This window comes from Castor canadensis, chromosome 19, assembly GCF_047511655.1.
Source record: "Castor canadensis chromosome 19, mCasCan1.hap1v2, whole genome shotgun sequence".
In the NCBI taxonomy this organism is placed as follows: Eukaryota; Metazoa; Chordata; class Mammalia; order Rodentia; family Castoridae; genus Castor; species Castor canadensis.
The window spans coordinates 23652955-24192696 of NC_133404.1; the positions used below are offsets into that span (position 1 = coordinate 23652955).

General features: G+C 38.6%; 2 protein-coding genes, 2 long non-coding RNA genes, 1 other non-coding gene and 3 pseudogenes across 48 annotated transcripts; 4 read left to right on the forward strand and 4 right to left on the reverse strand.

Moving 5' to 3' along the window:
• The first annotated feature begins 12426 nt into the window (after positions 1 to 12426).
• Positions 12427 to 484435, forward strand: LOC109680562 (uncharacterized). Of its 42 annotated transcripts, none has more exons than XR_012443891.1 (13): positions 305610 to 305841; positions 307720 to 307864; positions 309327 to 309439; positions 330755 to 330823; positions 333687 to 334896; positions 335240 to 335334; positions 351408 to 351523; positions 383570 to 383763; positions 385671 to 385947; positions 399078 to 399133; positions 400209 to 400272; positions 429801 to 429883; positions 430863 to 431842. XR_012443891.1 is itself a non-coding variant. In XM_074061699.1 (10 exons), exons 3-9 carry the CDS (start codon positions 309327 to 309329, stop codon positions 441892 to 441894), a joined length of 615 nt encoding a protein of 204 aa, XP_073917800.1. In that variant the 5' UTR covers positions 305610 to 305841; positions 307720 to 307864; the 3' UTR covers positions 441895 to 441930; positions 482311 to 484435. The 42 variants fall into 42 exon arrangements, 6 of the variants coding, with proteins under 6 accessions (XP_073917803.1, XP_073917800.1, XP_073917802.1 ...); XR_012443889.1 differs by having other exon boundaries at positions 333687 to 333808; positions 334703 to 334896; positions 383570 to 385947; XR_012443883.1 differs by lacking the exons at positions 383570 to 383763; positions 385671 to 385947 and adding an exon at positions 360031 to 371058 and having other exon boundaries at positions 330701 to 330823; positions 333687 to 333808.
• Positions 31151 to 51894, reverse strand: LOC141419189 (uncharacterized). 2 transcript variants are annotated; one of them, XR_012443839.1, is made up of 6 exons: positions 51653 to 51894; positions 49952 to 50055; positions 48021 to 48116; positions 47718 to 47884; positions 36692 to 36929; positions 31151 to 35575 (listed from the first exon to the last, which is right to left on the reverse strand). It is a non-coding gene; the product is annotated as an uncharacterized lncRNA (long non-coding RNA). The 2 variants fall into 2 exon arrangements; XR_012443840.1 differs by having other exon boundaries at positions 31151 to 35659.
• On the forward strand, positions 37100 to 39428 carry LOC109680759 (glycogenin-1 pseudogene; annotated as a pseudogene).
• Positions 47807 to 49122, forward strand: LOC109680758 (RNA transcription, translation and transport factor protein-like; annotated as a pseudogene).
• On the reverse strand, positions 106851 to 153693 carry LOC109675239 (gamma-tubulin complex component 5-like). The gene is given in 27 exon segments (XM_074061838.1): positions 106851 to 107696; positions 108709 to 108761; positions 108763 to 108807; positions 111855 to 111938; positions 113301 to 113440; positions 122083 to 122271; positions 122726 to 122851; positions 122947 to 123031; positions 125311 to 125416; positions 125419 to 125492; positions 126313 to 126501; positions 127182 to 127380; positions 128262 to 128521; positions 129804 to 129863; positions 129865 to 129917; positions 130939 to 131141; positions 132880 to 133126; positions 133586 to 133680; positions 134359 to 134447; positions 135084 to 135152; positions 135154 to 135190; positions 137387 to 137522; positions 138614 to 138693; positions 139100 to 139196; positions 150033 to 150141; positions 150227 to 150280; positions 153467 to 153693. Coding segments are annotated over 27 exon segments (3072 nt in total). The 5' UTR covers positions 153613 to 153693; the 3' UTR covers positions 106851 to 107649.
• On the reverse strand, positions 118307 to 118468 carry LOC141419359 (U1 spliceosomal RNA). Its single transcript, XR_012444137.1, has one exon. It is a non-coding gene; the product is annotated as a U1 spliceosomal RNA (small nuclear RNA).
• Positions 372201 to 377272, reverse strand: LOC141419221 (uncharacterized). 2 transcript variants are annotated; one of them, XR_012443920.1, is made up of 3 exons: positions 375676 to 377272; positions 374110 to 375337; positions 372201 to 373290 (listed from the first exon to the last, which is right to left on the reverse strand). It is a non-coding gene; the product is annotated as an uncharacterized lncRNA (long non-coding RNA). The 2 variants fall into 2 exon arrangements; XR_012443919.1 differs by having other exon boundaries at positions 372201 to 372524; positions 373159 to 375337.
• Positions 412290 to 416600, forward strand: LOC141419224 (pleckstrin homology domain-containing family F member 2-like; annotated as a pseudogene).
• Positions 484436 to 539742: the final 55307 nt, after the last annotated feature.

The window sequence follows — 539742 nt, forward strand, 5'->3', positions numbered from 1 at the left end:
TACAACAGTCAGCAAAGAGGGTTATAGTATAAGCAAGACTTAGGTGTAACTCTCCAGCACCACAAGGAAAACAAAAAGCTCAGTGTCCTCATCAGGTTGACAATGGAAGATGTTCAGCTGGAGTATTAATTGAGGCATGTAAACTACAATCCTCTTTAAAGGTTTTAGCAACTTGAAATGAGAAATTTCTTTTTTTTTTCATTTTTCTTTTATTATTCATATGTGCATACAAGGCTTGGTTCATTTCTCCCCCCTGCCCCACCCCCTCCCTTACCACCCACTCCGCCCCCTCCCTCTCCCCCCCCTCAATACCCAGCAGAAACTATTTTGCCCTTATTTCTAATTTTGTTGTAGAGAGAGTATAAGCAATAATAGGAAGGAACAAGGGTTTTTGCTGGTTGAGATAAGGATAGCTATACAGGGCATTGACTCACATTGATTTCCTGTGTGTGGGTGTTACCTTCTAGGTTAATTCTTTTTTGATCTAACCTTTTCTCTAGTACCTGTTCCCCTTTTCCTATTGGCCTCAGTTGCTTTAAGGTAACTTGTGTTTTCAGTCACTTCCTGTGATGTTCCCATCTCTTCAGTTTTTGCATTAGCTACAGTTGATACTTGTCCTTGTTCACTGGTAATACAGATGTTTATGGGCATGAACACCTGAAAGTACCCTACGTCACAGATGTGGTATTAATCCTAGGGATGGGGGTATTGCTGGTGTGATTCTGTGAGGCAAAATGACTTGTCCAGGATTCCACAAATGGGAAGAATGAGGCACTGCATTAGCCGGGTCAGCTTTTTGAAGGTAAGGCACTAGCCACTGCCAGCACTGGCTGAAAACTGTGGGCTAGGACAGGCTGTGCTGATGTGTGCCCATGTGTGCATATATGATGTGGGAGAGCATCAGTTGGTAACCTGGGGGTCATATTGGGTGGTCTTTTCTGAGGAAGAGGCTCAAGGAAGGGGACACTGGAAGGTGACTCCACTTCCTTGATGATGACCCAACAGAACATGGAATCCTGGTAGGCAGGTGGCCAGATTCCACAGCCAGTAACAGCCAGATCACTTGGTCAGGGACCTTGTAGAAGCAGGATGTTCTCTCGCTGTCTCCCAATATCCTCTGGCTCAGGGCACAAGAAATCCCAGAGTGGATGGCTTCTTCGTTTCTGGAGACAGTGGACCAGACCTTGTGACAAACTATGGGAATTCAGGTTATTGTTCAAAAGCGAGCCCAAGAGGACAGAGAGCAGCCAAGTACAGGTACACACAAGCTGGGCAACCACTCTGATTAAACCACTATAATAGCCCCAGGAAAAGTCCCCCATGTATGTACATGTATGTTTCAGTATTAGTTTTGAGGATAACTTTTATGAACAGTTTTCAATTCATACTATGCCACTAACTTTTCAGTTTGCTAAAAATTCCATGTTTAAACCATCACTACTTGATACCATCTAAGGGAGAATGTGAGTCAACCCATGTCCTGGATGAGCCTTCTAGTGGGAAAACCCTTGAGCCTAGCATGCTAGAGAAGCTTGTGAAAAACCTGGTGACTTCCCTGCAGAAAGGACACCCCTTCTATGTTCTTGCCTTCTTGTACACCTACCAAAAGTTCTCCCCTACTAGCCAGGTGCTGAATCTGTTTTTTAAAAGAGAGAAATTATTTGTCAGGTATTACCAAATCCATAGGACTTGTTTAGACAAACTTCATTAGCAATTCTAATAGAGGTTATTAGATGTTCTATGGTAAAATCTCTATCAAATAAGGGGTATAGTTTGTATTTTAGCAGAGCTGATCTTAAAAGAAATTTCCTTTTATATTGAGGACCTGAGTAAGCCACTACTTCCTTTCATTTACCATGTTTGAGAGTCCAAGATTCATCAAAATATAAGTGGGCTTCCTAGTATTTTCTATTTCCTTACTTTAATGCTACAAAATTAGTATGAACATTGATAGTGTCCAAGTACAAGCAACCCAGTCAAAAATTGCTTTTTTTATATTAATACCATTTTCTGCAAAGGACCCAAGGTGTTCACTAAATCTTGCAATACTGACTGTTGATCATAACTGAACTTTTTCTGTTCCACACAATATTATGTTCTATACTGTCTTAGACTAAGAATTTCTGAGCCAGTGATGCCTCTAACAGCATCTTTATACTTTTGTTGCTTTCTTTGAATCTGGTTTTACAAATGTAACCTAAAGAGTGATTTTGATTTGTGTGGTGTATGTGTGTGTGTGTGTGTGTTAAGTTTGCTTTTGATATTACCATTCTGTCATTATTCTACAAAATATTTCTAATATGTGAGACAGAAACAAGGGTGATTTAGAGCCTGTTTTCCATGCTGATACACAGTTCATGTGAAGTTTTCCTCCTTCTCTACTTCTCTCCTGTTTCTAGTACACATAAATAACATTTTTCATGACTTCTAAATTTATGTACCTGTTTTGCAAAACCTGATTTTTTGTTTTCTTTGTGATTCTCAACTTTCATATAAAATAGTGGATATTGGAATTGGAAGTTTCTTGGACCTGCCCCTTTGCCAGAATTTGATCTGCAGATTTGCTTCACCTCTCCCAAAATGCTTAACCTATTTTATATTATGTAAGTAGACATATAAAAAGCAACTCTAACCTATTCCTCTTTACCATCAGCTTTCATAAACAATCTGTTTAGCCTTCCTGCTGTTCTTATGTAGATGATTTAAAATTTTACCTTAATAATAAAACCTTTGCATTTTTGGATATGTACTTTCCTCCAGTGCTTATGTTTGACTTTCCTATATCAGGGCTGGTAGACTGCCTCAAGTGCTAGAGCACCTGCCTAGCAAGCGTGAAGTCCTCAGTTTAAACCCCAGTACTGCCCAAAAGAATTCATTAAGTAAATAAAATAGGTAAAGGATGGAATGGAAAAGGACTTAGCATTTAGCACAGGAAACTGTCCATAGAGATACTGTGCCTCTTGTTACTCTTTTCTGTTAGGAACCAATGACAGGAATTTAGAGTTGAGACTCAGAATTTGCTGCTGTTGGCACAAGCCTGTAATTCTAGCTACTTGACAGGCTGTGATTAAAAGGAGTGCAATTTAGGCTAGCAGAGTGGCTCAAGTAGTTAAGAGTATCTGCCTAGCACCTAGCAATCATGAAGCCCTGAGTTCAAATTTCTATACTGCCCAAGAAAAAAAAAAGGAAAGAAAAGGAGTGCAATTTGAGGCTACCCTGCAAGAATAGTTCACGAGAACCCATCTCATAATTGCCCAACCCAAATGAAGTCTGGCAGAGTGACTGAAGTAGTAGAGCACATGCCTACTAATTATGAGGCCCCGAGTTCAAAAGTGTGACAAAAAAAGAATTGAGAACACAGGTAGCCAAAAACTGTAGCTAAACAAGCATCAAATAAAGAAACAAAAAAAAAAGTCCATTACTTTATTTCCTGCAAGTTCAAGGAAAAATGTAGGAAACTTAAGTAGTGAATAAATGCAGGGTCAGGAAGTAAAATTCTGCCAATTGTATATTACTTGATTTATAGACAAAAGTGCAGGTATAGTAGAAAAATTAAGAATTGTGTATATATCAATGTGGTCTGAATGGTGATGTCCACCTAAAATTTATATTTTGAAATGTAGCCCCAATGATACATTATTAGGAGGTTTTAGCACTTAATCACTTTCAAAACTGGTATTAGTCCCTTATCAACACTGTGAATGCTGCTGCTTAGGCCTGTCTGCTGTGTGAGAGGATCCAGAGTTGTCATCTATGAAACAGGAGTCCCTCATTGCACATACAGTCTTGCTATCACCTTAATCTTAGGACTGCCCAGGCTCTACCACTGTGAAAAATATATTTCTATTATTCATACATTACCCACACAGAGGTGTTGTCTTATAGCAGCATGAACAGTCTAATACAGCAGTATGTTTGATATTCAATATATAGATTATATACATTATGTATGAATATATAATATTTAATATAAATGTCATGTCAGAAATATCAATATATTACAGCTAAATAAAAACAAATTTCTATAGTTTTATTTAATTGGAAATTCAAAGTTTTCATGCTTAATTTACATACTGAATTACATACATAGTTAAATTTAAAAAGTTGGGTAAATTTTGTGCCCCTACAACACAGGTTTACCTTAACTTTAACATTTTCTAAAAGGTGTGGATTGACAAATTTTCATGGCCTTAATCTCTACTAAGACTCAATTAATACACATACTTGGAAATAACAGTGCTTTAATCATTGTGGCACTTTTAATCTTTAAATGTAACTAAATATAATATTAAAAATATGTCTATTTAAATTTAACTATAACATTGATTAAATTTCATAGTCATGAAACACATTGCCCTAAGTTATGTTAGGTGTAAATGTTCTAATGTACTAAAAAATAAAATTAAAGAAATCTTTCAGAATCACAACTTGTTTTGCTAAAATAGCACCTCATGGCTCCCCCAGCTAAAAATAGTTAATATGCTCATGGTAATTGAAAATAGGGCCCTCAAGGATCATGAATAAATATCTATCTATCTATCTTGTCTATTTAATGAAGTTATGTTTATCCTTACTTGTCCTGGTAATCCAGTTTTGCCTGTTCTCAAACTCAGGAAGAAAATATAGGGCATGCTTAAATGGACTTATACTATCTCTTTTTTTTCTTGGTAGTACTAGTATTTGAACACAGGGCTTTGTGTTGCTAGGCTGGTACTTTACTAATTCAGCCATGTCACTGTCCCTGGACTACTACAGTTTTAATTCTGTGGTCTCTTTCATCAAAGCTCCCCAACCCACACAATATTATGAAAATTATTAATATGGCTTCCAGTATGAAGACAAGAACTGGGCAGTAGTCTTGGAGGTGTTCCTCAGGTGGTAGAGAACCTGCCTAACAAGGGCAAGGTTTTTATTTAAACCCCAGTATAACAAAAAAAATTATATAGGAAGGGAGGGAAGGAAGGAAGGAAGGAAGGAGAAGATACAATGGAAGGGAGGGAGAGAGGAATGAAGAAGGGATGCAAGAAAGAAAAGACAACTGGCAAATAGTGAGACCTCATGCAGTTGGCTAATGTGTCTTTTTCATTTCCTATTGTTTTTGGCAGTACTAGGGTTTTAACTCAGGGCCTCATGCTTGTTAGGCAGGCATTCTACCTCTAGAGCCTCTTGGCCAGCCCTGTTTTGTCTTGGATATTTCAAGATAGGGCCTCAAGAAGGTGAAGCCAAAGAATATAGACAACATAAAGATATGTATAATGAGCAATGAGGTTGAGTAGTAATGACCCATGGGAGTGAGTAATATTGAGCCTCCCAATAAAAAAGCCAAAGATTGGAGAGATTTGCTGCTGTATTCACCAGTTCTTTGAAGAAGAATGAACACCAAAGCTTCAAGATATTTCCACAAAATGGAGAATTAAGTAATGATTGCCTCATTTTACACATGTAAATATGCACATACACACACACAAGTGGATATGTGTGTGGCTTAAGGATCTGGGTATTATCTCTTGAAAATTGTGCTTCTGTGACTTTTTTGTGGATATATTTTTGGGTATGCTAAAATGTGGCAGAGTTAATGTGGATAAGAACAGGAAAATTTTATGTTGTCAACTTAGGTCAGAGTAGGAGAGATGCTATTTACATGTGTTGAAAATTGAATCTCAGTTAAAAAAGCCAGCTATTCAAATGCTAAGACTTTTTCATGTATGCTTAGATTTACGTGAAAATCAAATTAGTATTATAAATGGAAAAATAGAGGTTGACTCCATGCATACCAGAAGCAAGTCCCTGGTCTATTTATTTTGGATTGTTTTATTGTGATACTGGAGATTGACCTCAGGGCCTATACCTTGAGCCACTCCACCAGCCCTTTTTTGTGATGGAGTTTGTTGAAATAGAGGCTAATGAATTATTTTCCAGGGCTAGCTTTGAACCACAATCCTCCTGATCTCTCTGCCTCCTGAGTAGGTAAGATTATAGGCATGAACCATCTGTGCCTGGCATCATCCCAATTCTTGTTTGACTTGGCCATTGTCCTTATTGTCAAGATTATTTCTAATACCATCCACACATAATTTTTTTTCTGGTTTGAGTCCTAGAACCATGTATTAATACGGAACCATTCATCAATGATGAGAGATTTGTATACCTGGCCTGGGGTTAGCCAGAAAAAAGAAATGCAGTTGAGAATCCATTTCCTTGGTGTCATTTTACCTACTTGTTAATACTAGAGTTCCATTGTATAAATGTCTTCTTTTGTGGAATCACACTGTATAATACTTCCTTATGATTTGTATAGTATAAGATTTAGTGTTTTCATTTAGGTATGGAATTTTGTTAGATATGTCACAGTTACAAATAGGTGATTGCCTCTATCTTTGGGAAGGAAATGGTGAGATCTGAATATGTAGATTGAATCCATGGAAGGTCTTTTCTTTCATTTCTAGGTTTTATTTGCCTGGCTATTGGCTTTGGATTTTGAAAATGGTTAGGCCCTATTTAAAAGGATTATTCCAAGAATATTGCTTTATTTTGTTATATACATAATTTTCATTTCTGAAAGGATCATTCTGTAATTTAAAGGTTACTCTCTGGGATTGGGGCTGTAGCTCAATGCTAGAGTATTTACCTTGGTTTAATCCAGTAGCAAAGAATAAACAGAGTAATAACATGAAAGGCTTATTTTCCATTATAATGTTTTTAAAATTCTACATATGAAAGAATAATGTTTTGTCTTATGTTCCTTATGCCATAAGACTTGTTTAGACAAAGTCAACCAGCATTTCTAATACAGGTTGTTAGATGTTCTATGATAAAACTCTTGTAAATAGTATAAAGGGGTGGTGGGAGGGGGTTGATTCAAGTGGTAGAGTACCTGTCTAGTAAGTGGAAGACCCTGAGTTTCAAGTACAGTACCACAAAATAATCGAAAAAACATAGTATAAAAGCATGTCTGGAGAAGGGCTAATCTTAAAATTATTTGACTACAATAGCAAGGAGTAAACCAATATTTCCATTAATAAACCATGTTTGAGAGTCCAAGTTTCATGAAAATATAAGTGAGTTACTTTTATCCCACAAAACTAAGTGTAGACCTTGACTGGGTCCAGATATCAGCAACGCAAAAACTGTTGTTTGTAAATTAATGTGATTTTCTTAAAATGGCCTCAGATGTTGGTTCAAAATTGCATCTGTGATAGTAGATCATAACTGAAATATTTCTTTTCTACAAAATATTATCTTCAGTTCTCTGTTAGACCAAAAGCTTAGGAGCCATTGAGATTTTTGTTAATATATGCCTGCTAAAATTATATTCTCAATGTAATTATTTCCTGTCTTACATCAGTCCCCTTTTCTGTTCATCTTATAAGATGTATATGGTCAACTTGAGTAATTTTGTGGATAATAAAAGGTCTATCAGTAGAATAGTGATAATATTCAATTCAAACGTTATGTACATTTGAGAAGACAACCTTTTGGTCACTGTAACAGCTCCTTTCCTTCTCTCTTCTCTGTTAACCACCCTTACTTCTGAAAACCAGCATTTCATTCTCTATTTGTGAAGTGAACTTTAGAAATTCTTTTATGATGGAGATTGTGCAATGCTTGTATTTGCTTGCCTTATGGATTCTTTTCATTTCCCTAATGTACTCCAGGTTAATATTTGTTAATGACAGGATTTCTTTTCTTTCTTAGAAGTGAATAGTACATCATAATCAGTTTCTTTGTGAGGTATTTATACATTATTTGTTGACAAGTTTTAGTCTGAAGTCTTTACATATTATAATGCTATTTTGGCCTTACAACATAGCACGAAGCAGCCACTATTGCTGCTGCCATGGTCCAGTTCTGAGTGTGAGCTGAAATGTAGCAAGAAATGAATAAAAGAGCCCAGACCCTATCTCAGTCTGTCTCCAGTCTTTGTTTTTATAAACTCTGTTAAGATACCTTTTCTCTCATGTTATAAATACTTTCTAAGTCTCATTTATGACTTCTTATTCTACCCATTTCTTATGAATTTATTTTCCTAATTTTCAGGATATTGGGTATATGATGTCATTTTATTATAAAATATGAAATAATAAAAATCATGGAATGTTTGTCAAAAGTCTGTTTTCAGTCCTTTTTGTTTCATTTGTTTGGTTTCCTTCTGCAAGCATGTTTTGGCTTTTGATCTGACTTTCCAGTTTGTGTGTGTGTGTGTGTGTATAAGAAATATATGTAGATGTGTGTATGCACATATAAGAATATAAGAAATCACTTTTTCTTAAAACATCTTAATTGGGCAGGCTAGTGTACATGTCTTTTTCCAGAACATGGTCAGCTAAGGGGGGAGTATCATGAGTTCAAAGGCAACCGGGACTATGTAGAGTTTGAAGCCAGCATGGGCTATGTAACAAAACCTTATCTCATGAAACAAACAGATTAACAAATAAACAAGCAATATTTTCTCTCAATTTTTGGATTTTATTTTCATTTTTTGTTAATAATTTGGTCCTTTAACTTGTTCATTGATGACTGACTGATTTGAATGACGGAGACTTACATATACAAGGATGAGCATAAAGCACTGAGCCAAGTCCTCATGCCTTATGTTTTTTTCTCAGAATATCTACCTATGTAGGTCAACTGATCATGAACTAGCTATGTACCCCAGATGGCTCTCAGTCTGGGATTCTCCTGCCTTTGACACCTACATTCTTACTTAGAGTAGAGAAATAAATAACCATGCTCACCCTTGATAGTATAATTTGATTAACAAAATGCTTAATTCTAATGAAATTCAATTTATTTAGTTTTTGCTTGTATTACTTGTGCATCTTTTGTTATCAGGAAACATTGTTTAAAATAAGAATATTAAAAATTTGTTCCTAAGTTTCCTCTACTTCTTACTGTCATTATTAGGAATATGCTACTTTTTGAGCACCTTCTTTCTATGGAATGAGGGAGGAATCCAATTTGCCTGCATACATATACCCACTTTTACTAGAAAAACTTGTTCAACATTATTTTTCATAATGACTTGATTTAACATCTTTACAAAACCACCTGGCCATAAGTGTAAGTATGATTTTTGGTTAGTTACTTTAATCACAGGTCTCTGTGTGTACCCTTAAGTCAATGTCACAACATAATTTTTTTGTTTTTTAATTAGTGCATATTAATTTCACAAATGGTTTTCACCATGGCATTTCACACATGCATAAAGTGTTTCCTGATCTGACTGACCTTCTCAATTGCCCCCTTTTTTCCCCATCACCTTGACTGCTCCTAATTTATCAGTTGTTTTTTGTGGGTTTCCTTATGCCATCTCCCTTACAGACACAATGGATTTTGACATCATTTATTCCCATCATTCTCTTTACCTTTCCTGTCTACATGTTTTTGCCCTGAACAGCTCTACAATTACAAGCATGTTGCATTTACATGCAGATACATGCACAGATACATGTGCATAATTTCTTCCTTTAAACTGAAAATGTCACTATAGTGTGTTCTTCATCTATTCATAAGTTGAAGGACATTTATGCTAATTGAATAGCTTGGCTATGTTGACTAGTGCTGCAATAAGCATGGGTGTGTAGTTGTCTCTATTGGATCTTGACTTACATTCCTGTAGCTATATGTGAAAGAGTGTGATAGTTAGAACATATTGTAGTTTTTGTTTTAAGGTTTTTTTGAAGAACCTTTATAACAATTTCCATAATGGCTGCACTAATTTATATTTTCAACAAAAGTATGTAAGGCTTACATCCACTCCAGAGTGTGTTGTTTGCTTGTGTTCTTGATAATAGCCATTCTGACTGGTGTGTGATACAATCCCAATGTCATTTTGATTTGTATCTCATTTATAGCCAGTATGTTTCAACATTGAACATTTCTTCATTTTTTTATTGGCCATTTTTTAGTTCGTTTTTTGACAAAATCATTCAGTCCATTTGCCCATTTATTAATTGGGTTCATGGTTCTTTTGCATTTTATGTGTTTTTGAGCCTATTGTCACATGTGTAACTGGAAAATATTTTCTCTGACTGACCATTCATTACAGCGACTGTTTTCTTTGGTATGCAGAAGCTTTTTAGTTTGATGCAACCACTTTCTTCAATCCTTGCTCTTATTTTCTTGGCAGTTGGAGTCCTGTTCAGGAAGTTGTTGCCTATGACTTTATCTTTCAGTGATTTCTGTGTCTTTTTTTGGATAACTTACAACGTTTCAGATCTTACATTAATGTCTTTGTTACACTTTGACTTGATTTTTGTTCAGTGCAAGCAACGGGGATCATCTAGTATTAGTGTCCTACATGTGGATATCCGGTTTTGTTGACACAGGATTTTTACACCTTTGTTGAAAATCACCTGACTTTAACTCTGTGGGTTTATTTCAGCATCATCTGATCCCTTAGGCTGGATGCCTGTTTGTGTGCTAGCACCACGGTATTTTATTGCTGTGGGTCTGTAGCATAATTTGAAGAGAGATGCTGTGATGTGATGCCTCCAGTCTTGCTGTTTTTGCTTAGTATTTCTTTAGCTATTTGAATCTGGTGTACAACCATATCAACTTTAGGGTCCATTGATTTTTTTTTTACCTGTGGAAGAATGTCATTGGAATTCTGATGGATATTTCATTTAATGTATACATTATTTTGGTTCTCAAGCAATTTTAACATCTTGATTGTGCTAATCCAAGAACATAGATGTCTTCTTTAACATGTATTATCTTTAATTTCTTTCTCCCATATTTTATACTCTTTTTGTTGACATCTTTTCCCTCTACAGTTAAATTCACTCCTGGATATTTTTAGAGGCTATTGTGAGTGGGATTGTTTTCTCCATTTCTTCCATTGCTTATTGTTTATATATTGTAGAGTTACTGATTTTGTGTACTGTCTTTCTGTCTTGCTGTTTTTTTCAAAATGACTTTGGTATAATAACATCAGTTCATCTGCACATGGATAATCTGTCTTCTTGCTTCCTGTTTGAATACCTGGGTTTTTTTGTTGTTGTTGTTGTCTAGGAATTCTAATACTTTATTGATTAAGAGTTAGGAGAGTGTTCAGCTTTGCCCTTATTCCTAACTTCAGAGAACATGGTTTCAATATTGTTTAGTATGAGATTGGCTCCTGGCAACTCATACATATTCTGTAGTATGATAAGTTACATTCTTTTAATTCCTTTTGTGTTCAGAACTTCTGTCAAATAAGGACATTGAATTTTCTCAAAAGCTTTTTCTGAAGCTATTGATATGATCATGTGAATTTTGTTGATGTTGATATGGTGTATGATGTTTATATATTTGCATGTGTTGAAATATACTTCTATCCCTGGAATGAATCAAATCAATCATGGCATATGCTCTTTTTGATTTTTGCTAGATTTGGTTTGCAAATATGTTGGGATTGGGATAATGCTTAAGTTTGAATTTAGGGCTTCATGCTTGGCAGGAATTAGAAGCACTCTGCAAGTCTTTGGTTTGCAAGTATTATGTGGAGAGTTGAAAAAATATGATACAGAAATCTATTTCATACTTGGTGGGCTGTAATTCGCTCACCAAAGATTATCTCCTCCTTTCCATGCTGTTGTTGAAAAGGAACAGAGAGTGACAGGAGCTGAATGGAAGGGAATGTGGCAGCTTAGGGTTTGAGGAATGACCTCATCACCACTCGATTATATCATCACTGAGATGCAGGACCTGCGTGTAATTTCAACATTCAGTAGTCACAGGCAGGGAGACAGTGCATTTGATGTTAGCTGAGATGCCTAGTGAGACCATTTCTCAGCAAAAAAGCAACAACAATGCACTGTGATCTACATATAGTTAAAATGTCAGAATACATTTATGTATTTTCATTACAAATAGTTATTTTGGAGATGAGTGTCTCATGAGCTATTTGGCATGGCTGGCCCTGTACTGTGATCTTCTATATCTCAGCCTGATAAGTGGCTAGAATTATATGTGTGTCTCACCATTTTCTAACCTCCATACTGTTCTTTATGTTTATATTCCTTGTGATTATCTATTCAAGCAGTAGGGATACTGCTATACTTATCCTTAATGGTACAGGTTATTTTGTTTCTTTCATTTTATATTATATGTTCAGTGTTTCTCCATCATGTTGTAGTAAATGCAGTTTATTCATTTTCATTACCAGATTGTATTGTAGCCTTAAATGTTTCTATGTTATGTATGTTTGTAATACTATGTTCAGTAGATAGACACACAGATATATATAAAACATTCTATAAATGTTAAGCATTAAATATACAAATAGTATCCATACTCAAAATATGTGTGTATATATATATATTCAGAACACAATATATGTATATAACATATAGTATTTTATAAATATCCAATATAACATTTAATATAATATATCCTACTGGAAGGTATTTTCTTTGTGTTATTGGGTATTAACCCAAGTCCTCACACTTGCTAGGTACACTCTCTCCTGCCTGAGCTATGCCCTTGGCCATTAGATATCATTTTCTATGCTTGATATTTGGATCATATCTAGTTGGTAGTATGGCTAATGCTGAGGCCAAACATTTGAGAATGTTTCTTTGGATCTGTATAGTTTCACAGCATTAAGGGTGTATAACTTGGGTTAGGGCCATTGCTCACGTAGAGCATGTGTAGCAAGCAGGAGGCCCTGAGTTCAGACACTGAAATGGCTACAATTGTGTCTATATCTTTGAATTAGATACTAACATTATAGCAAATAATTAGAGAAATAGCATACCTATAAATTTATATAAACCTACAAACTACCTGGAATGCTATTTGTACCTTACTCACTGGCTAGCATTTACTACAGAAAATTATACTTGATGATCATGAAAAATAGTGTATTTACATGTTAATAGTAGCATTATTTATAATAGCAAAAAGTATGAATAATCGAAATGTATAAATGAATGATAGTATATGAATGGAATGAAATTCTACAGTACCAAGTTTTTCATGAACATAATATTTAGCATAATAGTATAGGCAAAAATTCTTGTCCTCTCGTTCTCTCCCTTAGTATGAAGTATTACATAATGTAAACTATCAAAGAGGTGTTACTATGAAATGAGAGACTTTTTCATAGAAAAAGTCATGCAGGTCTTCATAATTGGTAGGGTCACCATTGCTAATTAGAGGTTAATTATTTTTCAATTTGTATTTTATATTTGTTTATTTTTCTTGAGACAGGGTCTTATTATGCAATAGAAGTTGTCATTGGGCTCCAGACATTCAGTCCTTCCTTGAGCTCCTTAGTGCTGCAATTAGATGGATATGCCAACATACTTCCTGAAAACATATATTAGGTGACAAAATATCACCAGAATCTACCCTAATAATAATGGAAAGTGTGTGGGTAGAAGAGAAATGAGCCTTTCTGACCCATCCATTTCCTGTTGTGCCCATTGTTGGTGGAGTAGATTCATTGACTCAGCAGTGTAAAACCTGACAAGGAAGGATCATTGACAAATGCCTACAGGTCTGACAGAGGTGATGGGTAGGGATAAGAAATCAGTCCTGACCTTTATATATGGTGATGTTCTAGCTATTGAGTCCATGTTCCCCTAAGCTAATTCTTATTTTATTGGACTATTGGAGCAATAAGGATAAAGTTCATATTATCACCTTTGTCAACTAAATAATGCAGTATGTGAAGGCTTGTACAGGAGTTATAAGTGTTGCAACAGGAAAAGTTATATTTGCACTATTATTTCCATTTTACTATTCCTCCAAATATTGGTAAATGTGTTGTTTATTAGCTTATAGATGATTCCTTGTAGAAAAGAATTTCTATGGTTTTTATCGTAATCACAGAAAGAGCATCTATATACATTTTTATATAGAGATAATAAAGAAATATATATTGAAATCATATATGTATATTTATTTCACAAAAGGAGGATGGTTGTCCATCTCACATTCCCCTGAATGGACACCGCCATACTGTGTGCTGTTCCTGGCATATATTTCTCCATAAATTTTTTTAAAGTGCCTAATTCATCTCTCCTTTTTCTGTTTTGAATCTCTGTGTTAGGGATAAAATTTATATTAATTTTATGAAGTCATTTTTAAGAAGGAGTAGTTGGATGGACAGGACATAGTAATCCATGTAACAATCCATGTGACAATCCCAGATTCGTGAAGATCATGACTAAAGGCTGGATTCTGAACCAAGTATAGGTGCTTATCTTATGCTTCCAGTAGTAGCCATAAAAAGACTTAGTTACTTGTTAAATAGCTACTTACTGTAGCTATTGTGTCCATTGTGTGGACATTTCAAAATTATTCCAATTTTCATTATTCATTCTATTTGTGAAAACTTAGGTGACTTCTTTAATATGTTGGTGGTTGTAAGTTGGGGAACATCGTAAGATTCCTCATTCTTAGTCTCACCTCTCTAGACCCCACCTGGAATCAAACCCCCATAGATTTCTGGTAGATCCTTGATCTATCCACCAGCCATAGAATTGGTTCTCTGTTTCTACAGTGGCCCTTAAGCATTTCATCTTGTCTTGGTATATTTGGCACCTGACCATGTTTCTCAGGAATGGGGAGTGAAAAAGTGTTTCAAGAGAAGTTAATATCACACAAAATTCCCTCACTGTGTTTAAGCCTTTCAGAAGTTGTGGGTTTGTCCTGCAAGTAAGTCTCACAGTTTATCACCAAGCCTAACGCCACTCAGCTTACCTTGTATTGCTGACTTTTGTTTCACTTTCCTCCTAAGAAGGCAGGGATGGTGCTTCAGAGGGTTGCTTACTGTTCTTAGTTACCTTTCTGTTTCTCCCTGCTTTTTACTTGTCCTGTCCCTCCTTCAAGGTCACCATGTTCTTTCTCTTCAACATAGTATCTCCATTGGTACTTTAACTTTTCTCATTCGTGGAATTAAATTGAGAAAGCTTCTTATCTACCATCTTGCTCCACTTAATATTACTCTTAATTTAATTGGGCAAATACACACAAAATCTTAATCATAAATTAGTGAGATGGTTTTTTGACTCAATATATTGGTCAGCTCATACCATGTCAATTTGTAAGTACACAAAATTAGATTTGGCCAGTATGAGCTATTGCCTGGCCTGTGTGTTCCTACCCTTGTCAGCCCTACTTACCTTTTGGGTTCCACTTTGAAAATGCCCCAAGGCACTTGGGTCTGTGGCAAAGGCTGATCCAGTGTCTTCAGATGCATACAAGGTACCCACTCTGGTCTGTTCTGTGGAAAGTGCCAAGGGAAGTTGGGAGACATCAAAATAACATCCTCCTGTCTCCAAGGTCCCTAGCCAAGTGAACTGGCTCTAGCAAGTTCTGGAATTCGGCTGCCTGGCTGCCAGGATTCCATAGTCTGTTTGGTTCAAAATCAAGGAAATAGGGTCACTTCTAGGGGAGGCCTTCTCTGAGCCTCTTCCTCATACAAAGGACTCAGTAGCTGCTGACATCCGTTCCACATCTCCATGAACATATCTGAACACAGTCACTTACATCAACATATTCGTCTACTGGCAGGGCTGGTTGTAGCCAGTGCCTTACCTTGAAGTTGACAATCAGGGTCATGTTTTTGAGCATTACATAGGAGTAGGATTCTGCTAGGAGTGTGCTAAACAGTATGAGCTGCAGTGTTAGTATAATATCCCAGGCCCCAAGGAAAACATGTATAGTTGATGACCGTCTTGGTCCAGATAAATTGATGGTCAGAATGGGGCATCCAGGACAGAGCAACTTGTCTTCCACCAGAAGGTTATCCTCTCTGGCAGTGTGTGTCCACATAGAAGTATCATGTCTGCTTTGAAGTAAAATTCTTTTCCCTAAGAACCACGATTTCTTCCAACTTTCTTAAAACCAGAAAGAATGAAAATAGTAGCATCTTTGGGTGGAATCCCTCATTACTGTGGGTGCTTTACTGGAGAGACTCCCAGATTTGGGAAGTGGTGGAGGGTTCCTTATCATTCCTGGTCTCTGGCAACCTCTCAGTACCCACAGCCCCACAGAGGGGCTGGCAGAGCCTGGTGCCTTGCAGGCTGTAGGTTGTTGATGAACCATATTGTTTGTGTGCCCTGACATACGTTTCATGGCTTACAGAGATTCCAAGTTAGCACATGGAGATAATGGCATAGTTGTTTAATAATTTTTAATCCCCACATTTATGGGAAACAAGTTTACAAATTGGTGATGCATGGAAAGATTTTCTATGGAACACAGACTCAATTCCCAGAATGGAACATTGAGCAGGATGCTGGAAATTATAACTAAGACAACCTGAGACTGGTAGACCATACTTCAAAGCTAGCCTGACCAATTAGTTCATGGGACCTTATCTCGAATATAACCACAGCAAAATATATTGGAAGTATGGCTCGAGTAGTGTAGCTTCTGGTTTGCAGGAATGAACCTCAGACCCACCAAACAAATAGAAAACCAAATATCTTCAGTAGGGCAGGTGTGGTGCTCTGTAGTAGAGCACTTGCTTGCCTGTGGTAAGCCCTAGTTTTAATTCCCAAGATGTCAAAAAACATGTTTCTTTGTATGTTTGTTTGTATTTATTTATTTATAAGATTTACAGTAAATAATTAGAAGCTAGGTAACAGCAGCCAGCATTTATTAACAATGCGTGATGTGCCAGATCTTCAATGTTAAGAGCCAGCTTTTAAAGAGCATGAATTTATATTGAACTATGAATACAATTCAAAGAAGAAAGCTATCCTTTGAAATCTACTCTTTCATACTCCCCACAAACACCAATGCTTAAGTTCCTTCTCGATCATATACTTCTTTTAAACTTCAAAAATTGTTTTAATCATGAATTGGTATTGCATTTTCATGATCAGTGGTGATGCTAAAAACATACACAATGAGATATAATCAAATCATAATATTTGATGTGCATCAAATATCATGTTGGTTTGGGTAGAAGTTATTTTAATTTTATTTTATTTATTCATTTTTTTCATGGTAATACTGGGAGTTTAATCAGGGGCTTTGTTCATGGTATACAAGTGCTCTACACCAGAGTTTCTGTCCTAGCCCTAGCTGAATGTTATTTTATGCTCATTTCATTAGTTAAAATTCCTGTACCTGGACTATTATGAGGGGAAGAATTTATGAAAATATTAATTCTGAAATACTTTTTGCTGTCCAGCCTATGCAGTTTTGAAAATCAATATTATGGCAGAAGTTTTCCTTCACTGTTCACACTCTCCAAGACCATTTCTCCCTGGCCACAATGTAAATAGGGATAGACTGCAGGATTCATTTTGATGAAATTTTGTTAGACTTATTTTTTTGACCTTTGGCTAAAATCTGATTGCTGCTCATGAAGGAAAGATTTTCTGTCACTCTGTAGAAATGCATCATACTCTTTTCACTCCAATGGAAATCACCTTGTCACCTAAGTATTTATGTGACCTGACTTATTTTCCCAGAATAGATCTTTCCCCTTTGGTCCAATAATATCCTAAAATGTAACATAACAAAACAATGAACTCCTCCCCAATTTATGAATTATTCATCTTCTCATTAGTTACAGAGAATTTAAGTGTGTGTGTGTGTGTGTGTGTGTTGGTATATGCACCTTTGACTCTTGGGTCAAACATAGGTTTTGCTATGCCCATACTCCAGTGCCGAAATATTTCAAACCCAAGAATTTAACATTTTAAAATAAACACTAGGGCTGGCAGAGTAGATCAACTGATAGGGCACCTGCCTAGCAAGCATGAAGGCCTACGTTCAAATCCCAGTAATACACACATGCACACGTGCACAACCAATACATATACATTTATAAAACCATGAAAGTGTAAAAATTTAAGAAGAAATAGAGAATAATTCCAGAATCTGAAAATTCTTTCTGACAGAATTTCAGATCTTCAACTAGGTCTTTAGTTGTACATAATGTAATAGTAAATATTTTCATAAATACACATATATGATTATATTAATACATATTTATACATATAAATGGGCAAAACACACATGCATACATGCATATTCCCATGTATACATAAACACCTTTCTTGTGTCACCCTCCATTCAAAGAAAAAACTGTGCTCATTTAACAAATTAATATAATTGAACATTCAGAAGTGGGTATTTATCCATGTTTTCTGATTTGTGCAGTTCCACCTTCCATTGTTTTAATTTTGGGCTTTCTATTTAAATCTACACACTTAAGAAATACCTCAAGGATGAGGTATAGTTCAGTGGTACAGCACTGGCTTAGGTTTTGTTAATGCCTCAGATCAATCCAAACAGTGAAAAAAGATAGATTGTTTCTTTGTATACTCTATTGTATTTTATTTATATTATTTAGTCTATGGAATTATAATATAATCAAGCTAGGTAATGACACAAGTATTTCTTCACAAGTTCGTTCCAAGTTTGAAATGTTAGGTTAAAACCAGTTTTTGAAGGTGATGAATTTCCACTGAAATATGAATACGCTTAAAAAAACTTTCCCTGGGTGGGATAGGGGGGAGGGAGGGAGAAATTTCCCAATGTATGCACATGTGAATAAATAAATGTTAAAAAGAAAAGAAAAAAACAACCAAAACCAACCACTACAAGAAAAAAAAGTTTCCCTGAAATCTATGGTTTCATACTCCCTTCCCCATCAATGATTAAATTCTTTCCTCATCACATTCTTCTTAAAAAGACACTTTGGTATAGAATTTATGTTGTCATGATTGCTTAAAATTCTTACTCCTGGATTATCATGAGGAGATAAAATTAGGGAACAACAACTCTAAAGTATATTTCTTTTCTGAAACGTGGTTTTGAAGTCAGTATCATCACACAAGACTGACTTCTGGGTTTGCACAGGCATTGACACCCTTGCACTAGCCAATACTAGGTAAAATCACTAACTTCAGGCAGAGAGGTTGGCAGGAAGTGTTACATCATTCTGCACATGTGGCACTTCCTAAAGGTGAGGTGTGGCTCAACACACTGGCCAGCAGGTACTTCAACTACTGGGGTCTGTGCTGTGGGAGGTTCCTGAGCAGACTCCAGGAATCTTGTGGGTTTCAATTTAGATGTTCTCAGAGAGTGATGTTTAAAGTATTTTGTTATTTCACTTGTATGTTTAGCATGTAATTTTTTGCAAACAAATCCATATGTAATATGTTAACAGCATAGCATATGTAAAACAAATTTTAAAATATACAACTCTTTTTGTGGATATTTTTCTTCTTCTTGCTTCCTTTCAATCTGGCTTAAAATTTTAACCTAAACTATGCTTTTGACTTCTGATGTGTGTGTTCAGTTCACTTTAAATTTTACTATCTCTCATTATTCTAAACAATATCTATAATAAAAGATGCCAGAAACAAGGGCCATTCATAAGCCTATGTGCCACACTGTTGCACAATTCATGTCAAATGATCATATGCATCTTCATAAAGAATCAGTATAAGCTGCTTGTTTGAGTATCTATTATGTATGTGTTTTAAAATTCATGCATAGATACTTCTTAAACCATGATAAAGCTAATTGTCTGTGTATGGGAAAGGACCTCTCTATAACAGGCATACTGGATGAGAAAGGTATCAGGCTAAATACAGAATGCAGCATAGGCAAGTGGTTTTGTGTAGAAAATGACCTTCATATGGGTAGGGGATAGACTATTATTAAGCAGTAAGGAGGACTTCTGGCTGAGAATGGAATCACAATAATTAGATAGCATCTGGAGAATAAGAAAAGAGAGAAAACTAGCCAAATACCTAGAGTGTCATAATTGTAAATCAAGTTAACAGGCAAAGTATTAAAACTGGATTTCTTAGGAAAGTGAGTGGAAAATCCTTAAAGAAAAAAATGGAGCCTGACCAAAGTTTTGTTGTAAAAATAGCTTTGTTTGAATGAGGAATTTAAGTTTCTATGGTGGTGCCAGATATTGGTGCTTTCTAGGCAGTGACTGTAGCACTGTGCTATACACAAAGTGGAAAAATCAAGTTACACTAAAACTTTGCCTGTCCTCCATCTATCTCTCCCTCTCCTTTTTGAGGAACACAAAGCTCATGTTCCATGACTCCTAGATTGAAGTAATGGAATTTTGAATATCTGGTTTTATGTTTTCTCTATTATTCTCAACTTATCAAATTCTGTTATTTAATTTCCACATATTGTAGTGGAAATTAAAATTTGCAATACTTCCAACCTGCTCCTTCACTAGCTTTGGCTCTACAGATTTGCTTCCTTTGTTCCAAAATGCTTAAGGTTCTTTCTCTTATGTTAGTGGAAATGTTACACATCTCTAGCCTCTTCCTCTTTATCCTCACCTTTCATATTCACCCTTTAACCTTCCTCCTCTTGTGATATAGATGAGTCTGCAACTCTTTTCTTAATCATAAAAACATTTGTATTTTACTCTTTGGGCTGAACCACAGTTGGAATATGCAAATTAGTGTTCTCATACCCAAATGCTCTCCAGCAGTAGGGGGTAGGTGGGAGATCAGATACAGAGATGGAACAATAACTGCAACCCCAGAGCTACTGAACAAGAATCCATGGAAACCCATAATTTCCTTATATTTTGGTAATCATTGTAGTAGATTCTCTCACAAATCTCAGTGGCCAGAAATAAAGCTCAACTAGGAAAGGTAAGGATGTTCAGTTTCAAATAGAGACAGCATTCTATCCTTATGGATGTTTATGTAATATATATATGTGTATATATATATATATATATATATATATACATATAAATATTTTTACCACATAGTCTACATGGAGGATATATGTAAATAACATACACTTGTGTGTATATGTATATCCATGTATGTATATAATTATTTATCCCGTACTTGATGAGTCTTTTGTATTCTTGATGTTTGGGTCATGTCTAATTTGGAGTTATCACTCACATTGTTGCCACACACATGTAAGCATGTGTAGCCTGGTTTCTGTCAGTTCACATCACTCAGGTGTCTGTTCTTGGGAGTGGAATTGATACAACTGCAGCTCAAATATTTGCCCTGTTAATTTTAATTACTGCTTTTGGTACTTATAAGCCCTTAGCTACAAAACTGTATACATTACACACCAACTCTTCTACTCTGTAGTATGAATAATGGAAGATTACATGCAAAGTTCATGAAAAATCACCTGTTACCCTTTTGTTGTGAGAAATCTTAAATATTCTCTGTTTGCTATTAATAACTAAAAGGTAGCATTTGAAATAAAGGAATTTCTACTTAAATTGGTAGTCATCAAGACTAAAAATTTTGACATTGCTTCCTTATTTTCAACATTGCCTTTAACAGGGAAATGTTCACAAATTGAAATACAGACAAGTCTTGCTTGGTTTTGAGATAGTGAAGGGAATTTCCTAGTATTTAAACATTTTCATATTACCAGTTAGATAACTCTCAATATAAAACCAATCCTTACTAGGTTTTGAGATGTGATTCTCCATCTGTGAAAAGTTGAATATTACTGAGTAAGTCCAATCAGATCTTTAGAAAGGGAAAGCAGTGACAATATTTACTTAACTGGAATTTTTTAAAAAATAAAGACCACATTCACTTAACTCCAAGCCAGTTTTGCTTATTTCTACACTATTCAACAAAAATATTCTGTTAGGTATTCATGATCAGAATTCTGGTGCTATGAGAAAATGATGGTACACATAAAAAAGCCATGAGACATTTCTGTTTTGTAATAAGGCATTGGTTATTACTCACTGGAAGCTCTTTTCAGATAAGCTATCAAGTGTTCCCTTTCTTCCTTCTTCTTAATGCCAGAGAAGATCATTTTTGTTCCATGGATGTTCGTTTTGGGATTCTCCAAATACTCCATCAGTACATCCTGTCCCCAGGTGATGACTTTGTTCTTCTTGGCATGTATGTAAGAAAATCCAGCAGCTTCATTTGTACTGCAGCCAAACAGAGCATGGATATTTGTTCTAGTTTTGTGCTTGTCTCCCTTTTCCACTGTTGTGGCACTGGGCACACTTCTAAACAAAACTCTTCTTTCTTTTCTCAACATCACCTATCTTTAATTCACTCTTTTGTAACAATCACAGTAAAGGAAACTTGAAAGCCAGAGTCCCCATGCTCTTGCCCAAGGACCAATATTTACCTCTTGATAATGATTCTGGAGTGTTGTTCCCAAGTTCATATCCTGATATAGTGAATGCTTGAAGATTGCACACCAGGAGTCAAGAGTTAGAGCAAGAGAAAAGTTTACTGAAAGGATAGCAAACACCCTAATGAGAGGGACTTAGTGAAAAAGCTAATCTAAATAGTGGCTGAAATCTATAATATGATATAGTGCAATATCTGGCTTAGTTCCAACTATTCTGCTTTGAAGCTGAACCTATAATTAGGTGTCTAGTTAACTTATTGCTGTCCCCATGCTTATCAGACTGGACATTCCAGGGGGGCCTTTTTAGTCCATCCTGTCCTTGAGACCAGCTAAATGTATTTTATGACTTACACTCATTATTTTAGTGAGGTCCCCTTTTTGTTTACGTTGGGAAAGTTTGCTGTGTTATTTACCTTTAGGGATCTATGTTTCATCTCTTTAGCTGTTTTTCTTTAAGAATAGCTCTTTGTCTCCCATATCTAGGAGGAAAAACACTGTACTTCATTATGTAGGTGAGAAGCCCACTCCAGTCTCCTTAGATGTTTGCTCTGAAGGATCCCTTCCTGGCTAGATGCCAGTGACTCATGTCTGTAATCCTAGCTACTCAGGAGGCAGAGATCAGGCGGATCATGGATCTAACCTAGACAGGGCAAATAGTTTCACGAGACCCTATCTCAAAAAAAACCCTTCACGAAAATAGGTCTAGTGGAGTAACTCAAGGTTCAAGCCCAAGTACTGCAAAAAATAAACAAAATAAAAAAGGACTCCTTCCCAGTTCCTTTATCTACAACAAAATTACTTTGCTCATCTGTTGCTTTATATTTCCTAGGCTATTTCTGCCATTTATTTCCCCTCATGTTTATTCTCCTCTTAATACTATCATTATTTGCTATAGCCATAAAATATAAATAGTAATCCAGCATGAAGAAATAAATGAGAGCATATGAGTTCAGTGAAATTCAAGTATACAGTAATAAAAGTAACAAACTGTATCTAAGTGGAAAAGTCTTGATTTTAATACACATAATATTTAGAATCATGATCCAGGCAAAAAATATTCCTGTCCTAGAACTCCATCCCTGTAGCATTAAGAAGAAAATGATATCAAAATCAAAGAGAGTTTACCTGTGAAAAGGAAGACATAGTTTTGTGGAAAAGTTTTCACAACTTGTGGCACTCACAGTGATACATGTAGGGTTATCTTATTTTTCTGGTTACATTATGTATTTATTTTGTTTGTTTATTTTTGGAGGGTGGGTCTTACTACACAGCCCAGACTGGTCTGAAACTTGATATTCTCCTCAATTTATGAATTATTTCTTTATTCATTATTTACTCAGAATTTAACTCGGGGTTTTTATGTGTGTGTTTGATTCTGAGGATCAAAATCAGGCATGGGATCATGCTAAACAGATACTCTAATGCTAATATCATTACAAGCCCTGGAATTTAACATTTAAAAAATGACACACTTGGGCCAGCAAAGTGGTTCAAGTGGTAGTGAAGAGGAAGATAGCCTTGAAACAGGGCCATAAAACATGGCAAACTGTCAATTAAAAGCTGTAACCTCAGACAGAACTGTGAGGAATTATCCATTAGAGCCATGCAGAAGTTCAGGACCTAGATAAAAGGCACCATGCAGAGATAAGCACCCATTCCCACCTTTCTTTGTCACTTCTTGTAAACAAATTTCCAAAGCAGGAATCCCCTGCTGTTCTTACCTAAACAACATTAGGTCCCTAGCTCACTACCAGCCCAAATAACCTAAACAATCTAACTCACTGGTTAGGACACCATAACCTGAGCACATTTTTGTAACCTGGTGCCCTGCACTACCTTTTAAATATCTTGTGAATCCTTTGTTCAGTGCTCAGACACAGGTACACATCTGAGCCTGCTGGCATAAAAATAAAATCTGAGTTCTCCACTACTCAGTGTCACTTGGTTTCTTGCCTGACCACACTTCCTCAACACTATCTCAAACATAGCCAACAAAAAATAGGGCTGGAGGGGTGGCTCAAGTGATAGAGCACAAAGAAGCATGGAGATTCCATTGTGATGGATAAATAAAACCAAATAAACTGACAAGAATTAAAATTCTTTATATTCTTGTGATGTTTTCACTACTGTACATGCCCTGGTCTCTATCTGAAAAGCAGTCTTTCCTTTGACTGCCAAAGCTTTAAATTTGCATGGTTTTCTGCTACTTTTACTTATTTTTTGGCAATACTGGTATTTTTCCCACACTTGCTAGGCAGGCACTCTACCACTAGAGCCCCTCCACAGGCCCCAACTACTTATTTTAATGTACTCAATGATAATACATTGTTTCCTCTAAGAACCTTTAATGCTGGTTGTATGAACATACATCTTATGGATTTCTTCAGAATACTGTATATTCCTTTCTAATGTGATTGGATTTGTTTTTTTTTTTATGTTGCATGCTTTAATATTTTCCAGTCTATGATACTCCACCTTATTTTTTTGTTCTTTTATTCATATGTGCATACAAGGCTTGGTTCATTTCTCCCCCCTGCCCCCACCCCCTCCCTTACCACCCACTCCACCACCTCCCTCTCCCCCCCACCCCCTCAATACCCAGCAGAAACTATTTTGCCCTTATTTCTAATTTTGTTGTAGAGAGAGTATAAGCAATAACAGGAAGGGACAAGGGTTTTTGCTGGTTGAGATAAGGATAGCTATACAGGGTATTGACTCACATTGATTTCCTGTGCGTGGGTGTTACCTTCTACGTGAATTCTTTTTGATCTAACCTTTTCTCTAGTACCTGTTTCCCTTTTCCTATTGGCCTCAGTTGCTTTAAGGTATCTGCTTTAGTTTCTCTGCGTTAAGGGCAACAAATGCTAGCTAATTTTTTAGGTGTCTTACCTATCCTCACCCCTCCCTTGTGTGCTCTCGCTTTCATCATGTGCTCATAGTCTAATCCCATTGTTGTGTTTGCCCTTGATCTAATGTCCACATATGAGGGAGAACATACGATTTTTAGTCTTTTGGGCCAAGCTAACCTCACTCAGAATGATGTTCTCCAATTCCATCCATTTACCAGCGAATGATAACATTTCGTTCTTCTTCATGGCTGCATAAAATTCCATTGTATATAGATACCACATTTTCTTAATCCATTCGTCAGTGCTGGGGCATCTTGGCTGTTTCCATAACTTGGCCATTGTGAATAGTGCCGCAATAAACATGGATGTGCAGGTGCCTCTGGAGTAACCTGTGTCACAGTCTTTTGGGTATATCCTCAAGAGTGGTATTGCTGGATCAAATGGTAGATCAATGTCTAGCTTTTTAAGTAGCCTACAAATTTTTTTCCAGAGTGGTTGTACTAGTTTACATCCCCACCAACAGTGTAAGAGGGTTCCTTTTTCCCCGCATCCTCGCCAACACCTGTTGGTGGTGTTGATGATGATGGCTATTCTAACAGGGGTGAGGTGGAATCTTAGTGTGGTTTTAATTTGCATTTCCTTTATTGCTAGAGATGGTGAGCATTTTTTCATGTGTTTTTTGGCCATTTGAATTTCTTCTTTTGAGAAAGTTCTGTTTAGTTCACTTGCCCATTTCTTTAGTGGGTCATTAATTTTGGGAGAATTTAGTTTTTTAAGTTCCCTATATATTCTGGTTATCAGTCCTTTGTCTGATGTATAGTTGGCAAATATTTTCTCCCACTCTGTGGGTGTTCTCTTCAGTTTAGAGACCATTTTTTTGATGAACAGAAGCTTTTTAGCTTTATGAGGTCCCATTTATTTATGCTATCTCTTAGTTGCTGTGCTGCTGGGGTATCGTTGAGAAAGTTCTTACCTATACCTACTAACTCCAGAGTATTTCCTACTCTTTCCTGTATCAACTTAAGAGTTTGGGGTCTGATATTAAGATCCTTGATCCATTTTGAGTTAATCTTGGTATAGGGTGATACACATGGATCTAGTTTCAGTTTTTTGCAGACTGCTAACCAGTTTTCCCAGCAGTTTTTGTTGAAGAGGCTGCTATTTCTCCATCGTATATTTTTAGCTCCTTTGTCAAAGACAAGTTGGTTATAGTTGTGTGGCTTCATATTTGGGTCCTCTATTCTGTTCCACTGGTCTTCATGTCTGTTTTTTTGCCAATACCATGCTGTTTTTATTGTTATTGCTTTGTAATATAGTGTGAAGTCAGGTATTGTGATACCTCCTGCATTGTTCTTTTGACTGAGTATTGCCTTGGCTATTTGTGGCCTCTTGTGTTTCCATATAAATTTCACAGTAGATTTTTTAATCTCTTTAATGAATGTCATTGGAATTTTGATGGCAATTGCATTAAACATGTAGATTACTTTGGGGAGTATCGACATTTTTGCTATGTTGATTCTACCAATCCATGAGCATGGGAGATCTCTCCACTTTCTATAGTCTTCCTCAGTCTCTTTCTTTAGAAGTGTACAGTTTTCCTTGTAGAGGTCTTTCACATCTTTTGTTAGGTTTACACCTAGGTATTTGATTTTGTTTGAGGCTATTGTAAATGGAATTGTTTTCATACATTCTTTTTTCAGTTTGTTCATTGTTAGTGTTTAGAAATGCTAATGATTTTTCTATGTTGATTTTATATCCTGCTACCTTGCTATAGCTATTGATGATGTCTAGAAGCTTCTGAGTAGAGTTTTTTGGGTCTTTAAGGTATAGGATCATGTCGTCTGCAAATAGGGATATTTTGACAGTTTCTTTACCTATTTGTATTCCTTTTATTCCTTCTTCTTGCCTAATTGCTCTGGCTAGTACTATGTTAAATAGGAGTGGAGATAGTGGGCATCCTTGTCTGGTTCCTGATTTTAGAGGGAATGGTTTCAGTTTTTTCTCCATTAAGTATAATGCTGGCTGTATGTTTGTCATATATAGCTTTTATAATGTTGAGGAACTTTCCTTCTATTCCTAGTTTTCTTAGAGCTTTTATCATGAAATGATGTTGGATCTTATCAAAGGCTTTTTCTGCATCTATTGAGATGATCAAGTGGTTTTTGTCTTTGCTTCTGTTAATGTGGTTTATTACATTTATTGATTTTCATATGTTGAACCACCCCTGCATCCCTGGGATGAAGCCTACTTGGTCGTGGTGAATAATCTTTTTGATGTGTTGCTGAATTCGGTTTTCCATTATTTTGTTGAGGATTTTTGCGTCAATGTTCATTAAGGAGATTGGCCTATAGTTCTCCTTTTTGGAGGTGTCTTTGCCTGGTTTTGGGATAAGTGTAATACTGGCTTCATAAAATGTGTTTGGCAGTTTTCCTTCCCTTTCTATTTCATGGAACAGTTTAAGGAGGGTTGGTATCAGTTCTTCTTTAAAGGTCTGATAGAATTCAGCAGAGAATCCATCAGGTCCTGGACTTTTCTTTTTGGGGAGACTCTTGATTGCTGCTTCAATTTCATTTTGTGTTATAGGTCTATTCAGGTGATATGATTGGATTTTTAACTCCTAGTTGATTGAATCTATAAACTGATTTGATTTATACTGCCTAATGAATCAAATTTCTACTTGGCTGATATCACAAAGAAATGAGAAATTTCTTTGTTCACTTTTCCTTACATGTAACATTGTACATGGCACATGGTTGACACTTAACATTCTTAGATTGCAAAAATGAATAGGTTGAGCTGGGCACCAGTGGCTCATACCTGTAATCTTAGCTACTTGGAAGGCTTAGATGAAGAGGATCACAGTTTGAAGCCAGCCCAGGAAAATAGTTCTCAAGACCCCATTTCCAAAATAACCAGAGCAAAATGGACTCTAGATATAGCTCAAGAAGTAGAATGCATGTTGCAAGTACAAAATCCTGAGTTCAAATTTGAGTCCCATTAAAAAAATGAATAGGTCAAAGTCAATTATCTTCCCTTTTAAAAATAATGAATGATTGGGTAGTGAAGTTAAAATAGGTTTTAAAATAACATCAAAATATGATAAGTGGTGCAATGGACCAAGAGGTAAGGGTGCCTGCCTGGTAATCATGAGGCCCTGAGTTCAATCCCCAGTATCAGCAAAACAAAAAACATGGTATGCTTATGACAAAATACCTGCAAAATTCTTATTCTGAAAATTATAAGAAAGTGATGAGCTAAATTAAAAATGATGAAAGTAAATATACGAATATAGCAATTTCATGAATTTGAAGGCTCATGAATACTAGGCCCATTCTTATAAATTTATTCATACGTTTGCTAGATACCCAATCAATATCCTATTATGAATATTTAGAAATAGGTGGATTCTAAAATGTATATGAGAAGGAAAAGGATGTAGATTAGTGAAATGAATTTAGGAAAAGGATGGACAATACTGTACAGCACTTACCACCTAATTCAAGGATTAAAATGAAGCAGCTTTAGTCAAAATAGAGTAGGATTTATGTAATGACAGGAATTTAAATAAATAAGGCAATGAAGCAGCTAGTACTAAATCAACACACAGATGATCAGTAGATTTCTGTGTAATGTGCTCAAGAAATTTAATGGGGAAATGGTAGTAATTTTACCAATAATTGCTAGAATTATTGAGCACCTACATACCATAAATGTCTACTGTAATTTTTCATTGTATCTAATAATTCAAAATTTATCATAGGTATAAAAGGCAAATGTTAGCAGGCATTCTGCTACTTAAGCCACACCTCCAGTCCATTTTGCCTAGTTATTTTTGAGATGGGGGGTCTCACAAACTATTTACCCAAGCTGGCTTTGAAATGAGAACCTCCCTATCTCAGTCCCCCAAGTAGCTAGGACTACAGGCATAAGCTAACCAGTGCCTGACTTATATTCACTATTCTAAGAAGAAACCAGCCATACACATTGAGTGCATTATGATATCATTTATTTGACATTCTAGAAAAGGCTAAACTATTAAAATGGGTGTGATCAATGATTGCCAAGTAAACTTCATCATATCAGTAATTGCTGAGTGGGGAGAAGGAGTACTACAAAGGTACACTACAAAACATGTGGTGATGATGGATGGTGGTTATTTGGGTGACCTTGAAGGGACCCATTTTCTGCCATTTCCTTTCTTACTTGAAATTCTTTTGAATGAACTGGGAACACATTGGGAAAACAGTGTCCTGAAGTAGGGAGGACTGCAAGGAATAAACAAGGATTTGTTCCTCTCTTCCTTAGATGCAGGATACCATTCAAAGCTGTGGTGGCCAGCAGAAGTAGTAGCATTAAGACAGGGACACGGTCACCATACAACACAAACTCTGTGCTATAGAAGACTGGAGAAAAAGGAACCCCAATGAACTGTTGGTGGGAATGGTAATAAGTACAGTCATTATGAAAAGCAGCATGGAGTTTTCTCAGAAAATTAAAACTAGAAATACTATCTGACCAAGCAATTCTATTATTCTACTACTGGTTATTCATCCAAAGGAAAAGAAATCAGTATGTTGAAATAACATTTGCATCTCATGCTTACTGTATTGTTTCTTATAATAGCCAAGAAGAAGAAAAAGTCAAAATATTCATAAAAGGAGAATGGGTTACATAGTACCATTAATGGAAGAATGAAAATATTCAGCCATGAAAAGGACAAAATCCTGTCATTTGAGACAACATGGATGGAACTAGTGAACATTTCTGTTAAATTAAATAAGCCATAATAAGAAAGAAAATTACCATAAGATCTCATGCATGTGTGCAATCTAAATTGTTGAACCAGAGATTGGGGAAAATATAGTGGAGGGGAGAGAGAAAGATAGTATGAAGTTACTTTAGATAGTAATAAGACTTTTAGATAGAAAAAGAATTAGAAATAGAAATAAGTTAGATAGAAATTAGAATTTCTGGTGTCCTATCATACAGGGGCCTTAATGTAAATAACAATTATGTATCATATATTTCACAAAGTTAGAAGAAAATTGTTTCAGTGTTTCTACCATAAAGAAATGATGCTAGAAAAGATAGATATGCTTACCTGGATTGAGACATCACATAACATACACTTATATCTGAATATCACATGGTACTCCATAAAAAAGCATTTTTCTGTTTTTATGCATCAATTTTAAAAGATTTAAAATTAAAATGCACGAGTAACCCTCAGGGGTTAGAGTTGAAATGTAATTGTCTATCCTTTATCAGAGTTAAATATGAACTTGGAGGGGTCAAAATAACAGCACCTAAGTATCTGACTTGCTCCCAACATTACCTCGCACTCTGGGTCTTCAGGGCCAAGGAGCACATGGTATCACTGAAGCTGTGAGATTGGTGTGGAGAATATACCCGTGGTCATGGGTCATGAAGGAAAGTTTCCTCACTGTGAATGTTCATGCCAGTGCAGTTTGCCATCCCATAGTTTTGGAGACTTTTAGGCATGTTTCTGTCCACAGCCCTGGAGCTGCCCAGCAGAGAGCTCTGGGTGTGGACACTGAGCTGTGTGGTGTGACTGGGAAGTCCTCCATGTTGCAGGATTCTCTCTGTATCAAGCACATGTGCTGATTCCTCAGTCTATGCCCACCTCTTAGATTACTGCATAGGGAGTTGTAAGAATCTTTTGTTGTTATTCTTAACTTTTGCAATTTTTTGTTGCTTCTTCTAGGCTTTCTCTACATGAATCATTCATTTACCTTGGTCTGCCCAAAACTTCATGCCTAAGGACTTATTTCTAGGTTGGGTGAGCAGAGACTGACTCTAAGTATTAAATATTGTTTGGCATCCAATCTGTTTGTAGCCAGATCAATATGGCAATAATTAATGATTAAAATAACTATACCGTGTATCTACAATAGAATCTGTAAGTAGGTTAAAACCACCTGTTATGCACACTAACTGCCTTTTCCTAGAATTTTTTTGTTAACATCTGGCTGGGTATGTTACTGCATACCTGTAATTCCAGCTACACAGGAGGAACAGGCAAATATGTATAAGTCAATTTTACTTTTAAAAACTAACAAGTAACAATCTAAAAATATAACTAAGAAAACAATTCCACTTAAAATGCTAAGAAAAATAACATTCCAAAAAATAAATTTAACAATATAAGTATAACACATTACACTGAAAAAAATAAAGATCTATATAAATGGAAAATATGCCATATTCTTAGTTCAAAAGACTTAATACAGTAAGGATGGCAATACTACCCAAACTGATCTATTCATTCAATGCCGTCAAAATTCCAACTGACTTTGTTTTGGCAGTAACTGACAAGTTGACTCTACGTTGCACAGGAAATGTAAGAAATCCAGAAGAGTAAAACCAGTCTTGGAAAGAAGAAAAACAGGAATGATTTTGCAGTATTCAACTATACTTTCAGACTTCAACATTTCCTACAAAGTGATAGTAATGAAGAAACATTGTGGCACTGAGATAAGAACAGACATATATAGATCAGTGAATAGAACTTAGTATCTAAAAATTAGCCCTTAAATTTATGGTCTGCGAATTGTACAAAGGTGTCAAGGCAATTCAGTGTGTAAACATATTTTATTCAGCAAATGTGTCAGGGAAAATGGATATACATATACATGGAAGCTGGATGCCTCCCACTTACTATATAAATAATGGACTCAACATAGATCATACCCTAAATATAGGAGCAGAAACTGCAATGCACATAGAAGAGAACATAGAAATAAATCTGCAAGATCTCAGCTTAGACAGTGGTTTCTATGATGTACCAATAGCACAAGTGATTAAAAAAGATAAACTGAACTTCATTAGAATTAACAAACATCATGATTCAAAGTATCCTATTTAAAAGAAAAGAAAAGCCCCCAAACTGACAGAAATATTTGAAAAATTGTATGGTTGTTAAGGGTCTATAGTTCAAAATATATACAAAATTTCTACATATCTAAATCAAAAAGACAAATATCTCAATTGAAAACAGGTGAATGAAAAGACAGAGTAAAATGGCAGAATAGGAATCTTACTGCTTATCTTCCAACAGAGATTTCAATTTGAACAACTATCTCTGCAAGAAAATACTTTTATAAGAACTATGAAAATGAGGTAAGAGCCATGTGTGGTGTTACACACCTTTAAGCCCAGCCTTTGGGAGGCTGAAGCAGGAGGATCACATGTTCAGTGTCAACATGGACTATGTGGTAATTGGCAGGCCAGCTTGGGCAACACAGTGGGACCCTGTGTGAAAAAAAAATATATGAGATAAAAGATGATACCTGGTTAGAGCACAATAACAAAATGGAAGAGGGCAGGAAACAGTTTTAGGCTATCTCTCAAAACCATGAAACAAAATACAGATTTCCTTGGGGGAATACTTAAGTGAGCTATGCTTTAATAATCAGTCCATTACAATTAAAATGAACAATGGGCACATTCCCATAACCCCTAGATTCAAGGCAAATAACCATGGACTGAGTCTCTAGACTTGCCTTAGTACTTGGCAGGGCAACCACATCCCCTTCGAGGCAGATGTGATCTACAATCTGCATTCCTGCTGGGGACAACAATGACTGAGGCAGTGGTCGTCAGCCCTCAGTGGTAGATAGGACCTTGTGACCTTGGGATGTGGGAGTGTACTAGAGCTTCACCCACCTTGTTTGCTACAGGATTCCAGCCTATTACCACATCAGTCTGAGAAGACATAGGATTCCTGTCCTGCACAGGGCCTGCTGGGAAGTCCCAGGCTTAGGCAGTAAACCTGGGCATAGGGACCACACCAAATGTACTGTCCAGAATCTTAGGATGGGCTTACAAGTGAAAAGAATTCCAGGAAAAGCCTGTTTGCAAGACTACAGTTACATACCTACTTCAAATGTGCAGACCTTGATACATGACCACAGGTGTAAGAACACTGAAGTACACTTAATCTCACCAACTAACCAGGAAAACAGCCATTGAGCCATCTTGTGTAAATGGAGCTAATATGAAGGGGCTGAAAAATCAAAGTAACAGTTTTAGAAATGCCAGCAAACTTCAAAAAAAAAAAAAAAACAGGAAAACATAAAATTGTCAAAGGGGAAAAAAGGCTAGTACATGGCCCAAGTGGTAGAGGGCCTATGGAGAAACCTAAGACTCAATTCAAACCCTAGTACTGCCAAAAAATTAAATTATATAAATATCTGAAAAATATGATCACAGTATGCAAAATGGACTACTACCCCAAATCCCAGAAAATTAATACTCTTTCTTATATATTTTGCACCTCTTCTCCTCCTTTCCACTCTTGCCCCTCTACAATACAGTGGTTTCTGCTCACCTGCACCCTCTTCACACCCCCAAACGTCCTCATGACCTCCAACTTACTGCACTGCGATGATCACCATGTCAACACTCCCCATCCTCATCTCTTCCCCACCACCCACTAACACCGCCCCCACCAGCGACACCTAATGTACCTTTCTCTCAAGTGAGTCACTTCGGTGTGTAACATCCTCCAAAGTACACAGAATCACACATCTTCCCTCTAACTGACTCATGGTCGCTCCCCCTCCTCCCTTCACATGAATACAACCCCCAGTAACAGCCTGAGATTTGAAGGATCTATAGTGATATGACAGGATAGATGGAGGGGAGTGAGGATGCAGCACAACAGTGCCACAGCAATGCGCTGAGTCCCAAGATTCCAAGGTGTCCTTTCTGGTTCTTCCATGACAAGTATTCGGCTCTGAAAAATTCCAACGTTATAAATAAAATATGGAATAACTGATGAAAAAAATGAATATTTCCCAGGTTCAGAGTATCCATCCACGTGCAGCTGACCTTGCTCACCCCACCACCTCAGTAACTGGTCATCAGGTGAAGGTTCAGGCATCTCCAGCTGTCCTCCATCTCTGCGCAGGATTTCTTGTCTCCAGCCGACTTGTCAGTTTCACTGCCTTACCTAGAGCTGAGGCCCGCACCACCCCTCCCCCTCTGCGCATGCGCGGATGTGCCACTCTGCAGAGAACCCAGCCTCTTTAAGAAATTAGAGTCCTGGGCATGGCGGCTGTTAAGCATTCATAGAACGGGTGCCTTGAGGAAAGATTTGAGAAACCACTATTGACCTGATGTGAAAGGAACTATTTATCTATTCTTAGATATGTGTAAAGGATTAGGATAAAATTCTTGCTTCTCAAAACGTCACTACAGACCCAACAGGCCAAATAATCAAGATGAGAAATCACCCTCAGTGTATTGGACGGCGGAGGGGGAGGGGGTGGAGGGGGGTGGAGGTGAAGGAAGATTAAGGTGAGGGAATATGGTTGATGGGTTTCATATACTTATATGAAATAGAACAAAGAAATCTCTTGCAATTGCTTTAAGTGGGATGGGGTGGAGGTCGAGGGGGAGACAGTGAGGGTAATCTAATCAATGTACAATATAAGCCTATTTGGAATTGTCACGATGAATTCCCCCAGTACAATGAATATATCCTAATTTTAAAAATGGGGAAAAACTCACCCTCAGACCTTCCTATATGTGGTACAGAAAACCTGCTAAGGAAAAGGTAAAGTAATCAAATATGCTGTTATTACAACCATGCAAGACACTTGAAACCCTGTCAGAATAAAATATGTCTAATTATAAAAAAGGTACTACATTGTCCATATTTTTCAGGATATTTTTTTCTACTTTCAACAATTAAGGGGGTGCAGTAAATCCTTCTCCTAACACCATTATGTAATTTCCCTCTAGGGGCTTATATAATCCTCAATTAAAATACAGAAGCAAACTGTAAAATACAATGTTTAATTGAATTAATTGAATGTTTAAAAAATGTTTAATTTGAATACAAATCTTAAACAACAAGGAGTGGTAGCCCATGTCTGTAATCCCAGCACTCAACATGCTGAAGCTGGAGGATCACAAATCCAGGCAGGTTTGGGCTCCATCAGAGATCTTGTCTCAAAAAAACAAACAAAAATTAAGTGCCTAGCAGTGCCACAGGCTGCTTGAAGCAGCATGGTAGGTCCTTAGGTAACCTATAGACCACCACAACATCAGCCTACAGAAGAAAAGAAAAGCAGGGGCATAGGATACCTGCCACCCCTCACAAATGAAGGCTTAACAAATCCCTGGCCCCTCCCTCATTTCCTCCTTGGCTGCACTGCAGCACAGTGCAGAGCAGGTTCAAGCCAGCCAAGCTAAGTGGAAACTGCAGATAATCTTCTTGCCTTCCCCCTGCAGTGTAACACTGAGGAAGGAGAGGGAATGAGTAGAATGCTTTGGGCACCAGGTGTAGACATGGCTGTAATTCTCCCCAGTCTGAAGTTACAAAACCCCCACAGATCTGCCTTCCCCACTGCAGCTAGTGGCAGAAGTTTCCCAGCTGCGCATGCTTACCCAGCCTCCTGCACTGCAGCACTTTGGGAGGGGGTTGCTTGTGCGATGGGGAGTCATTCACTCTAGGCCAGCTCCTGTCTGCACCACTGTGCTTTGGAGAAGGAGTGGCTGAATTTCCAGCAGGGTCTTAGCAGACACCCACAGCTTGCCCTTGCCCCGTCTCCATTGTGAGAGGGGGCGATGGCCCAATACCCAGCAGTGTTTCTGCAGACTGGCACATCTGCATAGGCAGCCACCTTTGGGGAATCACACAATGGTGCTGATGAAGACTGGCACCACACTGCATTCTCGAGATACATTTCAAGTCTTGCTTCCTAACCCTAGAAAATGCCATGAAAAGAAAAAGACCTTCCATTATAGCTTCACCTCCCACAACTATCAGGGGATTCCTAAATACAAGTTTTACATACCTTTCCCTATGTTATACAATAATAGCCACCACAGTGAGTGACTGTAAGACAAGGGTAAAATATACAAGGAAACAGACCCAAACACTTTTGCACGTTCATCCGCATAGTGAGGGTGGGTTCAATTTTTTAGAAAGCACGATCACAATATGGGACCACCACAAGGCCACAGAAAAATTATCATTACCTTAAGATAAAATCTCTACTTGTGCCTGCTGCATTCTCGTTCTCACCCCTCCAGCTCCACACCACAGTGGTAATTCTGCTGACCCTCCCACTTCAGACACTCAAGTGATCCCCAAATTACCCCCAAACCCCCTTCATAATGTACCTTCCTCATCACCCTCTCACAATACGTTACACGGACCAGAGCCTGCACTGTGACCACCACTGCCATAACACATATACCTCCAATCCACCCTCCCCCACTCATCTCAGAAATACTTCTATCCACAAAAACACCCTATCTATCATTTACCCCTCAATCCCCTCTACCCTCTTACCCCTTACCCTGCTCTCACCCACAAATATCCACTGAACCATCATTCAAGCATCCCAGTAGCAATCATTGTGTCAACCCGCCCCACCCAGTGCCAGGCAGAAACCCTAACGACCCTCTCTCCAGCAGCTAGGCATACTACCCCAGAAACTGCAGAATCACGCATCTTTCCTTAAAGCTGCTCTGATGTCACACCGCCTCCTCCCACACATCTCCACTAACCATCCACAGTAACAGCCTCAGAATTGAAGGACAAACGTCCACCCAAAAAAGACCCCTCATGACTTGACAGGACTGTGGCAGAGGTGTCAGGCACACTATTGCCATAACACAGGGCGGAACAGCTGAGTCCCAAGCCAGCAAGTCCGGTTCGGCGTAACCAGCTACTTTAATTCCCAAAAGGTTCCCAGGTTATACAACCTAAAAGTCCTACAAACTTCAAATACCTGTTAAGCAAAAAGGAACGTTCCCAAGGCTCAAAGCAGTCACTGGAGCTGCTGACTTTACTCGCTCCATCGCCTGGATGACCATTCCGCAGGCTGACGCACCAGGCGTGTCCAGCGGTTTCTCCTCTCTGCAAAGGACTTGCCAGTTTGCAGGCTCCTCCCGCCCCTCCGATGCAGGCACGCTAGTCCACCCCCTCAGTCTGCGCATGCGCACTGATTTGCCACATTGCAGGGGGCCCTGCAACCAGTAAGAATGGAAAAAGGCCACTGACATTGAAATATTCATAGTATGTATGACTGGAAGGGGAATCCTTTTCATGATAAAATTAAATATTTAGCAGCAGAAATCCAGAGGACTACATCTTGAAAGACTAAATGAACTTGTAGGAGAGGAGAGGTGAATTAGGGATGAAGGTGAAGGAATACTGTTGGTGGGTTTCTTATATGTATACAGAATAGAACAATGAAGCATCTTGCAATTGCTTTAAGTAGGGTGGAGGGGGTTGAGGGGGACGATGGTGGGGTGGTGATCTAACCAGTGTACAAGTAAGCCCATTTGAAAGTGTCATACTAAATCCCCCCATACAACAAATATATTCCGAAAAATGAAGGGGAAAATAGCCTGAATGAGGGGCTGAGTATTCAGCTCGGTTTTAGGGCACTTGCCTAGCGTGCAAAAAGCCCTGGGAACAATTCCCAGCACCAAAAAACAAAACAATTAAAATAAACCCACAAAACATGAAAAATTTTATGTAAGATTCTATTTTTTGCACCTAACTTATTTTACATCATATTGTGTTCAATGCAAAAGGTATTTTTCAAGGCACATTAAAATTACTATATATAACAACCATGTCAGTATTCATTGATTTATTTGCAGAGGTAGGAATGAATCAAGGTCTTCAGCATGCAAGGCATCACTTTAACACAGAGCTTTATTCTCAGCCATTTTTATTTCACTTTAAGATGATCTCACTAAGTAGTCCAGACAAGCATCCAGTGAAGACAATTCTGCCTTTAGAAATACTTCATAGTGTAGTGTACCCTTCAACTCTTCCCTAAGACTTCAGATTGACATCCTAACTGTAGTGGTTGGATTTATCAGACTTTCAGCATCAAGTGAGCCAATTGCCAATTTCTTAAAATCAATCCTATCTCTCTCTCTCTTTCTTTCCCTCACATATATACACATTCTATCTCTCCCTCTTCCTCTCACCTCATGGGCTTTTCAGAAAACATTTCCTGAACTCTAATGTACAATGCAAGTCAATTAGCAATTTCTTGAAGTCTCTTTCTCTCACACACAGCCACTCCCTCTCCCTCTCCCCTCTTCCTCTCCTTCCCCCAAAGGTTTTTTAGAAAATACATTTCCTGAACTCTTCCCTAGCCTCATGGTCTACTTAATAAAAGTGTCTGGTACTCCTAGTAGGAAAAGCACAATTACTTACTTTCCTTCCCACATTTTTTCCTGCCAGTTATGTTAGGAATTGTGAAAAGAAAAAAATAAAATTCTAAACCAAAACCTTGAAAATGTCTGGCATATGATCTAGCACTGAGTTATATACTATCCCTGTGACAACATTTTTAGAATGCATGTTAAATACACAAGCCTAAGGAAATGACACCTCACATTGGTTTGTTTTTGAAAGGGCTTCAGAAACATTCAATGGAGAAAAGAAAGTCTTTTTAGAATATGGTTCTGGGAAAACTGGCTATACCTATCAGAAAGAATGAAGTTGCATCTTCTACTTAAATCAGATACAAAACTTAAGTCTGAATGTATCAAATACCTAAATGTTACAGCTAAAACAATAAAGCTATTATGAGAAAAAGCTTTTGAACATTGGATTTGGAAATGATCTTTTGGATATGTCACCAAAACCTAAGGAAAGAGAAAAATAGGTAAACTGGAGTATATCAAAATTAAGACTCCCCTGGGTATCTCAAAGGGCACAATTGAACAGAGAGATGGGGAAAACAGAGAATGGGAGAAATTGTTTGCAAATTGCATATCTCAAAATGGATTAATATTCCAAATGAATGAAAGCATGCAATTCAAGATCATTAATAAAACAATATGCTGGTAGCCCAAGTCAGTAGTTACAGTTACTTGAGAGGTTTGTCTGTCAGCCCTCAGTTGAAGCCTATAACCAATTGTTGTTCCTTGCTTCCAAGAAAGGTAATTTTGACCAGGTCTTCCTCGAAATATTTTAAGCAAGTCATCAACAGTAGCTATCAGAAATACCTATCATTGATCTATAACAGAAGCATAAGCAGAATTTCTATATAATCCTAACTGCCAGCACTTTAAAAGTCTTTGGTGCTAGTGTCAATGTTGTGCATTTTCTGGGATGAATCAAACTTTTCAAATCAAAAGGTTTCAAAACTGAGTGCCATGGTCCCACCATAACTCATCCAGAGTTTCTCAGTCTCTGGTGGGACATTGTCATCACCAATGCCTTACCTCTCCTTCCACACTTGGGGCTGTCCAAGACATCTGCTCATGCCTAAATGTGGAACATGTTGCAGGAGCCATATCACACCTGTCCCTTAGAGAGGTCCCAGCCACATCGTAGCCTTTTGCACCCTCAGCAGAATGAAGGAGCAGTGGGAGTAAGGCCAGCCTTATTACACAAGAGCAGATTGCATTGATAACATTAAGAGAAAACTAGATACTTTCAATAGAAGCACTCTCATTTTTCTGTGGACAAATCCACTTCACAGGATTTTTTTCTGACACTTAGAATTTAGAGGTAGGTCTAGAATAGTCTGTTACAGATGTTAGAGGCTTTCACGAACTCATCAGGTGAAGGTGTTTTTGCAGGATAGCAAGAAAGAACTAGACAAAAGTTGTGAAGCAATAATTCTGTTAAATGAATAGTGTTGTCTTTTTTGGTTGGACTGTGGTTTGAACTCTGGGCTTTAAGCTTGATTGCTTGAGCCAAACCTGTGAGTCATTTTGCTCTGGTTATTTTGGAGATCGGGTCTTGCAAATTATTTGCTCTTACTAGCCTCAAACCACAATTCTGATTTCAGCCTCCCAAGTAGGTAGAATTACGTGTGATCCACTAGTGTCCCGAGAATGTTCTGCTTTTTAAATGTGGGCTTATTTAGCTAATGTTTTAGAAACTCTCAATTGTGCTGATTGATGACAAATGTTTAAAGCAAACACAATTTTAATCTCTTAAAATGGCTATATGAACTTTAAAATGCTGCAGAACCAGGCTCCAATGTATCTTCCTTAGAATGAGACAAGGCATCTTTCCTTTGCTTGCTTTGTGTACCTTTCACTAGACCTGCACTTCAAAACTTCCCAAAGACTGGCAGAGTGAAAATTCTGCTTTCAGGTAAAGGCGGTTTTTTACAGCACTGCCTAATGAAACATAAATAAACATATCATAAATGGTGTTAACCCATTTTACTTCCTAGTCTTAGTCCACCAGTTTTCTATACACTGCAGGGCCGAAAGATGAAATGCTTTTTTAAAAGTTGTGTATATTGAAAGTACCTGTATACTATCTGATGTTACCTGTAGTAACCTGTGAACTGGTGGCTCATGCCAGTAATCCTAGCAATTCAGGAGACAGAGATCAGGAGGATCATAGTTCAAAGTCAGTCTGGGAAAATAGTTCTCCAGACTCTATCTCGAAAATATCCAATACAAAAACAGGGCTGGGGGTGGCTCAAGTGTTCGAGCACAAAGAAGAATGGAGACTCCACTGAGATTGATGAACAGAATCACCACAAAGAAAACTCTCAAATCCAAACAAACTAACAGGAATTAAAGTTCTTTATATTCTTGTGATGTTTTCACTGCTCTACCTGTCCTGGTCTCTATCTGAAAAGATAATCATTCTTTTTGTCATACAAACTGAAATTTGTATGATTTTCAGTTATTTAATCTTTTTTTTTCTTGGCAGTACTGGGGTTTGAACTCAGGGCCTCACCCTTGCTAGGCAGGCACTCTACCACTACAGCCATCCTGCTGGCCCTGCTACTTTTTTTTTTTTATTCAATCATAGTAAGTTGCTTCCTCTAAGAACCTTTAATGCCAGTTGCATGAACTTGTATCTTATGGATTTCTTCAGAATATTGTATATCCCTTATTAATGTAATTTGATTTGTGGCTCCTAGTTAATTTAATCTTTGCTCTGATTTGATTTATATTGCCTGACTGATCAAATTTCTACTTGGCTGATCTCTCAAATAAAGGAGAAATTTCTTTGTTGTTCATTTTTTTCTGAAATGTAACGTTGGACATGGCACATGGTTGACACTTAATATTCTTAGTTTGCAAAAAATGAATAGATTAGCTGGGTGCCAGAGGCTCATACCTGCAATCCTAGCTACTTGGGAGGCTGAGATGAGGAGAATCACCGTTCCAGGCCAGTCTGGCCAAACACAATCTCCAAAATAAGCAGGGAAAAATGAACTTGAGGTGTGGCTTAAGCAGTAGAGTGCTTGTTGCAAGTGTGAAGTCCTGAGTTCACACCATAGGCTCACAAAAAAATTGAATAGGTCAAAATCAATTGTCTTCCCTTATAAAAATAATGAATGATTGAGTAGTGAAGATAAAATATGTTTTTAAATAGCATCAAAAACTAGTATGTGGTGCAGTTACTGAAGCAGTAAGGGTGACTTCCTTGCAAGCATGATGCCCTAAGTTCAAACCTAGTATCACCAAAGCAAACAAACTAACAACAACAAAACAACTTGATATGCTCATGACAGAACACATGCTAAATTTGTACTCTGGAATTGATAAGACATTGATGAGCTCAAATGATGATCAACATCAATATAGGAATATATCAGCTTCATGAATTTGAAGGCTCAAAATTACTAGGTCAATTCTTCTAAATTTATATATACATTTACTAGACACACAACCAACATCCCATTATGAATATTTAGAAATTGACATGTGGTTTGTAAAAGTTATGTGAGAAGGAAAGGATGTAGAATAGCTAACAAATTTAGAAAAAGCTGGACAATGTTGTACAGCACATACTACCTAATTCAAGGGTTAATATGAAGCAGCTTTAGTCAAAATAGTGTGGTATTTGTGTAAGGATGGGAATTTACATAATTGGAGCAATGTAGCATCTAGTAATGAACCAACACATAGATGTTCACGAGATTTGTGAATAATGTTTGAAACAAATTTAATGGAGAAGTGATAGCAATTGCAGCAATAATTGCTAGAATTACTGAGCACCTATATACCACAACTGTCCACTCTAATTTTCACTGTACCCAATAATTCAAAATTTATAATAGGTAGAAAAGGCAAATCTTAGCAGGCATTTTACTGCTTGAGACATACCCCCAGTTCATTTTGACTGCTTATTTTAGAAATGGGGATCTCATAAACTATTTGCCAAGCTAGCTTTGAACCAAGATCCTCTTTATTTTAGCCTCCAAAGTACCTAGGATTACCGATAGGAAACACCAATGTCTGGCTTCAGATTCTTTTTTTTAAATAAGGAGAAACCAGCCATAACACATTGAACACATTAAGAGCTCATTTATTTGACTCCCTGGAAAAAGGTAAGACTAATAAAATGAGTGTGATCGATGACTATTAAGTTAACTTCATCATATCACTAATTGCCAAGGCTGAACAGAGGGAAGGACTACAGTAAAGGAGCACTACAAAACTTTTGGGGTGATGATGCAGGGTGGTTCTTTGGCTGGCCATGGAGGGACCCACTTCCCAGCATCACCTTTCTTGCTTGCATTTTGTTGAATAAGTATAAAATGAGCTGGGAATACAGCATCTTGAGGTGAGAAGGGACTGCATTGAACAAACCAGGCTTTGTTCCTCTCTTCCATAGAAGCAAGATTACCTTCAAAGGTTTCACAGTGAGTCATGTTTGTCTCACCAATTATGAAGTGGACACTTTCAATTGACATGATAACTATCCTTGATGGCTTTGAGGGTAGATGGAACTTAGACTACTGTCTCAAAATTAACCCTAGAATTCTTTTTTCTCTTGCTGCCTATCTGTGTGTAATAGACTATTTCACATACGTGGTGTGTTTTGAGTGTGTTCTGTCTCATCACACTCAAGCAATTGGTACAACTATGTCCAAGGATGCAGTTAGGTATGGTGTTTGGAACCCTGTTTCTGATTGTTGGCACTGCAGTGACCTCTGCTATCTTCCACACAGTAGAAGTCTTCCATTGGAATTGGTATTAGTGAACATATTGCACAAAATTGGTACAGTGAGTAGGGTCTGCTGTAACAGAACCCTCAATTTCTGGCAAAGTAGGAGGACCAATTACCCTCCAATCCCCAGCCAAGGCCAGAGATGTTAGCCTAGGGAAAAAGGACTAAACATGCAATTGAAGGAGTTACAGGGAAGGATGGGTGATAACAAGATCACAAAACACTTTACCCATCATAGATCTAAATGAACTGGCTGCAGGGACTAAGGCAGAGAGAAATGAAGGAGGAAAGAAAGGTAACAGTGTACCATCCCTTGTCATTGGACACTATTCATTGTCCATGCCAGAGAGCTTGTCAAGTGTGTACTCAGATATTCACTGAGGAATACAGAGAGTGAACATATGCAATGTTGGCTTTCACAGATGAGGAAACTCACTATCTAACAGATGGAGTAAGCCCACTGAACTCTCACGAAGCTTGGTTGATATGTTCATTTGATAAAGGGACATTGCATACTGAACTGTCTCATGCTGAATGGGGCTAAGGACTCTAAGTCTACAATGACTCTATACTCTTGTCATAACAAGAGGGACATTGGGCATGCTTTTTCATGTGGGTAGTCCCAGATAATGGATAGCCTGAGTGGAAGGCTTGCTTGAGCTCTGTTTTTAAGGGCCAGTCTAGACAATGTATGAAGATCCAATGTCTTGGAAAAAAAAAGTAGGGGGATGGGCTTTTCTTAGTTTCTTGGATCCTAGGATCACATGAAAATGTCTTGGGGTCTACTTAGGTGAAAAATTAAACTGATGATATTGAGAAGTTTGGGGACAAACATGGGAACCCTGAAGCTTATCTGTGTATAGTGTTTATCAAGTTGTGTGTGGGGCCCTTTGAACATTTTAGATCCAATGACTGAGATTTTCACTACTAAGTGCATTATAGGCATTGAAGGTTGGCTATTAGTGGCACAGAACATCAGTACTACATGAGGGGATATGCTACCTAACACCTATGAGACATCTACTACACAATAGTGTCACAATAGTGGGGTATCTACTACTGTCTGGTATCTAAGGTATCCAGCTCCCACTGGGCCATTCAACCAAAGGGGGCTTACATACTAAATGGAAAATAAAATATCACAGTAATCCCTTGGTATCAGCAAGTCCTGTGGGTTAAAAAAATCTGCAGATGCTAAAATCTCATATGAATGAACATATATGCATGTCCTCCTGTTTTAAAAATCCTTTGCAAATTATAATATACTAATATAAAGTAAATGTTAAGTAATTAGTCATTTCCCTGTATTGTTTAGGACAAAATGATAAAAAATTCTGTACATGTTGCAGTACTGGGGTCTCACACTTTCTAGGCATGCTCTCAGCCACTAAGGCCACTCTCCATCTCGATATGCCTCTTGAATGTCAAGTCCTTCCTTGCTATTGGACACTGATATGGAATGACCTTCATATGGCCAAAAAGCACATGTGACTCTGCAACCTGAACTGTGCATTCTTTCTTGGGTTCTCACAAATCTGACCAATAAAATTGGAGAGCCTCCAAAGGGTTTGATTATCAGTTGGAAATGGTACATTCAAGATTGTATCCAACTAGAATCTCAGGTGACCAATAGGATCCATGAAAATATGGGTAGCTTCTCAGAAGGGACCAAAGATCTACAGGGTGTTTTTTGGCTCTTCCTGTGGGTACTTGGATCCCAGAACACCAAGCCATGTCTAGATATTATGGCATGGATTACTAACTACTCTGGGAAACAAAAGAATAGATGAGGGTTGATGTGTGGATGCCATCTGGACAGTAGGTATGCAACGATTAATAAGATTATGATGAATGTCCTGTCCAATGAGACAAATTAACATTGTGGAGATGGCTATGCACCAACTACCCTGTAACATTTTCACTGACTCAAGAACTATTACTAACAGCCTAGCTTTCTGGTCAGGAGAATGGCAACTGAATGACTTCATGTTAAAGGATCCCATTATGGGAACAAGGACTGTGGCAACTGTATACTATCTGGTAGGGACAAATAATATGCTACTCATTTGGATGCTGAGGATAGTATATTTGCCCTTGAGAGGAACTTTGGTCATAATTTTGGATCAATTCACAGGACTTCATTCTGACTAAGAAGTCTACTTCATTACCTAAGCAACATGACAATGGATATACAGTCATTGAAGATGAGTAATATTCCATGTACCCTGTCATCTGTAGGCAAATGGAGCTAAGGAGCAGCTAATTCACAAAGGTAGTCTTAATCAAATATCAACATGGTCTTTGTGTGGCAGTGTAGACAACAAACACTGCACTCCATGTGAGAGAAATGTTGTCCTGCTCTGCCTGTTGGCTTGTTGGGGACCAGGAATCTTTGTGATTAGGTTGCACCCATGAAACCCCAATCTCAGTGTTCACAACCACTCTTTTCCCTTTTAAAGTGTATATCCTGGTATGGCTTGCAGTTCAGTCTACCAAAAAACACAGACAGGGATCCCTGATTGTAATTTGGAGACAATGATTCTGAAGGGCTCCTCTTATCTTCAAGGAAACCCCACAGCATCTGGAGAAAGGACAAATGAGCTAGCACTAGTATGCTAGTGGGGCTGGGAATATTTGGTCCACGCAAACATGAACCAAATAGTGGGTCAGAGATTTTATCAGACAAGTCAAGTTAGTGCAGGACACTGGCTCTGCTCTGGATGACTGAGGGCAAATGGGTCAAGAAATAAGGGCTATGGTTGCCAGCAGAAGTAGTAACCTTAGGACAGGGACAGGCTCACCACACATCAACTGTATACCATAGAAGAGGGCAGAAAAAGGAACCCCAGCGAACAGCTGGTGGGAATGATCATTATGAATGCAGCATGGAGTTTTCTCAGGAAATTAAAACTACAACTACTATCTGACCCAGTAATCCTATTACTCTACTACTGGTGATTCAGCTGAAGGAAATGAAATCAGTACGCTGAAGTAACATTTGCATCCCATGCTTATTGTTGTGTTATTTATAATAGCCAAGAAGTGGAAAAAATAAAAATATTTAATATTACATAGTACTATTAAAGAAAGAGTGACAATATTCAGCCATGAAAAGTATGGAATCCTCTCATTTGAGACAACATGGATGGAATTAGTGAACATTTCTGTCAAATTAAATAAGCCAGGAAAAGAAAGAGAATTACCACATACGTAATCTAAATTGTTGAGCCAGGGACTAAGGAAAATATGTTGGTGTGGGGAGGAAAAGATTAATAGGTATGAAGTTACAGTTAGATAGAAGTAAGAAGTTCTGGTGTCCTAATGCAAATGAACCTAACTTTAAGCAACAATTATGTATCATATTTTTCAAAGTTAGAAGAAAGTATTTCAAAGTTTCAATGATAAAGAAATGATGCTTACCTGGATTGAGACATTACACAACATATACTTATATCAAAATATCACATAGTACCCCATAAATATGCATGCTTTTGTTTTTATGCATCAATTTAAAAAGATTTAAAAGTGAAATGAATGAAGTAACCTCTAGGCATAAAGTCTAAATGTAAATGTTTATCCTTTATCAAAGAGTTAAGTATGAAATCGGTAGGGTTAAAATAATAGCACCTAAGTATCCACCATCCTGGTCTCAACATTACCTCACACTGTTTCTCTGTGGTCTCTCCATGGCTCAGGAGCTCATGCTATCACTGAACCTATGGCACTGGTGTGGAGAGTACATCCATGGTCATGGATCACAAAGGAAAGTTTCTTGACTGTGGATGTTCATGGCAGTGCAGTTTGCCATCACATAGTCTTGGAGACTTTTAGACATGGTTCCTGACCATAGCCCCACAGCTGCCCAGCAGAGAGCTCTGGATGTGAACACTGAGCTGTGTGGTGTGACTGGGAAGTCCTCCATGTTGCAGGATTCTCTCTGTATCAAGCACATGTGCTGATTCCTCAGTCTATGCCTACCTCTTAGATTACTGCATAGGGAGCTGTAGGTATCCTTTCTTGTGATTCTGAATTTTTGCTATTGTTTTTGTTGCTTCTTATAGGCTTTCTCTACCTGTTCACACTGGCTGTTGTGAAGCATTCATTTACCATGACCTGCCAAAAGGTTCATGTCTAAGGTCTTATTTCTAGGTAAGGTGAGCAGTGAGTAAACCACCAAGTTTTAAATATTATTTAGCATCCAATCAGTTTGTAGCCAGACCAATGTAGCAACAATTAATGTAATTATACAATGTGTCTACAACAGAATAGTAAGTACATTAAACCTACCCCTATGCACCATAACTAGCCTTTCTAGGATTTCTTGCATACATGTGGCTGGGTATGATCATGTATACCTCTAATTCCAGCTACAAGGAATGAATACACAAATATGTAGAAATCAATTCTATTTTTGAACACTAACAAGTAACAATCTAAAAATAATGCCAAAAATTCCATGTTAAATACTATGAAAAAACAATATCCCTAAAAATAAATTTAACAAAATAAGTACAATACATTTACACTGAAAAAATACATATCTATCTAAATGGGAAATATGCCATATTCTTAGTTGAAAGGCTTAATACATTAAGGATGGCCATACTACCCAAACTGATCTATACATTCAATGCCATCAAAATTCCAACTGATTTTGTTTTGGAATTTTGACTCTACAATGCACAAAGAAATATAAGAAAACCAGAAAAGCCAAAAACAGTCTTGAAAAAAAAAAGGAATGATTTTGACGTATACTTCCTGACTTCAAACTTTCCTACAAAGTGATAGTAATTAAGATACATATTGTGGTGCTGATGTAAGAATAGACATATAGATCAGTGACTAATACTTACTATCTAAAAATTAGCCCTTACTCTCGCCGCGTCGCCGGTGTCTGCGCTTCCTGCTCCACCTCGCTTCACCTCTCCCGGCCGACGCCCGGGGGACCCCAGCGAGAAGCGGGAATCATGTTCCTACACAAGCTGATGGCTCTTGACCTCCACAACCCTGCCGACTTCAACTGCAAAGATGAAACAGAATTTAGAAACTTTATTGTTTGGCTTGAAGACCAGAAAATCAGACACTGCAAGATTGAAGACAGAGGTAACTTAAGAAACATCCACAGCAGTGACTGGCCCAAGGTCTTTGAAAAGTACCTCAGGATGTGAACTGTCCTTTCAAGATTCAGGATCGACAAGAAGCGATTGACTGGCTTCTTGGTTTAGCGGTTAGACTTGAGTATAGAGATAATGCTGAAAAATACAAAGACTTAGTAACTGATAATGCAAAAAATACCGACAATTCAACTAAAAATGCAGAACCATTGATCAATTTGGATGTAAATAATCCTGATTTTTTTTTTCATTTTTCTTTTATTATTCATATGTGCATACAAGGCTTGGTTCATTTCTCCCCCCTGCCCCCACCCCCTCCCTTACCACCCACTCCGCCCCCTCCCTCTCCTCCCCCCTCAATACCCAGCAGAAACTATTTTGCCCTTATTTCTAATTTTGTTGTAGAGAGAGTATAAGCAATAATAGGAAGGAACAAGGGTTTTTGCTGGTTGAGATAAGGATAGCTATACAGGGCATTGACTCACATTGATTTCCTGTGCGTGGGTGTTACCTTCTAGGTTAATTCTTTTTGATCTAACCTTTTCTCTAGTACCTGTTCCCCTTTTCCTATTGGCCTCAGTTGCTTTAAGGTATCTGCTTTAGTTTCTCTGCGTTAAGGGCAACAAATGCTAGCTAGTTTTTTAGGTGTCCTACCTATCCTCACCCCTTACTTGTGTGCTCTCGCTTTTATCATGTGCTCATAGTCCAATTCCCTTGTTGTGTTTGCCCTTGATCTAATGTCCACATATGAGGGAGAACATACGATTTTTGGTTTTAAGGCTGGTGTAATGGCTTTGGCTAACCTTCTTCAGATTCAGCGTCATGATGATTACCTGGTAATGCTAAAGGCAATTCACATTTTGGTTCAGGAGCGCCTAACACAGGATGCAGTTGCTAAAGCAAATCAAACAAAAGAGGGCTTGCCTGTTGCTTTACACAAGCATATTCTTGATTTTGACACAGGAGATGCAGTTCTTAATGAAGCTGCCCAAATTCTGCAATTGCTACATATAGAAGAGCTTAGAGAGCTACATTAATTAATGAATTAATTAATGAAGCCATAGTAGCTGTTCAGGCCATTATTGCTGATCCAAAGACCGACCACAGACTAGGGAAAGTTGGAAGATGAGCACTGCAGGATGTCTACTTCTTACCTACTTAGTATAAACAGGAACCATGTAACCTTCCCGCATGTGTTTGGAAATCAAAAGTCACATTTTCAAGGGAGGAATCCCAGGAAGTTGACTATGTTCTAGAGTTTTACCACAAGTACTATTTTCTTTTAATAAAGTTTGGGAAAGTGGAATTTTCTTTTCAAAAAAAATAAAATAAATAAAAATAAAAATTAGCCCTTAAATTTATGTTCTGTTGACTACCTAAGGTGTCAAGGCAATTCATTATGTAAAAGTGTTTTATTCAGTCAATGTGCCTGGGAAGAATAGATATACATATACACGGAAGCTGGATCTCTTCTCCATACCATATAAATAATGGACTCAAAATAGTTCATAAACAAATATAGGAGCAGAAACTACAAAGCTCATGGAAGAAAACAGAAACAAATATACAAGATCTGAGCTCATACAATGGTTTCTATGACACAATACTAATAGCACATGTGATTAAAATAAAGAAATTGACTTTCATTAGAATCAAGACATATTGTGATTCAAAGTACAATATTAAAAACAAAATATAATAAAAACCCATAAACTGAGAGAAAAAATTTGAAAAATCATATTGTTATTAAGGGTCTATAATTTAGAACATATACAAAATTTAGGCATATCTATATCAAAAAGACAAATATCTCAATTAAAAATAGTTGAATGATAAGGCAGAGTACCATGGCAGAATAGGACTATCTACTGATCATCTTCCAACAGAAATTTCAATTTGAACAACTATCTGTGCAAGACAATACTTTTACAAACTATGAAAATGAGGTAAGAGCCATGTGTGGTGACACACACCTCTAATCCCAGCACTCAGGAGGCTGAAGCAGGAAGATCACATGTTCCATTCCAGCATGGACTATGCACTAATTTACAGGCCAGCTTGGACTCACAGTGAGAAACTGAAGAAAACAAAACAAAACAAAAAATGGGATAAAAGATCATACCTAGTTATAGCATGATAATAAAATTGAAGAGGGCAGGAAACAGAATTATTTTATCTTTCAAGACCACACAACACAATACAGTATTTCCTTGGGGCAAATACTCAGGTGAGCTATGCTTTAATAGTCAGTCCACTACAGGTAAAACGGAACAATGGGCACATTCCCACAACCTCTGACTCAAGACAGGTAACCCTGGACTGAGTCTGCAGACTTGCCTTGGTACTTGGCAAGGCAAGCACATCTCCTGTGAGGTAGATGGGATCAACAATCTGCATCCCTGCTGGGGATAACAATGACAGAGGCAGTGGTCAGCCCTCAGAGGTAGGTAGGACCTTGTGACCATGGGTTGTGGGAATGTACTAGAGCTTCACCCCCTTTTGTTTGCTAGACAATTCCAGGCTAGTACCATGTCAGTCTCAGAAGACAGGATTCCTGTCCTGCACAGGACTGGCTAGAAAATCCCATGCTCAGGTACCACACCAAATGTACTGTCCAGAATCTCAGGATGAGCTGACAATTGAAAAGAATTCCAGGAAAAGCCTGTTTGCAAGACTACAGTTACACACCTACTTCATCAAATGTGCAGACCCTGATATATGACCACAGGTGTAAGAACACTCAGGTATACTTAATCTCACCAACTAAAAAGGAAAACAGACACTGAGCCATCTTGTGTAAATGGATATAATATGAATGGGCTGACAAAGAATCAAAGTAAAAGTTTTAGGAACTCCACTCAACTTCAAGAAAATACAGAAAAACATAATAAAATGTGCAAAGGACAAAGAGGCTAATGGCAGAGTGCCTATGTAGCAAGCCTCAAACTCTGAGTTTAACCCCAGTACTCCAAAAAATTACATAAATATCTGAAAAAAGTATGATCACAGAATGCAAAATAGAGCACAACCTAAAATTACAGAAAATTAATACTCCTTCTGTCATATTTTCTACCTCTGCTCCTCCTTCCCACTCTTCCGCCCTCTACTACACAGTGGCTTCTGCTCACCTGCCCCCTCTCTTCAGACCCCCCAATGTCCTCATGACCTCCAACTTACCACACAGAAATCACCATGTCAACCTCCTCCACCTCCTCCTCCCCTTCATCACCCCCCTTCCTCCCCCTACATTAAGACACCAAATGTAACCTCCCCCTCAAGTCAGTCACGTCGGTGCGGGTGTGCACCATCCTCCAAAGTACACAGACTCAAGCATCATCCATCAAACTACCGAGTGGTCGTTCCCTACCCTGGCCACACAGGACACCAACAGCCCCCAGTAACAGCGTGAGATTTGAAGGACAAATGTCCACCCACTGAAGGATCTGTAGTGATACAGAAGAGTAGATTGGGTGACGATGCAGCACAATGTTGCCATAGCAACGTTCTGAGTCCCAAGCTTCCAAGGTGTCCTATCTGGTTCTCCAATGACAAGTATTTGGGCCTAGAAAATTCCAATTTTATACATAAATACCACAGGTACTACGATATGGAATAATTGATGATTAAAAAGGAATATTTTCCAGGTTCAGAGTATCCTTCTGTGCTCAGCTGACCTTGCTCACCCCATCACCTCAGTGACTGGTCTTCAGGAAGAAGTTCAGGCATCTCCACTTGTCCCCCATCTCTGTGCAGGATTTCTTGTCTCCAGCTGATTTCTCACTGTCAATTTCACAGCCTGAGAGCTCCAGTCGCACCGCCCCTCTCTCTGCGCATGCGCGGCTCTGTGCCACTCTGCAGGGAGCCCAGCACCCTCTCTGAAACCAATGCCTTGGGGGCGGGGGATTCTGGACCCTAAGCATTCATACAGTGGGTGAATTGAGGAAGAGACTTGAGAGATCATCATTAACCTGGTGTGAAGGACATATCGATCTATTATATATGTGCAAAGGATCAGGATAAAATTCTTGGTTCCTAACATGTCATTGCAGACCCATAGGGCAAATTATCCAGATTAGAAATCACCTTAGTGTGTGTGTGTGTGTGTGTGTGTGTGTGTGTGTGTGTGTGTGTGTGTAACTGTAGTAGAGAGGATGGTGAACGAATATGGTTGTTGGATTTCATATACTTACACAAAATAGAGCAAAGAAGCCTCTTGCAATTGCTTTAAGTGGGGTGGAGAGGGGGTAGACAAGCAGATACAGTGGGGGTAATCTAACAATGCACAGTATAAGCCTATTTGGAATTGTCATAATGAATCCCTCCTATACAATGAATATAACCTTGTTAAAAATGGAAATATATCACCCTCAGATCATCCTATATGTGGAACAGAAAAACTTCTAGGGAAAAGGTAAAGTAACCAGATATGTTGTTAGTAAGACCATGCAAGACACTTGAAACCCCGTCCAGAACAAAATAATTCTAATTATATAAAAGGTGCTATGTTGTCCAGATTTCTCAGGATATATTACTTTTTTCTACTTTCAACAATTTAAGGGGGACAGTTAGTGTGAAAATCCTTTCCCCAACATCATTATGTAATTTCCCTCTTCTATACAAAAGGAAAAGATAATTAAATTAGGAAAAGTCTCTGAACCTTTTGAAATTAATAGCAATTTAGATCAATGACAAATTTAAAACTGAGAGATTTCCTTGTCTATTAAATTTGCATATATTTATATTTTATCAAAAACTAATGGTAAGCAGTGTGTGGGAAAATAAGTTATTTTAATCATACCCAAATACAAGAAAATAAATATATTATTTTTCACCCCAAATACTTCTTTCTTCATACCAAGGTTACCTATGGGAAGGGCTTATGGAATCCACATTCAAAATGGAGAATCAGATTGTGCACATTTCAAGGAGGGAGGGAATCTGCAAGAAGAAACGCTTAATTTGAATACAAATCTCAACAAACCAACCAACAAACAAAAAGGCTTGGTAGCTCATGCCTGTAATCCCAGGCTCAACATGCTGAGGCTGGAGGATCACAAGTCCAGGCAGGTCTAGGCTCCATAGGAGACTTGTTTCAAAATAAACAAACTAGCAGTGACACAGGCTGGTTGAAGCAGCATAGTAGGTCCTGGGGTGGACTATAAACCCCCACTACACCAATCTACCTAATAAAAGAGAAGCAGGGGAACAGGGAACATGCCATCCTACACAAGTAGGAGCTGAACAAATTAGTGGCCCCTCTCTCATTTCCACTCCCTGGCTGCACTGCAGCACAGTGCACAGCAAGAAATCAACCAAACTAGATGGGGACTGCAGATCTTCTTGAGGAAGGAGAGGGAATAAGTAGATGCTTTGGCAACCAGGTGTAAACATGGTTGTCATCCTCCCCAAGCTGAGATTGCACAACTTCCACAGACCTAGCTTTCCCACTGCAGCCAGGGGCGGAAGTCTCTCAGCTGTGATACCTGTGACCTTCTGCACTGCTGCACTTTGGGAGGGGTGGGGGAGTGGCTGTGGGGTGGAAGCTGGTGGCACCTGCCCTAAATCAGCTCCTGTCTGCCCCACTGCACTTTGGAGAATGTGTGGCTGAAATTCCAGTAGGGCCTTAGCACATACGCACAGACTTACCCTTGTCCCTTCTCCATTGTGAGGAGGGGGTGATGGCCCTCTGTCCTGCAGTGTCTCTGCAGACTGGCAAGTCTGCATAGGTGGCCACCTTTGGGTAACCACACATTAGTGTTGACAAGGACTATTACCACATGGCATTCTCGAGAGATATTTCAAGTCTTGCTCCCTGGGACCACAAAAAGCCATGAAAAGAAAAAGACCTTCCACTGTAGCTTCCTCTCTGACAACTGTGAGGGTATGCCTAAGAGCAAATTTTACATACCTTCCCCAATAGCCACCAAAGCGAGTGGTTTTAAGGCAAGAGTAAACTACACAAGGAAAGAGAACTGAACACTTTTGCACATTCATCAGCATAGTGGGGGTGCATTAAATTCTTTTTAAGCACAATAACATATAATATAACTGCAAGGCCACAGAAAAATTAACATTACCTTAAGATAAAATCGGTACTTCTGCCTGCTGCATCCTCGTTCTCACCCCTCCAGCTCCGCACCACAGTGATAATTCTGCTGACCCTCCCACTTGCTTCAGACACTCTAGTAATCCCCAAACTACCCCAAACCCCCTCCATAATGTACCTTCCTCATTATCCTCTCACAATACGTCACATGGCTCAGTTCCTGCACTGTGACCACCACTGCCATAACACATATACCTCCAATCCACCCTCTCCCACTAATCTCAAAAATACCTACATCCACAAAAAAACCCAATCTATCATTTACCCCTCATCCCATCTACCCTCGTACCCCTCACCCTGCTCTCACCCCCAAATATCCACTGAACCATCATTCAAGCATCCCAGTAGCAGTCATTGTATCAACCCGCCCCACCCAATGCCGTGTAGAAACCCTAACGACCCTCTCTCCTGGCATTCTGCCCCCAAAAGGTGCAGAATCATGTGTCTTTCTTGAAAGCTGCGCTGAGGTCACACCTCCTCCTCCCACACATCCCCACTAACCATCCACAGTCACAGCCTCAGATTTGAAGGACAAACGTCCACCCACAAGAAGACTCCTCATGATTTGACAGGACTATGGCAGAGGTGTCAGGCACACTATTGCCATAACACAGGGCGGAACAGCTGAGTCCCAAGCCAGCAAGTCTTTAATTCCCATAAGGTTCCTACATGACATAGCCTCTAAGTCCTGTAAGTTTCAAATACCTGTTAAGCAAAAACGAACGTTCCCAAGGCTCAGAGCAGTCACTGGAGCTGCTTACTTTACTCCTCCATCGCCTGGATGACCATTCCGCAGGCTGACGCACCAGGCGTGTCCAGCAGTTTCTCCTCTGCAAAGGACTTGCCAGTCTGCAGGCTCCCCTCGCCCCTCCCATGCAGGCGCACTAGTCCAAGCCCTCAGTCTGGGAGTGCTTACTGATTTGCCACATTGCAGAGGGCACTGCAACCAGTAAGAATGGAAAGAGGCCACTGACATTCAAACATTCATAGTATGTGTGACTGCAAGGGGAATCCTTTTCATTGCAAAATTAAATATTTAGCAGTAGAGATCCAGAGGAATACAACTTGAAAGACTAAAAAGTACTTGTAGGAGGGGAGAAGGTGAATTAGGGGAAGAAGGTGAGGGATACTCTTGATGTGTTTCTTGTATGTATACAGAACAGAACAATGAAACCTCTTGCAACTACTTTAAGTGGGGTGGGGAGGAGGTCAATGGGAGGAGATGGTAGGGGGGCAATCTAACCATTGTACAGTGTAAGCCTATTTGGAATTGTCACAATAAATCTCCCCTTACAACAAATACATTCCAATAAAAATGAAGGGAAAATAGACTGAATGTGGAGCCAAGTATGTAGCTCAGTTTTAGAACACTTGCCTAGCATGTAAAAAGCCCTGGGACCAATTCCCACCACCAAAAAATAAAACAATAAAAAACCCCAGAAACTATGAAAAATATTATGTGAGATTCTATCTCATTACTTAACTTATGTTACAGCAATATTGTGTCTACAATGCAAAAGGTGTTTTTCTAGGCTCATTAAAATTAGTTCATATAACAATCATATGAGTATTTATTTAATTATTTCCAGAACTAGGAATGAACCAAGGTCCTGAGCTGGCAGGGCAACACTTTATCATCGAGCTTTATTTCCATTTTTTATTTTACTTTGAGATCATTTTACTGAGTAGACCAGACATGCCCTCAAGTGAGCCAATTACCAATTTCTTAATATCTCTCTCTTCCCCCTCTGCTTCTCCCCACCCCCCAAAACAGGCTCTTTAGAAAAAACATTTCCTGAACTCTTCCCTAACCTCACCGTCTACTTCATAAATGTTATCTGAGACTCCTAGTAGGAAATACACAATTAATTACTTTTCTTCCCACATTTATTCCTACAAGGTATATTAGGAATGGCAAAAAGAAAAATAAAAATCTAATGTTGGGAACTAAACCAAACCTTTCAAAATGTCTGGCATTTGATATACCAAGAGTTGTACACCATCCCTATAACAATCTTTTTTTTATTCATATGTGCATACAATGTTTGGGTCATTTCTCCTCCCTTACCCCTGCCCCCTCCCTTACCCCCTCCCTCCCTTACACCCCCTTATACCCCCTTACCCCTAGCTACCCAGCAGAAACTATTTTGCCCTAGATAAAGGGAATCTTTAATAACACTGCCTGATGATTCATAAACAAACATACCACAAATGGAGTTAACCCATTTTATTTCCTAGTCTTAGTACAACAGTTTTCTCTGCACTGTCAGATAGCAAGCTGAAATACATTTTTTAAATTCTGTATATTGAAAATGCCAGTATAATTCTCTGATGGCTTCCCCCCAAGGAAAAAATTTGATTTTAACTGCTCCAAATACAAACAGTTACTTGAGAGGTAATGCCAAATAAAAACATATGTGAGAATTTATGGAATTATTGTCAGAACTAGGAATGAACCAAGGTCCTGAGCTGGCAAAGCAACACTTTATCATTGAGCTTTATTTCCATTTTTTATTTTACTTTGAGGTCATTTTACTGAGTAGACCATCTAGACATGCCCTCAAGTGAGCCAATTACCAATTTCTTAAAATCTCTCTCTCCCCTCTCTGCTTCTCCCTGCAGAGACTATCTAGCTTATTATTATTATTATTATTATTGCAGTACTGGGGCTTGAGCCACTCCACCAGCCCTTTTTTGTGAAGGGTTTTTTTTCAAGATAGGATCTCACAGAACTATTTTCCTGGGCATAAGCTACTGGTGCCCGGCTCTAGCTTTTTTTTTTTTTTTATGGGGCTGGGGTAAATACTCAGGTCTTCCTGCTTGCAGACCATTCACTCTACCCCTTGATCCACACCTCCAGTCCATTTTGCTCTGGCTAATTGGAGATGAGGTTTCACAGACTATGTGCATGGGGTAGCCTTGAATCAGGATCCTCCTGATCTCAGCCTCCCAAATAGGTAGGCTAACAGGAGACAGCCACTAGCACCTGGTTATAATTTTATTTTATTCTTGTCTTCTATATTTTTTGATTTTTAAAAATAGGATTCTTATAATAAATAACTAAATAATCACCTAAATTTTCAGAAATATAATGAACACTGGAAATTGGAAAAATTATTCAAATATCCTCACAATGGAACCTACAACAGCCATTTAAAGATTAGGTAGGTCTACACTAATATTACTACCAAAAACATAGATCCAATGAAGTATGTATGCTTGCTTCAGATTCCAACATTTTCCTTCAAGATCCACTGCTGTGAGTCACCATCATTTTTACCTAGTTATGGTTTTCTGTCCCTCCTCCTAACACTTCTACTAAATGATTTAATAAAATTAATACAAAAATATACCAAGCACCTTGAAAAGTTAGTGCAGAAAGGAAGAACAGAATTAGGCAGCTTTGAAACCTCCCAGACTAAGACATGGGCAGAAATAGTAGTGTTAGAGGTAGTGTGAAGCCAGGGGAACATGCAGAGTGGGATGTATAAAAGGGAACAGAAATCCTACATTTTCTTTATTAACATATATTAATTATACAAAGGGGATGACATTTCCATACATGCATATGATGTACTTTGCTCATATTCTCCTTTATCCTTTCTAATCCCACTCTTTCTCCCTCATTACTCTTTCAGATCCTTAATGGTCCCCCTTTTACTTACAAGTTCTTTTTTTCTACTCTAGATTCCGTATATGAGAGAAAATACTTGATACTTATTTTTATGAGACTGGCATACTTACCATATTAGTCTCAGTTCCACCCATTGTCCTGCAAATGACATAATTTCATTCTTCCTGGTCAAATAAAACCCTACTGTGTATATGTACTACATTTTCTATTTTCATTCATCCATTGATTAGCACTAAGCTGATTCAATGACTTGGCTTTTGTGAATAATGCAGTGATAAACATAGGTGTGTTTATATCTCTACAGGAAGCTGACTTTGATTCATTTGGGTATATGCCCAGAAGTTTGACAAATGGATCATTTGATAGTTCTATTTTTAAATTTTTGAGGATATTCCATACTGATTCCTATAGCCTAATTTACATTCCACCAGTCGTGTGTAGATTTTCCACTTTCCTCACATCCTTGCCAAAATTTGTTCTTTTGTTTTGATGAAGGGATCATTTGTTTTCTGTCTGGGATGAGATTGAACCTCAATGCCATTTTGCATTTCCCTTTTCAATGTATTTACATTGAACATTTTCTCATGTATTCATTGGAAAGTTGCTCTTCATTCGAAAAATATATGATGAGTTCATTTGTGTTCCTTGGATCATTTGTGCATTTGTTACTTAGATTTTTAAGTGCTTTATATATTCTGAAAAGGACCCCCTGTCAGATTAACAGCTGACAAAGATTTTCTCCCATTTTGTAGACTATCTATTCACCCTGTTCTTTTGCTGTTCAGAAGCTTCTTTTTTGTTATTTTTTTTCATTTTTATTAGCATATATTCATTGTACATGGAGGATTCATTGTGCCAATACTGAATAGCCTGAAATTGTACACTAGATTCCCACCACTATTTCTACCCCCTCACCTCACTTAAAGCAATTGCAGTAGGTTTCATTGTTCTATATCATATATGTATATGAAATTCATCAGTTATATTCCCTTCACCTTCATCTCCTTCATTCACCCTTCCCACTCCCACAAGTACCTCCATAAACACATTGTACTTATTTTACATTTTTATTGGCAGTATGGAGTTTGAACTCAGGGACTCATGCTTGTTAGGCAGGCTCTCTAACACTTGACCCCTCCACCAGCCCCATCTTTTACTTTTAATTCCAAAGTTAATGTGATGCTAATCACATATGTCAATTCTTGGTCTTAGTTCCTGAGCTATTGGGGTCCTAGTCAAAAGTCATTGTCTCCCTCTCTTGAAGTGTTTGTCCCATGTTTTCCTCTAGTGACTCAGAGTAACTGAGGGTTTTTTTTTGCAGTACATATTGATGTGTGTACGTATAAGTATGTATTTATTTTTTGTGTCTATATAATATAAAATGACTGGGTTTCAAACTCAGAGCTTTGCACTTGTAAAGCAGGTACTCTACTGCTTAAACCACACCTCCAGTTCATTTTTCTCTCATTAGTTTTGGAGATGGGGTTTTGCAAACTATTTCCCCAGGCTGGCCTCGAACAGTGATCCTCCTGATTTCAGCCTCTCAAGTAGCTAGGAATACAGGCATAAGCCACCAGCATCTGGCCTATGCTGATATTTTTGTATGGGGAGAGAAATAGGGATTTCATTTCAGTCTTGTACATATGGATATCCATTTTTCCTCACACTATCTCTTAAAGAGGCTATCTTTCTGCCAATGCATGTTTTGGCACTTTTGTCAAGAATCAGATTGATGTTAGCTGCATGAACATATTTCTTGATCCTCTGTTCTATTTCATTGGGTACATGTCTTCTTTTTGTGCAAGTACCATGATGTTTTTGCTATTATGGCTCTGTAGTATAGTTTGAAATAAAGTACTATGATATCTCTGGAATTGTTCTTTTACATTAGGACCAATACTACTTTTGAGAATTGAAGAATTATAAGAAAGCATACCTTGGGCTGGAGGTATGGCTCAAGTGGTATAGCACCTGCCTAGAAACTGTGAAGCACTGAGTTCAAATTCCAATACTACAAAAAAGAAAGAGAACTCCTAAAGGTGGTAGCATACAGTCACAATCATTTTGGGGGGCCATTTTTTTTGTTTTGGTGATATTGGCATTTGATATCAAGGCTTCATACTTGCTAGGCAGATGCTCTACCACTTGAGCCACTCCTCTTGTTTTCTGTGTTTTTTTAAATTCATTTTTTTGGTATGATTGGGCTTCACATTTGGAAAGCAGGGCTTTTACCACTTGAGCCACACCTCCAGGCTCTTAAACATTTTTTGGCGTTCATGGGGTTTTAATTTAACACCTCACACTTGCTATGCAGGTACTCTATCACTTGAGTCACACCTCCAGTCTTATAGCCATAATCTTAGCATTTGGAAAGTTGAGGAAGAGATCGTGAGTTCTAGGTCAGCCTGAACTATATATCAATACCCTGTCTCAAACAAAGCATATAGAAGGTTTTTTTCCCTCTGATTAACATAAAACATTGGAAAAGTCCTTTCCCCAGGTTCCTTTATAAACTAATAAACCACTCACATATGATGCATTTGGAGGCATCAGAAAAAGAAAAAATTGACAGTGGAAGTTCCTTCTGTCTCATCTGTGAGTAACTTCTCTATAAGCCTCCACATGCAATTCTATTTAAGTTCAAAAAGAAAATGATTACATGAATTTTGTCCTGATTAGGCTTATATTCCAAATAAAGTTAATGTAGCTTAATAGAATTTGGATAAGTAGCCAGAAAATTAACATAGCTAAACCAGTGGACTAAATCACTGCTCTCTAATATAACCTGCCAGACCTGTGAGAATCTGTCAATAATCCTCCCTTGTCAGGTCTACCTCACCAAGCATGGGCTCAGCAAGACTTGGGTGGGGTCTGTAGTACTTTCTTCTTTTCTTCTGCCCACACATTTCCTATCAGGATAAAGATGGATTTGAAGACATTTTTCCATTTTACATAAGAATTTAAAAATAAGATACATGTACTTAGTTGAATACAGCAGTGCTGGTGATAAATAACATGTGCAGCTAAGGAAAACTGAAACTGTAAGATAAATTCATACTTCTTAAATCTACAACCTCAAGCAATAAAACTATCAAGAGCAGAAATGAAGGTCATATATTTGAAGAGGAGTTAAGACAGGGAAAGAATGCCAGCAGTTTTAGGAAAAACTGGACTTCTATTTCTTAATTTCAGTATTAGCTTTATATATTTGTGCAAGTAGTAGAATTTTCAGCAATTTTTCCTCTATGTAGGACAAAAGCATCATTTTTAACCAAAAAATTTAGTGTTCCAGGAAATATACCTAAGTATTCTGAGTCATGAGTCAAGTGAAATGTTTAATAAGGACTTGGATTGTGAATTACTAGTAATAATACTCTACCTCTGGTTCTTACAGTGTGAAATAAGCACACAGAATTTTTTTGTGGTGCTGGATATCAAATGTAGGGCCTTGCACATGCCTACCAAATACTCCACCACTGAGCCATACTCAGTTCCCTTAATCCTTTTTTGTTCGGACAGAGCCATTCTATGTAACCTAGCTTGCCCCCTCCCCTCAAGTGTTGGGAGTACATGCATATGCCACCATGCTAAGCCCTGCAAATATTTGTAGAATATTTGTACTTTTCTCTGTCATCACGTCAATGGTAGAAAATTCTATGGAAAGCAAGAAAAGTGGGTGATACACAGTAAGTATTCAACGTGTTAACTTATACTAGAAACAGTTACACCCTCTCTTATATTCAATTCCCAACCACCTTAGGTATGCCCAAAGGATAAACTATTTTAATAGGCCAAGGATTACCAAAGTGAATTGGCCTGCATGGTTGGGCCCTCCTCCTTTTCAGCATTTGCCAATTTACTGGTGTATATAAAGGAAGAAGCAAGTTTTGCTTCTCAGTTATGAAATAACGGGTCCAGACTAAACATGAGATCATTTACCTATCCCTTAGCTGCTAGCTTCCCTTGGTGTTTGGCATATCTTTCTGGTTGGACCTCTTAAACCACAGGATGACATGGAGGACTTGACCCTGCCTGTTGCCTGCATTACAATGTACTTCTATGCCTTATGTTTCTGAATCACAGTTGCTCCAACTCTCTTACCTGGAAAAGAAGCTGGGCTCTCCTTAAATTAATAAAAGAAAGGCTCTGCCTGATTATGTATCAACATGTTTCTGGGAATACTCTTTGGCAACACTTTCTGGTACTCAAAGTTCCTGCACTTTGAGGCTAAATGCCTGCACCTGTATTCACACAAATATTCTGAGTGGGACTTAGGCAGGCTCTGCTCATCTGCTTAATGTCGATCTTCTTAAACATGGCTGCATCTGAACCTTTTATAAAGCTGAACTTGAAGGTACAGTTGCATGGAGTCTATGTCAGAGGTGATCTTGCAAGACTAGAATATCATGGCTGTCCTCAGAGCAATGGCAGTGACAGAACTTGTGAGAATTTCCACTGGGAAAATTATGGAATATCTCTGGCCCAACAGTTAGATATTCTGAGATAGGATGGAAAGATAGAACACTTCTAAGGCATACACTTAGTTTTGTTTTGCAGTGCAGGAGATTAATTCTAGTACATAGGCCAAGGTAGGAATATGTTCTACCATCAAGCTGCTATACCCCATATCAAGAGCATATTCTTTTTTTTGGCAGTAATAGGGTTTGAACTCAGGACTTCATGGTTAGCTAGGCAGGGACCCTACCACTTGAGCTAAGCCTCCAGCCCAAGGGCATGTATCTAAAACTGTTGCCTATTTGGAAGTTACCTGAGTAACTCTCCAAGACAAAAGTTAAGCCACAGCTGATTTAGGACACAAACACAAAGCATTGGCTGTCTAAATGTTCTGAGCTGAGCTTTTCTTCTGACAATTGAAATTTGGGAGGCAATCTGGACCATTCTCAAATTCTAACGAATATATTGATTACTATTGATTATGATTCAGTAAGTCTTTGGTTGAGTTTATGGCTCTATCTGATTAGCCCATTTGCAGCCAAACCCTTTAGGGAATTTGATTGAGTAAAGCACTGTCATATTCAAATTGGAATTCAGCTCTTCTCTCTCCTAAGATTTGGTACATTTCAGTGTTTTCCCTTTCCCAGGTTAGGCAACTGCAATCCCATTCTTCTCTCAGTATGGTCCTCAGATCAGCACTGGTCCTTGTTAAAAATGCAACTTTGAAAACAAAAGGGGTGCAAATTCATAGGCCTCAATACGTACCTTGTGAATTATACGCCTTAGTTTGAGGTTGTGCTTAGAGATGTAACAAACCCTCACTTGATGGTATTGCAGTCAAGTTGGAGAACAATTGCCCTTGCCAGAAGGATATAGTAGAGTCAAGTAGGATCAGTAGAAAAGCCAGGTACTGGTGGCTTACACCTGTAATCCTAGTTACTCAGGAGGCAGAGACCACGAGGATTGTGGTTGGAAGCCAGACCTGGGCAAATACTTTGTGAGACCCTCTCTTGAAAAAAACCCATCACAAAAAAGTGCTGGTGAAGCGGCTCAAGATGTAAGCCCTGTACTAGAAAAAGAAAAAAGAATCACGGGAGAATACCAAATATGTGAAAATGAGGAGAGGATTGACTTCTTGAACTTAATTATAAATGAAAAATGAACAACTTTCCTGTTAAGAAAGTGATTTAGAAGCATCTGTGAAATGAAGTGGGGCTGGGAGACTAAATAGAGTGCAACTAAGTGTCTTCTACTCATTTTTATTTTTAAATATTTTGGGCATATTAGAGTTTGACTCTACAACTTTAGCCATGCCTACAAGTCCCAAATGCAATTTAAAAAGAAAGAGGCTAAAGCTCAGATAGACAAACATTGTGCAGTTTGGTCATATGTGGAATGTTAAAATAATACATCATTGTAAAAGAGAGACGGTTGGGGGCCATTAGGAGAAGGGAGGAAGGGGGAGGGTGACGAGGGGTTAATATGATTGAAGTACTTGATACTTTAGTGGCATAATGAAAGCCACTAAAAGCTTTTGAAAAGAGGGGGTAGGATGATGGATAAGCAAGAGTAATAGATGGGGTGAATTTGATCAAAGTATATTACATGCATGGATACAAATATCACATTGAAACCCCTTTGTATAGCTAACTTATGCTAATTAAAATTCAAATAAAAGGTAATTGGTCTACTATATGTAAAGGCAGCCCAGCACATAAACACACGAATAATAATTTATTTATTAATAATTTACTGCTATGACATGTACTTGTCATAACAAAGCTATGAGGTATGTACTCACTAATATTGTCATGTTATAGCTATCAAATTAGAGTGATTAAATAACTTGTCCAAGGTCATATCACTACTAAATGATAAACACCACTTGTAAGTAGAAAAAAATGAAAAGAAACAGGATAGAGAAATGTACTTTTTTTGTATAAGAGAATGTACCTTCAGTGTGTGATGACACTGTGGGGAAATGTTGGTGAGGGATGAGCTCATGAGGTTGAGAATCACACTGATAAAAAAAATAAGATTGTCTAAAACACAATTATGTAAATCTAGAAGTCATGTAAAATGTGCTTTGTGAACCAGGTGAGGGAGACTCGGGCCTGTGATCCTAGCTACTCAGGAGGCAGAGATCAGGAGGATCTCATTTCAGTGCCAGTCCAGACAAATTGTTTGTGAAAGACTATTTCAAAAATACCCAATAGAAACAAAAGTTCTGGGGGAGTGGATCAAGTGGCAGAGCACCTTCCTAGAGAGCATGATGCCTTGAGTTCAAAGAGTTCAAAGTTTTTGATAGTTCAGCACTATCAAAAAATTTGCTTTGTTTTCCCTGGAAAGGGGAGATACAGATGGAGGAGAGTTGAAATCTGGTAAGAAAAAAGCTCATCCAGGTGATAAAATGAGCATCAGTGCTGACCTAGCATGTTGAAAATATGCTTTTGGTATTCTTTTAAAAAATGCTTTATAAACAGAACACTAACAATATTTTCAATGTTTCTTGAGAACACCTTTCCAATTCCATCTGATTCCTTACTTACAAAGGTACTATTATTTTGATCTTTCTGTTATTACTTATTTTTTCTTATAGTTTTTCTCTCTGGATTTTATATTATGTTTACTGTCTTCAAAACCCTAAATTGATCCATCTTTCTAGCCTAATTTAGAGTAATTATCAGATAGGTGTAGTGTCACATGCCTGTAATCCCAATACTTGGAAGGTTGAGATAGAAAATTGTGAGTTCCAGGCCAGCCTCAGCTACATACTGAGACCATCTCAAAATGAAAGTAATCATCAGCCTAATCTATACTGTAGGGCATTTGATAAAATGCCTGCCCAATACTCTCAAAAGGGCCAAGGTCATGAAAGATAAGTGAAGACTTAGAAACTCCTTTGGAGTTGACAGATCTCAGGTAGTAAGTATACTTGATGACGGCACTAAATGATCCCCACAGGTGGGTTACACAACACTGTATCCCGATGGTCAGGATGTGGGATTGTTTTTAAATAATGTAATATTGGCAGGTGAAGAGATATTGCCTCACTGATAATGTGACAATATATTGTGATTCTCTGTCCTTAGCAAATTTTCTCCAGTCACAGCTTTGATGAAAATTTCTCCAGGTGGCAGAAGCTGAGGCAGCAAGGGACTGAAACACTCTCTGGTAAATATCCAGAAAGAACTGGGGCCCTTCTCCAACAATCTTCCCTACATTTTGCAATATGACATTTACAAGTCAAACTGTGTTTCAAATAAGGCTAGATTGCTTCATGGGTATTGTGAGCACCTTGCAGTAATAATTCTAATGTCTCCTTCTCATACCATGTATTACTGGTCTCATCTATAAAGGTTTATATAAAAACATCAATGTCCATATGTATATGTATTTATCAGGGACAACAAATCAAATTACATAATTATAAAAGGGTCAGTTCTCTAACACTGCAAACAATTTTTATCATGCATGAACCCAAAAACAGTGGTTCAGACTACTTGAAGCAGAAGAAATAGGTGCATATACTATTGTACTTAGAGACCTCCTGTCTATTAGAAACCAGCAAATCTAGCACACAGAAAATCTGTGAGTGGCTGGTTGCATGGCTCAAGTGATAGAAGGTCTGCCTAGAAAGCATGAAGTCCTAAGTTCAAACCCCAGTACCATCAAACAACAACAACAAAAAAGAAAATTAATGAGGATAAAGCTGAACTTGATACCACCACCAATCACATCTATGAACTACTACTTCATCCTAGAACAGCAATATATATGTTCTTATTAAGTCTATATTATGGACCATCCATCCAGATAGATGATATTTTCTTTTCATTAATTAATTAATTAATTAATGGCAGGGCTGGAACATAAGACCCTGGGTTGGAACTCAAGGTCTTATGTTTGTGAGTCAGCTGCTCTACCAGTTGAGCTACATCCCGAGTCTTTGTGTTATTTTTCAGTTAAGTTGTCATGTTTTTGCTCTGGGGCCAGCCTCAGACTGTTATTCTTATGGCCTCCCACAAAGCTGGAACCACAGGCACATGCATAGGCAGGCCTGGAACCACCATCTTCCCAATATCCACCTCCCTAGCAGCTGTGATTACAGATATAGCCACTGGGCCTGGCTTTAGACCATATTCTTGACATAAAACATCCCTAAACATTGGCAGGCATGGTGCTGCATGCCCGCAATCCCTGCACTCTGCAGGCAGAGGCAGAGGCAGAAGGATTGCAACTAGGAGGCCAGCCCAGGATATATAGTGAGTTCTAGACCAGCCTGAGCTAACAGAGCCTATTTCAAAACAAACCTGCCTCTAATCCCACCTATTGTGGGCCTAAGTAGGAGGACCCAGGGTTTGAGGCTTCCCTGAGTAAAGTTACAAACAAAAGGGTTGGGAGCATGTCTAAACTAATAGAGTACTTACCTATCCTGGTGAGGCTTTGGGTTCAATGCCCAGTACTGAAAAATAAATAACCAAGTTTAAAAGAATGCAGTAAGAAAATGTATGCTCTCAGACCAAATGGGACTAAACTAGAAATCTGAAACAGAAAGATATCTAGAAAATCCCCGTAAACATGGAGGTTCAACGTATGTGTAATAGCATCAATATTAAAAAGATATGACATTAAAGTATTTTGAAGTAAATGAATATGAACCCATATATATCAAAATCTATGTATGTGAGGAAGGCAAAGCTTAGAGGGAGATTTACAGCACTAAATGCATGTGTTAGAGTAGAAGCAACATTTCAAATCAAAATGAATCTAATTGCTTTCACTATAGGAATCTTAATAGTAGAGCAAATTATCCAAATTAAATAAAAGGTACAATATTGCAAAGACACTAAAAATAAAATATAAAGCAATTAGATGTATCAAATGAATATTGGTAGCTTAGTGAATAACAGTATATAAAATGAACACGGAGAACGCAGCATCTCACTAAGTACATTTGCTCAAGAGATGACTTCTCTGAAATTAGATACTAATATTCAGAAAAGATCAATTAAAGGTATAGTGTGAGATAATCAACTTTGTTTACTAAACTGTAAACCACTGACCAAGTGCAGCTTTTCCTCCTACTACTAGTTTTCTGACTCCACACTGAGGAAATACTGGAGAAGGTGAAATCTTTGTATCTGTTATTCTGTTGTGAGGCCCACACATGTAGTGAACAAAGAGCAGCACAGAAGATCCCCCTTTATATTGATTCAAAGGCTGTTAAATTTTTCAAATTCTTACCTATAGTCCTTTTACTTCCAGTAACCTTCAACTTTCAATCTGAAGAGAATTTAAACTTCAAGATTACCATGTTTCTTTTCCTATCTTCTGTTCTCAGAGCAGGACAAGGACTTGACTTCCACTGCAGAACTTCTCTGGCCTCCCATTCTCAAGTCAGAATGAGGACCCTGTCAGGAAGCACACTACTTCTCATCTCATGTGCAATTATTCCTTCCTTCTTGAGAGTTCGTCTTAGACCAAGGAAACTTTCCCTGTTTTCCAAAATTCAGCTCTATTAAAACAGCCCCCTTAATAAATATTTCCAAATTTTCACATTTTATAAATTTTAGTATGTGTGTATTTCAAATTTTGTTATAGTTGATGTTGGCTTGGTCACGGCCTTGACATGGCTTTCATTTTATCCATGTGGGTGAAGTTTCCTAAAATCATGTCTTGTTACCCAGCAGATCACCTGCAGAATGGGTGTCTATGGGAAGGTTGCGAATCACAGACAATGGTGCGGACATTTCCATTGAGAAAGCTTCACTGTCATTAGTCATGCCAGCAAGGGTGAAGTGAAGACAGCCTAGACTCTGAATCCAAACATGATTCAGAACAATAACAATATCAAGATATTTGTGCATGCATTTATGAACTAACTTCATTACTGCTTTTACTTTTAAGTGAATAAAACGCATGTCATTAATATTCTAGGATGTCTTTTTCAACAACTATAGAAAAGCTATTATGGTTGGGTGCCAGTGGTTCACGTAAGTAATCCTAGATACTCAGGAGGCAGACATCAGGATAATCATGGTTTGAAGCCGGTCCAGGCAAATAGTTCAGGAGATCCTATCTTGAAAATACCCAACACAAAAAAGGGCTGGTGGAGTGGCTCAAGAGGTAGAGTGTCTGCATAGCAAGCATGAAGCCCGAAGTTTAAACTCTAATACAACCAAAAAAGGACTATTATGTGTGTAATACATTAATTAACACAGATATCATCTTCTTTTAGAATCATGTTAAATCTTTGACTGACAAATAGTAGGTGACCCTCATTGAGGCTCCTACAGATGCTGTAATTGGTTAATGCTGATGTTCTCGTTGTTGCCACGAATGCCAGCTCACCTGCTGTCATCCTTGTGAAGTGTTCACTCAAATTATTCCTTATTCACTTCAACATTGCTAACTAGAAACATACAGCTAGGAGTATATAATGAATGCGTAATTAAGGTAGGAATTAATGAAGATAGCATGGAAAAACTAATAAGGATTAGACATGCTTTACCACTTGTAAAAACTAGACAAAATATATGTAACAGTGGCTTGCAAGACACGGTACATCAAACAGTAAAGAGAAGACACAATGATGAGGGCTCTACTATATTGTCCCAGCTCACTGCTTCCAATTTCTACACTGTAATGTGAAAAGAACCTTAGCAGATTTCCTGACATGAGAAGATACACATGAAGGTCTGAAGAACAATGTGGTAAAAATTTCCCAGGCATTTCCCTACATCCTGTGATAAGAACTGAAGAGTAATCAGGCTCATGTGATGTCATTATTGCTTCACAGTGCTATAAGGATAAAAGGGCAAGGATACAAAAATTAATGTCCTTGATTTCCAACATTTTGTCTTATTTCTGAATACAAAAGACAAACTCCTTCATGTGATGTAACTTTCTTGCAACAAGACAAAGGATGACACAATATTCTTTATTTATTTTTTTTCCGGGGCATTGCTGGTTTCCGGGGCATTGCTGGTTTATAGTGGGGAAACGCTTGAAGACTGCGGTGCTGACCGAGCGCAGAATAAGCACCGCAGAGAGCCCTGCGTAACGCAGGAGCGTGCGCCGGTAGAGCCTGCCTCGATCGTCGCGCCCGTGCACGGTGCCCACCACCACGCACATCAGCGCGTCGGGCAGCGGCATGCATAGGTACAGCTCCCACCAACGGTGCACCACCACCGTCACGTAGAAGCCGAGCACGAAGGAGACTGGGATGAGGCTGGTGTATTGATCGCAGTAAATGACGAGTTTCTCGAAGTAGCGTTTCTGCTCTTCGGCCAGCACGAAGCAGTAGGTGGCGCTCAGCGCCATGTAGAGCCCAAGGAAACAGCAGCTCAAGCCACAGCAGTTTGTAGATGCTTCCGCGCCACAACAGCAGCAGCTGCGAGAAGCCACCAAAGCGGGCATTGGCCACTCGGGCTGTGTAGGTGACGGTAGTCGCGGCGCCACGCTGGCAGGTCTAAGGTATCTGGAACCTAGAACGGGGGGGAGGGGCAGGGATCCTCTTCTCAGCTCACTCAGAGAGGCAGGGTCCCTCCACACTTAGCTGGTGGAGCCTGAGTTTGCCAAGGTTGAGAAGATGTATTCAGACCTGGGGGTGTAGCCTAAGTGGCAGAGTGCTTGCCTAGGAAGTTGGATTCCTGGTACTGAAAAGTGAGAGAGGAAGAGGGAGGGGTGGAAGGAAAAAAGGAAAGGGGGAGAGAGAGAGAGAGAAAAGAAGGAGGAGGAGGAGGAGAAGAAGAAGAGGAGGAGGAAGAGGAGGGGAAGGGGAAGCCACAATATCCTTTAGAAATATAGGAAATGATGCTTATTCATAGGATGAATGACACATCATGTATGTAAAGTAGAATTTCCTATGATTTTTTGTTATGAGTGGATGATAAAACTTATACATTATGAATTAATTTAGAATCTTCTATTTATAAAAGTAAGACAGTCAGGCACGGTGGCACATGCTTGAAATTCCAGCACTTGAGAGGCTGATAGAGGAGGATTATGAGGCCAGCCTGGGTGCATGCCAAGAACCTGTTTAAACAAAAGCAACAACAAAACCCAAAACAGAAAACCAACAACAAAAATGTCAAACACACCCATCATTTTAAAAGGGCATGATAGAATAATCTGTATTTACCCAGAAAGTCTGCAGTTCACGTTATTTTATTTGTGGTACTAGGGTTTGAACTCAGGGCCTACACCTTGAGCCAATCCACCAGTCTTTTTTTGTGATGGGTTTTTTCAAGTCTTGAAGCCAGACACTGGCTCTTTCTCCTATGTAGACAAGATTTCAGGTGTGAGCCACCTGAAATGAGCCCAGCTCCAGTTAACCCTAGATTTGAGAATTATCTTGCCTTTGCTGTTTACTATATGAATGTTAGCTTCTGTGGAGGGTTTGCAAAGAGGGGTGCTATTTATGTGCAATGAAGTTAAGATTAATGCTGCCAGGCTGTGATGCAATAATACAGTGAAGATGAGAGGTACCTTATGTTTTGTTTTGCCAAGATGTGGCCTGGGATTTCTCTGAACATGTATTGAATTCCATAGCCCCTAACTACAACTTTGCTTGGCAAAACAAATGCCTCTGTCTATCAATTTGGTGGGAAAGCATCCATAAAGTATCAGTTCTCTTGCTCTCTTGTTCATATCTCATAAATACTGAAGACAATGCTAATTATTTGAGATACTTTTCTATTCAGTACACCAAATTGTTTTTACAATATTGGATTGAGGATGTCATTACAATATTGGATTGAGGATGTCATTACAACATAGAAGACAGATGTTATTTAGTCTCAGAGACACCCCTGTAGGAACCTACCTACACTAGAGAATGTTCTTCTCAACCCGGTCACACTGGCATTGATGCCTCCCTCTGCAGGTCCTAAGCATATCCTACTCTGCATGTTGGAGCCACGAATTGTCTTTGACCTCTCCTTGCTTTTGAATCTCCTGGTGGCTTCAGGTGGAAAATACCCCACTTCAACCAAAGTTGCCAGGGCAGTTATGATGTTTTCCTATCCGAGCTGTGCCTGGGTACTGTCAATGGCACATACAAAGCAACAGACATGAACAGATCAGCTAAATAATAGACCTGTACAACAGTTACTGTCTAAGTCACCAGAAGTGATCATCTATTCAGGTCACAAGAATGAATGGATGACATTTTTATTTCATAGAAAACATTTTTAGAACACATTCATCACTTTAGGACATTTGCGATGATATTCTGAGAATTCTGGTGGACAGGCAGCCTTTGTGAAATCTATTCACGGTGGTTAAGTAGTTTGTGGGAAGTCACAGCACTTATGCTATCAGAGAGTCAGATCAAGGGGAAGAGAGATGGGCTCAGCACAGAATTGTGTTTCTTCTCTTAACACTGAGCACCCAGTGCTCATTGTTCCTCATAGAGTTTGGTCACTCCTTGTCCAAATAAAACTGTGGTCCATTATGACAACCCACCTCTCTTTATAACACAAAGAGTAGAAAATCTGGACTAAAATGAAGGAGGAAGGAGATTTTTCCAGCATTTGAATATAACTGAACTTAAAATTAAATGAAATGAATGATATAAGACTCTGTGTGTTGAGATGTAGAGTTTAAATTGGGCTTTTTTGTCCAAAGTAATAAAATGTGAGATGGAGAGTTAAGATGATTTAATTATAAATTCCTAAAACACAGCATCTAAACATTTGCCATCCTGACATCTGAAGTGAGGACTGTAGTCCAGGTCAGCATTGTTGCTCACTCTGGTTACCCAAGCAAAAGAAGCCAGATTTTTCAAGCTATGAATAGTTTTAGTTTATGTCCCATATTTGTAACATTAAAAAGAAGGATCTTGACTCTGTACATGTCCATGCAGTGCAGTGGGAAATCTAGGCTCTGTGGGCTTTGTAGACATAATTTCTGGACACAGCCATGGTTGTGACCAGTACAGGTCTGTGTGCTGTGAATAAGAAGCTGTGTGCATAACTGGGCATTTCCTCCCCTCTGTGGAATTTTTTATTAATCCAGCTCATATGCACAGTGCTATTTCAACCTGTGTATATCTCTTATATTGTTGCATGGAGTATTAGAAATGTGTTGTATATAGTTCTTAAATCTAAAAACAGTTCTCCGGACCAAAGGAGCTACTTTTCTCACTGAAGCTAGGAATGTGGTGTTACATTAATATGTTGCATGACTGAAGACCATAAATTCAAGAGTCTTGACTCTGGATTCTATGGAGTGCAGAGTACAGTCTCATGGCTTGGTGTGTTTTGTAAATGTGCTTCTAGGACATGGGCCTTCTGCTGCCCAGCAGAGAGCTGTGGGGCTAAGCGGGAACTATGCGAGGTGAGTGCACAGTCTTTCCTGCACTGGTGGTCTTTGTTTAAGCAGCACATGTAGAGAATTACCATTCCACCTTTGTCCATCTCTAAAGCACTGCATGGGGGTTTGGGATATGTTGTGCCTTGTTGTCCTTTTGTTTTCTACCACAATTTTAACATCTATACACAGCACATGTGTCTCTCACTTAATTTCACCTTTCATATAACTGGGGATTATAAGTGTATTTTCTGGACACTCCAAATGTTTATAACTGTTTAGGTACCTATATAATCTGGATTGTGGTACCATCTCTGTCTTTGACCTTAGGGCTTGGTGATGGATAGCATATTTCTACTATGCAAGTGTCAATAGAATACATGGTTCTTAAGTGTTATTGATGGAGCTTATAGAAAGAAAAGTCCTTAATTACAAATGGTTTTTGCAAAAGCTTGAAGATATAGTTGTTTTTTAAAAGCTTGATAAAAATGTGGCACAGTGGCTCACCCTGGTAATCCTAGTTACTTAGGAGGTGGAGATCAGGTGGTTCACAGGTCTAGGCTAGACCAGGCAAAAAGTTCAACACACTCCATCTGAGTCAATAAAAACTTTGTGCATGGCATTGCAAATCTGCCATCCTAGCTTGAAAGTATAAACAAGAAGATTGTGGTTTAGACCAGCTGATATATAAATCTGAGAGCCTATTTCAAAATAAATAAAGCAAAAACGGCCTTGGGCATAGCTCAAGTAGTGGAATGCATGATTATCAAGCACAAGGCCCTAAGTTCAAACCCCAGTATCTACAAAAACCAAACATCCAAAAAAAAAAAAAAACACTTTAAAAGGACATAATATACTGAGAAAATACTCCTGAGTGCAGAAATAATTTTATGTTCCCTGTCACTGACATTTCACAATCACCAATTTTTAAAATTATTAAAATTTCATTTTAATTGACATGTAATATTTATACTTATTAATGAGGTATGGTATTAGAATCTAATACATGAATATGATATGCAATGTCAAATAAGTATAATTAGCATTTTTATCTCCTCAAATATTGTATTTTTCATGGGCTGGGCTTAGTTTAGCTTCTAATGAAGAAAAAGTCATGTCTTCCACAATGTTTTTGGCAGGACCCTGCAGATGTGCTCCCTGACACTGTTTTAAAATGAGGTTCTCTCATACATGTGGTAGACTACCTTTTTTGATGATGGATGACAGTCATAATATAAATCACAAGAGACTATAATGCATGCATTAAGATGAAGAAGAAAGGTGGATTTGAAAGTCATGTATCTGTTTAAGGAACTCCAGTTAAATAATATGAGGGAAAGAGCTGGAGGTGTGGCTCAAGTTACAGAGTACCTGCCTAGCAAGAATGAAGCTTTGAGTTCAAGCCTTAATTGCATAAAAATAAAACAAAGCAAATTATATGATGGGAATTATTGTGTTTTGTGCTTGACCAAGTGTCACAACCCCTTAAAGAATTAACAACAATCACTGTCTAACTCTTCTAAGGAAACAAAACTGGGCAAGGAGGAAGTGGTTACTGATACTTAAAACTGGTGACTGGGTAATGGGAGCATGATGAAACACCAGAGACAGGGAGAGTCATGGGAGTCTGATGGTGACTTCTGGAAACAGTTGCACCATGGTTTGGAATGGTAGATAATAAGGAGACTGCTTTAGGATTCTCACCTTATGTAACTGTGCATTCCCTGAGTTCATGGTTTCTTGTTTATGAATGATTTTGTGGAGTTGTGCCATGTAATACTTTTAGAAAAACATTTTTAACAAATATGTAGGTAAAAATGACCCAAACATTGTATGCACATATGAATAAAAGAAATAAACAAACAAAAAACCAAATATGTAGGTAAGAAGATAGCACAGAAACTATACAGATTTTCATACAACTATACAGATTTTCACTACAACTTCCTGTAGTGCTTTATTTCCCATTTTAATTTTTTTACTTTTTTCTGGAGTGCTAGTTAGGCACTCTGGCCTTTGAGCTCCAGCCCTTCCTGCAGTGATTTTAGTTACATAATGATACACATTTATGAAAACACTGCAAATATCATTGGGTACAAAACTAATAAATATACTATAAATCTTCATATTTTACCAGGTTCAATACTAATGCCATTTTTGTGATTCAGGATGTCATTCGATGCCATAATACATTACTGCCAATTGTATTACTTATAAATTGTTGCCTAACAAGTTACTATTTAGCTTACTCACACACACACACACACACAGACAGAATTACCCTTGGGTTAGAATCCAGATGTAGATGACAGAGAATTCTGAGATATCAACTGAAGATTCAGTGTTGGAAAGAACCCTTCACATACTTATGTGATTGTTGTCTTAAATCAGTTCCTGCCCAAGTTGAGAGGACTTCACAGGTGGATTATCATACACCTTTAAAGAATTAATAACAAACAGTCTTTCTCTAAGAAAATAAAACAAAATGAAATAATTGCGAAGAGAAAACTTCCAAATGCATTCTGTTAGGGCAGTTTACCTTACTAATGAAATGAGTCAAAGACATTATAACATGGACAAAAATCAATATGTCTTATAAAGACAGAGTACATCCCAAAGAAACACTAGGAAAACAATTCTGCAACATGTAAAATCAATTAAGGGGATTTTTATTTAAGAAAGCAAGTTTTCTTCAATGTCCAAAAAATAATCAATATGATACAACACAATACAATATATTAATAGAATAAACAACATGTTTACCTATAAGTATGGTGAATAAATATTTGAAAAACCAAAAATCCATTGATGCAAAAACACTAAACAGATTAGCCAAAGAAGGGAATTTTACTTAAGATGGGCATCCATGAAAATTAACATAAAACAAAGGGTGTCTTGACAGTCTTTGTGATTTTTTAAAGGTTAGAATCATGATAAAGATGCTCAATCTTGTTTCATCATTGTGCTGGGCAATGGAGCCTAAGTCAATAGGTAAGAAAAATACATATAAAATATTCATATTGAAAAAGAAAGTGTGAATCTGATGCTGGTGGCTCACGCCTATAATTCTAGCTAATTGGGAGACTGAGATTGGGAGGATCATGATTTGAGGTCAGCTTGGGCAAAGAATTCTTGAGACCCATCTCCAAAATAATGAGAGCAAAATGGACAGGAGGTGTGGCTCAAGCAGTACAGTACCTACTCATAAGTGCAAATCCCTGACTTCAAACTCCAGTCTTGTCTCCCCCAAAAAAATAAGAAAGAAAAATGACTTCTCTGAGACATATGGTTGCAAGGCTAGCCTTAATGAAATCTGCTAGCTTAGTACATTGTTGTAAGTTCTATAATTCATACTATCAGTGAGTCATGTCAGGTGACTTTATGTGTAGTACTGTACCATCTGTGTCCATGACATCATGCTGGTAGTCTTGAGTTACCACCATTCTGATTCTAATTGTGGGCAGTCAGAACTCAGGGATCTTGATTTACTCTTATGAGATGGAGCATTCCTTCTCCAAATTCTCTTCTGGCTCATTTATAATATTTTACTCTGCCTTGTTGTGCCCAGAGCATAGGGATGGATGATATTCAGTGTACGTCATGATAAATGAAAAAGTTTTCACTGAAATGAAAAAGAAATAAAGATTCAATAAATAAACATTTAAATTTGATAGTAAAATCAGTTATAATGAAATGAATGCAGTAATTAAACATGTGTTAAATGTGGAATATAAAGGAAGCTGTCATGTCTCAGACAGAAATGCCAGAAGGTTTCTTTTATTACATGTGCTCAAAACAACAATGCCTAAATATCAGAAATGAGAAACTTTTTCAAAGTCAAACTCAAATTCTCACTTAGGTATTAAGGTGGGAGGATCTCAGATTTCATTATCTATGTGGGTATAAGAATATACTCCATGTTATAAACAGTAAAATCATGGGTGATGACCTTATGGAAGTCCATGTAAGTACAATAGGCATTCCCATGACTTTCAGAAGGCTTTGTAGATATGTTTTATGGATACAACCCTGGATCTCACCAACAGAGAGCTATGGATGTGAAGAGGCAGATATGTGGGAACTTTCTTCATCTTAAAAGAACATGGACAACAAAAAAATCACAAAACATCATAAATTATGTTAAAGTCTCTATACTTTCCCCAATGACTAGAAATAAGACAAAGATGTCCACTCATATCAGGACTATTCAACATTCTATGTAGGGGGGTAGCCTAGGCATTCATGATAGTAAAATGAATATGAGGTGTCTAGATTGGAAACACAGACTATCTCTGTTTTCAAATGACTTGAGTTTGTACACAGAAAATTTTAACTATTCTAACAAAATTCAAATATTATTAAAACATAAAAAAGAATTTAAAAACTCCAATTTCAGCAAGGTTGTAATATACAATGTCAATATAAAATAATTATATTTATATACAGTAGCTAGTGACAAACAATCTACAATAAAACTCAATTGAATTGGCAGAGTATATCACCCTATACCAATATTAACTCAAAATGGATCAAGGATCTTAATATCAGACCACAAACTCTAAAGTTGATACAGGAAAGAGTAGGAAATACTCTGGAGTTACTAGGTATAGGTAAGAACTTTCTCAATGATACCCCAGCAGCACAGCAATTAAGAGATAGCATAGATAAATGGGACCTCATAAAGCTAAAAAGCTTCTGTTCCTCAAAAGAAAAGGTCTCTAAACTGAAGAGAATACCCACAGAGTAGGAGAAAATACTTGCCAACTATACATCAGACAAAGGACTGATAACCAGAATATATAGGGAACTTAAAAAACTAAATTCTCCCAAAACTAATGAACCAATAAAAAAATGGGCAAGTGAACGAAACAGAACTTTCTCAAAAGAAGAAATTCAAATGGCCAAAAAACACATGAAAAAATGCTCACCATCTCTAGCAATAAAGGAAATGCAAATTAAAACCACACTAAGATTCCACCTCACCCCCATTAGAGTAGCCATCATTAGCAACACCACCAACAACAGGTGTTGGCGAGGATGCAGGGGAAAAAGGAACCCTCTTACACTGTTGGTGGGAATGTAAACTAGTACAACCACTCTGGAAAAAAATTTGGAGGCTACTTAAAAAGCTAGACATTGATCTACCATTTGATCCAGCAATGCCACTCTTGGGGATATACCCAAAAGACTGTGACACAGGTTACTCCAGAGGTACCTGCACACCCATGTTTATTGTGGCACTATTCACAATAGCCAAGTTATGGAAACAGCCAAGATGCCCCAGCACTGACGAATGGATTAAGAAAATGTCGTATCTATACACAATGGAATTTTATGCAGCCATGAAGAAGAATGAAATGTTATCTTTCTCTGGTAAATGGATGGAATTGAAGAACATCATTCTGAGTGAGGTTAGCCTGGCCCAAAAGATCAAAAATCATATGTTCTCCCTCATATGTGTTCTTTAGATCAAGGGCAAACACAACAATGGGATTGGACTTTGAGCACATGATAAAAGCGAGAGCACACAAGGAAGGGGTGAGGATAGGTAAGACACCTAAAAAATTAGCTAGCATTTGTTGCCCTTAATGCAGAGAAACTAAAGCAGATAACTTAAATGCAACTGAGGCCAATAGGAAAAGGAGACCAGGAACCAGGAAAAGGTGACATAAAAAAGAATTAACCTAGAAGATAACACACACACACAGGAAATCAATGTGAGTCAACTCCCTGTATAGCTATCCTTATCTCAACCAGCAAAAACCCTTGTTCCTTCCTAGTATGGCTTATACTCTGTCTACAACAAAATTAGAAATACGGGCAAAATAGTTTCTGCTGGGTATTGAGGGGGTGGGGGGGAGAGGAGGGGGCAGAGTGGGTGGTAAGGGAGGGGATGGAGGAAGGGGGGAGAAATGACCCAAGCCTTGTATGCACACATGAATAATAACAATAATAAAAAAAAAGAATTGGCAGAGTGCCTCAAGTGATAGAGTGGCTGCTTAGCAATGGCAAGGCCCTGAGTTCAAACCCTAGTACTGCCAAAAAAATAAAATAAAATAAAATAAAACTCAAACAAATGTTTCAATTAAAATAGATTTATAAATGAAAAACTGGAAATAAATATAAAAAATGTGTAAGGCATGTACATTGAAAATAATAAAATTTACTGAGCAAAATTAATGAAATGCTAAATAAATGGAAACATTTGATGCTCAGTGACTAGACAGTGAATTAGTCTGTTTTCAGTAGCTATAGTAAAATACTTAACACTGGGTACATGATAAAGATAAGAAATTTATTTAGCTCATAGTTTTGGAGGCTGAATGTCCACAATCAGACTGTGTCACATGAGAGGGCCATGGTGAGGGTCTAATAGTGGATTGGGTCATAGGGGATGAAATGCCTGTAGAAGACATCATATGGTGAGATCCAAGATAATGAGATTCACGCCAGAATTGACCTTTGATGACAACTCATTATTATGGAAACTAACTGGGGTTCCATGAGAACGCGAATCACTTACAAAAGTGGCACTTCTCATGATATCATCTTCTTCTAGACCCCAGTACTTAGAGGTCCCGATACCTGTCAAAACCAGTACACTGAAGACCAACCTTCTAGCACATGAATCTTTTGGCAATGTAGTCAACCATATCTAGTCCAGGAGAACAATAATTAATTATTCATATGGAAATACTATCAAGTGTATCTGCACTTTAATTGGAATTCTTTTTCAAAATCCCAGATGGTATCTTTTTGTCCAAATTGACAAACAGATTTTATGATTCCTATGAAAATGCAACACATCTACAACATTCAAAATAATCTTGTAAAACAGCAAATTTGGTATAGTATTTAAAGATTTACTATAATTCAATAATAATCTGTTTTTTGTCATAGTGGAATAAGGTTAGACACATGGATGAATGAAATAGGTATAACAGATTTTCACCATTGCCAAGTCAATACATTGCATAAGAATTTTTTCCATCAAATGCTGCTGGGATAATTGGGTATCTACAATGCTAACTGGACTCCTTCCTCACATTATATACATAGTTCACCAAAAACTGATCATATGTATAAATGTAAATGTTGAACAGGCAAAATCCAAACAAGAGGACATAGAAATACATTCCCAAACACATAAACACACGATAGCAAGACATCTTTGTGGGCCTAAGTTATACAATATTTTCTAGGATAGGACACCAAAAGCACAAGGGACAGAAGAAAATTACATTGAACTGTATTAGAATTAAAGTCTCTTATGATACAATGTACACCATTAAAGTGAAAAGACACGCAAATAAATGAAGAGAATCTTTGCAAGTCACATAAATAATGTGAGTGTCTATCCAGGATATATAAAATCACCTTACAACTCAAAAATAAAGCAGCAATATTCCAATTAAACAGTCAAATTATTTGAATAGATGTTGCTCTGAACTCTTGTGTTCAATCAGCACATGAAAAGGTGACAAATACATTTTATCCTATTCCTAGGAGAAATGCAAATTTAAACAACCATGAAAAATACTTCACTGACCTAAAAGGCACATTGCTTAGTGAAAATAGCAAATTAGACAGGGCAAGATACCATGTAAGTTCATTCATATGATACTCTGGGAAAGTCATAAATATGGAGAGAATAGATTTAAAACCAGGATCTGGGAGACAGGAGTGTGGAACATATAAATTCCACAGACTTATTTAGAGGACTTATTTAGAGCCATTACAGTATTTTATATGGTACTGTAATTGTGGATGCCTGATACCGGTTTGCAAAAGGTAAAATAAACTCTAAAGCAAAGATGGAGCATAGTTGTCAAGAAATCCCAGAGAAATGCAGACAAAATATTATTACTGAATACAAATGGAAGAAATTATTTTACTGAAGGGAACAAAGGAAAAGGAATGGACCTAAGTTACTAGGAATTAAATGGAGATTCTAATGCTAAAGTATAAAATATTTATAAATCAGTTTGGCTGTTTCATTGGTAAATTTGGTTTCTAAGGGTGTTTGGATTAATAATTCTGAAACTGGTATGCCTGTATTACCAGATGGTGATGCAGATTCTCTTTAAGGAACGTCAGTGTCTACATGGCACACAAAAAAATTTGTTTTGTCAACAGCCTGTTTGCCAGTGTGGAACTAATCTCTGCCAGGCCCAGTCTGATGGGGCTGTGGACACCTGAGTAGTTTCCAGTGACCAGGAAGAACAAGGCTGCCACCACTGCCTCCCACATCTGGGTCACTCCAGCAAGTCACCTATACAGTAAAGACCAATTCCACTCAGGGGTGCTAGTATTATGGCTCTTTCTTTTTTTCAGACTGGGCTATCTTTAGCCTTGTTGGCGCTCAGGAAGAACAACTACTTGATTTTAAACCAGTACATATGACACACACACATGGAAACATGCTACCAGGGAGGAGGGTGCCCTTCTGGTCAAAGATCAGCTTACTCTGTCCCAACTGTCCCATAGTCACCCTTAATTTACCCAGACAGAGCAGCCATTGACTATACATGGCTTCCTTAGAGCCTAGGATGCTGTACTAAAGCTGCACTTTAACTCCTATGCAAAAATTACCCCTACAACACTGTCCCTAAGCATAACACTAACTAAAACCTGAGCCTGCCCCTGAACCTTGTGACGATCATTGTAACCCTGAAACTGACCCGAATCCAGATCCAGTCTCTAACCTTGATTAGAACCTAACCCTGACCCTATTCTTAATGCTAACCTTAAGACTCATCCTATTCCCTTAAGATTAGTCTTAGTCTGAATCCTAACCTCATTCTCTTGTTCCTATGCACTTGTGTGGCTATTTGCATTTGCCTATGGATTTGTGAGTGTGTACTTATGCACCTGCATTTGTATGTCTGTGTGTGCTGAGAGTCCCTGCATATGTTTATGTGTACCTATTTGTCCACGTGGAAATGAATGTGTATTTTCAATCAATTTCTGTAATGGTCTCATCACCAAGTTTTTTCATTAGAAACATCTGATACCAGCACTGTTCACACCTATTTATGGGTGTATATACCTGACATCATCCTAGGTCACAGATGCTAAAATAATCTTTGGGGAGAAAATGGGAGTGCTGGTGAAGTTGTGAAAGGCAAAGGGACCTGTCCAGGCATACATATATGTGAAAAAAAAGGGCTGGATCAGCTAGGTTGGTTTTGAAGCTGAGGCAGTTAGATGTACTCAGGCCTACCTGTGGATGGTTGAGTAGGAAAAGTGTGTTGGTATAACTGTATCCAGATGTGCACATGGTGATGTGACAGTGAGATTTCAGTAGCAAGGGGATCTTTGGGAGGGTCTTGCTCAGGTAAAGGGACCCCAAGATGTGATCCTAATTCCTAGACAATGACCCAACAGAACATGGAACCCTGGGAGACAGGCAGCCACATTCCAGAGTCAGTTAGAGCCAGTTCAGGCCAGAAACCCTGTAAAGAGCAGGATGTTCTCTTGCTGTCTCCCAACTTCCTCTGCCTCCAGAGGAAGCCCAGAATGGGTGCCTTGTCTACCTCAGGAGATTCTGGATCAGGCCTTGGCACCAAACCAGGTACACCTGGCCATTTTTCCAGAAGGACTCTAAGGGGACACAAAGCTGTGAAGGGGAGATGCAAATAGACCAAGCAACTGTTCTGACTGCCCCCCTTCCATACCCAATATCACGTATGGTTTTTAGGTTTGAATACTGAGGATAATCTTTTCTGTGCAGTTTTCACTTCACTATATTGCAATGAGTAATTTTTCAGTTTGCTACAGTTTCCATGTTTAAACTGTTCCTCCTTGATTGCCCCTCAGGGTGAAACTGAGTCTATTCCTTCCCTGGGTGAGCCCTGCAGGGTGAGGACCCTCGAGCCTGGCCTGCTGGAGCAGCTTGTGAACCACCTGGTGCCTGCCATACAGAGCAGGGGCCCCTTCTTGGTTTCTGCCTCCCTGTGTGCCTACTAAAGGTTCTCTACCACCCTGCAGGTGCTGGATCTGGTCTTTAAAATGTGAGTGCAGACTGGGGCATGGCACAAGCAACAGAGTGATGCCTAGCAAGCATTATATACTGAATTTAAGCTGTACCTTTTCCCCCACAAAAACAAAAATGACTTGTTGTGGGCCATTGTGCACACTGAGATATCTGGAAGGAAGATGGTCAGTTTCACTAATTGCACAACTGTTTATGAATCAGATACAACGTGTAGTCACTCAGTATGCAATTCAGGGAAGAGAACAGACAAATTTTCCATCTCTTCCCAGACTTCCATTCTCACCTGGGAATTAACCCATTCACCTAAATGTCAGAATATTATATGATGCCTTCCTGGCTTCCTGTAGGTATGGATATTTCCACTTTGATTATGAGGAGGATGAGGAAATAAAGAAGTGAATGGACTCCATCCTTGGGGATGTTAGGGGGCTGGCAATGGAGGGAAGATGAGCTTTATCATTTCAACTACAGGGATGAAGCCTGAGGGTTCAACCTACAGGTAGAAAAATACAGAGCTGTGGGTGGAGTCTTGGGTATCAAGACAGCCTAGGGGATCTTGAAGCTCAGAGCCAGCTCCTGTGAAAATCTATACCTACCAATATCCATCCAAGCCTGGCTTTCCCTGCACAATCTGCCACGAGGGCATGTATAGGAGGTGAGGTGAGCACTCTGATTTTACATGGGCCTCACACATCTCCCCACAATTCCCAGCTGCACGAGGCTGTATAACTCTGCATGGTCATGCTGGCAAGGGGCCATTTGAGGACTAGGAAGGAGAAGTCAGGGTATGACACTACTAACCAACATGTCCCTAGTACCATGTGCTCCTTCCTGGGAATGTGGATGGTAAGAACCCTGAGAATTTTTACACGTCCAAAGACCTGGCCATCTTTAACTAGCTGATAGCCTATTTGCTGCTCAACACGCCCTCGTGCTCAGAGCTGGCAATCTGTATTCACCTCCTGACCAGCTGGAGGACCTGGAATCCTGTGAGGTAGAGGTCAATAATAGTAAGAAGGCTTTAGGCAAGTGCCGTAAAACATGTGAATATGTGGATACTGGGTCACCCTGGAAGGAGACTCCAAAAAAAATGGTGTCAGGCCATTAGACACTGGTAGATCCCAGTCTGGGAAGATGTCTTGTTGCTAGGTGAGGGACTGGGACTAATCTGGCAAGCAAGGTCTTCCCTCTGTATGGAGAGGCTCAGGCAGAGCCACTCATCAAGCGAATCTTGTCTCCTTCTGCAAGTGCAGTGCAACTTAACCTTCTAGAGCTGCCTGCACTAGCAGTGCATCTGTTTCCAGCCATAGACTTGGAGCTCGCATAGAACATTGATCCTGAGCTCAAGCAAAAGGATCCATCCGTAATACCAGCAACTCCAACTACTACAAGTTTCTTCTCTAGAACTATATGGAGGTCGAGAGCCACCACAGCATTCTTTGTCACTTGTGAAGATACTGCAGGTTGTTTCTGGGGCAGAAAGGCCAGAATACCTTAACACTTCTGTGAGTCTCCACCTGGCTTTGCACATCTCCACCTGGCTTTGAGCATAACAGCTGACACAGACAATTCTCCAGCCATGGCAAAAGGGCTATTATGGATCTCTAGTTGCCTAAGTCAACATTAGCTAAAATTGAACCACTTTTACATGTAGAGGAAAAACTACCTCTAGTAGATAGAGTCAAGTCAAATGCTAATCTAAGTCTGCCAGAACATCTTTTGGTTGCTACAATGGTAGAGCAAGTTCTACCGCTGCTCTTGGTATCACCTGATGAAATCCACCTAGCATCAGCACCTGCATCAGAAGTGTACCTCCCTCCCACCCCAGTTGCATTTTTCACTGTTTATTATGTCAGTTTAATTATCAGTTTTAACAAATTTTCACTGTTTATTTTGAGTTGCATATTTCGGGAGTACCAAATCCACTGACCATGATGTAAAACCATGAGTACTATGTAGGTGCAGACTGAAGACCAAAGCACACCATGTGGGTTCTGTATTGAGCACAATCACAGCCCATCATGGAGGAAGTGAGAAGCAGACTTCTGGTTTTACAGTGAATGCCCAAAGAGGCAACACATCCAGGCAATAGGGAGATGCTGACATGTGCTGAGGTGGGACATCTGATGGTTAGGGGCATGGGCTCTTTGCTCAGACACACCGTATGTCCTAGAAAGGTGCTCCACTTGAGAATCAAAACTCTCATCTATGAAATCAGGTAAGAATTTCTCCTCCTGGTTTAGGATGAAGACCAATTGCATGCAATGGCATGTGGAGCATCCCGTCAACTCTGACACAAGGCTGTGGGCATACACCCATTCTGCTTTGTACAAATATACAATGCAGAATTTGAAGGAGGAGCAGTTAATATTCAAGAAACTTTTTACTCTATGTTAAGGGCATGATTCATTTCTTGAAGATTTGCTAAGGATTGGGGGTAGGCTGTGAAGGATGAATCTGAGCCAAATAAGTTTGTGGGAAAGGCTTCTAAGAAATCCTGCTGCCACTGATCACCACCACCAAATGGCACCTGTCGTCCTGGGCATGTGAAGTGTTGCCTACCCAGTGAGAAAAGACCTAATGGGAGGAGTGTTATCTCAGGATTACTGGGTAACACATTTTGACTTCTGAGGAAGAAAGGGATCCTATGCCATTGGTCACAATATTTGGCCTAGGAAAAGACTATACATCAGGGCACTTTAAAAGCATGTGTCACCACTCAGTTCTATGAATGTCAAAGCATGAGGATTTAAGCTATGTTTTATGTCCATTCCTGGAGGCAGGTGGAATGACAGGTCTTAATGGTGGGAGCCCCATGCTGAAGAGCCCAGCTGAAGATCAACCCCCTAAATTGGGATGGGGACAAGATTCACAGTAGAACATTTAGTCATAGTTAGGCCTGCACAACACAGGGAACAGGGTAGGGGGAGGCCAGATATGGTAGCAGTAGGCTGAGGGGTGGTGACAGAAAAAGGAAATTAAAGAAATCAGGCCAAGCAGGGTAGGTTATGCCTCTCATCCTAGCTACTTGGGAGATGGAGAAAGCAGGATCACTTTTCAAGATCAACTCTGGTGAAAAGCATAAAACTCTATCTGAAAAATAACTAAAGCAAAAAAGGCTGAGGGCAGCTAAAGTGATAGAGGGCCTGCCTATGAACCATGAGTTCAAGCCTCTGTACCATCAAAACATAAAAAAGAAAAGTGAAATTAAACATACCCATACACAAAAGTGAAAGCAAAATTTATATTCTTATGCCTTGGATCACCTAACACTATGTGCAGAAAATCTTGACAGATCTATAAAATACCATTAAGTGTTATTAAAGAAACTCATCAAAATTATATGCAATATATCGACACAAAACAGTGGAGTGGCCCACAGAGCCCATGAAAATAGTGAAATTATGACTGTTGAGTCACTGCAGAACAAATGAATAGCCAGAAGAGGACATACATGGGGAAAGATGAGTGGCGCAGGGACAAACTTTACATGTCCTCTCTTGGTAGCACCCTTCCTTCATCTCCGTGTTCAGTAATATTGAAGTTTTACAAACCCTGTCCCTTCAGATGTCTCTGCAGGTTTTTTAATGGGTTAATCATTGAATAAGTCATTGTTCACTAGTGATCACATCAATGTCCTGACCATATGCACCCTGCATATGTCTGAAAAGTTAGTGAGATGCCACTTCAAAATATAAACTGGGCTGGTAAATGGATGGAATTGGAGAACATCAGTCTGAGTGAGGTTAGCCTGGCCCAAAAGACCAAAAATCGTATGTTCTCCCTCATATGTGGACATTAGATCAAGGGCAAACACAACAATGGGATTGGACTTTGAGAACATGATAAAAGCGAGATTACACAAGGGAGGGGTGAGGATAGGTAAGACACCTAAAAAATCAGCTAGCATTTGTTGCCCTTAATGCAGAGAAACTAAAGCAGATACCTTAAAAGCAACTGAGGCCAATAGGAAAAGGGGACCAGGAACTAGAGAAAAGGTTAGATCAAAAAGAATTAAGCTAGAAGGTAACACCCATGCACAGGAAATCAATGTGAGTCAATGCCCTGTATAGCTATCCTTATCTCAAGCAGCAAAAATCCTTGTTCCTTCCTATTACTGCTTATACTCTGTCTACAACAAAATTAGAAATAAGGGCAAAATAGTTTCTGCTGGGTATTGAGGGGGTGGGGGGGAGAGGGAGGGGGTGGAGTGGGTGGTAAGGGAGGGGGTGGGGGCAGGGGGGAGAAATGACCCAAGCCTTGTATGCACATATGAATAATAAAAGAAAAAAATTAAATAAAAAAATATATAAACTGGGAATGGTGCTTTATGTTTAAAATACAGCTATGTCAGAGTAGTAGTTTAGGGGATCATGGTCCATGATTAGACCTGGGTTAAAAAGTGAGACCCTATCTGAAAAATAACTAAAGCAAAAAGAGATGAGAGCAGGAGTCAGGTGGTAGACCACTTGTCTTGCAAGTACTGCCAAAAAATGAAGAAAAAAGTAACAAATATGGTAGACATTAATAGAATTATGCCAATCATTGATTTGACATGAATGATCTAAATGAACAAACTAAAAGGAAAAAAGTATTTGGAATGAAGAAGACTTATGTACATGTGGTCTGTAAGAAACATTTTCAATATGAAGATACATTTAAATAAAAAGTAAGAGGAAGTAACAAAAATATACCATGAGAATAATAATGACAGAAATCAAGAATTGTGGCATTTAGTTCATAAGGAACAGCCATGAAATCAATGAGGGTTATGAAGAATGAAGAAGAGCATGGCATAAAATAAAGGGTCAATTCTCCAACAACTTATAAAAAGCCATGTGTATGTACTAACCAACAGTATCAAACTATGTGAGGCAGAAATTATCAAACTGCATTGACAGACATGCGAGTCCACTGCTACCATTGGATTTATGAACACCCTGTAACAGAAACGACAGACTGGGGAGGAGAAAACTACTAAGAACATAGTTTGCCTAAACATCAGGACCAACCAAGTGCATATATTGTGCAAGCTCTTTTAGTAATTAATGGACAAATTATACATTCTTTACCAGTCCACTGGACCACTCACCAAGATAAACCGCATCAAAGACATAAAACACACTTTAGCACACTTATGAGAATGAAAATAATGCCATGTTTTCTCTCAGAACACAATGGAATTAAAGTAGAAATCAATAACCAAGGATAACAGAAAATTCCCAAAATACGTAGTAATTTAATAATGTGCCTTGAAATATGTATCCATGACTCATGAAGAAAGATCAAGAGAAACTTTGAAATACTTTGAAAATTCAACTTAAAACACAACTTATCAAAATTTGTGTGAATCCAGGAAAACAGAACTTAATTGGAAATGTACAGCACTGAATCCATAATGTAGAAATCATAAAACATCCAAAGTCTATTACTTAATTTTTAACCATTTAATTAAAAAACTGAAGGCAAACTGAATTAAAGTAAGTAGAAATAAATGTAGTATTGTTAAGGAGAATGAAAACAAGGGAAAAGTTACAACAACTACAAATTACAAGTGAGTATCAATAGCTTAGTAGCTCTCAGGACATTGAAGTCTACCAATTAGCCAAAGAAACACACACCCAAAAGAATACCATTGCTTAAAGACATACAATGATGATGACCAGGTGAAATGAGCAGATTTTTCTCCATTTTTTAACCACACAAAATAATGGGCTTCTCTCCCTTGGCAGGAGGGAAAATAGGTCTTTTCTGGGGGTTAGTAGTAGTGGGAGGTAGGTGGACACAAGGAAAGGGAGAATGAGAGACTGAATATGGTGGATGTATTTTGTGTCCATATATGAAAATAGAAGGTTGAAATTGTTCTAAGAAGGAGGAAGGGAGGAAAAGGGAAAACAATGGAGGGAATAGGTCTAAGTAAGATATATTGTAACCACATATGCAAATATTACAATGTATTCCCCTATGCAACTATTATGTGCTAACGAAATTTAAAAATAGGATTCTTTATGACATTTTCATACATGTATAAATGAATGTCCATCATGTCCACCCATAATTAGCCACTCTTGTCCCCCCTCCACCTCTTACTGGCCCTCTTCCTCTCCCCAAATCATGTCCCTCTTGCTTCTATGAAAATGAAGATACTAATCTTAGAAATGATCACAAAAGGCAAAACAATGTGTTGAAATTTCAATTATTTATAGTTAATAGACATTTCACCTATGAATAATTCATAAAATGAGAAGTAAAGTAACTATTGCTAGGTGCATAATGTAAAAGTTTAGAAACAATTAAGACCAAACATATATTATGACAGAGACACACAAGAAAATCATGTGGACTGAGTTAGTTAGAATAGTTAGAATGCATAAGAGTTTATGTAGGCACAGATGTTGGCCATGTCCATGTCCAAGGAGAAACATCCCCTAGACACCTACCAAGTCTAGTGAACAATCCACTGCCTGAGCTTACCCTGTACCCCTCAATTCTGCTGTTTCTCTGGGATCCCTTCTTGTGGGCAGCTGGAAACACTACTGTAGGTGCAACACAATAGTTTTCCACTCATCTCCTTCTTCACTTCAGAAACATCCAGTGGTCATGAGAACAGACCCTGAAGAGAAACCCCTGGTGCTAATTGAACTCTCTCTGACTTGTTTGCTTTTTGAAACTGGGTCTGTTGGCTCAAACTCATGGTCCCCTCTACCTCAGAGTACTATGATTAGAGGTATGCACCACCAGCCTTGCTATGAACTCTCTTATTAACAAGCTGCATGTACACAGAAATAGAGAAAACCAATGAAGGAAAAAGTGATCTCAAAAACTAATACATGTATACAGAAGGAAACCATTTTAAAGAACACAAGTGGAGGAAAGATGGATTTTCAATTAATAGTCCAGGATGTTTAATAGCCATCTGGGGGAATTATATATAACTTTAAAAGCATATGACTCACAAAATCAAGCCAAATAGGTTACAGACCAAACTATCAGAATAATTTACTTCAGTATATATAATGTAGATTAGGAAAATAATTTCATGACAAATGGATAGAGTAAGCTGGGCACCGGTGGCTCACACCTGTAATCCAGTCTACTCAAGACAAAGAGATCAAGAGGATCACAATTCAAAGCCACCACAGGCAAATAGTTAATGAGCACCTCTCTCAAAACAAAACAAAACCCATCACTAAAAAGGGGCTGACAGAATGGCTCAAGGTGTAGGCCCTAAATTCAAACCCAAGTACTAGTACTTAAACTAGACCTAGAAATTGTTTATTGTATTGGAGAAAAGTTATTCACACAGACTGCAGGAGGCTCTTCGTTCTTCTTTTCCTTTCTTGCAGGACTTTATCGCAGATTCAGAACTGGACCAGGGGAGTGGCAATAGTGCCTTTCTCTTGACATATGGTATGGACTCAATGAACTAGTAAGATGTAAAACTCATAGACTAAAGCTTGTTGTCAAACAACTGTTAACCAAAAACTTTAGGAAGGTAACCAAATGAGATGCATGAAAACCACTAAGTGTTTGGGAAAATTAAAAAATAGGTATATCAATTATAAAATATATCTCCTTTATGTCACACTGAAATATCGAAACAATTGAAAAATTTTGTCAAAACTGTATAAACTTGGTGCTGGTGGCTCACGACTATAATCCAGGCCACTCAGGAGGCAGAAATCAGGTGGATTGTGGTTTAAAGTCAGCCCTGGCAAATAGTTTCGTGAGACCCTATCTCAAAAAAAAAAAAGTCACAAAAAAGGGCTGGTGGACTGGCTCAAGGGATAGCCCTGAGTTCAAATTCATGACATCACCAGAAACAAAGGAAGGTTTATAGAACAAATTCTGGTCTATGATGATGTTAATCACATTATGGTTGCCTCTGGTCAGGAGTGACTTCACAGTACTAATTCATAATTCATCTCTTTGAAAGATCTGAAAAATTTCCCTGTAAGTTCCATGGGATACGATTTTTTTCTCTGTATCTGTCCCTTTCTTTGTAAAAACATGAGGACTCATCTGCTGTGTTATTTAGAAAACATGAAATATAGTTTCATATGTTAACAAACCATTCCTAGTCATGGGCTTGGAGGTGCCTAGCAGAGAGCTGTGAGTAGGAACAGGAAGCTGTGGGGTGAGTGTACAATCATTCCTGCTGTGGAATTCTTTGTTTGTGCATCAACTGTACAAATATAATTCAGCCTTCTTCCATCTCTAGATCACTGTATGTAGGGTTAGGATGTGTTGTGATTTACTGTACTTTTTTTTTCTACCAGGCTTTCTACTTCTGTACACAACACCCATGTATCATCAACTTACCTTCACCTTTCAAGTAACTGGAGTTTAGAAGTTCATTTTCAAGTCTATTTAAGCAAGGACTACCCTTATCCTCATAATTCTTTTGTTAATTTTATCATCTGGACTATGGCATCTCTTCTCTGGGTGTGGAGTTTGACAATGGGTAACAATTCTTCTTTGAGGGTGTGAAATGGAAAACATGACTCTAAAGAATTATTGATGGTGTTTGTAGAAAGAAAAGTACTCAATCATGTCAATATTTTAGTTATGGCAAAATGAGCCAACTTGTCAACTGATGTTCCACATGTTTAGGAAAATGTTCTTATTTCACAATTAAGCTGGGCACCAGTGGCTCATGCCTGTGTTCCTAGCTACTCAGGAGGCAGAGATCAGGAGGATCGAGGTTTGAAGCCAGACTGGGCAAATACTTCACAAGACCCTATCTCAAAAAACCTTTCACAAAAATAGGGCTAGTAGAGTGGCTAAAGGTGAAGGCCTTGAATGCAAGACCCAGGACCACAAAATAAATAATACAATTAAAATGGTTTTCTTGAAAGCTTGAAGTTATGACTGTTAATTCAAAGCTTGAAAAAGGAAATCCTACATGACAAAAATACTTTCCAGCATGCAGAAACAATATTTATGCTGCCTATGTCTGATTTTAGTCTTCACTGCTTTTATAACTACTTTTTAAATTTTCATTTTAATTGACCTGTAATAATTTTCTCATGTATGAGGTACAGTATCATAATACAACACAAGCATATAATATGCAGTGATCAAAAAGCATTACCATCACCTCAATTATGGCAATTTCTATGTACTATGCCTTTCTTGGCTATTAATGAACAGAAGTCATGTTTTCCAAAAGATTTTTGGTACGATCCTTCAGATACAGCCATTGACACCTACAGAGAATGAGGATTTCTGAGATACCTGTGGCACAGATACCTGTCTATCAAGAAGTGACTACTGACACTGAAACTGATGATGGGGTAATGGGAAAATGATGAGGAGGAAGAGATGAGATTTCCTGGAGCTTGGTGATGTCTTCCTAAAACAGGTGCTCCTGGGTTTGGAACAGTGTATAATAAGGAGGGTATTTTGATCTTCACACCCTACATGTTTATATATCACCTTATCCTATGGTTTTCTCTTTACATATGATTTGAGCATTGTTTTGGTGACCAAATCATAAGTTTGGAAAAATATTTTGAAAAAAATTCAGATTGACTTAAGGTATCACAGAAAATATATGAATTTTCATATATCCTTCACCTTCCTATATGGCTTTTAATTAAGATATATATTTATGTATTACTGATAAAACTAGTAAATGAACTAAAAACATTTTTCATATTTTACCAGTTTTGCCACTAATACCATTTGCTCTGTTCCAGGATCTAATTCAGATACCATATTAAATTTACTGTGAATTGCATTTCTTATTGATTGCCTCTTAAGTTAACATTCAGCTTAGTGGTTCAATACTCCACCACCCCCAACACACACACACCCCTCACAGTTTCACTGTATTAGGAGTCCAGTTGTATATGACAGAAAATACTGATTTTTCAATTGAAATCTCAGCTTGGGAAGGATTCCCTTGCATGCTTAGTTTATGTGATTGTTGTTAGGAGTCAGTTCCTCCCACTTGTTGTTCTCAGTCTGAAATTGTCAAAATACAGTTTTTTTTAATCCAAGATCTAATGTGCATTTATTCTTTTATTTAGTGGGACTAGGTTTAGAAATCAGGGCTTCATGCTTACAAAGCAGGTGCTCCCCACTTGAGCACCAGTCCATTTTGCTTTGGTTGTTTTGGAGATGTGGACTTAAAAACAATTATCCTGGCCCAGTCTCCCAATCTCAGTTTCCCAAGTAGTGAGGATTATAGGTATGAGCTACAGGTACTCCACTATGTATTTATTCCTAACTCATCTAACATATTAGTATAAAGGTTTCATACTAAATAGATGATACTCAATAAGCCAAAATAGCACAAAAGGAAGAATTTACATAAGGTTTTAGTAGTATTATTGAAAAGTAAATGTGCAAACTTTATGACTGAAATAATATCATTTGTGTTTCTTAATAAGGAATTTCAAATAAATCTAGAAGTAGGTGTGAAAAAGATCTACTTTTTATGTCTTTAGCAACTTTCCCTGTAGTAAAATTTTCAGAAAATACTTTGACATTAATATTTTCTTTCTTAATAAGTTTCTTATAACATATTTTAAAAATATTCATCTCCACATTTAAAATAGAAATTTCACTAACCCATTAATAACTCCAATGTTGCTAATTGATAGATGAAAGAGAAAAGAATGGGACAGGAACAGAAATGTTGCCATTTTATCATGTGTACCTGTGAAATCAAGTTAGGCATTTTGATATCTGTGAGGTGTCCTCTCTTACTTATGGAACTCTTAACTGTGGTGTGTTAGTCAGTTTTCCATTACTTTCACAGACACCTGAGAAAATGGGCTGAAGAACATAAAATGTTTACTTTAGCTCACTCACTGGATTGGAAGTTTATGTCCATTATTAATTGGCTGCATTGTGTTTAAGCCTATGGCAGTATATCATGGCAGGAGTTTGTGGCAGAGGAATCTGATAATCTCATGGCATCAGGGAAGCAAAGAATAGAAGAGTAAGGGGCTGAAGGTACACACCTGATACTGTTTTGCAATTATTACAGAATTCTCTAACAAAAATGTTTTGATTTTTAGAATTTAGGATTTAGAATGAATCCATATTGGCTTACATTTTGTAAATATTGTATTTCCCATTTTTAAAATTTTCATATGCTTAGCTCTAGAATTAACATAAATGTGAATAAATTTAAAAATATATATTACTTCATGATTTGGGATCCCAGGTAAAAATGTAGAAAAAATGGTATAACTTTATAACAAATGTATGAAACAACCCACTGAAGGTTGCAGGGTAAAAGTGGATAACCTAAAATCTTAAAAAACAAATGAAGAAGCAACTCTAAAGTTGAAAATATTTGTAAATATGCATGGCACTTAAAGTTATTTTACATGGGGTATGTACCAATAATTCTAAAATCTATTTACACAATTAGATAGGCAGTAATCAAATAAATGAAGTAAATTTTTTTACTTGTGGAGTGGGATATTACATACAGTAAATGAAAATGGCTAGATGGGTTTGCTTTTCTGGTGTATTAGTAGGTCACTTTAGAAATTTAATCCTATTCTTCCTGTCTCACTCACAGGGGTATACCCATAGCAAAGAGAGGAAAGGAATTAGATGAAATGGATTACAAATGCAGAAGGCAGGGAAGAGAGTGGAGAATCAGCAGGTAGAGCTATATCTTTGGAAGAGGGCACCATGACCAACCTTACATGAATAAAATGGAAATATAAGATAGGGCATTGGTGGTTCATGCTGGTAATCCCAGATACTTAGGAGGCTTAGGTCAGAAGGATCACAGTTTGGGGCCAGACTGGTCAAATATGGAGGCTCCCTCTCCAAAATACCCAAAGCAAAATGGGCTATAGGTGTGGCTAAAATGGCAGTGTGCCTGATTTGCAAGTATGTAGCTCTGAGATCAAATCCCAGGCCCTCCAAATAAAAAGAGAATGGAAGGGAATTCAAGCCCCAAAAATGGGACAACAAGCCGGGTGTAGGTGGCTCATGCCTGTAATCATAGTGGCTCAGGAGGCAGAGCTCAGGAAGATCTCAGTTCGAAGCCAACCCAAGCCATATAATTTTGGAAACCCTATCTCAAAAAACAGATCACAAAAAAGGGCTGGCAGAATTGCTCAAGCATTAAGAGTGCAGGCCTTGCAGGCACAAGTCCCTAAGATCAACCCCGGTGCCATCACAAGGAAAAATTCCAACAAATATGCTGATCTAATGAAATTGAAACATTTCTAGAGGGACAAAAACACCAATTAAATGGATTACAAAAGAAAGAAAAATATGAATGTAATAATAAGAATTTAAGATGAAATAAATAAACTTACCAATGAAGTAGTTCCTATCAGGGATGATTGTACAACTCTGTCCTGTCTACACATTGTACAAGCTTCCTGTCTACTAGGAGCTGAACTGCTTTGTTCTACCAAATGCTCGCCTGCCTCCCCAGGTCTACAAAACAAATAAGCCATGATATGTGGACTGAAACCTCTGAAATAATGAGAGAAATTAAATCTTTACTCCTTATAAATTGTTTCTCTCAGGTATTTGTAACAGCAATAAAATTGATTACACACCTGTAATCTTAGCTACTGAGGAGGAAGAGATCAGGAGGATCACAACTGGAAGCCAGTCTGGGCAAAGAGTCCTCGAGACCCTATATTGAAAAAACTTATCACAAAAAAGGGCTGATGGAGTGGCTCAAGGTGGAGTCCCTGAGTTCAAACCTCACTATGGCAGAAAAAATGCAGGAAGAGATCAAGAGGATAGCAATTTGAAGTCAACCCAAGCAAATAGTTCAGGATACCCATTTCGAAAAAAACCCATCACATGGGTTCTTAATAACCCATATAAATATGATAGAAGAATAGATTAATACATTTACATATAATGATATATTGATATAGTCAACATGTTTTTTGTTCTTATTTTATATTCCATTTACCACTTTATGTTCTGTTAGCCATTCCTTATTTTGGGGCTTTTTCTTTGGAAATGGGGTCTCACCAACTATTTGCCCAAGTAGGCCCTGACCCTTGATCCTCTCAATCTCAGACATTCAAGATACTAGGATTACAGGCATGATGCACCAGTGCCCAGCTGAGTGAAAATATTTTCAGAATCATGTGGTTGACAAGAATTTATTTTTAGAATACATAGAAAATTATTAGAAGACAACAACCAAAAGAAAAATATCCCTTTAAAATGGGTGAATGAAAGCATGGGGACATGACTCGAGTGGGAGGGCACCTGATTAGCAAGCTCCAGGCACTAAGCTCAAAGCATGGCATCTGTTCTGCATTTCTCTATCTGTCTTTGCTCTAAGCCATTCTCTTTGAAGTCACTTTGCAATCACCTTGAATTCCAAGAAAGACAGATACTAACATCTTCATGACAAGGGACAGAAACTACCCCCAACAGTAGACCTTCCTCAGCATGGATCACCTGCCAGTTGAAAAGGAACTCAGATAACACCTCTTGGACCGCTCCTGAGATAATGACCCATCAGAGTGCACCTGTGATTGAACTGTTTTTACTGTTTTTTGTCCCCTAACCCCACTTCTTCACTATTTAACCCTATCACTCATGTTTGTACAAGAACACTCAGGTAGACATAATGTCACCAAATGGATTGAAAAAGCAACTGTGCCCAGTTTTCCGTGAATGGAGACAAAGAATGGAATGACAATGAATCAAAGTAACTGTTTTAGGAATTTCATCTTTAAAAATCTACAGAGAAATATATCAAAATTTTCAGAAAGAAGTAAGTAATATATTCCAATCATCCAGATTTTCCTGCCTTCCTGTGTGGCAGTCCCCACTCCACACCCCCACTAAACTGCTTGCCACGGGGAAGTCAGAGGCAGCTGTGTTCCCTGTTTTGTCTTAGTAAACCATACCCCACCTCACTGTAACACTTCTTGGAGGGAGCTGGGTGTGGCTGAAGTTCCAGCTGGGCTGAATTTAGCAAATAAGCTGGGCCATTCCCTGACTTTCTATAATGTAAGGAGCGGGATGATGGCCCTCTTCCTGCTGTGCCTTTGCAGACTTCTGCTCCTGCACCAGTGACCACATGATGCTGTCTTGCATTCCCCATGTGTGTTTTAGCTTTTTTTTTTTAGTAGTGGGACATGATCTCAGGGTCTTCAACTTGAGCCACTGCACCAGCCCTATTTAAGCGAAGGGTTTTTCGGGATAGGGTCTAGCAAACTACTTGTCCCGATTAACCTTCAACTGCGATCCTCCTAATCTCTGCCTCCTGTGTAGCTAGCATTACAGGCATAAGCCATTGGCACCCAGAGTGTTTCAGCCTTGATTCTCAAAACCAAAAATGAAAACAAGACATGGTCCTCTGCTAGTGGCTTGTGGCTCACACCTGTAATCCTAGTAGAGATCAGAAGGATCACAGTTGGATACCAGCCAAGGCAAATACTTCGAGAGACCCAGTCTCACAAAACTCATCACAGAAAAGGGCTGGTGGGGTATCTCAAGGTGTAGGCCCTGAGTTCAAACCCCTGTACCACAAAAAAATGACTACGGCCATGATGGACAATGACGAGCACTATGTACCTGCAAACTGAAGGCCTGAGGACAGCACGTGGGTCCTGTGTCGAGGACAATCACAGCCCATCATGGAGGAAGTGAGAGGCAGACCTCTTGTTTTTTTAGGAATGGATGAATGCCCAAAGTAGCAACACATCCAGGCAGTAGGAGGATGATGGCATGGGTGGAGGCAGGAAATTTGATGGTTAGGGTACTGGGCTGTGTTCTTAGACACACCATGTGTCCTATACAGGTGTTCTATTTGAGACTCAGGATTCTCATCTGTGAAATTGCATAAGAAGTGTCCTCCTGGTTTAGGATGAAGAATATTGCATGCAATGGCATGTGGAGCATCTTGTCAACACTGATCACAAGGCTACATGTACACACCCATTCCAGTTTGTGCAAACACAATGCATAATTTAAAGAGAAGAAAGGTTAATTTTCAGGAAACTTTTTACTCTATGATGTTTAAAGCCATTATTCATTTCCTAAAGATTTGGTACGCATTGGACATAGACTGTGAAGGAAGAATCTATGGTAGTGGAAGTTGCAATGTGAGTTTGTGGTGATGGCTTCTAAAAATTCTGCTCAAGTTCATCACCACTCCCAAATTGATGATGTCACCTGTCATCCTGTGTACAAGAAGTGCTGTCTACCCAGTGAGAGAAGATACAATGTGAAAAATGCCATTGCAGGGTCACTAAGTAACAGAGTTTGGTGGCCTAAAGACAGAGGGGGCCTCTGTCATTGGTCACCAGAATATTTGGTCCAGGAAATGATTACGCTTTAGATGCAAGTGTCAGAATTATTAATATCACAGCATGAGACATTCAGCTATAATACACATTTGTTCCTAAAGGTTGGTAGACTAACGGGTCTAAGGGTAGGAGGACACATACCAAAGAGCCCACCTGAAGGAAAAACCCAATTAGACATGAAGACAAACTTGCAGTGGAACATCCAGCCACAATAAGTCAGGCCTGCACAGCACAGGGAACAGGGTAGGGAAAGGCCAGAACTGGTGACTGCCATAGGCTGAAGGTGTGGTGACATCAACAGGAAATTTATGAAATAAGCCAGTTTGTGTGATTCATGCCTCTAGTCTTAGCTACTTGAGAAATGGAGATAGGAGGATCCTTGTTCAAGGCCAGCCCAGGAAAAAAGCATAAGACCCTATATGAAATACAGCTAAAGCAAAAATGGCTAAGAAAGTAGCTCAAGTGAGAGAGGGCCTATCTACCAACTATTAAGAACTTGAGTTCAATTCTTGATACCATCAAAAAGAAAAGCAAAATGAAATCAAAGGCATCCATACACAAATGTAAAAGTAAAACATATAATTACATTTCACAAATTATCTAACATTATACATAGAAAATCTTACCTAATTTATAAAGTAGTATTAGTAGTTGTAAAGAAATTCATCACGGTTACAAGCAAAATGTCAAAACCAAAAAGACCCATTTTTTATCTCTATGCTAGCAATGGACAATCTGAAAGTAAAATTAAGATCAGCCAACTTAAAAAAAAGTCCACAGTAAAAATATACATAAGAATATACTTGGGCAGGAGGTGTGGCTCAAGTGGTAGAGTCCGTACCTAACAAGTATGAAGCCCTGAGTTCAACCCCAGTATTGCAAAAATATATTCTTAAATAATGGTCAAAAATATTACAAAGAAAATTATAAAATATTGTTGAGGGCTGGAGGTGTGGCTGAAGTGGTAGAGCACCTGCCTAGCCAGCAGAAGTTTTGATTTCAAATCCAAATTGTTGTTAAAAGAAACTAAAGAAAACTCACATAAATGAAAATAGATATTTCATGGGTTGAAAATTATAATAGCTTTAGATGGCTATATTACACAAATCAATCCACACATTCATCCTATTCCTATAGGCAGAATATGAAGGCTGATCTGAAATGCGTGTGGAGTTTCAAGGTACCCATACAATGCGGAAAAAGAAAACCACATTTTGAGGTTACACTTCCAAATTTCAGTTCACATCAAAAACCAAATATAATCAACTCAATGTGATACTGAAATAAGGATAAACAGAAAGACCAATGAAGTAAGAGTACAAAATAAAACCCTATATCTACAGTCCATTGACTTTTAATTAGTGTCAAAAACATCAAATTAGGAAAGAATGTTGTTTTTAACAACAGTGTGACTTTCACACACATTGGTTACTGAAATGCAGTGGAAGGAAATTGTATGCTTGATGCACACAATATCCATAAGTCAATGTCCAAGTGGAAAAAAGGCCTCAATGTAAGGGATAAAACTGTAAAGCCCACATGAATGCAACACGGTTAAATCTCCATGAACATATACGCAGCAATAGTTTATAAAATATAACACCAAAATCACACTGAAAAAAGAATAATTGATAATCTGATTTCCTCAATATTCAAAACTATTATGGATCAGAGACACTATGAAGAAAGTTAAAAGATAATTCTTTCACACTAAGAAAAAGCAAACTATTTCTCCTAATACACTCTCAACACTCAGAACACATCTGGAACCAAAATAATAGGCTTTCCCCACAACAACTCATTGTCAGACACCAGTAATGCAATGGTTTTCAAACTTGGTTCCTTTAGGTGTCTTGGGAAGCTTCATTATGGATCATTGATTGATTTAATAATTGGCCACTGGCAATCAGATCAACCTCCTGATCTCTCTGCCCACCCATAAATGGGCTCATAGTTCCAAACATCTAATCAAATATTGGGATCCCTTGCAACCCAGCATCAGGAGCCTGAACCATCCATCCTTTCACTAGCTTACAAACAGCCTTGTCATTTAGACCAAAGGATGCAAAGATAAGTGCCAGAAACCTGGGAAAGAGACCAATAAAACATACACACAGAAGAAGACCTCTCTCCAGGTACAGCAGGTAATGACACTGAAGTGGCTTGTGAATTGGATTATCATGGAGATACCACTTTGCTTTCCTGATTTGAGGTTATATGATGGTTAAATGGAAGTGGTTCTGCTGTGGCTAAAATACAATGGAGCATTTTGTGTGGACTTCAAATCTGGAATAGTAATAACCATTGGGGAAAAGGAGTGAAAGGATGAAGAGTACCTTGTACCATGGTTGCAGGTTTCCTTTAAGGTTGGAGTCATTGGAAAGAAAATTACTTAATAAGACACCCTGTGAATACCACACCAGAGAAACATATCAATCTTCACTGCCTTCATTCATACATACATTCATTACATGAGAAATCCAATTACATGTAAACTGTGAAACTTTTTCCCTTATAGGAACATCTGCATGTCAATAGGGAACAAACACTGTGTGAAAGTTTTATGAGAGAGTACTGGTAGATATCTCATTAACATTAAAGTCACTGTGTGCAAATTGTATTAGGACTCAAGAGTCTACTATGGATATTACATAGGTAGTAAAGGTCACTATCTGGATGTTGAAATAATAGTGCTAAGAGTCTGGGTGTAGGGATGGTGGAGAAGCACAACCAGTAGACTGCCTGCCTAAAAACCATGAGGCCCTGCGTTCAAACCCCAGTACCATAAAAATGTATACACATTAATATTAGAGGGCACTCTGGGATATGATATTTGTGTCTGGGGTCACTGTGGATATATTTGCATTAGATGACAATGTATAGATATTTTATTAGTATTAAAGGCAACAGTAGGGACATTAAAATGGTAGTGGGGCAGTGTGAATATGAAATAATATTATTGGCAGCCATATGGATATTATAGTAGTATTTGAGTCCACTGTGTAGATCTGATAGGCCACAGTTGAAGACATGAGTGTTTATGTACACAGTATGAATATTTAACTAATATTTAATGCCATATTGTGAGCCACTGTACCAAGGTAAATTGTACACATGAAATGTATGAACTTCATGTAAAAAATCTGAATAAATCCAAGTGATTTCAGGCAGGAAATGGAACAGATTTGTCAAGAGTAAGGGCTGGCCACATATAACCCAGGGAACAACATGATCTCCTGTGTACTTTATGAATAAAGTTTATTTTTGGTGGCAAAGGGCTGACCTCAGGGTTTCTTGCTTGCAAAGCAAGTGCTCTACCTACAGTCCATTTTGCTCTGGTTATTTTGGCTGCTCTTGAATAGGTATGATGGAGATTGTGTGTCCAGTAAAGCTTGGTGGCATTTACTATCCAGTCCTTTGAAAACAATTTACTTAACTTTCAGACAAAAGTGTGAACTCAGGGGCAAGATTTAAGCTCAGATTCAGGCTCTGCTGTATGATAACCACAAGCTTTCATTGTGTGTGTGTGTGAGAGAGAGAAAGTGTGTGTCTTTCTGCATGCATGATATGGTTGTATACATGTGTGTGAATAATCACTCTCTACAGCCATCATCCCATTACCTGCACATATACTTAGTTAAGACATATAAAGTGTAAGAACAATAAATGGGTGGACTCAAACTTTGGTCTTTCTGTTCCCAAGAACAGCTTGTGATATCCCAAGTCTTTCAAAGAGCTCCCAGTCCCTAAGTGAACTTTCCACTTCCTTGGCTCTGAGACAAAGGGTAGATTGCCTGTGACAAACAGGATTCTTCGTATTCTTTATCCCAGTCTTTCCATGCTCTGTCTCTTTGTAATTAACACCCACACCCCACCTGACAAACACACAGAACCTCAAGTCTTCAATGTCATGACCTCTGCCAAATATTTTACAACCTCTGTCCTCTCACACCAAACTTAGCCATCCCCAGGGTCACTTCCATAAAATCTATGATCTCCCCCCATTTTGATTTCAGACAACTACCGACTGATTTATATTCCTTTTCAAAAATGTTTGGTATCAGAAGTGTTTCTAATTTTGCAGTTTGCAAATTTTGGAATATTTGCAACAGACTTTTTGACTTCTTCAAAAGACTTCACAATTTGGTGAACTTGAGATTCCAAAATATAAGCAGGAGATTCTACACTGCTTTATGTTCCTGAGTGTTAATTCACATTGGAGGTTACCCTATTGCCTGAACTTCTGGCAGCAAAGATCAGGACCATCTTTGTAGCATTCTTGTTACTTTGACAATGCCCACTTTAAGAGATTTCTCAGATTTTGTCTACACAGCACCCACCCAGGACTATGCATGTAACAGATTTGTCAGCAAATACTTACCAGCTGGGTGGTAAGTAGCCTATCTCAAATGCGGAAACCATATCAAGAGTTTAAGGAGTTAAAGTGATGAATGAATACAGAAAGGAAGAAAGGGTCTAGCAGACGCTCAGAAACAGGATTTTGTCCTCCACCCACATGGATATATGGCGATGTTTGGGGATACTCTTGATTATCCCAACATTGGGGTCCTACCAACATCTAAAAGGTAGCTAAACAGCTCCCAGGTAATTATCCTGCCCTAAATGCCAATCAATACTGTCTAGAACAAGGGATATTCATCTGCAAGACAGAAAAATATGAAAGCAAAAAAGGAAAATAGAGGCAAGGACCAGTCAGCAAAACTTACAAAAACAAGGTGACACTGGATCCTAACTTGTAATTTGGGAAGATCATCTTCTGAGAGGTCTCTTGCCTGACTTGTATTATCTTCAACAAGAATCTTCATTTTTATCACCTGTAGCATAGCACTACCCATGGAAAATGAGAACAGTAACAGACTATGATATAGAATAAGTACTTATATAATAAGTGCTGAATAGATAGTGACTGATAACTGGAAACATTCACATTCTATGTTAAATCCCTCCCAAAGTTAGGTTACCTTCAAAAAAACATCAATTTCATGGCAGTGTTGGGGTTTGAACTTCAGGCATTGAGGTTTCTAGGCAAGCAATCTACCAGGTGAGCTATGCTCCGGTCTATTTATGTATTTATGTGCAAAAACAGCAAATATTAATGACCCAACGAGTACCATAGAGAAACAGCTTGCATGGCTGGGGTCTCTTCCTTTTCCTTCAGTCACATAACTGGCAGATGCTGAGCAAGAAGGTCCTGCATATCTGTTATGAGACAATAGGATAAACACATATCCACTTACCAATTCCTAGATGCTAGCTTTCCATAGCATTCAGCTCCTCTCTCTTGACTGGACAGCTTAAGCCACTACATGACATGGAAGAACTCACCCTGCTTGTGGCCTGCGTTACAACAAAACCCCATGCTTACAATTCTGTATCACATATGATCCCACTCTCTTACCTGAAAAACAATGTAGGATCTCCATGTTATTAAAGATAGATCCTGCCAGAATGCACATTGATATGATTCTGAGGCTATCTGCAGGAGTATTACTTGGAAGGAGTTCCTCAAAAATGCTGTTTTCTAGCAAATAAATACATTCAACTGCATCTTCTTCTGTAAGCTTCTGGCAGACTCTGCTCACCTGTATAAAGTGAATCTTCTTAAACATGACTGTGCCTGATGTCTTTCCAAAGCTGATCTTGCATTTTCAGTTGCATGGACTCTTCATTAGATGTAGTCTTCTGTTATCCAGTCAGAAGAGTCTGGGATGACTAGCAGTTTGTAGCTGTCCTGAAATCTATGCACCTTCCAGAATTTGTGAATCTCATCACCAGGTAAATCAGGAAATGTCCATCAGTTAGACTGAAATAGGAGGGACAGATAGAACACCTCTACAACACAATCTGTTTTGTTTTGCAGTATAGGGGATTGAACTTAGGGTTTTCAGGAGGGTTGACCCAAACCTGCCAAGGATTTAAAGGTTTTCTTTAAATCCTTGCCTACTTGCAGGGAGACCACAACTAACTATTCCATACAAGCAAAAACCTTCAGCTGATTTAGGACACAGCAATAAAGCATTAGCCATCCAAATGCCCTGTGACTTCAGCTTTGCTTCTGGTACATGAGATTTGGGAGGCAATCCAGGTCAGAAATTCTCAAACTATAACTGACACATGGCTAATTATGGATCCTTTTTCAGTAAGTATGGTGTTAAGTTTATTATTTGATTTGTGTATTTGACTCTCACCAGCCCTATCTGACCCTTGAGGGCATCTGGGTGTTAAAAACATTCATCCTTACACTCAAACTGGGTGTAAGAAGGTATGCTCTCCTTCACCTTCTGTACACTGCAGTGATTCTTCTCCACACCAGATTTTCTAACTCCAATTCTAGTAGGGGAGCACCTCTTAGTGTCATTCTCACAAAAACATTTGATTTACTATAGACTACTAAAGGACTATGTGAATTTTAACCCTATGAAGTACTTTGCACTCAGTGTTTGAAGAAGCCCCCAGGTGATGCTCATGCACACTCAAGTGAGAAAACAATTGCTTTTCTCAGAAGGACATAGGAAAGTCAACCAGACCCACTGGAAAAAATAAATTGTCCAAAAGATAGTACTGACTAAACCCTGTAATTTAATTGTAAGTAAAATTATATCTGCAAGAGCAATATGAAAATTTTATGATTAAGTAAAAAGTTCTCTAGTCATATATATCTGAAGAGGATGTAGACTAAACAGAGTGTCTACACTCTGAAAGCTGGGGTAAAGAGGAAGAGGTTAAGATACGTAACACTTCTACTTACATAAGATAAAGTGGCTTAAGCATTTTGTTGCAGGGGCAGCAAAATCTGTGGAGGAGATTCTGCCAAAGAAGCAGGTTCAAGGAATTTTGACTTCTAAGTTACATTGCTACGCGTGGAATTTGAAAATCACAGAGAAAACAAAACAGATCTTTCACAACACAAGTGCATGAATCTAGAAATCATACAAAATTCTGTGTTCCCTAGAAAGGGGAGGAGAGAGAACATTTTATCAAAACTTGAATTTGTAGTGACTCAACCCAAGATGGGCAAGCATTCTACCAATTTAGCCATGCCTTTTTAATCAGGATTTAAAAGATGCTTTTGCTTTGAAGCACCAAGTTCTTTCCTGGGCCCACAAATTTACTAAAGCTAGAAACAGATGATTGCAATGTCTCTTTTCTATATAAATGGAAGGAATAAATGGACAGTGGAAAAATGTAATGAGGATGACTAAAGGGAAATTTTTTTAGTTGTAGCCATCATTTGTACTGGCCAATTTACTCCATTTGTCAATTAAACTGATATTTTTCTCTTTTTCTACATGCTGTAGAGTCCAAGGTTAACTTCTTTTACTTTTCAATTAAAATGGGCAGTCTGTATCCCATCTCTCTCTCTGACCAACGTAGTAGTAAATGTGTGAGCTAAGACATACAACTTCTGAGATTTGGCACCAGACTCCTGGAGAATCAAGGCCAGCAGTCAGCCTGCACATGCATTTTATCATGTATTCAAGATGAGCCCCTGACCTTCCCTTTAAAAAGTTTTCACTTAGCTGGAGTCTGTGACTTCTACCTGTAATCCTCTCTATTCAGGAGGCAGAAATCAGGAGGATCACAGTTCAAAGCCAGCCCAGGAAAACATTTCTCAAAAAAAACTCATCACAAAAAAGGGCTGGTAGAGTGACTGAAGGTGTAGGCCCTGAATGCAAACCCCAGTACTGCCAAAAAAAAAAAAAAAAAAAAAAAGCTACCTGAGCAAATTTTTCATAAGACCCCATCTTGAAAATACCCAACAGAAAAAAGGGACTAGCAGAGTGGCTCAAGTGATAGACAGCCTGCCTGGCAAGTGTGAGGTCCTGAATTTAAACCCCAGTATCACCAAAAAAAAAAAAAAAAAAGGGACATTTTTGTCTCAGAATTGGGACAGAGCTTTCAGCGGGTTATTCTCCTGTCCACATTTTTGTCTGTTGAGTCATAACCCTTGTTTTCTTTTCCTCAAAACCCTGCTCTCATCATTTGTGAATTGGCATTGAGGTAAAGGGACCAGCTTTTCTTTTTTTTTTTTTTTTTCATTTTTCTTTTATTATTCATATGTGCATACAAGGCTTGGGTCATTTCTCCCCCCTGCCCCCACCCCCTCCCTTACCACCCACTCCGCCCCCTCCCTCTCCACCCCACCCCCTCAATAACCAGCAGAAACTATTTTGCCCTTATTTCTAATTTTGTTGTAGAGAGAGTATAAGCAATAATAGGAAGGAACAAGGGTTTTGCTGGTTGAGATAAGGATAGCTATACAGGGCATTGACTCACATTGATTTCCTGTACGAGTGTGTTACCTTCTAGGTTAATTCTTTTTGATCTAACCTTTTCTCTAGTTCCTGGTCCCCTTTTCCTATTGGCCTCAGTTGCTTTCAAGGTATCTGCTTTAGTTTCTCTGCGTTAAAGGCAACAAATGCTAGCTAATTTTTTAGGTGTCTTACCTATCCTCACCCATCCCTTGTGTGCTCTGGCTTTTATCATGTGCTCAAAGTCCAATCCCATTGTTGTGTTTGCCCTTGATCTAATGTCCACATATGAGGGAGAACATAAGATTTTTGGACTTTTGGGCCAGGCTAACCTCACTCAGAATGATGTTCTCCAATTCCATCCATTTACCAGTGAATGATAACATTTCATTCTTCTTCATGGTCTTCAGTCTTAACAAATCTTACCTACCTGCCAGCCACAAAATAATACAAATCAATCCTGTATTTTTATGTGACCTATGGCTTACCCCACTGTAGAGATACAAAAATCCTGCCTCCCAAAGCCCCTGCCATTGTGGCCTGAAAGGATACTTTGTCTGATTTCCATTTGTAAAAGGTGTGTCTTATGCTCAAATTCAGTCTATATTGGTAATGTTTTGTGTAAACTACAGGTATATTCTAACGTGGTTGCATGAGGGCTTTAATAAATTAGATTATAAATGTCACTTTGATACAGACAGCTAATGTTCAGATCAACTATGTCCTTACTGAATTTCTTTATTTACGTGATCCATCTGTTCTTGTTTGGTGAACACTAATACTCATATCAAGAAATAAATAACAACAATGTGAAAGAATTGAAAGGTAAGCACAGTTTTATTTGAGATATCTGGTGAGTTCACAAAAACTGATCAAACAACAATATGCACCAACAGTTGGTTCCATGTAAAGTTGGTTTTAAATATTTACTGAAATCCTCAGTATTTCCATTAACTTCCTAGGTATGTAAAAATACGAACACTTTTAAGATAGTCAAATCTAAGCAACTGTTACAGAAGAAGAAATGTAAAGCTCTATTTCACCAACTCCTTTGAGGCTGGGAGTGTGCCTCAAGTAGTAGAGTGCCTGCATAAAAACTCCTTTGATGAAGGAACATCAGCAACAAAAGAAAAAGAAAGGAAACTTAAGAATATTAATTTATTTGCCAGGTGTCTTGGTTCACACCTGTAATCCTAGCACTCAAGAGGCTGAGGCGGAGGATTGCAATTTCACAGCAAGCCTGGCTATATAGTGAGACCCTGTCTCAAAAGCACAAGAATAAAGAAGTATGAAAAAAAAGCATTAACTTATTTTTACTATCAATAATTACATTTTTCCAAATAAAATAAAGTACCAATATCATGAATCTATAGTTGAAATTAAGAAACATAGGAGTAAATAGTTTATATACACTTTGCCTTATTTATATAATCTTACATAGATTACCCAATAGACTCTCCAATAATCTCCTAAGAAAACTACCTATATTCCATTTATCTAGACTATGAACAAGTTTTTTAAATGAACAAAATAAATAATTCTTACTTTACTGCTGTATATGGCAGAAATGTACAGATATGAAGAAGAAATCTGAGCACCTTGTTACAGTAAGCATATTTAACTTTGTTCCATGCCAGCCATGAGCAACCGTGCTAGAGATTCCACTGTGGGAAGAATAAAAATTATATTAACAAAGGTTTTCAAATGTTTAAAAATGTTTGAATAAGGCTGTAATAAATAGAGAATTAAAAAGTATTTAAAGATATGCTGTTTTTAATTTAAAACACTGATATTTTTAATGGAAAAGAACTATCTTCATGTTAAATATTTTAAAAAGTAAGATATAGTTCATTTCTGATCATTTTAATTTTGAAAGTAAAAAAGAAATGCATCTCAACCAATAAAGAACATTTGTCCCTTCTGGCAAAAAACCTAGAGCCAGCTCATAACACCATGCCACCTATGGATGGCACTTACTTGTCTATCCCTCACCCAATATAAACAGGGGCAAATGCATCAATGTTTTCTCTCACATAAGTAGTACGCAGTATTTTTTTTCAAATGTTTGGCTACTCTTAATAAGTGTATTACAATCAGAACATGCAGACATGGAAAGAGAGTAAAACTATATACCTTCTTTACAATAAAAAGTTGGGAAAAGAGAGGTTACTCGGTTGTTCCCAGAGACTAACAACTCTCTCTTCTTCCATGACTCATCCACAGACCTCTCTTGTCTACCACACACACCTTGAATGATCAACTATCAAGTCCACATTTGCTTGTGATGAGAGGCAGCCTTCGGAGTTTTTAAATTGCTACCCACCTATCCCTTGTCTCAGAGAAAGGAATAGCTTCAATGGATACACATGAAAGTCAAGAGTGACAAATCTACTCTCTCAGCTGCTCCATTTCAGGTTTAGGAATCCACTGGCATAATAAAATGACACATTAGAAAACAAGCTCTTCAGTCTTAGTGATCAACATGTGATATTCACCCTCCACACTGTCATTCTGGAAAAGTAAATAATTCAAAGCTTGGCACCACTGATAAGGGTCTTTCCAGTTTTGAAAGGGTGAGAAATTCAAATTGTTCATGCCTTAGCAATAAAACAATGACATACAGAATTAACTACAAGAAAACAGAAAAGCTGTAATCTTACAACATGATGTACTCACCATGGGGAAAAGATCCTCTACAGACTGCTTTGTTTAAAATGGTTACAAGAAACGTGGCAGTTTTTAAAATCAGACTCCATTTTCTCTATTGATTCCATCCTAGAAAAGAAAAGAAAATTATAGCTCACATCAAGGTACACAGGAGCTATTAGGCAGACTACAAAATATCTTTGGGGTAATTTCAAATGTTATTTTAGTTTAATCATTTACAATCTTAACTCTAAAGATTAGCTGGGATTACATCCTACCTCACGTTAAGATAAATTTTCCAAAGCATGGCAAAGAAAGAATCATTAGAATATAAAACCCTACTTTTCCCAAGTAGTCTTTAGTTCTGGAGCTAGGATGACTATTCATTCATAAATTCTATACTGTAATTTTTACAAGCATATATTCTCTATAAAATAATGAACACACTAAGGATATGCAACCTTAAAATTTGAAATTATTACAAAGAGACTTTTTAAGTGGGAAAAACCCAACATACATAAAGAAGAACATCACAACATGCTTTCATGTATGTACCACTCTGCTAGCAGGTATCTGTTGGCAGCCAGGCCTATTTACACCTCAGCCCTACCACAGTACTTAGAAACAAACTGGAGACATCAAAGCATTCCAGTTTTAAATATTTTTAGGTGTATACTCTTCTTCTTTGTTGTTTTTTTTTTCTTTTTCCAGAAGTAGTGGGGTTTGAACTCAAGGTCTCCCACTTGCTAGGGATGGGCTCTACCACTTGAGCCACATCTCCAGCCCTTTTTTGCTGTAGCTATTTTTCAGGTAGGTCTTACGTTTTTGCTCAGGACCACACTAAAACTGTGATCCTTCTACCTATGCCTCTTGTGTAGCTGGGATCACATGTGTGGGCCAACACAACTTGCTCATTGGGGGGGTGTTTGCTAACTTTTTCCAGGACGGTCTTGAACTGTGATCCTCTCAATCTCCACTTTTTAAGTACCTGCAATTATAGGAATTGAGCCACCACACCAGGCCCATAATTGTGTACTTTAAAGATGAAGATTTCTTTCAAAATATAACCACAATACCATTTGCCTAGAAATATTTAACAGTTAATATCATCAAAATACCCCTGGGTATTTAAGCAAATGTCACATAGCTTCTGTAATTTTTTACTTTCCTGCCTAAAGTTTGAATCAGGATTATTCCATGAGCTGTGATAGCTGACATGCTTCCTAAACCCGCTTCCTGTTTTTTCTCATGATTTGTTGGAAGAAATGGATATAGTTCAATTTTAACAAAGCATCTGCAGTAGAGATCTTCTCCTCTATCACACAGTATAAGAGAAACACCTTTGCACACAATGGAATTTTATGCAGCCATGAAGAAGAACGAAATGTTATCTATCATTCGCTGGTAAATGGATGGAATTGGAGAACATCATTCTGAGTGAGGTTAGCCTGGCCCAAAAGACCAAAAATCGTATGTTCTCCTCATATGTGGACATTAGATCAAGGGCAAACACAACAAGGGGATTGGACTATGAGCACATGATAAAAGCCAGAGCACACAAGGGAGGGGTGAGGATAGGTAAGACACCTAAAAACCTAGCTAGCATTTGTTGCCCTTAATGCAGAGAAACTAAAGCAGATACCTTAAAAGCAACTGAGGCCAATAGGAAAAGGGGACCAGGTACTAGAGAAAAGGTTAGATCAAAAAGAATTAACCTAGAAGGTAACACACACTCACAGGAAATCAATGTGAGTCAATGCCCTGTATAGCTATCCTTATCTCAACCAGCAAAAACCCTTGTTCCTTCCTATTATTGTTTATACTCTCTCTACAACAAAATTAGAGATAAGGGCAAAATAGTTTCTGCTGGGTATTGAGGGGGGGGAGCGGGAGGGGGTGGAGTGGGTGGTAAGGGAGGGGGTGGGGGCAGGGGGGAGAAATGAACCAAGCCTTGTATGCACATATGAATAATAAAAGAAAAATGAAAAAAAAAAAAAAAGAAATACCTTTGCACACTTTGTGAGGGCAAGAATAAAGCCAGGAGGGTCTATTTTCATCCCTGCAATTATGAATTTTTCCTAGTATCCTAATTTGTTCCTTCAGAGAACAGCCACAGGTTAAGATTTCAAGTGACACCAGCATCACAGTGAATTCTCATATGGACATCTACAAGCCATTGTCATAAAAAAGTCAGTCATCCAGATGTACACCACTGTATTTCAGGGAAGTAAAGCAGAATTATCATCATATTAATAAACAAGGTGGACTAAATAAATACTGAGAAGTATGCTCACGTTAACAGTGGAGGATGGCTGGGCTGGGGGTTAATGGTAGAGTGTGTAAGAATGCATATGGCTCTCGGTTGGATTCCTACCACCAACCTTCCCCACCCTCAAATAAAAAAAAACAGCAAAGGATGGTCCTGCTAAATGGGAAGAAAGAACTCCTGGGTCCCCAACTGTCTACTCAAAAGTCACTGACTTTAGGGCATTTGCCTTTCTGTGTAACACATGTGAACAGTCTAAAAGTAAAATACGGGGTATATTTTAGAGATGATACAAAATACAACTGTGGACTATAATCTGGCATGATGGCCAGAATTCACTTTAAAATGACTCAGCAGGTGTGAGCCAGGTGGGTGGAGGCCATGACTCAGAACTAATCATCCAAGATAACTGCTGAAGTGGTGATGGACATACAGGTTTGCTGTGCTGTCCTCTCTACCTAGGCATTGTTGAAAGTGTCTTTATTAAAAACTGAACAAACCAGGAATATAATCTAAGAAAGTGTACTTGTCCTAGTTACAAGATCTCAGTTTTCTTATGCTCTACTTCTCACAATTGTAGATGATGCCTAGCATAGGTGATAAAATTCAATTCTTTTCTTCTTTTGTAGTTCAGGTGATGAATCCCAGGACTCATGCATTCCAGGCAGGTCCTGCATTTTATCACTCAAGTATTTTTAGGTTTGCAGAGTGGCTGTAGTGGTAGAGCACCTGCCTAGCAGGTGTGAGGCCCTGAGTTCAAATCCCAATAGTTACAAAAAAAATTCAAATTTTAAATTATTTATAGTGTTAAGGGATATGTTGCCAAGATGAAAAAATGATTCCTTGAAAGAAGCCCATTAGAAAGGAAGCTGAAACAATCACAACATAGATGACCACAAAGCATACTTACTGCCACACCCCTAGGCCCATGTGCCAGCCTTCTGCAAACATGAGAGCAAAGTTTAAAACCTTCCTGATTGCTTCCTTCACAAAGCTGACCCAGAAACCAAAGTCAGGGACAGACTACAGGATTTGTAACTATGTTTGAACACTGATACCCATATTTTAACCTAATGCAGTCACAGAAAAACCTCATCAGTGCAAACATTGCACTGGACTCGAAAACGAGCCCAGTTCAGATGGGGCCCTGCATTTACTGTGCATGATACCAGCATGAGGGTCTAGCAGTGCAGAAGACCCAAAAACACAAGCTTCCATCCTGTGATGGTCATTCAGTTTCACCAGTGAACCTGGGACAAGCAGTTCCAACGGCTGTCATACTATGCATTCTTCACATTCACAGTGAGCTGGTATGTTCTCTTACTGCACCCTTGCAGCCCATGAATTAATAGCTGTCCTATTGTGCAATCTCACATGTTCACACTGATCTACTATGCTCCAAGTTTTTGGTTTTTTTATGCAGTCCTAACATTTGAAATTAGGTTCTGGTGTTTGCTAGGCAGGCGCTCTATCACCTGAGTAACATCTGCAGCCTTTTCTTGCTTTAGTTATTTTTTAGCTAGGGGCTTGTTTTTCTGTCCAGGGCCAGACTCAGACAACTCCAACACACAACCTCCACTATAGGCTGGGATGACAGGCATGTGTCACCACACCCAGTTTCTTGATTGAGGTAAGATCTCACTAAGTTCTTGACCAAGCTGTCCTCAAAGCACAATCCTCCTGATCTCCATCTCCAGAGTAGCTGGAATTACAGGTGTGAGCCATTGTACCCTGCAGATCTGGTGTACTCCTGTCATACAGCTGCAGCTCTTATTACACAGCTGCAGACATTCCAAATGAACTCAAGTACAGTGCACAGTGGAAGCTGACTGTGGCAGCACAGTTCTCACATTTTTCTTGGGTATAACTTCTAGTAGTTGGGCGCACAACTGTAACCTCATTTAACCTGCTTTTTCTTAAGAGAAGATCCTGCAGACAGTAGTTTAATAACTAAAAATTCCAAGCTGGGGCACTGCTGTCTGCCTGTCATTCCAAGCTATGCACGAGGTTGAGGTCAGAAGGACTAAGGTTCCAGGCCAGTTTGGGCAAAAAAAGTTCATGAGACCCTATCTCAGTGGACAAAAACCTATGTGGTGGCATGTGCCTGTCATCCCAGCTACAGCAGGAAGCATAAAATAAAAAGGATGGCAGTCCAGGTCAGCCTGGGCAAAAAGCGAGACCCTATCTCCCTAATAACCAGAGTCTCAAGTGGTAGAGCACCTTGCCAGCAATTGCAGGGCACTGAGTTCAAATCCCAGTACAGCTAAAAAAGAAAGGAAAATACATATATATTCAAAATCCCAAAGCAGGCAGACATTCCCTTTTGCCCAGCTTCCCTCTATCTCAATGGCCACACCTTCTCTTACCTACCTTTTCTCTTAAAAGACATCGATCATGGATGGTTGATAGATATCTGTAGTGAATTTTAATCAACTGATCTAAATCCTTGGCTTCCTCTACTTGGTGCTGAAAGTCCAACCCTGTACTGTGAAGAATCTTGGAAGAGAAAGACAAAAATTTTAATTATAAACCTTTGAGTTTTATGTGTTGCACACAAAACTTTCTACCAAACTCTTCTATTGTCCTCAAATTCTTCCTTCAATAATCACACCCCTGATTTAAGGCTGACTGGATATGACTGGACACCTTAGTGACAACTTAGTGGCTGGGCCAGTCCTTGGCACACCCACTTGTACAATGAATTAACACTCACCTTTAGAATAACGAGACTCACTGGCAGGAAGAATCAAGTCTATCTAGCCACAAGAAAATGCACTGATTTTAAAAGTTATCGGATAAATTTGTTGTAAATATAAGTATGATTTTTACAAAACAATAATTTCAATGGACTTATGTTTTAGTAAGTTCCACTTTTTATACACAGTATTGGTCTTTCTGTGAAAGGAACATAGATCTACTTCAAATGGAAAATACAAAACAAAGTAAAAACTTACGCTCCTACTTAAATTTTACTTTTAATAATTAAGGACTTAATGCTGGCCCTGTGAGGGGCAGTACTGCCGTCAGGCAAAGCAGAGCACCTTGGCTATATCTTTCACATCTGATGCACAGGCTTGAAAGGATCACTTCATCCTAATGAGATGTTTTGAACTTATATACTGGAATGGGGATAAATGGAGAGGTACATTTTTTAGAAGCAAGTTTTAAACCCCAAATGAGTCCAATTTTCTAGTTACATTTCTATGGTTTTAATATCTGAACTCCTCTTTCAAAAGTTCTTGTGGAACTGTTTTTAAGATATCTAAGAACAGCAGTTTCACTTATGTTATAGGGAATTTTTGCTTTTTTTTTTTAAAGTAAATAGGAGGATCTAAGATGGCGACTAGGGTGCAGAAACAGACAGCATGAGCTCTGTGACTCCAAAACATTGCTGAGACGCTGGAGCCACATTTGGCAGAAATAAAGCACCAAGGAGAATCAAAACTTCAACACCCTGAACTCTTAGCCCATGGAAAGTTTCTCCATGCCACTTTACACTGAGAAAACAGGTGGGCCGCTGCCGTTGCCACCACTGGCTCCAAACCTGCCTGTGAGGCATTCAGCCAAGCATCTCAAGGAATTCCCCCAACCAACCCCAGGATAAACCAACATAGCCCTGGCCATACTGACACCTCCCCGCCCCCAAAAAACTGAACAATAAACAGTGAACTGTAATCTAGCATACAGCGAAAGGGGTGGGATTGCTGAAAGTACACCCAAGAAGGTGGGAAGGGCAAGGAGCTAATATCCATGAGAACTATCAGTAAACAAATGCTGGAAAGGCAGGAAGGCCAACAGCAGTCGGGTGACAAACCACTCCCTGAAGCACAGCAGGTAGATCACAAAGCTCATCTCCTGAGCCAGTGAGCAGCACCCAACGTCAACCTGCTCCGCAAAATTGAAAAACAAACAGCGAACCCTCACAACATGCTGACAGCAGGGGCCAGCTGATGGAACACAGACCCTGCCCCAGAGGAAGGGGGGGCAAGGCAAAGAAACAAGCCCCCAGTAAACAAGCACAACAAAAAGCCACCTCTAAAGCAGGACAACTAATGGACTACAGAGATGATCTCCTTAACCTGAGGACACCATACAATATTGAACTGCCACGCCTCACTGGGTGAGGAGCTGACCAAGCAGTTACAGCTGAAAGGCAGAAAAACAAAACAATATCCACAAGCAAATCACCTGGTGAGACAATGATAGAGCTTCTCCTTAAATGCTAACACCAGGTCTGGCTGCTGGAGGAGTAACACCAGAATCTTAGTAAACTAAGACTAAAATTCTACTGTTCCTGAACTTGGAGGATTTTTTTTGTTTTTTTGTTGATTTCATTAGGTTTTTATTTTTTTTTTGCTTGTTTTATTATTCTGGGTTTTCTATTTTTACTTTTACTCCTATTATCTTTCTTTTTCTCTTTCTATACTATCAACTTTACCATCATCATCATCTCATTCCAATGCTCACCCCCTTCACTCTCCATCCTCCTCCTGTGCTAAAACCCAATGTTCCCTTCTCCAACAACTCATTCTGCCCCTTTTCACACACTCTCTTCACCCAGCACACACTTCCCCTCCCATTCTCCCCCAACCTGTCTCCATACTACCACTTCTTCCTTCACATTCATCACCCACTGAACAACCTACTATACCAACTTGACACAAACCCAAACCCCTCCATTCCCTGACATAAGCACCCTATTCTACAACAACAGAAATACACCCAAACATACACAAGGACCACAAAAACCAGCAGTCCCTGCACTGCTTCCCTCATTCACCCACCTCACTTTCTGGCTCTTCTTTTAGTCCCACCCTATCCAATTCCCCAAATTTCTATAGTCAGCCTTAAAAACATTAACCCCCCCAACTCCTACTGCTTATATATTACCACCAAGGGATCTTCAACATAACACCTAAACTACTACTCAGGTATTAAACCTATGAACTATTTAATACTAAGTTACACCTAAACCACGGACAGAAACAGCACACCACCTTAGCTAAAAAACCAAGACAGCCACAAAACAAAAATTAAATCAAGATAAGAAAACTGGTGATTAAAACCACCAACTAGAATATCAAGAACATAGCTGCACAGATCAAGTGGAGCAATGGGAAGAAGAAAAAGGGATGGAAACCACTCTCCCCCAAAAAGGATTTAATACAGGATTGAGAGAGAAATGAAGAAAACAGATACCCAGTTCCAGACTCCAACAAAACAAAGATAAATGACACCAAAGAACCCAACGATGTCCACAAGAATACCCTCAAAAAAGAAATCCTGCAAGTAATCACTGAGAATTTCAGGGAGATTATACTAGACACAGTTACCCAAACCATATAAGATACACTAAAGAAATTTCAAGACACCAAAAATAAAGAATATGAGAAAACACAAAAACAAATAAATGAACTCATAGGAGCCCTAAATAAACACCAAAGTGAAAAAGAGAATATATAAACAGAGAGATAAATGAATTAAAAGTGAAAATAGAAAATATTGAAGAGGAAGTGACACATGATATGTAAAACTTGAGAAAAAAGAATGAAACAGAAACACAAAACACAGCTGAAGGTCACTCCAGCAAATTGGAACATGCAGAAGGCAGAATCTCTGAACTTGTAGATAAAATGGAAATTAAAGGAAAAACTGAAGAGCTGTTAGTCAAACAACTCAAGTCCTGCAAAAGGAATATGCAAAAACTCACCAACTCCATCAAAAATCGAACCTGAGAATCATGGGCATTGACTAAGAAGAGGTCCAAGCAAAAGGGATTTGTAATATAGTCAATAAAATAATACCAGAAAATTCCCCAAATTTAGAGAAAGTTATGCCCATTCATGTACAGGATGCCTCCAGGACACCAAACAAAGTGGACCAAACCAGAATTTTCTCACAACATATTATCATTAAAACAACAAGCAGAGAGAATAGGGAAAAAATATTGAAGAATGTAAGAAAGAAAAAACAAATAAGATACAAAGGAAAACCCATAAAAACCACAGCAGATTTCTCAAAGGAAACCTTAAAAGCAAGAAGGGTATGGAGTGAGGTATTCTGGGCACTGAGTGAAAATAACTTCAACCCTAGGATAGAGATTCCAAGATGGCAGCTAGAGGGAGGAAGCAGAAAGCATTCTTCCTAAAGTGAAATCTTGGAGAGACGCTGGAGATACGCCTTGCAGGAAAAACCACCAAGAAGAGGCAAAACTCCAACTCCTCCACACCCCCAGCCCAGGCATAGCACCCCCACTCATGTTAAATGGAAAGAAAAGACAAGGAATCGGAGCATAACATTGATCCAGCTGTATACAATCAAACCCTGAAACAACAAAAACAACTAAATACCTAAAAACAACATACCTAAAATATTAACACTTGACGTTAATAGACTTAACCCCCCCATCAAAAGACACTGTTTGGCAAACTGGATTAAAAAGGAAGATCCAACACTCTGTTGTTTACAGGAAACCCATCTCATTGACAGAAACAAGCACTGGCTTAGGGTGGAACGCTGGAAGATTTACCAAGCCAATAGACCCAAAAACAGGTAGGAGTAGCAATACGTATCTCAGACAAAGTAGACTTCAAACTTACATTGATCAAATGAGATAAAGAACACTCCATACTAATAAAAGGAGAAATACACCAAAAGGAAATAGTAGTTATCAACCTATATGCACCCAACATCAGTGCACCCGATTTCATCAAACATACTCTGAACGACCTAAAAGCATACATAAAAATCAATAAAGAAGTTCTAGAACTAAATCACACCAAGATCAAAGGGACCTAGCTGATGTCTACAGAATATTTCATCCAACATCCACACAATATACTTTCTTCTTCAGTAGCCCATGGAACCTTCTCCAAAACTGATCATATCTTAGGGCACAAATCAAGCCTCAGCAAATATAAAAAAATATTATATCTGATCACAATGCATTAAAACTAGAACTCGACAACAAAAACAACAGCAGAAAATATGCAAACAATTGGAAGCTGAACACCACATTTCTCAATGATCAGTGGGTCATCAATGAAATAAAAGAGGAAACTAAAAAGTTCCTGGAAGTCAATGAAAATGAAAACACGACCTATAGGTTATGACCTATGGGACACAGCAAAGGTAGTCCTAAGAGGAAAGTTTATAGCCATGAGTGCATATATTTAAAGGACAGAAAGATCTCAAATCAATGACCTACTGCTACATCTCAAACTCCTAGGAAAACAAGAACAAGCAAAACCCAAAAGAAGCAGGAGATAAATAATAAAAATTAGGGCCGAAATTAATGAAACAGAGACCAAAAAATACCAAAGAATCAATGAAAAAAAAGCTGGTTCTTTTTTCTTTCTTTCAGGGGAGAGGTCAAATGTAGTCGCCCACTACCACAAATTAGGCAGTCGAATTTCCCACATTTGGGGAACTTGCAGGGGTCAGCACATCCAGAGTGCAATGGATAAACCTTGCACTGCGAAAACCACCTTCGTGATCATGGTATCTCTCTTGCCAGGTATATATAAAGAAAAAAGCTGGTTCTTTGAAAAAATACACAAGATTGACAGACCCCTGGCAAATCTGACCAAAATGAGGGGAGAAAAAAACCAAAATCAGTAAAATCAGAAATGCAAAAGAGGAAATAATAACAAACACCACGGAAATCCAGCCAATCATCAGAGACTACTTTGAGAACCTATATTCCAAAAGATTTGAAAATCTTCAAGGAATGGACAAATTTCTAGATACTTATGACCATCCAAAACTGAACCAAGAGGACATTATCCACCTAAATAGATCTATAACACAAAATGAAATTGAAGCAGCAATCAAGAGTCTCCCAAAAAAGAAAAGTCCAGGACCTGATGGCTTATCTGCTGAATTCTATCAGACCTTTAAAAAAGAATTAATACCAACTCTCCTAAAACTTTTTCCACAAACTGAAAGGGAAGAAATACTGCCTAACTCATTCTATGAAGCCAGTACTATACTCATCCCAAAACCAGACAACGACAACCCCAAAAAGGAGAACTATAGGCCAATCTCCTTAATGAACATCGATGCAAAAATCCTCAATAAAATAATGGCAAACAGAATCCAACAACATATCAGAAAGATCATTCACCACAACCAAGTTGGTTTCATCCTAGAGATGCAAGGATGGTTCAACATACACAAATCTATAAATATAATATAGCACCTTAATAGAAGCAAAGACAAAAACCATTGATCATCTCAATAGATGCAGAAAAAGCCTTTGATCAGATCCAATACCACTTCATGATAAAAACTCTAAGAAAAGCAGGCACAGAAGGAAAGTACCTCAACCTTATAAAGGCTATGTATGACAAACCTATAACCAACATCATACTTAATGGAAAAAAACTGAAACCACTTCCCGTAAAATTCAGGCATGAGACAAGGGTGTCCACTATTCCCACTCCTATTCAACATAGTACTGGAATTTCTAGCCAGAGCAATTAGGCAAGAAGAAGAAACAAAAGGAATACAAATAGGTAAAGAAACTGTCAAAATATCCCTGTTTGCAGACAACATGATCCTATATCTTAAAGATCCAACAAACTATCCAAAAACTCCTAGATACCATAAACAGATTCAGCAAGGTGGCAGGATACAAAATCAACTTACAGAAATCAGTAGCTTCTCTATACACCAACAATGAACAAATTGAGAAATAATATATGGAAATAATTCCATTTACAATAGCCTCAGAAAAAATCACATACCTAGGTGTAAACTTTACAAAGGATGTGAATGATCTCTACAAGGAAAACTATAAACTTCTGAAGAAAGAGACTGAGGAAGACTACAGAAGGTGGAGAGATCTCCCATGCTCATGGATTGCTAGAATCAACATAGTAAAAATGGGTATACTACCAAAAGCAATCTACATGTTCAATGCAATTCCCATAAAAATCCCAATGACATTCATCACAGAGATTGAAAATTCTACCCTAAAGTTCATTTGGAAATGCAAGAGACCAGGAAAAGTCAAGGGAATATTGAGAAAAAAGAGCAAGGCTGGAGGTATCACAATACAGACTTCAAACTATATTACAAAGCAGTAGCAACAAAAACAGCATGGTACTGGCACAAAAACAGACATGAACACCACTGGAATAGAACAGAGAACCCAGATATGAAACCACACAGCTATGCCCACCTTATTTTTGACAAAGGCATGAAAAACATATGTTGGACAAAAGACAGCCTCTTCAACAAATGTTGCTAGGAAAAGTGGTTATCTGCCTGCAGAAAACTGAAATTAGATCCGTATTTATCACCCTGTATTAGTATCAACTCAAAATGGATCAAGGACCTAAACATCAGACCCGAAACTCTGAAGCTAGTACAGGAAAGAGCAGGGAATACTCTGCAAGCAACAGGTACAGACAAGGACTTCCTCAACAGAACCCCAACAGCTCAGCTACTAAGAGAAAGGACAGACAAAAGGGACTACATAAAATTAAAAAGCTTCTGCACAGCAAAAGAAATGCTTTCTAAACTCAAGAGATCACCCACAGAGTGGGAGAAAATATTTGCTAGCTGTACATCAAAGGACTAAAAACTAGAATATAGAGGGAGCTCAAAAAACTAAACCAATTAAAGAAATGGGCGACTGAACTAAACAGAACTTTTTCAAAAGAAGAAATTCAAATGATCAAAAAACACATGAAAAAATGCTCACCATCTCTGGCCATAAAGGAAATGCAAATTAAAACCACACTAAGGTTCCACCTCACCCCTGTTAGAATAACTATCATCAAAAACCACCAACAACAAATGTTGGCAAGGATGTAGGGAAATAGGAACCCTCAAATACTGCTGGTGGGAATGCAAGCTAGTGCAACCACTCTGGAAAACAATATGGAGGCTTCTTAAAAAACTAAGCATAGATCTGCCATAAGATCCAGCAATCCTACTCCTAGGGATTTACACAAACGAATGTGACTCAGGTTACTCCAGAGGCACCTGCACACCCATGTTTCTTGCAGCGCTGTTCACAATAGCCAAGTACTGGAAACAGCCAAGATGCCTCAATACTGATGAACGGATTAAGAAGGTGTGATATTTATACACAATGGAATTTTGCTCAGCCATGAAGAAGAATGGAATCTTATCATATGCAAGTAAGTAGATAAACTGGAGAACATCATCTTAAGCATAGTTAGTCAGGATCAGAAAGCCACAAATCGTATAGTCTGCCTCCTATGCGGACTTTACATCTAAAACAAATGCAGTATTATTAGACTTGGGTCACACGCTAAGGGGAGGACACATATACAGGAGGAACAGGGATAGGTAGGAAACCCAAAACTTGAAAATGTTTGAAGTGTCCACTGCAGAGGAGTTCATATATTAACCTTAAAACGACAGAGGCCACTATGGGAAGGTGACGGATCAGTAGTGAAGAGGTCTGGTAGAGATGAATCAATTCAGGTTGTAATACACTTGTGCATGAAGCAATGCTAGGAATCTCTCTGTATAGCTAATCTTATTTCAAACTAGCAAAAACACTGTGTCATTCTTATTATTGCTTATGTTTACTCTTCAACAAAATTGGAGAAGAGGGCAGAACAGGTCCTGTCTGGAAGCGATGGGAGTAAGAAGGAGAGGGAGGGGATGGAGGGCAGGGGGTTGAAATGGCCCAAACAATGTATGCACATATGAATAAATGAATAAAGCAAACTAATTAAATACATTTAAAAATTTTTAAGAAACATAAATAATATGGCTGTACCGTCCTCCTTACATTCCACCCCTTCCTGAGGAATTTGGCTGATACTATTAAAGACATTTCCCAGGGACAGCTGTTATTACTGATGAAATTTAGTGGGTGATGAAGCAAGTTCTCAAGGCAGTGTCAAAAGAGGAGCTTTGGGTACATCCATTCCAAGGAGCTGTGGACAGGAGGGACCACAGTCTTTGTACACACAGGTGCTAATGTGTTTAAAAAAACTTTCCCTTCACTGCCATGTTGTATTATGATCAAATTACTTGTATGTCCCATTTGCACAATCTACAAAGTATTTTCTGGTTCCTTTGTATTTAAAAATGTATTACAAATCATTCTATACATAAGGTGACAGAACTGAGGTATATGGACAGACACCAACCCTGGTCATGATGTAGTTATGCAAACTGTTCACAAAATGCATCAGCTTCACTCTTAAGAGGAACATGCAATGGATCTGCTGTCTTACTGGTTCCTTGTGTGGTCCAAACTGAGCAACTGTGTCTTGTACATGAAGAAAGCCTTCTTTAAGTTGGGGTGTTTCTGAAGTATTAACCAGTTCTATAAAAGATTGAAAACGCAAAATAAGTGGAAATGAAACTGCCTCCAACCTTACTGCACTCATTACATGAGCAGGGAACTCTGAGGGATACAGCATCAGCACTGCTGGGTGTGCCCTGACAGGCATGTACCAGGGACCCATCTCAGTGCTTTTGGAAGGTCAAGTGTCAAAAGTTCCCTGCATCACCTTTGCTATCACTAATGGAAACATGTAAAAGTTCCATTAATCCTTCATTAAACATTTCTGGATAACCTAAGAAGAGTATTTTGGGTTAAATCAGTAATAAGTTATTGTCTTTAAGTTCAACTCTACATACAACTTCCTGACATTTCACTCACATACCTGAGGTCTGCAAAACTGCTGCTACAGTTTTCATTTGTTTATACATAAAAAATGGTGAAAATCCACCAACTCCTTCTTTTCAGGCTAAAACTAAATTAAGGTTTATCTGCTGAAAACACACCTTGCCACCAAAGAGTAAAACATCCAGAGTATATTTTGCCCATTTTATGTGCAACAGGAGAAGGAACACCTGATTATAAATTTTTTGACATTCCAAACTTATAACAATGTCTACAGGCCACAGGACCTATAAAAACAAAAAACAGAAAATTAGAATACAAAATAACCAATTACGTGATTTCAGTTTTAATAGCAATAGATGTTCATTAAAAGCATGCTTACCTTGTAGCTCAGGGTCACACCATCTAAGATATGGACAGGTAATTTTTTCTTAGCTGGGTCAACATTTTCAAAAGATATAGACAGACTAAATGAAGAAGTTTCAGTTTTAATTTCATGCTCATATAATTTAGTTTTATGCTAATATAAAAATGCTCCTTTAAAACCAATTCAAGGGCAGGGAGTATAACTCAGTACTAAAGCTCTTGCGTAGCATAAGAAAGGCCCTGGGTTCAATCTACAGCACAAGAAAAAAGAAAAAAAAAAAACAAATACACCTCATTTTAAAATTTATTTACACATTTTAAAAGAAACACAGCATAACTCATGAATTTAATTATGGTGACAAATAAATGTTTTCTACACATATTCCAGAACAGGAAGTTTGTTTTAGAACTAAAAAGGGCAAAGGTTTGTTTTCTTATTTGTGGGTTTTGTTTTTGTTTTTGTGACCATTCTGTCTTAGCCTCTGCAATGCTTGGATTACAGGCATGCATATCAGTTCCAGCTAGATTTTACACAATGGATTTAGCTAGAAAAGTAAAATCCATTGGTAAAATGGTAAGTTAATTTGAAAGAAAGTTGGGGAATAGCCTGGAAGCTTAATTCTAGTGAAAAAGTCAGGTGGCAGGCTCAGAAAACAGAGCTTTCTGCTTTTGTGTGGAGAAAAAACGGGAAAAGTGGCCTCCTCAGTAAGCCAGGAGAGGATGGGAAGAGTGGCCTCCTGAGCACTGGCCCATTTCAGAGCCTGAGCAGAAGAATGGGTCTCTTTGCAGCAGGGTGTTGCATGCTGCTTTTCCCATGCATTCCTATCTATTTTAATTTTGTTTTTAAATCTATTTGAAATGATTCCTGTAAGAAAGCAACACAGAAAACAGAAACACCCATGTGTCAGGCATTACTCAGGCACATAAGTGTCCTTATCTTGTTTAGTTCTCAGAATAGCTGGGGGTGTTGAGAAGTGTTGACTCTCCACAGCTCTACAGAGCTACTAGAAGATGATACCTGGATACTCATTATGGAAGGTTTAAAGTGGGGAGCTACCCTTAATACCAGAGAAGTAAGGACAATGTGTGATCATGAATTAGCTGAGTCATTCCACCCACAGGCACTAGTCAGGATTATTTTAGTGCTGAACAGTCTATTATGTCACATTCATTAAGTGATGTAGTTAGCAAGCAACTACTACTTTGTCAGGTGCTATGCTAAGCAGGTGACATAAGGCTGATCTCATCCCCTCCAAAGTCACCTTCACGGTACAGAGGAAACAGGGCAGCAATAAATGAGGAGACCATCACCAGGCCACAAAAAGGAGAATACGCCACTGGAGGATGGAGAAAGAAAGCATTTGAGGAAGCCAGAATGATTTCCAATCCCTGAAATGTGTAGCAAGGTAGGAGAGAGAACATGGTGCGATGCATCTTAAACATGAGGTTGGGAAAATTAAGCCAAACGGTAAGAAATCTCCCTTCCTTGTGAGACCTAATGTGGCCCAACTGGTGTGAGGTACCCAGGAGAGCATGAGTAGTAGAGGTCACTCTGTGCAGGCCAGGTCCCTTGTGATGGGAGGAAGTGAGGCTAAGAGACAGACAGTCAGGAGAGCTGAGGCAGCCCTGGGAAGACAGGGATATCCCTGAGGAGGCAGGAATGTTAAATTCGGCAGCAGTACACAAGGCCTACGAGGGAAGCCACCAGATTTTGACAGGCTGGACGGTCCATCAAATCATTTCTCACTCAGCAGGGATAGCTACCCACTATCTCAATTTGCTTTTTTTTTTTTTTTTTTTTTTTTTTGATTTGAGACAGGGTCTCACTATGCTGCCCAGGTTGGCCTCAAACTCTTGGGCTCAAGAGATTCTCCTGCTTCAGCCTCCCAAGGAGCTGGGAGCTGGTATACAACACCATGCCTGGCTTTGATTTTCTAATTTAAAAATAATTATTGAAATTAATAGGGCTAATATGAAGACCAAGTAAGATAACATATGAAAAATTCACAGGTCATTTCTTGGCACATGGCTTACTTTATACTTGTTTTTCTTTTTGGCAGTACTGGGGTTTGAACTTAGGGCCTTACAACCACTTGGTCGATGCTCCTCACCTTTTGTGCTTTAGTTATTTTTTAGATAGGGTCTTGTACTTTTGCCTGGACTGGCCCTGGCCCACAATCCTACCTCTGCCTCCTGTGTAGCTGGGATGACAGATATATATCACCACGTATGACTTATTTTGAGACACTAACTTTTCTCTTGACCTTGAATGCAATCCTCCTAATCTCTGCCTCCCAAGTAGCTGGGATTACAGAGGTGAGCCATCACACCTGACCCTACTTTATACTACTTAAAGTCAAAGGTGCTGCCCATATGTTACCGTGAACTATCTTCAGGATAGCGCTGTCCTACTGCTTCTTGGAGTTGGACGTGTAGAAAAGATGCATTCTGCCAGGTTTCCTTTTCTCTTATTTTATCAAAAATTATGTGCAGAAGTCATACATGGTATCTCCACCTTCCATTAAGAAAAAATTTCTCATGGCCTGCAAGTACTCTATCAACCTGAATGAAGAGAAGATAAGTGACAGAAATCTTTTAAGCTATGAGGTTGGGTTCCTGACCAGTGCCAGGTATGTGCACTGCTATGTTTAAAGTGGACACTTACTAACATTAGAAATACTAAAGACTTAAAGACTTTTCCAATAAGAATACTTCTTCAATAATAAAAGTAGGGTATGTTATCCTTTCATAACCAGAAAGAAATAGTATATTTTTCTATAACATTATAGAAAATTGGACAAGGTCACAAAAATGAAACAAACAAAAAATCAAATCCTAACATCCACTGGTACTATTTGGAACATTTCACTCCAGCTGTTTTTTTCTATGCTTTAAAAAAAAAAATTTACCATGTTATGCAGGCACTGTACCACTTGAGCCACACCCCCCAGCCCATGACTTGCTTTTTAAGTTATAAAGACAGTTTTTGTTATCTAAAATTCTGTAACAACCTAATTTCTATGAACTTCACAGGGGTCACTTGTGAATATGGATATGCTAGTTTCAGGAACTGGTATCGTTTACCAAGTAGTTTCCTATTTTTCTTCTGACAGCAAAACTTATGTTGGGCATTTAAAAAAAATTGGGGATAGATTCTCAAAGAATTACACTTCCCAACACATTTAAAGAAACATTAATGGTTAGTCAATATTCTTAATGTTGTTTACTACATATTTATTCCCTACTCTAATTAACTTGAAATACAGAATTTTAAAATAAATTTGCAAAAAGTCCCAGGTTTGATCCCCAGCATCCTACTCCCAAAGCAACTGTTCTGAAATCAACTACTGATTACTTCTAAACCTAAATTACTCCTTTTTACCTATAATCTTTTTTAAGAGTTTGCATGAGATTTCCACAGCAATGTAGGTACTGCTTATCAATATGAGGATAGAGGCAACATCTCAAAGTTAATTCAAAAGTATGACAAGTCACAGATTCTGATGATCTGTCTACACATACATCACCACCAGCAAACTTCTCATGAAAATCACTCTGCTCCAAATACAACCTTTAAGATAAAAATGTAAGCCTTCTTTATATGAACTGGTATTAACAGAGTTCTCTTAAACCAAAACCCCACAGTCCAATTTTTCTTTCTTTTTTTTTTGGGCAGGTCACAACAATGAAACAAACACTAGGATTTGAACTCAGGGCCTCACACTTGCTAGGTATGTGCTCTACCAGAGTCTCATTATTACCTTTAGTCTTAAAATTATTCATTATTTCAGAAAGAGGAAACCTTTCTCCCTAAAACACCCTATCAGAGTTGCTGCTGCCTTTAGGGCCAGGTACTGGAGTTGGTCCTCCTATTAGGTGCACATGGTTAATGCTGGCCATCAGACAATATGTCACCATGTGGGCATTAACAGTTTATTCCACTGGGGCTAAATGGCTAAAAGCATCCTAAGCCCAGAGGGAGACTCTGACTCAGTGTTGTGTCTTATGCCTACACAGACTTTCAGGAGCATATTCTGAATGAGCAACAGCCCTTCCATGGGCCTGAAGGCAAAATTATACACCTGAAATATGTGAACATAACATCTGCTTGTATTTTGTTTATTAGAAAGAGCAGGGTTTTTGTCGTTGTTGTTAAGGCGAAAGCCCTACCTGTCAGAAATAAACAATTTAACTAAACATTGAAGTGATGTTGCCATCTCAACCAATGAAAATTTTGCAGGTGTGTATCACCTTGCAAAGTTAATGGCCAACAGTGGGTCTTGTGCATCATCGAGCTCAAGATGCCTTCCAGCAGTGGACTGCATCTTCGTTAGGTTCTTTCTGGCTGCCTGTGGCTAAGTAAGGACCTGTGGAGTGGAGTCTTCTCCATGTTGAAGACGTGACTGTACACATTCCAAAAAGAGTGTGTGTAAGCTTTTTCTTTCTGCATCTGAAACACAATATGTAAGATGAATTATGATCTCCTAAGTCAAGTTAACAAATAGGAATCAATTTCATTTCATTTTATTTATTTATTTTTTTGTCCCTATCCTCATAGATTTATATATTTTTTTCTTTTATTCATATGTGCATACAATATTTGGGTCATTTTCAATTTCATAATTTCATTTTAATAGAGCCTGGTATTTGATTTGTGAAGGTCTATCTCTGTTTCTTTTTCCTTTATAGTGAGCAAAGTCAAACATTTTGTAGCCTCTGTTAACTGCAAAGTTGAGGGTTAAATACAAGGTATAAGGCATAGAGTAATACCTAAAGCAGAGCAGTTGAAAATTAATATATATGCAGTATATATACCATACTGCATATATTATAATAAGACATCTAGGATCAAATTTCATAGGAAAAAATACTGCACAGCCAACAGTGGCCTTGGAAAGCTCATTACAATTAGTATTCAGTTTAAAAGGAAATAGTCCACAAAGGAAAAATATTATTTAAAGTAGATATGGTAATTAATATGTTAATAACTGCCAAGGCCCACTGTCCTCAAGAACTAAAAATTGCACCAATTAAGAAATGCCAGAGCATTTTTTAAAGGACCAGTCCTAAGGAACTGAGAGACAAAAATGCATGTGGAACTTATCATTGCCTTTCCAAACACCATGCTAAAGGTTTCCAATGAAGACAACTGTTCTATCAACCAAAAGCACCATGATTACTCATCCAATCATAGTGGTAATTTCCATTAAAGTAAAAGGCTGATCACCTTCAAGTTACAAAATAATTAGGTACCTCAGGATGACAAGAGTGAACTGCTGCTGTCAACCCCAGGCTGAGGGCAACATATAAAGAAGGGAAGGGAAGGGTTACCTCTGGCTGCTGCCTGGCATGCGGTGCTCTCTACACACCTCAGGTTCTTCAGCAGCTGCACTGACTTTCCAGCCATTATGATCTGCTTCAGGACAGGCTTGAGGAAAGACACCATGGTGTGCTGCCTACTGGAGGGGCCATGGTCACTGCCAGAACTCGCACTGGCATTGTCACTCATTTTTTTTTCATTTTCTGATACACTCTACAATGTGTAAGTTGCATACCAAAAGTCTCTAGGATTTACTGGAACATTTTTGTTGCTATGGAGATTCAAAAGAATTTTAAACTTTATCTTCCCTGAAAACATAGAACACGTGGTTCTAGCTTAGGCTAGAGACATTCCAAAACACAGTGATATCAATAATTAGTAGGATGAAGCAATTTTCAGGCAAAATAGAGCAATTTTTATCTGATCTCAATTTAACATAGAAAAGCACCACAGATAAATACTTTGAATGGTAGAGGCAAAATTTAAGTGGAAATGATTTCCAGAATTGGAATTAAATAAAATAAGGTTAATTTGGTCTTTAGAAGAAGAATGAAAGTTTGCCCATTTTATGACCTCCTCTGAAAGTAATTTCCAGGGTTTGCTACCTTTTTCTCCCATACAGATTCTTTTTATTTTTGTCTTTTTGTTCTGGAGATTGGACGCAGGGCCTTATGCATCTAAAACACGTTCTCCACCACTGTGCTCCTCATAGTTTAATAACTGGATGGCTTTTAACAATGAAATGATGGACACTCATCACTTCAGAAGAACAGTCAGAATCCCATTTTCATGAAAATTCTTATGTGAGACTGATGAAACAGGACCCCACGACAGACATAAGATTCAGTTGAAGGAAAGCCAGTCCATTCATGCAAGCATGTCTTAATTTTCCAGGCTGTAAAGACTTCAAAGTTCCCTTTCCTAAGCATTTCATTACTATTGATAGAAAGCATTCATCTCAACAAGCTACAGAACTGAAAACTAAGTTAAAAAGTATAAAAACAGTTGTCCACTGCAGTTTTGTATGATTCTGTTTAGAATCCATATCTAAACAGAAGGGGAATTATCATAAATGAACTAAGGCTTTCTTTAATAGTTTTATTAAATATTGTGCTGAGGATAAAAAAATTAGCTTATTCCAAGAAATAAATATATTAGAGGCATACCCTGTATTATTTTCATATCCAATTGAAATTTTTTTTCTTTTTTCCAGTAGGACTGGGGCTTTGCACCCTTATTGATAATTTTTAATGGGAATAGGTGTAACCGTTTGATATCATCCAAATCATCTTATGGGAAGCAGCGTATACTTTAATTAAAAATATAATTTACTATGAAAAGCTACAAACTGACATAAAACTTGGACAAAGATATTTTTAACTGAGTGGTGCCTGACATCGTCTATAAAGATGCAACACAATATGCCTATGCTATACTGGCAACACAGATCTGTTGTTTGAATGGTGCTCTTCAGTACCACATGAAACACTTAATTTTGACAGGGGATCAAATAAGTGATGCCACCATGCCCTGCACTCCATGCACAGCCTCACCTCTGTATGATGAATTCCTTGGCGCTGTCCCACAGGTGCCCATGCACAATCCACTGATCCAGTCTGCAGGTAGGGCCGCACTGTTTCCACCCAGAGAGAGAACAGGAGGGAAACCTAAAGATGAGGACATACATGGTCAGCTCTCAAAGTTCCTATCACTAGGTTAAGATGAGGTTTAAACATTACCAAAATGCCTGTTAAAAAGTGATTGCGTTTTTATATATTTTTGAAACAAAGTAAACACATTGTTTGCCATTCATTCTAGCAACCTCCTGATCATGAAAATCAAGAGACACAGGCACAAACTGCGACATCCCAGGTGATGGGTATGGCCACACTATCTACACAGTACCACTAACAAAATGCCATCAGGACAGAGGAAATGATTTCATTCTCCTATAACTCTCAGTAGGGAAAAAAACTGCACTGTTGAAAGAAACCAATCTTCTTTATACTGAAATGGCAAGAAAACAGAAGCACACCTAGAATATATACCTAAATAAAACCTAGAGCTTTCTAGATTATAATTTAGTTAGTTTGTCCTTTTAAAAAACTTTTGGTAAGTAAATATATATAATTAAATTTGCCATCTTAAACCTTTTTTTTTGAGGAAAGTTTGAGGCTAGCCTCAAATTTACAATCCTCCCACCTTAGTGTCTAAAGTGCTACGATTGCAGACATGAGCCATCAAACCCAGTACCACCTCAACCATTTTAAGTGTATGTTTGGAGGTATTAAATACATTCACAAAGTTGTGAAAAAGATGCCAGAATTTTTTACAATGTAACACTGCAACTCTGTACCCTGCACCCATGGAACAACTTCCCATTCCCTTCTCCTACCCCAGTACTCACCATTACACCCTTTCTATGAATGTGACTAGATTAGGTATCTCATACCCCTGAACTGTGTTTTCATGTAGAGAAGGGTTATTGTAAATAGCTATATAACCCAGCTGGGTATTTTTCACAACTTGCTTTTTCTTGCCTCTTTGTTCCAGTGATCTTAATTTAAAAGCTAATTTTAAAACTCTGACTTGCTACATCATGATTTAAGTATTATTTAACAAAGAATTATGACAGGTTATCCATCACATCCACCATTCATTTGACACCAGGCAGAGAGTTCCACATACAGTTTGCTCAGAGGCTTCGCCAACACTGTCATATTCAAGAATGGCCTTGTACAGGGTGTTGAGTAGGTGAGATGCCCGGACAACATTCCGAGTGTCTGGTGGTACTTCTGCTACTCCGGTACTAAACACCTTGTGCAGAACCTTGAGCTGAGCCAAGTGAGGTGACAACTTGTCCACCACTGTTGCAAGAGTTATTGTGGTATCTGTAAGCATCAATAAATCAGTGTCAACTGCAAGGAAAAATGTATGTGTCCAAAATGTGATATAAATGCCGACAATGCTAAGTTACTACCATGACTTATGGAAAGACATGGTCAAACGGAGGGAGGTGAATTTTAAATTCACATCACAAGAAGCTAATTTCACTAAGGAAGAAAGAACTACAAGTCAAGGAGAAAAACTTAGCAGAAAAATAATGTATAAAGGAAGTGACTGCTCACAAAAAAGGAAAGACAATGATTCTTAAAGACACTGATTTTCACTTATAATAAAAAATACAAACTAAAGCTATACAAGTTAAAGCAAACCTCCCCTACCATGGGCCACTGTTTTAGTAAGGGGACAGGGGAAATTATGACTACATACAAAGGGGTGGCTCAAGCAAGTTCCCAGCAAAGGCAGCATGGCTCCATAAACTGAACATGGAAATAATTATAAGTATCTATACATGTAATAAAATGGCAAAGATTCTGAAGATGCTATGTATGCCCCCTGCCCAGGTCAAATAATATTGGTGAAACCACTGTTGGGGGTTCTGCAATCTTGCTACTATGTAGTACCATGTCAGTTTTCCAGTTATGACCCTATTTGTAATCATGTAAGGTTTCACCACTGGGGAAATAGGGTGATGGGGACATAGGACCTCTTTGTACTACTCTTTGCAGTAGATGAAAATAAAAGGGGGAAACTACACTGGTTGACTGTTTTATACTTGTCATATTGGCAAAAACCAAAAAGTTTGATAACACACTGTTGGTGGAGTGTGAGGAAACAGATCTGCATATACAATGCTGACAAGAATATAAAGAGTATCTGTACCTCCCTGAAGATATTGCAACATGACAAAATCTAGCAGAATTCCACATGCCATCACATACTTAATGTTTGACACAGTAATTCCATTTTTAAGAATCTGCTCCACATAAAACATGTTGCATGCATGTAATTATTGAAATGTGTAAGTGGTTACCACTCAAATTCTGTTGCAAACCGCAAAAGGCTGGAACCAATCTAAATACCCATCAAGGAAAACTGGAGTATGTATGATATACCAAGCTATACAGTGAAACACGCAGTAGATCAAGTGTTAAAGAGTAGCCTGTCTAGAAAGAGAGAGGTCCTGAATTCAAACCCTGGTACTGAAAAAAAGGTATGAGGAAGGTCTCATGTAATTGGATGGTATAATCCTCAAAGTTTAAATTAGAAACTAACTTAAAGAGGGTAGTGTAGTGACTACCAGGTATGTGTTTATGTCTGTGCATTACCTGGGTATATCTGTGTATTTCTGGAAGTATGTACAAGAGCTAAGGACTTGGTCTGCCTCTGGGGAGAGAAACTGACTGGCTTGGGAACTAAATCAGGAGGAAGAATTTTCATTGTACATGTTCTATATGTGTTGGATTTTTAGAACTATGAGTGGCTTAAAAATATAAAGTTAAAATAACTCAAAATATGACATCCATAAGAATTACCTATTTGCCTTGTAGTTCCCTTTATCCTTCCTCCCTCCCTTTCTTCTGCCCATTTGAGCCCCAGCCCCCTTTTGCAGGTAGGGCTTTGTGTTTTGGCCTGGGGCCACTCTTTGACCTCAATCCTCCCACATGCATTACAGAAAGCCCCAACATGCTCAGCCTGTAATTTTGGCATCTTCTATCAATGGACAATTTCAATGGAATTCAAGTATGAGTTATGTATCTTATGAAATAAAGAACATTTAAATACCATTATTGATGATGCACTTCTCAATTTCTGCAAGCTCCTCTTTGAAGCTAATGAAATATTTGTGAACAGCCCACATGAAAGCCTGACAGGTTCTAAAGGGAGCTTCAGTTGACTTCTTGGGTACACAACCATTTCCAGGTAGGAGGCTTTCAGAGCTGTGTCCCATGACTTCATCGATGAACTCCTGAAGTCGAAACACAACCTGTCCATACACTGCTATTTGTTCCAGCACAGATCGTAAACAGACCCGTGATTGAAGCAAAGTGCAATTATTTGACGCTGGCCTTTTCTAAACATTTGAATTCACTGTAAAATTAAACACTAGTTTTAAATACTAATAGAAGACAAAGTTAATATAATGATGAATATTTAGTTTTGTACTCAGGAAACAATGAGCATTAATTTCTACATAATATAAACTAGTGACTTATATTTTTTGAAAGTACACATAAACTGTAGGCAAAATAATTATAGTGAACAGCTTTCCCAGAACAAAATGAAAGAAAAAAGATCAGAGAACACAAATCAAAATTAGTAATAAACAATATTAAAGAGTTGTCTAAGTACTGTAAAGATACACAATTTTACTTCTTAGATCTTAACTCTATTTAATAATTAACTTTAATATTGCAAAACGTTCTAAAGTTATATTGCCACCATTTATATAAATCCTATTATTTAGTTACAATAAATTCAAATAACTTACGTGTGTCAAATGGGTTACTACAATATTGTTTCTCATAGTTACTTTCCCATCTATCAACTGAACTATAAAGAGCTTTTTAATCCCTGAAAGTAACCGAAATGAAATGAAAATATGAATATACTTTCTTTAAGTCTAGAAAAACAGCCATTGCAGTATGCTTAAAAAATTTTTATTGAAGATCGAAAACTAGGGGACAAAACAAGTGGGATGACAAGAAAGTCAAAGATATCCATATTTTCATCTTCACTTCAAGAGTCAAGATATTTCAACATCATCTTAGAAAGAAGTCCAACACAGTGTTATCAAAGCACCTCCCCCATGTACTTGACAACCCAAAGAGACCATCCAATGTCTAACACTATCAGAATGTCAGTACCACAATTCACTGTGAGGGCACAGGACCCGGAGCTCAGCAATAACAGTGCTACACACTGCATTAATTCCCAGTGCCTGTGTCTCAGGCAACTCTTATCAATACACTCTTTCTAGTAAAAGCAGTCAGAGCAAACCTTGATTTGAACTCAGATATTAAAAAAGGGATGGTCTAATCCAACAAAATTATATATTAAATTACTGAAAATGGAAAAGAAGCAAGTATTATCAAAACCTCCCAATCACTACAGTCCAAAGTCAAAAGTCATTAAGAACTTTGTTCTTAATGGCCTATTTCTAGTTTGCACATGGAAACACATGGAAACTTTCCTTTATGAAAACAGTTTTAGTTTTTACTAGTAAAGTCTTCCAGACTATTAATTAGATTAATAGGTCTTACCATAGGGTTTCTTGAATAACCTGTGTCTCAGTAACAAAAACCCTTTCATCTGGAACATACAATGGATCACTGCTATACAGGTGCTGCTCCCTATTAAATACCAAACATCAAAGGTCAACAGAAAAAATTTCTAACTAGGTAAAATAACTTTTCTTGATGAATGTGTGCAATTTTATGCTAACTTAAAGAGTAATCAGTCAATAATAAACATAATAAATGCCTTTATTGTCCTCTGTATTAATTTTCACACACTCATTGAATACTCTCAGAGAAGCATTTCCAAGAAATTCCAATTGTCATCTTTCCCCATGGGTAGGCAAATGTTTAAAACTATGCAATGTGTTTTATGGAAAACAGTAAATGTCTTTTTATAATGAGTGCACTAAAACATAAATTAAATAATGGGCTAATATATACCAATCCATTAAAATTAAAAATAACAATATATAGCATAATTAAATCATTGTTTGGATATTTTAAATAATAACTAATTAAAAATTGTTCGAATGGACTAGGGCTTAGCTCAGCAGTAGAGTACTTGCTCAACACGTGGAAGGTCATGGCTGGATTGCCCATCAAGGGGTGGATGTGTATGTATTCAATTGAAATTGTTTAAAGTAACAAGCTTACATTTCAAGAAAATGAAATGGCTTAAATAACAAACCAAATGTTTTACCCTCAAACTGTCTTCTATCATTTCATTATATGAAAAGTTCAATTTCTTACCAGACAGCAGCTAAATTGGAGTGCAAATGTAAACTATGAGGAATCCTAGAAGGCCTGGTTGTCCAGTACATGCTGTTCCAACCAGCTTCAGCCATCTGGCTCATCTGCTGGAAGGATATGTAATAAGGTTTAATTACAATAGTGTAACAAAAATGAATGAAAACAATTTTTTTTTCTTTTGGCAGTAGTAGGGATTAAACCCAGAGCACATGAAAACAACTTAAAAGGAGGCGTTATTAATTTTTGCTTACAGGTTCAGAGGCTTCAGTCCATCAGAGTATGGCAGAGTGGTTCATATCATGATGGGCAGGGAGCAGAGAAAGGGAATACAGGAAAAGTCCAGGGCAACACACAGTCTCCAAGGACATGTCCTAGTAACCTACTTCTTCCTACTCTCCAACACCATTCAATAATGCCAATGTGCTATGAATCCATCAAGGGTTTCATCTATTCACTAAGTCAGCACTCTCAGGATTTAATGTCTCTGGAAACACCCTCACACACACACCAAAGGTATACTTTACTAATCTCTGAGGTGTTTCTCAATCCAATGAAGTAGACAATTAAGATTCATCATCACAAATAGTTAACAAAAAAACTGTTGGCCAAAATATCTGGACTTAAGACTCCATTCAGATATATACCTTAAATGGCTTTTTAAAAGCTACTTAATACTTCTATATTTTCTTTCAAACCATACATAGAAACACACAAAAAATATTTAGTTAAATGTTATCAGGTGGAAAGTAAAAACCAACTGCTCAAATTTATATATCAACCTATCTATTATTACTGGATTTTAAATTAAGGGCCAGGCAGGTGCTGTACCACTTGAGCCACATCCCCAGCTGCCCTTCTCTCCAATAGGCATTTGTCATTAAGGTCTTGCATTTATAACCAGACTGGCTGGGACCACAATCCTCCTATTTATGCTTCTCAAATAAATGGAATGGGTTCTCATGAACTTTTTGCCTGGGCTAGTGAAGAACCATAATCTTCCTGATCTCCACCTCCTTGGCAGCTAGGATTACAGGTGTGAATCACTATATCCAGCTATAATCACTCAAATTTAAAAATGATCATACCATTAAAAGACACAAATGGTATACCTTAATAGTAAAACAAACAATAAAGAAATTGAAATGGCAACCAAAGACCTTCTCAAAGCAGCAGGACTTGTACTAACTTTCATAAAGTAGATGATTTCTATTTTATGTAAGTTATTCTGGAAAAAGAGAAAGCTAACTAAAATGTTATAGGCTAATATAATTTTGATGGTAAAACCAGATAAAGATGTTAATAAAGATAACTCATCAAAGAATAACAATTAAACATCCTACACTGAAACAGAATGGTCAAAGTTTAGCTCAGGAATTCAAAGATGACTCAATATTAGAAAATTTATCTTTTTGGGGGAAGAGGTGGGCAGCACTGGGGTTTGAACTCTAGGACTCACCCTTGCTAGCCAGGAACTCTACCACTTGAGCCACTCCACCAGGCACAATAGTGGAAATATTATGTACTCATATTTGTAAATGGTACAACGAGACCTGTTGAAACTATTCCAGGAATGGGGGGGAGGGGATAAAGGAGAATAATGGATATATTGTAAGAACTTTTATAAATGTCACAATGTACCCCTGGCACAACAATAAGAGTAATTTTTTAAAAAGAAAAATATATATATATTGATGTAATAGAATAAAAGAGAAAAAGAACAGCATATGATAAAAACACTTATTAATGATTAAAGACTAGAAAAAAAGGAATAAAAGGAATTGCTATGATTTAGATATGAAGTGTCCTTCAAAAGTCTCATGTGTTGAAAACTGAACTCTCTACTATACCATTCAGAAGTGGGGGTTTGGAGAAGTGACTGGACCAGGCGGGCTCTGCCTATAATGGACTAATCTGATGTATTCAAAATCTGAGGCCATTATCAGGAGGTGGAGAAAACTTCTGGGGGAACCTGACATATGATAAAGGTGGAACCACAAAGCATTGTGGAAGAACGGACTGTATCCTAGATGCCACTGGGGAGACAGGCTCATGAGATGGGAGAAAAACAAACTGAACCCTCTACCCTACCTTCATGGACCCAGTAGCCACTAAGGATCAAAATGCAAGTGATAATTAAACAAACAAAAGAAAAATACAGGGAAATGTCTTTTTAGAGAAAACTTTCAAGACCCAAGTACTAACCATATGAAAAATTCACAGATTTGATTAAAACTGATCTCAAAGCTTGTCCATTCTTTAGGGGATTCCTGTCAGAAACACCAGCACCTGGCCACACACAATACCTTTCCAGCTGACTTGAGGCCCCACTTTTCTGTTTTGATCTTGTTATTCTAATGGAGTCCTGCCTATCTGGATCCCAGAGTCTTCCCTACTTAAGGACTGTTGAGCATCTTCATCCTCACTGTCTTCAGACCAATTCTGATTAAAAAAAAAACAGACCTTACCCTTAGAAACAATTCACAATTAGAGCAATTTTGGCTTAAAGATTGGGAGAATTTCACAAGAAAAGCAAAAGTTTTCAAGCAACATGGACAGAAAAGCAAAAGCCAAATGAAACTTTCCCTAAGTCTCTTGAAAGTGTCTATTACAGGAATGAAATGATTTTTCTTTTTTTTTTTTTGGTGGGGGATAGTACTGAGGTTTGAACTCATGGTCTCATGCTTCCTAGATTGGTGCTCTATGACTTGAGCCACTTCACCAGCCTTTTTTTATTTGTGGTACTGGAGTTTGAACTCAGGGCCTACACCTTGAACCACTCTACCAGCCCTTTTTTGTGATGAGTTTTTTCAAGATAGGGTCTTGCAAACTATTCAAAATGAGATCCTCTTTATCTCTGCCTCCTGAAATAACTGGGATTGCAGGCTTCTGTCACAGGCTCCTGGCTAAATATGTTTTCTTAGGAATGATGGTTGGTTTTTGTGGCAGTAGTGGGGTTTCAACTCAGGGCCTCATGCTTGCTAAGCAGGCACTCTACCACTTGAGCCTCTCAGTCAGCCCCTAAAGTCATTTATCTTAAGTGGATATGATTTCACATTCTTAAACTTTTTTAGGTGGTACAGGGGTTGGAACTGAGGACCTCACACTTGCTAGGCAGGCACTCTAACACTTGAGCTATTCTGCCAGTTCCACCAACCCTTTTTTGCTTTGGGTATTTTCAAGACAAGTTTTCACGAACTATTTCCCCAGGCTGGCTTTAAGCCTCAAACCTCCTGATCTCTGCCTCCTATGTAGCTAGGATTATAGAGTGAGCCACTGGTGCCCGGCTAGGAATGGAATGATTTTAGGTAGTAACAAATCACAAGATCACTTCTCCTGAGGGGATACCTGTGTTCGCCCCACTCCATTTCCCGGAACTAATGATATGGTGCAAAATCTTAATAATTCTTCTATAACAAACTATTATAACTTAGCAAAGAGTGTTTCTGCTTTAGCTAAAATGTTCCATGAGCAGAAGGAACCATTAAAGTGACCTTTGTCTTGTTTTCAATGGCAAAACCATTACCACTTACTGGTGCGTCCACATTTGGACCAAGGTCAATTTCTTCACCTTCCATCAAGTATTTTCCCCAGTCAAAATCATCTTTCTTTTCTAAAACATAACAGAAGAACCTCATTAGCTTTACCGTAAACATTGGGGGGGAAGCAAAAACAAAAACCCAGAACTACCACAACTATAGAAAAAAAAGAAAAAAAGTCTAAAGCTCAAAATACACTCAGGAAACAAAACTTCAAAAATACTGGAACACTTAATAAATTGGTATTTGAATACTTCTTACATTTTAATTAACTCACTCTCAAAAGTTAGTTTTCTCTATCATGAAGACAGTTTTAACTTATGCAGTTAGAACTTATATTTTAAGTGAAAGTTTGCCACTGCATCCAAAGAAACAGAAATACTTCAGTTTCATAGATTTTTACAAGTTTTAATAAAAATCTCAATGCCTAGTAATTAAGAAATAAAATCAATTTGTCTTCTAAACTAACTGTAAACATACCCACTTCTTTATTTCTTGGTGATTCCACATAATTGCTGTTTGAAGGAGAATCAGACAGAAACAGAAGGAGTGACAGTATGGAATAATGTGCATCTGTCTCTGAAACAAAACAAAACAAAATAATGAATTCCTAAGGTTCATAAGTGCTTCCTAAACTAGATTCCACAGAGATTACTCCTTGACAGTTACATCCTCAATTTTTTCCCAGTCTGAGAAATCATGAGTTGCATCAAAATAAATCCTGTCCTCTAAACATTTTTCATAGTTTCAAATGTTTACACATAGAGAACCTCAAAGCCACATGAAGTTTGAGTTCCATATTTCTAACAAATATAAAACATCTGAGCAATGACAGTTTTTATTCCTATAAACTGTTAATGCCTTTTTTTGGAATGTGACATTGTGGCTAAATATATGTAATTCCATGGCAATATGTATCCTTAAGATTAAACATTTCTTCACAGTTTGGCTCAGATGTACCACATTTTGTTAACCAGTCTCCTATTAACAACATTTAGATTTTTTTCCAATCTTTGCTGCTGCAAATGTAGGTTATTTAATAATTACCTGTATAAGAAATTCATCAAAAGTGAAAAACTTAGCTAAAGAAGATTTGCACATGGAATTTTTAGAAATGTCAAAATAACCTCTATAAAGATTATATGTATTTGTATTCAATACAAAAGTGTTCTAATTATTCTTTACTGGAAACCAATTTATGCTGGTCCCAAGACTTCAAGTCTCAATACTTTTTAATTATAACTTACACTGATTTGCATATCACTCCTATTTACGAAAAGTAATATCTTTGTAATGTTGGCTTTTTTATAATCCAGAGCATACTTTTCCTTTGTTCAAGTTTCTGTCAGTCTTTCCTTATTTATAACATTGGTTTCTAAACTGCAAGTTTAGCTTGCAGAAGAAGTTAACACTTAGAAAGCTTGAATTGCTGAAGCCTTGCGTAGTCCAGTAAGGGCTTATTTAAATTAATGGCCCTTGGCTAGCTTCTGGCCACTGAGCTCTTAAAATGTTAGAGGTGGTCAGTGTTATGAATGGCTCACATGTAGAACTATGCTGTATTAATTTGTCTAGATAGTTTCTGTGAACAGTATAGCTTTCCTTTGGGAAAGCTGGAAGTTCAGTAACTATTATTAAGTCACACCCACACTAGGTATTCAAATGACTAGCTCCCTTCCAAATGCCCTGAATGGAGTCAGGATTTCAGGCACCTCAGCCAACACTAAACACTGGACGCCAGATATGGCATGTAAGAAGAGATCCAAACTGGACTCAGATTGAGAATTAAAACTGTAATTAACACACTAAGGGTTCTAATGGAAAAAGTAGATTACAAGCAAGAACAGACTAAAATAGAGATTGGGAAGCAGGATGGTGGTGGAAGAAGGATGGCTGAATATGATTAATGCATGCCACATGCATATATAAAAAAATCTACCAAAACCCATTAATGTGCACAACTAATATGTGTTAATAAAAAAAGATGGGTAATACCAACTGAGAGATGGCACTCTAAAAAATAATTAAAAATAAAAAATAAAGGTAACAGAGTCAGGCACTGTGGCTCACACTTGTAATATTAACTACTTGGGAGGCATAATCGGAGGATCACAGTTTGAAGCCAGTCTTGGCACACAGTTCATGAGATGCCATTTCAACTACATGCACCTATCATCCCACTTACATAAATAGGAGGATTACAGTCCAGGCTGACCCCAGCATAAATGTGAGACACTGTTTGAAAAAAGACCTTGGGGTATGGCACAAGTGGGAGAGCACCTGCCTAGCTAGTGTGAGGTCCTGAGTTCAAAAAAACCCCAGTACTACAAAACAAAAGAAAAAAAGGAAACAGAAATGAGAAAAACTCTTTGATGGGCTCATCAACAGAAGAAAGAATCAGTGAGCTTAAAGCTATGTCCACAGTGGGCTAGGTACGACAGCTCATGCTTATACTCAGGAGGCAGAGACCAGGACAGTCATGGTTCAAGACCAGCCTGCGCAAAAAAAAAAAAAAAAAGTTAGCAAGACCCTATCTCAACCAATAACTTGGGTATTGTGGTGCGCATCTGTCATTGTCGCAATGTGCATGGAGGAAGGGGACGCTGGGGTTTAGGCCAGCTAGAGCAAAAATGTGAGACCTATCAGAAAAATAACTAAAGCAAAAAGGGCTGAGGGCATGACTTAAGTGATAGAGTGCCTGCCTGTCTACAGAAATTTCCCACACTGAAAAACAAAATAAAAAAGGGAACTGAGGGACAAATACAAAAGGTAGAATATACCCTTAAGGAGGATTCCAGGAACAGAAAAGAGACCAAGGAACACAAGAAATATTTGGGGAAATAATAAAAATATTCCAAAATTACAGACAAACAGCAAAGCTCAAAAGATCAGAAAACACCAAGCAAGGTAAGTAAATACCACACTCAAGCATATGAATACAGCAAGTGAGAGAAAACCCTGTTAGAAGCCAGAGGGTCAAACAAAACATCTTACCTATAAAGGACAAAGAATAGGAATTATATTAAAAAAAAAAAACAGTGAAGAACAGATAAAGGTTTTCTCATCCAAACAAAAATTGAGGGAACTTGTTACCATTAGACCTGCCTGGCAAGAAATCCTCCAGAGAGAAGAAAAATAATAAAGAAATCTGAACTTACATAAAGAGGGAAAAAGCATTAGGGAAATCCCAAGGGAAATACAATCTTGTTCATATTCTTCCTTGTTCCAACAATAAGCAGTTCTTAAAAAATTATTGTAGAACAATATGAATAAATGAATAAACAATAAAAAAAAGCAGAGGTGCTAGTGGGAGGGTAAGGGTAAATGAAGAGGGTAAAGAAGGGTGAACACGGCAATGTATTTTCTACATATGTATGAATATGGAACACTGAAACCTGTTAAAGTCATTTTAAGAAGAGAGAGGGGGGAAAAACGGAGAATATTGGAGGGGATGAACCAAACTGGGGTATACACAGAAATGTCACAATGAAACCCTGTGCAACTATGATAAACAAATAAAAAACATTTAAAAAAATAATAGAACAACATAACCAATGATTTTTGTTTGCCAGTCAGTGAAAGGAATGACAACAATGTTAGATAGGACAGAGAAACTGGGGATATGCTGTTATAAGGTACCCACACTACCCATAAAAGCAGTACAAATATTTAAAATAGATGCTAACTGGAAATGATTAGCAGAAAGACACTGAAAAGTTATATATAATATTTGGAAATGCAACAATAACTTCTAAACAAAAATGGGTAAAATTCAAAATTTAAATGTATACTGAACAAAGTGAAATGAAATATAACTCATCAAATTTGTGTGGTGTAACAAAAGCAATGCCTGGAAGAAAATTTATATCACTAAATACCTATGTTAAAAAAAAGAAGATATAAAATCAATAATCTAAGTAAGCTTCTGTCAAAGGAAACTAAGAACAAATAAAATCCAAAGAAAGGAGAAAAGAAATAATAGGAGCAGAAATCAGTTAAGAAAATTAGTAAAACTAAAAGGTGATTCTTTGAAAATACCAATAATATTATTAGTCTAACTATGTTAATCACAGAAAAAGTTACTAAAATTAGAAACGCATAAGGGGCCTCACTACAAATCCCATGAATATTAAAAGAATAATGAAGGAGTATTATGAATACTCTATAGCCACAAAATTTGTAACTTTGATCAATTTCTTGAAAGAAACAATGTACCAAAATTCATACAAGGTGTCTTTAGGAGTCTTTTGGGTGGTGTTTGAAATAGTGTCTCCCTAGGTAGCCCAAGCTTTCTTTGAACTCAGGTCCTTCCTGTCTCCTCCTGAGAACTGGAATTACAGCTGCACCACCATGCCATGCTCAAGGAGTAGTAGTTCCCAAGAAGACAGTTTTCGCCTGTAATGCTAGCTACTAAGGAGGCAGAGAACAGGAGGATCGCAGTTCAAAGCCAGCCCAGGCAACTAGTCCACGAGACCCTATCTTGAAAAAACCCTTCACAAAAAAGGGCTAGTGGAGTGGCTCAAGGTGAAGGCCCTGAGTTCAGGCCACAGTACCACAAAAAAAGAAGATAGTTCTCTGAAGTCATGCATAATTATTATTAAAGTAACTGAATCAACAATTAGGAATCTTACAGAATCATGCACTAACTCCAGATGGTTTTACTGATGAGTTCCAACAAAACATTTAAGGAAGGAATGTTAACTGTCTCTAAATTCTCTTCTATAACGTAGGAGTGAAGGGAACCCTCCTTAACACATTTTAAGAAATCAGATTGCTGAAAAAAAATGAAAAATCAAAGTAGAAAGAGTTTTAGTTTGTGCAACTAAAAGCAACAAACTGATGGTTTAATACAAAATGCACATGTTCTCTCTCTAACAGTTGTGAAGGTTGGAAGAGAGTCATGCTCCTCTGAAGGTTACAGAGAACATCTTCCCATGCTTCTCCATAGTTTCTTGCAGTTGCTGACAATCTCTGGCATTCCTTGGCTTATAGAGATGCAGTTCCCACCTCTGCCTCCATTGTTTGATGATGTTCTCTGTATCCTCTTCTCATAAGGACACTATTTCTTAATTATGCTGGATTAAGACCTACCCTAATTCAGCATAACTTTAATTTGATGATATCACCTAAGGCCCTTATAATAAGGTCACATCACAAATACTGGGTAACAGAATTTACACACATTTTTTGGAGGGCACAATACAACCTATGACAGATAAGAACACTTCCCAAGTTGGTCAACATAACCCAGCAGACTTTTTGTAGAAATTTAACTGATCCTAAATGCACAGATACCTAAAGGGTCTATCATCAACTTTATAAAGAAGAAACTGGAGAATGCTATCATCTAAATGTTAATGTCTCCTTCAAAATTTGTATGTTGAAATCCTAACTAACCTCTGAGGTTCAGGAGGAGGTTTATTATTTATTCTAAGGTGTATGCCTTTGAAAAGTGAGTAGGTCATGACAGCAGAACCCTCATGAATAGGATTAATGACCTAATAAAGAAGGCCCCAGGGAGACCCTTGACCTTTTCTAGTGTGAGAACACAGTAAGACAACTGTTTGTGAAGCAAGAAGTAAGCCCTCACCAGACACCAAATCTTATCTTGGATTTCTTGCCTTTAGAACTGTGAGATATAGATCTCTATGGTTTATAACCCACAGAGTGTATTGTATTTTGCCATAGCAACCTGAATGAACTAAGAGGACTTATACACTCAAGTTAAAAATCTTATTATGAAGTTACACTAAAAAAGACAGTCATATTGGTATAAAAATAGGCATACAAAGCAATGAAGCAATTTAGACTCCAAAAATATATCCTTACATTTATGGTACATTTTTATTTTGTTTTTGACACATTACCAAGATGATTTGATAAAGGACAGCCTCTCAACAAATGGTGTTGGGATAACTGTATATCTGTAAATCTATAAAAGCATCAACTTATACTCCTTTTTCATAACATAAATAATTCAAAATGGAATACAGACCTACATGCAGGTGCTAAAATAATAAAACCCCTAGAAGAAAATAGAAAAACACTCTATTTTCTAAGAGTTCTTAGATATGACACCAAAAGCATAAAACTATAAAAGAAAGAAACAAGGTAGATTTCATTAAAAAAAGAAACCATGAAGAAAATGAAAAGACAAGTCAGAAATTTGAGGAAACTATTTGTAAATCATTTTTCCTGATAAAGAACTTATATGAGGTGTATGTAAGCAACTGATAACTCAAAAAGAAAAAATACCCCCATTTAAAAATGGTCAAAAGACCTGGAGATTTCAGAAGATGTAAAAGCACAAGAAAAGATGCTCAAAATCATTAGGTAGTAGGGAAATGTAAATCCAACTAAAATGAGATATTATTACATACTCTCCAGGATGTCTACAATCAAAATGAGAGACAATAAAGGTACAGGTAAGGATGTAGAGAGACCAGAGCCCTTATACATTGCTGGTAGGAATATAAAAAGATACAGTCACTCTGGCAACAGTTTAGCAGCATCTTAAGATGTTAAACCTAGAGCTGGCAGAGTGGCTCAAGCGGTAAATGCCTGCCTAGCAAGCCTGAGGTACTGAGTTCAAACCTTAGTATGACCACAAAAATAAATAAATAAAAGAGGTTAAGCTTACCATATAAACCAGCAATTCTACTCCTAGGAATATCCAATGAGGAATGAACATATGTCCTGCACAAAGCGTGAATGGGAACGTTTACAAGAGCTCACTATATGAAATAAGTCAAAACTAGCAGCAATCTAAATGTCATTCACGGGTGAATTTAAAACACAGTGCATCCACACAATGCAATAGTATTCAGCGACAAAAGGAATGACATAGACAAGGTGCTACAACATGTATGACCCATAAAGATACAATGCTAAGTGAGAGAAATCAGACTCTAAACAATGAATTTGTATGATCTCAAATATATATGTCCAAAACATTTATAAATGCAGCAGCATATAAGCTGTGTAGGATTGGGATGTGAGCAGGCACAGACTACACATGGGCTTGAGGGAAACTTTTGGGTGATGGAAATGTTCTAAAAATGGATTTTGATGATGGCCATACAATTCACACATTTACTAAAAATCAGTGATTACAATGATTGATTTTATGATAAGAAAACTATCAATAAGCTCAGAAAAAGTGTAACAGATGTGTCTAAGGTACCACAGCATAAGAGAAAAGGGTAACCAACCCTCCTTGTATGAGGAGGCAGGATCCAAGAGGGAGGCAGGATCCAAGAGGGAGACAGTAAAGCAGAAAGTACTGCAAAGGTTTGTGTATTCCTTCAACAAATATGTATTGTCTACTGTAGGTGTTCAAGAAAAAAAGTCAGACACAGAGGTCTACACATGTACAGCCTGCAAGCTAAAGGAAGAGGCACACAGTTAGCAATAACAAACACAATAAAGTGAAATACACAGTATGCATCAAGACATACTTGAGTTTAAAATCAAAGGGTGAGCATCATCAGGCAAAAGAAAGGGGAAGAGGAATGCCAAGAAAACACAGGATATGCAGGCTGGTAAACATGGCCTCAGAGCTGCAAAGGTATACAGTAAAATGACCAAATGGCAATGAAATATCAAAGTAGGAATCAAAAGGGACAAGCATTGCTTTACTTAACTGTCCCACTCAAGACAAATACAGTCATATGCTGCATAACAATGTTTCAGCCACTGACAGACTACACATATGACAGTGGTCCCTTAAATTATAATGGAGCTGAAAATGCCTATCACTAGTGAGTCTGTGGCCATCACTTTATAGTATGACATTACAGATGTCAGCATAAAATGTACTGCAATGCCAGCTGCATAAAAGTATATGGAACATCCAACTATAAGTACAACATAATACTTGATAATAAACAGTTATTGGTTCATATATTTACTGTGTTTTTCCCCCCAGTTTTGGGGACTGAACTTAGGGCCGCATGCATACCACTGAGCTACGTCTCAAGGCCCCATACTTTTTGCTTACAGTAAATTCCTTCCATTTATTAAAAAAAAAAAAGTGGGCAACTGAACTAAACAGAACTTTTTCAAAGGAAGAAATCCAAATGGCCAAAAAACACATGAAAAAATGCTCACCATCCCTGGCCATGAAGGAAATGCAAATCAAAACCACACTAAGAATCCACCTCACTCCTTTAGAATACTACCAAGAACACCACCAGCAAGTGTTGGCAAGGTTGAGAGGAAAAAGGAACCTTCATACACTGCTGGTGGGAATGTAACCTAGTACAACCACTTTGGAAAACAATATGGAGGCTTCTTAAAAAACTAAACATAGATCTGCCTTATGATCCAGCAATCTCACTCCAAGGGATATACCTGAAGGAATGTGACTCAGGTTATTCCAAAAGGACCTGCACACCTATGCTTACCGCAGCACTCTTCACAATAGCCAAGCTATGGAAACAGCCAAGATGCCCCACTACCAACGAATGGATTAAGAAAATGTAGTATTTATACACAATGGAATTTTATTCAGCCACAAAGAAAAATGAAATTTTGTCATTCACAAGAAAATGGATGGAACTGGAGAACATCATCTTAAGTGAAGTTAGCCAGGCTCAGAAGGCCCAAAACTGTGTGTTCTCCTGCATATGTGGATTATAGACCTAAAACAAATGCAGCAATATTATTGAACATGGGTCACCCACTAAGGGCAGAATGCATATGGGAGGAATAAGGAAAGGCAAGGAAACCTAAAACTTGAATGTGGCTGATGTGCCCACTGTAGGCGAGCAAATATAGTAATCTTGAACTAGCAGAGGCCACTATGGGAAGGTGACCAGGAAGTAATAAAGAGGTCTGGTAGAGATGAACCAATGTGAGTTGTAATAGACATATGCATAGAATCAACACTAGGAATCCCTCTGTATAGCTGTCTCTATCTCCAACTAGCAAAAATGCTGTTTCTTATTATCTCTTATGATTTCTCTTCAACAAAACTGGAGAACAAGAGGGCAGAACAGGTTCTACCTGGAAGCAAGGAGGGGGGTGGAAGGGTTTGGGGAAGGGGGAAGGGAAGGGAGGAAGGGAAAGGTGGCCCAAACAATGTATACACATGTGAATAAATATAAAAACAATAAAAAAAGTTTTTTTAAAGTTACATGAAAAAGTACCTTAGGCGGGTCCTTCAGGAAGTATCCCAGAAGAAGGCATTATTGTCATAGGCAGTGACAGCTCCATTCATGTTACTGTCCCTCAAGATCTTCCAATGGAATGACAATGAAGTCCCAGGCCATCACATTCACTCATCACACTCACTGACTCACCCACAGCCAACTTCCACTCCTGCTAGCTCCATCTGTGGTAAGTACTCTGTACTTACAACATGGTGGACCATTTTTAAACTTTTATATCATATTTTTTCTGGACTTTTTCTTTGGTTAGATATATTTAGATACACAAATACTTATCATTGTATTACAGTTGTCTACAATACTTGGGACAGTAACATGCTGGAAATGTATACAGTCTAGAAGCAATAGGTTATACCATATAGTTTATGTGTTTGGTGGTTACACCCCTTAGCATTATTTAAGTATACTCACACAATGTCAAAACCACCTAAAGATGTATGTCTTAGAATGTATCCCCGTTATTAAGCAACATGTGACCGTATCTTAATTTGTACAAATTTAACTGAGAATAAACAATTTGCTGTTAGAACAGAAATACTAATAGGACATATTAAATACAGTCTTTAGGAGATGATCAGTGCTTGGCACAGAGAGTGTTCTAAAGATGCAATTAATTTTAGAATTCCTATTATCGTCATAGAGCCTAAATTATTCAATTCTACTGTTTGGATCTTAAATGAATCCCAAAGGCCACACGTTAAAATCTTGGTTGCCAGCTGTGTTGCTATCGAGAGATTGCAGAATGTTTAGGAAGTGGGGCCTGGAGGAAGGCAATTAGGTCATTCGGGATGTGTCCCTGGAAAGGGATATTAGGACTCCAGCCCCTTCCTTTTACTCTTTGCTTTCTGGTCATCATGAAGTAAGCAGTCTTCTCTACTATCAGCTCCCCCTCCATGATGTTCTGCCTTGCCACAGGCCCAAAGGCAATGGGGAAGGAGACCAGGAATTGAAACCATGAGTCAAAATAAGGTATCATGGTATTCTGTCACACCAATAGAAAACTGACTTACACAGAAAGGAAAATCAAATCAATCCAGGTATCTAAAAGAGATCTGCCTCCTCTTCCCAAATGGTCCTTGTAAGAATACTGCATGGAAGTTCATTTCTACTCCTTAGGGGATAGATTCAGAACACTCCCCTCTTTTTCTTCTTACACATGCTAGACAGGTGCTCTACCACTGAGTTATAACCACATCCCCAAAGCTCTCTTCTTTATGACACCAACTTCTATACTGTTAACAAAAAGAAAGCCCAGCAATAATAAACTAATCCTCAAAGATTAAATTAAGTGAGTAAATATATGTGTGTATAGTAAAGGGTTCACTCAGCAGGCCTGGATGCCCAAACCCTGAATATCCCCGACCCTTGAAAAGACTCCTGGAAGATAACTGGTAGGCCCTTAGAATACCTTGCAGAGAACTATGTGTTTGTACAGCTACATCATATCAATTTGATCAGACAGTTTATGTTAACAATGTGACTTATGGGGAATGTCTGTTTTCATATGCTTGAAGCCTTCAGCCTGATCTTTGGGTGGCAAGAGACTCAGTCGCTAAAGTCAGCCATATAGGCACTGCCTGTTTCTAAGACTGATCTCAATAAAAACCCAGGACTCCAAACTCAGGTGAGCTGTCCTAGCTGGCAACACTTTACCCATGTTACCATGTGTTGTTAGTGGAAGAATTAAGTGCATCCCTGTGGGACTCCAAGGGGGAAAGGACACCTGAAGCTTTTGCCTGGTTTCTGCTCTATGCACCTTCTCCCTTTGCTGATTTTAATCTGTATTTTTGCACTATATTAAACCACAATGGTGAGTTAGATCAGCTTTTTCAGTTCTCTGAATCCATCTAGGAAATTATTAAGCCTAAAAGCAGTCTTGGAACCCTCCAACATAATAAGTGAACATTGTATCTAGCAAGCAAGTACAAGCAGTCTCACCAAGTGCTGAGAAGACATTTGAAAGTTTTAAGATATCCAGACAGTGCTATTTGTGCCAAGTATCTCCACAACCACAGTAAATCTGAGGTGAGACGATGATTAGGCAAGAGCATGCTGTTTCTTTCATAACAAATCTGAGGCTCACTTAGTTTGATGGCAAACTTTAAGTCAATTTCACAAGATCCTGCTCTAGTCAGTGGACGATACTAAAACAGAGTGAATGTTTGAGTATTAACAGAAACAAGTTGACAATAATCAGATTGGAAAGAGCAATATACATAATGGAAATCTCATAACTGAAGGCATACCTTTATTTCCTCTACACTGGGAAGGGATGCATTTAGAAATTCCTGAGTTAATCTCTTCCAATTAGCAGCTTTGCTGAGATCAGAATGAATGACGAATTTTTCATAAATTCTAAAATGTAAAAAAGTCAGATAACAATTTAAGAAAAGATACGTATTTCTGAATATGTACATACACACGTATACAACTGACTTACCCTTCTATTGTCTTTTCTATTTTGTGGCTATTGACATCCAAGAAACGATGGAATCTAATAAAGATAAAATGCAATTTTTATGCTGGTTTTGTCAAACAGGTAAGTACAATCATCTCATAGCTCTCCATATTCCTCCTCCCTCAACATACCACACTTTGCTATACAATTCCAGAGTGCTCCTCTCCCCCCATTACTTCTAATAATAGGCAAGCAATCACCATGTATCAGACTGCTTAAGCATCTTTTCAGACTCAGGGCATCAAAGCCTCCCAACTGTGTCCTCTGGCTCCACTGTCTCCCCATAGGGCTCTCTACAAAAGGTTTTCCTAGTCTTTTCGGTACATGAAGGAGGCCCACTGAAATCTAAGGACACCTTCTCTGAGCAACGTTTTCATTCTTTCTGTGTAAAACTATTTATTTTTACTAATGTTTCGAATACAGGAACAAAGGGAGTAGAGAGAAACATCTCCAAAGCAACAGTGAGTTAGGACCTGCCCACAGCTAAGGGGGAAGGCTACTCTAGGGTGTGCTAGCATGTACTGCCCTCCCTCCTACTTAATGTCAGTGCCACTAAGCAGAAAACCAAGGAATCAGGATGTGAAGACCTTACCAGCTGCTGAAGAGTGTGCAAGGGAAAGGGACATCTATGCTCCTTCCTTGTGACCTAAGAACCAGGATATACAGGCATAAGGCAGAGGCTATCAACTCATTTAAGGGCAGGAGGCTGAATGTCCAGGTTCAGGAAGAACAAAAAGGGGATTATGGCGGTAGACTTTTTTTATTAAGTTAAAAAACGGGCACATTATCCAACATTTCACTGTGGCCCCCAAGCTGCTGGCCTGGTACCCTGGCACATCTCTCCGCACAAAACAAACAGAATGAGGGAGGCAGAAGACAGTAAGATCCAAGGATGGGGAATGCTTGGGTCCCCAGAGACCACCCAAAGCTAAGCCAGCCAAGCACAGGAAGGTCAAGTGAAGCTGATAGTCGTGTGTGGGGTAGGGTAGGACAGGGTACAGTCAGGAGGGTGACCAAGAACATCCTGGCTTAGGCAAAGGATCCTGTGTAGCAGGACAAAGAGTCACAGAGGTTTACCCAGCAGGGAAGAGGCAAGGTGAAGCTGCACAAGGGTATGGAAAGCTTCTGGTGACTGCAGCCTCTGAGCAATGTCTTTAGATGTACAAAATGAAATACAAAGCAAAATAAATGTACTCAAAGTTATTATTTAAAATTTTTCACATACTAAGAAATACATTAAATAACAAGATCTAACATTGAGTCCAACAGGTACAATTAAAGTAAGAGCAAACAGTATTTATAGATATCTGATGTAATGCGACACAAAAATAATATGATTGCTACTGGCTCAAAGTCATAGGTATGTTAATACTACTGGGGTCTGTTGCCTTCTTTCATAATTGATGGAAACGCTACTTTCCAATTCGAGGAAAGTGCGATTTTTTATTGTTTCTTTTCCTTGTCTAAATTCACAAACGCCAGAATTCCATCCTCAAACTCTCAGGTTAGCCTATTATATACCATAGTGTAATTAACTTTACTCCTTATCTTTCTTAAGGATAAAGGTTATCCCTTACCCGTGAGTTTCTAGGGCCAAGAAAATGGCCACAATTCACAACAAATGTAAACATGAACTGTTCATTTTCCTGAAGGATCAAAGCATATAAAATCATAGCATTGCTTCCTCAACACTTATTTTCCATTCTTCAGTAGCAAAGCCAGTAATCTCTACTGAAAAGTACATTACACTATTTAGTAACTCATCTACTTCTACCTCAGTAAATGGCTGAGTGTAACAGTACTTTACCTACTATCATAATTTAGTTTCTCAACCCATAAATGGAGATAGTAAGTCCTCATGTCTTCCCTAACTCTACAATGATGATCTGCCTATTGTCATTTGAAAAATTAAGAGAAAATTACTTGGGCTACAGTATTTAAGTGTCTGTGTCATATGAGCTTTTTGAAACATGCTATGTTTATAAATTACAATTTATAATTAAGTTTTCTTTCAGAAATGAAAACATACATTGAAAACATGCCTCTGAAAGCCAGTAATAAACCAAGTAGGAACTTTGTGTCTATAATCATTAAGGTAAACAAGATGCCAGATTTTGAAAAACTTCTCTATTCAAGAAGATTTTTATTGGGCTGTACGTGTAGCTCAGCATTAGAGACTGAGCTCACCATCTGTGAGGCCCTGGGTTCAATCCCCAGCATGCAAAGGTTTTTAATGACGTTAACTAGGTAGAATATTAATACTGACTAACATTCTTTTAGCATTAATTCCATTTGGGGTAATGATCATAACAGCATTGTCTAATTTACATTTTTATAAAGAAAAAATATGAGATCTGATTACACCTAAATACTTAAAAGTGTCCAGTAGGAAAAGGGGACCAGGAACTAGAGAAAAGGTGAGATCAAAAAGAATTAACCTAGAAGGTAACACACACACAGGAAATTAATGTGAGTCAACTCCCTGTATAGCTATCCTTATCTCAACCAGCAAAAACCCTTGTTCCTTCCTATTATAGCTTATACTCTACAACAAAATTAGAAGTAAGGGCAAAATAGTTTCTGCTGGGTATTGAGGGGGTGGGGGGAGCGGGAGGGGGTGGAGTGGGTGGTAAGGGAGGGGGTGGGGGCAGGGGGGAGAAATGACCCAAGCCTTGTATGCACATATGAATAATAAAATAAATAAATAAACACTAATTACAAAAAAAAACCTGACTAGAACTTGTAGTAAGTGCCTTGGTGTAGAATTGCCAGGAACTGTTCTAGATTACTTCCAGCCCAGCTGTAGGTAGCAGTGGAAGACACAAAGTGTAAACAGAAGAATTATCCTTTGTGTTTGATAAGTGTTTTGGAAAAAGACACCCAGGATAGGGGAGATCTGCAAGTGCCCCGAGCAGAGATAAGGAGACGGTAAGAATACAATTTGGACCACACTTTTGCTCCAAAAATTCATTTACCCAACCATTCAAAACATAACTTCAGATGTGCAATTACCGCGCCGAGTGCAGTGGGGACAACCCTGCTCTCTAGGGACAACTCTAAAACCCACAATCCGCCTTTTGAGCTGTGCTGCTTCTGCGACAGGGACCTCAAGCCGGGGCACCGCGCAGCAGCCGCAGCCACAGCACGGCCCGCCAAGGTGTCCCAGGCGGTCGCGCCCACTCCATCCCCGTGGCCAGAGGGTCCGCGCGCCGCGCCCCACACCTGAAGTTGGACCACGCGAAGTTCAGAGCCAACTGGAAGTTGGGGTCCGCCTCGTCCTGGAGGCCAGTGACGCGCAGAATGAGCTCGCACACGTCACGCTCCTGCAGAATGCCCAGTCGGCTTCCGCACTGCCCAGGCCGCGACATTACTCCACGTTCCCACAGCGCCGGATCTTCACGGCTTGGTCACCGTTCTCGCGAGTCTTTAGGCTTCAGTGGTGCGGAGTCTTCGCGAAGTGTCAGGCATTTCTCGCGAGAGTTCGTGGGCATTCTCACGAGAGTTTGTGATCCTTAGGTATTGAGTCTTGTGTTGTTCCTCAGCAAGAAGTCAGCTTGCGGTTTGTAGTGGCGCTGTGCGTCCTCTGAGAGTTGGCCATTATTAATCAGATTAATAAGGGATTCTAGCTAGCCCTCCGTTGGTGATTTAAGTTCTAATGCCTTCATTTCCAGTAGCATGGCTACTTCTGCAAGCTTCAGTTTCTTATACAAATGATCCCTTCGGACCTCTCAATATTATGTATCCACAAATGGTCCACATGCAGCAGGTGTTAGCAAGGTGGATTGTCCGGGCATGTAGTCTGACTGCTGCAGCCTCACTTCTGCTGTCTCTGGCCTGCAGCACTGGGTGGCCACAGGCAGATTTCATAACCTGATTTAGCCATATACCTCTTTAATTTTTTTTTCTTTTTAGCCTCTAAACAGCATGTTTTTTTTTTTCTATTTGTTTTCTTTATTATTAGTAGTACTAGTATTATTGTGCTGGGTGGGGATACATTGTAGCATTTACAAAAGTTCTTTTTTTTAATTTTATTCATATGTGCATACAATGTTTGGGTCATTTTCTCCTCTCTTCCCCTCCCTTAACACCACCCCTCCCTTATCCCCCTCTTACCCCTCGCTACCAAGCAGAAACTATTCTGCCCCATCTCTAATTTTGTTGAAGAGAGAGTATAAACAACAATAGGAAGGACCAAAGGTTTTTGCTACTTGAGATAAGGATATCTATACAGGGAGTTCACTCACATTAATTTCCTGTACATGTGTGTTACCTTGTAAGTTAATTCTTCTGGAACTAACCTTTTCTCTAGTTCCTGATCCCCTTCTCCTATTGGCCTCAGTTGCTTTAAAGTATCTGCTTTAGTTTCTCTGTGTTGAGGGCAACAAACGATATTTAGTTTTTTGGGTGTCTTAGCTATCCTCATACCTTCCTTGTGTACTCTCCTTTTATCATGTGATCAAAGTCCAATCCCCTTGTTGTGTTTGCCCTTGATTTAATATCTGCATATGAGGGAGAACATACGATTTTTTATCTTTTGGGCCAGGCTAACCTCACTCAGAATGATGTTCTCCAATCCATCCATTTACCAGCGAATGATAACATTTCGTTCTTCTTCACCGCTGCATAAAATTCCATCGTGTATAAATACCACATTTTCTTAATCGATTCATCAGTAGTGGGGCATCTTGGCTGTTTCCATAACTTGGCTATTGTGAATATTGCTGCAATAAACATGGATGTGCAGGTGCCTCTGGAGTAACCTGTGTCACATTCTTTTGGGTATATCCCCAAGAGTGGTATTGCTGGATCATATGGTAGATTAATGTTTAGATTTTCAAGTAGCCTCCAAACTTTTTTCCAGAGTGGTTGTACTAGTTTACATTCGCACCAGCAGTGTAAGAGGGTTCCTTTTTCCCCACATCCTTGCCAACACCTGTTGTTAGTGGCGTTGCTAATGATGGCTACTCTAATGGGGGTGAGGTGGGATCTTAGTGTGGTTTTAATTTGCATTTCCAAAGGTTCTTACAGTGTATCAAATATATCACTCTTGGATTCACCCCACCCCCCCATACACACACTGCTAACAGCGTTTTTGTTGTTCTTTGTTTTATGTTGTTTGGCAGTACTGGGGTTTGAACTCAGGACCTTACATTTGCTAGGCAGGCGCTGTACTGCTGGCGCCATCCTCCTATTCATTTTTGTTAAATTTATGAAATAAATTTCAAGTTGCGTTTAATGTGATTATAATTTTTAAAATGTTGGAAAAACTGTGGAAGGGAAACTGTGCTAGATTTCATATTACATTACATACATCCTCTAAAATCAGATCTTTAGTGACATTGCCATTCTACATGATTATGACTCTGAAAGCCAGCTTTATCCAGTGCAGCTTATTTAAAAATATATATATATAGCTAAACAAACTATTTCATTTCTATTACAGTTGAAAGCTCTGTTCCAGTATGGCAAAAAAACCCAAAAATTGTAATGCTAGCAACAAGACTATCAGAAAGGGTTTTGAGAGAAAAATGTCAGAGTTGATCCTCTGATTAAGCAAAGCTAGACCACTGGTAGTACATCTCCATGCAAGGGAAAGATCTAAAGTATCTCTAATACCTATCTGGAGATGTACATATCCAGAGGGTGCCCAGGTACAGTCTGAATGTCAGAAATGGCAGTATCACTGACCAAGTAAATAACCTAGGTATTGTTTGGTTGTCTGGTTGTTTTTTTAGGTTATGCTGTAGATTGATCCCAGGGCCTCACTTATGCTACGCAAGTACTCTTCTACAGAGCCACATTCCTGGACCAAAGGTAGGTAGTTTTAAAGATTGATGCTATTATGTTCTAAATACTTTGTCCAAAATACACTACTTATCTCACAGTGTAATAGCTAGTGCAGCTTGGGGGAAACAGAGTAAACATATGATCTAGAACTCCCACATCTAGCAAAGAAAATTCATGAATATTTATCATCTACAGGGTGCCAGACACCAATGAATGCCTGGCACCTGTTCTGTTGACTATTTCTGAGTGAATAGAGGTTAGGGTATGTAGGGAATGAGACTTGGGCCAGAGACCTTGATCCAGGAAAGTGGCATTAGAGCCTGTGCAAAGCCATGATGAACAGCCTCTACACTTCAATTCCAGGGTACAAGGTCAGAAGAGTGTGAAGAGTGATTGGATCCAAAAATGAAGATTTTATAACTCTGCTGATGCCCAGTATGTCCCAGAGGAGAAACATAGAGCAAAATCATAAAGAAACATGAGAGGGAGGGAGGGCTAAAAGGGGGTAGGAGAGAGAGAGACAGAGAGAGAAGGAGACAAAGAAAGAAAATCCTTGTTTAGGCATCAAAGTGGTTCAATGCAAGAGTTATCTCTATCTTCACACAATCCCAGAAGGGTTTTACCTCCATATTACAAATGTAAGAATTGATATCCAGAAAAATATCTGGAATCTATCCCCAAGCCTGGTTACAAAGCCAATATTGTTTTCTATTCTATTCCATTGCCTGTCAGGAAAGAGTAAAGAGTGAGGGTCTTTGACTGCAGTAGACATGACTTAGTTACACAAAAATTAGAAGCCATGTGACTCTCACTTGAAGGTGAACAAGTGAGAACTTGTAATCATATTTGAGTATCAGTTTGCATTAACTTTTAAAAAATGCTTCATAATAAGGTACCCTAAAATGTTCATAAATATAGGGCTGTGTACCAAAAACATTCATTTTCTTTCATCTCTATTTTTTCTCTCATTTATGAACTTGTTTTTATAATCAAATGATGTGTTTGAATTGGTATTTAGCACATAATCCTAACTTTTCTACTTCATGAATTTTAACCAATTAGAGAGACAAAAGTAGGAGATGGAAGGAGATTAGAATTTAGTATATGTATAATTACTCAAATTGCACTGTTCTCTAGTAAAGCTAGCTGGGAGAATGAGGCTTTGACTTAAGGCAGAAATCAGGTTTGCTACTCCTTAAGTAACAATCAGTCTGACATCTTCAGTCTTTCTTCTCCAGCCCAACAACCTGAAAGTAAACCCTGGATGCTGAACTGCCAAATGCAGCATTAGCGCTGTATTAGAGCTCCTCCAAGCCTTACAAAGATGTCTTCCTTGTGGTTGGGATAGAGTGAGAGAGATGGTGGAGAGGCCCAGAGGATTCCTCTGTGCTGTTATCCGTCATCAGTATTGAAGGGTAGAAGAACAAGCGTCCTTCCCAACATTTGGCAGTTTTTTCCTCTCAGAATATTGTAGTATCAGTTACACTGGCATAAATTATGTAATGTTATTTTAGGTGGCATGCTGATAGGCATTATTAACATGTAGCTGTTTTATGTTTATGTGTATTCAGAAAAATATGCAACTAATACACTTTAACACATTATGTATCATGGAGAAAACATTAAGTCAAAGATTTCATAGGACACAGTTGTTATTTAAAGAAAAAATGTGATATTAGTATTAGTATAGAAAAATCATAAAGGCAGTACATATATGAAGGATTTTTGAGAAATAATATCACAATGCCCTGAACCTCACAAGCAGTTCAGAAATAATAGGGAAGTATGCCTTTTTACAGAACTGTTGTGTTTTCAAGCATCTAAAATCTACTTCTTTGTACCAAGTCTCTCTAGGACTACTGAGGGCTGTTTCACTTTGTTTTAACCTATAAAACACTTTAGCCACATTTCTTAGTGAGGACCACATGCAGCACCCCAAGCAGAAAATTCATTTCCTATTTTATTTCTTATTACTAACAATGCCCACTATGTTGCCCAAAATTGCTCACCAGGTTCTATGAAATGAAACAAGGACTAGCAATAACAAAAATGTTTCAAATTGAAATAAAGTACAACTCCTCATTTTTCAGTTTCCCCAAAGTTAATTCCCTTACCAATGAAAAACTTCAAATTCTTTCATTCCAAAGCTTATATAGTTGGCTCAGTGTCAGCCAGTAGGTCTTACTCATCTGCTGGGGTTCCTATAACTGCATGTGTGTACTGGGCTGTCTTTCACAAAAAGACATATAACTTCTTCAGCCTCTTTGAAATTAGGTTAATTCAAATCTAATTACTTAAGCTCTGCAAGGGTAACAGTAATAGAATAAACTGCATCTGCACTACTGAAATTATCATGAGAAAAATTGCAATCAGTTCCAGAATTAGGTGAATACCATGATCTTGGTTGGCACAGTGGTTGCCAGCCAGTGAGCATGGCTGGTAACTTGGTGATACATGTGTTGTAAACAACAAGGGCCTGAACACAGTCTTCAGTTCCATGAAGACCAGTAAGCTGCACTAGTGTCAAGTACCTGTGGATCTACATTCACTAAGCACAAACTGCTATGGACAATTGTGCTTCTACATGTTTAGTGTGAACATGTGTGTGTGTGTGTGTGCGTGTGCGTGTGCGTGTGTGTGTGTGTGTTTACGGGGTTGTTGTTTGTGTTGATGGTGGTTCTGGGAAAGTTCATATTTATTCCCACCTTTCTCAGTGGGTGATATTTGAGACACTTTCTTTTTAGAATATTTAGATGTTCAGGTTTATTTACTTTAATACCACAAGGAAACGCCTTGTGAAATTAATACATGCTAACAAAAAAGAAAACAAAACAAACTCTAGTAGGCAATATTACTGATAAAAAAGAAATGAACCTATAATTACCTACAATAATATGAAAGGATCTCTGATTATGCTAAGTGGTAGAAAAATTCAAAATCATATATATACATATATATGAAGATATATATGTATATATACATATAGTCCTGATTAAACAATATTCTTGAAGAGACAAATTACAGAAACAGTGAACACAGGAATGGTCATAAGTATTAGAAAGGTGGTGGAGGTGAAGATAGTTGGTGTGGCTTAAAAGCGTAGTATAAAAGATCTTTGTATTGATATTAATATCCTGGTGCTATGGTTTAGATGTGACTTGGCACCTGCAGGTTCATGTATTATATGCTTGGTCCACAGTGTAGCTCTTTTGGTGGTGAGACCTTTAAGAGATGGATCCTACTGGAAGATCATAAGGTAATTGGAGTGCTGCCCTGGGAAGAGATTAAGTCCGGGAGGCCTTGGTGAGTTCTCACAAGAGAATTCTTATAACAGAGCAAGTCTGGTCCCACTCAACTCTGTGTGACTTTCTGTCTCACCATATGATTGCCCACACATATTCCTGCCATCTTGCCATTCACTGTGATGTGATAGAGGCAAGGTGGCCAAATTGAGGGATCAATCTAGTCTTGGACTTTCAACGCCCCCCCAAGACCATGGACAATATAATCCTCTTTTCTTTATAATATACCATCCTCAGGTGTTTTTGTAGCTGTGTAGATCAGACTGATATACTTGGTTATGATATATTGTAGTGCAGTTTTGATGAATATTAGGGAGAACTGAATAGATAATTGATATAATCTCTCTGTATTATTTCTTACTATTGCTTATGAGGCTACAATTATTTCAAAAAGATTAATTTTAAGAAGATAAAAGGAGGAAGCAAATCAATAGGGAACTTGGCATGTTAATCTGTCAGTTATAACTGAGCCTTAGAACAGTGACATCACAATGGTAAGTGAGCTTAACTGCCAACAGCACCCTCAAACTTCAGTTGTCCCCAGTGCTCTGCCAAGAGCTGTAACCATGGGTTGTGCTCAGAGTAAAGAATTGGAGGGAAATGGACCTTCTGCATTACAAAGCTCTCCACTCAATGCTTCATTAGGCAAGGTAATCTTTTACTATACTACTTGTGAGTTTGATCACTAGAACAGTCTGGTGGTCCCAAGATTGATTCTGTCTTGTTTCCTTTTAAATATATGAACTAATTCTTGCCTTTAGCACTGGTTTCATGAAAAGTTACTCATGTTCATACTATTCAGTATTGTTGAACTCAACACAATAGGTTTTGTATTATCAGGAAATACAATATATCCTTGGCATCATGGGAGATAATTTTGTATATGACTATGAAGATAATTTCCCTAGTTATGGAGGACATTTTATGTTCTCTTCAGTCTAGTTGGTTTTAGTATTATATTCACAGAGTCCTGTTGGAAAAACACCATAGCTCAACCAAAATTCTAAACATTTCAGTATTTTGAAACTTTTTATTTCCAGTATTATTTGTGGTTCTTTAGCAACTTTCCCCCACAATTTGAATATCGATATAGATAAGGTTGGAATCAATATTTGAGAATCCTCAATTACCTAAATCTTCATGGTACCAATCCACCAAATTGGAACTACTACTTTACAGGTCTTCATTTTATTCCACAAAAATTGTTCATGTTAGGTATACCAATGACTTTCATCCTGATAAAACCAATTAACAATTCTCAGTAGATATTTGCCTTGGCTTTGCTATAGTATTTGTCATGGCTGATTGCGCCTATTTTTTTAATACTCTCGGACTAGGCAAGCCCTTGGACTCTGTGAATTTGTTCTCCATTTCCCTCCCTGGTGGACCTTATCTCTTCTGCTAGCTATTAAAACCAATACTCAATGACTCCCAGATTTCAGTGGTGGAGTCCTGCTTTGGGAAATGAGATTATCATTTTTAGCACAGTGTCCACTTTCAACTTTGGTATGAAGCACTATTCCATTTTTGACTATTGACTAGATGTTCTGTGATGTTTGATGTGTATCAGGAAGACATTTCTGATGAAATTGGGAGCCAGGATAAAAAATCTACATCTTCAGAGGCCACAGACCAACACCTGCTCATCCATGCCCCTGTGGAACTGAGAAATGGCTGCAGTAGGAAGAAGAGACATCTGTTCTTACTTAACAAATCATTACTTATATCAAATACCAGGTATATACGTACTACATCCTCTCCTTATTATCACAAAATGCATTTTCATTAGCAAGTGAATTTTCACTAACTCTTACTAGAAGAAATCATAAAGAGTTTTTCTACGTTTTTTGCAAATGCTCTGATTCTTCCTTTATTCCACAAGCTTGTGTAGATCCTATTCTGTGCCCCTATAGAGAATACAATCAAGAATGGATAGAATCAGGCAGGCATTGTAATGCATATCTGTAATCCCAGCCCTCAGGAGGTGGAAGAAGGACTATTGTAAGTTCCAGGCAAGCCTGGGCCACATAGTGAGGACCACTATCAAAAGAAAAAAAAATCAAGATAATCAAAATTTGCCAGCAGTGACCTACTTGCCTAGTCTCATGGGTTGATTTAAAAAAGGGGGAGATTTCAGATTATACTTCTAATAAGATAACATGTGGAGCAGGTATGACAGTGTTAAAGAGGGTCATCCATGTGTGCCTGTCTAGGCTGATTACATTTAAATTCCACCTAGGAGATAAAAAGAGGACAGTGAGAAAGACTACCTAGGCCCTGGCATGAGGTTCTTGGGACATTCCCTGCCAGAGCCTGAATGAAGACAATCTTAAAATTGTCAGGCTATTTGCATTCTCTTTATTACCAAAGTTAACCCACTAAAGGGATATCATAACTATTAATAGAAGCATCACATATGTTGCATGTAACTTTCCCAAGAGTCCAAGGCAGGTATCAAAAATCCAGGTTTTAGATATGAAAACAGAGGCTGAGAAAGGCCCGGCAAGTGGTCCAAGTTCAGGCTCTGGGAAATTGCAAGGAGTGATTCAAGTCCAGATCAGTCTCATTCAACACCAATCCACCTATGTCTACCTGTGCTCAGCCTCAGAGAGAAACTTTGACAGAGTTCATTCTCAGCTTCTTAGGACCTTCCAGACCACTCATTCTATTTTCAAAAGGGAACAAGTTTTCCTTCACTTGTTTTTCGTAACCTTTGTAATTATCAGAGTATTAGGGAGAGTAGACCTTTGATTTCATATTAAAAGCAATTTATTATCCTGGATACTGCTGATCCCTTAATGGGTTTATAAAACTTATAGTGTTCTGCTAAGGCCTTTCATATAAAGACAATGTCCTTTATGTTAGAAAATTGCATCTGTTCAACAACTGGATTTTTATTTTAATTGCCCATTATTCTAAAAGATGTACAACACTTTCTCATTTTTCACATACTACTTTTGAGAAAGTTCTCTGCATCCCCTGAAAGATTTTTCATAATATAATAAAATTTATACTAATTTATTTAATAATGTCCTCATTTCAGAGAGTCAGACCTTAAAAGATTTTCTGCCAGGCTCCAGTGGTCAACACCTTAATCTTAGCTCTTTGGGAGACTGAGTCTGTAAGGAGTGCAGTTTGAAGCCAAGCTGGGCAAAAAGTTTAAGATTTCATGTTCAACAATAGATAGGTTTAGTGCTTCCAGCTATGACAGGATGTATAAAACAATAGTGGTCCAAGCTGGCCTGGGCACAAGGCAAGAGCCTTCTCAAAAATAACCAGAGCAAAATGGGCTAGAGGTGGTGACCAAGGGACAGAGCACTTGCTTAGCAAGAGCAAAGCCCTGAGTTCAGACCCCAGTACCACCAAAGAATATTTTATATTCTCTACATCCATGTGGAATATTAGGAAGTATAAGTGATTTCATGCATTTGAAATGAATTAACAACCACAAGGCCCTTGAGATACAGAAAAAAAAAAAACTATTTGTGAGAAGATAGTTATCAGTACTGAATGCAGAGACTTAATACAAGCTTTTACTACAATTTTTATGAAAGTAGCCATAATTATTGTCGTTTGGTCATGGTCACCATTAATATGATGAAATATTTTTTGAGAAACATGTTTAATTACTCCCTGCAATAACAAACGTTTTCTTTTTCCTTATATGTCCCATTTAGAGAGTTATGTGTTGTGCCTTTAGTTCCTTCAAATTAATGATCAGAGTTTATTGCCTTGTTTCCCCACTTCTCTAAACAGAAAGAGTGGGTGTTTGTGTTCCATTTTACCTCAGCTCCCCTCAGGTTTCATTTGGAAACACTCACTTTTGATGTTGATGATGCAGGAATTAACTCAAGTGGAATAAAGACTTCATCAATTTCCCCATGTATTTTGTGTATATAAGTGAATTTCACATTGTGAGTAGGGATTCAGAGAATTTAAGTGTTTGTTTGCTGCACAAAACATTGTTTGCTCCACTTATGCTGAATGTTAACAGCAAATATTTTGAGATCATTGTCCTCTTTAATGAAGAAGAGATGTTGATTTAGCTCACAAGAGATTGTAATTGTTTTATACTGCAGGTTGAGGATACTCAACCTTATCCAAAATACTTGGGACCAGAAGTCTTTCAGTTTGGGTTTTTTTTTTCAGATTTTGGAAATTTGTGTATATATACAAGATATCTTGGGGATGTGATGTAAATCGAAATGTGAAACTCATTTATATTTTGTATACACATAGAGACATAGCCTAAAGGCAATTTTATATGATATGCCTGTATTTTGACTCCCACCTGTCACATGAGATCAGGTGTGAAATTTTCTACTTCTGATATTATACTGGTGCTCAGGAAAGATTGCATTTCAGAATATTTAAGATTTTGGATGTCAGGGATTCTCAACCTATACATTAGAAAATTCTGTTCCCATGAAGATGGGGCCTTCATGATGACTTTTGATATTCATGAGAATGATAGGAGCTGGTTGTTTACATTGCAATTCAGTTGTTTTGCAATAGAGAATCTGCTTTATAACTCTTAAGATTAATAGTAGTAGAGACTCAGAAAAATTTATAAAGGGAGAAGACCATACACCTTTTTTTTGGTGGTACTGGGTTTTGAACTCATGGTCTACACCCTGAGCCACTCTATCAGCCCTTTTTTGTGAAGGTTTTTTGGAGATAGGGTTTTGTGAACTATTTGCCTGGGTTGGCTTTGAATTACAGTCCTCCTGATCTCTGCCTCCTGAGCAGCTAGGATTACAGGCATGAGCCACCAGTGCCCAGTGACCATTTATCTATTGAGTGTACACCACTCACATGGAAGATGTTGTAGTTTCTGCTGAAGTTTGTCTTTTTTTTTTTTTGAATTGCGACTGGTTTGTAGGCTATAGTTTTTCAGTAAAAACACAATCAATGGAAAAATGATATCATCAAAATCTTAATTATGAGAGGAAATTTAAAATAGCCCATTTGTTAATAGCAATACATGTTTTGTGATCTAACACTGAAATGTATTTTAAAATCCTTGAATCCAAGGTTATATATTTCTATCCCTGTCTGTCATATGAAAAATTTATGTTTTCATAAATCATATACTTTGTCATCTTTGTTCAATTCCTCAAATTCTTTTTGAAATAAGACATAGTAAATCAGTTAACAGTTCTCCAAAAAATATCTTTAAAATATGGAGTATGATGTTTGCTTAATACTTAACATCCAGAAATAGCACTGACAGTCTACAAATGTTTGCTGCCATCCATAAAGTTTGTTCAGTAATTCCTTGGTGAGGCTTCACCTACCTAGCTGTTCACTGAATTGCATTGTAAGGGTGCTAGAGATGGAAGGGGCATGCTTTGCTCTGGAGCAAGGAGAATTAGTGTCTTCCCATGAGTACAACTGCTCCTACACTTAAGACACAAACAGAGATTGTGCTTGATTATCTTTGTAGGTATAAGAAAATATTCAAGATCAAGTATGTAATCCCATTATGGACCCTATGGATGGATAAAGTAGAGGATAGCCACAGCGGTGGAAAGAAGTCCTTTCTCTTGGGGTGGCCCATGGAGACCTTCAGGGCCACCTTCCCATAAGATCCACAAATTGGCCTTGTGTTTATATGTTACTTGTTATAGGACAGTCACTTTTATATTGTCTAGCAGAGATCAAAAATATAATTAAGATTTTCCACAACTTATTTAAAATGGGAAAACATTTTGATCTAGTTGCATATTAAGCTGTGAATTCACTTTTTGACCTCCATAAGACCCTTCATTTGCCTTGGATTTTCCCCAAAGATGTTTTTACATGCAAAAATGTGCCAATGAATCAATAATCAAATAGGTTTTGACCGGTGGTATTTCAACAAGGCTCCAGAAGCTACATGTGGTGGGTGGGTGTTTGGGTACTGTGGAAGGCAGACCAGGAACCAAGGGACTAGGCCTCTTTTCCAACATCTTCTCTCTATAATGGTCAGGTATTATCCTGATCATCGTAGTCCTTCAACAAAGACCTTTGAATAGTCCAATTAAGTTTGAAAAATTCCTTGTGTATTCCCAAATTAATTCCTTAAAGAAATAGTATTTAATTATGCAAATAAAATTAACCATGTCATCAAATACTGAGGTCCTGAATTGCTGTGTAGCAAATTATCATATTTGTTGTCTATGGATGATGTATTTCTTATGTGGTGTCTTTAGACAAAATGAAATAGAGGTTTATTTGTGTAGTGCAGGTTAATTTACCAAAGTGTTCTTAGGGTGACATGAAGATGGAAATGTGACTGCCTACCAAACCATCTTGAGCCCATACTCTTGGATTCACAGGGAATATGTAAAAGAGGTCTGATCTGAACAATCCCATGCCAAGTTGCAGACATATTTTACATATCCACGGTTCATTACATGCACTCAACATTCTCTTTACTCTCTTCACCCCTCTCTACTGAAACCTTATGCACCATCACAATGTTGAGACAACTATCCAAAATTTTAAAAATTTTGCAAATTTACTAAGTTCTGTGATGCAGGTTTTGACTCAAAGACAACTTAATAAAGATTATTGCTATGAATAATCTTCCTAAGATTGATACCATGTTTGTATTAATCATGTTCTGTTCCGTGGAAATTTTCTTTAAAGACTATCAGTTCTTATTGCTTTTTTTTTTCCTCCATGTTGCAGGTTAGAAGGAGTTTAAATTGGGACTATAGGAAGACTTTGATAAGAAAGTTTCAAACTCCCACCCCTCTTTTTTTTTGACGAGGGGATAAAATGTGGACATTAGATTTACAGTTAGTTCTAATGCTACAAAAATACCCAGCACCTAATGCTTTTTCTATTTGCTATTATTAAGATTCTTCATATTGGCAGAATTAGAAGTAACATCCATGTACATTTGCAGTTTAGGACCGACTGGGTGGTCCAGACTCCTGATGAAACAAGTACCAGACAGCAGAGAGCTAGAAAGTGCAGGAGCTGTTACTGTTAGAAATATAAAATGTCACAGACCTGGGGGAAAAAAGTTTGATGTTCCCATAATAATTTCAAGGTAGGATTGTTAAATGATTCAGCATTCACTCCTGAATGGTAGACCCATGAAAAATGCAAACATATATCTACACAAAAATTTGTGCACAAATGTTCACAGCAGCATTGTTCATAACAGCCAAAAATAAAAACAAGCAAATGTTTAACTAATGAATGTATAAACCAATTTGGTCTAAGATCCTCTTTCTCAGGTATGGAAGCTGACGCTTAGAGCAGTTACCTGACTTGCCTGTCATCACATAACTTGCCGGGCATAGTTGGAATCCAGTGTTTTAATTTCAAACCAACTTCTCTTCCACTCTAAAATCCACTTCCCATCACTGGAAGATGACGTGTAAAAGAGCTGGGTCCATTAAACCCAGTTATCAGCAGGGTACTACTTCTACTGTTCACATATCAGTAACAATAAGTGCTAATATTTTTATCTGGAATTGATGATCTTAAAATCTTTGCATAAAAATGTAGTTTAATTTTTTTCTCACTTTTTAAATTGCAGTTCTTTGGAACAAAAAGAAAAATGGTGTTCATTCCTTGAAAGGTATTTTGCCAATGTACATATCTTAACTCTTCAATATGTGATAAAAGAAAAGTCAGGACCCCAAATCTTTTCTACTTTTTCACCACAGAATTTACTAGACTGTCCTGAAATAAGTTCTTACTTGCATATACCTTGGCTGTTACTATAAATAGTGTTCTCTAGTTTATGTGCACACTTTGTTTATATTTGAGGAAATTTTAGTTACAACTCATCCTTTTCTTCTTTTCAACCTATAGATTGGAGCTAACATTATTCTTGAAACATATTAATTCTCATAAGCTCATTTCACTCACTCTATTGAGTGAATTCAGAGAAACTGCTGCTTCCTACCTTTGATCCCAGGATGCTGTTACACCCTCCCAAACAGACAAGAATGCTTTGAGGACTGGATCTGCTTCCCAAATCTCACTTTCCAGAGCAACCTGCTTTCCTGTGGACTGTATCTCATTTTCCTAAGATATTTGTGCATATTTTTAAACACATACTTGAACTTTAGTCTTTACTTATGCTTTTTAAAATAATATAAATGAATAATATTATCAACATAGGTTGGCTTGAAAATAAGCTAGCACCTCATTCATTTTTACTATTTGTGGTTATTCTTGAATTCATTATAAACATCAATCTAGTGAAAGAGGAGGATCAACAGAAAAGCCTTGAGCTCCAGATCTTCACCAAAGACATCCAGCACTCTGTAAGTGTTTTCAAGACCGAAAAGAAAATTTCAAGTTTCTGACTTAGGTAGAATGGGTAGAAGAAGAAGGAGAGGGAGAGGGAGAGGGAGAGAGAGAAGAGAGAATTTGTAAAATACCACATGGAATTGATAACTTAAAAAAGGAAACAAGTGGGGGGAGTAGTAAGGGATGGTTAAGAAAGAGAAATAGAGGTGGTGAGTTTGATCGAAGTACTTTATATGCATGTATGTAAACATCACAATGTAACCCCTGTACAATTAATTTAGGCTAATAAAATATATTCCATTTTGAACAAATTCAGTTTCTCCCTCAATATGTTCTAGCTGCATTTATAGTGAAGACCCATTAACAGTGTATTTCTTTTAAAGTATTATGTTGAAAAGTACATTATAGTGTAAATTTGTTTAAACATTTATCAATCAAGAGAAAGTATCATGTGGAAAATTATTCTCATGTGTGCATGTATGTTTTGTATGTATGTATTTATTTACATATACATATATATGTATATAGGAAGTTCTAGAATATATGAAGCAACAGAACTCCATGCTTGCTACAGAGGAAATATTTCATACTAAATGTCCATAAAATGTACTGGTTGTTGTAATGAAGTAATTTTCCCAAGCAAGTATTTTTTACTGCAATTAGATTTGTATTCAAATTTTCACAACTTACTTTAAGAGTGGTTACAATGTTTCTATGTTTTTTTAAAAATGATGTTTAGATATTTTATTTAAAATTACTTTGTGTCTTTGAGAAGACAAACCTGTATATTCAATACTATGTGGCAGCCAGGATGTTCACAATAATGAACATAATTTTCTAGGTGATTTTATGTCATTTGGTTCTGTTACACAAAATAGTACTAAAGGAGGAAATGAGTAGTACCAAAACATTCTTTCCTGGCCAATAGCAAAGCCTTGAGATTATTCTGGCCTCTTCCTATGAACCAGATGCATTGTGGGAGTAAGAAGAGACTGGACAGTTCTTATGTAAGGAAACATATGCTTGTTTTCTGCCTGTTTGATTTCAGTGGTGATAAGTAGTTACATTTAGAATTTGTCATGGAATAATACATCTTGTCATTTTAAAAATTCAACTTAATTTGATATAATTTACAAAAAATAAACATTTTGAATGCACTGCTTTTTTTCTCATAAGTTGACTATCTCCATCATCTTAAGCGTTGCCTCACTTCTTGAGAATTGGGGATGTTTGCACAGTCTTTATATACCAAGTAATTCTTTAACTCATGGAAAAAAACTAGTTTTTTCCAAATTTTTTTTTGATCAGTTATTGTACTTTTATTTTTTTTTAAATTTTATTATTCATATGTGCATACAAGGCTTGGGTCATTTCTCCCCACTGCCCCCACCCCCTCCCTTACCACCCACTCCGCCCCCTTCATCTCCCCTCCACCCCCTCAATACCCAGCAGAAACTATTTTGCCCTTATTTCTAATTTTGTTGTAGAGAGAGTATAAGCAATAATAGGAAGGAACAAGGGTTTTTGCTGGTTTAGATAAGGATAGCTATACAGGGCATTAACTCACATTGATTTCCTGTGCATGTGTGTTACGTTCTAGGTTAATTCTTTTTGATCTAACCTTTTCTCTAGTTCCTGGTCCACTTTTCCTATTGGCCTCAGTTGCTTTTAAGGTATCTGCTTTAGTTTCTCTGCATTAAGGGCAACAAATATTACAAAGGAGCTAAAAATATACGATGGAGAAATAGCAGCCTCTTCAACAAAAACTGCTGGGAAAACTGGCTAGCAGTCTGCAAAAAACTGAAACTAGATCCATGTATTTCCAAATGTTTTGATAAATATTTTTAGAACCTTATTTGTTGCTGGGTGCTGGTGGCACATATCTGTAATCCTAGCTTTGTGGGAGGCTGAGATCAAGAGGACTACAGTTTGAGACCATCCCAGGCAAAAAATAATGAGACCCCCCCCCCATCTCAAACATTAACTTGGCATGGTGACATGTACCTGTTAGCCCAGTTACATGGGAGGCAGAGATTAGGGGAATTGGGGTTCTAGGCCTGTTGGGGGAAAATGTTTTGAGCACCACAATTCAACAGAAAAAAGATGGGCATGGTGGCACTTGCCTGTCATCCCAACAAGGGCAGACAGTGTAAAATGGGTGTATTGTGGTTCTCTCAGTCCTGAGCAGACAACAAGAACCTATCTCTGAAATAACCAGAGCAAAAAGGGCTAGCAGCATGGCTAGTGTAGTAGAGCGCCCATCTAGCAAATACAAAGTCCTGACTTCAAATCCCAGTATCACCATAAAACACTTTATTTATTTTTTTGCAAAGAGCTTAGTCTACACAAATTTACCAGTGTTGTCTAAAACAACACCATCTGGAATGAATATATACATTATTGTAACAATTATTTTGAACTTAACATGTTCCAGATGCCATGAACACCACTGTCTTACAAACCATATTAATTAGAAAAGGATTAGCATTTCAAAGAATTTTTTCATTATAAAAGATTTCATGCTGTAATTTTAAAATTCTAAAGGCCTTTCTGACATCTTAAAGACTACAGAACTTTTACAGCTAACTAAATTCCAAGTTAAAGCCCAATATCGGTACCCTCCATATATTTTAGCACAATAAGCTCTAATTTCCATGAGTTAGGATGATCTGAGCCTACTTTGGGTTCAGTGACACATTTTCATAATTCATAGACTGTAAGAAGCATGATGTGGAATGAATGAATTTAAGATGGTGTGTTCATAAAAATCCAATGCATTCTGGCCACTCTTTGTGGGTAAGCCTATAATCCTAGATTCTTATAAGGCAGAGATTGGAAACATTGGTTCGAAGCCAGCCTGGGGAAAAAAAAAACAAAAATAAAACAAAACTGCTAGCCTGATCCACATGTCTGGTAGACCACTTGCCCAGATGTGCTAGGCCCTGGGTGATTCTCAGCAGCATGAACAGACACACATACACATGTGCAGACACACACACACATACACACATCAAATTAACAAATGAACAGCTTTCAGTACCAGCTGTCATGTCAACCAGTTAGTCCATAATAAAGTACAATGAAAATACAATGATTTATAAAAGGGTTTCCTTAACTTAATTTTTAGTATCATTTTAGGTGGGCACCCATCTATGCTGTTTGCCTTTTTAGCCAGAGTCTGGTTTTGTAACTCCAGCCGGCCTCAAACTCACAATCTTCTTACCTCAGCCTTTGGAGTGCTGGGATTACAGGACTGTGACACCATGCACAGCAGCTGTTTGCCTTCTCTAGGCACTGTTTGTCAGAGGACACAGATCTCATTATGAATTTATCTGATATTACAAAATACATGCATGGTAATTTTCTTACTTTATGATAATGTATTTTGAAATCCAGATAGTTCAATGGTATCAATCAGAATTTCTTTAATCCTTTTCACGTTTTCTACATATTGTCTTCCTATTTTTCTAGACTACATTTTCAAAATGAGACATAGTAGAAATGACTTTATTCTTTGGCAGATAGTAATAGAACTAAAATGAGGAAAGGTTTCATTCTTGATTCTTTGTTTCATCATTTCAATAGACATGAACAATGAAAATCTACCAAACCCTGAAAGTGCTCTCTATGTAGTGTTTTATTTTAAGTCTTTAGTGGCCAGTTTTAATTCTGATTTTAGCAGAACTGAATATATGACATGCAAAGGAATAAAGCCACACTCAAAACAATCTTGGGTTGACAAGGAACAGATTCAGATCCTCTTTTGGAAACTACTCTTCCCTCATTATGGAAACCACCTCACAGTGCTCAGAACCAGTCCCTATGCTCTCTCTGAATGTTTTTTTTCTCTTTTTCAATTAGGCTAAGCTGTTATAATTCAAGTGAAATGTGTTATACTGAAATGTTTTCTACTGGCTTATGTTACATAAAGGAATGACAAATTAACAACAGTTTGTGCTCTACATGTGCTTTACCTTGTCATCACCTGAAAACAAGCTTTGCTTATTGAATATGGATAACAATTTGACAATAAGTGTTTCATCATGTGCTTTGTAATTCTTTTCTTTTTTCCATTATTCATATACTTATATGTACTACATTGTTTGGGTCATTTCTCCCCCTTGCCCCCTCACGTCCAGGAAGAACCCGTTCTGCCCTTTTCTCCAGGTTTGTTGAAGACATAAGCAATAATAAGAAAGGCAAAGCATTTTTGCTAGTTGAGATAAGAATAGCTATACAGAGAGATTCCTAGCATTGCTTCCATGTACAAATGTGTTACAACCCAAGTTCATCCATTTCTAAATGACTTTTTCACTAGTTCCTGATCCCCTTCCCATATTGTCCTCTGTCACTTTTGGGTTACTGCATTAGCTCCTCTACAGTGGGGGCATCAAACACTTTCAAGTTTTGGCTTTCCTACCCATCCCCATTCTTCCCATATGCTCTCCCCTTAGCATGTGACCCAAGTCCAACAACATTATTGCATTTACCCTAGATCCAAAGTCCGCATATGAGGGAGAACATATAATTTTTGGTCTTCTGAGCCTAGCTAACCTCACTCAGGATGATGTTCTCCAGCAAAATTCCATTGTGTATAAATATCACATTTTCTTAATCCATTTGTCAGTAGTGGTGCATCCTGCCTGCTTCCATAACTTGGCTATTGTGAATAACACTGCAATAAACATGGGTGTGCAGGTGCCTCTGGAGTAACCAGTTTCTCATTCCTTTGGGTATATACCCAGGAGTCGGAATGCTGGATCATATGGCAGATCGATGTTTAGATTTTTAAGAAGCCTCCATATTGTTTTCCAGAGTGGTTGCACTAGCTTGCATTCCCACCAGCAGTGTATGAGGGTTCCTTTTTTCCCACATCCTTGCCAGCACCTGTTGTTTGTGGTGTTTTTGATGATGGCTATTCTAACATGGGTGAGGTGGTTCTTGATTTATACCATTTTTCTCATTTATCTTTTACAGCCTGTTACTGTCACAGCAACAAGTACAGATACGGTGAATGATGTATCATGAAGACCCTCTCGATTCTAGGAAAAAGTGTAAGTTACTTGCAAGCTATAACATATATTTTGGTTTTATATATTATATTCAAATACAATAAAACTTGTATGATATATGTAACAGGAAAGTTCTAGCCTCCTTTCTTGGAATGTTCTTTTTGTATCTTTTCTGTATTCTCCTTTCCCATGCCTATTTATTCAGAATATAACCAGAGGACTCAATCTGAATGTGTTGAATTCTTATGTGTATGCTTTATTATATATTTTTACATGAGGAACATGTTGCTAGAAGCCATTTTCCCTGGATGTTGGTCCTAAGAATCCGAGGCTGATTCCTTTAAATAACTGATAAAGAGAAAGATAAGTTTGGGATGAGACACAGAGTTGAAGGCATTTGTGTGTGCTCCACATTCATCCTGTTTTACTTTTGAGTGTCTGTTGTCTTATATTTTGATGGTGGTGGTATATGCAGCTAATTATTTTTAGTGCACATATTCAAGGGTAAGGCAGGAAAAGAGGAAGGGGAAAGTGTACACAACTTAGAGTTTTATTAAATATAATGACCTTCAGATCAATAGGAACTGAAGGAGGCATGAGTATAAGATGGCTTCTTATGTAAAATTCTTTCTCATTGTGAAAATTCCTTGGTATTGTGACATGATCTAAAGAATTGTTTTCAAATATGACTGAGTGATACAATCAAGTTCCTTAAAAACACAGGGCAACCAGAATTTGAAATAACAAATGAATCATTTTTATACCAGTAGAATTTAATAATACATTGTGAAGTGCACTGAGTTTATATCTTCTTAGTAAAGCACGGCTTTCTAAAGTGCGATATGCACTTGTTCTGTTTAAGAATTAAATCTTGGAAGAGAGTGAGTAGTTTTAGAGGTAGAGTTGGGAGACCAACTTAAAATAGAGTTCATGTAATTCCTGTTTGTGAATTTATTTTGCTTAATGTGAACAGCTCACCAAAAATGAAAGAATTTCTATTTTAATGAAGAACTGAGATTATTTGGTTTTATATGTATGCCTCATTTAAGCAACTCCAACAAAAAGTTTCTAGCATCTGTCTTATAAGAAAATATATTTTATTAGGTCCCACTTCCTATATGTCATATAGTATCTAGCTGATGTAGCATGCAAGTGTGTGTGCCTATCACCAATAACCCCATTTGAAACACATTTTTGCTTTAGCTCTTCCTTTTGAACCCAAAATAATTCAACAGAATCTATGTAATTTGGGTTTGTTTAAATGGGATTTCCATATTGTTGACCAATAATTCTGCTGTGGATAACAGTTTTTCATGTGTGGCCTACTTTCCAGAAAGAGTCCTTATATTTTCTCCCCAGTAGGGCTCCTCTGCCTGAAAGCCAAAAGCTGGCTTCACTCTGACGTCTGAAGGTCTTCTGGATCTCTATCACTTTTTCTCTGGATTGCTGAGCTTACGATGCCTTCTAAGTTTTCCTTTGCTCAGGCACAGTCACAGCGTATGTGTGGCTCTCTGAGCAACAAGTCTGTCTGGAGAGGACATGTAAAGGTGGAACCCAACATTCTCCACAGACTGTGGAGACAGTAGGAGGCAGGACCCTGGGGATTAGACTTTTCTTCCTTAGGGAAGGAGCATGAGTGTGATTACTGACACGAATTCCTTTTCTTTTTAGAAACACAGAAATGGTAAGGAACTATGTTCTTCAAGGATCTATTGTGACTGATTTTTTCTGAGGCTTAATCCTATTTGTTTTCCAAGGGTGTGAGAAGGAATACCTGCTGTCCTTTGATTCTGGGAAGGAAGAAACCCCATTCATGCTCATTGGTAAATATCAAGGAAAATCTAAAATGTGATTGATTATGTTCAAACTTGTACCTGTAAGTCTCAAAATATTATTGCTTAAGCTGAACTATCTCTAAATGTAAAAATGGCTCATAGTATTCATTTGTACATTTAAGAAATAATTACCCAGCACTTACTCTATGACAGGTACATGGAATCATCTCTACTCAACAATTTTTGGTACAGTCATGGAGAAAAATACAAGTTTACTTCTGATTTTTCACATAAAAACAGATTTCTTAAAAGAACAAGACCAAAACTGATTTTGTCCATGAAATATAAATTAGATTAGAAATTCATTTCCTCCATTTATTATTCCTGTTCAGTAAAAATTCCCTATACCATTTTTAAAGATTAGGGGAACCTCTAGTTTGTAAGGACCTTCTAAAATTTATCCATAGCTATGAATCCAAGTACAACTATTTAATTAACACAAGCTCCATACTCAGAACTATTCTCAGCGTAAACAGAAAAAGAGATAATCAAACTCCTAAAGTCTTCCCTGACAGGCCAAACTGTATTTTGCGGTTTGTTAGGTTGCATTTTCCAGCATGCCTTTTCAAAGTTACTGATAGATTATTCATCTTTAAAATAGTTACTAGAACAACTAGGTAGAAGAATAATTCGTGAAGGGACCAAGTGTGGTCCCTTCAACCACACATGTTTCATCAAGTGTGGTTGAAGAAACAAAGGCATTCTAGCACAAGAAGGGACAGGACAGTAAGATATGCCATGGGGAGGAGGAGGAGATTTCTGTTGAAAATCACAGAGCATTTTTCTTTTTAGTAATGTTGACATTGTGAAATTAGGTCAGCAATAAAATAAGTTGAGAAGGGAACATTGGACATATATAATATATTAATTTTATAAAATGTTGTCTCAATAATAACTTTAAGGCTTGGAACACCTTCACAGATGGCTAGCTAGAAGTATTCATGGGAACCCTTTATCAGACTTTCTGAATTCATTATTTTTAACATACTCTGTTTTCAAGTGTGGGTCAACTCCTGGTCATCCTGATGCCTTGGTTTTATTGCATTGATGCCAGAGGGGCTGCTTTTACCCTAGACATAAAAAAACTGCTGTGTTTCTTGTTCTGAATATAGCATTGGCCTTGTATCTGGGTCAGATGGAAAAGAAAAGCAAGAGTTCACCAAGTTACATCAGTGAAAAATGAGAAATGGATGAAAGGGAGCATATATACTCTTCCCAGGTGATGAAATTCATTTCATGGCATAGTATCTTTGAGAATTCCTTGTAAAGGAAGTAATTTAAAGCATGAAACACTAAAGCAAGTCATGTGAAATGCCGCTCCTGATGACTGTGTGTCTGGTTTTCCACCCTTCAGGGTTTTGCACATTTGTTTCTGGGTTCTAATACCCTATAGCTTTTCATCTGCTCATTTTCTGTGAAGAGCCACTTGGAGGACAGCAGTCTGAGGGAAGCAAGAGGGAAACTCCTGTTTAGGAGTAGCCGTGACTTGAAAACTGACAAAGGGGAACAAACTCTCTTTTGATTAAACTGACATCACGTATGACAAAATACTAATTTTAGTAATTATTGGCATGTCTACTGCAATTATTAAAGAATGCTAAGAACTACTGTCCATCAATATATTTTCTACCATCTTTATAAGTCTCTGATATAGGGAGGAAAAGTGTTTCAAATGATGAGTGTAAGGTTAGAGGAGTCAAGCAATATGCCTAAGATATAAAAATTTGGTTGATGTCAAGGCAGAAGCTAGAAGGTCTTAAATAGTCTCAGATGGGAACATAGCAAAAGTCACCATTGCATAATGCACTGATGGATCTATGCATTCCAAATCAGGCAACATATTTAAGTTTTTTTCATATCTCTTTATTACTTATATTCCTGTGCATGTGAACTTGTTTTCTGAATGCTCTCCACATTGAGTGTGCATAGTTCACACTGAAGAAACACAGCATTCTTCATTCCATAGGCCCCAAGAGAACCAAGCTCATAAAATAATTCATAAGCTCAGCAAAAGGTAAGTTTGAACACACCCATCACCATCAACCTGAATCTATATTTCAATTTTTCTACACATAGGGCATGAATGTCTATATGCTATTAAAATGACCCACCTTGGAGATAAGGCATTTAAGACACAAGAACCAAAAAAGTCAACCTCTTTGTCCCTGCGGGATCCCTTCCAGGAGCAGGTGTCCCTAGACCTTGAAGGACAATTTTTCCTAGAGCGGAGACATGCAGCCAAATGCAAGCAGGGGAGCAGTGACTACTTTCCCTTCCTTTAAGTGCCATCTCTTAGCACACATCTTCATTCCTTAACAAAAAACAAAATAAAACCTCAGGACACATAGGTTTTCTTCAGATAGCAGGAAGGGGTAGTATAGGCCAGAACTCAATACTCATTCAGAATCAGACTGAAAATGCCTCTAAGGACTGAAGTTAAGACCAAGAAGATTTTTTTTTCATAACTCCATGGAGATAATTGGTGCTTTAACTGTTTCCCCAGAACACTTTAGACAAATAGGTAGCAGGCACACATCTGTGTATCTCAACAGAGGATGATCTTTGGAGACCTGGACTCTTATATCTTACCCATCCCAGGGTTGCTGCTAGGATCTGGGGCCACAGCAGCCATGACTGCATGACTTTGACACACTTAGAATGGTAGGTCTTGAGTAAAGAATGATGCTATTAAATGGAATCTGTTCTTAGTCTGAGGTGTCTTTAGGGCTGTATCCTAAATTCAGTTGTAACTCTACCCCATGGCCAGTTTACATTCTACATATGCCATAGTTAAATATGTAGCATAGAATTGCACTGGACATTCTCAGTCGGGGACTTTTTAGTTATCCTTCTTGTTATCTTTCACTGTGATATTGCAGTATTCTTCCACTGATTTTTCATATTCTGATACAGATGTGTTATTAATTTGTGATATAGTTTGGTTAGAAGGAATACTTCTTTCTTATTTTAACGTTACCATTGTTATTCTTTAAGCACACATGTTATTATTTTACATTGTTTTCCTACCATAACTCTAGCATGAGGACTCCACTAATCTAGTTTGTTCTAGGATTGTTTAAGATAGGCTGGGCTTATGTGCAGTTAGCTTGTTTCATCACCCCACATTTTTATGGCACTCACATACACTTTCATTCATTACACAGACAATATGATCTCTCCCATTAAATAACACACATCACCAAAGACCTGACTGAGTTTGAAAATATTTTTGAGAAAGTATTGGACTTAATGCTTACTTTGCTTTCAGTCTTTGCTCATCGAATAGCTTGCATATATGGCTTTGTTTCAAAGGACAGGGCATTATTAATATCGTTTTTCATATAAGACTAAGAGAATACATTTGGGTGCTTTTGGAAATAATTAAATCAGAGAAACCAGTTTGAATACAACACTTGAAGTTTTATTGAACTGTCATACAGGAACATCCTCCAGGATTTAAGAATGTGTGTACTTTCTTCTTTCCTAACTTTTGAATTGGTAAGGGGTATGTACAACAGGTAGAGGGGTAGCATCAATTTTGCAGGCTGCTAACTAAAATTAAGAAAAGGGTAGAGTTTGCTTTGTAGGGAGAAGACTGCTGTTTAGGCTGCCTTAAATCATCTGAGTGAGGGGTAAACTTAGTTTTATCAAGAGTGCTATGAATCATGTCTTGTTCTGAAGAGTACATTAATCCAATGAGGGATAGGTAGTATCTTTCAGGTTAAGCTGATGAATTAAACCTAAAAAAGCTTTGAGCAAATTGGTCAAGCAAGTGTCAGAGCCAAAAACCCACACTGGCCCCTCTGATATAGCCCCACAAGCATTGTCCCATGGTTTTATACAAAAGCAAATCCCAGAAAAGCCAAGTGAGCAGGTATTTAAGGATATTTGGTCAAATGTCAATCACCTTGCAAACCTTGGCTCATCTGTTATCTTTTTAAATGTTTGGTGTATGTTACTTATTTAATAAAATATGAGTGTACTATGGTTAGAAAACATTCATACTGAGCAGTAGAAACTTTGGACTCAATTTGAACATAGACTACATGGTGAAGTGAGCAGAGGCTGACTAAAAATTGCCTCAGGCAGTGGTGTCAGTAAGGGCAAATGGCCTTGAGGGGATAGAGTAGACCCTGGTTGCATGTTCAGAAAGTCAACAGAAGAACATTTCCTTTGAAAGGAGAATATTATAAGACATCTGGAGTTGAATACCAAATAATTTTAGCTTTGACAATATGAATTCATTGATATTGCTTATCCTCTGGAATCTTGTCCAACTAGGTGTTAATGGTCTGGTGATTCAGTACTACAAGCCAGAGACAACTGTCTCTGTCCTGTCTAGGATGCATTCACATGGGAAGAATGAAGCCTATTGGTCTGATCAGGCCAACAGATTTACCAGTTAACTGGTTTGACAAAGAAGAATATGTTAACACTACCAGGCAAATCACCAACTTTAGAATGTGGGGCATTTGCAGTATAAATTACTCAGTTTTTCTAATAGGCATTACTCCTAGCACAGTATAAAATGAAAATGGTGGGACACAGGTGAAATGAATGAAACAACTAAATGCAATAATCTCCCTTCTTCCTTTGATGCAGAGCCAATCACAAGTAAAAGAAGAGGCCCTTTCATGAACTGGATATCTTTCCAGCACTCTAACACTTGCCACAACTTGTGTGAAACTCCACCACCCACAAGGACAGAACAAGTCGTCAGAACTTCTATAATGGGTAGATGTGAGAATGACAGTCCACCATCTCCAATTCTGAGTTTAAGAGCTTGTTGTTACATATTAATTTTTACTCTCCTCGGGAAGCAAATTCTACTCATAATGTAAATATTTAGGCCTATAAGTATTAGGTTTATAGGATATGTGTATTATTCCCCAGAAAGATTCCAAATGGAAGCAAGGATCCCTCACACATGAATAGGTGAATGAAGTATGGAAGAAACATACACCCTTGCACTACAAAACAGGACTCTTTAAGAATGTCCAAGTTTCTATAAGTTTAGTTTGTTTCATTACCTCATATTTTCATGGCAAGAAAATGCACATCATACTTTCATGATGAGAACATACACTTTCATTAGTCACATAGACAGCATGAATTCTCACATCAAATAAGATACATCACAAAAGAACATAAAAAATTGTTGCCATTTACCAGCTGAATGTGGGTGAACAGATCCATTAAAGATAAGGGGACTACTTAGCCTTGCTCAATAGCCACTTTTTTTTTTTTTTTACTCATATGTGCATACAATGTTTGGGTCAATTCTCCCCCTTTCCCCCATCCCCTCCCTTACCCACCAGCCCCCTCCATATTCCCCCCACCCCCTCACTACCCAGCAGAAACTATTTTGCCCCTTATATCTCATTTTTGTTGAAGAGAGAGTATAAGCAATAATAGGAACTACCAAGGCATTTTGCTAGTTGAGATAAGGATAACTATACAGGGAGGTGACTCGCATTGATTTCCTGTGCATGTGTGTTACCGTCTCAGTTAATTCTTCTTGAACTAACCTTTTCTCTAGTTCCTGGTCCCCTTCTCCTATTGGCTCACTTGCTTTAAACTATCTGCTTTAGTTTCTCTGCGTTGAGGACAACAAATGCTATCTATTTTTTAGGTGTCTTACCTATCCTCATACCCCCCTTGTGTGCTCGTGCTTTATCATGTGATCAAAGTCCAATCCCCTTGTTGTGTTGCCCTTGATCTAATGTCCGGATATGAGGGAGAACATATGATTTTTGGTCTTTTGGGCCAGGCTAACCTCACTCAAAAAGATGTTCTCCAATTCCATCCATTTATCAGCAAATGATAACATTTCATTCTTCTTCACGGCTGCATAAAATTCCATTGTGTATAGATACCACATTTTCTTTTTTTTATTGTTTTATTATTCATATGTGCATACAAGGCTTGGGTCATTTCTCCCCCCTGCCCACACCCCCCCCTTACCACCCACTCTGCCCCCTCCCCCTCCCCCCCACCTCCTCAATACCCAGCAGAAATTATTTTGCCCTTATTTCTAATTTTGTTATAGAGAGAGTTTAAGCAATAATAGGAAGGAACAATAGTTTTTGCTGGTTGAGATAAGGATAGCCAAACAGGGAGTTGTCTCCCATTAATTTCCTTTGCATGTGTGTTAACTTCTAGGTTATTTCTTTTTGATCTAACCTTTTCTCTAGTTCCTGGTCCCCTTCTCCTATTGGCCTCAGTTGCTTTTAAGGTATCTGCTTTAGTTTCTCTGCATTGAGGGCAACAAATGCTAGCTAATTTTTTAGGTGTCTTACCTATCCTCACCCCTCCCTTGTGTGATCTCGCTTCTATCATGTGCTCATAGTCCAATCCCATTGTTGCGTTTGCCCTTGATCTAATGTCCACATATGAGGGAGAACATACAATTTTTGGTCTTTTGGGCCAGGCTAACCTCACTCAGAATGATGTTCTCCAATTCTATCCATTTACCAGTGAATGATAACATTTCGTTCTTCTTCATGGCTGCATAAAATTCCATTGTGTATAGATACCACATTTTCTTAATCCATTCGTCAGTGGTGGGGCTAGATACCACATTTTCTTGATTCATTTGTCAGTAGTGGGGCATCTTGGCAGTTTCCATAACTTGGCTATTGTGAATAATGTTGCAAAAAACATGGGTGTGCAAGTGCCTCTGGAGTAACCTGTGTCACATTATTTTGGGTATATCTGCAAGAGTGGTATTGCTGGATCAAATGGTAGATCAATGTGTAGATTGTTAAGTAGCCTCCAAATTTTGTTCCAGAGTGGTTATACCAGTTTACATTCCCACCAGCACTGTAAAAGGGTTCCATTTTCCCCGCATCCTTACCAACACCTATTGTTAGTGGTGTTGCTAATGATGGCTATTCTAACAGGGGGGAGGTGGAATCATAGTGTGGTTTTAATTTGCATTTCCTTTATTGCTAGAGATGGTGTGCATTTTTTCATGTGTTTTTTGGCCATTTGAATTTCTTCTTTTGAGAAAGTTCTGTTTAGTGCACTTGCTCATTTCTTTATTGGTTCATTAATTTTGGGAGAATTTAGTTTTTTAAGTTCCCTATATATTCTGGTTACCAGTCCTTTGTCTGATGTGTAGCTGGCAAATATTTTCTCCCACTCTGTAGGTGGTCTCTTCAATTTAGAGACCATTTCTTTTGTTGAGCAGAAGCTTTTTAGTTTTATGAAGTTCCATTTATCTATGCTATCTCTTAGTTGCTGAGCTGCTGGGGTTCCATTGAGAAATTTCTTGCCTATACCTATTAATTCCAGAGTATTTCCTACTCTTTCCTGTATCAACTTTAGAATTTGGGGTCTGATATTAAGCTCCTTGATCCATTTTGAGTTAATATTAGCATAGGGTGATATACATGGATCTAGTTTCAGTTTTTTGCAGACTTACTAACCAGTTTTCCCAGCAGTTTTTTTTGAAGAGGCTGCTATTTCTCCATCGTATATTTTTAGCTCCTTTGTCAAAGACAACTTGGTTATAGTTGTGTGGCTTCATATCTGGGTCCTCTATTCTGTTCCACTGGTCTTCATGTCTGTTTTTGTGCCAGTACCATGCAGTTTTTATTGTTATTGCTTTGTAATATAGTTTGAAGTCGGGTATTGTGATAACTCCAGCATTGTTCTTTTGACTGAGTATTGCCTTGGCTATTTGTGGACTATTGTGTTTCCATATAAATTTAACAGTAGATTTTTCAATGTCTTTCATGAATGTCATTGGAATTTTGATGGGAATGGCATTAAACATGTAGATTACTTTTGGGAGTATAGGCATTTTTACTATGTTGATTCTACCAATCCATGAGCATGGGAGATCTCTCCACTTTCTATAGTCTTCCTCAATCTCTTTCTTCAGAAGTTTATAGTTTTCCTTGTAGAGGTCGTTCACATCCTTTGTTAGGTTTACACCTAGGTATTGGATATTTTTTCAGGCTATTGTAAATGGAATTGTTTTCATATATTCCTTCTCAGTTTGTTCATTATTAGTGTATAGAAATGCTAATGATTTTTTTATGTTGATTTTATATCCTGCTACCTTGGTATAGGTATTGATGGTGTCTAGGAGCTTTCGAGTAGAGTTTTTTGGGTCTTTAAGGTATAGGATCATGTCGTCTGCAAATAGGGATATTTTGACAGTTTCTTTACCTATTTCTATTTCATTTTTCCTTTTTCTTGCTTAATTGCTCTGGCTAGGAATTGCAGTACTATGTTGAATAGGAGTGGAGATAGTGGGCATCCTTGTTTAGTTCCTGATTTTAGGGGGAATGGTTTCAGTTTTTCTCCGTTAAGTATAATGCTGGCTGTAGGTTTGTCATATATTGCTTTTATAATGTTGAGGTACTTTCCTTCTATTCCTAGTTTTCTTAGAACTTTTATCATGTAATTGTGTTGGATCTTATCAAAGGCTTTTTCTGCATATATTGAGATGATCTAGTGGATTTTGTCTTTGCTTCTGTTAATGTGGTTTATTACGTTTATTGATTTTCATATGTTGAACCACCCCTGCATTCCTGGGATGAAGTCTATGTGGTCGTGGTGAATGATCTATTTGATGTGTTTGATATCAGTTTGCCATTATTTTATCGAGTATTTTTGCATCAATGTTCATTAAGGTGATTTGCTTATATTTCTCCTTTTTGGAGGTGTCTTTGCCTGGTTTGGAATAAGTGTAATACTGGCTTCATAAAATGTGTTAGGCAGTTTCCCTTCCTTTTCTACTTCATGGAAGAGTTAAATAGGGTTGGTATCAATTCTTCCTTAAAGGTCTGATAGAATTCAGTAGAGAATCCATCAGGTCCTGGACTTTTCTTTTTGGGGAGACTCTTGATTGCTGCTTCAATTTCATTTTGTGTTATAGATCTATTCAGGTGATTAATATCCTCTTGGTTCAGTTTTGGATGATCATATGTATCTAGAAATCTGTCCATTTCTTTTAGATTTTCAAATTTATTTGAATATAGATTCTCAAAGTAGTCTCTAATGATTTCCTGGACTTCCATGGTGTTTGTTGTTATCTCCCCTTTTGCATTCCTGATTCTACTAATTTGGGTTTTTTCTCTCCTCATTTTAGTCAGGTTTGCCAGGGGTCTATCAATCTTGTTTTTGATTCATTGATTCTTTGTGTGATTTTTTTTTGGTTTCTGTTTCATTGATTTCAGCTCTCATTTTTATTATTTTCTCCTTGTATTTGTTTTGGGATTTGCTTGTTCTTGTTTTTGTAGGTGTTTGAGATATATCATTAGGTCATTGATTTGGGATCTTTCAGTCTTTTTAATATATGCCCTCATGGCTATAATCTTTCCTCTCAGGACTGCCTTAGCTGTGTCCCATAGGTTCTGTGGGGTTCTGGTAGGTTGTGTTTTCATTTTCATTGACTTCCAGGAACTTTTTAATTTCCTCTTTTACTTCATCGATGATCCATTGTTCTTTAAGTAATGAGTTATTTAGTTTCCAGCTCTTTGCATGTTTTTTGTCTTTACTTTTGTTGTTGAGTTCTACTTTTACAGCATTGTGATCAGATAGTATGCATGGTATAATTTCTATTTTCTTCTATTTGCTGAGACTTGGTTTGTGCCCTAAGATATGATCTATTTTGGAGAAGGTTCCATGGGCTGCTCAGAAGAATGTTTATTGTGTAGAAGTTGGATGAAATGTTCTGTAGACATCAACTAGGTCCATTTGATCTATTGTATATTTTAGATCTTGAATTTCTTTATTGATTTTTGTTTGGATGACCTATCTATTGATGATAAATGGGGTGGGAAAGTCTCCCATGACCACTGTGTTGGAGTTAATAAATGTTTTTAGGTCTTTCAGGGTATGTTTGATGAAATTGGGTGCGTTGACATTGCGTGCATATAGGTTGATAACTGTTATTTCCTTTTGGTTTATTTCCCCTTTTTTTAGTATGGAATTCCCTTCTTTATCTCATTGGTCAATGTAGGTTTGAAATCTAATTTGTCAGAGAAAGTGTTGCTACTCCTGCCTGTTTTCAGGGGCCATTGACTTGGTAAATCTTCTTCCAGCCTTTCATCCTAAGCCTATGCTTATTTCTGTTGGTGAAATGAGTCTCCTGTAAGGAACAAATTGTTGGATCTTCCTTTTTAATCCAGTTCATCAAACGGTGCCTTTTGATGGGTGAATTAAGTCCATTAACATTAAGCGTTAGTACTGATAGGTATGTGGTGATTCCAGTCATTTAGTTGTCTTAGTTGTTTGAATGTTTGATTGTATGTACCTAAGTTGAGGTTACTCTCTACTTTCTTTTTTTTTTCTTTTCCTGTGGTTTGGTGCTGCCTGTCTTTTCATGGTTATGTTGGGTTTCACTTTTTGTGTGCAGAATCCCTTGAAGAATCCTTTGTAGTTGTGGCTTTGTGGTCACATATTGTTTTAGTTTCTGCTTATCATGGAAGATTTTTATTGCTCCATCTATTTTGAATGATAGTTTTGCTGGGTAGAGTATCCTGGGGTTGAAGTTATTTTCATTCAGTGCCTGGAAGATCTCACCCCATGCTCTTCTTGCTTTTAATGTTTCTGTTGAGAAGTCTGCTGTGATTTTGATGGGTTTACCTTTGTATGTTACTTGTTTTTTCTCTCTTACAGCCTTCAATATTCTTGCTGGGTGTGTGCCGCTGCTCCTGCCTTCTCCAGCTGGCTTGTTTATTTACAGCTCATGTGGGAAGTAGGCCTTTCCCCCTCTCCTGTGGAGTTTTCCTCCCATCACCACTTTTACAAGTTTTCCTGCTCCTGATTGCTGGATTGATTGACTCAAGTGATACATGTTTGCCTAGCTTGCTTAAGGTGTAAGAGGGTTCCTTTTTCCCCTGCATCCTCACCAACACCTGTTGTTGTTGGTGTTGCTAATGATGGCTATTCTAATGGGGTGAGGTGGAATCTTAGTGTGGTTTTAATTTGCATTTCCTTTATTGTTAGAGATGGTGAGCATTTTTTCATGTGTTTTTTGGCCATTTGAATTTCTTCTTTTGAGAAAGTTCTGTTTAGTTCACTTGCCCATTTCTTTATTGGTTCATTAGTTTTGGGAGAATTTAGTTTTTTAAGTTCCCTATATATTCTGGTTATCAGTCCTTTGTCTGATGTGTAGCTGGCAAATATTTTCTCCCACTCTGTGGGTGTTCTCTTCAGTTTAGAGACCATTTCTTTTGTTGAACAAAAGCTTTTTAATTTTATGAAGTCCCATCTCCACAAAATTTAACATGGAAAATAGTACAGAAAATAACTCAAAATTTGGAATTCATTTATCTTTATAAAAAGGAAGAATTGTAAGTTTCCAAATATATTAGCATAGCAACTTTCAAAAAACCAATTTTTCCCTGGAAAAATTGTAGCAACTATGAAGAGAAAAAGTTAAGTAAGTAATGTTTTAAAATCTACAGACTATTATGAACATAACCAAAGTGTAAAAGGCCATTGCAAACATTCTCAGAATATTTTATCATATAATAAAACTTAATCTCTGTTCAAACTTATCTAATGAACAACTCTAGCTGTTAAAATGCCTTTTCTAGACATGAAGTCTGCCCATTATTCTAATTTCCTTTCTTTCTGATCTGAATAAGGATGCAAATACTAACCCATGAATGCCAGCCTCAACAAAGAAGAGTAAATCCTAAATAAGGAGATGAGTGGAGCATTATAAAGGAATAAGAGCAAAAAGAAAAAGCACTTATAGTGAAGTAGTGGTAAAATTTCAGTAATTGAGGCTGGCTCAAACCTGTAATAAATTTACACACTTTTAGAATTCCTATTATCTTAGGAATGAAGTTATAAATGATGAGAAAATGCCTAGGTGAGCCCACCAAAAAAGGAAACAGTATTTTTAAGATGCACCAAAATTTAATTGGAAAGTTCCAATATTACATAGATTGTAATCAGCATTTCATAATCTCGAGACTAAAAGCCAATACAAAAAAAATCAATGGAACAAAGACACACAGACCATTAGCCTAACTAACCAAGAGAAAGAGAAGACCCAAATCAAAATATTAGAGAAGAAAAGATGGTTATTACAATAAATAATAAATTCATATGATAATTAGGGAATATTTTGAAAATTTATACTGTAATAAACTGGAAAATCTGGAGGAATGGATACCTTTCTATAAACATATGACCTACCAAGACAATATAAGGAACTTAAACAGTTCTGTATCAAGCAATGAGTTTGAAGCAATCATAAAAGATCTCCCAACAAAGAAAAGCATAGGCCTGGACAGTTTCACTGATAGATTCTATGAGATCATTTAAGACCTAGTGCTCCTCAAACTATCGCATTTCCTAGGTAGGGAACAGGAAATGTTTCTTCGATTTTTTTTCCACCCATTTCTCCATATTTTGTCCTGTTATACTAAAATAAATTCTTGCTAAAACTCAAAAAAAAAAAGAATTGGTGAATGTGATTGTGTCAGATTAAAAAGCTTCGGCACATCAAAGGAAATGATTATAGTAAAGTACAGAATGGGAGACGATCTTTGCTAGCAATACATCTGACAAAGATTAATGTCAAGGTGATACTCAGAACTTAAAAAATTAAACACTATGATCAAAGTACATTGTAAGTACACAGAAAAAGAATTTTTAAATGAAACCCATTTAAAAATTTTGTAAGTTTTAAAGAGATTGGGCTATTTGGATCACAGGGTTTATGGATTTTTTAAATCTCCCAGAATTATTAACACAAGATTTGTGCAGTTCATTGAAGGTAAGTTATACCCTAAAATAAAAGACATTAGAAGAAAATTTTCACAATAAAGTTAAAAACAAAAGAGGGTTAAGGGGAGAGAGGTAAGAAAGAGTAATAGAAGGGGCAAATATGAGTAAAAGACCTTATATCTATATATGGAAATATCACAGTGAATTTTCTCACTGTGTAAAATTAATAATAAAAATAAAATGTTTTAAAGTAAACACCAAAAAACTAACAGAATTAATAATTGGGCAAATGAATTGAACTTACAGTTCTCAAAAGAAGTACAAATAGCCAGTATATACTTGAAGACATGTTGAGCATCCTTAGCCAGCTGGGAGATCAAATCAAAGCAACATTGAGATTCTATCTTACCCCAGTCAGAATGGCTACCACTGAGGAAACAAGAAATGCTGGTGAGGATGTGTTTGGGGAGACTTTTACACTGTTTGTGGGAATATAAATTACTGCAGCCAGTATGAAAATCAGTATGGAGGTTCCTCAGAAAACTAAAAATTGAACTGCCATATGATCCTGCTATACCACTCACTTTGGGTGTGTATCTGCAGGAATGTAAGTCAACACATAATAGAGATACAACCACAACCATGTTTACTATGACAATATTCACAAAAGCCAGGCTATGGAATCAGCCTAAGTGCCCATCAATCATCAGCAATATCTAAAACATAACATGTGTGCAGGTAAAGGAAATAAGGATATGTATTGAAAGCTGTTGAAAATGGGTATATGGAAGATAAAGGGGAAAGGGAGAACGGGGGTACATGAGAAACTCCTTTGAACATCACTCACATATTAATAATGAAAACAGGATTGTAAAATAGGTACAATGTGTGTCGGGGGGGTACTTGTGGGAGGGAGAAAGGTGAATAAAGGAGAATAAGGTGAGGGCGTATGGTTAATGGACTTCATACACCTATGTGAAATAGAACAAAGGATCCTCTTGCAATTGCTTTAAGTGGGGAAGGGAGGGTATTAAAGGGGACAGATGGTGCAGGTGATCTAACCAACGTACAATATAACTATTTGGAAATGTCATGATGAATCTCCCCTGTACAATGAATATATTCCAATAAAAAATTTATTAAAAAAGAAAGTGAAGTACTTATATATCTATATATCTATATATATGTAGATATATATGTGCATGCAATGGATTATTATTCAGTCATAAAGAATAATAGAATTATGTCACTTGTAAGAAAATGAGTGGAACCGAAGATCATCATTAAGCAAAATAAGCCAGATTCATAAAGACAAATATCACATGTTTATTTTCTCTAATATGTACAATATATTTATATTTACATGAATATAAAAGGGGCCTTTGGTGGGGACCTGCTGGAGAGGGATAGGGAAAGAATTTTGTGAGGGTATCTGATCAAAATTGAAATACATTATATGCACACATGAAAATAGCATAATGCAACCCATTATAAACTGTCATAAAATGGGGGAGAAAAGGGGCTAGGAAAGATGAATAGAGTGGGTGGATATGATCAAAACACTATATCCAGATTTGGAAACATCACAGTGAAACCTCCTGTACAAGGAATATATGCTAATAAAAAAGAAAGAAAAAAGAATACTTACTAGCCTCTGTACAGCAGTTGGTTTTAAATACCTAGGAAAAATGAATAAATACCTAGGGACAGAATTACTGTGTCATAGGATGTATATGTATGGTTTAATTTTATAAGAGCTTTCCAAAGTGTTTTTTTATATGTTGGTTAAAGATTTTTGCTCTATTTTTATTGGATTGTCATTTATTATTGATTTCTAAGGGTTCTTTATGTACTCTGGATCCAACCTCTTTGTGAGCTCTATGTATGGCAATACTGCCTTGCAATATTGTCTGTGCCTTGGCTTTTCACTCTTTGAACACTATTTTTTGGTGAGAAAAACAGTTTTTATCAAGTCAATCATTTTTTTCTAACCCTATGGTTAGTACCTTTTCTGTTCTAGGAGTCTTTGCCCACTTTCATTCCCAGGTTGTGAAATTATTCTCTTCTGTTTTTTTCTAGAATCCTTAGTTTTTAAATTTAGGTGTATGATCCATATCAACTTAATTTTTGTGTATGGCATATGTGCAGGGGTTCAAGATTCAGTTTTGCAACACAGTTACACAGTTACTCTGACTTCTCCATGAAATTCCTTTCACATCTTTATTGCGATGGATTTATTTCTCACTATTCTGTTCTGCTGATCTGTGGATCCCTATGCCAAGAATGCTCTATTTTAATTACTGTAAAATTACTCTCACTTTTTTTTCAATTTTTGCTAGAATTCAGCAGTGATGCTGCATTGGCTTGGGGATTTTCTTTGTGAGAACTGTGCATTTGTTTTTGTTTTTGCAGTGCTGCGGATCAAACCCAGGATCTTGCATAATGCTAGGAAAGTGCTCTTCTGCTGAGAGCTCTATCCTCAGTCCTTGGGGGTTTTGTTCTTATGTTTGTTTGCTTGGTTTATGAGCAGTCCTGAGGTTCGAACTCAGGGTCTGCCACTTATTATGCAGAAGCACTACCATTTGAGCCATCCTCCCACATCTGAACCTTTGGTTTTTGAGACTGTGCAAACCAGTCTGGCCTCAAACTCAAAATCCTCCTGCCTTAGCCTCTCAAATGCTGGAGTTACAGGTGTGCACTACCACACTTGGCTAATATCTGTTCTTATCTTTTCATTTTCTTTCAGTGGCACTGGTGGTTGAACTCAGAGCCTCACACTTGGTAGGCAGGTACTCTCCCACTTGAGCCATCCCCCTACCGCCAATCCTTTTAGCTTTTTAATCTAGTTTTGGAATAGGGTCTCACATTTTTTTGTCCAAGTCGGTTTGAACCATGATACTCTCATTTATACTTCCCATGTAGCTGGGATCACAGGGGCACACTAGCATGCCCAGACATTGGTTGAGATGGGTCTCCCTAACTTTTTGCTCAGGATGGCTTTGAACTGCAATCCTCTCGATCTCTGCCTGTGAGGAGCTAGGATTGTAGGATTATAGTGAGCCACCATGCTCAACTGAGTGCTTATCATTATTTCTTCACTTCTACACTCTTGGGATTTAATTTGTACTTGTTTTTTGTAACTTTTTGAGGTACATGTTTAGATCACTGATTTTAACTTTTTTTCTTAGCTGGTAGAGTGGCTCAGGTGGTAAAGCATCTGCCTAATGAGTGTGAGGCCCTAGGTTCAAACCCCAGTACTGCCAAAAAGGGGGAAAAAACCCCTTTGTTTTCCAATCTATGCATTTCATATGAGAAATTTTCTTCCCTTTAGCTGTATCTCACAATTTTGGGGGGCGGTGGGATTGGGGCTTCACACTTGCAAAGCAGACACCATACTGCTTGAGCCAATTTTGCTCTAATTATTTTGGAGATGGAGTCTAGCAACTATTTGCCAGGGCTGGCCTTGAACTTTGATCCTCCTGATCTCAGCCTCCCAAGTAGGTAGGAATACAGGGGTGAGCCATAGGAGCCTGGCAGTTTTGTTTTGTATTTTTTCATTATATAGTTCAATAGATTTCCAACTTCCATGTGATTTCTTATATTTAATGGAAGGGATATTTATAAACATATTTTTTTAACTCCCTAATATTTTGGCATTTGAAAACATTATATGGGACTAGCTAGCATGACTGCCTAGCAACACAAGGCCCTGAGTTCAAACCCTGTTACACCCAAATAAATAAATAAATAAATAAAACCTTGCTATTTCTTTCTAGTTTAATTTTGTGGTGATCAGAGGTTATGATTTCAATCTTTTGAAATTGACTAACTGATGTAATTTTGTGAGTTCTTTGCAAAGTTTAATTGCTCTTAGAAACAGTTTGAGGTCTTAAGTAGAAAGAATGTGAGCAAGTTTCATTATACACAATTGCACAATGTATTCTCTAGTCTCATTTCTTATGTCAAATAGGCTAATGTTTTTGATTGTTAGTTTTTAAAACCAGAACATTTTTTTGTGTGAATTTTTTTTGAGAATTGAAATTCTCAAGATGAACTGGATGGTATAAAAGCTGCTCTCGAGTTTCGGTGTTGTCCCTTGAGGGAATCCATGCCTGACTCTGCAACAATTTTTAGATGCCTTGTTTGAACAGGTCCTGTAGTATTTTGCCTCTTATGGACTAATGATTTTTAAATTTGTCTTTATCTTGTTTTTGTGCTGACATGTTCTATCAATTACTAATAGAGATGTATTGAAATTTTTTAAGAATTTGCCTATTGCTTCGGTTGATTCTGTCATTTTTTCCAAGTATTTCAAAGCTTTTGTGGCACATATACACACTAAACATGATTTTTTTGTTAGTGAATTGATCCACTTATCTTGATCAAATGTCCTTTTTGATCTCTGGTGGGGCTCCTTGATTTGAAGTTTGCTTTTATAGCCAGTCCAACTACGTTGTGATTCATGTGTGTATGGTCATTCTGCATTATTTAAATTTCAGCCTCTTTTCGTGCTTATATTTTTCAATTGTCTCTTTTAAACAAAATGTATTTGGTAGTTGGTTTTATCCAATGTGGCAATTTCTGTCTTTTAATCATAGTTTTTAATCCATTTACTCCCCCCACCCCAGGTTTGAACTCAGAAGTAATCTACCACTTGAGCCATGCCCCCAGCCCTAATCTATTTACACTTGATGTAATTACTAACATGGTTGGATTTAAGCCTAACAGCTTGCTCTTTTTTTCTACTGGTCTCTTGTGTTTTTTGTTCCTTTCCTGCCTTCTTTTGGATGAAGTACATTTTAGTATTCTATTTTTATCTCCTTTCTTGCATTTTTAGCTGTATCGTTTTCATTGTTCTAGAGATCACAATATTTTAAAATATCCATTTGTGTCTTATCGCTCCACCTACAATGTAAAAACCCTTTGAAATCTAATTTTGACCTTCAGCCCTGATCAGAGAAAAGCAACAATGTGGTGATTGAAAAATGTGCGGATCCAGGAATCAGTCTGCCACTTCAAATCCTGTTTTGCAGGAATGCGAGGGAGGTGCTTCCAGATAAAGTGATCTCTGAATACTTAAGAGAACTGGTAGAGTCTCCGGTAGGGATTCATTAACTCTAACCTTTTGTCTTATGCAGAGCACAACCGGTGGGTAGTTGATGCTCTCGTGGTTTGCACAACATGCCTGGAGACCATCATTATTCTCATGAAGAACCGGGATAGGGGAGGGAAGTAGGAGGGGATGGGTACAGAGTTTGGAGCAGCTCTCCCACGCACGTTTGCGACAGAAACCTCACTTCAGTCGACGTTCCCATTTGACGCATGTTATTCACCGGCCTCTCAGGACCGTTTCCCTGTAGCTCCGGCGGCTAGCACCTGGGCGCAGGTACGCGGGCGGGGTGCAGCGCGACGAGTGCGCGCCCCGGCTTGGGGCCGCCCCACTCCCGCTCCTCTAGACCCCCGCCACCCGCCCGCGGTCCCGCGCGGGCTGAGGTCACTGGAGCCGCAGGTGGCGGTCCGGTCTCACCAGGGAGGGCGCGCCCAGCAGCGGGGGTGGCGCGGCGCTGGGAAGCCGCGGTGCGGGGTGGGCGGGGCCGATTGGAAGGAGCGGACGCACAGCCGCGGGGCGGAGGAGGGAGGGGCGCCGGGAGGAAGGGGCAGAGCCGGGAAAGCGCCCGGCCTGGGAGGAAGGGGAGGAGGCCGATGCTTCCCGGCGCGTTCCCGGCCAGCCCAAGTCACTTACTGGGGCCGAAGAACTCCCAGGGCCGTCCCGGAACTACCAAGCCACCGACCCAGGTAAGGACCGTCGCTGCGCGTCGGGACCGGGCCGCCCTCGTAACCTGGACCCGGCGGGGCCAAGCTTGGCACTAGAGGCCCTCGGTGGCGCAGCTCCCGGGGGCTCCGGTTCCCGCACGCCGGTCCCGTGGATGCCTCCCCAAATCCTGGGGCTGTGGGCGCCGCAGCCCGACGCCCCGAATCCCGGGCCTAGCGCAGCTGTACCCCCGGCCTGTGCCGCCCAAGTTCCCAACTCCCGCCCGACGCACCCCTGCCCGGCCTCCCTCCCGCACGCGGCGGAGCTCGGACGGGGAGGGACGCCTGGGGTTGTCCGGGTCGTAGTGGAAAGTGTTAGCCCTGCGCGGAGAAGGTGCGACCAGAGCGGAGCTCGGCTTTGCTTTGTGTCCTCCCCCCACCCCCCCACCCCCCGCACCCCCCGTCCCCGAAGGAGGGAGACTGTGGGCAAGCGAAGCCGAAGCCCTTCTCAGGTTCTTGCAGACATGACTTTCGGGCTTTGTTCAGGAGCCAGGATTGCTACGTGGGCCGCGCCGCCCCGCACAGCCATACTGAATTGTGTGTTTTAAGCCTAACTGCATTCACTTCGTTTGCAGCACACCGTGGGCGTGGAAAAGGATAAGAGTGAGTGCGGTTGTGGTGTGAGGAGCGTTTGTAAGCTGGGAACCGAACCGGCCGCTGTCACTTCCTCCCTGGAGTCTAAACGGTGTGGATCGTGATTGCCAATTCAATGCGGTGTGGGATGGGCACTGGCGTCCGTCTGGCTTCTCCTGGTTTGTCCGTTTAATGTGAAGTGGGGATGCTATGCGTGGACTGGGGGTGTGGAGGAGTCAATGTTTTGCCTCTTCTGGGTGGTTTTTCCTGTAAGGTGTATATCTCCAGCATCTCTCCAAGATTTTACTTTAGGAAGCAGGCTTTCAGCTGCCTCCCTCTAGCTGCCATCTTGAAATCTCCTGAGAATATCTTAAAAGCATAGAACTTGCAGGAATATTTTTAAAAATATTCTCATTCACCCTTTACCCTATGGTACTAACTTTAATATTTTGGCACATGATTTATATTACAAATTTCTTTCATTTGCTTGGTTTTGAACTCATTACCACACACTTCCTACGCTGGCCTCTACCACTTGACTAGGTGAACCATGCCACCAGTCCTTTTTGTATTGGAGACTTTGAGGTAGACTCTGCTTTTACTCCAGGCTGGTCTGGACCCTCAATCCTCCTGATCTCTGATACCTAAATAGAAAGAACTGTAGATGTGAGCCACCAGTGCTGGCTTATTTTACCAACTTCACATTCTATTTCCCCTCCTGCTGTTTCTATCTCTCATTTTCTTCCTTCTATACTGTTTTATATAAATGTTTATTAGTTTCTTTTTCTTTCTGAACAAATTGAGAGAAACTTGAAGATGCAATTACAATAAAGTATTTCCTAAGAACAGAGCTAGACCTTTACAGACAGAAGCTTAGTCATGAATTAACATGTATAGTCATTTCATCTAATGTACAGTCCATAATTCACTTCCTTCACTTTCCCCAAGAATGTTCTTCATAGACTTATTTTCTTTCCAAAAGCTGATTTGAGACTGTAAATACAATCAGGTTCCCATATGCTTTAGCAAAAAAATCATATTTACCTTATGATGGCAGCTCAACCTTCCTTTCTCTTTCATGTGAATTGTGGTTGAATCATTTAGGCCAAATATAACGTAGCATCTAAAGACTGGGTTTATTTTTTATTTTTTTGTTTTTTTATATTATTTAGAAACATCTATAAAGACTTTATTATAAGGGATAACTCAGAAAAGGAATCCTATTATGCACCATGCAAGATGAAAACACTGGTTTATGAGTAACTGTTGAGCAAATTAGGGAACCACAATTTTCTTTTCCTTATGGACTTCCCAAATCAAAACCGTCTTTTCAGGTTAAAATAAGATTCAAAACTTATTATTTTTTACTAGATTATAAAGATAATTATTTTTTTTTTCATTTTTCTTTTATTATTCATATGTGCATACAAGGCTTGGTTCATTTCTCCCCCCTGCCCGCACCCCCTCCCTTACCACCCACTCCGCCCCCTCCTTCTCCCCCTCCTCAATACCCAGAAGAAACTATTTTGCCCTTATTTCTAATTTTGTTGTAGAGAGAGTATAAGCAATAATAGGAAGGAACAAGGGTTTTTGCTGGTTGAGATAAGGATAGCTATACAGGGCATTGACTCACATTGATTTCCTGTGCGTGGGTGTTACCTTCTATGTTAATTCTTTTTGATCTAACCTTTTCTCTAGTACCTGTTCCCCTTTTTCTGTTGGCCTCAGTTGCTTTAAGGTATCTGCTTTAGTTTCTCTGCGTTAAGGGCAACAAATGCTAGCTAGTTTTTTAGGTGTCTTACCTATCCTCACCCCTTCCTTGTGTGCTCTCGCTTTTATCATGTGCTCATGGTCCAATCCCCTTGTTGTGTTTGCCCTTGATCTAATGTCCACATATGAGGGAGAACATACGATTTTTGGTCTTTTGGGCCAGGCTAACCTCACTCAGAATGATGTTCTCCAATTCCATCCATTTACCAGCGAATGATAACATTTCGTTCTTCTTCATGGCTGCACAAAATTCCATTGTGTATAGATACCACATTTTCTTAATCCATTCGTCAGTGCTGGGGCATCTTAGCTATTGTGAATAGTGCCGCAATAAACAAGGATGTGCAGGTGCCTCTGGAGTAACAGTCTTTTGGGTATATCCCCAAGAGTGGTATTGCTGGATCAAATGGTAGATCGATGTCCAGCTTTTTAAGTAGCCTCCAAATTTTTTTCCAGAGTGGTTGTACTAGTCTACATTCCCACCAACAGTGTAAGAGGGTTCCTTTTTCCCCGCATCCTCGCCAACACCTGTTGTTGGTGGTGTTGCTGATGATGGCTATTCTAACAGGGGTGAGGTGGAATCTTAGCGTGGTTTTAATTTGCGTTTCCTTTATTGCTAGAGATGGTGAGCATTTTTTCATGTGTTTTCTGGCCATTTGAATTTCTTCTTTTGAGAAAGTTCTTTTTAGTTCACGTGCCCATTTCTTTATTGGTTCATTAGTTTTGGGAGAATTTAGTTTTTTAAGTTCCCTGTATATTCTGGTTATCAGTCCTTTGTCTGATGTATAGTTGGCAAATATTTTCTCCCACTCTGTGGGTGTTCTCTTCAGTTTAGAGACCATTTCTTTTGATGAACAGAAACTTTTTAGTTTTATGAGGTCCCATTTATCTATGCTATCTCTTAGTTGCTGTGCTGCTGGGGTTTCATTGAGAAAGTTCTTACCTATACCTACTAACTCCAGAGTATTTCCTACTCTTTCTTGTATCAACTTAAGAGTTTGGGGTCTGATATTAAGATCCTTGATCCATTTTGAGTTAATCTTGGTATAGGGTGATATACATGGATCTAGTTTCAGTTTTTTGCAGACTGCTAACCAGTTTTCCCAGCAGTTTTTGTTGAAGAGGCTGCTATTTCTCCATCGTATATTTTTAGCTCCTTTGTCAAAGATAAGTTGCTTATAGTTGTGTGGCTTCATATCTGGATCTTCTATTCTGTTCCACTGGTCTTCATGTCTGTTTTTGTGCCAGTACCATGCTGTTTTTATTGTTATTGCTTTGTAATATAGTTTGAAGTCAGGTATTGTGATACCTCCTGCATTGTTCTTTTGACTGAGTATTGCCTTGGCTATTCATGGCCTCTTTAATGAACATTGATGCAAAAATCCTCAACAAAATAATGGCAAACCGAATTCAGCAACACATCAGAAAGATTATTCACCATGACCAAGTAGGCTTCATCCCAGGGATGCAGGGGTGGTTCAACATATGAAAATCAATAAACTTAGTAAACCACATTAACAGAAGCAAAGACAAAAACCACTTGATCATCTCAATAGATGCAGAAAAAGACTTTGATAAGATCCAACATCATTTCATGATAAAAGCTCTGAGAAAACTAGGAATAGAAGGAAAGTTCCTCAACATTATAAAAGCTATATATGACAAACCTACAGCCAGTATTATACTTAAAGTAGAAAAATTAAAACCATTTCCTCTAAAATCAGGAACCAGACAAGGATGCCCACTATCTCCACTCCTATTCAACATAGTACTGGTATTCCTAGCCAGAGCAATTAGGCAAGAAGAAGGAATAAAAGGAATACAAATAGGTAAAGAAACTGTCAAAATATCCCTATTTGCAGATGACATGATCCTATACATTAAAGACCCAAAAAACTCTACTCAGAAGCTTCTAGACATCATCAATAGCTATAGCAAGGTAGCAGGATATAAAATCAACATAGAAAAATCTTACACTTAACAATGAGCAAACAGAAAAAGAATATATGAAAACAATTCCATAGAAATTCCATTTACAATAGCCTCAAACAAAATCAAATACTTTGGTGTAAACCTAACATAAGATGTGAAAGACCTCTACAACGAAAACTATACACTTCTGAAGAAAGAGATTGAGGAAGACTATAGAAAGTGGAGAGATCTCACATGCTCATGGATTGGTAGAATCAACATAGTAAAAATGTCGATACTCCCAAAAATAATCTACATGTTTAATGCAATTCCCATCAAAATTCCAATGACATTCATTAAAGAGATTGAAAAATCTACTGTTAAATTTATATGGAGACTGGGTTTAAATGACATCTTTTTCATTGGGATAGTAGAGGTTGTACTGTATTTTCCTGAAATGATGTTACAGCTCTGCAGTCTCAGTCCACTCAATGACAGGGACATTGGAGAGAAACATTATTGCACAATTTCATCGCTGTGTAGACACCATATTGTGTACGTAAGTAAAGTGGGATGTCATAAATTGCTACAAACCTTGACTGCATGGTATGAAGGGAGCTAAATGTGATTGGTAAGCATCATTCTCAGTGAGAGAAAACGAATTTTTATTTTGCAGGTGGCATTTTGATACATTTCCCATCCTTGTCTCAAACTCCTGGACTCAAGAGATCCTCCTGCCTGAATATGGAGATGGGCCTTCAGGATCTAGCCACATTTCCAGGCACAATGTGTATATATCAGGTACATTAGTGTTATGGTGAGCAATACCTGAAAAAACAACTTAAAAGTAGAAACATTTTTATTAGTATACATTAGTTGTACAGGGGGATTCATTGTGACATTTCTGAATATTCTTACATTGTACATTGGTTAGATTTATCTCATCCGTCTCTCTCTTTCATCCCCATCCACCCTATTTAAACAATTGCAAAAGGTGAAGGAAAGAAAATTTTATTTTGCTTCGTGTTTTCAGTCCATGATTGTTTGGTTCCCTGTATTTGATCTGGTTACCAAGATTCCTACAGGATAAAGTTGAGCTTGGTGTTAGAAATATAATAAACAATTCAAATGAACAAACACATTCCAGATGCTCACTGGACCCAATATTCAGTGCCAATCACAGACACAGCCAGAAGAATGAAATGACCTCAGTTCTACTCACCAGTTCAGTGAGTCTAGGTGGAAAAGCCCAAAGCAAAGGGTCAGTGAAATTCTTCAGGGAAGAGCAAATTTTGTGAGGCAGTCAATGAGAGACCCTGTGGGAGGAACCACCTGAGATAGAAGGTAGGAAATTTAAGTAGGGGGCATATTTGATGAACCCAAATTCATTCAGTTCTACTGAGTTCAAGGCTCTTAAAAAAGATTTGAAAACATTGATTAGAGACATGCCTTCTCTAAAAAGTCTCAGGCAAAAAGAAGTTTTGGTGTTGCAACAATCTGAGAGTTGCAGGATCACAGTTGGAAGGGAACCTGGGACAAATATTTCCTGAGAGGACTTCAGCAAAATAAACAGGAAAATATACTAGAGGCAGGTGCTGTTACCTCTGGAGCCTCTCACCCATCCCCTTTTTTACACTGAATTTTTTTCAAGATAAGTTCTTGTATCTATTTCTTTGAAACTGGCTTCAAACCACAATCCTCCTAACTTGGATTATAGCTGTGAGTAGCCACAGTGGACGTACAGACAGAGTGTGGTGTGTTGCACACAGCCATGGCAGTGTTCGTTTTCAAGGGTCAGAAGCAGACAAGGACCACTATGACTTAGCGCAATTGGTAGCAGTGGAGGGGAAGGCAGAGTGCCGAGTTTGGGCAGTCACGGGTTGCTTCCTGCAACCTGCGCATCAGCTTGCTATCTCTGTCTCCATTTTGTATCTGTCTTTGCTCTAAGCCATTCTCTTTACGCTCACTTTATGATCACCTTGGATTCCAAAAAGGACAAATCTTATAATATCTTTATGATAATGAACTGGCGATGCCTGGAGCTGCCATCCTCCTAGTGAAGACAGTTATCCCAAGAACCCTCTCAAACAAGAGCCAGATTGCTCCCTCCAGGTGGTAATTTTCCAAAACTGGACCAGACTACCTGCTTGACCAAGATTGTGGGATCCACCAGTCATGAACCCACCAGACCACCTGCCTTACCAAGGCTTCTCCACCAGTAACAACTGCACCTGTGACTGGCACTGTTTAACTGTGCATACGTTTGTTCCCTGCCCCCAGTTCTCTTGTCTATTTAAACCTATATAGAGCTCATGTCTGTACCCTGAAGATGGCTAAAGATGGTCTGAGTGCTTACTCTGCCTCTTCTCATGGCATGTCCTGAGCCATGTAATAAATCTCCTTTCTCTGCATTCACCATGCCTCCTTATTTGGCATTTAAGGGCCGGTGGCTAGACCTGGCATATGGAATCTCAGAAGTTTTGGCCTAGGGTCCAAAAGTCTGGTTTCAATCTTAGGGAGGGTGCATTACATGTCCACATGGCACTGGGGTGTGATGCATGGTTATGGAGTGTAGGTTTAAGCTGAGGTTCATGGAAGAGTTTGGGGTGATGGTGTGGTGGGAGTGGGTAGGTAGATCTGACTTACTGCACTGTTTGCTGCAGCAGTTTTTTTGAGGTGAGTGGTAGAAGTGGTTCAGGGTTCATGTCCAGAGGCCATGGTCCCAGATGGAATGTGGGGTGTCAGAAGAGGCAGTGACAGGGTGCTGGGGGATGGTATGTTGGCAGGAGAGGTGGGTGTTTTGTTCTGTAGTTATCTGGAGTGACAGGGATAGAGGGATGAAGACTTTGGTGTGTGGGGGGAGGGGTCAGAATTGGGAATGGGTATTAGGAGATTTTAAAGATTTGTCCCCATGCCTGGGATAAAGTGTGGTCCCCAAAATGATTTGTTCAGCTTAGTTGGCTATTTACTGCTGTCACAATCCTTGCTTTGGTGTCTGTTGGGTAGGATAGTGAAGTCTGTAAAAGTTGTTTTTAGTCATCCCTTCAGAGTTGTGCCAGGTGAGGTCACAGTGGCTATGCTTTCTTGTGTTGGTTATCCTGGTTTTCATGGTAAAGCCTGAAAGGTATGTCAAGAACACAATAGGACCTGGCCAATACAGACACCTTTTTGAGGTTTCCCAAAGGTGGCTGCTATTACTTGAGAGGCAACAAAGGTACTTCTGCTGGGGCAGGTCACGCTGTCCTTATAATATAGAAGGTCGCAGGGTTTGTCCAAGTTGTTTGCACAGTTCCTTCCTGATGGCAGATCATTTCCTCTGGGCCACGTGGTGAGTTTCTAGTAAGTGGCATAAAGTAGATGTCTCTTTTCTTTAGGGTTGGGAGGAGTTTTCCATATGTCACCTTGAATGGGGAAGGGGTTCAGTTGCAAATCAGGCACCCTATTGCATGAAATTTCTTCATCACTGAACCTGATGTTTATATGGAATAGCAGAAAAATACAACTTCCATGTCTGTGTGTTTACACATTCCTAGAAAAATTTGGATGTCATTATATTATTTCTCACGTGAATATACTGTATCCTGATCAGAGAATTCTATTCTATTGCCCCCTCTTTTCCCTATCTTCATATCCCCTTATTTTCAATAACTTTTACTAGCTTTCATTATGCAGTCTTCATACACAGACAGGGTTTGATACTATTTACACCCATTCATTATCTTTACCTGTATCTCCTCCCCTTTGTTCTCCCCAGACAGTCACACAAGTACAGTGGTGTTTTATGTATATAACATCTTGACACTGCGTGTGTCAACTTTGTTCTTTTGAACCTGGCTTTCTTAAGATGATATTTCCATCCATTTTCTTGCTATTGCCATATATCCTCCATCTTTATTGCTGAATAACTACTAAATTGTTTGTATGTATATAACATATATAAACATATATTATCACATTTACATATATTTACCATACATGTGTGTACATATATTACGTGTGTGTGATGGGTTATGCATACAATATATATCTATTTGTGATATAGATCACATACACATTTTCCTTCATCATTGAGCATTCCACCATTAGACCTTCCCTTGGCCTGGAACAGAATACTAGCTCGGGTCTCTCCTCTCCTTATGAAGCCATCTTATGTATTTCTTCTGCCAGGAACACTGTTTGATTGTTGAAACCAGCATCCCTGCTTTCTTATTCATAGCGTTTCAGGAAACCAGTTTTTGATCAATCTGGATACCTGCCAGTGTTTCTGGACTTAACGTTATCCAGTAAGAGGAAAGATACCTTACATCTCATGGTGAAAGGTCTCTTGCCAGTCAGTGGCTCTATAAACTGTAGTGTCTCATAAGTTGGCCAGTGTATTTATTAAAAAGTATAGATTTAATTGGTACATGCTGGAATTTCGTTACAGTAGCCTACTGGATTAAATTTGTCATCCATAGGCTCCTTGAATCATAATGACCTGGTGCAATCTGATTTCTTTTTTCTTTTTTTTGGCTATAGTAGGGTTTGAATACAGGGGGCTTCTTGCTTGCTACAAAGGCACTCTACCACTTGAGCCACACCTCCAGCCTTACAGCATGATTTCTCATCTTAATTGTGTGCTAGGAAGGGGTAATGCAGTTTGAAGGTAGAGACAATGTCTAGTAATGTTTTTCATGCCTGTTTGTGTTCTGTTTCCCATATGAAGTCTTGTAATTTTCTTGTGTCTTTCCTATTAGTATCATGTTTAAATAATTATGTGTTGTTTCCAGTAAGCAAATAAAACTCTCAGCCTTGGTATTCTTCATAAGTTTTGCAAAAACATATCTGACATATCTATTGTATATAGGGAAGTACTATACAATCAGTATTTTATGGATAACTTCTTTTACACAGAGTAATGCATCTAGGAGTTTAGAAGATACCTTGTTTAAATTTTAATAATATACTGTTAATATTTATGTTCCACTAGCTTTTACACCTGTACACATTGGACAATTATATTCATGAAATCTGTCAGGTATTATTATATATTTCTTTAAGTAGTTCCATAATCTTGTGTATAGCTCTTTTATGTCTGCATTTAAAACATTTTTTTTCATGGAGTTTGGTGCTATTTTCATATATCTTTACATAGTAGCTTGGTTTGTTTTATCCCTATCAGCAGTCTTTCTCATACCCTGCCCCCCTATTTAAAATGATTTCTATAGGTTTCAGTGTTTTATCTTTATGTTATATACAGTACATCGGCTGTATTCACCCTGCTTTACCCTCTGTGTTCACTTTCCCCCTCCCACTAGTACCACTGCCCTAACAGGGCCTGTTTTACATTCCTGTCCTTCACTGCTTAAGTATATGTTTGTTATTCAAAGGAGTTTTGCCTTGGTGTTTCACCTGTGAATATGTTGTAGTTTAGTCAGTCTAACCTTATCTGTTGTTCTTCCTTATCCTTTCTCCCTGCCCTATTTTATTTAACAGCTTCCAGTGCATATGATTGTGGCTTCATTATAAAGCGAGCTGATGCATTTCAATGTCATTCACTCTGTATCATTCTCTTTTCCTCTCCCTCCTCCTCCTAATCTCCTCATACAATCCCACTATTGGAATTAGGTTCAGAATATATATGTATATATGATGATTCTTGCTTTTGTGTATGTTTAACTTTTGGATCTATCTTCCACAAATGAAAGAAGTGACCTTTGTCTTTCGGATCCTGCCTTACTTAACATGATCTTCAGTTCCATCAATTTACCTACAAATGACAATATTTTATTGTTCTTTATGGCTGGGTAATACTCTACTCCATTGTTTATGTATACCACATTTTCTTAATCCATTAATCAGCTGTAGACATTTGAGCTGTTTCCATAGCTTGGCAATTATGAATATTGCTCAAGTCAACATGGCTGTGCAAGAGTCTTTATTTTACCCTGACTTAACATATATTCAGGTGTAGTATGATTGAATCTATTGGTATTCCTGTTTTTAGTTTCCTGAGGAACCTCCATGCTACTTTCCATAGTGGTTGTATTGATTCACGTTGGCACAGACAGTATATGAGGGTTCATTTTTCTCTGCTTCCTTTCCAACATATTTTGCTGCTTGTGTTCTTAATGACAGCCATTCTGAATGGAATGAGGTGAAGCATTAATGCAGTGTTTATTTGCATTTCCTTATGTGAAAGATGTTGATCATTTGTTTGGATATTTACTGGCCATTTGTAATTCTTCATTTGTAAAATTTTTGTTTGGTTTACTTGCCGATTTCTTTATTGAATCATTGATACTTTGGAAGTTTAGTTTTTGATCCACTTGAAAATTCTGGTTATTAAAAGAATGTGACTCAGGTTACTCAAGAGGCACCTGCACACCCATGTTTATTGCAGCAATATTCACAATAAGCCAAGTTATGGAAACAGCCAAGATGCCCAACTGCCAATGAATGGATTAAGAAAATGTATTTATACACAATGGAATTTTATGCAGCCATGATGAAGAATGAAATGTTATCATTATGGATGGAACTGGAGAACATTATTCTGAGTGAGGTTAGCCTGGCCCAAAAGACCAAAAATCGTATGTTCTCCCTCATATGTGGACATTAGTTCAAGGGCAAACATAACAAGGGGATTGGACTTTGATCTCATGATAAAGCAAGAGCACACATGGGAGGTCTGAGGATAGGTAGAACACCCAAAAAACTAGATAGCATTTTTTGCCCTCAATGCAGAGAAACTAATGCAGATACTCTAAAGCAACTGAGGCCAATAGGAGAAGGGGACCAGGAGCTAGAGAAAAGGTTAGTTCTAAAAGAATTAACTTAGAATGTAACACACATGTACAGGAAAGCAATGATTGTCAACTCCCAGTATAGCTGTCATTATCTCAACTACCAAAAACCCTTGGTCCCTCCTATTACTGCTTATACTCTGTCTTCAACAAAATTAGAGGTAAGGGCAAAATAGTTTCTGCCTGGTAGCAAGGAGTTGGGGAGGTAAGGGCGGGGGCAGGAGGGGGAAGGGAGGGAGTGGGGGAAAGGAGGGAGAAATGACCCAAACATTGTATGCACATAAGAATAAAAAAAAAGTTTTTTTTGTTTTATTTTAATTTTTATTTTTTTATTCATATGTGCAGTTTCCCCACAGCAAAAAATTAGTACAGGAACCAGAGGGAAATGAAGAAAACATATACTCAGATCCAGACTCCAACAAAACAAGGACAAACTATGCCAAAGAACCCAATGAAGCCCACAAGAATAATCTAAAAAATGAAATACTACATGTAATCAATGAGAATTTTATAGAGATGATAGTGGATATGGTCAACCAAAATGTACAGGAGACACTCAAGAAATTCCAAGACAAGAAAAATAGAGAATTTGAAGAAGCACAAGAAGAAATAAAAGAAACCATAGAAGCACTGTATAAATGCCAAAGTAAAAGAAAGAACATGATTAATAAAGAGATAAATGAACTCAAGGTGAAAATAGACAACAATAAAGAGGAAACAACTGAGTATAGGAAAACCTCATAAAAAAGAACAAAACAGAATTGCAAAACAAAATGGAAGGCCAATCCAGCAGAATAGATCAGAAGACAGAATCTCAGAACTCAAAGATGAAATGATAATTAAAGGAAAAACCAAAGAACTATTAGTTCAACAACTCAAGACCTGTGAAAAGAAAATGTAAGAACTCAGTGACTCTATCAAAAGACCAAATCTGAGAATCATGGGTATTGAAGAAGGAGAAGAGGTGCAAGCAAAGGGAATGCATAATATATTCAACAAAATAGTAACAGAAAATTTCCCAAATTGAGGGAAATCTATTCCCATACAGACACAAGAGGCCTCCAGAACACAAAACAGACCAGATCAAAATAGATCTACCCCATGGCATATTATCACTAAAACAACAAATACAGAGACCCGAGAAAGAATATTGAAGGGTGTAAGACAGAAAACACAAATAACATACAAAGCTAAACCCATTAAAATCACAGCAGACTTCTCATCAGAAACATTAAAAGCAAGAGAATTGGGGTGAGATCTTCTGGGCACTGAATGAAAATAACTTCAACTACAGGATATTCTACCCATCAAACTATCATTCAAAAGAGATGTAGCAATAAGTCTTCCATGATAAGCAGAAACTAAAATGATATGTGACCACAAAGCCACCACTACAAAAGATTCTTGAAGGAATTCTGCACACACAAAGTGAAACCCAACATAAGCACAAAAGGGCAGGCAGCACCAAACTACAGGAAAAGGAAAAGCAAAAAAGTACAGAGTAACTTCAACTTAGGTACACACAATCAACCCTTCAAACAACTAAGAAAACTAAATGATAGGAATCACCACATAACTATCAGTACTAACACTTAAAGTTAATGGACTTAATTCACCCCTCAAAAGGCACCATTCGATGAACTGGATTAAAAAGGAAGATCCAACAATTTGTTGCTTACAGGAGACCCATCTCACTGACAGAAATAAGCATAGGCTTAGGATGAAAGGTTAGAAGATTTACCAAGCCAACGGCACCCGAAAACAGACAGGAATAGCAATACTTATCTCTGACAAAGTAGACTTCAAACCTACATTGATCAAATGAGATAAAGAAGGAAATTCCATACTAATAAAAGGGGAAATAGACAAAAAGGAAATAACAGTTATTATCAACCTATATGCACCCAATGTCAACACACCCAATTTCATCAAACATACCATGAAGGACCTATAAGCATATATTACCTCCAAAACAGTGTTGTGGGAAACTTTAACAACCCATTATCATCAATAGATAGGTCATCCAAATAAAAAACTCAAAAGAAATCCTAGATCTAAAATATCCAGAAGGTCAAATGGACCTAGTTGATGTCTACATAAGATGTCATCCAACTTCTACACAATATACATTCATCTCAGCAGCCCATGGACCCTTCTCCAAAATAGATCATATCCTAGGGCACAAAGCAAGCCTCAGCAAATATAAGAAAATAGAAATTATACCATGTATACTATCTGATCACAATGCAATAAAACTAAACGTCAACTACAAAAATAAAGCGAAAAACATGCAAACTGGAAACTGAATAACTCATTACTTTATGAACAATAGGTCATTGATGAAATAAAAGAAGAAATTAAAAAGTTCCTAAAGTCAATGAAAATGAAAACACAACCTACCAGAACCTATGGGACACAGCAAAGGCAGTCCTGAGAGGAAAGTCTATAGCCATGAATGCATATATTAAAAAGACTGAAAGATCTGAAATCAATGACCTAATGATACATCTCAAACTCCTAGAAAAACAAGAACAAGCAAATCCCAAAACAAATAGAAGGAGAGAAATAATAAAAATAAGAGCTGAAATCAATGAAATAGAAGCCAAAAAAACCACAAAAAGAATCAATGAAACAAAAAGTTGGTTATTTGAAAAAATAAACAAGATCGACAGATCCCTGGCAAAACTGACTAAAATGAGGAGAGGAAAAAACCCAAATTAGTAGAATCAGGAATGCAAAAGGGGAGATAACAACAAACACCATGGAAGTCCAGGAAATCATCAGAGACTACTTGGAGAAACTGTATTCAAATAAATTTGAAAATCTTAAAGAAATGGACAGATTTCTAGATACATTTGATCATCTAAAACTGAACCAAGAGGAAATTAATCACCTGAAGAGATCTCTAACACAAAATGAAATTGAATCAGCAATCAAGACTCTCTCCAAAAAGCATTCCCCAAAAAGAAAAGTCCAGGACTTGATGGATTCTCTGCTGAATTCTATCAGACCTTTAAAGAAGAACTGAAACCAACCCTCCTTAAACTCTTCCATGAAATAGAAAGGGAAGGAAAACTACCTAACACATTTTATGAAGCCATTGCATGATAAAAGCTCTAAAAAATCTAGGAATACAAGGAAAGTACCTCAACATTATAAAAGCTATATATGGCAAACCTACAGCCAGCATTATACTTAAAGGAGAAAAACTGAAACCATTCCCATTAAAATCAGGAACTAGACAAGGTTGCCCACTATCCCCACTCCTATTCAACATAATACTGGAATTCCTAACCAGAGCAATTAGGCAAGAAGGAATAAAAGGAATTCAAATAGGTAAAGAAACTGTCACAATACCCCTATTTGCAGATGACATCATCCTATAGTTTAAAGACCCAAGAAACTCAACTCAAAAGCTCCTACACACCATGAATAGCTATAGCAAAGTAGCAGGATATAAAATCAACATAAAAAAATCATTAGCATTTCTATACACTAATAATGAACAAACTGATAAAGAATATAGGAAAACAATTCCATTTACAATAGCTTCAAAAAAAAATCAAATATCTAGGTGTAAACCTTAGAAAGGATGTGCATGACCTCTACAAGGAAAACTATAAACTTCTGAAGAAAGAGACTGAGGAAGACTATAGAAAGTGGAGAGATCTCCCATGCTAATGGATTGGTAGAATCAACATAGTAAAAATGCTTATACTCCCAAAAGTATCTACATGTTTAATGCAATTCCCATCAAATTTCCAATGACATTCATGAAAGAGATTGAAAAATCTGTTAAATTTATATGGAAACACAATAGGCCACAAATAGCCAAGGCAATACTCAGTCAAAAGAACAATGCTGGAGGTATCACAATGCCGGACTTCAAACTATATTACAAAGCAATAACAATAAAAACAGCATGGTACTGGCAAAAAAACAGACATGAAGATCAGTGGAACAGAATAGAGGACCCAGATATGAAGCCACAGAACTATAACCAACTTGTCTTTGACAGAGGAGCTAAGAATATATGATGGAGAAAAGACAGCCTCTTCAACGAAAACTGTTGGGAAAACTGGTTAGCAGTCTGCCAAAAACTGAAACTAGATCCATGTATATCACCCTATACCAATATTAACTCAAAATGGATCAAGGAGCTTAATTTCAAACCCCAAACTCTGAAGTTGATACAGGAAAGAGTATAAAATACTCTAGAATTACTAGGTATAAGTAAGAACTTTCTCAATGGAACCCCAGCAGCACAGCAACTAAGAGATAGCATAGATAAATGGGACTTCATAAAACTAAAAAGCTTCTGCTTCACAAATGAAATGGTCTCTAAACTGAAGAGAACACCCACAGAATGGGAGAAAATATTTGCCAGCTACACACCAAAGGACTGATAACCAGAATATATAGGGAACTTAAAAAACTAAATTCTCCCAAAATTAATGAACCAATAAGGAAATGGGCAAGTGAACTAAACAGAACTTTCTCAAAAGAAGAATTTCAAATGGCCAGAAAACACATGAAAAAATGCTCACCATCTCTAGCAATAAAGGAAATGCAAATTAAAACCACACTAAGATTACACCTCCCCCCTGTTAGAATAGCCATTATTAGCAACACCACCAACAATAGGTGTTGGCGAGGATGCAGGGAAAAAGGAACCCTCTTACACTGTTGGTGGGAATGTAAACTAGTATAACCACTTGGGAAAAGTTTGGAGGTACTTAAAAAGCTAAACATTGATCTACAATTTGATCCAGCAGTACCACTCCTGGGGATATACCCAAAAGACTGTGACACAGGTTGAGGCACCTGCACACCCATGTTTATTGCAGCACTATTTACAATAACCAAGTTATGGAAACAGCCAAGATGCCCCACTACTGAAGAATGGATCAAGAAAATGTGGTATCTATACACAATGGAATTTTATGCAGCCATGAAGAAGAAAGAAATGTTATCATTCGCTGGTAAATGGATGGAATTGGAGAACATCATTCTGAGTGAGGTTAGCCTGGCCCAAAAGACCAAAAATTGTATGTTCTCCCTCATATGTGGACATTGGATCAAGGGCAAAAACAACAAGAGGACTGAACTTTGATCACAAGATAAAAGCGAGTGCACACAAGGGAGATAGAAGGATAGGTAAGACACCTAAAAAATTAGCTAGTATTTGTTCCCCTCAACACAGAGAAACTAAAGCAGGCCGTGTTTACTTAGAGTTCTCCTATGCGCATCCGCCACTGCTACAAGCTTTCCCCTTTCTAAGCACACTGGGGGAGGTGACACTGCACCCACTTTCTCAGGCCTGCGTGTTTATTTACCGTTCACGTGGGAAGTGGGCCTTCCCCCCTCTACTGTGGAGTTTTCCTCCCACCACCACTTTTACAAGCTTTCCTGCTCCTGGTTGCTGGGCGTGTGCTGCTGCTCTTGCCTTCTCCAGCTGGCTTGTTTATTTACAGTTCCGTGAGGGATTGCCCCTCCCCCCTTCAGTGCTCAGGGTGCCCCTCCCTCTTTGCAACGTGTCTTTTTTGTCATTGCTTCTTATTCAGTTTCTTTTTCTCTGGGTGGGGGTCTGTCCAGGGGTCTAGGCTGATCTGGCCCAGGGTTGTCTTTGGGAGTGCTTGTGCTGCTTAGCTCACCTTGTGGTCTGTGTCTTCCCAACTGGTCTGGGCACTGGCATCTTGCAGCAGCGTGGGAGCCCTCCTATTTCTGTTTGACATAAAGTGGAGATGTTCTGCATGGGGTGGGAGTGTGGAGGAGTCAAAGTTTTGCCTCTTCTTGGTGGTTTTTCCTTTAATGTATATCTCCAGTGTCTCTCCAAGATTCTACTTTAGGACGCATGCCTTCTGCTTCCTCCCTCTAGCCGCCATTTTGGAATCTCTCATGAAAGTATTTCTTAAGTGTGTAGATTTAAATAGAAAGATAAAAGTGAAGATTCTGGAAGGTGAAACTGCACAAATCAGAATGCCTGGATAAATGCTCACTTCTGAACTCTTTCAGTTCTATTACTTTTTTAAATGAGCACAGATTTTTCTTTTAAAGACAGCGGTATGACCCAATAAATGTGTTTTTGTAGATATATACAAAAGTATGTGTGCACACGTATGTTTTTGCACATTTATGTGTATACATATGTATGAATATAATGTATGTGTATTCATGAATTGTACATTATGAGTATACAATATGCAGTGAAGGACTTACTTGAAGGTTCAAGAGTTTGTTAGAAGGAATATTCAGATTCTAAAATTATTCTCTAGTTCCACTTAAATTTCGTATACTCCCATGGTTTTTTAAGTGTAGATATATATTTGTGTGTGTGTGTGTGTGTGTGTGTGTGTGTTATGGGATTTGGACTTGGGGCTTCATGCTTTCTTGGGCAGGTGCCCTACCACTTGAGCCACTCTGCCTGCCCAAGTGTTTGTTTTCAAATGTTAAATTCTTGAGTGGTAAATAACTCAGCAGGGGAGCATGACCCATGCCTAGTTTTAATCCGAGGACTCAATAGCTCATATACCAAAATATGCACACATACAGACACACACACACTTAGTTAAGTTCTGTATAACCAATGAGAAAACAAATAACTTATAAATTAGGGAGGAGTTTGGAGATTTGCAATGTTTTTTTAGGATATTATTGTACCAAAGATGCAAGCCTGGGAAAATAATTCAGGTTACAATAGTATTTATGCAGCAAGATGAGTTCCATGGAGTAAAGAGAGTATGATGCAGTTGTAGAGTGACAGAGAATCTTTCCCTTACAAGCAGTATTCAAATTTGAGCCCAAGGTCAACAAATAACTACAAATTTCCATCAAAATAAATCCTATAATCTGTCCCCATTTACAGCTTGGCCAGTGGAAAATGGTCTTGGTGAGCACAAACAATAAAGGAAATCTTCTGCAATAATATTGGCTTTCAAAACTGCATATGCTGGACAGCAAAACATAATCCAGAATTACTATTTTTGTAAATTCATTCCCTCATGACAGTCAAGGTAAAGACTAATGATACTAACTAATGACAGCAACATAAAATAATATTCACCCAGTGCTGGTGTTGAAACCCTGGGGTAGAGTACTTGCCTACCATGAAAAAAGGCCTGGGTTAAGTCCCCAATACCATGAAAAAAATGAATAAATTAAATTAAGGTAACTTCCACCCAAAGCAATTTTTTAAAAATATGTTTGAGGGACATGATATGTTTGTAGTTATTTATCATATCTTTTTGTGTGATAACCATATCTCTTTTAGGATCACCACTGATCCTAAAAATTTAATGCCAATTAAAGATTAAAATTACCTTTTTAATAGTTAAGAAGTATATGATACAGAAGTTATTTAAACATTGATGTTTGGGGGAGTATCAAACAATAGATTTAAAAAGATACTTTTCTTTCTTTAATTGTGTTCATAGTTCAATGTAAATTATGACCATTAAAAACTGGCTCTTAACATTGAAGGTTTGGCATATCAAACATTGTTAATATAATCCGTTAAGGGAAAGTATAGTCATGTATCTGTTGCTTAAATACATAATCAGAAAGAATATAACTGTAAAGAACTGTATGGAGGTCAGACATGGTGGTACGCACATATAATGCTAGCTACTTACTATGCTGAGATCTGCAGGATGGTAGTTTAAGGACAGTCAGGACAAATAGTTCATGAGACTTCCCCCTGCCTACTGCAAAGTGACTTTTTCTAAAGAAAATATATAAATGTCTTCTGACATGTTTACTATATGTAGATCACACTGTTTACTTGTTTTTTTTTCTGAAACATGGTCTCATATGCAGTTCAGCTGACATAAAACACATTTACAAACATGTACAACCATGCCAAACTACAAGAAATGTTTTCAAAAGTAAATAAATCAAAGTTCTGGTTGTAAGCAGTTACTTCAAGGTTTTCCCTTTCAGTACAGTATTTTGCATGCCTATAATAATACTCCCGCTCAAGTTCTCCCAGTGAGAGCCTGAAGAATTTTAGCCTATTGTTTTTCTTAATGTACTGGAGAGATCCAATCTGGGCACATATTAGGAAGCCTCTCTATCACTAAGCTGTATCCCTGCCCCCTTCACCTTTTTGAATGACTATTTTACCATCTGTACCATAGAACATTCCACAGAAATCGAGGGGAACTTTGGATGATACAGAATAAGTACTCAGGAGATGGTGACCAATAATTGCAATATGTATATTCTCTAGTGAATTCAATTCCAAGCAGTCTTGTTAGAAGTACAACTATTTAATAGGTCAATGAGTAACACAATTGACCTTCAATTTTTACCATCAGTCTTAAGACTGTCAAATGCAAACTGAGAAGCAGGTTTTGCATCTCAGTTATTTCATATTTTCTGAACATAAGGTCATTCCCAAAGCCCTAGGTTGCCAATTTCCCCTGACATTCAGCTCCTGTCACTCAGTGCACCTCTTCAAATACAGTATGGAAAAGAGAAAGAAAACCCCGTTGTTGACTGTATTACACCAAACCCACATAAAATAGGTTTCTATATCAGTTTCTTCACCTCTTAATAAAATACTTGCAAACCAAGGGCTGAAAGAGTGATTCAAATTCCTGGCAAGACAGGATATGGAAAACCTCAGAAAAAAGAACGAAACAGAACTGCAAAATAAAACGGAAGGCCAATCCAGCAAAATAGAACAAACAGAAGACAGAATCTCAGAACTTGAAGATGAAATGGTAATTAAAGGAAAAACTGAAGAACTATTAATTAAACAACTCAAGACTTGTGAAATGAAAATGCAAGAACTCACTGACTCCATCAAAAGACCAAACTTGAGAATCATGGGCATCGAAGAAGGGGAAGACGTGCAAGCGAAGGGAATGCGTAATATATTCAACAAAATAATAACGGAAAATTTCCCAAATCTAGAGAAGGATATTCCCATACAGATGCAAGAGGCCTCCAGGACACCAAACAGACCAGATCAAAATAGAACTACTCCACGACATATCATCATTAAAACAACAAGTTCAGAAACTAAGGCAAGAATATTGAAGGCTGTAAGAGAGAAAAAACAAGTAACATACAAAGGTAAACCCATCAAAATCACAGCAGACTTCTCAACAGAAACATTAAAAGCAAGAAGAGCATGAGGTGAGATCTTCCGTGCACTGAATGAAAATAACTTCAACCCCAGGATACTCTACCCAGCAAAGCTATCATTCAAAATAGATGGAGCAATAAAAGTCTTCCATGAAAAGCAGAAACTAAAACAATATGTGACCACAAAGCCACCATTACAAAAGATTCTTCAAGGGATCCTGCACACAGAAAGTGACACCCAACTTAACCATGAAAAGGCAGGCAGCACCAAACCACGGGATAAGAAAAAGCAACACAGTAGAGAGTAACATCAAGTTAGGTACACACAATCAAACCTTCAAACAACTAGGACAACTAAATGGCAGGAATCACCACATACCTATCAGTACTAACGCTCAGTGTTAATGGACTTAATTCACCCATCAAAAGACACCGTTTGACAAAATGGATTAAAAAAGAAGATCCAACAATTTGTTGCTTACAGGAGACTCATCTCACCGACAGAAATAAGCATATGCTTAGGATGAAAGGCTGGAAGAAGATTTACCAAGCCAATGGCCCCCGAAAACAGGCAGGAGTACCAATACTTATCTCGTGACAAAGTAGACTTCAAACCTACATTGATCAAATGAGATAAAGAAGGACATTCCATACTAATAAAAGGGGAAATAGACCAAAAGGAAATAACAATCATCAATCTGTATGCACCCAATGTCAACGCACCCAATTTCATCAAACATACCCTGAAAGACTTAAAAGCATATATAAACGCCAACACAGTGGTTGTGGGAGACTTTAACACTCCATTATCATCAATAGATAGGTCATCCAAACAAAAACTCAATAAAGAAATCCAAGATCTAAAATATGCAATAGATCAAGTGGACCTAGTAGATGTCTACAGAACATTTCATCCAACCTCTACACAATATACATTCTTCTTAGCAGCCCATGGAACCTTCTCCAAAATAGATCATCTCCTAGGGCACAAAGCAAGCCTCAGCAAATATAAGAAAATAGAAATAATACCGTGCATACTATCTGACCACAATGCAGTAAAAGTAGAACTCAACAACAAAAGTAAAGACAAAAAACATGCAAACAGCTGGAAACTAAATAACTCATTACTTAATGAAGAATGGATCATCGATGCAATAAAAGAGGAAATTAAAAAGTTCCTGGAAGTCAATGAAAATGAAAACACAACCTACCGGAACCTATGGGACACAGCTAAGGCACTCTTGAGAGGAAAGTTTATAGCCATGAGTGCATATATTAAAAAGATTGAAAGATCCCAAATCAATGACCTAATGATACATCTCAAACTCCTAGAAAAACAAGAACAAGCAAATCCCAAAACAAATAGGAGAGAAATAATAAAAATAAGAGCTGAAATCAATGAAATAGAAACCAAAAAAACCATACAAAGAATTAATGAAACAAAAGGTTGGTTCTTGAAAAAATAAACCAGATCGATAGACCCCTGGCAAACCTGACTAAAATGAGGAGAGAAAAAACCCAAATTAGTAGAATTAGGAATGCAAAAGGGGAGATAACAACAAACACCATGGAAGTCCAGGAAATCATCACAGACTACTTTGAGAACCTATATTTAAATAAATTTGAAAATCTAAAAGAAATGGACAGATTTCTAGATACATATGATCATCCAAAACTGAACCAAGAGGAAATTAATCACCTGAATAGACCTACAACACAAAATGAAATTGAAGCAGCAATCAAGAGTCTCCCCAAAAAGAAAAGTCCAGGACCTGATGGATTCTCTGCTGAATTCTGTCAGACCTTCAAAGAACTGATACCAACCCTCCTTAAACTGTTCCATGAAATAGAAAGGGAAGGAAAACTGCCAAACACATTTTATGAAGCCAGTATTACACTTATCCCAAAACCAGGCAAAGACACCTCCAAAAAGGAGAACTATAGGCCAATCTCCTTAATGAACATTGATGCAAACATCCTCAACAAAATAATGCAAAACGAATTCAGCAACACATCAAAAAGATTATTCACCACGACCAAGTAGGCTTCATCCCAGGGATGCAGTGGTGGTTCAACATATGAAAATCAATAAACGTAATAAACCACATTAACAGAAGCAAAGACAAAAACCACTTGATCATCAATAGATGCAGAAAAAGCCTTTGTTAAGATCCAACATCATTTCATGATAAAAGCTCTAAGAAAACTAGGAATAGAAGGAAAGTTCCTCAACATTATAAAAGCTATATATGACAAACCTACAGCCAGCACTATAATTAACGGAGAAAAACTGAAACCATTCCCTCTAAAATCAGGAACCAGACAAGGATGCCCACTATCTCCACTCCTATTCAACATAGCACTGGAATTCCTAGCCAGAGCAATTAGGCAAGAAGAAGGAATAAAAGGAATACAAATAGGTAAAGAAACTGTCAAAATATCCCTATTTGCAGACGACATGATCCTATACCTCAAAGACCCAAAAAACTCTACTCAGAAGCTTCTAGACATCATCAATAGCTATAGCAAGGTAGCAGGATATAAAATCAACATAGAAAAATCATTAGTATTTCTATAAACTAACAATGAGCAATGGAAAAAGAATGTATGGAAACAATTCCATTTACAATAGCCTCAAACAAAATCAAATACCTAGGTGTAAACCTAACAAAAGATGTGAAAGACCTTTACAAGGAAAACTATACACTTCTGAAGAAAGAGATTGAGGAAGACTATAGAAAGTGGAGAGATCTCCCATGCTCATGGATTGGTAGAATCAACATAGTAAAAATGTCGATACTCCCCAAAGTAATCTACATGTTTAATGCAATTCCCATCAAAATTCCAATGACATTCATTAAAGAGATTGAAAAATGTGTTAAATTTATATGGATACACAGGAGGCCACGAATAGCCAAGGCAATACTCAGTCAAAAGGACAATGCAGGAGGTATCACAATAACTGACTTCAAACTATATTACAAAGCAATAACAATAAAAACAGCATGGTACTGGCACAAAAACAGACAGGAAGACCAGTGGAACAGAATAGAGAATCCAGATATGAAGCCACACAACTATAAGCAACTTATCTTTGACAAAGGAGCTAAAAATATACGATGGAGAAATAGCAGCCTCTTCAACAAAAACTGCTGGGAAAACTGGTTAGCAATCTGCAAAAAACTGAAAGTAGATCCATGTATATCACCCTATACCAAGATTAACTCAAAATGGATCAAGGAGCTTAATATCAGACCCCAAACTCTTATGTTGATACAGGAAAGAGTAGGAAATACTCTGGAGTTAGTAGGTACAGGTAAGAACTTTCTTAATGAAACCCCAGCAGCACAGCAACTAAGAGATAGCATAGATAAATGGGACCTCATAAAACTAAAAAGCTTCTGTTCATCAAAAGAAATGGTCTCTAAACTGAAGAGAACACCCACAGAGTGGGAGAAAATATTTGCCAACTATACATCAGACAAAGGACTGATAACCAGAATATACAGGGAACTTAAAAAACTAAATTCTCCCAAAACTAATGAAGCAGTAAAGAAATAGGCACGTGAACTAAAAAGAACTTTCTCAAAAGAAGAAATTCAAATGGCCAGAAAACACATGAAAAAATGCTCACCATCTCTAGCAATAAAGGAAATGCAAATTAAAACCACACTAAGATTCTACCTCACCCTTGTTAGAATAGCCATCATCAGCAACACCACCACCAACAGGTATTGGCGAGGATGCGGGGAAAAAGGAACCCTCTTACACTGTTGGTGGGAATGTAGACTAGTACAACCACTCTGGAAAAAAATTTGGAGGCTACTTAAAAAGCTGTACATCGATCTACCATTTGATCCAGCAATACCACTCTTGGGGATATACCCAAAAGACTGTTACTCCAGAGGCACCTGCACACCCATATTTATTGCGGCACTATTCACAATAGCCAAGATGCCCCAGCACTGACGAATGGATTAAGAAAATGTGGTATCTATACACAATGGAATTTTATGCAGCCATGAAGAAGAACGAAATGTTATCATTCGCTGGTAAATGGAATTGGAGAACATCATTCTGAGTGAGGTTAGCCTGGCCCAAAAGACCAAAAATCGTATGTTCTCCCTCATATGTGGACATTAGATCAAGGGCAAACACAACAATGGGATTGGACTTTGAGCACATGATAAAAGCCAGAGCACACAAGGGAGGGGTGAGGATAGGTAAGACACCTAAAAAACTAGCTAGCATTTGTTGCCCTTAACGCAGAGAAACTAAAGCAGATACCTTAAAGCAACTGAGGCCAATAGGAAAAGGGGAACAGGTACTAGAGAAAAGGTTAGATCAAAAAGAATTAACATAGAAGGTAATACCCACGCACAGGAAATCAATGTGAGTCAATGCCCTGTATAGCTATCCTTATCTCAACCAGCAAAAACCGTTGTTCCTTCCTATTATTGCTTATACTCTGTCTACAACAAAATTAGAAATAAGGGCAAAATAGTTTCTGCTGGGTATTGGGGGGGGAGAAGTAGGGGGCGGAGTGGGTGGTAAGTGAAGTGGTGGGGGCAGGGCGGAGAAGTGAACCAAGCCTTGTATGCATATATGAATAATAAAATCAAAATGAAAAAACAAATTCCTGGCAAGAATGAAGCCCTGAGTTCAACCTTAAGGAATATCCCATTCCCAAAGTATCTGTAAACCAAATCCAGCAAAAAATTTAAAAATAGCATATACCATGATTGACTTGGTTTGTTCCAGGGATTCAAGGATGTTTCAACACATGCAAATCAATTAACATAATGCAGCACATCAAGACAATCAACAACAAACCGCATGTTCATATCAGTTACTTTAGAAAAAGCCTTTGACAAAACTCAGCATTCTTACATGACAAAAGTTCTTAAAACACTATGAATTAAAGAAAGTACCTTATCAAACTATGGGGTATGTATGACTCACCAATAGCCAACATTTTACAAAACTAGCAAATATTGAAACCATTTTTTCTACAGTCAGGAATAAGAATAATGTTGAACACTCTCGTAACTTTTAATCATTAGAGTACTAGAATTCTTCTTAGGCTGAGAAGTAAGAACTATAAAAAGAAATAATAGGTATTCAGTTAGGAAGAATGAATTCAGATTATCCCTATGTGCAGATGAAATGATGTTATACCTAAGTCACTTTGAACAAAACAGGAGGACCCAAAAACAATATACAAAATCAGTAACTCTTCCATATACAATCAATAAGCAGTGGAAGAAACCAAGAAAACAATCCAATGTACAATATCCAGTATAAAACTAACTATCTATGAATAAATTTAACTATAGAAGGGAAAAATGTCTACAAAACACTGAAGAAAGAAATGAAAGCAGACACACGTTAAAGAAGACATCCATGATCATGGATCAGCACAATCAATAAGTGTGAATGGCTACCCTACCAAGGTAATTTACATTCAATGCAATAGCCATCAAAATTCCAATGACATTATTCCACGGTTAAAAAAATCAGCCTTAAAGATCACATGGAAGCAGAAAAGACTCAAACAGCCAAAGATATAGTGAGCAAATATAGCAACACTGGAGGTAGGACATCACAGTATCTGCCTTCAAGATAAGCTACAGACCAACAGCAATAAAACAGCATGGTGCTAGCACAAAAACAGGTATCTTGATCAAGAGAACCGAAGACCCTGAAATAAGCCCACAGAGTTAAAGTCAGGTGATTTTTGATAATGGTTTCAAGATCCTCTGTCTGTAAAACTTCATATCTACATGTAGGACACTAATATTAAATGATCCCTGTTGCCCCCACTGAACTAAAATCAAATCAAAGTGGATCAAAGACATTAACATAAGAACAGAAATGTTGAAAGTAGTCCAGAAAAATGGAGAAATCACTGAGAGATAAATCCATAGGCATCAACTTCCTGAATAAGACTCCAACTGCCTGGAAAATAAGAGCAAGGATTGACGAATGTGGTTGCAACAAACTCAAAAATCTTCTGCATAGCAAAGGAAATAGTCACTACTATGAAAAGTCAGTGTAAGAAAATCATTGCCAGCTACACATGTGATAAAATATTAAAAACCAGCATATACATGGAGCTCAAGAAAATCCCTATAAATTGCAAGAGAACCATCAGTCCAATTAATGAATGGGCATATGACTGAATGGTTAATCTCAAAATAAAAGTAAAAATGGCCAATGAAAAAAATGAAGATTTAATTTATGTGTTGTGACTGGCTTAGTCATTAGCTAGGTTATGTGCTACTTACGTCCTTTGCCTAGAATTGTAAATTAGCAATAATAACTTCACAAGCTCAATGCCACACTGGGTTAGGGTGAAAGGCTGGAAGAAGATTTACCACGTGTATGGACCCTGAAAACAAGCAGAAGTAGCAATACTTATATCAAAGTGAACTTCAAAATCACATCAGTCAAAAAAGACGAAGTAGGTCACTTCATACTAATAAAAAGAGTAATACATCAAGAGGAACTAATTGTCAACCTGTATGCACCCAATGTCAGTGCACCCAAACACTAAAGGACTTACACACCCTATACCATCATCATGGGAGCATTAGTACCCCTGTATTACCAATAGTTTGGTCATCTAGACAAAAAAGTCAACAAAGAAATCCTACATCTAAATGATCTAAGGGACCTGACAGAAGTCTTCACAATATTCCACCCTGCAACAATACAGTATACATTCTTTTCAGCAGATCATCAAACTTTCTTGAAAATAGACACAAAGCGAATCTTAATATAAGAAACCTGAATAACCACCTACATACAAGGTGATCCCAATGCAATAAAACTAGAACTCAACTCAAAAGCAGAAGAAGAAAATATGGAAATATTTGGAGGCTGAACAACACATTGCTCAATGATCAATGGGTCATAGAAAAATAAGGGAGGAAATCAAAAAGTTCCCAGAATTTAGTGAAAATGAAAACACAACCTATCAGAACCTGTGTGATACAAAAGGCAGTCCTAAGATGAAAGTTTATAGCCATGAGTGCATACATTAAAAACCAGAAAGATCTCAAATAAATGACATAATGCAACATCTCAGACTCGCAGAAAAACAAGAACAAGTTACACAGAAAACAAGCAAGCAGAAGGAGAGAAAAAAATAAAAATAAGGGATGAAATAGAGACCATGAATATCCAAGACAATACTGAGTAAAAAGAGCAATTCTGGAGGTATCATAATACCCCACTTCAAACTATACTACAGAGCCATAGGAATAAAAACAGCATGGTACTGGCACAGAAACAGATATGAAGACCAGTCGAAAAGAATAGAGGACCCAGATATGAATTCACGCAGTTAATACCCACCTAATTTTTGAAAAAGCTGCCAAAAACATATGCTTGAGTAAAGACAGCCTCTTCAACAAATGTTGCTAAGAAAATTGGATACCTGCCTGCAGAAAACTGAAACCAGATCTATAACTGTCATGTAATATAAGTATAAACTGAAAGTAGATTGAAGACCTTAATATAAGATCTGAAACTTTTAAGCTAGCCCAGGAAAGAAAAAGAGAATACACTGGAAGCAATAGGCATAGGTAAGGACTTTCTCAGTAGAACTCAAAAGGTCCAGCAACTAAGAGAAAGAATCAAAAAATGGGACTACATAACATTAAAAACTTCTGCACACACAAAAAAAATGGTCTCTAAATTAAAGAAGCCACCCAGAGAATGGGAGAATATGTTTGGTAGCTATACTTCAGACAAGGTAATGATAATCAAAATATACAGGGAACTGGAAAATTAAACTCTCCCCAAATCACTGACCCAATAAATAAATGGGCAACTGAATGGAACAGAGTTTTTCAAAGGAAGTCCAGATGGTTAAAGAATACATGAAAAAATGCTCACCATCCCTAGCCATAAAGAAATGCAAATCAAATCCACACTAAGATTCCACCTTCCTCCTCTTAGAATAGCTACCATCAAGAACAGCACCAACAATTGTCATCGAGGATGTGGGGAAAAAGGTACATTCCCACTGCTGCTGGGAATGTACTCTGGTACAATTGCTATGAACACAATATGGAGCCTCCTTAAAAAACGATAAAGTGATCTACCATAAGATCTAGCAATAACACTCATAGGATATACCCACAGGAATGTGAGTCAGGTTACAACAAAGACACTTGGACACCCATGTTTACTGCAGCTCTATTCACAATAGCTAAGTTATGGAAACAGCCAAGGTGCCCCATGACTGATAAATGGATTAAGAAAATGTATTTATATACAATAGAATTTTACTCAGTCACTAAAAAGAATGAAATTTTGTTCACAAGTAAATGGATAGAACTGGAGAACATCACCTCAAGTGAAGTTGGTCAGGCTCAGAAGGACAAAAGTCACATGTTCTCTCTTCTAGGCAGATTACAAGCCTAAAACAAATGCAGTCATATTATGGGACATGGGTTACACTAAGGGGCGGCTGCACATGGAGGGATAGAGCAAGGGGAGGAAACCAAAAACTTGAATGTGGTTAATATGCTCAATGTACAGGAATGAATATAGAAATTATAAACTGACTGGGGCCACCATGGGATGTGGACTAGGGAGGAGTAAAGAGGACTGGAAGAGATTAAAGAATTGGGGTTGTAATACATATTGAATGGAAACAACACAAGGAAACTCCTTGTGTAGCTATCTTTATCTCAAACTTTTTATCTTTTATGTTTTTCTTCTACAAAATTGGAGAACAGGAGGGCAGAGTGGGGGTGGGGTGGTGTTTGGCACCTGTGGTAGGGAGACGTGGCAGGGAAAGATGTAGGAGGATGAAGACGGTGCAAATAAAGTGTACACATGTATGTAAATGCAACAATGATACCTGTTGAAACTGTTTTATTAATCAAGGGACGGGGCATGAACAGTGCAGAAAAGGGGATAAATTCAAGTATGATGTATTTGAGACATTGTAAGAACCTATGTATATGCTATAATGTACCCATACCCAGCACAACAATATAATAAATAAATAAACACATCAAAATAAAAGAATAGATGAGGAAATGTTCAATGTGAACCTCACTGGATATATATGAGATAAAAAAGCACAGTGAAAATTCTGTGTCTGTTTCTTCATTATCATTTACACTTCAACTCCTGGGGATTACCATGTGCATGGGGATCATACAAATCATTTGTGATCAGTTACATTACATAATGATTTTCACAAAATGCTTTTCTATGCTGATTTGTTTCTTTGAATGACTTTAACTTGGGGGAGCTGGAAAATGGGATGGATTTTGCAAGTTCCCTGAAAAGCATTATTTAGAAAGACAAATGTCATGTAATTTATAAGGATTATTTTGAGTGTATTTGCCCCACATGGTCAGGTGCTTGGAAGATTCAATGTTTTTTGGATTTTTTTTTGGGGGGGGGATTGTGTTTGAATTCAGTGATTCATACTTGCAAAGGAGGTGCTCTTCTACTTGAACCACAACTCCAGTCCATTTTGCTGTTGTTATTTTGGAGATGGGTCCTCACGAAGTATTTGCTCTGGGCTGGTCTCAAAATGTGATCCTTCTAATCTCAGCCTCCAAAATAGCTAGCATTCACAGGCATGAGCCTCCTCTAATTGCAGGCTCAGTGAATAGCATCTCATGAACTAAAATATAAGCACCATTCTCCAAATATATTCTTAAGATCTATTTAGATTAGTTGTAGAGACACTGTTGAAATTTGCCTCCTTATGCGTTCCAGAACTTTTGAATGTTTGTAGTGACATCTTCCTGAGATTTCAGGTGATCATGGTACTCTCATCCATTCTCCTACAGGTTGGTGAGTATCAACACTGTGTCCTCTATGACTTTGATATCACTTTAGTACACTTCTGTACCTGTCACCTGTACTCGTTTCTTTGAGCACTCACACCTCATTGATACTCTTGGCATTCTGAGATGCGTCACTTTATGTCCATATATTCATTTGTTTCCTCTCTGGCCTTAATTATGCCTTACTATTGTTCTCAAGAATTTGGTGACAGAAGGCTTGCACAACATGAATGTTGAGGGACTTTAAAAGGTGTACTGCAATGAAGAGGAAACATGGATTTGAATGATACATATCTATCTCAGAAACTCAAAATATATGAAGGGAAATATTGTGTTTTAACTTGTGGATTTTAAAGCAGCCCATCTTTTCTCAGAGAGAAATTGTGTGGTTGAGCAAGTGCAAAATTCCTGAATAACAAAGGTTCACAATTCAGCCTCTACATATCTAACATCATTATCTCAGAAATGAGAACTACATTTCAGGTCAGCCTATATCTTAGTGTAGTTCTCCAGTAAAGAAGAGTTAGTTTATTCACTAAAGCTATGAATGTGGTATAACTGAAAGTTCTCTTATTACAGATGACAATTTCAAGAGACTTGACTCTGGATTTCATGTAGTACATTGTGTAGTCCCATGAATTTTTGGTCTTTAAATGTGTTTCTTGGACATGTACCTACAGGTGCCCAGCAGAGAAATGCTTTGTGAACAGGGTACTGTGTAGGGATAATGCAGAGTCCACCCTTTTTTTAATTTTTATTTTTTATTTTTATTGTTTTATTATTCATATGTGCATACAAGGCTTGGGTCATTTCTCCCTCCTGCCCCCACCCCCTCCCTTACCACCCACACCACCCCCTCCCTCTCTCCCCCCCCAATACCCAGCAGAAACTATTTTGCCCTTATCTCTAATTTTGTTGAAGAGAAATAATAGGAAGGAACAAGTGTTTTTGCTGGTTGAGATAAGGATAGCCAAACAGGGAGTTGACTCACATTAATTTCCTGTGCATGTGTGTTACCATCTAGGTTAATTCTTTTTTATCTAACCTTTCCTCTAGTTGCTGGTCCCCTTTTCCTATTGGCCTCAGTTGCTTTTAAGGTATCTGCTTTATTTTCTCTGCATTAAGGGCAACAAATGCTAACTAATTTTTTAGGTGTCTTACCTATCCTCACCCCTCCCTTGTGTGCTCTGGCTTTTATCATGTGCTCAAAGTCCAGTCCCCTTGTTGTGTTTGCCCTTGATCTAATGTCTGCATATGAGGGAGAACATATGCTAACCTCACTCAGAATGATGTTCTCCAATTCCATCCATTTACTGACGAATGATACCATTTTGTTCTTCATGGCTGCACAAAATTCCATTGTGTATAGATACCATATTTTCTAAATCCATTCATCAGTGGTGGGGCATCTTGGCTGTTTCCATAACTTGGCTATTGTGAATAGTGCCGCAATAAACATGGGTGTGCAGGTGCCTCTGGAGTAACCTGTGTCACAGTCTTTTGGGTATATCCCCAAGAGTTCCACCCTTGTTTTAAGTAAAACTGTGGCTCTCCTTGCAGGTATCAGTTCAGAGGAGCTCAGATCTCACCAATTCAATGGAAGTCCAGTAAAAAATATATACTCCTTGATTTTAAACAGTAAAATGAAGTATTGTAAAATTGTGGATGTTCATGTAAATACAATGTGCACTCTCACAACCCCAAGGATTTGTAGACATGGTTTCTGGAAATACCATTGGAGCTGCCTGGTACAGAGCTGTGGATGTGAGGAGGGGCATTGTGGAGTAAGCGGCCAGTCCTCCGGGCTATGTGAATTTTTCTGCCTAGCATATCTGCTGATCCCTTGGTCTGTCTCTGTCCATCAATTAAAGCACTATATGAAGTATTGCACTTATTTTTTATGTTTTTATATTTTCTACTAAGTAATCACTACCAGCCCATGACAGATTTGTTTAATATATTTGCCTTAACCTTCACACAAACCTACACAAATGTTCTTTAGCAAGTCTATAGAACAGGGGCATACACCACCATATTTTTTAGCTTATGTTTGTACCATGCTTACCAATGACCATAAAGATGCCTAATCTTGAGCTCCTGTACTTGAAAAAAGGTAGTAAAATCCTATGATGTGGCTGTCAACACAATGCATGGTTCCAAAGAATAATAGACTCTGTAGAAAGAAAATTTGTTAACTATTATAGAGTCTTCTCATAGACCTCAAGGTGCAATTGCCTTTTCAAAACTTGGAGGAAATCCATTTAGCAAGAAAACCCTCTGCTGAGTAGAGGAATGTGGTTAATGTTCCTTGTCACTGATATTTATCAATTTTAGCTCGAATGTCCAGAAGCAAATTCTTCCAATAAATATTTAGTGGATTATGCAGACATGCATTGGTGACTGAAAATGAGGATTCTTGGGGTAGCTGGGTTACAACCATTTGTCTTTGAACATGTGGTTTATGACACTCTAGCTGGTGTCTGTGTAATGGAGAATAGAATGGGGTGAAAGGACATTGATGATATCTCCCAAGTGTTTTCCTGAACCTGGACAGAGAATGGCTGGCAGAGAGGGAACATTCTTTTCTTTTCTCTCCTTACATATGCACTCATGCTGTGAGTCCATACATTTGTGTTTATGACTTCTTTGTGTACTAAATTAATACTTTAAAGTATTTTTATTTGAAAATAACTTTACATTCACAGAAAGTATACAATAAGAACAGAATACCATATACCCTTCAACTTCTAAGAATGTTAACATATATGCCACAATCTAAGAAATGCACAGTGGTAAAAATTATTAACTATTTAAAAAACTTGCTTCAAACTGTACAAAGTTTTAAAATACTATCATTTTGTTTCTGTTGAAGGAACTAATCCAGGATATCAGATTACATTTACTGTTTGGTATATTTCTTACTAAATAACTAGATAACAACTTGCTACACAGACTAGTGGCCTAAAAGCAAACATACATTACTCGCAGTTTCTCTTTGTTCAGAATGCAGACATAAATAGTAGGCAAGGGTGATACAAGAACAGAAGGATCAGCTGAGTAAAGATCTCCTTCTAACATCATAGGATTAATTTTAGGATTCAATTCAATGCCCATAATGATTTCTTTAAAAAGTGAATAAAAGTTTGGTGTGGTGAAACGAAATTTACACAACAAGCTATTGAAATGACTAAGGCAGAAGGATCACTTGAGCTCAGGAGTTAAGACCAGCCTGGCAGCACAGTGAGGCCCATAATAAAAAAAAATAACAAACCACCAATGGAGAAGATCTCACTTATCCATATAGTCTGTGAGACAAGTGACCTTGACAGAATGGTCAGAGAAAAATAATTCAAGAAAGTAAAGTTTTACATTAATTAGTCTCTGAAGGTATAATAAAAGATCTCCAGCAAAATGTTAGCAAAAAAATGAGCATCATTTGGACTGGGGTGTAGTTCAGTTGTACAGGGCTTGCCTAGCATGTGAAGTCCCTGGGAAAGAGAAAGGCAAAGGGACTGATTTAAATTACTAAAGGCAAGAAGGAAATTCTAAGTCTAACAGATAAAATTGTAATAAATATGTATTGCCCTCTCTTTGGTAAACTTGTTTCCCATGCTAGGTGGGGTTGAGAGGTCAGAGACTAAGAATCAAGAAACATATGATTTTCCTCAATTTACAAATACCAACATATTAAACAAGACATTTAAGGTTTCATAAATAGAATGAACAATGAAAATTGGAAATACTTTGGAATGTCCACACAATGGAAACTACAGTATCTATTGAGTAAGTAAGTAGGACTATTTTATGAGTATGACTAGAAGCATAAGGTAAACCTGTGTACTTGTTTTAGAATCCAACAATTATTCATGATCTCCAGTGTTCTAAGTTAATACAACCTTAAAATATTTTTATTTGAAAATAGCTTTAGATTCCTAGATAGCATGCAATAAGAACAGAATAACATATATTTCAACACATGCAAATCAATAAACATCATACAACACATCAACACAACAACAAAACTCACATGATCATATGAGTAACTTCAGGAAATGCCCTTGACAAAACTCAACATCCTTACATGATAAAATTTCTAAAAACACTAGGAATTGATGAATGTATCTCATCATACTACTGGGTATGTATGACTAGTCAATACCAACATCATACTAAAAAACTAAATGTTGAAATCATTTTATCTGCAGTCAGAAATAAGAACAAAGCTGAATACTTAATCCATAGAGTACTAGAATTCCTGGACAAGAAGTAAGACAACAAAAAGAAATCACAGGTATTCAGATAGGAAGCAAGAAATCATATCATCCCTATGAGCAGACAATATAATTTTGTATCCAAGTCACTTCCAACAAAACAGCAGGAAAGAAAAGCAATATACAAAAATCAGTAGCTCTTCCATATACAAAGAATGATCAAGCAATGGAAGAAATTAGAAAACAATCCTATTCACAATAGTCTGTAAAATCTAAATACCAAGGAGTAAATTTAACTATGGATTGAAAGATGTCTGCAAAAAAATTATAAAACACTTACAGCATAAATGAAAGAACACACAGGTTAAAGAAGACATCCATGTTCATGGAAAAGCAAATCAATATGTGGAAGTGGCTAGACTATCAAAGTAATCTATACATTCAATGCAATATCCATCAAAATTCCAAAGAAATTCCAACAGAGGTAATAAAAAAGTCAATCCTAAAGTTCATATGGAAGAACAAAAGACTCAAATATCCAAAGCGATACTAAGCAAAAACACTGGGGTATCACAGTACTCTGCATTCAAATTATCTTTCAGACTCATAGTAACAAAACAGCATGATGCCAACACAAAAACAGGCATGTACTCCAAGGGAATAAAAGACTCTAAAACATACCCACAGAATTAAAGCAACGTGATTTTTGATAAAGGTGTCAAAAACATACACCAGTAAACCTGGATATCCATGTGTAGAACACTGATACTAGATGATTCCTGTCATTCACACTGTGCTAAAATCAAGTAAAAGTGGATTCTAGTGAATGAATAATCAGTGGGAGAAAAATCTTTGCCAGCTACACATGGGACAAAGTATGAAAAACTAGCATATAAACATAGCTCAAAAAAAAGAAAAACTCCAAAAGACCCATCAACTCAATATATGGGCAAATGAATCGAATGATTTTTCTCAAAAAACAAAGTAAACATGCCCAATAAAAAAGACAAAGAAATGTTTATCCTTACTTGCTAGAAAGGAGATGCAAATCAAAATGACACTGAGATTGCATCACACACCAAATAGAAAGGCTATCATCAAGAACACAAGAAAAAGGGGATTCCAAAATGGTGGCTAGAGGTAGGAAGCAGAAAGCGACACTCCTATAGTGAAATCTTGGTGAGACGCTGGAGACAGACTTTGGTGGCAAAATCATTGAGAAAAGGCATAACTTTGACCCCTCCACATCTCCAGCCGGTGCAGAGAATCTCCACTTCACGTTAAACGGAGAAACGAGGAGGGCCCCCGGGGCCGCCATTTGCTGGCGCGCATACGGCTTGGGAAGACGTGGACCAGGTGAGCTTCGCAGTACCGTGGTACCCCCACAGACAAGCCTGGTCCAGAGCAGCATAGCCCCCTGGACAGACTGACCTCCACCCGGGAAAAAAAGAGAAACTGAGTAATAAGCAATAAGAACAGTTCAGACACGCTGGAAAGAGGGTGGGTGCCTTGAGTGCTGAAGATTGGGGGAAGGGAATCCTTCCCGGGACTGTAAATAAGCCGGGCGGGCCGGAAAGCCTCTGGCGCGAGTGGGGCACGCACCCAGCAACCAGGAGTGGGGAAGCTTGTGAGAGTGGTGGAGGGAGGAAAACTCCACAGGAGAGGAGGAAAGACCCATTTCCCACGTGAACTGTAAATAAACATGGTGGCCGGAAGGAGCAGCAGCACCGCCCAGTAAGCAGGAGCAGGAAAGCTTCTGAAAGTGGCAGTGGGAGGAAAACTTCAGAGGAAGGGCAGAAGACCCACCTCCCACATGAACTGTAAATAAACACGCAGGCCTGACAACGCGGGGGCAGTGTCACCTTTCCCAGTGCTTGGAAAAGGGAAAGCCTGTAGCAGAGGCTCCCGCACAGGAGAACTCTGAGCAAACAAAGCCTGTGGGACCAGGTGAGTGCTAGCTCACCCCAGAGATCTGCATAAATAACGCCAGCTACAGGCTGAGAGCAGCACGCAGGCAAGCCACAGTTGCAGATACCACTCTCAGAACTGTCTCCAGACGCTTTTTTTTTCTTTTTCTTCCTACCTTTGATGAGAGAACAACCGAATTACACCTGCAAGCCGAAAAACTTACTGAAACTGTATTGCATTTGAACTTGGGACACTTGGTGGGGCTTTGTGTGTGTGTGTGTGTGTGTGTGTGTGTGTGTGTGTGTGTGAGTGTGTAGTTTTGTTCTACTTTATGCATCCCCTTTGATGAGACAACTACAGAACAGCATCTGAGGCACCAACTCCAGGACTGGAAATTGAGACGGACACTCAAATTATTAAGACTGAAACTGCATTGCATATAAACTTGGAAGTTTTTTGGTTTTGTGGTTTTTTTTAATATTCTAGTTTCCATTTTATTTTAATTGATTTTTATATATAGATATTACTTTCATTTACTTATTTTTTATTTTTATCTTTGATTTTCAATCCTCTCTCTGTCTAAAGTCTGTTCAGCTTACTGTCGATTAGTACACTAACACTTCCTGTTTATACCTTTGAAACTCTCTTGTCTGATACCTTGTTCTGCTTTCTCCCTCTTGTCTGTATATTTGTTTTCCCCTTTTCTTTAACTTCTTGCTTTCCATCTCAGCTCACCCTTCCATTCTAAATATTACCATTGTTATTATTACTAGCTAGAAAATAGTTAATTGCACACAGTACAGGGACAGTAACAACACCAAGGACAATGACAGGAAGACAGAAAAAACAGGGAAACCAGTTTCCCCACAGCAAAAAATTAGTACAGGAACCAGAGGGGAATGAAGAGAACAGAAACTCAGATCCAGACTCCAACAAAATGAAGATAAAGGACCCAAATGAAGCCCAAAAGAATAATTTAAAAGAAGACATACTACAAGTACTCAATGAGAATTTTATAGAGATGATACTGGATAGGGTCAACCAAAATGTACAGGAGACACTCAAGAAATTCCAAGACAATAAAAATAGAGAATTTGAAAAAGCAAAAGAAGAAATAAAGGAAACCATAGAAGCACTGTATAAACACCAAAGTGAAAGAGAGAACACAATGAATAAACGGATAAATGAACTCAGGACAAAAATAGACAACATTAAAGAAGAAAATGCCAGGATATGGAAAACCTCAGAAAAAAGAACGAAACAGTACTGCAAAACAAAACAGAAGGCCAATCCAGCAGAATAGAACAAACAGAAGACAGAATCTCAGAACTTGAAGATGAAATGGTAATTAAAGGAAAAACTGAAGAACTATTAATTAAACAACTCAAGACCTGTGAAAAGAAAATGCAAGAACTCACTGACTCCATCAAAAGACCAAACTTGAGAATCATGGGCATCGAAGAAGGAGAAGAGGAGCAAGCAAAGGGAATGCGTAATATATTCAACAAAATAATAACGGAAAATTTCCCAAATCTAGAGAAAGATATTCCCATACAAATGCAAGAGGCCTCCAGGACACCAAACAGACCAGATCAAAATAGAACTACTCCACGACATATCATCATTAAAACAACAAGTTCAGAAACTAAGGAAAGAATATTGAAGGCTGTAAGAGAGAAAAAACAAGTAACATACAAAGGTAAACCCATCAAAATCACAGCAGACTTCTCAACAGAAACATTAAAAGCAAGAAAAGCATGGGGTGAGACCTTCCGTGCACTGAATGAAAATAACTTCAACCCCAGGATACTCTACCCAGCAAAGCTATCATTCAAAATAGATGGAGCAATAAAAGTCTTCCATGATAAGCAGAAACTAAAACAATATGTGACCACAAAGCCACCATTACAAAAGATTCTGCAAGGGATCCTGCACACAGAAAGTGACACCCAACTTAACCATGAAAAGGCAGGCAGCACCAAACCACGGGATAAGAAAAAGCAAGACAGTAGAGAGTAACATCAAGTTAGGTACACACAATCAAACCTTCAAACAACTAGGACAACTAAATGGCAGGAATCACCACATACCTATCAGTACTAACGCTTAATGTTAATGGACTTAATTCACCCATCAAAAGACACTGTTTGGGATTAAAAAAGAAGATCCAACAATTTGTTGCTTACAGGAGACTCATCTCACCGACAGAAATAAGCATATGCTTAGGATGAAAGGCTGGAAGAAGATTTACCAAGACAATGACCCCGAAAACAAGCAGGAGTAGCAATACTTATCTCTGACAAAGTAGACTTCAAACCTCCATTGATCAAACGAGATAAAGAAGGACATTCCATACTAATAAAAGGGGAAATAGACCAAAAGGAAATAACAATCATCAATCTGTATGCACCCAATGTCAACGCACCCAATTTTATCAAACATCCCCTGAAAGACCTAAAAGCATATATAAACGCCAACACAGTGGTTGTGGGAGACTTTAACACTCCATTATCATCAATAGATAGGTCATCCAAACAAAAACTCAATAAAGAAATCCAAGATCTAAAATATGCAATAGATCAAGTGGACCTAGTAGATGTCTACAGAACATTTCATCCAACCTCTACACAATATACATTCTTCTTAGCAGCCCATGGAACCTTCTCCAAAATAGATCATCTCCTAGGGCACAAAGCAAGCCTCAGCAAATATAAGAAAATAGAAATAATACCGTGCATACTATCTGACCACAATGCAGTAAAAGTAGAACTCAACAACAAAAGTAAAGACAAAAAACATTCAAACAGCTGGAAACTAAATAACTCATTACTTAATGAAGAATGGATCATCGATGCAATAAAAGAGGAAATTAAAAAGTTCTTGGAAGTCAATGAAAATGAAAACACAGCCTACTGGAACCTATGGGACACAGCTAAGGCAGTCTTGAGAGGAAAGTTTATAGCCATGAGTGCATATATTAAAAACATTGAAAGATCCCAAATCAATGACCTAATGATACATCTCAAACTCCTAGAAAAACAAGAACAAGCAAATCCCAAAACAAATAGAAGGAGAGAAATAATAAAAATAAGAGCTGAAATCAATGAAATAGAAACCAAAAAAACCATACAAAGAATTAATGAAACAAAAAGTTGGTTCTTTGAAAAAATAAACAAGATCGATAGACTCCTGGCAAACCTGACTAAAATGAGGAGAGAAAAACCCAAATTAGTAGAATTAGGAATGCAAAAGGGGAGATAACAACAAACACCATGGAAGTCCAGGAAATCATCACAGACTACTTTGAGAACCTATATTCAAATAAATTTGAAAATCTAAAAGAAATGGACAGATTTCTAGATACATATGATCATCCAAAACTGAACCAAGAGGAAATTAATCACCTGAATAGACCTATAACACAAAATGAAATTGAAGCAGCAATCAAGAGTCTCCCCAAAAAGAAAAGTCCAGGACCTGATGGATTCTCTGCTGAATTCTATCAGACCTTTAAAAAAGAACTGATACCAACCCTCCTTAAACTGTTCCATAAAATAGAAAGGGAAGGAAAACTGCCAAACACATTTTATGAAGCCAGTATTACACTTATCCCAAAACCAGGCAAAGACACCTCCGAAAAGAAGAACTATAGGCCAATCTCCTTAATGAACATTGATGCAGAAATCCTCAACAAAATAATGGCAAACCGAATTCAGCAACACATCAAAAAGATTATTCACCACGACCAAGTAGGCTTCATCCCAGGGATGCAGGGGTGGTTCAACATACGAAAATCAATAAACGTAATAAACCACATTAACAGAAGGAAAGACAAAAACCACTTGATCATCTCAATAGATGCAGAAAAAGCCTTTGATAAGATCCAACATCATTTCATGATAAAAGCTCTAAGAAAACTAGGAATAGAAGGAAAGTTCCTCAACATTATAAAAGCTATATATGACAAACCTACAAGCAGCATTATACTTAACGGAGAAAAACTAAAACCATTCCCTCTAAAATCAGGAACCAGACAAGGATGCCCACTATCTCCACTCCTATTCAACATAGTACTGGAATTCCTAGCCAGAGCAATTAGGCAAGAAGAAGGAATAAAAGGAATATAAATAGGTAAAGAAAGAGTCAAAATATCCCTATTTGCAGACGACATGATCCTATACCTTAAAGACCCAAAAAACTTTACTCAGAAGCTTCTAGACATCATCAATAGCTATAGCAAGGTAGCAGGATATAAAATCAACATAGAAAAATCATTAGCATTTCTATACACTAACAGTGAGCAAACTGAAAAAGAATGTATGAAAACAATTCCATTTACAATAGCCTCAAACAAAATCAAATACCTAGGTGTAAACCTAACAAAAGATGTGAAAGACCTCTACAAGGAAAACTATACACTTCTGAAGAAAGAGATTGAGGAAGACTTTAGAAAGTGGAGAGATCTCCCATGCTCATGGATTGGTAGAATCAACATAGTAAAAATGTCGATACTCCCCAAAGTAATCTACATGTTTAATGCAATTCCCATCAAAATTCCAATGACATTCATTAAAGAGATTGAAAAATCTACTGTGAAATTTATATGGAAACACAAGAGGCCACGAATAGCCAAGGCAATACTCAGTCAAAAGAACAATGCAGGAGGTATCACAATACCTGACTTCAAACTATATTACAAAGCAATAACAATAAAAACAGCATGGTACTGGTACAAAAACAGACAGGAAGACCAGTGGAACAGAATAGAAGATCCAGATATGAAGCCACACAACTATAAGCAACTTATCTTTGACAAAGGAGCTAAAAATATACGATGGAGAAATAGCAGCCTCTTCAACAAAAACTGCTGGGAAAACTGGTTAGCAGTCTGCAAAAAACTGAAACTAGATCCACGTATATCACCCTATACCAAGATTACCTCAAAATGGATCAAGGATCTTAATATCAGACCCCAAACTCTCAAGTTGATACAGGAAAGAGTAGGAAATACTCTGGAGTTAGTAGGTATAGGTAAGAACTTTCTCAATGAAACCCCAGCAGCACAGCAACTAAGTGATAGCATAGATAAATGGAACCTCATAAAACTAAAAAGCTTCTGTTCATCAAAAGAAATGGTCTCTAAACTGAAGAGAACACCCACAGAGTGGGAGAAAATATTTGCCAACTATACATCAGACAAAGGACTGATAACCAGAATATACAGGGAACTTAAAAAACTAAATTCTCCCAAAACTAATGAACCAATAAAGAAATGGGCACGTGAACTAAACAGAACTTTCTCAAAAGAAGAAATTCAAATGGCCAGAAAACACATGAAAAAATGCTCACCATCTCTAGCAATAAAGAAAATGCAAATTAAAACCACACTAAGATTCCACCTCACCCCTGTTAGAATAGCCATCATCAGCAACACCACCACCAACAGGTATTGGCGAGGATGCGGGGAAAAAGGAACCCTCTTACACTGTTGGTGGGAATGTAGACTAGTACAACCACTCTGGAAAAAAATTTGGAGGCTACTTAAAAAGCTGGACATCGATCTACCATTTGATCCAGCAATACCACTCTTGGGGATATACCCAAAAGACTGTTACTCCAGAGGCACCTGCACATCCATGTTTATTGCGGCACTATTCACAATAGCCAAGTTATGGAAACAGCCAAGATGCCCCAGCACTGACGAATGGATTAAGAAAATGTGGTATCTATACACAATGGAATTTTATGCAGCCATGAAGAAGAACGAAATGTTACCATTTGCTGGTAAATGGATGGAATTGGAGAACATCATTCTGAGTGAGGTTAGCCTGGCTCAAAAAACCAAAAATCGTATGTTCTCCCTCATATGTGGACATTAGATCAAGGGCAAACACAACAAGGGGATTGGACTATGAGCACATGATAAAAGCAAGAGCACACAAGGGAGGGGTGAGGATAGGCAAGACACCTAAAAAACTAGCTAGCATTTGTTGCCCTTAACGCAGAGAAACTAAAGCAGATACCTTAAAGCAACTGATACCAATAGGAAAAGGGGAACAGGTACTACAGAAAAGGTTAGATCAAAAAGAATTAACCTAGAAGGTAACACCCACGCACAGGAAATCAATGTGAGTCCATGCCCTGTATAGCTATCCTTATCTCAACCAGCAAAAACCCTTGTTCCTTCCTATTATTGCTTATACTCTCTCTATAACAAAATTAGAAATAAGGGCAAAATAGTTTCTGCTGGGTATTGAGGGGGGAGGAGAGGGAGCGGGCGGAGTGGGTGGTAAGGGAGGGGGTGGCAGGGGGGAGAAATGAACCAAGCCTTGTATGCACATATGAATAATAAAAGAAAAATGAAAAAAAAAAGAACACAAAAAAAAACAAATACTGGAGAGGATGAAACCTTTTTATACTTTTGTTGAGAATGCAAATTAGTGTGGTCATTGTCGAAAAAATTTTGGAGATTCCTCAAAAAACCAAACAAAAAACAAACTAGAGTATGATCTAACAATAATACACTTTGACATCCGTAGAAATCTAAGTCAGAATCCAATAGAGACAAGTACACACCCATGTTTATTGCAGGACTAGTAAAAGTAGCCATGATGTTCAATTAGCATGGTTACACTTCAAGTAGGGAGGAGAGGTAAAGAGAATGATGAGAATAAATAATATCAAAATACATTGTGTCTATAGTGAAGATGGGATAAGAAAACCCACTGGAAACAACTGATAAATTAGGGGTCAAGAAGCGGGATGGGGAAACAGAAGGCAATCGAGGGTGTGAGTAAAATCAGTGACTTATGCGTGTGTGAAATTCCATGGTGAAACCTATGTGCATAATTAATATGCACTATTTAAAAATACAAAACTGTACATTGTGACATTGACATAAGGCTACAAATGCAGAACAGTGATTAAATTTGCTGTCCAAGAAACATGCTTAAATGTATGGCCAGGTGGTTTTGCAAGATACGAAATCAAGTCAATGTGAAAAATCATGTTGAACAAATTTTTCTAGGAAAAGTGGATATGTATATGCAAGCAAGTTGGACTCCTCCCACATAAGGTCAAAATACAACATATACCTAAGTATGAGAGCAAGACCTACAAAACTTGTAGAAAAGAACCTGGGAATAAATTTTCATGATCTTATTTTAGACAGTGGTTTCTAATATGCACAGTGATACAGTAAAATGATACACCAAATTTCAGTACAATAAAATCATTTTGTCATTCAAATTATACTATCAAGAGTGAGCATGTTTACTCATCCCTCTAGTCTCAGAACTTGGGTGGCAGAGGCAGGTGGATCTCTGACTGAGAGCAGTATATTGCTTGTTCATAGTCAAGGCTACATAAGTAAGTATTCTCACATAAATAAGGGATGAGGATTTAGGTCTGTGGTTTAGTGCATGTTCTGTGTAGGTCCCTATAATGCAAGTTAATCACTCAATTAATAAATTAAAAAAACAAATTATAATATCAAGTTTAAAAATAAAACCTGCAGATTGGAAGGAAACATGAGCAAAATCAAATGGCTAAAGGTCTATTACTTAGATTAAAGAGAAAATTCTGAAAAGTCAAAAACAATAAGAAGCCAAGTGTTGTTGTCTCATTTATGTTTATTCTCTCTACTCAGGAGTCAAGCTCAGGAGGATCACAGTTCAAAGCTAGCCACAGCCAAATATTTGTCTTAAAGAATTCATATGGAAAAAAAAATCACAAAAAAGGGCTATCAGAGTGTAACAAGTGGCAAGATCTCCTATCTACCAAGAAAGAGGCGCTGAGTTCACCCTAGGTGAAAAAAAAAAAAAGGAAAAGACAAATATTCCTATTCAAAATGGGTGAATGAGACAAAAGGGGGAGCATATAAGAAGGGTGTGGAGAATGGTGAATATAGTGAGCATATTATGTGCTTATGTATAAAAATAGAAGAATGAAACATGTTGAAACTTCTAGGAATGAGTTAAGGAGGGAAATAAGGAAAATAATGGAGAGGGTGATTTCAACTACAGTACATTGTAAGAACTTTGGTAAATGTCACAATGTATCCCCCTGCCTCTGCCAGTACAACAATAATATGGTAAGATAAAAATAGAACAAAAATGGGTGAATGAAAGTGCTGTAGGCACGGTTGAAAATGAGGCTTCCTGGACTAGGTGGATTGTAGCCATTTGTCTTCAAACATGGTTTTTTACACGTTTGAATGGGGTGAAAGGGCATTGTTGATATCTCCCAAGTGTAGGAAAACCTGGATACAGAATAGGTGATAGAGAGGGAACTTTTTTTCTATTCAATCCTGACATGTGCCCTCATGCTCTGACTCCATACATTTGTTTTTATGACTTTTTTGTGTACCAAATATAACCTAAAACATTTCATTTGAAATTAATTCTAGATGCATAGCAAGTATGCATTAAGAACAGAATACCATACACTCTTCAAGTTCACAGAATGTTAACATCATTGTGATTGTGGTGTACTTATACAAATCAAAGATATTCACAATGGTAAAAATTATTAACTATTTAAAGACTTGCTTCATATTGTACAAAGTTTTAAAATAGTACCAGTTTGTGTCTGTTCAAGGAACTAATCCAGGATATCAAATTACATTCACTGTTTGAGATATTTCATATAAAATAGTGGCATAGTCTGTGGCCATACCACCCTGAACACACCTGATTTCATATAAAATAGAAACATAACAATCTACCACATAGATTAATGGCCTAAAACAAAACATACATTACTCACAGTTTCTCTGGATTCACAATCCAGACATAAATCATATGCAAGGATAATTTATGAACAGAAGTCTCAGCTAGATAATAATCCCCTTCTAACATCATGAAATTAATTATTAGATTCAATCAAATGGCCACAATGAATTCTTTAAAAGAAATAAAATTTTGGTGTGGTGAAATGAAACCTACACAACCAACTACTGAAATAACAGAGACAAAAGGATTACTTGAGCTTGGGACTTATGACCTGTGTGGATAGCACAGTGAGACCTATTCTCACAAAAAAGTAAATGAAAGACAAATTGCCAGTGGAAGAGATGTCACTTCTCAATGCATTCTAGGAGACAATTGACCTTGATAGCACAACCAAAGAAAAATGTTTCAAGAAAGGAAATTTATATATCAATAAAACTCTGAAAGTATGCTAAAACATTTCCAAGAAAAAACTCAATCATTTGGGCTGGGTGAAGCTCAGCAGTACAGTACTTGCCTATCATGCATAAGGCCCTGGGAAAGGGACAGGGTAAAGGACTGATCCAAGTTATTAAGAAGTAAGGGGAAATTCTAAATCTAACAGACAAAACTGTCACAAACATGGCCCTTTCTTTCATAACCTTGTTTCCTTTGAAGGTGAGAATTAATAATTCTGAAAGTGCTACTCATTTATTTTCAAATGTTAATGGGGAATCTCAATCAGGAATATCACAGACTACATGGCACACAAATAATTTTGTTTCATGAACATTTATGCCAACATGGAACCAACCTCTACCTGGCAACCTCTGGTGGGGCTGTGGGCACCTGAGAGGTTTCCAGTGGCCAGGAATGACATGGATCCCACCACCTCTCCCCACTTCTGGGAGTCTCCCCAGTACATCACCCACCATAAAGAACAATTCCACTGAATGTTACCAGCATTTTGATTCATTATCTTTTTCAGACAGTTGGAGGCACAGGGTGCAACCAGCCCTGCCAGAAGCCTAGAGCTACCTATTGTGATGTAACTGTGTCCAGATTTGACCCTTATGATGTGGTAAGGAAACATTCAGCAGTCACAGGGTCTATTTGTCTGAGGTAGAGGCTCAGTTAAGAGGCCTTGCAAGGTGATCTGAATTCTTTGACTATGAGCTGAACAGAACATGGAACCCTGGTGTCCAGGCAGCAACATTCCAGAGCTGCAACCAGATCACTTGACCTGAAACCCTGTAGAGATCAGGATGTTCTTTTACTGTTTTCCACCTTACCCTGCCACAGACTTGAGGAAAGCCCTGAGTCAGTGTTTTGGAGATAGGATCAGCCATCTGCACAAACCCAGGTGATGTGGGTTATTTATTAAGTGGAACCCAAAGAGAAGGCAGGACTGGCAAGGACAGGGATAGATAGCTATACAACATTTCTGACTAAATCCACACCTCCCAGATCCACAAATCATCCCTCAGTTTGGATCAGTGGTCCATATAGTGACCACTGATCTCACCCTTTATCCCAACCTATGGCTGACTAATCACCTCTCAAACCCGAGAATCCAAATCACCTTGTTCAGTGCTGTTTACCTACCTACTCCCATCCCTCTGTCATCACGAAATGTTCCCTGAGCCTCAGCTCAACCCTCCCCACCATAATCGCAGCATAAAACTGCACTGCCATGTAGACACATGATGTACTCTCCCTGATGTCACTCACTTGGGGTGTTAACCAATCCATGGCAAATGGTTCCTCACTTCTCAAACTATTCTGGGGTTGCTCCCCCTCCTCCCCTCACAATGCCATGGACAAAAGGCAGGAAGTCTCTCAGAGTCAAATGACAGATGTCGAACAACAACAAAAAAAATACCTCTGGTGACAGGGCAGGACAGATGATGTGGCAGATGCCACCCAATGTCACCAGGACCATGCCCTGAGAGAACTCAGGAATCTCCAGCTGCCTTCCAGATGTGCAGAGGACTTGAAACCTCTGAGCCAACTTCTCAGGTCTTTGCCCTTTAAAAGCCAATCACTTCTGCTGTGCTTCTGGGCCTCTTTGCCACAGGGCAGGGGACCCAGATGACACACCTGGGCATAGGCCTGAGGTTACAAAGCATTGGTATTCTTGACACAAGCCCTTGGAGGCAATGTAATTAATGTATAATAAAAATCAAATCAGAATTGCCACTATGAATCACCCCATATAATAATAGCCTAATAAAATATTTCTATGAAAAAAGTAAAATGAAATATAGTCAACATAAAAACAGGACTGGTAGTGTGGCTCAAGTGGTACCACATCTGCCTAGCAAGAATGACACACTGAGTTCAAACCACAGTACTTTAAAAAAAATAACTAAAAATAAAGATTACAGGGAAATAGTTTAAAATTACCCATAAGGTTGATATGGATCTATTATTCAGAATATATAAAAGATTCTTATGAGTTAAAATAGAAAGAAACATATCCTACCTAAAATTTGTGAATGAGGGCTCTCAGAGCAGCTCAAGTGGTAGACAATTTCCTGGAAAGTGTGAGGCCTTGAGTTCAAATCCAAAACTGTCTAAAAAGAAAAAAGGGCAAATGAAAGTTCAGGGTGTTCTAGCTCTAGTGATAGGGCTCCTGCCTTGCAAGGTCAAGAAACTTAAAGAATAGGCCCCCAAAAAATAATTACCAAAAAATTAAACTGAAAAATAGGGCAGAACAAATGGGTCAGGCCCTCTTGCATTCCTGACATACCTTTCAGTCTTAATCTTAGAAAACCAGGATAAACACTGCTGCCATCAGCTCAACTAGGTAGAGTCTGTCTGTGCTGTCTCCTACAATTCCTCCAGGGAAACAAAATGGAAAAGAAGGTGCTGGAAGCCAGGTATAGGGATGTCTGCCATATTCCTCAGACTCAGGCTGCATGACCTCCCACACACCTGTCTGTCTCACCCCAGCTAGCTGAATCTGTGAACTCTGTGCCCTTCCCAAATGCAGCACTTCCTGGAGGGGACAGGGTGAGCATGAAATACCAGAAGGATGGAACTGAGCAAAGATCCTGGACATGCTTTGGGGCCTTCTCTATTTTAATGACAGGGTGACAGGGTGACCTGCCCCAGCAACAGCACTTTTGCTAACTCCCAAGTAACAGCAGTCACCTTTCCAGAACCTCACAAAGGTACCTGGGATGGTCTGGCACACTTGTATTCCTGACATACCCTGAGTGTTTGATCCTGAAAACCAGGATAACCAACCCAAGAAAGCATGGGCACTGTGGCCTCACCTGGCACATTTCTCAGGGGATGCCTAAAAGCAACTTTTACACGTTTCACTATCCCTTCCAACAAACACCAAAGCAAGTGTTCTGACAGCAGTAACATAGCCAACTAAACCAAAAACAAACCATTCCTTTGACCACAATTTATCCCAAGCATGGAGACATTTTCCAAAACAAACCTTTAAAATCCCATGCCAGGCATTCCCACTTCTGACCCCCTCTCTCTGGAACCATGGCCTCTGGAAAAGAACCCTAACAAACCTCCGCCACTCATCTGAGAAACTTCTGTTGCAGCAAGCTCCATGGTCAGACAGATCTGCACACTCACCCCCATTCCACTGTCACCCCAATGTATTCCATGAACCTCAGCTTAAACCTTCACACCACAACCATGCATCACACCACAGTGACATGAAGACACATAATGTACCCTCTTTCGGGCCCACCATCCTGATCTCGTAGCAAATAAAGCATCTTCCCTCTGAGTATGCACAGTCACTTCCCTCCTTCCCACATACTGCCAGCCACAACACAGAAACTTCCTTCAAAGATGAAGAAAAAGTGTCTATCACGTAAAGATATACAGTGACAAGACAGGACACACACAGGACAAAGCCTCCAGGAAAACAGGGAGCAGCAAAAAGCTGCCAGTTTTTCAAAATAAGCTCCCAGCTTGAGCCTCACCCCTCCCTACAGGAATTGGACCTTTTGGCACTGCTGCAGTGAACATGATAACCCTTAAGAATTCAATACCTGAGGACAAGACCACCTGGACTATAAGCATTCAGACAAGTTACTTGAGGGAGACTTCAAAACCACTATTTGGATGGTGCTGGGGCTCACACAGCTAATTGTAGTTACGAGGATACAGACATCAGGAAGATTGCAGTTCTAGTTCATCTTCCAAATGGTCTGTGGCTGACTGGTGGGGAATTGGGTTTCTGAGAAAGCATCTGACCAGGAACTCAGGACAGCCAGCAGCAGAAGATCTCAGCTTAGAGATGGGTCCCCTTAATTGCAATCCCTTGCTTTCATCATTTCTTTTATGAAATGATGTGGGGAAGCTGTAAAGGAACTGTAGCCTGGATCAATTCCACAGCAACACTGAGTCACAGTGAGAGAGGCAGTTCTTAGAGGGCTTGAACCAATTACTCACTGTCCACATGAAGTGCAGAACATTATTTTGGACATGAAGCCTCACCGTGCTATTCTTTCCCCTCAGCAAACTGCAACTGCAAAGCGTCCACCGCCAAGCTCCGGAGAACACTAAAATCTGTCCCTTTCTGCACTTCATTATTGACTTCTTTTTCAGCATCTTGATATTGATCCCAATTAGAGATGACCTTTCTTTTATAATAATTTCCATGGTCATCATCTGCTTGTGTATTGGTCTCTGAACTACTGTCAGCTTCATACAGCATTCCTGTGGCAGCATGGCAGCCTTCCTGTGGATCGTGGCACACATGGCCATCTGCAATCCTTGGCCATGGTCCTGGCAGCCCCCTGTGTGCCTACCACCACCCCTCACCACTATGGCCAACTCATGATCCAGGAGGCCACAGGCAGCTCAGGCCCTGGACACATCCCACGGTGGGCTCAGCTCAGCACTGTGCCCAAGACCCCAGCCAGCTGCTCGTGCCCAGGACACCACGTGTGGCTGCACTGCACCCCACTCTCTGCCTGCACTGCCAGTGCTGTTACAGCTGCTCACACCTGTAATCCTAGCTACTCAGGAGGATTGTGGGTCAAAGCCAGCGCCTGACAAATAGATCACAAGACCCTATCTTGAAAAAAATCAGCAAAAAAAGGCCTGGCTGAGTGTCTCAAGTGGTTAGAGCAACTGCCTCCTGTACAATTTCTCTGGTTATTTTAAATAAGGCATCTCAGAAAATATTGTCAGTTTGCCTTCCCACTGTGATCCTCCTTGTCATTGTAACAATGGAAAATAAACCAGAACATCTTTTATCTGAGACATTCTGCAGAGGGCCTGCCACTTTTCAATGGTTTCAAAAGTATTTCAAGAGCCTTCAGCTCTTGAACTGGATGAAATTTACTTCACTGAAGATGCCACCTCTTTACATTTCTTACATTCTGAATGGTCCACATGGGGAGTCCTGCTCCCAGTTTCTTCTGTCACAAGTTGGGTCCTCTGACCTTTCTCTATGAGGTGGTCCCTCCCCCAGGGGCTCTCCCCAACTGCCCCAGGTGAAATTTGTTCCTCCATGAAGACTTAGTGTTTCAATTGCCCTTTGCTTTGGGCTATGAGGCTTTTCCTCTTTGATGCACTGAGTTGGTAAGTAGATTTGGGGTCATTTCATTCTACTGGAAGTCTCTGTGTTTGGCACTGAACATTGGGTCCAGTGACAATCTGGAATGTCTTTGTTCACTTAAATTGCTCACTATATGACACCAGGATCAACATTACCTGTAGCATTCTTGGTAACTAGACCAAATGGATGGAACTAATCAATCACAGATTGAAAACATGAGGCAGAATAAAATTTTCTTCCCTTAACCTTTTGCAATGGTTTAAAGAGGGTGGATGGAGATGAGAGACAGAGATGGTTGAGGTGAACCTAAACAATGTACAATGTAAGCATATTCAGAAATATCACAGTGAATTCCCTGGTACAAGTAATGTACACTAATGAAAATATTTCTTCTTTTAAGTTGTTTTTTTGTCAGGTATCATTCACCATAATACAAAAGTACCAGCTATATACACATTATGTCTGGAGATGAGGCAGGGTCCTACAGTCACAAGTCTATATTCAGGCAAGAGGATCTCTTGAGCCCAGGAGTTTGAGACTAGGTTGGAAAACATACCAAGATGCCATCTGAAAAATAAAAGTACATTTTCTCTCAGTGAGATTAATGCTGACAAAAAATTAGCACATTTATCTCCCTTCATACTATGTAGTCAAGGTTTATAGCAAGGTGTGATGTCTCACTTTATTTACATACACACTGTGATGCCTACACAATGATGAAAATAGTTAATGTTTTGTCAAATGTTTCTGTCATTAAGTGAAATGAGACTGTAGTTATAACAGGTCATTTGGGGGAAATTATACTAAAATTTCTATTGTCCTGTCTAAAAAGATGACATTTTAATCCAGTCATGAAAATCTGAGGGAGTTCTACAGAATATTTTGCTTGATTGACTAAACCATAGCAATCTCATGAAACAGGAAGATGGAGCAGACATTATTTGGGAAAGAGAAGGAATTGCATTATGGACTGTACATTAGATTAAATAACCATACATGTTAATTTCTGACTTAATTACTGTAGCTAAATATATGTGTCAGTTCTTAGGAGATACCTTATTGTAATGGTTGCACTGAGCTTCTCTCAATTTGTTGAGAAACAAAAAGTAACTAATAATAGTTTCCACACAACAGGATAGAAAGGAGAGGATGAGAGGTATAAAGAAGAGAAGGAGAATAGACTGTGAAATTGGTAAAATATGGAAATATATGAGGTTGGCAGCTGTCAGTATTTAAACTGAACAATGTAGATATGTACACAATATCATGGATGCATATAATACTCTGGAAAAGAAAAAAATGACATTCACAGTTATGAACAAGTGCAGTTATAAGCACACAATCCTCACTGCTTAAATACATCATCAAAGGAATGCAAGTATAAAGACATGCATGCAGGACCCTTGCATGCTGGTATAAGCAGTCCAGATTGGTAAGGAATGCCAGCAGTTCTGGGAAAGCAAGGGAATATACATTTCATAATTTTGACTTTAGCCTTATATTTTGGCAAAGCCATGCTTATTTCTGAAAGTTTTTCTTCTGTGTAGATCTCATTGTTCTTTTGTCATTCTTTTTGAGACAGAGTCTCATGATGGTCTCCCTTACAGACCTCAAACATGTTCTTCCTGCCCCCGCTTACCAAGTACTAGTTTATGACCATGCACCACCATGTCAAGCTATAAGAATATTTACAAAAATAAGTTCAGATTTTTAGGCAATAAACATGCAACTCCTAGCACTCAATTCAGTGAAATCTCTAAAGAAGACAGCATTGTGAATGCTTAGTTATATACTGCACATCTTCAGCTTCCAGAGTGAGTGAGGATGTTTAACCTTTGTTTCATGGAAAACTAGAAGAATAGGGGATAATATTGAATAAGAACTCAATAGATGCTGGTACTGGAGACATTTATGCTCTTTGTTAAATTCAATTGACAAAAGTACTAGGCTACCTTAAAAAGAGCACTCAGTTATGGTAGTATTGGGATTAGTCTTATGGTCTGGAGCTTGCTACGGAATCACTCCATGAGAAGATCCATACTCTAGTGCATTTTTAATTATTTGTAAAAAGTGCAACCATAGAGTGAACCATAATAGAATTGGTCTGCATGGCTGGGTGCTTCTCTTTTCTATCCACAGCCCAATAACTGGAAGATCCAAGGAAAGACACAGTTTCTGTACGTCAGTTGTTAGATAATACACCAAACATAGGTTCCTTTACCAACATGTAGATGCAAGCTTACAGCACATTCAGTCCCACTGTTTTGCCAGACTGCTTAAACCACTGCATTTCAGAGAAGAACTAATGGTGATTGTTACCTGCAAAATCCCAATGCTTATGTTTCAGTATCATAGTTGTTCCCACTCTCTTACTTGACAAAAAGGTTGGCTCCCTTTAAGTTAATGATGAAAGATGTTTTCTGATAAGATAATGGGGGTATCTGCAGGCACACACCTGAAAGACTTTCCTCAAGGATCCCACGGTATTCTCAGAAGAAAGGCATGACATGAATCCTAATAATTCTAGGCAGGAACAGAACTTCATTTGAAGTTATATGAACTTTTTAGTAGATGATCCTATATTAAGGAGAAAAATTAAGAATAGCAGTGAATGATTAGAATTGGGTAACTGTCTTTATATCTATGCATCTTCTAGAATTTGCAGCTCTTCTAAGAAAAACATGGACTATCCCTAACACATTCAGTTTTAGATTGAAGGGGAATATGAAATCCTTAATTCCATGGAAGGGGAACATAACTGACCAACCCTTCAGAGAAAACTTGAACTGCAGCTGACTTAGGACACAGAAACAAACCATTAACTATCTAAAAACTGATCTAGTTTAGCCTTATTTCTGCCCCTTGAGATTTGAGATTTGGGAGAGAATCTAGTCCAATGATTCCCAACATATAAGGAATTCTGGGATACAACAGATTCTTGTTCAGTAGATCTGGAGTTTCAGTTATTGCTCCATCTCTATATCTGATCTCTCACTTGCCCCTACCACTGGAGAGCACTTGGGTATTAACACTGGGATTCAGTTCTGCTGTCTCCTCACTTTCTGTACACTTCTGTGATTATTGGGAAAGTATGTCAACACAGGTATTATATAGAAGTACAATTACCAGGCCCCAAAGTACACACTGTGGATTTTAAACTGGAGTAGAAGTTTGTGCTCAGTGTATTAAGAAGCCCCCAGGTGATGCTAATGCACACTCTAGAGAGGAACAATTGCCATTGACAGAGAGAGAGAGAGAGAGAGAGAGAGAGAGAAGTCAAGCATAACTACGGGAAATAAGTACATATTAAAAATGCTGAAAAATTAGACTCTGGTATTAAATTTTAAATGAAATCAAAACTCACAATAAAATCCAAATTTAATGATTAAGAGAAAGTTTTAGAAATCTATATCAGAAGAAGAGGATGGTTAAAGAATGAGTATGAAAGGTGAAGATAAAAAAGAAGAGGTTAGAGATGTGTAATGTTTTCACTAACATAAGAGGAAGAACCTTAAGCATTTGTGATAAGGGAAGGAAATCTGCAGAGCTAATGCTAGTGGAGGTATTTTGAATTTCAACTATCATACATGGAAATTAAATCACAGAGTTTGAAAAGCTGAAAATCACAGACAAAACAAAAACCAGATTTTTTAAAACTCCAGTACATAAATCTAAAAATCATGGAAAATGAGCTTTGTGTTCCTTACAAAGGAGAGACAGAGAGATAGATGGGGACAGGTGACATTTTAGTACAATTTGATTTGGGGGTTTGGTGTATAGCATAGGGCTGCAGTACCTGCCTAGCAAACACCAAGCTCTGAGCTCTGTCCCCACAAACACAACCACAGAAACTTAAATTCCTCAGTCCAACAAAATTCTTTGTGTAACAAAATTTTATTCAACTGCACATCTTTCTTCAATGGCTTTCCACACACTTTCTGATAAAATTCAATTTTACTACATTCCCTTGCTAACTCAATTTACAAAATTTTGGCACTCTAGACATTTGATTAGTTTTCTCTCTTTTCTATTCTCCAGATGCAATCTAATTACTTTGATTCCAATCTCAGCCAGAACTCCTCCTTACTGCTTCATAGCATTCTATCCCTGGGACCCTCTGAGTGTCATTGTCTACACATAACCACTTGCCTATGCTGCATTCTGCATTTAGCCTGCTGTCCTTCCCACCCAGAAAGACTGTTGTGGAGAGGTCCCATCACATACACAGACAGTTTTATCACTGATTAAGAAAGATCTTTGAATAAATTTTAAAATGCATATACACACTAGAAACTCAAACAACTGCTTATACTGATACTTTAAACAAGAGCCATATGCTTGCGTGACACGAACTGTGTAGCAATGAAGCATATAGTCTGATAAATAGCCCTTGTTTCTGGCATCTTGTATTATAGATATTGTGTAGAATAACAAGAGATAGTCAATCTAAAGAAAACTATGCACACACACACACACACACACATATACCACACAAACCAAAAGTACTCTTTAAGTTACATTTGTGAGCCAGACTCCCAAATAAAATAAAAAAATTAAGAAAAAAGAGTTGTATATTTTAAAATCTGTATTACATATGAGATGCTATTAACATTTTACACATGAATTTATTTGCAAAAAATTAAATACTAAACATGATAAGCAAAGTAACAAAGTACATTAATCATCACACTCTGTGAACATGTAAACTTAACCCACAAGATGCCTGGAGTCATCTCAGAAGCCTCCCATAGCACAGACCCCAACAGTTCACAACTGCTGGCCACTATGCAGAGCAAGACCTCACCATTAGAAAGTGCCAGCTGTACCAACGCGATGTTGCAGCTCCTGCCAGCCTCTCTGCCTAAAGATCTCCATTTTAGCTGGTGTTGGCCAGCGTGAGTTTTTCGGTGCCAGTCTGAACCTGTAAGTCAGTCTTCTGTGATGATACTCGTTTTCAAAACAGCCTGTGTTAGAAAGAAAAAACACTTTAGAATGGCCGTCTTCCTAATTTTGTCCCCTCATGATAACTCAGGAGTAAAAATTTTAAGCAATCATGGACAACAGAAATTCTATACCAAAGTGTCTTTTTAAGAAGTATTTGATGAGGAAGGAATTTAATCATTGATGAGGAAGGGAGTGTGAAACCATAGATTTCAGAGAAAGTTTTTCTTTTAAGTGTATTTGTATTTCAGTGTAAATTTATCACCTTCAAAAGCTGGTTTTTACCTAATATTTCAAACTTGGAACATACTACATTGTTAAGAAATTCTTGTGCTGTTACCAAGCTTGATTTTACATAATTTCATAGACTAAATAATATAAAATACAATAGAGTATACAAAGGAACATTCTTTTTTCCCTTGGGATTTTATTAAGGAATTACCACAAGCTAAGCAAGTGCTGTACCACTGAAGCATGCCCGACCCTCATGAAGGCATTTCTTAACTACAGATTTAAATAGAAAGACCAAGATGAAGACGCTGGAAGGTAGAACTTCACACATCAGAAAGCTTAGATAATTGTTCACTTCTGAATGTTTTCAATTCTATTAATTTCTTAAATGAGCACAGATTGCTCTTTGAAAGTAAGTAGTGTGACCCAAGAAATGTTCTTTAGTAGATGTGTGGGTATGTATGTGTACACATGTGTTTGTGCATATTTATATGTATATATATATATATATATATATGCATGAATATAATGTATGTCTGTAGTTATGAAACAATGAAGGAGTACATTATGTACAACTGAAGACCTAGGTGAAGATTCAATAGTGTGTCAGTGGGAATTTTCAGATTCTGGAATCCTCTACTTCACCTTAAATTTCTTATACTCCCAAGGTTTTATAACTATATAACTATAACTATATATATATACATATATATAGTGTGTGTGTGTTTGTGTGTGTGTGTGTGTGTGTGTGTGCATGTGTGTTATGGGATTTGAACTTAGGGCTTCAGGCTTGCTAGGCAGGTACCCACCACCTGAGCCACTCAGCCAGCCCCACGATACCAGCACAAATGTTTGCTTTTAAATGTTAACTTTCTGATGGAAACTATTTCAGCAGTAGTATGTGCTTAGCATGTTTCCATGCCTAGTTTTAATCCCAAGATTCAAAAGGTCATAAACCAACACACTTATCTTCATGTGCTAACTTGGAATCTCTGTAAGCAGTGCCAGTAGCAACATGGCACACAATTTTACTTCATCTGTAAACTTTATGTCCTAATGGAACAAGCCTCTGTCAGGCACTTTCTATAGGGCTGTGGGTATCTGAGAGTTTCCCACAGGCCAGGGAAGATGAGGCAACCACCGTCACTTCTTATATTTGGGAGTCTGTCCAATAAAGCACTCACAGTAATGAGGAATTCCACCCAAAAATGCTAGTATTTTCCTTCTTTCTGGTTTTCAGACAGTTGGAAGAAAACAGGGCTATTTTTGTTGGCTGGCTCTCAGGGAGAAGAATGTGATTTCAGTGCAGACATGACACTCCTATGTGTACACACTGCCAGAGAGAATAGCCTTGTGGTGGAAGATAAGTTGCTCTGTGCCAGCTGTCCCATACTAATCCACAATTTACCAGGAACCACTCCAGGCATCGACTCTACATGGTCTCCTTGAACCGGCAGTTCATACTGACTAGCACACTAACTCCTAGCTGAACCCTATTCCTACCCATGTATAATGCTCTTACCATAACCCAAAAATCTGATCCTAATCCTGAAGTTGAAGCTAAGGCACTGCTACACCCAGTTTTGCCAGTGAACAGGTGTGTATATATAACTATGTCCAGATGTGTTCCTGGTGATGCAGGTGGGAAGATGTCAGAAGCCATGGAGTCCTCTGTTTTATGAAGAGACTCAAAAAAGGGGACCCTCAGAGGTGACACTACTTCCTTGATTATGAACCTAACAGAACATGGAACCCTGGTCACTAGGCAACAAATACCAGAACTGCCTAGACCCAGTTCACTTGGCTAAGAATCCTAGAGAGAGCAGGATGTTCTTTTATTGTCTCCTAATTGCCCCTGGCAATGTCCTCAGAAAAGAATTTATGTGTCTGGACACAGTGGATCAGCATTCACCATAGACCAAGGCACCTCAGGGTATTTTCCAATGGAACCCAAAGAGTAAGTACAGCTGACAAGGGCAGGTACACACAGGCCAGTCGACAGCTCATACTGGCCAAATCTTGTTTTGTGTACTTAGAAACTGACATGGTATGAACTGATTAAAATATACTAAATCAAAGAAGCATCTGATATAATGTATAATTAAGATTTTGAGTACATTTGCCCAATTAAATAAGAGTAAGTCCTGAGAAATGGAGCAAGATGACAGACTAGAAGATTTCTCAGTTTCACTCCATAAATGAAAAGAGTTAGAGTATCAAAGGAGAGACTGTATCCTGAAGAGGTAGAGAAGGGTGACAAACTGGTAGACCTAGCTTACAGAACAAACCTACAACTTCTGAAAACCTTAAACACAGTGGGTGTATTTTGTGTGATATTCACTTCTGTGTGACAAGAAAGACATTTTTTAACTCTCTACACTAGAGACCTATAGTCACATGCCCCATCTAGCAAGAACAAGACTAATTGCCTAAGGACCACTGTAGAAAGAGCACCAAGGCTGTGGCTGGTGGAAAGCTCAAGGATGTACATGCTGTCTATGGGGTCTAATGCCAGGTGGGGCTGAGAGATCTGAGACTAAAAATGAGGAATCATGATTTTCCCCAACTTATGACCTCTAACATATTAAATAAGACATTTAAGTTTCACAAACAGAATGAATAATGACTCAATAATGGACTCAACAGGATTTGTTTGGGTCAAGAGGACTGACTACTACCCACACTTTTGAAGTTATTTTTAAGGTAGTTTCTAATGATAACTTTCTCATATATATATTTCTCATGTATATTTTTTGTCAGGTGTGGTGGCACACCCATCTAATTCCATCACTAAGGATGCCAAAGAAGAACTATCTTGAGTTCAATACCAACCTGTACTACATAATGAGAACCTGTCTCGACAAAACAAACACAAATATAAAATGTAAGCAGAAAGTAAATTAACTCAAAATTAGCCAGGCATCAGTGATTCATACCTGTAATTCTAGCTACTCAGGAGGCAGGGATCAGGAAGATCATGGGTTCAAAGCCATAGTTAGCAAGAACATATCTCAGAAAAACTCAACACAAAGTAGGGCTGGTGGTGTGGCTCAATGTGTCGGCCCTGAATTCAAGCCCCAACAATACAAAAAAAAAAAACTGACCTCAAAAATTGGCCACAGTGACCCACCAATTCTGAAGACCTCCATAAATCTTCCTAAGAATCAGTCACTCATTTCATAGTAACACCTCTTCAATAGTTTACATTACCTAATTCTTCACTCTAAGGGATGGAATACATTATTTTTCATGAGCTTTGCATGTAGTTTATTGTAGTTCATACACAGCCAGTAGGTAAACTACACATAGCATTCCTGGCAAATTTGTAGGTATATATAAATTTGTAGATATGTTGTTTTTCTAATTATTTGGTATAATTAACATTCCTGCAAAAATATTTAATTAGAATATATGACAATTGCATTTCCAGGTATAGACAATTTTTTTTGGCCACACCAGTGCCTAAACTCAGGGCCTCTTGCTTGCTACACATGCTCTACATGAGAAATGGACTTAGCCAAGGTATACACTCTTCAATGATGTGAAACTGTATAAAACCAAAGAAACATTCTTAAATGTTTTGGCACCAGTGTTAGCCACACCTCAAACTAGCCATGACCCAAAAAATCAAGCACAGAAATAACATCTAAGGCCAAGGGCATAGCTCAGGCAGGAGAGAGTATACCTAGCAAGTGTGAGCCCTACAATAATACCCAATAAGATAAAGAAAATATGCTTCCAGAAGGATATATATTATATGTTATGTGAGGATATATATAAAACACTATATATGATATATATATATATTATTTTAGCATGGATATTATTTGTATATTTAGTTTCTAACATATACATATATAATGTTTAATATATATATATATCTGTGTGCTTCTATACATAGTATGTACACAAGTACATAACATAGAAACATTTTTGGCTATAATGTTATCTGGTAATGAAAATGAATAAACTGCATTTACCATAACATCATGGAGAAATAATGAACATATAATGTGACGTGAAAGAAACAAAATAACATACACAATTAAGGACAAGTATAGCATATGTAATCACGAGGAATATAACTACAAAGAAGAGTATGAAGGTCAGATGATGGTGGCACACACATATAATTCTTGCTACTTAGCAGGCTGAGATACAGAATATTGTGGTTAACAGCCAGCCACAACAAATAGTTCAGGAGACATCATCTCCAAAATAACTACTTGTAAAGAAAATTTATAAATGTATTCCGACATTTAACTGTATGTAGATCAAATTGGTTTTTTCTTGCTTTTTTTTTAAGACATGGTCTCACATGCAGCACACCTGGCATCAAATGCAAAATCTTCCTGATTGTGATTGCTGTGTGCTGAGATGAAAAGCATGCACCACCATTCCAAACTATAAGAAATTTTAAAAAATGAGAAGAAATTAATGTTCTTGTTGCAGGCTGTCACTTAAAGCTTTTTCCCTTTAAGTCAATTAAATCTTAAAGAGGAGAAAATTTTGCATGCCTAAATCAATGCTGCAGCCAACCTTTGCCAGTGAGAACCTATTATTAGACTTTTAACCTATTATTTTTGCAATCCTGGGCATTGCACATACTATGCAGCCTCTCTATCACTGATCTGTATCCCAGCCCCCTTAGCCTTTTATCATTACACTTATCATCTCTACCATAGAACATTCCCCAGAAACTGAGAGGCAGAAACACTGATGATACAGAATAAGCACTCAGTAGATGGTGACGAATAATTGTAATACTAACATGATCTGGTAAATTCAATGCCCAATAATCTCATTAAAAACAATTATTGAGTGTGCCAATGAGCAGCAGACAATTGGCCTTTAATTCTGTGCCCTCCTCCTTTTTAACATCAGTCATATGACAGGCAAGTGAAAACTGAGGAGCAGGTCCTGCATCTCAGTGATGACATAATCAAGTGAACATGAGGTCATTCCTCAAGCACTAATCTGCCATTTCCCTTGGCATTCAGTTCCTGTCACTCACTGCACCTTTTTAACCACAAGATAAAGGAGGAGATAATCTTTGCTGACTATATTACAGCCTAATCACATAACATAGATTTCTATATCACTGTTTCTACAACTCTCAATATAATACTGGCAAACCAAAGACTGGCAGAGTGCTTCAAATTGCTGGCAAGCATGAAGACCTGAGTTCAAACCTAAGCATTATCCCATCCCCAAGATATTTGCAAACTAAATCCAGCAAAAAATTAAAAGGGCCTACAGCATGATTGACTTGGTTCATTCCAGCAATACAAGTATATTTCAACACATGCTAATAAATAAGCATCATTCAATACATCAACACAATCAACAACAAAATTCACATGATATCAACAGCTTCAGAAAAAGCCTTTGAAACAATTCAAGATCCTTGTATGACAAAAGTTCTGAAAACACTAGGAATTAAAGGAATGTACCTTATTATACTAAGAATATGTATGACTATCCAATACCCAACATTATACTAAAGAAGTAAATATTGAAACTATTATCACTGAAGTCAGGAATAAGAACAAAGCTGAACACCCTCTGAACTCTAAATCAATAGAGTACTAGAATTCCTAGACAACAAAAAGAAGTAATAAGTATTCAAATAGGAAGGAAGAAGACAGATTATCCATGTGCAGATGAAATGATGTTATACCTAAGTCATTTTGAACAAAACAGCAAGACACAAAAACAATATACAAAATCAGTAGCTCTTCCATAAACAATCAGTGATGGAAGTAATCAAGTAAAAAATCTCATTCAATAGGCCTCTAAAAATTTAAATATCTGGAATAAATTTAATTATGGAGAGGAAAGATGTCTACAAAAGACTATAAAACACTGAAGAAAGAAAATAAAGAAGACACATGTTAAGGAAGACATCCATATTCATGGATCAGCACAATCAATATGCGAAAATCACTGGACAACTGAAGTAATCTATACAGTCAATGAAATAGCCATTAAAATTCCAATAACATTCTTCCATTCATATGGAAGCAGAAAAGACTCAAATAGCCAAAGAAATACCAAGCAAATACACCAACACTGGAAGTGTCACATCACAGTATCTGCCTTCAAGTTAGGCTACAGACCCACAGCAATAGAACAGCATGGTGCTAACAGAAAAGCAGGCATGTAGACCAAGGGAAAGAAAACCCCAAATAAGACCACAGAGCTACAGTCAGGCAATTATCAACAAAGGTCTCAAAATCCTATGTCGGTAAAACTGGATATCCACATGTAGAACACCAATACTAGCTGATCCCTGTTGCTTACACTGAACTAAAATCAAGTCAAAGTGGATCAAAGACATCAATGTAAGATCGGAAACTTTCAAAGTAATCCAGAAAAACATACAAAAATCACTGAAAAATAAAGTCATAGGTACCAACTTCCTGAATAGGACTCCAATCATCATGAAAATAACAGCAAGGATTAAAGAACAGTTACACCAACTAAAAAGCTTCTATATAGCAAAGTAAACAGTTAATATAATGAATGGTCAGTGGGAGAAAATCTTTGCAAGCTACACATGTGACAAAAGATTAAAAAGCATCATTTACATATAGCTAAAAAAACCCCCAAAATTCCAAAGGAATCATCAACCCTATTAATAAAGGGCAAATAGACAGAACAATTATTCTCAAAAGACAAAGTAAAAAGTGGCCAATAAAAACCAATGAAGACATGTTCAATGTAAAATTTTATTGGCCATAAATTAATGCAAATGAAAATGATATTGTGATTGCACCCCATACCATTCAAAATGTCTATCATCAAAATGTGGTATCTATACACAATGGAATTTTATGCAGCCATGAAGAAGAACGAAATGTTATCATTCGCTGGTAAATGGATGGAATTGGAGAACATCATTCTGAGTGAGGTTAGCCTGGCCCAAAAGACCAAAAATTGTATGTTCTCCCTCATATGTGGACATTAGATCAAGGGCAAACACAACAATGGGATTGGACTTTGAGCACATGATAAAAGCCAGAGCACACAAGGGAGGGGTGAGGATAGGTAAGACACCTAAAAAACTAGCTAGCATTTGTTGCCCTTAACGCAGAGAAACTAAAGCAGATACCTTAAAAGCAACTGAGGCCAATAGGAAAAGGGAACCAGGAACTAGAGAAAAGGTTAGATCAAAAAGAATTAACCTAGAAGGTAACACCCATGCACAGGAAATCAATGTGAGTCAATGCCCTGTATAGCTATCCTTATCTCAAGCAGCAAAAACCCTTGTTCCTTCCTATTATTGCTTATACTCTCTCTACAACAAATTAGAAATAAGGGCAAAATAGTTTCTGCTGGGTATTGAGGGGGTTGGGGGGAGAGGGAGTGGGTGGAGTGGGTGGTAAGGGAGGGGGTGGGGGCAGGGAGGAGAAATGACCCGAGCCTTGTATGCACGTATGAATAATAAAAGAAAAAAAAAAGAAAAGAACACAGGCAAACAATAAATCCTGGAGAGGATGTAACAGTTAAATATTTTGATGAGTATAAAAAGTAGTGCAGCCTGCATGGTAATTGTTATGGGGGTTCCTCAAAAAACTTTAAAAAAAGACCTACAATATGATGTAACAATCCCACTGTTTCATGTACAGTTAAAGAAATGTAAGTCAGGATCCAATAGAGACAATTATACACCCATGATTATTGCAGCACCAGTCAAAATAGATATTCAATGAGCATGAATAAGAACACATTGTGGTGATATTTTCAGTTTAAATGATGAAATTATGCATATGTATCTCCATGTAAATATAGCATGCTTGGAATTTTGGAACTGTTCAGGGCAAAAATAGGTAGACAGAACAGGTAAAGAGAATAATGAGAATAAATAATGTCAAAATTCACTGTGTCTGTAAGGAAAATTGCATAAGGAAATGTACAGAAAACAACTAATAAATAAGGGACATTCAGGGTGATAGGGAAAAGGGAGGCAAATGAGGAGGTTACTCGTATCAAGAAACACTTTATGCATGTGTGAAATGCCATGGCGAATCCCATTAATTAATAAGTGTTAATGAAAAATCACAAAATTTATGTTGTGACATTGAGTTCAAGCTATACACAGAGACCAGTAATTGAAGTAACTATCCAAAAATCATGCTTAAGCTTATGGCCAGGTGGTGTTGTAAAGATGTTAAATCAGGTCAATATGAAAATAACATTGAACAAATTTTCTAGGAAAAGTGGATATGTGTATGCAGGCAAGTTGGACTCCTCCCTCATGCCATATAAGGAAGGTATCAAAAAACAGCATATACCTATAATGAGAGTACAAAATAGAGGAGACATAGGAATAAATTTTTATGATCTTATTTTAAACAATGGTTTCTAATAAAAACTGCACAAGTGATACAAGCAAAAAAAATTGAATTTCATTAGAATTAATACATTTTATGAAGTAAATTACTATCAAAATTGAGCACAGTTACTCAGTCCTCTAGTTTAAGAACTAGGGTGGAAAAAGGAGTGGGAATCCGGACTGAGAGCAGTCTGGGCTACATAGCTAGTTCATGGTCAGTCTGAGCTACACAGGTAGATATTCAGACAAAAAAACAAGGCATGAGGATTTAGCTCAGTGGTTTAGTACTTGTCCTTGTATGTGTAAATCTCCAGTATGCAAATTAATCACACAATCATTGAACAAAAGAAATAAATTATTAACAAAAATTGAAAATAAAACCCAAAGTTTGGGAGAAAATAGTGCTTGTTCCTTTTTCAATCTGTTTGTTTCATGAGATACATTGTTACGTAGCCCAAGCTAGCCTCAAATTTTCTATAGCCCAGGTTGGCTTTGAAGTCAAGATCTTCCCACCTCAGCTGCCCATGTTCTGGAAAAAGAGGTGTGCACCAACATGCCCAGTTATGATCTCTCTTAATAAAAACCAATTTCTTACATTCTTATACATATATATATATATAAATACATACACATGTATTTCTTACACACAAACATATATGTATATATATATAAATATATATGTGTATGTATATATATATATATATATATAGAAAGAGAGAGAGAGAAATAAAAGCCAACACATGCATGCAGAAGGAAACCATTCAAATGAAAGAAAAAAGGAAGGAAAACAGATTTTCAACAAGCATGCCATGATTTTTATTATTTCATATTTTATACTAAAGTGACATCATGTGTCCAATATAATGAAACTTAGAAAAATAAATTCATGAGAAAGGGGTAGAGTAAAAAGTCATAAACTAGACCTAGAAAATGTTCACGGCATGACAGAAAAGGTATCCTAACAGAGTTGATAGGAACAAAGACTGGAGACAGACTGAGTTGGACTCTAGGCTCTTCTATTTATTTCTTGCTGCATTTCAGTTCACACTCAGAACTGGGCCATGGGAGTAGCAATAGTGGATGCCCCGTGATACACTGTGAGTCCTAAAGAGTATTATAATATGTAAAGAAGGTGAACTAAATCTTGTGAGCAAACAATCTATTAATAACTCACAAAATTTAGGTAAATAAATGAGGTTTATACTAACCAGTAAGTCATAGTTTGAGCAAAATAAGTAATACGATAGATGTATCAATTATAAAATGTATCATTACTTTTCTTTCCACATGTCTTGAGAGGGAACTGTGCTATTCTTTTCAAGATGATCTTTTCAGTCTATAAAAACCTCCACTCTACTAAGTTATTTAGTTTTTTGATTTTCTGCCAGGAATTGAACCTAGGGCCTTGTGCATTAAACACATGCTCTACCACTGTAAGTTTTGATGTTGAAATCACCAGAACTTGACAATGGAAGCTTTATAGGCCAAGTTCTATCCTTGCCAATGAGGTCCATCATATTATGGCCGCCTTTGACCAAGAGTTTTACAAGAGAAATATCAAGACATATTTTTTTGAAAGATGCAAAAATATGATCAATATGATACTCCAGTGCGATAGCAATAACCTCCAGTCCTTTCTCCACAGTGTCCCACTCCTTGGCTGGACAGTCTAGATATGCACAGTGACCAAATCTCTCTCACAATGTGACTCTGTGAACATGTGCTTGTTTGCTAGAATCCCATTAATTGGAACACCTCCTGATAAACTGACTTCCTTACTGAACTAAACTAAAGTCTGCAGCCCCGTGGCCCCTATTCAGTCTTTATTACAAATTGTTCTCTGCTCCTCAGACTTTCCAGTGTAAGTCCAGAGTGCCTCCATCCCTGTGTTTTGTGGTCATCTTCTCTTTGTGTAACTAACAAAATTCTCTTATTGCAAGCTTTGTTGTGTTGCTTCTTCTATGTTTTTCTTGACCAACACAATTAATTGTAATTTCTGTCTGATACAGTTCAAATTTGTCCTATAAAATTGCTATTTTGTTATAATTAAGGTAGAGTTAGGGTCAGACAAGAGAGTACCCTGATAAATAAGTTTCATATGAAATATATTCCTTGACACAGGCTACATACTCAGAATTAGATCTAATACATTCTTTATCCATCTACCAGAATGAAGAAGTATCATATGAAAGGTGCATAGTTAATATTTGAATCAAACCTAGGCAATGCCAATACTGCTAGAATGTGTACCCAAGAGAAAACTAGAAATAACAAAAATGTAGCATATCTGGAGAGGCAATTAAATTAACTATATTTCAAAAATTCCATTGGGATGCAAAGTAAAAATAACAAAAAGCCTCAAAATTTGCACAGGCATGGTAGCTTTCAATGTGCAACAATTCTGTATCTATCTATTTCTTCACTCTCCCATTTACATTTCAACTCCTGTGGACTGCCATGTGCATGGGATCATACAAGTCATTTATGATCAGTCATGGCAGATCAAGATTTCCATAAAATGCTTTGCCATGATGACTTGCTTCTTTGAATGACTCTTATTTGGGAGAGGTGAAACATGTAATGGACTTTGCAAGTCCCCTGAAAAGCATTATTTAATAACGATAAATCTCAAGTAATTTATAATTTGGGTATTGAGTGTATTTGCACCTATATGTTCAAAGATTCAATTATATTTTTGGTGGAGTTTGAACTCAGGGCTTCACACTCACAAAGCAGGTGCTTGAAGGACACCTCCAGTCCATTTTGCTACTGTTATTTAGACATGGGTGCTCATAAACTCTTTACTCTGGGCTGGTCTTAAATTGTGATCCTCCAAATATCAGCCTCCAAACAGCTACGATTCTCAGGAATGAAACTTCTCTAACAGCAGGCTCATTGAATAGCATCATTTGAACTGAAATAGAAGCACTGTGCACCAATTTCACTCTCAAGTTCTATTCAGACTAGAGTATGGAGACACTGTTGGGATTTGCCTCACTATGTTTTCCACAAGTTTGGAATGTTTGCAATGGCATCTTCCTGAGTCTGCAGGTGACCATAGTTGTCTCCATGCATTCTGGTTACAGGTTGGTTAGTGTTGTGTGAAATTATACCTTGCTCTTATGACAGACTAACGTGTAGTGTCAACACTGTCCTCTGTGCCTTTGATATCACTGTAGTGCACTTCTGTGCCTATCACCTGTATTCTTAGCCCTTAGCACTCACAGCTCCTTAATACTCTTGGCATTCTGCAGTGTGTTACTTCATACTTCATGTACATATCCATGTTTCTCCTTCCTGGCCTGCCATTCTGCCTTACTATGGTTCACGAAATGGTTGGGGGAAGATATTCACAACATACATTTTAAGAGCCTATGAAGGGTACATTGAAATGAAGAAATATGGAATTGAATGTCACCTACCTTTTCCAAAAACTCAAATTTAATTACATGAAGGGAATTATTGTGTTTTAGCTTGTGCATTGTAAATTATTCCATCTTTTCACAGGGACAAAATTATGACTTTGGGCAAGTCAAAGTTTCTGAATAACAATGATTCATAATACAGCACCTAAATATCTGATATCATGATATCAGAAATGATAACTGTGGTCCAGGCAGGCCATCTCTCACTCCAGTCATCCAGTCCAGGAAAGCTAGTTTACTCACTAAAGCTATGAATGTGGTATTAATAAAAGATCTCTGATTACAGAATACAATTTCAAGAGTGTTGACTCTGGATTTCATGCAGTGCAGTATGCAGTCCCATGGCTTTGAGGACTTTAAATGTGGTTTCAGGACATGTTCCTGGAGGTGCTCAGCAGAGAAATGTGGTTTTGTACTGGGAACTGTGTGGGGAGAATGCAGAGCCCACCCTGTGGGTTTCATTTATCTAGCACATGTGCAGACAGAATCATCATTCCACCATTTTGCATCTGTACATCAGTGCATGGAGGGTGGGGAAGTGTGAGACCATTGTCCTCTTTCATTTTGTGCCATATTTTCTACACCTGGGCAGTACATATATGTGTCACTCACTTGTCTTCACTTTTCGAGTAACTCAAGTTCATACATCCATTTTCTGGTCTTTTCAAGAAAGGACTTCTGAAGGTAGAGTAAAAACATCTCCAGGAAAATATTAGTAAAAAGAAATTCAGCATCATTTGGGCTGTGGTATAACTCAGTGGTAGAGTGCTTGCTTAGCATGCACAAGGCCCTGGGAAAGGGCAGAGGGAAGGAACTGATCTATGTTACTAAAGAAGTAATAGGAAATTATAAATATAACAGACAAACTCTTCCAGAATATTGCCCCTTCCTTGGTTAACTTGTTTCGCATGAACATGGAGATTAATAATTCTAAAACTATAATTCAAGTAATTTCCAGTGCTAATATGGAATCTCTGTAAGAAATATCAATGAATACATGGCACATGAATAAATCTTGCTATCAAAAACATATATGCAAGAGTGGACCCAGCCACTACAAGCCAACTTCTAGTGTGGTTGTGGGCAACTTAGAGGTTTCCTGTGGGCAGGAATGACATGATTCCCACCACCTCTTCCCACATCTGGGAGTCTCTCCAAAACATCACCCTCAATAAGGAACAATTCAACCCAAGGGTCCTAATATTTAGGTTTTTTCCCTTTATTTCAGATAGTTGGAGGCCCTGGAAGAACCCAGCCCTATCAGAGTGTGGTGGGTACCTACTGTTGTTGGGGACCAGACATCAACCCTGGACTGGGATATAATGGAGTTTGCACAGCCTCTGCATGTAGAAGTTTGCACAGCCTCTTCTACCATATTTTTCCCAGTACCTGGTGTCTTCACCTTTGTTCTCACATCTCCTTGAAGAATACAACCTACTGTGTCTGCATACCAGCCACATGATGCTAAATTAGATAAAGTACCAGAACTGTTAGGAGACTCCCTGATGCCAGATTAATCAATACCTTAGATAAGATGTCCTGTGGGCCTTGATAACTCCAGAACTGATGTGTTATAATTAAGTTTCTACAGCTTTAGGAAAATTAGCCCACCAAACCTCATTCCTTTCACCTTGCATCAAGAATTGTTAAAGCTTGATTTTTACCTGAGTCTTTTCCTTGTACTGACCTAATAAAATAAACATTCTGGCTCAGGTAGGCCCTCATGTTTCCCATCAGGAACGTGCAGCCCCCCTATCCCCAGCTTTTCTGTTTTATGTCTGTATGTTTGTGCATGGCTTATTTCTCATTCCCTGCCACTCTTAGTCAGGTTCCTGCAGCCCACACAGGTTGTGGGCATCCTGTGTTGTAGCTGTGTCCAGATTTGTTTCTGGTGATGCATGAGGGAAGCAGTCAGCACCCAGGGTGTCCTTTGTCTGAAGAAGAGGCTCAGAAAAGGGGCCCCACAAAAGTCATCCTCCTTCCTTGATTATGAACCAAACTGAACATGGAACTTTGTGGGCCAGGCAGCCATATTCCAGAGTTGCAGCCACCTCACTTGACCTGAGCCCATGGAGAGATCAGGATAGTCTTTCACTGTTATCCCACTTCCCCTGGTTCAGACTTCAGAAAAGTCCAGAGTAGGAGCCTTGTGTAGGTTTGGAGAGAAAGGATTAGCTTTCTACATAGACCTACTTGCATCAGGTTATTTTCCAAGTGGAATCCAATGGGAAAACAGGACTGGGTAGAGCAGAGAGGCCACATAACTTTTCTGACTGAGCCATCACCCAACCAGTTTGACAAACCATATTCCATGTTTGTTTCAATCTCAATATTAAAGATAATTCATGTCCTGCTTCCTTCCTGCTTGTGCTCAGGACACAACCTGTGCTTTGAGGATCTCCTTGTTCCACTTTCATATCTGCTGTCACAGACACTCACTGTCCTGGTGGTCCTTGTCCCCACTGGGTCCCTCACACCCATGGTTGTGCCAAACCATACACTCTGTCTGCACTGCCACCTTTGATACCATATTCAAGCCCCTTGAGCTCAATAGAACTGGATGAACTTTTGCTCTTCAAAAATACCCACTCCTTACTTTTCTTACATTCTGCATGGCCCAGATGGAGAGTCTAGCTTTCCCAATTCCTTTTGTTACAATTTGGTTCCTCTGAGAGGAGGTGGTCCCTCCCCAAGGGGCTCTCCCTGACTGCCTCACAAAAGTTATGACTGCCTGCAGACCTCACTTCACCTTTCACTGACCCTTGAATTGGTGTATGTGGCTTTTCTACCTAGGCTCATTGAGCTGGTAAGTAGATTTGAGGTTATTTCATTCATTTTCCTATCTCTGTGTTTGACACTGAACATTTGGTGGTTCAAGCCAGCGCAGGCAAATAGTTCCTGAGGCCCTATTTCTAAAAAACACATCATCAAAATGGTCTGGGGGAGTACCTCAAATTGTAGCCCTGAGTTCAAAAACCAAGTGTAACAAAAAATTGAGTTCTATATGAATTGTGGTGGAAAAGGCAGTCTTTGTAAATTAGAGTAGTTTTGTACATCTTGGAAAATCCATTGTTTCATGTTATCATGGTCACATGGAAGGTCTTGTGCTCACTACACTGTGCTTACTGTGCCTGTGACATCATGTGAGTACACTCCTGTGTTGTCACCCATATGGTCCTAAGTGTCAGCAGGCAGAACTCAGTGATCTTGATTTACTCCTGTGGGGGGCTACTTGTTTCCTAATGGTGTTTTTGGTAATCCATAATACTCCCCTCTGCCTTTTACTTAACCTAGAATTTGCAGATGAATGATATCCAGTGTATATAGCATGCCAGATTAAAAGGTGTCACTAATCGCTCTGAAGCCTTTTGCCTCAAATCAAGTATAGAAAGTATTCCCTGAAATGAAGGAGGAAAGGGGATTTAACAAAACATTTGTGTATCAGAGGAACTCTAGCTATAACATGAATGGAATGACTTCCCATGCTTTAATATTTTGAATTTAAATGAAGCTGTCAAGACTCAGAAGTATGATAGGAGATGCCAGAAGATTTCTTGCATTACATATCCTAAATATCAAATTAAGAAACTTGGTTCAAGTAAAACAATGACTCTCACTGCAGGTATTCAGATTTTCAGATCAGAGGAGCTCAGACCTTACTGATGCAAGAAAAGTAAAGAACACACTCGATGACTACAGACACTAAATCAAGTATCATGAAATTGTGGGCATCCATGTAAATACAATGTGCACTCCAACAACCTCAAGGCTTTATGGTTTCTGGAAACAGCACTGGAGCTGCCAGTACAGAGTTGTGATCATGAAGAAGGTGTGGTGTGGAGGAAGTGGCCATGCTGTGTGATTTTTATTTGTCCAGCATTTCTGCTGAGTCCTCAGTCTGTCTCTGTCCATCTCTTAAATCACTACAGGAAGTGTTGTACTTGCCTTTTATGGTTTTACATTATTTCTCACGAAGTTTTCTCTGCCTGACCATGACAGGATTATGTAACATTTTGCTATAACCTTCACAAAGACCTTCTATGCAAATATACCTTTCCAAGCCTGTAGAACACAGGACTGGCCTACACCCACATGTTTTAAATTGATGTCTGTGCCATGCTTACCTATGACCATAATGATGCCTACTATTGGGCTGCCAGGCTTGTCAAAGGGTCATATAATACCATGATGTGGAAGTCAACAGGATGCATGGTTCCAAAGGACACTTGGTGAAATCTACAAAAAGAAAATTTGTTAACTAATAGTGTTTTCTCAAAGGCCTGAAGGTGCAATAGTTTTTTGAGAACTTGGAGAATAACCCTGTACCAAGAAAACACTTTGCTGAACAGAGGAATATGATTAATGTTCCCTGTCACTAATATTTCCCAATTTTAGCTTTTAATGTTCAGAAGCAATTTCTTCTAAAAAATATTTAGTGGATTATGCAGATATGCAGGTGATGACTGAAAATGAGGCTTCTTGGAGTAGGTAAATCACAAGCATCTGTCTTTGAACATGTGGTTTTGACACTAAAGCTGGTGACTGCATAACGGGGAGAAAGGACAATGATGCTGTCTCACAAATGTAGGAAAACCTGGACACAGAATGTCTGACAGAGTGGGAACCTTCTTTTCTCTTCACTCATTACATGTGCACTCATGCTCTGCATCAATACATTTTGGTTTATGATTTTTTTGTGCATTAAATTAATACGTTCTTAAAATATTTTTATTTTAAAATAATTTTGGATTCATGGAAAGTATGTAATAAGACCAGAATACCATGTACCATTTAACTTCTTAGAATGTTATCATCATATGTGATTGTGATATATTTATGAAAATCTAGGAACTTCACAGTGGTAAAAATTTATGAATTATTTGAGACTCTTGCTTCAAACTGTACAAGGTTTTAAAACAGTATCACTTTTTTTTCTGTTCAAGGAACTAATCCAGGTTGTCAAATTATAGTTGAGGAAGTTTGTGAACCACCTGTAGCTTTGTTTCTACCTTCCTATGTTATCAACCAAAGTTTTGCCACCACCAGACAGGTGCTGAATCTGCTCTGCAAAAGGCCAAGGGGTTTCTCTAATTCCTCATCTGGTATTTGGAGTGCTCTGCAACACTGAGTCTGTTTGTTCCAATATGATGTTGCCACAAGACAAAGTGCAATGAGCTCTGGAAGTACTTTCTCCAGGGCTGTATGCTTCTTGTGTGTGACTTGCTCTTCCCCCAAAGAGAAACACACTGCCTCGGGATTCATGTGAGGCCTCTTAAATAGCAATTCTGCCATTTGTAACGGAGGTTTCACACCGATCTGGGGAATCCCTGGAAGGCAGGTTTTCCCAGCCTATCCACCATCAGGACCTGGACAGGAGGTGAGGTGAGCACCCAGTTCATATGGTCCTCACTACTCTACCAAAACGACCAACTGCCCAAGGGCCATGCAGCCTTGGCATGGGAGCTCTCCTGGCAATGGGCCATTTGAAAACTGGGAAAGGAGAAGGCAGAATGTGATACTTATGGTGACTAGCTTGCCTCCAGCAACCCAAATACCTAACCATCCTGAACCAGTTGTGGTGTATTTGCTACTCAAGATGTCCTTCTCTGAGCTGTAACCATGTCCACCTTCACCGGAATGAGCTGGAGGACCTGGAATCCAGTGAGGCAGAGGTAAAAACACACATCTCCCTCCATGCTCTCGTGATGGAAGTCAGAGGTTAGCCAAGATGTTACAGGGAGCAGGTAGGAATGTCAAGAGTGTAAGAAATGTAAGCAAAGGGGAAGGGGATGCTGCCATGTGCTGATGCAGGACACCTGATGACACCAGGGATACCTGCTCTGTTCTCAGACACACCTGGTGTCCTATAAACACATTCCCTCTGGAACCTCAGGATTCTCATCCATGAAATGGGCTCACGGTGTCATTTGAAGTTAGGATGAATAAAAATTGAATGCAATGGCATGTTGGGCATCCTGTCAACCCTGAGCCCAAGGCAGTGTGCAAATATCCAAGGCAGAATTTGAAGAGGAGAGGTTAATGTTGGAGGATTTCTATTTAAAGATGTTTAAAGCCATGATTATTTTCTTAATGATTTTCTATGTTTTTCTACAAGGATAGAAGACAGACTGTGAATGGCTATTCTGAGACAGTAATAACTGCACACATGATTTTATTTGTGGTAGTGGCCTGTGTGAAAACATGCTGCTATTCCTAGCCATCACCAAATGGTCCTGGCACCTGTCATCCTGGGGACATAAAGTACTAAGTACCCACTTAGGGAAGAGTCAGCATAGGCAGGGCCATCGTAGGGTCACAGGGCCACTCATTTTGGGTGCCTAATGAGGGAGGAAGTCCCCACCATTGGTCACCACAATATTAGTCCTAGGAAATGATTACATACCTCAGAGTACCTTACAGGCAAGTGTAACACTCACGGCTGTCAATATAACATCAAGAGCTACAGTTTACATCCCTTATTATGAGAGATAGAATGGTAAGTCTAATGGTGGAATATCCAGTGCTGAAGAAAAATATATATGTGATATACACATAGTGAGTTATAAAGATGGAGGATATTATGTAAATAGCAAAAAAATGGATGGAACTGGTGAATATCAAGGTAAATGAAGTAAGGTAGGTTCAGAAGGACAAAATTGACATGTTTTCCACTATGGAAAGCCCTATGGATAGTCCTCAAAAAACTAGAGCTAGAACTGCCATTTGATCCAGTGTTACTCCTGTTACTGTAAAGATATCTTTACACTGATGTTCATCACAGCACTATTCACTAATGCTCCCTGTCACTAACATTTCTCAATTTTAGCTTCTAATGTCCAGAAGCAATTTCTTCTAAAAAACATTTTGTGGATTATGCAGACATGCCAGTGATAACTGAAAATGAGGCTTCTTGGAGTAGGTAAAGCACAAGCATCTGTCTTCAAATATGTGGTTTTTCAAACTGAAGCTGGTGACTGGGAAATGAATTGATAAGGCTCTATTACTCAAAATATTTAAGAAATTCTTACCAACCAAAACAGAAAGAAATATATCCCAATTAAAATGGGGGAATAAGGGCTTTCAGAGAGGCTCATGTGGTAGAGGATTTTCCTAGTAATTTTGAGGCACTGAGTTCAAACCCCAGTACTGACAAAAAAAAGTGTGGGGGAGGAATGAACATTCAGGGTATCCTGCTTCCAGTTTTAGAGCTCTTGCCTATAAAGGTTAAGAAACTGAAAGACTATGCACCCCAAAAATAAGTACCAAAAATTAAAATTTTTTAAAAAGGTGAATAGTATTCCAGAACAAATGGGTGAGAACTCTTTGCATTCCAGACATTCTTTTCAGTCTTAATCCCAGAAGTCCAGGATAAACATGACTGGCATTATTTGGAGTCTGTAGACCCTATCTCCTTCTACAGTTCCTCCACAGGAATATAGTGGAAAAGAAGATGCCAGGAGTAGCATTGGTGGGAGTCAGGTATAGGGGTGTCTGCATTTTCCCCAGGATCAGGCTGTAAGACCTCCCACAGACTGGATTGTCATGGTGATCCGGTCCTCACCAGACGTTTCGCACCAGGGACCCGGTCCATGGCTGCTACAAATCCCATGCTTCACCTGCACGGCACCGCCAACACTGTCTTTAAAGATGAGTCCCTTTGTGTCGCTATTACCTTTCTGTCGTCATTTCTCTAATGATGAAACTGAGGAAGCTGTAAAGGAACTGTGGCCTGGATCAAGCCCGCGGCAACACTGAGTCACAGTGAGGGAAGGAGTTCCTGCAGGGCTGGGGCACCGCGGCCCCCCTGCGGATCACGACCTATTGCCGCACCATTACCCTTGGCGTGGTCCTCCTGGCCACTTCCGTCCCTGCAGCTGCTCCTCATCTCTGTGACCCATTTGTGGTCCTGGTCACTGCTGGCAGCTCACGCCTTGGACACCTCCTGCAGTTGCCGGAGCTCCGCACATCATCTCCTCTGCTGAAGACCATTTGCCGTCCTGGTGATCGTGGTCTCCGTGGGCCCCTCACGCCGGAGACACTGAATCGTTGCTCCACCTGCACTGCCACCGCCAACAACATATTTTTCAATAGCCTTGAGTGCAGGAGAACTGGATGAGCTTCGCTTCATTAAAAGATGCCACTCCTTACCTTTCTTATGTGCCGCATGGCCCAGATAGAGAGTCCAGCTCCCTCAATTTCTTCTGTCACAAGTTGGGTCCTCTGAGCCTTCTTTCTCACATGATCCTCCCCCAGAGGCTCTCCTTGACTGCCTCATAAAATTTCCTCCTCCCTGCAGAATTCCCTTGGCCTTTCCCTAGCCCTTTGCTTTGGGCTTTTCCACCTTGACTCACTGACCTGGTAAGCAGAATTGGGGTCATTTCATTCTTCTGTCTGTCTCGTATTTATGATATTGAACATTGGGTCCACTAAGCATCTGGAATGTGTTTGTTCATTTTGAATTGCGTGTTATATTTCTGACAGAAGACTGGTCTTTACTTGAAGCATTTGTAGTAATTAGACCCAGTGTAGACTAAACCAAGTGCAGGGACAGATCAACCATGGACTGAAAACATAAGGCAAAATAAAATTTTCAGGAGGATTAAGGTTCTAGGCCAGCCTGAGGTAAAACCAAGACCCTATCTTGAAATCCCCAATTCAAAAGATCTGGTGAAGGGGCTCAAGTGGTCAAGTAGCAGAGTCCTGCTGAGGAAGTGTGAGGCACTGAGTTCAAACCCAGGTAAATGAAATTGGAAATCTACATAATGTTGCAAAATATTAAAATTAGAAACCATCTACACATATACAAATTATATTTAGCATTATAGGCATGAACCACAAGCACCTGACTCCAAGAAATATTTTATAAAATTTTTTATTAGCATATATTCATTATATAGGGGGAATTCATAGAGTCAATTTTGATTTGACTTATACTGTACATTAGTTACCTTGCCCCCACCATCTATCACCCTCAACCCTCTCCCACCCCACTCTTGCAAGATATTTCTATTTCATATAGGTATATGAAGCCCCTGAACCACATACTATCAACTTAATCTCCTTCATTCACCCTCCTCCCCAAACACACAGTGTACCTATTTTACAGCCCCTTTGTTCATTATTAATATTTAATTTGATGTTCAAAGGAATTGCTCAATGTATTTCCACTGTGGGTATACTTTACTTCAGCCCATTCTACTCCTTCCATTACTTTCCCTTACTCTTTTACCTCCTATGCCCCATTTTTCAAAATCTCTCAACATACAGTTTATATCCTATACCTTCATATCTTATGTTTCATGATACTACTGATGCTCTATGATTCTCTTTTACTTTCTCTCTTTCCCTGAGTTTCATAAAGTAGTTCCACTATTGCAAAAAGTTCTGGGTTCCAGGTATTAAACTTGGAACTATATATACACACATATATATGGACAGCAGTGTGAATGCTTAACTTTATATTCCAAACCTGCCTCTTGTGCTCTGAGCATGGGTTTTTAGCCCTTTTTTCTAGTGATGCTGAAAATTAAACAGTGGGCTTTGTAGATGCTAAAAAACCTCCCTACCACTGAGCTACATACCCACTCCATTAGTCTTTTCATTTGAAATTTCATCATGTGTAGCATAGAAATTAACCTGGCAAAGCAGAACAATGGAGGATACAGAATAAGGATTCAATAGATGCTAACTGCTAATGAAAACATTTACATTCTCAGCTAAATTCAATCATCAAAAATATGAGGCTACTCTAAAAACAGCATTAGGTTTCTTTGTTTGGGGTTTTGGCGGTAATGAGGATTGACTCAAACCCTTGAGCTTGCTAGGGAAGCATTCCACCAGCAAATCCATTCTACAGCCCATTTTTATTTGTGAAAAGGACAACTATTTAAATGAGCCAAGAAGTATGAAAAAGAATTAGTCTGTAAGAGTGTGGTATCTTTTTAGCAACATTCCTATATCTGGTAGACACAAAGAAAGAAGCAGTTCCTTTAAGTTTGTGGTGAGATAATAGGCTGAACATGGGTTCATTTACCAACATCTAGATGCAAACTTCCCATGACATTTAGCTCCACTCTCAGAGTGGACCTCATAAACCACTGCATGATAAGAAGAAACTGATACTGCTTATTTTCTGCACATAAACCCCATACTTAGATATCTGCATCATAGGTGCTCCCACTCAATGGCCAGGAACATAAGGTGGGCTCTAAGTTAATAAAGGAAGATTCTTTCTGAATGCACACTGATGACATTTTGCAGCTATCTATAGGAACACACCTAGAAAGAATTCCTTAAGAATCCCACGGCCTTCTCACAATAAATGCCTGTACCTGTATCCTCACAAATTCAGTGAAGGAGCCTCTGGCAGATGCTGCTCTGCTGTTTCAACATGACTATCTCTGACATCTTCACAAAGGTGAGGTTAATTTTCAGTTGCATGGATGCTTTGGTGGATTTGGTCCTGTGGAAAGGAGAAGTACTGAGAAGAATGTTGAGTTACTAGAATTTGTTAGGTGTCTTTAGATCTATGCAATTTCCAGAATTTTTATCTCTTCCAAGAGAAACAAAAATGTCAAAGACACATCATTAGGAAGTTTTGAGGTAGGAGTGGACGATTGAGTCCTTGACATAACTGATGGAAAGGGACCATAACTGACTAATCATTCAAGAAAAAATCTTAAGCTGCAGCTGACTAAGAACACAGCTAGAAAGCATTAAATTTCTGAATGCTCTCTTGGTGATATTTAATTCTGGTACTTGAAATTCGGGAGGGAATCTAGCCCAAAATAGAAGGCCCTATGGATTACTATGGATTCTGTTTCAGTATCCATATATTTCATCTCTGTATCTGATTTCCCATCTACTCCCAGTAATTGAGGGCAATTGGGTTTTAATACTCATCTGCATTTTCAAACTGGGATTCATTCTCCCAGCTCTTCATATTCTGTATAGTTCTGTGCTTTTTCCCACACTATGTTTTCTAACTCTAATGTCACTTAGGAGTATTACTTCTCTTAGTAACTTTTTCTATGAACACAAGCACAAGATAGAAATGCAAATTACAGAACCCCAAATAGAATTTTAAATGTAGGTAGGAATTTGGGCTCAGTATATTAAGAAGCCCCCAGGTGATGCTAATGTACACTCAAGAGGAGAACCACTGCCTTTGACAGAGGGATACAAGAAAGTCAAACACAACCATTGGAGAAAAGTAAATATTCAAAAACCCAGAAATAATTAAACTCAGGTATTAAATTTTAAATAAATTATAATGCAAATAGCAAAATGTGAATGTTTACATGTTTAAGAAAAAAGTTTTAAAATCACCTATATCAGAAGAGTAGGTAAACTAAAGAATGTGTACAGCTGAGGGTAAAGAGGAATAAGCTAGAGATATATGCCATTTTTATTTACATGAGATAAAGTACATTGAAACTTAAAAAAGGTTTTTCAAAATTTAAGAAGTGATGAAAAATGTGCTGTGTGTTTCTTAGAAAGGGAGAGAGATACAGATGAAGGAGAGTTAGCATTTTATTATACCTCGATTTTTGGGCTTTGTTTATGCTACAGTGCTGCACTACCTGCCTAGCAAGCACAAGCTCTGCGTTCCATCCCCAAAACCACATCAAAAAGCAGCACCACAGACATTCAAATTCCTCAATCCAACAAAATTCTTTGCATAATAAAACTTTCTTCAGGGACTTTCCATGTACTTTCTTATGAGATCCAGTTTCACTAGGCTGCCTGCTAACTCTATTTACAAAGATTACCACACTCTAGATATTTGATTAGTTTTCTCATCTGTTGCCATTCTCCAGGAGTTCTACTCACTGTGATCCCATCATCAGCCCAAATAATATTCCATCCACATGACCCCTTCTAAAGGTCAAAGTCTATAAATAACCATTTGCCCATGCTATATTCTGGATTTAGTTTGATGTCCTTTCCACCCAAGAAGACTGTTGTTTGATATACAGATAATTTGCTTTACCATCATTTAAGAAACACCACTGAATATATTTTAAATAAAACACACATACAAAACTAGACATATAGATAATATCCTTAGCAAGTTTTGCAACCATAAAGCCCTGAGTTTAAACCCACGTCCCACCATATATACAAGGAAACCTCAAAAAGACACATACACACTAGAAACCCAAAGAAACCCCCAATAAACAGATTCTACTGATAACATTATTCAAGATCTATATGATCCTTTGACATGAACTGTGTAGCAATGCAACACATAGGTTCTAAATAGCCCATATTTCTGGCCTCTTTTATTGTAGATATTTTGTAGAATAAAAAGAGAATGGTAAAATCAAAAGCAGACTCCACACACAGACACAAACCACATATCAAAAGCACTCTTTAGGTTACATTTGTTAAGCCAGATTCAAAGGAAGCAAGAACATTATTAAAGAGACTTGGCATAATCTAATTGGCTAGGATCTTATGGTTCATGCTGATTGGAGGTTGGGGCAGAAGGGGAATTGAAGCTAAACTTGAGTCAGGACTGTGACCCTGGGAAACAGAAACTTAAGGCTGCAGTAAGAACTGAAACCTATCAGTGCCATTATTGCCAACATTCCTCCCTTTTTGTTTGTTTAAGAAAGGGGGGCATTGTGTTCACTCTGACTTCTTCGAGCTGGCAAGGGGTCACATAGGGGAAGGGAGGGTTAGTTGGCAAACAGCGCTGGGGTGGTGAGTCTTATCATGGCATACACCTAGGCTCTGAAATGAAAATTTCCTCTTCCCTGAAGTTGATGAAGGTCCCTTGCAGCCACAGGTCATAAAGAGTCGGGCTCCGTATGGTGGGTATTAGCCATCCATCTTCACATAGGGAGTTGAGGAATTGTAGCAGGTGTTCTGTGAGGGGTTCATGATGCTTATAACCCAGTGTCCTGGTAGGGCCCATTATAGGTGTCCTCTGGTTGTGTTATCAGGGGTTGGTTATCCTTGAAGGAGAAGTTTGTTAAAGGTTTGGTTAGAGAATTTGTTGACCTGGGTTTGTAGAAACTTTAACAGACAAGGTAGGAGGGTGCAAAAGGCAATCAGCACGAATATAGGTCCCAGGAGGGGTAAGAGCCAAGCAATGAGAGGGGAGTGTAGTAGGTCTGTCAGGCTAGTCTTTGTGGGTTTTCTTAGGAGTTCCTCAGGAAAGTTGGTTAACTTTTTAGTCTCTTTAGCTGCTTCCTGCTGGCAGGGGATGTTGTATGGGGCAGAATCCTCAGGCTCCTGTGTTCGGTGGGGGCCCTCATAGCAGTCCTCTGGACAGTTTTGGAGAAGTTGGTATCCCTGGAGGTACAACTGGTTAAATTTTTGATTAGCAATAGCAGAAATGTAGTATGATACAAGGGAGGAAGCTTAAGAATAGAAGAGCAGGAAACATAGGCATTAGAATAGGCATTGGCCAGGAGAACCACTGTGAAATGTTGTTCCCTAGACAATTTCAAGAGTTCTCCAATTCCCTTCTCCATTTTTCTAATTGTTTCTTGAGAGATGCTGCCATTGGAGGAACCCATTGAGCTTGACAGTAGTGGGTGTTATGAGAATGACCAGATGAGGGCTGGTCCATCAAGTCCCAATGGAGAAGGTAGAAGATCCTTTTTGGAGAACAAGATGCCCTGGTTTAACAGAAATTGTTATAGGTTGGGGAAGGATCTGGTTTGCATGCTCTCTGAGAAATTCCCTGAGAACTCAGGTAGTCAGCCAGAGGAGCAGAGTCTATTGGAGGCAAGTTTTCTAATAGAAATGGGTGGCCATACATTATCTAAGACCCAAATAGGGTCTTAGGAGGAGCATAAAAAGGTGTCTGGTCAGGGACTGCATACCTAGGGATCTAAATTCTGCAAAATCCTATAACTGCCAGGAAAGCTGTAAGCTATCTTATGGTATGGGGGTTGGGAAACGGAAGATTGGGTTGATGCATTTATGTCTCTGAGTGAGTCTGGCCCTTTAAGGCCACACCTAGGTAGGTGACCTGTGGGAGGCAGGGACTGTCAGGATTTAAATGTAACACTCTTGGATAAAAGAGAGTTTTAACTCATTATTTTATATAAATTGACACTTTTAACTTTTAAATGTTTGTACCATATTTAGATAAATTAAAACAACACTGTTACAAGGTGGTCATTTAAGACACATAAGCAAATACATAAATGAACTCTGATTTAGTAGTACTTAAAGCTTGACAAGATCAGCAGAAAACACAAGTAATTTCTTTGATAAAATCTTTCTCTGTAATGGTTTTTTGTAGATGTTACTCAGAGCAGAACAATATTAAGATAACCTTGATATTTCATAGACATAGAGGATTTGATTTTAGTTTGACATGACCCTAAACATCTTTTAGGCAACTCTCAGATTATATTCAACTTTAACTTTATCATACGCTGAAGATTTTATTATACATTTTTCAAACTTACTCAGACCTTCATACAACATACTAAACCCTTTGATGGTTTGTCCTTATCCTTCCTATTTGAAAAAATCTTTAGGACAAACCCTTCTCTACAAAATCCCTTCTCATCCAAAAAAAATTCCTTGTTCCTTTAACTTCTCAAAAAATACATTTATTACCTATCTATACCCTTTCCAGTTGTTTACTTTGTAACTTGTATTTTAAAATTAACTTTCATAAGAATTTTAAATTTATTATAGGGGCTGGAGCAACTAATTAGTAGCCCTTGTTGTTTTAAGGAATAAGCATAAGGCCTCATTGTCCCTCAGGCTTGAGGGGATATTGTTTTAGGTGTGGAAACTGTGAGGGATTTTTGAGTTTTATTTGAGTACTCACTCATCTCATCAGTCCACACTGTGGAATCTCTTTGTTCCTGAAGGAGAGGGCAGCAGAGATAGCTGCCTAGGGGGAGGAGAATTTGAGCTTTTAATTGAGATAGTAAATCCTGTCCCATGAGGGACACTGGAGTTTTAGGTACTATGAGGAAAGAGTGACAGAGGAGGAGGTCTCCCCAAGAGCAGGCCAGAGGCTGGGTAAACTAGCACTCTAGGGACTGGCCAGATTTGCCCCAAATGGTAACTTTTGTCATTGGATTGGGGACCAGGAGAAAAAGGTAAAACAGAGATACAGGCTCCACTGTCTAGGAGGAAAATGGCTTTTTGTTTTTCTGCCATTATGGCTCCTCAACATTGATGCCAGGAAATGGAGTGTGGACAGGAGGCTGGGACCCATCAATCCATAGGAGGTGGCACCTTGCCTTCCATCTGGTGACAGAGGCACGTAGACCTCCAGTGGTTACCCTTGCAGAGGGCAGTGTCCCGGTTGGGGGCGGGGCTGTCTCCCAGGCTGTCCCCCCTTAAGCATTCTCTGCAGAAGTGCCCCTCCTGTCCACCACGGTAGCAAGTTCAGGATACAGGCCCCAGTCTGGTGGGGCCCTCTCTGAGAGCAGCAATGAGGCCATGGTGTCTCTTATCTTTTTCTCTCTTGTTAGTAAGGTCCCGGACATACAGACATCGCTATAAATACACACATGGCTAGCTGTATTACTTGGTTCAATGACTTTTCCCTTCAGCCACAGTCTGAGTTTTTTATGAATATCTGGGAAAATTATCTTTGAGGAGAACCACTCTCACCTGTGACTCTGAGTCCACCATGGTATGCTTTCTGATAGCGTCCTTAAGATGCTGTAGAAAGGTAAGAGGATTTTTTTTTTATGTTGTTGTTGTAAAGTTAAGTTGTTATTTTACATTGACACCTGACACTCTGGAGAGCAGGTCTCTGAACTGTTCTGGGCCTCAGTTTCCTCACTTGAAGAATGAGGGATCTTGTCTAGGTTAAACTACGTTTTTCTACTATGAGATGGCTGAAGTGACATTAATGCCACTTATCTTCTTTACCAATTTTTTTTTTAGTAATACTGGGGAATTGAACCCAGGGCTTTGCACATGCTGGGCAGACATTCTCCAATTGAGCTACTTCCTCAGCCCCAAATATTATTATTATTATTATTATTATTTACTTTGGCTGTACTGGATTTGAAATCAGGACTTTATGCTTGTAAAGCGGCACTCTACTGCTTGAGCCATGTAATCATTTCCAACCTGAGTGGCATGGGCCAGAACCCATTGCTTTTCTAATGAGATAAGAGTCTAGTCTAGTAGAAGCATAATATCCTTTAATGTCAGTTGAAAGGTTTGGGTCACAGAGATAAAGGCTTGAATATATTTGTCTGGACATCTATACAGCTGTTTAGATGTTTTTAAATTTCCCTTAGATCTGATAACTGGAAGGGAACATATGACTTGTCCTCTTCCTACCATTGCCTGTTGAAGAGGGAAGCACTTGTTAAGAGGTTCTGAGTATTGGGGTGGCTTAGAAGGTAGAAAGGGGACCTCAGTTTACTTTCTTTACTTTTATAGAAAAGGTCTAATTGGAGTATGGTATTGTAATTTAAGGAACCCTGTGAAGGCCACTTCTCTTGGTCACCCAAGGCATACTGAGGCTGGCCACAGTACAAAGCTTCCAACATCTACCAGCCAGAAGACTGGAACATGCAGATCCCATCTAGAAAGAACAGAATGTTAGGATCCTGTCTTTTAGCTAACAGAAGGCAGCCTCTTTAATAAAGGCTGCCTTTTCAACAAAGAAATCATTTGTAAAGTTAGAGAAGAGCATTCAGAGGGCATTTCAGGCCAATAACAGTACTATACGGAACAACTAATGTTAATATTTGGGGGAAAAAATTTATGTTGAGGCCAAAGGTATAGAAAATTCTAAATGAGAAGTTTAGAGTCTACAGTAATGTCTATTTTGTTATTTCTGGAACTATAACCTTGAGCTAACAATTAGCTTACAAGGGCTGGGTCTGATGCCTTGAGGTGTGAGGTCGGGCTAGGAGCAGGACTTGTGCAAGGCACCACTCCCTCCACACACACCTGGTACAAATGACCCTGACTGCCTAGGCCTGATCCTGCAGCCTGTTGCCCTTCCCCCCTTCCTGTGTACTCTGTGCACATTTATTCTAGTGGAAGTGGTGGCGGGTCACAGCCATCACCATGTGTGGCTGGCGACCCAGGATGTACTGAGTCCTCTCTATGGATTTTCTTAGCTATGGCAGGCATTTTTGCTGTGTCCAGGAGCCAGCATCCTGTGCACGAGCATGCCTGTTTGCTTTCCCTCCTCCCCTTGTGGGGGTGGAGTTAAGGCGTGAACGTGGCAGCTGCAGTTTTTTGTAAGCACTTTTTGTAAAGCAGCTGACTTAAAGTTACTTTAGACTGAGAAGCTTGGCAAACTAGTTGGAATAACTTAAGTCATAAGGTACCATGCTACAAGTTTTTCATGGAAGGCAGGGTCCCAATAAGCCCAAGGAGGGGAAGGCAGACAGAGACAAAAGACACATAGTGAGACCATGGAGGAGGTAGAAAAGGTGTGCTGACATCTTAGGTAAGGGAGGGGAAGGCAGAGCCTGGAAGCATGACACATGCCTATAGGATTAGCCATCACCTGTGTCTCTAGGTTGCTTCCATTGACTGGTACTGGCACGCTTTCAGCAAAATGAAACCTTCACTCTCTGGTCACTGTCTCAGGAAAAAGGGACATTAGATGGGAGGGGGAAGAGAAGCAGTCGTCAGATGCCATAATCAAACAGGACTCCACCAATGTAGCATGAGGCGTACTTGAATAAATCCGGGGCTTGGTCTCAGCCCCCAGGAAGGGAGCATGAGCTCTCCCAGAGCTGGAACTGCCTTGAGGCCAGAATTGGCAAGGAGCGGCTACTTAACTCCATGATGGGGAAAGTTTTTCAGGAAGATAAAAGGAGATAGGTATGGTAAGCAGTGCAAGAAGTCTATTTACATGGGGAAGGAGGAGGTTTGGGAGAGGAATTGGCTGATTTAGATACTGGTTTACAGGCTAATAGAATCTGTGCAGGGGAACAGAAAGTACAGAGGGAGGGTTTGAGGGCAAAAAGTGCATGTTTTGGCTTGCAAGTGGTGCAGAGGGCTGGATTTAGGCGGAGGTATAAAAAAGCTTGGACATATGGAATCTCTCCCCATTGCCCTGATCACTCACAGTAGTTATATAGGTCCCGCAGGAGATTGGAATCTAAAGACCTGAAAAGGGACCAGTGACTTTGGTTGTCTAAAGGATAAGTGGGCCAGATTTGAGTGCAAAAGCAGATCAAACTTTTTTTGTTTTATATCTGGGGTCAAACCCAAGGTGTCCAAATTATTGAGGAGGCATCTCAGTGGGGAGTCAGATGAGAAAGAGGACATGGAGGCCCCCATTGTGGGAGCCGGTCCCAGAGGACGATAATGGAAGCATATTATGAATAGCAGAGCATCCCCACGTGGCTCAAATTTCTGAGAGCAGTAAAAGGCACACGAGAATTGGTCATCACTGAGTTCTAGTGGCTTGTAGGGCCAAAAAGCCAAGGGCTGTGGGTCACCCGGTGTCGGGCTTTCTGGCAGACAGCACGAAAAATAGACCCAAGCTGAGGACAAGAGGGAGGGAACCCCTCTACCATCTGAGCCCCAGAGATAACCAAAAAGGGGGAATGCTTAAATCCCAGGGACACTGAAGGGAGAAACTGGAAAGGGAGCCCAATAAGGGTGTGTGGACTCACCAAAGGATGTCTGGTGTTACATGTGAGTGAGGACTATTGGGAAGATGAATCCTGGCACGTCACATCCTCAGGGTGGTTGTGGGGTGAGTTGGAATCAGGGTCCCGCTGGGATTAGTGGGGAAACCCGATCTGAGTCATGGCACCAAATGTAGGCCCCAAAGTGACCATGTGGAAAGGAGTGATCTGGCCAAGAGATTCTTTATTGCCAGCACGGTGAGGAGCGAGCCATGTGGGAGAGAGAGACAGCTGAGAGAGAGAGAGAGAGAGAGAGAGAGAGAGAGAGAGAGAGAAGGGCAAGGGCTTAAATACCCCTTAGTGAGACTTGGCATGATCTTATTGGCTAAGATCTTATGGTTCATGCTGATTGGAGATTGGGGCAGAAGGGGAATTCAAGCTAAACTTGAGGCAGGACTGTGACCTTGGGAAACAGAAACTTAAGGGTGCAGTAAGAACCAAAACCTATCTGCACCATTATTACCAACATTGATCATAGAAATACTTAGGAGTATCTCAGCAAGGCAAAAAGAAAAGTTTTGTTTTTGCAGATGGGTGAAGCCACAGACCATAGTCTGACAGGCAGAGCACACTGAGTGGGAAGTCTGCTCAGTTTTTATCTCTCTGCCCCTCACCCTGATGGAAGGGTTTGGATTCACAGTCTTATCAATTGGCTATTGTTTGGAATAAAGACAAGGTTTTCTGACATAGTGACATTGTACAAATTAATGAGAGAGTGATAACTCATGGTTTACAGCTCAGTGAAAATGTGATTGCTCAAGATACCCTGTAAATTTGGGGGGAGGTGTTGGGGAGGATGGCTGACATTTTATTCATAGTTTATAGCTCAGTGAGAGCACTTTGAGATTAGTGTATCTGGTGAAAAACAGCTCTTTGACCTCAAGAACCTTGTGGGGTCAAGCAACATTTCACAAACTTTGTAGGTAGCAATTCAGGGAGATTAGCTGGCATCTACACAATGATAGTTATACATTATCTCCTTTGACAAATAGGCCTACCTTAGTTGATTCTTATAGGCCTATACCCAGGTTTATCGTTTGGGTCCCCTGCGCTGTGGCAAAAGGCCTATAAGCACAGCAGAAATTGACTGGCAGAGGGCAAAGGCCTGAAACGTTGGCTCAGGGACATTTGTCCTGTTCTGACCTGGAAGGCACCTGGAGATTTCTGCATTCCTGCAGGGCTTTGTCCTAGTGGCATTGTGTGACACCTACCAGATCTTCTGTCCTGTCCTGTCATCAGAAGTATTTTTGTGGTGGGTGTCTGTCATTTGACTCTGAGAGACTTAATAGCTTTTCATCCATGGCATTGTGAGGAGAGGAGGAGGAGCAAGTCCAGAATATTTTGAGAGGAGAGGAGTGATTTGCCATGGATTGGTTGATAGCACCCCAAGTGACTGACATCAGGGAGAGTACATTTTGTGTCTACATGGCACTGCAGTTTTATGCTGTGATTATGGTGGGGAGGGTAGAGCTGAGGTTAAGGGAATATGCTGGGATGTCAGAGGGATGGAGGTAGGTAGGTAAATAGCACTGACCAAGGTGATTTGGACTTGGGGGTTTCTAAGGTGGGTAGTCAGAGGTGTGTTGGGGTTAAGGGTATGATATTAATGGTTGCTTAATGGGCAAGTGGTCACCCAAAGCATCCGTGAGTGACTGGTGAGGAGGATATGTTGTAGAATCCTTGGGTTGGTAGTGGGACTACTTGAGTGACTGAAGTGAGTGTCCCAAATACTTGTCATGGGACAACCAGAAAGGACACATTTAGAGGATTTGGCATAATTTGCACCCTCCACTTACTTTCAACTCGAATATATATTTATATTTGAAATATTTCTTACAACAATTCTGATTCAGTCATATCTCTGCCTTTTAATTTCTGCCTTTAGACCTTTTATCATCAGTGATTATTGATATTGTTCTATTTTATCTACCACATTTATTGCTCTTTTTTGGAGGTGCATTACAGTGATTTTAGCTTAATGTATTACATTTGCTAGACAGACACTCTAGCACTTGAGCCATGATTGAAGTGATTTTCTTTTTTGGTGAGAGTGTTATTGGCAATGGTGCAGTCTTTGATCAGAAGATTTCCAAGTTTTTTGTGTCCCACATGGAAGAATCCATGGCAGAAAACCTGGGTGTAAATTGAGTTCATTAAAAGTGAGGGAAAGGAATTACAAAATGGGGTCATGGTGAGACCAGGTGGAAGCAGAGAGAACATTTTTTCTATTCCAGGTGCTTTCCAACTTAGGCTAATCTATGGGAAGGGAAGTACCTGGTGATTCCTAATCAATAATTGATAATTGGGGAGGATCATGAGTGCTTTTGAGTTGTTTTGAGCTATGTAAATAACCTACATGCATTTGCAATGAAAAAGAAGTCTCAGAGAAAGAGAAGAATGTTCAAGCTGAAATACAATATTAAGTCATGTATGTTCTGAGAGTCCCAAACTTTCCCTAAATCTAGCCTGCCTCAGTACTACAGTTTGAACTCAGTGCTTCATGCTTGCTGGGTGGGCACTCTACCAATTAAGCCATTCCTCTAGCTCTCCCAGCACTTTTTTTTTACTTTAGTTATGTTCAGAAAGGTTTTCACAATTTTGTGCTTGACTGTCCTGGGACTTTGATCCTGCTATGCCTAGTTCTTAGCTGGGAGTTCAGGCATGTGACATCAAGCACAATTTTCTCCTGAGATGGAGTCTCCTTAAATTTTTCCTCTTGCTATCACTGAACTTTAATTCTCCTGATGTATGTTTTTCAAATAGCTAGGAATACAGGAATGTATAACCAAGACTGACTCACCATTTTTTGAGACAAGGTGATTTTTGTTGTTGTTTTGTTTTGTTTTTTTCAGTACTGGGGTTTGATCTCAGGGCCTCATGTTTATTAGGCAACCTCTCCACCACTTTAGCCACTCTGCTGATCCTTTTTCATGTTGGGTATTTTTGAGGTAGGGTATTGAATTTTGCCAGTGTTGGCATCAAATCTCTATACACACTCCTGATCTCTGCCTCCTGTGTTGAAGGATTGCTGGTGAGCCAGCCATACCCAGTGAGACAATCTCTTGATAGAGTAGGTGGGCCTCACCCACCATCCCTAAGCCTGGGGTTACAGATGTATGCCATCATGCTTGGTGAGTGTTATATTTGTCTTTGTGTTTGGTTCCTATTTTTACTTCCACTTTTATCTCCCTTGTGTGGTTTTACTTGAGCATTTTATTTTATTGTATTTTTTCTCCCTTTTAGCATATTAGATATGTAACCTTTTTTCATTTGCATAAGTGATTGTCCTAGGATCATTTACTTTTTTGCTATAGTGAATAAATACCTATTAAATTACTTAAGGGAAGAAAATTTTCCTTTGGCTCACCATTTCAGTGTTTCAATCCATGGTCAATTGCTCCATGCACTTGGGAAGAACATCATGAAAGAATGTGGCATAGGAGAGCTTTTCACATGACAAAGAAGAAAAGGGGAAGTGGGGCCCAGGAGAAAGTACAGTCTCCAAGCACATGCCCCCACTGGCCTATTTCCTTCACCAGGTCCCCAAATCTAGAGTTCCAAAAACTTCCAAGGTAGCACTACCACCTGTGGCCATAGAAACCTGTGAGCCAGTGGTGATTATTGTATATTGAAACTGTAGGATCATAGTATTCAAATAAAATTTAATACAGATGACAACAAGTTTGTAAAATGATAAAACAAACCTGTTCAAACATTTTCTCCCGTTACTGGTACCATGTGTAAATGTTGAATACGTGAGTTATTTTTTGTTCTGTTTTGTTCCTTTGTAGTACCAGGTTTTGATATCAGGCCTCACAGTTGTCAGGCAATTGCTCTACCATTTGAGACTCTCCACCAGCCCTTGATTTATTTTCAAAATTTTTGAATACTGTGTTGGAAAATTATATTTGTTAACATAAAGTGGAAAATGATGGTCATGCATATATATGATTCTTGCTTTTGCCTTAATTTAACTAATCAGAACATAAATTATTATCCCCAGAATACTGTTCACATTCATCTTTAACTTATTAAAATTGCACTTTAAGAAATTTTTTAAAAGAAGGTATTTTGTAGTTGTGAGGGTATTGGATCAAGCTAATTATTTTTATTACTGAATTCATTACTTAGAAGGACATTCACAGTTTGTTTGCTGACTTGTTTTCTAGTTTGTCTGGTAACACTCCTTCTCTTCACACATATCTATCCTAACTGTGCAACTATCATTTATTGAACCACTTTGTATATGTTTTCTTCTGTCGTTACTGTGTTCAGATATCACCATGTATTAGTTAAAGTGCTCAGTACAGGTTTTATGTAGTCGCTTTTTTTTTTTTTTTGCTGGGACTGGGGTTTGAACTCAGGGCTTTGTGCCTAGAAAGCAGGCATTCCACCACTCAGTACAGGTTTTAATCAGTGAGAAGTATTACAATATGACAAATATTCCAGAATGAATGGATATGAACAATAATTTATATAGAAGTAACATAAGTCATAATGGGTAATGTTAAGTGGGGTTCAGTGGAGTTAGGGAAATGAAATGTAGAAAAATTGGTGATGGGGTGGTATTTAATGTGAAACTTATTCAAGTTTATTATCAAGTTTTAATCTGGCACTGTAGATCATGCCTATAAATCCCAGGTACTTGTGGGGAAAATATCTGGAAGATCACATTTCTGGATAAGGAGATCTGAGGAGCATGGATTGAGGACAGCCCAGGCAAAAATCTAGATCCCATCTCAACAGACCACTGGGCCTCTAGTGGCACACATCTGTAATTAGAGCTGTGGGCATCTGGAGTTTCCTAGATGAAACATAGTAAAGCAAAAAAGGTCTGGGGGAATGTATTAAGTGATAATTTGAATGTATGTTAGGCACAGGTCTTAAGTTTAACCCTTAGAAAAGAAAAGGAAAAAGAGAAATGGAAACAAGACACATATAAACACAAAACCCACAAAACGTCCAATACACTGAACTCTTTGAGCGGAGGAGTGGAGGCAATCTTGTGAACCATGTGATTTAAAAAAGAACTTTTACTTTTATGTATTTATTGTGGTTCTTGAGTTTGGACTCAGGGACTCACACTTGCTAGGCAGGCACTCTACCACTTGAGCCACTCTGCTAGCCCAGTCTTTTGGTTTTATTTTCAAGTTTTTCTTTGTGTAGTTTCTTTTCCTTTCCCTATCCTTTTTCCTTTCCTTTTCCGTTCACTTCCAATGGAATTTGAATCATAAAATGTCTAAATTCTGAAGATATTGAGCTGATTTTTCTTTGCTTGTTTCATCTTTGATTTGGTTTTATGAAGAAATCATTGTTTTAACTAAGATCATTCAATTCAGATGTGTCTGTATGTCTATTTTGTTGCTAGCTGAACAGTCCCACAGTTACAGTCATGTATGTACAAACACACACACACACACACACACACACATACACAACACATTTTTAGTCTGTATCCTGCATATAAGAGAAAACATTCATATTTATCTTTTTGAACATGACTTATTTCATTTAACATTATGATCTCCAGTTCTACACATTTTCCTGCAAATATATAATTTTGTTCATTTTATGACAGAATACTCCATTGTGTGTGTATATGTGTACACACACACGTAAGTATATAACATTGTATTTATACATTCATCAATTAAGGTCATCTATGCTTCCATAGCTTGACTATTATGAATAACTTTATAGTGATGCAATAAATATCAGTGGGAATGTGTCTGTAATTTGATTTATATTCCCTCAGACATATCCCAAGGAGGGGATTTAATCCTGTTATTTCACAAACCTCCATAATGCTTTCAGTAGTGACTGTTAGAATTTACACTTCCATCACCAGTGTATCAACAGCATTTATTGTTGTTTGTATTCATGATGATAGCTATTCTGATGTGGTACAATACAATGTCAATTACATTTCCTTTTGCATTTCATATTTAGGCATCGTGTACAATTCTACATATATTTTTTGACAGTGTTGCATTTGAACTCAGCACCTCACACTTGCTAGGCAGGTTGCTTTGCCACTTGTGCAACTCTGACACTACTGGTTTTTGTTGGGTAATTTTGAGATAGGTTCTCACGAACAATTTGCTAATGCTGGCCCTGAGGCAGGATCCTGATCTCTGCCTCCTCAGTAGCCAGTATTATAGGCATGAGCCTTTGGTGCCTTGCTCTTCATGTATTTATTGGTCATACCCCATATTACTTAAATTCTTTAATTTCCTGTTGGTGTCAACATACCACCAGCCTACTTCTGCCACCATCTTTGTCTTGTGCCCATTCTGCTTCCTGTAGTGAGAAGGCCTTACACTGTAATTCAACCCTCGTGTGTAAGGGGATGGTCCTACTGCTGAGCTCTTCAGTTGGGCTTCCCTCCATCAATCTCAGCATTCCACCTGTCCCCAGGAGTACACATGAACTGTAGCTGACCTCATCATGCTATGACATTGACTGTCTTGAGTGCTGACACTTGGTTCTAAGGTGCCCCTGATTTAGTTTTTGCATAGAACACATATTTGGGTGACCCAATGTCTGGGAGTGCCTTCCTAGGTATCCGAACTGAGTTGCTATATAACTGAGATGGTGGTGGGTATAGTGACTCTTCTGTCAGTGGGTAGCCATCAATTGATGAGCCCAAGGGTAGTGAAAGATGGCTTTGGTGCAGAGGCATTTTCTGGGTGGACTTTGGGAGGTGATTTTAAGAGAGAGGCTATGACTGGCTGTTGTATCACAGCCAGTTCTACTTGAATTCATTTGGGGTTGGCTTGGCTGTACCTACTAGAAGTTGTAGCTCCCACAGCTGTAGGTTAGTCTGCATTAGCTGCTATGGACAGGGTCAGTGGAGATGCACAGTAGTCTCAAGATGTTGTGGCCCTTTTGCTTCTGAGCCCATCTTCTTTGGTGTCACAGTGGGCACTAAATCCTGGGTGGCTCTAGCTCTCCATCTAGAGCAGATGAAGAAGCTCATAGTGGTTTGTGTTGCCAGTATCACTGAAATGTCCATTTCTTGAGTTCAGGATCAGTGTCCTGTATGGGACCAAACCTATGGATGCAAATGGATGCACTACTATTGGAGGTAGCTCTTGAAGGTTAAGCTTCCACTGCACATGCAAGAGAACGCAAGATTCCCCTAGTAAGAGATTTGCCTGAAGTCTTCCATAGAGAAAAGTCCCTGCCTGCCAGATAATCCCATCCCTCACCTAACAACAAGACTGGGGTCACTAATGGCTACTGGCCTATCATCAGTCTCTGGAGTATATCCATATCTCCTATGGGACCTATGGAACCCAGTAGCCATATCTCCTTGAATGCTGTCAGGCACTCATGCAGGATCTTCTCACTTTTATGGGGATCTTTCTCACTGGATTCAAGGTCCTTCAGATGAGTCAGAAGGAGGTATGTACGACCAGCTGTCAGCAGGTTGTGTTGAGAAGCAATCTGCCATCAGCTGGTTAAGGACAGCCAGTCTTTGGCTGGCAAGTTCACTTCATGAGGCCTCAGATAAGTCAGCTTGTGGCATGGAGTTTCTTTGTGTGGGAGGACAAGGTCACACACAAGAGTCACACCACCCTGGGTAGCTGATTCCCAATGTTATATCCCCTGGAGAAATCCCTTCTAGGGCTCGTCACACTTAGTCTTGACAGTACTGTGTTATGGCAAGTCACAATGTGACCTTGGGTTAAACACACCTTTTAAAGAGCAACTCGATCACCTATCTGGTGGTAGAGCCTTTGGTGGGCTCCCAGGTTGGCAGGAACAAAAAAGGAATACCTGCTCTGCTGGGAAGGTACCGGTGATGCACAAGCCTCTGGAAAAGGTCAGTCTCAAGTGTCCTCATTCTGGAGGGCCCAACTTGTGAAGGGGTGGACTCGTTTTCACCCTGGAAACTGTAAAAGGTTCAAAAAGTCACTCCCTGGCATATAAGGAAGTGAAATCCACACAGAAAGAATTTTCCTCATTATTCACACTCACACAGGGCCTGACAGTGGGGCCCTGTGCTGTCAGGTCAGTGGTCTGGCTTGTGTGTAACTGTTCCTGGTTGTCCTTTATTGCCTTTCTGTTCCTCTGAGAAAATGGCCTGATGTTCCTGGTGTGGTTAGAAGAGTAATTCAGTGTCTCTAGAGTCAGACAAGTATTCACTCCTGGCTTGTTGAGGGTTGAACCAGGGTAAGTTGGGAGACAGCAATAGAAAAGCCTGCTTTCCAGGGTCTTTGCCCAAGTAAGCGGGCCCTAATTTACTCTAGAATTTGGCTGAATCACTACCTGGCAACTGGGGTTCTATGTTCTGTTGGTTCATCATTAAGAAAGGCCCCCTCACATCTGAAGCCCCCTTATCTGAGCATCTTCCTCAGACAATGCCTACCCCAAAGGAATCACTGGATTCTGACTGCTTTCCTTCTTCTTCAGCATGAGTACATCCAGACTGATTTACGCCAACATGTGCTGTCCCACACCATAATCCTCTGTCAGGACTTGGTGCAAACATGGCATCAGTTTCAAGAAGCTCACCCATCCCCTCCTTCTTATCATTTCTGTGATTCTGAAGAAGTCATTTAGCCTCTCACAGCATCACTGACATGCCCAACTATTCCCTGGGATCATTCTTCCATTTGTGTCCTAGGATGCAGTGAGGTGTACATCCTAATAAACAGCAATATTTTCCAATATTTCTTTATGCAAAAATGAAGAGAAGAAATGATCACAGTAAGTGACTGAAGACACACATTCGTTCATCCACAGTCTAGTAAGTACATGTAAGCACATGCAGAAACCCCAAGCACTGACGGATCCAAATGCAGACACATAACTACACACTGACTTACAAATACAGAGGCAGAAACAAGTGCACAGGCCAACAGAATGATGTTAAGGTAAAGATTAAGGTCAGGGTAAAATGAATAGGGTTAGTGTTAGCCTTAAGAACAGAGTCAGGGCTAGGATCAGGCTTATGATCAGTGCCAATGTCACAGTGATGGTTTATGGTCACAATCAGGTTTTAGGTTTAGGGTTAGAGTTTGGGTAATAGTATTATGTATATGGGTAGAAGTAAGGGTTTGGGTAGGAGTCAGGGTGCTGACTGGCATGAGCTGCAGTTTTAGTATAGCATCCCAGGCCACCAGAAGACCCATGTATAATCAATGACTGTTCTGGTATCAGATAAGTTAATTGTCACTATAGTGCAGCTTGAACACAGCAAGCTTGCCTTCCTCTAGAGGAGTATCCTTGTCTCAGGCAGTGTTTGTCCACATTGAAGTGTCATGGCTTTCCTTTGAATCAAGTATTTATCTTTGAGAGCCAGGAAGTCTTTAAGTGATTTTCATGTCAATGAACCTTTAGCCATCATAATCAAGGGAACACTCTGCTGGGATTTTGATACCAGGAGCAGTGGTGCATTGTGTAAGGGCAGAGAGTGAATGGGAAACTTAAATTTATTATTCACTTCATGAGCACCTAAATCTGCTTTTAAAAATATCCTGTTCTAGTTTAATTTCACCAGCTAGGCATAATGGTTCCTATTATATCCATGACTACTCAGGAGATTGAGATCAGGTGGAATGCTGTTTGAGGCCACACTGGGCAAAAAAGTTAGAGATTCTCCACTTCAACCAATAAAAAACTGGGCATGGTGGTGGGTGCTCATCATCCCAACTGCACAGAAAGTGCATTTGAAAAATACCTAAAGCTGAAAAGACTGGGGGTTTGTCTTAAATGGTAGTGGAGCTGCCTGTCAAGTGTAGGCCTTTAGTTTAAACCCAAGTAGCACCAAAAAATTAATTTAACCTGATACTTTTGGTATGCCTATTGGAAAAGAAAATATGACTTGTTCTGCATTTCTTTGTACAGGGCTATATGAAACCTGCATCTTTCATTGGCATGGCCCTGCAACATGGTATGTGTGAAATAAAAGTTTGTAGTTCATGGATAGGCTCTGAAAGGTGCCAGGGCCTCTCAGTGGCAGCTCATAGAAGGGGTAGAGGCCTGTGAGGGGGAACTTCAGGCTTTTCTTACTTGTACCCGGATACCTCTGCTCTTCTCTGTATTTATTGTGCCTCTGTCTGTTACTAATTTCCTGTTGTGGAGGAGTGAGAAGAGAGGTGGGTGTCCCATTTTATTCTTGAGACTGGGACTTGGAGATGGGGTTGGATTTGAAATCCCAGATTAGGAGTCCAGATCCCAGGCCCTCAGAGGAAATTGATGGAGCTCTTTGACACTATTTCTCAGACACAGGAGTAGGAAACAATGACATGTTTCTCTGACATATTTTATATCTATTTAGAGTGATTTTGGGTCCACAGCAAAACTGAATAGAGCCAGGCACAGGTGGCTAACACCTGTAATCTCATCTACTCAGGATGCAGACATCAGGACGATTGTGGTTCAAAGCAGCCTGGGCAAATACTTTTGTATTTCAAAAATACAAAACTAAAAATAGGACTGGTGGAGTGGCTCAAGTGGTAGAGCACCTGCCTAACATGAGTCCATGCATTCAAACCCCATTAGCAGCAAAAAAAAACTGCAAAGAAAATTCAGTTTCCTTCTCCCCTGACCCCATCCAGTTGGACTCCCACACTATCAAGATTCCCAAGCACGGTAGTCCATTTGGAATAATTGATGAACTTGCAGGGACACAACATCTCCAAATTTCATAGGTTGCCTTCCTAAATCTTCAACATGTGGCCCTTTGGAGGTCAGTTATCCAGTACTATGTTTGACTCATGGCTTCAAGCTTGCAAAGCAAGTGCTCTACTCCTTGAGCCATGCTTCCAGTTCATTATTGCTCTGGCTATTTTTGGGATAGCTTCTCACAAATTATTTGCTCAGGCTGGTCTCAAGTTGAGATCTCAAAATGGAACTTCGGGCTAGAAATTTGAATCATTCTGCCAGCCTTTGGTATATATAGAATTGGAGAAACTCTAATGTGGAAATATACATTATGGGAGTTGTTTGTAATGCACTCAACAAAGAAGGTTATTTCCTGCATTCCATGCTATGGTTGAAGAGGTCCAGAAAGTTAGAGGGGCTGAATGTCAAGGAAAGGTGCTAGCTAGGGCTTGAGGAATGAGCTTATGTTCAGTTGATAATATCATAATGGAGATGCAGGAGCTGCCTCTCAGTTTGCATTTCCCAGTCATGTGACTGATGCTAAAGAGGAGGATGGCACAGATTTATATGACAATTGTTATTTGTTGACCTACAATGTTTACTAGTTTATCACCAAGCCTAAGGACACCTAGCTTACCTTGTAGTGGTGACATTTGTTTCCCTTCCCACCTGGAGAGGCAGGGATGGCACTTCTGATGGTTTCCTACCGTACCCAGTTCCTTTCTGTTTCTATCAGATTTTTAGTTCTCCTGTCTCTCCTTCATTGTTCCCATGCTCTTACTCTATGTTTCCCTTCAGCAAACAGTCTCTCCTTTGATACCCTAACTCTTCTCATTCATGGAGTGAAACTGAGAAAGATTCTGCTCTGCCTTCATGCTCCACTTCCCAGGACTTGATCTCAATTTAATTGGGGAAATATACTCAAAATCTTAATTATAAATCATATGAGATGCTTCTTTGATTCAATATATTAATCAGTTCATACCAGTCCAGTTTCTAAGGATAAAAAATTAGATTTGGCCAGAGAAATAAGTGGGGAGAACAGAAGTTTATATGATGATCATAATGAATCTATTTCTACAGTGTCTGAACTTGAAATGATTTGTATGATCACCATTCACATAACTAGAAAGAACACCTAGAATGAGTAAATGATTCATAGGTAGTTGTTTTGGATTAAATAGTTGAATTTGGAATGCACCTTCCAGAGAGCAGTGCTCATATTTCTATGTCTGGGGTAGAAAATCTTTTTTTTTTCATTTTTCTTTTATTATTCATATGTGCATACAAGGCTTGGTTCTTTCTTCCCCCTGCCCCCACCCCCTCCCTTACCACCCACTCCGCCCCCTCCCTCTCCCCCCCTCAATACCCAGCAGAAACTATTTTGCCCTTATTTCTAATTTTGTTGTAGAGAGAGTATAAGCAATAATAGGAAGGAACAAGGGTTTTTGCTGGTTGAGATAAGGATAGCTATACAGGGCATTGACTCACATTGATTTCCTGTGCGTGGGTGTTACCTTCTAGGTTAATTCTTTTTGATCTAACCTTTTCTCTAGTACCTGTTCCCCTTTTCCTATTGGCCTCAGTTGCTTTAAGGTATCTGCTTTAGTTTCTCTGCATTAAGGGCAACAAATGCTAGCTAGTTTTTTAGGTGTCTTACCTATCCTCATGGGGTGGAAAATCTTGAGGTACTGCTTTGTCCAGCTCACCTGAAAGGTATCACTGAAGTGCAGTTTTCCGTATTTCATTGGCCCTTTTGACTTCTTTCACAGTGGACTTTTTAAAACATAGACTGTAAGTAGACTTACATTTTTAGTGCTTCTAGTTTGCTCTTAAGGTCCATGTCTGGACAGGGCTGTAAAAAGAGTCCCTCCTCTGAGGGGATTTAACAGAATTTTGTTTCCTGAACTGTCCAGTTTGTCTGTCATGGTAAACATGTTATCTTGACACATGCCATATTGCACAAGTTTTTGAGTAATGACACATGACCCAGATAAACTTTTCATAGGAAGCTTATTTATTACAGTGGCTACATGAATGGATCTAGTTAGAGATATGTCCAATTTGAGCAGCATCCAGTTTTTTCTTTCTAATAATAGCTACTCTCTAGGACAGCTAGGTTCAAATACATTAGAAAAATGAGACTCAGGAAGCAAATCAAAAAGCACATGAAGTAACAGAAGCAGTTTAATACTTACAGATTCATGAGAGAAGAATGCATATTGATTCTGGCAATACATGGGAAGTAGCTAGTCATCATGCCCACCCTTAAGGAAGGACAACAGGAAACGTGGAAATCAGAGAAACTGTCTGAAGTACCATGAGATGGAGCCTTAATGGGAATTCAGAGTGTTACATAAGCAGGTTTCAAAAGAGTAGTCTAACTGAAGGACTTACCCATATGAGCAAATATTCTATGGAGGCTCTTTAGGGTGGAAAGGTATTATTTGTGGTGTATTGGCACAGTCCACCCAGGGAAATGGGTTATATAGGTAGAGCCATGTGTTAACTCTGTAGTAATGAGTAACAACTACAAGGTGATGATATAAGACAGTTTTCTGACTCTAAGGGAATGAATGATTTAGAGGAGGAAGAGAAAAGGAAATTCTCAGAAATGATGCTCAGATATGAAAATGGTAAACATACTCAAAATCAATACTGAAGCAACCCAAAATTATTGAAATTCCCTACAAGATTCAAAATTACTTTATTCCACCAATGTTTCTAATATATCTAAGGATGAAGCAAATGACAAATGTAGGTCAACTTACATGAAATAGTATTTAATATGCTTTTTTAATAATAAACCAGAATGCAGATGGTAAGCCCCCATACACACTGTGGAATGGGTAGTTACTAAGAAACATAATGGATTCCATTGATCACATAGTGTTCATTTTCTCTCCCATGAAACATAGGTACATTGAAAAATTGATAGTGTAGGAGCAGTATTGGCCATAAGGCAATGATAACTTTTTCTTATAGGCGCATGAATGAACTTAGTCTGAAAACCTTCAGTTTGTCACCTTCTGGTCACATCTTCAACACTAAATCTTTCAGAAGGGCATTCTTTTATTTGGCAAGTACTGTTTTATGTGACGCTGAAGAAATGTGATGTGATCACAGTGGCTGAGTACCAGAGAGGAGGGTAACATGAGACATATGGACAATACAAGGTGAAAAGTGATGCTGGGAATTTTATCCTTATTCCTTTGGGGAGCAGAAGAGGAGACTTTTATTCTTGTCAAGAATAAGAGAAGTGGGGAACTGTCAGAGTGGCTCAGGTGGTCACTTGTTTGCCTTGGAAGATTGAAGCCTGAGTTAAAATTCAGTACTGCACCCCACACCCCATCCCACAACAACAGAGATTAGTTCCAGTGGGATATTATCTTGGGAATCAACTTTTCTTACTTTTAGTTTGTGTTCTTGAGGGTTATGTTAGAGGTGTGAACAGTTTCCCTAGCTAATTATATTTGTTTTAGCCTCATTATAGGTCTACATCTTTATACCCTCGTGTGACTATCATATTTAATTTTATCCATTTAGAGTTTTATTTATGAATGAGACCAAATTTTTGACAATGCATGAACAAAGAACCAATAGAGAAGGAAATCTGTGAGGTTCCAAATGAAGCAAAACCAGATGATGTTTAATTATTACTCTTTAACTGTGTTTCAACTACCTTGGGCAAAGATGGCTGAGGTTGATCATGATCCCAGGTTGCCTTGTAGGGTTGGTGGACTGACTCCCCCTAGCAGTCATGAAGTTCTGAGTTCAACCCCCAGTACAGCCAAAAAAAAACCCAGGTTGCCTTTTCTAAAAGCCTGCAGCATCCTTTTATGGTTCCACTGACCTTTATGGAAAAACAGTACAATGTGTTGGACAACCATCATTTTTTTTCAAATATTACAGTAAAAATAAGCTAGAGGCTCTTTTTTTTTTACTTTTTAGAGATAAGCCAGAGTCTTTAATACTAGAGTAAGAAGTTACATATAAATCATAGGGTAGAACATAGAATGAAACACAGCTTGACTTCTACCCAAAGATCCTCCTGTATTATCACTGGGCCTTTAAACACCACAGGCACTTTCATACAATGTTAATTACAGAGCCCAAATCCTTGTATCTGGCCACTAATTTGAGACCTAAAGACCTCTCTGTGACTGGCTCAAACATACAAAGCCTTAAAGAAGAGAAAGTCAGTTTATCCTACAAAAATAATGGCTCATTTGCTAGAATACTTACAATTGGCATTGTTACCCTATGGGCAGAGGTCAAATATTTTATCAATGGGTCACACAAATTTCTATCAAAGCAACAAAAAGAAAATCCACTAAGACAGACTGAAGAATAGATTCCTAGAAGTGCTAGTGCAACTGGGAATCTGGATCTCTCAGAGTTAACCAGGCTTTTTGCTCTTCACTGCTGAAAGCAAACTGACTAACAAAGCCCATCTCACTTCATGCTCCTCTGCTCTGATCCTTTATTACTATATGAAATCAATATCAATTGTATTTCTTTTATTTCCAGGTTTGGGAAATAAAACAATTTTATTGGGGATTATCACTGCACTGATAATCAACCTTTGTCATTCCATGGATTTATTAATGTAAGTGAGAATCTCTGCTGTAGGCAAATGTCCTCTAGGTGACATGTCGTAGAGCCAGAGTGCTTGATGAGCACTGAAGGTGCAGGAAGGTCTGGTTCAAAGGCACCTGTGTCTCTCTCAGATAGGCTGCATCCTAGCACTTGTGCTACTCTGCCAGCCTATTTTGGTCATGGACTTTTTTGGCATAGGGTCTTGTGAACTGTTTGTCTGGGGCTGGCTTTGAACTGTGATCCTCCTGATCTGTGCCTCTGGAGTAGTAGAATTACAGGTGTGAGGCAACAGAACCTGACTCTAATAATTATCATCAGGATAAGAATCCTTCCTTCATAATTTCATGGCTACTTATTTCTATAAATTTAACTCAAGTGTGACCATTTTGATTTTGCTGAATCTTGAATTCTCCGATTGACTGTTCATATGCTGAGTTACATTTGAAGGTACCACTGTTTTGTTTTGTTTTCTTTTCTTTTCAGTGTTTCTGTATGTCTAGTTTGTTCCCCCATAATGGCACATTTGTCTCTGATTATCCTTCCCTGCTGGGTGTTAAATACTTTGTAGGTGGTCCCTATATCAGCCCTAAACTGAATTATTTTTCCTTCCTACTGATGAATTTTGCCATGTCTCTTCACCAGTTACTTTAGGGCATTATGTGAAACCTTCAGTCTTTTCCGTCTACCAGGTATACCATCTTCCAAGGATGGCTTGTACCTGGGAGACTGAGTGTTCCTCAGCTGATTCGCTGGATATTCTTACTTCCAGTGTCCCACCTTTTTTACAGCATGTACCCTGGTTGTAGCACAACTTTTGAAATCTCCATAGACTCTGTCATAAAGAAGACAGGATAAATCAGGCATTTTTGGCTGAGGCCTGTGTCTCTAACTACTAGGAAGTAGAGATCAAGAGGATGGTGCTTCAAGGTCAGCCCAGACAAAATGCTAGCAAGAACACCTTTCTCAACAGGAAAAACTGAGTATGGTGATGTATGCCTAGCATCCCAACTATAGAGTCCTATTTGAGTCATGCCTCCAGCTGAGCACTTTACTTATCAAATTGTCAGTAGTGTTGCTTAAGTGGCACAGTGCCTGCTTAGCAAACTTGAGGATGAGTTCAAATCCCATGACTGCCAAAACAAACAAACAAAGAAACAAAAAACAAATTTGCATTGACAAATTAACTTGATACAATACAACTTTGATAATGTTTTTCTTTCTTTCTTTATATAATCTCCATATTTGATTTTAAGTGTATTTTTGATTTTATATGAAAATAATTGTGTTAATTCTTCTTTCACAGAAGTCACTCAATGGCCAATTTGTTTATATTCTTCCCTTTTAACAATATAAAATTTGTATTGTTTTCAATATACTTGTCATAGTGATGTATTAGTGTTTTAGAAGGTGTGATGATTAGGTTATTTCATTTTTATTTTATTGAGATTAATTTTAAACATCCTGTGTGTATGTGTGTGTGTGTGTGTGTGTGTGCCAACTTTACCTTTTATTTTACCACTGTATCATTTTCCTACAGAAATACCTGTAATAAAAGAGGCCAGAGACAGGGCTGTTTAGAGCATATTTACCACACTGCCACACAGTTCATCTTAAAGGATCAAGTTGATCTCACCAAACATGTCAATATTAACTGTTTACTTTTATTTGGAATGTGTATGCCTGTTTTATATAAAATATATTCAATAAAGTTCTGCATTTGGATCTTTAAAGAGACTACTACTAAAATGTCTCTGTGTAGAAGACATACTGAATAAATGTAGAATACACCATAAGCAAGTAGATATGTATACCCTAGGAGTTCTACAAAACCAGAGCAGATGGAAGGCAGTAGGGGGTGAGGGATATCAGGGTAATCAGCTATTATGTGGTGAATGGTGAAGATGAGAAACCTATACAGATATCCAGAATGCAGGAATCTTGCTAAACTGAGTTAGCAGGGAGTTTGATAAAACTAGATGTTATAAGCAAGTGTATTGATGGTCCTTAGAAAAGTTATGGAGCCTGAGTAAATTTGTATTAAGCAAAGAATTTTCTTGATTAGAGGAAATTTAAGTTTTTGTGGTCGTATTTGTTGGGGTGTTACTGGGGAAGGAAACCAGAGCTTTGTGTATGCTAGGAAGGTAATATACTAGCATCCTACACAGCAAGGCCAGGAATTCAAATTTTTACAAATTATTTTTACACTTTTCTTTCTATATCAACACATTTTGAGGAATACAAAGCACATTTTTCATCAAGTCTACACTTCTATATTTGTGTTTTGAGCAACCTATTATACATTTTCTCTGTGAGGCCAAAGATGGTAGTACATGACTCTAATCCCAGCTACTTGGGAGGCAAAGACTGTGGGAAAAACCACAAGACCCTATGCAAAATATAATTAAACAGAGAAAAGGCTTGGGAAAGTTGCTCACATGGTAGACTACCTGCTACCAAAGATGAGGTCCTAAGTTCCTATTCCAATATCACATTTTTTTCCTTTTCTCTTTGATTCTCAGCTTTCATATGTAGAAGTGGAATTTGTAAGTCAAAATTCTCTGACCATGCCTGTTCACCAGAATTTCCTCCACAGTTTTGAAGTGCCTGACACAACATGCTCAAGGTAGTTTCCTTACAAAAGTAGAAAGTTTATAAAACTCTAGGTTCTTCCTTTGTCCTCTCAAACTGTATGCATATTCTGTTCATTGTGCCAACTATTCTGATATGGGTGTATTTATAAATTTTTTTAATCATAAGTATGTTTCCTATTGCTAATGCAGCTGTTTATTTTAGAAATTAATAATTTCCCATTTCTGGGTATTTAATTTTCTGCAGTGGTTCTGGCTGATGTTCCTATAATCCTTTGTCAAAAGGAATTGTTCTCCCACTTCAATGTGCATTGGCATCTCCTGAGTCTTGTTAAAAAACTGCACAAACTCCTACCTAGGATTATAATTCCAAAGGTATATTTGTTGGCCTGTGATTTGCATTTGTAACAAGTGCCTGTGTTGACATGAGCAAGACATTGATCATAGTAACTGTCTACCAGTGGAACTACAGTTCCCTAACCTGGCTTAGAGAAAATTGTTAAAGTGTATGAAGTCTGAGGAGAGAGCAAATCAAATCCACGGGAATATGTGAATATTCTTAAATTCACAAACTCCCTAGAGAGCTGTAGGGGAGCAGGGTAGCAATCAGATGAGTTGATAGAGTCATAAACTCAACCACAGATTGAGTGCATCAAAAACCATAGCAATCCATGCATTACTTAGTGTGAGAATCACTGGGCTAAATTGCCTCCCACGTCTGAAATGCTAGAAGCAAAACTCAACTGAGAGTCTATTAGGAAAATTCTCTATTTTTATTGTCTTGGAATTTCTTGAGTGACTCCAGTACATTTTGGTTGACCATATCCAGTATCATCTCTATAAAATTCTCATTGAGTACCTGTAGTATGTCTTCTTTTAAATTATTCTTGTGGGCTTCATTGGGTTCTTTGGCATAGTATATCTTCATTTTGTTGGAGTCTGGATCTGAGTATCTATTTTCTTTATTTCCCTCTGATTCCTGTACTAATTTTTTGCTATGGGGAAACTGGTTTCCCTGTTTTTTCTGTCTTCCTGTCATTGACCTTGGTGTTGTTAATGTCCCTGTACTGTGTGCAATTAAGTATTTTCTGGCTATAATAATAGCACTAGTGATATTTAGAATGGAAGGGTGAGAGGAGATGGAAATCAAAGAAGTTAAAGGAAAAGGGAAAAACAAATAATCAAGTAGAAGAAGAACAAAAAACAAAACAAAGAAACAAACAAAAAAGTTTCAAAGATATAAACAGAGAGAGACATTGTACTAATCAACAGTAAGCTGAAAAGGCAATAGAGAGACAGAGGATTGAAAATAAAAAATAAAAAGAATAAAGATAAGAATAAAAATAAAAAATAAGTAATGAAAGAAAAATCATATATATATATAAATAAAATATAAAATATAAAATAAAAAAATAAAAAATAAATTAAAAAAAACCTCCAAGCCCAAATGCAATGAAGTTTCAGTCTTAATAATTTTGGTGTTCATCCCTCAGCCTTCAATGGTGCCTCAGATGTTCTGTAGTTGTGTCATCAAAGGAGTAACATAAGAAAAAAAAACCCACAATGTGTCCCAAGTTCAAATGCAGTACCGTTTCAGTAAGTTTTTCAGCACGCAGGTGTAGTTCAGTTGTTTTCTCATCAAAGGTAGGGAGAGAGAAAAACAAGAGCTTAGAGACAGTTCTGTGACTGGCTATCTGCAGCTCTGGCTTGCCTGCCTGCTGCTGTCAGCGTGCTGTTTTTGGCAGCGTTATTTATGCAGATTTCATGAGTGAGATTTACACTCCCCTGGCCCCGCAGGCTTTGTTTACTCAGAATCCTGTGCGCTAGCCACTGCTACAAGCTTTCCCCTTTCCATGGACACTGGGAGAGGTGACACTGCACCCACTTTCTCAGGCCTCCATGTTTATTTACATTTCACATGGGATGTGTGTCTTCCCCCCTCTCCTGTGGAGTTTTCCTCCCTCCGCCTCTCTCACAAGGTTTCCCGCACCTGGTTGCTGGGCATGCACCCCGGCTCCCACCCTCTCCGGCCAGGTCTGGCTTGTTTATTTACAGTTCTGGGAAGGATTCCCCTCCCCGCCTTCAGTTCTCAGGGTGCCCCACCCTCTTTGCTATGTGTCTTTATTTTTCTTATTGCTTATTACTCAAGCAATAAGCAATATTGCTTGAGTAATATTGCTCAAGCAATATTTCTCTTTTTTTCACTTTTTTCCCTGGGTGGGGGTCAGTCTGTCCAGAGGGCTATACTGATCTGGCCCAGGGATGTCTGTGGAAGTACTGCATACCGCTTAGCTCACTTTGTCCATGTCTTCCCAAGTCGTCTGGGCATGGGTGACTGGCGGTGGCCTGGGGGCCCTCCTGGTTTCACTGTTCAACGTGAAGTGAGATGCTCTGTGCAGGCTGGAGGTGTGGAGGGGTCAAAGTTTTGCCTCTTCTCGGTGGCCTTGCCTGCAAGGTGTGTCTCCAACATCTCTCCATAATTTCACTTTAGGAGACACGCTTTCTGCTTCCTCCCTCTTGCCGCCATCTTGGAAAGACCTAGATTTTTTTTTTGTAGAAGAAACTTTTAAAGTATAATGACAATACTGATGGACTAGGGAAAATCAAACCAATTATTTTTCTCCTGTTCTCTGTACACTCAAAACAAAACACCTCTGACCAAGATGTGTGAGACTTTCTCTACAACAGCCCATTTCAGACACCACCTCTGGGTTCTGCTGTTCAATTGAGTTCTAACACCGTTTCCCTATAGAAAGCATCAGATCCAAAAGTTTGGGGCTCTGGCGTACAGAGTGAACAGAGCCATAAGTAATAAGTTCTCAGGTTATCCACAACTGTAAAACTACAGATTCTCTGCAGAGTTCATTTTTTGTGGCCCATTTTTGTGCTAGGTTTTTGAGATAGTATCTTTGGAATTATTTGGCAGGGGCTGGCTTTGAAACATGATCCTGATCTCTGTCTCCTCAGTAGTAGAATTATAGGCGTGAGCCACCAGTGCCCTGCTGAATAACTCATTTTGATGGACACTAATGAATAGTCAGATTAGGATGATATGGGGAAAGGTATGTAGGAAACAGATGGTGTTTTCCTTTACTTTTCAGTTACCACCCGCCCTACACCTTCATGTGTTCAAAAAGGTTGAATGTCTACAATTCCTATTGTTTTGTGTTCTCAGGAGGCTTCAATTTAGAAGAATGATTGCTCAAATCATTAGTCACTGGTGTGGAGAGCTCTCAAATTTCCAACCATATGATCACATCTTGGGATGCCCTGCAAATAGGCATTAGATTCATGCATGAGCCTGAGTCATCAGTTTCCTGAGCATATTACAGAGTTGTCACATAGATAGACTCAAGGCTCAAAAGCTAAGTACCAAAAACCAGAACAGATTCCAAATATGTAGTTTCTTTTTCTTCTTTATTCATTAATTCATATGTGCATACATTGTTTGGGTCAATTCTTCCCCCTACCCCCACCCCTTCCCTCTCCCTCCCATCCCCCTTGCTTCCTGGCAGAACCTGTTCTTCCCTTTTCTCCAATTTTGTTGAAGAAAAGACATAATAAGAATGACAAAGCATTTTTGCTAGTTGAGATATGGATAGTTATACAGAGAGATTCCTAGCATTGCTTCCATGCACAAGTGTGTTACAACCCAAATTGATTCATCTCTACCTGAACTTTTCACTAGTTCCTGATCACTTCCCCATATTGACCTCTGTTGCTTTAAGGTTTCTGTATTACCTCCTCTGCAGTGGGTACATCAGGCACTTTTATGTTTTGGGTTTCATACCTATCCCCATTCCTCCCATATGTGCTATCCCCTTAGCGTGTGACCCAAGTCCAACAAACTTGCTGCCTTTGCCCTAGATCTAAAGTCCACCTATGAGGGAGCACACACAATTTTTGGTCTTTTGAACCTGGTTAACCTTGCTCAGAATGATGTTCTTAGTTCCATCCATTTACTTGAGAATGATAAGATTTCATTCTTCTTCGTGGCTAAGTAAAATTCCATTTTGTATAAGTACCATATTTTCTTCATCCATTTGTCAGTAGTGGGGTATCTTGGCTGTTTCCATAACTTGGCTATCGTGAATAGCACTGCAGTAAACATGGCTGTGCAGGTGCTTCTGGAGTAACCTTAGTCGCATTCCTTTTGGTGTATCCCCAGGAGTGAGATTGCTGGATCATATGGCAGATCTATGTTTAGTTTTTTAAGAAGTCTCCATATTGTTTTTCAGAGTGGTTGTTGTAGCTTGCATTCCCACCAGCAGTGCAGGAGGGTTCCTTTTTCCCCACATCCTCACCAACACCTGTTGGAGGTGGTGTTTTTGATGATAGCTATTCTAACAGGGGTGAGGTGGAATCTTAGTGTGGTTTTGATTTCAACTTCCTTTATGGCCAGAGATGGTGAGCATTTTTTCATGTATTTTTTGGCCATTTGAATTTCTTCTTTTGAAAAAGTTCTGTTTAGTTCAGTTGCCCATTTCTTTATTGGTTCATTGATTTTAGGAGAGTTTAGTCTTTTGCGTTCCCTGTATATTCAGGTTATCAGTCCTTTGTGTGATGTGTAGCTGGCAAATATTTTCTCCCAGTCTGTGGGTGATCTCTTTAGTTTAGAGACCATTTCTTTTGTTGTGCAGAAAGTTTTTAATTTTATATAGTCCCATTTGTCCATCCTTTGTCTTAGTTGCTGAGCTGCTGGGGTTCTATTGAGGAATTCATTTCCTATACCTATTGCTTCAAGGGTATTCCCTGCTCTTCCCTGTACTAACTTAAGAATTTCAAGTCTGATATTAATGTCCTGGATCCATTTTGAGTGGATACTATTATAGAATGATAAACATGAATCTAGTTTCATTTTTTTGCAGACAGATGAGGACTTTTCCAAGCAACATTTGTTGAAGAGACTGTCTTTCCTCCACCACATATTTTTGGTGCCTTTGCAAAAATAATGTAGATATTGCTGTGTGGATTTATATGTGGGTCCTTTATTCTCTTCCACTGGTGTTCATGTCTGTTTTTGTGCCAGTATCATGCTGTTTTTATTGCTATTGCTTTGTAATATAGTTTGAAATCAGGTATTGTGATACTTCCAGTATTGCTCTTTTGACTGAATACTGCCTTGGCTATTTGTGGTCTCCTGTGTTTCCAAATGAACTTTAGGGTAGATTTTTCAACCTCTGTGATGAATGTCTTTCGGATTTTGATGGGAATTGAATTAAACATGTAGATTACTTTTGGTAGTATAGCCATTTTTACTATGTTGATTCTACCAATTCATGAGCATGGGATACCTTTCCACCATCTGTAGTCTTCCTTAATCTCTTTCTTCAGGGTTTTGTAATTTTCCTTATAGTGGTCATTCACATCCTTTGTTATGTTTACTCCTAGTGATTTGATTTTTTTTGAGGCTATTGTAAATGGAATTGTTTCCATATATTCTTTCTCAGTGTGTTCATTCTTGGTGTATAGAAAAGCTAATGATTTTTGTAAGTTGATTTTGTATCCTGTTACCTTACTGTAGCTGTTTATGGTGTATAGGTGTTTTGGGGTAGAATTTTTTGGTTCTTTAAGATACAAGATCAAATATGTAGTTTGATTGTCACTTCACCTTGAGTGTGACATACATGGTGCCAGGGTTGCTTAGAAAGTTAGCAGATAGTGTGTTTTGTGATTCAATATATACAAAGTTCTTTTTGAATCATGGAGTACAGTATCAAGAACTGGCATGGAGACCCATCCCTATAAACACAGAAGGAGGAGGATCAGAGCCTGAAAAAAGCCTCAGCCAGTTAGTGAATTCAAGGCTATTTTATATTACATTGTGAGACCCTGTCTCAGAAAACAAAGAATTTGGTATTTAGCTTAGTGCTAGAATGAGTGCTCTTAGGTGTGTGTGTGTGTGTCTGTGTGTGTTTATGCAACACACAGATCATAATATACATCTATTTACATATGCATAATTATGTCCTGCCATCTGTATCTGCTGAAAGGATGTATTTTGGTGTGTGCTTAAATGTGGTAGAGTTAATGAGAATTGGAAAAGTTCTATGTTTTAAGCTTAGGTCAGAATAGGAGAGATGGTGTTCACACATGTTGAAGAATGGAGCTGGGTTAAAGAAGTCAGCTGTAGAATTTCCTAAGACTGTTTCATGTAGTATAAGGCTTCCATGAATATTAAATTAGTACTAAGAACGGAGCATGATTGTTGAGTCCATGCATACCAAAAGCAAGTCTCTGTGGACTTTTATTTTTCTTGATGGTACTAGGGTTTCAACTCAGGGCCTCTTGCATTGTAGTCAGGCCCTCTAACACTTGAGCCACTCCACCAGAATATTTTGTGTTGGACTTTTCTTGATAGGGTCTTGCAAAGAATTTGTCCAGGCTGGCTCTGAATTGCAATCCTCCTGATTTCTGCCATCTAAGAAATTAGGAATAGAGACATAATTAGCAATGACCTTAGGCCCTAGGTTGGATCCACAGAAGAACAAAAACATTTTAGCCCATCCTGGCACAATAAGGTGATATTGTAAGTATTTTCTGAAAAGATCATTCTGTAGTCTAGAGGACTGCAATGTGGATTTCAGAGTATAGGTCAGTGCTAGTGTTTGCCTGGGAATGATGCCCCAGTATAGGAAAGACTAATAGAATAGTAGCATAAAATGATGACTTTCCACTTTCTGTCAAAAAGAAAATTTAGACTTAAATGTTTCAGGAGATTATTTTCATCAGGTTTCTTAGTTATAAAATTGATTGCTTTGTGAAGCCTAGTTCTGGGTTACAGAAAGACATAAAAAGCCTATTTCTTCTGGCAGAGTAACTCAAATGGTGGAGTTCCTGCTTAGGAAGCATAATGCTCAGGGTTCAATCTCCACTACTGCCAAGAAAAGTCTATTTCTCAAGAGAAAATATTTGTCTCCTATCGCCAATGGCACAGGACTTATTTAAACAAAGTTCATTAGCAGTCTGACAGAGGTTTTTAGATGTTCTGTGGTAAAAATCTCCTGAAAATAAGGTGAATATTTTGTCTTGTAGCAAGGCTGGTCTTAAATTTCTTTGTAGCACAAGGAGTGAGTGAACCAGTCTAACCAGTATTTCCATTCATTTACCATGTTTGACAGTCCAAGATTCATCAAAATATAAGTGGGTTTCCTAGTTTTTTCTAATTGCTTACTTTAATGCCTGAAATTATTATAGATAATATATACTGTACAAGTATCCAGTCAAAAACTCTTTTTGTAAGTTAATGTTATTTTCTTCAAGGGATCCCAGATGTTGATTGAATCTTGTAACACTGAAAGTTGATCATAGCTGAACTCTTTCTGTTACCCACAAAATTATGTTATGTCCTCTGTAAGATGAGCAGTTTAGGAGCCATTGATGCCTCTAACAGCACAAATGTAGGTGCAGTTGTGCATCCAGATGTTTTAAGCATGTTTTAATATGGAGTCATTTATCCATGACAAGAGAGTTGTATACTGGGCCTGAGGATATAGCTCACTGGCATATTTTTTGCCTAGCATGCTCAAAACCATAGGTTTTATATTTAGTGCTCAAAAAAAGGAATGAATCTAAAAATCTATTTCCTGGGTGTCATTTTACTGACTACCTAATAATAAAATCTAATTTTACAAATGTCTTCTTATGTGATTAGATCCTGTTTAAAAGTAGTATTCCATGAATAATCTTTTTTTTTGTTATATTAAGAATTTTGATTTCTGAAAGGATCATTCTGTCATTTAAAGGATTAATATCTGGGTTGGAGGTTTGATCATGCACCAAAGCAAAAAACAGAGTAATAACATAAAAGGATCACTTTCTATTATGGGTTTTAAAAGTCTATTTGTTAAAAGGTAATCATTTGTCTTATGTCACTAATGTCATATGACATCTTTGGACAAGGTTCATCAGCACTTCTGATACAGGTTTTTAGGTGTTCTAATGTAAATGCTCTTGGAAGTAGTATAAAGGTTTGGTTTGGGAGAGGCTCAGGTGATAGAGTGCCTGTCTAATAAGTGCAAGGCCCTGAGTTCAAATCCCAATACCACAAAAAAATCAGAAAAATAGTATAAAAGGTATAGTTATATCTGGGAGCAGGGCTATTCTTAAAATAATTTTCTTGCTATACCACGGAGTAATACAATATTTACATTTATAAGCCATGTTCGAGAGTGCAAGTTTCACTAAAAATATGAATGAGTTTATAAGTGTTTTCTATTTCCTTACCTTAATGCCATAAATCTATGTACAAACACTGATTGTGTCCAGCTACCTGCAAACCAGTCAAAAACTGTTCTTTGTAAGTTGACATTTTCTGCAAAAGACCTTATACGTTGGTCAAATTTTGCATCATGGATATGATAGTTGGTCAAAACTGAACTATTTCTGTGTCACACAACATTATGGTCTGTCCTCTGTTAGACCAACACCTTTGGAGCCATTGAGGTTTTTGTTAGCATATGCCTGATGGAATTATATTCTTAATGTAGTCATTTTCTGTCTTTTATAAGACACTTTTATGTTACTGTTAAGTGATACATATGTTCAATTTGAGTAATTTTGTGGATAATAAAAGGTCTATTAGCAGAAGAGTGATAATGTTCTGTTCAAACATTATCTAACTTAGACATGTCAACCTTTGTTCACATTGTAATGGTAACTTTCCATCTCTCCTAGCCATTGGCCACAGTTGTTTCTCAAAATCACCATTTTATTCTCTATTTGTAAGATGAACTTTAAAAATTTTTCTTATGAGATGATGCAATATTTCTATTTCTTTGCTGGATGAATTTTCACCATTGCCATAATGTGTTCCAAGTTCATCCATATTAATGACAGGATTTCCTATTTTTCTTTTTTTACAACTGAATGGTACCTTATAATCTGTTTGTTTTTGGTGGTGGAAGTGGAGCGATTCTAGTGCTCGGCTTGGCAGCACATATACTAAAAAGAAATGAGCAATTCTAAAGTAGTTTTCCTGTCAATTATAGGGTGTTTGGAAAATGAGTATTACAGCAGAAGGCTGGCCAAACCCTCGTCCCACAGGGCAAGAAGTCAGGAGGATCGAGGTCTCCGCCGCTGAGCTGCTGGCCGGAAGTGCGTCATCAGTCAGCGCCGCTGGGACTACAGCAAGATGAGCTGCGACTGAGGATGGCCGCAGGAGCAGCTCCTAGACTGCGGATGGCGGCAGGAGCAGCCTAGCCTGCGGAGAGGCTACTGAATGAATGTCAGTATCGGTTTCGGTTTTGATGGTCTCAGAGAGTTATGTTTAGTATTTTCTGTTCTTCGGTTTTGATGTGTAGCTGTAAATTTTTTTCAAATATTTGTCTAAATTCTTAACGTACCGAACACAATGCAGATTTTAAAATGTACGACACTGTGATAACTTTTTATGCTTCCTTCAATTACGGCTTTACAAATGTAACCTAAAGTGTGCTTTTGATTTGTGTGTGCAGAATTTGCTTTTACTATTCTCATTTTTGTACAAAATTTCAGTAATAAAAGAGGACAGAAACAAAGGTTATTTACAGCATATTTGCCACACTGCCACACAGTTAATCGCAAATCGTCGTATGGATCGTCCCTTAGCTGGTAACTTAGTAAAATTGCATTTTATAAGAAAGTGCATGAAAAGTCCGACTGCACTTTTATCAAGCGTCGAATTTTGCAGAACAATTAAAGTTTCTAGGGTGTGGCTTTTTGTTTTGCTCTGGGAATGAAACCTAGGGCTTGATGCATGCTAGTAAGGTACTGCAGCAGTGTGGTAAAAAACCCAATAAGAAGTCCAAAATCAAATTACAATACAATGTTATCTCTCCTCCACCTGTCTCTTCCCTTTCTGAGGGACAGAAAGTTCAATTTTCATGAGTTCTGTATTCATATACTTCTGCTTTGTGAAGCCTTTTGTTTATGCTTCCTTTGCGATTCTGTACTTCCATGTGTAATAGTGAAAATTACAAGTCAAACTTCCCAAAATCTCCTCAACCAGAATTGGCTCTGCAGATTTTGCTGCCCCTGTTATAGAATGCTTAAGGGACTTTATCTTATGTAAGTTACAATGTTATATTTCTCTACTCCTGTTTCAAAACCACTGTGTTTCTCTGTCCCATCTTCTGATACACAAGATTTTAAAATTTTTTCTTAATCATAAAAATACTTCTATATTCCTCTTTCAGTTATATTCTAATTTTAATAGTAAAATTTAAATAAATTAATTAAGACAAATAATTTAAAATACATTTAAATTAAAAAAAAACTTCAATCTGGCAGTGAAGCCATATTTAAATTATTTCTGCATTTGAGGATATTACCTTTTTTCCAATGATTGTGTTTTACTTTGCTATATCCACCTGTCAAAGGCAATTGTTCTCTTCAATGGCCTTTAGCATCACCTGGGGGCATTTTAATACAATGAACAGGAACTTTTACCTTGGTTTAAAATTCACAATGTCTGTTTGTGGACCTTTAATTTGCAATTCTAACTACTGCTTCTGTTCATAGGAAGATGACACTAAGAGAAGGTCACACTAATTCCAGTGTTATTGGAATTAGATAACCTAGTAAGGAGAAAAATCACTGACTTATGTAAAATATTAGGAGAGAGAAGAGCTGATTCCCAGTTTGAATATGCAAATGTGTGCTCTTATGATACTCAAGTACCCTCAGCACTGGGGAACAGGTGGGAGATGTGATACAGAGATGAACCCCTAAATTCAAGCCCAGACCTACTAAAACAGAATCCATAGTAATCTATAACTTCCTTATATTTTTGGAATCACTGGGCTAGGTTTCTGCCAAATGTCTAGTGCCAGAAATAAAGCTTCACTAGGAGAACCATGGATGTCTCTGCCCTAGTGGTTTGTGACTGTGTCCTAAGTCAGTTGTCTTGGAAGTTTTTTTTTTTTTTTTCTGAAGGTTTGGTCAGTTATTCTGCCCTTCAGTGTAGTTAAGGATCCTGTATTCCCCTCCTAACTCAGAAAATTGTACTGATATTTGATGGACATTCCATGCTGTTCCTGGTATTGATACTCAGAAATTCTGGTAGTTGTCTAGATCTAAAGACATCTACAAAGTTGTTTTCATTCAATGGTTTTCCTTACTACAGGACCATGTCTCACAAGATTCCATGCAAGTGAAAATGAAGTTCAGCTCTATGAAGACTTCAGCGACAATCATGTTTTAAGAAGGTTGACTTTGAACACAGGAGCAGCATCTGCCATTGCTCCTTCACAAAATTTGTGAGAAGGCAGGTGAGTGTGTTTATTGTAAGAAAACCATGGTATGCTTGAGGAATACCCTCCAGGTAGTGTTCTGAAGATAGCCCTAAACTCTTATCAGTACACATTCAGAAAATTACTTCCTCTATTAACTTAGGTTGAGCACTCTTTGTTTTCCTGGTAAGAGAGTGGGAACAACAATGATACAGAAGTATACACATGGAGATAAGTTGAATTGCAGGCAACAAGGAGCACCAGTTCCTCCTTGTCAGGCAGTGGTTTAGGAGACCCAGCCACCTGGTATCTGGTGGCTGACACTGACACTTCATCCTAGCTACACAGAAGGGTGAGAAGTGTCCTATCATAGTTTCAGACCAGCACAAGTAAATAATTTGGGAGACCCCCATCTCTAAAATAGCAAGACCAAAACAGACTGGAGGGGCTCAAGCGATAGAGTACTTGCTTTGCAATCATGAAGCATTGAGTTCAAACTTCAGTCCCATCAAAAAAAATAACATCTAAATTGTGAAATATTGTATTCCCTGGTGATGGGAACTGTCTCTTATGCAGCCTAAGCTACAGATGGTTTCACTCCTTACAAACAAAACCCACCATTTCTTATCTCCCAACACCCTTCCTTTACCTGCCCCTAGACCTTGCTTCAGAAGCCGGTCTCATCCTCTGCTGATCAAAGCTCACTATTCCTTATCTCCCACCTCCTCCTTTGCCTGAGACCTTGCTCCTGTAGCTGGTCTCTTCCTTTGCAGATCAAAGACCATCCCTGGTCCTTGCTTTCTCCCAAATACTACTTAAGGCCAGACCAGCTGAGAGAAGCTACTTTGCCATTTTTGTTTTCCTTTTCTTGGCCAGCCACCCTGCTTATTAAACTTTTGGAAATGAAATAACTCTCGTGAGCCTCCTTTGTGTGTGATGTGTGGCATTTTCCTAACACCTGGCTCTCCCATAACTGTTGGCATTCCTTTGCAATCTTGCCCTCCTCTATCTACATAGACTAACCTTTGGCTGGCCAAGTGGCTCAAATGGTAAGAGTACCTAGTAGCCTGCCCATGCTGCCTTGGAACCATGATCCTTTTGGTCTCTGCCTCCTGAGTAGCTAGGATTACAGGTGTGGGCTGCCAGCACATGGCTAAATTATGCTTTTGCTAGAAATAGTAGAATAGACAAACCTAACGTTTAAATTACTGAAATGGGCAGGGATTATGTAGCTACAGAAGATATAGTTGCATAGATATTCCATTAATAATTTTGGTTTCCAGTATTTGTTATATTTAATAAAACTTACATGATTCAGTGATGGAAACATGGCTCAAGCAGTAGAACAACTGGCTCCCAAGCTCAAAGCCCTGAGTTGAAACACCAGTAGAAAAATATAATACAAACAAAAAACTTAGAGGAGTCCTGGAACATCCACATGATGATTGTTTTGGTGAGCATCAGTCTCTATACTGTATGAAAATACATTTTTATGTTTCAGATGGAGTCTTGTTATGTTTCCCAACATTATCTCAAACTCCTTGCCAAAGAGATCCTCTTGCCTGAATGTATTGATGGGATGACAGGAACCTGTCACACTTCCAGACACAATGTGTATGTATCAGTAATTACTATTATAATAGGAAAAATAGATTGGGTGCTTGGCCCTCATGCCTGGAACCCTAGCTACTAGAGAGGCAAAGATAATGAGTATCCCAATTTGAGGCCAGCTCAGGCAAATAATTTGTGAGACCCAATCTTGAAAATATTCAACACAAAAAGGTGCTGGTGTGCTAACTGAAGTGGTAGAGCAGCTGTGTAGCAGTGTGAGTCCCTGAGTGCAAGCTCCAGTGCCATCAACAAAGGGAAAAGGCCAGCATAAATAGAACTTAACTCTTAACATATACAGAGGTAACAGGTTGCAAAGTTGTGATGAAGAATAGGAATGGATTGTAAATGGAAGCTCAGTGGTGTTAGGAAAGTGAAAGTTAGAAGAAGTTCTAGGCGGTGGGGCTATTCAAACTGAAACTCAATTGGCTTCCAACTGGATTTTATTAAGATAGTTTAGGCTGTGGGGCTATAATCCTAGCTGCTATGAGGTGGAGATCTGGAGGAGTACAGTTCAAGGACATTCTGGGCAACATGCTCAATTCCCATCTCAACAAACAAGCTGGCTCTAGTGTTGAACACCTGTAATCCCAACTATGGTAGTCCCAATTCAGTAAAAAAGCAATCAAACCAATCTGAAAACTAAGGAAAGCAAAAAGCACTGGAGGCATGTTTCAAGTGGTAGTGTACTTGCATTACAGGGGCAAGGTTCTTAGTTCAAACACCAATACCAGCACCAAAAATGAAAAGAAAGAAACAACAAAACTAAAACAAAAAACCAACAGACACTGACAGACAGGGGCTTGTGTGCATGCTTGGCAGTTGTGCAGCCTGGACCTTAGCACAGGTATTTCAGTTCATAGAGGACACTTTGCCCCCTTCCCTGTGGCAAAGATGGCTGCAGGCACCCAGGCTTGCAGCTGGGAAAAGCTTGTGTAGTCATCAGTGAGACAGAAGGGAGGTGATGGGAGATGCCTGTGCCTCAGTTACTGAGCAGATGGAACCAGCAAGATGAGTAGAGAGGTTATTTCCCTAAGCCTGTTTAATATTCATTTTTATTCAACATATATTACAAGTGTGTAGGACTTGCAGTATTGATATGACAAATTGGGAGTCATAAATCCCTTGGTTCCAGAGAACCAGATAGGATACATTTAGAGGTTTCAAATTCAGTATTCTGACCCCACATTTTCCTGGGAACTTTGTACCACATCTGCCACACCATGTGTCCTGTCCTGTTACCATAAGGATTTTCATGATGGATGTTTGTCCTTCATGTCTGAGGCAGGTACTGCATGTGGTCAATCATGGTTTGTGAAGAGGAGGAGGAAGAAGAATGACTGTGGGGGTTTGAGGGAAGATGTGCAATTTTCCACAGTTTGGAGGATGGCACCCATGGTGATTGACCTTAGGGTAGATACTTTCTGTGCCTCCATGACACTGGGGTGTGATGCTGTGATTGTGGTGGGGATAGTTGATGTGAAGCTCTGGAAATACTTTTGGCTGATAGTGGTTGGGGACCATTGGGTAGATCTGACTGAGGAGGTTTATTTTTCCCCTCTGGTGTTTCAGAGGTGAATGTGTATGTTGCAGGCCAGTGTCTAGAGTTCTTGCATTCATGGGCCAAAGAACTGGCTTGTGAGTTAGTGGATTGACTTGTGAGACAACAAGGTGGCACACAAAGTAGTATTTAGTAGAGAAAGAAAGACCTGCAGTTAGAGCAGTGCAGAAGAGCCTGGAAACTAATGGCTACCTGCTGAGGTGAAGGCTGGGGCTTTTTATGGATGCTTTAACTCTGGGTTAGGATAAGGGTTAGGTGTGCGCTTTCCATTGGCTGTGTATTTGTGTGCACTTGTGGGCTCTCTTCAATGAGCTGATCTGTTTGCCCCTTATGGTGGGAAACAACCTTGAGTGCATTTTGTTTATCAGCCCTGGGGTGGATTTATGAGACCATGTAACTTCTCAGGGTGCAGGGTTCATAGCAATTCTCATGGGGAATGGGATACTGACTCACTCATCTGTCCTTTAGGTTCCCACATCCAACAGGTAGAGCCATGTTGGGGTTGAAGTTAGGTTGGCAGTGGTGTCAGCATAGACATTGGGACAAGAGGTATCTGTAGGATTGTGATGTGGAGGGTAAAGTGCGGGGGGTGTGGGGTTAGGTGGGTTCATTGGGGTGTCTGAAGCATGTGGAGGGGTCAGTGGAGTGACTGCTGTGCTATGGAGTGGGACGGGTGAGAAGCAGGGATAGGGAGGCCTGAGGTGCAGAATTTATTGCAAGGTAGCAATAAACTTTTAGTCTTATGCATTGGTCCACTGTGCATATTCTGATCATGCTTGTTTTCTTTTTTTTCAAAATGTGTACCATGCTTGGACAAAAGAAATGGTATCAGTAATGTTTTGTTTGGTTTCCTTGACTATTCGAATCCTGTATGATCCCTAACCCTGCATTTTCATGTGTGTTGAGTAGGAGAGTGAAGTGAGAAACTTGCTTTTAGGCACCTGAGTGTTTTGACAGGTAAGGCCTCAGGGCTGAGTGTTTTTTCCTTGTGCTTCCTGATTTTCAGAATCAAGATGGGAAGGTTCACAGGGCACCAGTGGTTCATGTTGTTAGGAAAAATGCCACTCACAAACAAAGCTCACAAGAAAATCTCATGTCCATGGGTAGGGTTTAATGGCAGGCACGAGCCATCTGGCTGACCTGGGAAAGATGGTGCAGGAAGAGAATGAGTCTGGGCTAGGCATGCCTTTTTATAGAAGAGGGAGGGTAAAAGGTTGGCACATGCACAGGGGTCCCAGATAGGGGTGGAGCTTGGGTAGAGCTTGTCTTTGAGCACTGGAGTCTGGGCTAGGCATGCCTTTTTATAGAAGAGGGAGGGTAAAAGGTTGGCACATGCACAGGGGTCCCAGATAGGGGTGGAGCTTGGGTAGAGCTTGTCTTTGAGCACTGGAAATTTTGCTAAAGAGTGTGGCTGTTAATGGCTCCATTTTCCCAGAGGTGAGGCCTGAGGATAAAATGGCTGCTGATTTATAAAATAGCAGCATTATTGTTCTATCACATGTCTATAACAGTAGATGCATGGAGGTTGAGATCAGTAGGATTATGGTTCAAAGTCAGCCCAGGAAAATAGTTCCTGAAATCCTATCTGCAAAAATGACTAGGGCAATGTTGAGTGCAGGTTTTGCTTCAAGTGGTAGAATGCATGATTTACAAGCAAAAAACCTTTGAGTTCATATCCCTATTCCACCAAAAAAAAAAAACAATTGAAATCTTTTTTGGGATTGCATGGGTTGGAGACCATATCAGACTTTGTAAGGTCCCCCAAAACTGTCTGCTTGGTGCACAGCTATGAGTCTACAATAGTGTGATATTGTGTGGCCAGTGGTCCCATTCTTACAATGTAGAGAAGAAATGAGGGCATGCCTAGGTTTGTGTGTTCAGATCTCTCCTGCTTCAATTTCAGCCCCATTCTGCCCAGTCTTGAAGTGCAGTGGGATGGGCACTGAGTAGTCAGGTGTTAGCAGGGAAGTCAGCATCCCTGGCTGAGATAGGAAAGGCAGTTTTGTTTGTGTTGTGCAACCTTAGCTTGGGTAAGATGGCAGTGACCCCTATACCTGGCTGCTATACCACCTGTTTCTTGCAATTCTTTAGCACTAGGTCCCTGTGGAAAAGGGTGAAGGAGACTGGCTTGCATTAACTCCACCTAGTGCTTATAGGAGCCCCCTTACAGTGGTTCTGCAGAGGCTCTAAGGCAGGTGGAGGGGAACCAGCTAGAGAGCAGATTTGTTGCTTTGAACAATTTTTGTATATTACAGTCACTTTGTTTCATTATCAGTCTTTGTACCTAACTATTTATGAAAAGTTGTGTTTACAGGCACTTTTTTAGCTAGATTGGTTAGGCTGTTTTTTTGGTGTTACTGGAGTTTCAATTCAAAGCTTCCTGTTTGAATAGGCTTGTATTCTACAACTGAATCCACAACTTCCATCCCTATTTTTTCAACTTTGTGATGCCATGTTTACTTGCATGTTCTTGCACCTTTTGGTCATGCATTCAATACCTGCACTTGTGATGAGGGAGGTAGTTAATTCCACCTTTCTGACAGGCTTTAACTGGAATGTTCAGTTGTAAACCTGAAACCTGCACAAAATGCATTCTCCTTATTACTCAGGCTCAAATCATCAAGCATAGGGGTTTTGGAGCTTGTAGGTTAGGGGTAAAGTATGAGCAGTTGCCTGGCCTGTGCATACCTGACCTTGTCAGCCCTATTTATCCTTTGGGTTCCACTTGGAAAATGGCCTGAGGCACCTGGGTCTGTAGTGAATGTTGATCCAGGATCTCCAGACCCATATGAGGCACCCATTCTGTACTTTGCTGAGGACTAATTAGGGGAAGTTGGGAGGCAACAGAAGAACATCTTGCCCTCTCAGTGGTCCCTTGGCAAGTGAACTGGTTCTGATCAGCTCTGGAATTTGGCTGCCTCACAAACAGGGTTCCATTTTCTGTTTGTCTCATAATCATGGAAGTTAGAGTCACTTCTCGGGGGCCTGTCATTTGGGCCTCTACCATAGACAAAAGACCCCCTGGCTACAGCTTCCTTTTCTCATCAACAGGAACACATCTAGACAGTTACATCAATACACACACCCAGTATCAAGGCTGAGTGTACCCAGTGTCTTAGCTTCAAGTTTAGGGTCAGGGTCTGGTTTTAGAGTTGTGGATATATATATAGGGAGAGTTAAGAGTTAGGGTGCTAATCCGTAGGAGCTGCAGTTTTAGTATAGTATCTGAGACCCAAAGGAGACCATGTATAGTTGATGGTTGTCGTGGTCCCAAATCAATTGAGGGTCAGTATGAGGCAGCCAGGATAGAGAAAGTTGTCTTCCCCTTCAATGCTATCCTCTCTGGCAATGTATGTCCACATAGGAGTGTAATGTCAGCTTTGAAGTGGAGAACTTTTATGTTCTTCATCCCAAAAATGCCAGGTAAAAATAGCCCTGATTTCTTCCTACTGTCTGAAAACCAGAAAGAAGCAAAATACTAGCACCTTTGGATGGAATTCCTCATTACTGTGGGTGACACAATGGAGAGATTCCCAGATGTGGGAAGTGGTGGTGGGTACCTCATCATTCCTGGACTCCAGAAACCTCTCAGGTATCCACAGACCCACACAGGGTGCCTGGCAGAGGCTGGTTCCACTTCACCATACAGGCCATTCACAAAACAAAATTGTGTGCCATGTCACTGGATTGCTTACGGAGATTCCAAGTAAAACTATTATGATACACGCGTAATAGTTTCAGAGTTGTTGATCCCCATATTTATGGGAAACAAGGTTACAAAAGATAATGCATAGGGCTGGTGGAGTCAATCATGTGGTAGAGGGCCTGCCCTGCAAGCATGAAGCCCTGAGTTCAAATCCCAGTTCTGCAAAACAAAACAACACCTAAAATGCAATGTTTATTTTTGACTATTTTGTGCTTTAGAATTTTAATTTCCTCTTACTTCCTTAGTAACTACAGTCTGTCCCTTTCCCTTTTCCTTTCCCAGGGCCTTGTGAATGTTAGGTAAATGTGGTACACCCCAACCCAAATGATGTCATATTTTTAATAATATATTCTTGGAGATATTTTCACTGCATACATATAAGATTCACTGAGTTTTCTGAGAGTGTGATCAAGGAAAACTGCCTCATAGAATGTATTAGTTGTAATATATTCTGCCATGTTAAGTTGTTTTGTTTTTATTGACTGTTTTTGACATGGAGTCTTGCTATGATGCCTAGCCTGGTCTTGACTCCTGAGCTCACATGATCCTCCTACCTCAGCCATCTCAGTAGCTCAGACTGCAGGCTTGTTTTACCACACACAACTTTTTTACCCCTGTCCATTTCTCAGAATTGCATAAATGTATCACAATCACATAGTAAGTTAAAATGCTAAGAAGTTAAATGGTATATGCATACTTTCCATAAATCTACAATTATTTTAAAATAAAAATATTTAATTTTAGTTTAGTATAGAAAAGTACACCATAAAGAAAAGAAATAGCTTCAGAAGATGATTGGACATGCTAGGTGAGAATAGAAACAAACTATCCCACTCTATCAGACATACTGTACCCAAGTTTGTGTACCTGAGGTAGATGCCGTCAACCTGCTAGGACCACATTCTCTTCTATATTACACAGTCATAAGTTTAAGTGTCAAAAACCTCATCTTCAAAAGAGAGATGATGTGATTGGTATCCTTTAGAAAGCCCCATTTTCAGTCATCACCTACACTTCTGCATAATCCATTAAATATTTCTGGAAAAAATTGCTTCTGGATATAAGAAGGCAAGATTGTAAAATGTCAGTGGCAGGGAACATTAATTATATTCACCCACACTCCAGTAGAATGTTTTCATGGTTCAGGGTTTTGCTCCAAGTTATCAAAAGACAACTGGACCTTCAGGTCATTGAGAAAACTCTGCTAAAGTTAACAAATTATATTTCATATTGCTAATGTAGCTCTTTAGTCTAGAAATTAATAATTTTGCCATTTCTGGATATTTAATTTCTCCAGTGTTTCTGGTTTACTTTTCCATATTCCTAAAGTATATATATATATAACATCATATATTTTCTATGTGAGGCCAAGGATGATGTTGTGTGACTCTAATCCCAGCTACTTGGGAGGCAAAGGTCAGGAAGGCCATACTTCTAGGCTAATTGTGGGCAAAATCATGAGACCCTACCCAAAATATAATTAAATATAGAAAAGGCCCAGGAAAGTGGCTCATGTGGTAGACCACCTGTGCTGAGCAAGGATTAGGCCCTGAAGTCCTATTCCATATCACAAAATTTTTTTCTTTTCTTCTCTTTGATTTTCAGCTTTAATATGTAGTAGTGGAATTTAGAAGTAAAAAGTATTTGACCATGCCTGTTCACAAGAATTTCTTCCACAGGTGCTGATATGCCTGACACAACATGGTCAAAGTAGTTTCCCTCCGTAAATAGAAGTGTCACATGTCTCTAGCATCTTACTCTTTACTGTCAACTTGTATGCAACTTACTGTACCAACTCTTCTGATACAGATGTATATATAACTTTTTGTTAATCATAAATATCTTTCCAATTGCCATGCAAGTATGTATTCTAGAAATTAATAGTTTCCCATTTTGTGGTATTTAATTTTCTCCAGTGGTTCTGGTTGACTTCCCTATATTCCTTTGTCAAAGGAAGTTGTTCTCAATGTGCGTTAGCATCTCCTGGGTCTTGTTAAAACACTGAGCACAAACTCCTTCCTAATATTATAATTCCAAAATTATATTTGCTGGCCTATGATTTCCCTTTCTAACAAGTACCTCTGTTGACCTGATCACCACATTGAGAGTAATGAAAGTCGGTGAACTTCAGTTCCCTAAGCTGGCTGAGAGAAAATCATTAAAGTGTATGAAGTTGAGGAGAGAGAAGAACATGTGAATATTCTTACATTCTCAGACTCCCTGGAGAGCTACAGGGGAGCAGGGCAGCAATCAGATGAGTTAATAGAGTCATAAAGTCAACCCCAGACTGGGTGGATTTATTTCTAGGTTTTCTGTTGTATTCCATTGTTTCTTCATATCTTCGTATCTTTATGGTTGCGCTGTGCTGTTTTTGTCGCTGTTAATTGTGTAACATATTTGAAGACAGGTATTGTGATGCCTCCAGTGTTGTTCGTTTTGCTCAGTATTATGGCTATTTGTGTATTCTTGTGTTTCCATATGAATTTGAGAATTTGTTTTTCATATCTTTGTGAAGAATGTGAGTAGAATTTTCATGGGATTGCATTAAATGTATAGATTGAGTTAGGTAATGTAGCCATTTTTACAATATTGATTCTTCTGATTCGTGAACATGGACAGTATTTCCTTTTTATGTTGTCTTATTTGATTTCTTACCTCAGTGATTATAATTTTCTTTATAAAGGTCTTTCAGGTCTTTCATCTCCTGAATTACATTTATTTTTAGGTATTTCATATTTTAGAGGCTCTTGTGAATGAGTTTTTTTCTTTATTACTTTATTTGCCTGTTTAGTGTTCAGCTCCTGATTTTTGTGTATTTATTTAAACATGCTAATTTCCTGAAAGGGTCTTTCAGGTTTACATTTGTATTAGATGTAAATAATTGGACTTCTTATCTAATTGAATGACTTTTTGATTTCTTCTATTGCTTTACCTAGCAATCCCAACACTATGTTGAATAAGAGTACAGAGACTAGGTACCATTGTCTTGTTTCTCACTTTAGAGGAAAGGGTTTCATTATTTCCTTTTTGACTATGATGTTGTCAATAGATTTTTTCTTTTATTGGCAGCACTGGGATATGAACTCAGAGCCTCATGCTTTTTATGCAGGTGCCCTTAGTACATGAGCCACTCTGCCACCTTCTTTTTTGTGATGGCTTTTTTCAAGATAGGGTTTTGCAAACTATATGTCTCAGAGGTGGATTGGTACCAGGATCCTCCTGATCTCTGTGTCCTGATTAGCTAAGATGGTACCGGTGTGAGGCAATGGTGCCCACCTAGGTTTTTCATGTATAGCCCTTTGTATGTTTTTGTACTTTTCTTATAGTCATAATTTTTCTTAACTTTCATTGTGAGCAGATGTTGAATTTGCTGGGATCTCTGCTACTGGGAGGTTCCTGAATAGACATCAGTGCTCACTGTTTGTTTTGGTTTCAATGGTCACAGAGAGTAATGTTTAATATTTTTTCTTTCATTTTTATGCTTAGCACTTAATGTTTTTCAAAGATATTTATATGTGAAATCTTAACAATGGACCATACATAATAGAGATTTTAAAATATACAACTCTGTTAAAGATGTTCTTGCTTGTTCTGTTAACCCTTTTTAAAATGTTGTCTCTGTAAGGGCAAAATAGTTTCTGCCTGATAGCGAGGGGGTGGGGGAGAGAGGGAGGAGGAAAGGGAGGGGGCAGGGGGAAGGGGGGAGAAATGACCCAAACATTGTATGCACATATGAATAAAAGAAATTAAAAAAATAAATAAATAAAATAAAATGTTGTCTCTGTAATTCTCACCTTTCATATGTAACTGTGGAGATTAGAAGTCAAACTTCTCTAACTTGCTCCTTCACCAGAATATGTTCAGCAGATTTTACTGCTGCTGTAGCAAAGCTTAAGGTACTTAATCTTATGTATGTAGAAAAGGTGCACATCCCTGGCTTATTCCTTTTTCCTCACCTTTCAAACACACACTGTTTTAGTCTATCTCCTCTTCTGATATAGATTATTTTAAAACTTTTTCCTTAATCTTAAAAAAAATTCATATATTCTTCTTCTGGTTATAATTTCATTTAACATTGAATGACAGAGTTTAATTTCAGCATTTTTGAATATTATCTACAGTGGTTTTGTTTTACTTTTCTATATCCCTCTGTCATCAGCAGTTGTTCTTCCCTTAAGTGTGCATGATCATCACCTGGCAGCTTCTTAGTTCATTAAGTTCAAACTTCTACCTAGGTTTAAAGTTCACAATGTCTGCATGTGCCTGTGATTTGTATTTCTAAGTAATCCCTATATTGATATGAAGATGACACTAATATCCAGAGTTAGTTAGAATTAGATAACCTGATGTGGAGGAAAAATCAGTGAAGTAAACAGTAGATTAAGAGGGAGCGGAGCTGAATCCCAGTTTGAACATGGAAATCCATGTTTTAATAACTAAATCCCCTCACCACTGGGAAACAGGTAGGAGATTTGATATAGAGATGGAACCATAAACTCAACCCCAGACCTACTGAAATAGAATCCATGGTAAGCCTTAAGTTCCTTATATTTTGGGAATCTCTGGACTGGCTTACTTCCCAAATCTGAAGTGCTAGAGGCAAGCTTAAGTAGGACAGCATTTGGATGGCTAATGGCTTGCAGCTGGGTCCTAAGTCAGGTGCAGTTTGAGTTTTGTTTTGTTTTGTTTCTGAAGAGGTAGTCAGTTATGGTCCCTTTTGGAGATGTTAAGGATGGTATCTTCCCCTCCTGTCTCAGATCATTGTATTGATGTGTCATGGAAATTCAATGATTTTCCTGGCAGAGATACTCACAAATTCTGGAAATTGCATAGATTTAAAGGCTGCTGAAAAATCCTAGTTGCTCAAGGCTCTTTTGAGTGGTTTTCCTTAACACAGGAGCACATCTGACAAAGAGTTCATGAAAATGAAAATGAGATTCATCTTTATGATGATTTTGGAGACATCTGTCATAGGCTCCTTTGCACAGTTTGTGAGGATGTAGGTGCATGTATTTGTTGTGAGAAATCCACAGCAGATTTGAGCAATTCCTGCAGTTAACTCCAGAATCTCATCATTCAGACACTATCTTCTTCTACTGTTTTATGGAGAGCCAACTGTATTTTCCCAGTAAGTGAATGGGAGCAACTTGGGTAAGAAACCGAAGCATGGGGGGTAGGCTGTAATTCAGGCAACAAGCAGCATCATTACCTCCTTGTCCTGCAGTGGTCTAGAGGTCAAGCCAGCTGGGGCCCTTTCTCTCATGCCTGTAATCATGGCTACTTGGGAGGTGGATATTAGGAGGAGCACTCTTTGAAACCACCCTGGGCAAATAATATGAAAGACCCCATCTCCAAAATAACCAGTCCAAAATGGAATGGAGCTGGAGCTCAAGCGGTAGTGTGCCTGCTTTACAAACATGCAGCCCTGAGTTCAAACTCTAGTCCCACCAAAAATAAAATAAAATAGGTCCAGTTGGAGAGTAGAGGTGATCATGATGGAAAACTTGTTTGCACCTAGGTGTTGGCAAATGAATTTATGTTTGCCCTTTGATGTCATAACATACATGCAGGATCTGCTTCATTCTTTGCATCTCTCAGTTATTTGGCTGTTGTTGAAAAGTAGAAAGACACACCCATGCTTTCTATTTCTGCATGGTACTCCTTGGTTCATTATTTCTACTAGCTCTTTTCACAAATGAATAAATGAAGGGATAAAGAAATAAATAAATAGGGTGCAGCATGGGTTTAGTAGTAAGTGCTTCCCTGGCAAGCTCAAGGCCCTGAGTCAAACCCCAGTACTTCCAAAGTATAGATGCTCTTTTTTAGGGTAGCCTAATAAATGGGGGCATTGAATTTAATACAGTGAGCATGAAGCCCTGAATTCAAATACCAGTAAGAAAGAAAAATCAAAAAAATTAGATGACTCATAGAATGCATGTTTATTTTTATATATACATTTGAGTAACTATTGTGTTCACCTAGTTAAAAAGTAAAAACATATAAAAAGAAACACAGTGATATGTCTGCCTTCTACCCCTTATGTTCACAAATCCCCATATGCCTGGTTCAGTACAGTTCATGTCCTAGCATAATGATGAGTCTTCATTTTAGAGTTGGGCATTGGGATGAGGAATTGTACAAGCATTTTACTTAGATTACTGTTCCTTCACCACCTGACAAACCAATCCGATTCAGTGGCACATGTGGTGTCATTGTCTGTGTGACTCCTGGAGAAATTTGAAGTATAATTTCTAGATATGTGCATGTATTGTGAGGTCTTTCTTTGTGTTAACTTTTCACAAATGAATTTACTGAAGCTATTTTTTATCTTTTGAGTCAATCGTAAATGCATAAAGCTCTCATACGTACTGTAACCTGGGACACTCATGTTAATGATTGGCAGATTATTTAGTTTACCAATTTTTCATCATTCCATTTCCCTTCCTGTTCTTTATAAATATTTGCAAGTGATAGATGGTCATATTGTTATTCCTTCAATAATAGTCCAGCTACTGTTTCTAAATTCTACTATTGCTACATGTTTATTCCTAACTTGCCAAAAAGTGTATAAGGGTCTATTTTCCCTGCATTGTTTCCAACAGTTTTTGGTGTTTGTTCTTAATAATAACCATTCTGAATGGAATCAAGTGAAACTTTAATGTTGATTTTATTTGCATTTCCTCATGGATATTGAGCATTTATTCATGTGTTTATTTTGCATTTTATAATACTTCCCTAGAAAAATTTCTGTTCACTTCATTGACTTATGTCTTCATTGAATCATTGATTCTTTGAAAGTTTAGTTTATTGATCCCCTTGTAAATTCTGTTTACTAATCACTTGTCAGTTGTGTAGCTGGCAAAGATGTTCTCCCATGATGTGGGCTGTCTGTTCAGTCTTATGACCATTTCCTTTGCTGTGCAAAAGGTTTTTGTTGTCATGATTTCCCATTTGTTGATCCTTTCTCTTCATTGCTGTGCTATTGGAGGTTTATTCTGGATGTAATTGCTTATGGTTCTGTGTTCTATAATTCTTTTCCTATTCTTATAGTAGTTTCAAAGTTTTAGGCCTTACATCTAGATCTTTGATCTACTTTGAATGTATATATTACTGGTATCAGTATTTTATGGATAACTTGTTCTACATGAAGTACTGCATCTGGGAGTTTAAAAGATACCTTGTTTATAAGTTCTATAGTCTGGTGTTAATGTTTATGAGCCATTATGTTTTAAAACTGGCCATACTGGACAATTAAATTCATTAGAGCTGTCAGGTATTATCATGTTTTCCTTTAAGTAGTTTCATAATCTTTTCTGTAACTCTTTTATGTGTACTTTTAAAAACATTTTATTACATAGGGTTTCTTTGTGATATTTTCATATATCCTTATGGAGTACCTTGGTTTGCTTCATCCTCATCATCTTCTTTACTCATACCCTGCCCCCAATTTAAAATGATTTTGACAGGTTTCAATTTTTTATCTCTATATATGTAGATAAAGTACATCAATCATGTTCTTCCTCCTTAACTCTCTCTGTTCACAATTCCCCTCCTGCTACTACCATTGCCCTAAGAGGACCTGTTTCACAGTCCTGTCCTTCATTGCTTAAGTGTTTTTTTATTCTTCAAAGGGTTTTTGCCCTGGTATTTCACCTGTGAGTATGCTGTGCTTTAGTTAGTCCAACCTCCTCTGTTACTTTTCCTTATCCTTTAACCCTACCCAGATTATTCAACAGCTTTCAGTGTATTTCATTGTGGCTTCCTCATAAGCACGTCATTCATTTCTATATTATTTATTCTATATCATTATCTTTTCCTCTCCTTCCTTCCCCTGGTCTCCTCAAACAGTCCCACTATTGGAAACATGTTCTGTATGTATATATGATTATACCTGCATTTATGTATATGTTTATCTTTTAGATCTGTTTCCCACAAATGAAAGATCTTCCCTTTCATTTGTGACCCTGCCTGTTACTTCACTTAACATGATGATCTCCAGTTAGATCAGTTTATGTACAAATAATACTATTTCATTCTTTATGGCTATGTAATACTCCACTCCCTTGTGTATGTATACCACATTTTCTTAATCCATTCATCAGCTGTAGACATTTGGGTTGATTCCATAGCTTGGCCATTGTGAGTAATGCTCCAATAAATATGGGTGTGCTAGTGTCTTTATTTTATACCGACTTAACCTTCCTTAGAATGTATGCCCAGAAGTGGTATCAGTAGACTACACATTAGTCCTATTTTCTGAAGAAACCTCCATAGTGCTTTCCATAGTGGTTGTATGGATTCTCATTCCCAAAAACCAGTGTATGATGGTTCATTCTTCCCTGCTATTGGAGTTCTATTCCAGATGTTATTACCTATGGCTGTATGTTCTAGTGTTTTCTGTTTTTCTTGTAATACTGTAAATGTATTAGGCATTACCTTTCCCTGTTGGATCTACTGTGAATTTACACATTACTGATATCACATTCATGCTCCAGATATTTTCTTCCTCAGGTGAACAATGTTCAGTTACATCTACTGGGTCACTTATTGTACCATAAAGTTTTTGGTGTGGTTTCAGATATCCTGCCACCTATACATTTATTTTTGTGGAGTTATTGCATTTCTTAATTAGTCCCTTTAATAAGGTTGTCTGAGAATCTGTGTCCACTAAAAATGTGGGTGCTTCCATTTTTTCTTGAATTGCTATTTGATTTTTGCTAATTGTATATGTGGCCTATTATTCCAAGGACCTATGAAGATATTCCTGACTAGGGACCCTTCCCAGTATTTTTCTAATGAAGCTTTGTGAGTTTCTACTTGTGTGCTTTTGCATGTGTCTTCAATTTTTTTCTCTATGGGGCAAGGGATTCATTCTTTGAAAGTCTTCTCTATTTTGTGACTTATATTCCTGAATTTGTCTTGATGTCCAGTTGTTCTTACATCTATTATATGTCCTGTTTGTTTGTTGTGATATATAATTTTGTCTTGATAAACTGTGACTAATAAGTAAATGTTCACAAGATATGGCATATTATCTGATACTAGACCAAGAAAGTATTCTATAAGAGAAAATATAATCACACAGTTGATTTCAATAAACTGTGGAAAGAAATCAGGCCAAGCCCAATGTTCTCCTTCTATCTTGTAACATTTTAGGCCAGATTTGATTTGCAGCATGGGGGTAGGAATACTACCTGCCTTTTCACTTGTTTTACAAACTGAATGGGTAATTATACATACTATTTTGGCACTAAGAATAGGTCTCTGCTAAACATGAAATCAGTGTTTCCTAATACAAATAGGTTTTTGGAAGATGTATGCCTCAGGTCAATTAAAATGCATCATTTTTGTATGTTACAATGAAATAATAAAACCTTAGACAAGTATAAGAGATTACAGATATGAGCCACTAGCATCAGACTCATTCCCTTTTGTTGGTACTGGGGTTTGAATTTAGGTCCTTATGCTTTGTAGGAGGCAATGTACCACTTGAGCCACTCTCCCAGCCCTGTTATATATTGTGCCTTTCTAAGATAGGGTCTTACTAAGATTTCTCTTGAGCTGAAGTCATTCTGATGTCTGCCACCTTGAGGCTAAGATTACATGCATGAGCTACAGGTGTTCAGCAAAATTGTATTGTTGTAGTTGTTTCTACTGGGGTTTGGACTCAGGCCTCACACTTGTTAGGCAGGTGCTCTAGCACTGAAGACACACTGCCAGCCCTAGGACTTTGTTTTTTGATACTACTCTCCTAGCAAGTGGCTATTTGAGACAAGAGTGGGAGTGGGCAGGACGTGATACCAAGACTACCAACTCACCACTATCTTCCTCGGTTCTTTCCTGGAAACTTAGATGGGCAAGTACCCAGAGGATATATTGGATGTCCAAAGTCCTGGCCTACCTTATCCAGTTAATGGCCAGTTGCTGCTCAACATGTTCTGATTAGAGCTGGCCATCTGTATCACCTTCTCCTGACCCACCTGAAGGACCTTGAATCCAGTGAGGCAGAACTCCATGAAAGTGAGGAGATCTTGCAAGAGTGCCTGAGAGCACTTAAGGAGGTGTGGGTACTGTGTCCCATAAGAAGCATACTCCAGATACTTAGGTTAGGCCAGTAGCCATCAGTGGGCCCCAGGCTGTGAAGTGGTCTTGTTGCTGGGTGAGGGACTTGGGATTGTCTGGCAGGCAGGGTCTTTTCTCTATATGGAAAACTTCAGGCAAATCATGAACTATGGAAATATTGTCTCCTTCTGCAAGTGCAGTGCAACATTAACCTTCTAGAGCTATCTCCAACAGCAGTGCATCTATTTCCATCATAGGTTTGGTCCCACACAGGACACTGATCTTCAAATCAAGAAAAAGGCCTTTCTCAGACACAGGGTCACTTCTGTGGGGCCCCTTATCTGAGCCTCTTCCTCAGACAAAGGACTCTGTGGATGCTGACATATTCCCTTCCACCTCTCCAGGAATATAACTGGACACAGTTACTTACATCAACATACTCATCCACAGGCAAGGCTCGGTTTACCGAGTGCCATACCTTGAAGGTGAAATTCAGAATCAGGGTTTTGGGTTTTGGCTAGAGCATCACAGAGTTGTGAGGGTAGGGTTCAGCTAGGAGTTACTGTGCTAAATAGTATGAGCTGAAGTTTTAGTATAGTATCCTAGGGCCCATGGAGTGTATGTATAGTTGATGACTATCTTGATCTCAGATACATTGAGGGTGAGAATGGGACATCAGGGACAAAGCAACTTGTCTTCCATCATGAGGTTATCCTCTCTGGCAGTGTTTTTACACAGAAGTTTATCATGTCTGCTTTGAAATCAAGTTCTTCTCCTTAAGAGATACTAAGTCAATAAAAAGCCATGTTTTCTTCCACCTTTCTTCAAACCAGAAAGAATGTAAATACTAGACCCTTTGGGTGGAATCCCTCATTACTGTGGGTGCTTTACTGGAGAGAAGTCAGATCTGGAAAGTGGTGGTGGGTGCTTGTCATTCCTGGCCTCTGAAAACATCAATATCCACAGCACCACAGAGATTACCTTGCAGAGGATTGTTCCACAAGGGTTATAATTTGTTGATAAACCATATTGTTTCTGTGTCCTGTCATATATGACATGGCTTACAGAGATTCCAAGTTAGCACATGAAGATTAGTGTCTAGTAGTTGAAGAATTTTTAATCCCCACATTCATGGAAACAAGTTTACAAAATGGTGATAGATGGAAAGAATTTCTTAGGAACTCAGACTCAGTTCTCAGGGTGTAACTCCGTGCAGGATGCTGAACATTATAACAAAGACAACCTGAGACGGGTGCTACCATTTCAGGCCAAACAATCATTTCAGGCCTCACTTTCTCCAGAATCCTAGAATTCTTGCCTCATGGGCCACCTCTTTGTCTTTGGGTACACCAACCAAATTATGTCTCATTTCCATGTTCTCCAATCATGTCTGTTCTTCCCCTATTCCCTCCCCTAAACCTCAACCTTAGATAATCATGACGATTGGGAACCCAAGCTCCCTCCTTAGAATAAAGGGTCAGTGCTCAGTAAGGGATAAAATGGGGGCAAGTCCCTGCTCTCATGTGTATGTATTGGCTGGCCTGACTCAGGTCAGAGGCATAGACACACCCTTCTGCAGAAGTAAATTTTGCCTTGCCCATCAACTTTTGAACGTGTTTCAGATATGTGATTGTGGCAGTGCCTTGATATTTCTAACACTGTCCTCACTGGCATTGCTTACAGAGATTCCAAATTAGCACATGAAGATTACTGCATAGTAATTTCAGAATTTTTCATCTCTGCATTGTACAACATGGTGATAAATGGAAAGAATTTTTATGAAACACGGACTCATTTCCCAGAGTAGAACACCATTCAGCATGCTGAACATTATATCTAAGACAACCTGAGACTGGTGGATCACAGTTTGAAGTTAGCTGTAGAAATTAGTTCAGGAGACCCCATCTACAAATTAACCATAACAAAAATATTGGAGGTATGACTGCAGTGGTGTAGCTTCTGTTTTGCAAAAAGGAAGCCCAGAGTTCAAACCCCAGTCCCATTAAAAAATAAAACAACAAAAAAGAAAACCAAATGTCTTCATTAAGGACAGGGTAGTACCCAGTGGTAGAGCACTTGCTTATCTTTGGTAAGCCCTAGTTTTAATCCCCGAGATGTCAAAAAAATGTTGTTTCTTTGTATGATTATTCATATTCATATATAATATTTACACTAAGTAATTAGAAGCTAGGTAACAGCAGCCAGCATTTATTAACAATGTGTGATGTGCCAAACCTGAAATGTTAAGAGTCAGTTTTTGAAGGGCATGAATTTACATTGAACTACGAACACAATTAAAGAAAGAAAAGTATCCTTTTAAATCTGTTCTTTTATACTCCTTCCAAATATCAGTTGCTTCAGGATCATATACTTTTTCTTAACTTTGAAGGTTAATTTTAGTCATTAATTTGTATTAAATCTTAGGATCGTTGGTGATACTAAACAAACACACAAAGAGACGTGGTCAATAATTATAGACATATAATGTGCAACAAATATTCTTTTAGAAATTGCTTTGGGTAGAAGTTCTTTTAATTTTATTTATTGTATTCATTTTTTTTCATGGTATTGGGGGTTTAACTCAGGGCTTTGTTCATGCTAGGCAAGTGCTCAACCCCAGAATTTCAACCCCAGACCTGGTTGAATCTTATTTTATGTTGCTGTCACTAGTTAAAATTCCTTTATCTTGAGTGTAATGAGGGAATGGATTTGCAAAAATAGTAATTCTAGAGTACTTTTTGCTGTCCAGCATACACTGTTTTGAAAATCAACACTACCACAGAAGATTTACTTCAGTGTTCACACTCACCAAACTATTCCCCACTGGCCAGCATGTAAATAGGGATAATTATAAGACTTATTTTGATGGAATTTTATACAATTATTTGTTGACATTGTGCTCAAATTTGAATAGTGCTGGTAAAGGAAAGACTCACTGTCATTCCACAAATGTATCATAATCTGTTCAGTCCAGTGGGACTCATCTTGTTGCACAAATATGATTATGACCTGAATTGTTTTTCCAGTATTTACCTTTCCTCTTTGATCCAGTTATATCCTTTAAAAATAGTAAAATGCCAAACTCCTCCCCAATTTATGAATTATTAATTTTTTCATTGTTAGTGCAGAAAGTAAGTTTGTGTGTGTGTGTGTGTGTGTGTATGTGTTGATATATTAGCCATTGAATATTGGGATTGAAACTAGACATAGGTCATGCTGAGCACATCCTCCACTGCTGAGATATTTCCCACTGAAGAATTGAACATTTAAAAAAATACTCTTGGGCTGGCAGAGTGGTTCAAGTAGTAGCGCACCTGCCCAGAAAACATGAACCCCTAAGTTCAAATCCCATAACACACACATGCACACACACACACGCATGCACACAATATTACTACACTTATAAAACTATGGGAGCATAAGAAATGTAGGAGAAATTGAGGATAATTTCAGAATCTGAAACTTCCTCCTGACACAGTCTCAAATCTTCAACTAGGTCTTTAGTTCTACATAATATACTCCTACATCAATACACACATACATTAAATTCACACATATACGTATAAATGCACACAAACACACATGCACAAATACATACTCAGATATAAACAAAAACTCTTTGTCACATGGGCCAACACCAGTTAAAATCATTCTCCAGGCAGAGAGGCTGGTAAGGAATGGCAACATTGTGCAGAGCAGCTGGTGCTTCCTAAACTTGAGGTCTGGCTCTGGATAGCGCCCAGCAGGGGCCTAAACTACTAGGGTTTGCACTCTGGATGGATCCTCAGCTGACTCCAGGCATCTTGTGTGTTTCAGTTTAGATGTTTGCAGACAGTGATGTTTAATGTATTTTGTTATTTCTCTGATATATTTAGCAATTAACTTTCTGAAAGAAATCCACGTGTAAAATGTTAATAGCATATCATATGTACAACAGATATTAAAATGTACATGTCTTTTTGTCAGACTTTCTCTTTTTCTTTCTTTCTTTGAATCTGGCTTAACAATGTAACCAATAGAATGCTTTTGATTTTTATGTGTGTGTGAATGAGTATGTTTGTGAATGTTGCTTAAATTTTACTATCTCTCATTATTATAAAAATATCTGTAATAAATGATGCTGGAAACAAAGGGTGTTCATATCCTTTGTGCTACATGCTACACAATTCATGTCAAATGGTCATATGGATCTTCATAAAGTGTGAGTATAAGCTACTTGTTCAAGTGTCTAGTGTATGTGTATTTTTAAATTTATTCAAACATATTTCTTAAGTCTGACAAAGCTAAATATCTGTGTGTGTGAAGGGACCTGTCCACAACAGGTGTCCTGGGTGGGAAAGGTATCAGGCTAAATACAAAATGTAGTGTAGGCAAGTGGTTATATGTAGACAGTGGCCTTCAAAGGGGCCAGTGAATAGAATAGTATTAACCAGTAAGGGGAAGTTCTGGCTGAGAATGGAATTGCAGTAAGTAGATAGCATCTGGAACATAGCAAGCGAGAGAAAACTAATCAAATATCTAGAGTGTTGTAATTGTTGTAAGTGAAGTTAGCAGGCAAAGTAGTAAAACTGGATTTTATGAGAAAGTGTGTGGAAATGGAATGGAGTCTTACCAAAGTTTTGTTATGGAAAGAATTCTGTTGGATTAAGGAATTTAATTTTCTGTGGTGGTGTTCCTTATTGTGGTTATGGGGACAGAGTTCAGAGCTTGGTGATAGTTAAGCAAGTAGTGTAGCACTGTGTTATACACCAATCCTAAAAATAGTTACACTAAAATGTTACCTGTTCTCCCTCTATCTCTCTCTCTCCTTTTTAAGTAACACAAATTTTATTTTCCATGATGTCTAGATTTATGAACCAGAAATTTGAAAATCTGGTTTTATGTTTTGTCTGTGATTCTCAACTTCTCCAACTCTGTGATTTAATTTCCACATATAGTAGTGGATATTAAAATTCACAATACCTCCAAGTTGCTCTTCACTAGCTTCCCTTGTACAAAATGCTTAAGGTTCTTTCTCTTATGTTATTGGAAGTGTTACACATCTCTAGCCTCTTGCTTTTTTTCCTCACCTTTCATACTCTGTAATATTCTTCTTCTTTAGATATAGATGATTTTAAAGCATTTTAATCATAAAAGCATTTGCATTTTGCTCTCAGTTATAATTTTATTTGAAATTTAATACCAGAATTTAATTATTTCTATAGTTTTTAATATGTACTTATGTCTTGTGGTTGTGTTTGACTTTCCTATCTGTCTCTGTCAAAGACAATCGTTCTCCTCTAGAGTGTGCATTAGCATCACCTTGGGGCTTCTTAATACACTGATCACAAACTGCTACCACAGCTTAAAATTCACAATGTCAGATTAGGGTCCTGGAAGTTGTACTTCTTTCTAATACCTGTGTTGACATACTCCCTCAGTAATTAGAAGTGGACAGAATGTGAGTAGACTGCAGATCTGAATCTCAGTTTCAATATGCAAATTAGTGTATTAATATCCAAGTGCTCTGCAGTGGTAGGGGGCAGGTGGAATATCAAATACAGAGATGGAGCAATAACTGAACACCTGATCTACTGAATAAGAATCCATTGTAACTCATGAGTTCCTTATATGTTGAGGGTCATTGGATGATTCCCTCTCCAATCTCAAGGGCCAAAAATAAAGTTCAACTAGGAGAGCTTTTGGATGGATGATCATTTATGGCTGTGTCCTAAGTCAACTGCCTTTCAAGTTTTCTCTGAAGGGTTAGTCAATTATGGTCCTCTTCCATGGAGTCAAGGATTCCATCTTCCCTGCCCCCCACCCCATCTGAAACTGATCAGTCAGGGATGTTCGATGCTTTTCCTTGATGAGATGCAAATTATAGTAGTTGCGTAGATCTAAAGACAGCTACCAAATTATTCATAAAGGCTATTCTGAATTTTTGTCCTTAATGCAGTACCATCTACCAAAGAGTCCACGAAAGTGAAAATGTATTTCATCTCCTTTCCAGAATTTGTGAGGATGTATGTCATGGGTTTCTTGTGATAAAACCACTGGACTCTTCAGGGAAGTCTTCCAGGTATGTCGCTGAAGATATCCCCAGAATATTTTCAGTATATATTCAGAAAACATCTTCATTAATTTAGCAAAAGCTCACCATTTTTCCAGGTAAGAGTGGGAAAAAATATGATACAAAAACATAAGCATGAGAATTGTTTGCAGGTAACAATCACTGTCATTTCCTTCCTATCATGTAGTGTTTTAAGAGGTTCAACTAGACAGTGAGACTGAATGTGCCTGGAAGCTTGCATCTAGATGTGGTACATGAACCTATGTTCAGACTACTATCTAATAACTAATATACAGGAACTGCTTCTTTATTTGTATCTTCCTGTTACAGGACTGTGGACAGAGAGGAGGCACACACAGCAATGCAGACCAATTCTTTGTGGTACTCTTTGGCTAATTATCTATATACCAGCTTTTTAAATTTAGGGTTTTTTTTCTATTAAGTTTTTGGTGTTACTAATACATTTGAATATTAATTCTTTATTCAGTGTAGGGTTTGAAAATATTTTCTCCCATTTCAGAAGATACCTCTTAAATCCTTTGTTTGTGCTTTCTTTGTTGTCAGCAAACTTTTTAATAAAGTCTTACTTCCATATTTTTGATTTGTTGGGTATGCATTTGACCCAGAATTTGAGATTTTTTTCCAAGCAATCAAACATATCCTTTATTCTCACAAAAGACCCAAATTTATTGTTCCTTTAGGACAAAAAAGAGGCCCAAATTGTAAATCCAACAGAAACATTGTGGATTAAGCATTGGAGTGGTCTACACAGCAATTCTCTTGAAAAAAAGAATAAAAAGAAAAAAGGGCAAGAGAAAGAAGAGAATAAAAAGTGACGCATAGTCTAATATTAATGAGAAATCTTGAAACTCTACTATTAAATTTGCTACATTATAATAAAGAGACTTACAAATAGATCTCAGTGAAAATCAAATGAGTCCTCACTAGATTTCAATGTAAAGAGAAAACTGATTCTTGACAGAACAGGCATCAGACAATGGTGGTAAAATCAATAAACTCTTTAAAATATAAGACAAAGATAAATCCTGGTTCTACTTGAAAACATGCTTTCTATCCTTGTCTATATCTTGGACAATATGCAGATTGCAATGGGAAACAAGATAGATAAAATCTAAACACTTTCAAATGTATTATTTCACATGTTTTTCATCCCAGCATTTGGAAAATAGAAGTTGGAACATTCTAAGATGAAAGTCACCTGTTATACCTATCCAGTTAAATAAGTACCTGTCTCACTATAAAACGTAGAGCATGTTGAAAGTCACAATCAAAAAGACACACAAAGAGCTGGCATCGTCACTTAAGTGGTACAAAATCTGGGCAGCAAGCATGTGGTGCTGAGTCCAAATTCCAGTTCCACATACAAGGAAATTATTAAGCTACCCCTTCCAGCACTTAAGCAAGTCTATTGATGCAGGATTCCATGTGGCTGTCCTTATTGGCTGGCACCAGAATAAGAATAAAGACTGTCCTAGAGGAAAAGTGTAGACATACATACTCCACAGATCTCTCTAAGTATTTATAAACCAATTGCCAGTGGCTCAGGCCTATAACTCTAATACTTGAGAGGGTAAGCCAGGAAGATCATGATTGGAGGTCATCCTAGGCAGAGTTCACAGGCCCTTGCTCCAAAATAACTAGGAGAAAACAGACTGAATGTGATGTGCAGCTTGGAGGTACAGTACTTTCCCTGGAAGCAAAAGCCATGTCACATCTTCTCTTCACATCATTTTTCATTATTTATTTGGAGAAAAGCAGGTGACGTGGCATGCTCTAACAAAAGTTACATAAACTGGGCAGTGTCATGAGTGCGAGAATGGAGTTCCTTCAGGTTTCTAAAAGGAAGCAGGATAGGTGAAGGCTTTCCCTCATTACTTCAATACATAGAGTTTCACTCCCCTGTGATATCTTACATATATTTTTTGGTAATGGGAATGACAGAATATATTCCCATATATATTGCTTTTGTAAGGTTTGTCACACATTGTATTACTACATTCGTTTGATGGTGAATGCAATGAATACAAACAAGTTCATTATGCTTACAGCTACACATTTTCTCTCCAGTGTGTGGACTTTCATGTTTGAGGTCATGGAAATGAGTGAAGATTTTCCACACTGCTTTCCTAATCCAGTTATTCTCCATTTTTGATTTTGTATGTTTTAGAAGAGCACTGGAATGTGTGAAGACTTAGTCACATTACACACATGTAAAGCATTGTGTTACAATGTGAATTGTGTCATATCAAAGAATATTACTGGAAAAGGTGAAGGCACTCTTCCATTACTTACATTGATAGCGTTTCTGAGTTCATTCATGATTTTCAAGACATGGATATGTGAATGTTTTATCATATTTGGTATGACACTAGTGTTTATTTACACCATGAGTTCTTTCAGGTGCATGAACAGTACTCGAACTAAGGAAGACTTTCCACATTGCTTATATCCACTGGGTTTGTCCTGTTTGCATTCTTTGATGAGTATGAAGGATACTGGATAGAGTATAGGTTGTATCTAATTCCTTACATTCATAGAGTTTCTCTGCAGAATGAGTTCACATTTGTTAACATCACTGGAAATTGCTCATATCAATAGCTTGTCTCTCTAGTCTAAGTACCTTTATGTCTTTTAAGGGTAGTGGAGCATGTGAACACTTTCCCCACATTGGTTACATCTAAAAGGCTTGTCTTCACTGTGAGTCCGTTCAGGTCTTCAAAGGTGACTGGAATGAGTGAACGCTTTCTCTCATTGCATACATCCATAAGTTTTCACTTGTGTGTGAGTTCTTCTATGCACTTGTAGGTGAGTACGTTGATTGAAGGCTTTCCCACATTCCTTACATCCATAGGGTTTCTCTCCAGTGTGAGTTCTTTCATGAATTCGAAGGTAACTGGAATCAGAGTAGGCTTTCCCACACTGCCTACATCCATAGGATTTCTCTGCAGTGTGAGTTCTACTATGTCTCTGAAGGTAAGTGCCTTGATTAAATGCTTTCCCACACTGCTTGCATCCATAGGGTTTCTCTCCAGTGTGAGTTCTTTCATGAATACGAAGTTTACTGGAATCACTGTAGGCTTTCCCACATTGCTTACATCCATAGGGTTTCTCCCCAGTGTGAGTTCTTGCATGCTTTCTAAGGTAACAGGCTCATGTAAAAGCTTTCCCACATTGCTTACATCTATAGGGTTTTACTCCAGTGTAAGTTCTTTCATGATATCAAAGGTAACACACTTGGGTGAAGAATTTCCCACATTTCTTACATCCATAGGGTTTCTCTCCAGAGTGAGTTCTTGCATGCTTTCTAAGGTAACTGGCTTGTGTAAAAACTTTACCACATTGCTTATATCCATAGGGTTTTACTCCAGTGTGAGTTTTTGAATAAATATGAAGGTTACTGGAATGAGTGTAGGCTTTCCCCAGTTGTTTACATCCATAGGGTTTCTCACTAATTTGAGATGTTTCATGAATGTGAAATGTATCAGATTGAGTGCAGGCTTTTCCACATTGTTTCCATCTGTGAGATTTCACTACATTGTGTATCCTTTCATGGATTAGAAGAGACTTGCAATCAGTGAAAGTTTTCCCATAAGCATTACATATATTGCTTTGCCATGGTGCTATTCTAAGCAGAGTTTCCTTGCTCACTATATTCTCTGAAGTCTTATGAAAGGATTCTGCACATTGAATATGTTTATGCTCATGCAGTATCTCTAACACTTCAGGTCTCATATTTCTTATGGGATTGCTGATGTCCGCTTCAATATTTTCATTATCTTCTATGTAGGGCAGGTTGCTATAGGTTTCTAGCATCAATTCTCTGCAGAGCTTCTTTTGAGAAGGATCCAAACAGCCCCATTCTTACAGGGTGAAGTTCACAGCAACATCCTCAAAGGTCAGGGGCTCCATTTCCCACTTCTGACCAGGTGACCTCACTATGTTCCTGCAGTCAGAAGATTTCACACAGCTGCTGGAGCTCTGTAGCCTGAGAAACAGAAGAAACCAGAATTTGAGATTTGTATTGCAGCTTCTTTTTTATCTGTACTCTCTTTGAACTCAAGGTCTGTTGCTTGGTAGATAAGCCATCTACAACTTGAGTCTTTTTTTTTTTATTCATATGTGCATACAAGGCTTGGGTCATTTCTCCCCCCTGCCCCCACCCCCTCCCTTACCACCCATTCTGCCCCCTCTCTCTCCCCCCCCGACCCCCTCAATACCCAGCAGTAACTATTTTGCCCTTATTTCTAATTTTGTTGTAGAGAGAGTATAAGCCATAATAGGAAGGAACAAGGGTTTTAGCTGGTTGAGATAAGGATAGCTATACAGGGAGTTGACTCACATTAATTTCCTGTGCATGTGTGTTACCTTCTAGGTTAATTCTTTTTGATCTCACCTTTTCTCTAGTTCCTGATGACCAGTCTTTAACTAGGCATTCGTGTCACATCCATGGGTCCTTCACCTCATCATGGCATGAGTTCCTTCCACATTTTTCTAGAAATGTAAGTTTCAGGGTTTATGTTTTAATTTTAATTCATTGGAATTGTTTTCTGTCTGGGATGAGTTCAATTTCATTTGTTTACATGTGCATTTACAATTTTTGTCACATCACTTGAAGAGACTTCTATTTTCACCATTTGTATTCTTGGCACACTTATTGTAGGTCTACTTACTGTATATATACTTCTGGGCTCTCTATTATGTGACTGCTTTACTTATTCCATTAATCATTTATATCAGCATGAAGTCATTGTTCATACATCTTCATTTTCTGACACTGGAAGGTACTTCATATGTATCTGACAATTTTTGTGCTTTAGCCCTGCAATCAAGCATTTCTCCAAAGAATGATTTTGTTTTGTAATTGGACTTTGGTATTTTAAAACTAGATGTGCTTGATATTCTTGGATGGTTACCAGATTTAAAATTTTACCTTAATAATAAAACCTTTGTATTTTTGGATATGTATTTTCCTTCAGTGCTTATGTTTGACTTTCCTATATCAGGGCCGGTAGGGTGCCTTAAGTGGTAGAGCACCTGCCTAGCAGGCATGAAGTCCTCAGTTTAAACCCCAGTACTGCCCAAAAAAAATCATTAAATAAATAAAAATGTAAAAGGTGGAGTGGAAAGGGACTTAGCATTTAGCACAGGAAACTGTCCATAGAGATACTGTGCCCCTTGTTACTCTTTTCTGTTAGGAACCAATGACAGGAATTTAGAACTGAGACTCAGAATTGGCTGCTGTTGGCACAAGCCTGTAGTTCTAGCTACCTGACAGGCTGAGATTAAAAGGAGAGCAATTTGAAGCTAGCCTGAGAGAATAGTTCACGAGAACCTGTCTCATAATTACCCAACCCAAATGAAGACTGGCAGAGTAATTGATGTCGTAGAGCACATGCCTACTAATTATGAGGCCCTGAGTTCAAAACCGTAGCAAAAAAAAGAATTGAGAACACAGGTAGCCAAAAACCTTAACTAAACAAGCATCAAATAAAGAAATAAAGAAACAAACAAAAAAGTCCATTACTTTATTTCCTGCAAGTCCAAGGAAAAATGTAGGAAACTTAAGTACTGAATAAATGCAGGGTCAGGAAGTAAAATGCTGCCAATTGTATATTACTTGATTTATAGACACAACTGTAGGTATAGTAGAAAAATTAAGAATTATGTATATATCAGTGTGGTCTGAATGGTGGCATCCACCTAAAATTTACATTTTGAAATTTATTCCACAATGATACATTATTAAGAGGATTTAGCACTTGATCATTTTCAAAAATGGCATTAGTCCCTTATCAACACCGTGAATGCTGCTGCCTCAGCCTGTCTGCTGTGTGAGAGGATCCAGAGGGTGTCATCTATGAAACAGGAGTCCCTCATTGCACATACAGTCCTGCTATCACCTTAATCTTAGGACTGCCCAGGCTCTACCACTGTGAAAAATATATTTCTATTATTCATACATTACCCACACAGAGGTGTTGTCTTCTAGCAGCATGAACACTCTAATACAGCAGTATGTTTGATAGTCAACATACAGATTATATACATTATGTATGAATATATAATATTTAACATAAATGTCATGTCAGAAATATAAATATATTACAGCTAAATTAAAACAAAATTCTATAATTTTATTTAATTGGAAATTCAAAGTTTGCATGCTTAATTTACATACTGAATTACATACATAGTTAAATTTAAAAAGTTGAGTAAATTTTGTGCCTGTACAACACAGGTTTATCTTAACTTTAATATTTTCTAAAAGGTGCAGATTAACAAGTTTTCATGGCCTTAATCTCTACTAAGACTCAATTAATAGACATACTTGGAAATAACAGTGCTTTAATCATTGTGGCACTTTTGATCTTTAAATGTAACTAAATATAATATTAAAAATATGTCTATTTAAATTTAACTATAACCTTGATTAAATTTCACAGACATGAAACCCATTGCCCTAAGTTATATTAGGTGTAAATGTTCTAATGTAATAAAACATAAAATTAAAGAAATCTTTCAGAATCACAACTTGTTTTGCTAAAATATCACCTCATTACTCCCCCAGCTAAAAACAGTTAATATGCTCATGATAATTGAAAATAGGGCCCTCAAGAATCATGAATAAATATCTATCTTGTCTATTTAATGAAGTTATGTGTATCCTTACTCATCCTGGTAATCCAATTTTACCTGTTCTCAAACTCAAGAAAAAAATATAGGGCATGCTTAAATGAACTTATACTATCTCTTTTTTCTTGGTAGTACTAGTGTTTGAACACAGGGCTTTGTGTTGCTACGCTGGTACTTTACCAATTCAGCCATGTCACTGTCCCTGGACTACTACAGTTTCAATGCTGTGGTCTCTTTCACCAAAGCTCCCCAACCCACACAATATTATGAAAATTATTAACATGGCTTCCAATATAAAGACAAGAACTGGGCAGTAGTCTTGGAGGTGTTCCTCAGGTGGTGGAGAACCTGCCTAACAAGGGCAAGGTTTTGATTTCAACCCCAGTATAACAAAAAAAAATAATATAGGAAGGGAGGGAAGGGGGAAAAAGAGGAAGGAAGGGAGGGAGGAAGGTGGAAGGGAGGGAAGGAAGGAAGGAAAGAGAAGATTCAATGGAAGGAAGGAGAGGGAAGGAAGGAAAGGAAGGAATGAAAGAGAAGATTCAATGGAAGGGAGGGAGAGAGGAAAGAAGGAAGGATGGAAGAAAGAAAAAAAGAACTGGCAAATATCATGCAGTTGGCTAATTTGTCTTTTTCATTTCCTATTGTTTTTGGCAGTACTAGGGTTTTTTTTTTCTTTTATTATTCATATGTGCATACAAGGATTGGTTCATTTCTCCCCACTGCCCCCACCTCCCTTACCACCCGCTCCGCCCCCTCCCTCTCCCCCCCCAATACCCAGCAGAAACTATTTTGCCCTTATCTCTAATTTTGTTGTAGAGAGAGTATAAGCAATAATAGGAAGGAACAAGAGTTTTTGCTGGTTGAGATAAGGATAGCTATACAGGGCATTGACTCACATTGATTTCCTGTGCGTGGGTGTTACCTTCTAGGTTAATTCTTTTTGATCTAACCTTTTCTCTAGTACCTGTTCCCCTTTTCCTATTGGCCTCAGTTGCTTTAAGGTATCTGCTTTAGTTTCTCTGCGTTAAGGGCAACAAATGCTAGCTAGTTTTTTAGGTGTCTTACCTATCCTCGTCCCTCCCTTGTGTGCTCTCGCTTTTATCATGTGTTCATAGTCCAATCCCCTTGTTGTGTTTGCCCTTGATCTAATGTCCACATATGAAGGAGAACATACGATTTTTGGTTTTTTGAGCCAGCCTAACCTCACTCAGAATGATGGTCTCCAATTCCATCCATTTACCAGCGAATGATAACATTTCATTCTTCTTCATGGCTGCATAAAATTCCATTGTGTATAGATACCACATTTTCTTAATCCATTCGTCAGTGATGGGGCATCTTGGCTGTTTCCATAACAAGGCTATTGTGAATAGTGCCGCAATAAACATGGATGTGCAGGTGCCTCTGGAGTAACAGTCTTTTGGGTATATCCCCAAGAGTAGTATTGCTGGATCAAATGGTAGATCAATGTTTAGCTTTTTAAGTAGCCTCCAAATTTTTTTCCAGAGTGGTTGTACTAGTCTACATTCCCACCAACAGTGTAAGAGGGTTCCTTTTTCCCCGCATCCTCGCCAACACCTGTTGTTGGTGGTGTTGCTGATGATGGCTATTCTAACAGGGGTGAGGTGGAATCTTAGCGTGGTTTTAATTTGCATTTCCTTTATTGCTAGAGATGGTGAGCATTTTTTCATGTGTTTTCTGGCCATTTGAATTTCTTCTTTTGAGAAAGTTCTGTTTAGATCACATGCCCATTTCTTTATTGGTTCATTAGTTTTGGGAGAATTTAGTTTTTTAAGTTCCCTGTATATTCTGGTTATCAGTCCTTTGTCTGATGTATAGTTGGTAAATACTTTCTCCCACGCTGTGGGTGTTCTCTTCAGTTTAGAGACCATTTCTTTTGATGAACAGAAGCTTTTTAGCTTTATGAGGTCCCATTTATCTATGCTATCTCTTAGTTGCTGTGCTGCTGGGGTTTCATTGAGAAAGTTCTTACCTATACCTACTAACTCCAGAGTATTTCCTACTCTTTCTTGTATCAACTTAAGAGTTTTTGGTCTGATATTAAGATCTTGATCCATTTTGAGTTAATCTTGGTATAGGGTGATATACATGGATCTAGTTTCAGTTTTTTGCAGACTGCTAACCAGTTTTCCCAGCAGTTTTTGTTGAAGAGGCTGCTATTTCTCCATCGTATATTTTTAGCTCCTTTGTCAAAGATAAGTTGCTTATAGTTGTGTGGCTTCATATCTGGATCTTCTATTCTGTTCCACTGTTCTTCATGTCTGTTTTTGTGCCAGTACCATGCTGTTTTTATTGTTATTGCTTTGTAATATAGTTTGAAGTCAGGTATTGTGATACCTCCTGCATAGTTCTTTTGACTGAGTAATGCCTTGGCTATTTGTGGCCTCTTGTGTTTCTATATAAATTTAACAGTAGATTTTTCAATCTCTTTAATGAATGTCATTGGAATTTTGATGGGAATTGCATTAAACATGTAGATTACTTTGGGGAGTATCAACATTTTTACTATGTTGCTTCTACCAATCCACGAGCATGGGAGATCTCTCCACTTTCTATAGTCTTCCTCAATCTCTTTCTTCAGAAGTGTATAGTTTTCCTTGTAGAAGTCTTTCACATCTTTTGTTAGGTTTACACCTAGGTATTTGATTTTGTTTGAGGCTATTGTAAATGGAATTGTTTTCATACATTCTTTTTCCGTTTGCTCATTGTTAGTGTATAGAAATGCTAATGATTTTTCTATGTTGATTTTATATCCTGCTACCTTGCTATAGCTATTGATGATGTCTAGAAGCTTCTGAGTAGAGTTTTTTGGGTCTTTAAGGTATAGGATCATGTCATCTGCAAATAGGGATATTTTGACAGTTTCTTTACCTATTTGTATTCCTTTTATTCCTTCTTCTTGCCTAATTGCTCTGGCTAGTACTATGTTAAATAGGAGTGGAGATAGTGGGCATCCTTGTCTGGTTCCTGATTTTAGAGGGAATGGTTTTAATTTTTCTCCATTATATATAATGCTGGCTGTAGGTTTGTCATATATAGCTTTTATAATGTTGAGGAACTTTCCTTCTATTCCTAGTTTTCTTAGAGCTTTTATCATGAAATGATGTTGGATCTTATCAAAGGCTTTTTCTGCATCTATTGAGATGATCAAGTGCTTTTTGTCTTTTCTTCTGTTAATGTGGTTTATTATGTTTATTGATTTTCGTATGTTGAACCACCCCTGCATCCCTGGGATGAAGCCTACTTGGTCGTGGTGAATAATCTTTTTGATGTGTTGCTGAATTCGGTTTGCCATTATTTTGTTGAGGATTTTTGCATCAATGTTCATTAAGGAGATTGGCCTATAGTTCTCTTTTTTGGAGGTGTCTTTGCCTGGTTTTGGGATAAGTGTAATACTGGCTTCATAAAATGTGTTTGGCAGTTTTCCTTCCCTTTCTATTTCATGGAACAGTTTAAGGAGGGTTGGTATCAGTTCTTCTTTAAAGGTCTGATAGAATTCAGCAGAGAATCCATCAGGTCCTGGACTTTTCTTTTTGGGGAGACTCTTGATTGCTGCTTCAATTTCATTTTGTGTTATAGGTCTATTCAGGTGATTAATTTCCTCTTGGTTCAGTATTGGATGATCATATGTATCTAGAAATCTGTCCATTTCTTTAAGATTTTCAAATTTATTTGAATGTAGGTTCTCAAAGTAGTCTCTGATGATTTCCTGGAGTTCCATGGTGTTTGTTGTTATCTCCCCTTTTGCATTCCTAATTCTACTAATTTGGGTTTTTTCTCTCCTCATTTTAGTCAGGTTTGCCACGGGTACTAATTTGGGTTTTTTCTCTCCTCATTTTAGTCAGGTTTGCCAGGGGTCTATCGATCTTGTTTATTTTTTCAAGAACCAACCTTTTGTTTCATTAATTCTTTGTATGGTTTTTTTGGTTTCTATTTCGTTGATTTCAGCTCTTATTTTTATTATTTCTCTCCTTCTATTTGTTTTGGGATTTGCTTGTTCTTGTTTTTCTAGGAGTTTGAGATGTATCATTAGGTCATTGATTTGGGATCTTTCAATCTTTTTAATATATGCACTCATGGCTATAAACTTTCCTCTCAAGACTGCCTTAGCTGTGTCCCATAGGTTCCGGTAGGTTGTGTTTTCATTTTCATTGACTTCTAGGAACTTTTTAATTTCCTCTTTTATTGCATTGATGATCCACTCTTCATTAAGTAATGAGTTATTTAGTTTCCAGCTGTTTGCATGTTTTTTGTCTTTACTTTTGTTGTTGAGTTCTACTTTTACTGCATTGTGGTCAGATAGTATGCACGGTATTATTTCTATTTTCTTATATTTGCTGAGGCTTGCTTTGTGCCCTAGGAGATGATCTATTTTGGAGAAGGTTCCATGGGCTGCTGAGAAGAATGTATATTGTGTAGAGGTTGGATGAAATGTTCTGTAGACATCTACTAGGTCCACTTGATCTATTGCATATTTTAGATCTTGGATTTCTTTATTGAGTTTTTGTTTGGATGACCTATCTATTGATGATAATGGAGTGTTAAAGTCTCCCACAACCACTGTGTTGGCATTTATATATTCTTTTAGGTCTTTCAGGGTATGTTTGATGAAATTGGGTGCGTTGACATTGGGTGCATACAGATTGATGATTATTATTTCCTTTTGGTCTATTTCCCCTTTTATTAGTATGGAATGTCCTTCTTTATCTCGTTTGATCAATGTAGGTTTGAAGTCTACTTTGTCAGAGATAAGTATTGCTACTCCTGCTTGTTTTCGGGGGCCATTGGCTTGGTAAATCTTCCAGCCTTTCATCCTAAGCATATGCTTATTTCTGTCAGTGAGATGAGTCTCCTGTAAGCAACAAATTGTTGGATCTTCTTTTTTAATCCATTTTGTCAAACGGTGTCTTTTGATGGGTGAATTAAGTCCATTAACATTAAGTGTTAGTACTGATAGGTATGTGGTGATTCCTGCCATTTAGTTGTCTTAGTTATTTGAAGGTTTGATTGTGTGTACCTAACTTGATGTTACTCTCTACTGTCTTGCTTTTTCTTATCCTGTGGTTTGGTGCTGCCTGCCTTTTCACGGTTAAGTTGGGTGTCACTTTCTGTGCTCAGGATCCCTTGCAGAATCTTTTGTAATGGTGGCTTTGTGGTCACATATTGTTTTAGTTTCTGCTTATCATGGAAAACTTTTATTGCTCCATCTGTTTTGAATGATAGCTTTGCAGTACTAGGGTTTTAACTCAGGGTGTCATGCTTGTTAGGCAGGCACTCTACCTCTAGAGCCTCTTGGCCAGCCCTGTTTTGTCTTGGATATTTCAAGATAGAGACTCAAGAAATTGCAGCCAAAGAATATAGACAACATAAAGAGATGTATAATGAGCAATGAGGTTGAGTAGTAATGACCCATGGGGGTGAGTAATATTGAGCCTCCCAATAAAAAAGCCAAAGATTGGAGAGATTTGCTGCTGTGTTCACCAGTCCTTTAAAGAAGAGATAACACAAAAGCTTCAAAATATTTCCACAAAATGGAGAATTTAGGAATGATTGTCTCATTTTACACATATAAGCAAACACATATACACACACACACACACACACACATAAAAGTGGGCATGTGTGTGGCTTAGGGATCTGGGTATTGTCTCTTGAAAATTGTGCTTCTGTGACTTTTTTGTGGATATATTTTTGGGTGTGCTAAAATGTGGTAGAGTTAATGTGGATGAAAACAGGAAAATTTCTATGTTGTCAACTTAGGTCCGAGTAGGAGAGATGCTATTTACATGTGTTGAAGAATGGAGCTCAGTTAAAAAAGCCAACTGTTGAAATGCTAAGACTTTTTCATGTATGCTACGTTTACATCAAAATCAAATTTAGTAGTATGGATGGAAAAATGGAGGTAGACTCCATGCATACCAGAAGCAAGTCTCTGGCCTATTTATTTTGGTTTGTTTTACTTTGTTTTGTTGTGATACTGGAGATTGACCTCAGGGCCTATACCTTGAGCCACTCCACTAGTCCTTTTTTCTGATGGGGTTTGTTGAAATAGAGACTGATGAATTATTTTGCAGGGCTGGCTTTGAACCACGATCCTCCTGATCTCTCTGCCTCCTGAGTAGGTAGGATTATAGGCATGAGCCATCTGTGCCTGGCATTGTCCCAATTCTTGTTTGACTTGGCCATTGTCCTTATTGCCAAGATGATTTCTAATAGCATCCACACATAATTTTTTTCTGGTTTGAGTCCTAGAACCATGTGTTAATATGGAGCCATTCATCAATGATGAAAGATTTGTATGCCTGGCCTGGGGTTAGCCAGAAAAAAGGAATGCATTTGAGAATCCATTTCCTGGGTGTCATTTTACCTACTTGTTAATACTAGAGTTCCATTGTATAAATGTCTTCTTTTGTGGGATCACACTGTATAATACTTCCTTATGATTTGTATAAAATATCTTAGTATAAGATTTAGTGTTTTCATTCAGGTATGGGATTTTATTAGATATGTCACAGTTACAAATAGGTGATTCCCTCTATCTTTGGGAAGGTAATGGTGAGATCTGAATATGTAGATTGAATCCATGCAGGGTTTTTTTTTTCATTTCTAGGTTTCATTTGCTGGGCCTTTGACTTTGGATTTTGAAAATGGTCAGGCCCTATTTATTATTCCAAGAATATTTCTTTATTTTGTTAAATACATAATTTTTATTTCTGAAAGTATCATTCTGTAATTTAAAGGTCATTCTCTGGCATTGGGGCTGTAGCTCAGTGCTAGAGAATTTACCTTGGCTTAATCCAGTAGCAAAGAAAAAACAAAGAGAGTAGTAACATGAAAGGCTTATTTTCCATTATGGTTTTTAAAATTCTACATATTAAAGAATTATCTTTTGTCTTATGTCCCTTATGCCATGCGACTTGTTTAGACAAAGTCAAACAGCACTTGTAATACAGGTTGTTAGGTATTCTATGATAAAACTCTTGTAAATAGTATAAAGGGGTAGAGGGAGAGGGTTGATTCAAGTGGTAGAGCAAGGTCCTGAGTTTCAACTACAGTACCACAAAATAATTGAAAAAACATAGTATAAAAGCATGTCTGGAGACAGGCTAATCTTAAAATTATTTGACTGCAGTAATAACAAGGAATAAACCAATATTTCCATTAATAAACCTTTTTTGAGAGTCCAAGTTTCATTAAAATATAAGTGAGTTCATAAGTGTTTTTTATTTCCTTACTTTAATCCCACAAAACTAAATGTAGATCTTGATTGTGTCCAGATACCAGCAACTCAGAAACTATTGTTTGTAAATTAATGTGATTTTCTTTAAATGGCCTCAGATGTTGGTTCAAAATTGCATCTGTAATAGTAGGTCATAACTGAAATATTTCTTTTCTACAAAATATTATCTTCAGTTCTCTGTTAGACCAAAAGCTTAGGAGCCATTGAGATTTTTTGTTAATATATGCATGCTAAAATTATATTCTCAATGTAGTTATTTCCTGTCTTACATCAGTCCCCTTTTCTGTTCATCTTATAAGATGCATATGGTCAATTTGAGTAATTTTGTGGATAATAAAAGGTCTATCAGTAGAATAGTGATAATATTCAATTCAAACATTATGTACGTTTGAGAAGACAACCTTTTTGTCACTGTAACAGCTCCTTTCCTTCTCTCTTCTCTGTTAACCACACTTACTTCTGAAAACCACCATTTCATTCTCTATTTGTGAGGTGAACTTTAGAAATTCTTTTATGATGGAGATTGTGCAGTGCTTGTATTTGCTTGCCTTATGGATTTTTTCATTTCCCTAATGTACTCCAGGTTAATCCTTGTTAAGGACAGGATTTCCTTTCTTTCTTAGAAGTGAATAGTACATCATAATCAGTTTCTTGTTGGTGGGAGTGGATCTGTGAACGGAAGCCATGAACTTTCTCATATCAAGCATGTATATTATCACTGAGCAGCATGCAAATCCCCTTTCAGAAATTTTAATAGTGGTGTAAATTGAGACATTCACTCAGGAAAACAGCCAGAAAGAGCCTTGTAGGGTGAGTCAGGGAAATAGCCCTACTCAGGAAGGAAAGTGTATGGGAAAAAGATAATATGCACTGGTTAGTTTTTGATCATACTTATCCAAAATGAAAAGACAGGTTAGCAAGAGAACAATAATTCATGCTGTTTTGTTTTTGTTTTTTGGCAGTTTTGGTGGTCAATCCCAAGGCTGCTAGCAGAAGATCCTGTGTTTAGCATGTACGAGGCCCTAGGTTCAATTCCTGGAACTAAAACAAACTAAATAACTTTCTGAAGTGGAGGTTTTTGTAGGCCATCCCTTAAAGAATAGCATAGTACTCTTAAGTACATTGGTACATTTTATAATTGATACATCTGTCTTACTACCACTTATGCTCAAAGCCTGACTTAGTGGTTAGTATAAACCTAGTTTATTTATCTAAATTTTTGTGAGGTATTTATAGATTATTTGCTGACAAGTTTTAGTCTGCAGTCTTTACATATTATAATGCTATTGTGGCCTTACAACATAGCACGAAGCAGCCACTATTGCTGCTGCAATGGTCCAGTTCTGAGTGTGAGCTGAAATGTAGCAAGAAATGAATAAAAGAGCCCAGACCCTATCTCAGTCTGTCTCCAGTCTTTGTTTTTATAAACTCTGTTAAGATACCTTTTCTCTCATGTCATAAACACTTTTTAAGTCTCGTTTATGACTTCTTACTCTACCCTTTTCTTATGAATTTCTTCTCCTAATTTTCAGGATATTGGGTATATGATGTCATTTTATTATAAAATATGGAATAGTAAAAATCATGGAATGTTTGTCAAAAGTCTGTTTTCAGTCCTTTTTTGTTTCATTTGTTTGGTTTCCTTCTGCAAGCATGTTTTGGCTTTTGATCTGACTTTCCGCTTTGTGTGTGTGTGTGTGTGTGTGTATAAGAAATATATGTAGGTGTGTGTATATACACATAAGAATATAAGAAATCACTTTTTCTTAAGACTGATCTTAATTGGGCAGGCTAGTGTACATGTCTTTTTCCAGAACATGGTCAGCTAAGGGGGGAGTATCATGAGTTCAAAGGCAACTGAGTCTATGTAGAGTTTAAAGACATCATGGGCTATGTAACAAAACCTTATCTCATGAAACAAACATTAACAAATAAACAAGGAATATTTTCTCTCAATCTTTGGATTTTATTTTCATTTTTTTGTTAATAATTTGATCCTTTAACTTGTTCATTGATGACTGATTGATTTGAATGACAGAGACTTACATATACAAGGATGGGCATAAACCAGTGAGCCAAGTCCTCATGCCTTGTGTTTTGTTCTCAGAATATCTACCTATGTAGGTCAGATTGATCAAGAACTAGCTATGTACACCAGATGGCTCTCTGTCTGGGATTCTCCTGCTTTTGCTACCTAAGTTCTTAGATTAGAGGAATAAATAAACATGCTCACCCTTGATAGTATAATTTGATTAACAAAATGCTTAATTCTAATGAAATTCAATTTATTTATTTTTTGCTTGTATTACTTGTGCATTTTTTGTTATCAGAAAACATTGTTTAAAATACGAACATAAAAATGTATTCCTAAGTTTCCTCTACTACTTACTCTCATTATTAGGTATATGCTACTTTTGAGTACCTTCTTTTTATGGCATGAGGGAGGAGTCCAACTTGCCTGCATACACATACCTACTTTTACTAGAAAAACTTGTTCAACATTATTTTTCATAATGACTTGATTTAACATTTTTCAAAACCACCTGGCTGTAAGTGTATATATGATTTTTGGTTAGATACTTTAATCACAGGTCTCTGTGTGTACCCTTAAGTCAATGTCACAACATAAATATTTTTGTTTTTTAATTAGTGCATATTAATTTTACAAATGGGTTTCACCATGGGATGTCACACATGCATAAAGTATTTCCTCATCTGACTGACCTTCTCAATTGCCCCCTCTTTCCCCCATCACCCTGTCTGTCCCTAATTTATCAGCTGTTTTCTAAGGGTTTCCTTATGCCATCTCTCTTACAGACACAATGTATTTTGACATCATTTATTCCCATCATTCTCATTACCTCTCCTGCCTACCTATTTTCCCCTGAATGGTTCCACAATTAGAAGCATGCTGTATTAATATACAGATACATACACATAATTTCATTCTGTAAACTGAAAATATAACTACAGTGTGTTCTTTATCCGTCCATAAGTTGGAGGACATTCATGCTAATTGAATAACTTGGCTATGTTGACTAATGCTGCAATAAACATGGGTGTGCAGTTGTCTGTATTGGATCTTGACTTACATTCCTGTAGCTATATGTGAAAGAGTGGGATGGTTAGAACATATTGTAATTTTTGTTTTAAGTTTTTTTGAAGAACCTCTATAACAATTTCCATAGTGGTTGCACTAACTTGCATTCTCACCAAAAGTATGTAAGGGCTACATCCTCTACAGTGTGTGTTGTTTGCTTGTGTTCTTGATAATAGCCATTCTGACTGGTGTGTAATACAATCCGAATGTCATTTTGATTTGTATCTCATTTATAGCCGGTATGTTTCAACATTGAACATTTCTTCATTTTTTTATTGGACATTTTTTAGTTTGTTCTTTAACAAAATCATTCAGTCCATTTGCCCATTTATTAATTGGGTTCATGGTTCTTTTGGATTTTGTTTTTTTGAGCCCATTGTCACATATGTAGCTGGAAAATATTTTCCCTGACTAACCATTCATTACAGTGACTATTTTCTTTGGTATGCAGAAGATTTTGAGTTTGATGCAACCATGTTCTTCAATCCTTGTTCTTATTTTCTTGACAGTTGGAGCCCTGTTCAGGAAGTTGTTGCCTATGACTTTATCTTTCAGTGAGTTTTGTGTCTTTTTCTGGATTACTTACAAAGTTTCAGATCTTACATTAATGTCTTTGTTCCATTTTCACTTGATTTTTGTTCAGTGCAAGCAAAAGGGATTATCTAGTATTAGTGTCCTACATGTGGATATCCAGTTTTGTTGACATAGGATTTTTACACCTTTGTTGAAAATCACCTGACTTTAACTCTGTGGGTTTATTTCAGCATCATCTGATCCCTTAGGCTGGATGCCTGTTTGTGTGCTAGCACCATGGTATTTTATTGCTGTGGGTCTGTAGCATAATTTGAAGAGAGATGCTATGATGTGATGCCTCCAGTCTTGCTGTTTTTGCTTAGTATTTCTTTAGCTATTTGAGTCTTGTGTACATCCATATCAACTTTAGGGTTAATTGAATTTTTTTTTACCTGTGGAAGAATGTCATTGGAATTCTGATGGATATTTCCTTGAATGTATACATTATTTTGGTTGTCAAGCAATATTAACATCTTGATTGTGCTAATCCAAGCACATAGATGTCTTCTTTAACATGTATTATCTTTAACTTCTTTCTTCTGTATTTTATACTCTTCTTGTTGACATCTTTTCCCTCTACAGTTAAATTCACTCCTAGATATTTATTTAGAAGCTATTGTGAATGGAATTCTTTTCTCCATTTCTTCCATTGCTTATTGTTTATATATTGTAGAGTTACTGATTTTGTATATTGTCTTTGTGTCTTGCTGTTTTTCTCAAAATGACTTAGGTATAATAACATCAGTTCATCTGCACATGGATAATCTGTCTTCTTGCTTCCTATTTGAATACCTATTATTTCTTTTTGTTGCCTAGGAATTATAATACTTTATTGATAAACAGTTAGGAGAGTGTTCAGCTTTGTTCTTATTCCTAACTTCAGAGAACATGGTTTCAATATTGTTTAATATGATGTTGGCTCCTGGCAACTCATACATATTCTGTGGTATGATAAGTTACATTCTTTTAATTCCTTTTTTTTTCAGAACTTTTGTCAAATAAGGACATTGAATTTTCTCAAAGGCTTTTTCTGAAGCTATTGATATGATCATGTGAATTTTGTTGTTGATGTTGATATGGTGTATGATGTTTATATATTTGCATGTGTTGAAATATACTTCTATCCCTGGAATGAATCACATCAATCATGGTGTATGCTCTTTTTGATTTTTGTTAGATTTGGTTTGCGAATATCTTGGTATTGGGATAACGCTTAAGTTTGAATTTAGGGCTTCATGCTTGGCAGGAATTAGAAGCACTCTACAAGTCTTTGGTTTGCAAGTATTATATTGAGAGTTGAAAAAATGTGATACAGAAATCTATGTTATACAGCTGTGCTGTAATTCAGTCAGCAAAGATTATCTCCTCCTTTCCATGCTGTTGTTGAAAAGGTACAGTAAGTGACAGGAGCTGAATGCCAAGGGAATGTGGCAGCTTAGGGCTTAGGAATGACCTCATCACCACTCGATTATATCATCACTGAGATGCAGGACCTGCTTGTAATCTCAGCATGCAGTAGTCACAGGCAGGAAGATCTTGCATTTGATGTCAGCTGACATGCCTAGTGAGACCATTTCTCAGCAAAAAAGCAACAACAATACACTGTGATCTACATATAGTTAAAATGTTGGAATACATTTATGTATTTTCATTACAAATAGTTATTTTGGAGATGAGTGTCTCATGAACTATTTGGTATGGCTGGCCCAGTACTGTGATCTTCTATGTCTCAGCCTGCTAAGTAGCTAGAATTATATGTGTGTCCCGCCATTGTCTAACCTCCATACTGTTCTTTATATTTATATTCCTTGTCATTATGTATTCAAGCAGTAGGGATACTGCTATACTTGTCCTTAACAGTACATGTTATTTTGTTTCTTTCACTTTATATTATATGTTCAGTGTTTCTCCATCATGTTGTGGTAAATGCAGTTTATTCATTTTCACTACCAGATTGTATTGTAGCCTTAAATGTTTCTATGTTATGTATGTGTGTAATAGTGTGTTTAGTAGATAGACACACAGATATATATAAAACATTATATAAATAAATGTTAAGCATTAAATATACAAATACTATGCATACTCAAAATATATGTGTGTATATATGTATATATACAGAACACAATATATGTATATAACATATAGTATTTTATAAATATACAATATAACATTTAATATAATATATCCTACTGGAAGGTATTTTCTTTGTGTTATTGGGTATTAACCCAAGGCCTCACCCTTGCTAGGTACACTCTCTTCTGCCTGAGGTATGCCCTTGGCCATTAGATATCATATTCTATGCTTGATATTTGGGTCATATCTAGTTGGTAGTATGGCTAATGCTGAGGCCAAACATTTGAGAATGTTTCTTTGGATTTGTATAGTTTCACAGCATTGAAGGTTGTATAACTTGGGCCATTGCTCACATAGAGCATGTGTAGCAAGCAGGAGATCCTGAGTTCAGACACTAAAATATCCAAAATTGTGTCTATAGCTTTGAATTAGATATTAACATTATAGCAAATAATTCGAGAAATAGCATACCTACAAATTTATATAAACCTACAAACTACCTGGAATTCTATTTGTACCTTACTCACTGGCTGAGTATTAACTACAGAAAATTATACTTGATGCTCATGAAAAATAATGTATTTACGTGTTAGTAGTAGCATTATTTATTATAGCAAAAGTATGAATAATCAAAATGTATAAATGAATGATAGTATATGAATGGAATGAAATTCTACAGTACCAAGTTTTTCATGAACATAATATTTAGCATAATAGTATAGGCAAAAATTCTTGTTCTCTCGTTCCCTCCCTTAGAATGAAGTATTACATAATGTAAACTATTGAAGAGGTGTTACTATGAAATGACAGACTCTTTCATAGAAAGACTCATGCAGGTCTTCATAATTGGTAGGGTTACCATTGCTAATTAGAGGTTAATTATTTTTCAATTTGTATTTTATATTTATTTCTTTTTCTTGACACAGGGTCTTATTATGCAATAGAGGTTGTCATTGGACTCCAGACATTCAGTCCTTCCTTGAGCTCCTTAGTGCTGGAATTAGATGGATATGCCAACATACTTCTTGAAAACATATATTAGGTGAGAAAATTATCACCAGAATCTACCCTAATAATAATGGGAAGTGTGTGGGTAGAAGAAAAATGAGCCTTCCTGACCCATCCATTTCCTGTTGTGCGCATTGTTGGTAGAGTAGATTCATTGACTCAGCAGTGTAAAACCTGACAAGGGAAGATCATTGACAAATGCCTACAGGTCTGACAGAGGTGATGGGTAGGGATAAGAAATCAGTCCTGACCTTTATATATGGTGATGTTCTAGCTATTCAGTCCATGTTCCCCTAAGCTAATCCTTATTTTATTGGACTATTGGCGCAATAAGGATAAAGTTCATATTATCACCTTTTGTCAACTAAATAATGCAGTATGTGAAGGCTTGTACAGGAGTTATAAGTGTTGCAAAAGGAAAAGTTATATTTGCATTATTATTTTCATTTTACTGTTCCTCCAAATATTGATAAATGTGTGGTTTATTAGCTTATAGATGATTCATTGCAGAAAAGAATTTCTAAGGTTTTATCGTAATCACAGAAAGAGCATCTATATACATTTTTATATAGAGATGATAAACAAATATATATTGAAATCATATGTATATATATATATATATTTGTTTTACAAAAGGAGGATGGTTGTCCATCTCACATTCCCCTGAATGGACACCACCATACTGTGTGCTGTTCCTCACATATATTTCTCCATGAATTTTTCAAAAGTGCCTAATTCATCTCTCCTTTTTCTGTTTTGAATCTCTGTGTTAGGGATAAATTTATATAAATTTTATGAAGTCATTTTTAAGAAGGAACAGTTGAAGGGACAGGACATAGTAATCCATGTAACAATCAATGAGAAAATCCCAGATTCGTGTAGATCATGACTAAAGCCTGGATTCTGAACCAAGTATAGGTGCTTGTCTTATGATTCCAGTAGTAACCATAAAAAGACTTAGTTACTTTTTAAATAGCTACTTACTGTAGCTATTGTGTCCATTATGTGGACATTTCAAAATTATTCCAATTTTCATTATTCATTGTATTTTTGAAACTTTAAGTGACTTCTTTAATATGTTGGTGGTCGTAAGTTGGAGAACATCATAACATTCCTCATTCTTAGTCTCACCTCTTTAGAGCCCTCTGAGAATCAAACCCCCATAGATCGCTGGTAGATCCTTGATCTATCCACCAGCCATAGAATTGGTTCTCTGTTTCTACAGTGGCCCTGAAGCATTTCATTTTGTCTTGGTATATGGGGCACCTGACTATGTTTCACAGGAATGGGGAGTGAAAAAATGTTTCAGGAGAAGTCAGTATCACACAAAATTCCCTCACTGTGTTTAAGCCTTTCAGAAGTTGTGGCTTTGTCCTGCAAGTAAGTCTAACAGTTTATCACCAAGCCTAACACCATTCAACTTACCTTGTATTGGTGACTTTTGTTTCACTTTCCTCCTAAGGAGGCAGGAATGGAGCTTCAGAGCATTGCTTACTGTTCTTTGTTATCTTTCTGTTTCTCTCTGCTTTTTACTTGTCCTGCCCCTCCTTCAAGGTCACTATGTTCTTTCTCTTCAACACAGTCTCTCTGTTGGTACTTTAACTTTTCTCATTCATGGAATTAAATTGAGAAAGCTTCTGGTCTGCCATCTTGCTCCACTTAATCTTACTCTTAATTTAATTGGGCAAATACATACAAAATCTTAATCATAAATTATATGAGATGCTTTTTTGACTCAATATATTGGTCAGCTCATACCATATCAATTTCTAAGTACACAAAATTATATTTGGCCAGTATGAGCTATTGCCTGGCCTGTGTGTACCTGCCCTTGTCAGCCCTACTTACCCTTTGGGTTCCACTTTGAAACCTGGGCACCTGGGTCTGTGGCAAAGGCTGATCCAGTGTCTTCAGATGCATACAAGGTACCCACTCTGGTCTTTTCTGTGGAAAGTACCAGGGGAAGTTGGGAGGCATCAAAATAACATCCTCCTGTCTCCAAGGTCCATAGCCACATGAACTGGCTCTAGCCAGTTCTGGAATTTGGCTGCCTGGCTACTAGGTTTCCATAGTCTGTTTGGCTCAAAATCAAGGATGTAGGGTCACTTCTAGGGGAGGCCTTATCTGAGCCTCTTCCTCATACAAAGGACTCAGTAGCTGCTGACATCCCTTCCACATCTCCATGAACATACCTGGACACAGTCACTTACATCAACACATTCGTCCACTGGCAAGGCTGGTTGTAGCCAGTACTTTACCTTGAAGTTGACAATCAGGGTCATGTTTTTGGTTTATGATTAGAGCATTACATAGGAGTAGGATTCTGCTAGGAGTTAGTGTGCTAAACAGTATGAACTGCAGTGTTAGTATAGTATCCCAAGCCCCAAGGAGAGCATGTATAGTTGATGACCGTCTTGGTCCAGATAAATTGATGGTCAGAATGGGGCATCCAGGACAGAGTAACTTGTCTTCCACCAGAATGTTATCCTATCTGGCAGTGTGTGTCCACATAGGAGTATCATGTCTGCTTTGAAGTTAAGTTCTTTTCCCTAAGAACCATGATTTCTTCCAACTTTCTTAAAACCAGAAAGAATGAAAATGCTAGCATCTTTGGATGGAATCCCTCATTACTGTGGGTGTTTTACAGGAGACACTCCCAGATGTGGGAAGTGGTGGAGGGTTCCTTATCATTCCTGGTCTCCGGCAACCTCTCAGTACCCACAGCCCCACAGAGGGACCCTGGCAGAGGCTGGTGCCATGCAGGCTGTAGGTTGTTGATGAACCATATTGTTTGTGTGTCCTGACATACATATCATGGCTTACAGAGATGCCAAGTTAGCACATGGAGATAATGGCATAGTAGTTTAAGAATTTTTAATCCCCACATTCGTGGGAAACAAGTTTACAAATGGTGATAGATGGAAAGATTTTCTATGGAACACAGACTCAATTCCCAGGATGGAACATTGAGCAGGATGCTGAAAATTATGACTAAGACAACCTGAGACTGGTGGACTATAGTTCAAAGCTAGCCCAGCCAATTAGTTCAGGAGACCTTATCTTGAAAATAACCATAGCAAAATATATTGGAATTATGGCTCAAGTAGTGTAGCTTCTGGTTTTCCGGAAAGAACCCCAGTCCCACCAAATAAATAGAAAACCAAATATCTTTTGTTTTTGTTTTATTTTATTATTCATATGTGCATACAAGGCTTGGGTCATTTCTCCCCCCTGCCCCCACCACCTCCCTTACCATCCACTCCGTCCCCTCCCTCTCCCCCCACCCCCTCAATACCCAGCAGAAACTATTTTGCCCTTATTTCTAATTTTGTTGTAGAAAGAGTATAAGCCATAATAGGAAGGAACGAGGGTTTTTGCTGGTTGAGATAAGGATAGCTATACAAGGAGTTGACTCACATTAATTTCCTGTGCATGTGTGTTACCTTCTAGGTTAATTCTTTTTGATCTACCTTTTCTCTAGTTCCTGGTCCCCTTTTCCTATTGGCCTCAGTTGCTTTTAAGGTATCTGCTTTAGTTTCTCTGCATTAAGGGCAACAAATGCTAGCTAATTTTTTAGGTGTCTTACCTATCCTCACCCCTCCCTTGTGTGCTCTGGCTTTTATCATGTGCTCAAAGTCCAATCCCATTGTTGTGTTTGCCCTTGATCTAGTGTCCATGTATGAGGGAGAACATATGATTTTTGAAAACCAAATATCTTCATTAGGGCAGGTGTGGTGCTCAGTGGTAGAGCACTTGCTTGCCTTGTGGTAAGCCCTAGTTTTAATTCCTAAGATGTCAAAAAACATGTTTCTTTGTATGTTTGTTTTTATTTATATATAAGATTTACAGTAAATAATTAGAAGCTAGGTAACAGCAGCCATATAACAATATGTGATGTGCCAAACCTTCAATGTTAAGAGCCAGCTTTTGAAGAGCATGAATTTATATTGAACTATGAATACAATTAAAGGAAGAAAACTGTCCTTTGAAATCTATTCTTTCATACTCCCCACAAACATCAATGCTTAAATTCCTTCTTGACCATATACTTCTTTTTGCCTTCAAAAATTGTTTTAATCATGAATTGGTATTGCATTTTCAGGATCAGTGGTGAGGCTAAAAACACACACACAACGAGATATAATCAAAATTAGAAACACATTATGTGCATCAAATATTACATTGGTTTGGGTAGAAGTTATTTTAACTTAATTTTACGTATTCATTTTTTCATGGTAATGCTGGTAGTTTAACCAGGGGTTTTGTTCATGGTATACAAGTGCTCTACCCCAGAGTTTCTATCCTAGCCCTAGCTGAATGTTATTTTATGCTTGTTTCATTAGTTAAAATTCCTGTATGTGGACTATTATGAGGGGAAGAATTTATGAAAATAGTAACTCTGGGATGCTTTTTGCTGTCCTGAGAATGCTGTTTTGAAAATCAATATTATTGCAGAAGCTTTCCTTCACTGTTCATACTCTCCAAGACCTTTTTTCCCTGGCCAAGATGTAAATGGGGATAGACTACAGGACTCATTTTGATGAAATTTTGTTAGAGTTATTTTTTGACCTTTGGCTAAAATCTGATTGCTGCCGGTAAAGGAAAGATTTTCTGTCACTCTGTAGAAATGCATCATACTCTCTTCACTCCAATGGAAATCACCTTGTCACATAAGTATTTCTGTGACCTGACTTATTTTCCCAGAATAGATCTTCCCCCTTTGGTCCAATAATATCCTAAAATGTAACATAACAAAACTATGAACTCTTCCCCAATTTATGAATTATTAATCTTCTCATTAGTTACACAGAATTTAAGTGTGTGTATGTGTGTGTGTGTGTGTGTGTGTGTGTGTGTGTCAGTATATGCACCTTTGACTCTTGGGTCAAAGCATGGGTTTTGCTACGTCCATACTCCACTGCTGAAATATTTCAAACCCAAGAATTTAACATTTAAAAATAAACATTAGGACTGGTAGAGTGGGTCAAGTGGCAGGGCACCTGCCTAGGAAGCATGAAGCCCTACATTCAAATCCCAGTAATACACACATACACACACATGCACACTCAATACATATACATTTATAAAACCATGGAAGTATAAAAATTTAAGTAGAAATAGAGAATAATTCCAGAATCTGAAAATTCTTTCTGATAGAATTTCAAATCTTCAACTAGGTCTTTAGTTGTACATAATGTAATAGTAAATATTTTCATAAATACACACATATGATTATATTAATACATATTTATACATATAAATGTGCAAAACACATGTGCATACATGAATATTCCCATATATACAAAAACACCTTTCTTGTGTCACCCTCTCATTCAAAGAAAAAACTGTGCTCATTTAACAAATTAATATAATTGAAAACATTTAGAAGTGGTTATTTATCCAAGTTTTCTGATTTGTGCAGTTCCACCTTCCAGCATCTTAATTTTAGGCTTTCTATTTAAATCTACACACTTAAGAAATACCTCAAGGGTGGGGTATAGTTCAATGGTACAGCACTGGCTTAAGTAGTGTTAATGCCTCAGATCAATCCAAACAGTGAAAAAAAAATATGTATTTTATTTATATTATTTAGCCTATGGAATTATAATAAAATCAAGCTAGGTAATGACACAAGTATTTCTTCACAAGTTTGTTCCAAGTTTGAAATGTTAGGTTAAAACCAGTTTTTGAAGGTGATGAATTTCCATTGAAATAGATGAATACACTTAAAAAAATTTCCCTGGTTAGAATGTCAGGAAGGAGGGAGAAATTTCCCAAACAATGTATGCACATGTGAATAAATAAATATTTATAAAAAAAAGAAAAGAAAAAAAAAACCAAAACCAACCACGACAAGAAAAAAAATGTTTCCCTGAAATCTATGGTTTCATACTCCCTTCCCCATCAATGATTAAATTCTTTCCTTATCACATTCTTCTTAAAAAGACACTTTGGTGTAGAATTTATGTTGCCATGATTGCTTAAAGTTCTTACTCCTGGATTATCATGAGGAGATGAAATTAGGGAACAGCAATTCTAAAGTATATTTCTTTTCCAAAACATGTGGTTTTGAAATCAGTATCATCACACAAGACTGACTTCTGGGTTTGCAGAGGCATTGACAACCTTGCACTGGCCAATGCCAGGTAAAATCACTAACTTCAGGCAGAGAGGTTGGCAGGAACTGTTACATCATTCTGCACAGGTGGCACTTCCTAAAGGTGAGGTGTGGTTCAACACAACAGCCAGCAGGTACTTAAACTACTGGGGTCTGTGCTGTGGGAGGTTCCTTAGCGGACTCCAGGAATCTTGTGAGTTTCAGTTTAGATGTTCTCAGGGAGTGATGTTTAAAGTATTTTGTTATTTCACTTGTATGTTTAGCATTTAATTTTTTGCAAACAATTCCATGTGTAATATTTTAACAGCATAGCATATGTAAAACAGATTTTAAAATATACAACTCTTTTTGTTGATTTTTTCTTTTTCTTCCTTCCTTTCAATCTGGCTTAAAATTTTAACCTAAACAATTCTTTTGATTTCTGACTTGTGTGTTCAGTTCACTTTAAATTTTACTATCTCTCATTATTCTAAACAATATCTATAATAAAAGATGCCAGAAACAAGGGCTATTCATAAGCTTATGTGCCACACTGCTGCACAGTTCATGTCAAATGATCATATGCATCTTCATAAAGAATCAGTATAAGCTGCTTGTTTGAGTATCTATTATGTATGTGTTTTAAAATTGATGCATAGATACTTCTTAAACCATGATAAAGCTAATTGTCTGTGTATGGGAAAGGACCTCTCTAAATCAGGCATACTGTGTGAGAAAGATATCAGGCTAAATACAGACTGCAGCATAGCCAAGTGGTTTTGTGTAGAAAATGACCTTCATATCTGTGGGGGATAGAATATTATTAAGCAGTAAGGAGGACTTCTGGCTGAGAATGGAATCACAGTAATTGGATAGCATCTGGAGAATAAGAAAAGAGAGAAAACTAACCAAACACCTAGAGTGTCATAATTGTAAATCAAGTTAACAGGCAAAGTAGTAAAACTGGATTTTTTAGGAAAGTGAGTGGAAAATCCTTAAAGAAAAAAATGGAGCCTGACAAAAGTTTTGTTGTAAAAAGAGCTTTGTTGGATTGAGGAATTTAAGTTTCTATGGTGGTGCCAGAGATTGGTGCTTGCTAGGCAGCGACTGTAGCACTGTACTATACACAAAGTGGAAAAATAAAGTTACACTAAAACTTGGCCTGTCCTCCATCTATCTCTCCCTCTTCTTTCTAACTAGAAAGACTCCTAGATTTAATGGAATTTTGAATAACTGGTTTTATGTTTTCTCTGTTATTCTCAACTTATCAAATTCTGTTATTTAATTTCCACATATTGTAGTGGAAATTAAAATTTGCAATACTTCCAACCTGCTCGTTCACTAGCTTTGGCTCTACAGATTTGCTTCCCTTGTCACAAAATGCTTAAGGTTCTTTCTCTTATGTTAGTGGAAATGTTACACATCTCTAGCCTCTTCCTGTTTATCCTCACCTTTCATACTTGCCCTTTAACCTTCCTCTTCTTGTGATATAGATGAGTTTGCAACTTTTTTCTTAACCATAAAAACAATTGTATTTTACTCTTTGAGCTGAATCACAGTTGGAATATCCAAATTAAGTGTTCTCATACCCAAATGCTCTCCAGCAGTAGGGGGTAGGTGGGAGATCAGATACCGAGATGGAACAATAACTGCAACCCCAGAGCTACTGAACAAGAATCCGTGGAAACCCATTACTTCCTTATATTTTGGTAATCATTGGAGTAGATTCTCTCACAAATCTCAGTGGCCAGAAATAAAGCTCAACTAGGAGAGCTTTTGGATGGTAATGTTTTGTGGCTGTTTACTAAGTCAGCTATTGTTCACATTTTCTCTGAAAAGTTAGTCAGTTATGGTCCCCTTGCATGTGGACAAGGATTTCATCTTCCCCTCCTATTTCATACTGATGTGTTAGGGATATTCCGTGTTTTTCTTGGAAGAGATGAACCTTCTAAAAGTTGTTTAGCTCTAAAGGTAGCTACCCAATTCTAGTCACTCAAGGCTATTCTGAATTTTTCTTCTTAATATAGGACCATCTACCAGAGTCCAAACAGGTGAAAATGAATTTCAGTCCTCCCCAGAATTTTGGGGGATGCATTCCATTTGTTGCTTGTGAGAAAACCACTGGATTCTTGAGGAAACTCTTTCAGATGTGTTTCTGCACATAGCCCAAGAGTCTTATCAGCATGCATTCAGAAAATATCTTCCTTCATTAACTTAGGGAAAGCCCACCATTTTTGCCAGGTAAGAGAGTGGGATCAAATATGATACAGATTATTTGCAGGTAACAATCACCATCAGTTCCTCCCTGTCGTGTATTACTTTAAGAGATCTGTCCAAAGAGTGTGGTTGAATATGTCTGGAAGCTTGCACCTAGATGTTGGTAAATTAACCTATGTTCTGTATATTATGTCATAACTGACATACAGGAATGTTTCTTTCTTTAGATCTTCAAAACCCACAGCCCTGGAGTGTATGCGTAAACATTTTAAGAAGGGATTCACAGTGGATTATTATGGGATTAAAATGTCTCCTGGAAAGCTGTGCACACTATGTGACTCAGCATGGCCCACTTTTGGGGTCAACTTGCCCCCTGAAGGCACTCTAGATTTGCCCACAGTCAGAGCCATTTATCAGATCATAATAGGAAACCCTGGATAACCTGACCAGTTTCCATATATTGACTCCTGGCTCCAGGTGGCTCAAACCATGCCCTCCTGGATCCAATTCTGTGCTAATAGAAAGGGACAGAGCAGAGTTTTTGTGGCTCAGACAATAAAGCCTAAAGACCAGAATCTGACCAAACCTGTTCTGCAAGGGGATCCAGAAGATGAGCTGCCAGTGCCCCCACTATACATTCCCAGCATACCTCCACCATCAGAGCAGCCAGTGCCACCTTTCCCAGACAGCCCGACACCCTCAGTGAGCCCTTCTCTTCCCTGCCAGTAGCCTCCTAGTCCCAGTGATGTCCCACGCCCATCCCTGGCTGGGAGTCTGAGTCCACAGCCCCTGAGCCACCACCTTCACTCATCTCAGGCACCAGCCCCTCAAGCCAGGGCCTTGCAGATGCCTCTTCATGAGATGCAATGGCCCCAGCAGGTTGATGCTGTTGGCACAGTCCAGCCCGGATGCTCAATCCTTTATTACCAGCCCTTCAGTTTGACTGACCTCCTAAATTGTAGGAATCATACACTGTCATATTTAGAAAAACCTCAGGCTATGGTCGATCTCCTAGAATCCATATTCCAGACCCATCAACCTACTTGGGATGACTGCCGGCAGATCCTCCTGACATTTTCCAATATGGAAGAATGGCCACAAATTCTGACAGAGGATCGCCACTGGTTCCAAGGGCAGGCCCTAGCAGGAACCCTAGATGCAGAAGCATGGGCAAGACAGATGGTCCCTGACGCCCGACCAACTTGGAAATTCAATACAGTAGAAGTACGAGGAGAGGCAACAATATCATGCCACCCTCTTACATGGGCTCACAGCGGGAGCTAAGATACCTACCAACATGTCCAAAATTGCAGCCGTTATTCAGAGGCCAGAGGAAACCCTGACTGATTTTTATGAGAGACTCTGTGAGGCCATCCGAATAAACACTCCCTTCAATCCAAAAGCACCAGAAAAACCAGAAAATGGTCAATACAACATTTGTGACTCAATCATATGCTGACATTAGCAGAAAACTTCAAAAACTTGACGGTTTCACTGGGATGAATGCCACTCAGCTGTTAGAAGTAGCAAATAAAGTCTTCATAAACCAAGAAAATGAAGAAAAATGGGAAGCTGATAAAAGAATGAAAGCCAAGGTGTCCTTGTTGGCTGCAGCACTGGGGAAGCCAGACCCAACTCAGCAGTCAGTCCCCCCACAGAAGGGGAGACCCAATGGGAGAACCCCACTCCAGTGAGACCAATGTGCCTACTGCAAGGAGACTGGCCACTGGAAAAATGAATGCCCCCACTGCAAGAGGACAACATTGGAGCCCAACAGAATTGCTCCAGGATGGCAGCCCAAACCAGACACCCAAAATCTCATTGATCTAGCAGGAATTGGATCAGACTAGGAAAGACTGGGCTCCTTAATACTAGGCTTCCAAGAGCCCATGGTCAAAATGAAACTGGGGGGCCAACCAATGATTTTCACGGTGAACTCAGGCACGGAGCATTCCGTGGTCACGAAGCCAATAGCCCCACTCACCCGGCACAGAGCAACAATAATTGGAATGACTGGCACCCAAACAGCCCAGCAGTTCTGCCGACCCCAGATGTGCCAACTCGGAGGGCATGAGGTGACTCATGAGTTCCTGTATTTGCCAGAATGCCCAATTCCTCTGCTGGGAAGGGACTTATTAACAAAGCTCAGAACCCAAATCACCTTCAAACAGGGAGGGTCTGTAAATCTTACCATGAGGGGACCATGGTAAGATCCTTCAGACCTACAGTGGCTGAAGGATGCAGGGATATTAATTGACTGCCAATCGCCATGAAACACCCCACTGTTGCCTGTCAAGAAGGCAGAGGGAGAAGATTACCGGCCTGTCCAGGACCTGTGGGCAGTCAACAATGCTGTTATCACACTTCACCCAGTAGTCCCTAACCACTACACACTTCTGAGTCTTTTACCACCACAAGCAAGCTGGTTCACTTGCTTAGACCTAAAAGACACATTTTTCTGTCTTTGCCTGGCACCAGTTAGTCAGCCTTTGTTTGCTTTTGAATGGGAAGACCCTCATACTGGAAGAAAAATGCAAATTACTTGGACTAGATCTCCCCAGGGCTTCAAGAACTCCCCTACCATGTTTGGGGAAGCCCTAGTAGCGGATTTGTCAACGTTCCCAGAAGAAAATCCAAGCTGCACTTTGCTTCAATACGTATACGATCTGCTCCTGGCAAGCCGTGACCGGGAGAGGTGCTGGGAAAGGGACAAAGGCACTGGTAGCCTGACTCTCCGAGGCAGGCTACAAAGTCTCCTGGAAAAAGGTCCAAATTTGCCAACAAGAGGTCCAATACCTTGGGTTCACCATCTCAGAGGGACAGTGAGCCCTGGGTCCAGAGAGGAAGCGGGTTGTCTGCTCCATCCCTCAGCCAAAGACCAAGAAGGAGGTCTGAGAATTCCTGAGAGTGGCAGGATTCTGCCACATATGGATATCTGGATATTCAAGCCTGGCCAAACCACTTTATGAGGCCATGGCAGGCTCAGGAAAAGACCCTCTAAACTGGGGATTCGAACAAGAAAAGGCTTTCCAGGAAATTAAAAAGCTGTTAACCAGCGCCCCCTCATTAGGGCTGCCAGATGTAAAACGACCTTTCAATCTCTTCATCTGTGAGAACAACCACACAGCTTTGGGGGTCCTCACCCAAATGATGGGTTCCTGGCATGTCCAGTGGCTTACCTGTCAAAGTGCTTGGATCCAGTGGCCTCTGGGTGGCCCCCATGTCTCTGGGCCCTGGCGGCCACAGTAACCCTAATCAGGGTGTCTGACAAGCTCACTCTGGGACAGGACGTTAATGTCAAAGGTCCTCATGCAGTCATAGCTCTAATGAATGGACAGGGCCATAAATGGCTGACCAGCTCCAGAATGGCCCACTCCCAAGGATTACTATGTGAAAATCCACAAGTCACACTTGAGACTGTGCAAACTTTAAATCTTGCCACTTTTCTGCCAACACAGGAAGGGCTTCCAGATCACAACTGTGAAGAGGTGATGGACAAAGTGTACTCTAGCAGGCCACACCTGATGGAAGTTCCCTTCTCAGATCCAGAGCTCGAACTTTTCACAGATGGAAGCAGTTTCATCCAGAAAGGACAATGAAAGGCCGGATTTGCAGTCACCACTTCTAACAATGTTATACAGGCTGAAGCCTCCCACAAAGCTGGCCTGCACAATGAGCAGAACTTTGGGCATTGGTTCAGGCACTACAATATGCAAAGGGAAAGTAGGTAAACATCTATACAGATTCTAAGTATGCCTTTGCCACCCTGCATGTGCATGGGGCAACATACAAGAGAGAGGACTGCTGACAGTAGGGTGAAAGGAGATTAAAAACAAAGAAGAAATTCTCCAACTGCTAGAAGCACTCTGGGAACCATCTCGAGTGGCTCTCATGCACTGCAGAGGCCACCAAAGGGGCATGGGCTGTGTTAGTAGAGGAAACCACCTGGCGGATCAAGTGGCAAAAAGGGAAGCAGAAGAACTGAGCTCCCCTGAAGTGCCAAAGCAGACCACCAAGCTTCTGCTGGCTCTGGAGCTGCCTCCCACTCCAAATTACACCAAGGAGGAAGAACAATGGGCAAAAGATGAAAAGGGAATAAAAGAAAAGGGAGGCTGGTGGAAGTTGCCCGACCAGAGACTCTTTGTCCCCAGTGATGTAGCAGTCACTCTGGTAAAACAGCATGAACTAAAGCACTTGGGGAAAATGGCCCTGGAAAAACTATTGGACAGATACTATTCATTCCCAAGCTCCCCACCCTGTGTGCCCAAGTGAGTGCTAGGTGCATCACATATGCACAAAACAATGCGAGTCAAGGGCCTAGGCCAAGCCCTGGAATACAAACTACAGGCACCATGCCTTTTGAGGATTTGGAAGTGGACTTCACAGAGGTCAAGCCCTGTCGAGGGTACCAGTACCTCCTGGTCCTTGTCTGCACCTACTCAGGAGAGGTTGAAGCTTACCCCACATGCACAGAGAAAGCACGAGAGGTAATAAAGGCTCTCTTAATAGAAATTATCCCCAGATATGGACTTCCCCTTTCTATCAGGTCAGATAATGGGCCAGCCTTCGTGGCAGAAATAGTTCAGAACCTGGCCAAGATTTTAAAAGTAAAATGGAAACTCCATATAGCAACAGGCCCCAGAGTTCAGGGAAAGTAGAGTGCATTAATCGAACCTTTAAAATTACCTTAGCTAATCTCTGCCAAGAGACACAATCTCCCTGGGTAGACATGCTACCTTTAGCCCTACTTAGGGCACGCTATACCCCTAGACCCTCTGAGATTCTCTATGGCAGACCCCCTCCCATAATAAACAGGCTCGGGGGGACCTCAGGCAAATTGGAAGTCCAGACATGTCTTGACATCTCCAGGCCTTAGGAACAACCCTACGTCAAATTTCCCAGGAAGTTTTAGAAAGAGCCCCAATCCCTGTGGGTAACTGGGCCCATCACCACCAACCATGGGGTATGGTATGGGTAAAGAATTGGAAAAAAGAACCTCTCCAACCTAGTTGAACGGGTCTCCACCTAGTAATATTAGCAACTCCTACAGTTGTTAAAGTTACAGGCTTCACTTCTTGGATACATCATTCCCAGATAAAGAAGGCTGCCATTCCCGTGGACTCCGATGGCTGGCAGGCAGTCTGAGATTCAACTAACCCCCTCAGATTAAGGCTCCAAAGGATGTCTCAGTGGAGCGCCACTGCCAGAGAGACCTCCAGCCCTGCTCCAACCACATCCGGGAAGCTGGTTGGTCAACACATAGTGGAAGCCTGAGGATTCGTCCACCAGGACACAGATGTATCCCCTTTTCTGTCACCCATACCTTATCCTGCTGATTAGCATTGTTGCAATACTGTTTGCTCTAGGACTGGCTGTCACTGCTCCCCAGGATTGGATCCTAGGCCAGATGTTACTACTAGCCTTCTGTTATCTGCTCATAGTTGGGAGCCTAACTGCTGCCCGGTGTTGTCTGTAGCCTAGATCCCAACCCCGAGCATGAGGTCTTTGATGTGTTATTGCTTTCTAACTCTGCTACATTTTTGAGGTTGTCCAAATAGGAGGCCGGGATGACTGCTCAGCCTGTATAAGGCTGCTTTCCTTCCAGAGAAAACTGAGGTATGCCTTCACCTTTTATCAGTATCTGTCACCCGTGTGCAGCATATCAATCTCTGAATGCACCAGGGGAGGGACGGTTTACTATAAAGAAAATCTGACAGGTCTGACTGGATCATTCAAGAACAAATGCACTATAGGGCAGACAGTTTGCTGGCAGAAAGACAGGGACCCTCTAAAGGCATGGAACAATGAAATGACAGGGGGAGGAAATAAACCTCATTATGTCTGGGCACCTTACCCTTCCACCCACCTTCTACATCAATTTACTAAGGGGAGAGTCTCAAAGCTGGAAGGGCCACCCAAAGGTGATTACCTAAGCAGATACGAGCCTATAGAAGACATTGATCTGCCACCTCCATGGTCCCTGTTAAGGCTCCTCCCCCCCGGGACAGGGGAACTTAACCTGGAACCTCAACTGTACAACCTGCTAAATGCAACCCACCGCCTCCTTAATTTTACAAACCCACCATTGGCGGGTGATTGCTGGCTCTGCATATTCTCAGGTCCCCTCCAATATGTAGCAACTCCAGTAAGCCTCCTCAGCCAGAGCGGGCATGAAGTTCCTCTCAACTCTACCAGTGCAAAACCCAAAGTAAGAAATATACAGCTATTCCAGAAGCCCCCAGTTGTATCTACAATTCAAAAGGATACTATTCAGTTGGGGAACTGACTGCTGACCAATTTGCTCAAGTTCAAAACTGTACTACTACTGCCATTAGATGTACAGTTGACAGGCTATGGTGCAGCAGCCCGGGAATTGTTTTTGTCTGTGGGACCCTTGCTTATCAGTGCCTGCCAGCTAACTGGAAGGGCGTCTGTACACTGGCATTCCTCACCCCCCAAATAAACATAGTGCCCAATAATCAGACCCTCCCTGTGCCTTTAGTAGCTCACACATGGTCAAAGAGAGCTATCCAATTTATACTCTTATTGATCGAACTGGGGATGACAGCTAGGATAGGAACAGGCCTAGGAGGAATTGCTTCATCAGCCACATAATATAATCAATTATCCGCAGAGCTAACAAATGACATAGAGCAAGTGGCGAACTCCATAATGACTATGCAGGCCAACTGGACTCCCTAGCATCAGTGGTCCTCCAAAACCAGAGAGGGTTGGATTTACTCACTGCCAAAAAGGGAGGGCTTTGCTTTTTCTTAAATGAAGAGTGTTGCTTTTAATTAGTGTAAGTCAGTCGGGAATAGTCAGGGATATGACTCAGCAATTGCAGGACCAAGTCACACGTAGAAGGCAGGAATTAGCAAATTCTTGGAACAGATGGAGCAATATCTGGAACTGGGCATCTTGGTTCAGTCCGTTATGTGGCCCTATCTTTATGCTTCTATTGACACTGACATTTGTTCCATGCATTCTTAATGCCATAACTCACTTTATTAGCTCCCAGATGGAGGCGATAAATTTGCAGCTCTTAGTAACACAATATAGGCCTTTGGGACAACAAGAATCTTATGGAATTTCTAAAGTCTAGTGTTGATGCTTGTCTACAAGTGGAAAAAGCATCAAGGGGGGGAATGAAGAGGAAGATAGCCTTGAAACAGGGCCATAAACATGGTAAACTGTCAATTAAAAGCTGTAACCTCAGACAGAACTGTGAGGAATTACCCATTATAGCCATGCAAAAGTTCAGCACTGAGATAAAATGCACCATGCATAAATAAGCACCCATTCCCACCTTTCTTTGTCTCTACTAGTAAATAAATTTTCCAAAGCAGGCCTCCCCTGCTGTTCTTGTCTAAACAACATTAGGTCCCTAGCTCACTACCAGCCCAATTAACCTAAACAATCTAACTCACTAGTTAGGACACCATAACCTGAGCACATTTTTGTAACCTGATGCCCTGCACTACCTTTTAAATATCTTGTGAATCCTTTGTTCAGTGCTCAGACACAGGTACATGTCTGAGGCCATTGGCGTAAAAATAAAATCTGAGTTCTCCACTCCTCCAAGTGTCGCTTGGTTTCTTGCCCGACCATACTTCCTCAATACTATCTCAAACATAGCCAACAAAAAACAGGGCTGGAGGGGTGGCTCAAGTGGTAGAGCACAAAGAAGAATGGAGATTCCATTGTGATGGATAAATAGAACCAAATAAACTGGCAAGAATTAAAATTCTTTATATTCTTGTAATGTTTTCACTACTGTATATGCCCTGGTTTCTATCTGAAAAGCAAACTTTCCTTTGACTGCCAAAGCTTTAAATTTGCATGGTTTTCTGCTACTTTTATTATTTTTTTGGCAATACTGGTGTTTATCTCACACTTGCTAGGCAGGCACTCTTCCACTAGAGCCACTCCGCTGGCCCCACTACTTATTTTTATGTATTCAATCATAATAAGTTGCTTCCTCTAAGAACCTTTAATGTTGGTTGTATGAACATACATCTTATGGATTTCTTCAGAATACTGTATATTCCTCACTAATGTGATTGGATTTGTAGCTCCTAGTTGATTGAATCTATAATCTGATTTGATTTATACTGCCTAATGGATCAAATTTCTACTTGGCTGATGTCACAAAGGAAGGAGAAATTTCTTTGTTGTTCATTTTCCCTTACATGTAACATTGTACATGGCACATAGTTGACACTTAACATTCTTAGTTTGAAAAATGAAAAGGTTGAGCTGGGCACCAGTGGCTCATACCTGTAATCTTAACTACTTGGGAGGCTGAGATGAAGAGGATCACTGTTTGAGGCCAGCCCACAAAAATAGTTCTCAAGACCCCATTTCCAAAATAACCAGAGCAAAATGGATTTTAGGTATAGCTCAAGAAGTAGATTGCCTGTTGCAAGTACAAAGTCCTGAGTTCAAACACAAATCCCATAAAAATAAAAGAATAGGTCAAAGTCAATTATCTTCCCTTTTAAAAAAATGAACAATTGGGTAGTGAAGTTCAAACAGGTTTTAAAATAACATCAAAATATGATAAGTGGTGGAATGGCCCAAGAGGTAAGGGTGCCTGCCTGGTAATCATGAGGCCCTGAGTTCAAACCCCAGTATCGATAAAACAAACCAAAACCATGATATGCTTATGACAACATACCTGCAAAATTCTTACTCTGAAAATTATAAGACAATGATGAGCTACATTAAAAATTATGAAAGTAAATGTAGGAATATGGCACTTTCATGAATTTGAAGGCTCATGATTACCAGGCCAATTCTTATAAATTTATTCATACATTTGCTAGATGCCCAATCAACATCCTATCATAAATATTTAGAAATAGATGGATCATAAAATGTATATGAGAAGAAAAAGGATGTAGATTAGTCAAATGAATTTAGAAAAAGGACGGACAATACTGTATAGCACATACCACCTAATTCAAGAATTAAAATGAAGCAGCTTTAGTCAAAATAGTGTGGGATTTATATAATGACAGGAATTTAAATAAATGAGGCAATGAAGCAGCTAGTAATAAACCAACACACAGATGATCAGTAGATTTCTGAGTAATGTGCCAAAGAACTGTAATGGGAAAATGATAGTAATTTTACCAATAATTGCTAGAATTATTGAGCACCTACATACCATAAATGTCTACTATAATTTTTCATTGTATCTAATAATTCAAAATTTATCATAGGTATAAAAGACAAATGTTAGCAGGCATTCCGCTACTTAAGCCACATCTCCAGTCCATTTTGCCTGGTTATTTTTGAGATGGGGGTCTCACAAACTATTTACCCAAGCTGGCTTTGAAATGAGAACCTCCCTATCTCAGCCCCTCAAGTAGCTAGGATTACAGGTATAAGCTACCAGTGCCTGGCTTATATTCACTATTCTAAGTAAGAAGAAACCAGCTCTACACATTGAACGCATTATGATATCATTTATTTGACATTCTAGAAAAGGCAAAACTATTAAAATGGATCAGTGATTGCCAAGTAAACTTCATCATATCAGTAATTGCTGAGTAGGGAGAAGGGATTACTACAAATGCGCACTATAAAACATATTGTGGTGATGATGGAGGGTGGTTCTTTGAGTGGCCTTGGAGGGACCCATTTTCTGCCATCTCCTTTCTTACTTGAAATTCTTTTGAATGAACTGGGAACACACTAGGAAAACAGTGTCCTGAAGTAGGGAGGACTGCAGGGAATAAACAAGGCTTTGTTCCCCTCTTCCCTAGGAGCAGGATGCCCTTCAAAGCTATGGTGTCCAGCAGAAGCAGTAGCATTAAGACAGGGACACGGTCACCATACAACACTAACTCTATGCTATAGAAGACTGGAGAAAAAGGAACCCCGATGAACTGTTGGTGGGAATGGTAATGAGTACAGTCATTATGAAAAGCAGCATGGAGTTTTCTCAGAAAATTAAAACTAGAAATACTGTCTGACCCAGTAATTCTATTATTCTACTACTGTTATTCATCCAAAGGAAAAGAAATCAGTATGTTGAAGTAACATTTGCACCCCATGCTTACTGTAGTGTTACATATAATAGCCAAGAAGTGGAAAAACTCAAAATACTCATAAAAGGAGAATGGGTTACATAGTACTATTAAAGGAAGAATGAAAATATTCAGCCATGAAAAGTACAAAATCCTGTCATTTGAGACAACATGGATGGAACTAGTGAACATTTCTGTTAAATTAAATAAGCCAAGATAAGAAAGAAAATTACCATAAGATCTTATTCATGTGTGCAATCTAAATTGTTGAAACAGACATTGGGAAAAATATGGTGGGGGGGAGAAAAAGATGGTATGAAGCTACCTTTGATAGAAATAAGACTGTTAGATAGAAAAAGAATTAGATAGAAATAGAAATAAGTTAGATAGAAATTAGAATTTCTGGTGTCCTATCACACAGGGGCCTTACTATAAATAACAATTATATATCATATATTTCACAAAGTTAGAAGAAAAGAGTTTCAATGTTTCTACCATAAAGAAATGATGCTAGACAAGATAGATATGTGTGAGACATCACGCAACATACACTTATATGTGAATATCACGTGGTATCCCACAAAAATAGCATGTTTCTGTTTTTATGCGTCAATTTTAAAAGATTTAAAATTAAAATGCATGAGTAACCCTCAGGGTTTAAGTTGAAATGTAATTGTTTTTCCTTTATCAGAGTTAAATATGAACTTGGAGGGGTCAAAATAACAGCACCTAAGTATCTAACCTGCTCCCAACATTACCTCGCACTCTGGGTCTTTAGGGCCAAGGAGCACATGGTATCACTGAAGCTGTGAGATTGGTGTGGAGAATGCACCCGTGGTCGTGGGTCATGAAGGAAAGTTTCCTCACTGTGGATGTTCATGCCAGTGCAATTTGCCATCCCATAGATTTGGAGACTTTTAGGCATGTTTCTGTCCACAGCCCTGGAGCTGCCCAGCAGAGAGCTCTGGGTGTGGACACTGAGCTGTGTGGTGTGACTGGGAAGTCCTCCATGTTGCAGGATTCTCTCTGTATCAAGCACATGTGCTGATTCCTCAGTCTATGCCTACCTCTTAGATTACTGCATAGGGAGCTGTAAGTATCCTTTGTTGTTATTCTTAATTTTTGCAATTTTTTGTTGATTCTTCTAGGCTTTCGCTACATGAATCATTCATTTACCTTGGCCTGCCAAAAACTTCATGCCTAAGGACTTATTTCTAGGTTGGTTGAGCAGAGAATGACTCTATGTATTAAATATTATTTAGCATCCAATCTTTTTGTAGCCAGATCAATATGGCAATAATTAATGATTAAAATAACTATACAAAGTATCTACAATAGAATCTGTAAGTAGGTTAAAACCACCTGTTATGCACACTGGCTTTTCCTGGAATTTTTTGTTAACATCTGGCTGGGTATGTTAGTGCATACCTGTAATTCCAGCTACACAGGAGGAACAGGCAAATATGTATAAGTCAATTTCATTTTTAAAAACTAACAAGTAACAATGTAAAAATACAACTAAGAAAACAATTCCACTGAAAATACTAAGAAAAATAACATTCAAAGACATAAATTTAACAAAATAAGTATAACACGTTTACACTGAAAAAATAAAGATCTGTACAAATGGAAAATATGCCATATTCTTAGTTGAAAAGACTTAATACAGTAAGAATGGCAATACTACCCAAACTGATCTATTCATTCAATGCCGTCAAAATTCCAACTGACTTTGTTTTGGCAGTAATTGACAAGTTGACTCTACATTACACAAGGAAATATAAGAAACCCAGAAGAGTAAAACCAGTCTTGGAAAAAAAAAACATGAATGATTTTGGAGTATTCAACTACACTTTCTGACAAAGTGATAGTAATAAAGAAACATTGAAGCACTGATATAAGAATAGACATATATAGATCAGTGAATAGAACTTAGTATCTAAAAATTGACCCTTAAATTTATGGTCTGTGAATTTTCCAAAGATGTCAAGGCAATTCAGTGTGTTAACATATTTTATTTAGCAAATGGGTCTGGGAAAATGGATATACATATATATGGAAGCTGGATGCCTCCCACATTCTATATAAATAATGGACTCAACATAGATCATAACATAAATATAGGAGCAGAAACTGCAATGCACATAGAAGAGAACATAGAAATAAATCTGCAAGATCTCAGCTTAAACAGTGGTTTCTATGATATACCAATAGCACAAGTGATTTAAAAAGATAAACTGAACTTGATTCGAATTAAGAAACATCATGATTCAAAGTGTCCTATTTAAAAGGAAAGAAAATAAAACCCCCCAAACTGACAGAAATATTTGAAAAATTGTATAGTTGTTAAGGGTCTATAGTTCAAAATATATAGAAAATTTCTACAAATTTAAATCAAAAAGACAAATATCTCAATTGAAAACAGGTGAATGAAAAGGCAGAGTAAAATGGTAGAATAGGATTCTCTACTGCTTATCTTCCAACAGAGATTTCAATGTGAACAACTATCTATGCAAGAAAATACTTTTACAAGGACTGTGAAAATGAGGTAAAAGCCATGTGTGGTGTGACACACTTTTAAGCCCAGCCTTTGGGAGGCTGAAGCAGGAGGATCACATGTTCAGTGTCAGCATGGACTATGTGGTAATTTGCAGGCCAGCTTAGGCAACACAGTGAGACCCTGTCTGAAAAAAAAAAACAACAAAAATATGAGATAAAAGATGATACCTGGTTAGAGCACAATAATAAAATGGAAGAGGGCAGGAAACAGTATTAGGTTATCTCTCAAAACCGTGAAACACAATACAGCATTTCCTTGGGGGAATACTTAAGTGAGCTATGCTTAAATAATCAGTCCATTAGTTAAAATGAACAATGGGCACATTCCCATAACCCCTAGATTCAAGGTGAGTAACCGTGGACTGAGTCTCTAGACTTGCCTTAGTACTTGGCAGGGCAACCACATCCCCTTCGAGGGAGATGTGATCTACCATCTGCATTCCTGCTGGGGACAACAATGACTGAGGCAGTGGTCGTCAGCCCTCAGTGGTAGATAGGACCTTGTGACCATGGGATGTGGGAGTGTACTAGAGCTTCACCCACCTTGCTTGCCACAGGATCCCAGCCTATTACCACATCAGTCTGTGATGTGATGACATAGGATTCCTGTCCTGCACAGGGCCTGCTGGGAAGTACCAGGCTTAGGCAGTAAACCTGGGCTTAGGGACCACGCCAAATGTACTGTCCAGAATCTTAGGATGGGCTTACAAGTGAAAAGAACTCCAGGAAAAGCCTGTTTGCAAGACTACAGTTACATACCTACTTCATCAAATGTGCAGACCTTGATATAAGACCACAGGTGGAAGAACACTGAGGTACACTTAATCTCACCAACTAAACAGGAAAACGGCCATTGAGCCATCTTGTGTAAATGGAGCTAATATGAATGGGCTGACAAAAAATCAAAGTAACGGTTTTAGGAACATCAACAAACTTCAAAAAAACACAGGAAAACATAATAAAATTGTCAAAGGGGAACAAAGGCTAGGGACATGGTCCAAGTGGAAGAGGGCCTATGGAGAAGCCTCAGACTCAATTCAAACCCTAGTACTGCCAAAAAATTAAATTAATATGTGAAAAATATGATCACAGTATGCAAAATGACTACCCCAAATCCCAGAAAATTAATACTCTTTCTTATATATTTTGCACCTCTTCTCCTCCTTCCCACTCTTGCCCCTCTACAATACAGTGGTTTCTGCTCACCTGCACCCTCTCTTCACACCCCAAACGTCCTCATGACCTCCAACTTACTGCACTGCAATGATCACCAAGTCAACCCTGCCCATCCTCATCTCTTCCCCACCACCCACTAACACCGCCCCCACCAGCGACACCTAATGTACCTTTCTCTCAAGTGAGTCACTTCGGTGTGTAACATCCTCCAAAGTACACATTATCACACATCTTCCCTCTAACTGACTCATGGTCGCTCCCCCTCCTCCCTACACATGAATACAACCCCCAGTAACAGCCTGAGATTTGAAGGATCTATAGTGATATGGCAGGATAGATGGAGGGGAGTGAGGATGCAGCACAACAGTGCCACAGCAATGCGCTGAGTCCCAAGACTCCAAGGTGTCCTTTCTGGTTCTTCCATGACAAGTATTTGGCTCTGCAAACTTCCAACGTTATAAATAAAATATGGAATAACTGATGAAAAAAATGAATATTTCCCAGGTTCAGAGTATCCATCCACGTGCAGCTGACCTTGCTCACCCCATCGCTTCAGTAACTGGTCATCAGGTGAAGGTTCAGGCATCTCCAGCTGTCCTCCATCTCTGCGCAGGATTTCTTGTCTCTAGCCAACTTGTCAGTTTCAGTGTCTCACCTAGAGCTGGGGCCCCGCCCCTCCCCTCTGCGCATGCGCGGCTGTGCCACTCTGCAGAGAACCCAGCCTCTTTAAGAAACCAGTGTCCTGGGCGTGGCAGCTGTTAAACCCTAAGCATTCATAGGGTGCCTTGAGGAAAGACTTGAGAAACCACTATTGACCTGATGTGAAGGGAACTATTTATCTATTCTTATACCTGTGCAAAGGATTAGGATAAAATTCTTGCTTCCTAAAATGTCACTGCAGACCCAACAGGCCAAATAATCAAGATGAGAAATCACCCTCAGTGTGTGTGTGTGGGGGGGTGCTACTTGTGGGAGTGAGGAAGGTGAACGACGATTAAGGTGAGGGAATATGGTTGATGGGTTTCATATACTTATATGAAATAGAACAAAGAAATCTCTTGCAATTGCTTTAAGTGGGATGGGGTGGAGGTCGAGGGGGAGACAGTGAGGGTAATCTAATCAATGTCCAATATAAGCCTATTTGGAATTGTCACAATGAATTCCCCTGGTACAATGAATATATCCTAATTTTAAATATTGGGAAAAAATCACCCTCAGACCTTCCTATATGTGGTACAGAAAAGCTGCTAGGGAAAAGGTAAAGTAATCAGATATGCTGTTAGTACAACCATGCAAGACACATGAAACCCTGTCAGAATAAAATGTCTAATTATAAAAAAGGTACTATATTGTCCATATTGTTCAGGATATTTTCTTTTTTTTTCTACTTTCAACAATTTAAGGGGGTGCAGTAAATCCTTCTCCCAACACCATTATGTAAGTTCCCTCTAAGGGCTTATGGAATCCTCAATTAAAATACAGAAGCAAACTGTAAAATTCAATGAGGGGGGAATCTGCAAAAAATGTTTAATTTGAATACAAATCTTAAAAAACAAGGAGTTGTTGCCCATGTCTGTAATCCCAGCACTCAACAAGCTGAGACTGGAGGATCACAAGTCCAGGCAGGTTTGGGCTCCATCAGAGATCTTGTCTCAAAAAAACAAACAAAACAAACAAAAAATTAAATGCCTAGCAGTGGCACAGGCTGCTTGAAGCAGCACGGTAGGTCCTGAGGTAACCTGTAGACCACCACAACAGCAGCCTATGGAAGAAAAGAAAAGCAGGGGCATAGGATATCTGCCACCACACACAAGTGAAGGCTTAACAAATCCCTGGCCCCTCCCTCATTTCCCTCCTTTGCTGCACTGCAGCACATTGCAGAGCAGGTTCAAGCCAGCCAAGCTAAGTGGAAACTGCAGACATTCTTCTTGCCCTCCCCCTGCAGTGTAACACTGAGGAAGGAGAGGGAATGAGTAGAATGCTTTGGCACCAGGTGTAGACATGGCGGTAATTCTCCCCAGTCTGAAGTTACACAACCCCCACAGATCTGCCTTCCCCACTGCAGCTAGTGGCAGAAGTTTCCCAGCTGCGCATGCTTACCCAGCCTCCTGCACTGCAGCACTTTGGGAGGGTGTTGCTTGTGCGATGGGGAGTCATCCACTCTAGGCCAGCTCCTGTCTGCACCACTGTGCTTTGGAGAAGGAGTGGCTCCAGCAGGGGCTTAGCAGACACCCACAGCTTGCCCTTGCCCCTTCTCTATTGTGAGAGGGGCGATGGCCCTCTACCCGGCAGTGTTTCTGCAGACTGGCACATCTGCATAGGCAGCCACCTTTGGGGAATCACACAATGGTGCTGATGAAGACTGGCACCACACTGCATTCTCAAGATACATTTCAAGTCTTGCTTCCTAACCCTAGAAAATGCCATGAAGAGAAAAAGACCTTCCATTGTAGCTTCACCTCCCACAACTGTCAGGGGATTCCTACATACAAGTTTTACATACCTTTCCCTATGTTATACAATAATAGCCACAACAGTGAGTGACTGTAAGACAAGGGTAAAATATACAAGGAAACAGACCCAAACACTTTCGCACATTCATCCGCATAGTGAGGGTGGGTTAGATTTTTTAAAAAGCACGATCACAATATGGGACCACCACAAGGCCACAGAAAAATTATCATTACCTTAAGATAAAATCTCTACTTGTGCCTGCTGCATCCTCGTTCTCACCCCTCTGGCTCCACACCACAGTGGTAATTCTGCTGACCCTCCCACTTGCTTCAGACACCCAAGTGATCCCCAAATTACCCCAAGCCCCCTTCATAATGTACCTTCCTCATCACCCTCTCACAATACGTCACATGGACCAGTGCCTGCACTGTGACCACCCACTGCCATAACACATATACCTCCAATCCACCCTCTCCCACTCCTCTCAGAAATACTTACATCAACAAAACACCCACTTATCATTTACCCCTCAATCCCCTCTACCCTCTTACCCCTCACCCTGCTCTCACCCTCAAATATCCACTGAACCATCATTCAAGCATCCCAGTAGCAATCATTGTGTCAACCCGCCCCACCCAGTGCCAGGCAGAAACACTAACGACCCTCTCTCCTGGCCAGCAGCTAGGCATACTACCCCAGAAACTGCAGAATCACGCATCTTTCCTTAAAGCTGCACTGAGGTCGCACCGCCTCCTCCCACACATCTCCACTAACCATCCACAGTAACAGCCTCAGATTTGAAGGACAAACGTCCACCCACAAAAAGACCCCTCATGACTTGCAGGACTGGGGCAGAGGTGTCAGGCACACTATTGCCATAACACAGGGCAGAACAGCTGAGTCCCAAGCCAGCAAGTCGGGTTCTGCGTAACCAGCTACTTTAATTCCCAAAAGGTTTCCAGGTTATACAACCTCCAAGTCCTACAAACTTCATATACCTGTTAAGCAAAAAGGAATGTTCCCAAGGCTCAAAGCAGTCACTGGAGCTCGTTCCATCGCCTGGATGACCATTCCGCAGGCTGACGCACCAGGCGTGTCCAGCGGTTTCTCCTCTCTGCAAAGGACTTGCCAGTTTGCAGGCTCCTCCCGCCCCTCAGATGCAGGCACGCTAGTCCAACCCCTCAGTGTGCGCATGCGCACTGATTTGCCACATTGCAGGGGATCCTGCAACCAGTAAGAATGGAAAAAGGCCACTGACATTGAAATATTCATAGTATGTATGACTGGAAGGGGAATCCTTTTCATGATAAAATTAAATATTTAGCAGCAGAAATCCAGAGGACTACATCTTGAAAGACTAAATGAACTTGTAGGAGAGGAGAGGTGAATTAGGAATGAAGGTGAAGGAATACTGTTGGTGGGTTTCTTATATGTATACAGAATAGAACAATGAAGCATCTTGCAATTGCTTTAAGTAGGGTGGAGGGGGTTGAGGGGGGCGATGGTGGGGTGGTGATCTAACCAGTGTACAAGTAAGCCCATTTGAAAGTGTCATAGTAAATCCCCCTATACGACAAATATATTCTGAAAAATGAAGGGGAAAATAGCCTGAATGAGGGGCTGAGTATTCAGCTCGGTTTTAGGGCACTTGCCTAGCGTGCAAAAAGCCCTGGGACCAATTCCCAGCACCAAAAAACAAAACAATTAAAATAAGCCCACAAAACATGAAAAATTTTATGTAAGATTCTATTTTTTGCACCTAACTTATTTTATATAATATTGTGTTCAATGCAAAAGGTATTTTTCAAGGCACATTAAAATTACTCCATATAACAACCATGTCAGTATTCACTGACTTATTTGCAGAGCTAGGAATGAATCAAGGTCTTCAGCAACATGTAAAAGCAATTAAACAAGGGAATTTTATTTAAGAAAGAAAGTTTTCTTCAATCTCCAAAAAATAATCAATATGATACAACACAATACAATGTATTAATAGAATAAACAACATGTTTACCTATAGTATGGTGAATAAATATTTGATAAACCAAAAATCCATTGATGCAAAAACACTAAACAGATTAGTGAAAGAAGGGGAATTTTACTTAAGATGGGCAACCATGAAAATTAACATAAAACAAAGGGTGTCTTGACAGTCTTTGTGATTTTTTAAAGTTTAGAATCATGATAAAGATGTCCAATCTTGTTCATCATTGTACTGGGCAATGCAGCCTAAGTCAATAGGTTAAAATAAATATGAAATAAATATAAATTATTCAAATTGAAAAAGAAAGTGTGAGTCTGATGCTGGTGGCTCACGCCTTTAATTCTAGCTAATTGGGAGACTGAGATTGGGAGGATCACGATTTGGGCCCGCTTGGACAAAGAGTTCTTGAGACCCATCTCCAAAATAATGAGAGCAAAATGGACAGGAGGTGTGGCTCAAGCAGTACAGTACCTACCTCGCAAGTGCAAAGTTCTGAGTTCAAACTCCAGTCCTGTCTCCCCGAAAAAAAAAAGAAACAAAAATGACTTCTCTGAGACATATGGTTGCAAGGCTAGCCTTAATAAAATCTTCTAGCTTAAGTAAATTGTTGGAAGTTCTATAATTCATACTATCAGTGAGTCATGTCAGGTGACTTTATGTTTAGTACTGTACCATCTGTGTCCGTGACATCATGCTGGTAAAGTCTTGAGTTATCACCATTCTGGTTCTAACTGTGGGCAGTCAGAACTCAGGGATCTTGATTTACTCTTATAAGATGGAGCATTCCTTCTCCAAATACTCTTCTGGTTCATTTATAATATTTTACTTGCCTTGTTTTGCCCAGAGTGTAGGGATGGATGATATTCAGTGTACATCATGATGAAAAAGTTTTCACTGAAATGAAAAAGAAACAAAGATTGGATAAAGCATCTAAATTTGATAAAAAATCAGTTATAAAGAAATAAATGCAATAATTAAACATGTGTTAAAATGTGGAATATAAAGGAAGCTGTCATGTCTCAGAGAGCATGTGTATTACACATGCTCAAAACAACAATGCCTAAATATCAGAAATGAGAAACTTTTTCAAAGTCAAACTCGAATTCTCATGCAGGTATTAAGGTGAGAGGGTCTCAGACTTCATTATCTATGTGGGTATAAGAATATACTCCATGTTATAAACAGTAAAATCATGGGTGATGACCTTATGGAAGTCCATGTAAGTACAATATGCATTCCCATGACCTTCAGAAGGCTTTGTAGACATGTTTTATGGATACAACCCTGGAGCTGACCAACAGAGAGCTATGAATGTGAAGAGGCAGCTATGTGGGAACTTTCTTTATTTTAAAAGAACATGGACAACAAAAAAATCCCATAAAATCATAAATTATGTTAAAGGCTCTATATTTTCCCCAATGACTAGAAATAAGACAAAGATGTCCACTCATATCAGGACTACTCAACATTCTATGCAGGGGGGTTGCCTATGCATTCATGATAGTAAAATGAATATGAGGTGTCTAGATTTGAAACACAGACTATCTCTGTTTGCAAAGGACTTGAGTTTGTATAGAGGAAATTTTAAGTATTCTAACAAAATTGAAATATTATTAAAACATAAAAAAGAATTTAAAAACTCCAAGTTCAGCAAGGTTGTAATATACAATGTCAATATAAAATAATTATATTTCTATACAGTAGCTAGCAACAAATAATCTAAAATAAAACTCAATTGAATTGGCAGAGTGCCTCAAGTGATAGAGTGGCTGCTTAGCAAGGGCAAGGCCCTGAGTTCAAACCCCAGTACTGCCAAAACAATAAAATAAAATAAAACTGAAATGTTTCAATTAAAATAGATTCCTAAAGAAAAAATTGGAAATAAATATAAAAAATGTGGAAGGCATGTACAGTGAAAGCAATATTTACTGAACAAAATTAATGAAATGCTAAATAAATAGAAACATTTGCTACTCAGTGACTAGACAGTGAATTAGTCTGTTTTCAGTAGCTATAATAAAATACTTAAGACTGGGTACATCATAAAGATAAGAAATTTATTTAGCTCACAGTTTAGGAGGCTGAATGTCCATGATCAGACTGTGTCACATGAGAGGGCCATGGTGAGGGTCTAATGGTGGATTGGGTCATAGGGGATGAAAAGCCTGTAGAAGACATCATATGGTGAGATCCAAGATAATGAGATTCACGCCAGAATTGACCTTTGATGACAACTCATTACTATGGAAACTAACTGGGGTTCCATGAGAACATGAGTCACTTACAAAAGTGGCACTTCTCATGATATGATCATCTTCTTCTAGACCCCAGTTCTTAGAGGTCCCGATACCTGTCAAAATCAGCACACTGAAGACCAGCCTTCTAACACATAAATCTTTTGGCAATGTAGTCAACCATATCTAGTCCAGGAGGACAATAATTAATAATTCATATGGAAATACTATCAAGTGTATCTTCAGTTTAATTGGAATTCCTTTTCAAAATCCCAGATGGTATCTTTTGGTCCAAATTGATAAACAGATTTTATGATTCTTATGAAAATGCAACACATCTACAACATTCAAAATAATCTTGTAAAACAGCAAATTTGGTGTAGTATTTAAAGATTTACTATAATTCAATAATAATCTGTTTTTTGTCATACTGGAATAAGGTTAGACACATGGATGAATGAAACAGGCATAACAGATTTTCACCATTGCCAAGTCAATACATTGCATAAGAATTTTTTCCATCAAATGCTGCTGGGATAATTGGGTATCTACAATTCTAACTGGACTCCTTCCTCACATTATATACATAGTTCACCAAAAACTGATCATATGTATAAATGTAAATGTTGAACAGGCAAAATCCAAACAAGAAGACATAGAAATACATTCCCAAACACATAAAGACATGATAGCAAGACATCTTTGCGGGCCAAAGTTATACAATATTTTCTAGGATAGGACACCAAAAGGACAAGGGACAGAAGAAAATTACATTGAACTGTATTAGAATTAAAGTCTCTTATGATACAACATATACCATTAAAGTGAAAAGACACCCAAATAAATGAAGAGAATCTTTGCAAGTCACATAAATAATGAGAATGTCTATCCAGGATATATAAAATCACCTTACAACTCAAAAATAAAGGAGCAATATTCCAATTAAACAGTCAAATTATTTGAATAGATGTTGCTCTGAAAGCTTGTGTTCAATCAGCACATGAAAAGGTGATGAATACATTTTATCCTATTCCTAGGAGAAATGCAAATTTAAACAACCATGAAAAATACTTCACTGACCTAAAAGGCACATTGCTTAGTGAAAATAGCAAATTAGACAGGGCAAGATACCATGTAAGTTCATTCATATGATACTCTGGGAAAGTCATAAATATGGAGAGAATAGATTTACCAGGATCTGGGAGACAGGAGTGTGGAACATATAAATTCAGAGGACTTATTTAGAGCCGTTACAGTATTTTCTATGGTACTGTAATTGTGGATGCCTGATATCGGTTTGCAAAAGGTAAAATAAACTCTAAAGCAAAGATGGAGCATAGTATGTCAAGAAATCCCAGAGAAATGCAGACAAAATATTATTACTGAATACAAATGCAAGAAATTATTTTACTGAAGGGAACAAAGGAAAAGGAATGGACCTAAGTTACTAGGAATTAAATGGAGATTCTAATGTTAAAGCACAAAATATTTATAAATTAGTTTGGCTGTTTCATTGGTAAATTTGGTTTCTAAGGGTGTTTGGATTAATAATTCTGAAACTGGTATGCCTGTATTACCAGATGGTGATGCAGATCCTTTTTAAGGAACGTCAGTGTCTACATGCACACAAAAAATTTCGTTTTGTCAACAGCCTATTTGCCAGTGTGGAACTAATCTCTGCCAGGCCCACTCTGATGGGGCTGTGGACACCTTAGTGGTTTCCAGTGACCAGGAAGAACAAGGCTGCCACCACTGCCTCCCACATCTGGGTCACTCCAGCAAGTCACCTATACAGTAAAGACCAATTCCACTCAGGGGTGCTAGTATTATGGCTCTTTCTTTTTTTCAGACTGGGCTATCTTTAGCCTTGCTGGCGCTCAGGAAGAACAACTACTTGATTTTAAACCAGTACATATGACACACACACATGGAAACATGCTACCAGGGAGGAGGGTGCCCTTCTGGTCAAAGATGAGCTTACTCTGTCCCAACTGTCCCACAGTCACCCTTAATTTACCCAGACAGAGCAGCCATTGACTATACATGGCTTCCTTAGAGCCTAGGATGCTGTACTAAAGCTGCACTTTAACTCCTATGCAAAAATTACCCCTACAACACTGTCCCTAAGCATAACACTAACTAAAACCTGAGCCTGCCCCTGAACCTTGTGACGATCATTGTAACCCTGAAACTGACCCTAATCCAGACCCAGTCTCTAACCTTGATTAGAACCTAACCCTGACCCTATTCTTAATGCTAACCTTAAGACTCATCCTATTCCCTTAAGTTTAGTCTTAGTCTGAATCCTAACCTCATTCTCTTGTTCCTATGCACTTGTGTGGCTATTTGCATTTGCCTCTGGGTTTGTGAGTGTGTACTTATGCACCTGCATTTGTATGTCTGTGTGTGCTGAGAGTCCCTGCATATGTTTATGTGTACCTATTTGTCCATGTGGAAATGAATGTGTATTTTCAATCAATTTCTGTAATGGTCTCATCACCAAGTTTTTTCATTAGAAACAGCTGATACCAGCACTGTTCACAGCTATTTATGGGTGTGTATACCTGACATCATCCTAGGACACATGCTAAAATAATCTTCGGGGAGTGCTGGTTAAGTTGTGAAAGGCAAAGGGACACATATATGTGAAAAAAGATGGTATGGATCAGCTAGGTCAGGTTTTGAAGCTGAGGCAGTAGATGCACTCAGGCCTACCTGAGGATGGTTGAGTAGGACAGGTGTGCTCGTATAACTGTATCCACATGTGCACATGGTGATGTGAGAGTGAGCTGTCAGTAGCAAGGGGATCTTTGGGAGGGTCTTGCTCAGGTAAAGGGACCCCAAGAGGTGATCCTAATTCCTAGACAATGACCCAACAGAACATGGAACCCTGGGAGACAGGCAGCCACATTCCAGAGTCAGTTAGAGCCAGTTCAGGCCAGAAACCCTGTAGAGAGCAGGATGTTCTCCTGCTGTCTCCCAACTTCCTCTGCCTCCACAGGAAGCCCACAAGCGCCTTGTCTACCTCAAGAGATTCTGGATCAGGCCTTGCCACCAAACCAGGTACCTCTGGCCATTTTTCCAGAAGGACTCTAAGGGGACACAAAGCTGTCAAGGGAAGATGCAAATAGACCAAGCAACTGTTCTGACTGCCCCCCCTTCCATAAGCCTCCATTCCCAATATCATGTATGGTTTTTAGATTTGAATACTGAGGACAATCCTTTCTGTGCAGTTTTCACTTCACTATATGGCGATGAATAATTTTTCAGTTTGCTACAGTTTCCACGTTTAAACTGTTCCTCCTTGATTGCCCCTCAGGGTGAAACTGAGTCTATTCCTGCCCTGGATGAGCCCTGCAGGGTGAGGACCCTCGAGTCTAGCCTGATAGAGCAACTTGTGAACCACCTGGTGCCCCTCCTACAGAGCAGGGGCCCCTTCTTGGTTTCTGCCTTCCTGTGTACCTACTAAAGGTTCTCCACCACCCTGCAGGTGCTGGATCTAGTCTTTAAAATGTGAGTGCAGACTGGGGGCCTGGCACAAGCAACAGAGTGATGCCTAGCAAGCATTATATACTGAATTTAAACCGCACCTTTTCCCCCACAAAAACAAAAATGACTTGTAGTGGGCCATTGTGCACACTGAGATATCTGGGAGGAAGATGGTCAGGTTCAGTAATTGCACAACTGTTTATGAATCAGGTACAATGTGTAGTCACTCAGTATGTAATTCAGGGAAGAATAGAGAAATGTTCCATCACTTCTCAGATTTCCATTCCCACCTGGGAATTAACCCATTCAACTAAATGTCAGAATATTATATGATGCCTTCCTGGCTTCTTGTAGGTATGGATATTTCCACTTTGATTGTGAGGAGGATGAGCAAATAAAGAAGTGAATGGACTCCATCCTTGGGGATGTTAGGGGGCTGGCAATGGAGGGAAGATGAGATTTATCATTTCAACTACAGGGATGAAGCCTGAGGGTTCAACTTACAGGTAGAAAAATACAGAGCTGAGTGGGTGGAGTCTTGAGTATCAAGACAGCCTAGGGGATCTTAAAGTTCAGAGCCAGCTCCTGTAAAAATCTATACCTAACAACATCCATCCAAGCCAGGCTTTCCCTGCACTGTGCGCTATGAGGGCATGGATAAGAGGTGAGGTGAGCACTCTGCTTTTATATGGGCCTCACACATCTCCCCAAAATTCCCAGCTGCACAAGGCTGTATACCTCCGCATGGTCATGCTGGCAAGGGGCCATTTGGGGACTAGGAAGGAGAGGTCAGGATGTGACACTACTAACCAACATGCCCCTAGTACCATGTGCTCCTTCCTGGGAACGTGGATGGTAAGAACCCTGAGAATTTTTACATGTCCAAGGACCTGGCTATCTTTAACTAGCTGATAGCCTATTTGCTGCTCAACACGCCCTCGTGCTCAGAGCTGGCAATCTGTATCCACCTCCTGACCAGCTGGAGGACCTGGAATCCTGTGAGGTAGAGATCAATAATAGTAAGAAGGCTTTAGGCAAGTGCCTGAGAACATGTGAGTATGTGGATACTGCGTCACCCTGGAAGGAGACTCCAAAAAAAATGGTGTCAGGCAAGTAGACACTGGTGGATCCCAGTCTGGGAAGATGTGTTGTTGCTAGGTGAGGGACTGGGACTAATCTGGAAAGTAAGGTCTTCTGTATGGACAGGCTCAGGCAAAGCCACTCATCAAGGGAATCTTGTCTCCTTCTGCAAGTGCAGTGCAACTTAACCTTCTAGAACTGCCTGCACTAGCAGTGCATCTGTTTCCAGCCATAGACTTGGAGCTCGCATAGAACATTGATCCTGAGCTCAAGCAAAAGCTTCCATCCATAATACCAGAAACTCCAACTACTACAAGTTTCTTCTCTAGAACTATATGGAGGTCGAGAGCCACCACAGCAGTCTGTGTCACTTGTGAAGATATTGCAGGTTGTTTCTGGGGCAGAAAGGCCAGAATACCTTAACACTTCTGTGAGTCTCCACCTGGCTTTGCACATCTCCACCTGGCCTTGTGCATAGCAGCTGACACAGACAATTCTCCAGCTGTGGCAAAAACATCTGGCTACTATGGATCTCTAGTTGCCTAAGTCAACATTAGCTAAAATTGAACCACTTTTACATGTAGAGGAAAAACTACCTCTAGTAGATAGAGTCAAGTCAGATGCTAATCTAAGTCTGCCAGAACATCTTTTGGTTGCTACAATGGTAGAGCAAGTTCTACCCCTGCCCTTGGTATCACCTGATGAAATACACCTAGCATCAGTACCTGCATCAGAAGTGTACTTCCCCCCAACCCCAGAAAATATCTGTTTTACTTTTTCTGTTGCATTTTCAGTGTTTATTATGTCAGTTTAATAATCAGTTTTAACAAATTTTCACTGTTTACTTTGAGTTGCATATTTCGGGAGTACCAAATCCACTGACCATGATGTAAAACCATGAGTACTATGTAGCTGCAGACTGAAGACCAAAGTACAGCATGTGGATCCTGTATTGAGCACAATCACAGCCCATCATGGAGGAAGTGAGAAGCAGACTTCTGCTTTTACAGTGAATGCCCAAAGAGGCAACACATCCAGGCAATAGGGAGATGCTGACATGTGCTGAGGTAGCACATGTCCTAGAACGGTGCTCCACTTGAGAATCAAAACTCTCATCTATGAAATCAGGTAAGAATTTCTCCTTCTGGTTTAGGACGTAGACCAATTGCATGCAATGGCATGTGGAGCATCCCGTCAACTCTGACACAAGGCTGTGGGCATACACCCATTCTGCTTTGTACAAATGTGCAATGCAGAATTTTGAAGGAGGAGCAGTTAATATTCAAGAAACTTTTTACTCTATGTTAAGGGCATGATTCATTTCTTGAAGATTTGCTAAAGATTGGGGGTAGGCTGTGAAGGATGAATCTGAGCCAAATAAGTTTGTGGGAATGGCTTCTAAGAAATCCTGCTGCCACTGATCACCACCACATGCCCCTGTAATACTGGCCATGAGAAGTGTTGTCTAGCAGTGAAAAAAGACCCAATGGGAGGAGTGTTATCTCAGGATTACTGGGTAACTCTGTTTGACTTCTGAGGAAGAGAGGGATCCCTAAGCCATTGGTCACAATATTTGGCCTAGGAAAAGACTACACATCAGGGCACTTTAAAAGCATGTGTCACCACTCAGGACTGTGAATGTCAAAGCATGAGGATTTAAGCTATGTTTTATGTCCATTCCTGGAGGTAGGTGGAATGACAGGTCTAATGGTGGGAGCCCCATGCTGAAGAGCCCAGCTGAAGATCAACCCCCTAAATTGGGACGGGGACAAGATTCACAGTAGACATTTAGTCATAGTTAGGCCTGCACACACACGGAACAGGGTAGGGGGAGTCCAGGTATGGTAGCAGTAGGCTAAGAGGTGGTGACAGAAAAAGGAAATAAAAGAAAGCAGGGTAGATTATGCCTCTCATCCTAGCTACTTGGGAGATGGTGAAAGCAGGATCACTTTTCAAGGTCAACTCTGGTGAAAAGCATAAAAATCTATCTGACAAATAACTAAAGCAGAAAAGGCTGAGGGCAGCTAAAGTGATAGAGGGCCTGCCTATGAACTGTGAGTTCAAGCCCCTGTACCCTCAAAACATATAAAAGAAAAGTGAAATTAAACACACCCATACACAAAAGTGAAAGCAAAATCTATATTCTCATGCCTTGGATCACCTAACACTATGTACAGAAAATCTTGACAGATCTATAAAATACTATTAGTGTTAGTAAAGAAACTCATCAAGATTATATGCAATATATTGACACAAAACAGTGGAGTGCCCCACAGAGCCCATGAAAACAGTGAAATTATGACTGTTGAGTCACTGCAGAACAAATGAATAGCCAGAAGAGGACATACATGGGGAAAGATGAGTGGCACAGGGGGATAAACTTTATATGTCCTCTCTTGGTAGCACCCTTCCTTCATCTCCCTGTGTTCAGTAATACAGAAGTTTTACAAACCCTGTCCCTTCAGATGTCTCTGCAGGTTTCTTAATGGATTAATCATTGACTAAGTCATTGATCAATGGTGATCACATCAATGTCCTGACCCTATGCACCCTGCATATGTCTGGAAAGGCCTCAAAGTTTCTACCATTTGATCACATGATGTTTTTCTCTGCAACCAGGCATCAGGGTTATTGAGGGGCCTAAACCATCAGTCACCTCACTAGCTTACAAACAGACTAGTCCCTTAGACAGTCTCAAGGCTCAAAAGATAATTGCCAGAAAGTGAGAATAGAGATCAAATATTTATTTAGGATTATGTCATAATAGCACACAAAATGGAAGAAAAAAATTCATATTAAATATCTGAAAAGAGGAATTCCAAGATGGCGGCTAGAGGTAGGAAGCAGAAAGCGACCCTCCTATAGTGAAATCTTGGAGAGACGCTGGAGACACACTTTGCAGGCATAATCACCGAGAAAAGGCATAACTTTGACCCCTCCACATCTCCAGCCGGCGCAGAGAATCTCCACTTCACGTTAAACGGAGAACCGAGGAGGCCCCCGGGGCCGCCAGTGGCCGGCGCCCATACGGCTTGGGAAGATGCGGACCAGGTGAGCTTCGCGGTACCGCGGTTCCCCCACAGACAAGCCTGGGCCAGAGCAGCATAGCCCCCTGGACAGACTGACGTCCACCCGGGAAAAAAAGAGAAACTGAGTACTAAGCAATAAGAACAGTTAAGACACGCTGGAAAGAGGGTGGGGTGCCCTGAGCGCTGAAGATTGGGGGAAGGGACTCCTTCCCGGGACTGTAAATAAACGAGCCGGGCGGGCCGGAGAGGCTCTGGCGGGAGCGGGGCGCACCCAGCAACCAGGAGCGGGGACGCTTGTGAGAGGAGGGAAGACCCACTTCCCACGTGAACTGTAAATAAACACGCAGGCCTGACAACGCGGGGCAGTGTCGCCTTTCCCAGTGCTTGGAAAGGGGAAAGCCTGTAGCAGAGGCCCCCCTCCCCCGCACAGGAGAACTCTGAGCAAACAAAGCCTGTGGGACCAGGTGAGCGCTAGCTCACCCCAGAGATCTGCATAAATAACGCCGCCAGCTACAGGCTGAGAGCAGCAGGCAGGCAAGCCACAGTTGCAGATACCACTCTCAGAACTGCCTCCAGACGCTTTTTTTTCTTTTTCTCCCTACCTTTGATGAGAGAACAACCGAATTACACCTGCAAGCCGAAAAACTTACTGAAACTGTATTGCATTTGAACTGGGGACACTTGGTGGGGCTTTTTTTTTTTTTTCTGTGTGTGTGTGAGTGTAGCTTTGTTCTACTTTATGCATCCCCTTTGATGAGACAACTACAGAACAACATCTGAGGCACCAACTCCAGGACTGGAGATTGAGACGGACATCCAAATTATTAAGACTGAAATTGCATTGCATATAAACTTGGAAGTTTTTTGGTTTTTTTTCTTTTTAATTTTCTATTTTCCATTTTATTTTAATTCATTTTTATAAATAGATATTACTTTCATATACTTATTTTTTATTTTTTTTATCTTTGATTTTCAATCCTCTCTCTGTCTCTCTATTGTCTGTTCAGCTTACTGTCGATTAGTACACTAACACTCCCTGTTTATACCTTTGAAACTCTCTTGTCTGATACCTTGTTCTGTTTTCTCCCTCTTGTCTGTATATTTGTTTTCCCCTTTTCTTTAACTTCTTGCTTTCCATCTCAGCTCACTCTTCCATTCTCAATATTACCATTGTTATTATTACAAACTAGAAAATACTTAATTACACACAGTACAGGGACAGTAACAACACCAAGGACAATGACAGGAAGACAGAAAAAACAAGGAAACCAGTTTCCCCACAGCAAAAAAATTAGTACAGGAACCAGAGGGGAATGAAGAGAACAGAAACTCAGATCCAGACTCCAACAAAATGAAGATAAACTATGCCAAAGGATCCAATGAAGCCCACAAGAATAATTTAAAAGAAGACATACTACAAGTACTCAATGAGAATTTTATAGAGATGATACTGGATAGGGTCAACCAAAATGTACAGGAGACACTCAAGAAATTCCAAGACAATAAAAATAGAGAATTTGAAAAAGCAAAAGAAGAAATAAAGGAAACCATAGAAGCACTGTATAAACACCAAAGTGAAAGAGAGAACACAATGAATAAACGGATAAATGAACTCAGGACAAAAATAGACAACATTAAAGAAGAAAACTGCCAGGATATGGAAAACCTCAGAAAAAAGAACGAAACAGAACTGCAAAACAAAACGGAAGGCCAATCCAGCAGAATAGAACAAACAGAAGACAGAATCTCAGAACTTGAAGATGAAATGGTAATTAAAGGAAAAACTGAAGAACTATTAATTAAACAACTCAAGACCTGTGAAAAGAAAATGCAAGAACTCACTGACTCCATCAAAAGACCAAACTTGAGAATCATGGACAACAAAGAAGGAGAAGAGGTGCAAGCGAAGGGAATGCGTAATATATTCAACAAAATAATAACAGAAAATTTCCCAAATCTAGAGAAAGATATTCCCATACAAATGCAAGAGGCCTCCAGGACACCAAACAGACCAGATCAAAATAGAACTACTCCACGACATATTATCATTAAAACAACAAGTTCAGAAACTAAGGAAAGAATATTGAAGGCTGTAAGAGAGAAAAAACAAGTAACATACAAAGGTAAACCCATCAAAATCACAGCAGACTTCTCAACAGAAACATTAAAAGCAAGAAGAGCGTGGGGTGAGATCTTCCGGGCACTGAATGAAAATAACTTCAACCCCAGGATACTCTACCCAGCAAAGCTATCATTCAAAATAGATGGAGCAATAAAAGTCTTCCATGATAAGCAGAAACTAAAACAATATGTGACCACAAAGCCACCATTACAAAAGATTCTGCAAGGGATCCTGCACACAGAAAGTGACACCCAACTTAACCATGAAAAGGCAGGCAGCACCAAACCACAGGATAAGAAAAAGCAAGACAGTAGAGAGTAACATCAAGTTAGGTACACACAATCAAACCTTCAAACAACTAAGATAACTAAATGGCAGGAATCACCACATACCTATCAGTACTAACGCTTAATGTTAATGGACTTAATTCACCCATCAAAAGACACCGTTTGACAAAATGGATTAAAAAAGAAGATCCAACAATTTGTTGCTTACAGGTGACTCATCTCACCGACAGAAATAAGCATATGCTTAGGATGAAAGGCTGGAAGAAGATTTACCAAGCCAATGGCCCCCGAAAACAAGCAGGAGTAGCAATACTTATCTCTGACAAAGTAGACTTCAAACCTACATTGATCAAACGAGATAAAGAAGGACATTCCATACTAATAAAAGGGGAAATAGACCAAAAGGAAATAATAATCATCAATCTGTACGCACCCAAAGTCAACCCACCCAATTTCATCAAACATACCCTGAAAGACTTAAAAGCATATATAAACGCCAACACAGTGGTTGTGGGAGACTTTAACACTCCATTATCATCAATAGATAGGTCATCCAAACAAAAACTCAATAAAGAAATCCAAGATCTAAAATATGCAATAGATCAAGTGGACCTAATAGATGTCTACAGAACATTTCATCCAACCTCTACACAATATACATTCTTCTCAGCAGCCCATGGAACCTTCTCCAAAATAGATCATATCCTAGGGCACAAAGCAAGCCTCAGCAAATATAAGAAAATAGAAATAATACCATGCATACTATCTGACCACAATGCAGTAAAAGTAGAACTCAACAACAAAAGTAAAGACAAAAACCATGCAAACAGCTGGAAACTAAATAACTCATTACTTAATGAAGAATGGATCCTCGATGCAATAAAAGAGGAAATTAAAAAGTTCCTAGAAGTCAATGAAAATGAAAACACAACCTACCGGAACCTATGGGACACAGCTAAGGCAGTCTTGAGAGGAAAGTTTATAGCCATGAGTGCATATATTAAAAAGATTGAAAGATCCCAAATCAATGACCTAATGATACATCTCAAACTCCTAGAAAAACAAGAACAAGCAAATCCCAAAACAAATAGAAGGAGAGAAATAATAAAAATAAGAGCTCAAATCAACGAAATAGAAACCAAAAAAGCCATACAAAGAATTAATGAAACAAAAAGTTGGTTCTTTGAAAAAATAAACAAGATCGATAGACCCCTGGCAAACCTGACTAAAATGAGGAGGGAAAAAACCCAAATTAGTAGAATCAGGAATGCAAAAGGGGAGATAACAACAAACACCATGGAAGTCCAGGAAATCATCAGAGACTACTTTGAGAACCTATATTCAAATAAATTTGAAAATCTTAAAGAAATGGACAGATTTCTAGATACATATGATCATCCAATACTGAACCAAGAGGAAATTAATCACCTGAATAGACCTATAACACAAAATGAAATTGAAGCAGCAATCAAGAGTCTCCCCAAAACGAAAAGTCCAGGACCTGATGGATTCTCTGCTGAATTCTATCAGACCTTTAAAGAAGAACTGATACCAACCCTCCTTAAACTGTTCCATGAAATAGAAAGGGAAGGAAAACTGCCAAACACATTTTATGAAGCCAGTATTACACTTATCCCAAAACCAGGCAAAGACACCTCCAAAAAGGAGAACTATAGGCCAATCTCCTTAATGAACATTGATGCAAAAATCCTCAACAAAATAATGGCAAATCGAATTCAGCAACACATCAAAAAGATTATTCACCATGACCAGGTAGGTTTCATCCCAGGGATGCAGGGGTGGTTCAACATACGAAAATCAATAAACGTAATAAACCACATTAACAGAAGCAAAGACAAAAACCACTTGATCATCTCAATAGATGCGGAAAAAGCCTTTGATAAGATCCAACATCATTTCATGATAAAAGCTCTAAGAAAACTAGGAATAGAAGGAAAGTTCCTCAACATTATAAAAGCTATATATGACAAACCTACAGCCAGCATTATACTTAACGGAGAAAAATTAAAACCATTCCCTCTAAAATCAGGAACCAGACAAGGATGCCCACTATCTCCACTCCTATTCAACATAGTACTGGAATTCCTAGCCAGAGCAATTAGGCAAGAAGAAGGAATAAAAGGAATACAAATAGGTAAAGAAACTGTCAAAATATCCCTATTTGCAGATGACATGATCCTATACCTTAAAGACCCAAAAAACTCTACTCAGAAGCTTCTAGACATTATCAATAGCTATAGCAAGGTAGCAGGATATACAATCAACATAGAAAAATCGTTAGCATTTCTATACACTAACAATGAGCAAACGGAAAAAGAATGTATAAAAACAATTCCATTTACAATAGCCTCAAAAAATATCAAATACCTAGGTGTAAACCTAACAAAAGATGTGAAAGACCTCTACAAGGAAAACTATACACTTCTGAAGAAAGAGATTGAGGAAGACTTATAGAAAGTGGAGAGATCTCCCATGCTCGTGGATTGGTAGAAGTAACATAGTAAAAATGTCAATACTCCCCGAAGTAATCTACATGTTTAATGCAATTCCCATCAAAATTCCAATGACATTCATTAAAGAGATTGAAAAATCTACTGTTAAATTTATATGGAAACACAAGAGGCCATGAATAGCCAAGGCAATACTCAGTCAAAAGAACAATGCAGGAGGTATCACAATACCTGACTTCAAACTATATTACAAAGCAATAACAATAAAAACAGCATGGTACTGGCACAAAAACAGACATGAAGACCAGTGGAACAGAATAGAGGATCCAGATATGAAGCCACACAACTATAAGCAACTTATCTTTGACAAAGGAACTAAAAATATACGATGGAGAAATAGCAGCCTCTTCAACAAAAACTGCTGGGAAAACTGGTTAGCAGTCTGCAAAAAACTGAAACTAGATCCATGTATATCACCCTATACCAAGATTAACTCAAAATGGATCAAGGATCTTAATATCAGACCCCAAACTCTTAAGTTGATACAGGAAAGAGTAGGAAATACTCTGGAGTTAGTAGGTATAGGTAAGAACTTTCTCAATGAAACCCCAGCAGCACAGCAACTAAGAGATAGCATAGATAAATGGGACCTCATAAAGCTAAAAAGCTTCTGTTCATCAAAAGAAATGGTCTCTAAACTGAAGAGAACACCCACAGAGTGGGAGAAAGTATTTACCAACTATACATCAGACAAAGGACTGATAACCAGAATATATAGGGAACTTAAAAAACTAAATTCTCCCAAAACTAATACCAATAAAGAAATGGGCATGTGAATTAAACAGAACTTTCTCAAAAGAAGAAATTCAAATGTCCAGAAAACACATCAAAAAATGCTCACCATCTCTAGCAATAAAGGAAATGCAAATTAAAACCACGCTAAGATTCCACCTCACCCCTGTTAGAATAGCCATCATCAGCAACACCACCAACAACAGGTATTGGCAAGGATGCGGGGAAAAGGGAACCCTCTTACACTGTTGGTGGGAATGTTAATTAGTACAACCACTCTGGAAAAAAATTTGGAGGCCACTTAAAAAGCTAGACATCGATCTACCATTTGATCCAGCAATACCACTCTTGGGGATATACCCAAAAGACTGTGACACAGGTTACTCCAGAGGCACCTGAACACCCATGTTTATTGCAGCACTATTCACAATAGCCTTGTTATGGAAACAGCCAAGATGCCCCACTACTGATGAATGGATTAAGAAAATCTGCTATCTATACACAATGGAATTTTATGCAGCCATGACGAAGAACGAAATGTTATCATTCGCTGGTAAATGGATGGAATTGGATAACATCATTCTGAGTGAGGTTAGCCTGGCCCAAAAGACCAAAAATTGTATGTTCTCCCTCATATGTGGACATTAGATCAAGGACAAACACAACAAGGTGATTGGACTATGAGCACATGATAAAAGCGAGAGCACACAAGAAGGGAGGGGTGAGGATAGGTAAGACACCTAAAAAATTAGCTAGCATTTGTTGCCCTTACGGCAGAGAAACTAAAGCAGATACCTTAAAAGCAACTGAGGCCAATAGGAAAAGGGGAACAGGAACTAGAGAAAAGGTTAGATCAAAAAGAATTAACCTAGAAGGTAACACCCACGCACAGGAAATCAATGTGAGTCAATGCCCTGTATAGCTATCCTTATCTCAACCAGCAAAAACCCTTGTTCCTTCCTATTATTGCTTATACTCTCTCTACAACAAAATTAGAAATAAGGGCAAAATAGTTTCTGCTGGGTATTGAGGGGGGCGAGAGGGAGGGGGTGGACTGGGTGGTAAGGGAGGGGGTGGGGGCAGGGGGAAGAAATGACCCAAGCCTTGTATGCACATATGAATAATAAAAGAAAAAAAAAGAGAAGCACATCCATCACCTCAGGTACTTATCATTTCTCTATGGTGAGGACATTTTTTATTTCTCCCTTTTAGTTATTTTTCAATATATAGTACATTATTAACTATAATCACCTGATGTGCAATGAAGCACAAAAACTTAGTACTCCAACAGTAACTTTCACTTGACAGTATATAATAGCACCAAAAAAATCACAATGTATACCATAAATATATACAATTATCGTCTATCACTAAAAATGAAATAAAACTTTTAAAAAGTGGTGAGATAGCTCTGTGGCCACTCAGTCCACTCACAGTGTGTAGCTTTTATTATATTCAGAGTTGTGCAACAATCACCACAATCAAATGTTAGAGAATTTTCATCACTCCAAAAAGAAACCTCACACTCCTCAGCAATCCTCCCCACTTGCCTATCTTTCCCAGTTCAGCCTTACAGTATGTGGTTAGCATGTAGTGTATATAATGTTTTCAGGTCCATCCATGTTGTAACATTTATCAGTACTTCATTCCTTTTTTTCTGCCACATATCATTCCACTATCTAGGTGTGCCACTCACCAGCTAATAGGCTTTTGAGTTGTTTGCAGTTTTTGTCAGTTATGAATAATACTATTAAGTATATTTATGTACAAGCTTTGTGTGAATGTCTGTTCTCATTTTTCTTGAGCATACCTAGGGTAGAATTGATGGATCATAGGGTAACCCTATGTTTAGTTTTTTGAGTAACTGCCAAACTGCTTTTCAAAGACATTAAACCATTTTACATTCTCAAAAAAATAAATAAACAAATAAATAAAAAGTAAGAGGATGTAACAAAAATATGCCATGAGAATAATAATGACAGAAATCAAGAATTGTGGCATTTAGTTCATAATGAACAGCCATGAAATCAATGAGGGTTATGAAGAATGAAGAAGAGCATGGCATAAAATAAAGGAGACAATTCTCCAACAACTTATAAAAAGCCAAGTGTATGCACTAACCAACAGTATCAAAGTATGTGAGGCAGAAATGATCAAACTGCATTGAGAGACTGGTGAGTCCACTGCTACCATTGGATTTACGAACACCCTGTAACAGAAACGACAGACTGGGAAGGGAGAAAACTACTAAGAACATAGTTTGCCTAAACATCAGGACCAATCAAGAACATATATTGTGCAAGCAGTTTTAGTAATTAATGGACAAATCACACATTCTTTGACCAGTCCACTGGACCACTCACCAAGATAGACTGCATCAAAGATATAAAACACACTTTAGCACACTTATGAGAATAAAAATCATCCCATGTTTTCTCTCAGAACACAATGGAATTAAAGTAGAAATCAATAACCAAGAATAACAGGAAATTCCCAAAATACACGGTAATTTAATAATGTACCTTGAAATATATATCCATGACTCATGAAGAAAGATCAAGAGAAACTTTGAAATACTTTGAAAATTCAACTTAAAACACAACTTATCAAAATTTGTGTGAATCCAGGAAAGCAGAACTTAATTGGAAATGTAGAGCATTGAATCCATAATGTAGAAATCATAAAACATCCAAAGTCTATTACTTAATTTTTCACCTTTTAATTAAAAAAATGAAGGCAAACTAAATTAAAGTAAGTAGAAATAAATGTGGTATTTTTAAGGAGAATAAAAACAAGGGAAAAGTTACAACAACTACAAATTACAAGTGAGTATCAATAGCTTAGTAGCTCTGAGGGCATTGAAGTCTACGAATTACCCAAAGAAACACACACCCAAAAGAATCCCGTTGCTTAAGGACATGCAATGATGATGCCCAGGTGAAATGAGCAGATTTTTCTCCATTTTTTAACCACACAAAATAATGGGCTTCTCTCCCTTTGGCAGGAGGGAAAATAGGTCTTTTCTGGGGGTTAGTAGTAGTGGGAGGTAGGTGGACACAAGGAAAGGGGGAACGAGAGAGTGAATATGGTAGATGTATTTTGTATCCATATACAAAAATAGAAGGTTGAAATTGTTTTAAGAAGGAGGAAGGGAGGAAAAGGGAAAACAATGGAGGGGAAAGATCTAAGTAAGATATATTGTAAGCACATATGCAAATATTACAATGTATTCCCTTATACAGCTATTATATGCTAACAAAATTAAAAAATAGATTTCTTTATGACATTTTCATACATTTATAAATGAATGTTCATCATGTCCACCCATAATTAGCCACTCTTGTCCCCCCTCCACCTCTTACTGGCCCTCTTCCTCTCCCCAAATCATGTCCCTTCTGTTTCTATGAAAATGAAGAGATATTAATCTCAGAAATGATCACAAAAGGCAAAACAATGTGTTGAAATTTCAATTATTTATGTTAACAGACACTTCACCTATGAATAATTCATAAAATGAGAAGTAAAGTAACTATTGTTATGTGCATAATGTAAAAGTTTAGAAACAATGAAGACCAAACATACATTATGACAGAGACACGCAAGAAAATGATGTGGACTGAGTTAGTTAGAATAGATAAGAGTTTATGTAGGCACAGATGTTGGCCATGTCCATGTCCAAGGAGAAACATCCCCGAGACACCTACGAAGTCTAGTGCACAATCTACAGCCTGAGCTTACCCTGTACCCCTCAATTCTTCTGTTTCTCTGGGATCCCTTCTTGTGGGCAGCTGGAAACACTACTGTAGGTGCGACACAACAGTTTTCCACTCATCTTCTTCACTTCAGAAACACCCAGTGGTCATGAGAACAGATCCTGAAGAGAAACTCCTAGTGCTAATTGAACTCTCTCTGACTTGTTTGCTTTTTGAAACTGGGTCTGTTGGCTCAAACTCATGGTCCCCTCTACTTCAGAGTACTAGGATCAGAGGTACACACCACCAGGCTTGCTGTGAGCTCTCTTAATAACAAGCTGTATGTACACAGAAATAGAGAGAGAAAACCAATGAAGGAAAAAGTGATCTCAAAAACTAATACATGTATACAGAAGGAAACCATTTTAAAAAACACAAGTGGAGAAAAGATTGATTTTCAATTAATAGTCCAGGATGTTTAATAGCTATCTGGAGGAATTATATATAACTTTAAAAGCATATAACTCACAAAATCAAGCCAAATAGATTACAGACCAAACTATCAGAATAATTTACTTCAGTATATATAATGTAGATTAGGAAAATAATTTCATGGCAAATGGATAGAGTAAGCCGGACACTGGTGGCTCACACCTGTAATCCGGTCTACTCAAGACGCAGAGATCAAGAGGATCACAGTTCAAAGCCACCACGGGCAAATAGTTAATGAGAACCTATCTCAAAACAAAACAAAACCCATCACTAAAAAAGGGCTGATGGAATAGCTCATGGTGTAGGCCCTAAACTCAAACCCAAGTACTAGTACTTATACTAGACCTAGAAATTGTTTATTGTATTGGAGAAAAGTTATCCATGCACAGTTGATATGAGCAAGACTACAGAGACAGGCTGGAGGGGGCTCTTCGTTCTTCTTTTCCTTTCTTGCAGGACTTTATCACAGATTCAGAACTAGACCAGGGAGTGGCAATAGTGACTTTCTCTTGACATGTGGTATGGACTCAATGAACTAGTAAGATGTAAAACTCATAGACTAAAGCTTGTTGTCAAACAACTGTTAACTAAAAACTTTGGTAGGTAACGAAATTAGATGCATAAAAACCACTAAGTATTTGGGAAAATTAAAAAATAGGTATCAATTATAAAATATATCTCCTTTATGTCACACTGAAATATTGAAACAATTGAAAAATTATGTTAAAACTGTATAAACTCAGTACTGGTGGCTCACGACTATAATCCAGGCCACTCAGGAGGCAGAAATCAGGAGGATTGTGGTTTAAAGTCAATCCTGGCAAATAGTTCCGTGAGACCCTATTTCAAAAAAAAAAAATCACAACAAAGGGCTGGTGGACTGGCTCAAGGGATAGCCTTGAGTTCAAACTCATTACATCACCAGAAACAAAGGAAGGTTTATAGAACAAATTCTGGTCTTTGATGATGTTAATCACATTATGGTTGCCTCTGGTCAGGAGTGACTTCACAGTACTAATTTATAATTCATCTCTTTTAAAGATCTGAAAATTTTCCCTGTAAGTTCCATGGGATACGATTTTTTTCTCTGTATCTGTCCCTTTCTTTGTAAAAACATGAGGACTCATCTGCTGTGTTATTTAGAAAACATGAAATATAGTTTCATGTGTTAACAAACCATTCCTAGTCATGGTCTTGGAGGTGCCTAGCAGAGAGCTGTGAGTAGGAACAGTAAGCTGTAGGGTGAGTGTACAATCATTCCTGCTGTGGAATTCTTTGTGCATCACCTGTACAAATATAATTCAGCCTTTTTCCAGGGTTAGGATGCAGGGTTAAGATGTGTTGTGATTTACTTTCCTTTTGTTTTCTACCAGGCTTTCTACATCTGTACACAACACCCATGTATCATCAACTTACCTTCACCTTTCAAGTAAGTGGGGTTTAGAGGTTCATTTTCAAGTCTATTTAAGCAAAAACTGCCCTTATCTTCATAATTCCTTTGTTAATTTTATCATCTGGACTATGGCACCTCTTCTCTGGGTGTGGAGTTTGGCAAAGGGTAACACAATTCTTTGAGGGTGTGAAATGGAAAACATGACTCTAAAGAATTATTGATGGTGTTTGTAGAAAGAAAAGTACTCAATCATGTCAATATTTTAGTTATGGCAAAGTGAGCCAACTTGTCAACTGATGTTCCACATGTTTAGGAAAATGTTCTTATTTCACAATTAAGCTGGGAGACAGTGGCTCATACCTGTATTCCTAGCTACTCAGGAGGCAGAGATCAGGAGGATCGAGGTTTTGATCAACTATTTGCCATCCTGGACAAATAGTTCATGAGACCCTATCACAAAAAAACCCTTCACAAAAATAGGGCTGGTAGAGTGGCTGAAGGCGAAGGCCTTGAATTCAAGACCCAGGACCACAAAATAAATAATACAATTAAAATGGTTTTCTTGAAAGCTTGAAAGTATGACTGTTAATTCAAAGCTTGAAAAAGAATATCCTACATGACAAAAATACATTCCTGCATGCAGAAACAATATTTATGCTGCCTATGTCTGATGCTAATCTTCATTGCTTTTACAATTATTTTTAAAATTTTCATTTTAATTGACCTGTAATAATTTTCTCATGTATGAGGTATAGTATCATAATACAACACAAGCATATAATATGCAGTAATCAAAAAGCATTACCATCACCTCAACTATGGCAATTTCTATGTACTGTGTCTTTCTTGGCCCTATTTTCAACTCTAAAGTTGAAAATATTTGTAAATAAGCATTGCACTTAAAGTTATTTTACATGGGATATGTATCAAGAATTCTAAAATCTATTTAAACAATTAGATAGGCAGTAATCAAATAAATGAAGTAAATTTTCTCATTGGTGGAGTGGGATATTACATACAGTAAATGAAAATGGCTAGATGGATTTGCTTTTGTGGTGTATTAGTAGGTCACTTTAGAAATTTCATCCTATTCTTCCTGTCTCACTCACAGGAATATAAACATAGCAAAGAGAAGAAAGGAATTAGATGAAACGGACTACAAATGCAGAAGCCAGGTAAGGGAGTGTAGAGTCAGTAGGGAGAGCTTTATCATTGGAAGAGGGCACCAGGACCAACCTTACATGAATAAAATGGAAATATAAGATAGGACATTGGTGGTTCATGCTGGTAATCCCAGATACTTAGGAGGCTTAGATCAGGAAGATCACAGTTTGGGGCCAGACTGGTCAAATATGGAGGCTCCCTCTCCAGAATACGCAAAGCAAAATGGGCTGTAGGTGTGGTTGAAATAGCAGTGTGCCTGATTTGCAAGCATGTAGCCCTGAGATCAAATCCCAGGCCCTCCAAAAAAAAAGAGAGAATGGAAGAGAATTCAAGTCCCAAAGATGTGACAACAAGCTGGGTGTAGGTGGCTCATGCCTGTAATCATAGTGGCTCAGGAGGCAGAGCTCAGGAAGATCTCAGTTCGAAGATAGCCCAAGCTTATAATTCTGGAAACCCTATCTCAAAAAACAGATCACAAAAAAGGGCTGGCAGAATTGCTCAAGCATTAAGAGTGCAGACCTTGCAGGCACAAGTCCCTAAGATCAACTCTGGTGCCAGCACAAAAAAAAATTCCAACAACAAATAAGATGATCTAATGAAATTGAAACATTTCTAGAGGGACAAAAACACTAATTAAATGGATTACAAAACAAAGAAAAATCTGAATGTAATAAGAAGTTAAGATGAAATAAATAAAAAACTTACCAATGAAGTAGTTCCTATCAGAGATGACTGTACAAATCTCTCCCTATGTTAAAGAATAGTTCACATATTCTTAAATAAAATATAAAAAGTAAACATAAGAGAACACTTTATAAATGACAATATCAGTTTACCCTGATTCCAAAAGTAGATGAAATAAACTATCTCTGTTTACAAATGACAAGGCAGTGTGTGTAGAAAACACTATGAAACCCACAAAATACTATTAGATCTTAACATGAGTTTAGGAAGGCTGAAGTACAGGCTATGGTTTGGATTTGAGATGTCCCTTCAAAAGGCTTCTATTTTGAAGGAGTTTTTCACAGCATAGCAGCATACAGAGCTGGGGGCTTTTGGGTAGTGATTCAATCATGAAGACTCTGATTTCATCCTTGGAATGATCTCTTGATGTATTTATAATATGGTGACATTAGTGGTAGATGGTTGAAAGCAGGAGGTGGGAGCTTCTTTGAGGGAAGGGTCACTGGGCAGTATGCACTTGAAAGATATACCTTGCTAAGAGATAGTATAGACAAGTGGGACTTGATAAAACAAAAAAACTTCTGCAACAGAAGAAATGGTCTCTAAACTGAAGAGATGACCCATAGAGTGGGAGAAAATCTTTGCCAGCTACACATCTGGCAAAGGACTGACAACCAGAATATACAGGGAACTCAAAAAACTAAACTCTCCCAAAATTAATGAACCAATAAAGAAATGGGCAACTGAACTAAACAGAACTTTCTCAAAAGAAGAAATTCAAATGGCCAAAAATCACATGAATAAATGCTCACCATGTCTAGCCATAAAGGAAATGGAAATCAAAACCACACTAAGATTCCACCTCACTGTGTTAGAATAGCCATCATCAAAAACACCACCAATGACAGGTGTTGGCGAGGATGTTGGGGAAAAGGAACCCTTGTACACTGCTGGTGGGAATGTAGTACAACCACTCAGGAAAAAAATTTGGAGGTTTCTTAAAAATCTAAACATAGATACGCCATATGATCCAGCAATCCCACTCCTGGGGATATACCGAAAGGAATCTGACACAGGTTACTTCAGAGGCACCTGCACACCCATGTTTATTGTCACACTATTCACAATAGCCAAGTTATGGAAACAGCCAAGACGCCCCACTAGTGATGAATGGATTAAGAAAATGTGGTATTTATACACAATGGAATTCTACTCAGCCATGAAAAAGAATGAAATCTTATCATTCACAAGTGAATGGATGGAACTGGAGAACATCATTCTGAGGGAAGTTAGTCAGGCTCAGAAGACCAATAATTGTACATTCTCCCTCATATTTAAACTTTAGATCAAGGACAAATACAGCAATGTGATTGGACTTTGATCACATGATAAGGCAAGAACACACAAGGGAGGTATGAGGATAGGTGAGAAACCCAAAAACATGAAAGTAATTGATGTCCTCAATGCAAAAGAACTAATGCAGAAACTTAAAAGCAACAGAGGCCAACGGGAGATCAGGAACTAGAGAAAAGGTTAGTTCGAGAAGAATCAACTTAGTATGTAACACATTTGTACATGGAAGCAATGCTAGGAATCTCCTTGTATAGCTATCCTTATCTCAACTATCAAAAATGCTTTGTCCTTATTATTGTTTATACTCTCTCTTCAACTAAATTAGAGATAAAGGTGGAACAGTTTCTGCCTGGAAGTGAGGGGGGGGAGAAGGAGGGGCAGGAGAAGGGGGGTGGAAGGGGGTAGAAATGACCCAAATATTGTATGTACATATGCATAAATGAAAATAAATAAATAACTAATTCAAAATCAATTTTAAAAAAAGATATACCTTGCTCAGCCCCATGCTACCTTTTCTTTCCTCTGGTATTAGGGATTGAATTCAGGATCTCAAGCATGCTGGGCAAGTACACCACACTTGAGCCACACTCCTAGCCTTTGTGTTTCTCATTTTTTTTGAGACAGGCACTTGCTACCTTTTGCCAAACTGGCCTTGAAGTTATGATCCTCTTGCATATTCTATTGGATAGACTGGGATTACAGGCATGTGCCAAAATGTTCCCATGCTTCACACTTCCTCTCTCTCTCTCTCTCTCTTTCTCTGTCTCTTTCTCTCTGCTTCCTGTCTACTAGGAGCTGAACTGCTTTGTTCTACCAAATGCTCCCCAGCCTCCCCAGGTCTGCAAAACAAATAAGCCATGATATATGGACTGAAACCTCTGAAATAATGAGACAAATTAAATCTTTACTCCTTATAAGTTGTTTCTCTCAACTATTTGTAACAGCAATAAAAAATTGATTAATACACTTAAATATGCATAAATCAGATTTTTGTGTATTATTTGTTCATAATATAAAAATAAAAACTAAGAAATGAATTCAACTTAAAATAGCATAAAAATCACACTCCCTAGGAATAAACTGAACAAAATAAATATAAGACATACACAATGAAAACAAGAAAAGTCACTGAGAAAAGTGAGAAACAAGAATAGAAGGGTAGATGCATGCATGGGTCAAGTGGTAAAGCTCATGCTTGGACAGTACAAATTCTGAGTTCAAAATCCAGATATCCCCACCCCCAGAAAATTAAAGGAGACTTATCTAAATAGAAAAATACTCCTTGTTCATTAATCCAAAGACTTACTATATTTTAAATGGCGATGATTTTGATGTCCCTATCAAAATTCCAAGTGAGTTTGGTTTTGCATAAATTGAAAACTGAATATAAATGCATAAGGAAATACAAGAAAACAAGAAGAGTCAAAACAACCCTGTGAAAGAAGATAAAGTTGGAGTGCTCAACTCACACTTCCTGACTAAAAATTTAATACTGATAATCAACAAGACATTGTGACATTAAAATAAAGATGGAGCAATACTCCAGTGATAACAAATGAGCACCGAAATGTTAACCCTTAATTTTATGGCATGTGATTTTGTAAATGTGTCAGATCAACTCAATGCAAAAAAATATTTTTCAACAAAAAATATTTGCTAGGAAACTTGGACTCTTCCTTCATATCATACAAATACTGGTATAAAAAAACCAGTTCATATATCTCTTAGAAATGAAAGAAAGCCCAGAATGGATAGGTGAGAGATGGCTGATACTCTAGTATAGGGTTTATTGTAGAGAAGTTGCCCTGTGGAGGGGGTTCCAGCAAGAGAGCTGGAGCTTCCAGCCACTTACAGACTGGTAGTATTTATAAAGTGGGTGGAGCAGCCCCAGGAAGGTCACTGGGCTGGATAATCCTCAGTGGTCCTCTGACCCTCAGGAGATCATGGCTTAAGGGTGGGTTTTCCATCTCGGCCAGGTGAGGAGTTTCTATTAAATGGCTAAAGGTGTATGTCTATTTTTATTTAGGGCCGGGTGGAGAGTTTTCAACATGTCACCTTCAAGGTGGAGGGGTCCAGGCGCCCTAGCTCATGCTTGTAATCCTAGATACTCAGGAGGCAGAGATCAGGAGGATTGAGGTTCAAAGCCAGCCCAGGCAAATAGTTCATGAGACCCGATTTCAAAATGACCAGTCACAAAAAAGGACTGGTGGAGTGGCTCAAGGTGCAGGCCCTGAGTTCAAACCACAGTACCACAAAAAAAAGGCAGGGGAGAGGGAAGGGGTCCATTTCTAATATGGCTTCCTTTTGTTCACCCTAACATTCCTGCCTTTTGATATATATCTATAAAAGGGAATGGGATACCAGATGTTCCTCTATCCATTTCTGCTCACCCTAACAATATCTCAGTATAAGAATAAGAACTATGAAACTTATAGATGATAGGAACACCCAAATGACAAGTGACACAAGAAAAAAAAGTGAACTGAATTTCATTAGATTGAACATATTTTATTATTCAACTGGCTCTCTCATAATCTTAGCTACTCAGGAGACACAGAGGCTGGTAGAATGGCTCAAGTATAAGAGTGCCTGCCTAGCAAGCCCTAAGTTCAAACCTCTGCACTGCCAAAAAACTCCTTTTCACTGGGCACAAGTGGCACACGCCTGTAATCTTGGCTACTGAGAAGATAGAGATCAGGAGGATCACAACTGGAAGCCAGTCTGGGCAAAGAGTTCGTGAGACCCTATCTTGAAAAAACTCATCACAAAAAACGGCTGATGGAGTGGCTCAAGGTGGAGTCCCTGAGTTCAAACCTCACTATGGCAGAAAAAATGCAGGAAGAGATCAAGAGGATAGCAATTTGAAGTCAACCCAAGCAAATAGTTCAGCATACCCATTTCGAAAAAAACCCATCACATGGGTTCTTAATAACCCATATAAATATGATAGGAGAATAGATTAATACATTTACGTATAATGATATATTGATATAGTCAACATGTTTTTTGTTCTTATTTTATATTCCACTTACCACTTTATATTCTGTTAGCCATTCCTTATTTTGGGGTTTTTTCTTTGGAAATGGGGTCTCACCAACTATTTGCCCAAGTAGGCCCTGACCCTCGATCCTCTCACTCTCAGACATTCAAGATACTAGAATTACAGGCATGATGCAGCAGTGCCCAGCTGAGAGAAAATATTTTCAGAATCATGTGGTTGACAAGAATTTATTTTTAGAATACATAGAAAATTATTAGAAGACAACAACAAAAAGAAAAATATCCCATTAAAATGGGTGAATGAAAGCATGGGGACATGACTCGAGTGGGAGGGCACCTGATTAGCAAGCTCCAGGCACTAAGCTCACAGCATGGCATCTGTTCTGCATTTCTCTATCTGTCTTTGCTCTAAGCCATTCTCTTTGAAGTCACTTTGCAATCACCTTGAATTCCACGAAAGACAGATACTAACATCTTCATGACAAGGGACAGAAACTACCCCCAACAGTAGACCTTCCTCAGCATGGATCACCTGCCAGTTGAAAAGGAACTCAGATAACACCTCTTGGACCGCTCCTGAGATAATGACCCATCAGAGTGCACCTGTGATTGAACTGTTTTTACATACCTTTTGTCCCCTAGCCCCAGTTCTTCACTATTTAACCCTATCACTCATGCTTGTGCAAGAACACTCAGGTAGACATAATGTCACCAAATGGATTGAAAAAGTGCCTGTGTCCAGTTTTCCATGAATGGAGACAAAGAATGGAATGACAATGAATCAAAGTAACTGTTTTAGAAATCTCATCTCTAAAAATCTACAGAGAAATATATCAAAATTTTCAAAAAGAAGTAAGTAATATATTCCAATCATCCAGATTTTCCTGCCTTCCTCTGTGGCAGTCCCCACTCCACATCCCCACTAAACTGCTTGCCACAGGGAAGCCAGAGGCAGTCGTGTTCCCTGTTTTATCTTAGTAAACCACACCCCACCTCACTGTAACACTTCTAGGAGGGGACTGGGTGTGGCTGAAGTTCCAGCTGGGCTGAATTTAGCAAATAAGCTGGGCCATTCCCTGACTTTCTATAATGTAAGGAGCGGGATGATGGCCCTCTTCCTGCTGTGCCTTTGCAGACCTGTGCTCCTGCACCAGTGGACACACGAGGCTGTCTTACATTCCCCATGTGTGTTTTAGGGTTTTTTTTTTTTTTTTTTTAGTACTGGGACATGATCCCAGGGCCTTCAACTTGAGCCACTCCAGGAGCCCTATTTATGCAAAGGGTTTTTCGAGATAGGATCTAGCAATCCTAGTTAGTCCCAGTTAACCTTGAACTGTGATCCTCCTAATCTCTGCCTCCTGAGTATCTAGCATTACAGGCATAAGCCATTGGCACCCAGAGTGTTTCAGCCTTGATTGTCAAAACCAAAAATGAAAACAAGACATGGTCCTCTGCTAGGTGCCTGGCTCACACCTGTAATCCTAGTACAGATCAGAGGGATCACAGTTGGACACCAGCCAAGGCAAATATTTCAAGAGACCCAGTCTCACAAAACTCATCACAGAAAAGGGATGGTGGGTTATCTCAAGGTGTAGACCCTGAGTTCAAACCCCTGTACCACAAAAAAATGACTAGGGCCTGTGGCCTCAGTTAACACATTTCTCAGAGGATGCATAAAAGTTCTCCCTGACATTTCACTATTACATGCAACACACACCATAGCAAAGATTCAGATTAAAATAGGCAAGTAAACAACAACAAAAAATATAACCATTTATTCCAGGCTCGGGGCAGGTTTCTAGAAAAAGGAAAAAATGCACACTGGACCACTACATAAAAGATCACGGAAAAATTATTTTCTTAAAACTGTTCCCGATACCCCTCCCCCTCCACAAGACGGTGTCCATTCTGCTTTCCCTGGCATTAACTTCAGACACCCAAGTGTTCCCAACATGCACATAGCTCCTGCACCAAGGAACCCTCTCCATCTAGCAGACATTTCAGCCATCCCAACATGCACTCTTTCCCACTCACATCAGAAATCCTGGCACAAAACGCTGATCTCAAACAGACTTGCCTATTTACCTCCAAATCCCCTGTTAATACAAAGCGCTAAACCTCAGCTCAGCCCTGACCTTCACCTTCACTGTATACACCCCAGGGCCATGTAGACACATAAGGGACCCTCGCTGAGGTCGGTCACCTTGGCGTACCATCACCCAAAAGGCGGCATTAAGTGCCTTTCCCTCAAACTGTGTAGTGGTGGCTCTCCCTTTTTACCACACACCACCATCCAAAAACCGTGTCTCTGACTTGATGGGCAAACGTCCACCATGAAAACACCGGTGGTAACAGGGCAGTAGAGATGGGGCACACATGGCACTTTGCCAGGAAAAGGCAGGACGGTATCGCTGAGTCAAGACTCCAAGATTACCAGGGACTTTATTAAGTGCAAGTTCTACAAACTCAGAGCATTTGGAAAATACAAATAAATTCTCACTAGGATCAGAGACACATCCACGCTGCTGATCTCGTTCGGTCCATCCACCCAGTGGCCTCTTGGGCGGCCTCCCACCTCTGCACAGGACTCGCATTTCAGAGCGGACTTATCAAGCCTTTGCCAATCACAAGCCAACGCCATCTATTCTGTCTGTGGCCCTCTCTGTTACAGGACAGGGTCCCGGTGTCTTACCTGACCCGAGATGCCTGGGCCTAAAAGTTGGAGGCAGCACAACACCTACTCCCTGTCCACAAATCCTTTGTCTCTCAGGAGAGATAATGTTGATATTTAGATTTTTTTTTCCTCTGATCAGAACGCAGCGTCTTGTGCTTGTGGCACAAGTGCCCTACCACTTGAGCACGTCCCCTAATCCTTTTTGCTTCACTTTGTAGAGCTTGTTCTTCCCTGTTTTCAGATTGTTTCTGTCCCTGTTGTCTCACTCAGATTACAGATTTAAGCGAGCTCCCACAGCCAAGATCTTAAAAGGGCCGGGTTAGCAAACCCAAATGGCTTCCATTTTTGATAGCCACGCCCACTTACCATTTTTGGTAATACCTTTTGTCTCACTCCACCCAGCCTCTGCTCAACCACCACTTCCTATTACTCTTTAGCAGTTCATAGCAAAGCTGCCTAGGTACAAATTAAAAGTTTAGTTCTGTTTGTTAATACCTTTTACCTCACTACTCCACCCAGCCTCTGCTCAACTACCACTTCCTGTTCCTCTTTAGCAGTTCATAGCAAAGCTGCCTAGGTACAAATTAAAAGTTTAGTTCTGTTTGGTAATACCTTTTGCCTCACTCCACTCAGTCTCTGCTCAACCACCAGTTCCTATTCCTCTTTAGCAGTTCACAGCAAAGCTGCCTAGGTACAAATTAAAAGTTTAGTTCTGTTCATTTTGGACATTTTTTCGTATTGCAATTTTTTTTATTTTTATTTTTTGCTATACCTGGACTTGAATTCAGGGCCTCATGCTTGCTAGGCAGGCGCTATGCCACCTGAACCATTCCTCCTGCCCCCTACAGCAGTTTTTGCTATGGATTAAAATCTTCACTGAACCTTTTTAAATATATATATTTGTTGTTAGCACAATAAGACAGAAGAAACATACAATATGAGGGGATTAGAGAGGGAGCGTCAGCAGAAAAAAATAAATACATAAGAAGCAAACAAATAGCTAGGTGCCACCTATATCGTGGCTATTCAGGAAGCAGAGATCAGGAGGATCTGAGTTCTAAGCCAGCCCAGGAAAATATTCACCAGAGAGATCCTATCTAAAATAAATAAGTAAGTAAATAAATAAATAAAACCATCACAAAAGTGGGTTGGTGAAATGACTCAAGGTGTAGGCCCTGAGTTCAAGCCCCAGTACACCCAAAAGTGAAAACAAAAAAAAGAATTGTGCATTACCCAAACATAAAAAAGTTAGTAACAATATACCCATATTATGAAATAACTACTTTTTAACATTTGTTTAAGCCCAGTTCTAATAAGGTATAGATAAAATAATATATTTCTAGAGATAATAATCTATGCTTTGATAATGCAAACTGAAATATAATCAAGAAAATTACCTATGCATAAAACATTATTTCCCTTATGTAAAACAGTATTATTTTCAACAAGATTGCAATATATGATGTCAATACACAAAATAACTATTTCAACACAGTAGCAATTGACAATCTAAAAACAAACTGAAAAAAATCCAATTAAAAAAGACTTCTGCCTATAGTGGTAGCTTCTGCCTCCTATAGTCCTAGCTACTTGGAAAGCTTAGATCAGCAGGATACTAATTCTAGGCCAGCTCAGGCAAATAGTTTGTGAGTCCCCATATGCACAGTGAACACAGCTAAATAGACCAGAGCCATGGATCAAGGGATAAAACATCTGCTTTGCAAGCACAAATCCATGAGTTCAAACCCCACTCCCTCAAAATGAATTAAAACAAAAAAATTCTTAAAAGAATCCTGAAAATGTGACAAAGGTGCCCACTTTCTCTACTCCTATTCAACATAGTCTCTTGGCTAGGAAGCCAGAGCAATAAGGCAGGAAGAAGAAATAAAAGAAATATAAATCAGTAAAGAAGTCAAACTATCTCTTTTCTCAGATGACATGATCTAACACCTAAAAGACACGAAAAAATTACACAAAAACCTCCTGCATAAGCAGGATACAAAATCCACTTACAAAAATCAGCAGCCTTTCTATACACCAACAATGAATGGATTGAGAAGGAATATAGGAAAGCAGTTACATTTATAAAAGCCTCAAAAAAAATCAAATACCTAAGAATAAACTTAACATAGGACATGAATGACCTCTAGAAGGAAAACTACAAACCACTAAAGAAAGAAATTGAAGAAGAATACAGAAGATGTGGTTTGAAATCAGGGCCTTGTGCTTGCTAGGAAGGATGCTCTACCACATGAGCAATGTGTTTGGCTCTTTTTATTTTATGTAGTTTTCGAATTAGGTTTCACATTCTTGCCTGGCTTGGATCACTATGCTCATATTTACACTTCCCACATATCTGTGATGACAGGCATATGCCAGTGTACCGAGCTTTTTCTTGGATGAAATGGGCTCTAACAATCTTTCTTGCCTAGGATTGCCTCAAGCAATGATCCTCCCAATCTCCACATCCTGACTACTCAGGATTTCTGTCATGAGCCATCACACGGGCTGGTGAAATAAAATTTTATTAGACTGGTTCAAAATCAGTTTTAGGTGCATAGCAAAAGGAACACTAAGTATAGGTTTCCCATTCACTCTCTGTCCTGGTAAAAGGCACAACCTTTCCCAGTATCAAAGTCTTATGATGTGGTGGGTGAAGTTCCACTGGACATCATAATAACACAGTGTCCAGAATTTACTTTAGGGCCTATTCAGGAGCCTCTGCATCCTATGGATTTGGACAAATGCGTAGTCATTTATCCACTATTGATATCATAAGACTATCATCACTGCCTTAAGAATTCTGTGCTTTGCCTTTGCATCCCTATTTTTAATCCCTATTGAAATGCCATATTTTGAAAATCTGACAGGTTTTAAGCCAGGCATATGCCTATGGTCCCCACTACACAGGAGGCTGAGAGGAGGATCACTTGGACATAGAAATTGGCAGTATGTAACAATCCACCTCAAAAACAAAAATGCTCAGTTTTCTGATGTTGCCTAAGGTGCAATAGTTACTTGCATGTTTTTGATGGCAGTTGTATACAAAATGATGGGTTATGTTTAATAACACATGTACTTTCATGACCTATACCAAGTATCATTTCAAGTTTCAAATAACTCTTGATATCTCAGTAACTTATGTAGAATTCTACAAAATTAAACAGAGTGCATGCAATGATGATATCCAGCTTAAAAGAGCAGATTTTGTTCCAGTTTTTACTGTACCAAATAATGGGTTTCATGATGATTTTTTTCATATGTACAGATGGGTACTTCCATCATATTCACCACAATTACCTATTGTTATCCTCCTGCTATGACCTGCAGGTTTCCTTCTCTTTTGAAATCATCTTCGTTCTGCTTTCATGAAAATGAGGAGGGAGTTATTAATCTCAGAAAGTATCTCTCCAAACAGTCACAATGGTGTAATTTCACTCAGTTATGATTAGAAAACACTTTAGGGATTAATAATTCAACACAAAAGAAAACTACATAAGTTACTATTCTAAGAACATCATGTAAACAAATACATGTGTAAAAACAATGAAGATCAAATATATGTTATGTTTAGAAACACAAGAGAGCCATGTGGACAGTGTCAGAATATTGTAAGAGGTTATATAGGCACAGACTGTGACCATGTACATGTTTAAGGAGAAACATGCCCCAGACACCTACCAAGTGTAGTCTACAACCCATCGTCTGAGCTTACCTTACACACCTCAACTATGCTGCTTCACTGAGGTCCCTTCTCCAGACCACGTGGAAATATTCTCTGGGTGAAAAGCAAAAGTTTTACATTCATCTTGTTCTTCACTCCAAAGTAGCAGTGTAAGAAAACAAGCACTGAAGGAAAAATATTGACGTTAAATGAACTCTTTTATGCTTGTCTATCTGTCTGTCTGTCTGTCTGTTTTTTGAGACAGGGTCTCATTATGTAGACCAGATTGGCCTTGAACTCATGATCATCCAGTCTCAGACTCCAAAGTGCTAGGATTAGAGACATGCAATACCATGCCTGGCTGTGACCTGTCTTAATAATAAAATAATATTTTATTTACAAGGATAAAAAGACATGACCAATGAGGGAAAAAGTGATCTCAAAAACTAATACATGACTGAACTATGTCTATACTAATCACTAAGTCAGTATAGGGGAATAGTAGGTTATGAAAGGTGTATGGAATTAAAATATACCAGTATTTTATGTCAAATGGAAAGAATAAAAGTATTGATAAACTAGTCATAGAATAGTTCTAATTCATAGAATATTCTAATTCATAGAATTTTATCTCATAATCAATTGAACTTATATAAATGTGGGCATTTAGCTGGGTGCCAGTGGCTCACGCCTGTAATCCTAGCTACTCAAGAGGCAGAGATCAGGAAGATTGAGATTTGAAGCCAGCCCAGGAAAATAGTTTATGAGACACCATCTCAAAAAAAAAAATTCACAAAAAACACTGGTGGAGCTCAAAGTACAGGCCCTTATCTCAAACCCCAGTATTGCAAAACAAAAAATGTGGACATTTGTCTTATATTACACTGAAGATTATTTGAGATAAACAACAGTAACAAAATAAATTATCAAAGTTTTTCTAACACTTCTACCATTCAGATTAAATACACTTCAATATATGAAAATTATAAATATAGAATATCAATAATACAAGGGCAAACACTATATTATCATCCTAATAGATTAAGAGAAAGGCTTGGGGAAATTCAACATGCTTTCATAATGAAAACTCTGAAGAAACTAGTAATAAAAGGAACAAACCTCAACATGATATGAGCTATATATTGCAAAACTATAGCTCAATACTGACTGGCTACAGTAAACATGGAAATACTGGAGACATGAACAAAACAGCTTGCCCACTATCCCTGCTGCTTCTCAAAATAATACTATAATTCCTAGGCAAGCAATGAGATAGGAGAAAGAAATGAAATTTATTCAGACAGGGAGGAAAAAAGTCAAATTTCCTATTTGTGAGGGAATGATCTTAAAAGACACTAAAATCTTAAAGAAAAACTCATTTCTCATACACACATTCAGCAAAGTTTAAATATTCAAAATTCAATATATAAGAATCAGGACTGCTTATATATGCAAAGATCAATAGGCAGAGACAGAAATCAAGAAACAATCCCATTCATAATAGCCTCTAAAAGTAAAATAAAATAACTAAGAGGAGTTCTCCTCTAAGAGGAGAACTATAAAACATTGAAGGAAGAAGACACTAGAAGATGGAAAGGTTTCTTATGTTCATGGCATGACAGAATGGCCATTGTGAAAATGGCTGTACTACCAAAGCCACCTATATATTCAATGCAATCCTAATCAAAATGGGAAATTTTTTCTACCTCTTCACAGAGGAAGAGAAATCATTCCCAAAGTTCATATGGAAGGACAAAAGACCTCAAACACAAACTAATGCTGAGCAAAAAAGAGCAACACGACAGGTGTTCAAATTATACTACATAGGGGCGGCACACCAGTGGCTTATTCCTACAATCCTAGCTCCTTGAGAGGCAGAGATCAGGAGGATCATGTTTTGATGCCAATGTAGGCAGACAGTTCATGAGATCTTATCTCAAAAAAAACCTAACATAAAAAAGGGTTGGTAGAGTGAGTGAAGGGCCAGAGATCCTGCTTAGCAAGTGTGAGGCCCAGAGTTCAAATGTCAGTACTGCCAACACAAAAACAAAATCAATACCCTGTACTACAGAGAGAAAACACTGGGAGATATATGCATAGGAAACAACTTCCTGAATAGAACTCTAATTGCTCAGCAAACAAGATCAAGGAATAACAAATGGGACTGCATTCAATTAAAAAAACTTCTGTACAGCAAAGGAAATGTCACCAGCATAAAGAAACAGCTTATGCAATAGGAGAAAACCTTTGCCAGCTATTCAACTGACAAGGGATTAAAATCCAGAACATACAATGACCTCCAAAAAAAACTCCAAAAGAATCACTATTAATTATTGAATTATTAATTTGCAATTAATAAATGGACAAATGAACTGAACTGACATTTCTCCAAACAGTAAGTACAACAGGCCAATAAGTACATGAAGAAATATTGAAAACTTCTGGTCAAAAAGAAATGCAAATCAATATGACACTGACATTGCATCTTACCCCACTTATAAATTCTATCATCCAGATTACATACACAAAAGAATAGTGAACTTTAGTACTGGTTTCCCAATCAGAAAAAAAACTTGGGGTGGAATATAGTCTGTTTTAGGAACAGTGGAAATATTTTAAAATAATCTTTCAAACAGTATTCATTGTGGAAGAAAGAACTAGAATTTTATGTGATACAAATATCTGAAGTAGAGCTCACAAATGGCTCTGAACTGAACCCACTATATAAATATTAGGAAAGCAAACCAACCTTAATGTAATTGTTAAGATAAGTATGCTGGCACTAAAGTCTTAGGAGAACATAAACCAAATTCTCATCCTTTTCCCTATTTAGTAGTAAAATTTGACAGGAATTCTTGGTTAGACCCATAAGGTGGCACTGGTGAAAAAGAAAATACATTATAAAATTTAAGCTTACTAGTTTGGGTTTTTTTAAATATGAGATTTCTAAGAGCTAGAAATGGAAAACTGAAAACATCATGCAGAAGCCTTCCTGATCACCATAAATTCTGACTGAAATTCAATTAAAATAAAAATACTTTCTTAAATAAAACAGAACACAAACAAGAAATAATGCTGGCATGGATGTGGGGGAAAAGGAAGTCTTATACACTGTTGGTGGGAATATAATTAGTGCACCCACTGTGAAAAGTACTGTGGAGTTTCTTCAGAAAATTAAAAATTGAACTACCATATTATCTGCAAATATGACCACTGGGCTCATATATGAAGGAATGTAAGACAGGATACATGCTTCTTGCAGCACTATTCACAATATCCACACTATGGAGTAAGACTAGGTGCATTTCAACTGATGAATCAATAAAGAAAATATCATGCACATGTATAGATAGTCGAGAATTTTTCTATCATAAAGAAGAATGATATTAGGACATTTGCAGTAAAATGGATGGAACCGATGATCATCATGTTAAGTGAGGCCAGGTTCAGAAGAACAGAAGACAACAGTCCCATGATTCCTCTCTCAAGACATATATACAGATATGTGTGTCTTTGCACCTGTTGTCTGGGTGAGAGCATGCGAGTGTGCATGTATGAGAAAAGCCAGCCTGGGAGCTGTTGTCTGGTTCAACTTAGGTTGGGGAGTCACCTGCAAGTGATTGCATGGGCCAACCACCCACTGCTTACACCCTGCTGGACTGTTAGCCAAAGATGGTGGATCTTTTGGCAAGCAGTGAAGTAAATACTAGACTTATAAGTAGAATGGAAAACTTGTGGAGCAGCTGGTCAACACTTAACCATACCTGGACGAGTTCTTATTGGAGAAGGAGTATTGACTAAGCTGTGCAGAGAGAAGCCTAAAGCAAAGCACTTTTTCTTATTTAATGGCCTTCTTGTATATGGCAATACTGTCATCCAGAGGAAGAAATACAACAAACGATATATTATCCTCTGGAAATGTCACTATGGAGTCCATCAAAAAATGAAGGAGAATTAAGGAACAGATGGCTCATTAAGACACCAAGTCATTTGCAATGTATGTTGTCACTGCCACTGAGAAGTCAGAATGCATGAATTGCATAAATAAATGTGTTACTGATTTACTCTCCCAAAGTGGGAAGTCACCTAGTAATGATCATACTTCTGTCTGGGATCCTGACTCTGAGGTTGACTGTTTATGTGTTATCAGAAAGCAAATTCATTATTGTCACCATTGCTAAAAATGTAGTTTTTGTTGTTTGCGGGCCCTGCTGTGAAAGAGCTTTCTTCTTCCCATCCAGTCTTCTAAGCATGTGTGAATGTGTGACCTCTGCTATGATCTTCGTTCCACTGCAGATATGGCAAAGCCTATTAGATCAGACTCTTACATTCAGCCATTGGAATTTGCTTTAACTGATATATCTGATGATGATCATAGTAGTGACTAAGGACATATTTTGAAATATTTAATTGGATGTGAATATCTGAGAAACTAGCTTTGGATGAAATGTAAAATTTTGAACTCTGTCAGTTTTGTTCTAGCCATGAATTTGCCTGAGAAAATTTTTACCAATTTCCATCAATATAATCTTATAGAAAGAAGGTCCCCCATGCTCCCCAGTCCTGCCTTCTGCCCCTGCTCTGTATTGTTACTGCAAGAGACTGTTAAAAATAGATGAGATAAATTTTTGGTTTCTTATTTCTGTTTATTTCTAGATTATTTTCTTGGAAAGTTCAGAAAACATGTTTATTTAACAGATCATGTACTACATTGTTTTCTTTTTCTGTTATATGGAAAAACTTGAGAATAGAATGGTGGAAACAAGAGTATAATGTGATTAATTAATAATATTGTTAGCTCTTTTTCTAACCATTCTATGTAATGGATGGTAAAACATGGTTTGGAAACACTGTTAAACTTTTTTTTTGTATACCAAGTGGTAACTTGTCGTACTACCACTGTTACATGAAATATAAGCCCCTACCTTCTCACTTTTTGGTTTATTTTTTAAAAATACACTGGTGTCTTTCAAGGTAATAAAAATGAGTATTTATAAATGCATATAACTAGGAATACTTCTAATCGACAGCTACAAATAACTAAATTTAGAAGTTTCTTCATTTTATATGAATAAATATTTTTCATAAAATAGTCATACACAGACGTGACAGGATTGTAATTAAGAGACTGTTCTGCAAAGAATAAAGGGGAGGTGGGAGAGAATAGGAGTATGATGGGTGTGAACAACATCAAAATACAATGTGTCTGCATGGAGAGGGCATAAGGAGACCCCATGAAAGCTATTGAAAACCAGAAAACAGAGAAATGGAGAAAAGACAGGGCAATGGAGAGAGTGTTTACATTATCAGGATACAATGTAGGTACATGTGAAATATCATGGGGAAAACACTTTGTACAATTATACATATCAATAAAAGCATCAAAAATGATATTGTTACGTCAACATAAAGCTATACATAGAAACCACTGAGTAAAGTTCAATGTCTAAAACATCATCCTTAAAATTATGATCGGGTGATTTTTGCAATGTTTTCAAACCAACTCAATGTGAACAATATTTTTCAAATTATGTTGCTAGGAAAAGTGGATATACACATGTATATAAGTTGGAATTCTCACTGAAGCCATATAAATGGGCTCAACACAGATCCTACACCTAAACATAAGATCAAGAACCATGAAAACATGAATAAATTTTCATGATCTTCATTGAAATAATGGTTTCTATATAACACCCAAAGTGCAATTGATGTTAGTAAAAATGATACTGAATTTCATTAGAATGAAGACATTTTGTGATTTAAAAAACACTCAGTTGTGTGCATGATGACTTACCCCAGTAGTTGCAGAATTTGGGAAGCAGATTAAGGAAGGTCTGAGACTGAGATCAGCCTGGGCTGCATAGCCAATTCAAGGTCAGTCTGAGCTGCATAGGGAGATTCTGTCTCAAAAATAAGAGATGTGGATTTACCTGAGTGGTATACAACTTGTCTATTATGCACAAGTCTTTGGGCTCAATCCCCAATATGCAAATAAGTATATAAATTGATAAACAATAAACTCAAACTACACTACCAAAAAATGAAAATAAACAAAAGATTAAGAGAATATATTTTTAAAAGATCATAGATTAGGATCTATTGTGCAGAAAAAATAGGAAATTCCTATGAATCAAAAAGAAAAATATCATAATTAAAAATGGGTGAATGAAAGGGCTGAGAAGAGAGCTTAAGTGGTAAAGGGCCCACCTGAGAAACACAAGGCACTTACTTCCAACATTATTACTGCCAAAAAATAGCTATAAACAATTAACATACAAAAAATGGTGAATTATGGGGCAAAGCAAAATGGAAGACTAGGACATTCTAGTGATTATCTCTGCAAAAACATCAATTTGTACAACTACCTGTGCAAGACAATATCTTCATATGACTATGAAAATGAGCTTAAAGGTCACAGGACCTCCTTATAACAAGAAGGCTGAAGTGGATAGGAAGGGAAGTTTTGCATTATCCCTCAAGACCATAAAGCACAGAACAGAGAGAGATGCCATTTGCTTAGGAAAAGAACTTTCTAGTTATCTTTAAATCTGGGCCCAGAATTGTAAATCCCAGCACTTTGGGCACAATCCCATGATACCCAACTCCAGGCCAGTCACCGTGGACTGGAGTCCATAGTCCCTTCAAGTTAACCTTGATCTATAATCTGCTTCCCTGCAGATAGAACAGTGGCCTTGGGCAGTAGAAGGCAATCAGTATCAGGCAGGACACAGGATTTGGGACTGTGCTATCCTTTCAGCAGCCTTATTGATCGAGGAATTCCAGCCTAGTACCACATGAGTCTCAGAGGTCATAGGATTCCCACCCAGCAAAGCTTGACTTGGCTGGGATTCCCAGGCTAAGGCATTCCTTGTGCAGCAGAGTCTAAGGCAGTCCTGGACTTAGGGACTACATCAGATGGCCTGCCCACATTTCAGGATAGGTTAACAATTGAATGGCATTCCATGTAAGGCCTGTCAGAAAGATGGAATTAACTACCTCCCTCATTGAAAGTGCAGGCATGAATGTATGACCAAAAGGTGCAAGAACATGCAAGTAAACATGATATCAGAGTTGAAAATGTACAGCTGGAGGTATGCCTCAAGTGATAGAGTGAAGCTTAGGAAGCAGAAAGCCCTGAGTTCAAACTGCAGTACCACCAAAGACAAGTACCAATCAATAAACTGAAAAATGCCTGTCCCGTCCTGCAGGACACATCAGCGTGGGTAGCGAACCTAGAAGGGGAAGAATGAAGGGACAAGAGACACGAAGGATGACAGCAAGACAGGAGTTCTGATCAAGCTGCAAAATTTTATTGTTCACACAGGGGTATTTATGTGCTGAGGGAGTGAGGGGTACGACTAGGTGCAGGCTGGTTGGCTGGTTCTGCTATAGGACTTCTGATAGGGTGCACGTTCGCTCCGGCGGCAAGGTAAACTCCCGGAAGAGAAGCGGGGACGGCGCCATCTTGTGCTGGAGATGGAGAAGTTGGGACAAACAACCGCAAAATGTTCCAGGGCAAGGTCAAGACAGAATGGCTCACAAAGGGAGCCTTGTCTCCGACATTTCCCCCTTATTCTTATACAAACATGACCAGAATATGTCGGCTTATTGAGAGGGGATGACAGAGGCCCAGTTCCTCAGGGTGGAGATCATTTTTGCTTTGTAAGCAAGCATCCTTGCTAAGTTCTCAAGAGAATCTCCTCAGCATGTTTTTTGAGGAGGCGGATTTTTTAGGAGCATGCCAACCGCCATGCACCAGGGCATGTCATACAGAGGTCTTGGGTCTGGGGATCCTAGGATCCACCCTCCTGCAGTCTTACCTGCACCCTCGTTTAGAAAAGCCTTTATGATCACTCTCCCTGGGTGCTGCCTCCCCCAAGCAGAGGGGCCCAGTGGAGGAGGGCCCAATGGGCGATGAGTGGTCAAGAATGTTATATAAGAGGGGGTGGCAGAGAGAAAATTTGGAAACCCAGATGGAGCATTTAGCGAGTTTCTATTGAAAGGAAGGTCTCAGGAGCACGGTCTTCCATATCCAGGCGATGATAATGGACCTGTATAGGCTTAGAGGCTAAGGTGTTAATTTGTTCTTTAATGAATTGCATCAGCCTGTTTATAATGCAGGGCCCTATGATCACAATTAAAAGTAGACCTAGCAAGGGGCCTAATAGTGGAAGAAGGTAGGGTAGAATTCCATTAAGCCCAGTCCAGAGGGGGTTTTCAAATAGCTCCCTTTGTCTCTTTTCTAAATCTTCTTGAAGCTGTTTAATTTTGGTGCGTACTATGCCTGATTTATTGGCATAAAAGCAGCATCTTTCCCCTAAGGCCAAGCAGATACCTCCCTGGTTGGCTGTTAGCAGATCTAAGCCTCGCCTGTTCTGAAGGACCACTTCTGCCAGGGAGTCTATTTGGTCCTGTAAATCCTTAATGGTTCCAGATAGAGTTTGTACATCATTTATAAGTTGTTGAGATAGGCGACGGTAAGAGTGTATAGCCGTGCCTAAGCCAGCTGTACCTGTGCCTATAGCTGCTGTTATTCCAAGGCTGGCAAGGAGCGGTAAGGCTTGTATTGCCCGTTTGTCTTTTAATTAAGGTGTCTAAGCTAGGAATGGGCAGTGGTTCATCTCCTGAGACAACAGTAATATCTGGGAGTAATAAGGCAACAACACAGCCACCAGTCCAATTTGCTGGAAGCCTGGGGAAGGCTGAGTTTCCTCCACACAAAAAAACTGTACTGTTGGGGGGACAAAGAGCTGGGGTGGGTGAGGAATAATTTAGAACTGATGAGCAATTTCCAAAAGAACTAACCCCAACGTCAATATCATAAGAATTATTTTGCATCCTGCCTTGAAGGCATACTGTAGGTGCATCCATAGGCTGTACTTTAAAGGGAAGTCCAGATTGGCAGGTATCCTGATTATTTATGGTGGAGTTAACAGGTATTGCCATGGGCATTATTGCTCCTGTGGTCATGCAAAGCCAGCAATCCTTAGCAAGGGTGGGGTTGGAAGTGTTAAGCAAGGAGAAGGTACTTCCCAAAATATCTAATGTATTGGGATCTAAATCTGGAATCTGAGATTTAGGCAACATTAAGGGGTGATATGTGAGTTCGGGGATTTGGGGTTTTAAAAGCTCGATTATTTGAAGATGTTTGACAGCATTCGTGGGTCCTCCACCATCAGAGACCCCTGTAGGAGGGCGGGAAGCCGTCTGCATAGCATTTTGCCCAATTTTAACAAGTTTTAAAGTACCATTATCAAAGGGTGCACTTTTGAGAATGTCATTAATCAAGTTCCAATAAGAAAAGGCGGTCACAGGGACCTTTTCGGGGCCAAAAGATTCATAATAGTCTTTTAAACAGTCTCCGACCCGGAGCCATCTTTTACCATCAATGGTTCCTTCGAGAGGAAACCAAGGACATAAATCTCCTATGTAACAAAAGAATGACCTCAAGTCTTTTTTCTTAACACGCGCCCCTCGTGTCTTGAGGGCCTCCTTGAGGCCTGAAAGAAACAAATCATGTGACGATCGCGAACTCCGCTTGGGCCCAAGCCTTCCCGGAGGACGGTGTTCTCCCCGCAATCAAAGGAATAGCTACAGCCACGTTGGGTGCCAGATGTCCCGTCCTGCAGGACACATCAGCGTGGGTAGCGAACCTAGAAGGGGAAGAATGAAGGGACAAGAGACACGAAGGATGACAGCAAGACAGGAGTTCTGATCAAGCTGCAAAATTTTATTGTTCACACAGGGGTATTTATGTGCTGAGGGAGTGAGGGGTACGACTAGGTGCAGGCTGGTTGGCTGGTTCTGCTATAGGACTTCTGATAGGGTGCACGTTCGCTCCGGCGGCAAGGTAAACTCCCGGAAGAGAAGCGGGGACGGCGCCATCTTGTGCTGGAGATGGAGAAGTTGGGACAAACAACCGCAAAATGTTCCAGGGCAAGGTCAAGACAGAATGGCTCACAAAGGGAGCCTTGTCTCCGACAAATGCCTGTGACCAATCTTTCATAAATGGAGATGTTTGTAGCCTGATAAAGAAATAAAGTAACCACTTTAGGAATCTCACAGGTTGTGATATATAAAAATTGTTCAAAGCAACAAACCCACCCTGTAGCTACTTTCCATACCTCCTGCATTAGAACCTCTGCAGAACTGTTGGGAGGGGACTGCTACCAGCACACTAAGTGGAGCTTATGCGAACCCATCTCCTTCACACCTATTCCACAGGGTCATAGTGATAAAGAACGTGTAAGTAGTACATGCTATGGCAGCTACCTGTAGGGGTCACTGCCATCTTCCACAGGCTAAGGTTGCACAAACCCACACAAAACTGCCTGTCTGTTCTCAGCCAGGAGAGCTGTCTTCCCAGCTGCACCTGAGTATTCAGTATTCGTCTGACCTAGGTACTTCCCAAAATAGGCAGTGTGTGGCTGAAATTCGAGCAGGACAGATCTGAGAATGACCTGGAAATGGATGAAACTATCAGCACCACAATAGCACACCTTTGGACACTCCTGCCTGTGCACTAGCAATCAGTTTTGGGAGACCTTAAAAAGTTTCTCACATGGCCAAGACCCTTTGCAATCCCAAGAAAACTTTTAATCTTTAAAAAAATTTTTTTGATGTGATGGGGTTTTGAACTCAGGGCTTTGCACTTGATAGCAAGCACTCTACCGCTTGGACCAAAACCTGCACTCAATATTCCTCTGGTTATTTTTGCAGATGGGGTCTCAGGAACTATTAGCCCAGGCTAGCTTCAAACCACAATCTCCTGATCTCAGCTTCCATGTAGCTAGGATTATAGGCGTTAGTCACCAGTGCCTGGCAAAATCTTTCAATCTTGATTCTGAAAACCAGGAAGAACAATGAAAAAAAACTCAGTCCTATCTTTATCTTACAATAAAATCATCACCTCAGCCCTCACCCTCTTCTCACTCCCCCTCCTCCCTCCACACCACAGTCATCATCCCACTGATCTTTACATTGCCTTAGACACCCCAGTGGCCCTAACAACCACCTAGTCCCTTCTCTCAACATACTCTACCCACCACTGTATCACAGATACCCCTGGTCCCAATGTCTGGTCTTTCACCAGTGCCATCCTGATCTTAACTCCCAACACACCAACACCCATTCACCTCTAAAACACCAGGGCCCAAAACTCCCTTCTGAATCTAGTCTACTTGCCCCCAATCCTTGCCACTCCAAAATACTCTCAGAACCTCATATCAATCATCCTCGCCAAAATCACAATGCCATGCTGCAGTGTCATGTAGACACAAATGTACCCTACCTCAGGACAGTCACCATCTCCACACTGAAAAAAGTAGCACATCTTCCCCCCAAATGTGCCATGGTCACTCATCTCACTCCCCTCCACACATCACCATTAACACCATGCATTACCTGGCTCAGACTTGAAAGACAAACATCCATCATGAAAACTCCTGGGTGACAAGAAAAGATACATAGTGGGACAGAGGTGACACGATGCAGCCAGAACAACTCACAGTGTGAATGTTAACTACCAAGACTCCAAACGTATCCTATCTGGTTCTCTGAAACCAAGGGTTTTGGACCTCCCAACTTTTACATCTATATTCTAAGTCCTACAAACTTTAATACATGTTGAATAAAAATGAACATTCCCCAGGCTCAGAGAAACCCCAGTGCTGCTGACTTTCTCACTCCATCTGCTTAGTAACTGGTCCTCATGTGAGGTTCAGGCCCCTCTGATCTCCTCTCCTCCACACGGGACATGCTGTCCCATACCTGACTACTCTAGCCCTTCCCAGCTGCCAGCTACTGTGCCACTGGCTGTCTTTGCCACAGGGCAGGGAGCACGGTGTCCTCCTTGAACTGAAATACCTGAGCATGTGGTCCAAGCTGCACAACACCCAAGCCCTGCACACAAGCCCATATCTCTCAGCCTCTGCTGCTTTTCAGTTTGTTTTGTTGTTTCTTTTCTCTTTTTTTGGTGGTACCAGCATTCGAATTAAGGACCTTGCCCCTGTGATGCAAGCACACCGCCACTTGAAACAAGTCTCCAGTGCTTTTTGCTTTTCTAAGTCTGCAGATAGGTTTGATTGCTCTTTTCCTGGACTGGGACTCCCATTGCTGGGATTACAGGTGTGGGCCACTAGAGTCCAGCTTGTTTGTTCAAACAGAACTCTTAACATTTTGCCAAGAATGTCCTTGAACTGTGATTCTCCAGATCTTCTCAAAGTAGCTGAGATTATAGTCCCTCAGCCTTACTACCTTAATAAAATCCAGTTAGGAAACCCAACTGGATTTCATATTGAATAGCCCTACTGCCTACTGCTTTCTGTAACTTTCACTTTCCTAACCTCACTAAGACTCCACTTAGCCACCCATTCTTACTCTCCATCACAACTTTACTCCAAATACCACTAAATATACAAAAGTTTATACAAAAAAGGCGACAATAAGACATAGGAAGAAGATGAGCAGTAGTGGAAACAGAACAATGAAGAATTGTTAAACTAAGTAATCTGCCAAACTACTAAAATTAGTATTCCAAGTTACAGTGCAAATGAGAGCACTGTTTAATATTCCTGCAAGTTCTATTCATTTACGCTTGTCTCAAAAGGTAAATTACAAAATAGCTTCAGCAAATTCATTTGTTAAAAGTCAACCCTAAGAACAACTTCGGAACCCATGTACATATCTACAAAGTAAACTTGCAATTGCTCCAGGAGTCACACAAACAATGAAACACAAGTGCCATTGAATGGATTGGTTTCGCAGTGTGGTGAAGGAACAGGAATCTAAGGAACAACTCATCATCCCAATGCCAACTATAAAAGGAAGAGTCATCATTATGCTAAGACATAAACTGCTCTGAACCAGGAGTATGGGGATTTGTGAACATAAAGGGTAGAAGGCAAACATCTCACTGTGTATCTTTTTATATGTTTTCATTTTTTAACTAGGTGAACATAATAGCTACTCAAATGTATAAATAAAAATAAAAATGCATTTTATGAAAAAAATTCATTTTTGTGTATTGGGGTTTGAACTCTAGGCTTCATGCTCACTAGACAGACACTCTACCTCTTGAGCTATGCATCCATCATGAAATCATCTAAGTTTTAATAAATATAATGAATATTGGAAACTGAAAATATTACTGGAATGTCTACACAATGAACAATGGAACCTACTATAACTACCTATTTTAAATGTGTTTTTCAACATTTGTCCTTGTAGATCTAATCAACCCCTCTACCACTGAGCTACACACCCCTCTCCTTGACCTTTTTATATGATATTTTCATCATCTGCAGCATAGAATTTTGCATGGAAAAACAGCAGAACAGTGTGTTATCCAGAATAAATCTACTCAATAGATGATACTGGGAACATTTACATTCAATGTTAATTTCAATCCCTCCAAATATTAGACTACCCTAAAAAAAGAGCACCTATTTTTTTTTGGCAGTGCAGGAGTTTGACCAATGGCCTTGAGCTTCCCATGGGAGCACTCTACCAGTAGATCCATGCTGTAGCCTATTTATTTATCATTTCATTTATTTATTTGTGAAGTGAGTTAATAAAATGAACCAAGGAGTACCACACAGGATTTGACTGCATTGGTGTGTCCTCCTCTTTTCAACAACAGCCATACAACTGACAAATGCAAAGAATAAAGCAGATCCTGCAAGTTCTGACATAACAGGCCAAATACAAATTTATTTACTAACAACCAGATGAATGCAAGCATTTCATCACATTCAGCTCCACTCTGCAGCTGGGCACATTTTATTTCATTTTTGGTGAGACTGAAGTTTGAACTCAGGGCTGCATGCTCGTATAGCAGGCACATTACTGCCTGACCCCCATCTCCAGTCCATTTTGGACTGGTTATTTTGGAGATGGGGTCCTACACATTATTTGCCCAGGCTAGCTTCAAAAGATGATCTTCCTGATCTCAGCCTCCCAATTAGCCAAGATTACAGACATGAGTCAGTGGGTCCCAGCTGACTGGACCTCTAAACCACTGCAGGACAAGGAGGGACTGACACCACTTGTTGCCTGCATTACCACATATCCACAGGCTTACGTTTCTGTATCCTAGTCGCTCCCATTCTCTTACTTGGAAAACAAAGTTGGCTCGACTTAACATACTGCCTAAATGATACGATTCTGAAGGTAACTGCAGGAACGTTACCTGGAAGGAATTGCTCAAATATGCCGTGGTTTTCTCACAATAAATGCATGCACCTGCATCCTCACAAATTCTGTGAAGGAGCCTCTGGTAGATGTTTTTGAAGTTTTCATAAAGATGAAACTCCTTTTTATTTTCATGGACTCTTTGGCAGATGTGGCCCGTATTAAGGAAAACCACTCAAAAGAGTCTTGAGTGGCTAGAATTGTGCAGCTGTCTTTAAATCTATGCAATTTCCAGAATTTGTGAGTATCTCTGCTAGGAAAATCATCGAATGTCCATAACACATCAGTACAATGATCTGAGATAGGAGGGGAAGGTAACATCACAGAAGGGGACCATAACTGACTACTCCTACAGAAAAATTTAAAAAAACTTAAACTGTGCCTGATTTAGGACACAGCCGCAAACCATTAGTCATCCAAATGCTGTCCTACTTCAGCTTGCCTCTAGCAATTCAGATTTGGGAAGTAAGCCAGTCCAGTGATTCCCAAAATATAAGGAACTTAAGGCTTACAATGGATTCTATTTCAGTAGGTCTGGGGTTGAGTTTATGGTTCCATCTCTATATCAGATCTCCTACCTGTTTCCCAGAACTGAGGGGATTTAGATATTAAAACACGGATTTGCATGTGCAAACTGGGATTCAGTTCTGCTCTCTCTTAATATACTGTTAACTTCACTAATTTTTCCTCCACAACAGGTTATCTAAATCCAATTAACACTGGAATTAGTGTCATCTACATATCAATATAGGAATTATTAGAAATGCAAATCACAGGCACATGTAAACATTGTGAACTTGAAACCTAGGTAGAGGTTTGAACTGAATGAACTAAGAAGCCACGAGATGATGATCATGCACACTCAAGGGGAGAACAATTGCTACTGACAGAGGGATACAGAAAAATCAAACAAAAGCACTGAAGATAATACTCAAAAATGCTGAAATTAAACTCTGTCATTGAATTTTAAATAAAAATATAACCACAACAGGAATATGGAAATGTTTTTTATCATTAAGGAAAAAAATTTAAAAATCATCTGTATCAGAAGAGGAGGTAGATGGAAACAGTGTGTGTTTGAAAGCTGAGGATTAAGAGAAATGGGCTAGAGATGTGTACCATTTCTACACACATAGTATTAAGTACCTTGAGAATTTTGTGACGGGCAGTAAAATCTGCAGAGCACATTCCTGTGAAAGAGCAGTTTGGAGAAGATTGACTTCAAATTTCCATAATAACACATGAAAGGTCAGAATTTCACACACAACATTTTTAAAAAAGGTTTTACAAAACAAACAAGAATATTATGAATAGAGAGTTGTATATTCAAAAATCTCTACTATGTATGGCACTTTGTTAAGATTTCAGATGTACAAAATTCCAATAGATTCATTAAAGAAATTGAAAAATCTACCGTTAAATTTATATGGAAACACAAGAGGCCACGAATAGCCAAGGCAATACTCAGTCAAAAGAACAATGCTGGAGGTATCACGATACATGACTTCAAATTATATTACAAAACAATAACGATAAAAACAGCATGGTACTGGCACAAAAACAGACATGAAGACCAGTGGAACAGAATAGAGGACCCAGATATGAAGCCACACAACTATAATCAACTTGTCTTTGACAAAGGAGCTAAAAATATACAATGGAGAAATAGCAGCCTCTTCAACAAAAACTGCTGGGAAAACTGGTTAGCAGTCTGCAAAAAACTGAAACTAGATCCATGTATATCACCCTATACCAATATTAACTCAAAATGGATCAAGGATCTTAATATCAGACCACAAACTCTAAAGTTGATACAAGAAAGAGTAGGAAATACTCTGGAGTTAGTACGCATAGGTGAGAACTTTCTTAACGAAACCCCAGCAGCACAGCAACTAAGAGATAGCATAGATAAATGGGACTTCATAAAACTAAAAAGCTTCTGTTCATCAAAAGAAATGGTCTCTAAACTGAAGAGAACACCCACAGAGTGGGAGAAAATATTTGCCAGCTACACATCAGACAAAGGACTGATAACCAGAAAATATAAGGAACTTAAAAAACTTAATTCTCCTAAAACTAATGAGCCAATAAAGAAATGGGCAAGTGAACTAAACAGAACTTTCTCAAAAGAAGAAATTCAAATGGCCAAAAAACACATGAAAAAATGCTCACCATCTCTAGCAATAAAGGAAATGCAAATTAAAACCACACTAAGATTCCACCTTACCCCTGATAGATTAGCCATCATTAGCAACAGCACCAACAACAGGTGTTGGCAAGGATGCGGGGGAAAAAGGAACCCTCTTACACTGTTGGTGGGAATGTAAACTAGTACAATCACTCTGGAAAAAAATTTGGAGGCTCTTAAAAAACTAAACATTGATCTACCATTTGATCCAGCAATACTACTCTTGGGGATATACCCAAAAGACTGTGACACAGGTTACTCCAGAGGCACCTGCACACCCACGTTTATTGCAGCACTATTCACAATAGCCTTGTTATGGAAACAGCCAAGATGCCCCACCACTGATGAATGGATTAAGAAAATGTGGTATCTATACACAATGGAATTTTATGCAGCCATGACACAGAACGAAATGTTATCATTCGCTGGTAAATGGATGGAATTGGCGAACATCATTCTGAATGAGGTTAGCCTGGCCCAAAAGACCAAAAATCGTATGTTCTCCCTCATATGTGGACATTAGATCAAGGGCAAACACAACAAGGGGATTGGACTTTGAGCACATGATAAAAGCAAGAGCACACAAGGGAGGGGTGAGGATAGATAAGACACCTAAAAAACTAGCTAGCATTTGTTGCCCTTAACGCAGAGAAACTAAAGCAAATACCTTAAAAGCAACTGAGACCAATAGGAAAAGGGGACCAGGAACTAGAGAAAAGGTTAGATCAAAAAGAATTAACCTAGAAGGTAACATACACACACAGGAAATTAAGTGAGTCAAATCCCTGTTTGGCTATCCTTATCTCAACCAGCAAAAACACTTGTTCCTTCCTATTATTGCTTATACTCTCTCTTCAACAAAATTAGATATAAGGGAAAATAGTTTCTGCTGGGTATTGAGGGGGTGGGTAGGAGAGGGAGGGGGTGGAGTGGGTGGTAAGGGAGGGGGTGGGGGCAGGGGGGAGAATTGACCCAAGCATTTTATGCACATATGAATAATAAAACAATAAAAATTAAAAAAAACAAAAAAAAACAAAAATGCTTGAAAACATAAAGTAAAATTTCAGATGTAAAACTGTTTGAAAAAAATTAATTGCTAAACATAAAAAAAAAGAACAAAAACAGTAAACAAGTAAACATCACTCTTTGTGACCATCGAAACCAAAACAAGTAATGAGCACTGAAGTCTATTTAGGAGGCTCCTAACGGCGCAGACCACTGTAGTTTAGATCACTTCATGCTCAGCCCTCAGGCACATCTCACCTTCTGGTAGTGACAGCTGCACCCTCAGCCTTGGAGATCACAATTTTACCTGGCTCTTGGCCCAATGGACAAGATCTGGGCCAGTCTTTTTCAGTAATAACTGTTTTCAAAACACCTTATGTTAGACAGGAAAATTAGTTTAGAATTCTTATCTTTTTCATTTCATATACTCATGATAGTGCACAAATAAAAATTTTAAGCATTTATGACAATATAAAATAACATCTATGCAAAATCATCTATATAGGAAGTATTTGATCTAGAAGGAATTTACTCATTGATGTGTGTTCAGAGGAAATAGGATGCACAGATTTCAAGGAAAGGGTTTCTTTCTTTAATTGTATTTGTTTTGTAATGTAAATTCATACTTTAAAAATGTTTCTTAATATTTCAAACTTGGCACCCAGCACATTGTTAACAAATAACTAGCTTGCTTCAATCATAATTTTTTAGGCTAAAGAATACATATGAAAATACAATGGAGCATAGAAACAAACAGTCTATTTTCCTAATTCTTTAGGCTAAAGAGTACATATGAAAATACAATGGAGCATAGAAACAGTCTATTTTCCATGTTGAGATTGAACCAGGGATTGACACAAGGTAAGCCACTGTTGTACCACTGAGCTACACCCTTCCCTCATGAAGGTATACCTTAATAGTGGATGTTACAGAAAGATCAAAGTGAAGACACTAAAAGGTGGAACTGCATAAATTAGAAAGCTTGTATAAATGTTCATTTCCAAATATTTTGAATTATTATTATTTCTTAAATGAGCACAGATTTTCTCCTTGAAAACTCAATTGACCCAGAAAGATAAGATGTGTTTCTGTATATATGGATGTATGTAGTGTATATATATATATATATATATATATATATATATATATATATATATATAATACACACACATATATACATGTGTGTATACATGTGTACTATTTATTACTATGTATACATGAATATATACAACTATAGTCCTAATTGTGTTTAACATTCTTATAATCCAAGGATTTTATAACTACATACTTTTAAATGTTAAATTCTGTAGTTAGGAAGAATCTCAGTTGAAGAGTATGTGCTTAGCATATTCTGCTGGCAGTTTTGAACCTGAGAGCAAAACACAAATATTTATATATAAACACAAACACACACATCAAGTTAAATTCTGAATGATGGAGGAGTCTGGAGTTTTGGACTGTTTTTAAAATTATAATTGAATCAAAGAGCCAAGATAAATACTGGGAAAAGAATCAGTTCACAGTAACATTTGGGTGACAATGTCAGTTCCATTGGAGTAAATGGAGTGTGATGAATGTGGAAAGAGTGACAGAGAATATTGGCTTTACCAAAACCTAGCAAGGTTCCTGCTCTTTTGTTTGCATGCTCCTTGGCTACAACTTTCAGGTTATCCGTGTTGTATACAGAGTACAGCCCAGTGTCTACCTCCAACACAACCGAGGTAAATCACAATGAATCCAATTATCAATAACAGTGGTCCTAATAAAGTCCTTCTTGAAATGCAAAACAATTTTTTACAGATAAATTTTCATTGATCATTGAAAAATATTTTTTTCACAGTAACAGTACCATAACTTGGATATAATCACCACAAACACTTCAAGATGCTATGAATTTACAGATGCAGTGGAAATGACAACATAAAAATGGTCTGGATTTTGAGAAGGGGGAAAACTGAACCTCTGGCCTTGACACCAGTCCAAGGTCACACACACCAAGAACAGGACAAGAGAGTTGCAGTTGTTTAAGAATGTGACACAGGACACAGTAAGTCATCTGTCATTCCTCAAGAGGCTGCAGGCAAAAAGCTGCAAGATCACAGTTCATGCTCTCTCCAAGGCCTAACTCGGGAGAAACCCTGTGAACTCTAACATGCATATTTCCTCCTCCTTCCTCCCCACAAAAATGCCCCTCTTGGGAATCAAAATGTGGGTGACAAACACGTTCCCTTAACCAGTCTGCTTCCAGAGTTACATCTGGGTCACAGGCTGTCCCCTCACCTTACCGAGGAGCAGAGGAAGATCTGTAGCATGATGGAGAGCTGGAATCAGAGTTGGAGATGAAGAAGATGGCGCTAATGGTGGAGAGTCAGGACACCCAGGGCACCACTTCAAGCACCATCTAGACCTGATGATGGACGATCTGGACCAGCTGCTGCTGGGCACCTCTGCTGCGTTGAGCATCCACCATTCTGCAGCTAGGAAGGCCCCACATGGCTACATGCAGTAGGGCAAAGGACAGTGGGTGGTGGGGCGGGGGCTAAGGAGCAGGACTCCACCCCTTATGCTCTCTTCTACCCCACTCCCCCTCTTTCCTCATAAGACCCCTGTGCCCCATCTTCGGGAGCAGATGGAGGCCTTGGATAAAGCAGTGGCAGAAAGGGCTGCTCTGCGGGAGGTCTCTGGTGTGTTGTTTCCAGGAGAAAATGGTCTGGCTCCTCCTTCTAACCCCTCCTCCACCAGCGGAGCCATCATCTTGACCCCTGCTTGCATCTGCATTTGCTGCTGTTAGCAGCTAGGTTTAATATTGACGGGGGCGGGGCGGGGGGGGGAACGGGACAAAATGACATGAATTTCCATGTGATTTTACTCTTGTTACCTGTCTTTTCATTGTGAATGTTTGACTAAAAAATAATCCAATGATATTTTTTCCCATACACTTTCCATCCTGAGTATGGCTATTTACCTGACTCACCCTCCAAGGCTCTTCCTGCTTCTGTTCTCCTGAGCAAATATTTCAGTCAATTTATACCACTATTAAAATTTCAGATAGGGGATTTGCATGCAGTTCAGTGGCAATATGTATGCTTAATACCAGAAAGTTCCCAGGTTCCATTCACAGCTTCATTCCCACTGATAAGAAAAGCTGATTATAACGTACTATTCTGTTGTTAAAAAGAAAAAAAAGGGAAATCCTGTCATTAACATGATGAGCCTGGAATAAATTAGGGCAATGATAAGAATTCATAAGGCAAAGAAACACAAAGAAAAAAGACAAATATTACATAATCTCAGAAAAGGAATTTTTAAAAGTCATCTCACAAATACAGAATAAACTGGTGTTTTTCCGAAGCAAGGGTGGTTAACAGAGAGGAGAAATGGAAAAGTGCCATTACAATACCAACAAAGATAGACGTCTCTAATGTAGATAATGTTTGAACTGAAAATCATCACTCTTCTACTGACAGAACATTTATTATCCACAAAATTACTCAAATTGAACACATGTATCTTATAAGACTAACAGAAAAGGTGCTTATACAAGACAGGAAATGACTACATTGAGAATATAATTCCAGCAGTCACATACTAACAAAAATCTCAATGGCTTCTAAGCTGTTGATCTAACAAAGGAAGAACATAATGTGTGGAACAGAAATAGTTCAGTTATAACAGAATATCACAAATGCAAAATTTAATCAACTTCTGAGATCCTTTGTAGAAAATGACATTAAGTTACAATGAACAGTTTTTGACTGTACTGCTGACACCTGGACACAATCAGGGTATAGAAGCTCACTTATATTTTGTGAGCTCACTTATATTTTGATGAAACCTGGACCCTCAAACATGGTTTATGAATGGAAGTATTGGTTACTCCTTGCTATTCTAAGAAAATTAAGATGAGCCTTGCTACGAGACATAACTCTACCTTTTATATTATTATGTTCAATTTCTCTGTGTCCCTAGACTTTGAACACAGGGCTTTGCACTCACAAGGCAGGTGCTCTACCACTTCAGCCACCCACTACCACCACCCCTTCACACTATTTGCAAGAGCTTGTACCAAGGATCACTTAAAAACCTGCATCAGAAATGTTAATGAACTTTGTCTAAACAAGTCCTTATGACATTAGTGACATAAGACCAGTGATTAATCCTTCATAAATAGACTATTAAAACCCATAATGGAAAATGTTCGTTCATGTAGTTACTCTCTTTGTTTTTGTTTTCTGTGTGATCACCCAGGTAAATACTCTAGTACTGAGCTATATCCTCAACCCAATTTTATTCCTTTAAATTACAGAATGACCTTTTCAGAAAGCAAAATTCTTAATATAACAAAATAAAGGGATATTCTTGGAATAATCTCTTTAAATAGGGCCTAACCATTTTCAAAATCCAAAGCCAATTGCCAGGCACATAAAATCCTAAATGAAAGAAAAGACCTCCCATGGTTTGATCTATGTATGAGGCTCTCACCAGATCCATCACAAAGCTAGAGACAATCACCTATTTATAATTGTGGCCATATTTAACAAAATGCCACATGTAAATAAAAATTAAGTCTCATACTAAGATATTTTATAGAAACCATAATTAACTGCTATACAGAGTGAACCCACAAAAGAAAACATTTATAAAAATAGAACTATATTATTAATAAGTACGTGAAATGACACCCAAGATGCTGAGATCTCTCTGTCATGGTTGTCCTTATCCCTGCCTGGCCACTTGCACCTGGGACACTGCTCATGGTTGCACTGAACCTTGAACTCCACCTGACCTGCTGCCACTGCCACCACTAACACCTGCAATCATAGCTACTCAGGAGGATTGTGGTTCAAAGCCAGCTCTGGGCAAATAGAACATAAATTACTATCTTCAAAAAATCCATCAAAAGTGGCTGGTTGATCCCTCTATAGCTATCTTTATCTCAACTAGCAAAAACCCTTGGCCCTTCCTATTACTGCTTATAATCTCCCTTCAACAAAATTAGAGATAAGGGCAAAATAATTTCTACCTGGTAGCAAGGGGTTAGGGGGGATATGGGAGAGGGCATGGGGGAAGGGGGAAAAATGACCCAAACATTGTATGCATATATGAATAATATAAAAGAATTTTTAAAAAATGGCTGGTTGAAAATTTTGCTGGGAAATGTGGTTATCTGCCTGCAGAAAACTGAAACTAGATCCATGTTTATCACCCTGTACTAGCATCAACTCAAAAAAGATCAAGGACCTTAATATCAGACCCAAAACTCTAAAGCTAATACAGAAAAGAGCAGGGAATACTCTGGAAGCAATAAGTATAGGCAAGGACTTCCTCAATAGAACTAGCAGCTCAGCAAATAAGAGAAAGGAGGGACAAATGGGACTACATGAAATTAAAAAGCTTCTGCACAACAAAAGAAATGGTCTCTAAACTGAAGAGACCACCCACAGAGTGGGAGAAAATGTTTGCTAACTATACATCAGACAAAGGCCGATAACCAGAATATATGGGGAGCTCAAAAAACTAAACTCCCCTAAAATCAATGAACCAATGAAGAAATCGGTAACAGACCTAAACAGAACTTTTTCAAAAGAAGAAATTCAAATGGCCATAAAACACATGAAAAAATGCTCACCATCTCTGGCCATTAAGGAAAGGCAAATCAAAACCACACTAAGATTCCACCTCACTCATGTTAGAATAGCCATCATCAGAAACACCACCCACAACAAATGTTTGTGAGGATGTGGGGGAAAATCCATACATACACTGCTGGTGGGAATGCAAGCTAGTACAACCACTGTGGAAAGCAATATAGAGGCTTCTTAAAGAATTAAACAGATCTGCCATATGATCCAGCAATTCCACTCCTAGGGATATACTCAAAGGAATGCAACTCAGGTTACTCCAGAGGCACCTGCACACCCATGTTTGTTGCAGCACTATTCACAATAGCCAAGTAATGGAAACAGCCAAGATGCCCCAGTGCTGACGAATAGATTAAGAAAATGTGATATTTGTACACAATGGAATTTTACTCAGCCATGAAGAAGAATGAAATCTTATCACTTGCAGATAAATGGATGGAACTGGAGAACATCATCTTAAGTGAAGTTAGCCAGGCACAGAAAGCCAAAAATTGTATGTTCTCCCTCATATGTGGACTCTAGATCTAAAACAAGTACAGTAATACTATTAGACATGGGTCACACACTAAGGGGAGGACACACACAGGAGAAATAGGGAAAGGTAGGAAACCCAAAACTTGAAAGTGTTTGATGTGCCCACTGTAGAGGAGCTAATATAACCATAAAGCGACAGAGGTCAATATGGGAAGGTGATCTGGAAGTAGTGAAGAGGTCTGATAGAAGAGATGAATCAATTCGGGTTGTAATACAAATATGTATGGAAGCAATGCTAGGAATCTGTCTGTATAGCTATCTTTATCTCAACTAGCAAAAATGCTATGTCTTTCTCATTATTGCTTATGTTTTCTCTTCAACAAAATTGGAGAAAGGAGCAGAACAGGTTCTACCTATAAGCGAAGAGGGTGTGAGTGAGAGGGAGGGGGTGGGGGCAGGGGGGAAAAATGCCCCCAAACAATGTATGCACATATGAGTAAATGAACAAAAATGGCTGGTTGAGTGTCTCAAGTGATAAGAGCACCAGCCACAAGTACATTTTCTCTGGGTATTGTACAGATGATGTCTCATGAAATATTTGCCACAGGGTGCCTTTCACTGTGATTTTCCAACTCAGATTGTCATTGTAACAACAGAAAATATACCAAAATGTGTGTTTGCCTGAGACCTTGTGGAGAGGACATGCCTCTTACCAATAATGTCAAAAGTATTTCAGAGCCTTGACCTCAGCAGAACTTGATGGACTTGAGTTCATCAAAAATGAACTTTTCTTACGTTCCTAAACTTTCTTAGATGCTGCATGGTCCAGATGGAGAGTTCAGCCTTCCCAATTTCTTCTCTCACAAGTTGGGTGAACACCCTCTCTCAGGTGGTCCCTCCCCCAGAATCTCTCCCTGACTGCTATATAAGAAACTTGCTCCTCCCTTCAGACTTCCTTCAGCCTTTCTCTAGCCCCTTGTTTTGGTGATTGGGGTTTTCCACCTGACTCACTGACCTGGTAAGCAGATTTGGGTCAATTCATTCTTCTGCCCATCTCTGTGTTTGACACTGAACAATCTGTCCATGAGCATCTGGAACATGTTTTGTTTTTTTCATTTGAACTGCTTATTAATATTTCTGACACCAGGCTCAACTTTATCCCATAGCATTCCTGGTTACAAACCAAGTGTAGAGAAACCAAACAATTATGGACTTATAATGTGAAGCAAAATAAAATTTTCTTCCCTTAACCTTTTGCAGTGTTTAAATAGGGTGGATGGGAATGACAGAGATGGTTGAGGCAAACCTAACCAATGTTCAGTGTAAGCATATTCAGAAATGCCATGTACAACTAAAGAATACTAATAAAAATATTGCTTCTTTAAATTGTTTTTTATCAGGTATTGTTCACCAAAACAGGAAAGTACCTGATATACAGATTGTGTCTGGAAACGTGGCTGGTTCCTGCATTCCCATCTGTACATTCAGGCAGGGGGATCTCTTGAGTCCAGGAATTTGGACCAGAGTGAGAAACATAGCAAGATGGCACCTGAAAAATAAAATGCATTTCAGGTTACTGTGATCGATGTTAAACAGAATATTACCACATTAAGCTCCATTCATGCCATATAGTCAAGCTGTTTAGGAAGGTATGACATCACAGTTCATTCACATAAATACTGTGATGGTTACACAATGATGAAATCAGGTGTTTCTCTTAAATTTCCCTGTCATTGAGTGAAATAACACAGCAGTTATAACATATCATTAGGGGGAAATTGTACAAAAACCCCGATTATCCCAACTAAAAAGATATCATTTAAATTAAGTCTTGATAAGCTGAGGGAATTCTACAGTATATTTGGCATGAATGATTCAACCATAGCATCTACATGAAAGAGAAAGAAAGGTTGAGCACCCATTATAAATTAAATTTTTGTTTTGGTAAAATATATGGGAGCCTGATTGTATTGATAGTCTCAAATGAGCTGTCAGACAGAAAGCAAAGCCATAAAAATATTCTTGGGGAAAGAGAAAGAATCACAGTATGGACTGAACATAGGACAAAAGAGCTATAAATGGTAATATTTGACTTAACTACTGTATTTAAATGTCTCTGTTCTTAGGAAATACCTTATTGGAATGGTGTCTGCAAGTTTCTCTCCATTTGTTCAGAAACAAAAAGTAACTAATAAAAGTTTCAAAAACAAGGATAGAAAGCAGAGGATGAGAGATATAAAGAAGAACAGGAGTTGAGTAGAATGTGAAACTGGTAAAAAAAATAAGCCAGGAACTGATGGCTTGTTATTTAGGAGGCAGAAATCATGAGGATTGAGGTTACAGATCAGCTGGGGTAAAAGCAAAACCCTATCTCAAAAATCTCCAAGAGAAAAAGGGCTGGTGGAGTGCCTCAAATGGACAAGTGGTAGAGGCCTGCCTAGGAACTGTCAGGCCTTAAGTTCAAACTCCAGTAAGTAAAACAAAAACAAATTCATAATCTAAATAATGTGCCAAAATACTAAAATTAGTGTACCAGAGTAAAGTGCAAATGACTGTACGTTTTAATATTTCTGCAAGTTCAAGGCTTGTAAGATAGTCTAAATTGTATATTGAAATAAAATTTGCATGAACCAACTCATTTGTATAAAAGTCATTCCCCAGAAAGACCTTAGAGCCTATCTATACACATCTACAAATTATATTTAGGATTATAAGCATGAGCCATCAGTGTCTTCCACTAAGAATTTGTTTTTAAATAAAAATAAACTTTTTGGTTTCCAGACAGTAAACTTGGAACTCCTGGAAATCAATACAGTGGTTTTATAATTTTTCCAGATCAATTTTCCATAATCATTTGATAATTTTTCTTTCATATTAATTGTGCTATAACTTAGATATAAATATATTGACCATTTTGCCTTTGAATTTCTCATCCAGGTGAGTCAAACACAAGATCCATTATTCCAACAATAATACATCCAATGCTGCTGGTAATGACAAGATCTATTAATTGATTGATATTAGCAGTGTGCATAATTAAACCAAGGACCTTACACATAGACAGGTCATCTATCACTAAGCTATAACTCCAGCCCAGGAAAGATTTTTATACTATGTTAAAAAGTATACTCTCTAAAGCTGGGTGAGTGCCCCAGGCTTCTTTTAAAGTGAACCTACTGGGATGGAAGGTCTTCATTGCCCTTTTAGTGAGGGAAATTATTCTTTCATTCCCTAGCCAACAGGCCTCATTTCCTTGTCCCTTTTCAGAATCCAGAATATATCACATGAAGGATTGCTGAACTGCAGATAATTAAGGAAAAGTAAATTCAAAGAACTTCTCTGGGGAGCTGGATGTGTGGCTCAAATGGTAGGGTACCTGCCTTTCAAGGGTGAGGCCCTGTATTCAAAGCCTAGTACTGCCAAAAAAATTTAAAATAAAAAATCTTTAAAACATGAAAGTTTTATATTTTCACTTTAGGTGGCTAAGAGCAATACAAGCGTTCCAAAGGCAAAAGGTATCCTACACCTTCATCTCATTTCCACCAGTGTGAACAGTTTAATCACTGAAGTCAACTTATCATGAAAATAAAGATGCTTGGCTAGGCACATGACTGCAATCTTAGTTACTCAGAAGGCACAGAGAAGGAAGATCACAGTTTGAAGCCAACCCCAGGAAATATAGTTCACAAAACACTTTCTCAAAAAAAAAAAAAAAAAAACCCTCACAAAAAATGGCTGGCATAGTGGATAAAGTTTATGGAGTGCTTCCCTAGCCAGAGTGAGGCCTACTTCAAAGTCCAGTACCAGAAAGAAAAAAAAAGCCTCTTATTTTGAAAATAACATTTTTAACATTGCTTGGTTACTAACTTTTTACTTCACACAGAGTTTTCACTATGAAGCCAATTTGGTGTTCCATTCAAGTCCTCTTGCCTTAGCCTACTGATTTCTTTGATACCATGGCAGCTATGTAACCTTTTTTTTTCTTTTTACAAATTGCTGACCCAGTGCCTCAAATTTATTTTGTCTTTTCATTCTCTAAGAATGCATTATTCTCTGCTAATGATATTATATAAGTTTTAAGATCAAATAAAAATGAAAATAAAAGTTCAAAAAGTTTTAAGATCAAGTGAATATGTATATTTCTGTGACTTACATACTAAGACTCTTCCTGACTCCTTTTTTTGTTTTGTGTTTTTTTCAGCTAGACTTACAGTATTGTCTTTCAACTTTGATAGTATCTTCTGAAGAACAAGTTTTGAATATTGAAAAAATCACATTTATCTTCTTTTCCGTTCATTGCTATGCCTTTGCTGTCACATTCATTAATTCTATAATTGCTAAATGTAAGGTCATGAAAATTTACCCATATTGCTTTTTTCCGGATTGCCTAGTTTTACTTCTTATATTTAGTCTTCTGTTTTCTTTTATGTTGATATGTGTATGTACTGTGCCTTAAGCACACAATTTTATTCTGCTGCCTGTGGGTAGTCTGTGAATTAACACTGCTTTATGAGGATGTCATTCTTTCCCCAATTTAATATTTATAAATCTTAACAATCATCAACTCACTGAAGACAGAGTTTTCTTTTTGTAGTCTCATTTCAGCTTCCTAAGCCTTTGTCTATGTGCTTATTCCAGATGTCTCACTTTCTTAGATTACAGTTGTTTCATGGTATATTTTTTGGCAGGACTAAGGTTTGAACCCAGGGCTTTGAGCTTGCAAAGCAGGCACTCCACTGCTTGAGCCACACCTCCACTCTTCTTTGCTCTTGTTATTTTGGAGATATGGTCTCAAAAAATTTTGCCAGGTTAGCCTGACCTCAGCCTACCAAGAGGCTAAGATGTCAGGCATGAGACACTGGTGTCTGACTTGTGGTGATTTGAAACTGGGAAGAGTAAATATCGAATTTGTTTTTCTTTTTTTCATATTATCTCTTGAGCATACCTTGAAATTCCAGTTAAATATTCAGATGAGCCTTCCAGTTCTACCCATAGGAAGATGTTGAGTGTATAGTAAATGGATTGTATGAAAGAGCCAACTAAAAATTGTTAACATTTTCATTATATGAACATGGTATCTATTTTCATTTATTAGGGCTTTTCATAATTTCTTTCAACAATGGCTAATAATTTTCTTTGGATTAGTTTTGGGATTGTTTGTTGTGGAAAGCAGATTATGAGAAGCCTATGAGAACTGGACATTAGCACAGTTGTACCCAATGTTCTGTAGGCTGAGTTCGGCACAGCCCTAGCCACAGAATAAGGTGAGAATGAGATGCAGAACAGCTGCTTTTCCTAAGTTGTTCATGTTCAGAGAAGCAGGAATGCAGGTTCCTCTTGGAACAATGTCACGCCCCTCCCCAAGAACTGCTGCTCCACCCTGTTTACCACTGGATATAAAAGACTCGCTGAAAGAGGATGCACAGGAATGCTGCTGTTTTTGATGGCTGGTGTGTCTCCCAGCTTCCTGAACCAAGGATCCTACAGTGAAAGTCAAAGGGTTTTTGATGGGAGGTTTTTTGGCTTTTGGCTTTTTGGATGTGGAAGGCTTTTGGAAGGGAGCATTGCTGAAGGGAGATTGCTGAAAGGGGGAAAATGAATGGCTGAGGGAGAACTACTGAAGGGAGAATTGCTGAAGGGAAAAGGATTGCTGAAGGGAAATGAATTGCTGAAGGGAAAGTGCTGGAGGGAGATTTCTGAAGGAGAAAGAATTGCTAAAAGGAAATTGTTAAAGGGGAATTTCTAAAGAGGGGTTGATAGAAAGTCTGCACCAAGAACTTTATACTTAGGCTTTAGAAAAGCTAAACTAAATAAAAGCTAAAGAAAGCATTAGACAGTGCAAGTTTGAGCACCTATACTTTAAGAAAGCTAAAGAGAGAACATGGGACAGTGCAAGTCTGGGGACAAAGAGTTTAAGAGAGATTATGCTAAAGAGAAGCTAAGAGAAAAGACATGGGAGAGAGCAAGTCTAAGGAAAGAGGTTGTAAAGAATAGTGAAGCAAGGTTTTAAAGAAGAATTTAAAAGTGAGGTTTTAAAGAATAGAAAGAAGGAAGACTTCAGAAGCAAGGTTTTAAAGAACTGCAAAGGAGTAAGGCCTTAAAAATAAAGATAGAGAAAAGCAGAGTAAAAGAAAGAGAATTAATAGAGAAAAGAAGCAATGAGGCTGCTGGGCATCTCCATCTGGGTTCCCAACACACCTGACCCCAACTTTCTGTCTGTCTGACTATCCTGCATCTCCTGTCACCACCCAGTTAGGCCCAGTTAGGTTCAGTAATAACCAGGAGCGAAAGAAAGCTCACTCCAGTTTGTGACCATTCTGGTTTTTCTTTTTTAGCAGGGGGAAGTACTAGGGTTTGAACTCAAGGTCTCATATTTGCTGGGCAGGTGCTCTATCACTTGGGCCACTCCACCAACCCTTTATTAAGTTGTGTATTTTCAAGATAGGGTTTTGTGGACAATTAGCCAAGGATTGCTTCAAATGCAGATCCTCCTGTCCTGGCCTCCTGTGTATATAGAATTATGGGTGTGAGTCATGGCACCTGGCATGTTTTTATTTATTTATTGGTCATTTGAACACAGGGTATCATGCTTGGTAGCCAGGCTCTCTATTACTTGGGCCACTCACTCAGGCATTTTAGTTTTATTTATTTTTCAGATAGGGTCTTGTGTTTTTCTTCCAACCTCACCTTGAACCACCATCTTCTTACCTCAAGGTTGTAGATATGGTTTCTGGAAACAGCACTGGAACTGACTAGTACAGAACTGTGGATATGAAGAGAGAGCAGCATGTGGTAAGTGGTACATACTCCATGCTGTGTGATCCTTTATTTATCCAACACATCTGCTTAGGAATCAGTCTGTCTGTGTCCATGTATTAAATCACTGTGTAAATTTTTGCACTAATGTTTTATCGTGTTGTTACATGCTTTTTTACTGTTTTCTCTATCTGCTCATGACCGATATGTGTAATACATTTTTATGGCTTCACAAAAATCAACTACACAAAAATTCATTTTCATGTCTACAGAAGACAAGAGTGGTGTATTTTTAAATTTATGTTTGTAGCATACTTAACTATGGCCATATTGATGTCTATTCTTGGGCTGCTGGCCTTTACAATTGGTAGTATAATACCATGATGTTACTGTCAGGAAAATACATGAATCCAAAGCACAATTGTTGGAATACGGAGAAATAAAAGTTGATAGAAGAAACATCTTTTGAGAACGTGGAGAAAAAAAAAAAACCTGTACCAAGAAAACACTGAAGAATAGAGGAATGTGACTAATGCTCTGTTTCATTGATATATCTCAATTTTAGCTTCTAATGCCAATTACTTCCAAAAATATTTAGTGATTTTGCAGACATGCAGGTGATAACTAAAGATGGGGCTTCCTGGAGTATGTGAATCACAAGTATCTGTCTTTGAAGTTATGGTTTCTGACACTCAAGTTGGTGTCTGGGTAATGGAGAATAGCAATGGGATCCCAGGAGGTTAGTGATATCTCCCTGAAGTAAGTGACCCTGGATACAGAATGGCTGACAAAATGGGAAGGTTGTTTTCTGTTCACTCCATACATGTCCATTTATCTTCTGAGACCATAATTTTTGTTTATGACTTTGTTTTTCTATGCTAAATTAATCACTTATAAAATATTTTTAGTTTAACATAACTTAAATTATTTTGTAAAGTATGTAAAGTAGGCAAACAAAACATAGAACCCTGGTAGCCAGGTGCCATATTGTAGATCTGCTATAGCCACATTACTTAGCTAGGAACCCTGCAGAGAGCAGGATGTTCTTTTGCTGTCTGCCAACTTCCCCTGGCTCAGATCTCACAGAAGCCCAGAGGAGGTCCCTTGTCATAATCTGGAGACACTATATCAGAATTTGCCTATGATCCACATGCCTCAGGCCATTGTCAAAATGGAATCCAAGGTTAACTGCTTTACTCTTCAATTAAATCAGGCAGCAGTCTACCTTTTATTTCTCTTTTATCATGGCTATGGCCCCACAGGTCACCCAGTCCCTATTTCTTCCCCTCACCTTTGAGCCCCCACCACCCATGCAATGCCTGCATTTCTGCATCCCTTTTCATAGAAAAAAGTTAATACAGGCAATATCCCCAGTGCAGACACACATGTGTGCACACAAAAGATGGCCAGGGCCCCCTGGCGTTCCCGACATACCTTTCAGTCGTAATCCCAGAAAACCAGGACAAACACTGGTGGGATCAGCTCACTAGGATGAGCCTGTCAACCCTGTCTCCTCCTACTTTATGCTAAATTATTCTTTACTTTATTCTATGCTGTATTCTACGTTACTCTTTTAGGACAATTTCCTTGCTGCCCTCTTCTCTACAGGTCTTTGAGGCACCTTCAACTTCAGCCCTTGTTGGTGCCTTGGTGCCTCATCCTGGTGCGGCCTCCTGCTATCTCCCTGGATGCCGGAGCCCCACGAACCGTTACCTCTACTTCTTCCTCCTCACCAAGCGTGGGCAGTGATATCAAGCTTGGCTCAGACCCTACCTCAAAAATACCCAATGCAAAACAGGGCTGGCAGAGTGGCTCAAATGGTAGAGTTCCTGCTTAGTTAGTGCAAGAGCCTGAGTTCAAACCCCAGTATCAAAAAAAAAGAAACTGTAAGTGCAATAATTTTATGAGCACAGTCTCTATTGCTTAGATTCATAAACAAGAGGAATAAAGGCATAAAGAGCTGCATGAAGGGTTCTTCTGTGTTGGTAGATGAGGTCAAGTTTGGGAAGTAATGCCAGATGTTTTGGGAGAGCAAGGGAATATACGTTTCTTGATTTTGATATTAGCTTTTCATATTTTCAAAGCAGTGTTGAACTCAGGGCCTCACACATACTAGACAGGCAGTCTGCCCCTTCAGCCACTCTCTCAGTCCTTTTTTTGTGTTGGGTATTTTGAAGACAGTGTATCTTATTTGCCTAGGGCTGACTTCTAAGTATGATTCTCCTGAGCAGCTAGGATTACAAGCATGAGTCACCTGTGCCTGGCTCACTCCTTGTTTTTTGAGACAAGATCCACTATGTTCCTCAAGGTGGTCTTGATTTCCCTAGGTGGCCCAGTATGTGCTCCATCTCAGATCATCTTGTGTCCATCTCCAAAGTTCTAGTATTATACAGGAGCACCAACATGCCCAGCCTTCCTAGTGTACCCATAACTGCTTCTCACCCCTCCCACCCTATACCACAGTGGTTATTCCACTGACCCCTCCATATGCTTCAGACACCCACCCCAGTGACCCCAACTCTCACCTAGCCCAACACCCCCTGAATTTTACCCTATCTTAGAGATACATCTTGTCACAATGTCCACTCTGCTACCATTGCTAACCTAACCTTAATCCCAACATGGCTCCACCCATTCACCTCTGAAACCCCAGAGCAAAACACCTTTCACAGTCAGATCTACCCAATGACCCCCTAGCCCTGTTACCACAAAGTATTTCCAAAATTTCACATCACCTTTCCCCACCACCATCACAGCACCACACCCCAGTGCCATGCAGGCACAGAATGTATCTACCCTTAGGTCAGTCGCCTTGGGTACCATCCTCCAAACTATGGAATGTCATACATCTTCCCTAAAACTGAGCCACAGTCACTCTTCTTCCTCTTCCTCTCCACACACCACAATTGACAATATGTGGAACCTGCCACACAAATGAAGGACAAACATCCATCATGAAAACTCCTTGTGGTCACAGGACAGGAAATATAGTGGGGCAGATGTGCCACAATTCTGCCAGGAAAACATGGAATGAGAATACTGAATTCCAAGCCTCCAAATGCATCCTATCTGGTTCTCTGGAACTAAGGGATTTATGCCTCCCAATTTTTTCACATCACTACTGTGAGTCCTCAAACTTGTTATATACCTTAAATAAAAATGAACGTTAGCCTGGCTTTGAGAAATAACATCTCTGCTGATCTTGCTGCCTCCATCAGCTCAGTAACTGATGTGCAGGCATCTCCTGTCACCTCCCTTCTCTGCATGAGAAATGTTGTCTCACTGATGACTACTCAAGACTTTCCCAGCTGCCAGCCAGGGTGTCTGTGGCCATCTTTGCCACAGGGCAGGAGACACAGTGTCTCTATGAACTGAAACATCTGCACTAATATCCATGCTGCACAAGACCCAACCCTTGCATAAAACCTCCGACCTCAAAACCTCTGTGGTTTTAAATTTACTTTTGTTATTTGTTGATTTTCTTTTTCTTTCTATTTTCTTTTTTTGGAGCTGGTACTGGCATTTGTACTAAGGACCTTGCCCCTGTGATATAAGCACACTACACTTGAAACATGTCTACAGTGCTTTATGCTTTGCTTAGTTCTCAGATCAGTTTGATTGCTTTTTTCCTGGACTGTGACTAACATAGCTGGGATTACAGGTGTGGGCCACTAGTCCCAGTTTGTTTGCTCAGATGGGAATCTAGTATGTTGCCCAGAATGACCTTGAACTGTGATTCTCCAGTTCTTCTCAAAACTGCTGGGATTATAGCCCCCCAGCCTGATTACCTTAATAAGATTCAGTTAGGAACTCAATTGAGTTTCATGTTGAAACTATAACTGCCTACCACTTCTTGTAAGTTTCTCTCCCCTAACTCCATTGAACCTGCACTTACCATCAATTGCTACTCTTCATCACCTTTCACATCTATACATATTAGAGTTAAGTTCCATTCATGCTAGGCTCTTTTTCTCCTATTTGGCAGCATTGAAGCTTGCACTCAGGGCCTCAAACCTGCTACACAGATGCTCTACCACCAGAGTGACCCCACCAGTCCCTTAATCCCTTTTTGTGTTGTGTATTTTCAAGATAGGGCCTCACAAACTGTTTGCCTGGGCTGGCCATGAATCAGGATACTCATGACCTCTACCTCTGGACTAGCTAGGATTTCAGGAGTGAGGAACCATCACACAGTCTCTTTTTCCTAATATAATAGTAATTACTTATACATATACATTGTGTGTGAAAATGTGGTGGGTTTCTGTTGTCCCATCAGTAGATTCAGGCAGCAGGACTTCTTTGGCCAGGAGTTTGAGACTAGTTTGAGAAACATAGAAAGATTTGATGTGAAACACAAAAATATATTTTTCCTCAGTATAGACACTGATGCTGACCAAACAATCACCACATGGATGTTCCAGGACTCATCTAAGCTTTCTGGTGTATTATGTTTTTTCTTTTGGTCTTTCAACTCCAGGCCTTGAGCTTGGGAATCAGTTGCTCTGCCAATTGAGCCACGCTTCCATCACTGAATCATCCAAGTTTTATTAAATATAATGAATACTGGAAACTGAAATTATTAATGGAATGTCTATGCAGCAGTACCTACTGTAGCTATATAATACTGTTTTATTCTTTTGGTATGCTCCAAGGCCTTGTGCGTGCTAGAAAAGTGCTCTAGCACTGAGCTACATCCCTGCCCCTAGTACAATTATTTAAATGTTAGGTTTGTCTACTCAACTAGTTCTACCAAAAGCAAAATTCAGCCATCTGCTGGCGGCTCTCACATGTAATCCTAGCTACTCAGAAGACAGAGACAAGTCTTGGCAAATAGTTCATGAGACCTTATCTTGAGAATATCCAACTCAAAATGTGTTGGTGGAGGGGCTCAAGTGCAGAGCCCAACTTAGCAAGCATGAGGCTCTGAGTGCAAACCACAGTAGCACCAATAAATAAATGAAAAATAAAAAGCATAAGTTCAATATCTATACTTGTTTCAGAATTCAAACTGATCACACAAGCTTCGCTGATCCAAGTCATCATCACTTTCATATGGATTATAGTCTCCTGCCTACCCTCCTCCTAACCCTTCTTATAAAAAGTTGACAAAATTAATGTAATCAATATCCTCAAGACAAATACGCACACATGAACAAAACATACAAAAGAAAAAGGAAGAAATGAGTTAGGCATTTTTAAAAACTTCAGAGAGTAAGACTTGGGCAGAGACAGTATCACAGTGTGGGGAAATCAGGAATACACGACAACACCTTGCTAAAAAAAATTAGGATAAAAGAGAAAATTGTAGCCCAGCGCTGGTGGATCACGACTGTAATACTAACTACTCTGGAGACAGACACCAGGAGGATCACAATTAAAAGCCAAGCTAGGACAAATAGTTTCAGAGACCTTACCATGAAAGTACCAAACACAAAACAGGGCTGGTAGAGTAGCTCAAAAGGTAGGGTGCCTGCTTAGGAAGTGTGGGGCTCCTTGTTCAAAACCCAGTCCTGCCCCCTCCCCACCAAAACCACGAAAAAATTGTTAACACCACTATAAAAATCATGGAAATTGTGTGAGTAGAAGAAATAGGACCTCTAAATCAGCCAAATCTTGTGGAGACCACTATTACTGGAGAAGAATATGTGTGTATTTGTGTGTGTGTATTCACATACTATCTGATGAAATATGTGTTATGTAAACATTATACATAAGCATTACAGAATGATTTCTGTAAAAGAAAACATTGCACACAACCTCATGGATACATATTGAAATGTTAGCTGAAAAAATTGACATTTACTGTTAAGAACAAGTGAAATTAGATGAGTACAATTCCTACTACTTACAGAAATAATATAAAATGAATGTCAGTATAAAGAGCTGCATGGAGGGTTCTACTTTTTTTGGGGGCATCACTCAGGTTTGAACTCACAGCCTCACTCTTGCTAGGCAGCTACTCTTAACATCTGATCCACTCACCCAGTACAGGGTTATTCTATCTTGATAGAGGAGGTTAACATTGGAAAAGGAACGCCAACTGTTATGGGAGAGCTGGGGAATACAATATTTCATGATTTGGATGTTACTTTTTTTTGATGGGACTGAAGTTGAAATTCAGCACTTCATGATTCCAAAGCAAGCACTCTACTGCTTTAGCTCCATCTCCAGTACATTTTGGTATGGCTATTTTAGAGAGGTGGGCCTCACAAATTACTTACTTGGGCTGGCCTCAAACTGTTATCCTACCGTTCTCACCCTCCCAACTACCCAAGATTTCTGGTGTCAGTCACCAGTTCCCAAGTGGCTGGGCCTCTGGAATCCCTGCCTGACAAGGAGGAACTGCTGCTGCTTACTGTCTGCATTTCAACTTATCCCCTGCATTTCAACTTATCACCATGCGTATGCTGCTGTGTCATTGTTGTTCCCATTCTTTAACCTGGAAAGCAAAGTGAGCTGTCCCTAAGTTAATAGAGGAAGATATTTTCTGAATGTATACTGATGAGATTCTGGGGCTATCTTCAGAACACTACCTGGAGGGTATTCCTCAAGGATCCCATGGTTTAATCACAATAAACACAAGCACCTGCCTCCTCATAAATTTTGTGAAGGAGCAATGGTAGGTGATGCTCCCTTGTTTGAAGTCAACTTTCCTAAACATGAGTGTCTCTGAAGTCTTCATAAAGCAAACTTCATTTTCAATTGCATGGAATCTTGTCAGTAATGCTCCTGTATTAAGGGAAAACATTCAGAAGAGTCTCAGGTGAATAGAACTTTGTAGCTGTCTTTAGATGTAGCAACTTCCAGAATTTCTGAGAATCTCAGGCAGGAACAGCATGGAACCTCCATGATATATCAGTACAATGTTCTGACTTAGGAGAGGAATAAAGGATACTTGACTACATGAAAGGTCACCATAACTGACTAACCCTTCAGAAAAAAAACTTCAATGGCAGCTGACATAGGACACAGTCAGAAACCATTAGGGAAGAACCATCCACATACTCTCCTGATTGCGCTTTATTTCTGGCACTTGACCCCTTAGGAAACCTGCTTACCTAACACACTAGAACCTTAAAAACTCCATCTCATGATACCTCAGGCTGTTTTTCTAATTTCCCATTTCCCCTTGCTCTTTCTTTTCTTTTCTTTTCCTTTTTTTAAATCAATACTGGGGTTTGAACTCAGGGCCTTAAACAGACACTCTATCACTTGAGCCACTCTGCCAGCCCATTTTTTGTGTTGGGTATTTTTGATAGGGTCTCACAAACTACTTTCCTATGCTGGCTTAGAACTGGGATCCTCCTGATCTCTGCCTCTTAATTAACCAGGTTTACAAGTGAGAGCCACAATTATCTGTTCCTCAGCTCCTTCTTATAGGTGTTCATCCTGGCTCCCCACTTCTCATGATTGGCAGAATCAAGCTGCCTTCTTCTCTCAGAGATCCAAAAGAATTAAACTGGTTCTATCATTTACTATGCTTTGTTGATATCCTTTTTGAGTCTCACTTGACCAGTGCATACGAACCTAACTTATTTCCCATTAGGGGAAATAAGAGAAGCTATTTTTGGTAGAAACAAATTGGACACAGCTCAGACTAGATTCATGCATGCACCTACCAGAATAAATAAGCTTCCTATGAAATATATGCCTGGATCATGTGTCATGACCTAGGAACAACTGGACACCTAGAGAATGTTAGGAACATAATCCATGATATAGAAATAACTTCCAAAGAATGAATCTGCTTCCCCAGACAAAACAACAAGGAAAGATGCAAAATTACGCACATAGAAACTCAGACAGTTTCTATAAAAAAGAACATGAAAGGCCTAAAGTCACAAAAATATTCGTAGCCCCTAAGAATAATAGGCCAGATATACAATTATCAATAATGAAATAGGAATTCAAGAGAAAATTAGAAGCACACACATATTTAATGGACACAGATTTGCAAATCTTTATTAAAGGAACTAATAAATGCAATACCTCACAAAAATAAAATTATGCACGTACAAGATAACTGAAACAAAGCCAACCAGAAAAAAATTTTATGGTACAAGAAGTGACTCAGTAGACATAAGTATACATCTTTACATGAGCAAGAAAATATTCCGGGCATGGAAGTGATATGAGAAATATATAAATTCAAAGTGTAACAAAGATCTAAATGTAGGACTTCTTAAAACTGAATCTACTACTAGAATAGGAAAAACACAGGAACAAATAAGCATAGGCAATAAAATACAGAACAGAACTGCAATTACTAAGCAATGAAGAGAAAGCATTGACAAATGCAGTACATGAAACTGAAAAGCTTGTGCACCGCAAAAGAATCGGTGACCAGACTGAAGAGACAGCACATAGAACTGGAGATCAAGTATGTCAGCTGCACATTTGACAAGGAATTAACTAGAATTTACAGTGGGCCTAATCACTGTAATCCCTCTGTGCTTCCATTGTACCATCGCCTGCACAGAACTGAATTGGGATATGTGTAGTGTGTCAGAGAATTCCTGCCATCAGTGTGGACTCAAACAAAAAACATCCTGTGATTCCCCAACTCTTGTAAAGTGCTCCCACTCCCTGACTAAACCTGCCCCTCCATGAGATTTCCTCTGTCTGAAACAACTGGCAGATTGTCTTTGATACACAGACCCTTCAAACCATGTATCCCAGCACCTCCGTGCTGTTTTATACTTGGGAAGAATGCCAACCACCCCACTTCATCCACAGACACATAGCCCTCAAGTCTCCAGCATCATGTCCCAGGGCAAAGGTTTCCAAAACTCAGCCTTCCCCAGGGTCACCTCCTTCAAATCTATTGTGTTCCCACATGATGTTATAAACAAAAACCACCTACAGTTAGAATGTTTCTTATCCAAAACTGTTTCAAATTCTTCAGTTTCCCAACTTTGGAAATACTGTAATAGACGTCTTAAGTGCTTCAAAAAGTTTCAGATTGTGGTCTATTTCAGATTCCAAACCTTTAGATGAGGGATGTTCAAGTAGTATTTACAACTGCGAGTTTATTTAAATGTGAGGCTCCCCTAGTGACTGAGGTGCTAGTGGCAAGGCAGGTCTATAGCATTATTCTTACCTGGACAATGCCTTCTTTCTAGAAAGAAAGACCCTTGATTACTGAGAACCCACATAGGGTTAAACAGGTTAAAGATTTCTCGTGAAATTCTGACACAGAATGGGCACAAGACAAAGCTGGTGGCATTAAAATGGTGATGGTATGGTGACACAAACAGGAAATTGAAGAATTTTTATCATGTGGTTTAGCCCATGCCACTAATACCAGCTAATTGAGAGATGGAGATAGGAGGCTCATGGACTGAGTCCAATTAAGATAAAAAGCACAAGGCCCTATCTGAAAAATAAGTACAGCAGAAATGAATATGTAAGAGATGTTGTGGCTACCAAGCCTTTGACCCAGAGTTCTTACCCAAGTAAAATTCAAAATAAGTAAATAAATAAGAAAGAAAAAGGAAAAGGCAAGCAAAGGCATCCAACACAAAAGTAGAATTAAACTATACACTTACAAGCCATTGATTATTTTACAAATTTTGTCTAACCCATAACATACTAGTAGAACTAGTGAAAAATTCATTCAAAGTGACAAGGAAAATATCAAAATAAAAACACCCATTTAATATCTACCTACTAGAAATGAATAATCTGAAAATGAAATTAATACCAAATAAAAATCAATAAATACAACATAATTAAATACAATCAAGCACAAAAACCACATAATTATCTCAATAAATCAGAATTCAACATCCCTTCAAAATAAAAGCACTGAGAAACTAGAATTAAAAGGAAAACACACCAACATAATAAAGGCTGTATATGAAAAACCAAGCTGACTGTCAATGGCTCATGCCTGTAATCCTCGCTACACAGGAGGCCGAGATCAGGAGGATCGCAGTGTCAAGCCAACCATGCACAAATACTTCATGGAATACTATCCCAGAAAATCTAATCACACACACACAAAAAAAAGGTTGGTGGAGTGGTTCAAGTAGTAAGAGCACCTGCCTAGCAAGCATGAGGCTCTGAGTTCATACCCCAGTGCTGTCAAAAAAAACAAAAAAAGGAAAAAGAAAATCTACAGTCAACATCGTAATATACAAGGAAGTGCTGAAAACATTTCCTCTAAAGCAAGAAGCAGGACAATGGTGCCCAGTTTCTACACTCTTATTCAATATAGTATTTGAATTATTAGGTAGAGAAATAGGAGGAAAAAAGTCATTCAATTAGGGAAAAAGTCCAATTATTTGAAGTTAATATACACTTAAAACTGAAAGACTCTGAACAAATTAGCATGATACACTATCAAAATACAAAAATAAATAGGTAAACACCAAACAGGTAGAGAAAGAAATTAAGAAAACAATCCCATTCAATGAGCCTCTAAAAACTCAAGTACTTCTGAATAAATGTAGGTAAGGAGATGAAAGATCTCTATAAAGAAAACTGTAAACACTGAGTTGAGAAATTGGAGAAGACAGAAAGCTACCCATGTTCACGAATACACAGAATCAATATTTTGAAAAAGGCTACATGACAGAAATCAATCTATGTATTCCATGCAATCCTCATGAAAAATCCCCACATGCTCTTCACAAAGATATGAAAATAAATTCTAAAGTTCATATGAAACACAAGAATATTCAAATAGCCAAGACAATAAAGAATGAAAAGAGCAACACTGGAGGTGTCACAATACCTGTCTTCAAAACATAACATAGAATCCACAGTAACAAAAGTGGCACAGTGATAGCACAAAGACATGTAGACAAAAATAGAATAAAACAGAAAACCTATGATTAAATCCACACAGCTACTTCAGGAATTTAGTTATTGTAACAAAAAAGTAATTGGTTTTAGCACAACTTCTATTAAGAGTGAAATAAATATACATATCTGATATGCTAAAAAGGAGAGAAAATACAATCAAATTAAATGGCCAATTAAATCCACAAAAGGAAAAAAAGTAGATGACAAAATAGGAACCAATGCCAAGTATGGTGGCATTCCTCTGTAATCGCAGCCCTAGAAAAGCCAAGTGAGAATGTCTATGAGTTTGAGGCCGGGTTAGCGTATGTATCAAGACCTTCTCTCACTGGACATTGGTGGCTCATGCCTGTAATAGTACCTAGTCTGGAGGCAGAGATCAGAAGTATTGTAATTTGATGCTAGCCCTGACAAAATGCAAGACTCTACCTCAAAAATAAGTAACACGAAAGGACCACCAGAGTGGCTAAAGTGGTAGAGAGACTGCCTAGCAAGCATGGGTCCCTGTGTTCAAAATCCAGTACTGTAAAACAAAAAAAAAACCAAAGACCTTGTCTTAAAAAATTTATTTATATATATTTATCTCAATAGATGCAGAAAAAGCCTTTGATAAGATCCAACATCATTTCATGATAAAAGCTCTAAGAAAACTAGGAATAGAAGGAAAGTTCCTCAACATTATAAAAGCTATATATGACAAACCTACAGCCAACATTATACTTAATGGAGAAAAATTAAAATCATTCCCTCTAAAATCAGGAGCCAGACAAGGATGCCCACTATCTCCACTCCTATTCAACATAGTACTGGAATTCCTAGCCAGAGCAATTAGGCAAGAAGAAGGAATAAAAGGAATACAAATAGGTAAAGAAACTGTCAAAATATCCCTATTTGCAGATGACATGATCCTATACCTTAAAGACCCAAAAAATTCTACTCAGAAGCTTCTAGACATCATCAATAGCTATAGCAAGGTAGCAGGATATAAAATCAACATAGAAAAATCATTAGCATTTCTATACACTAATAATGAACAAACTGAAAAAGAATATATGAAAACAATTCCATTTACAATAGCCTCAAAAAAAATCAAATACCTAGGTGTAAACCTAACAAAAGATGTGAAAGACCTCTACAAGGAAAACTATACACTTCTGAAGAAAGAGATTGAGGAAGACTATAGAAAGTGGAGAGATCTCCCATGCTCATGGATTGGTAGAATCAACATAGTAAAAATGTCAATACTCCCCAAAGTAATCTACATGTTTAATGCAATTCCCATCAAAATACCAATGACATTCATTAAAGAGATTGAAAAATCTACTGTGAAATTTATATGGAAACACAAGAGGCCACGAATAGCCAAGGCAATACTCAGTCAAAAGAACAATGCAGGAGGTATCACAATACCTGACTTCAAACTATATTACAAAGCAATAACAATAAAAACAGCATGGTACTGGCACAAAAACAGACATGAAGACCAGTGGAACAGAATAGAAGATCCAGATATGAAGCCACACAACTATAAGCAACTTATCTTTGACAAAGGAGCTAAAAATATACGATGGAGAAATAGCAGCCTCTTCAACAAAAACTGCTGGGAAAACTGGTTAGCAGTCTGCAAAAAACTGAAACTAGATCCATGTATATCACCCTATACCAAGATTAACTCAAAATGGATGAAGGATCTTAATATCAGACCCCAAACTCTTAAGTTGATACAAGAAAGAGTAGGAAATACTCTGGAATTAGTAGGTATAGGTAAGAACTTTCTCAATGAAACCCCAGCAGCACAGCAACTAAGAGATAGCATAGATAAATGGGACCTCATAAAACTAAAAAGCTTCTGTTCATCAAAAGAAATGGTCTCTAAACTGAAGAGAACACCCACAGAGTGGGAGAAAATATTTGCCAATTATACATCAGACAAAGGACTGATAACCAGAATATACAGGGAACTTAAAAAACTAAATTCTCCCAAAACTAATGAACCAATAAAGAAATGGGCATGTGAACTAAACAGAACTTTCTCAAAAGAAGAAATTCAAATGGCCAGAAAACACATGAAAAAATGCTCACCATCTCTAGCAATAAAGGAAATGCAAATTAAAACCACACTAAGATTCCACCTCACCCCTGTTAGAATAGCCATCATCAGCAACACCACCAACAACAGGTGTTGGCGAGGATGCGGGGAAAAAGGAACCCTCTTACACTGTTAGTGGGAATGTAGACTAGTACAACCACTCTGGAAAAAAATTTGGAGGCTACTTAAAAAGCTGGACATCGATCTACCATTTGATCCAGCAATACCACTCTTGGGGATATACCCAAAAGACTGTTACTCCAGAGGCACCTGCACATCCATGTTTATTGCGGCACTATTCACAATAGCCAAGTTATGGAAACAGCCAAGATGTCCCACCACTGACGAATGGATTAAGAAAATGTGGTATCTATACACAATGGAATTTTATGCAGCCATGAAGAAGAACGAAATGTTATCATTCGCTGGTAAATGAATGGAATTGTAGAACATCATTCTGAGTGAGGTTAGCCTGGCCCAAAAGACCAAAAATCGTATGTTCTCCCTCATATGTGGACATTAGATCAAGGGCAAACACAACAAGGGGATTGGACTATGAGCACATGATAAAAGCGAGAGCACACAAGGGAGGGATGAGGATAGGTAAGACACCTAAAAAACTAGCTAGCATTTTTTGCCCTTAACATAGAGAAACTAAAGCAGATACCTCAAAGCAACTGAGGCCAATAGGAAAAGGGGAACAGGTACTAGAGAAAAGGTTAGATCAAAAAGAATTAACCTAGAAGGTAACACCCACGCACAGGAAATCAATGTGAGTCAATGCCCTGTATAGCTATCCTTATCTCAACCAGCAAAACCCCTTGTTCCTTCCTATTATTGCGTATACTCTCTCTATAACAAGATTAGAAATAAGGGCAAAATAGTTCCTGCTGGGTATTGGGGGGGGAGAGGGAGGGGGCGGAGTGGGTGGTAAGGGAGGGGGTGGGGGCAGTGGGGAGAAATGAACCAATCCTTGTATGCACATATGAATAATAAAAGAAAAATGAAAAAAAAAAACAAAGATACCAAAATTTTGCAACAAAACAAAACAAACAGCAAACCCTGCCCTCTCTCTAATTCCCTGCCAATTTTTCAAAGAAACCACTGCAGACCTGGGGGGAGGGGCTGCTGCTTATTACAATGTGATAATTAACCTGTTATCATCCACATAAGGCTAGACATGCAGAGCAGTGAATAAAATTGTGTCTAAAAAACCCATAAAATTTATAAGTGACTGTGTAAAACTAACAAATTCAATTCCATGGGAAAATAGTTTGTCACCAAATGTTGCTAGGAAAACTGGAGATTCAGAGACTGTACAAATTGGACTCCTCCCTCATACCATAGTAATAATGTTTTAAAAATAAATATATGCGTAACTATAGAAGTTAGAACTATAAAAATTAGAGAACACAGGAAAAAATATTCATGGTCTTAGGTTAAGTAATGGATTCCATATAATATCCTAACCACAACAGAAAGAAGAAAAACAGGTAAATTTCATTTAATTAGATTTAAGTTATATTGGGATGCAAAGTACAGTAATGTTGGTGTACATGGTGATGCACCTCTATAATCCCAGAAATTTGGAGATGGAGGCAATAGAATTGAGAATAGCTTGGGCCACATAGTGAAATCAAGACCAGCCTGAGATATCTAGTGAGATCCTGTCTGAAAAAACAAGTGCACTGGTGGCTCACACCTGTAACCCTAACTGTTTGGGAGGCTGATATTGGGAGAATTGAGTTTTGAGGCCACTGTGGGCAAATAGTTTATGGAGCCCCATCTCGAAAACAGAGTGCAAAATGAGCTGGCATTGTGGCTGGATCTTCTCTGAAAAAGATGAGGGTCCCACCTCCTGGCCAACGGAGCTTATTACCTCCTAGCCTTGTCTTCAGTGTGCTCTGCAACACTGAATGTGTTTCCTCAAATAGGATGTTGCCAAGAGCAAGTGAAATGAGCCCTTGAAATGCTTTTCCCAGGTCTCCATGTTTCTTGTCTGTATCTTTCTCCTCCCCCAGGAAGAAACTCCTTGCCTCAGTGCTGATTTTTCTGAGACCTTGTGAATTGAAATTTTGCATTTTGTAAGAGTTTCCATATCCAATATGATGGATAACTGAAATAGATGCACCCAGCAAGAACCTACAGATTAGGAATCGTTAAGGACCTACTTCAGGGAAGAGGACAGACCAACTTCACATCACGTCCTATATTTCCATTTCCTCTGCTTCTTAGCCAATCCACCTATGTATCCCGGAAGGTGAGACAGAACATTAGAGGTGACACCTTCCTGCCCTCCTCTAAGCATGGAAACTTCCACCCTAATTGTGAAGAGCAAATAAAGAATTGAGTGGATTTAAGGCAAGAGGGAGGGTTCCCACCCTGAAGTAGAGGCCTTAGGGGATCTGGGGTTGAAGGAAGGAAATCCTGCAGGTCACAAACCTCTTGTGATTTCCACTAGAGGGAGAAGGACTGGAGTTTTACAATCAGGTAAGGAAACACAGATACGTGGATGGGGATCTGGGCCAAAGTGAAAATCCATACCGAACACAGTCCATCAAGTCAGGCCTCCCCAGCACTATCCATCATCAGATCTTGAACAGGAGGTGAGGTGAGCACCTCATTAATAGGACGCTCACAACTCTACAAAAATGCTCAGCTACAGAGTGGCCATGAAGTTTTGGTGTAAGAGGACTCTGGTTAGGAACAACTTGAACTGGAAATGGAGAGTGGAGGGTCTGAGACTTATGGGAGCCAACTTACCTCCAGCACCATCTGCTGCTTACTGCAAACATGGCTGGAAAAGTAGCATGAGGATTTTTATCAAGTCCAAGGAGTTGATTTAAAAATAAGCCACATAAACAAAAAGGGTTCTGTCACTATAAATTCATGTAGTGCAGATGAAATATCTGCCTCATCTGTAAATTAAATTATGCTGACATCAATTACTGTAGCTTAAAAAATTGTTTAAGAACTATTGGAGTGCCTGAAGTGGTACAGTACTTCCCTAGCAACTGTGAGGCCCTGAGATCAAGACCTAATACTGCCAAAATAAAAGGTTTGAAACAAATAAATGTTTACAGGATTGTCTAAGATCAAATTTTAATATAGTAATTAATATAGTAATAGGATCCAAGTCACTATTTTTAAGGCATCAGTCTTCTTAAACTCTTCATCTGCTCTTAGTAATATTTACAAAGATTTGGACTAATAAACAACAGGTTTGTGATTTATCAACATAAATTAGCTTTGTTTTATAATTTCTAGCAGTTTTTCTATACTTAGGGCAAGGACAACTTCAAGAAGGTCTGTTAAGTGTCTGTTTTAAAGCCTTTTTATTTTATATTGTTATACTTTATTTTCACCACATTCTTATGCCAGAGGCTCAACTCTTCAGGCTCTAATATGTCAGGTCCAGCCACATGCCCCAATATGCCAAATAAAGACATGAGTAGTGGTGAGGGACAGAGAAAGATTTATAAGCATCCTGGCCATTCACTGGAAAAAGAAGAACAAGCATTTCAGTCCACCTTTGGTGGAACTACAGGATGAAATACAGAAAAAGTAGAGCAGGGGCAAGAGAAATGCATACTTATTAAATAGTGCAAGACCATATGGTCAAGGGACTTGTTCAATTGAGCATCATCTTGGGATTAATCACCTAAGGAGTTTTCATGGATAAAAAGAAAGACTTTCCATTGCCTGGTGGTGGGTAATTTCTACTCTTGTCAGAAGATATTTATTCATAATACCTTCTTTTCCTGGAACCCAAGAGAATCTGAAAAGACAAAAGCTATAAAAAGTACTGCAGTTCTACAAATAGAAAGAGATACAGTAGAAAACTAAAAGTTCAGAGAGCAGTCAACAAAGCTCATCTCCTGAGCCAGTGAGCAACATCCAAAGTGAAACAATGTTGCAAAATCAAAAAACAATCAGCAAACCAGGAAAACACACTGACAGCAGGGAGCCACCTGACAGATCTCTGACCTTGCTCCAGAGAAAGGGGGTGAGGAAAAGAAACAAGCCCCCAGTAAACAAGCACAGTGAAAACCCAACTACAAAGCAGTATGGCTGGTGGGCTACACAGCTGTTCTCCAGAACCTGAGGACAATATACTATGTCAAATTGACACACCTCACTGAGGGAGGAGCTGGCTAAGCAGCTGCCACTGAAAGATAGGAAAAAAAACTGGTGAAACTCCCCAACCACCTGGTGAGACTTAGAGAGACTCTCTGCTTAAATACCAACACCAGGAATGGATGCTGAAAGAGTAAACCAAAACTACTATGACTGAAATTCTATTGTTCCTAAACTTGGAATTTTTTTGTGTTTGTTTGTTTTGTTTTCTGTTTGTGTGTGCTTGTCCATCTCTCACTGTTGATTTCTTTGTATTTTGTTTTTGTTTTATTTTGTTTCGTTAGTTTTACTATTGTGAGTTAGCTAATACTAAATTACACACAGACCAGGGACAAAAATAGCATACATACACTAACCTAAAACCCAACACACCCACAAAACAAAATTAAACCAAGGAAAAGAAAGCAGGTGACTGAAACCACCAATAGCCTATCAAAACATAGTTACACAGTGCTAAGTGGAGCGATGGGAAGACAGAAAAGGGATGAAAACCATTCTCCCCTCAAAAATAATTTCATAAAGTATTCAGAGGAAAATGAAGAAAATGGATACCCAGCGTCAGACTCCAACAAAACAAAGATAAACTACACAAAAGAACCCAACAAAGCCCACAAGAACAAGCTGAAAGAAGAAATCCTGCAAGTAATCACTGAGAATTTCATGGAGATGTTATTAGACATGGTCAACCAAAATGTACAGGAGGCACTAAAGAAATTTCAAGACACCAAAAATAAAGAATATGAGAAGACACAGAAACAAATAAATGAACTCATAGGAGCCCTAAATAAACACCAAAGGAAGTCAGAGAACACTATAAATAGATAAGTGAATTAAAGATGAAAATTGACAATATTAAAGGGGAAGTAACCCATGATATGGAAAACCTCAGAAAAAAGAATGAAACAGAAATACAAAACACAATGGAAGGCCACTCCACCGGACAGGAAAAAGCAGAAGACAGAATCTCAGGACTAGAAGATGAAATGGAAATTAAAGGAAAAACTGAAGAGGTATTAGTCAAACAACTCAAGACCTATGAAAGGATTATGCAAGAACTCACCAACTCCATCAAAAGACCAAACCTGAGAATCATGGACATTGAAGAAGGAGAAGAGGTACAAGCAGAAGGAATTCATAATATATTCAACAAAATAATAACAGAAAATTTCCCAAAACTAGAAAAAGCTATGCCCATTCAGGTACAGGAAACCTCAAGGACACCAAACAGACTTTTCCAAAATAGAACTACCCCATAACATATTATCATTAAAACAACAAACACAGAGAATAAAGAAAGAATATTGAAGACTGTAAGAGAAGAAAAGACAAATAACATGCAAAGGTAAACCCATCAAAATCACAGCAGATTTCTCAATGGAAACCTTAAAAGCAAGAAGGGCATGGAGTGAGGTCTTCCAGGCACAAATGAAAATAACTTCAACCCTAGTATACTCTCCCCAGCAAAACTATCATTCAAAATAGATGGAGAAATAAAAGTCTTCCATGAAAAGCAGAAGCTAAAATAATATATGACCACCAAGTCACCACTACAAAAGATTCTTCAAGGAATTCTGCACAAAGAAAATGAAAGCAAACAAAACCATGAAAGCACTGGCAGTACTAAACCATAGGAGAGGAAAAGACAAGGAAACAGAGAGCAACATTGATTCAGTTGCACACAATCAAATCCTTAAACAACAAAAGCCCCTAAATAACGGGAATCACCACATACCTATCAATACTAACAGTGAATGTTAACAAACTTAACTCCTCCATGAAAAGACACCATTTGGCAAACTGGATAAAAAGGAAGATTCACAACATAGTAAAAATGTCTATACTCCCAAAAGTAGTCTACATGTCTAATGCAATTCCCATCAAAATTCCAATGACATTCATTAAAGAGATCGAAAAATCTACTGTGAAATTTATATGGAAACACAAGAGGCCACGAATAGCCAAGGCAATACTCAGTCAAAAGAACAATGCAGGAGGTATCACAATACCTGACTTCAAACTATATTACAGAAAAATAATGATAAAAAACAGGATGGTACTGTCACAAAAACAGACATGAACACCAGTAGAACAGAATAGAGGACCCAGATATGAAGCCACAAAACTATAATCAACTTGTCTTTGACAAAAGAGCTAAAAATATACGATGGAGAAATAGCAGCCTCTTCAACAAAAACTGCTGGGAAAACTTGCTAGCAGCCTGCAAAAAACTGAAACTAGATCCACGTATATCACCCTATACCAAGATTAACTCAAAATGGATCAAGGATCTTAATATCAGACCACAAACTCTAAAGTTGATACAGGAAAGAGTAGGAAATACTCTGGAGTTAGTACGTATAGGTAAGAACTTTCTCAACAAAACCCCAGCAACACAGCAACTAAGAGATAGCATAGATAAATGGGACCTCATAAAACTAAAAAGCTTCTGTTCATCAAAAGAAATGGTCTCTAAACTGAAGAGAACACCCACAGAGTGGGAGAAAATATTTGCCAGCTACACATCAGAAAAAGGACTGATAACCAGAATATATAGGGAATTTAAAAAACCAAATTCTCCCAACACTAATGAACCAACAAAGAAATGGGCAAGTGAACTAAACAGAACTTTCTCAAAAGAAGAAATTCAAATGGCCAAAAACACATGAAAAAATGCTCACCATCTTTAGCAATAAAGGAAATGCAAATTAAAACCACACTAAGATTCCACCTCACTCTGTTAGAATAGCCATCATTAGCAACACCACCAACAACAGGTGTTTGTGAGGATGTGGGGAAAAAGGAACCCTCTTACACTGTTGGTGGGAATGTAGACTAGTACAACCACTCTGGAAAAAAATTTGGAGGCTACTTAAAAAGCTAAACATTGATCTACCATTTGATCCAGCAATACCACTCTTGGGGATATACCCAAAAGACTGTGACACAGGTTACTCCAGAGGCACCTGCACACCCATGTTTATTGCAGCACTATTCACAATAGCCAAGTTATGGACACAGCCAAGATGCCCCACCACTGATGAATGCATTAAGAAAATGTGGTATCTAAACACAATGGAATTTTATGCAGCCATGAAGAAGAACGAAATGTTATCATTCGCTGGTAAATGGATGGAACTGGAGAACATCATTCTGAGTGAGGTTAGCCTGGCCCAAAAGATCAAAAATTGTATGTTCTCCCTCATATGTGGACATTAGATCAAGGGCAAACACAGCAATGGGATTGGACTTTGAGTACATGATAAAAGCAGGAGCACACAAGGGAGGGGTGAGGATAGGCAAGACACCTAAAAAATTAGCTAGCATTTGTTGCCCTTAACGCAAAGAAACTAAAGCAGATACCTTAAAAGCAACTGAGGCCAATAGGAGAAGGGGACCAGGAACTAGAGAAAAGGTTGCATCAAAAAGAATTAACCTAGAAGGTAACATACACACACAGGAAATTAATGTGAGTCAACTCACCGTATAGCTATCTTTATCTCAACCAGCAAAAACCCCTGTTCTTTCCTATTATTGCTTATACTCTCTCTACAACAAAATTAGAAATAACGGCAAAATTGTTTCTGCTGGGTATTGAGGGGGTGGGGGGAGAGGGAGGGGACAGGGGGACAGAGTGGCTTGTAAGGGAGGGGGTGGGGGCAGGGGGGAGAAATGACCCAAGCCTTGTATGCACATATGAATAATAAAATAAAAAAAGGAAGATACAACAATCTGTTGTTTATAGGAGACCCATGTCATTGACAGAAACAAGCACTGGTTTAGGGTGAAAGACTGGAAGGAGATTTACCAAGACAATGGTCCCCCAAAACAGGCAGGAGTAGCAATACATATCTCAAAGTAGACTTCAAACTTACATAGATCAAAGAAGATAAAGAAGAACATACCATACTAATAAAAGGTGAAACACACCAAAAGGAAATAACAATTATCAACCTATATGAACCCAATGTAAGCATACCCAATTTCATCAAACGTACTCTGAAGGACATAAAAGCATATATAGACTCCAATACAGTGGTACTGGGAGACATTAATACCCCTCTATCACCAACATGTAGGTCATCCAAACAAAAAATTAATAAAGAAATTCTAGAACTAAATCACACAATGGATCAAATGTACCTAGCTGATGTCTACAGAATATTTCATCCAACTTCTGCGCAATATACTTTCTTCTCAGTGTCCCATGTAACCTTCTCCAAAATTGATCACATCTTATGGCACAAAGAAAAACCTCAGCAAATATGAGAAAATAGAAATGATCCCACACATTCTATCTGATCACAATGCAATAAAACTAGAACTCAACTACAAAAAACAACAGTTAAAAACATGCAAACAATTGGAAGCTGAACAATACATTGCTCAATGATCAAAGGGTCATTGATAAAATAAAAGAAGAAATTAAAAGTTTCCTGGAAGTTAATGAAAATGAAAACACAACCTACTAGAACTGATGAGACACAGTTAAGACAGTCCTAATGGAAAATTTATAGCCATGAGTGCATACATTAAAAGGATAGAAAGATCTCAAATCAATAACCTAATGCTACATTTCAAACTCTTAGAAAAAGAAGAACAAGCAAATCCCAAAACAAGCAGAAGGAGAGAAATAATAAAAATAAGGGCCAAAATTAATGAAATAGAAACAAAAACCATACAAAGAATCAATGAAACAAAAAGCTGGTTCTTTAAAAAATAAACAAGATTGACAGACCCCTCATAAACTTGACTAAAATGAAGGAAGAAAAAACCTAAATCAGTAAAATCAGGAATGCAAAAAGGGAGATAACAACAAACACTATGGAAATCCAGGAAATAATTAGAGACTACTTTGAGAAACTATATTCTAATAAATTTGAAAATCTTGAAGAAATGAACAAATTTCTAGATACTTGTGACATTCCAAAATTGAATCAAGAGGATATTAGTCACCTGAATAGACCTATAACACAAAATGAAATTGAAGCAGCAATAAAGAGTCTCCCAAAAAAGAAAAGTGCAGGACCTGGTGGATTCTCTGCTGAATTCTATCAGACCTTTAAAGAAGAACTGATACCAACTCTCCTTAAACTGTTCCATGAAATAGAAAGGGAAGAAACACTGCCTAACTCATTTTATGAAGCCAGTATTACACTTATCCCAAAACCAAAGACACCTCCAAAAAGGAGAACTATAGGCCAATCTCCTTAATGAACATTGACGCAAAAATCCTCAAGAAAATAATGGCAAATCGAATTTAACAACACATCAAACAGATTATTCACCACGACCAAGTAGGCTTCATCCCAGGGATGCAGGGGTGGTTCAACATACGAAAATCAATAAACGTAATAAACCACATTAACAGAAACAAAGACAAAAACCACTTGATCATCTCAATACATGTAGAAAAAGCCTTTGATAAGATACAACACCACTTCATGATAAAAGCTCTAAGAAAACTAGGAATAGAAGGAAAGTTCCTCATCATTCTAAAGGCTATATATGACAAACCTACAGCCAACATTATATTTAATGGAGAAAAACTGAAACCATTTTCCCTAAAATCAGGAGCAAGACAAGGGTACCCACTATCCCCACTCCTATTCAACACAGTATTGGAATTCCTAGCCAGAGCAATTAGGCAAGAAGAAGGAATAAAAGGAATACAACTAGGTAAAGAAACTGCCAAATTATCCCTATTTGCAGACGTCATGATCCTATATTCTAAAGACCCAAAAAAAACTCTACCCAAACACTCCTAGACACCATAAACTGCTACAGTGAGGTGGCAGAATACAAAATCAACTTTTAAATATTGTTAGCTTTTCTATACACCAACAACAAAAAAAATTGAGAAAGAATATATGGAAACAATTCCATTTACAGTAGCCTCAAAAAAAAATCAAATACCTAGGAGTAAACTTAACAAAGGATGAGAATGACCTCTACAAGGAGAACTGCAAACCCCTGAAGAAAGAGATCAAGGAAGACTACAGAAGGTGGAAATATCTCCCATGCTCATGGGTTGGTAGAATCAACATAGTGAAAATTGCTATACTACTAAAGCAATGTACATGTTTAATGCAATTCCTATCAACATCTCAATGACAATCATCAAAGAGATTGAAAAATCTACCCTAAAGTTCATTTGGAAACAGAAGAGACTGTGAATAGCTCAAGCAATATTCAGCAAAAAGAGCAATGCTGGAGGTATCACAATACCCTACTTTAAACTATATTACAAAGCAATAGCAATAAAACAGTATGATACTGGCACAAAAACAGACATGAAGACCAGCGGAACAGAATAGAGGACCTGGATATGAATGCACACAACTAGACCCACCTTATTTATGACAAAGGCACCAAAAACATATGATGGAGAAAAGACAGCCTCTTCAACAAATGTTGCTGGGAAAAGTGGTTATCTGTGTGCAAAAAACTGAAACTAGATCCATGTTTATCACCCTATACCAGTACCAACTCAAAATGGATGTATTCTGATTTCAGAATGGAAAAAGAAAACATTCTGCTGAATTATTCTGTGATAAGAATGAAATTACCTATATGTATCTGCATTTAAACATAATTTGTATTTGTGGGACTGTTCAAGGGAAAATATGTAGGGAAGAGAAATAAAGAGAATGATGGAAATCAATAACATCAAAATACATTGTGTTAACAACGAAGATGGCATAAGGAAACCCACTAAAAACAAGTGATTAATTTGGGGCAGGCGTTGGCCCCGTGCCTTGTAGACCTAAGCTGATGGAGGCTTGATAGTGCTTGGGCTTGTCCATGATAACTGCAGCATGGAGAAGGACATACTGCAGAGTGTAACTCTAGCAACTGTGTGGTCCAACCCAGAAGTGAATTACATGAGTCTGGCCCCAAATCACTCATGTGACCCCATTGAACTGCAATTTGCCTCTCACAATTCTTGAGTGGAAAGGGTGGAGAACAGGGTACAGGCAAGCAGCACTGGTGCTGTTCACCCTGATCTAGTCCAGGAGAGGTTGTAAAGTGTGTTCCACAGGTCCTGGGTCAATGCTTGGAGTTATCAGGTATTCTACCAGCATCAATTGAATAAACAAGTGATAGATCTCTTAAAGAATCTGGACTATCCCAACCTCTTATTTACCAGTACGTTAATATGATATTTACTAACACAATATACAGGGGTCATCAAATAAAAAAATGTAGTATTTTCTTCTGCCAAAAGAAAAGTTAGGGGCAGGCAGGGACATAGGGAAAAGAGAGGGCAATCAAGGGGGTTAGTTGGATCAGGAAAAAAATCTGCATGTGTGAAATGCCATGGTGACATTGATTTAAGGCTAAACATACAAACCAGTGATTAAACTGACTGTCCAAAAAAAATCATGCTTTAACTTATGCCCAGGTGGTTTGGCAAAGTTGTTAAATAAAGTCAGAGTGAAAAATAACATTGAGCAACTTTTGCTAAGAAAAGTGGATATGCCTATTCAGGCAAGTTGGACTCCTTCTTCATGCCATGTAAAGAATGGGCTCAAAATACAACATATACCTAAATAAAATAGCAAGAGCTACAAAACTCCTAGACAAGAACTTTGTAAGTAATTTTTATGATCTGATTTTAAACAGTGGTTTCTGATACCGAGAAAAGCACTAGTGATATAAATTTAAAAATGATAAACTGAATTTCATTAGAATTAAAACATTTTTCATTGAAATTATACTATCAAGAGTGAGTATGGTTACTCACCCTGCTAATCTAAGAACTTGGGTGGCAGAGGCAGGTGAATCTCAGACAGATGAGTCTGGGCTACGTATGTACTTCATGGTCAGTCTAAGCTAGTTGGTATTCTCACAAAAAATATTTACAAGGAGGAATATCATCTACATATCTACCAGATCCACCCATAATCCATTTTTGTACTTACCTTGGATACATTAACTATACTGCTTACTTGAGGTCACTTTCCTTCAAAGCCAGAAATATTCCTCGTAGGTGTAAGGTAACAATTTCCCACTCATTGTTTTTTTCATTTCAGAATAGTGTAGTATTTAGGAAAACATGATATGAAGGGAAAATCCTGGTGTTAAGTGAAATCTTTGTTGCTTGTTCATTTGTCAGTATATTTCATGAGATAAGGTCTTGTTATATAGTCATGCTGGCCTCAAACTCTATATAGCACAGGTTGGCTTTGAACTTTTGATCTTCCTGCCTTAGCCTCCCAAATTCTGAGAAAAGAGGTATACACCAACAAAACTCCACAAATAGCCAAGGCAATACTGAGCAAAAGGACAATGCTGGATGGCTCACAAAAACTGAATACAAAGCAATAGCAATAAAAACAGCATGGTACTGGCACAAAAACAGACCAGTAGAACAGAATAGACAACCCAGATATGAATCCACACAGCTATGCCCACCTGACTTTTGCCAGAGGTTCCAAAAACATACAATGGAGAAAAGACAGCCTCTTTGAGAAGAATTGCAGGGAAAACTGGATATTTGCATGCAAAAAACTGAAACTAGATCCATGTCTTTCATGCTGTACAAGTATCAACTCAAAGTAGATTAAGGGCCTATTAATATAAGACCTGAAATTTGAAGCTAGTGCAGGAAAGAGCAGGCAATACACTGGAATTAATATACACAGGCAATGACTTCTTAAATACAAATTAAGTGGGTCAGCAACTAAGAAAAAGGATTGGCAAATGGGACTACATGAAATGAAAAAGCTTTTGCACAAAAAAGAAATGGTTCCCTAATAAATAGGCTTCCTACAGAATGGTAGAAAATAATGCCAGATATGCTTCTGACAAGGGATTAGTAATCATAACCAGAATATAGAGGGAGTTGAAAAACTAACCTCCCCCAAAAACAATGACCCAATGAAGAAGTGGGAAATGAACTGAACAGGGCCTTTTCTATGGAAGAAGTCCAAATGGGCAAAACACAAGAAGAAATGCTCAACACCTATGCAATTCTCTGTGAGATGATTTTTTCATTCTAAAGAAACCTCCTCTTCAGTAAGGTATTTAGTTTTTGTTTTTATGCCACGGATTGAAAATAGGGCCTTGTGAATGCTAAACACATGCTGTACCACTGTAGGTTTTGGTGTTGGTATCACTGGAAGGTAACAATAGAAGGTTTATAGACCAACTTCATATCCTTGCCTATGAGGTCAATCACATTATGACTGTATCTGACCAACAGTTTTACATTACAATATTAAGATGCATCTTTTTGAAAGATGTGAAAATATGCTCTATAAGATCAATAGGATACTCCAGTGGGACAGGCAATGACCCCAAGTCATTTTCCCATCGTGTCCCAGTCCTTGGCTGATATCCCACAGTGACAAGATGTCTCTCACAATGGGATTCTGTGGAACATGTGCTTTTTTGCTATAATTCTATTAATTGGAATACCTCCTGAGAGACTGTCTTGAATAATGAACTAAAAAATTTAATGAATAAGTGTGCCATGGGCTTAGAGAAACAACTCTTGGCTGATTGTGCTGTCTCCATCATCTAAGCCCATGGTCCTCAGGATGAGTCTTGGACAACTCCAGCTGATCCTCCATCACCATGTGCTATACCGAGCCAGCTTCTCACTATTAATTCCCGCCTGAGCAAATGAGCAGCACACCTCGCCCCTCATTCCAGGAATGCATACCTCTTGGCACTGCTGTAGGAATATGTTCCCACTGTAGGGGACCTGACAGTTCCTTAGAATCCAAGGCCAGAGGACAAAAGCACCTGGACTACATACATTCATACAACAGGTTCCTTGAGGGAGAGACTTCAAAAACCACTATTTGCCTGGCATTGGTGGTTCATGCAGGTAATCTTGTCTTCTAAGGGCAGAGATCAGGAGGATTATAGTTCTAATCCTTCTTCCAAATGGTTTGTGGATGACTGCTGGGGCACTGGATTTCTAAGAAACCCCAGAAAGACCCAGTCTTGAAACATCTTTGCCCAGAAGCTTCTCCTCTTTCATTATTGACCTCTTTCCCAACATCTTGATATTGATCCCAATTAGACATGACAGTTCTTTTACAATAATTTCCCTGCTCATCATTCTTTTCTCTATTGGCCTCTGAATCACTGTAAGGTTCAAACCATATCCCAGCTGCAGCAACATGGCCTTCTGGTGTGTCACAGCCTACTTGGCTGCCCTAGACACATTGGTCAATGTCCTAAACTGCCATCTATGGCCCCGCAAACCCTCACTGATGTGGCCTACTCATAATCATGGTTCTTGCCTGGCTGCTCGTGACAGCAGTGTTCCCTATGCTGCTGCTCATGTCTGTAATCCTAGCTATTCAGGAGGATTGGGGTTCAAAGCTAGCACAGGTCAAAGAGATCACAAGACTCAATCTTGAAAAACCCATAAAACAAAATTCTGGTTGAGTGGTGAAAGGGGTAATAGCACCTGCCCCTAGTTTATTTTCTCTGATTATTTTGCAGATGATGTCTCACAGAATATTTGCCCTGGGGTGCCTTCCCATTGTGATCCTCCAACTTTCAGATTGTCTTTGTAACAACAGAAAATGTATCAAAACATTTTTTTGTCTGAGACCTTTTGTAGAGAGACTGCCTCTTACCAATGATTTCAAAAGTATTTCAAGAGTTTTGAGCTCAGAAGAACTGAATGAACTTTGGTTCATCAAAGATGCCCCCTTGTTAACTTTTTTACATGCTGCATGGCCCAAATGGAGAATCCAGCCCTCCCAGTGGGTTCTCTGACCCTTCACTCTCAGGTAGTCCACCCTCAGGGGTTCTACTTGATTGCCCCAAAAAACTTTCTCTTCCCCGTCGGCTTCCCTTAGCCTTTCACTGGCCCTGTGCTTTGTTGTCTGGGGCTTTTCCACCTTGACTCACTGGACTGGTAATATTGAGATAGAATTGAGGTCATATCATTCTTATGGCTTTCTCTGTGTCTGTCATTGAAAACTGGGTCCAGTGAGAATCTGGAACATGTTTCTTCATTTGAAATCCTTAATATTCATCTGACACCAGACTCATCTTTATCCTGTAGAATTTTTGGTAACTAGACCAAATGTAGAGAACCAAACAATTATGGACTGAAAATAGTAGGCAAAATAAAATTTTCTCCCCTTAACCTTTTGCAATGGCTTAAATAGGAGGGGTGGGGATGAGAGAAAGATGTGTGGGGTGATCTCAACCAATGTACAATGTAAGCATATTCAGAAATGTCAAAATTAAGCCCTCTTGCACAACTAACATATATTAATACAATCTTTCTTCTTTTCAGTTGTTTTTGTCAGGTGTTGCTCACCATTTCAGGAATGTATCTGATGAATACAGATTGTGTCTTGAAATGTGAGTTTCCTGCCTTCCCATATCCACATTCATGCAGCAGGATCTCTTGAGCCCAGAAGTTTGAGATGAGGTTGCAAAGCATACCAAGATACCATCTGAAAAATAAAATTGTGTTTCCTTTCAGTGAGATTGATGCTGACCAAAGAATTACCACATTTAGCTCCCTTCATACCTTATAGGCAAAGTTTGTAGCAAAGTATGGCATCTGACTTCATTTACACACATACATTGTGTGATGTCTACACAATGATGAAATCAGTTAATGTTTCTCTCAAATGTACCTGTCATTGAGTGAAATGAGACTGTAATTACAACATATCATTTGGAGGAAATTAAAGTAAAACTATAATTGTCCAAAATCCAGTCTTGAGAAGCTGAGGTAATTCTACAGAAAATGTGGCCTGAATGATTCAACCATAGAATCCACATGAAAGAGATAGGAAAATAGAGCTGACACTGTAAATTAAACATGATTTTTTTTTGTAAAATAAAGGGGAGATTGATTGACTTTATACTCTCAAATGAGCTGATAACTGGAAAATAGTACTATAAGGAACATTCTTGGGGAAAGAGAAGGAATTGCATTATGGACTGAACATTGGATGAAATAACTATACATGTTTATTTAGTGAGTTAATTACTGTATCTAAAAGTCTCTGTTCTTCAGAAATATCTTATTGGAATGGTGTCTGCAAGCTTCTTTTGATTAACAAAAAAAGGAAGTAATAAAAGTTTACACACAAAAGGATAGAAAGGAAAGAATGAAAGATACAAAGAAGAGTAGGAGGGGAATAGAATGTGAAGTTGGTAAAATACACCAGGAAGTGGTGGCTCATGTCTATACATGAGACTATATGGGAGACACCGATCAGGAGGATTGAGGTTCCAGGCCATCCTGAGTTAAAAGGAAGACCCATTCTCAAAAATGGCCAACTATAAGAAGGGCTGGTGAAGTGGCTCAAGTGGTCAACTGGAAGAACCCTGCATATGTAGGAAGAGTAAGGCCCCAATTCAAACCCTAGTAAATTTAAAAAAAAGAACAAAGAAATTGGTAATATAAATAATGTTCCAAAATATTAAAATTCATGATCCAGGGTATAGTGTATATTAGAGTACTTGTTAATACTACAACAAGTGCCATGCTTTTAAGGGCATCTCAAATGTAAATTTAAATAAAATCAGCATGGGTAACTCATTTGCTGCAGTCACCCCAAAGAGTGACTTCAGAACCCATCTATACACATCTACTAATTAAACTTAGGGTTACAGGCCTGAGACTTCAGCACTGGCCTCCAATTAATTTTTAAAGGAAAATAAAAGTTCTGGGTTCCAGGGAGTAAACCTGGAACTCCTGGAAATCAATATAGTGAAATAAATAACGAGGACAGCATTATTTTCAGTATCTGTCTCTTCCAGTGTAAGCCTGGTATTTTCAGCCTTTTTTTTTCTCAAGTGTTAGTGAAAGAGAGTGGACTTTGAAGATGCTAAAAAAGTCTCCCTACCACTGAGCTACATACCAACACCCTTAGCCTTTGGGTATGACATTTTCATAATCTGTTCCACAGAATTGTGCATGGAAAACCAGAAGGACAGTGGATGATATAGAATAAGTACTGATAGCGAACACATTTACATTCTTGGCTAAATGCAGTCATCGTAAATAGTAGGCTATGTTGAAAAGGGCACATTTTTTTCTGAAGTACTAAGGTTTAACTCAAGGCCTTGAGCTTGCTAGAGAAACATTCTACCAGTTGATCCATTTTCCAGCCCATTTTTATTTGTGAAAAGAGCAAATATATATACATAATGAGCCAAAGTATAAAAAAGCTTTGGTCTGCAAGGATGTACCCTCTCCTTTTAGCAAAAGTCCTATAACTGCCAGATAAAAAGAAAGAAGCAGTTTCTACGTGTGAGTTATGAGATAATAGGCTTAACTAGGTATCTTTTACCAACACCTACATGTAAGCTTCCAGTGACCTTTAGCTCTACTTTCTGGCTGGACCTCTTTAAACCACTACAAGAAAAAGGAGAAACTGAGACTGTGGGTTGACTGCAAACAATCCTTAGGTATCTGTATCATAGTGATACCAGATTGTTCTTCCCCATGTTTCTTTTGTGGTATTGTTGACAATTAAAGACACTGGATTAGGAGTTAAAGGTTAGAGCAAGCCCAAAGTTTATTGCAAGAATAGCAAAGCACCCAGATGGATGGGACTTAGTGAAAGAGCAAAGTCAAAGAAATGCTGAAGTCCAGGAGATGATATACGGAATTAACTGACTTAGGTTCAACTATTCTATATTTGAGAATGGTTGATGACTAGTCAACTTCTCATTAAATTTGATTACCTGTCTATCCCTCTCCTTATTGAACTGGACATTCCAAGATGGTCTTGTCAGCTCATCCTGGCCTTGGAGGTTGCCCAACTTGTCCTGTTCTTGGGGTGCACGACCCACGTTGTACAACTGCATCTTGTTACTTTACTGAAGAATCTTGTTATTTCTCTGAGCAGCCTGTTGTTTCACATGCCTTTTTAGATGACTGATTTTAAACTGCCTCTCTCATCCAAAATGGAGTCACCTTTGTCATTGCTCCCCTTACAATAGGTACTCCCATTCTCTTATTTGGAATGATCAAGGTAGGCTCTCCCTAAGTTAAGAAAGGAAGATGTTTTCTAAATGCACACTCATAACATTCTGGGGCTATCTCCAGGAACATTCCTGGAAAGAATTCCTAAAGGATCCCATGGTTTTTTCAGGATAAATATATGCATCTTCATCCTCAATAATTGTGGGAAAGAACCTCTGGCAGACACAGCTCCCCTGTTTAAAATTAATCTTCTTATACATGACAGTCTCTGAAACCATCACCAAGTTGAGGTTCGTTTTCAGTTGCATGGACTCTTCGGTCACTGTCCTGTTCCTACTCAATACTAAGGTTTCAGCAAAATCTAAGCCTCCAGGGAAGGCACAATGTGCCTTGGTCATATATTATGGAGAAGAATTCAGGAGAACCTTGAGTTGGTAGAACTTGATGCCTGTCTTTTGATCTATGCAACTTCCAGAATACATGGAATGTCTAGGTTACATCACTAGTGTTAGGAGTTAGCTTGTTCTCAGGCAGTTAGGGCTGGGGGCCATGAGGAGCTCTGAAGTCTGCAAGTATGTTACTGGAAGAACATTGCTACTAAATAACTTGGGTTCTTGCTTCTGGCAAGAGAAGAATTCAAGCAAGATACAAACATTATAGTAAAACCAGTGGTGGAGTAAATTGGGGGAAAAGAGCACTTTCAGTAGGCTAGGGCAGGTTAGGCTTTAGTGTTGCAATGTTTGTTAAAGCTTTGAGTTTGGCCCCTGGGATAATCTCCTGGATTTGGTGTCCTTGCCTTTTTATATGAGAGAAAGTTTACCTATGTAAACAATCTGGCCTGCTCTATTTGATAGTTTTTGTTTGAAATTCTTAAACTCTGCTCTATACACCTCCTAGGTTTTGGGCCATTCTGTTGAAAAGTACACTCTCAGTGCCATACCCAGCTGAGTTTTAAGATGTAGAATACTCTTAAGTAAAGAGTAGATAAACTTTAAATAGCTAACCTCAAGGGCCATGACAGGGAGAAAGCAGGTCATTGGAGAAGGAAAGAAAAAGCATGCCAATATCACAAAAGAAAAAATTGGGTGCACATCTGTCAGAGAAATATATCTAGGAATTTTTCAAAGTTAGCCACAAAAGCTTTCCAAAAGACTAGATAAAAGCCTTTATGCACACAGCTGCCATGGATTTACTTTCCCAAGACCCTCCCATGCTGGCACCTTTTTCTGTCTTTCAATAAACTTTATGCATACTTTACTCTTAACTCTGGTTCTAGCATCTTCAATCAGCAACTTCTCCAGGACATAAGTTCAGGATCAATAATCCAGTATTATTACCACTTCAGCCAGTCCACCAGCCCTTTACTCTATTTGGCATTTTCAAGATAGTATCTTGCATCTCAAGTCTCCAACATCATGACCTTTGTCTTTTGTTTCCTCACATTTTTAACATCTACCTATGTTAGTGTACTTCTTATCCAAAAGTGTTTCTACCTTTGCAGTTTTTCAAATTTGGGAGTATTTGCAATAGACTTTTTCTAAATGTTTTAAAAAGTTTCACATTTTGGTGCACATCAGATTCCAAACTTTTGGATAAGGGATGCTCAACTAGTATATTTTCCTGTGTGTGTTTATATACATGTGAGCCTCCCATACTTTTTTAGCTTCAAGCAGAAGAGGACAGGGCCATCTTTTCCTGTAGCATTTTTCTTAGCTGGATGATGCCTATTTTGTAGAAATAGCTCAGGAAAGATCCTTCTCACCTCTTTTCTCACTCCTTCACAGCAGGAGATAACAGGTAGAGACACAATAAATACAGAGAAGAGCAGAGGTATCCAGGTCCAAGTAAGAAAAGCCTAAAGTTCTCCCTCCCAGGCCTCCACCCCCTTCCATGGGCTGCCACTGAGAGGCCCTGGCACCCTTTAGTGCATATCCATGATCTACAAACTTTTATTTCACACATATCATGTTGCAGGACCATGCCAATGAAAGATGCAGGTCTCATATAGCAGAACACATCACATTTTCTTTTCCAATAGACATACCAAAACTATCAGGTGGTATTAATTTTTTGGTGGTACTTGGATTTATACTCAGGGCCTGTACTTGATAGGCAGGACCTTTACCATTTAAGAAAACCCCTCTGCCTTTTCAGGTTTAGTTGTTTTTCAAATGATCTTCCTGTGCAGTTGGGATGACAAGCACCCACCATCATGCACAGTTTTTTATTGGTTGATGTGGAGAATTCTAACTTTTTTGTCTAGTGTGGTCTTAAATGCATTCCTCCTCATTTGAATCTACTGAGTAGTAAGGGTTATAACAGGAGCCATTATGCCTAGCTTGTAAAATTAAATTATAACAGGATATTTTTAAAGGCAGATCTAGATACTCATGAAGTGAATAATAAGTTTAAGTTTCCCATTCACTCTCTGCCCTTACACAATGCACCACCGCTCCCAGTATCAAAATCCCAGCAGAGTGTTCCCTTGATGATGATTGCTGAATGTTCGATGACATCAAAATCACTTAAAGGCATCGTCACTCTCAGAGATAAATATTTGATCTCAAAGCAACAGCAATGACACTCTAATGTGGACAAATGCTGCCTGAGACAAGGATACTCCTCTGGAGGAAGACAAGCTTGCTTTGTTCAAGAAGAACCATTAGTGACCATCTACTTATTATGGACCAGAACAGTCACTGATTATACATAGGTCTTCTGGTGGCCTGCGATGCTATACTAAAACTGCAGCTCATACCAATCACCCTGAATCCTACCCCAAACCTTACTCCTACCCTTATACTTAACACTATTACCCTAATCATAACCCTAAACAAAAACTGTGACATTGGCACTGATCCTAAGCCACATCCTAGATCTCCCCCTGTTCTTCATGCTAACCCCAACCCTATTCACATAACCCTAATCTCATTCCTAACTCTAACATAAATCTGTTGCTCTCATGCACTTGTTTGTGCCTCTGTATGTGTAAGTCAGCATGTACTTGTGTATCTGCATTTGTATCTCTGTCTGTGCTTGGGATCTATGTATGTGTTTACATGTACCTACTGGACAGTGGATGAATGAATGTGTACCTTCAATCACTTTCTGTGATGGTTCCATCTCTTCATTTTTGCATTAAGAAATATCAGGTAATATTGCTATATTTTGGGATGTACACTTCACCACATCCTAGTACATGGATCCAAGAATAATAACCAGGGAACAGGTGGGTGGGTCACTGAGGTTGTGAGAGGCTCAATGACATCTCCAGAATCATAGAAATGATAAAGAGGAGGTGATGGGTGAGCTTTTTGAAGCTGATGCAATGACTGCACTAAGTACTGACAGAGGATGGTGGGATGGGACAGCCCGTGTTGGTGTAACTGTGTGTAGATGAACTCATGTTGAAGAAGAAGGGAAGCAGTCAGAAAACAGGAAATCCTTTGGGGTATATCTGAGGAAGGGGAGTTCAGAGGTTAAGGTACCTTCCTTGATGATGACACAACAGAACATGGAACCCCAGTCACCAGGCCACATTCTAGATTAGAGCCAGCTCATTGGACTGAAGGCCATGGAAAGCAGACTTTTCTCTTGCTGTCTCCCAACTCAACCTGGTTCACTGCTCAACAAACCAGGAGTAGATGCTTATCCGAATCAAGAGATACTAAATCAGTTCTTCCAACCAGTCAGGAACATTAGGCCATTTTCTCAGAGGAACAGAAAGGCAACAAAGGACAGCCAGAGACAGACACAAGCTAGAACACTGATTGACTGAACCTCCCCTCTACCAGGCCCCCCAGAACCTTATCTCAAACGTGCTAGTGGGGGTGCGAATAATTCTTTCTGTGCAGACTACATTTCCTTATGTGCCAAGGAGTCACTTTTAAGTTTTCTACAGTTTCCATTTCTGAACCATCCCTCCTTCACCCAACATCAGGGTGAAAATGAGTGTAGTCCTGCCCTACATGAGGCCTCCAGGATGAAGACATTCTCACATTTTCCAGAGGCTTTTGCACCACCAGGTACTTTCACTGTAGAGCAGGTATCCCATCTCTGTTCCTGCCAATCTGGGAACCTACCAAAGGCTCTTCCACCAAACAGGTGATGGATCTGCTCTTCAAAAGGTGAGTGCCCGAGGTCTAAACACATTGGGACTTACCATGTTTTAGCCTGCAACTCAGTCTGTTTTCTTTAACAGGGTACTATCAAGACTAAGTGTGATGAGCCCTGGAAGGCATGTCTCAGGAGGTTTAACATTGGGAATGAGCTACATAGGGTAGTGTACCTCTTTTGTGTGACTTTGTCCTCCCCCATGAAGGAACTCTCTTGCTGACACATAAGTTATCTGAGGCCTCATGAAGTATACTTTGCCATTTGTAATGGAGGTTCCAGATTCCATGTGTGGGATTCCTGAAATAGATGTAACCAGAGGAAGAACCTGCAGACATGAACTGAGGAGATCTGAATCCAGAGATATATCTGGGAAGGAGCTGGTTGAGTTCAGTAATTACACAAATTTACAGAAAATATTTACAATGTATAGCCACACTGCAGGTCACTTAGAATATAATTCAGGAAATAGTGCAGACAAATCTCCCACTCTTTTCAGTATTTCCACTCCCATCTGTGAATTGGCCAGCCCATCTACATGTTCTGAAAGTTGGGAGGCACAGAAAATTACAGGTGATACCCTGCTGGTCTCCTCTAAGTATGGATATCTCCACTTGATTGTGAGGAGGAGTAGGAAGTAAAGAAGTGAGTTGACTTTGAATTAAGAAGGAGGGCAACCATCTAGAAGGTGAGGATATTAGTGGAGTTATGGTAAGAGGGTGGCTGAACTCTGGATATCACACCTCTTATGATTTTAACTCTAGAGATTAGGCCTGGAGCTTGAGCTACAGGTAAAGAAACATGAGAGGAGGGTGAGGTCCTGGGCTCCAAGGAGTGGAGAAGACAATGGGGGCTTAGAGATGGCCCAACACCCATCCCAGCCTTGCTTTCCCAGCATTACCTGCCATAAGGGCCTGGAAAGGAGATGAAGTGGTACCTTGCTCACATGGGCCTCACATCTCCACCCAAAAGGCCAAGTTGTATAATTTTTTTATAGCCTCAGCATGGTCATCCTAGCAAGGGGCCATTTGAAGACTAGGAAGAGAAAGAGTAGGATGTGACACTGCTACCACCAATGTACCCAGTAACTTCATCTGCTCTTTCCTGGCAACATGGCTAAACAAGTTCCCAGAGGAGTTTTGGAAGTCCAAAGACCTGATTGTCATTAACCAGGTGATGGCTAATTGCTTCTCAACATGTTCTGCTTAGATCTGGTCATCTGTACCACCTTCTCCTGAAAGATCTTGACTACAGTGGGGCAGAACCACATAAAAGTGAGGAGACCTCCATGAGTGCCTGCGAGCATGTGAGCAGGTGTGGTTACTGTGTCCCATAGGGATGAGACTCCAGAGATTGATGTTAGGCCAACAGCCATATGTGGACCCCAGTCAGTGAAGAAGTCTTGTTGGGTGAGGGACTGGAGATTATCTGGCAGGCAGGGACTTTTCTCTGCATGGAAAACTTCAGGTAAATCACTTACTATGGGAATCTTTCCTCCTGCAAGTACAGTGCAATCTTAACCTTCAGGAGCTATCTCTAACAATAGTGCATCTATTTCCATTCAGAGGTTCAGCCCCACACAGGACACTGAACCTCAACTCAAGAAAAGGACCTTTTAATGATACCAGCAACACAAACCACTATGTATTTCTTCATCCACTCTAGATGGAGAGCTAGAGCCACCCCAGGATTTAGTGCCACCTGTGAAGATATAGAAGATTGGATCAGTAGCAAAAGGGCCAGAACATCTTAAGACTACTGTAGATCTCCAAGGACTCTGTCCATACCAGCTAACACAGACAAACCGACAGCTGTGGGAACTACAACTTCTAGTAGACAGAGCCAAGCCAATCTACAAGCGAATTCAGATAGAATATCTGATTGCTATGATGTGAGAGCCAGTTATAGCCTCTCCTTTAGAATCACCCAGAAAATGCTCCCTCACTAGAGTCATCTTTCGCTACCTTTGGGCATATCATTGATGGCTACCCACTGAAGGAACAGTCACCCACTGCTCTCTCAAGTTTACATGGCAACTCATTTTGCTTGCCTAGGAAGGTACCCCCAGTCATTGGTCACCTCAATTTTTGTCCCTGGTAAAAATTACATATGTTAGGGCATCTTAGAACCAAGTGTCAACACTAAGGATAGTCAGTGTCACAGCATGACAAGGTGAGCTACACTTCATGTGTATTCCTGGGGATAGGTAGTAGTTGAGATTGATAGAGGGAAGCACAGCAGTGAACATTCAAGATTGTGGACCTACTTAAAGAATAATATAATAATACGTGATAGATATAATGAATTTAATTGTTCACCATGGCCAGTTTTAAAACATAATGGATCATAAATATTAACAGTAGACTACAGAAGTTTAAAGAAGGTATCTTCTAAACTCTCAGATGTATTAGTACATATAGAAGAAGTTATCCCTAAAATATTGATTATAATGGGAAGTACCATGTAACAACATATATGCCAAATATGTTTTTGCAACACATACAAAGAACATCAAGGATGCACACAATTAGCCTTGGAAAGCAAAAACTAAAAATTCATAAGGCTCCCATAAGACTAATTAAACAAAACTTTGATACTATTCATCCAATTAAATTAGGCAAATTAAGACTCCTTAAACATGTCATCTGTAGAAAACATAATGATAAGTATTTATAGGCAAATGTTAGGAGGAAAAAAAGTAACAATAGTAGAATTTAGAAACAATGCCTGGACTATTTATGAAAGGAAAATCAATTGGACCATATATCACTTGCAAATGTTTAGAATTTACATGGTCATCAAAAGCATGCAGATATCAAAGACAGTGACAGACAAAATTATAAAAATAGGGACATCTACATCTTATATAAGAAGTTAATGCTGATGGAGTTATTTGGTTACTGGAAACAACATATTCTTTTAAAACAGCACACTAAATGTTATAACATCACAAAAAAATCATCAGACTCCACATAGGGACTAGAACAGAAACAGACACAGAAAACTTTAAAAGATATAGTCTCTATCTTCCAAAAATTACATTACCCAATCCTTAGCACACAATTAAGATTAGAAATCATGATGCTAGGCTGGAGATGTGGTTCAAGTGGTAGAGTGCCTGACTAGCAAGTGAGAAGCCCTCAGTTTAAACCATAGTATAGCCAAAAAAGAGAAGAGAAATCAGAATACACCATGTCATTATGGCCCAATGAAACATAACTTTATTCCAGTAGGATATTGTACAACTAAATTCCAGTATTACCAAGTAAATCTACATGTTTTAACAAGAACATTGGCCAACTCGAAGGGCACTAAAGCTTATAAAACCCCTGACTGTCAAGAGGCCTTTTACCATCACATATAATGTACATTTGCTCCACTGAATAAAGTTGAGTCCTGAAAAATTGGCAGGTATCCAGATTGATCACAAACTGGTTACCTAGAAATGCTACATACAAGAAGGCAGGGATGCTAGTTCCAAGAGTCAAACAGGATTCCTCACGGAGAAGATACACATGCTGCAGATACACGAAATGGCTTTATAAGGAGAGGTGAGAACTGAGCCAGGCTAAGTGATGGCCTGTGAAGCCTCAGGACTCTGTAGTCCCCACCTACAGGAAGGACCCCCCCAAAAGCAGCTGCCACATCTTCAGCTTCCCACTCTTCAGAATTATGAGCCAAGCAGACCTTTATTCTTCAATTGTGAATTTACTTCTAAGGAACGATTAAGCAATAAAACTTAGCTTGTAGTAATCTGCTCAAAATGGTAAAATAAATTCTTTTTAAAAGTTGCTTAAACCCAGTTTTTCTAAGGTATACATTAAACTGAATAGATTCTTAAGAAAAATAATCTACAATTCTGTGTATTTAAACTAAAGATATAGGCAAATATAAGAATAGTAGCTGTGCATAAAATATCATTTTCCCCATTACATGGAACAATATTTCCCAGCATAATAAATTTAAAATCCAGTGAATCACCTATCCCTACAGGGAATAGAGATGAAAATAATTTTTTGAATGTGAATGTGCTTTGAGCATCTTCTTTGGAAAAACATGTTACTAATTCAATTTTACTTGAAACATGTTTTGTTACTTAATCAATATAAAATACCATCTACATGCTTGTGTGTTCTACCTGGGAAAACATCTGGTAGTGTTACTTAGAAAAGTAGTGGAACTTTTGCAGCTGGGACCAAAGTGTGCACCATATTGGTTACTGAGGACATTTCCTTGGTGGCTGTCTTTGCTCCTGGACCCCCTTCCCTCATCTAGGTATCATGTTTGCCATCTATACTGCCCCCATATACCACACCCTGACATTGCATGCTGTTGTTACCAAAGACATGAGGCATAGAAACCAAGACATGGAACTCTAAAACCATGAGCAACAATATTTTTTACCTTTATTTTTCTAAGAATAGTTGATCTAAAATGGGTGCCATTGGCTGATGCTTGTCATCTTAGCTACTCAGGGGGTAGAGATCATTAGGATTAGAGTCTGAAGTCACTCCTGGGCACATAGTTTGGAAGACCCTACTCAAAAAAAGCTGTCACAAAAATATGCTGGTACTCAGGTGGTAAAGAGTGCTTGCACAGCAAGCATGAGGCCCTGAGTTTAAACCCCAGTTCTGCCAAAATGTTTTTACTTATTGATAATGCCTGTAAATGTGGTTTTATTTATTTTGCTACACTGGGATTTGAACTCAGGGCCTATTCCTTGAGCCACTGCACCAGCAAATAAAACAATGGGTTTTATTTGAGAATAGGGTCTCACTAAATATTTGCCCAGGCTGGCTTCAAACCTTGATCCTCTTGATCTCTGCCTCCTGAAGAGCTAGGATTACAGGTGTGAGCCACTAGCACCTACCTTGTTGGTGTTTTTTAAGTATCAACACTAATCCTAAGAATGCAGTACCAATTCATAATTAAAATGACCTTTTTTAAGTTAAATGAAGTATGTGATGCACAAGGAATTTAAACACTGATATTTGGGAGGAATATAAAACCACAAATTTCAAATCATCATTTTTGTTCCTTAATTTTATTCCTAGCTCAATATAAAATCATGACCTTCAAAAGCTGATTAATATTTCACACTGGCACATATCACATTGGTACCAAATAACAGCTGCTATTACCTATCATAATTCTAAATATTTAGCATAAATAACATATAGAGATACAAGTTATAATATAAAGAAACAACTGTGTCCTAATGAAGATGTTTCCTTCCTTTTCTTTTGGTGAGACAAGGGTATAAACTCAGGAATTTCAGATTGCAAAGTACAGGCTCTCTACTGCTTGAGTGACACCTCCAATATATTTTGCTCTGGTTATTTTGCAGATGGTGTCTCATGAAATATTTGCCCAAGGTGCTTTCCAAATGTGATCCTCTACTTCTCAGGTTGTCTGTTGTAACAACAACAAAACATCTTTTTGCCTGAGTTCTTTTGCAGAGTGCCTACCTCTTATCAACTATTTCAAGAGCCTTAAGCTCTGTAGAACTGGATGAACTTGGGTCCATCAAGATGGCCCCTTCTTATATGCTGCATGGCCCAGAGGAGTCTGCAGCCTTCCATTTAGTTTGGTTCATCAACAAATATGCCATGGTGAACCAGCCTCTCCCTGGCAACCTCTGCTGTGGCTGTTAGTACATGAGAGGTTTCCATGGGACAAGAATGACAGGGCTCCTACTTCCTCTTCCCATATCTGAGAGTCTCCCAAGTACATCACCTACAGTAAGGAACAATGCCACCTAAATGATCCTCGCACTTTGGTTCTTTCCATATTGGAGATATTTTGAGGGATTGGATGCACCCAGCCCTGCCAGAGGATGGCAGGTACCTATTGTTTTCCAACTGTGTCCTGATTTGTTCCTGTTCATGCTGGAGAGAAGCAATCAGTAGCCATGGAGTCCTTTGTCTGAAAAAAAGGCTCATCATAAAAGGGGCCTCACAGAAGAGATCCTACTTCCTTGACTATGAGCTGAACAGAACATGGAACCCAGATAGCCATGCAACCACATCCAGAGCTGTAACCAGCTCACTTGACCTGAGACCTGGGAGATTTCAAGATGCTCATTTGCTATTTCCCAACTTTCCCTGCCTCAGCATCAGAAAAGCCCAGAGTTGCTAGACTGGAGACACAGGATCAGCCTTTGTGCAGACCCAGGTGACTAGAGTTTTTTCCTGTGGAACCCAAAGGGAAAATAGGACTGGCAAGGACAGATACAGCCAGGCCACACAACATTTCTGACTGAATCCCTACCTCCCAGCTCCATGAATCATTTCTCAGATTTGTATGTTTTAGTCAGAATATTGAGGATTGTTCTTTCTCTGCATGTTTCACCTCACTATGTGTCAGTGAGATATTTTTCAGTTTTCTACAGTTCCCAGGTTTGAACCACATCTCTTAGTCTCCATGTCAGAGTGAAAATGAGTCCTACCCTTCCCTGGATAGCCCTGAATGTTGAGGATTGTCAAAGCTAGAATGGTGGAGAAGCTTATGAACCACCTGTATCGTGCCCTGCCAAGTGGGGACACCTTCTTTGTTTCTGCCTTCCTATGCATCTACCAAATTTTGCTACCACCAAACAGGAGGAGATGGATCTTTTCTGTAAAGGTTTGGGGGCCCCACCTCCAGTCCAAGGGGCCTCACTGCCTCATAGCCTGGTCTTTGGAGTGCTGTGCAACACTGACTGTTTGTTTCTATAGGATGTTGCAACACCAAGTGAGATGAGCCTTAAAAATGCTTTGACCAGGCCTGTATGTTTCTTGTGTGCAACTTTTTCCTCACCCATCAAGAAACCCACTGCTTCAGGCCACACTTATATGAGGCCTTGTAAATAGCAATTTTGCAATCTGGGAAATCCCTGAAAGGCAGGTTTTGATAGCACTATCCACCATCAATGCCTGGACAGGAGGTCAAATGAGCACCCTGTTTGTATGGGCCTCACAATTCAATCAAAATGCCAAGCCACACAAGGGCCATGCTGCTTTGGCATGGGAGCCCTTCTGGCAAAGGGCTATTTGAAAACTTAGGGTGGCCAACCTTCCCCAACAGTGCAAGGACCTGGCCATCCTGAATGAGCTGATGGACTATTTGCTTCTAAACATGGCATTCCCTGAGGTGTAATTCAAGTTCACCTTGACCCAATTGAGGGGGAGGACCTGGAATCCCGTGAGGCAGAATGCAATACCCTATCTCCCATGCTTTTATGATGGAAGTCAAGGAATGACAGGAATGTCAAGAAGTGTGATAAGGACTCCAAGCAAAGGGAAGGGGATGCTGCCATGTGCTGATGCAGGACACCTGATGACACCAGGGATACCTGCTCTGTTCTCAGACACACCTGGTGTCCCTCTTTAACCCCAGACTTCTCATCCATGAAAATGGAATAACAGTGTCTTCCAAGGTCAGGACGTAGACAAATTGCATGCAATGGCAAATGAGCATTCTTCCAACCCTGAGCCCAAGGCAGCGTGCAAATATACAAAGCAGAATTTGAACTGGAGAGCTTAATACTGGAAGGATTTTATTGTAAGATGTTTAAAGCCATCGTTGTTTTCTTACTGATTTTCTAAGTTTTTTCATGAGGATAGAATAGTCTACAAATGAATATTCTGAGCCAGTAGGAATTGCATATATGACATTACTTGTAGTGTGGCCTGTGTGAAAACCTGGTGCCATTTATAGCCACCAGGAAATGGATCCTGGCAGCTGTCATCCTGGGGACATAAATTACTGTTTACTTACTTAGGAAAAAAGCAACATAGGCGGGGTCATCTTAGGGTCACAGAGCAACTCATTTTTGAGACCTAGTGAGGGAGGCAGCCCCCACAATTGGCCACCCCAATATTTGCCCTAAGAAATCATTACATACATCAGGGCACCATAGAGGCAAGTGTCAACACTCAGGGCCATCAATATAACAGCATGAGTGGGTGAGATACAGTTTAAGTGAATTACTGGAGGTACATGGAATGAAAGGTCTAATGGTGGGATACACAGTGCTAAAAGAAAATGCATACATATATATTATGTATAAAATACATATTATATAAACATATGCATATACCTCTATGGTAAATATATATAAATGTATATATACATTTACACACATATATGTATATGTATATGTATATGTAGATACATATGTATACGTAGAAACATACGTATATATGTATATGTATGTATATATACACATAAACACAATGTAGTGTTATTTAGCCATAACTTTGGAGGATATTGTCAATAGTAAGAAAATGGATGGAAATGGTGATTAATATGTTAAGTGAAGAAATCCAGGCTCAGAAGGACAAGGTGACATGTTTTCTCATATACAGAATCAAGATGCTATGAAACAAAATTCCAATCGTGGGACAGTTTGGGGAGAATAAAGGGGAGGGAGGACTGGTAAAGATAATAACGGGTATAAACAGTATCAAAACAAATTGTGTCTATGTATGAAGACAGTATATCAAAGCTGGTAAAAGTTACTGAAAATAAGGGTAGCATGAGGATAGGGAAAAGAGGGGCAATAGAATAGAATTCTCTGATCAGGATTCAGTATATTCATGTGGGAAATGCCATAATGAAATCAAATGTTGCTGGGAATGTGTAAATACATAGACATGTAAGTTGTATTTTTCATTTATGCCATATAAAGGAAAGGTTCAGTGATATGAGAATTTCAGGCAATAGACTGCCTGCTTTGCAAGTGTGACTGAGTTCAAAACCCAATTTTACCAAAAAAAATAGAGTGGGATCAAAATGGACCATATACAAAATAAAAGATCAAGAACAAGAAAAATAAAGCTCAGGACTGGAGCTGTGGTTCAAGTTGTAGAACACCTATCTAGCAACTGTGAGGCTCTGGCTTCAAACCCCAGTATAGCCAACAAGCAAAATAAAGTTGCTGGGTGCCAGTGGTTCATGCCTCTGAACCCACCTCCAGGAGGCAAAGATCAAGAGTATCACATTTAGCCTGCAGTCTTGGAAACAGTTCTCGTTACCATATCTTGAAAATACCCCCCACAAAAAGGGGCTCTCTGAGTGGCTAACATGGTCAAGCAACTGCCTAGCAAGTGTGAGACCTGGAATCACACCTCAGCACTACCAAAACAAACAAAGAAGTACGAAACTCATCTTTGAGATGTTAAGGAGCAGCAAGGATCCTTGGATATGAGGAGAAATAATCATGTGTAGAAAAGAGAAGCTCTAAAGCACCTTACTGCAAATGATTGAGGGTGGGATTTGGGAGGGGACCCCCTCCTGTCAGCCATTTTAGCCACCTGGACCCATTATCTTTGACTATGTGTGTTCCCTCAGATCTCCACTATAAAAGTAAGAGTTGGGAACCACCATTTTGAGTCTTTTCCCACTTCCTAGGTGGGGAACGGGAAATGTTTTTCTTTCTTTTTCTCTCCTCCATGCCTTGTCCATACATTATCTTGTTTTGCTAAAATAAATGCTTGCTAAAACTTTTACCTTGTGAGACTCCTTGTTGTGAGACACCATGAAATGCTTTTCATGTTTGTGGATCTCAAGGACCTGTGATTTTATATGAAAACTAGGAAGATATGGGAGCCCCCTCATTCACCCTTTGGTGACAGTAGTGGAACTGCCTAGGTAGGTAGAGGACTGAGTTCAAACCACAGTACTGCTCTCCCCCAAAATGAAAATAAACCCCAGAGAATATGGGGAAATAGTTTAAAATTAGCCATAAGGTTAATAAGGGTCTATTACTCAGAATATGAGAAATTCTTACAAACCAAAATAGAAAGAGACATATCCTAATTAAAAAATGGGTGAATGAGGGCTTTCAGAGAGGCTCAAGTGGTAGAGGACTTTCTAGTAAGTGTGAGGCCCTGAGTTCAAAGACCAATACCACTAAAAAAAGTGGGGGTGAGAATGAAAGTTCAGGGTGTCCTGGCTTCAGTGGTAGAACTCCTGCCTAGCAAGGTCAAGAAACTGAAAGACAAGACTAGGTCCCCAAAAAATAACTACCAAAAATTTAAAATTAAAAAAAAGGTGAACAATAGGGCAGAACAAATGGGCTAGGCCCCCTTGCATTCCTGACATACCTTTCAGTCTTAATCCCAGAAAACCAGGATAAGCACTGCTGGCATCAGCTTGACTAGGCAGTGTCTGTCCACCCTGTTTCATTCTACAAAGCCTCCACAGGGACCCAGGGGAAAAGAAGGTGCCAGGAGTAGCAGTGGTGGCAGCCAGATATAGCAGTATCTGCCATAGTCTGAATACCCAGTGCCCTTTCCAAATGCAGCATTTCCTAGGGGGACATGGTGGCCCTGAACTGGCAGCAGGAGGGAACTCAGTTAACAGAATGGATGTGCTCTGGGGCCTTTTCTCTTGGAAGGAGAGGGTGATCAGACCCAGCCTGAGTACCTTTGCTGACTCTCAAGTAACAGCAGCCACCTTGGGGAACTTTACAAAGTGCCTGTAAGGGTAGGGTCCCCTTGTATTTCTGACACAACTTTCAGGTTTGAAACTGAAAACCAGGATAACCAAGTCAAGAAAGCATGCCGCTGTGGCCTCACCTGGCAAAATTCTCAGAGGATGTTGAAAAGCAACTTTTACACATTTCACTGTCTTACCCAAAAAACTCCAAAGTGAGAACATAACCAAAGTTATGACAGCAGAAACGTCGTCAAGTAAACCAAGCAAGCCATTTCTGGGACCATACTTTATCGCAGGTAAGGGGAAAATTTCTAAAATAAACAAACAAACAAATAAGCATATTCACAGTACATACAATAGACCACCACAAGGATCACAGAAAAATTACCATTGCCTCAAATCTTTAAAATGCCCTCAAGCCATTCCCACTACTGACCCATACCCCTGCACATAGAAGTCTTCATTCCTCTGTTCCTGCCACTTCAGATACACAAGAAACCCAAACACTCACCTGTCCCCCAATATACCATCCCCCAGCACCCTGTTACTGCCTCTTCTGTGCCCCACATTTCACTCTGGGTCCTTGGTCTCCAAACCTGAATCCTGACCCACCTCCACCACTCATCCCAGAAATCTGCTTTGGCAAAGTCCATAATCAGGTAGATCTGCCCACTTGTCCCCAGCCCACTATCACCCCAAAGTATTCCATGAACCTCAGCTTAAATCTACATACAACTAAGTGTCACAACCCAGTTACTTATAGACATGTAATGTACCCTCCCTAAGACCAGCCACCACGAAATTGTGACAACTCAAGCATCTTCCTTCAAACTGTGCCACAGACACTGCCTCCTCCCCACATACCATGACCTACAACATGCAGTACTTTCTTCAAAGTTGAAGAAAATATGACCACCAACATAAAGACCTATGGTGACAGGACAAGACACATGCAGGACAAACCCCTCCAAACAAAAAGCAGCTGCTAAGCAAGCACGAGGAGTTGATTTAATTTATAGTGCACACACAAAAAAATGTGCCTCTCCCTCAGAGAATGACCTCTGGCTGACCTTGCTGCCTTCATCTTTTCAGTCTAGTGTCCTCAGAAGGAGGATCAGGCAACTCCAGTTTATCCTCCCCCACAAAATGCAGTAGTGAGCCAGTTTCTCCCAATTACCTTCCTGGCCTGAGTAAATGAGCCAGCCCACTTTGTCTTTCCAGGAATGCTTGCCTCTTGGAACTGCTGCAGGGGGCCTGAGAAACCCCAAGAATCCAATGCCTGAGGATAAGAGCACCTGGGCTGCAAGCATTCAGACAACAGGTTCCTTGAGGGAGACATTTCAAAACACACTATTTGTCTGGTGCTTGTGGCTCACACAGATAATCTTAGCTCTAGGGGGTGAGGATCAGGTGAATCTCAGTTCTAGTTCCTCCTCCAAATGGTCTGTGGATTGTGGATGACTATTGGGGAAGTGGGTTTCTGAATATCCCTGGAAAGACCCTGTCTTGAGTCATCTTTGCCAAGGGACCAGGACACCCAGCAGCAGCAGATCTCAGCTTAGAAATGGGTCCCCTTACTTGCATCCCTATTTGCTTGCTATCATCATATCTTTAATGATGAATCTGTGAAGAAGCTGTAAAGGAACTGTGGTCTGGATCAAGTTCACAACAACACTGAATCACAGTGAGGGAGGGAGTTCTTGCAGGGCTGGGGCACCGTGGCCTCCCTGTGGATCACAACCTACTTGGCTGCACCAGAACCATTGGCACAGTCCTCCTGGCCACCTCTGTCCCTGCTGCCACTCCTCATCACTGTGACCTGGTCCCCACCAGACAGCTCATATCTAGGACACAACACAAGGTTGCCTGAGCTCACTGGTCTACCTTCATCTCCAAGGTCTTCAGCTGACGACCTCTGGCTGTCCTGGTGGTCCCAGTCCCCACTGGCCACTCATGCCAGGGATACAGAACTCCTTCCTCCACCTGTACTGCCACTGCCTACAACACATTTTTCAAGAGCCTTGAGTGCAATAGAACTGCATGAATATGGGTTCATCAAAGATGCCACTCCTTACCTTTCTTACATGCTGCATGGCCCAGATGGAGAGCCTCCCCAATTTCTTCTGTCACAAGGTGGGTCCTCTGAGCCTTCCCTCTCTGGTGGTCTCTCCCACAGAGGCTCTCCTTGACTGGCTCACAAAATTTGGTCCTCCCAGCATATTTCCTTAGTCTGTCACTGGCTCTTTGCTTTGGACTTTTCTACCTTGACTCACTGAGCTGGTATGTAGAATTGGGTTCATTTTATTATTCTGGCTGTCTCATGTTTATGACATTGAACATTGCATCCAGTGAGCATCTGGAACACGTATGTTCTGACACAAGATGCATCTTAACCTTGTAGTATTCTTGGTAAGTAGACCAAGTATAGGAACCAAAAGATCATGGACTGAAAACATGAGGGAAAATAAAATTTTCTTTCCTTAGCCTTTTGCTTAAAATAGATGGATGTAGACAGAGGGAGAAGGAGAAAGAGAAGGAGAGGGAGAGGGAGAGAGGGAGAAAGAGAGAGAGGGAGAGAAAGAGGGAGAGAGAGAGAGAGAAGGAGAGAGAGAGAGAGCAAGATATTGTTGGGGCAAACCTAACCAATGTACACTGTAAGATATGAAAGTACCTGCTATATACACATTGTGTCTGGAAATGTGACAGGTTCCTGCAGTCCCAGATCTACATTCAAGGAGGAGGATGTCTTGAATCCAGGAGTTCGAGACCAGGATGAGAAACATAGCAAGATGCCATCTGAAAAATAAAAATGCATTTTAGGTCACTGAGACTGATACTGACCAAAAGAATTACCACATTTGGCTCACTTCAGACCATATGGTCAGTTTGTAGCAATGTATGTTATCTTTATTGACATATACACTAAGATGTTTGCACAATGATGAATTCAGGTAATAATGTTTCTCTCAAATGTCCCCGTCATTGAGTGAAATGAGGCTGTAGTTACAACATGTCATTTGGGGGACATTACAATAAAACAACTATTGCCAAAGCAAAAAGACATCGTTCAAATCTAGGCTTGAGAAGGTGGGGGAGTTCTACAGAATATGGAGCCTGAATGACTCAACCTTAGGATCCACATGAAAGAGAAAAGAAGGTTGAGCTGACACTGTAAATTAAATGTGATTTTTTTTGTAAAATACATCAGAGTCTGATTGTATTTACAGTCTCAACTGAGCTGTTAGAAAACAAGGCTCTAAAGAACATTCTTTGGGAAAGACAAGGAATTGCATTATGGACTGTCCATTAGATGAAATATGTTCTATACATATTAATTAAGTATACATGTTAATTTCTGACTTAATTACTGCATCTAAATGTATGTATCTATTCTTAGGAAATACCTTATTGGGATGGTGTCTCTAAGCTTTGTTCAATTTGTTCTGAAGCCAAAGGTAAGTGATAAAAGTTTACACACAGAAGATAGAAAGGAGAGAATGAGAGATATAAAGAAGAGCAGGAGGGAAAAGAGAATGTGAAGTTGGTAAAATAAGCCAGGCACTGGTGGCTCACACATATAGTTCTTGCTATTTAGGAGGCAGAGTTCAGGAGGACTGAGGTTCCAGGCTAGCCTGGAGTAAAAGCAAGTCCCTATCTCAAAAATCAACAATTCAAAATGGCTGGTAGATTGGCTCAAGTGGTTAAGTAGTAGAGTCCTGTGGAGGAAGTGTGAGGCACTGAGTTCAAACCCTGGTAAATAAAAGCAATCAATAATCTATATAATGTGCCAAAATATTAAAATTAGTGTCCCAGGGTAAAGTGTAACTGAGAGGACTTATTAATATTCCTACCAGGTCTATGCTTTTAAGGTAGCTTCAAAATGCAAATTTAAATAATGTTAGCATAAGACAACTCATTTTTTGAAAAGTCACCCCAAAGAAAAACCTCAGAACCTATCTATATACATGTACAAATTATATTTAGCATTTACAGGCATGAGCCACCAGTGCCTGCCTCCAAGACCTTTTTTAATGTAAATTTTTGTATTATATTTGTTATATTTGTTATACAGGGGGATTCATAGTGACAATTCCAATTGCACTTATATTGTACATTAGCTACATTTTCCCATCATTTCTCCCCCTCAACCCTCTCCTGCCCCACTTACAGCAACTGCAAGAGATTTTTCAGTTCTATTTCATATAGGTATATGAATTCCATCAAACATATACTGTCACCTTAATCTCTCTTGTTCACCCTCCTCTCTCCCACTAGTACCCCTCCACATACACACATTGTATCTATTTTACAGTCTTGTTTTTGGTTATTAATATTTAGGTTGATATTCAAAGGGATTTCTCAATGTATGCCCACTATGGGTTTGCTTTACTTTGGTCCACTCTACCACATCCATTAATTTCCCTTACCTCTTTACTACCCATTCCCCATTTTGCAACATCTTTCAATATACATCCATATATCCTCTACCTTTACATCTTATGTTTTACAGTATCACTGATGCTCTAACATTCTCTTTTCCTTTCCCTCCTTCCCTGAGTTCCATAGAGTAGTTCCACTATTGCAAAATTTCTGGATTCCAGGCAATAAACTTGGAAGTCCTGGAAGTCAATACAGTGAAATATGGAAGGGGACCATCACTGATTAGTCTCTCAAGAAAAAAACCTTAATCTGCAGCTGACTTAGAACACAGCTAGAAACCATTAGCTTTCCAAATGCTCTCCTAAGTGATATTTAATTTGGGCACTTGAACTTTGGAGGGAATCTAGCTCAGTGATTCCCAAAATATTAGGAGCTTATGGGTTACTATGGATTCTTTTCAGTAGGTGTGGTGGTTGAAGTTATTTTTCATCTCTGTATCGGATTTCCCATCTGCTCCTAGTTATTGAGGGCAGTTGGGTTTTAATACACTCATCTACATATTCTAACAGGGATTCACTCTATTTTCTCATATTCTGTATGGTTCTGTGATTTTTCTCACACTATGTTATCTAACTGTAATGCCATTTGGGGAGTATTTCCTCTGTCAGTATCTTTCTTATATCAACCCAAGTGCTAGATAGAAATGCAAATTACAGGACCCCAAATAGAATTTTAAATGCAGGTAGAAGTTTTATCTTAGTGTATTAAGAAGCCCCCAGGTGATGCTAATGTACACTCAAGGGGAGAACCATTGCCTTTAACAAAGGGATATAAGATTTTCAAAAAACTACTGGAGAAAAGCAAATATCCAAAAATACAGAAATTATTTAAACTCAGGTTTTAAGTTTTAAATAAAACTATAATGGAAATGGCAAAATGTAAATATTTTTATGTTTAAGAAAATGTTCTAAAATCGCCTATATGAGAAGAGGAAGTAGACTACACAGATTGTGTACAGCTGAGGGTAAAGAGGAATCGGATAGAGATGTGTGCCATTCCTACTTACATGAGGTAAAGTACAGAGAAACATGAAACAGGTTTTTCAAGATTCAAGAAGTGATGAAAATGTGCATTGCATTTCTTAGAAAGAGGAGAGATATATACATGAAGGAGATTTTTGTGCTTTGTTTATACTACAGTACTGCACTGCCTGCCTAGCAAGCACAAACAAGCTCTGGGTTCCATCCCCAGAACCACACCAACAAACAGCACCACAGAAATTCAGATTCTTCAATCCAACATAATTCTTTGCATAATAAAAGTTTCTTCAGTCTTCATATCTTTCTTCAAGGACTTTCCATGGATTTTCTTATAAAATCCATTTTTGCTAGGCTGCCTGCTAACTCTATTTACAAAAATTACCACACTCTAGATATTTGATTAGTTTTTTCATCTTTTGCCACTCTCCAGGTGATCTACTTACTGTGATTTCATCCTCAGTATTTCATCCTACTTTACTGTTTAATAGTATTCCATCCATATGACCCCTTCTAAAGGTCAAAGTCTATAAACAACCACTTGCCCATGCTGTATTCTGCATTTCATATGATATCTTTCCCACCTAGGAAGACTGTTGTTTGAGTGGTCCCTTTACATATACAGATAAATCATCTGTATCTTTATCATCATTTAAGAAATACAATTGAATATATATTAAATATAACATACATACCTGACTATACTTTTTTTTTCATTTTTCCTTTATCATTCATATGTGCATACAAGGCTTGGTTCATTTCTCCCCCCTGCCCCCACCCCCTCCCTTACCACCCAGTCCACCCCCTCCCTCTCCCCTCCTCAATACCCAGCAGAAACTATTTTGCCCTTATTTCTAATTTTATTGTAGAGAGAGTATAAGCAATAATAGGAAGGAACAGGGGTTTTTGCTGGTTGAGATAAGGATAGCTATACAGGGAGTTGACTCACATTAATTTCCTGTGTGTGTGTGTTACCTTCTAGGTTAATTCTTTTTGATCTTTTTCTCTAGTTCCTGGTCCCCTTTTCCTATTGGCCTCAGTTGCTTTTAAGGTATCAGCTTTAGTTTCTCTACGTTAAGGGCAACAAATGCTAGCTAGTTTTTTAGGTGTCTTACCTATCCTCACCCCTTACTTGTGTGCTCTCGCTTTTATCATGTGCTCATAGTCCAATCCCCTTGTTGTGTTTGCTCTTGATCTAATGTCCACATATGAGGGAGAACATACGGTTTTTGGGCTTTTGGGCCAGGCTAACCTCACTCAGAATGATGTTCTCCAATTCCATCCATTTACCAGCGAATGATAACATTTCGTTCTTCTTCATGGCTGCATAGAATTCCATTGTGTATATATACCACATTTTCTTAATCCATTCATCAGTGGTGGGGCATCTTGGCTGTTTCCATAACTTGGCTATTGTGATTAGTGCCGCAATAAACATGTGTGTGCAGGTGCCTCTGGAGTAACCTGTGTCACAGTCTTTTGGGTATATCCCCAAGAGTGGTATTACTGGATAAATGGTAGATCCATGTCTAGCTTTTTAGGTAGCCTCCAGATTTTTTTCCAGAATGGTTGTACTAGTCTACATTCCCACCAACAGTGTAAGAGGGTTCCTTTTTCCCCCGCATCCTCGCCAACACCTGTTGTTGGTGGTGTTGCTGATGATGGCTATTCTAACAGGGGTGTGGTGGAATCTTAGCGTGGTTTTAATTTGCATTTCCTTTATTGCTAGAGATGGTGAGCATTTTTGATGTGTTTTCTGGCCATTTGAATTTCTTCTTTTGAGAAAGTTCTGTTTAGTTCACGTGCCCATTTCTTTATTGGTTCATTAGTTTTGGGAGAATTTAGTTTTTTAAGTTCCCTATATATTCTGGTTATCAGTCCTTTGTCTGATGTATAGTTGGCAAATATTTTCTCCCACTCTGTGGGTGTTCTTTTCAGTTTAGAGACCATTTCTTTTGAAGAACAGAAGCTTTTTAGTTTTATGAGGTCCCACTTATCTATGCTATGTCTTAGTTGCTGTGCTGCTGGGGTTTCATTGAGAAAGTTCTTACCTATACCTACTAACTCCAGAGTATTTCCTACTCTTTCCTGTATTAACTTAAGAGTTTGGAGTCTGATATTAAGATCCTTGATCTATTTTGAGTTAATCTTGGTATAGGGTGATATACATGGATCTAGTTTCAGTTTTTTGCAGACTGCTAACCAGTTTTCCCAGCAGTTTTTGTTGAAGAGGCTGCTATTTCTCCATCGTATATTTTTAGTTCCTTTGTCAAAGATAAGTTGCTTATAGTTGTGTGGCTTCATATCTGGATCCTCTATTCTGTTCCACTGGTCTTCATGTCTGTTTTTGTGCCAGTACCATGCTGTTTTTATTGTTATTGCTTTGTAATATAGTTTGAAGTCAGGTATTGTGATACCTCCTGCATTGTTCTTTTGACTGAGTATTGCCTTGGCTATTCGTGGCCTCTTGTGTTTCCATATAAATTTCACAGTAGATTTTTCAATCTCTTTAATGAATGTCATTGGAATTTTGATGGGAATTGCATTAAACATGTAGATTACTTTGGGGAGTATCAACATTTTTACTATGTTGATTCTACCAATCCATCAGCATGGGAGATCTCTCCACTTTCTATAGTCTTCCTCAATCTCTTTCTTCAGAAGTGTATAGTTTTCCTTGTAGAGGTCTTTCACATCTTTTGTTAGGTTTTCACCTAGGTATTTGATTTTTTATGAGGCTATTGTAAATGGAATTGTTTTCATATATTCTTTTTCCATTTGCTCATTGTTAGTGTATAGAAATGCTAATGATTTTTCTATGTTGATTTTATATCCTGCTACCTTGCTATAGCTATTGATGATGTCTAGAAGCTTCTGAGTAGAGTTTTTTGGGTCTTTAAGGTATAGGATCATGTCATCTGCAAATAGAGATATTTTGACAGTTTCTTTACCTATTTGTATTCCTTTTATTCCTTCTTCTTGCCTAATTGCTCTGGCTAGGAATTCCAGTACTATGTTGAATAGGAGTGGAGATAGTAGGCATCCTTGTCTGGTTCCTGATTTTAGAGGGAATGGTTTTAATTTTTCTCCATTAAATATAATGCTGGCTGTAGGTTTGTCATATATAGCTTTTATAATGTTGAGGAACTTTCCTTCTATTCCTAGTTTTCTTAGAGCTTTTATCATGAAATGGTGTTGGATCTTATCAAAAGCTTTTTCTGCATCTATTGAGATGATCAAGTGGTTTTTGTCTTTGCGTCTGTTAATGTGGTTTATTACGTTTATTGATTTTCGTATGTTGAACCACCCCTGCATTCCTGGGATGAAGCCTACTTGGTTGTGGTGAATAATCTTTTTGATGTGTTGCTGAATTCAGTTTGCCATTATTTTGTTGAGGATTTTTGCATCAATGTTCATTAAGGAGATTGGCCTATAGTTCTCCTTTTTGGAGGTGTCTTTGCCTGTAAACCCATCACTTCTGAAAGACTTATACTCAGGGAATTTTTTGTGATAGTGATTTTTCCTGAGACATATTTTTACTCCATATATCTGACAACTGTAATCAGGTGCTCCATATAGCAGGACAAGACAGACTGCCTAAAAGCCACTGTAGAAAAGAACCAAGGCCTTGGCTGGTGAAGAGTCATGGATATATCTGCTGTCTATGGGGGTTTGATGCCAGATGGGGCTGAGAGCTCTGAGACTAAGAATGAGGAATCTTATGATTTTCCCCAACCTATAACCATTAGCATATTAAAGAAGATGTTTAAGTTTTCTCAAATAGAATGAATTATGAAAACTGGAATAATTTTGGAATGCCCACAAGTGGACATAATACCTATAGTATGCAGTTATGTAGCAGTTAGGTAGGTATTTTTTATGACTAATACTGGAAGCATAAGGTAAGCATCTGTACTTAGTTCAGAATCCATCCTTTACTCATGATCACTACTCTGAGATTGTCACATGGATTACTGTGTCCTGCCCCTCCAACTATCTCTTCTTGAAAATGGTTTGGTAAAGTTCACATAAATACTATCCCCAGAACACATACTCAAAAAACAAAAAGGAGAGATGAATTAGGCAGTTTCGAAAACTTCATGGAGAATGTATATCAGGAAAAGCACACATTATGGAGGTAGCCATCCAGGGGAGTGTGAGAGGGGACAACAATCCTGCTTTTGAAAAACAAAGGATTACAAAAACTGAAAGTAGTTGTTCCTTCTATGATTGACGTAAAACCCTGGAAATTTATTTTCTCCAAGAATCATTTATAAGCTAATATACCAGACACACATCATTATTTGGTGGCATCAGTAAAGTGCAAATGAGAGTGCAAATTTAACTTTTCCTGTTGCAACCCTTACTAACTCCCATAATTCATATACTGCTTTATTTAAGTTGACAAAAGGTGATAATATGAATTTTATCCTTATTGTTCCAATAGTTCAATAAAATAAGAATTGGCTTCAGGGAACATGAACTCAAATAGCTAAAGCATCACCATAGATAAAGGTCAGGACTGATTTCTCATCTCTACCCATCACTTCTGTCAGACCTGTAGGTACTTGCAAATGATCCTCCCTTGTCACTTGACACTGCTGAGTCAAAGAGTCTACTCCACCAACAATGGCACAACAGTATGTGGCTGGCATAGGAGGAGTGTTTTTTTTCTTCTACCCACACATTTTCCATTATTATTAAGGTTGTTTCTGATGACAATTTTCTCACATAAGTTTTTCACTGGGTATGGTAACACAACCATCTGATTCCAGCACTAAACAGGTTAAGGAAGGACTATCTGGAGTTTAATACCAACCAGTACTGCATAACCAGACCTTGTCTCAAAAAATAAACAGAAAAAGTACAAGCTGGAAAATAAACTAACCCCAAATTGGCAACATGAACTCCACCAATTTTGAAGACCTCCATGAATCTTTCTAAGAAACAGTCTCTCATTTCATAGTAACAACTCTTCAATATTTTACATTATCTATTTCTTCATTCTAAAGGAAGGAATTAAAAAACAATAACTTTTGAATATACTATTATTTTAAATATTATTTTTATGAAAAACTGGTACTGTGGAATTCCATTACATTCATGTGCTATTTATCATTCACACATTTGGAATATTTATATTTTTGCTATAACAAATAATGCTACTATAAACATGTAAATATATTATTTTTCATGAGCTTTGCATGTAATTTCCTGTAGTTTATATTCATGCAGTGTGTATAGTACATACAGCATTTGAGGTAGTTTGTAGGTATATAGAAATTTGTAGATATGGCATTTCTTTGATTACATTATTGCATCAAATATATAAGTACAAGAAGTACCAATTCCACACTCGTGTATTGCTATACCAGTGTGTGAACTCAGGGCCTTCTGCTTGCTACACATGTTCTACTTGAACAATGATTCTAGCTAACTTATATACTCTTGAGTGACATGAAGCTATAGAAATACAAAGAAACATTCTTCAATGTTTTGGTAGCAGTGTTAGACATAAATGCAAAATAGGCATGACTCAAATATCAAGCACAGAAAATGACATCTAAATGGCTGGAGGCATAGCTCATGCAGGACAGAGTGTGCCTAGCAAGCTTGAGGCCCTGTAGTAATAAGACAAAGAAAATACCCATCCAGGAGGACATATAATATTAAATGTTATATGTGGATATATATAAAACACTATTTGTTATTATACATACATAGTGTTCAAAATATAAACATACTGAATAGGTATATTATATGTATAGTTAATGCTTAACATATACATATACAATATTGAATATAAATCTTTGTTTACCTCCCATAAATGGTAAGATACACACACATATATAACATACAAACATGTAAGGCTACAATGCTATCTGACAATGAATATGAATGAACTGCAATTACCACAGCATCATGGAGAAATACTGAATATGTAACCTGAAATGAAACAAACAAACCAACATATATAGTTAAGGGCAAGTATAGCAGTATCTCTACTGCTTAAATATATCATCACAAGGAATATAACTATAAAAAACAACATGGAGGCCAGACACTGGTGGCCCACACATATGATCCTAGCTACTTCCTATGCTGAGATCTGGATGATCGTGGTTTAAACCCAGTCATGACAAATAGTTTGTGAGATCCCCCATCTGAAAAATAACTATTTCTAAAGAAAATATATAAATGTCCTCTGGTATTTTTACTATATGTATATCATACTGTTCACTTTTTTTCTGAGACATGGTCCTCCATATGCAGTTCAGCTGATGTCAATGAAGTATCTCCCTGCTTGTTTCTGCTGAGTATTGGAATTACAAGCATGTACAACCATGCCAGACTATAAGAAATCTTTTAAAAAGGACATAAATTAAAGTGCTGGTTGTAAGCAGTTACTTAAAGCTTTTCCCTTTCAGGACAGTATTTTGCATGCCTAAATTAATACTCCAGCTCAAGTTCTGCAAGTGAGAGCAAGAAGAATTTTAGCATATTGTTCTACTTATGGTGCTAGAGATCCAGCCTGGGCACATATCAGGCAGCCTCTCTATCAATGTGCTATATCCCTACCACCTTAGGCTTGCTGAATGACATTTTTACCCTCCTATAGAACACTCCATAGAAATCAAGAGGAACAGTGGATGATAGGAAATAAGTACTCAGTAGATGGTGATAAATGATTGTAATAGTCACATTCTCTGGTGAATTGAATTCCCACCAATCTTGTTAAAAGAACAACTGTTTAAGAGGCCAATGAATAACAAGCAATTGGACTTCAATTTTATGACCTACTTTTTAGCATCAGTCTTAAGACTGTCAAATGCAAACTGAGAAGCAGGTTTTGCATCTCTGTTATTTCATATTTGGCTGAACATAAGGTCATTCCCAGAGCTCTGGGTTGCCACTTTCCCTTGACATTCAGCTCCTGTCACTTGATGCAACTCTTCAACCACAGCATTGAAAGGATGGAATAAACCACTTTGCTGACTCTATTACATCCAAAACAGATAAAGTAGGTTTCCATTTCACAGTTTCTTCAACACACAATAAAATATTTGTAAACTGGTAATGAAAATTCTAGTACTCTAATGATTAAGGACTAAAAGAGTGATTCAGATTCCTGGCAGAATGAAGCTCTGAGTTCAATCCTAAGCACTATCTCATCACAAAATTATGTGTAATCCAAATCCAGCAAAAAATAGCATATACCATGATTGAATTGTTTTGTTCCAGGGATTCAAGGATGTTTCAACATATGCAAATCAATAACATCATACACAGTCATACAACAAAACATATTTTCATATCAGTAGCTTAAGAAAAAGCCTTTGATAGAACTCAACACCCTTACATGACAAAAGTTCTGAAAACACTAGGAATTAAAATAATTTTACCTTATACCATGGGGTATGTATGACTCACCAATAGCCAACATTGTACTAAATAAGTATATCGAAACCATTTTTTCTAAAGTCATGAATAAGAACAGAGCTGAACACTCTCCTAGCCCTTAATCATTAGAGTACTAGAATTCCTAGGCATAGAAATAAGAATACAAAAAGAAATAATAGGTATTAAAATAGGAAGTAAGAAATCAGATGATCTTTATGTGCAGATAAAATGATGTTATATATAAGTCACTCTGAACAAAACAGCAGGATACAAAACAATATATAAAACCTGTAGCTCTTCCATATACAATCAATAAGCAATGGAAGAAATCAAGAAAACAATCCCATTCACAGGAGCATCTATAAAACTAAATATCTAGGAATAAATTTAACTATAGAGGGGAAGGATGACTACAAAATGACTATAATACACTGAAGAAAAATTAAAGAAGACATATGTTAAAGAAGATGTCCATGGTCATGGATCAGTACAATCAATATGTGGAAATGGCTATTCTACCAAAGTAATCCGTATGTTCAATGCAAGATCCATCAAAATCCCAATGACATTCTTCCTCAGGTTAAAAAAAATCAACCCTAAGTTCATATGGAAGCACAAAGGACTCAAATAGCCAAGGAAATATGGAGCAAAAACAGCAGCAATGGAGGAATCACAGTATCTTCCTTCAAATTATGCTAAAGACTCACAATAACAAAATAGCATGATGATAGCACAAAAACCAGCATCTAGACCAAAGGAATAGAAGACTCTGAAATAAGTCCACAGAGTTAAACTCATGTGATTTTCAACAAAAGTGTCAAAATTTATATGTTGAGAAAACTGAACACCACATGTAGGACACTGATAGTAGATGATCCCTGTCCCTTGCACTGAACTAAAATCAACTCAAAGTGGATCAAAGATGTTAATGTAAGACCTGAAGCATTGAAAGTACTCCAGTAAAACAGAGAAATCATTGAGAGGTAAAGCCATAGGAAACAACTTCCAGAATGAGACTCCAACTGCCTGGAAAATAACAGCAAGGATTGACAAATGTGGTTGCAACAAACTCAAAAAGCTCCTGCATAGCAAAGGAAATAGTCACTACTATGAACAGTCAGTGGGAAGAAACTGTTGCCAGCTACACATGTGACAAAGTACATATGTGACAAGCTTAAACAACTATTCTAAATAAATAAATGAATACATAAGTAAATACATACATAAATAATAGTCATTTTCACAGTATACACAGTGGACCTCTGCTTACAGTCACAGAAAATTACCATTGTCTTAAAATCTTGCCCTCTGCCTGACATTCCAAATTTTTACACTTCCCCCTGAACACCTCAGTTATCTTTCTGCAGTTTGCCAATTGCTACAGACATTAAACTGACCCAAACACCCTACTACCCCCCTCAACATACCATCCTCACTACCCACCCTCTCACTGCCACGTCTAAAGCCCCACATTCTACTCTGGGACCATAGTCTTGCAACTTCAAGCCTGTCCCACCTCTGCCACTCATCTACAAACATCTGTCTCAGTCTCCAAGATCATTCAGATCTGCCCACTTGCCCCAACCGTGCTATTTCCCCAAATGCATGCCCTGAACCTCACCTCAACCCTACACACCCCAAATATGTGGCACACCGGGGCCATGTAGCCACCTAATGGTCGGTCACCCCGGTGTACCATCCACCAAACCATGGCAATCTGCAAATGTTCCCTAAAGCCCCACCATGTTTGCTCCTCACCACCCTACATCTGCCATCCTCAGCACACATTACATCCCTCAAAGTTGAACAAAAAGTGTTCACTATGGAAATACCTGTGATTAGAGGATAAGACAGATGTGGGACAAAGTCACTAGAACACTGTGGTATGGCAGCACTGAGTCCAAAACCTCCATTGTGTCCTGTTTCTACCATGTCACATATTTGGGGAAGGGAAAATTCCAACTTTATGTATAAATACTCTCAGAACTACAAACGTGAAATATTTAATAAGCAAAAATGACTTTCCCTAGAGAAAACACCCATGGCTGACCTTGCTCACTCCATTGCCTCAGTAACAGATCCTGAGGTGGCGCTCATATACCTCCAGCCGCTCACATCTCTGCTTAGTGCTCCCTGTATTGAGACCACTTCTCACTATCTGTCCCTGCAGAAGCACACACACAGCCCCACTCCTCCATGCATGCACACCTCTTTGCTGTGCTGACACTTATTTGGAGTCAAATGAGAACTCAATGCACTAGGGAGAGGCCACCTGGAACACAAGCATTCATACAAACAGGTTCCTTAGAAGACAGACTTCAGAAACCACTATTAACCTTGTGTGAAGGATCAAATTGATCTCTTCCTATATACGTTGGCATGGATTGAAGCCTCTACAACCATGAAACACAGTCAATCTTCTCTCCTTTTAAATTGATTCTGTCAGGTTTTTGTCACAGGAATGAAAAATTGCCTACCATAGTCAATATGCAGAAGTTGTTTGCATTTTTTTCACACTATGCATTTACAATCTAAAAGTCAGAAAAGAATTCCATTTAAAGTGGCATCAAAAACTGGGATTGTAAACTTGGCGGCAGTGACTCATGCCTGTCATCCTAGTACTCAGGAGGCAGAGATCTGGAGGATCCTGTTTCAAAGCCAACCTGGGCAAATTGTTCAGGGAGACCCCCATCTCGAAAAACCCTTACAAAAATAGGGCTGGTGGAGCTCAAGGTGAAGGCCCTGAGTTCAAGCCCCAGTACCACAAAGAAAAGAAAAAAAAAAAAAAAACGCTGGGAGTGTAGCTAAGTAAGAAAGCACTTGCCTAGCATGTGTGATGTCCCAGGTTCAATTTCCAGTATAGTGTTCAGAAAACAAAGGCAATATCAAAAAATAGGATGGTACTGTGGGAGGAATGGCTTAAGTGGTAGAATGCCTACCTAACATTCTACTGAGTTCAAACTACAGTACCAACAGCAATAAAAAAACATAATTTTCCTGAGCAACTGTAGCTCACCCCATGTAATCCAACCTATATATGAAACAGAGACCAGAAGGAATGCAGCTCAAGGCAAACCCAGAGAAATCGCTAGTAAGACCTTAACTCAAAAATGACCGACATAAAACAGGGCTGCTTGAGTGGCTCAAGATGTAGAGTGCCAGCTTAGCAAAAATAAGGACCTGAATTCAAATACCAGTACCACAAAAAAAGGACTGAGGCTGAGGCTGGTTACTCACACCTGTAATCCTAGAAGATACATGGGAAGTTGAGATTCAGAGGATCCAGATTAGAGGTTCAATGTCAACCTGGCCAAATAGTTTGCAATGCCTAATCTCCAAAAGAACCAGCAGAAAATGGACTGGAGTTGTGACACAATACCAAAGTCATATCTCTGATATTACCAATAACTTTACAGAATTTAAAGGGAGTTGGTCAACTTGAGTGAAAATATATTTAAGCATGGAGCCTCAATTATGGACAAGAATTGATTCCTTGGGCCCCCATGATTGCACATTTAGAAACAGGTAGTCACAAAGAAACATAATGTATTCCATTTCTTCCATTTTGCAGTATAAATGTGAGTTAAAATTGATATTGTAAGAACATTATTCATTTTCCATGTAATGTTCTCATTCCATTTTCCATGGCATGTAATCATACGGGTGTCACAGGATAAATATACACTTTCATATAAGGTCAAAAACATTACTTACACCGATTAAAAAGTCAGAGACTAAAACGTCTGAGTTACAGTAAGTTTCTTTTATAGCTTTCTAAGATTATTTCACTGTAACAAAAAGTAATGATACATTTTAATTGACCTGAGGCACACATCTTCCAAAAACCTATTAGTAGTAGTAAAGACTGATTTCATGGTTATCAGTGACCTACTATTAGTGCACAAATATTATGTATAATTACTCCATTCAGTCTGTAAAATATGTGAAGAAGCAGGTGCTATTACCGATTTGAATCTGGCCTAAAACATTAAAGATAGAAGCAGAACACTGTGCTTCACCTCATTTCTTTCCATGGACTTTATTGAAATCAAGTGTGTGTCTAAATATTTCTTCTCTTGTATGGTAATACTTTCTAGGCCTAGTGACCAATACTATACCCTATCTCCTGAACACTTAGTTATTAGGCACAAACTGCTTATCAAGGGAGAATTACATACCACAACAAACAGGACATAAAATAGACCTAGGAAAAACTGTACATCAAGTCAACTTTAGGAATATAACCCACAAAATAGAGAAAACTTCCAAAGAATGAACCCCTTGCCCCAGAAAAAAAGTGTTAAGCATGCAAAAGCACACAAAAATAAACTCACAAAGTTTCTTTACAAAAAATATAAATGGGTCCCCAAGTCAGGATTACTTCATAGGACCTTGGAATAACAGGCCATATATACCATTTATAAAAATGAAATAAAAATTGAAGAAAAAATAGAACCATACACATTTTTAATGGACACAAATTCCCAGATAACTTTCTTAAAGGAACTAATTAACAAATGCTATATCCCCACAAAAATAAAAGTATGGGTGGCAATATATCTGAAACCAGACCAACCATATCAAAAGATTTTGGGACATGAAGTTACAGTAGACATAGCTGAATATTGTTCACTTGAGGAAGAAAACTTTTGTGGCATGAATGTGATACCTGTCATATATAAATTTAAATAGATCAAAAATCTAAACATAAGCTCTAAAACTCTGAAACTACTACAAGAATAGGGAAACCCTAGAACAAATATCCATAGGCAATAACATCCACAATAGAAATCTCCAAGCAGAATAGTAATGAAGAAAAAGTATCAAGGAATGGGACTACATGGAACTAAAGACCTTTTGCACAGCAAAGGAAATGGTCACCAGATTGAAGAGACAGCACATAGAATGCGAGAACATTGTTGCCAGCTACACAACTGACAAGGGATTAATAACCAGAATTTTCATTTTTTTATTAAACTTTTTTTTATTCATATGTGCATACAATGTTTGGGTCATTTCTCCCCCCTTCCCCCACCCTCTCCTTTACCCCTCCTGCCCCCTTCCTTACCTCCCCAACTCCTCGCTATCAGGCAGAAACTATTTTGCCTTTACCTCTAATTTTGTTGAAGACAGAATATAAGGAGTAATAGGAAGGACTAAGGGTTTTTGCTAGTTGAGATAAGGATAGCTATACAGGGAGTTGACAACCATTGCTTTCCTGTACATGTGTGTTACTTTCTAAGTTAATTCTTCTCAAACTAACCTTTTCTCTAGTTCCTGGTCCCCTTCTCCTATTGGCCTCAATTGCTTTAAAGTATCTGCATTAGTTTCTCTGCATGGAGGGCAACAAATGCTATCTAGATTTTTGGGTGTCCTACCTATTCTCATACCTTCCATGTGTGCTCTCGCTTTATCATGTGACCAAAGTCCAATCCCCTTGTTATGTTTGCCCTTGATCTAATGTCCACATATGAGGGAGAACATAAGATTTTCGGTCTTTTGGGCCAGGCTAACCTCACTCAGAATAATGTTCTTCAGTTCCATCCATTTACCTACGAATGATAACATTTCATTCTTCATCATGGCTGCATAAAATTCCATTGAGTATAAATACATTTTCTTAATCCATTCATTGGTAGTGGGGCATCTTGGCTGTTTCCATAACTTGGCTATCATGAATAGTGCTGCAATAAACATGGGTGTGCAGGTGCCTCTGGAGTAACCTGAGTCACATTCTTTTAATAACCAGAATTTTCAAGTGGATTAAAAACTAAACTTTCAAAGTATCAATGATTCGATGAGGAAATCAGCAAGTAAACCAAACAGAAATTTTACAAATGAAGAATTACAAATGAACAGCAAATATCCAAATAAATGATCAACATCTTTCACATAAGGAAATGCAAATAAACACTACATTAATGCTTCACCTCATTCAATTCAGAATGACTGTCATTAAGAACACAAGTAGCAAAATATGGTGGAAAGGATGCAGAGAAAAATGAACTCTCATATACTGCTTGTGCCAATGTGAATCAATACAATCACTATGGAAAGCAGCAAGGAGGTTTCTCAGGAAAGTAAAAACAGAACTACCTGTAGATGCAATCATACTACTCCTGAGCATATGTTCTAAGAAAGATTAATTCAGGGTAAAATAAAGACTCTTGCACAGCCATGTTGACTTGAGCAATATTCATAATTGCCAAGCTATGGAAACAGCCCAGATATCTACAGCTGATGAATGGATTAAGAAAATGTGGTATACACAAACAATGCAGTGGAGTATTACCTAGCCATAAAGAACAATAAAAAATTGTTATTTGTAGGTAAATCGGTGGAACTGAATATCATCATCTAAAGTAAAGTAAGGCAGGATCAGAAAGAGAAAAGTCCCATGGACTGCTGAGAAGAACATATATTGTGTAGAAGTTGGATGAAATGTTCTGTAGACATCAAGTAGGTCCATTTGATCTATTGTATATTTTAGATCTTGGATATCTTTATTGATTTTTTGTTTGGATGACCTATCTATTCATGATAATGGGGTGTTAAAGTCTCCCACAACCACTGTGTTGGCGTTAATATATGCTTTAAGGTCTTTCAGGGTATGCTTGATGAAATTTGGTGTGTTGACATTGGGTGCATACAGATTGATGATTATTATTTCCTTTTGGTCAATTTCCCTTTTTATTAGTATAGAATGTCCTTCTTTATCTCGTTTGATCAATGTAGGTTTGAAGTCTACTTTGTCAGAGATAAGTATTGCTACTCCTGCGCTAGACATCATCAATAGCTACAGCAAGGTAGCAGGATATAAAATCAACATAGAAAAATCATTAGTATTCCTGTACACTAATAATGAACAAACTGAGAAAGAATGTATGAAACCAATTCCATTTACAATAGCCTCAAAGAAAACCAAATACTTAGGTGTAAACCTAACAAAGGATGTGAATGACCTCTACCAAGAAAACTATAAACTTCTGAAGAAAGAGATTGAGGAAGACTATAGAAAGTGGAGAGATCTCCCATGCTCATGGATTGGTAGAATCAACATAAGAAAAATGTCTATACTCCTAAAAGTAATCTACATGTTTAATGCAATTCCCATCAAAATTCCAATGACATTCATTAAAGAGATTGAAAAATCTACTGTGAAATTTATATGGAAACACAAGAGGCCACGAATAGCCAAGGCAATACTCAGTCAAAAGAACAATGCTGGAGGTATCACGATACATGACTTCAAACTATATTACAAAGCAATAATGATAAAAACAGCATGGTACTGGCACAAAAACAGACATGAAGACCAGTGGAACAGAATAGAGGACCCAGATATGAAGCCACACAACTATAACCAACTTGTCTTTGACAAAGGAGATAAAAATATCTGATGGAGAAAAAGCAGCCTCTTCTACAAAAACTGCTGGGAAAACTGGTTAGCAGACTGCAAAAAATTGAAACTAGATCCATGTATATCACCCTATACCAAGATTAACTCAAAATGGATGAAGGATCTTAATATCAGACCACAAACTCTAAAGTTGATACAGGAAAGAGTAGGAAATACTCTGGAGTTAGTAGGTATAGGTAAGAACTTTCTCAATGAAACCCCAGCAGCATAGCAACTAAGAGATAGCATAGATAAATGGGACCTCATAAAACTAAAAAGCTTCTGTTCATCAAAAGAAATGGTCTCTAAACTGAAGAGAACACCCACAGAGTGGGAGAAAATATTTGCCAGCTACACATCAGACAAAGGAAAGATAACCAGAATATATAGGGAACTTAAAAAACTAAATTCTCCCAAAACTAATGAACCAATAAAGAAATGGGCAAGTGAACTAAACAGAACTTTCTCAAAAGAAGAAATTCAAATGGCCAAAAAACACATGAAAAAATGCTCACCATCTCTAGCAATAAAGGAAATGCAAATTAAAATCACACTAAGATTCCCCCTCACCCCTGTTAAAATAGCCAACAATAGCAACACCACCAACAACAGGTGTTGGCAAGGATGAGGGGAAAAAGGAACCCTCTTACACTGTTGGTGGGAATGTAGACTAGTACAACCACTCTGAAAAAAAATTTGGAGGCTACTTAAAAAGATAAACATTGAGCTACCATTTGATCCAGCAATATCACTCTTGGGGATATACCCAAAAGACTGTGACACAGGTTACTCCAGAGGCACCTGCACACCCATGTTTATTGTGGCACTATTCACAATAGCCAAGTTATGGAAACAGCCAAGATGCCCCAGCACTGACGAATGGATTAAGAAAATGTGGTATCTATACACAATGGAATCTTATGCAGCCATGAAGAAGAACAAAATATTATCATTCACTGGTAAATGGATGGAATTGGAGAACATCATTTTGAGTGAGGTTAGCCTGGCCAAAAGACCAAAAATCATATGTTCTCCCTCATATGTGGACATTAGATCAAGAGCAAACACAACAAGGGGATTGAGCATTGAGCACATGATAAAAGCGAGAGCACACAAGGGAGGGGTGAGGATAGGTAAGACATCTAAAAAATTAGGTAGCATTTGTTGCCCTTAAGGCAGAGAAACTAAAGCAGATACCTTAAAAACAACTGAAGCCAATAGGAAAAGGGGACCAGGAACTAGAGAAAAGGTTAGATCAAAAAGAATTAACCTAGAAGGTAACACACACGCACAGGAAATCAATGTGAGTCAACTCCCTGTATAGCTATCCTTATCTCCACTAGCAAAAACCCTTGGTCCTTCCTATTATTGCTTATATTCTCTCTTCAACAAAATTAGAGATAAGGGCAAAATAGTTTCTGCCAGGTTTTGAGGGGCTGGGGGGTAGAGGGAGGGGACAGATTGGGTGGTAAGGGAGGGGGTGGGGGCATGGGGGAGAAATGACTCTAGCCTTGTATGCACATCTGAATAATAAAACAATAAATAAATAAAATAAATAACTTTCTGGAAAAAAAAAAGAAATTCCCATGCTGTAAGACAGCCCCACCCCTACCAGAGACTACCGCGCATGCGCTAAATTCCTTAACCTCCCCCATCTATAAAACCATGCCTAGCCCAGAGTCTGTGCTGTGCCATCTTTCCCTGGCCAGCCTGCCATTAAACTTTGCTCTTTGACATGAGACTTTTCTCATGAGCTTTCTTTGTGAGCAGTATTTTTCCTAACATTTTGGTGCCATGACTTGGATCAGGAGCACTCCTGCCACTGACCTTGCTCTCCCAGCCTCCCCCACTCCATCCCACTGTCTCTCTCTCTCTCAACTCTTATTCCCTTCCTCTGGGATCTGAGCTGCTTTGCTGAAACCCCTGATCCTAGAAAGCGCCACTCCCTCACCTGCTCACAGGGAATTTCCTCCGCCCCAGTGCTCTGCCAACTGCCATCCACCACCAGCCAATCTTCCCTCAAGGTTCCCTCTTAATGAGTCCTCCTTGCACACAGAGCAATTATCTCTTTGTCATTTCCTCAAAATCCTAGTGCTAGGTCTCGGCTTGCTCCTGTCCTTGGGAACCGGGTTCCCTAGGACTGTGGACTCCATGATGAAGATGTTCCTCCCTGGTGTTCCACATCTACTCTCTCCTGAGGAACTAATATTTCGGGGACACCTGCTATATCTCTCCTCAGGTCATGCCTCACCATGGTGATTGGACCATCCCAAATTCCTTCAGACTCCCCATTGGGATGTCTCCTGGCAAACCTTGGGCCCCTCCACCTAATGCCTGATCTTAAACCACGAAAGCGCTTTTTTCTCTGTAATCAGGCATGGCCCCAATACCCATTAGACAATGCCTCCAAATGGCCACTTAATGGCATTTTCAATCCCAATATTTTAAGGGATTTATACAATTTCTGTGAGCACACTGGTAAATGGAAGGAAATACCCTACACCCAATCCTTTTCCTATCTCCACACCAAATCCTCCCACTGTATTCCTGTTCCCCTGGGCAAGTTCTGTTAGACTCTAAAACAGCTTCTAAATGAACCAAATCCTCTCCCGAACCTCCTCCTTCCCCATGTAAGCAGACTTCTTGCACTGCTCAGGCTGCCTGTCTCTTCCTATCTTCCTGAGGGAATTTCCTATCATGGTGTCAAGCCAGCCACTCCTTGCCAACTCTGGCCTCAAGGCAATACCAGCTCTAGGAGAGCTCATGATCCCTCCCTGTGGGCTGAGACCAAGCCTGGGGTTTATTCGAGTACACCTCATACTACTTTGGGGGAGTCCTGTTTGATTATGGCATCAGACGACTGCTTCTCTTCCAGCCCCCATCTAATGCCCCTTTTTCCTGAGACAGCAACTGGAAAGTGGAGGTTTTGTGTTGCTGAAAGTGTTCCAGTACCAGTCAATGGGAGTGACCTCGAGGCACAAGTGATGGCTAATCCCTCAGGCATGTGTCATGCTTCCAGGCTCTTCCTTCCCCTCCCTTACCTAAGCTGTCAGGACATTTTTTCTGCTTCCTTCATGGTCTCACCACATGTCCTTTGTCTCTGTCTGGCTTCCCCTCCTTGGGCTTACTGGGACCCTGCCTCCCATGAAAAGCCTGTAGCATGGTACCTATGACCTAAGTTATTCCAACTAGCTTGCCAGGCCTCTCAGTTTAAAGTAACATTAAATCACCTGCTAGGCAAAAGCACTTACAAAATGACTGCAGCTGCCACGCTAATGCCTTAACTCTGCCCCCACAAGGGGAGGAGAGAAAGCAAACAGGCACACTCATACACAGCAGGAATGACTGCCATATCTAAGAGAATCCATAGGTCAACCCAACACATATCCTAGGCCACCAGCCGCACATGGCAGTGGCTGTGGCCTGCCGCCACTTCCCCTAGAATAAACATGCGCAGAGTACACAGGAAGGGGGAGGGGCAACAAGCCACAGAACCAGGCCTAGGCAGTCAGGCTCTCTTGTCCCAGGTGTGTGTGGAGGTGGTCAGTGCCTTGCGCACACTCTGCTCCTAGCCCCACCTCACACCTCGGGGCACTGGACCCAGCCTTGTAAGCCAATTGTTAGCTCAAGGTTGTATTCCCAGAAATTGCAAAATTGACAGTATGGTACGGTTATTGGCCTGGGATGCCCTCTAAATGCCCTTCTCTAACTTTACAGACAATTTATTCCTTTGTTAAAATGTAGCCTTTATTAAAGAGGCTGCCTGCTGTTAACTAAAAGACAGGATCCTAGCATTTTGTTCTTTCTAGATGGGACCTGCACCTTCCAGTCTTCTGGCTGGTAGATATTGGAAGCTTTGTACTGAGGCCTGGCCTCACTATGCCTTGGGTGACCAAGAGGAGTGGCCTTCACAGGGTTCCTTAAATTACAATACCATACTCCAATTAGACCTTTTCTATAAAAGGGAGAAAAGTGAACTGAAGTCCCCTATACAAATTTTCTTTCATCTCAGATTGACTCCACAATTGCTGTTTAGATACTCAAACATTGGCCATTCTTTGTAAGCCACAGTATAAACACCCTCTGCCCTACCTTCTAAGCCATCCCAAAATTCAGAACCTCCTAATGGGTGTTTCCCCCTTCAACAGGTAATGGTAGGAAATGGGCGAGTCTATGTCCCCTTCCAGCTATCAGGTCTAAGGGAAATTTAAAAACATCTGGACAGCTATACTGATGCCCAGACAAATACATTGGAGCCTTTATCTCTGTCATCCAAACCTTTCAATTGACATAAAAGGATATTATGCTTCTATTAGTCCAGACTCTTTCCTCATTAGAAAAGCAATAGGTTCTGGCCCAGGCCACTCAGGTTAGAAATGATAACCATTTACAATGAGCCCAAATATTAGTGGCACCTGGAAATGAGGGAATAAATGTGTCTATACTTACAGGGGCACAGGCAGTCCCCTTGACAGATCCACACCAAAAGGGGCTGATGATATGGCTCAAGCAGTAGAATGCTGCTTTGCAGGCATAAAGTCCTCAGTTCAAGCCCCAGTACAGTCAAAGAAAAGAAAAAAAATACATATTTGGGGATAAGGGCATAGCTCAGTGGGAGTGTCTTCCCAGCATGTGCAAGGCCCCGGGTTCAATTTCCCAGCATTGCTAAATTTAAAAAAAATGGTAAGGAAGATAAATGGCATTAATGTCATTTCAGCCATCTCATAGTGGAAGAAAGTAGTTTAGCTTAGACCAGATCCCTCATTCATCAAGTGAGGAAACTGAGGCTCAAAATGGTTCAGAGACCTGCTCTCCAGAGTGACAGGTGTCAATGTGAAATAACAACTTTGCTTTACAGCAACACTCTGAAGAAAATCCCCTTACCTTTCTGCAGCATCTTAAGGATGCTATCAGAAAGCATACCACAGAGGACCCAGAGTCACAGGTGACTCAAAGATAAATTTCTAATGCAGTCAGCCCAAGATATTCATAAAAAATCTCAAAGTCTGTGGCTGAAGGAGAAAAGTCATTGAACCAAGTAATACAGCTAGTCATGTCTGTATGTATATCATGTTTGTATGTCCAGGACCTTACTAGCAGGAGAGAAAAAGATAAAGGCCACCATGGCCTCATTGCTGCTCTCAGAGACGGCCACACCTGACTGGGGCCTGCATCCTGAACTTGCTACCATGGTGGACAGGAGGGGCATTTCTACAGAGAATGCTTAAGGGGGACAGCCTGGGAGTTAGCCCCACCCCCAACTGGCACCCTGCCCTCTCTGCAAAGGTAACCACTGGAGGTCTAAGTGCCCCTGTCTCGGTGAGGATAGGTAAGACACCTAAAAAACTAGCTAGCATTTGTTGCCCTTAATGCAGAGAAACTAAAGCAGATACCTTAAAGCAACTGAGGCCAATAGGAAAAGGAGACCAGGAACTAGAGAAAAGGTTAGATTAAAAAGAATTAACCTAGAAGGTAACACCCACGCACAGGAAATCAATGTGAGTCAATGCCCTGTATAGCTATCCTTATCTCAACCAGCAAAACCCCTTGTTCCTTCCTATTATTGCTTATACTCTCTCTTCAACAAAATTAGAGATAAGGGCAAAATAGTTTCTGCTGGGTATTGAGGGGGGGAGCGGGAGGGGGTGGAGTGGGTGGTAAGGGAGGGGGTGGGGGCAGGGGGGAGAAATAAACCAAGCCTTGTATGCACATATGAATAATAAAAGAAAAATGAAAAAAAAAAAAATAAGTGCCCCTGTCTCCAGATGGAAGGTGAGGTGCCACCTACTATGGATTGATGGGTCCTGGCCCCCTGTCCATGCTCCACTTCTTGGCATAGATGTTGAGGAGCCTCGTGGTAGCCATTATGGCAGAAAAAACAAAAGATCATTTTCCTGCTAGGCAGTTGAGCTCATTTCTCTGTTTTACTTTTCTCTCCGGGTCCCTGGTCCAATGACAAAACTTATTGTTCAGGGCAAATCTGGCCAGCCTCTAGAGTGCTAATTCACCTGGACTCTGGCCTGCTTTTGGGGAGACCTCCTCTTCTGTCACTCTTTTCTCATAGTTTCAGAAACTCCAGTGTCTCTGCTGGGAGGGGATTTACTATCTCAACTAAAAGCTCAAATTCTCCTCCCCCTAGGCAGCTATCTCTGCTGCCCCCTCTTTTAGTAACAAATAGATCCCACAGTGTGGACTTATGAGATGAGAGTAGGGCAAGCCAGGATGGTCCTCCCTATTCAAATAAAACTCAAAAATCCCTCACAGTTTCCACACCCAAAAGAATATCCCTTCAAGCCTGAGGGACAATGAGGTCTTATTCCTATCATAAGTTCCTTAAAACAACAAGGGCTACTAATTAGTTGTTTCAGTCCCTATAATAAATTCAAAATTCTTATGAAAGTTAATTTTAAAGTACAAGTTACAAAGTAAACAACTGGAAAGGAAATAAATAGGTAGTGAATGTATTTTTTGAGAAGTTAAAGGAAAAAGGAATGTGTTTTGGATGACAAAGGATTTTGTAGAGAAGGGTTTGTCCTAAAGATTGTTTCAAATAGAAGGGATAAGGACAAGCCATCAAAGGGTTTCATATGTTATATAAAGGTCTGAGTTATTAAAGAAAAAATGGGGGAATGATAGAGTAATAATATTGGCATTTTGTAAATTGGCCAAAATGGCACCCCCACCCCTTAACAGAAATTTCTGTGCTCTAAAACAGCCCCACTCCTACCAGAGACTACTGCGCAGGCACTAACTTCCTTATCATCCCCCTTTTATAAAAGCCACGCCTGGCCAATGTCCGTGCTGCACCATATTTCCCTGACCAGTCTGGTGGTTTGAGCCTGACATTAAACTTTGCTCTTGGACATGAGACTTTTCTCATGAGCTTTCTTTGTGAGCAGTGTTTTTCCTAACACCAGGGATTAAAACTAGAGCCTTGTACATGTTAAACACAGGCTCGGCTGTTAGCAACTATGGGATTGACCACTAATGCTGCCAAAAACAAAAAACAAAACAACATAAATTTCTATGTTATTGTTCTCTTGTTAACCTTTTTATTTTCAGTAAATATGATCAAAAACTAGGTTAGAATCCCAAAACATGAAAGTATTTGATGTCCCCACTACAGAGGAACAAATAAAGAAACCTTGAAGTGACAGAAGTCAATATGAGAAGGGGTTCAGGAACTACTGTAAAGGTCAGTTAGAGATGAATCAACTTGGGATGTAAAACATTTCTACATAGAAGCAATGCTAGGAACCTCTCTGTATAGCTATTGTTATCTCCACTAGCAAAAATGTGTTGTCTTTCTAATTATTGTTTATGTTTTCTCTTAACAAAATTAGAGATAAGGGCAGAACAGATTCTGCCTGGAAGTGAGGGGAATTAGGGGAGAGAGGGAAGGTGCAGGGAGTTGGGGGAAAATGACCCAAACAATGTATACACTTGTGAATAAACAAATAGAAATTTTAAAAAAAGATATATGAAAAAAAACTAATCAGTGTATATTATTTTTTCTCCATACACTTTCCTTCCTGAGCAGGGCTATTTCCCTGACTCACCATCCAAGGCTCTTTCTGGCTCTGTTTTTCTGAGTGAATGTCTCAATTTATGCCAGTATTAAAATTTCTGAAAGGGGATTTGCATGCTGCTCAGTAGTAGTATGCATGCTTAATAATAGAAAGTTCACGGCTTCCACTCACAGATCCACTCCCACCAACAAGAAACTGATTATGATGTACTATTCACTACATAAAAAGAAAGGAATTCCCGTCATTAACATGGATTAGCCTGGAGTACATTAGCACAATGAAAAGAATCCATAAGGTAAACAAAGACAAACATTGTACAGTCTCCCTCATAAAAGAATTTCTAAAGTTCATCTCACAAATAGAGAATGAAATGGTGGTTTTCAGAAACAAATTTGGTTAACAGAGGAGTGAGATAGAAAGGAGCCATTACAGTGACAAAAGGTTGTCTTCTCAAATGTACATAATGTGTGAACTGAACATTATCACTCTTCTAGTGATACACCTGATATTATCCACAATATTACTCAAATTGAACACATGCACCTTGTAAGACTAACAGAAAAGTGGACTTATATTATAGGAAATAACTACATTGAGAATATTCTTTTAGCATGCATATACTAAAAAAACCTCAATGGTTCCTAAGCTTTGGGTCTAACAGACAACTGAAGGCAATATTTTGTAGAACAGAAAGAGTTCAGTTATGATCAACTGTCACGGAGGCAATAGTGAACTAACACCTGAGTTCATTTTCAGAAAATCACATTAATTTACAAAGAACAGTTTCTGAATTGCTGATATCTGGACACAAGCAGGGTCTACACTTAATTTTGTGGTATTAAAGTAAGGAAATACAAAACAATTATGAACTCACATATATTTTTATGGAACATGGACTCTCAAACATGATTTATGAAAGGAAATATTGCTTTACTCCTTGCTATTGTAGTCAAATTATCTCAAGATTAGCCCTTCTCCAGACACACTTTTATATTATGTTTTTCAATTTTTTGTGATACTGAAGTTGAAACTCAGGACCTTTCTAGGCACTTACTCTACTACTTGAATCAACCCCCTCCCACCATCCCTATATACTATTTGCAAAAGTTTTATCATAGAACACCTAACAACCTGTATCAGAAGTGCTGGTGGACTTTGTCTAAACAAGTCTTATGGCATTAGAGACATAAGACAAAAGATTATTCTTTCATATGTAGAACTATTAAAACCATAATGGAAAATAAGCCTTTCATGTTATTACTCTCTTTGTTTACTCTTTGCTACTGGATAAAACCAAGGTAAATACTCTAGCACTGAGCTACAGCCCCAATCACAGAGAATAATCTTTAAATTACAGAAAGATCCTTTCAGAAATCAAAATTATGAATATTACAAAATAAAGAAATATTCTTGGAATAATCCTTTTAAATAGGGTCTAAACATTTTCAAAATTGAAAGCCAAGGGCCAGGCACATAAAACCTACAAATAAAAGAAAAGAACTTCCATGGATTTGATCTACATATTCAGATCTCACCATTTTCTTCCCAAAGATAGAGGCAATCACCTCTTTGTAACTGTGACATATATAATAAAATCCCATACCTGAATGAAAACACAAAATCTCATATTAAGATATTTTATACAAATCATAAGGAAGTGTTATAGAGTGTGATCCTGCAAAAGACATTTGTACAATGGAACTCTGTTATTAACAAGTAGGTGAAATGACACCCAGGATTCTCAAGTTCATTCCTTTTTTCTAGTATGGAAGATCAAACCTAGAGTTTGCAGCATGCCAGGTAAAAAAACTGCCAGTGAACTCTATCCCTTGGATACCTGGCTGTCCCCCAGCCAGGTATACAAATCTTTTATCATTGACAAATGTCTCTGAATCAAAACATGGTTCTAGGAATCAAGCCAGAAGAAAAAATTATGTGTGGATGCTATTAGAAATCATCTTGACAATAAGGACAATAATGGAAAGGTCAAACAAGACCTGGGATGATGCTGGGCACCAATGGCTCATGCCTATAATCCTACCTACTCAGGAGATAGAGAGATCAGTAGGATTGTGGTTCAAAGCCAGCCCTGGAAAATAAACCATAAGACTCTATTTCAGAAAACCTTATCACAAAAAAGGGCTGGTAGAGTGGCTCAAGGTATAGGCCCTGAGGTCAATCTCCAGTATCACAACAAAATAAAATAAATACACCAGGGACTTGCTTCTGGTATGCATGGATTCACCCTCCATTTTCCATCCATATTACTAATTTGATTTTCATGTAAACCTAAGCATACATGAAAAAATCTTAGCCATTTCAGGAGCTGGCTTTTTTAACTTAGCTCCATTCTTCTACACATGTAAATACCATCTCTCCTACTCTGACAACATAGAAATTTTCCTGTTCTCATCCACATTAACTCTACCACATTTTAGCACACCCAAAAATATATCCACAAAAAAATCACAGAAGCACAATTTTCAAGAGAGAATACCCTGATCCTTAAGCAACACACATATCCCCACTTTTGTGTGTGTGTGTGTGTGTGTGTGTTTGCTTATATGTGTAAAATGAGACAATCTTTCCTTAATTCTCCATTTTGGGAAATATTTTGAGCTTTGGTGTTAGTTCTTCTTTAAAGGACTGGTGAATACAGCAGCAAATCTCTCCAATCTTTGGCTTTTTTATTGGGAGGCTCAATACTACTTACACCCATGGGTCATTACTACTCAAACTCATTGCTCATTATACATCTCTTTATGTTGTCTACATCCTTTGGCTTCAATTTCTTGAGGCCCTATCTTGAAATATCCAAGACAAAACAGGGCTGACCAAGAGGATCAAGATGTAGAGTGCCTGCCTAACAAGCATGAGGCCCTGAGTTAAAACCCTTGTACTGCCAAAAACAATAGGAAATGAAAAAGAGACATTAGCCAACTGCATGAAGTCTCACTATTTGCCAGTTGTCTTTTTTCTTTCTTCCATCCCTTTTTCTTTCCTCTCTCCTTCCCTTCCATTGTATCTTCTCCTTCCTTACTTCCTTCCCTCCCTCCCTCCCTTCTTTCCTCTTTTCCTCCTTCCCTCCCTTCCTATATTATTTTTTTTTGTTATACTGGGGTTGAAATCAAAACCTTGCCCTTGGTAGGCAGGTTCTCCACCACCTGAGGAACACCTCCAAGACTACTGCCCAGTTCTTTTCTTTATACTGGAAGCCAAGTTAATAATTTTCATAATATTGTGTGGGTTGGGGAGTTCTGATGAAAGAGACCACAGCATTAAAACTGTAGTAGTCCAGGGACAATGACATGGCTGAATTGGTAAAGTACCAGCCTAGCAACACAAAGCCCTGTGTTCAAATACTAATACTACCAAGAAAAAAGAGATAGTATAAGTCCATTTAAGCATGCCCTATATTTTTTTCCTGAGTTTGAGAACAGGTAAAATTGGATTACCAGGACAAGTAAGGATACACATAACTTCATTAAATAGACAAGATAGATATATAGATAGATAGATATTTATTCATGACCCTTGAGGGCCCTATTTTCAATTACCATGAGCACATTAACTATTTTTAGCTGGGGGAGCCATGAGGTGCTATTTTAGCAAAACAAGTTGTGATTCTGAAAGATTTCTTTAATTTTATTTTTTATTACATTAGAACATTTACACCTAATATAACTTAGGGCAATGGGTTTCATGACTGTGAAATTTAATCAAGGTTTTAGTTAAATTTAAATAGACATATTTTTAATATTATATTTAGTTATATTTAAAGATCAAAAGTGCCACAATGATTAAAGCACTATTATTTCCAAGTATGTCTATTAATTGAGTCTTAGTAGAGGCCATGAAAATTTTCAATCCACACTTTTTAGAAAATGTTAAAGACACTTCACTAAAGGCAATATCAATCCTGAGGATCAGGCATGTTCACAGCCATTGATAGTGGTGGTGCAGAGGCTCTGAGGGCAGGAAAGAAAAACCAACACACGCAATAAGTGACTATCTCTGTGATGGTGAACATCTGGCCCTTCCAGGGTAAAAGGGACTCCATGTAGTAAGATATCAATTACTGGTTAGGTGGTCTCCTAAAGAAAGCATGAAATCTCAGGGGACAGCCCCTGACAATGACAGGTTGGTTGTTCAGAAGTTACAGCAGCTGGGTTAACTCTGGTAAATAGGATCAGTGCTTTTGGATCCACCTACAGTCTCATCTCCGCCACTTTGGCTGCTACATTGATGCACCCATCATGTCAGACCTGGGTGACCAGTGATATAAGTTTGTATGTTCACTTTCTTTTGCTGTAATAAAATACCAGAGATAACAAAAAAAAAATGTTAAAGTTAAGGTAAACCTGTGTTGTATAGGCACAAAAATTACCCAATTTTTAAAATTTAACTATGTATGTAATTCAGTATGTAAATTAAGCATGCAAACTTTGAATTTCCAATTAAATAAAACTATAGAAATTTGTTTTTATTTAGCTGTAATATATTTATATTTCTGACATGACATTAATATTAAACATTATATATTCATACATAATGTATATAATCTATATATTGAATACCAAACATACTGCTGTATTAAACTGTTTATGCTGCTTCATATCTTCATATGTAGATAACAACATCTGAGAGAACATGTGATTTGTTCATCTAATTCTTGCTTATTTTGCTTAGCATGTTAATATCCAGTCTGTCCATTTTCTTATAGATGATGTAACTTCATTCTTTTTATGACTGAATAATAAATGCTTCATATATATGTATATAAATTGGTATATATATATATATATATATATATATATATATATATATACCAATGAAGTATATTGGTGGATTTATTGCAGTATATTGATGGATACCTATGCTGATTCCATCTTTTGGCTGTTTGGAATTGTATTTCTACAAACATGTATTGCAGGCATCTCTGTCATATGTGACTTACATTCCTTTATATATTTCCCATGTGTATTATAACAGGATCACATAGTGTTTTTATTTTTAGTTTTTGAAGAACTTCTATATTGATTCTATATTGATGTCCACGTTGGCTCCATTAATTTACTTTCCAGTCAACAGTATGTAAAGGCTTTTTTTTTGCTGTTTCTTTGCTAGCATTTCTGTTTGGTTTTCTTGATGGTAGCCTTTCTCACTGGAGTGAGACAGAATCTCAATGTAGTTTTCATTTGCATTTCCTCTATAACTAAGGATGTTGAAGATTTTATCATGTATTAGTTTGCATTTTCTACTTTTGACAATTGTCTGCTTAGTTTATTTCTTCTTTTGGTGTTTAGAGTTTTGCTCTCCATATATTCTGGTTATTAACCCTTTGTTTAATTAATAGCTCACAAATATTTTCTCCCATTCTATATGTTGTCTCTTCTGATATTTCCTTTGATTTGCAGAGTATTTTCCATTAAATGCAATCCCGTTTGTCTAATTATTGCTATTATTTCCTGAGCTATTGGATTTCTACTCAGAAAAATACTACATTGTCCTAGATATGCAAGTGTTTTCTCTGAGTAGTTACAATGTTTCAGCATTTGCCTTAAGATCTTTGTTCCATTTTGAATATATTTTGAGCAGACTATAGATATGGATATAGTTTTGGTTTCTGCATGTGGATATCCAACTTTCCCAACACCTTTAATTGAAGGGGCTGTCTTTTCTCCAATGTAGGTTTTGGCTCCATTATCAAGTATCAGATAGCCATAGCTATGTTGATTTATTTCCAAATCTTTTACTGTTTTCTTGGTAGTACTAAGGTTTGAACTTAGGGCTTTGCACTTACTATGCATAAATTGCACTTACTATGCATAAATTCTGTAGCTGTGTGATGGAATACTCTGTAGATGCTATGTTAAGTCCAGCTGATATATAGTGTCATTTAATTGTGAGGATTATTTACATTTTTTAAATTTGGATGGCCTATCTATTGGTAAGAGTCAGATATGGAAATCACCCAGTGTTATTGCATTGGAATCTGTTTATGCTTTTATGTCCAGTAGCTTTTGCTTTTTGATGTGGGTGCACCCACAGGGTACATGTATTTAGAATTGGTGTATCTTGATAAAGTCTTTATTAATAGGGGTGATATTCTGTTGGAGATTTTTTGGTGGTGTTAGAGCAACTGAGCAAAATAAAATTCCAGTTTTGTTGGACAACATTGTTTAATACGTACATCAAACAGGTCAAAAAAAATAAACAGCAACCTCATAGATAAAAAATGTGAAAGAAAAAACCTTATTTCTTTGGCCTTTGTTTAAAAACCCATCTCATATAAGCCGACTACTTACAGTACAGCTAAGTACATACATAAAAGTAGTTACTGGACTACTCAGAATACTTTCATAGTGTTGTTTTTTTTTAATAAGGTATTTTTGTCCTATGAGATTATGATAAATACGATCACATCTTAAGTAAAGTCAGAAACAGGACAGAGAGCACTCTTTTAAGTAAAGTCAGAAACAGGACAGAGAGCACTCTGAAGGCTGGTTTGGTCTTCTGAGTACATTAAAAATGACTGACCCCCAGCAATATGTACAAAAACATAAAATATAAATAAATATGTAATTTTTTTCTTTTTAAAGTACTTTTAAAGAACAAAGCAGGATGTTTTGGTTTTTTCATTCTCCTGTTGGAAATTCATGTGGTTTTGATTGGGTGGTGGACAGTTTGAATGACACTGCCCACAGTAGATGGGTAGGTGGACCTCTCTACTCAAAGGTGAGCACATTTAGATTCTGAGACAGGAAGTGGTTGAGAAGTGGTGGGCCATTTAAGAGATGATTAGGGCATTACAAAGGATTAATGTAGTTCTTACTGTACTGGATTAGTTACCCTGAGGTTAGCTCTCCCCTCATGTTTTATGTCTTCTCCATGCACACAGACACTGACACAGCTGTTTACCCTTCCCTGCTTTTCTATCATGTTATGCTGCTCAACAGGAGGTCCTTGCCAGAAGGGTCAGCCTCCAGAACTGTAAGCTAAATAAACCTGTCTCTTTATAAATTATCCATTGTCTTAGTCAATTTTATCTTAGTGTGAGAAAATTCCAGAAATATTCACTTTATAAGCTAGAAATATTTAATTTTGGACATGGTTTCAAAGACCATGGACACTTGGCACCATTTTGGGTGTCTGACAACATAGGACATTATGGTGGGTCATGTGGCAACGAATGCTCATTCACCTCAGTGAGACTAAGATGCAAAGAAAAGAGAAAAGCCAGGGTTCCTAATAGCAGCCTTCAAGGAACACCATCAGTGTCGTAACTTCCTCCCACCAAGTCCCACCTTTTGAAGGTTCTACCACCACCCAGTAGTGCCATAAACTGGTGACCAGGTCTTCAATCCAGGGGCCTTTGGGAGTATTCAACAACCAAACTCAGATCTCAGGTCTTCCGTTACAGCAAATGGACCAAAACCACTTATGGCTTGAGACTTCTTGCAGAGCAGATGCCATTTGTCAATGATTTCAAAAGTATTTTTCCATCCTCAAGTATTTTGTGCTCAGGGTTATGAAAGATGTTTCTTCCTCACCTTTCCTCATGCTGCGTGTTCCAGGTAGTACATACCCTCTGAATTTCAGCTGTCAGAAGCCCTTGGTCCTTTGGGCCCTCCCTCTCAGGTAGTCCCTCTCCCAGGGTGTGCCTCCTGACCACAGGTGAAATTTCCTCCCTCTTGTGATTCCCTTAGCATTTGAACAGCCTACGGCTGTGGCTTGAGGTGCTTTAACTACTTTGTCCACGGAGCTTTGCACTGGAAAGTTAGAATTGGGGTCAATTCATTCTTCTTGTTGCATTGATGCGTGACACTAAACTTAAGGCCAAGTGAGCATCCAGAATGTGTTTGTTTATTTGAACTGCTTAATGTTTTCTGTTGCCAGCCTCAGACCAGGACAGGGAAGTGTGTCTACCTGGTAATATAAGCAATCAGCTGTGAGGCTTCAGGTTCAAGGGTTCTGCTTGCTTCAAACAGCAAGTGCCCAGAGCTGCTGCTCATTTGGAAAAAGCAAAACATGGGCCAGAGGTCAAGAAAACTTTTTCCAGCCCTAACCCCCAATTCACAAAGCCATCACGAAACATTTTAGTCTTAGGCCCTGTTTTGTGGAATGGTGCTGCCTTCACTTGCCCTCCCCTGACAGTGAGCTGCACAGTGATCTCCTGTGGTTTTATTTCCCAGCCAGATATCCATCTTTGTGCCCTTTCCACAGGACCACCCTCATACAGGGCCATTGATGCTTTGAAATTTGCAATAATTTTTTGACCTTAGGCCAAAACTGGTGTCCTCTGGTACTGAGAAGCATGTGGTACAACATGAAATCTGTTATTCCTGATGCTACTTCCCTGTCACTTCTATGCCTCCTGAGATTGGTTCCTAGCCACCTTCTCCCTGTGAATTTTGTCCTGTGTTTTGGCTGGTCTTCTTCCCTTTCTTTGATCTTGACTGTTCTATCTCCTATCCCTTTTGGAGGTATGGGTATAGATGGTTACTTCCCTGCACATCAGTGTGTGTATGTTAGGCTAGAGTTGGATAATCCCCCACCTTAATCAGAACATGGGAAGGAGAGATACCTGACTCCACTTCCTCAGAGCCCATTCCAGCTGGTATTGTGTATTGTTGCAATGGCTGACAGGAGGGTATACCAATAACCAGCCTCTCTCTGGCCCTAACTTGCAGGACTGGGCTTCTAGTCACTTTTAAGGATTTGTTGTCACCCTGAACTTTCCCATACTCCATACCATGTGCTCTACCATTTATTCTTCTACCACTGTGGCTTGCCTTCTGGAAGTTTTCCCTGCCTTTCCAATGAAAGCTTCACCCCAAATTGGTGAAGATTCCAGAAGCCCAGGGTCATTTCCTGAGTTGGTGAAGCTTACAGAAGTTCAATGACACTGATAATATAATATCACACATTCAACTCTTCTTCCACCTGTGATCATGATGGCTTTCAGAAAGGAGGGAGGAGCAAACATCCTAAATATGTAGGTCCTTGTACAGACATTGAGTTGTCCATATCTATATAACATTCTTTACAAATAGCAAAAGTGCAAATTGTAAGGTCTTGGACCAGTGAGGCCTGAGGCAGAATTTCTTCATGGAACAGTAGAAAGTCACACAAGAGGCACACGGACCTGGGCAGCTAACTCCACAGGGATAGGCCTGAGTGAAACCCTTCCACCACACATTTATATAGCAATCTATTGGAGCAAATGGACACAGAGTGCCACAAAGCTCACCCATGACTGGGCTAGAAGGTGATGAACCCCCATGGGCTTGTTGTTGTGTACTCACCTTATGAAAGGGCAGGTCCACCACCTGTCAGGTAGTTACAAACTTTTGGTAGTTACACAGGAAGTAGGAACAAAGATGGGGACTCCACTCTGCAGTGGACAAGCTTCCCCAGCATTTTAGACTCAAGAGCCATTACCTACAGGGCACATCCAAGCCAGGGGTGGACTCATTTTTACCCTGAGGTGGGTGGGATCAAGGCAGGAGAGCTCAAACATGAAAATTATAGCAAACTGAAAAATGACTTGTTAACATATAATAAAGTGAAAACAGCACAGAGTTTTCCTCAATAGTCACACCTAAGCCAATAAACTTAAGGGAACTGGCAGCTTGTGGGCTCTGTCAGAGCAGTTGCCTGACTTATGTACACCTACCCCTGGAGTCCTGTGTCCCATTTAGTTGCCTATGGGAAAATACCTGAGCCCCCTGGGTCAGTTGTGATGGCTCATCCAGTTGACTACAGACCCATACAAGACACCTACTCTGGATTTTTCTAGGACTTGAACCAGGGGAATTTGGGAGGGAGCAAGAGAATGTCCTGCTCTCTACAGGGTCTCCAGCCGAGAGAGCTAACTAGCTCTGGAATATGGCTGCCTGGCTACCTGGTAACCAGGATTCCATGCTCTGTTGGATCATCACTAAGGAAGTAGGTTCACCTCTGGGAGCCTCCCTACCTGAGCATCTTCCTCACACAAGACCCAGCCAAAGTACCCATTCACTTCTAACTGCTTCCCTCCCACTTCAACATGTAAACATCTGGACATGGTTACAACACAACCTATCTCACCCCACCATCCTCTGGCAGGCCTGGATATAGCCAGTACCTCAGCTTCAAAAAGCTGACTCACCTGACCCAGTGCCTCTCATTATTTCTGTGATCCTGGACAAGTCATTTTGCCTCTCACAGCCTCATTTGCTCCCTGGGGATTAGTCTTACATTTATGTCCTAGGATATAGTGAGGTATACATGCCCTTAATCAGATGTTTTTTCTGTGAACAAGGACTGGTATCAACTGTTAACTAATTTAAAAACTTAGAAATGGGACCATCATAGTAAATGATTGAAAACACATATACTCAGTCCCACACACACAAATAGGTACATGTGAACATACTCAAAAAGCTACAAGCACATAAACACATATACATGCTCATTCACAAACAAAACCAGGTTCATGGTTAGGGCCAGTGTCAGAGTCATAGTTAGGATGTAGGGTCAGAGTAACATTTTAAGCTTAGTGTTATGGCTAGATTATGGTTAGTGCTATCCCTGGATTAGTGTTATAGGGTTAGGAATAGGGTAGGGATAAGGTTCAGACAGGAGTTAGGGTAGTGATCAGTATGAGTTGCAGCTTTAGTGTAGCACCTCATGCCCTAAGGAGACCGGTATAGTCAGTGGCTCTCCTGGTCTCAGACAAATTCAGGGTCACTATAGTGCAGCTGAGATAGACCATGCGTGTCTTCCACTACAAGAGTATCCTCCTCTCTGGCAGTGTGAATCCACACAGGAATGTCACGTCTGCTGCTTTGAATTCAAATTGTTCTCTCAGAGCCAGCAAGGCTAAAATTATAACCGTTTTCCTCCAACTCTTTGAAAACCACAAAGAGCCAAAATTCTAGAACCACTCTGTAGAATTGCACATTATTATGGGCCATTTCCTGGGGAGTCACTCAGTTGTGGGAGTTTGTGATGGGAGCCCTGTCATTACTGGCCACTCAAAATCTTTCAAATGGGCACAGCCCAAGTGGTGGGGTTCTGGCAGAGGATGGTTCTATAAAGACACATAGGCTGTTGTTGGACCAAAACTGTGTGTGTGTGCCATGTGAGCACTAAAGTCATTTCATGCATTTATAGTAATATTTTGCATGCATTTCTCCTTTTCTCCTGGGCACTTCTCAACATATTTTTAATCTTTATTTTTAGTGTTAATTTTAGCTTTTGGAAACCAGTATCATGTGCGCACAATTACAATATCATAGAGAATAATTTAATGACTCCAAATAAATGCCCTGGGTTCATATCTTCCACTGGCCTTAGTAACCACTAGTCTCTTTATTATATTTATATGTGTGCCTTTTCCAGAGATTCATATAAGTTGATGTACACTAAATCTTGTCCTTTTTCATTTCTTTGTTTAAATCTACTTTTATTATTGTTGTTCTGGTGGTACATGGTCTTTTCATTTCTTATTTTCACTTAGTTATCCTTTGAGTTTGTGAGATGATTGTCATGGTTGTTTTGGTTTGCATTCTCTAGGGACGAGAAGCATTGATGGCCATTTTATATACTTTAAGACCATAACAATAGCTTTACTGGATTAATATTTGTTCAAATATCTTGACTTTTTAACTGGAATATTGGCCCTTTTATTTTTCAGTTGTAAGACACTTATTGTATTCTGGGTATGAGGCTCATATTATCTATGTGATTTGCATAGATTTTCTCTGATTATTTGTATTTTTTTCACTTTGGCTAGTATTCTTTGAATCACAAGAGTTTTTAATTCTGATGAAGTTCAATATAATTTTCTTTTGTCACATTGCACTTTAGGTGTTACAGCCTAGAAAATATTAACCTAAGCCCACAAAGATGTTGTGGGTTTGATTATTTCTGTTTTTCTGGTGTGTAGTCATCCTGTTTAGCATTTATACTTATACACAACATCAGTTTCAGGTGAAGCATGTATACAGGGTGAGGAAGGATTCCACTTGTCATTGTGGATTTCTACTTGCCACATGGACATTTAATGAAAATATTTCTTATACAATGAATTGACTTAGCAATTTTTTTGGTGGAAGTGATAGTAAAGTACATTAGGAAAGGAATACTCTTACAATAGAGTGAAAGTGGGCCATCTCTACAGTAAGAATGAGAATGACCAATGAATACATTTCATATGTGGTATATTGACCTTAATTCAGTTGAATCTAAATGTAATGGTTACTTATTGAGCAATGTAATATATGTATATATGCATTGTAGATAGATATATGTGTATGTATATATACATATGTATGCATATACATATGTATAGATAGATATCCACAAAACCTCATTATTGTTGAATCATACTATGTTTTAAAGTACGGACATATGAATCTACTGTATCAGTTTTATTCTTTTTTTTTTTTTACCTCTCTTTATTTATTTTTTTTTCATTTTTCTTTTATTATTCATATGTGCATACAAGGCTTGGTTCATTTCTCCCCCCTGCCCCCACCCCCTCCCTTACCACACAGTCCACCCCCTCCCTCTACCCCCCTCAATACCCAGCAGAAACTATTTTGCCTTTATCTCTAATTTTGTTGTAGAGAGAGTATAAGCAATAATAGGAAGGAACAAGGGGTTTTGCTGGTTGAGATAAAGATACCTATACAGGGCATTGACTCACATTGATTTCCTGTGTGTGGGTGTTACCTTGTAGGTTAATTCATTTTGATCTAACCTTTTCTCTAGTACCTGTTCCCCTTTTCCTATTAGCCTCAGTTGCTTTAAGGTATCTGCTTTAGCTTCTCTACATTAAGGACAACAAATGCTAGCTAGTTTTTTAGGTGTCTTACCTATCCTCACCCCTCCCTTGTGTGCTCTCGCTTTTATCATGTGCTCATAGTCCAATCCACTTGTTGTGTTTGCCCTTGATCTAATGTCCACATATGAGGGAGAACATACGATTTTTGGTTTTTTGAGCCAGGCTAACCTCACTCAGAATGATGTTCTCCAATTCCATCCATTTACCAGCGAATGATAACATTTCGTTCTTCTTCATGGCTGCATAAAATTCCATTGTGTATAGATACCACATTTTCTTAATCCATTCGTCAGTGCTGGGGCATCTTGGCTGTTTCCATAACTTGGCTATTGTGAATAGTGCCGCAATAAACGTGGATGTGCAGGTGCCTCTGGAGTAACAGTCTTTTGGGTATATCCCCAAGAGTGGTATTGCTGGATCAAATGGTAGATCGATGTCCAGCTTTTTAAGTAGCCTCCAAATTTTTTTCCAGAGTGGTTGTACTAGTCTACATTCCCAACAACAGTGTAAGAGGGTTCCTTTTTCCCCGCATCCTCGCCAACACCTGTTGTTGGTGTGTTGCTGATGATGGCTATTCTAACAGGGGTGAGGTGGAACCTTAGCGTGGTTTTAATTTGCATTTCCTTTATTGCTGGAGATGGTGAGCATTTTTTCATGTGTTTTCTGGCCATTTGAATTTCTTCTTTTGAGAAAGTCCTGTTTAGTTCACGTGCCCATTTCTTTATTGGTTCATTAGTTTTGGGAGAATTTAGTTTTTTAAGTTCCCTGTATATTCTGGTTATCAGTCCTTTGTCTGATGTATAATTGGCAAATATTTTCTCCCACTCTGTGGGTGTTCTCTTCAGTTTAGAGTCCATTTTTTTTGATGAACAGAAGCTTTTTAGTTTTATGATGTCCCATTTATCTATGCTATCTCTTAGTTGCTGTGCTGCTGGGGTTTCATTGAGAAAGTTTTTACCTATACCTACTTACTCCAGAGTATTTCCTACTCTTTCTTGTATCAACTTAAGAGTTTGGGGTCTGATATTAAGATCCTTGATCCATTTTGAGTTAATCTTGGTATAGGGTGATATACATGGATCTAGTTTCAGTTTTTTGCAGACTGCTAACCAGTTTTCCCAGCAGTTTTTGTTGAAGAGGCTGCTATTTCTCCATCGTATATTTTTAGCTCCTTTGTCAAAGATAAGTTGCTCATAGTTGTGTGGCTTCATATCTGGATCCTCTATTCTGTTCCACTGGTCTTCATGTCTGTTTTTGTGCCAGTACCATGTTGTTTTTATTGTTATTGCTTTGTAATATAGTTTGAAGTCAGGTATTGTGATACCTCCTGCATTGTTCTTTTGACTGAGTATTGCCTTGGCTATTCGTGGCCTCTTGTGTTTCCATATAAATTTAACAGTAGATTTTTCAATCTCTTTAATGAATGTCATTGGAATTTTGATGGGTATTGCATTAAACATGTAGATTACTTTGGGGAGTATCAACATTTTTACTATGTTGATTCTACCAATCCATGAGCATGGGAGATCTCTCCACTTTCTTGTAGTCTTCCTCAATCTCTTTCTTCAGAAGTGTATAGTTTTCCTTGTAGAGGTCTTTCACATCTTTTGTTAGGTTTACACCTAGGTATTTGATTTTTTTTGAGGCTATTGTAAATGGAATTGTTTTCATACATTCTTTTTCTGTTTGCTCATTGTTAGTGTATAGAAATGCTAATGATTTTTCTATGTTGATTTTATATCCTGCTACCTTGCTATAGCTATTGATGATGTCTAGAAGCTTCTGAGTAGAGTTTTTTGGGTCTTTAAGGTATAGGATCATGTCATCTGCAAATAGAGATATTTTGACAGTTTCTTTACCTATTTGTATTCCTTTTATTCCTTCTTCTTGCCTAATTGCTCTGGCTAGGAATTCCAGTACTATGTTGAAAAGGAGTGGAGATAGTGGGCATCCTTGTCTGGTTCCTGATTTTAGAGGGAATGATATTAATTTTTCTCCATTAAGTATAATGCTGGCTGTAGGTTTGTCATATATAGCTTTTATAATGTTGAGGAACTTTCCTTCTATTCCTAGTTTTCTTAGAGCTTTTATCATGAAATGATGTTGGATCTTATCAAAGGCTTTTTCTGCATCTATTGAGATGATCAAGTGGTTTTTGTCTTTGCTTCTGTTAATGTGGTTTATTATGTTTATTGATTTTCATATGTTGAACCACCCCTGCATACCTGGGATGAAGCCTACCTGGTCGTGGTGAATAATCTTTTTGATGTGTTGCTGAATTCGATTTGCCATTATTTTCTTAAGGATTTTTGCATCAATGTTCATTAAGGAGATTGGCCTATAGTTCTCCTTTTGGAGGTGTCTTTGCCTGGTTTTGGGATAAGTGTAATACTGGCTTCATAAAATGTGTTTGGCAGTTTTCCTTCCCTTTCTATTTCATGGAACAGTTTAAGGAGGGTTGGTATCAGTTCTTCTTTAAAGGTCTGATAGAATTCAGCAGAGAATCCATCAGGTCCTGGACTTTTCTTTTTGGGGAGACTCTTGATTGCTGCTTCAATTTCATTTTGTGTTATAGGTCTATTCAGGTGATTAATTTCCTCTTGGTTCAGTTTTGGATGATCATATGTATCTAGAAATCTGTCCATTTCTTTTAGATTTTCAAATTTATTTGAATATAGGTTCTCAAAGTAGTCTCTGATGATTTCCTGGACTTCCATGGTGTTTGTTGTTATCTCCCCTTTTGCATTCCTAATTCTACTAATTTGGGTTTTTTCTCTCCTCATTTTAGTCAGGTTTGCCAGGGGTCTATCGATCTTGTTTATTTTTTCAAAGAACCAACTTTTTGTTTCATTAATTCTTTGTATGGTTTTTTTGGTTTCTATTTCGTTGATTTCAGCTCTTATTTTTATTATTTCTCTCCTTCTATTTGTTTTGGGATTTGCTTGTTCTTGTTTTTCTAGGAGTTTGAGATGTATCATTAGGTCATTGATTTGGGATCTTTCAATCTTTTTAATATATGCACTCATGGCTATAAACTTTCCTCTCAAGACTGCCTTAGCTGTGTCCCATAGGTTCTGGTAGGTTGTGTTTTCATTTTCATTGACTTCCAGGAACTTTTTAATTTCCTCTTTTATTGCATCGATGATCCACTCTTCATTAAGTAATGAGTTATTTAGTTTCCAGCTGTTTGCATGTTTTTTGTCTTTACTTTTGTTGTTGAGTTCTACTTTTACTGCATTGTGGTCAGATAGTATGCACGGTATTATTTCTATTTTCTTATATTTGCTGAGGCTTGCTTTGTGCCCTAGGAGATGATCTATTTTGGAGAAGGTTCCATGGGCTGCTGAGAAGAATGTATATTGTGTAGAGGTTGGATGAAATGTTCTGTAGACATCTACTAGGTCCACTTGATCTATTGCATATTTTAGATCTTGGATTTCTTTATTGAGTTTTTGTTTGGATGACCTATCTATTGATGATAATGGAGTGTTAAAGTCTCCCACAACCACTGTGTTGGCGTTTATATATGCTTTTAAGTCTTTCAGGGTATGTTTGATGAAATTGGGTGCGTTGACATTGGGTGCGTACAGATTGATGATTATTATTTCCTTTTGGTCTATTTCCCCTTTTATTAGTATGGAATGTCCTTTATCTCGTTTGATCAATGTAGGTTTGAAGTCTACTTTGTCAGAGATAAGTATTGCTACTCCTGCCTGTTTTCGGGGGCCATTGGCTTGGTAAATCTTCTTCCAGCCTTTCATCCTAAGCATATGCTTATTTCTGTCGGTGAGATGAGTCTCCTGTAAGCAACAAATTGTTGGATCTTCTTTTTTAATCCATTTTGTCAAACGGTGTCTTTTGATGGGTGAATTAAGTCCATTAACATTAAGCGTTAGTACTGATAGGTATGTGGTGATTCCTGCCATTTAGTTATCTTAGTTGTTTGAAGGTTTGATTGTGTGTACCTAACTTGATGTTATTCTCTACTGTCTTGCTTTTTCTTATCCTGTGGTTTGGTGCTGCCTCTCTTTTCATGGTTAAGTTGGGTGTCACTTTCTGTGTGCAGGATCCCTTGCAGAATCTTTTGTAATGGTGGCTTTGTGGTCACATATTGTTTTAGTTTCTGCTTATCATGGAAGACTTTTATTGCTCCATCTATTTTGAATGATAGCTTTGCTGGGTAGAGTATCCTGGGGTTGAAGTTATTTTCATTCAGTGCCCGGAAGATCTCACCCCACGCTCTTCTTGCTTTTAATGTTTCTGTTGAGAAGTCTGCTGTGATTTTGATGGGTTTACCTTTGTATGTTACTTGTTTTTTCTCTCTAACAGCCTTCAATATTCTTTCCTTAGTTTCTGAACTTGTTGTTTTAATGATGATATGTCGTGGAGTAGTTCTATTTTGATCTGGTCTGTTTGGTGTCCTGGAGGCCTCTTGCATTTGTATGGGAATATCTTTCTCTAGATTTGGGAAATTTTCCGTTATTATTTTGTTGAATATATTACGCATTCCCTTCGCTTGCACCTCTTTTCCTTCTTCGATGCCCATGATTCTCAAGTTTGGTCTTTTGATGGAGTCAGTGAGTTCTTGCATTTTCTTTTCACAGGTCTTGAGTTGTTTAATTAATAGTTCTTCGGTTTTTCCTTTAATTACCATTTCATCTTCAAGTTCTGAGATTCTGTCTTCTGTTTGTTCTATTTTGCTGGATTGGTCTTCCGTTTTGTTTTGCAGTTCTGTTTCATTCTTTTTTCTGAGGTTTTCCATATCCTGGCAGTTTTCTTCTTTATTGTTGTCTATTTTTGTCCTGAGTTCATTTATCCGTTTATTCATTGTGTTCTCTCTTTCACTTTGGTGTTTATACAGTGGTTTTCCTTTATTTCTTCTTTTGCTTTTTCAAATTCTCTATTTTTATTGTCTTGGAATTTCTTGAGTGTCTCCTGTACATTTTGGTTGACCCTATCCAGTATCATCTCTATAAAATTCTCATTGAGTACTTGTAGTATGTCTTCTTTTAAATTATTCTTGTGGGCTTCATTGGGTCCTTTGGCATAGTTTATCTTCATTTTGTTGGAGTCTGGATCTGAGTTTCTGTTCTCTTCATTCTCCTCTGGTTCCTGTACTAATATTTTGCTGTGGGGAAACTGGTTTCCCTGTTTTTTCTGTCTTCCCATCATTGTCCTTGGTGTTGTTACTGTCCCTGTACTGTGTGTAATTAAGTATTTTCTAGCTTGTAATAATAACAATGGTAATATTGAGAATGGAAGAGTGAGCTGAGATGGAAAGCAAGAAGTTAAAGAAAAGGGGAAAACAAATATACAGACAAGAGGGAGAAAGCAGAACAAGGTATCAGACAAGAGAGTTTCAAATGTATAAACAGGGAGTGTTAGTGTACTAATCGACAGTAAACTGAACAGACAATAGAGAGACAGAGAGAGGATTGAAAATCAAAGATAAAAAAATAAAAAATAAGTATATGAAAGTAATTTCTATATATAAAAATGAATTAAAATAAAATGGAAAATAGAAAATTAAAAAAAAAAAAACCAAAAAACTTTCAAGTTTATATGCAATGCAATTTCAGTCTTAATAATTTGGATGTCCGTCTCAATCTCCAGTCCTGGAGTTGGTGCCTCAGATGTTGTTCTGTAGTTGTCTCATCAAAGGGGATGCATAAAGTAGAACAAAACTACACACACACACACACACACACACACACACACACACACAAGAAAAAAAAAAAAGCCCCACCAAGTGTCCCCAGTTCAAATGCAATACAGTTTCAGTAGGTTTTTCGGCTTGCAGGTGTAATTCGGTTGTTCTCTCATCAAAGGTAGGGAGAAAAAGAAAAAAAAGCGTCTGGAGGCAGTTCTGAGAGTGGTATCTGCAACTGTGGCTCGCCTGCCTGCTGCTCTCAGCCTGTAGCTGGCGGCGTTATTTATGCAGATCTCTAGGGTGAGCTAGCACTCACCTGGTACCACAGGCTTTGGTTGCTCAGAGTTCTCCTGTGCGGGAGCCTCTGCTACAGGCTTTCCCCTTTCCAAGCACTGGGAAAGGTGACACTGCCCCGCGTTGTCAGGCCTGCGTGTTTATTTACAGTTCACGTGGGAAGTGGGTCTTCTCTCCTCTCACAAGCTTCCCGGCTCCTGGTTGCTGGGCGCGTGCCCCGCTCCCGCCAGAGCCTCTCCGGCCCACCTGGCTTGTTTATTTACAGTCCTCGGAAGGATTCCCTTCCCCCAATTTTCAGCGCTCAGGGCGCCCCACCCTCTTTCCAGCGTGTCTTATCTGTTCTTATTGCTTATTACTCAGTTTCTCTTTTTTTCCCGGGTCGAGGTCAGTCTGTCCAGGGGGCTATGCTGCTCTGGCCCAGGCTTGTCTGTGGGGCTACCGTGAAGCTCACCTGGTCCGCATCTTCCCAAGCCGTATGGGCGCCGGCCACTGGCGGCCCCGGGGGCCCTCCTTGTTTCTCCGTTTAACGTGGAGATTCTCTGCGCCGGCTGGAGATGTGGAGGAGTCAAAGTTATGCCTTTTCTCGGTGATTATGTCTGTAAAGTGTGTCTCCAGTGTCTCTCCAAGATTTCACTATAGGAGGGTCGCTTTCTGCTTCCTACCTCTAGCCGCCATCTTGGAATTCTCCAGTTTTATTCTTTTGCAACATTATTTTGTGAGTTCTGGATGTTTTGCACAGCCATAAGAATATTATAATCACTTTTTCAATTGAGAGAAAAATGCCATCTGGTATTTTGAAAACTAGTTGCATTGAAGCTAAATATTGACCTTAACACATAGTGAGTTAGTTATTCCATTCATTTCATTTTGTGGAATACTTGAATGATTTGTCATATCTACTTTTCTCCTTCATTTCAGTGCATACTTTGTATCATAGTGTACACTTTGTATATCAACAAACTCTGAGCAAAGAAGTCTCAATATAGTATTATAAATGAGCCAAAAGAGAATCTGGTTGAGGAGTGTTCCCTGTCTTATTGGTAAATGAAAATCACTGAGTTCTATCTGTTCACAGTTAGCAGAGGACAAGTGATAACACAGGACTGAATTAACATGATGTCACAGGAACAAAAGCACGCAGAGGAGATCCCCCTCATGTGACTCAATAATAGAATTCAACATATGATTTCCCAGGAAGTACTAAACACCATATTTCATGAAGGTTGGACTGGCCATCATGAGTCTTAGAAATTATTGCAAAATTCCAGATTTTTAGGTCACATCATGTAGCAAAAACAAACTCTGTCTTCCCACTATCCTATTTGTTGGACAGAATTCAGTGGATAAATGGTTCCTCTATTTGATATTAGGAGTTGCTGTTCATTTTATGCAGCCAAATGGCATTCCCCAAATGGCAGCCACTCCTGTCTAAATGGCACTGACCATAAATAATGGAAACGTCAAAGGTCCTAGTGATCATTTTTATGTGTAGGAGGTTTAGATGCAGTGCATCTTGGATTAAAGAGAGCATCACATCAGCTTTGTACTTAAACACGCACATAAAATTTTGGTAAAACTTATACATACAACTTTATATATCATTAGTGACAGACAGAAAGGGCATTAACTTATTAGAATCACTAAATATAATAGTTGTTAAACCACAATTTTCACATGTCACTTAGAAGACTTGACACAAACAGAGCTTTAAATGAACTTTATTTAGTTTAGACTCCATCTCCTCATTAGTTAAAACCCTCACAAAATTCAACAGAGAGCACATATAATTATCTTGAAAAAAAATCTCTCCTTTAGTAACTATTACTAAGAGCAGAACAATGAAATAAGATAGCCTCAATTGTTATACACCTATAGAATTGGGTGTTAATTTTACATTAGTGTATTAAATCTTTCAGAAGATCTGTAGATAACTTTTAAATTGCAGCCAATGTAACCACACACACATAAACTTTTCATAAGTGTACAGAAGAACCACACATATTCTTTTGCAACTTTTTCTGAGCCTCCTAGTTTTTGTTCTATCTGTTATTCTATTGTAGAGCAGTCTTTTAGGACAAAGTTTACAAAATCATTTTCTATCCAAAAACACTTTTTGACCAATAAAATAAAACTCTTCATAGTCTTGTATTTCAATAAAGAAACAGGAAGAAGGTATTATTAAACTTTTATAATCATTTACAAAACATACTTGTCAATAGACCCATATATTGAAGAAGCAGACTAGTATCATTTATCTGTCAACGAAAATTTAAGATCCCTTTTGCCACTTTGAGTTTCAAAATGGCCCCTTTTTTCTTTTAGTCTGCACCTGAGAGTTAATTCCTGAGTGCTTACATTTTAGTTAGAATGTGAGATCAGGTAACCAAGTTTTTTTTGCATATTAACTTTATAATAGCATTTTAAAAATCATCCTATAGATGTTTATGCACATATGCACAAAAAGTTTTAAATGTTATCAATTATATATTAATTTATAGACTATATGTTATATATAATATATTGTGTATATATTAATTATATTAACTTAGAGCACTCTTAGACCTTTTAGCAATAGGTTAATTTCAACCCTCCCTAGGAGTAACAAGATAGCACAGACCACATGTCTGCTAAATCAGCATCATGGCAAAGACGGCTGCTGTGGAGTTGGGCCACTGGAGGAACCACAGCAGTCCTGTCATGGTGGCATCATTTCATAGGGTTTAGATGGAGCATAAAACTATGTTACACAAAACAAGCATCAAACACAGAGTAAACAAATGGGACATTTCCTTTTTCTTTTGTTTGGATCCCAAACAATGGAATTTTTGGAATCACAGTTGTGCTATTGTTTCTGTATAAATCCTGAATTTCTACTATCTCTAATTTCTCCTGAGAACTTTCTCCGGGCAGTGACAATGGAGCCTTTTTGGGTTACATGGGCTTAATCCTGATATTGATCATGTGCTTATTGTTGGACATCTTCATTCAGGTAGATGGATACAGGATGGATTAGAACCGAATGCATGTGTCTACTCTGTGACAAGGTAAGCATTTCATAAGAAACTTGTTCATATGAATGGGTGATCTAGTGGTTTTGTCTGACATATGTCTACTTTATTTCTAACAATATTGCAACCCTATAGTACTGCTTTGGGAAAGAAGGTACAATCATCTTGTGATGATCAAGTGAGGCACAAAGGAAGAAAGCCAAAAAATATGAAATGAGATAAGCAAGGTATTACTTAGAGATCCCAGAGATAACTGTCTCACAAAGCCCACAGGGCTAACGGGAAGTAGAAACCAATTTTGGTTATCGACTTACAATGTTTAGGAGAAGATAGAAAACTGTAAAGACTAAATGGGGGATCAGGGAACTGCCGTCTTTATGGAGAACCAGGTCATTACCCAAGCCACGTTCTTAGAATAGGTTCTAATTAAGAGTTTTTAAATTTTCATTTATTTATTTTTGCAGTACTAGGGCTTGAATTTAGGGCCTTCCACTTGAGCTACTCTGCCAGCCCTTTTTGTGATACATATTTTCAAGATAGAGTCTCGTGAACTATTTGTCCAGGCTGGCTTCAAAATGTGATCCTTCTGGTCGCTGCCTCCTGAGTAGCTAGGATTACAGCCATGAGCTTCTTTGATTTCTTAATCCAGTGTTTTATAGTTTTCTTTTTTGAAGTCTTTCACCTCTTTAGTTATATTTATTCCTAGGTATTTTATTTTTGGAGGCAAATGTGAATGGGATTGTTTTCTTTATTTCCCTTCCTGTTCAGAGTTGGTTTATAAAAGTTACTGAATTTTTTGTACACTGATTTTGTACCATGCTAATTTGCTGAAAAAATCTATCATATATAGTCTATATTTCTTGATTATATGTCCTTTTTTTTCCTAGTTTCCTCAGACTGTTTATTCTGAAAAGATGTTGAATTTGGTCAAAGAATTTTTCAGAATTTATTGAGATTATGTGTTTTTTGTCTTTGATTCTGTTTACGTGTTATATTTATTGATCTTCGTATGTGGAAACATTCTTGCATCCCTGGAATGAAACCAGGGATGTTGTTTGCATGTATTTAATTTTGTTTTGTTTGCTGGTAGAACTGAGGATTAAGCTCAGGGTCTTATGCTTGCTAGGCAGACGCTGTACCAATTCAGGCCACTTGACTTACTCTTGGTTTGCAAGTATTTTACTGTGTATCCTTACCTTCATGTTTGTCAAGCAAATTGGTTTTAAATTTCTTTTTCTTCTCTCTGTACATGGGTTCAGTACAGAGTAATTCTTTCTTCATAGAATGAGTTTGGTTGTATTCCTTCTCTTTGTATTTTGCAATAACTTTAGGAACATTGATGTTCCTTCTTTTTATATGCCTGATAGAATTAAGTGAATCCATCTGGTTCTAGGCTTCTCTTTTTCAGGAGAATTCAAATATTTAAATTTCAGTACCTGTTCTAGATCTGTTTGAGTATATCCCCTGGTTCAACTTTGGTGGGTCTTATGTGTCTAGGTACCGATCTATATTTTCTATATTTTCCAACTGGTTAATTGCAAGTTTTTAAAATATTTCCTAATGAACTCAAGTCCATTGGTATCTGCTGTAGTATTGAGTTATTTGTCCATACTTTTATCAATTTGTGTCCTCTCCCTTCTTTTTGTTAGTTTCCCTAAAGGTTAATCAATCTTGTTTGTCTTTTCAAAAAAGAACTCTTGATTTCATTGACTAATTGTATTGTTCCTTGGGTCTGCATGTCATTAATTTCCGTGCTAAGTTTTATTATTTATATCTTCTGATTTGAAGAATGGTTTGCTCTTGTTTTTTTAAGAGCAAAAGGTACATCATTTTATCATTAGAGATTTGATTTTCTGATGTAGGCATTCATGGTTACAAACTATTCTGCACTGCCTTTACTCTGTTCCATAGGTTCAGGTATATTGTGTTCTTATTTTTATTTGAATCAAGGATTTTTTTACTTTCTTTCCTACTTACCTCAATGACCTATTATGTTATTTGGCTGAGTGCTCATCGTTTATATCTTTAATCCTAACTACTCAGGAGGCAAAGATCAGAAAGATCTCAGTTCAAAGACACCTTGGACAAATAGTTCATGAAACCCTCTCTCAAAAATACCCAACACAAAAATGGGGTCTGGTGAAGCTACTCAAGTGGAAGAGCACCTGCCTAGTAAGTGCTGAGACCCTAAGTTCAAACCCCAGTAAAGCCAAAAACAGAAAAAGTATGTTGTTAAATCTACATGTACTTGAATAGTTTTTGCAGTTTTCCTTGCTGTGACTAAATTATTCAATTGTCATCTCTTTAATCTTCAAGAATAACTTTAAGAGCCTTTAAGAACAGTAATTAAAAAAAGAGCTTTAAGACCATTTATGATGTTACATGATTTGGGTTTTTTTTGTTGCTTGTTACTAATGCTTTCTTCAGGGAAAGAAAATTCCCTTCTCTGCCTCATTCATAGCATGTTCTTATTCCATTCATAAATGTCTTTTGGATACTGCATCTTTTGAAATGCTTTTCTATTCTGCTCATAGGAATAAGATCAGTATGTAGTTTGATCTTATAATATTGCCAAATTAAATTATTAAGTTTATCAGTCCATGAGCATGACATCTATTTTCATTTATTTGTGTTTTCTTTAATTACTTTCAACAATTTTTATAGTTTTCTTTGCATTAGTCTTCCCCATTATTTGTTTCTTCTTATATATTTTTTTACTGTTAACATTTTTTAGAGTTGATTGTTTTTAATTACATTTTCTCCAATTTATGAATTCTTCATTTTCTCATTATTCATTCATAATTTAATTCAGTGTGTTGGAGTG

Excerpts from the sequence above, each read along its gene's own strand:
- LOC109680562 (XM_074061698.1), top strand. The coding sequence starts at position 309,327 with ATGGAGTCTTGTTATGTTTCCCAACATTATCTCAAACTCCTTGCCAAA. Across the intron at positions 330,824-333,686 it reads TCTTCAGGGAAGTCTTCCAG|GGTTTCTCTCCAGTGTGAGT; the intron begins GTATGTCGCTGA and ends TTACATCCATAG. Across the intron at positions 399,134-400,208 it reads AACTTACCTTCACCTTTCAA|GAATATAAACATAGCAAAGA; the intron begins GTAAGTGGGGTT and ends TCTCACTCACAG.